This window comes from Emydura macquarii, unplaced genomic scaffold (assembly GCF_026122565.2).
Source record: "Emydura macquarii macquarii isolate MOO-44397 ecotype Brisbane River unplaced genomic scaffold, CSIRO-AGI_Emac_v2 contig_2768, whole genome shotgun sequence".
Classification (NCBI taxonomy): Eukaryota; Metazoa; Chordata; order Testudines; family Chelidae; genus Emydura; species Emydura macquarii.
Window position 1 is genome coordinate 38509807 of NW_027132905.1, and position 471842 is coordinate 38981648.

General features: G+C 43.4%; 9 protein-coding genes across 15 annotated transcripts; 4 read left to right on the plus strand and 5 right to left on the minus strand.

The window, feature by feature from the left end:
• Positions 1–2043: 2043 nt before the first annotated feature.
• SMIM1 (small integral membrane protein 1 (Vel blood group)) lies at positions 2044–8834 on the minus strand. Of its 2 annotated transcripts, XR_010923466.1 has the most exons (5): positions 8648–8834; positions 8476–8564; positions 4515–4650; positions 3157–3336; positions 2044–3063 (listed from the first exon to the last, which is right to left on the minus strand). XR_010923466.1 is itself a non-coding variant. In XM_067567107.1 (4 exons), exons 3-4 carry the CDS (start codon positions 4616–4618, stop codon positions 3210–3212), a joined length of 231 nt encoding a protein of 76 aa, XP_067423208.1. In that variant the 5' UTR covers positions 4619–4650; positions 8476–8564; positions 8648–8833; the 3' UTR covers positions 2044–3209. The 2 variants fall into 2 exon arrangements, 1 of the variants encoding a protein (XP_067423208.1); XM_067567107.1 differs by having other exon boundaries at positions 2044–3336; positions 8648–8833.
• A 1159-nt stretch (positions 8835–9993) lies between these two features.
• Positions 9994–23906, minus strand: CCDC27 (coiled-coil domain containing 27). Of its 2 annotated transcripts, XM_067567109.1 has the most exons (13): positions 23886–23906; positions 21953–22121; positions 21171–21300; positions 19737–19871; positions 19027–19169; positions 18425–18586; positions 17592–17825; positions 16194–16407; positions 15309–15439; positions 15055–15132; positions 14343–14555; positions 13373–13477; positions 9994–13226 (listed from the first exon to the last, which is right to left on the minus strand). In XM_067567109.1, exons 2-13 carry the CDS (start codon positions 22091–22093, stop codon positions 13089–13091), a joined length of 1824 nt encoding a protein of 607 aa, XP_067423210.1. In that variant the 5' UTR covers positions 22094–22121; positions 23886–23906; the 3' UTR covers positions 9994–13088. The 2 variants fall into 2 exon arrangements, with proteins under 2 accessions (XP_067423210.1, XP_067423209.1); XM_067567108.1 differs by lacking the exon at positions 17592–17825.
• A 9146-nt stretch (positions 23907–33052) lies between these two features.
• On the plus strand, positions 33053–40367 carry LOC137165557 (thrombospondin-1-like). 2 transcript variants are annotated; one of them, XM_067566837.1, is made up of 8 exons: positions 33053–33083; positions 35233–35319; positions 36685–36813; positions 37232–37354; positions 37450–37614; positions 38284–38451; positions 39121–39281; positions 40053–40367. In XM_067566837.1, exons 2-8 carry the CDS (start codon positions 35244–35246, stop codon positions 40116–40118), a joined length of 888 nt encoding a protein of 295 aa, XP_067422938.1. In that variant the 5' UTR covers positions 33053–33083; positions 35233–35243; the 3' UTR covers positions 40119–40367. The 2 variants fall into 2 exon arrangements, with proteins under 2 accessions (XP_067422938.1, XP_067422939.1); XM_067566838.1 differs by lacking the exon at positions 37232–37354.
• Positions 40368–41333: 966 nt separating this feature from the next.
• On the plus strand, positions 41334–57006 carry LOC137165716 (2,7-anhydro-N-acetylneuraminate hydratase-like). The gene is made up of 9 exons (XM_067567110.1): positions 41334–42211; positions 43445–44038; positions 45324–45394; positions 46955–47063; positions 48362–48492; positions 48809–48916; positions 49896–50014; positions 50672–50828; positions 55230–57006. Exons 1-9 carry the CDS (start codon positions 41835–41837, stop codon positions 55376–55378), a joined length of 1815 nt encoding a protein of 604 aa, XP_067423211.1. The 5' UTR covers positions 41334–41834; the 3' UTR covers positions 55379–57006.
• Positions 57007–57554: 548 nt separating this feature from the next.
• On the minus strand, positions 57555–149146 carry TP73 (tumor protein p73). Its single transcript, XM_067566716.1, has 14 exons — positions 149101–149146; positions 121991–122086; positions 119643–119766; positions 98974–99219; positions 71629–71815; positions 69502–69617; positions 68506–68615; positions 67655–67797; positions 66434–66522; positions 65515–65639; positions 63901–64055; positions 63277–63409; positions 62111–62204; positions 57555–60106 (listed from the first exon to the last, which is right to left on the minus strand). The coding sequence occupies exons 2-14, from the start codon at positions 122047–122049 to the stop codon at positions 59786–59788; spliced, it is 1902 nt and encodes a 633-aa protein (XP_067422817.1). The 5' UTR covers positions 122050–122086; positions 149101–149146; the 3' UTR covers positions 57555–59785.
• A 3584-nt stretch (positions 149147–152730) lies between these two features.
• On the plus strand, positions 152731–180243 carry WRAP73 (WD repeat containing, antisense to TP73). The gene is made up of 12 exons (XM_067567111.1): positions 152731–153116; positions 156251–156403; positions 156981–157097; positions 168027–168099; positions 173273–173376; positions 173917–174003; positions 174570–174704; positions 174789–174866; positions 176494–176599; positions 177624–177749; positions 178700–178891; positions 179694–180243. The coding sequence occupies exons 1-12, from the start codon at positions 153048–153050 to the stop codon at positions 179801–179803; spliced, it is 1350 nt and encodes a 449-aa protein (XP_067423212.1). The 5' UTR covers positions 152731–153047; the 3' UTR covers positions 179804–180243.
• A 656-nt stretch (positions 180244–180899) lies between these two features.
• TPRG1L (tumor protein p63 regulated 1 like) lies at positions 180900–186207 on the minus strand. The gene is made up of 5 exons (XM_067567112.1): positions 185980–186207; positions 185350–185441; positions 184546–184722; positions 183696–183849; positions 180900–182824 (listed from the first exon to the last, which is right to left on the minus strand). The coding sequence occupies exons 1-5, from the start codon at positions 186181–186183 to the stop codon at positions 182630–182632; spliced, it is 822 nt and encodes a 273-aa protein (XP_067423213.1). The 5' UTR covers positions 186184–186207; the 3' UTR covers positions 180900–182629.
• An 8846-nt stretch (positions 186208–195053) lies between these two features.
• Positions 195054–414866, plus strand: MEGF6 (multiple EGF like domains 6). Of its 4 annotated transcripts, none has more exons than XM_067566717.1 (39): positions 195054–195349; positions 202740–202874; positions 215872–215981; positions 244010–244114; positions 310937–311059; positions 344758–344880; positions 362766–362891; positions 364404–364526; positions 365379–365501; positions 368101–368238; positions 369546–369668; positions 370844–370966; positions 372243–372410; positions 373220–373351; positions 374998–375126; positions 377819–377947; positions 378953–379087; positions 379478–379612; positions 385362–385487; positions 388179–388310; positions 389248–389376; positions 389809–389940; positions 390415–390543; positions 392927–393055; positions 394803–394931; positions 397405–397533; positions 398421–398549; positions 402429–402557; positions 403373–403501; positions 404139–404270; positions 405902–406030; positions 407432–407560; positions 407730–407858; positions 408100–408228; positions 409858–409986; positions 410861–410989; positions 411660–411791; positions 412985–413032; positions 413703–414866. In XM_067566717.1, the coding sequence occupies exons 1-38, from the start codon at positions 195264–195266 to the stop codon at positions 413026–413028; spliced, it is 4770 nt and encodes a 1589-aa protein (XP_067422818.1). In that variant the 5' UTR covers positions 195054–195263; the 3' UTR covers positions 413029–413032; positions 413703–414866. The 4 variants fall into 4 exon arrangements, with proteins under 4 accessions (XP_067422818.1, XP_067422819.1, XP_067422820.1 ...); XM_067566718.1 differs by having other exon boundaries at positions 413891–414866; XM_067566719.1 differs by having other exon boundaries at positions 374998–375117.
• A 5494-nt stretch (positions 414867–420360) lies between these two features.
• Positions 420361–450763, minus strand: ARHGEF16 (Rho guanine nucleotide exchange factor 16). Its single transcript, XM_067567114.1, has 14 exons — positions 450197–450763; positions 447157–447208; positions 445677–445849; positions 444133–444189; positions 443356–443516; positions 438839–438991; positions 437897–438026; positions 436894–436968; positions 433486–433578; positions 432437–432594; positions 428682–428891; positions 427685–427758; positions 425356–425457; positions 420361–424539 (listed from the first exon to the last, which is right to left on the minus strand). The coding sequence occupies exons 1-14, from the start codon at positions 450755–450757 to the stop codon at positions 424400–424402; spliced, it is 2139 nt and encodes a 712-aa protein (XP_067423215.1). The 5' UTR covers positions 450758–450763; the 3' UTR covers positions 420361–424399.
• Positions 450764–471842: the final 21079 nt, after the last annotated feature.

Here is a 471842-nt window from a genome sequence, read left to right on the forward strand (position 1 = left end):
TGTGTGAAATGAATTGGGTGGGGCTGAGGCCAGTTGCTGGAGGGACAGGTGAACACATCACAAACCCACCATTGCAGCCAGTGTCAATTAGCATCCTTGTTCACAGTCTGGAGGAGGGAGCACAGGATTGGAGGCTGAGCTCCCTGCTGAGACCTAGGAGTAGCCCCTCCAGGCAGGACTGATACCTGTCAGCTGTGGGTGCCCAGAGCACATCAGGCTCCTGCCCTTTCAGTTAGTGCTTTGGATGAGCAACGGTTCAGTGTTTAAAAAATACTGACCAGACCAGCAGGGCCACAGTAACTGCATCAGACAGTGTGTTTGGAAAGAGGCAGCTAACTTCTAGCAGCACCAAATTTCAAGGCAAGGGAGGAAAGCAGCATTAACTCAGGTTAGTAAATGTTACTTTCAGAAGAGGAATGTCAGGTCTTGGATGTTCTTTCTGCTCTGTTGCTTTGTGCTGGCTGACAGGCTTAATTGCGCTTACTTCTTTAATTCCCCTGGTCAGGTGACTAGGCCAGGAATTTATTTTGCTCATGAGATATCAGGTGAAAAGTTATTTTGACAGCCAGGATCTTTCCTCTTATGAAAAATTAACACCCTCCCCCCCCCAAACAGGAAAAGAGTTGACACTGCTAGGTCTGACCTACCACAGGTACTTACCTTCACGGGAATGGTTGCCAGACAGCCCAGCTGGGAGGAATCTCACTCCTCTGAGTGAGCTGCTTTGAGATCTATGGCTGAAAAGCACTCTGTGAGACCATAATCTGATGATATTAGACAGACTTTCACTTACAAAACTCCCCGATAGCCCCACAATGATTAAAATTCCTGAGCCCTACATCAGAGAGGCCATGGGCTCAATGAACAGGTGCAGAAGCTATTTCGAGGCAATACGAGGAACTCTGGGTAGCATCAGCAGGGTAAGTTGAGAAATGAGTGGAGTGACTATTGAGCCCAAAGCACTCCTGTGTCGTCGTCTTTGTTATCCTGAAGTCTCCAGAGCCCCTGCCCTGACCCTTTGATCCATTCTGTGTTCCCCTGGTGCTGCCCCGGACTTATCCAAAAAAAAGAGAGAGAGAGAGAAAGCACAAACCCCTCAGTGAATAAAAACTCTGTGCCGCTTTAGTTTACAGTTTCTGTGCTATCTAATGTGGCATCTGTTTGCTGAGAGATGTGAGGGGCTGGCCTGTCTCTCCCACAGACACATCCTGGCCAGTCCATCTCCCGCAATAGATACTGCTGTAAACATACTGTGGACAGGGTTGCTCAAGTGATCTTCCTCTCCTCTGTGCAACCTTCCACGGCACAGCTCTGGGTTAACTCAGCACCTTAACGCTTCAGAGCATCCCGTTGAAAGACCCCATTGCCTGGGTTGCATTCCAGCAGGGAATGATGGGCTGCCTGTTTTTCTGAGGGATTGGAGCAGAAGTTAGGAAAGGCAACTTGTGCCTGAGGGGACCCTGCCCCCGGGAGGAGAAGCGAGAGTTGCTGATGAAAATGGCATGAAGAAGAGACTAAGTCCTACCTCACTTCATTGGCAAACCTGATATAGGCTGGAGCAACACCAACATAAATTGCTGTCCTTTGCTTGCTTGTGTCAGGACAGACTGCATGTGTGTGATGGTGTTGGTCCCACATCTGGCAGGAAAAGCCTCAATGCATGCTATTTGATGAGACATACCAGCAGCACCTGCCCAGGGAATAGGAAATGGGGTGAATTATTCTTATCAGGAATGTTTAGAAGAGGAGTGAGCTCAAATCTTTCTGCCTTGGGTGGGGTAGGGTTGGAATCTGGATCCCACCCATAGCGAGGCTCTTTTGGGGGGAGGAGGGGATCCTTTACCTTCAATTAGTTGAACCCCAAATACATAATTTACAGTCCCAAGGAGCTCCAAGTGTAGATTTTACTGACCTTTCCTAGTTAAGTTGCAGGAAATCAGTCTAAGGCAGCAAGATACACGTCAGTGGTCTCCCCTGTATATGCCTTTCCATTGAAACACACACATTCCAGAACTGATCAGAGACATGAGAAACCTGTTGGCTTTAAATCTGCTTTTATTTTTAAAAATAATTTGTGTTGTGGAAACATGCAGGGCGTTACATCCCTGCACAGTTTGAAAACCCTGCAAAACAGGCTGTGTCTGAGCCGTGGCCCAGAAGAGAGCTTTCTAAAGGAAACTTTACAAACGGCAACAAATTCCTTTGCAGGGGGGAAGCCAGTGGGGTTAGGATTAAAATAAAGGTTCCCATCACACTGGGTTTATAATGAACCCAGCTACACTGGGAACTGGGCATGCAACCTTCTTGCAGAGTTATTAGAGGGTTGTGTGCAAAAGCCTTTAATCTTTCTGGCTGCTGTAACTGATGGAGCATAAAGAAGTTTCAAAGGTTGGGTCAGCAAGTCCTGTGAATCCAGACACTGCACTCACAGCCTCTAGTAAAGTTTGGGGTGGAAATAAGGACTTGAAAGAAAGGTCCCAGCAGCACCTTGCACTGGAAAAGCCGTAATCAAATAGAAATGTGTGTGCACCCCGAACCAGTGATAAATGAAGGGCTCCAGTGACTGCTAAGGAATTTTGATTCAAGTCTCTTGCCCGTGCAATGAGGTGCACAAACAGGCTGGGTGCCCAGCGACTGGCTTGTTCACATAACTACCCATTACTTGCATATGCAGTGAAGATGTTTTCCCATGTATATAGATGTGCCAGGAAATATGTAGGTGCCATTAAGAAGCTCCCAGAAAACATGCACATGCAAAACTGGTGTCCAGATCCCCTGCTGATGGGTGTGTCCGAATGGGTAGGGATGGAAACGGCAGGACAAAGGAGCTGTTCTCGTTGCAACCCAGGGCATGTTGGCAGCAGTGACAGGTTATGGAAACACATCTCGTTTTGCTGATTTGTGAGGGAGAGCACGTCCATTTCTAGTCCGTTCGTTGCCTTTGTTGAGCCTTCAGCTGAGATTGCACAATCCGTTCTCTCTCCGGCAGTAAGAAGTGCTGCATCCAGTACCGGTTTTGTGTGTCACCCTAATCCTGATGCTGGTGGTTCCCTTTGTGTAGCCCTATGAGACACAGGGAAGATTCCTGCTTCTTGCATGCATACTACTGACTTGCCTGATGAGGAGTGGGAACAGGACATAGAGGTTTGGGATTACCTCGCAGGAGAAATCCAGGCCTGGGGTCCTGCAGGTGAATTTCACTGTTACTTCTACTTGCACTTGTGCACATAGTAACCTGTCACGTAGCCAATGATAAAAATGGTCCAGAAAACGATGTTTCCTCCAATCACTTTGATTGCAATGCCGATTTTCCCAGTGCACAGCTTAGTGTAGATTCTGGGGAAATAAACATGATAAAGAAGAGATGTAGTCAGCCAACATCCTGGCTGCATTAACAGGCTACACAGAGCTGAGCCTGTTTGCTATTTGGCTGGGAGAACTCCAGGCTGGTACAGGAAGTGATGCTGGTGATTAGGTGGTGCCCAATCACTAGTGATCAGCTACCCTCATACAGGGGCTGGGAGGGCGGTGCCATCTCTTGGATGAAATATAAAACCAAGGGTCTGACCACTTGTGGTCACTGGAGGTTCTATGGTGTCTCTCGTCAGAGTAGAAACAGTAGCCCTAATGTCAAGGCAAATTCCACCTTGAGCAATTAAACTTTGTCCCCTTCACAGTTCCCTGAAGTTTCAGTTCAACACAATATTCTTCACTGCACTTCCTAAACGGTTGTGTAGCACTGCCGTGTTCCAGCTACAGGTGGCTGTGTTTCAGTGGCAAGGGAAGTGATTCTAGTATCTAGTTTATTGTAAAGCACATTACAGTGAAAGGCGTTTAGAGAAATCGAAGTTACCATTATTACAGAGTCTACATGGAAGAGAGAGAGAGAGAGAGTCATAATGCTGTAAGCCACTCGGTCACTGTTCACAGTTTGCTGTGCTTAGGAATTGTTTAGCACTGTGAACAGACAGCGTGGCTTTTAAAATAGTGACTTGGCAGCCAGCTGTATATGTAACTTCAGCTGGACTCTAAATAGAGCCCAATTTCTCTGCTTTAAAAATGCCAGATTTGGTTCCTATTCCTGAAATCAATACTTGGGCAATAATCTCACGGACATCAGTGGCACTATAGGGCCAGACCCTTTGTGTTCCTAGACTGCTGGTTAAACTGGGTGATAAAAACAATTCCTGAAAGATCTGACTCTGCAGGCCTTGCAGAAATGCACTTGGTAGATCCTTGAGGCCAGAGTGTCTGGTCCTAGGAGTCTGTATGGTGGATGTAGGGCTACTCTGCTGACTGACCGCTGGCAGCCAAACCATGTGGGTTTCATTAATTCCAGCTCAGAAGGATAAAAGGTTGACAGACTCTCTACAGCTAGGGAGAAAGACAGGAGGGCCTGCAGGGAGCCTCCATAGCTCAGGTGGACCACCCTGGCAGGAACAAGTTCTGGGCAGATTTCTCATATGTATGTGTGGATTGAGTCTACACCTGTCTCACAGCCGAGAGGGTCTCACCTTTTACATCCCGATACCTCCACAGTGGATGTGTTCACACTGACTTCATCATGACCACTGTCGTTCCACCTGCTATACTGAACACCTGTGTCTTGAGGCTGCATCCTTCCAAGGAAAAGGCTGGAGGAAAAAGACTCTAGGAAGGAGGCAAATGCAGATACAAGTTACAGCTGATGACTTGACAAGAGGAAAAACTTAATGCAGTTTCCTAACTTTTGTTCATTTTGTTCTTCTTTATTCATTATGAAAGTGACTGTTGCAGTCAGTGATGTCACACCAGGCATAACAGCATGGGATTACACTCTCTTACTGACCCCAGATCAGTAGTTGTCAAGAATAATGAGAAATACAGGCATGAAGCAATAAGATAATTATACATATCCATTACTGTCAGGATGCCCCCTGAAGAGTCTGACAGGACTTTGAACGGGAACCCTGAAAGTCTAAAAAGTGGGTGGGTGACTGGGAAACCACTCCTGAGATTCCAATACATCAATCGAGATGATGATTTCTGACATGTAAACACCTGTTCACTGGGAACTGAACTGAGACTATCAAACCATTTCACCCTGTCCAATAAACCTACACCATGGGGTGAAAGAGTCCATCGAGTCATCCAATCATTTATGTGTATCTGACTTGGGTCCAGATTCCATACACCAGCATATCTTTGGAAGCCTTGTGCACTATGATGAGTGACAGGACAAGGGCTTCTTCTAGACACACAGACAATCTTCTCTCTAATCTATACCATGCCCTTCATCATCAGGGTGTGTTAGCGTCTGTCAGAACAGGATAGCTGTATCCTTTGGAACTCAAGTATTTCTGTTTTCCAGCAAATGAGAGAAGTGGGCAGCTGGCAATTTTTTTTCTCTGAAGCACATTCCTGTAACAAGCACTGTTTCATTTCTCTGAGAGAGAATTTGTTGTTCCAGATAAGATGTATAAAGTATTCTGACCAAGAGTAATGGAATCTCTGAACAGGATCAGGTGTCTGACATTTTGAGAAGAAAGAAATAAAGAAAAATTGGTATCTAGCAGCTCCTGCCCTGCTGATGATAAATTTCTCAGAAGACTTAACATTGTACACAAACACGATTAACTTGGCCCTTTGTTATTCTGAGAAATTAAGTTTGATGCAGTTTTCTGATGGAACCTTCAGATAAAGCTTTAAAAACTAAGGCTTTGTCCTGGCATAAAATATCCCACAGAACTTTTTACAACCTATGGGATTTGCTCAAAATTCCCTCTCCCCGCAGCGTTGTGCGGAGTGTTGTGCCTAGTTGCTGACCTCCTTCAGTAAGGAGATGTGTTTATGTCCCAGGGTTTTTGAAGTGTATTGGGATCTTTATAGTGAAATGTCCCCCTGCAGAAATAGAAAATCTTATTTTATGGAGCCTACCTAAAAGTCTTGCCAAGGCTGTTATCTAAAGTGACTCTTTACTCTAGGTCTCACAATGAGGCTTGTCTATCTGTTTCTCATATCTGGTGTGGAATGCCAGATATTTGTGTCTTGCGGAGAACACATTGTTGGCACTTAACAGATAATGGTTGACAACAGCTAGTTTGCAGTAATTTTAAAATTCCCCTGTTGCTGCCACGTCCTTTATGACCCAGCCCTCCTGCTCCTGAGACATGGCTCACAGCACCCAGCACTGTGGAGACAGCCGAGTGTGGCAGAAGGGGGGGCCTAGAAAAAAGATGGACCTATAGGAAACAGTACAAGGAAAATTAGCAATGCAGCTAATTAATGTATGTCTAGGAAGGAAAGGGGAGATAGAACAGACATGGGGCAGGACTGGGAAAAATCAGGGCAGGATTGTGGTGCCAGGGTGTCTTTTCAATTTGTCCTTTTACCTGTGATTATTTCCACTTGGCTCCTAGCCTGTGTTTTGTAAATAAGGGACTTTACGTTCTTGGCATTGCTGACATAATGTCCCTTGTTAAGGTCTAAATTCTCAGCCTGCTAATGCTGGCAGTGGTGTTTGCTAACATACCGTGTTGGCTAATCTGCCAGTGGCAGAGATTAGACCCAGAGCGGCTCCCTTCAGACTTCTGGCTCTGCAGTCTAAACGGTTCAGCGTACGTATCCCGGCAGCACATTGCAGGGCCTTTAGAAACATTTACTATTATCCGCAACTTGCCATGAGTCTGGCATATTTTGAGGGATTTTTTAAAACATTTTAAAAGATGCCTCATTTTGACCAGCGAGGTTCTGGATCAGCTGGGGGCAAAGGTGGCTTTTATCCACTCTAGCATTTGTCCAACCCAGGAGGCCCCTGGAGACTGGGTTAGAGCAGCCTGTAGGCTTTTCTAACTTACGCCTAGCTCCCACAGCCACAAAGGACTACCCTGGACTATCAGCCAGACGCTACCATGTCCCAGCCATGCATCCGGTTTGCTAGGCTGTCCCTCCTGTGCTGGGGACGGGGGAGTTGTACAGAGCAAGAGGCACCCTGCACTACGAGAGGATTCCTCCATGCCAGGGGACTCTCCACTGCCTGGCTTTGTTGGGTTATATGACTACTTTGTGCTGGTGCAGCAGCACTACGGCCACAGCCCAGCCAGGAGCCTGACCATGTTTTTTAATGTGACAGTGTCTCTTTCAGTATTAAGAGCCAAATCGTCTCAGCTCTCTGTACAGAGGTGGCAGAAGGCACCTACTCCCCTTCTAATGAGCCCGGGAAGGACCCAGCACAATGGCAATCCTTTCATTTTGGGATGTCAAGGAGCTGCTCCTTTCAGATGCCTCCATCGCTGTCTTCTGTATGATCGCCAGATCCAAAGGTCTCATATCATCTCTAACGATCACTGTATTCATAAGAACATAACAATGGCTACAGTGGGTCAAACCAATGGCAGTCTAGCCCAATATCCTGTCTTCCGACAATGGCCAATGTCAGGTGCTTCAGTGATCCATCCCATCGCCCATTCCCAGCTTCTGGTTAACAGCAATCCCATCTCATCTGGCTAATAGCCATTGATGGACCTATCCTCCATGAACTTATCTAGTTCTTTTTTGAACCCCATTATAGGCTTGGCCTTCACAATATCCTCTGGCAAGGAGTTCCACAGGTTGACTGTGCGTTGTGTGAAGAAATGCTTCCTTTTGTTCGTTTTAAACCTGCTGCTGTAAATAACACTTCTTTATTTACTTTCTCATACCACTCATGATTTTATAGATTTTTATCCCCCCTTAATCATCTCTTTTCCAAGCGGAAAAGTCCCAGTTTTATTAATCTCTCCTCATATGGAAGCTGTTCTATACCCCTAATCATTTTTGTTGCCCTTTTCTGTATCTTTTCCAATTCCAATATATCTTTGAGATCGGGCGACCAGACCTGCACATAGTATTCAAGATGTAGGCCTACCATGGATTTATATAGAGGCAATATGGTATTTTCTGTCTTTCCTAATGATTCCCAACATTCTGTTAGCTTTTTTGGCTGCCACTGCACACTGAGTGGATGTTTTCATAGAACTATCCACAGTGACTAAGATCTTTCTTGAGTGCTAACAGCTAATTTAGACCCCATCATTTTATGTGTATAGTTGGGATTGTGTTTTCCAATGTGCATTACTTTGCACTTATCAACATTGAATTTCATCTGCCATTTTGTTGCCCAGTCACCCAGTTTTGTGAGATCCCTTTGGAACTCTTCGCAGTCTGCTTTGAACTTAACTATCTTGAGTAGTTTTGTATCATCTGCAAATTTTGCCACCTCACTGTTTACCCCTTTTTTCCATATCATTTCTGAATATGTTGAACAGCACTGGTCCCAGTACAGACCCTTGGGGGACACCACTATTTACCTCTCTCCATTCTGAAAACTGACCACTCAAATAACCTATTGACCAGTTAGCGAAAGCAGATACATTATTTCTGGCTGAGAGATTTTTAAAATGAAGCCATATTTCATCTATTCACTTCCCCCAAGCCAACCAGTTAAAAGTAGTTTACCTCTGGAATGATCTTGGATTTTATAATCCTTCTCTTCTCCTAACGTCTGCGCAGAGCTGGGTGCCAGCAATTCCACTGTTAAACATAGGCTGGAAAAGTGTGGGGGAGGGGGGAGTCAGAAAAGAAAAGCTAGTTTGCCGAAGACGGTTTTAAAGTTGCAGCGTGCTCTCACCTGAGGCGTCCCAGTCCTTCTCTGACTCTGCTCTGTGCCGTTCCTTGGAGAAAAATAACCTTTGTCTTTAGCTCTTTCCTTGCTTGATTGACTGTGAGCTTTTGAGCCTCAGTGTTTCCTGGGCATGCTGTTGCGTAAAACCAAGATTAGAGGAGGGGGGGAAGGAGGCGAGGCCCATTAGTTCAGTGCCTTTTAGCATACAGTTGCCAACTACAGCTGGCTGACTCTGTATGTTCTGACCTAACCAGCAAAGTTGCTGGGGCAAAACTTCCAGTTCCTGCATGCAAATTCTTCTAACGCCACTCAATCTGAAGGCAAATGAGGTGCATGCAATGGAGAATGCATGCCAAAGAGTGCGAGGGTTACAACCAGAAACACTGAGTCTGGCCCTGGCCTGTCCTTTACTCCAGCATTCTGATCTCTGTGCTGTTACAGCTGCACTGATATTCCAGTGAAAGGAGTGCATGGCAACAGGAGCAGCTGGACAGCAAGAAGGGGAGACTCTTGAATACTTTCTGTAATCCCTGAAATCCTACCCGCAGCCCCAACTCACACAGCCCATACTGCCACGGGGCTAGATGCAGAGCTTCTTATTCTGTCCTCCACTGAAGTCAATGAAGTGACTCCAGATTCACAGCGGTATTGTGAGATCAGAATAGGTACAGTGCACCAGAGAGCTAATCAACACTATCCATCTGAAGCAAAATCCTTCACTTCGACTTCTCTCTTTAATGGTGCAGATTAGGGAACTGGCCAGGTCAGGGAAGGTTGCTGATGGGATACAGAGACTTTCACACAGCCAGCTTGCCTGCTACAATGCAGCACTGGTCTGTTGCTTCCAGCCAAAGGCTGTCTGGTGCCCTGTCTGAAATAAGTCCGTAGCCCCAGTCCAGTCATGAGTGGGCAGGTGTCAACTTCCCAAAACCACCTTTACACCTGGCAGCTAGATTGTCCCTCACAGCAGAAAGGGCACAACTTCCAGTGGCCTAGGGAATTAGCTCCTTTCTTGCCCCCGAGATGGTCCCCTGCAGGCCGAGGGGAGGCCCAGTGTCCGGGTTCTATGGAGCTTGCCCACATGGAACCCTCAGTCCGGCGTCTCTCAGCAGTAGTCTGCTCTCAGGGAAAGGCAAAAAGGAAGGTGACTTTGTGTTTGGTTGTATTATAAATATTAAAGCTGAAGAGAAAAGCAATGGCACATCCCTCACTAACCATCTGCAATGGCATTTTCAGAGAGATTCAGCTGTGTGAAGACACCATCTAGATCAGGGTTCCCAAACTGAGGTATGCATACCCCTGGGGGTATGTGAGACATTTCTGGGGGGTGCGTGGGAGAAACTGTGTAATGGTGGCTTTTATTTGTTTTGTTTATTGCATTTTTATAATAGGCTACTCAGACAAAGCTTTACAACTCTGGGAATTTGTTACATAAAATACAGTAGTTAATTTACTTCAAGATGTACCAATGAGAACACAGATACACAGTGATGCTGACGTACAGAGCTCTCGCCTCTAATCACCATACAACACTGATTCAATTGCCCAACAACTGTTCAATCTAACCGAGCTCAGAACTTGGGGGGGGGGGTCAGTTGTATATGTCACACTATTATTATATTTGTATGTAATCGTGAGATATTGACAGGTGGCTAAAAACAGGTAGTGTTCGAAGAACACACACAGGCTCAGTGATGAGAAGAGTAGAGGTACGTGGGCAGCTGGTAGATCTGGAAAGGGATATGCAATAAGGAAAGTCTGGGAATCTCTGATCTAGACAAATGGAAAGATCAGACCAAAGAGGGCAGTGACAAAATTTAGTCATTTAGACAAATTTTGTGCTAAGCTGCGGAGGAAAATGTACTTTAACTTTGTTGACTTTTTTGCAATAGACCTCTGGATGCAAGAGTTGTAGAATTCCTGGCAAAGGGCTGGGACTGCCACAGTGTGAGGCAACCATCTGAGTTGCAAACTTATCAGTCTGTTCTGTAGCAGAGAGGAGGACGGAAGATACCAACTTAAGGGCATTGGGTCTGAATCTCTCGTCATTTTGCAAAGTTGGGGTGAAGGAGTACAAGTGAGTGGAGAATCCTGGTTTGGCAGTGTTTCAGCTCCACTTTACACAGGTGTAAATGAGGTCACAAAGTCCAGGCCCTGGAGAACCAGACCTTTTTATTTACTGTGAGATAATTCATCTAGAAATCTCTTAGGGATGAGGAGGCTGTTTTATGCATTTGGAATAACTTTGCCCAATGGGAAATTCATAAGTGTGGCTTCTGGGTAGGGGTAAAACACAGACCTGCCATTTTGATTTGTAACTGGCTCTGGAGCTACCTACTGCTAGCAGGGGTGGGCAGGAAAGTCTGCTGGGAAGTAGACACTGAGATATTTGACCTGTTCTGTTAGTTAGAAGTAATAACTGTGCATGTCCAGGAAGTGATCATCACATTGATTATGGAACTGATTTAAAATCTTGACCTCAAAAGCCGGTTTCTACCTTGCTATTGTTAATGGCAATAAGCTACAGTTGGAAAGTGATTCTGTAAAACTGGCAGAGTGGGGTTCCATGTTTGCCTCTCCGTTACGCTCACTTTGCAAGTCCAAAATGTTTTATTTTTCTAATTGCCCACCCTGCGAACTTGAGCTTGGTGGCTGAAAGTCAGACAGGTTCTCTATGGCTCACACATCACCAACAAAAAAGATTCTGCAATGGGAATGCAATTAATAATTCTGCTAAGGGTGCATGAGCCAGAATAAAATCCAGCTCCCTCTCTCAAAGCTGTATGAGCTCTACAGAGTTAAAAAGTGCCATCCAAAAAAAGTGCAAGCTAACTTTAATTATTCAGTCAGACATGACTGAATAAGTACAGGTAGATTAGCTGAGCAAGAAGGTATCATTTTTACTTGTAAGACGAACCACACTTTAATATGCACAGCTGGGTCCATTTTCCTTATCTTGAACTGTTACTTTAATTTCATACAGAGATAAGAGACTCTAGACCAAGCAGTACTAAGGTGATTACTTCACTCCAAGAGGTTAAAGTTGCTTGGCCTTGAAGTTTGAAATGGTCATGCATTTCACCACCCGCTTTGTTTATTACAGAGGAAAACTGAACACTAAGGGCCAGATTTTCAGCCCAGCCCTAACTGAGTCTCGACCTTGCAGGAACAGAACAGCAAGTACATTTTGTCATCTGCAACTATTTGTACTTAAGCCCTGTAGATGTCTAAGTTCCCCGTTATGCCCATAAATGTACTATCCACAACTTGTGTCCACTAAAATGGAGATCATTCTCAGAATCTGGCCCTAAAACCTCACTGGGATGTTTAGGTTTGTATAGACATTTCAGGACATTGTTTCACTTGACCCAGACAGTGGGTGAACTGAAGGCACTTGGTCCCATGTTCCACAGCACATCCAAGGCATCTGGAATAAGGTGACACCCAAATGTGTGGTGGTATTGACACATCACACATATACTAGTAACTTTTTTACATACTGTAACTATTATAAATAAAATTCCCTGAGTTTCTCTACCTGGCAGGCTGCACTGGTTTAACTAAAGTTGTGAATTTAAACCAGTTTAGTTGAATCAATGCAGACTCCTGTGTGGACATTAATTTCAGAAAAAGTTACTTATTTTGGTTTAGTTAAAGTAGATTAGGAACAGGTTTCAGCTAAACTGAACTAAAAGCTGGATTTGCAGTAGCCCGAACTCTATAGTGGGTTAGAGGGTGCACAGCTGAATGGCAGGTTGGCAGTGACATTGCATGAGAGCCTGGCCTGGTGATTTATCATTAAGGTTATAAAGGGGAAGTATGATTCATTACTAAAGCTTTTACCAGCACTAGTGATGTCTAGCAGTGGTTGGGAATCACATTGTTGTAGGATATGATCAGAGATTACCTGGATCTGATTGCTAGAATCTGGCAAGTTTGGAAGGGCTGCTTGTTTCAGGTCTGAGAAGCTTGGTGATCCCATGATTATGCATGCACCACGCATATAAAAGAAGGCCAATGAGCAGCAATAGAATAACCTTGCAAAAGCAGGTGGTGTGCCCCACACAGGTGGTAATTTTCAGTTTCTAGCCCCTCTTATCCAAGGACCCCAAAGCACTTTGCAAACTCGCTTTAACTCTCACAACTCCTGTGTGAGGTGGAGATTATTCTACAGATGAAAAATCTGAGAGGTAAGTGATTTTATGGCAAGTTGAGCTCTGATTTCAGTCCCCAATGCCAATTATGAGACAACAGTGTGGTCTAATTAGAGATCAGCTGCCTTAATAGAACTCATTTGAACTCGTTTGAAATTCAATTGTTTAATTTGTCAATAAAAAACAAAACACCTGAGAACAAGCTGAAATGCAACCAGGAAAGAGCCACCAGAGAAAGCAGATTTCTGATTCAATGACTCAGCTGCAGGAATCAGCTCTCAGTGAACAAGACCCTACTTCACAGGGCTCTTTTTGTTGGCCTTAGAATTAGGAGAGGACAGAATTGTCGACTCAGTGCTGAAGAGAGACGGGACCTTCACACCTTTCTGTTTCAGCATCTGATGAAAATCCAGCCGCTCACTAATTATTCTCTGGAAATCAGACACATTCACAGGAGAAGCCAGTATTAGCCGTGGAGGTGATAGGATCATAAAGCTGTTCTTTCTCCCCTCACTTCTCTGCTGGTCCCCAGCTCAGGGGTCCAAACAGAAGTGTCCTTCCACACTGACTCACATACCTGCATGGCCTCCAGTGCCTCTTCATCACTAATTTCAGCCTGGGGGGATTTGGCACCTGCAGTGCTGTATGTGGCCTGAATTATTTTGCTCCGAAATCTTTCAAACTTTGATTTTAAAAGAAAAATAAAAACAACCTCAGTTTAGGCTGAAGAGTTAAACAAGTTTCCTCCAATTAAAGATGGATACTGTCTTACACAAGAAAGACCTTCTCTCACGAGACAGAGAATTTGCAGCAACACCTGCGTTTTAAACTACACCAACAAGAGGGATGGTCTGACAACTGGCATTTCTGACAGGTTCTCATGTCTCTGAATATTCCCAGGACACTGACGAATGGTAGGACTGAAAGCTTGTTTCTGTGACATTCTGCCCCAAGCTAAGTATGTGCAATTATAGTTGGCATTACCAGAAGCCCCACACAGACACCTACAGGCAACACGAGTCTCAGGATTAGTAATGTCAGCAAATCTGACCTGAAAATGGATGGGCCTCAGTGGAGTTGCACCTGCTTGCAGCAGGTCTGAATATGGCCCTTTAAGAATATGGAGAAATGCTTCTTCCCAAGATGGCTGTTTAGACTATTGCTGTATTTTAGAGAAGGGGATCCCCAGAGGGGTTGGGAGGCTCTGGGATAAGAAGACTGGCATTATAACTGTTCTTCTCTGAAACTTCTGGGTCTGATTTTTCTTTTTTCTCAGACTCCTGTAAGACCCATAACTGAAACAAAGGCCTCAGGCAAGTGCAGGGAAAGGCTGGGGGAGCAAGTGGACTGTTAACTGCCAGCTCCTCCATTCTTGCTGCTGAAGAGCAGGATTCTGAGGCGCCAAAGAAAGACAGGGCTAAAGAGCCCCATGCAGTCCACCCATGCTTGTGTGTAAGGATGGCCCTGACTAAACTGGGGCCATTGTTCTCATTAGCTGGAGTCCCACCCTCAAGGGAGGGGCCTGCAGTGAAGGAGGTTGCCTTTACCCTGGCACTGATGCACTCCAGTGCAACTTTGGCCTGCTGCTCAGCGCACTGCAAGGCCTCAGCTTGGCTCTGCATCTCACTTTGGTCACGCAGCTGCTTCTGGAAGCGGTGCTGGGCTACCAGAACCTCTGCCTGGAGCTGGTTGATCTTGTTCTGCAAATCATCGATCAGTTTGTTCTTCTCGGCCAGTTTAGATTCCTGTTCCACAATGTCCTGAGGAGAAAAACCGTTCAGGAGCAAGCTGCCTAACTCAAACATTTCCTACCTTTCCCACAGCAGATGCACATGTCAATGCCCAGAAATGTTACCGGTTTGGGACTTTCTCTTACCTATAGTATTTAATAACTATTCTAATTAAGAGCCATTCAACAGGTTGGTTTCCTCTGTCAATTCAGGCTCATTTAAAAAATTAAACTGAGCAATAAAATGTATTGAGAAACTAAATATCCCAGGGCTGTCCCATCTCTGATTTTCATGGGACAGACTCCCCAGCAAAACTAGTGAGGACATGGATGAGTTTAGTCTTGAGAATAACTAGAGTGAAAGACACAGGACAAGAGAGCAGGAAAGGACCTAAAGGAGCCCAAGGTGCTCACAAAATGATATTTGTTTTGTTAAATTTATACAGGCCCAGGCCTATGAGGGGCACAGCAGAGAGAATTAAGGTGTTGGCTGCTGTAACTGGGCGCAGGATTTTGCACTGATGAATCACCTGTCGGAGTTTGTAATTTTCTCTCTCTATTATTCCCATCATTTCTTCACGCTTCCGTTCTTCTCGGAGGCTGGAAAACTGAAAGAAAAGGCTCCAGTTAGCACATTAGCCCCTTTACTACAGGTCACAGAATCGTGATTTCATGACTTCTTAAAAAAAGAATAAAAACAAGCCTCACAAAAAATAAATTCCCAGTTTCCCACACTTTAAACAATGGTGCTCACTGGACTGTGTTGTGATCTCAGTGACTGTACCTTGGCAGACATGGCTTGTAGTTGATTTCCCCGCTCTCTGAGCTCCTTCTGTAGCACTTCCTTTTCCGACTCAGCTCGTCGTACTTGTGACTCCTGAAAAGCCAGCTGCCTTTGCAAGGAAGAGATGGCACCTGTAAAATCAGAACAGAGTTCTGAACCAACTGAATCCCTGTCAGAGCCCTCCCGAAGTCTCCCCTAGGTGATGGAAAAAGGGGCCAATCATTTTGTTCCATAATCAAAAAGTCAGCTGGCTATGGACATAACTTATCCTAGAACTACAGTAACATGAGGGTTAACCCTTCAGCTGAATGATACTTTATTGCATCACTAAATTGAAGTGTCCATTTCTTAATACCAGCCAAATTCATCTTGTGCAAGAGTCGAAAGATTTAGCAATGGTCTGATATGCAGAAGCTCCCTCCAGGCTAGCAAAACAAGCTGGGCACATCACAGAGGTGCTGAGTGCTGCTAGCTATACAGGGCGGCTACTCCTCTTTGTCCAAAATCTGTTCTTGACTAGCACCCGCATTGTTCAGCAGTTCAAATTTTACCAAACACTTTTAAGTCGAATCTGCCCTTGGTGAGTAATGGGCATCTTTACTAGGCAAGCTGTAAGGGAAAATAATTCAAAAGTAGCCGCTACTGTTGGGAAGCTACCTTTTAAAACTGCAGAGAGAATAGAAGCTGCAGTCTCAGTGAAGATTTAATGTAGATCCTTCTTAGACAGAAGGAACTGAGCCACAATAATGACTTTCCTTACCTCCTCATAACCAGCATACGAATTGTTCACAGAACAGGGGAAAAGTCTGGGATCTAGCCACTAAAAAGTCAGATATTCTCTGGTCTCTAGGCCTTTTGTATTTTCCCATACACCAGTCCTGGTACCTGTGGCCATGTCATAGTCGGTTTTCACTTTCTCCAGTTCTTTACAGAGTTCTTGGTTCATTTGCTGGAATTCTCTCAGCTTGACCAGGGATGCTTTCTCTTCCGCCTCTGCCTCATGCTCCTCCTCTTCTTCAGAAGCCTCTTCAGTCTCTGTACCGAGAAGCTCTTTTTCCATGTCCTCTTGTCTCAAGCCATTTTGTTGCATTTCTGAATACTGTAAGGCCAAAAGGGATGGGAACAATTTTGAAAAATTAAGCAAAATGCAGCTTTCTGTAGAGATAGGCTTGAGTCGTCAGATGGCTCCATTTATGGAGCTGAACGTTTGAAAGGAGGAGGGTCTAGTTCTGGAGTTGCATTAAGGGCCCCTCTCTAACCCTGAGCAGATTCCGTACAAATGGAATAATATATGGTGAAACCAGGCTTAAGAAAATGATTCAGTAACTGCTGCAGCTTAATTACTGGATCCCTCTAAAACTCGAGTTCTACTCCAAATGCAGGAAAATTGTACTTCCTGTTCTTCTTTATCTAAAAGTGTCTGTTGTATCCAGCACTGGAGCCTCTGGGGACCTCACAATGTCTAGATACTAAAAAACATACAATCATGGGTGTCATGTTCCTGGAGGCACATCCCATAAGCCCAGTGCAGACCTGGAGCAAGATTTCTGAAAGTTCATTATTGAGCCTCCTGTCTAAATTTAGTTCAAATACAGAGACCCCAGATCCATTGACCGTGAACTTGACCCTTTGCCAGGCCATATCTCCTGGATACTACAAGAGAAGAGGATTCTGAATATTTGGCACTCTTACGCATAAGCATCTGAAATGTGCCCCTCTTTGGATCTGTGTGGTTAGATGTTCTAGTCTAAATTTTTGTTTCTAGGGCCCCTCTGCACAATTAGGAGAATTTAGTTTGTTAGGATCTGTCCACCCTGATCTCTTTCATTTCTGTGTTTAGAAAATTTCCCTTGTATCATCATAGAAGTGCACCCAAGAATGGGGATTAAGTTATATGAATCTTCTTGTAAACCTTAAAAATCCCATGGTGAACCACTCCCAAAACACACTCACTCAGAAAAGTAGGGACAAATTTTTCTCTCCGTTCCACATGTAAATGTGGTGCATCTTCATTTACACTGATGTAACTGAAAGCAGAATTTGGCCCAGAGATGTTAACCTAAGTTATTTTTTTATAATGTTTCTAAATGCTTTGTACACACTTTCCCAAGTCTACAAATCAGAGACCCAAGGGAGATGGGAGGTGGGGAGAGAAATCTAGAGGATGTAGTCACTAAAGGATACATCTAGCAGCATTGTGAAAAGCATATAATTGCATAGACTCCTCTCATTCTATTGTCAGTTCCTTTCTCCATATCTGGACTGATGCAGATCCTCTTTCACCTCCTTTTCCAGTTGCCATAGTTCCTCCTGGTCTTTCATCAAGGACTCAGACAGGCTAGCAATCTTGGAGTCCAGCATTTTATCAGAGTAGCTTAGTTTTAATGTTAAGCATGCCACCTCCTCTCTCAAATCTTCCTTAGTGCTGCTTTGTCCTAAGCCATCCTGCACTGAGCTGCTTAGGCTATGCATCTTTGTCCTGCTGTCATCAGCTACAGATTCTGAGGCTGCATCTTTCTGCAAGGAAAAATTTAGTCTGAGGAAAACTACCTGGGAAGCTAATAGTGGGAAGCTGCTTTCCATAGTCCTCGCTTGCAGCACATAAAGGAAAAAGTCTGGTGCAGTAACCACAAATATACCTCACCTCGTCAGTGAATTCTTAGTGCTAGGCCTCCAAACTGGCTCTTGGGAAGTTGCTAAGGCGTTTGGAAAATGATGCACAAATGAGTGCACTCAGCATTCCATTCCGCTTCAGATTGCCTCCAACCAGCATCGTCACAGTCAGTAGCTTTATTATATCAGTTATGAGGTTCATAATCAAAGTGGGACTGCTGGGGGTATCATTTGCATCTAATTACCCAGAATGCTCTTCCCTCTCACTCTGCTACGTGTGAATTCAGAGCTCAAAAAGGGCCTTAAATAGCTTTTATCTGAACCTCATTCACTCAGTCCTTTTTTTTTTTTTTTTTGTGCCTATTTGAGGACATCTATCTGCTTAAATCATCATCCACTTTTCCACTAGCTTTGGCCACTGCTCATAGACTTCATAGTGAGAGAGAAAAGGGCTATCTTAAATGCCTGCTTCATTTCATACAGGGAAAATGAGTGCAAGTCACCTCCTCTGTGATGACACTTTCCTTCCTGAGCAGGTCCAGCTGTTTCTTCAGATTCTCCACCTCCTCCCTAAGGATAGAGATCACATCGTCCTTCCTTGCACATTCTGCCTCACACCTTACAAGATGATTGATCTCTTGCCCCATCATCAACAAGCATTGTTCCTGGAAACAGATACCAGCATAGTGTCCACTTAAACAATACATCTTAAGTTTGATGGGATATTGGTGGACAGGAAAAAGATGTACATCATCCACTCGTCCTATATTTCAATACCTGCCCATTTCTAAGGAATTTAATGGCATCTAGTTTAAGGGACAAGGACCCAGGGCTCCTAAGTTCTTTCTTGTTTTGATGTGGACTTACTGCACTTCTCTATCTGCTTTCTCTTCTTTCCTGCACATATAAAATGGGGTAGTAACACCCACTTCACATTGTTTTGAAAAAGAACTTTGAGATTCTTTGAATGCATTTATCCAAATAGAATTATCTAACTTAATTTACATCACACACTTAGAAAATTAATTTACTAGCTGAATCACTTTGCAATTAACGATGTGCTTGGTCTATTTTTCTTTTTGAACGATAATAGCAACTTTCTCACCTTCTCACGGATAACATCAATGTACCATGGAATTTTACTGTCTGTGGGTCCTCTTTGCTGTTTAGCTGGACCTACTCCTTCTGTGAAACTCTTCCATTTAGAGAGACTAGTAAGACTTTTACTGGGTGGGAGGTGGCCAGCATCTAGGGGGCAAAAATAGGCTAAAAGTGGAAAGAGCATTTATCTAAATATCAACCAGAGACTTGGAAAACACATTTGTTCTCTCAAACTTTTCTTCTGGCAAGAAATCTCTATTAATAGGCTCAATTGTTTGGTTAAAGATTTTTTTAAAAATTCCTCAGAAAAGATGATTTACCATGTTTAACTAAAAACAGTGACCCAGCCTCAAATGGGTAGGCTTCACAATGTCTGCTAGCTACAACTGTAATCAGCAAAATCCTCCAACTTGTGGCTGGCCTTGTATGTGCCTCGGTGTCTTGCATAGAACCACAACCTAGACTGGAACAGGGACTCTGAAGCACTAAAGGCAGCATCTTTACCACATGGTGCAGGTTGCTTTATGCAATATATAGCTTGGTTGAAGACCATGTCATGCCACCAATTGGTTAAAAAGAGCAACCAAGGCAAGCCCAGTGGTGTTTCCTATAGCAATGTAATGTGCTGCCTTGCCACAGTACCGATTTTTACAGAGGATTTTCACCCTTCTGGGAAAACACACATGCATACAATCTTCACAGTTCTCCCCTTACCCTTATCCTTGGTGGCTGATTCTGATGGATATGTGGTCTGAAAGACAGTATTCCACTCTTCAAAACTGAGTTGGGATGACAGACTAATGGTACTCAAATTATAGGGCAAATCATGGATGTCTGGTACAGTACTTTCTGTGTTTAAAAAGAAATAAAAATCCTGGTTATCAAAGTGTTTTTTCTGTTTTGTTTTTGGTAAGAAAAATATCTTTGACGTATTCCAGATTTTTGCCACTCTGGCTTATAACCTCTGTCACACTAAAGGGTTGAAATTCTTTTACCAATTTCAGAGAAGTGAAAAGAAATGTGGATTTTATGCTAAATGAGAGACTGATTTAATTATTATAGGAGAACTAGGAGTTCAGTATGTGAGGAACCTATCTCTTCTAATATCCAGGTAGATTTACCTGGTCATGGTAGTATAAATTTATGTGATAGAATGAAAGAGGCCAAAATCTGAGTCATCTCACCCTTCAGAATAAGGAAAAATCTGTCTTCATAGTCACAGAAGTTAGAGCCAGAGGGGACCACCAGATCATCCAGAAACTAGTTCTGAAAGGCCGTTCAGCATTAAACAAACAGATCAACATGAGCCCAAAGTTTCCTTAGCCTGAAAAATGGGGCTGGTGCTCAGGACAGAGGGGAAAACCTCACTCTTCTCAGTAGGACTCCCCTGCTCTGCAATGGTAGGGTGTACTACCCCTTCAAGAGACTGTGTGCAGTTTACAGCATACACAGCTTGGGTGAAATCAAGAAGCGCCCTGCCCTGCCCTGCCCTGGGGCTATATATAAACAGGGAAAGGAAGCTGACGAGAGAAAGAACCAGAAGTTGTGCTGGTGATAGTGTCCATCCCTTCCGTCGGTCACTACCCTGACGTAGGCCTTTGAGATTTTTTCTGATGATGTCCTTGGTTACTCTGACTCAACCCTCTGAGGTAAGGGCCTAATGAACTTGGTTCTTCCCTGACCTGCTGCCTAAGGGAAAGGAGCCAGCCTGCCTGCCTCCTAGGACAACAGGAGACGCTGGGAGTTTTGATGGCTGGAGCTGGTCTGGAGTCCTCTAAAAGCAGGATGGCTTTTTGTTTGGGTGGCCTTGGTCTCCCCCTTCTTGGATCTGTACACTTGCCTTTGGGGTTTTCACTTGCTACTAACTAGCTTTTCTTTTTTTAACTTTTTTTGGTAGCATTGAGGAAATGCTCAATATAGGATAGTGTCAAAAGCACCTACTAGCAAATACATACTAGTCAAGTATGAAATCTATATTCCATGTTAAGGTTGTGGTGAGGGAGCCATCAGAACTCTGGCTACCTGCAATTTTGTAGGACTTAAACAGGAGTATTGGGGAAATAAGGGCTATCATGTGGGAGAAATATCTTAATATATCTCACAGGAAAGAGTGTTTTGGGGTTTGCTGGTCTCCCTTGTGAGCCTTACCGAGCTGGGATGTTGAAGTTGCTCTGTTACTAAATCTAGGACATCCAGGGCGCATTAGAAAAGCTCTCTGTAATTGCTCCACCTGGGGCTCATACTCCGACTCGGAGAAGCCAGCAGGTTTGATATCAGCCTGGCAAATAAGAGGAAATTAGACCATTAACTGGATGTGTCTTATTCAGAAAGTGCTCTTTAACTGTAGGTTGGCAGGAAGGTAGTTCACTGCAGGATCAGACCCTCCCTAAGAAAGCCTTCCTTCATCCAATGCTAAAATTCCTTTCTCCTGATCTCTTTCAGCTAAGATTTTCAAGGGCGTTAGATGCCCAAATCCCACTGAAACTGATGCCTAACCCCTTTTGAGACTGCCTGCATTAATCATGGGGGTGAGATTATGATTTTGCTGATAAACAAAGCATTGCAATGGCATAGTAGGGATGAAAATCCACTTCTTGCCATTATCTGCATATAACAGCTTGTCTTTGCTTCACTTGCCTTGAGAGTTCTGTGGGTAACCAAATGGCATATGATCTGCTGCTGCACTGTGCAGAATCCATCTTACTTAATGGCATCTTCCTTTCTTTGGAGCTCAAGGCTGAAAGAAGCTGCTGCCCAAGACACCAATGTGCAAGGTGCTGAGTACTTCCCAAAAGAGACTCAGCACCTCCCAGGAGCTGGCCCCAAGTGTATAGTGTTATCAAGACAGTACCTTGTAACCCTTTGTTTCCCCAATCAAATCCCATTTTATCATGTCTAAAATGTGATTAAAACTGCAGCATATTAAATACTTGGTTTTCATAGTAGCGTCTGACTGCTTGAGCCGATTTACTCAGCGTGGATCTACCACTAGGAAGCTTCCATACTGGTGTCTGTTGTCTTCGGCTGCTTAATTCCTGGAGCTCACTGAAGCCCTTTGTCATCAAGTTCATCTCTCTAATGGTGTTTCAACATCTCAGCCTTTCACAAAACAGAGAGAGGGAGATTCAAATAGAGCCGTTGGGTTAAAAGTCCTATAATTTAAAAAATCACATCTCCTCACTTGTGTTCCTAATAACAGTGTAAATCAGAGGTTTTCAACTGTAGGGCATGCGCTGGACACAGATGATAGTGCAGGGGGGGAGCAGTGATGGAACACCATAACCCTCCCTTCACCTCAGTGGGCCACCCAGCCTTGCATGTGTCTATTTTTGTCTGGGTTGGGGGTGGGGACGTGCAACCAAAAAGTGTAAATCAAGTGTGGTTGGGGGGGAGTTCAGCTCAAAAAGTTTTAAAACCGCTAGTCTAAATTATCTTCACTTTCTGCCCAAGGGGAAAAAGCCTGATCTCCCAGAAATGGAATAGACTTCAACTTTGTACAGAATACAAAATTCTGTTTAATTGGGGAAAAGTGATACAAAGCTCTCAGAAATATTCATGTACTATGTAGCTCTCTAGTCATGTAATATTCTGCGACCCAAATTCTTTCCTGATTTAACTTTAGTCAGTTGTTTAGTTCCTAGAGTGAATGCCTGCATAAACCCATATGGAGTTTTTGCAGAGCTGAGATTTAATTCAGCTATGGTAAACACCACTGCCATTGCAGTGTTTTGGACAACAGGCAGCATGACATGGTTTGAGTAAATCCGCGCATTAAATGTATGATCAAAGCAGGGGGCTCGGAATGAAAATTGTGCTAATAAAGGAAATGAATAGACCTAAAGGGGGAAGGAGGGCTATATGCCATTGGCCTCCGCCCGGACAAGAGCCACAAAAGACTTGGGGCCAGTCTTGATAAAACAGCATATTGGGATTGCAAAGAGGAATAGACGCTGCAAGGCTTTATTTAGTCAACATGGAATTGTGAGCCAGGGCACCTGTTACCTCCTGTTTTCATTCTCCACCTGTGGCTGGATGCTCAGGATCACAGCAGCACACTTCCCCCAGGCTGGATTTGATAGCTGCTCTGTGATATTGTTCAGGCCAAGAACAGTGGAACACAGGACAGGGCCCTGGTCACCAGGACTCCTGGGTTCAGTTCCTGGCTCTGTCAGAGACTTAAGGGGTGCAATGAGCTTCTTGGGCCCAAACTGATGCGACGGGCTTCGGAGGGGGGGGGTACAGAAGCTGAGACTGCTGGGCCTGAGTACGGGAGGGGCTGAGCAGCCGCAGCTCCTGTACGCTGCCCCAGAACCTGGGCATGATCTGCACCCCAATAACTAGGTCCAAGGGACTTTGGAGCCCCCCCATGTCAGAGGTTGGGGTGAAAGATGTGTCCCTTCCCCCTTCTGTGCCTCAGCTTCCCCATCTACAAAATGAGGCAAGGGGCAAGGCCTAGGCCCTGCATAGGAGGGGGGAGAGTTGGGGGCGGAGGGGATCAGGAACTGGAAGGGGGCAGGCAGGGCATGCAGGGGATTGGGGAAGAGGGGCTGGGGGGAGCAGGGACTGGAGGGGGCAGGATGGGGGCTTGGGGGATGAGGGAAAGGGGGAGCAGGAGGGAGGGGGTGAGGAGGTCGGGGGCGCTGGTTTGGGAGTTGGGGGGCCAGGGGATTGGAGAAAGGGGGCTGGAGGGAACAGGAGAGGAGGGGGCGGGGCGGGGCTAAGGGGAGCGTTGGGATGAGGGTGGAGAGGTCGGGAGGGGCTGGGCTAGGGGGAGCGTGGAGGTGGGGAGGTCGGGGGCGGGCTGTTTCAGGAGCTGCGGGGTCCAAGGGATTGGGGAAGAGGGGCGGGGTGGGGGCGCCTCACCTGCGCCCAACCATCGACTCTCAACCAGCCTCAGTCCGGCCGCTCGGCTTGCGGGGAGACTGACAATCCCAGCGGCGGGACGGGCAGGGGAGCTGGCCAATGAGCGGCGGGAGCGGCGAGCAGTGGGCGGGAGAGTATCCCGGCTTGTGGACAGCTGTTGCTAAAGCAACGTGCTGAGGCGTAGGGGCAGGAAGGTGGGCGGGGCGAAAGAGGACACTCAGAGCGCGAGCGGCCGCTGCTGCGCCCCTGGCGGCGAGCGCGGACAATGCAGCCTCCCTCCTCCGCCTCCTGCCGGGCACGCTGGCTGCATCCCTCTCTGTGAGCCAGGTCTCCCACGTGCCAGGCGCGAGCTCTGAGCCTCCCACCCCAGGGTGCTGAGATGCACAGAAGCGGCTTCTTGAGCCAGCTGCTAACACGCTTCCCCTCCTTTCCGGTCGGTGCTGAACTGTGGAGTTATTAGCAATGGTCCTGATTAGTCAGAGTCATCTTCCCTAAGGTGTTATCCCCCAAAAGACAAACGCGACCCTATACAAACATAGCAAGCTGAGACTGCTCACACCCTTGGGAACAGCCCCCATGGGTGCCCGTTGCCAGTCGGGGCAGCCCTCTGTGTTCCTTCAAGTTAAACTTTATTTTTAGAAAGTTAGAAGTAGTGTTTGGGGACATGATTTTGCAGACTTGAGCAGGCTCCAATGCGGGGGCAGGATTCCGGCCCAGACCGTGCAGGAAGGGGAAGAAGGGAATACATAGATGCATTTCTGATGCATCTCCTTTCATGTGCTGGAACTAGGGGTGGAGGATGCTGCCGCATCCCCTGACTTGAAGTGGTTTCCATCATATCCAGAGGTGACCTTTGGTTCAATGGCTCTCAGCACCCTTACTGTACAAATTGTTCCAGTGCCCCTGTCTCCTTTGAAGCCACAATGTTCTCTTTGCAAGCAGAAGCGAACGAGCAAGCTGAAGGGTACGTCTACACTGTGGAGTGAAATCGATTTAAAATAAATCAACTTTCACCCGCCGAATTTTAGAAGTCAGAGGAGTGTGATCACACCACGCTCATTGCGTCAGCGGATTGCGTCCCCACTAGCTGTTTTTGACAATCAAAGCAGTGCACCGTGGGTAGCTACCCCACAGTGCAACTAGCCGCAGAGGCTTTTGGGAAGGTTGTCATCCTCTCATGATGCAACATACTCTCCCCCCTCCCTTGTCCCAGTCCAAACAAACAATCTCCTTTTCGCGCCATTTTTTTCAAACCCTTCATTCTCTGCCACGTGCACGCCATTGCCTGAAAGGAATGGAGCCCGCTCAGCTCTGCACTACTATTGTGAGCATCACAAACACCTCACAACTTATTCTGCAGTATTTTCAGGGGTGAGAGAGGAGCCACAGTGCTGAAAATTGCGATGTTACAGAGGCCATCTTGCTACAAGCCATAGAATGAAACAATTCCCATTTACTGCAGGCTGTCATGCACCATCTGCAGTTGGTGGAGTGCCACTTCTAGTCCTGGGAAACTAGCAGTGACTAGAGGGATCGCGCCGTTATGAAGGTGTGAGATGATGAGCAGTGGCTGCAGAACTTTTGAATGCAAAAGGCCACTTTCTTTGAACTTTGTGCAGAGCTCTCCCCAGCCCTGAAACACATGAATACTCGTTTGAGACCAGCTCTGACAGTGGGGAAGAGAGTGGCCATCACTCTGTGGAAGCTAGCAAAGCCAGAGTGCTACCAGTCAGTTGGGAATCAATTTGGAGTCGGTAAATCCACCGCGGGAGCAGCTGTGATTCAAGTGTGCTGGGCCATTAATAGATTTCTGCTAAGAAGGGTAGTGCCTTTGGGAAACGTGCACGACATAGTGGAAGGCTTTTCTGCAATGGGGTTCCCAAACTGTGGGGGGAGGGGGTGATAGATGGCACGCACATCCCTATCTTAGCCCCGGACCACCTTGCAACAGAGTATATAAATCGAAAGGGATACTTCTCAATGGTGTGGCAGGCCCCTGTGGATCACAGGGGATGCTTCACTGATATCAGTGTGAGGTGGTCTAGAAAGGTGCATGACAAGCACATCTTTAGGAACTCAGGTCTGTTCAAAAAGATGCAGGCGGGCACTTTCTTCCCTGACCAAAAAATAAATATTGGCGATGTTGAAATGCCAATAATGACCCTGCCTACTCCTTGTTCCCCTGGCTAATGAAGCCCTACACTGGGCACCTGGACAGTGAGAAGGAGCATTTTAGTAATAGGCTCAGCAAGTGCAGAATGGTGGTGGAATTTGCATTTGGACGTTTCAAGGTGCTTTGGTGAAATCTGCTCACTAGGTTAGACCTCAGTGAAAAAAAATCCCAATAGTTATCTCTGCCTGTTGTGTGCACCATAATGTTTGTGAGACAAAGGCAGAGAGGTTCCCTTTGGGTTGGGATGTGGAGGCAGATAAGCTGGCTGCAAATTTTGAGCAGCCAGATGCCACTGCAACTCTGAGAGCCAATCGTGGAGCGCTGCGCCTCAGGGAAGCATTGAAAAACTGCTTTTGCAACAAGACACAACAGTAATGTGCGTTACTTATTTGTGCTGTCCTTTCACTTTGCATCCCCCACCCATCCCACACCGAGCCAGTTTCCCCCTCCTTTCCCCTCAATCACCATTCCAGTCCGCCCTCCTTCCCCCTCCCTTTATTCCCTTCTTATCAATAAACAAACAGTAATGAATTGTGAAGCGGTATGTTTTTCCCCCCCAACCTTCCCCTTCCCCCTTCGATGCACTTCCTCCCCACTTCTCCCTCCTTTATTCCCTTTTTATCAATAAATAAAGAGTAATGAATTGTAAAGCAGTACTTTATTAGTGATCCTTCACAGAGGGGGGAAATGGAAGAAAATGGAATGTTCCGCATGCACTGTGTGGGGCCTGGGATACAGAGCCCATTTTGGCTGTGCACACATGCAAGAATCACACTTCCCCACTCCTTATAGTGGCCATTGCCGCTTTCTGCTCGCCTCAACCAGTGAGGAGTGCAGCATGTACAGCACCCTGCTCAACCTCCTAGACCGCTTTGGGGTGGGAGCTAGGAAAGAATGCATTAGCTCAGAGGAGCTATTTCCTGTGAACGCAGCAGACTGCGAATGTGCAGAACGGTCACAACAGAGCATCATGGGATACCTCCCGGAGGCCAATGACATCGATTTATGTTTCGCTCTGCCTACACTGATGCTCATTCGACCCACAGAATTTGACTTCAGCGCTATGCCACTTGCGGAGGTAGTTTTATTCAGTTGAATTTTACCACGACATGCCAGTGGAGACACATACTTTATATGGTCAATGTCAACCACATTACATCGACCTATATTGTCAGTGTAGACCAGGCCGAAGTCACAGCCAGCAGAGAGAAGGGGGTGATTCAGCACCCCAGCATGTGAACAGCTCTCTACATGGCTCTCAAGTCTGCCCTCCTTGGCTTTGAATTGACTGCACAGGGTACATCTCCTTGCTTCTTAGAATCAGAACCCTCGGAACATTTTGAACTGAAACAGATCCTTCTTCCTCCAAGGCTACAGGGCAGCCACTGGCTCTGGGAACCACACTTTTCAGACCCCAGCAAGGGACCAGATGGCTCTCTGTGCTGCTCTGCCCAGAGACTTAGAGGCTTGCTCCTGGAGATCTTCTAATTCCACCAGAAGCAGTGAAATGTGAGATTTACACCAAGCAGAGATTTAACTGAAAATGCTGGACAAGTGGATCGTCCTCTTGTCATTATTAACAACCCAAATTCAGAGCAAAACCCAGGGTGAGTTATTTATTAACTGTGGAAATTAAACAAATTCTCAGCTACCACCCTGGATAAAGATTAGGGGGTCTTTAGTACCCTGAGTTAAATCATAATCCTTGGTAAATCTAGAAGCCTAGAGTCAAAAGTATATTTTTAAACATTGCTTAAAATATGTTCTATTTCAATTATTATTGGTTATGATATAAATGCTAAATTAGAATCAAATGATGGCATTTTACTACTAAGATGTGCGAAAGCTCCTGTTCAACTGCTAGATTTCCAGAATGCAAAAATCTTTGTCTAAAGGCTGTTAAAATGTGTCCTCTAATAACGCATACATAGATTTCACACACACATGGAAAATGCTGATCCAAATTAAATCACATGCCATTCATTTTTCATCAGGCATCTAGATTTTGTTCCGTTTCAAAGTATATTCATTTTTGCAAAGAAATCCAAAGAAAATATATTTCTGGATTAATGCTATTTAAAAGAAAATTAAACTATCAATTTGTGCTGGAAATTCTATTTCCAAACTTGGATCTGTGCATCTCCAAAGCATTATTGGCCTGATCCTAAACCCACTAAAGGCAGCTGAAGCTTTTCCATTAATTTCAATGGATCAGGCCTTCTGGGACTTTTTGATTATACCATTCGACCAGCTTTGCATACTATGGATGAGCAGGGGTGGAGAAGATGGATTGGATGACCTCTTGAAGTCCCATCTAGCCCCACATTTCTGTGATTCTGTGTGTTGTAAACAGCCTTTCTTTCCAGATCCATACAAGCAGGAATGCAGCACAAGAGGAATCCAGTGTCATCCAAAGGCAGTTTGTCAGCTGGATGAAGTGACAACCTATTTCTATTGCCAATGTCTGCCAGGATATGAGGGTGATGGCACTAATTACTGTCAAGGCAAGTGACATTTTAGGCTAGTTCTAACAGCATGTTTAGATGACCTCCTTTCAGTAGGAAGAAGTGCAGCTCTATGGCTTAAAGCAGGGGTCTAGAAATCAGGATTCTTGGGTTCTTGTCTCTGATTTGCCACTGACTCACTTTGAGCAAGCTACATTACCTCCATGTGCCTTAGTTGACTGACTATATACTGGTACAATAATGCCTATGTGTCTCTCAGGGGTCCTATAGCAATTAATTAGGGCTTATTAAATGCTTTGAGTTCCTTCCATGGAAAGGACTACAGATGCATAAAGTATTATGATATTACTGTGGGTAAACAAAGTGCTGTACAGTAAAACATAGACTAGGACAAGCCATAGCAAGGACAGACCAGTCCATCCAAACATGAACAACTCCCCCAATGGGCTACCTGTGCCTGGAGGTAGCTGCTATTGCTGCTCTCCTGAGAAGGAAATTGGTCAGACCTTTGTGGAGCTTCCTGTGTGTGTCATTTTCCATGTCCAGTGAGCAGCAGCAGTGGAATTACACAGACAATGTGCCTGAAATGAAGACTGATTTTTGACCTCTTCTGCCAGTACTGATTCACTAAGAGAACAGTAATAAACCAGAGCAGATGAATGCTGCTTGCCATGATTCTAAAGACAGACCAAGAACTTTGTTTATCCATTTCTAGAACCTGGTGTCAGCATAACCATTTTCAATAAATCTGCTTGTGATGGCTTTGGAGAGCAGGTTTGTCTTATTAAAATAATGACTGGAAGAAAAGTCACCTTCAGAGTGTCTATTGCTGGGAACCACCAACCTTATACGATAAAATGGTACAAATTCTACTCTGCGCAAGGACCCAAATTCCACAGGTATGTTTAGAATAGTACAGATTTCACACCATCATGGATATTGTATTCTATTACACATATATAGGCATGCATCAGAGTGAAATGACACTGCTGTATTACAGGAAATTGTTTATTTTTACAGGTGGTGATGTCATTGTTAGGTATGTTGGGGACCAGTTTAGCTAAAATAAGAACAATCACAGAACTGTAGGGCAGGAAGGGGCCTTGAGAGGTCATCTAGTCCAGTCCCCTGTGCCGTGGCAGGACCAAGTAAACCTAGATCTTTCCTGGCAGGGGTTTGTCTAACCTGTTCTTAAAAACCTTCAATGATGGGGATTCCACAACCTCCCTGGGAAGCCTGGCCCAGATCTTAACTAGCCTTAGAGTTAATTCCATGCCCCAGGCCATGAAATAGCTGAGCAGGACTTTCCCATGCTGCTCCTGACTGTCGGGGCACACTGCGGTGTTCGGCACAGGAACTGAGAGCAGACTGAGGATTTTATTTGCTGGCAGAAAAAGTGGGATGGAAAACCTACATACCCATTTTTAGTAGAGTGGGGAAGGGCAGGGCGAATTTTAGGTTGCAAATGATCTAAGGAATATTTTTTTTCTTCTTTGAGCACTAGATTTAAACTTTTTCTTTAAAAGTGGGAAGGAAAACTGAATTGGTGAGTCTGCCTGTATCCAGTTCATTTCAGAGTTAGTGAGCTTCTGCTCTCCAACACCTGGAATTCATCTTCTCATGGGCCACGTTTCAGAACAGAACTAGCAGTTTCCATAAGAGGAGGCTTTCTACACAGAAGTCTGGAAGTTTTGCGTATATGTGGCAAATGGCATAATAAATAGGGGAACCCTCTGGAACATATTTTTTTGAGGAAGGGCCTTATAACATTTTTTTTCTTCCTCGATCCCCATTAGCTATATCACTGGTGTCACCCTTTAGCTGGAGATTGCAGTACTGCCCTGTGGAGGGCTTAACAAGCAGGTTCAGGACACTAAATTTAGCAATTTTTTTTAACCTCTTGCCTGAACCTTGGCAAAGCTTGAATTGAACTGCCTCTTGATAACACAGGAGGAAATTCACTCCTGCATAGAAGAACCAAGACAAAATATATCAACCACTTAAGTCCCATGTATCTGGGGGTTACCTTGAGTTGGCCCTCTGCATAGGGGAGAATTTCACCCTGAATTCTGATATTTAATCCCATTGCAATACCACTTGTTTCTTAAATTGGTGTATGAAATGTTGTGGGTCCCAGGATATTAGAGAGACAGGCTGGGTGAAGTAATCATAAAAAGTCCAATAAAATATATTCCCTTACCCACGTCTCACTTAAATTGGTATTAGTCACTGGTATGAATAGTTTATGTAGTGAGTGAGGCTGAGAATAACTAGTACATAACACATTCAGGAACTTCAAATACAGGATTAAGTTTAGAGATTTAAGTGTTTATCTGCAGCCATTTTTTGTCTTTTTCAGTTATCAATTAGGGTGGCCAGCCATTTGATCAGAATTCCTTTACTGATCACTGTAGAAATGTTTGTGGTTTGTAGGCAGGGCTTATTTCAACCACACTTAAATATTCATGGCCAGGTCCCCAGGCTTTCTGGAACAGGACTTTTTGCATGTGGGGGAGAGGGAGTGAAACACACAGTTAGCTTCATGCCACTTTTCCCCTCCGATGATATTGGGGAGAGGGCAATTTGGCCTCCGGCACAAGTTCAATAGTTCAGTTGCATCAGTGAATAACATCATAAAGAAGCCATTCCGCTGGCCAGGTTCACCAAAGCACATCACACTCCTTCATTCCCCCATGCTCCTGATGTGCGCCTGGCCCACCTCCAGGTAAGCTTGCTTTGCCCTCTATGCGGGGCAGGAGCAACTGTTGTCACACTGGCAAATACACAGTATTTCTCTATGATACGGGAATCCTGTGCTGCTGCCTAGGGCAGAGTTAAGGCCCCTTTAACATACAGAGGATCTAGCCCACTGTATTTTACTTGCATTCTACGTGAGGCGCTCCCATTGGTGCCAGGGAGAGCTGACAAACACTGAAGGTAGCAAATGGTTTGGCAAAGACCTGGAAAAGACCAGTCACCATTTCTCTTTCTCCCGGCATGGGCAGAAGATAGTCCCTCTCAAATATAGGGTGTATCCAGTATTACATTGGTCCTACAATTAATCTTAGCCAAAAAATCCCCATTTCTTTGCAGTTATCGAAGGAGATTGACACCAGCTGCTAACCTGTCCCCAAAGCTGGCTCTGGACAACAGCAGTCTGGCCCTGAGGTTGTTTTCCATTGATGAGGATGATTTTTACCCAAACATGTTCTGGGCTGAAATGGAAGCAAACACATTCCCTGACACACAGGCAAAGTTTGAAGCCTATGATTTCACAGACTTTCAGATGTTAAATCCTTCCCATTTGAGATACTTTTTTGTACTGGAAAGAATGCCAATAGGTAAGAAATGGAAACTGCTAAAGCTATTAACATTAGAAAACTTTGCCATTCTGTAAGGGTCAGCATGGAAATCTTTGTCAAATCAGGGCTGATTTCTATTTCCCACACTGCATAGTTGGTGGTGGTTGTTTTTGTAAAGCCATGGTGCTTTGCAGTGACTATTACATCTGTATACATACCCTTCTATGAGAATGGACGTGGCATTCATCAGTATCAGGGCCTATTTTATAGGAAACGGCTGACCTGTACTAACACCAGTTGATGATTCATAAAGTGTGGAATATGCCTGAGCTAAGCCTTTTGTGTTTGGGATGCCAGAAATCCTATATTTCATAAGACTTTATTTTTTAGTAAATGAACAAGCCCTTTTTCTTCTGTAATCACCTACAGAGGATGGCTGTAGGATTGTTTCTCATCTATAAAGAAATAGTAAAATTGTACCTTTTTTCTATGAAGGTAGCACCCAATCTATAGCTATCCCCATTTAGTCTGCTGTATTCTTCATTCAATTTTGATTTTAGACTTTCATATCCATCTAGGCCTGATACTGGAGGGAGCAGCTGAAGTTTGTTTTTCATTTAAAGCATCTAATTTTGCTTTTATATTGCATTATATGATGTTAAATTCATGCTGCTTATTAATAAGATTGTATTTTAATTCTCTTTACAGCCCCTTGAGTATTTCTGCAAGGACACATTATAAAAAAGTAGGCTTCCTCCAAAACACTCTGTTTAGATGCTTGTATATCCCTGATCATTAAAGATCAAAATACAGTTGCACACAAAAAATCTGACAATGATATAATGTTGATGATGTTGATTTAATACTGTCTCTTACAGGATCTTTGCTTATATTTATCTCCAATGAAATACACTTTGACTGGTGCATAAATTCAAGAAATTTCATTCGGTTGCTTGTTACTTTCCTCCAGACACACTTGGCATGATTTATTGTTAGAATGCTTTTAGAACCAGTGAAAGCTTTTAAGGAGCCATCATGAATGTTATTTGATCTTGTTCTCTGGTTTTGTGTCTGTCTTTTTAGAGATTGGAGAGTTTTTAGAAGGAGACACTGTCACCATCCAGCTGCCCCAATATCTGCAGGTGTCTCCCTCCAGCTTTGTAAAGTGGATCAAGGAGCCTTCGCTCATGATGCTGTTTGGCACCAATGCAGTTGTGCTGGCCAATGGAACAGAGGGGATTGAGATCAAAGGAGTAAAGTAGGATTGTAATTTGCTGCATTTTCATCCTGTAAACAGAAGGTTGTTTGTTCCCTTCTCATTGCCCAGGAGTAATGCATCTTCATAAGAACGGCCATACTGGGTCGGACCAGTGGGCCATCTAGCCCTGTATCCTGTTTTCCAACAGTGGCCCATGCCAGATGTTATAGAAGGAATGAACAGAACAGGGCAATTTTGAGTGCTCCATCCCCTCTTCTAGTGCCAGCTTCTATTAGACAGAAGTTCAGGGACAACCAGAGCATGGGATTGCGTCCCTGACCATCTTGGTGAATAGCCATTGGTGGACCTACCCTCCATGAACTTAACTAATTCTTTTTTGGCCTTCACAACATCTCCTGGCAATGAGTTCCGCAGGCTAAGTGTTCATTGTGTGAAGTTCTTCCTAATGTTTGTTTTAAACCTCATGCCTATTAATTTCATTGGGTGACCCCTGGTTTGTGTATATGTGAAAGGATAAATAACACTGCCTTATTCACTTTCTTCACACCAGTCATGATTTTATAGACCTCTATCATATTCTCCCCCCACCATCACCGTATTCACACCAATAGGGGCTTAGCATCCACAAGGAGCAGAGAATAAGCCACATGGACTGACATGATTATCATCACTTAGTGGTGCTCTTAATACTTGCTGTAAAAATATTATTTCTTAAATGATTAGGAATAGAAATAGATAGAAAAGGAGAAGAAATGCTAAGTGACTGTGACCTGAATGCATAAGAAAAATAGCCATCAAGGGGTTCTGTAGCTATCATAAAACAGAATGGATCTCTGCTTCTTGATCCCCATATCTCCCATCACCTCTACTTCCTCTTTCCTTCCATCTCTTCCCTTCTCCTCTCTTGAGTACTCTCCCCATTCCCTTCCTAAGATACCCTTCGGTTGCCTGTGGTCTGATGAGACACAAAAGCAATGAAATGTCTGAGTTCTAATCTCCTTCCCTGCTCACCCAGCAGGAAACCTGTCCCCAGAGTGAAGTCTGGGTTTTGTAAAGCAACCTTCAGTAGAAAACCTGAATGGGAAATCGAGGATTCTCATTTCCTTTCTGTTTTACCTTCTCTCAGGAATAGTGAATTTGGTTACATCCGAGCTCTTGTCTATGATTTCACCCCTGATGTTCCTGGAAGGGTTATGGTAGCCATGAGGCTCTTCTTCATAAAGAAGGGTACTGAGTGTTTTTAAATTTATGGTGCATTAGCCTTAGTATGCTTTCATCAGTATTTGACTTCCATGTCATCTCTACCTTTTTACTTAGATTTTCAATGCCACCAAATCAGCAAATGCAATATTTTTTAAAAATAATTTTAAAATTCTATTAATATTTGCTTTGGTAAAACCAGTTTAGTTAAATTATTTTATATGCAAATATAAAATATATATATAGGCCAGTTCTGCTTGACTGTGCCCTTTTAACATATGAGCAAAAGTAACTGTTCACCAAAACTCTTAATGAGTGAGATTTCCACATATTTTTAAAAGGATGCTGAAAAATTGGAGAGGGTGCAGAAAGAGTCACAAAAATGTTTTGAGGACAGGAGTAGATTCCTTACAGTTAGAGATTTAAAAACCCTGATCTGTTTAGTTCTTCATCAAGAAGATTGAGAGGTGGCTTGGTTGCGCTATACAAGTACCTTAACAAGGAAAAAATACCAGCTCTTTAACCTAGCAGAGAAAAACATAAGAGCCAATGTCTGTAAGTTAGAGGCATGGTAAATTTAAATTAGAAACAAGGCACACATTTGTAACAGTGAGAATGATTAGCCATTGGAATGAGCTACCAATGAGAGTGGTGAATTCTATTTCTTAATGACTTTACATCCAGACCGGATGCCTTTCTGGGATATTTGCTTTAGACTTTAGTCAAGCTACAAGTTATTGGGCTCAATGCAAGTGTAACTGGGTAAAATTCTATGGCCTGTGCTCTACAGGAAGTCAGTCTAGATGATCTAATGTTCCCATTGGCCTTAAAATCTGAGACTATGAATGAATTAACACCCACCATGTTTATTATAAAGGGCAATTATTTCTCTTTGACTTGAATAAAATGAAACGATTAAATGGATCAATTACTTTACTTTGGCCAGGCTCCTGTTTATTTGAGTCACATGTGCATTTTCCCCCCTCAGATATTAGCAAAATGTGCAATGGAACACGGAATGAAAAGAACTGCCACTGTAACCCAGGATTCGAGGGAAATGGCATACACTGTATTGGTAAATATGTATGCACTTTATTTCCTGGAGCATTTTCTCAGAACGTGAGCATAAAATAGCACAGAAGATACCGAAGTGTTTGTGATGCTGCTGCAATCACCCAATGCCTAATGATGTCCAACATATATCCATGTAAAGGGTTTCCATGTGACCTCAACATGTTGCTTGGCTCCATTGAAAAGAAGAAAAGACAGGGAGGGGTCAAGTCCCAGGCATACATTTCAGAATGTGTTCTAAAAATAACAGACTTCTTCAGTAGTGACACTAAAATTGCATATTTCACTAATTTTTGCTACAGTGTTTTAAGCTGCTATTGTAAAAATATTGAAATATTTCTAAAGGGTGGTCTCACGGTGAGGCTCAGAATAAGATTAATCACTCATTAAATATAACAATGAGTTTTGTTAAAAACACCTTTATGCTGTGCCATGCAGCTTGTGAAGAAAATCCAAAATTAATTCCAGAAAGGTCTGGTTTAGTCAACATTCCCTTCCATGGCTGGTTTGAATTTTGTTTTATTGTGGGGTTTTTTTAAGCACCTGATATTCAGACATTGCAGATGCAGAAAAGGATGACTGTTCAACAGTGAGATGCACAAGGAGAAGCCAACTCTCCGTCATGCTGTTAGTCGTAGTGGCTGAAGTTTTTAAAAGGACAAGACATACTTTTGTCCAATAAAACTATTTTCAATCATGTAGTCGAAGACAGACAGAGAAGTAATCAAATCATGCTTCTGGGCATCGTTTGACTATATGTGGAGGCTAAGGAAGATTTTTCCTGCCTGTGCAGATTTGCACTGTTACAATAATGGCAAAGGATGTCCAAGCATTGATCACAGCATGCTAGACTTGGTAAACCAATGGCACGGAGATGGGATGCTGGACAAGTAATCTGGTCTGATGGCTCTTTGTTTTGTTGAGAGCAATTTGCAGGAATTCAATCCAAGAGTAGTTGGACATCTCGTTAGTGCCCACAAAAGAACTGGTTACATGAGCAACAGACAGAATGTTCAGGGAGCATTATTCAAGTTAATGAATAGCTGACTGCTGGAGCAGCATTAAAACTGTGACAATCAAGTGAATCCCCATGTCTCATGGATAGACACCAAGCCAGGGGCTACATTCTTTGATTGCTCAACAAACTGTTCCTGTTATCCTGCTGAGCCAGTGAAGAACCACCTTTGTGCACAAATCACGTAGCAGTGCAGCTGCAAATGTCAACTGGATGTGCACTTTTGTGGGATGAGTGGGTTCACATGAACTGTTGAGCTGGGTATTCCTTGTGCCCACACTTGAAAACTGTGACTTGGTTATAATCAGTTAAATCTGCTGTGACTTAGGGATGTTCACTTCTTTCTGCTTAAAGATATAGATGAGTGTGTGGAAGGAATGCCCATGAAGTGCCTGCCTGAGGCTGAATGTATCAATAGGTTTGGATCATACTTTTGTCGTTGCCCACATGGATTTGAAGGAGATGGATTGTACAGCTGTGCAGGTAAAGGACACGTGAGCTCTCAGACTTGAAGGGTTTTTAAACTGAGTTAGCTTGTGATCTAATACATTCTAAACAGTAAGTTTAGAAGTAAGTCCGTCTAATTAAACAGGTAAAGAGAAGGCTGTGGTTGTGATTTACAGGGACCAAAGCAATGTGGCTTCTTGATAGTCCCAGAAAAGGACCAGGCAATGAGCCTGTCAAGATGGCTTGGAATGATGGAGGCCTTGGGAAATTAAGTCCCACTCCTACCTGGAATCCCTGGTCAAGGCAGATTCAAAACAAAATCCGTGGTTGTTTCCCCAAGTTGATGGTCCTGGGTAAAGCTACTGTTGTGCTGCAGAAACCTGTGATTTTACAAGTCCTGTATAACTGCATTTTAAATGTTAAAATGAGTGTAGGGTTTTTATCCCCATTCTAGATATAGATGAGTGTGCAAGAGGCATTCATAACTGTAATCGGGATGCTACTTGCCTGAATACGCTTGGCTCCTATTTCTGTGTGTGTCAGAGTGGGTTTATTGGCGATGGCATTCACTGCAAAGGTAAGGAGACGAGATTGCCTGTTCATTCTTGACACGTGAGTGAGAAGAGGATGTTTCTCATTCTCGTGTTTTCATCTTTGTCCTCCCTGTGGCAGCAAAAAGCATATGGTCCCCATGGTCTCCGTGGTCTGTTTGTACTGTCACTTGTGGATACCAGAACCAGATGCGGATCCGTTTGTGCACCCATCCGGAGAGTGGAATGCGTTGCGAGGGACCTTCTGCCGATCTCAAGCTTTGTCCCAATCTAGAACCATGCCCAAGTGAGTCCGAATTCGTTCATTTATCTTAGAAGATGTATATATCCATCGCTACATTTCATACGGATTACTGTATGATTTCTATTCCCCATGCAATGCTTGTCAGATAAACTGCACCAGTTTGGCAGGGGAAACAGAAATTGGGATATTCAGCCCCCAAACAGACTAAATACAAATCTCATTTGCTCTCAGCAGCTCTGCTTCTTTTTAGTTCTCTATCCCCTACAGCATGAGTCTATGATCAAATGATGATCAATTGTGTTGGTGTAAAAGGATGGCTGACTCCAAGACCTTGTATAGGAATGTAGGACTCCTTGAGTCCCCCTAGGTGCAGCTCACAAAACCCTATTTTAAGATGGAAGGTAATTATTACTAAATCATTCTGACTGGTGGGCTCTTTAAACCCTATTTCAATATGTAAATGTTAAAAGCTGAGTTCAGAGATTCACTAAAATATATACATAAGGGAAAGTGGAGACATTTCTGCTGAGTGAATGCTATTTATTCTGTGACAACATCCTATCCTAATGACTATTTTCCAATATTCTCAATGATGTGAAACCCTTCCAGTGAATCTTGTCACATTCCATGAGGGAACACTTCAGCATAAATATTTGTTGATAGCCTGAATCAATATGGGTCTGCCACCTTGTTTCTGTTTCATTTGTCTAGTGAATGGCCAGTGGTCAGAATGGTCACCCTGGTCAGTGTGTTCTGACACCTGTTCAGGAATCAAGAAAAGAATCCGGATTTGCAATAGCCCTGCTCCTTCCAGAGGAGGTTTGCCCTGTGCTGGGTTAAAGGAGGAAGTCACTGTGTGCAACAACAAAAAATGCCCAGGTACAGTATTTATTTTGAATTCTGTGACATTTCACCAAAACGTCAGATGCAGGTGAGACTAAGAAAAAGAGATTCTGTTGCATAAGTAATGTCAAAGGTGCTTCAGTGCCAGACTGGAGTGTCTCCAGAGCTCTGCTACCCACCACATCCCTGCTCCCATTTCACGCTACACTTTCACCCATTCCTAACTGCTCCCTTTGTCTCCTCCTCTCTTCCGTACGTGTACATATTCCTTATACCTTGATGCTTAGAACAGCCATCTTTTCCTGCATAGCAAATCGCCATTTTCCCCTTCAAGCCCCTCATTAAAACGCCTTTATTGTGAAGACTTTAGCCAGTGATCTCCTCACTGTTAAAGTCTTTGGCTTTGTGCATGTCAACAGCTGGTCCATGTTTTTGTTCGAATTGGACTGTGCATTCTTCAAGGCATGGCTAATGCGTTTTTCATGTTTTGTAAACTGTCATGTACCCTCCCATTACTTTACGAATAATAACGATGCTGCCAGATGAAAAAACAGCCATAGACCTGGTTTTCATGAACAGACCGGATTTGCAACAGCATATCTGAAGTTATCTTTCCTGAACATCAATGTCTGAAACATGTTAGAAATTAAAATCAAATGAAGTAGATAAGCACTGGTGATGATGCTTGTCTTTTCTTTGTCTCAGTTGATGGAATGTGGTCTCCATGGGCAACCTGGACTCCCTGCCCCATCTCTTGTGGCCTTGGCGTGGTGAGCCGATCTCGACGATGCAATAATCCTGCGCCAGAGCATGGGGGGAAGAATTGCACTGGACCCACATATGAGGAAGGCTCTTGTGGATTTCCAGTAAGTCATAGATAACTGTATGATGATGGATTTTAGAAAATTCCTATCTGGAAGAAAACCGGGATCCATTATCACAGATGGTAAAACTTTTAAGTAAATTCAGAGGAGCACCCAAAGTTCAGATGCCTAATGAAATGGACAAAATGGGCTTGTATTACTGAGAATGGGGGAGTACCTCCAATGATCAATAGAAACGGGGGGAAATTCCCCCCAAAAGGTTAAAGCAGTTCTGACTGTATACTAGCAGTTCACTATCCACCTGATCCTGAGAGACACGTCTGTTGAAGCCAAAGGGAATGCTGCTGTTCAGGATCACTCAGAAATAGGTCTCTTATAAGGTTTTTAAACTGTCAAGTCTTAATGTAAGCAAACAAGATAATGAAATGTCTCAAGTTCTGCTTTAAAGCATTGCAGTAGAACTCTGTGCATGTTACATTTTTCTGTTTATATCAACCTATTTACAAAAAAAATTGTTAAAATTTAATTTCTACTTAAATTTACTTTTCACTCCATCACTCATAAAGGACAGAATTACTTGCACTAGAGATCTTGGTTGCCTGTACTATGCTTGTTTTGCTAGTGGAAATTCCACTGATATCAATTAAAGTTTCAGATGTAGAAATGTTAAGATACCCAATCTGCAACTATTAAAGGAGAATCTAACCCATGAAAGCTTTTTTTTCCCTAAAATATTTCTTTCACAGCATGCTAAGAATACTGCACTAGAAATTCAATCCTCACCACACACACTGTAATCTGTTTTATTTGCAGGAGGACTTTTGCAAATACCTGAAACGACCATCTGAATCCATTATACCAGGGAAATTGATCCAGTAATCAGCCTAAAGAAGTTAGTGTGCTGACAAACTATTGAAATTCACTGTCCTCTGACTCACTCAGATGCCTTTTGAAAAGCCCAGTTGTACTGAAAAGTTCCAAAAGAAACCTGCTCAATAGAAAACTTATAGCCATGGTACTTCCTGGAAAACACACACAGTATGGGTGTTGGTACCAGTGCAGTGTACAAAATGCTAAGGCCAATGCTGTTAATGATTTTAGGAGAGAAGAATAAAAGCTGTGTACAAAATGAAGACTAACAGGAGAATTACCTTCTTTTGCTGTGGGGCTGTGGGGGGCTTGTACTGTGCCTTTGAGAAAGAAAGTGAACCTCAGCAAGCAAAAGCTGTGAGGCCAAAGAGAGGGAGAGGATGCTAGGGTCCAAGACAGACACAGAAACTAGAAAAAACAACGAGAGTCCTGTAGCACTTTAAAGACGAACAAATTTAATTTCTGCAGAAATTAAATTTGTTCGTCTTTAAAGTGCTACAGGACTCTGGTTGTTTTTGCTGTATACAGACTAACACAGCTACCCCTCTGGAACAGAAACTAGAAGCATCCTTCTGTGGAGTGGAACACAAGTGCTGCACAGATGTGTTAAAACTCCCCTCGCTGACATTGGATTTATCTCCTTTCTTCATTTACTTGTGGTGGGTGATTCACCTGGCGTTATTCCTGTCCCCGGCCTTGCAGCAGCCAGGGCCCCAGCTAGCAGTGACACAGCGAAGACCCAACGGTTCTGCCCTGGATCTCCTCAGTGCCTCTCGGAGCATGTGTCAGGAACTGCAGCTCAGATCTTTTCATGGGCTTCTGGGGGCTGGATTTTGGTTTTGTACAACTGCTGTGCCGACTGAATGGCATTGGTTCAGAAACTGGTACCGCTAAAGTGAGGCTACCCCCTCTCCTCCCCGCAGTGTGAACGCAGCCAGACCAGTACCAAGGGTGTGTCTAGGAAACAGTTAATTCAGGCAAATGTACCGCAGTGAGCTAGAGGTCCTCAGCCCCTTTTACAGCGGCAGACGCTCTTGCAGCAGCATTAGTGCAACACCCCTTACACACACACACACACCCAGACCCAGCTGGGTGTGCACCAGCCCCCATATCGCGGGGAGGAGCAAGAGCTGGGGGGGGAGTGTGTACAGCGGGGTCTCACTGAGGGGTCCCATCCCCTGATCCCGAGGGATGGGGGGGGCCTCGAGAGGTTCTCCCTCGCGTCCCCGCACCCATGGGGGACCCTGTGGGGGAGGGGCAACGGCAGCCTCCCTCTCTCTGCCCCGCCCCCACCGCGGAAGGCGTGGGGGGGGGGCGTCTCTTGGGGGGCGGGAGGTTGCCCAGCCGCAGCGGCCTCCAGGCTCGGAGGGCAGGTGGGGGGCTTCCGCTTCCGGGGTCGCTCGCGGGCGGTGGCGGTGGGTCAATCTCAGTCAGAGGGGGCCGGACGCGGCGGCGGCAGAGCGGCGCACGGGGACGGGTAATGGGACGGGCCGCGACCCTGAGGCGCCTCCTCCCGCGGCCGGGCGGGCCCTCCGCGCCCTGGGGCAGCTCCGCGAGGGGGCGGCCTCGCGCCCGTTAGGGGAGCGACCCCCTCCCAGGGCCACGTCCCCCCGGGAACGGCTTCCCCCCCCGTGGTGTCCCGGGAAGGGGAGGCGCCACCCCGAGTCAGGCCGCCGCTGGGTGAGGCGACAGGGCCGGGCCCTGCGGAGCGGCCTCCCGCCTGGGATGAGAGGCAGCCCCCTCTCCCGGCCGCGGAAGGGAGAGCGCCCGGCTGCCGCAGGCGCCACAGGCCGGAGGAGGGCAACTCGGTCCCCCCCTGGGCCCGAGCGGGCATCGGCGGCCCCTCCCCGCCCGGCCATGGGGCGGAAGAAGAAGACCCTGCACGACTACGCGGCCGAGTTCACCGACCTGGGGGTCAAGCGGCACCTGATCGAGCACGGCGACTCCGGGGAGAGCTCGGTGGTGGAGACCCTGTACTGCAAGTCCTGCGAGCTGCCCATGCGGGTGCGGCGGGACCGCATCCTGGAGCATCTCTCCTCCGGCAGGCACTACCGCAACCGTCGGCTGGTCAAGCAGCACGGCCTCCGCACGCCTATCCTCATGTAAGTGTGCCCGGCCCGCTCTCCTCCGCCCCCGCTACAGCATCTCACTCCCCGATCGGATCTCTTGGGGCTGCCCCAGCTCTGCGCCCTTCCCACGAGGTGCACCGCAGCCAGCCGCGATCCTTCCTGACCCCTTCCTCTCCCCTCAGCGGAGTGGAGTTGTTTGCTCTGTCTCCTGTTAAAATCACGGGACGGTTCCACCTCGTCTTGTCATGCTAGGCTTATTTCAGCTTCATGTTTTTTTCGTACCAAGGCATGGAGAGGTGATGGTTAATAAAAAGCTGACATGGTGCTTTTTGCTAGAATTTCCCCTGTGTGTCCTTCCTGCGAGCTACCGGACGCTCCTGCAGATAAACCAATGGAAAACGATCAGGTTTCCAGGAAATAAAGGTGGAGTCATATCTTTATTGGTCAATTTCAATTTGGCATAGTTTGTTTAAAACAAAAATAACAAAAAACCCACAAATAAACCCAAAAAATCCCCTGGGTTTTATAAAACCTAAGATAAATAAAAATATTTTTACCAATAAGAAGATACTTGTTGATTAAATATTCCCTTGCAGTCTTTAAAACCCAAATATTGTAGTACTTAAGGACTTGGAAGTGAAAATTATTTCATTGATTTTCATTGTCAAAGTAGAATAGTACAAAAATACATTAAAATTACACTTTTAAAAAAAAGACCATGGTTAATAATTCAGTCGGTAACGTGTATTTTAAGATGCGTATGTTGCCTATATTATTTAAAGTACAATTTGCTAATTTGCACTGACTGGGAAATATACTGCAAACTTCTGAATTTTGTGGATTAAGAAGAAAGTAAAATGAAAGTGTAAATCATTAGAATGAACTTCATTCATTCATTTATTTGGATAACTGTTGTTTAAATAGAATGATTTAGGTTACTTCAAAGAACACTAGCAAATGCACTTTGTAGTATTTTGTGAAAGTCTAGGTAATAGTTTACCATGAAGAACCTGTTATTACATTTTTTTTAAGAAGATGGGAGTTATTATTTTCTTTGAGTACAGCTAACTAAATTTAATTGGCAGATAGCCTGTCAGTCAAATGATGGACTAAAAACTTTAATAAATTTATGATCACACACCCAGAAACATCTGAAGCTCAGTCAAATTTCCTCTGTTTTTCTCTTGTTGGAACAAAATCTTTGTATTTAAATAATCCTGAATTACAGAGGCTTCCTTAAGACTTATTTGTCCCCCTTTTATCTAGATCTGCAGGTTCAGACCTTGGTACCAGCCTTTCCATGCAACTTGACACTCCTTCCCTGCTTTCTCAGCCTTCATTTATTCTGTCAACCAACCCGTGCATCACCAGCACCGGCACCAGCTATAGCATGGTACCATCTCCACCTTCCTACCACAAGTCCTTGATCCCTGTTCACCCCAGTGCCATCAGCTCCACAACCAGTATCATGTCGGCCAGAGAAGACCAAACACCCTCTACCTCCACCAGTCATCCTTCGGCATTCGCTGCCCTCCATATGAGAAATGCGCCTGTTCCCTCAAAACAGAACACCTCAAGACTTGTTATTTCTGAGGCATCCAACAGTGTGGTTTCTGGAGGGTCAGTGGGACGGTACAGCGGTACTGGGACTTCAGGAAGCAATATTGGTCTTGCCCTCTTCGGCGTGGGGCTTGGTAGCAAAGCATTGTTTCAAAGTTTAATGGAAGAAAGTGGCTGCTGTTTGCTTTACATTGTGGAGGATCAGCTGCCAGATGTGGAGCGTGCCTTCAGTACAGAATTCCTGGCCAGCACCAGGGTGCTACGGCAGCAGGATGCCGACATAGTGCTCAATGATCAACGGTACAGTCTGCCAATAACTTCCATGCCTGTTTCCTTATTAAGTAGCTTAGGGCTCTAAGAGATAAGCAGCACTATTGATCAGCTTTCTTATTCTGTCTTTGGAAAATTTTACTGGAGTTAGGACATACCTGGGGAATCCCGCTTGTCTGACCTGAATACTCTCTGTATTCCATTATAAACCTGGAACACTGTATTCCTTTCAACAGTAGATGGCAGCTATAGGTTAAGTTGAATTACTTGACTATTTACTAGAAATCCAGAGGATCTCACACATTCTAGGGATGGCCAGGAAGCTTAGTTTAACTTCTGTTTATAGGGCTTCTGGATGTAGCCTTGCAAACAAACTGCCTGTCTCTTCTATGCAGACTGTTTTGTAAGGGCTGATGTCTTTGGCCAAATTTCCTTTCTCATGCTGTCATGTAGTTGTCTATCAGTTTCCCTGCTGGCTGCCATCCTTCCACCCCAGATTGCCTGGCTTATTTCAGTGGATGTGCATGTGTAAACTTCATAAAGTACACTGGGATCCTTCAAGATGAAGAGTACAGTGTAAATGTGGAATATTATGTTGTGTTTAAATCACGTTACTAAACATTCTGGAATGCTGATCTAGATTAGTATACTAAACACAGGTTAGCTAACTAGAGTTCCTGTTGACTTTCAAATGAAGGCAATATTTAAGATTTCACACAAATCTTAAAAGGGAACAATGCCTCTGAAAGATGTTACTTTACAGTAGAAATTCAAAGGTAAAAATGAATTAAATTGTACTCACTGGAAATTTTTCTGCAGTTGTGCTGAGTAAAGATATTTTGTTTTTTAACAGAGGGTTTTGGTAACAGAGGGTTCAAATAGGTTTTGAAAAAAACTTTTCTAAAGGTTTTTCTATTCACTCGTAAGATGAAAAAAAGGAATGCAATTCATCTGTGTTCATACATTTTTTTTAAAGCTGTGAACACATGTTCTTTATAACCACACTGTTTAAAAAAAAATTCTGGTGAGGCTACAGACCATGAATTAAGTCAGCGTTCCATTTAAAAACTCTACTAAATGTAATAACTTAATCTGTTCCTGGTACCGTTGTGTCCTGGCTATTCTTAAAGAAATAATTTTCCCTGCTTATAATGTAATTGTCTCCTGGGAGTTGCTGGTTTCTTTCCCTATCCTCTTCCTGATGTGAGGAGCTTTTTTAATGTTCCAGAATCCTTTTCTCTCCTTAATTTTGACCACTGTTTGTTTCAGCAGAAGTTTTGTCTCCACCTAACTATTTTTCTTTTAATTTCTGAAGTGTCTCTGGAGCCATTGTCTGTTTGCCACCTGAAGCAGCCTCTGAAATTGTGATAGATGCTTTACGAGCAGGTAAGGGGAACTGAAGTAGTTCTGCAGCAAATTCTGCTTTTATATCTAATGTCACCCCACTGAATTTGGCACACTGTTTATAAAGCTATATCCTTGCTTGTTTGCTTCAGAGGAAACACCAGTTGGTTAGTGTACTCAAAAACTGATAGTCTAATAAAAAAAGAACTGGCTTTTGAAATCTCCTGGATCTCCTTATTGGAGAATTGATCTAAGACATGCTATTAGGGCCTGATCTTGTGCCCCTGAAGTCAGTGGCAAAACTGCCGTTGACCTAATGGAAGCAGGATCAGGCCCAGTTAAAGTGCTAAATTGGCTATTTTAAAAATAATTGCAACACTAAAAACATCCCATACTGCTAATCTTCCTGTTTTTCCTAAAGATCAGCCATACATTTCTTTTGAATGTTTGTTTAAATTAAAATTGTTCCAAGAGTGAAATCCTTTTGTCTTTTACATATGATAATTAAAGAACATTTGCCCCCAACAAAACTTTGTTTATGATCACTTTGTCAGGGAAGTCAGTGTCAGAGCTGGAATTGAGGAGTTTCTGAATCCCATTCTCAATCTCAACCCTACACTCAGTCCTCTAGAGGAGGGATCCACAAACTCTTACAGTATCAACCCATCTTAGTGGGGTGATTATCTTGTTCCCATTTGCTGTCTCATGGCATAGTTGTGGCAAACACAGCAGCTGTATACATGGAAAAGTAAAATTTGTAAAGTATTAATGCATTTAATCAACTGTAAATGGAGAAGAGAGCCAGCACCATGTAACAGGCTGGCTCTCCATGGACTACTGGCAATTGCTCAGTTGGCCAGTGGTGGTCCATAGACTATGATTTTTAGCACCACTGCACTAGACTAAGTTGCTTCTCTTATCTTTCTGCTAAAATGACTCAACATATTTTTATCTGTGGAAATCATTTTCCTTTGTTGGTCTGTAAACTACAGAACTTCAGACACAAATTGAGCTTCCTGGTTAGTAATGTTTTAGCTATGTTATAGCCCTCTGAACAGGACTAACCTCAATTTTATTTGTAAATTCCTTATCTTAATTCAATAAGGCCCTCCCATCAGCATCTATCTCAGGGATTACTATTCCTCTCCAGTGATTAAAAGCACTTGCAGACTGCATCTTTGTACCTTGCAGCTTCCCTTGAGGCATACACTGAGTGCTAATTACATAATTAGGGAGAACTTAGTCCACTGAAGACACTGACCCTAATGACTTGTAATGTAAATGGAACTTGTACTGTGTTATTGTTCTGACTACAGGTAACTGAAATGTCTGTTCAGAGAAATACAGCTAGGAATAAAACAAAGGCCAAGAAGATCAGAGTTTCATTATTTCTAAAAACAATAACTTCTTGAGGTTTGTAAATAGTCAGTAAACTGTAGCTGCTATAGGTATAGAAAATTATTCAACAATAACAGATCTTTTCAGTTTTCTGAAACCTCACTTCTAGAATATATTGACATGTATGGAACAGTACAGAATATATAATGTTTGATGTGGATTATGTCCTGCCTTCAATTTTGTATTCTGTGACATTTTACATAGGGAAAGGCGTGTTTTGTGAGAAGCTACCCAGTTTAGATAGGCAGACAGCAGAGGCTTGTTTTGATGAAGCTGACAGATGTGGAAGACCATTGGTCTGTGGATTCTACAAGTAAGACCAGCATTTTATTCTGTTTTCAACATATTAAGGAAGCATAAATGTAAAGTAATGGTTATATCTGATGAAACCTTTCTAAATGTTTCTAGCTAGTTAACTCTTGTTTTAGATACATTTTATTTAGAAAGTAGCTAAACAGAGTGCTGGATGGACTTGCTGCTTCAAAATTCATTGTCCACGCTTTATAGAGGTAACTATTGAATCTTTTTATAGTTGGCATAGGATTAAAATTAATGTATTCATTTGATTGGATGGGGTGCTAACAGAATTTGCATTACAAGTACCCAGGGTAAAATTTTCAAAAGCATCTAAGCATGTTCAGAAGTGACTTAGGCTCCTAAATTTCAATGCCTCATAGACTCCTAAGTCACTTAGGTGTTGAAAATTTTATGACTGGTCTTTTTTGGAGGTGGGGAAAAGGTACTGGTAACTGTAGAATTACAGAGCTCTCTCCCATCAACGTAGAGGGTCTTCAGCAAATGTGCTGCATCAGTGTACTTCTGTAGCACTTCTAGTGTAGCCTGGTCCTAAATCATAAATCACTGTAAATATGGGGAAAGTAGGTTAATTCTAATGTACTACTTCTGCTTTGTTACGGTTGTGTAAACTCAGTAACTCCACTGACATCAAGGAATGTTGCTCTGAGTTTACACCCAGAATTTGATCCAAGATGTTTAGTTAGTTTGTGAATTATTTCCCTCTCTGCCCCCTGCCTTGACCACTTACTGTATTTTTTTGTTGAAAACTCTTAATTTCTCTTTAAGCGAACATTATCTGTATGCAAATATATATATATATATATATATGAAAATATATTCAAACACAATATATGCTGTGATATTGCATTTTGGTTTGAGTGTTACAGAGAAAGCTGAGTCCAAGCCACAAGGTTGAATCTGAACCTCTCCAGAATGGAGGGGTTTTTGATTAAGACCTAATTGAATATAAAACCATAATGGTGTCTTTTTTAGCTATGCATAACTTCCTGGACATTGCTCATCACTTTATCCATGGTGGTTTAATATCTTAGTTTATATTGTGGGTAAAGAGCTTTTTAGGGAAATACTGATTCTGCTTATTGCCCATGAGAAATTATTTTGAGTTTTTGAAAGTCTCATAATTTTCTGAACAATTGATCTCATCAGAAAAATTGAATTTGACCCTTGTCTAAGTTGTCAGTTGTCTGAAGTCCAGACTCTTTTCTGCCACCCTCAAACATCTGACCACATGTCAGTGATGTAGATGACCCTGTTCTGAACACTCACTGTTCCACACTGGCTGTCTCTCTGTAGGCGTTTTGATCCAGCTCTGCAGTTCTTGTATAAAAAAGTCCATGACAGCCAAGCACTGGGGAGGATTCATCGGATTTCGACAGTTAGCAGCATATATCCAGCAGCATCTCTTAGCTTCTTAAAAAAGTCAGGTACTGAGTAGCTTTCTTATAGAAGAAAAGCTTTATTCTGCAAAGGATTGGCAATTTATCTTACCATATATTCAATGTGTGTGTGTATATTTGTATGTCCCTAAGATGCATTATTCTTTTCCTTATGGTGGGGAATATTCGCTTTGACCCTAACGTTGATTTCTGGCAAGTGAATATTTCTGTATGTTCTTTGAAATAATATTTCTGGTGCTCTTAAATTGGTCTCCATGCCACATAGCTATTTAGGTTTGCTCATAGGTTTTATAGGAATTAAATACCAAATCCTGTAGTGCCCATTTTTATCTCTTACTTCCAGGTGGGATTTTCTATAACGCTGCTGTACATGATATTGATATTATCAGTTTGTTGCTGGGAGAAAGTGCACCAGATACGATATTTTCACTGGGACATGCATTCTGTGCGGGTAAGAGTACATGGATTGATGACATTGTATTGGATATATTGTTAGTTTCCTAGTCATTGCATATTTCAGTGCTAGAAATTTGAAAATGTGTGAGGTGGCAACTAATGCAGCTGTTCTTATGGAACTGTTTGAAGATTGAAATACAGGACAATTTCTAGGATATTGGGATAGATTTGCAAACACTTAAAAAACTTCACTGAATTCTGTGGAATTTTCAGTGCAGCAAAACTTATTGTAGGAATATCAATAATGCCAACTACTGCGAACCGTTGGTGAGTTGTAAAGGATTGCTAATATTGCCAGTTCCAGAGGGTTTTAAAAAAGCTTTGTGCTTAAAAATATCACATTTTCAGTTCTTTGGTTAAACCTGAACCTGACCTAGATAAAGTTGATAATTTATTTCCTTGTTAAAACTGCAGACCACTTTATGCACCTGTAGTGTCTATTAAACTATTCATCAAAGTCTAACTATTTTTAATCTAATTTTGGTTGCTGCCAGCAATGGGCTGCCATTGCTACAAGCTGCAATATAGAACATCTTAATGTATGGTAGGGCACTGAATTGCCAGGAACAAAGCCAATAAGTGATCATATAATGGAATATGTATGCCTCATACTGAATCCTGAAGGCTGCCTGATGTTGCCTGTATTGGGACCACAAAGGCAAGTATGTTTCAGAGGCAAAAGATTCTCTCTAAGGTAGGCCATGCTGCTTGTCCTGAAGAGTTCAACCCCCAGTAACTACAGTAGAAGCATCTCCAGAGTTTAGCCGGCACTGATGAGTGGTGGAGAGGAATGTAGTCTGATTAGGGTAGGCGGCCATAAACATGTTCAATATTTACTATGCTTCCTATTTTGCTGTTTAAAGATGTTCTTTTCACCATAATGCCTCTTAAAAAATAAAGGCAGTTTTGTGTACAAGAGACTTGCTGGTTTGCTTAATTTCATAGTCTGAGTTAGTGCCTCTCTTGTCACTCAGATATGGCCTACATGAAGGATGCAGACACTGTAGCAGTCAGCATGAAATTTCCTAGTGGAGCAATTGTTACTTTGGACATCAGTCAGCACTGTACTAAAAGCTGTGATCAGAGACTAGAGGTGGGTTTTTTCAGATGAGTCTGTCATAACACTATGGGTTTACACACACTACACAGAACACTACTACTGCAGTAGAACTAACAATTAATTTACTGTCATGCTCTCCATTTAAGATAAACCTCCTGTTTTGTTAACCAAATTCTGCCATTGGATGTGCACATGGTCAGTTTTTGGAGTTACTATGAGCGTCACACCCTTATGCAAGAGTAGAATTTGGCCCTGATAGTTTCTCAGCTGTTTCAGGTCCCTTGAGGCTGAAACTTTGTATACAACCTTTTTTTTTCCTAAAATGTTTTTATTGTGGGCACAGCAAGCCAAGAGGTAAATGAAAGTCTCACAGATATAAAAGCTACTAAGGGAGGGGAAAAAGGTACAGATCTCTCATTGTTGGAGAAGATATTTTATGCAAATGCCTACATTCATGTTGGTTTATATTAGAGTGGCAAAAATGTAAAGTTCTCTACGCTGGACTAGGTGGGGGAAATGTTTGTTAAGCATTAAAATAAAAGCAGCTTGTTTCATAACAAAGGGAGAGTGGATATAATGTGCAACTGTAACCCAGGCTAGTACAGCTTTTGTAAGGCCAAAGGCATATTAATTTTGGGACCTTTAACACATGTTTTTGTGTGTTTTTGTTTTTTTTCCTCTGCCTCCTAGGTCCATGGTTCTCAGGGAACATTACGGGTAGATAATCAGAATCCCTTGGGAATTACAGAACATGGAACGTCTGTATCCATATATTCACAAACCCAGGCTGATCGGTACAAAGAAGCATACAGAGAACTCTTTAGACACTTTCTCAGAACCCTCAAAGGTTAGAAAAATTGCAAACATTGCAATGTCCACTTATTTATAAGAGTAATCTTAATTTCACTTTTGGATTTGCTTTTAACAAACAGTAGTCTTGAAAATTGCCCAAAAGCGATGTCAATTTGGGGCTCATTTATTCTTGGAATCTTGATCTTCCTGAAGAGAGAAAATTAGAAATGGTGTTTATATGAACTCTAAACACCAGCCTGTCTGAACAGTTTGAAAAGTATAACCTTGTTACCATGAAAGAACTCTGAAATCTATGTGGTTGTTTTTAAAATTAGAATTGGCATTTCTGGTGGCAGCCAAATAAAATGCTAATTGATGACACTGGCAGTATGGGAACCCAATGCATGGGTCCAGTTCTGCCCTTCGATGTCCCACAGGTGTCATATAAATATCTGAAGACAGAAGTTGGCCCTAAAGCTGTCAGACCTGGAAAAAGAGAGTAGATTTTCAGTGTTTAATACTTAATATTTAACTTATTTAAGGTTTGCTGGTGATTTAAAGCAGCCTACCAATAAGCTGGAAACTTGCTGACAGTATAGTTTTCATAGATTCCGAGGTCAAAGGGACATTTGTGATCATCTAGTTTGACTGTCTGTATAACGCAGTCCATAGAATTTCCCCAACATAAATCCTAGAGCAGAGCTTTTTTAAAAAAAATCCAGTCTTGATTTTCAAAATTGTCAGTGATGGAGAATCCACCATGACCCTTGGTAAGTTGTTCCAATGGTTAATTACCCTCACTGTTAAAATGTTACACTTTATTTCCAGTCTGAATTTGTCTAGCTTCAACTTCCAGTCATTGGATCATGTTATGCTTTCCTCTGCTAGATTGAAAAGCCCACTATTAAATATTAGTTTCCTATGGGAAGTACTCATATACTGTAATCAGGTCACCCCTTAACTGTCTTTGTTATGCTTAATAAATTGAGCTTTTTGAGTCTGTCACTACAAGGCATGTTTTCTAACCCTTTAATCATTCTCATGGCTCTTTTCTGAACCCTCTCTAATTTATCAACATTCTTCTTGAATTGTGGGCACCAGAATTGGACACAGTGTTCCAGCAATAGTCGCACTAGTGCCAAGTATAGAGGAAAAGTTACTTCTCTACTCCTACTTGAGATTGACCTGTTTTTGCATCCAGAGATCACATCAGCTCTTTTCACTGGGAGCTCTTGTTCAGCTGATTATCCACCACAACCCCCAAATCTTTTTTAGATTCACAGTTTCCCAGGATAGAGTCTCCCATTGTGCAAGTATAGCTTAAACTCTTTGTTCGTAGATGGATACAACCACATTTAGCCATATTAAAACACATATGGTTTGCTTGTACCCTGCTTACCAAGGGTCTGGATCACTCTGTATCAATGACCTGTCCTCTTCATTATTTGCCACTCCCCCATTTTTTGTGTCATCTGGAAACTTTATCAGTGATGATTTTGTGTTTTCTTTCAGGTCATTAATAAAAATGTTATATAGTTTTGGGCCAAGAACTGATCCTTGAAGGACTCCACTAAAATTATCAATGATAATTCTCTGGTTACAATTACATTTTGAAATTTATCAGTTAGGTAGCTTCTGTCCATTTAATGTGTGCCATGTTAACTTTATACCATTCTAGTTTTTTAAGCAAAATGTCGTGTGGTACCAAGTCAAACACCTTACACAAGTGTAAGTATATTACTTCAACACTATTACCTTTATCAGCCAAACTTGTAATCTCATCAAAATAAGATATCAAGTTAGTTTGATGGGCTCTATTTTCCATAAACTGATGTTGAATAGCATTAATTACATTGCCTTCCTTTAATTCTTTATTAATTAAATCCCAGATCATCTGCTCATTATCTTGCCTGGGATCCTTGTCAAGCTGACAGGCCTATAATTACCTGGGTCATCCTGTTTATCCTTTTTAAAAATTGGCACAACATTAGCTTTCTTCCAGTCTTCTGGAACTTCCCCAGTGCTCCAAGACTTACTGAGGATTGACATTAACAGTCCAGTGAGCTCCTCAGCCAGCTCTTTGAAAACTCTTGAATGCAAGTTCTCTGGACCTGCTGATTTTAAAATGTCTGACGTAAGTAGATGCTGCTTTCAGAGACACTAGTGGAATTGAAAGTGTGTTATCGTCACCATATGATGAGATTATATCATTTGTCTTTTCTCCAAATACACAATATTTATTTCTGCATTATAATTGATGATTCTGTCATTTCCATCCAGTAATGGAGTTGATGTTTCTTGAACCTGGCTGTCTAGGAACTCCTCAGCTTCTCTTCTCAGTGGTGTCTCTACTTACCCCTTTAGTCTAAGAATCTTCTTCAGCACAGTCACTGACCTGCATTTCATGCACAGGGAGTCCCTTCCATTTTTAGGCAGGAAAGAAAACAAGGCACATCCATTGCAGATCACCTTCTTGGTTTCATCTCTGGCCATCTTGAAATCACATGTAGAGCTGAACCTGGAAGGAATACCTCTTACTCTTCCCTCTCTGAACTCCCTCTGAAATTCTCCTGTTAGCTGCCTCTGTTCATGACTCTCAAGTTCATCTCATAAGTGACTTTTAAGTACAGTATAAGAGGCCACATTTTAAACAAGATGCTATTAGTAGTAGGATCCAAAACAATAGCTAAATTGAAGACATCTTTAAAATATATTTAATATCTCCCCACCCCCAGTGAGAAGTGCTTCTTTTCTTTCCAAATTGAGCAAAATGGGTGCAATTTTCTTCTACCATCAGTTCTTGTATCCCTTCTTGTAGTTGAATCATAATTGTAATTGTTCATGGACAGTCTCTGGATTCCAGGCATTTTGAATTTTACAAATCACACTATGGATTCAATTGAAAATACATAAAAATAGACAGCAAGGGAATTCTACACTGTTTTGTTATGCAGATCACTTTCTAAGAGATCCTCAGTTGTTTATTTCTTCTACCCCAAGATATCACTGTTTTATTCTGTAGATCATCAGGAAAATGTCTATGGTTAGTTACTGGTCTCTGTACCATATTGAGAACCACTGGCTTATATTACTGTATATGTTGAACACCTGCACTGTGCTCAGCTCCGTACAAATGTATACGGAGACATCCTGCCCCAAGGATCTTGCAGTTCTAATTAGATGAACTAAATAATTCAAATTTGTTTGAACAGGTGAACACAGTTTAGGACTGAGTTTCATTGAGATGCATAAGCTAGAAACTAGTTCAAACCCATGCAAACATTATGGGATGGAAAGTTTGATCTGAACTGTGGTGTTAGGTTTGCATTTGGCTAAGGAGAGATTGAAAAGAGGGGAGAGAAATGTTGATGGAAACATAAATACTATAGATAAGGAAGGCAGTCGTTTGTGTTGAGGGTTGGAGAGGGAGGGTATTTTTGCTAATTCTAATACCGAATACTGGCTACCCTTAAACTATAAAACTAATTTTGTTCTGTTTGAATAATGCTAGGAAAAATATGGGTTTAAATTACAGAGAGAGAAGGAGGGAGGGAATTTGAACTACTTCTTCAAATGTAAACTAACAGTTTGAGATGTTTGTAAAAACTTCACGGTTTAACACGCTTGGGATTCCCTCTGAGACCTTTCTGCTCAGCTTATCCAGAGCACTGTGTCCAGTTCTGGAAGAACACTTCATCTAGTTCTCTGGGATCCAAAAAACTCAGTTCAACTCCAGCTCATCACTCAAGTTACTTTATCAGGCATGTGACAGCTTTTTGCCTGCACTGGCCAGGCCCACACTTAGGGAGTTTAGGTACCATAGTTCCAATTCACGGCACACACTACACAGTTTATATACCTCTTTCCTATCTACTAAAGTCTGTACTTCGTGCAGGTAAGGACCAATCGCTTTGCAGATTGCGTAAGGCAAGCTTTAGGGTGATCCTGCCTACTTTGTTTACTGTAAACATACCCACAATAGTTAATTCAGTTAGTAAATAAGGGAGAAAGAAACTATAAACATATTCACAATAGTTAATTGTTTCAGCAATTACTTGTTCAGGCTTGTCGTCTCTTAACTTGGGCCTGCTCAGTGTGAGCTAAGATAGCCCTACAAACACTTGGTTATTACCAGATAATGAGATACGGTGATGAACTTTACTTTGATAAAGATCATTATTATTTATTACAGTAGCACCTCCAGGCTCCAACTGAGATTGGAGCCCCACTGTGCTAGACACTGTGTATACAGATAGGAAGAGAGTCCCTGCCCTGAAGAATTTATAGTCTAAGCAGACAAAGGGTGGAAAGGGAAACAGAAGTGAAGTGACTTGCTCAAGATCACACAGTAGGTCAGTGGCAGAGCTAGGAATAGAACCCAGGATTCCTCATTCACAGTTTAAAGCCTTATCCACTACACTTCATTACCTGTAGTAACAGATTCTTACTTTTACAGGGAAAGAACCCCCTGTTATCACCAAAGAGCAGTTTCTCTGGACCATTCAGGTAGCAGCAGCTGCAGAGCAGTCCTGGAGGAATGGATCAGCTGTTGACTTACGCAATGAAGCAATAGACGTATCTCTAATCAAGACTGAAGTAATGTGACACATACTGCTGTTTGAAGTGAAGGATGTTCCCTGAGCTCTGCTAAAGGGCGTGAAGAAGTCTCTTAATCTAGTGAGGTTTCCACTGGTGTCTTAATACAAATAAAACAAAAAAGCCTTTTGATTTTTTTTTTTTTTTTACATTTTCACTGGAAACGCCTATAACTGAGAAACCTTTTAGAACTATGTAAGTGTTCAGTACTGGTGTTACAGATGTTTCTTATGACATCATTCAGGACTCTGAGAAGAAATTATGGGAGGCGTTATCTAAAGTGGCATTTCCTTTTTGAAGGAGTTAGTTTCAGGTTCTGGGATACTGTTTTCCTGAGAGTGGATTTCCCTGACACTAATTGTGATATGATAAGGATGTACTGGCAACCAACTGTTCTAGTGAAGACTGTGCAATGAACATCTTTCATGGCAGCTTGAAAATGAGGTGCAACCATGGTGTTCAAAATGAAAGCATCCATTTGGTCCATGCTGTACATCTCATAAGTATATGCAGGAATGTGATTTGTGTACTAAGTGCCCTTTTTATGGGTCTCTCATCTATAGAACTGTCCATGTTTTTCTTAATTCATTGTTGTGGATTTGAAATAACATAGCTGAGAAGTTGTTGTGAACATCTATCTTTTTGAAAAAAAGCCCAGGCAGGGAGACTTCCTACCAACCTGGCTCTGGAGTGAGATGAAAGAAACTTGGAAGGCATGCTATAAATTGGACTATCTTAGAGAGCAAATCATACAGTTGGGCATTTCTATATGAACACTGCATCACTATTAAAAATAAAGGTTTGTTTTAGAATTAAATCGTGAATGTCTATACGGTAGTGCTGTACAACATCTATTACTAAGAAACGTGTCTGTCACATGGATGCAACAAAGAGAGTGCCGTTTATCAACCGTTTGATTGGTTGCTTGAATCCAACCTCAAGTTTCAATGTTTCTTCAATAGGAAAATTAAATAATACCTGTCTTCCCTGAGTGGGGAAAGGGAATATGATATACATGTTTTTTACAGTCCACCAGATATGGCTTACACATCACTGAAAAAAATAGTGCCTTCCATAATAGGTGAGTCTGCTTTAAACCAGGTTGTTTGTAACTTTTTATTCTTATGTTGAGCTTACTGAAATTTATATATTTGACTTTTTTATTCTTGTCTGTATTTCTCATACGCTGGCTTTCAATATTTAAAAAAGGTTTTCTAAATTGTATTAAAATAACATTCTTCCATTGAATGTGGTAGCACCTATAAATGTCACATTTCTTTCTTCCTAAAACATTTTCTTAACTCTGTCAATTTCCAATTCTTATATATACAGTATATATTACTAAAACTAGAAATAGCTGTGATATTTATAACTAAACAGTTTTCTTGTGGAAATTGTTTTTTAACAGTGTCATTTTTTTTCAAACCCAAAGAAAGCTGTGTATTAATGATGATGAAAGTTACTGTCAGATTTGTGGTATATTTTCTGGCCATTTATTGAATGATGGTTCATATATAACCCTCTTCCCCCAAATTCCATTAAACCAAGATAGTCACTTATTAAATTGAAAGCTAATATTTTTCCTTTGTTGGGTTTTGTTTTCTTTTTGCATTCAATGTTTGATCCAGTTATAGTTTTTTTTTTTTTAAATTTACACTTTCCTAAATGTAATTTTCTTAAGTACGGCCTCAGATTTCATCTGCTTATATGTTGCAGAAAATAGCAGCAGTGTGCTAAAGCCTTTTAGAAATGAGGTAGAATTTTTGTATGTACTTGGCCAAGATTCATCCACAACTGCTCCCCAGTCACAGATGAAGGCCATGTCTTGTTTTGAATGATGGGATCCTACAACCAGTTTGCTCAATGCACTCAAAGTCTATCTTAATTTTACTTTAGCATAGGTCAGTACTTTCGTCCTTTGCTCCTTTTATCTTCACACTACTCACTGAATTGCACCAGTGAGCTCCACCTTTCCTGCTGAAACTTCGGGCCATTTCTGAAAGTCAGAAGGTAATTCTCCAAGTGGGAGACCAGGACATTAGTACTATCAGACCATTCCCAGGCTATCTAGCCAGGAGCTGCTTTTCCATCAGAACCACTGTATTTCAGACATGTGTTTTATTGTGTTACAAAAAAAACCAAAAACAAAACAAACCACAGCTATAAAAATAACACATTTTCCAAAAGATAACATTACAAAAAATACTATTAATAGAGTTGGAATATATCCAGTAATACTGCTGGAAAAAGCATTAGTTAACATTGAAAACATGAATGATTATTTTTAAAAACTTAAAGCATTAAAGTGCTTTAATTTGCTACTACTAGAAAGCGAATGTTCACAGCTCAGCAAGACCCTGAAGTGCTAATCCCTAAAGAGTACAGTGTGCATAAGTGTACAGCTTTCAATATGGTGGACTGGCGGCTCCCATCCTCTTCGGTTAGTGGACTGGGGTAAAAGCCAGTGGAAAGTGAGCTGATAGTTTCCAAGGAACAGAGTAGTGGCTCCTATGCATGGTTTCCTGCCTTCCCAAGCTCCTGAGCTACCTGTGGAGAAGGGGGAATCTGGGTAGAAATGGGGCAGGAACAAGTATGCTTGGGCTACTGTGCTGGCACTTGCAGAGGTACAGCTCAGTTTCCCTGTGGCACTGCCTCTCCTAAGACTGAGGACAGACCATCCTGTTTGAGAGGAGATGGTAGATCTTATGAGGTGAACATTGTATTTAACTCATAGGTGAAATCCTTATCCCAGTTCTGGCCCCTTTGTGCCAGGTAAAAGGCCCAAAGCAGCATTAAGGAATGCTAATAGAGTTCCACAGCCAGCACTGTGGAAAAAAAAAAAGGGGAGGCTCTCTTTCAAGGGCCCTTTTGCGAGCCCCTGCAGAGGGGATATGCCAAAGGCAGGGCTGCAGTGCTGTGGCGATTCCAGACAGTGTGGAAGCCCCAAGCTGCCTTAACTTAGGTCTCCAGGGCTGTCTAAACTGTGTCTGAAGATGTAGCGCAGCCCAGGATCGGGAGGGTGCAAAGTTGGCTTAAAGTCACCATCAGCCTTCCTCTGCCTGAGCTGTGAATTCTGTGCTGTGCCTCTTAGAGGTATCTCCCAGAATCTCACATAGAGAATTTCCAGCTGACTTGCACAAGACATGGAGATGAATACATCTGCAGGCTTGACTGTTTCCTGCTGAGTTTTTAAGTTCAACCAGCAGAGGAACAAAGGCTTGAGGAAAATCAACAAAACACCTATCTACAGGAACTGTAGCGAAGGAAGAAACCATTTCCACTCGATGCAGAAAATATAATCATTTTACCAAATGGGGATGATTAGCAACAGTGGGAAATCCAATTTTTTTTTTTTACACCCATAAATTACTGGTTAAGGCAAAATTAATGTTGTGCTACAAATATCTGAGTTCTGGCAATACCAGGAACTCTGAGCAAGATTTGGGTGAATAATTACAATTAATTATACAGAATCCTCTGACTCCCAGAAGTGGGGGTTCAAGGATTTGCCTCTCCAGAATCATATTTGAAATCCAAATGAAAAAAATTGAATTTTTAACAATTAAGGCTTAAAACATAACAGGTTTTTGAATGTTTACATGCTAGAGCATGAAGTTAATTTAATGATGACACTGTAGTGTCTTATTTAGGGGAAATTATCAATATGTTTATAGCATACATGAAAATAAATCTCTCCATACAGCACAGTGAATATACTGTATATACAACGTGTGTCTATATACACAAATATCATTTAGATACATGCACACAGTCTGGAATCAGCAAATAAGTTGCTTTTCTGCTCTACAAAGAACCAAAAGAAACAAATACTTTTTGGCAGTCCATCAGGAAAGCAAGTCCTTTTGTTCTAGGGTATCAGTCAGTGGCAGATATCCCTAAAGAAAGTGGAGCAGTTGAGGGTTAAACCTGTTTTCACAAGACAATGGTCTTTATGATTCAGCCATTCTTTAGCAGACAGAGCAAGGATAGGATGGAATGTGGGGCAGGCTAGAGTTAATGAAAGAAAAATGTGGTTTTTTTACCTTTGCATTAGAGTTTGATGCAAAAATGGTCCAGCAAACTGTGAAGTAGCATGGTACATTGGCAAGTGAATATTCCTCTGCCACATGAGGCTAAAACATCTGTACAGCCCATTAAGAGATTTGTGTCTGGGCTGCCCTTTTCCTCCCCTTGATCCCCTGTCATTAACCCACTGGAATTTTCCTCTTGAGGATGGTCCCAGGCCCATGTCCTCTCACACAGCTCTGAGTTCCCATCTCGTGAGTATAAAAAAATACTTTCCCAGACACTCAAAGCTGGAAATGTTTTGCCATTTTTCATGCTGGGTTTCTATATTTTTCCCTATTCCTTTAAATCTCCATGTCTGGTCTCTTGCTATTGTACCACTGGAGACCTTCAGTTGAGCTCGCCCTCTGTGAACTCTTCTTTTATGGACTGTTTGCGGGATTTGCAGTCTGGGAGGTCAAAGCCAAAGTCTGCCCACTCATCAGCCCCGCTGCGGTTAGGGATAGTGATGGTGTGACGCACACGGAAATGCACCGCCTCCATGACGCGCTGCCGTTGCAGCTCACCAGAACTGCCAATGGAAATGGTGGAGGCATTACTGCTGGAGCGGATAAGCTGTTGGGCCCCATAGTCATGGCTCTGTTTGAGTTCCTGAAGGCCTCTCCAGATAATCATCCTGTACTGCTCTGGAATCTTCAATGCTCCAAGATCCTAGAACAATAACATCACTAAGGTTGGTCTTTTCAAAAATGTATTTGCTAAACAGCACAGGCAAGATAGGGGCAAACTCATGGACCATTAAATGTGTAAATGTGCGTGGGTATAACCATGTAATTAAACATGAGATGATCACGGCTTTGGGTCATACACCACATAATTGTGGTAAGGAAAAGAGAATTCCTTTGCTTTAAATGAATCTAATTAACTAAACGGATAGTTTGAGGCAGAACCCCTTCACTGTGCGGGTCACAGAGCCCCATGTGAGGTGTCAGTTCATTCTATTTACTGAAATAAGGAGAAAATCATTAGCCCAGCTTGCCTGCAATTATTTCTCCCTCCCCTCTATGTTCATAACCTGGATTAAGCCTTGAACTAAAATCCCAGGTCACAAACGCTGACAGGATGGGCAAAGGTTGCCTTGGGATGCATGAGAGGCTCTGGATGCCTGTTATTTCTGTGCTATACCAATATGAAGTCACGGGATTCTTGTGCCTTAACGTATACAGTCATGTTTACTATCATGTTACTCATCACAGACATTAAGTGGTACGGTCATAATGTTAAACAGAAGCATGAAAACGTCAGGATTGTGTCATACATGCAGGAGGCTGCATCAGAACAAATACAAATGGCTTGTATTTCAGACGTATTGAATTGCTGCTAGAGTTCCACATTAATTCCAAACACACAGACTCACTCGCGAGCATTAATTCCATAGAAAGTAAGTATGTAATTAGGGGGGTTAAAAATGTCAACTCAGACACACAACCCAGCAATGTGCTTTTTGGCAGATTAAAAAAATCACTTACAGGGTTAGTTATTAAAATGTTCCAAAACTAGTCTAAGACTATGCAACTGGCCCCAGCTACCAATGAAAAATCATTGTGTCTTTAATAATGATAGCATCTGTGTTCTTGTTTGGTTCCGAGCTGCCTGACTAGGGAAGGCATGCAGCAAATTTCTTAAGAATGAGATGGGGTCAGGACAAGAGCTTAGTGCTGATCAACATACTGAGTCTGGGATTTAATTGGGTCTGTCGCAGGTGAAAAGTGTGAACGAATGATGTGTTCTGGTTATATTAATGGAGTAAGGGAGCCCCTTGCCTCTTTGATGTCAAGATTGTCTGGATGACCTTACAATTTTCATCAGTGACAAAGGCAGGTGAATGCCATGCAAAGTTGGTTCCTCCTCGCCCAAGAGATTGCCCTTCAGCCAAGAAATAGCTAGAATAAAACTCACCCCACCCAGAGGCAAGGGGGTTAGACAAAAATTAGGATAGTTCCCATGTAATGTACCAATTTAAAAAAAAAACCAGCTGTTGACTAGCCCACAATATCAGGTCCTAGGGTTGAAACAAAATTGCTAAACGCAAAAAGCTGGATTCTGACCTTGTTTGTTCTTGTTTTTTGCTAATGTAACTCCATTTGGCCAGTGCAGTTAATTGTGATTTGCATGGGAAGCAGTAACGTGACAACTGGGCCCTGCAGATCTGAGCAGAAGCTCACTGAAATCAATTGGGAGTCTTTCCATTGACTCAATGGGCTTATGGGCAGTCTCTGAGTGCAGGAGACATATTTAGTGAAAAGCTATTTAACATTTGATTTCTGTATCTTTGGCTTTTTTTTTTAGAAGTGTGAGTGAGGAGAAAGAGTGCACCTGAATCCTCCTTTTTTCATTTTTTGTTTTTGTTTTTTTTGTTTGCATTTCTTTCTTAATTCTGGTCTCTGTTAGGCCTTGCATCCTACAGCCTGGAAAAATTAACAGTCAAGAATACTACAGTTTCTTCTATTGTTCTAAATTGTCCTATTGTCCTAGTGTTCTAAATCCACAGGACTAGAAAGAATGCATAATTGGGAAACATAAAACATGGGGAATATAAAGCTTGTATGATAGGTAGGTGCACATTTATTTCCTTTATTTATTTGTTTGTCCTTGTTTTAGGATCAACAGCTGATAGAAACAAGTGGTAAGAAGAGATCTTCCCAAAGCATTTACCTCTATGGTTAGATTCTGCAGGTGGTAAATATTCTGTAACCCTTGTGAGGTGAAATAGTCGATGCAGTTTGGACACCCCAAGCCTGTTAAAAAACTGCAGAAAGAATTTTGAAAATAAAGTGGCATTAACTTGTCAGGTATATACGCTGTGTTCTCAAATGTCACCAGTGGAGCAAAACACGTATGAATTCATGTGAGGGCATGGGGATGTTTTAGTGGACTCATTTCTTTCTTCTAAAGGCTTGGCAATTCTTCTCATGCTACTCTGATAGTGTGGGATACAAGAAATTGGAAGCATGGCAAGGACCCATTTCAGGGATGCTTAATACTCCTGGTCAGAGTTTTCTTGTGACTGGTCCATGTGAAAAGTATGAACTAATTTGGCATTAATGTTGTGCACGTACAGCTCATGGGACCACATTCATTGTAAAATAATTCCACTGGCTTCTGCAGTCTTCAATGGTCTCAGTTAAATGACTTACATGGCATTACTGCAGGGACTAATTCCGCCCCCCTCCCCCTTTGAGCTACTTGACTGAGGAAGGGTTGCAGAATTTGACCTTAAGTGATTTGGTCAGCAACAATTAATCTTTGCACTATAACTTTTGGTTCTGGATTATTTTATGTACAGAGCTTGGCTACAGCTACAAAATGCTAGCACTGATTGTGCTACTCAGTGATTCTGGTAGACCATCTGGAAAAACAGCAGATTGCCTTCTTAAAGAACTGACACATCCAATCACTGACTATAGACCTGTTAATGTATGGACATAAATCCTCCACTGCAATTTCCAGTCACCATTGGTTCGGAAGGGGGAAGAAGGAAGATCTGCAAAGCTATAGGCCAGTTTCTGACGAGCAGGGCAAGGTGCCTTTTTGTAGCATTCTGCTAAAGGGATCAAGGTTTGAATAAACTTTGTGAAAGTGAATTAGCCAGGGATCTTTGCAGGGGATTTGTGTTTCTAACCAGCAATGGGCTGGCGAGGACAATTTCTGAAGTGAAGAGGGGTGAGGAGAAAACTCTGGTTTCACAAGCAGTGATTTCTCAGTTGGAACTAGTGGCCAGTTGACCAGTTGCTAGACAGACTTTTTGAAGGTTATAGAGTGAAGGCAAAGAGCAAGAAATGACAGTGCACAGCACAACACACGTCTGGTGCCGTCCCTACCTGACGAGGCTGGGATCAGGGTTGTAGGGCGAAGGAGGCGCGCAGTGTGAGCCTGAAGCCATCGACTGGGAGGAGTGGCCTCCATTCATGTCTCCGTTTGATTGCATGGGGTGGTTGTTTAACATTCCAGGTCCTGAGCACAGGAAAGAGCAGAAGGGTTTCCATCTTACACACGGAGGCCCATTCTCCCCTCTGCAGGAATAACCCACCGCAGGGAATGGAGAACCTCAGTGTTGACTGGCAGGGTTCCCTGTGAAGTCGCTCACTGGATGAGAGAGGGGTGAAGAAGCTGGAGGTTCCACCCTCACAACCCACAGATTCAGGGGCAACCACTGGAGACAAGCAGCTACCATATGGCTCGGGGCAGCGTGGCTTGTGCGGGGCTCTCCCAGCTGTTGGCATGGTGAGCTGTTCCGAGCCACGTAGCTGCAGAAGCTACTCATGACCAAGTCTAGGGTAACCTCCTCTGCTTTGGCCTGGGAGACGTGGAGGAGGATGAATTTGGAGCTCGGCGTCGGGGGCTTTGTACTGCTTTACATATTGTCTAGCTGCTGGCTGGGCGGCTGGCCTCTTGGCCCTTTGTGATTGCTGAGCCCATGTCAAGTGGCAGTTGGGATGCCTTACCCATGGGGCCCAGGTTGGGGCTGGAGTTGGAGCTGTGCTGTGGTGGCTGCCCCACCAGCTGGTTGACAGACGGCAGTTTGTTGATCCCTCCTCCGTGTACTTTGTTCATTGGTGAAAGGAGTGGACCGTAGGAGGAAGGTGACTGCAGGTGACTCCTGATGGGGAAGAGTGGCACAGTCAGTCCAACTCCATTGGAGATGGAACAAAGCAAACCTCTCTAGGGACTCCCCCGGGGTATTGCCAGTCGGCCACCTTGGCCTTGTCCACATTGAGATTTTAGCCAGCAGCATAGCTGCATCTGTGCAAAACCCAGCTGTAGACATGATTTACACTGGTTTAAGGCTGGGGTACGTTGCACTGGTGCAAATTGTGACGCCCCCTTTAGTGAGGAAACCGATTTCTGTACCTGTCCAGCTGGGATGGACTTGGGATGCAGAACAGCTGGCTTCACCCTAGTACAGTTACCCTAATAGGTAAAGTGATCCAAATACTTAGCATTTACACAGTTTCCATCTCCAGTGCCTTGTTCAAACCTTTATTAAGCCCTTTACAACCTCATTATAAGGTAAGGGAGCAGAATTATCCCCATTTTATACATGGGGAAGTGAAGACAGAGAGGTGAAGTGATGTCCCCAAGTTCTCACAGTGAGTCAGTTGGAGAGATGGAATGAGAACTCCGGGGCTCCCAGTTCCTGCAAGTCACTATGTCTGTGTCCTTGGACAAGTCACTTCCCTTCTCTGCATTCCATTTTTTCATTGCTGTTGCTTAATCAGATTTCATAGCTTACAAAAGAGAAGGTTACGGGGTGACTTGATTACAGTCTATAAGTATCTACATAGGGAACAAATATTTAATAATGGGCTTTTCAATCTAGCAGAGAAAGATATAACACAGTCCAATGGCTGGAAGTTGATACTAGACAAATTCAGGCTGGAGATAAGGTGTACATTTTTAATGACAGGAGTAATTAACGTTGGTACAATTTACCAAGGGTCATGGTGGAGTCTCCATCACTGACCATTTTAAATCAAGATGGGTTGTTTTTTTAAAAAGATCTGCTCTAGGAATTATTTTGTGGGAGTTCTCTGGCCTGTGTTATCCAGGAGGTCAGACTTGATGGTCACCATGGTCCCTTCTGGCCTTGGAACCTATGGATCTATTCTGTAGAACGGGAACGATACCCACCATTTTGTAAACTGCTTTGGGCTCTGTGGCTGAAGAGTGCGACGTAAGAGTTAAGTAGCAGTATTAAGGTACATCTGGTTTCTGGCTTTTATTATCATAATGCACGTTCTCAAGTGTACATTCAAGGCAACAATTAATAAACAAGGAGGAACAATAGTTTATTCAAGAGAGAAGAATGAAGGCCTTATCCCACCCCCACCCAATATTGGTGACTACGGAGGAGGAATCAAATTGAGGGGGTGTCTGGAAGGTGGTAGAGGCCTCTCCACCTCCCCTAGTTACACAAAGCGTAAGAACCCTACGGGTGTGTCTGGTCAGGGCTCCCCATTACGTCTTGTGGCTTAATTTGCATTTAAGGATTTAGTCTCTGTGCCGTATCTCTGGAGACCCCTTGTGGTGACAATGGACAATGCGGCTGTGGTACTTACTGCCTCTGCAGGAGCTGCTGCTGTTGTTGCCGATAGGAGTCAACTAGTTGCTGGGGAACTAGTTCCACGAGCTCCAGGCTTTCCTTTATCTTCATCAGGATCTCAAAGTTCTCCCGGCCACGAACCTGAATGAAGGACCAAGGCAAGCTTGCACTTGTTAGTTTGCAGAGGGCCTTCTCTCACAGCCAGTCCCACCTCCCTCCTCCTTTACCCAGCCCATTCAAAGGACAATGTGAGGATGGCCTTACGCACAAGCCAGGCAAGCCGCTGCCCGGAGCTCCATAGGAAAGCCATCCTCGAGGACTTCAATATGCAACTCCTGGTCTCTTCTAGTCCCCTTCCAGCAGGAGTAGAGTGGGAGTCTGATATCGTGTCCCCTCCCCCAGCAGCAGGACAGCTGGGGTAGCCAAGTCCCTGGCAGTGGAAGCAGAGCCAAAGGCACACAAGGGCCAATTCCCTCTTGCCACAGTGGGATCAGGAAGGAAGGTGACTAGCAGCCTTGTTTTGGAGCAGGCTGTCTTGCTCCAGGATTGCAAGGCAATTCCAGGGTGTGATTCTGGATCTCAGCTCCTGCTGCTCAGTGCTCACCGGTTGTTGTGGACTTTCTCTCCCCCACCCCCATTCTTTGCTGTGCCCATGCTTAGCCCCACCAGTCTTGCTCTTTGCACCTTGTCTGCCTTCTGTAAGGACTCGTCAGGACTGTAAGCGCCAGCCACCCAAAGCAAAGCACTTCAGTGCTGTGTACTGGGAATGCCAGTCTAGGGCAGCCTTTTCCTTTCAGCTAGATAAAGTATTGCTTCATTGCCATTGCACCTTGAATTCTGGGAGCCGCTTCCCCACATGTTATCCAGGGGCCAGTGCCACTGCATTCCCAGAGCAGGATTCAGACACTACATGCCACAGGAGATTTGATACTTACAGGGACATAATACATTTCCTCCTCCCCATGCCTTCGTTTCTTAATGCCAGGCCCTAGTGCTGGAATCCCTTGGGGGCTCTGTTTGAAAGCTGAGGAAGGAGATGGGGAACAGCATTATGGGAAAATAAAGTTAAAGGTGATCATCTAAGCCGCCACTCCCTAGTTCTTCCACAACATTAGAATGGGAATCGTGTTCGAGCAAATGCTATAGCTCCTAGCAGGGCAGGCAACTGCTAAAGGGCCCAGCTGAATGAAGGCCGGCCAGACCCAGGACCAGGGAAACAGGTAGGGCTTCCCTGACTACCAATGAAAGGAGCTCCAAGCTCTTTAAAGGGGAACCTGAAATGGACAAAGCAAACCTTCCTGCATAAATGAAACTATGACTCCAGCTCACAAGGGGAGAAAGAGAGGGAATTGCTGTGTGTTCCTAGGACCACCGACGTGATTTGCTTTGATAAAGCTGAGGGAGATGGATATAGATCATTAAATTCACCCACTTGCCGGGAGCGTACATATTTGGCAGGCGAATAAACGATGTTATCACCATTGTGATAAAGGGCAAGTGAGACACTCTGGTCCATGAGCGCATAAACACCCCTGATCACTTTGAGCTTAGTACGTGCCAAATTTATGGAGGCGGTGGGGAGGAATTAGTGATGAAATATAATATGCTTACACAGAAACGTCTTTCCCTCTGCCTCCCACTTTAGCCTCCTGCATTACACTCAGGTTTTGCCTGTTGCTAGTCTAACCTCTGGGCGAGGCAACGCTTCAGAGTAAAGCAAAAACTCCTCTGTATGTAAGTGGCCAATAATGGACAGGAGGAGAGGGGGCAAGGAATTCCTTCCTGATGCCTGCCGAAGATAAACTTAGGCCCTGGAGCATGTTAGTTCTTTAACTATCTTAGCACTAACAAACACTTGCCTTTAATAACGGTAATGACCAAACAGATCTGGACAGTAAAGCACCCGGGTAAGAATGCCACTTGTTTGTTTTCCTGACTGCCAGGTTTGTCTTATTACAGATGGACTTGAGTTATGAAGTGGGGATCTGGTGTTGCTCTGAATCTAAACTTCACCCAATTCCCGTTGTTGGTTTGTTGCTGCTGTCCCAGAAGCCTGGGGAGGGCCCTGGATGGCACCAGCCCAGCAGTCCAAGGCAGTGCAAAGCGGGGTTCTCCCTGGGCGTGCCCAGGCATCCTTTCCCGAGAGGAGAACTTACTGCGCTTGTTGATGTTGCCATTTTTAGCTGCGTTTTCATTCAGGGCTTGCTGCTCTCGGTAGTGATCTTCATCAGCTTTCCGATCTCGGCCAGGACAGGCGCAGATCCGCCCTTCAAACGATCTCCTCCCCAGAACTTGGCCACTGGGGAGCAGACGAAAATCAGTATTTTTTTAGGGAAATAATCAGACTGTGCCTAAACCTAATTCTCTGTGGCGCTGGGTTTCTGTCAGTAGACGTTGTGTTAATCAGTTACTGAAAAACCTTTTAAACATTCCAGAAAATACTAAAACAAAGAAACCCCCTCCGTTTCCTGAAGAGTTTCAGCTAAGCAATTCCCCACCGCTGCACACCTAACAAGGGCACTCTGCAAGAATTTCCTGAGCTTAGAAGCCAAGGTGAATACACCCGGCAGGATGCAGCACACAAGGTGCTAAAGCTCGCCCTGTGATGCACAGATTCTTGTGCAGGTCCTTCTGGCTAGAGGTGATTTCCCCCCCTGGGGGCCTCTCTTCTCTGATGGGCAAAGGGCTAATACAGTAGCACCCTGGGAGACAGGAAGGAGCAAGAGTTTTCCTTCAGGCTTGAAAGGTCCCACCAGTGCTGTGCAGGAAGAGAAGCCACAGGCCTCGTGCACCCCCACCTCCCTAACCCCTCTATTTCACAGCTGAGGCTCTCCCCAGGCCGCACGTTTCATCTTCAGATGTAAATGGGGTGAGCCACATTTATTTACGCAGCTGAACTTCACCTCCTAACCACGCCTCACTGCCCCAGGAGAGCCAGGCTCAGAGGTGAAGAGGGGAGGGGGAAATGTCTGCGCTTTGCAGCACAGGTACCCTCAGAATGACTCACTCTCTGGTCTCCAGGGTGATGATGATGAGGATGGGCCGCCTGTTCATCCCACCCACGCAGCTGCTGTTGCACATGAAATTGTACAGAATGGTGGTGAACTCTGTCCCGACCTGCCCCGAAGAGAGGAAATGACACAGTCAGCATTCTGGGGGCGGTGGCTAGGAGGAGGTGTTAAAAGCCCAGGGGAGATGGTGGCAGAACTCAGTCAACGCAGCACAGGGATGCAGACAGGCCGATGCAAAGAGTCTCTCAGCCCACAAACTGGAGGGGAAGTGGGGTGTTCGTGCGTGTTTGTTGTGGGAGCGGCATTCCTGGGGGGTAGCAGGGAAGCTGGATTTCTGACCCCTTGCTCTGATCCCCTCAAAGGGGGAGTATGTAGCCAGTCTAATGGCAGAGTGCCTCTTACTTTTGTGTCCTGCTGGTTCTGTGGGCCCTGACGCCTAGAGATTTCATTCATTGAACTGGCCAGCTGACAGTGCAGCTGGAAATCAACATAACAAATGCATGAATTGAGCAGCACCCTAGAGGGCGTGCTAAGCTTTCCACTCCCAATTTGTATTTCATTCAGTTATTGGCTTTGTGTGCCCCTGAGGTGTTAATAGTGGGTCCAACGTTTGTCTGTTAACCCATACACTGCCCTGCGAGCACCACGTTTGGAGCAAGCTCCTCTTTTAAAGTGAGATGCTTTAGCAACTCCTAAGAGGGAAGGAGAACACGCACACTGTATTGGCTAACCAGGGCGGTAGCAAGAGGGATATTATGCTCCAGACACCGCAGGGCCATCAGGGACCTTGTCAGGGATCTAAATTCATCTCGTAAATCCCACAGGGCAGCTGCTGCTTTCAGCTACCTTGGTGCCAATGGAGTCGCTGCAGGGTTGCTGCGGGCAGAGTCAGAATTAGTGTGGCAGCTGTAAATGTATTTAAGAAAACTACTATTCTTATTTTCACCCTTCCCCCACCAGTGCTCCCGTTCCTGTTCAAGCAGAGAGAATACCTGTGGTGGCTCGTACGGCACCATTACACTCTGCCTTCCAGTGACCGGGTCGTCCACATACTGAGAGAGATTGTTGCCTTCCACCCGGATTAAGTGGCTGGCTGGTGCTGACTGGCCTGAGAGGTGGAAGGAAGAGTTAGAGGAAAGACCCTTCTTGTTGCCAATCCGAGAAGGTTGCACAAGTGTGATTATAAAATCAGTTTAGTTAAACTGGGGCAGTATGGACGCTCATATTTTGGTTTACACCAGCTGCGTTTCAGTTTAGCTTAAGCTGATTAGGAATTGGGTTAAACTGAACCAAAATAAGTGATTTAAACTGGAAAGAGTGTTGTACCGGTGCAACACTAAAGTGGTTTTAAAAAAAACTATGGAAGTTCAACCAGTTCAACTTCCACATGTAGACATTGTTCCCTCCAGCTTCCCCTCAGCCCCACCTGCTCTCCAGGGCCAAAGGGGGCTGTTTGAGTCAGGCCACATAAAAACTGACCTGAAAATTCAACCCCGCGTGGCATTAAACCTAAACGTGAAACTCTCCTGGGGAGCCAAAGTGTTTGTTTAACTGACTTCTACTTTCATCTGCCTCTGAGTTTTACTGGGTGTTAGCAGCAGGCCTGAACCAAACCAGGACTGGGCCCCCTCACAGAAGGCCAGTACAAACAACTTGCAAGAGACGCTCACTCCAGGCCGCTGCCCCTCATCCTCTGAGCCTGAGTCCTTCGCAAACCTTGAAGGCAGGAGAATCCTGTAGCAGCCCAGTGGGCTCAAAGTGTTCCCAATGGCAACCTCTGGTCAGGCAAGGCATTGCTGTGGCTCCATTTCCATGGTGCAGAGCCACCAGTGACCTGTGCAAAGGTCACCTCGGGCTACCGAGGGATGCAGGAAGATTTGCTTTCACCACTACTGTTCATTTGGGTTTTTCTCCCCATGTGAGTGACCCCTTTCAAAAAGCCTACCAGCCCCATTCTTGCCTTCTGCATTTCACTGGGCGGGGCTGCATTTTCAGCAGGCAAAGGGTTGTGCTGGGAGCAGAAGGCTAGGTGTAATCAGGGCCCAAGAATAATTTTTAACATGGACCCCCTCCTGTAATGGGGGTTGCAGCCTGGACCGGGCCCCCAGGGCCTCTGGGCCCCGGTAAAGTGTACTCTTCCTCCCCCCGCCCATGTAGGGACCCTGGGTGTAATGGCAGGAATCTCACAAGCAATACTTCAGGCTCGGGGCCTTTTGTCTTCTCTAGGTGGAGTTTAGTGAGGTGCTCAGGGTGCTGGCTGAAGCCAAACTGAGACCAGGCTCCCTGCGTTTCTTCTGCTGGACTTCTTTTAAGGGAGATGAGATCAGTGGTTAAAATTTTCAGAAGCACTTAAGTAGCTGCACTCCACTGAAGTCTGGGGGACTTAGGCTCCCAAGTCACATAGGTCCAGAGCCCCAAAGATATTTAGGGTTCTAACTTCCAGTGACACCAATGGACGTAAGATGCCTAAATACCTTTGAGGATCGGGAACTTGGGGCTCTTTTGAAAATTCTATCCCAGTGTCACAAGCAGCAACTTGAGAAAATTGGAGCTTGGCTGTTAGGTGAAAAACATCTAACAGGAAAGTTGATCAGAGCTTGAAATAATTTGCCTAGGGCGTTTGTTCTGTCTCCACCGGCAGAGAGGGCCAAGAGGACAGACAAAACAGGGAGCATTCAGGTAAAGGGTGCTGCTGCCCTAGCGCAGTGCAGATGGAGCACTTGGTTCAGGAGGCCCTTCTAGGGCTCGTTAGCTCTGCCTCTGCTCAGCCCTGATCTGTCTCAGCTGCTGCCAGTTCAGTCCTGGGACTGCCAGGGGTGATGGCTCCCAGCACAAATCAGGCAAAACAAGGTAGTTTCACAGTGAGCTTTTTGGTACTCCAGGGGAGGGAGACTCCCGTGTACAGGAGTGAAAATGGAGGGTCTTGAACCCTACCTGTCAGATGTCATGGGGCCCTGTTAGTTGTCACGGGCTACTCTTGGTTTGGGGGAAGCTCTGGGATACAGGTTATCAGCATGAAACCGGTTCAAACAGAATAATTGGTTTGATAACACCCCACCTGCCAGGCAGCTGACAAAGACACTGCCACGCTATTTGAGGGGCAGGAGACCAGCTCTTACCATCATTAAAGTCGCGTCCAAGTTCATGGTTGGGGCAGCGCTTTACCACCTCGGTCACGTGCTCTGCCTTCTTGTAGACGGGCATGGCCCGGATGACGGTGCCCGGAGGAGGCGGCGTGGACACTTTGATTTGGATGGGGCATGTCTTGGCGATCTGACAGTAGAGCTTCTTCAGCAGTGGTGAGTACTGGAAGAGAGCAGGGAGAGCTGAGCTTATGGGCATGCCCACAGGGTGGCCGGGGGCGGAATGGATCATGGCATCAGACTGGAGAGACTGAGTCAGGGAGATTTGCAATGTGTCTCCATTCTCACGTGCTCATTGCTGTGGGATCCAGGCACCACTGCTCAGACCAGCCCGGTCTTAGAGCGCAAGAAAACACACAGCCCATAGGATTTGCTCCTTTATTACTTGTTTCTATTACGGTAGCACCGAAAGGCCCCAGTCAGAAAGAGGAGCCACCCTTTGCGCTAGGCACGGTGCTAATCCACAGTAAGACACGCTCCCTGCCTGCAAGAGCTTGCCATCTCGTTTATCCAGGCCAGGGGGGTAGGGGTGCATTGGGGGCCCTCAGGCTCAGTGCCTCCCTGCCCTATGGCAAGGCAGATTGTAACCTGGATGTCCCGCTTTTTTTTAAAGGTCTCTTGGTTGAGGTCACCTGGTCTGCAGCCCTCCTCCTCCTCCACGGCGCCAGCTTCATCTGCCTTTTTGCACCTTGGCTGCACAAGAGGGACAAGCCACGCACGTGCCTTTGGTAAGCACACCTGGTTTTCATGCAGAACACATGGCAGGGTTTGCTAGGGGGAAAATGTCTGGTGCAGCTCAACGCAAATGATTCTTTGGTAAAGAAGCAGGGCAATGGCTCCCCCTACAGTCACCTGGGGAAAGCAACTGCCAAAAGCCACCTTCTGCCTTCAGTTACATGCCTGCAACCAGTCAGGGCCGGGCCAACAAGTCACTGGGGCTGCACAGGTACATGGCAGAGGGCAGAACTTCCTTCTGGGACTGCAAAGGCAACTGCCCAGTGCTTAATTTGTGCCAGGGCTGAGCCCCGGCCGCTCTAGGCTGGACAGTTCAGAGCCCTGGCGCCTCTGGGCTCGCTGTAGCCGTTGTGAATGTAAAACAATTGCCGGAGATCTGGCACAGCTTTCCTTACAAAGGAAGCACTGCAGCTGCCCTCTGGCTGACGTCTGCCCTGCCCCCACAACGGAGGGGAAATCAACAATCTCATCTTCCAATAACCCCCTGCACCCTCTCCACCCTGACGAAATGCAGCCTGGCTGCGGAGGAGTTTGTGTGTGGGTGCAGGACGGGAGTTTTATAAGCCTGTCCTAGAGGATGAGCCCCTGGCTTGCCCGCGTATTGGGCTAGGCTTGGGAGTTAGCCAAGAACATTCAGGCAATCACCTCCCCAGCCCCCTTCCTAGCCTCTTCTAGAAGCCCGTATAACCCTCCTCTCCGCATGCACTCAGCAGGGATACCCGGCTCAGTCCCCAGAGCTCTGCCCTTGTCAGGCTGTGTGGCTGAGACTCTTGGGGTTTCTCTGGGTGGGGGCGGGGAGGGAGGCTTATTCCGACATGCTGGAACAGGCAGGCTTGCTCAGGGATCCCACCAGGAGCTAGAGGAGCTGTTGTGCACAAGTCAGCTACCTGCAGGGATAAGCTGAAACAAGCTGGGGTGAACGGGATGCAGTTGATCAGACTGGAGGAAAGAGCCTCTTTTATAGTATCTGATCAACTCCCCTTCAAATGTGTGTGTGGGGGGAACCAATCACCCCCCTGCCCAATAAAAAAAATAAATAAAACAAACAGTGGCAAACCCATAAAAGGATTTTCTCTTGAAGACACACTTCCCTCCTCCCGGTTCCTTCCTGGGAACTCTAACTAGGATAGCTGAGTGGCTGGGCAAAGAGACGTAAGACAGCACGGTCGGGAGTTTTAGGCCCCTAATCAACAGACAAGCTGCAGTTCTGCTTCCATTGGCAGGGGGGAGTCCAATTATTATTGTTGCTTGATTTCAGAGGATGAAATCTCTCCCTTTTCTTTGGCCTGAGCTGCTATAATGATACTAACTTGAAAGCACCTCATGTCAGTGATTAACTTAAACCGATGCTACACGTGGAATAAGCCCCGTTTCACTCCTTGGTGTGGCTGCCATACGACAGCCCTTTGTCAACCAAAGTCAGCTTTCTGCACCAGCCAGTGCTGGTGTATACACCGCAATTCCCTCTCTTCCCCCGCTGACCCAACTCCCCTCATTTTGCGACACAATAAAACCACCTTGACGAGAGGCTTAGAGCTTTTGGCGCCAAAGCGTCCGTGTAGACACCACGCTTGGTTATTGTGCAGTAAATGGCCTCCAGGAAGTGTCCCACAAAGTCCATCCTGACCGCTCTAGCCATCAGTTTGAGCTCTGCTGCCCTGCAGCCTTCCGTCCCCCTCCCTTCAAAGTCTTGGGAATTTTTGAAATTCCACTTGCTGGTTGGTTGGCGGGGAGAGCTTGCATTGCATCTTCCCAGCTGACCAGGGCAGCTCCATGCACCAAATGCTCTCCCGCTTGGAGCACGCACATTCCTACCAAACTCCCGGCCCGTCTCGGTACCCCATTCACTCCACCCCTTCAGACAGCTTCCAGAACAATGGCTGGACCTACACCCAGCTGTCATAGCTCACACTGCCTCGCACTGCTTTCTCCCCTCCAGCCCTGCTTTTTGTGTCTGTTGTGAATAGTTGTTATTTAATAAAGACATACTCTGTGAAGAATAAGCAATCTTTTTGTCTCTGTTACACGGTGGTTGCACCTCACATTGATACACAGTGCAAGCTGGATAGCAGTCATAGCATGGCACAGTGCTGTTTTCAAAGACACCTTATTGGTGCTCATTGTCAAAATAGTTCTTCAAGGCCTCCCTGATTCAAATGGCCCCCCGTTGTGCCCCTCTAATAGCCCTGACAGCTGGTTGTTCATATTCAGCCACAAGGCAATCCACCTCTGTGCTCCACCCAGGGGGAAATTTTTCATCCCTAGCTTCACAAATATTCTAGAGCACACAGCAGGAGGCTATAACCATGGGAATAGTTTCCTCAGTTAGCTCTAACCTGCCATAAAGGCATCACCAGCAAGCTTTTTATCTGCCAAATGCACATTCAATGGTCATGCTGTTATTGAAGCGCTGCTTGCCATGGCAGTAAGGGGTAGGCTGGGTTTTCCAGGATCACTATGGGCATTTCAACATCCCCCATTGGAATTTTTTAGTCGGGAAAGAAACTTGCAGCTTTCTGTACAGGCCAGCATTCCTAAAGATGCGTGTGTCATGCACCTTCCTTGACCAACCCACGGTGATGGCAGTGAAACGTCCACAGTGATCCACAAGCGCCTGCAGTACCATAGAGAAGTACCCCTGTCTATTGATGTACTCCATCGCAAAATGGTCTAGGGCCAAAACTGGGATATGCATGCCATCTATTGCCCAGCCACAGCTAAGGAATACCATCACTGTGAAGCCATCCATTATTTCATGCACATTTCCAAGACTCTCAGTCCTTTGTAGCAGAATGCGATTAATGGCCCAACTTCCTGACTCCCAACTGATTAGCGATCAACTGGTAGCAGTCTGGCGTTGCCAACTTCCACATGGTGATCGCCACGCACTTCTCCACTGAGAGGGCAGCTCTCATTTTTTGCCCTTGTGACACGGGGTGGGGGCCAGCGCTGTACAGAGTTTCATGAAGGTGGCTTTGCCCATTCGAAAGTTCTGCAGTCACTGCTGAGCATCCCAGACCTACATAACGCTGTTTTCCCACCACTCCGTGCTTGTTTCACGCACCCAAAAGGGACGGTGAACCATGTGCAGATGCTCCGTGAATGCCAATAGTAATCTGGGCTTTGTTAGTTTGCATGGCATACAGCAGGTCAGGTGCCTCGGATTCCAGTTCTGATTGGGAGCTCATGACACACTGCATGACCAGGCGCGATGTGTTCAGAATACTGACAACAACACTGGAGAGCAATGCAGAATCCATTCTTTCAGACAGAGATGGCGGGCGCTCAGGAAACTGGGGTCATTGAAAAATGCCGTGAAACGCAGTCGGAAACCCATGGAATGACGGGACATAAATCATTGCATCATGGGACATTGAACCCGCACCCATGATGGGTGGGTGCTGCCCTGTGGGTGCTCTCTGACTCAAACTCCTGAGAGTGAGGTACCACACAAATGCTCACTCTGCAGTGTATTTCTGGTAGCTTTTCTATAGCCTACAGCTGTACCGCCATGGAAGGGAGGGGGTCCAAGGATCACAGGAGCAACCCCCTTAAACAGTTAGGGTTGCGTTTGGAGCAAGATCTCCTGGAATCTCAACTGTATGAGCTGGGGCACGTCACAGGTGGTAAGCAGTGTCTAGGCAGTACGTAAACATCCTTTGGATGGAAGGTGCAAGAGAAGCACAAAATATTGTAACTTCTCAGAGCTCTACCTGCAGCTCCCATGGTACAAAGACTTGAGAGCCGGGCAAGGCTGTGCGCTAGCCTGAAACGTGAGGAGAGGCGTGGCTTCCAGGGGGTCTGCCCCCTCTTCCACAACGCATTCACAGAGCATCTTGGGTGCTGCAGGGGCAGGAGGGGCCGTGTCAGTTGCAACACTCTGAGGCAGCAGGATTATTTTAAGTGACAGGTCAGAAAGAAACAAGTATTACCCCATGTCAAGCCCAGACAGGGACAGAGTCTTCACAGCATGTAGGGAAGGCTTTCCTCCTGCAAGGGCAGGGCTCAGTCCTGGGGCTGGGCTTCCGAACAGCAGCACTGGTCTACCTAGTTCATATTGACGCCAGAGGGATCCAGTTAAAGCACAATTAGTTTGGATTAATAATGGACTGGGACAACCCGATTGCTCCAGGCACAGCCAAGTGAAATCCTCAGGGGAAACCCACGCCCATGTCCTTCTGCTGTTTCAATCGGAAAATGATCAATACTGGAGTATATGATGGGGCTTTTATGATCTTAGATTGGCAGCACTTCTGAAAGACCAGGGCTACTATTCACAGCTTAAATGGCATCAGCGAGCAGCCTAGCTCCATGTAGGGTGACCAGATAGCAAGTGTGACAAATCAGGACACTTTTTTTCTCAGGGAGGGGTATAGTTGCCTATATAAGACAAAGCCCCTAATATCGGGATGTCTGGGCGCCCTATCGCCATGTAACTAAACTGAACTAAACTGACACAGCTAACGACCGAATGGATCAGGGTGGTAATGGCCCCTCTGGGATCTATGCAGAAGAGGTTACACGCTATATAAGCCAGGAGGATTATTCTCTCTCTTTCACACAGGAGGCGAGGCACCAAGAGCTAGGAATTGAACCCAGCGCTCCAGAGTCCCAGCCCACAAGGCTGTCCTTCCTTGCCAAGTTAAGAAAGGCAAGTCTCACAAAACATTTCATAGCCGCGAGCCATGTAGGGAGAGAGCCCCAGGGGCGGTTGTGGAAGCCCCATTGCTTTGGGCACTTAAAGTTGCGCTGCACAAAGCAATGCAATAGGGACCAGCCTTGTGTTGATGTGTGTTCTGGCGTCTGATCTAACCGGTCTTTCCTTCTCCATTTCTAACACTGACTGTTAGCCAAGCATTGCAGCATGTCCATTGCTCACTGCATGTTCACATGGAAATAAGCCAGGTCTTTTTTTTTACTGGCACATTCGCCGGTTGAGGTGCCGCAGCAACGCATTCTCTATGGGTTCAGTACGCAAAAGGTAATTCAGTTTTTGGACACTTTTAGCTCTAAATGATCTCGTTGTCAAGTATGATTTTAAACGCACTCAAGCTAAGCACTCCTGCGCCCTGCAGCGTGCAAAAAAAATGGACATTTATTTACCTCCAGCTTTTCTGATCCGCCCAATCACGGCTTTCTGTATATTTCAACCCAAGAGCCAACACAGCAGAAACGTAGCAAATTGAAATAATTACTTGTAAAAGAGCTAGGTTGTTGCCTTTTGTGTCCTAACCACTTTGAGGTTATTGTGCCAATGTAAAGATTCTTTGTCTGCTGGCAAAGGGAATCGCTTGAGAAACACAAGTATTCCTTTGAAGTTACTTTATATAGCACTTCTTCTGTACATTGCCTTTCTCACACGTCAAGCTACATGAGAAACTGCTGCTGCTGTGTGCACATAGTGGGTTTTTTCTGAAGTACAGCACCAGCGGTGAATGCATTTACACATTTTGTTCTTTGAAGTAATTCTGCGATGTCCTGCCCCTGTATTTGGCCTGAGTTGGAAGCTGCTGTAGAGAACCCAATACATGTGCAGTGCACAACACCATCAGACTAGCCAGTACCCACATAAGTCACACACAACTGAATACAGCAGCACCTCAGAGTAACGAACACTCGGGAATGGAGGTTGTTCGTAGTTCTGAACAAAACGCTGTGGTTGTTCCTTCAAAAGTTTACAAGTGACCATTAACTGATACAGCTTTGAAACACTACTATGCAAAAGAAAAATGTTGCTTTCCCTTTATTTTTGTAGTAGCTTATGTTTAACCCAGCACTGTACTGTATTTGCTTTTTTTCTCTCTCGCTCTGCGGCTCCCTGCCTGCCTGACACTCTGGTGTTCGTAATGCTGAGATTCTTCTGTACTTGGGCCCACTTTGGGGCACTGGGGGAGTGATTTTCAAAAGCACTTAGTGAGGGGCACAAGTTCCCCTGTAGTGCCTCACTTACCGAGCGCCTTCCATAGCATTGTGTAGTGCAGTGTTATGCCACCAGTGTCCAGCTTTCTATGGCTTCATAACAGACTCCACAGCAGAGAATGAAGGCATCTAGTCTGATCATCTAGTCTGACCTCAGTATTGCTGTAACAGAGACTGAAGGCATTGCACTAAACAACATCCATTGAGAGCGAGACTGTCAGACAAGAGTGACGGGAGATGTGGCTGGAGTGGTCAGTTGTATCCAGAAAACAATTTATTTTTACTACTGAAATATTCTCCACAAGGCTCTTACAGGATGTGCTTGATCATGTGAAAGAGAAGCAAATTCCTTGTGTTAACAGTTTCCCCGGAGTGCTATTCACTTCCATTGGAGACTCACTAGTTAATATTATAATGATGCTTTGCATTTAGATGGTGCTTTTCATAGGAGGGCTGCATAGCCACTTGCCAACGTGAGCAAGTGTTATTAGCCACATTTTACAGATGGGAAACTGAGGCACAGAGACTTGCCCCAAACCTCCCAACAATATATCTAGTTCCCTTGGGCTAGCCACACTTTCTCATGTAAATCCAGTTGCCATCCCTTAAATTAGAGTGCAAGTTACACAGCAATTAGTGTAGGGCCTACCAACGAATCTGCATGAGCATGTCATTACCACAGCATGTACTGCAGCAAGTCAGACCTGGGCTGTTACAGTGCAAGTACTAAAGCACTTACATGGTAGTTACAGCCAAATAAAGTGTCACCTCCCCCAATGGGTAAAAAGCTGAGCATGCATCCTGGCAGGGCTGGGGTTAGCACTATCCACAGGTGCTTGCTCTCAGTGCAGCAATTCCCAGAGCAGGGCGGGCTGGGCTCAGCTGGGCTGAATTGCTTCAGGAGCAGAGGTTATAAGAGGAGTGATCTAAGGGGAAAGTGTTTTCCCTCCATGGTCAGGCACTGAGCTGGTGCAGTTAGGCCCCAAGAGGGGGAGAAAAGCTTTTGCATGTAGCTGCACCCCAGATCTGTGGGTGGCTGTTTTCTTTCTTGTCCTGCTAATGAATGCTGGTTCTGAGGTGCAGCTAGATAGGGCCAGTGAATGGCAGGGCATGGATGGGTGCAGCATAGGTCACAATGCAAAATCCACCCAGCTTGGCGCCTCCACCATGGCCCCCAGCATGTGCTGTGAAGGAGGCAGCCAGAGGAAGTGGTGAAAAGGACTCTGAAAAGCCAGGAGGAAGCCAGGGACTTTGTTTCCCAAGGGCAGGGAGATCCCCAAGCAGGACAAAGAGCCAGGAGCCTAGTTATGCTGGTGATGGGTGCCCTAGAAATGCATTTAGACAGAGGTCCCTAGAGGAACCTCATCAAGGTGGTCAGCAAAGCCCATTATGCATTCCTCACCCAAGCAATGCCTAGACGCTGAGCTGCCAGGGAGATGCTCCAGTGACAATAGCATGCTAATGACTGACATGCATTAAGGAAAGCTACAGAGAGGTCTGGTTTCTACAGAATAGGGTTGGGGTTTGGGATAGCTGGGTAACATTATCAGCTCTGCCACTGACTTGCTGTGTGACCTTGGGCAAGTCACCTCTCCTCTCCGTGACTCAGTTTCCACACCTTAACAATGGGGATAATGTTGTTAGCCAGCTCACGGGGGAGATCGTTATAAGGCTTGAGTTATTAATATCTGTCAAGTGATCTGGGCTCCTCGGAAGGAAGTGCGGAGTAGAACTGTTGCAGTCAAATCCCTGCTCGCTGGAGACTGCTAAGCAATGCAGCTGCGTGGCATGCTGCCTCTGAGGTCACTCCTGGGCCTGACAGGTGTTTGCAGATGTACAGACAGTCCCCTGCATGGCTCAGACCCAGGGAACTTTCCCACCCTGGCTGGGGCACAAAGCATAGGGTCTCAGTGTCACGTGCCCTGCCTCGGTGAGGCATGGATGGGTGCTTGTGAAACAGTCCCCTGCTTTAGTATTTGGTAGGGAAAAGCCACACTAAGGTCCCGGAGCAAGTGACTGGCATGTCACAAGTTTTCATACAGCTACAGCAAAATACACGACAGAGGAGTGGGTCTATGGGATGGGACGCAATGGGACACTTAAAGCAGGGAACAGAGAGAAGCAGGGAGGGCGAACTTCTCTGGTGCAACACCCCTTTCTTCCACTTCAAATATATCCGCGTGCGGCTCATCTCACACTGCCAGGAAATCAATGGCCTTTTCTGCTGATGAGCGCATCTACGAGGCCCACCTCCACCCACCTACCTCGATGCTGCTTTCTAGCTAATAAAAGAGTTTGTTTGTTTGTTGAGAGACCACAACCCCCCCACCCCCAGCTCCCGCACGCACGTACTGTGGTGCAAGCTGAGGGAGGGCGGAGCGCCAGTTCCTGCATGGCAGGGCATGCTCCTGGTCAGAGCACTGCATCTTATCATCAACAACACACGCCTTGTGCCAAAAAACACCACCGCAGGACGCCCGCCAGGATACTAAAAGCTTGTCCTGAGCCATCAGGATACACCGTGCAAAAGTCGAATTGTGAGGCAGCTGGAGTCCTGCCGCTTCCTGGGCAATGCGTGTGCACAGAGCAGAGGGCTCTGCCTGTAGACAAGCTGCCTTCGCTGCAATGGGTGATGTCAGCTTAACACTTGAGCAGCACCGGGGCTCTTGTTCCGTTGCACTGGCCATGTAGCGCTGGCATGCCTCCAGCCAGCCTTTACCTTTTCCCTATAGATGAGGTCACTTTTATCCTTAGTCATGTGGTGCACTCAGGATTTTACTCCCAGGCCAGCAGCGGTGCTGGGACAGTTTTATAGTGGGAGTGCTGACGCTGGTAACCATGGTGTTACTACTGCTTCAAGCCAGAGGGTGTAGCAGCCCACCTAGCACCCTTAGGTGTGAAACTGGCCTACAGTGGTGGAACTGTCAGAGACAGGACTGCAAGCTGCATGGGCAGGTGATGCTGCATCCACAGATGATTGCTGTGAGTGTGTTTGGGTTATTAAGATGGTGATTCTGTTTTCATGATTCCATTCAGTTGACCCAGCAGGACCCAGTGCATTTCTAGATGATTATAGCCTGTCTCCCAGGCAGATGGCCAAAGGGCAGCTGGTGCTAACCACCCAGGGAATACTACTACTGCAGATAACCTAGCGATCTGTATTAAGGCAGATCAGAGATCACTGCGATCTGAGTTAATCATGTGCACGTGTATGCGGGCTTAGATAAGACAGATGCTGTCTATATGCATGTGGTCATATAAGTACTGTAAGGCATCTACAGTCACACATTAAAATGTATGGAGACAGCATATGTATGAGACAGAGGCTAGCTTAGTGGACTGAGCATCAGGTTTGCAATCTCTAGACTCCTTGGAACCATAGGTTTGAACTGTGGCACGGCTGACTCAGCCCTTCCTCCTTCTAGTGCAGATAACGGAGTTCTTGTGCATTTCACTGTGCATGGGCTGGGCCTTTGGGAGGACAGCTTGCATTCTGAGATTCTGTATGGACATTTATGATCCCAGAGCCCTTTCTGTAAGAGTGAGGATTTGCTCAATGTTTATAGTGAAAGTTGTCCTTTCTTTGATTGTTGTGCAATGTGCTGTGAGCTGTATTTCACTGGCGTTGCAGCTCCATAAGGTAGTTTTTCAAGTAGGTTGGAGTTCTTTCATGCTGTGTTAATGTAAGATCTGACTGAACATGATCCACTGTCACACAGACACATCAAAAAAAAAAAAAAAAGAAGATCTAAACACTAGACTCTAAAGCTGAGTACCTGGCAGCTGACCTTTCTGGCAAACACTCCCCCTTTGGCTTGAGTTTTGTACAATAAAAAGGCAATGGGAATTAGACATGATTTTTGTTCCTGTCTCAAGGCATGTTATCTTCATCGTGCCTGCATACAGAATGCAGCTGTCTCAAGGTCTCTGCTGCCCTACAGCTCTGCATTTATCAGTTCCTATCAAGATAGCTGGTCAACCCAGAAGAGGGGTGGACGGATGGATTTGCTTAACATATGACTGCCGCTAAATATTAGCAGCTGCATTCAAAATTTCCATTTTAGGTGTGTGTTTGCATTGTGGGGGTATGCGGGAGGGTGCATTCATATAGGAAATTCTGCTCTGGAACCCAGGCCCTAGCAAGCTCCAGGAATGTCTATTTCCCACAGACAGAACAATGCAACTTCACTTTGGCTGGTTTCACTCCTCTAAACTGCATTTCAAAAAGCTTTCCAGGGTTAGATAACACAGCTATCAAGTGAAATACTAGCAGAGGGGGCGAGACGTTAGGAGAGAGATACAAGGAATGAAAGATTCCTTTTCAGCTGAGATCCACAAAGCGATGCCGAGAGAGTTTAACACTGTCCCAGATGGCAGGAGCTGCAGGGGAGACGGCTCTCATGCCAGCAGGGGCAAGACTGTGCAAAAGGCCGGTGAGCAAGTGAAGGTATAAGGGAGGAGATACAGAGCCAGGGAGTTGGCTGGAATCACCTCCACGGTAGGTTTAGAACACAGAGAGGGGCAGTTTTAAACTAGCTCCTGAAATAGAGGAGTTGCCTGAAGAAGGGGCGGGGGGGGGAAGGGAGTTGATAACAATTTGTATATACAACATGAGGGTGAATTGGGCAGTGAGGATTAGCCTGGCCTGAGTTACACAGATGTGCCATTGTCTGATCACAGCTTGGCCCGGTCAGCTTCCTGTTATAAAAGCCGTAGAGCTCCGTGTGATGCTATGACATAACCAGATCGTAGGCTAATGAAGGGTGCGGACTCTGATGACGTTTTGATGACATACTAAAGTCAGTGCCTCAGATGTTGATACTGTTTAGCATATAAACCAGACTTTACACTTACTTTAGATTAGATTGAAATACTCTCCTGAAACACATACATAGCTGCAATTTGCGAGCATACAACGGAGGAGCTTGAGCCCTTTGCTTTCGCCCTTGTCACCTACATACTCTCTGTGTGATTGTGATCTGATACATTCATTTTCAGCAGGCAGCATGGCAAAACAAAGGTTATTGGCGGTGGGGGTTCTTCCTGGCCAGGTGTTAACATACTGACAACTCCTGTCAAAGGATCCTTTCATGTAGACATTCCCGGGCAGTCCCCAACATGCCTGGGAAATAACATTTTTCTGGAAGAGTAGAGGTGCATTATGGTAAGTTCTTCGGAAACACATGCTCTCATTATACCATGTTATGACATGGATAAATCTCTGTTAAATAGCAAAACGATTGCCCTGCAGGCAAAAGAGCTACAGCCGAAAACAGACTTGCCTTCACCGATAACCTTATCATGTCTTAACAGCTCCAGGATTGTCTTCAAAGATCCTTCAACAATAACAAGCTATTCTTTTAAGGAACCGTGTGCCGATAACTCAGAGAGAGCTGCAGTCTGTTTTAGATCCCATTTGAATGCCGCATACAATACACGGCTCTTTTCTTTAGCACAGATGTCCTACCACCTCCCAGTCCATGTCCACTGAATTCATGCATCTCCCCTGTGCATGTCCTTTGCCTTCAGTGAGATTCTGCAAAGAGTTACGAGTGCCTTGCTCTTAAAGTTATTCCTTTGAAAAGAGTAGATGTTTCTTTCTGAATGACAATGTTCGCTGGTGTAAGCACCAACCCTTCTATTTTAAAAAATAATACTTTGCACTTACGCAACCTGATTTTCAAAAGGAAGAAGCCCAAGACTTTTGCACTTATCATAATGCACATAAAATTGCATATATCTAGTTCAGGTGCCAAAGTTAGACATCTAAGTGGTGATTTGCATGAGCTAATAACCTATTGCACTTGCATTTCAGTCCATAGTCTTGGCCTTTGGGTCCTTTGAAAAAATGGACCTATGGTAATTAGCACCTTTAAAATATCAAAGGACTTTATAAGCTTTAGTTAAGATATGTGTGCCCTATTTTACAAATGGGTAAACTAAGACACTCACTCGTGACGTTACTTGCTCTAGTTCAGAGCAAGTCAGTTGTAAAGTTGGAGAATCCCAAGTCCCAGTGCCTGATATTAGCCACTAGCCCAGAGTCACCACCTTGTCTTGCTTGCATTTTTTCCACGCTCACACTTTTGACAGATGTAGTAGTGGAATAGCTATTAAAGACTCTGGCTATTCATTTGTATTCCCTCAACTTCTACATATTTTGAAACAAGTGGCCTCTTAAAATAGATTTTTTTTCATTGTATTATGTGATATGAATTATCGTGTAGCTCACTCACAGGTCAGAGGAAAAAACTCAACCTCCTAATTTACCACAGTTCAAAGTGACTTTTGCTCCTGGTTGCATTGCTTGCACTCCACATATATCAATAGCCCCCAGATACATCTTTAGTCCGAGCGATTGTACTATGGTTTCATCAATTTAGAGATTCCAAAATCAGAAGGGACCGTTGTGATCATCTAGTCTGACCTCCTATTTTCAAGGTTCTTGTCTCAGTTTGGAGAAATTGTGACTCTGCTTTTTCTTAGTTGTAAACATTTGCTGTTCCCATTCTGGTGATAACTGGAAAGAAAGAAAGGAAGGAAGAACAATGGCTTCCTAAAAGGAGCTGTTGAATAGGTATTTGGAAAAAAAGTCTTGGACCTCTTCCAAAGGAGCTGTCCCTGGTATATGTGGAACATAGTCAAACTAAATGTGGATGTTTGTCTTTAATCAGCGTGTATATCTAGTGGCTTTCTCAGGGGACTAGCCCTAAGGACTTCTTTTTCTCACTTCCTAAGGTGGATTAGTCTAGCACCAGAGAGACCTCTCTCTTCGGATTCTGTTTCCAATACAGACTGTAGCTTGAATGTATTCCCCACTCTGTCACCTCTGTATTATTCCTTCCCTTTGTTTTTGGTTCCTACTCTACCCTTTGGGTATTTATAGACCTTTAGCATCTTCCCTTCCACTAGCTTTATTATTAATGTAATTTCTATCACTGAACAAAGGCAGAGACTGTCTTACTCTACGCTTGTACAGCAACTAGCACAATAGGGCCTCAGGAGCGACTGTGATAATTAATAGCAAATAATGGGAATAGCACTGACCTTATATAAACTGAGCCTGTTATATCTGAAATATATTTCAATCCAATTTTTACCACATTGATGCAGTTTCTAATGCCAGAGTTTTTTCATTTGTTGCAATGAAAATCAGACCTCAACCTGCTTAGATGTTTCTTCTCTGCTGCTGCAACCTCTTTACTTTAAGTCCAAGGAAATTCCAGCATAGTAGGAAAGGAGCCAAAATAGTGAATCAATGACAGCCTTTCACTATTCAAGCACATCTCTCATCTAATCCCATACATTCTTCCAGTGCCTCTCACTTTCAGAATCCCAAAGTGTAATGGGATAGAGGTCACGTCCTCTATTTTCTGAAATGCAGCTATTTCTGGGGTGGGCCAGAGCAGGCTTTCTGCACCAGTGACAGAAAAGAAAAACACTCCGTCCTGGTGATGGAATCTACTCCTGTGATAAGACTCCTTAACTCTAATAACATCCATCCCAAGGCTGACGTTTATCACCTATAGCTTAGGTCCAAGGAAGGGTTTTACAGAGACTGTGGTCGAAATCCATTCTAACACCCCACACAAACCCACGGAAGTCAGAGACTGTCTGCAGTGTCACCCGGTACAGAGTTTTACCATTTACTGCACTCCGTCCTGAGCTGAGGGCCAGAATTCCAAACTCCACTAGGGAAGAAGATACTTCACTGCTTATATCTACCGGCGCTGCTTCCTGTGATGGGGACAGGGAAAAGCAAAGAATTTTCCCTTCGCACTTTGAGTGCCTAAAACCAAAACGTAATCTAAATATTCTGTGTGAAAAGCACGGCTAGAAACATCCCCTCCCCCCAGTCCTCCCTGTTCTGCAGAACCGCTAGGCGGATGTGTCCCAACAGATTCTGAACTGATAAAATCTTATTTATCTTCAGCTGTTGACACAGAAGCGTCTAGACTTGCCTGCTGCAGGAGGATTGTATCCAAATGCTGCTTCTTTCTTTCTTGAAGGAAATGATTTGCCCAACAATTACTTTTTTCCACTATCTCCCCCTGCAATGTGCACCCTCCTCCTCCTCTTCACATTCCAGTCTCCTCATAAGTCCTACTCAAGACATGTCGGGGACTGCCGTCAATGGATCCCAGTAAAACCTGGGACTACACTGGCAAGAGGGAGAGAGAGAAGAAAAGTGTTGCCTAAGGCTGCTAACTTCCTAGTACTCCCCAGCAAGCAGCTGTGGAGTTGCATCCCAGGACAGGTTTGGACAGATCGCAGTGGAGAGGTGATAATAACGTGTCTGTCGTTTTACTCAGACATGTAGGATCTTGCAAACCGCAAATACCGTTAACCGGCTTGGACAAATCTGTTACAACAGATCCTGGAAGACATGCCGACTGCAGGGCTTTTTTCTTTCTAATTTTTTTTAATAACCATTTTTTAATCTTTGGTTTTTATAAAATTTTCACTGAGCTGGAAATTCCATCGCAAGTTATTTTGTCTCCCTTTTAGCGTGAGCTAGGATGTGTCCAGTGCCTCACGTGCACCATAACGGGAGGCATCCACAAGAGCTTGATACAGACTCACATGCATCCTTGACTGTCTATAAAACTAGAAAGTCCCAGTCCCATCTGACTGCCTCTCCATCCACTTTGCCCATCCCCCCTGAAGAAAAGACATGGATTTCGTGGCTCTTAGATAAAGTTGAAGAGAACAGTCTCAGAGTTTTCACCTGAGTTGCTTAGTTCTGGACAGTGGTGATCTCAGGATGACTGGAAGTGAACGTTTAAACCAGCAGGACAGTAAAAGGTTGGAGATATAATGGGACGTAACAAGACCTAGCGGCTATACAGGGCTTTCCTCCATACACTCAGAGCTCTGTACAAAAGGAGATCAGTATCATTATCCCCGTTTTATCGATAGGGAAACTGAGGCGCAAAGGGCAGGGACTTGCCCCAAAGTCAACCAGCAGAACTGGGAATAGAACCCAAGACTCCCGAGGGTCATACTGCCCCCCCAAATCTCCCCTGGATGCACCTAGTGCGTAGGCATTGCTAGCCCCACCTATTACACCTCATTACAGTCCCTTGGTTTACCCTAATTGATTTCCCCTTCCTCCCTGACATTTACACCTTTAAAATACCTGTCCACGGGGCTCACCTCCTCTCTTAGTCATTGCTTGGCCAAGCTGCATGTACTTAGTTCTTTTCAAATCTTTCCATGTACGTCTGACTAGCTGACTGGCTTGCTACTTTGATCACGTAACCAAGTCTGCACAGAAGCCCAGTGCCACTAAGAAGCAAGCAGAAAACCCAACAATGCAGTTACTTTGGGATGTACTGGTGACCTCGCGGGGTGGGGGGGGGAAGATAAAGAGTGAAGATATATGATTGGAGAATCTAGTGAAAAAGCTGGTGCAAAAACACAGGGCAACAGAATTTGACGTGGAGTCGGCTCCTAATTAATCTTTAGCATAATTATTATTTATATGATTGTAGCAGCTAGCACACCCTGAACAGAGACTGGGTCCCCACAGTGCAGAGTCAGAGACAGCCTTTGCCCCAAAGACCTTACAGTCTAAGTAGAGAGAGGAGGAAGTATTATTTATTCTTATTAAATTTATTATTATTACACCCATTTTACTGATGGGGAACTAAGGTGCAGAGAGATTTCCAACATCATCAGGGAGTCTGTGGCAGAGCTGGGAACTGCTCTCCTTGGTGCATTCTGACCTACTGAGGCCAAAGAATTACGGATGCTGACAGCTCAAGATTGACACTGACTTACTGTTGTTGAAAAGATGTGATGCTTCGGGGTGGGTAATCAGGGCTTTAGTGCATTCTCTGTATTGTTGTGCAGTGCACCACGGCATGGTGGTCTCCAGGGGCGCTTAGTATTTTTCAGTTTGGATTCAAAAAGGCACTTGAAAGCCATTGAGCTAATTATTGTGAAATGTCCTTTTAGCTAAGAATTAAACATCTGGGTTCAAGTAGTGGCCCCTCTTCTTAAAATCATTCACAAGGATTTTCCTTGTTCCTCATGCACAAGAGAGGTCTACAGGCTGAGGCCCGAGCAGCCCTTCTGAAAGGAAATTCTGGCTAGCCAAGCATTGAGATCAGAGCTGTTTGCTGAGCAGGACCAATATTCCAGCCCTCTTTATTAGTACACTCATCAGAACCTGAACTTGTACATTTTGGGGAATTCCCCAACACCCCTCCACCAAGATCTCCCTGGTGTCGACACACTCAGTAAAATGCATGGCAGGTACATTTAGAGCCAATATAAAGGAAACACTTCTTCACACAGCATGTATTCAAAACTGTGGAACTTGCTGCTGGAAATGCTGTAGGTAGATTTTATAAAGGGCAGGGTTTCTACGTATGCAGGCTAAAAGAAATGCATCGAAGCTCATGCTTCAGGACATATGCTGATCACTCCAGGCGTCAGGAAGGAGTATTCCCCTAACAGTATTGCACAAAGGGACAGGTAAAGTATGGTTCATTTTGTTTGCCCTCCCATATAGCCTCAGGTATGGGTCTCCATGGGAACTAATGAATTGATGCTCTGATCCAGGGTGGCACATCCTATGTTCCTACGCACAAGATCAAGTGCTCTTGCATTATAATATACTGGACGCGTACGTGTTTAAATACATAGCCTGGAATTCAGGAATCTTTATTTGCTCAGGCTGCTCATGAACCATAAAGGAGTCATGATACATCTCTAGCTGGAAAATAACCTTACGGGGAAAAGCAGACTTTGGGAATGCAGCAAACGTTGGACAATACCCTTTTCTATACTTTTTCACAGCAAAGCTCTTCGTGGGGAAAGATGCCTCTTGTGAGCACTGTTTTGCTCTGCTCTGTAGCACATTTGGGATGCAGGAAAGGCTCACTCATATCAGAGTTGCGCTGCTGATTTTAGAGTTTAAGTGGCTTTTCCTGAGAGCTGCATCTTGTAAATTGGGTACTATGGCTAACGTGTCTTTTGTACTTGTTTTTGTAATTGCACCAAATTCCCAGCTTACAGGTCCATTCTTCCTACCAGCAAAACCAAACCCAAACCTAACACTGAGACTATAATCATTGGCACGTAACACTCAGAAATCCCCTGTGTACCAGTCTCTTGCTCCCTCTGCACATATGACACCGGCTCCTTCTGTGTCCCTGTTCACCGCTGTTGGTGTCAGAGTCATCCCCTCTGCAGCTTCTGACACCTTCTTTTTGTATCTTCCTGCCTAACACTCCAAGCAATTTCAAACCTCAGTAGGAAACAGGTGTCCCTTAAAGTCTCTGCTGTTTGATAACTGCAGAATTTGGAGTGTAGGAGAGAGGCTGGTCAGCTGCAGGCTGTCATGTAAATAGGGAGGGCTCAGTCTAGCACTGCTGGAGTCTATTTGAGGTTTGGTATTGAAGTCAGGGTCAGGCCCGACATGGATTGGCTGATGCAGGTTTGGTGAGACACAGAGGTGAGTGAAGGGTCTACAGAATTCCTGCATTTCATTCACTGGAACAAGGTGTAAATCTCTTTGAAAAGGAGCCTACTTAATAAACAAGATTTTAAATGGTTTTGCTTTGTAATGTGAAACATTGGGAGCAGCCAATCAATCATCAGCATAGCAAGTGTCAGTTTCCTGCCACAGGCCCCAAAGCCCATAGGTCCACACACAATAAGAGACAGTCCCTGCCCCAAAGAGCTTACAATCTGAATAGACAAGACAGACAAAGGGTAGGAGAAAGAAGTGATTTGTATCCCCATTCTACAGATGGGGAATTGAGACCCAGAGAGAAAAGTATCAGAGTTGGGAACTGACTCAGATCTCCAGTCTCTTAACCACAAGACCATCCTCCCTCCAAGCCAGTGAAGATGGCAACACACAGGAACTTTGCTCCCGCCCCTGAATCTGGCACTAGAATCTACAGGAGGGTATGAGAATGTCACTGATCTGCTCTGATACAGAAGAGGGAAATCCCTGATCCTTCTCACGTAGCAGGAGAAAATACAGCAGGCAAACAGAGCCTTCCAGATGAGATCAACACACTCGTCTTTAAAAAACACCCCCTGCTGAACTAGTACTATTACAATCAGACGCGCTGTATGACGCCCCCCTCCCTGGCGGCGATTCTGTAAAGGTCCCGGCCTTCCATTTTCCTCTTTTGAACTGAATCTGCTAGTTGTGAGAGGTGCCTGACTGACACCTGGGAGATTCCAGGCCTTTATTAGTGCACAGAATAGGCGCAGTGTAGACTGCATTGGTGCAAGCTCTGCAGCTGGGAACTTTGGCCAGATCAGAGAGGGGACAGCCCAGATGACGGGGTGAGAAGGAAGTTCAGCCTTCACGGCCCATGCAGTCCAAGGGCTCTTTGGAAAGACAACCAGCCAGTGGCCAGTTAACGCCGCCTGTGCTGGAGCCGGTGTGCTCTGTGCACCAAGGACAGTCCCGCTGGGCTGGAATTTTGTCTCATTTCAACCCCACCTGAACACTGTGAGTGTGGAAGTGTGACTCCAGTTCAAGCATTGTTGGGCTGCTGGTCCATGCACGGGAGAATATGAAAAGAGGAGCAGAGGGGGCTAGAGAGAGAAAAGTCCAGTGAAAAGAGAGATGCACGGAGCCCGGCTCACCCCAGTGTCACCCCAGTGAAATCGGTAGTCACGCTGGCTAGAATGGGAATGCCCAGGATCAGTACCATATGCAGAGGTCATTATAGTTACAGGCAAGCTAGGCGGCTTCTCAGGGTGGCAGATTTCAGAGAGGGGCCTAAGGCAGCAGATTTGGCCTGGCTGCCCCTCTGTCATTACCATGGTCGGGCCAAATCTGCAACCCCAGGATCCAGGTTGGAACAGCACTCGCTTAAACTTGGCCTCTGTCCTGACAGGAGGGGTGACTGGGCCGAACCTGAGAAGTGGGAGGCACCACACTCAAGTGTTGCCTAGGGCAGCAGATCGCCTTGAGCGGCCGCTGACTATACTGACGGCATCCGCTTTTCTGGCATGGGCACACCAAGGCCTCATAGCCACCCACTCCTCACACAGGGCATTGAACTCAGGCTGGATGCTGACAGCTACCAGGTCTGGAGTCAAGCTCCCCCTACACCCAGTTCCAGTCCCCAGGCTCAGGTCTATTTTCCATTGGTTCAGAGACAGAAATACAGGGAGAGATTTTCATAAGCACCAAAAAGTGCATGCAAAACGTACACCTCGCTATGCATGCAAATTGCTCCTGCATTTTGGTGCATGTAACCCACCTACTCGCTGGAGTGGAAATGCTTTCTACGATTACTGCTCATGGCTGCTGAAGGAGACAGGTTTTCACCACACGGGACTTTCTGTTGTTACTACATACGTAATAAGGTCCAATCCCTCCGCTGATGTAAATCAGCAGGGTCCCACTGACATCAGAGGACCTCGCTGGAGTAACACAAGGTGAATGGAGCTTGCAGAGGCTCAGGAAGATTTTGATGGAGCTCTGCTCATTTCCAGCTGCCCTTTCTGTCTAACTGGGCTTTGCTGGCAGCACCACGGAGGGAGAATGCTTTCTTCATGCTAAAGTGCAAAAGGCATTACATCAATCTGTGCATTCCATAACCTTTTGAGAGAATGCAACTGATACCACAGTCATGTTAGAACAGTCTGCTGCTCCCAGGTCTTCCCAGGGCCTGCTGAAAAGAGCTCTCACAAACCTTGCCTTCCTCCTCTACACCACTGTATCCGGGACTCATGACGCATCCCTTATTAAGGGGCATTAGCAGACTATTGGAAGTTCCGCATCATTAAGGAGTGGGGCCAGGATCCTACCGATGCTGCTAGAGGGAGACAGATTTTTGCCACTGTTTGTTTACAGGGTATTTTAACTGATGACTATAGCAGGAGCAACAAACTTTTGGGACACGCAACATTTTCAGTCATCCTCTCCCTTCTCTAATGAGCAAATACGATATTTTTAGTTCCCTGCTTTCCCCATCCCAGACCCCGGCCTTAACTTTTATGCAGTATGTTATCAGCTGTGACATGGAAGAATTGATCTAATTAGGCTCCTATAACATGTCCATCACTGTAGTATCTAACAGACTTAGTTCTGGGGTTGGACCGGGCTTGTATTGGGTCACCAGGTCTGTGGCTATTCATCATGGCAGAAGGGATTTCATGGCCCAGCCTTAAATCTCTCCAGTCATGCAGATGTCATAGTCTCCCTTTGCAGCTTGTTCCATGCCCTGGATGGCGGTTGAACAATGAAAGTGAACCAAGCACTAAATTCCCCCCGTGCCTATGTCGAGATTACAGACCTGCACTGCTCCACTGCATTTTGAGAGCTATCCGGTTTCTAACTTCGGAGCACAAGCCTAGTCGCCAGCTGAGGTCTGGGGTGAATGTCATCTCCCTCCTCCAATAACAATGTCCACAGCTCACCAGGACCATGATGGAGAGGGACAACTTCAGTGCCAGAGATGGGACCCGATTCTCTATTGCCCGGCACCATGTGCAGTCGTATCGTCTACACCTGAGCGAGGCGAGTGCAAAGTGCTAGCATAAACCATCAGCAAGGCCAGGCAATGAAGAATCAGGCCCATGATCCTAGCCTGGATGGACCCTTGGTCAGTTCTGGTTCAGCAGGGAATGTAGGGAGCGAGTCCTGATCATTAAGGAGAAGATAGCTTGATTCCTAGGTCTCTTTTTCAGTCAGGCCACAGGAGGCCAAAGACCCTATTAACAGTTCTACTGGCTTTGGTGAGGACGATAACGTTTTCAGAGGGAGAGAAGCACAGTCAGGCTGAAATTGTACTAGAGAAAAATACTAATTATCTATCAGTTACCAGCTGGCTGGCGTGGCAAAGGGCTGAATGTGAGAAAACAGCCGAGATCGGCTCCCAGCTCTAGCGTGTACAGGCAGCTCCAGGAAACCGAGAGTCCTGACAGCTTCCAACAAGCAAGTAGGCTCCCTGCATGCCCTGTCTTGTACAGCTACCAATCCACTCCCTTCCTCCCACCCAGGAAACAAGCCACCAGAGGGGGCCTTCCAAGGCACAGAAAAAATCTCATTTTCAGTGTCTGTCCCACCTCCTGGCCTTCTGCTGATAGAGATTGTTAAAAAAAAACAACAACCCAGCTCCGAGGTTTTGTACAAAATACAACAATGACTTTATTTCCAAAGGATTATATTAAGAGACAGAAACCACTACTGCTCCATTGAGAGACAGGTTTGGTCTAATGGTCAGAGCACAGGACAGGCACTCCTGATTCAGACGCATCTTCTGCAGATTCCCATGGAAAAGCCTTAAAGAAACATTTTCTGACCAACGTCAGCCCTTAATTTGCAACGGAAGCCTTGGTTCCTTTATCCATTATTCCCTCTCATAGAATCATAGATTCACAGATTTTAAGGGATGGATTACGATTGTCTAGCTGGCCTCCTTCATAACACAAGCCAGGAAATCTTACCAGTGGTTCCTGCACTGAGCCCATAACATATGCTTGAGCTACAGCAAATCTTTAGAAAAATATCCAGTCTTAATTGAAATGCTTCAAGTGTTGGAGAAATACAATTATTCCTATGGCTAGTTATTCTCAATGTTAAACATTTGCACCTTATTTCAAGTCTGAATTTGTCTAGCTTCACCTTCCAAGCACTGGATCTCATTATGTTTTTTAATTCTAGGCTAAAGAGCCCTGTATTACCAGAAATCTTCTTCCCATGCAAGTACTTAATGCCTTGCAGAAGTTTAAGTATATTATGTCAACACAGTTACCTTTATCAACCAAAGACGTATTCTCATCAAAACACAACATCAAACTGTTTGACAAGACCTATATTCCATGAATCCATACCGACTAAAATGAATTATGTTACCACCTTTTAATTCTTTACTGATTGTGTCCCATATCAGCCTATCCATGATTATGCCCTGGATCAGTGTCAGGCTGATGGGCCAAGAGGTTCGCTGATCATCCACTGGCTTTTTCTTTTTTCCCTCCAGTCCAGTGCTCCAAGATTTTTAAAAGTTAACGTTAGTGGTTCAGCGAGGTCTTTGGCCAATTCTTTTAATACTCTTGGGAGCAAGTTATCTGATCCTATTGATTTTAAAATGTTTAACTTTAAAAGTTGTTGTTTACAATCCTTCCTGGTACTGATGGAATAGAAAACATTTCTTTATCACTGTAAAACATGAAAATACCTTGCTTCTTTCTGAATACAGAACAGAAATATTTTTGACTACTATTTTTCTGCATCATGATTGATAGTATAACCATCTTTGTTTAGTATCAGATTTACAGTATGACTAGGATTTCATTTGTTCCTGATACATTTAAAGAAATCTTTCTTACTGTCCTCAACCCCACTGGCCACAGATTTTTCACTGATACCTTTAGCTTTCCTTATCAATTGCTTAACTGCTGATTCATATTCATTGCTGATATAGTTATTGATGCCTTCTCCTCCCCTCATAACCAGGGTAGTTTTTATAACCAAGGAAGTATTTTTTGTGTGTGTATGAATGTGAAATTGTGGGGTTTTTAGGCATCTAAAAAAGCATTCTTAAACAATTCCCAATTATCATTCACATGTTTGTGTTTAAATATTTCCTCCCACTCGGTTTTGCTCAGAATTGTTTTCAGCTTTGGGAAATTGGCCTTTTAACAGTATCATGCACATTTAGTACTGGTTCAGACTATAGGCTCTTTGAATATAGCAAGTGAAATTAGAGTGTGATCACTTGATTCAATTGTGATCATTTTCTTTGTACAAATACTCATTCTCCAGTCTTGTATCCAGTAGGGAGATAAAGCATGCAGTCTAATGGAGAGAAAACAGACCTGGAAAATAATCTCTTTCTTTTAACAGACAATACAAAATTGTGATACTTGTCAGTCAGATGAAGGTGCAGTCTGGAGTGAGTTTCACTGCCTATCCAGCATGACCATTACTTGTTACAAGAGAAGACATTACAGTGGTAAATGCAGAGTCACATGCTCCCTCCAGCAATACAGCTGATGTTTGGAACCAAGCATCTGCCACAATTTCCACTGTACAAAATACAAAAAAATGATAGGCCTGATTCTGATCTCACACAGGTTTTACCTGGTGCAATTATACAGACTTACAGTGGAGTAAATGAGAGCAGAGTCAGACTTTGTCTATCTCACACATTCATTCCACATATTCATTCTTTCACTGTGGTATCAAAGTTCCTACAACTTCCTCGATGCTAATTTTTAAGTGTTGTTTGAGCCATGTGGGCTAACATGCCCCTTTTGGGTATTAAAGCAGATTTGGGCACTCGAATACATGACTGGGGATGATAATTTGGGGGCCCAAATGTGAAAACTAGCCTCTCATGATAGTCACATCTCCTCCCCCCGCACAGATCAGCTTCATTCCAAGTGTAGGGACACAATAAGCCAGAGTTGCAGCCAGCACAGTGTGATATGCTGAAACAGTTTGGGACTTCCGTTCTATTTCATTCTAAGTAGAGTTTCACTCAATCTGAATTCAATGCAAGCAGTTTCCACTGTGCTTCACAGGAGATAGGAATATCCTGATTTTGATCATTTGTCCTGCGTCAGTAAAAGGTCCTGGGAAGATCCCAGCATCCTGAGCAGGACTCTGTAATAAGTGAAGAAGAGCTGAATATCTCCCAAAAGAATCCATCCTGGCTTTCATGTGGAGCCCAGAGCATGAGCGCAGAGGACTTTGGTAATCAGTGCTGTGTGGATGCCCAGATCACTAGTGATGGAGAACACAATCTCCAGTCCCAGAAACAAAGAGCTCCCACTAGCCTGGGACACAACGGTCAGCAACATAGCTCGGATTAACAGAAAAACAGCAATGAAACAGAACAAGGGATGTGATGCAGCCAATGGCTGTGCGCTGTATGCGACAAGCACAATGCATTTGTTTACCTGCTGCTCTGTCCTTAACTGTTGCTGTTGTGGTAACGACATGGCATTGTGTTTACACCCAGGGTGTATATTCCGGGTGCAAATCCTATAATCAGTGAGCATCTGAGAGTAGGAAAAGGGCACCTTCAGCCGGTGTTTTCCCTTGATTGACACGTACTGAATAGCTCCTGTCCACAGCCCTGTGTTTGTGTGTGTTAACGTCAGGAGTATTGTAAGAATCCCAAAAGGCATTTTCTGATATGCGGGATCTGTCCCTGTCTCGGTGAATCCAGCTGGCTAGCGCAGTCCGCACCATCTCTCTCTTTTCATTGTCTCTCAAGAGTTTTTAGCTGATGCACTCCACTTGCATCACTGGTGGGGAACACCAGACCAAGTTAGCTACTGAATCCCCTTGGGAAATGCTTAGTTTATTTTCTTTTGCTCTTTGCCGCTGAGATGTCAAGCTGCAGACATCACCATTAAACCAGTCCTGCCTTTTGTATCTGATAAAACCTCATTCGATGGGCAAAATGTTACCCCAGATCCATGTAGCGGCTCCCAGCTCACATGAGTGCCCAAGGAAGGAGGAATCTTAGTGATGAGACCCGTCACAGTAGCCTATGTTTGCTTTCCATTTGGCGTCTCTTCCTTTTGAACGTCACCACCAAAGAGCTGAACACTTTCCCATGATGTTTAATTGGTCATTTTTAGAATCATCCCAAGGACTTGGGCAGAAAATTCCATTTTTTGTCCAAATCTGGCCCTATCTACTTGCCTAGGTTCTTACGTGGCTCCTGTCCCGGTACCGAGTCTCTCATCTACCCGTGCAATGCCTGCTGACCTTCACATTTCTCTGAGGAAGCTTCCCCCGAAGGGAAGATGAACAGGCTAGGACTGTTTCTTCCCCTCAAGGCCTAAGGTTGATTCTCAGACTTAATCCTGAGAGGTACTCCGTTGTTCATCTACACTTCACGGACACAGAGAGGGGCAGTGGAGATAGTGCCAACCAGACAACCTGTCTTCTTAACTGCAATGCTTGCCAAGTAAATATTTCCCACCAAACGTTTGGGCCAGCTCCTCAGCTCAACGGATTCACACCAGAGAATCTGGCGCTTTAAGCCTAGCCCTGAAGTAAGTGATGTTCCCTTTAAAACAAGATTTATTTTTCCCTTGTTTTAGAAGTTTTATTGCAGTCTTAAAGCAGCTGCGGAAGACTGAGTTGTCAGTACAGTGTCCTACTGATTTACCTTGCATTTGCTTTATTTTACACACTAATGGTTCCTTATTCTTTGCTGATCCCAGGGTCCGCATATTTTGGCATATAATTGCCAGGAGATCATTCTGATGAGCGCTCACGGTGTGCTGAGTGCTGCCACTGCTAGAGTCACTGGGATCGGAGTTCCCTACCTCAGCCCTGTGCTGCGGGTGCTTACAATCTTCCTGGCCTGCTCACCTGGGAGCCCTGTGGAGGTGACCCTCACCGCTCTCCCTATTCCTTTTCATGAGAAAGCTTGGCTGTCTAGAATTACAAAACAAACTGTTGGGAGACAGCTGTTATAAATCACCCTTTTAACCCCTTCCCTGCCATGCTCCCGGAAGGCAATATTCGGTGTGCACTTTCCATTCCAACACGCAGCAGCAGCTAGAGGAGTGGCACCTCTTGGACAGACAGGAACAGAATAGGAGCTGCAGCCATTTGGGTTTCAACGCTCTTAGCCCATACACTAAGCAGCCAGAAGACATCTTTTTGTCCATCATTAAAATGCCGTTCACAGTAATTAAACATATCAGCTTCCAAAAATAAAAGTCATTATCACACCTAGGGCTGATACGTTGCTCAGGATCTGCTGTGCTGGTTTGGTAGCATTGTCAAACCATAACCCTATAGGAAACCCCATTTCCCTCTCTCTATGTCAGCTGTCTTACCTCAGTCTTTATACCTTGGCAGGCATGTCCCCCGGGAAATGAATTCTGTCTATACGATATATCTATTTTCCCAGGCCTTCCTTGGTGGCTGGGATCTGAATAGGGTATTTTACTTGCACTGGGAGTTTTTTTGTGAATACTTTGTTTCCAGAGAAATGTCTGGAACAAAAATGTTTTAAAAATAAATAAGTGTAAATCATTTCTTTTCTTTATGGACTATGCCTATGCGAAAGCCCCTATTGCATGAATTTAGGACCTAAGCTCTGATGAGAAAAGCAGCACCCTTCTTCTCTCAATAATTTCTCTGTCCCTTGTTCTGCTGAGATGATTCTTTTCATTGACCTCAAAACTTGCTGTGAAAACCATCTCTTTGACGGCTTTTGGGATACTGGTAGATATGGGTCTATGCAACTGTTGAATCTACTATCTTCTGGCTGCTCTGTTCACTTTCCTTATTATGTGCCATTGCCATTCGTGACTGTAAGTCTAATTATCACCAGGGCTCCTAGCACTTGAGTGATTCATTTTGTATTACAAATCAGAGGTAATAATAAAATGTTAAAAATCTGGGTTTCTGCTGTATCTGGAAACAAAGTCTGAAAATAAACACCGCGATTTCCCAAAGTTTTGCTTGTCAGGCTCGAGTTATATTTACTGCCTCTAAAGGTGGCAACCAAAATACCCTCTGCAGACTATTGAACAACCATACATTTAGCAGCTGCTATTGCAACATCCGCGGTATAGAAACGTGCAGCGTGCATCCCTCTGCGAAACGATAGAGACCTAAAGGGTTTGATGTGGATTCCTGGCAAACATTTCTGTAGACATACATGCATCTCTCTACTGAAGTCAAGAGCTCATGCAACTTACTGTCCAAGTGGCTGACTTGGCCGTGCTGGATTGCTGGAAAGTCACCTCAAAGTGGTGGGGCCCAGGGTAGTCAGCGTTGGAGGGGATGACTGGAGCTGGGGACATGGCGTCAAAGGTGGAACTGGGCTGCGAGTAGGGAGAATGCGTTGGGACATTGGAGGGGTGCTCCGAGTTGTAAGGGCTGCTGGAAGCTGCTCTGCTGCCGATGCTCTGATCCATGCTGCTGTTCAGCAAATTAAACTGGGACTGGAGGAAGGGAAAAGGGGAGGAGGGAAAAAAAAAAAAGAAAACACCAGCCAGTTTAGAGACAAGGAAAACTCAGCTACACTTCTCCAGGACTTCGGGTGTCCTGTTACAGCCTCCTTAAAGGGCCAGTGCTCTGGAAAGTTAGCTGAAATAGCTCCTCTGGGTTGGTCTGTTTTTAAAACAGGTCGCCACTTGTGACGAGAATAAACCTGACATACTGACCTCACCCCCTTTTGTCAGCTTCATTCATAAGGGAGGCAGCCAGGTGCCAAGATTCCTGGATTTCCAGTGCACTTAACAGTGTAAAACCGCCTCTTTTGCTAGCAGGGAAATCATCGCTCAGCTAGAAAGAGGCAAATATTTGCTGCTTTCTGCTACCCCTCTTATGGGAATGGCCTATTGAATAGAAAATCATAATGATCCCAGAGATCAGCCTGCAGAACACAACCAGAGAGAATTCTGCCTCTGTTAGACAATTCTATAGGATGCCTGAAGAAGTGTGATGGAAAGGCGCTCATCCCGTGCTATGTTCTGGAGATGTTTAGAGGGATTTCTATAGATCCCCGTTGGTTCCATCATGGACCTTTCTGTACGGACTCGTTCAGCTTCATTTCAAACCTCTGTACTTTCGGTTCATATGGGACTAGACCAACCCCCAACCCTGAGCCAAACACCCCCAAACATCACATATGAACCCAGGCCAGGAACCAACTTTGCAAATGGCTCCAGTCTTTCTAATGGGCTGAACCAAGCCCCCAGATTCCAGCCATCCTAAGCGTTGTGGGGTTTGAATTCTGGATCTCTTTTGTAGATTGGGCCCACCTTAGGTGTAGAGAAGCCCCATCCCAGAAGCTCAGCGGTAGCCAGACTACATGCTATTTTGAAGGAAAGAAAGGAAAGAAAGAAAGAAAGAAAGAAAGAAAGAAAGAAAGAAAGAAATCTATTAGTGAACTGGAAACAAAATAATCAGCTCTGAAGAGAGACTGATGCTATGGCAAACTCTCCTGTATATCAGTATGAGGCCTTGAGTTGAATTTACCTTTCAGCCTTTCTGATAATCTTTCTGCCCAGGGTTTGTTCATTGCCTGAGATACCTGCATGTAAACACAGGGGCTTCCACACCTCAGTCACTGCCCCTCTCCCCTCCCATCGGATCCCACAGTGAAGCCTGTGCTATGCGACTTTATTCCCACAGCAAAGCAGTGGGCTGCTGCCAGGGCAGGATTGTGCCTTCACTGCAGACCCCATCAGGAGAAGGAGCCAGGCTGGAAGAGAGAGGAGAGTCAGTAAGACACACGTATGCACCGTTCTCAGGAACAGAACACGCACAAATCCTGGCCACGTGTGTGGAGTAAAACACTCTTTGATTCCCACTTTGCTCCAGAACGGTCACCTTGAATGAATTACGGTGTGGCTGGCACGTGGCTCCACGCTGCACTACTTCAGCAATGGTATCATAGTGATCCAGCAAAGGGGTTTTTTAAAGGATTCATTCCTGTGCAAAGAGCTGCCTTCAAGCTGTGAACCACCAACTGGATTCATTGTTATCAGGTCTGGGAAGCAACTCCACCATGCTGTGTCAATCTGCTATCTATGCAGCTGCACTGTGGAGACATATCTCGAAGTGATAACAAAGGGAAGAGGTATGGTCTGGTGACCAGAGTACAGGGCTGGAGTCAGGACTCCTGGGTTTGACTCCTGTCCATAAACTAGACGTGCTGTGTTATGCTGAACAAATAATCTGCTGTGGGGCCAGCCCGTTATCTCCATGTATCTCACCTGTTGCAGCTGCTTGGTTAGCCATTGTGGATTGTGTTTAGTTCATATCATTATCCAAACTACTGGAATACACCTTATTTCTTCTTTCATTTCTTCCTTTCTCTTCCCTGACTTTACTCCTCCTCCATGCGCTTTTCCCTTGTCATTTCCTCTCCTCCCAGATTCATTTAACTTTCCTCATTTTTTTCTAGCTGTTCCTAATTCTTCCATCAGGAATGGGGCACCTATTAGTCAGACTCTTCCTCGTGTATCTCTTTCCTCCCCTTGCCTTCACAGCGCAGGTTGATCGTGCTACCCACAGTGAGCCTAACACTGCAGACAACACTGAATGCCAAAAGCCCAGCCGTAGCCCATGCCAACAATGCTGAGGGATCACAGCAGCCCCTAAGGAATCAGCAAACACTGACTCCAGTCCCTTTGGAACACCTGGAAGTGAAAGCCACAAAGATGATTCTGCAGCCCCCAAAGAAGCCAAGACCACTCAGGAGCTGTAAGAAATTTAGGAGAAAACAACTTTTAAAAATTTCTATCTCCTGGTAATTGCAGCGTGCCGTGAACCAGACAGCGACGTGCGTACATGTGCATACATGCTGCAAAACACAGCTTCTTGGCTCAACCCAGGGAAACCCTGGCAGCCAGCCCAATAACAAAGTCAAGGGTAGACTCGAGCAGCGGTCACTGCTGTTCCAAAGTGGGACAGGACGCATTTCTGAGAGAGGTGCACAGTATTTCACACAAGAACAGGACAAAGGATCCCTCTCTCAAATGAAGTCACTTCCTCTTTCTCTGTGTCTGTGAGGAGACGCATGCATCCATGGGACAGGAAACCCTCGGGATCGGGGAGAAGTTGGATGCACTGGCTCTGTTTGTCTGATCACATTCAAAAGGAAAGTCAGACTCCGAAATATAAAAATATCAAGGGCAGGACTAGAACTCCCTATGCCTGCCCCACCAGCCTCCTGGTTAAACCCTGGAGCAGCCCCAGCCTCTGAGAGCCATTTTTGGTTCATCTCTCAGATTTTTCATGGAATTAAAACTGCTTTTCTGTTACAAAGTGCTGTTTGTTTTGGGGAAATGGCAGCATTTCCACTGAGGCAAATGTCGTAGAAAGTTCGGAGACTGATGCCCTGGGAAGGGCTGGAATTTTATCTGGTAAAAGTTGTATTTTCGGAGGGAAACAGCAGCAATGTTTGTTTGAAATACTCTATTAGAGTCCTTAGAGTGCCCTCTGTCTATATCAAGTGGTATTGCCAGACTCTGTAAATGAATCCTTGAGGAGGTCTCTCCATTCTGGAGCAAGCAAATGTTCCCCTGCATGCCTACATGCTGGATCGAGGGGTGCTCCTGTACCTCCTGGCTTGAAGTGGTTTCCATTATATACAGGGTTTAGTTTGGTTCAATGGCTCTCAGCACCTCCGCTGTACAAATTGTTCCAGCACCTTTGCCTGCAGGAGATGTCTTAAATACCACAAACAGCATCTGAATTACTTGGTAGCCAGGAGTCTTGAACTTGGTACATACAGACTACAGAACAACCTCCCCAGTCACTAACATACCCGCCGATATGATGATTGCATTGTTGCAAACAGGGCCTATTTCTCATTTCAAACATGCACACCCAGAATCCTATATTCACCCCTTCACACCCATTCATGCACACACCCACGTTTCCTTATTTATCTTTGTGATAGTGGATTAACATCGCAATCATCTTTCAGAGGCAGGTTGTACAGTTCATTTTACGCGGGTGAGATCTTCTTTTAGCAGTTTGCAATAACGCAGTCCATGGTTTGAGGGAACCTCAAACACACAGCTTTGATGCAGCGTGAAAATATGATAATTGGCCAGATTTACCCTTGCTTGTAACTCCATTAGTCCTTCTTGTTTTCTATGTACTGGGCCACATCCTGTCTTCTTATAATGCTGGTTTTCTGCATCGATTCTGAATTTCCATTGTCAGATATTTCCATGAACAGCTGCTGTCTGTGACACGTCTGGAGTTACCCAAGGTGGCCAGGGTGTCCAAGGTGTCCCCTGCTCACAGCATGAGAGAGCCTTATCTGTGCCCACTGCGGGAAATCCTCCCAACTCTGCCAGCTGCTGGCAACACAAGTGCTCTGCTATGAGCTCTGCGAGCCCTGCTCTTTCCCTCTGCAGGCTAGCAATTATCACACTCCACTTTGTTACACTCAAGTGCCCAGTTCCTTATCTTCTGGATACCTGCAATGTACTCTGATCTGCTGCCTCCATGGAAGCAATGCAGCCCAGTTCACCAGCCTCCCTTCAGTTCAACACTGTCTTTAGCACAAGGCGCTTGATCGTGTCCAGAGTAAAACCAAAGATAAGTTTATTTAGCATAGCTTAAGATAAAGATCCAAAACAGAAGCAAGTAAAAGGATGGGAAACACCAGGTTACAGATAAACATAAAATATGAAATGCAGTCGAGAGCCTGTACATGTGAAGCAGTTCCCTTCCACTCTAATGAGGTATTTCTCACCCAGTGGTGAGTCCTTATGGCACTGGTCCAATCCAGAGAGCTGGGACCCACTTTTCATGAGACACTCACGCTGGCAGAGCGTCGCCTCCCTAATGGGATACCTCAAGATGTTGACTGTTCTCACTCTTGACTGAGTTAGCTGAGACCCGCGCCGCCTCAGGTGACATGTTTCATCTCCAACAGTTTGGGACCATAATTTTCTTCGTTTTACAAAGCTCTTGAAATATGTCCCATACAAACCTCTCATAATAACCATGACCATCAGCTAGTTCTTAGCTTTCCCCCACTGTGGTGGAGAAGCTGGTCAGACATAGGTATAATAGGCCTGCCTGGACATGTCTAGGCATGCCAATGTCACCATGGCACAAGATGGAATTTATTCTCCTCTATCTGGTAAATCCTATAGTCTTAAATATCATGTAAATGCAGCAGAACCAGTCTGGGGAAACCAATAATTAACCTAAACCCATAGCCAAAAGTCACCAAAATCCAGCCTTTTTCCTAGGTTGAAAAAAAAGCTCCAAAATTGTGAACTGTTTTTTTAAACACTTAGTATGTCACCTGGGATCAGAGCAGAAATACCTCAATTCTCCACCACAATGATTGCTCCTTTGGTGTTTGCTCTGACTGCATCTGAATAGGACGCTGGAAATCTCGCAAATGAAAAAGCCCGTTCTCATGAGATTATCATTTTGATCTGAGAGAAGCTTGGTCTATGACATGCTGCACCCTTTTCTTTGGATAAGCTCAGGACTTTCGCACTCTATGGCTGAACACTCTAGCAAAAGTGGCCCATGAGACACATCCACTGAATTAAGGCACTAAGCTCATCTGCGATTTGCTCATGAAGAATCTTTACAGCATTTTCCCACCATTTCTCCCTGCCCCCCGTTCCCGTGATGTTTAATGGAAACAGTTGTACATTTTTTACCCATTATTCTATGGGCTTTTTTATGTGTTCTCTTTTGGCAACTTCTCACATATTCTTGTCAACAGTACTAAGACCCTGAATGCCCAAGGGAGTATTTGTAATAAGTCCCACCACTCTGGGTGCGTTGTTCAATTTCACAGGGTCTCTTTTAGGTGAATGTCAGGATCCAAAAAGTTTCGTCATTTTTTACCTGGGGGACGTAAAGCCCTCAGCTCATCCATACAATCGGAATAGCATGCAGCCGGGCAAGCCTCCTCCCGGTAGTGTCCTGCAGATGTGCTCCAAGCTACCTCTGATGGAACTGTTGATACTGGACACTTAGTGATTAGTGTGGATACTAGTGAGACACAGTACATTTGATTTGCAGATTAATAGGGTTTAATGTGCAAGGTTTTTTTTTATAAATATATTAGTCAAATATAAAGCCCAAAATTAACTATAATATATTATATTTCCTAAGCCTAGAGAGCTAAGCAGTTACTTAGAAGGCTGTATACAGGAACGGCTTTTTTTAGGAGCCCCGCCAGGGAGTTAGTGGATTTTTGGTTTGACTGGCAGCACTTTTGGCGGAGTTAGGTGTTGATGGAGCACGCCTTTTTGTTTAAGTAGTGACTTTTTAGAAATAGTTTTTATTTAATTATTTTTATGTATTATAATATATGCTAATTATTTATATTGGGTTTTTATTTTTAATTACATTTTATTTTTATTATGATAATTGGGGTTGTTAAAACAATATTTGGTGATAGGAGGGGCGGTGTAAAAGCATGCCCCTTGGCAATGAAACAGTGTACTTCCAGACGTTTAAGGATAACTTGTTTTTATGACTGTTATTTATGTGCAGCTGCAAGCATACATGTTGTATATTTTGTTTTGTTATGTGCCATGGTATGTAGAAACAGAGACATCTGCAAGGTTACTTTGTAGTCCTATTTATTTCTGCCAGCTGGAAGATGTCACGTTACAGGGGTCAGAATAGCCAAGCAAGCAACTGAAGCTATGCTAGACCTGTAGGACAGTGGTCAAGCAAGTCAAATTGTACTGGGCCACCAACAGAACCATCTCCAAGGAAAAGACTCCCCACCTTCACTCCTTTCACATAGTCAGCCGAGTCAGTCCCCACAGCCATCCATTCCTCAGTGGTTTTGCTCAGACAGCGAGCAGCATTGCTAGTTAGTGACATCTGGGAGCTGGACACTTGTCCGGCTGCTATCCGGACTCAGAGCAGCAACTCATTGCACAGAGGCCATCAAACAGCCATCAGACAGGTAACTGTTTTCACTCACTCCCAGCCTCAGCTGGACTTGACCCGGGGCTCTGGATGTGAAAATCACCATCTGCCTTTACCCTGAACCATCCAGTCTTCCACTTGCTGAGGCCATTCTGAGCTGTTCTCAAGCCAACCCCTTTGCTACGGGAGGAAGGATCGTCCCTGCCGTCACACATCATGGCACACAGAGTGTATAATGGCACTTGGAAATTGACATGGGTTAAATGACAAGTCGTTAAATGTATTATTTTTAAAGTCATGATTTCACATGACAAACAGGCTCAGCTTTTCACACACACACACACCCCAATGAAGTCAGCTGAAATATTCACAACTAACCACACTTCAGAATCAAGAGACATGTTTTAACTTGGGATCATAACTTCACCCAAAGGGAAGTTACTGGTTTACAGTATAATGGCTTTAAAAAAAAAGCTAACATCCTTCTCCAAGAAAGACCTCCAGTTCTCGACATCTCCCACAAGATCGTCAGGATTCTGTGACTAACTGACGGAATGTCAAACAAGATCTAACTTGTGTTTGCAAATACATCCTCTTCTCCCCTTAAATATGTGTATTAAACCCTCTGTCTGTGTCTGCAGCTGTATAGTTTGTCTAAGATGAACAAGAACCTCATGAACTATCCATAATTCCCTATTTTACCTGGAGAAATAATCACGAGAAACTTCATCTAAACCGATATCAAAATATATCTGGAAAACAGTCCACAGCACCCAGTGATGGCATTATTCAGTCAGATACGCACAAAGCTGCTGCTTTCTTATTACCTTGGGGGATAATTAAAGGAACTCCCAGATAACTTCCTGCTAAATATATTCATCCTCAAATAAGAAAATCAAATCTATTTTCTCAGTAACAAATTGAATGTAACTGGTTTACACTGATGAAACAAAAAACTGATTTTCCGGGTTCCCATTCTGTACATAAATATTTATCCTTCAAAAATAATAGCAATGTACTTGTGATAGTCAGGGATACAGAATAAAGTGTGGGTTGGTTCAGTGGTTATGTCCTGAATAGGTGGGAAATAAACATGAAACATTTTATGTCTTGGCGATTTCTACTTCCACGGAGTCAAGAACTCTGCAGAAATCCAGAAATGAGAGGTCTGTTGGAAACGTCAGTTGCAAAATTCTACCAAAATAGGAAGAGTTCTTAAACAATTTTGCAAGTTTCCCATGGTTAGGGTCAGGAGTCCTGGTCTCCATTGCCAACTCTAGCACCGACTCACCATGTGACAGTGTGACAAAGCCTGACTGAGCCTCACTTTATCCATATGTAAAATATCCAGTAAAGGCAATGGGGAGCAGCAGCAAGTTAACACTGCCCTATGGCTCCCCAATCCATATGTCCCCAACCAGGAAAGCCATGCCTCCTCGCCCACCTTCCACCCCACCATGGACAGAGCCAGCTGACCTGACCTCTCCTGTGGGGGGTGGCTTAGGACCAACTTCCTGAGCATCCCTCTTGAAACACTTCCTGCAAGGTGAGGGAGTGAGAGTGGGGGAAAAGACACCCCAATACCTGCCCTCTTCACCCCCAAGGCTGCTCCTGGAGGAAGGAGCCCCCCATTCTGCTCCCTGTCTCACAAAGATACCGCCTGTCTTGTTTCTGAAACTGCTGCTGTGGTGGCCCCAGGCTCCCTTCTACCCAGAGGACAGCTTGGAATGAAACACATCAGAGAGGGAATCCTTTCTATCCAGCCATCCCCATCACAGCAATGTCTAAATAAAGGCTTTTAGCTTTAGGCCCTACATCGTGCTCTCAGGAATCATTTTTCCATTGGGGAATATTTTACTGGTATTATTATTATTTGCCTTGCCATATGTCTAAGGACCCCAGTCATAGGCTAGTGCCCAATTGTGCTAGGTGCTGGACAAACACACAGCAAAAAGACTGTCCCTACACCATGGAGTTCCCAATTTCAGTATAAGTATACCCTCTGAGTCAGTCACTACCTGCATGCAGAGCTATCCATGTGCAAAGGATTGACCTGCAGCACTCACATTTTGCATGGAGTATGTGTGATCCATTCTAAATCAGAGCACAATAAAACAGAAGCTTCCTGGTCTAGGATGAGCTTTTCCCTCCATTCTTTGTGTCATGACATTTTGCAGGAGACTGATATGCAACAAAATTGCTGTTGGTGTTTCAAAATACCCCACAGTGAAGGGTAAGATGTTGAACTTCAAAAGCACCTGCTCTGTAAGTATTTTCAGAAGGATGTTTGCTATCCCTTTGGATTCGTTATTGGCAACTGTTAACAATAACAAGCAACTATTTACAAAACAAGAAATGCTCCAGCCAGCTATGCCAGCGTGCAGTGCATGTGTGCAGGAAGAATGTGCAGTGTGTAGATAAATCAGAACGGAGCCGCTGCCATGAACACTGATGTCCAGAGGCTGAGAGACACTCTTCTTTTCAAAAGACGATAAACTCTCACAAAAGTTAACTGCTATATTTGTGAAAACAAGAGCTTCATGTCGAGCAACCTAAGCGATCAGTCGTACATTGAGCCAGACACATCAACCATTTAAAATCCCCACTTCCATCCAAACGTGTGTTCTCTATAATCGTTACGGACTCAGCTCAGATTATATAACTAAGGGCTGGATTCTGCCACTATTATTCACACTGAGCAGCACTCTAATTTGTGAGCAGTCCCGTTGAAACAATTTACAGTTGTAATTGTTGGGGTGGGGAATTGTTTTGAAAGATGGGAATTTGTGGCAAGCTATTTTAAATTGATGCACTTTGGCTGTATTTTTAATTTATGTCCAGGGCGAATAAAGCATAGATATGAGTTTTCTTTTTAGCACTCTTATAAATTGAAGTAAGTAACGAAAAGAAAATAGATCAATACAAAGTAGGATAGCACTCAGAGAGAGCAAAAATTCCAAAACATAGTCCATAGAGATTAGTGAAAAGCATTTCCCTCGCCTCTTTTTTCCCCACTATGTTTTCTCTGTGCGCTTGAAATCATTTTGGGTACAGTCAGTTTCCCTGTTTCCCTGTATAGTTGGTTTCCCCTGTCAACTGTATGAACTTGTCACAAAGCAACAGGAGAAAGAAACAAGGTTATTTTTAAAAATAGGAAACTCTGATTGTAATTCCATCAATGTCAGAAGTGAGCTTCAGGGGCAGCTGTAGTATCCAAAACTACTTTAACTCATTTTTTGAGCATGACTAGATTGTAAATTGGTGGTGTCCCTTTAAAAGAAAAATCCACATGTAAACATTAAATAGAAATATTATTGCAATAATGGCACAGGGAGTTACAGAATTACAATACAAAACCAAGCAAACATATGTTTCCACCACATGTGTAAAACAGAAACAAGCAATTAAATAATTTCAGTCAAGAACTGCAACACCATACCACTCTATATGTATAATTATTTATCAACAAATACAACAAGAAAACTGCCCTCAGCAAAAAATTCATTGTTATTTAATCTGGGGATAGATATCTTTCCTTCACCTTGTATATGCATTAACAAAGCTCTTGCCTCATATATCCTGAATACCAGAAAAGCAAAAACAAAATCTGTTGACTTAAAACAGCATCATATTGTTTATAGACCATGCTGAAAACGTACATACGAGAGTCTATGTACAGCACTAAATGTTACCATCTCCCAGCCCTTTTAAAGTGCAGAAAGAAACCTGCTTGGGGACACACACACACACACACACACAGCATTACACAGATGCAAGTGTTCCCGTGGTTTCTGCAAATGAGTCCCAAATGAAGGATGCGCCAGCGCCTTGGTGCAGCTGATCAGCTAAGAAGTTTGAAGACAGACTGTTTCTTTAAACTGTAGCTCAGAGCTGTTGTTAGTTAAAGATATGGGAGAAACCACAATGCAGGTTATAGAAGCTTGTACAGACTTATTCATCTGGGACTCAGGAGCCTCAAACAGCTACCTCAGCCAGAGATTTAAATCACATTAAAGATTTTGCAAAGCACAACACTCATCTTAGATATAAAGAGAGTGCACCAGAGACTAAGTAGACAAGATTTGAACCACCCCATCCTGATGTAGAATCTCAAGAGTTTTCCCTCTTGCAACATCCTGGATTTGCACATGCAGTCGCAACCTGCCTCATGCTCAGAACAGATGAGTGCCTCCTGGTGCTAGAACAACCTGATCTGTTGCATGTGCCCAATGGCACATAAGCAAGCATCCATCCAGCTTCAGTTCTACATCAGCCCCTTCTTGCACTGGGTCGCCCTGCCTGAATGAGGATGGAACCTCACGCATGGCATTTCTCAAATAGCAACAGGCGCAAAACTCAAAAACACAGAATGAGAGCGCAATATTCTGCAGAGCTTTTTGCCTTAGGGGAGAAGGCCGTTCCCTTTGGAGGAAAAATAATAAGTCAAATGCCATTCAGAAAAGGTAGCACCTACCGTGGTGTAATGCTGCATTGGGTCGCTAATATACAGCATTTTAGTCTTCTTGGAATTTAAAAACAACTAGGAATTTTCCCACCACAGGAGTCATGGGGTCAGGAGAGGATGGAAAAAATAAAGGGGGTATTAATCGACATACGATAATGGAACGTAAAGACAAGGGCAAGTGACTAGGGAGAGGCAGCGCCAGGGGTGCTGGGCAGGCTACCTGTCTGCAGTTTGTTGGCTTTCTTGCTTTTTCCATCTCCCTTAGTTCTGTCATCTGCATCTAACAACAAAACTCAGGCCCACCCCTTTCTCTCCCTCATGACTATTCATTAAAACACAGGGCAGGCTGAGGCTTGCCCAATGATGTATTGGACTGTACCAAACGTCCCCACCAAGGGGGAGTCTGAGGGTCCTTCTCCATAATTAAATTCAGCTGGATTTAATTCCAAAAACTGCTTGTAGAGGATCAATGGAGCTCAAAGCCATTTGAACAGCACCTTTTATCAGTAGAATAAGGCTGCTAGATTTGCACTGATGAGTGCATGAAGTGACTTTGGGATCACTCAAGTACTGTGTTTCTGGAGCTGGGAAAACGTAGACATTCATCTTTATTCTTTTCATTTATCTATCTATCTAATCTGTCCCATGATTCTGATATATAGCTGGGGGTTTTTTTAGTTCCCTCCTAAGGTCTGTTATCCATCTGACATCAATATAGGGTTTCCTTCTTTTCAAATGCTCCTGAAGGACTGATGTTAGTAAAGCGTACAAAGCAGGAAGAGGGATAATCAGCTCACAGAGTTACAGTTCCCCATGTAGAGGAAAACATCTAAGGAATAAAGTGGGATCGCATCATTATCTTTTTCAGATAAAGTAGCAGATTGCCTTTCTAGTGAACCAGTAGGGAAATTCCCAGCATGTAGTCACACAAATGTCCTAACCTGCAATCCAAGCTAAATAGCAACTCACAATCCATTAATCAAACTGTAAACTACAGGAAAATATTGAGAGGCAGAGCAAACACATGCTTCACTAATTGGGAGGTTCTTGAAGGTTTAGAGCCAGAGAACATTTAGTTTATGGGTGGCCAATTTCCTGGGCTTTCTTCCCACCAATAACTCAACTTTTCCTCCCCCATATATTTCTTATGTCATTGGATTGCATCTTTCCAAGGAGAGATGATCTACCTACCCTTAACAAGCCTGAAAAGCTCCAGAGATTACAAAGGAACTGGCTAGAATCATCCCAAGACTTCCCTTTACTCAGCTATATGTCAACAGTGTTAATCAATTATCTTCAAACATGAAATCAGACTATAAGATTCCTTCATATCAAATGCAGCTTGTGAATTATCATGATGACAACAGTCTCACCTACCAACCTGCCAGAAAACAATGTTAAAAAATTAGGCACAAACAACTCTTTGGCTGGAGGCAAATTCAGTGACATTCACCATATGAGCCACATTTTGGATCTGACCGATCTCTGCCCTACTTTGGGGTTGTGATTCTGGAGTTTCCGGTATCTGAGCACGGATGGAAATCCCTGCTGGTTGTGAAGGGTTTCAAAGGTGCTGTTAGGTCTGGATCAAGAGAAGTCACTTGACTGCTCATCAGAGCCAGAGGCCAATAGCATAGAAGCAAATGGCGGGAGTCGGGGAGGGGATTTATAGCTGGAGAGGAGGAGAGCAGAAGTAGACGTAGGCAGATTGATAGTGTAACTGTCCACAGAGGCGATGTCAGAGTCCCTGATTAGTGATATTAGCCAAGTGCAGGACAGCGGTGCTTGTTCCTTGAATCGATTGAGTCTGTTCCGCTACAAGCATTGCACTGGGGAGACAGTGATATTCTTTAATATTCCCTGAATGCACCTCCCTTAAAGGAAGCCAAAGGTCTGTTCTCCATTGGGAAAGCCACTCGGCAGGCAAATAGAATATGATGCACCACATCAGCTCTGTCACCCTACCTGCAGCAGTGGCCCCTACCTGGTGCTTCAGAAGGAGGTGAAAACCTCACAATATATTTGGCAATTTTGCATGTGGGGAGCAGGTGATCAACATACAGCATGAGATCTGATTACCTCTCTCTTAGCATGTATAACCACAGATGTGTATAGGTCATAAATTATCCAACTCTTAATCCAGCTACAGCATTTTAAAACTATGCCACACCACTAATGTGACATAATTAGGCATCTCTTAACACTAAGAAGATTTGTATCTTCCTGCCTGATAGCTCCTGGACTTTTTAACAGCAAACTCCGCCTTTAAAAATAAGTGCTATTATTAACCAGCAATCCCAGGTGTGCTATCAGCCTCACACACCCAGCTATTGTGGCGGAGCAAGGGAAGGATCAATTCATAGCCCAATTACAGAAAATCAGTGCTGTAGCCAAAAAGGGCCCCGTCTTTTCCGTTTTCATCAAGTAATTCCTTTTCTTTTACTGCTAGTTAACTGTTATTGTGACATCAGAGTCACTCTTGTGAGTGATTTTAAACCCATGATAATATTGCTGTGATCACTAAGAAAACCTGCTCTTTCCAACTTTCTGGCTCCTGACTGATGTATACGCTAGATCCCTTTGCACCGTGCTACTCAGTACAACACCAAGCACTAGCAGAATTTGAGAGAGAGGCTGTAGGAATCCTGGATGTGCAAAACTGCTTCTGGATAGAACATCATTAAAAAAAGAGGAACTGTGACGGTTCCAGGAGTGCCAGCGATAGGTAAGGTTGGGACAAATTGGTCTGGATAAAGTAAGAACTTCACCAGAAACTTCTTCCCATACTAGAAACAAACCTGAACCAAATCTGTTTGCAGATCTGAAGAATGTTGGATAATTCCCCTCCCTCAACAACACAACCCCGCCACATATCCTCATTTCAGCCAGGACTGGAATCAGAAACACCGCACCGGTGTGGTAAAGGCTGCTCTGGTGGCGTTTCTGATCTGGCTGCACCCAGGATGTCAGAAACCTCACTGACGTGCCTGTTCCCAGGATATTTCTAGACCAAAGAAAAGCAAAGAAATACAGAGAAAAATCCAAACGTTTAGAGGCTTCAGCAGACTCAACTTGCAATGCTTGAGAGTTTTACTGCATGCTAGCCATGCAGTGCAGTAGTTGTGCATATCAGGCAAACACAGAGCGTCTCCTAATTTGTTTCACATTTCTTAATCTCATATTCAAAAATCTTTGGTGCATTAAGTAGCTCCGTCTATTCTTTTTCACACCTGTGCACAATCCTAAAGTCTAACAATGTCTTAAGTCGCAACCTGTAAGCGGAATCTTTGCTGTGCATGCAACTAAACGCTGGAAAGCCAGTCATTGGGAGATCTGCCACAAATACCCGCTTACACGATCTTTTCTAGATGTGCAGTAGCCCCGGAATTAGACTTCTCTCCTCCCGAGAGGTGGGAATGACTAACACTCTAAGTCAGCTGCCCGGGAGACACCTTCATGAGACACACTTTACGCCTGGCTAGACATCATAATGGAGCTATATCTCAGTATCTTTGGACACTTCTGAAAACCATCAGAAACATGGGAAAGAAAGAAAGCCCACAAGCCCAGCATCAGGAGAGTTGCCTCCTGCTTTGAGACAGATAGTTTTGTGGGCTTTTCTGAATGGATGGGAATTTTTAATACACCGTGGGTCGTATTTTCAGAAGATGGCACAACCGGTGCACTCTAAAACCCTAGTGAGTGTGCCCAGATCAGATAACCGTCTCCTTTTGAAACTGCCCTTGCACATACAATTACCTGATCTGAATATGAAAACTGCTGTTTCCGCGCACCATTGTGGAGGGTTGCAGAAAAATAGTGCACAGTATTTGTATCATTGCTGTGCCTTGACCTACAGTGTCAATCAAAAACGTGGCCCAATATTTTCTATTTGAAACAAGCCCCTGAGTTTGCATCTCCCAGTGTCTGTGGGCACCAAGGGGGTCTGTGTGTCACCACAGCGGGCAGCAGGCACTGTTTCCTTCTCATTAAGGTACAAACCAGGTGGCCAGGGAAGTTCCCCTCCTCACTGAAGAGAACACACAATCTACTTGCTAAACCTGCGGGTGCAATGACAGAACTGGCAGGTAAGTAGCAAAGTGTTGGAGCTCGCGTGTCTGAATGAAAACCCTCAACAGCCAGGGAGACAAACACTATCTGGCCTCTTGTTACAGGGGGAAACGGGCTCCTTCTTGAACAACTAGGACTCAACCCAATAATACTAATAATTTCAACACCAAATATCCCATAATCTTGTAGACCACTAACCCAATATTCATGTCATTATTTCTGTGACACTGTCTCCTTCAAAGAGAGATGAAAAGCTTTAGGTGACTAATCGGGAAGGGGGCTTAAAGTGACTTTAGTCAGGATAAAAACTAAAGAAAATGCCGCTCTGGTGGCATGGCACCTTTAGGACCTTGGAACTGTCATTTGAATAATAAGGGCAAGAATGCAGTGGTGTTGTAGCCATGTTGGTCCCAGGACTATTAGAGAGAGAAGAAGGATGAGGTCATGTCTTTTAATGAACCAACTTCTGTTGGTGAGAGAGACAAGCTTGAGAGCTTAACCTGAACAAGACCTCTGTGTAAGTTCGAAAGCTTGTCTCTCTCACCAACCAAAGTTGGTCGAATAAAGAATATGACCTCACACACCTTGTCTCTCTTGTGAGGGCAAGGACAGGTGCCGATACGGCGTGGTGTCTATCAAATGACCAGACTTGTCATCTGGACGCTATGCTCTGCCCACTTTATGGATTTTCTCTCTTTGGTTCTCCAAGAAACTAGTAACTGTGGGCTAGAATGCATGTCACATCTCTAACCTGCCATCGGAAGAGCTTGCTATGTTTCACAAACCCTGGGGAAGTGAGCAGCACAACCCCAGGTCATAAAGTAAAAAAGCATCATTATCCCTCTTTTGCAGATGCTCAGGCCAAAAGGCACAGAGCGTTTAAGTGACCTGCCACGGGTCACAAAGCAAATTAACAGCAGAGCAGGGTGTAGACCGTTGCAATCCTGGCTGCTGAAGCTACAAAACTACACCGCTTCCCGTAGAAATGGCTGTGAACCTCAGGAGCACCTCACAGCAGAAAAAAGAGCCAGCAGCCACCTCCTTTATTCAGCACGTTTGCCACTTTTATTTCAGGCCAACAGGATCATATATCTGTGCGTTTATTTTTATCCTTGTGAGCCTGCTACACATTTTAATGGTGACAGATAGTGCCAGCTGAACTCATCTCATCCTAAACTAAGCAATGTCATGTTTAGTCCCAAAGCTGGGCCAGTGTAAATGTTTACTAACAGCTCATTACATCCAGCTAGTGCTAACGCACTGGCAGTTAGCAACGCCCTCTGCACATGCTGCCTGTTCTAAGCCAGGACGCCAGGAACCCGGCAGGTTCACCAGACCTGCAGTGCAACGTGGGCAGTAGAACTCACCCTCCCCCGCTCAGCAACACCAAGAAGTTGCCTGGAATTCACACGTGGCCCAGCTTATGTTACTGCAGGAATAACGAGAAGGGCTGGGGGCAGTGCCACAATTAGCATGTCGCTGTCCACCCATCCATCTGCCAGGCAGACAAAGGCTGCGGAGAGGAGGGAAAAGGGCAGACGGGAGGAGACTCTAAGGACTTTTAGGAGGGAAGGAAGAGGTTTGAGGAGGGAGATTTAATAAACGGGCAACAGCTCTGAGCGCTTGGCTGTGTGCCTAACGTTAAAGGGGGGAGGTTTCCAGGAAACTAAACCTGTTTGGCAGGGGAGTTTTGACACACGAAGCTCTGCAAACCCATGCATCAGAGAGGCAGGGACATCGGGAGTGAACAGTTCTCATCTGGACACATCAGAGCTTTTCTATGGGTGTTGTCTTATGAATAATAATGCCTTGCCCTTCCCAACACCTCTGTGAGGACAGGGGTGCTGCCAGTCGGGCTGACAGATAGAGGGATTCAGGCTCAGAGAGAGGAGGTGACTTGGTCAAGAACATGCATAGGACCCAGATCTCCTTCCTCCCCTCCCCATCCCCGGGATCAAACCAGGGCTGAGGCGAGAAGAGAATAAGTAAAGTATCCAGAACCGTATGTGTGTGTGTGTGTGTGTGTGTGTCACTGTCTCTGCAAGGACCTGTTACACGTCCCAACCAGGGCCATGGCAATAAAGAGGGAAACATGCTGCTCCCTCTGGAGCTCTCTGCCAGCAGGGACATCCCACCAGAGCTAGCGGGTGGCCTTGTGAGGGCAGGTTTGCATGAACCAGCCCTGCGTTCATTCTCTGAAGATCAGTACATGGGTCAGTGCACAGCAGGGAGGAAAACCGACGTATTGAGACAGTAGCAAGGCAGTGGATCTAAGTTCTAGCAAGAACACATTGCCCAGACTGCACAGGGTTTCAATCACTAGATAAGCTGGACTACACAAGCCTCCGCGTTTGAATTAGCCCACGAAGTATGATCTGGAGACCGCCCGTGGCCTCCTTCAGGAGTCTGATGTTCCCTCATCCTGAAGACCCAGATGCAGTCAGCCGTTTTCATCCACGGCACTTTTTGCAATACTAACTCTGCCCCATTAAAGCTGAGAATCTATATTGAACTATCACCTCTCATTAAAACTTGCCTAGACAAAAAATATGCCTGAAGCCGTAATCTGGTGAGACGTCTACCTGTGGTAAGACAACGATACTTCATGGGACAAATATTTTACTCTCACAGGGCCAGACTCGGGCACCTGTACTCACACCAAGTAGTGCCTCACTCCAGAAGCAGTGCCCAGTGAAATCAATGGAGCTCCTTACAGAGTAAAGTATTATTCCGTGTGAGCCAGGACAGCAGAATCTGACTTGTCCTGTCTTTGCCACCTCCCGGTTTAAGGGGGGCAATTATTGATAGCATATGGGGAACATATGAATGTTGACGCTTAACATACAGTTCCCCTGGATGATACGTAAGAATTGAACTGTATTTTCTTTACATTGTTTTGTGTCCATTCCTGTGAGAGGCAGAATCAGGTTCAGAGTTGGGTTCTTTGCTTAGGGGGAGCTGCAGAATTAATTTTTGTTAAGGATATTTTCTTCTGGAGCACTTCCAGTCTCCAGGCTAAATTAGATTGAGAGGCATGGCCAACATGGGTCTTTTTCGACTGACTAACCATAAATATTGCCAGAGTCTCTGCCCCAGCACTCTCTCAACAGCAGAACCAGAAACACATTTTTTTTAAAAAAAATTCTTGCTCCCCTGTTGTTGATGATAAGCGTCTTTTCAGCAAGGGAGATTAGACTCTGATGCTACAGTGCACTCAGGCAGATTCATGTGCCTGGCTTCCAAGTGGCTCCTCATGGGCTCAGGGATCTGCACTGGTACAACTCATCACAGGCTTGTGGGCCTAACTCACTCTAACTGTACAGGGGGCAATAGGGAAACTGATGGACACAATGCTAGAAAGCGGCACAAAGGAAACAAATGGAACAAAAGCGTGAAGAATCTCATTTTCCCCTAACTGCTTTCTGCTGTCGTAACCTTGTGTGTTATTTGTAGCATAGAAAGTACAACTATTTCAGAGTCCAGCGATTTTCAAGTTGATAGTGTCCCTTCAAGCTTCTTATAAATTATATAGGTATATTGCCAAATACAGCCTCGATGTGAAGATCTTGGTGTTCCAAATGCAACCGATTGCTTCTCGGGACCATTTTTGTCCATTAAATAAAGAGACTTCGGCATGCACTGGCCTATTAGAGCTGTGCGCTATGTCTTATCTCTAGCAGGCATTCCCTGCATATCTAGGACAGCTGGCTCTGGTGCATTTTGTAAAAAAGCAAAATAAAAAAAAATTAAAAATGGCATATTATAGATCAATGATGCCAACAACTTTATGAAAGGAACTTACTGTGAATACAGAGTAGGTGCTTTTAAACCTCTAATCGATACATGTACTTTATTCTAGCTATTGTTGAGTAGGTTTCTAAATAACACATGAAGGGTCTGATCTTACAAAACCTTCCTCCCCTGAGTGAGCTCACTAGCTACTGGCATGAGTTGGTGAGCTCACAAGATATGCAGTCTCAGGCCTTAATTTTGGTGAGCAGGAAACAAATTCCCTGAAAACTGCCATTGTCAGAACTAGCGCAAGAAAATCAGAGAGCAAAGCCCACATCAGTCTAGGAAGCTTCTGTTTTATTTTGCTCGCTCCCCATTTAGAATTAATCACATCCAATAAATGTTAAAACCCTTTCTCCTCAATGGACACAGAGTCTCTTTACCTAGCACTAAGGTCTTGTCTACACTAGCACTTATGCTGGTAAAACTTTTGTTGCTCAGGGGTTTAAAAAAAAAACTACCCCTCACCCCGAGTGACATAAATTTTGCCAGCATAAGCGCTTATGTGGACAATGCTACGTCGGCAGGAGACGCTGTCCTGCTGACATAGCTACCATTGCTCATTTAGGTGGTTTTATTATGTCGGCGGGAGATATGACGCAGCTACACAAGCGCTCGTACAGCAGCACAGCTGTATCAGCACAGCTGTGCTGCTGGAAGTTTTAAGTGTAGACTAGCCCTAACTGAGAGACTCTACACAGGGAGTCCCCAAAAGCACTAAGAGTTCAGTCCTGCAGCCACTGAGAGCAATGGCAAAGCTCTTGCTGGCATCAGTGGAAACAGGACTGGGCCTGCAGTGAGTTATGCCTGTGGAATATCTTACACAAGACTTTTACCATGCAGCGTGTTTATACTTGAACAATTATATGCTATCTGTGTTGTTAAAAGGCTTTGCACAGCTCTCCACCTTCATTATATCAGGGAGCCTGTGTCTTGCATATTCAAGCAAGCTGATGCAAGTGTCTCAATGCAGTGACTGTGACTGGGTGCTCTAAACTATTCCAGCTAAAATAGCCCCTCCCTCTGTGCTCCATTGCCGCCTCGCCTCCGGGTTTTGATTTTAGCATGTGGCTCCCATGTGGGATACTTTGAAGCATAACCATAGCTGCTCCTGCTGAGTATATGGATGAGGGGAGTCCTTCATCAAGTGGCCAGATTTGCTCTGCGTTTTCACCGGGCATTACTATAGACAAGACACAAACAGGGACCACCAGGGTCTATCGAAAGTACCTCTGCCAGGTGACACGAGAGAGAGCCTTCCCGTGGTCAAGCTATCAGAGGCTGGACTGAGGTGATCTCTACTGCATGTCTTACCAGCCCACTAACCCAAATGCTGTTCTGAAACAGGCGCCTCATTGGACAATCCAGTGAAACTTATTAATAAGGGACTGCTATCTATTTTCCTGGCCATTGTAGGAGGTGGCTGAATAATGCAGTACAATTAACATGGAGGAACGCTGCTTATCCCAAGCTGGCTACCAAACACTCAGACAATGGCTTTTGGCCAGCACTGACTTTGTTTGGCTTATGAGCCAGTAACACAGAAACAAAAGGCTTCATATCCCACTGCCAGCCCTTCAGCCATCCAATCCCCCCAGGAGGGAAACAATCTCTTACTTAAAATTAATATCTTTCTTGTCATCCGAATGCACTCACCAGGACTGACTCATTCATACTCCTCATCTGGAAGACGTCCATTGTGACCTCAGTTTGGTTAGACACCTCACTGCTTCCTGAATGACTGGATGGAGGGAGATCAAAATAGGTGCTGTCTGGTTCTCTGAGAAAAGGAGACGACATATCTTCAGCTCCCCAGCTCCTCAATGCAGCCTTCATCAATCCCACCCAATAGCTTGGATTTCCCTTGGACTTTATGCCCAGTGGCCTTTTATTTTCACAAGACAGGGCCGCCCCCTGGAGCACATTTGCCTTCGGCAAATTGTCTTCTCTGATGGACAAACAAAGCATGGACTCCAAAAAGACTTGGAGGACTTGTTTGTCCTTCAGTAGGCAAACGATTAGCCAGACAGAGCGTTTCTTCCTTCCTGGGATGGCTTTAAGTTATAGGACAGCATGGAGGAGAAAATGAAAAGGAACACAGTGCTCGTTCCCCCTGTTTGATCCGGAAGTTAAGTACAGAGGCCAGAGAAGTTGCAAAAGCCTTGGTGCAATCAGAAAATGCCGTGTGCTTAACTTTGGAATGCTCGTTTCTTAATCAGGCAGACCTTGAGCTGCGTAAGGAGGTCAGGCCAGAAAAGAGAACCAATACATGAGGAGTGGGTCTTACCTGATCCATCCAGCAGAGGGCACATACACACAGGCCGGGCCATCACCACCTCTCCCTCTAAGCAGGGGCCTGATCCAACTCCCACTAAAGCCAATGGATAACCTTCACATCGGCCTTGGTTCGGCTCTGGGGCAGCACAGCTCCATTGGAGCCACATGAACAGGGATGCCTCGCAGCAACCGCCGCACCCAGGGCCCTCAGGTGGGCTATGAAGGAAAGATAATGCAGCCCAGGACTGAGTGCTCTTTTCTGACTAACCTCTGTGGGGCTAGAGGGGAACCATGTCTATCCCTCCGGCCCTGCCAGTCTCCACCCACTTACCCCAGTGTGGAGTTTGGCCCACACAGAGTGGCGACAGCTGAGCTCCCCTGCCATGCATGAAAGGTCCCCTCCATGCACAGATATAGGGGGCATAATCCCTTGGGAAGACTGGCAAACGCTTCATGCAGCCATGTCAGCTACAACCACCTAAACTAGCCTGGGTTAGCTTCCAGTGGCAGCGCTGTGTGAGCCAGCCCTGCTTTCATTCTCTGCAGTCCAGTATGTGGATCAGTGGAGTGTGTGTGGGGAACCCTACAGAGGGCTCAAACCAGGCTGGTAAGACTCTGTTCAACAGGCAGGAGAACAAAGCTGAGCACAAGCTTGGCTGTTTCCATCTCAGCAGAACTTAAGTCTCTTTGGGTGTCGCATCTTCCTAATTTCTTCAAACTTAAATGAGCCACTTCCAAATAGTCTTCTCCAAACAGTAACATTTACTACAGCAAGAGCACGTGCTTGGGCGTTGACCTTCAAGCAGCATGGGAGAGACCAAATTATAGCTGCACTGCAGTTGTTTTTTGGAGTATTTTGAAACGCATCCTTACATTTGTAGTGCAGCGCTAGAGTGTTATGTTGCGGGGAGGGGAGGCAAGCTTTCTAAAGCAGCTACTAAAACAGGAGGCCAAATCTTGGGTGCCCAGGTTTTTGCACGTGCAAAGTACGGATCAGATCCTGTGTAATGATCGGTGGTATCTCGTGCAAGGTGTTCCATGATTTCTGCACTCACAGAGTTGTCTCACATCAGGGCTTCCACTGATGCAAGGAGATCGGGCTGGTAAAATGTTGTCTGAGCAGACAAATCTGAGTTTTTTTGCAAGCAAAAATCTGAACATGAAAAATACATGCATGAAAACATGGGCATGCAAAACTGGATGGAGGTACAGTAGAACCTCAGAGTTATGAACACCTTGGGGGATGGAGGTCATTCGTAACTCTGAACAAAACGCTGTGGTTGTTCTTTCAAAAGTTTACCACTGAACATTGAGTTAACACAGCTTTGAAACTTTACTCTGCAGAAGAAAAATGCTGCTTTTAACCATGTTAATTTAAATGAGATAAGCACAGAAACAGTTTCCTTACCTTGCTGAATCTTTTTTTTAAACTTTCCCTTTATTTTTTAGTAGTTTACGTTTAACACGGTACTTGTACTTGTGTTATTTTGCGTTATTTTATTTGTCTCTGGTGCTGCTTGATTGCGTACTTCCCGTTCCAAATGAGGTGTGTGTGGTTGACCAATCAGTTCATAAGTCTGGTGTTCATAACACTGAAGTTCTACTGTACCTATAAAAATGTTTTCTTTTAAATCCTACTCAACAGTATGAGTTACTATGCATTAAATGATGATGGGCCAATTATTTCCCAGACTGAGTTTTAGCACAAATAGTCAAGTAGCACTTACAATGTGCTCCAGAGATGTTCAAACGTTGTTCCTTCATCAGCTGGAGAAGACTGGGACATTTTCACAGCAGGGGAGTCTGACAAAGGATAAATCACTCTGGGGCCAAAGAAAAACAGCATCATTAGTATTGCCACAATGCATATAATCATAATAGCCTGTATTTATACAGCACCTTTTAGCTAGAGGTTTTCGCAGCGCTTTACAAAGTGTATATACAGGGATTTGTTCTGTGCATGCAGGGGGGTGGCTTAGAAGATCAAATGGTTCTTTTCCATTTTTTTACTTCCAGAATCTGCACAGTGAATCTCGTGTAAAATTAAATTAAGATACAATCAACTCCGTTTAAGAGAAAGCAGATTAAAAGCCCCATATTCTGCCATTGCATCACAGCCTGGAGGGGAGTGGGGGAGAAACGGAGGATCAGCCATCACTGAACATCTCCCACCCTCTGTTTTCTGACTGGCTCCCAGTCTGACCATGCGACGGCCCCTGGTGGAGCGTGGCGCTTTCAGAGGCGCCCAGGGAACTCCCGTTGAGCTCCCCAGTGACGTCGCACTGGGAAGCAGAGCGCCATAGGACTCATTACATTGAAATGTTGCCACTTCCTTGCCTGCCAGCACTGTAATCTAGTCTCAGCTCTGGCAGCGCTGAGGCCTCCAGAGGTTGTCTGTGTGTGAAAGAAAGAATTAGTAGCTGCCTTTCCCATTTGTTTGGCACCGCCGAGCCCTGCAAGTCCAGGCCTGTTCAGTACGGGGCACCGAGAGAAGCAGGAAGGAGGGGGGAAGCAATCTGTCACTTCAGCCAGCCTTTTGGTCCTTCTTCAGCAAGATCCTGTGAGACTCCCAGGAGGTTTCTGAATGGAGGGTTTCACTACAGGCTCTCAGTAGGACCGACTCGAGACTGCTCTGTCCCAGGAACGTGGCTTTGTTATGATTTAGCACTTGAGGACAAGGCAGCAGGACTTGCCTACAGCATTAGCTGGAGATAATGAATTGCTTGCAATGGGGGCACCCAGACGTTACCCGTCTGAGGGCTGCCCTGCTATAACCCAGAGGTAATTTGCACAGGAAAGAGGAGATTGCATCCCCCTTCATGCTGAATAGTGAAGTATGGAGAGCAAAGACTACAGGTCCCAGCATGCAGTGTTCCATCTCAACCTGGCTGGGAGACCTTAGCTCACTTCACTCTCTGCTTCAGTAGCAAAGCGAAGAGAAAGATGGCATCTCTTCCCCTATATGCCTGCTAGGAAAGTTGGAGAGCAAAATCGGGCTCTGTGTTTGTGAACCTTTCATTCGTCTAGAGGTCATTTCAAAGAGCCACGACGTTCAACCCACCAGGAGCGAGGGGTTGGAAAGTCTAAAGGAAATGCTTTCTCTTCTTGGAGCTAGAGCCGCAGCTAGTGCAAATCGACATAGCTTCACTGAAGTCAGGGGAGCTAAGCTGATTTATGGAGCTATGCCCTTCAAGTGCAGGGGGGCGGGGGTTTCTGATGAAGCTAAAATAAATAGTGTTAGGGCATAAAATGTGGCAAAACCAGGCTGGGGAGATGCTATTCTCAAACTCTGGTTGAAATTATCCTCATGTTTTTAAATTAATGCTGCACATAGTCAGTTATATGGAAGTGCCAGATCCCAAAGAGTTGTACAATAATTGTATATTTTAGAAAGAATCCACTCTACTAGGACAATCAGCAATGCCTTGATTTCTCTCTGTAAAATACCAAAGTCCACAGATAACAGCAATGGGCACAGTATAAGACCCAGGGTAGAATAAAAGGAAAGAGTGAGCTGAGCCAATGATTCCTTATAAACCAATTTTACTGTCACTTTAAGAAACAAACAAAAACTTTGAAAAGTTCAACACTAACTGATGAATCAAATGTGTTTTGCTGCATTGAAAATGATAACAAAACACAGCCAATAACTTACAGACAGGAACTCTCAAAAGCATTTATATTAGCGATTCCACACACGGGGGACCTATGCTGCCACTAGAGATGAATATCATTATTTGCCATCTGTTAGCCCTTCAATGCTCTACTGCAGGGGAAATAAACTGAGGCTATAGTAGCGTTCCCAATGAACACATCATCATTGACACTAATTGGCTTCTTCATTCAGTGCTTAATTTGTAATGAAAGAGGTGCTGGGGCTCAAGCATTTGTTTTACTTTCATAACTGGCATGGCAAGTCCAGAGGTGCAGAGGCTCTGAACTGCCAAGCCTAGAGGTCCCGGGGCACAAATTAAGCACTGCACTTATGGACAGTCTCAACAGAGAAGCCAAGGATTGGATGAGCCATGGAGACTGAGGGCCTGATCCAAAGTCTACTGAAATCAATGTAAAAAATCCCTCTTATTCAATGGGCTCTGGGTCAGGCCCCGACTTTCTTACCCGGGGGTGCCCCAGAGTAGAGTGGGGAGAATATGGTGGAGAGTTTGCTCTAACTCTTCCCGGGCCATGCCTGATCTCTAGAGAAAGGGGCTGTCAGCCTGTCTCCTTCCATCAGCAAAAATTAACTTCCGGTTTTAAAAAGAGAGAGAACAGTGAAGCAATGGAAATGTCCCTTCTGCAGCTCTCTGCCTACTGGGGCTTCCCCCACTGGGCTGTATTTCCGGAGATGTTGTCACCATTCATTAAGCTTATAAATATACAGAAAGCTTGGAAGGGCCTGATGTAGAGCGGGTGCTTGGATTCCCGCCCATCTCTAATAACTCCTGGTGCTGGGACTCCCATTTGAGAAGTTTGCAATAAACTTTGTCAACTGTTGTTCAAGCCGCCCTCTCTAACCAATGGTGTGCTCTGTAGACTATTGGTCTTAGTATTCATCTCAGTCCTAACCTTCTGACTACTTATTTCAGTTAAAGACCACTTAGAGTTGGGAATATCATTTGGAAACATATTCACCGAATATTTGGTGGCATTTTCCTCATAATTTATTATTCACCCAACTCTAGTTGCAAATTTCATGACTCAAATTTCCCTTTCAAAATTCAAATAAAAACATTTTAATTAATAATTTTTGCACTGATCATCCAGCTCTGACATCAAGTGCAATAGGAAACACAGTGGAGTTAGCCACAATCTCATGTCACAGCTCTTCAAATCTGAGCTCCCTTAGTAGAACACAGACTCTGCCACCACTATCACCTGTCTGGGCTTGGGGGTAACCACAGGAGTCCAGAGTTTACAGAGGTTTCCTGAGACTATATAATATTTTGTATAGATGACTATGGGAGTAACTACAGATGAGTCATAGCAAATGTAACATGAGAAAATTAATGTCACTTTGAAAGCCAGCCTTCTCATCATGTAACCCTCTCAAAGAGTTTACATAGGTTAAGCCAAAAATGTTATCAAAAGCAATTTGATCTCCAAGTGCTCCTGTAATTCCAATTCTAACGTGCTCATACAAAGGAACATCTCCAAGCTTGTATCAGATTATTATTAACCTTAACCAGCAGAAGCAGAACGTACTGTTCTTTATTATACACTGTACCACAGCAATAAACTATATGAAAAACATTCCTAGGAAGCACTTTTGTAAAGCTTTTCTCTATTCATGTTAATCCTTCAATAGCACCATGCATTTAGGGTTTACAAAGTGTTCTGCCAATATTAACTTAGCCTCATAACTCTCCTGTCAAGATGGTAAATTTTATTATATCCAATATGCAGATGGGTAAAATGAGGCCCAGTGAAGAAAAAAACTCTCCTTAACTCACACTAGAAGTGAATGGTGAAGCCAGAACCCAGATGTCCGGAGTTTTATGTATCTAGATATTTCTATGCCCCCCCCCATCTAACACCTGAGCACCTCACAAATATTAATAAATGTATCCTTATAACCTCCATGTGAGATTGGGAAGCATTGTTACCTCTGCTTCACAGATGGGGAGAGATCAGGTGCCTTGCCCAGGGTCATATGCAGGAAGTTTGTGGCAGAGCCTAGGACCTGAACCCATGTCATTTGAATTCCAGTCCAGCGCCATAACAACAAAAACCATCCTCACTCCCAGGCCAAGTACCTTGCTCACAAAAGAATGTTGTCTCCCAAGTAGCTGTTGACAGACCTCATATTCTAAGCAGCCCTTTTGTGGGATGTGTAGGGCAGGTGTATTTATCAATGTGGTGTTTGCTGGTGCTTCCAGCAAGCAGACGGCAACTGCTAATCTCTGCAAGGATCATCAGAGTCACATTCCTGTCGTGTGATTAGTGTCCACGTCGGAAAGCACCATGATCCAGAGTCACTTTGTGTGAAGCCTGGGCACTTACATGGAAACTAGGGCCGAGTAGGAGACTCCTAGGCCACATTGCAAGATCGGCAATCTTAAAAGGGAACATCATAAAAACCAGGAGGTGCACTGGTGAATAGAGGAGTGAATATAGCTGAACCGCTTGGTAACAGTGAGCATAACATAATAAAATTTAACATCCCTGGGGGGGAAGGGGGAGACACCAACGCAGCCCACCATGGTAGCATTTAATTTCAGAAAGGGGAACTACACAAAAATGAGGAAGATGGTTAAACAAAAATTAAAAGGTACAGTGCTAAAAGTGAAATCCTTGCAAACTGCATAGAAACTTTTTAAAGATACCATAATAGAGGCTCAATTTAAATGAACACCCCAAATTACAAAACATAGTAAGAGGACCAAAAAAGTGCCACCATGGCTAAACAACAAAGTAAAAGAAGCAGTTAGAGGCAAAAAGGCATCCTTTAAGAAGAGGAAGTTAAATCCTATTGAGGAAAAGAGAAAGAAGCATAAACTCTGGCAAGTGAAGTGTCAAAATATAATTAAGAAGACCAAAAAAAAATGTGAAGAACAGCTAGCCAAAGACTCAAAAAATAACAGCAAAAATTTTGTTAAGTACCTCAGAAGCAAGAAGCCTGCTAAACAACCAGTGGAGCCACTGGACGATCGAGATGCTAAAGGAGCACTCAAGGAAGATAAGGCCATTGCAGAGAAACTAAATGGATTCTTTGCATCAGTCTTCATGGCTGAGGATGTGAGGGAGATTCCCACACCTGAGCCATTCTTTTTAGGTGACAAATGTGAGGAACTATTCCAGATTGAGATGTTATTAGAGGAGATTTTGGAACAAATTGATAAGTTAAGTGGTAATAAGTCACCAGGACCAGATGGTATCCACTCAAGAGCTCTGAAGGAACTCAAATGTGAAATTGCAGACCTACTAACTGTGGTATGTAACCTATCATTTAAATCAGCTTCTGTACCAGATGACTGGAAGATAGCTAATGTGACATCAATTTTTAAAAAGGCTCCAGAGGCGATCCTGGCAATTACAGGCCAGTAAGCCTAATTTCAGTACCAAGCTAATTGGTTGAAACTATAGTAAAGAACAGAATTATCAGACACATAGATTAACATGATTTGTTGGGGGAATAGTTAACATGGTTTTTGTAAAGGGAAATCATGCCTCATGCCCTACTAGAATTCTTTGAGGGGGGTCAACAAGCATGTGGACAAGGGTGATCCAGTAGATAGAGTGTGCTTAGATTTCCAAGAAAGCCTTTGATAATGTCCCTCACCAAAGACCCTTAAGCACAGTTAGCTGTCATGGGATAAGAGGGAAGGTCCTCTCCTGGATCAGTAACTGGTTAACGTAGGAATAAATGGTCAGTTTTCAGAATGGAAAGAGGTAAATAGTGGTGTCCCCCAGGTATCTGTACTGGGACCAGTGCTGTTCAACATGTTCATAAATGATCTGGAAAAAGGGGTAAACAGTGAGATGGCAAAGTTTGCAGATGATACAAAACTACTCAAGATAGTTAAGACCAAAGCAGACTGTGAAGAGTTACAAAGGGATCTCATAAAACATGGTGACTGGGCAACAAAATGGCAGATGAAATTCAATGTTGATAAATGCAAAGTAATGCACATTGGAAAACATAATCCCAACTATACATATAAAATGATGGGGTCTGAATTAGCTGTTACCACGCAAGAAAGAGATCTTGGAATAACTGTGGATAGTTCTCTGAAAACATCCACTCAATGTGCAGCGGCAGTAAAAAAAACTAAGAAAATGTTGGGAATCATTAGGAAAGGGATAGATAATAAGCCAGAAAATATCATGTTGCCTCTATATAAATCCATGGTAGGCCCATATCTTGAATACTGTGTGCAGATCTGGTCGCCCCATCTCAAAAAAGATATATTGGAATTGGAAAAGGTACAGAAAAGGGCAACAAAAATGATAAGGGGTATAGAACAGCTTCCATATGAGGAGAGATTAATAAAACTGGGACTTTTCAATTTGGAAGAGAGATGACTAAGGGGGGATATCACAGAGGTCTATAAAATCATGACTGGTGTGGAGAAAGTAAATAACGAAGTGTTATTTACTTCTTCTCATAACACAAGAACTAGGGGTCACCAAATGAAATAGGCAGCAGGCTTAAAATGAACAAAGGAAGTATTTCCTCACACAGTGTACAGTCAACCTTTGGAACTCTTTGCCAAAAGATGTTGTGAAGGCCAAGACTATAACAAAGTTAAAAAAAAAAACAGATAGCCATTGATGGACCTATCCTCCATGAACTTATTAGCCAGGATGGGCAGGGATGCAAAACCATGCTCTGAAGTGTCCGTAGCATCTGTTTACCAGACGCTGGGAATGGATGACAGGGGATGGATCATGCGATGATTGCCTGTTCTGTTCATTCCCTCTGAAGCACCAGGCATTGGCCACTGTTAGAAGACAGGATACTGGGCTAGATGGACCATTGGTCTGACCCAATGTGGCCATTCTTATGTATATTCCTTCAGCTGTCCTAATGGAAGTGATGGACTCAACAATCCCCCAGAGCTCCCCTCCAAAGCAAAGGATTCTAAAGTCCTCTGCATGGGAAGGACAAAGAGTTTATAGGGCTGAAAGGAAGCATAAGGCAACTACTCAGGAAGAGAAAGAGGACTTGTCTGTATGATGCTTTAGTCCTCACCAGTGAGGTATAAATTTTAGTCTGCACTAGCATGTCACACACTAACTGGCCCAGGTGTGCTCTGCTGGCAGGAACTAGAAGTTCCGAAGTGCTTTTAATGTAATAACGTAGGGTCCACATGGGCCAGTTAGTGTGCGACATGCTAGCATAGACTAAAACTTACACCCCTCTGGGGTGGATTAAAGAACCGGGTAGACATGCCCAGCAGTACAATAGACAAAACACAGCAGGGTTTAGTGGGTAGAGAGGGGATTGTCCTAAAACCACTGACAGTCTCACTGTATCACCACGAAATGGGGTTGAAATGAAGTGTCAGGATTTATTTTACACTGTGGTTTTCTTTGTAGTTTAACAAAATATGGTGATTAGTCTGAATTAATTCCCTCGCTCCCCATGTCCATAATACCCAGCATCCACCAAAATGCCTGCAGATTCAAAAAACATCTAAACTGATCTCGATTAAACACTTCAGTAGTTTGCACCAAGTTTTCAAACAGTGGGCTCAGTCTTCACCTGGAAATTCTGTGCACACATGCACATAAAATGCACATTTGTGAATGCAAAATAATTCTACACACGTATAAGCATCTGAGTGTGCTGTGCTCATTGTGCACATGCAGACATATTTTTCCAAGTCCTCTCACAGAGCTTGCAGTACAAAATTAGGCCCCGCTTTGCAAGCTATAGACCTGTGAGCGTATGGGCAAATCTCAGCTGTTTCAGACAATGGGATGTCCTTAGAAAGGAGGCAATGCACCAAAGATATTTTCCTTATTAGTTTCAACATTGGATCACTTTAGACCAATGGTTATCCACCAGGGGTACGTGTATCCCTGGGGGTACACTGTGGTCTACCAGGGAGTACATCAACTCATCAAGTTATTTGCCTAGTTCAGTGTTTCTTAGCCATCGCGGGATGGGTTTAGGGGGTCGCAAGTGCAGGGCCATTGTTGAGGGTAGCAAGTAGACAATTGCCTGGGGCCCCACACCACATGGGACCTCACGAACCTAAGTTACATGCGCTAGCCCCAGGCAGCGGGGCTCAGGCTTTGGGTGCACTGAAATGTAAGTACAATATTTATATTCCAATTGATTTGATTTGATAATTACATGGTAAAAATGAGAAAGTCAGCAATTTTCAATAACAGTGCACTGTGACACTTTTGTATTTTTATGTCTGATTTTGTAAACAAGTAGTTTTTAACTGAGATGAAACTTGGGGGTACGCAAGACAAACCTGACTCCTGAAAGGAGCACAGTCATCTGGAAAGATTGAGAACCACTGCCTTAGACAACATGTTGAGAATCATCTGCCAGAACTCTGGCAATCCTGATTATCAGCCAATGTGACTAAAGCATGGGGCCTGGCATGATTCCAACGGTAGCCTTTGACAGAACACTTGCTGCAAGTCACTACGAGCCCCTATGTGACACGGGCATGCCCAGACATGTCCAGGCAGGCCTGTTACACCTGTGTCTGACCAGGTTCTTGATACTTCACCAAAGTGGGGGTTGTGTGTGCTCTCTGGGAAAAGCAAAAAACTAGCTGATCATCCTGGTTACTGAGAGAGGTTGGTATGGGTAATATTGTAAAAGCAATGTAAAATGTAGATGTTCCAAACCTGTTGGAGATGAGGCATGTCACCTAAGGCAAGACAGGTCTCAGCTAACTCAGTGAGTGAGAACAATCAATATCTTTCGACCCAGCCCAGCCCTGCATTTACAGTCTGGAGCAGATGCAGGCCTGAGCATTGACAAAGACAAAATAAAAACCCAAGAAAGAGTCTGACTAGGGGACCCTCAGGGCTGAGCTGAAGTTAATGAAATGCCCAGATTATGAAAAGAAACAAAAAGCCTGGGGCTGCATCGAAGAAGAAGGGCACAAGACATTATCCATTAGGGAGGCAATGCTCTGCCAGTGTGAGTGTCCCATAAAAAGTGGATCCCAGCTCTCTGGATTGGACCAGTGTCATAAGGACTCACCACTGGGTAAGAAATACCTCATTAGACTGGAAGGGAACTGCTTCATATGTACAGGCTCTCAACTGCATTTCATATTTTATGTTTATCTGTAACCTAGTGTTTCCCATCCTTTTACTTGCTTCTGTTTTGGATCTTTATCTTAAACTCTGCTAAATGAAAACTTATATTTGGTTTTACTCTGGACACGATCAAGTGCCTTGCGCTAAAGAGAGCGTTGAATGGAGGCAAGGCTGGTGAACAGGGGTGCACTGCTTCCATGGAGGCAATAATTCTGTGTGCATGGCCGGTGTTTAGACTGACGTGTAACCAAGTGGGGTGTGCTAGAGCGAAAGAGGGGGCTCGCAGAACCCGGAGCAGCGTGCTTGTGTTGCCCGTGGCTGGCGAAGTTGGGAGGATTTCCCCCAATGGACACAGGCGCTCTCATGCTGTGAGCAAGAAGTAATGGATTCAACGTCACACCCTACAAATCCATATTTTCAAGGTCATTTTCAAACCCCGAGATAAATGCTCAGGGAGCCCTGGTTTGATCACTGTGCCCCACGGATTCATCTCCCTTAAATCCATCAGAAAGACACAAGCATTTCCTGGAGCCACAAGGCTGCAGCCATCTTGGACTCTGTGCTGCCTTACACTGCATGGAGCCATGCTGCAGTTTCAGCTCAGTTTCACTTACTTTCCTTCCCCCTCACGGACACTGGACCCCATTTTTGTCCAGTTAGTGGCATGCCCCCATCCCAGGGAGCTTTGGGTAACTTCTTGCAGGCAGAAAGCCAGTATTACCACTTTATAGCACCTTCATACTGTCATCTAATCCTAAGAACCTAAAAACGTCCTGCTTTTCGATCTTAAACTGCAGAATCTTGCAGCAGCAGCTTTCTAACCCAGTGATCTATTGCTCTTAGTACAGAGGTACCCCTTCTGGCTCGGGGATTCCTCTGGTTGTCCCCTTTCTCTCTATGCTGGTCCCGAGTCAAAATACCACATTGTAAATTAAAATGAAAGCAGCCTGAGTGTCCTCTTTCAGCTGAACCTAGACCCTATTTCAGCCGAGCCTAGACCTTTGTGCCTTGTCTGTGGGATACAGTGTCCACAAATGATTATCTGGGGGGCTTTCCTAAAACAACAGTGGACTCCTTTGCTACGAATTTAGCCACAGAGGATTCTGATTTTGTTGAAGTCCCATGTCCCCCAGCTCCATTTGCATAAGAGAGAAAAAAAAAAAAAAACCCTTTGTGCACGAAAAGAACATGGGCTGCAGCTTTAAGAGAAAGCTTAGAACCATTCTGAGCTGCAGTGGGGCTTTTTGTTAGCAACCTTACCCTGGCTCCATGCTGCTTTTCCCAGTCCAAGGAATGAGCAATCTCAGGAATGAGCTGCACGTTCTCTTTCAGCAGAGAGAAACTACATCAGCAGCACCCACTACAACGTGGTCACGATGGGTGACACGGTTTCTAACCACGTGGTCTGAGTCGTTTTCAGAAGAAAAAAAAAAATCTGAATATTTTAAGGGCGTTTTTGGAGTTCAGCAGCCTGATCTGTGTTTTCAAAGCCAGGCTAGTGTCTCTTTACAGCTCAGAGTGCCCACTAAAACTCTATGGTAGGAACTCTATGGTATAAATAGAGGCTTGGGCTATTAATATTGTTACTGCACTAGGCTATCCATTTGCCAGTTCATTTGCTGTAAAGGGAGTGGTAAGAACCTGCAGAAAGTGTGGTAGAATAGTAATAATAATACTTTGACGGCCTGGAATGAAAGGCAGAGAATTGCAAAATACTTTACAACCATTTGTATCTCCAAAGTCTGCAGCAATATTAATGGCAGTATAACATCCCTTAAAACAGGTTCTCAGCCTTTTTTTGCTGGGACCCCCTTTGAAAATATTTCAGTCTGTGATGACCCCCCCAAAAAGTGACACCCCCCCATACCATGTCATCCTTACTTCTGCACTGCTGCTGCTGGTGGCAGCACTGCCTTCAGAGCTGGGTACCCAGCCAGCAGCTGCTGCTCTCCGGACGCCCAGCTCCGAAGGCAGCGCAGAAGTAACAATGGCAATACCATGACCACCCTACAATAGGCCTGCAACCCCCTTTTGGGTCAGGACCCCCAGTTTGAGAAATGCCATCCTAAAATGAGGTATAATTTTACACCATTATTTCTAATGAATGACAGAACTATCAAGGCTTGAGGGAATGTCTGTAACAGATTTAAACACGTCCTGCCAATGAGATCCATTGGAAAGGAAAAGTGTTCCAGTGCACATGGTGGATGCCTATCACTTAAGTTAATTAAAAGTGAACAGGGCAGAGCCCTATCCTGCTAGAGAGGAGTGGGCTAGATAATCTAATTGGTCATTTTCCTCCCTTGTTTTGAGAGTGCTATGATTATAGCACTGTGAGGTGGTGAAGTAAGGAGTAGCATCCCTGTTTCACAGATGAAATTCTGAGGCAAGAAGTGACTATGCCAAAGCTGCACACACAGTGTCAGAGCAAGGAAGAGCATGCAGTTATCCTGACTCCCAGTCCCATGCCCTAATAATTAGATCACACTGTACCTGGGATTACATCATGAAACAGATATGTTTTTCTTCTGACACTGTGTAAGCCCTGCTGTAGTACTATAATGCACTTGATGCTCAGTGATATGGAAGGGAATATATATCAGTGGCTCTGTTAACACAGCTAAACCTGAGGCTGGGTATAATATGGTGGGGTTTTTATTGTTCATTGACAATGGGCATCTTGATATCCACGTTTTATTTAGGATTTCACTGAAACCAGGACTCTAATTCACTGCTTGACCCTCTCTTGATTGTTCAGTGTCAGATGAAGTCCCAGAGCACTGATTATGGGCTATAGAGCTTTTCACTCCTAACTCACTGGTTTGAGTCCACCTGGTGAGCACGAAGGGCCAAACATTGTTACCCCCTGATGGCTGGTGGCCTACCTTGTCAGTCCCTGTCCAGTTAACGACCACATCAGGAAACTGCCATGCAACGGGGTCTTGGCTGACAATCTCCAAAGAAACTGAGTAAGCCATGGAGATTAAACTCCTCTCTTGTTCTTTAAGATGGTCCCTCTTGATTAGGGCTGAGGTTTAGTCAGCAGAGGGAGGCTCACATTGCCTCTGGCACTGTTATACCTGGTCTATGACTAAACAGAGGACTTCAGTCACCAAAGTCATCAACCCAGAACCTGTTAGCAGCACTAAAGTCACTTTGTCAGCTATGGATAAAGTTTCTAGGTAGGTTTGGTCTTTGAATGGCCAGTACTGGGAAGCTTCCTGCAAGGCAGAGCACTCTGGCAAAACCCACAAACTGAAGACCCCTGAATTTAGGGGAAATTTGGACCCAGAGCCAAACTTTGCCTCTGAAAGCCCAATAACGACCATGTCCTTGCCTGGTGAATGCTGCAAGGGGATCCTTCCCATTCTGCATGTCTGTGCACTGTGCAAATTGCAGCAAAAGTGAAGAGTTTTACTCGACATGCAACTAATTTGAACGCCCTTAACTGTCTACCAGCTAACTGTGGCTGTTGAACGGACATTGCTGGCTGCTGTGTTCCCTCTGAGCTCTGTGGGGGATGGGAGATATTCTGCGGAGCAGGGTACATGGCAGATTTGTTTCAGGTATTTAAAAGGGCAGAGAATTTAATATGCACATTTGGGTTCCTTAGCTGCTTTAATCCAATGTTGCTGGAGCATTTGTGCTAATGTTTTCATTCAAAATGGAGAACCAGAACCCCCTTCTCACACTAACCCCACCCTTGCAGCTGCTGCTGCTTTCCTCTGAGGCTAGTCAATGCCTTACAGGAAATTCCCAGAGTCGAGAAGAATAAAAATAGTCAGGGGCAAAAGCAAAACTTGCTTTAGGGTTTGTCTCAAATCAGTATAGTCCCCTGGCTTGTAAATATCCAGGGCTGCCAGAAGCACTGGGCTTTTGGACTTCAAGTTTGTGGAAAGACTTTGGTTGGTTCCAATTTGCTTGGTTTGTTGTGTGGATTTATCAGCCATGTGAACTGTCTGCACAAGCGGTTTGTAAAGAAGTCCTTTAGACATGTTCAGAAATACTCAGTCCCCCTGAAGAACCCCCCCCGGTGTAACTTTGGTTGTATTGTACATTCCAAGTAAATCTGATTAATATTTTCAGCAGAAATGACCTTTCTTATCCCAGTGTAGCACGAAGAATGTCAATCAACACATGCACCAGGAGTCACTGATGTCTTTGGAGGAGAGAGAAGTGGTATCTTAGGAAAATACAATAGCTGAATGTGCAAAGTCACAACCATGATTAATTCAAATTCAAAAACAGATTTAACTTAGAGTATGACTTCAACCAATGGAAGCCATGCAATTCCGAGTTAGGGCTGATACTTGAAGCTCACTCCTCTCTGCTTCACTATGTCTGTGTGATGGAGTGGCTGTCTTAATTTTCAGAACTGCCTTTCTAGCTGTTTAGGCACCTTATTGTTAGCAGAACCTTTCTGTTGTACCCCATGGCACAATCTCTGAATATCTTTTTGTACTTGGTATTGTTAAACATTTCAATTCCTTTGTTTAACAGTGTAAAGAACATAAAGGACCATGTTCTCTCCTGTTGATATGATTTTGGGCTCCAAGTCTGGTTCAGATATAATATCATAGCAATGGAGTCATTCTGGCATCTATTCACATTACAATGGCACCCAAATGCCAGATCAAAGCAGGCATCTCTGACATATTTGGTGTAGTGTTCTAACTCCTCCACTATCCTTCTGTTCAAAGGGAACCTTCCATTTTACCCACCTGTATCCTTGTTCCACACAGACTTGCTTTTTCTGTGTAATGAAGAAACTCCACCGCTATCAACATTCTAATATGGCATGCAACTCAGACCGCCCGGAGGCTCGGCTCTCCCCTGCCCTGCTCTGGGTTTGGTCATTTGAAACAGTGCAAGAGAAGTGCACAATGGATGTGAAATGCTGCCATTCTGACCTTGTGACATTCCACACCCACTGTGCATTGGTGTAAAGACTGTGCAAGGTGCCAGGCAACAGAGGGGGTACATTTAACTCCCATTACCCAACAGCCCCAGGCATGCCCTGAGAGGAAAAGGCCCATGCACAATCAGGCTATACACACTCTGTATATCAGCATGACTGAGGCAACTAGTAAGAGATAATTGGGCAGCCATATTTCCAAAAGGGCAGTGCTGTCTGTCTAGTGGTTAGAACAGAGGATTGGGGTCAGGTCTCCGGGGTTCTAGTGCCAGCTCTCCCACTGACCTGCTGTGTGGCCTGCATGTCACATGAATCTCTTTGTACCTCCCTCTTCCCATCTGTAAATGGGAACATCAATGCTCACCTGAACCAGGGGTGGCTGAGAGAATGCATTAACATTGGCAAAGTGCTTTGAGATCCTCAGGTGATAATTCATGACTATTATAATTAACCATATGCTAATCAATTCATACCTGGACCATGGAGCTTGTATGAATTGACGAGAGATATTAAGCTCCTCCGAAGCACACTTGAGTCTCAAATTCTCTGTTAGTGCCCAAGATCTCAAAAGCAATTTGCCTTTCAATGTGCTCCACTACCATGAACGGCAGGGCCTTTTCTGTGTTTTTTCTAGACTTCTCCTCAACCTGAGCTAATGCTGTTCCTTGGCTTGTGGTTCTCAGGTTTTACTCATGCATGGCCACCTCCTAAGACAGGCACGATATGTACCTTTCAGGTCCTGGCTGTGTCCAGTTTATAACAATTGTCAAACAAGTCAGCTGTGCAGTATCATAAGGGAGTAGATGATGCTCCTCCTTCAGGCACTGAGCACTGGCTAACCCAGGCTGCCTACTACGGAGGAGAAATTATTCCTCTTGTAATAGGAGAATAGAACAAATTAAAGTAGCCCCAGTTGTTCAAAAACCAGCCATCACGGTGATGAATCACAAAAGAGATTAGATAGATGACATGGAAAGAAGGACTGATACAGAGAGGCAGATAGAGAAGGAATCTCCAGGAGCTTTGTGATGGGAGAGCAGACTAAATTAAAGTAACTCCCCTTCCTTAGTTCTGGCAGCTAAATTCCACCTTTGAGTATAAATGGATACTACAGTAACTCAGGCATGACATAACTTCCCTCTGTCTCTACACAGGTGACATGGCACATGCATCTAACTATTCACAGCGCCGGATTTTTATATGAGGCTTTGTTGCTATTTTTCACCACAAGTGTTAGAACTTTGGATCAAACACACATTGGATCAAACCATCCAAGATGTTTAATGTCATATAACTATCCTAGGGAGCAAACCAGCTACAAATCATCCTCCAGCTGCAATACTGAGAAATCCGGAGAGAGTCTGAGCTAAATAAATCACACACACACACACGCACACACAAAAGGCCCCCTACCTGTAGCCCTGAATGTTTTGAGTTCCCCCGGAGGTCTCCAGCAGACAGGGGCGGCCTGGTATTGTGAACCTACGGTTATTTGCTGCACTACAAGCAAGTAGCGTCCCGGTCGCCTAGGCAATGACATTGGAGCTGTTGAAAGCTATGTGAAAAGTGTGGCAAGGGCTTGCGCTCTCCTTCCTGGAACACTAGGGAGTTACAAGGGGGTGGGGAACACTCAGCCAACTGTGCCGGGGAATTAAGACGGTCACTTCAGCTAAGCAAGGCTGGCTCGCCTAAGGCTCCAGAAATGCCCAGCCATTCAGCACCGTGGAGCAGCAGAATGCACTGCCCTCATGGTAAATATACAATGAAAGGAGAGTTTGTGTTTTATTAATGTTTAATCAAATACTGTGTGAATGAGGCTATCATCAGGAGGCAATAGGCTCACGCTCAGAAGCTGAATAGTACAATTTATCATAGGCACGTGGATTCCAGTGACATCTGAATGTGGGTGGGGAAAACTGACCTGCCAAGCTGTGCCTAGAGCAGTCGCCAGTAAAGACCACTCAGCTTCTGACTGAAAACAATAAGCAACGTCAAGCTGGTGAGCCTTGCAGAACTTCTGACTGAGGCATCAATTATCTTTGCATTAAGAACTTGTTGAATAATTTCTTACTGTCTCTTGTTCCTGATTAATCAGTGTTGCTAATGTTTGTTTGTTTAACGCCATTCAAACACTTGAAAAGGGAAGCTGAAGAGTTTTTGTTATTTTAAAAACATCCTTTGAACTTGTGTGCTTATCCCCACTCAGTGTCTAACAAGAACCAAAAGTCTGCACCTACACATCCCCAAAGCATACTTAAAGGGGCAGACTTCTGTCAGCTGTTAGAATATTCATATATTTTATTCCCACATATACATTCCTGCGTGAACTAGGTGCGCTGATTTATTCATTATAGATGGATGTTTACAAGGGTCTGAACACATTAGCGTTGACATGTTCATTTTGCCAGAGATGAACATACAATCCCTGCATTTATTTTCACATGTGAAAAGCAAGCTTCATTTTCAAAGGTTCCATCCAATAAGCTGCAATAGGTTCTGAGAGTAATGCCTTTTGATGGAATATATTTGCACATGTTCTTAACCTCATGTGAAATTTGTTCACACTCTGCTTTCTGCATAGATTGTAAGCTCCTCTGGGCAAGGACTGGTGGGTTTTTTTTAATAGATGTTGGTGCACGACCTAGCACAATGGCTCCCTGCTCTATGATGGCAACCCTTGGCACTACCGTGAGATGCATTATTCTCAGAGTGACCATTTGGTGCTGCCAGCAGAGGAATCTCTTTGGTATCCCCTATGCTGCCCACACATATCATCAGCAGCACCTTAATACACTGCTCTCTCTCAGTGGATGTACAGTTCGGCCTATGGAAGTAATAACATGTTTTCAGTTTCAGACTCTGAGATGTTTGTATGAACAGTGCAGAACTGCAGTGGGGAAGCTGTAGCTGGCATATAAGAAAACAGTCCCTGCCCCAAGGAGCTGGCACTCCACAATCCAGCCCCAGTGGGAGCAGTTCAGAACCATAGAGAACACCAGGGGCTCTGCAAGGGCCTCACAGAGGTCACTGCTGGGTAGAGTGAACTCTGGGAGGGAGGTGCAGGAGGTCACATGACACATGGGAAGAAGGAGGTGTGGAAAGCAACGTCTAGGTGACAGGTGCAAAGGGGTGACCAGGAGATATGCTTGGCTGAGTGACGGGGGAGCTGGAGAAGACGCCGGGGGAAGCAGGGCTGGGACTAGAATGGGAGGAGAGGTCCACTCTGGATGCTGGAGGTGAAGAGAGGTCAGTGCAGGGAGCTGGTGGAGTCACACCAGTGCAGGCAGGACAGGGGCCACTCTAACACTGTATGATTAAAATGTGACATGGTATGATTAAAATACTACCATGCATATCATTGTTGCTACCACTGTTATATAATTGCAACAAATCTTATACAAAGTATGTCATGTAAAGTATCAATGGAAAAGTGATGATTTGCTGAGTATAATTATCCTGTTTATATGCATGTATCATCTTTGACTTTTCATCTGGATTTCAGATGTGTTTGCTCCTGAGATAACACTTGTTTGTATCCAGTCTAGTTATTTTGTGAATGAACAATGCTGTTGATGGCCCATCAAAGGATACTTAGCTTCCACAATGGGCCATAAAAGGTGCTTGACCCCATCCGCGGAGCTATCCTGTGGACTTTTCAGCCAGTTAATAAATAATGGCGGTTCCTATGACGCAACAAAGCGTGCAAGTACATGTGACTTGCTCATGTGACCCTAGGCTCCTTGTTTCTGTGAAGTTCCACAAACTGAAACAATGAGCATCCACCCACATGGTAGAGAGTATTTAAGGCCCTGAAAACATCTCCATTTTGTCTTCATCTCCTGTTTCACTTCTCTGCACTGGATTTCTAACAAGGAAGCTTTAAACAAGGACTGATAACCACTAAGCTGTTTGTGTCATTTCCAGAGACTTTGACAAATTAAGAACTTTACAACTCAGTTATGTTTACTTTGAAACTGACTTACAAACTTTTGTTCTCATCTGTATGTATATGATCCTTTAACCAATACTATCTCTTTTTCTTAAAAAAATTAGTTTAGTTTATAAGCATGTATAAAGAATGGCTTAAAGCGTGTATTTGGGTAAGATTTGAAATATTCATTGACAATTTGGTAATGTGTCCAGTCCTTTGGGATTGGCAGAACTTTTTTTTTTTTTTTAACATATGATGAATAAAGATTTTCAGTAATCCCCATCATATTTGACTTGGCTGTCTGAGGGGAGGCCAAAGGTCTGGATGACTTTAAGGGAACTGTATTTTTATCTTCTCAATAACCAGCGATGCTGTTTGGTGCTGGCTTGGTATATCTTATGGAAGAAAAACCACCAGGATTTAGGGCTCTGCTGCCCCATTCTTTGCAATTTTGGCCTATTTAAGCTATCTCAGCCTGGCTCCTCTAGAGGCCAAGGTCACACACACTAATGATGGATCTAGCTAATGTCAGCCCTGCCTGGGGGGAACTCTCTCTGATTGGCTGCCTTCCCCACTGCCCTGCCTCCTGGGGAAGAGGAGGCAATCAGGAAGCAGGCAGCTTTCTCCTCCTTCCCCACACCATCCTCCCAAGAGGGGAAGGAGAAGAAGGTAACAGAAAGAGCCCAGATGCTCAGGGTGGCTCTGCTCCCTGCTCACCCTCCTTGCAACACCCGGCCTGGGAAGGGGCAGAGTGGACCCCACTGCAACCCCTCTCCGGGCTGGGAAGGAACATGAAGAACCCCAGGAGCTGTGGAGGACAGAACTGATGGGGGGTGGGGGGTCGGGGGATGGATATAACAGGCAGATGTGGGGGCAGAATTGACGTAGGAAGGAAGGGGGCTAAGATTGATTTAGAGGTTGGGCGGTCAGGTGTGTGTGGGAGTGAGAGCTCCTGCAGCGGGGGCCAAAATCACTTAAATAAATTTGGGGGAGTTGGCAACACTAATTATCTCATACACACACACACAGGGTGGGGGGGGGGCCCAAATATTAAAAAAAGAAATCACATTATCTTTTTTTTTAAAAAGCTCATGATTTTTAGGCCAATCTTCTGATTTCTGGGGTCTGACTCAGGACTTTTTATCCTTGGGGCTGGCAAATCTGTGAGTGCTGTGAGCACAGCAGCACGGGAGGAAGGTGATTTTAGCAGCAGCCCTTTAGCTAGGCTGAGATGGGGGAGAGGCAGCGAGCTCAGACCAGAAAGGAGGTGGCTGAGAGAACAAAGGGGAGAGATGACCAAGGCAGGGATTCCTGGCTCCTTCACAACCACATAAGCTTTGGTATAAAAGTGGGCTGTGGCTCATGCATCCGATCAGGTCCAAAATGTCAGGGAATGTTCTAGGCATTAATGGGCAGAACCTTATTGATGTTGCTAAAGATGAGAAAAGCCTGATTTCCACTTGTGAGAGGGGAAAATCAGACCCACCAAGTGCCCTGTGGTATTGCAGGCAGAGGAATCATTCCATCTGAGGACCTCCACAGCTGCTCCCGCATCTCATGCAGCAGTTTACTATGCTGCTGTCTCTCATTGGGTATGTACAGCTCAGCCACAAAAGTAATCATAGAATCATAGGACTAGAAGGGACCTTGAGAGGTCATCTAGTCCAGTCCCCTGCACTCCTGGCACGACTAAGTAATATCTAGACCATCCCTGACAGGTGTTTGTCTAACCTGCTCTTAAAAATCCCCAATGATGGAGATTCCACAACCTCTTTAAGCAATTTATTCCAGTGATTAACCACCCTGACAGTTAGGAAGTTTTTCCTAATGTCCAACCTAAACCTCCCTTGCTGCAGTTTAAGCCCATTGCTTCTTGTCCTGTCCTCAGAGGCCAAAAAGAACAATTTTTGTCCCTCCTCCTTGTAACAACCTTTTATGTACTTGAAAGCTGTTATCATGTCTCCAGGCTAAACAAACCCAGTTCTTTCAGTCTTGCCTCATAGGTCATGTTTCCTAGACCTTTAATCATTTTTGTAGCTCTTCTCTGGACTTTCTCCAATTGTCCACATCTTTCCTAAATGTGGGGCCCAGAACTGGACACAATACTCCAGTTGAGGCCTAATCAGCGCAGAGTAGAGCAGAAGAATTACTACTCGTATCTTAACTGCAACACTCCTGCTAATACATCCCAGAATCATGTTCGCTTTTTTTGCAACAGCATTACACCGTTGACTCATATTTAGCTTTTGATCCAATATGACGCCCAAATCCCTTTCCACAGTACTCCTTCCTAGGCAGTTACTTCCCATTTTGTACGTGTGCAACTGATTGTTCTTTCCTAAGTGGAGTACTTTTGCATTTGTCCTTATTGAATTTCATCCTGTTTACCTCAGGCCAATTCTCCAGTTTGTCCAGATCATTCTGAATTATAATCCTATCCTCCAAAGCACTTGCAACCCCTCCCAGCTTGGTATCGTCCACAAACTTAATAAGTGTATTCTCTATGCTGTTATCTAAATCATTGATGAAAATATGGAACAGAACCATACCCAGAACTGATCCCTGCGGAACCCCACTCATTATGTCCTTCCAGCATGACTGTGAACCATTGATAACTACTCTCTGGGATGAAGTGTGTGGCCTGCTAGTTATTGTTTAATAACACATACTATTGCACCTCTTTGGTCATTTATTCACCCAAATTTAATTGCTGACTCCTTGTGAAAAGATCAATAACACATGGAAAGTAGTGACTATGGGGGCGTGGAGCTTGGATGGTCATTTAGATTTAATTCATTTCCAATATCCATAAACATTAAAAGGACAGTATCACTGCAGGAGGTCATGGCCACCCCTCCCTGTCCATCAGCAGGGGAGGGGGGTAGAGGGACATGGGATAGCCCAACTCTACTGTGTCCCAACCCACGGTTCTAACAGTGGCAGGTTCTGGCACTGGGTCAGCAGGGTCCCATCTGAAACACACTGACCGAGTATCAGGTCACAACACAGACTATCGGCTGCTTTCCCTGGGCTACTTATTACCATTTCATTATAAGGTGCCGGGCTTTCGGGGTTATCTTTGGCCTCCTTGGGGTAGATGGCTAGCAGCAGCACCGGCAGCTCCTCAGCATCCCAGGAGGCAGGCTGCTCTGGCAGCTCCTTGGCACCCCAGGCGTAGGCTGCTCCGGCAGCTCCTCCTCGGTCTTCAGGCTGTAGCACTAGGAGTCCAGCTCCAGCGGTGGCCCAACTTGAGCTTTATGGACTATATACTTTATATACTTTATACTTCCTGTCCCGCCCTCTACTTCCAGCGGGATTGGCAAGGCAGTTCTGGTTCTGGATAGGCTGCCCTTCCTGTCCATCTCAGAGGGAAGCCACGCCCTCTCACTACAATCACATTAAAGGTCACATATTTTTAAATAATCCTAATGAGTTTTACTGATAGCATTTCAGAGGATTAAAAACTATGTATCTTTCTATATTAGTATTCGTTTACTTTTATATTTCACTCTGCTTGGAGGATGGAAGCAGGCTGGTCAGTTATATTTTTGGTTATAGAGTTTCAAATTAGTTTCACTTTATAGCTCTGACCCTTACCCCAATCTAATTGAGATCTTGAGTGGCCCAGAAAGAAAGATATACAGGACACTATGTTGCACTATTTGAAGTCAGTGGGCATAAGATCAGGCCAATAAAGCAGGTACAGTTTCAACTTGAATTATTCATATGAATTATTCATTTTAAATATTCCTTTGAAAGACAGTGGGTCAGATTTGTCCCTGGTGTTGACCCCATATGGGTCAGTATGTTACGAACAGTGCACACGTTAAACAGTGCTAAATCAAAGATTCAATTTGATTACCTGTTAAACTGAAATTAAACATGACTTACACCTTTAGTACCGATTTTAACATAGTCTAGCCTTTCTTCCCTCACTTTATTTAAACCCAAATCCACTAGTTAACTATTTTTGCATTTTTCTAAGAATCTTATGAATTTCCCTTTTTATCCAATTCTTGTTTGCCAACATATTACATTTTTAATTTGCAGTCTCACTATAAAAGCCAAGGGAAATTTTCACAAGTTGATGTCTCTTCTCTCATTACTGCCAATAATTAGTCAAGAGCCTGCTCATGATCAGAAATTAAGAATCAGGAAGCAAGTTGGAACATGCATTCTTAAAATATATATATATATATAGGGGGCTCTTCTAATTATGAGATAGTATTGCTGACATTTGTGGACTGTAGGGAACAAGGAATGTGAAAGTAGGAATGAGAAAATTGGTGTCTAATCACATGGTGTTGCATATCACATCTTATTAAATAGTGTGCTGATTGCTTATCCTATTTGCATAAGAATTATTAGTTTCATCTCTGTTCCTTATCATTATTTGATAATCAGATGTCACACATAAATTGTTGCTAAAAGCAATATACTTCCAATAGCTGTCTATATAAGCTTATATAGTGCAAATGTCTCCTTTTTCTTTATTATTCAAATAATTGTATTTTAAATACTACAGTAGAACCTCAGAGTTACGAACACCTCAGGAATGGAGGTTGTTCGTAACTCAACAAAACATTACAGTTGTTCTTTCAAAAGTTTACAACTGAACATTAACTTAATACAGCTTTGAAACATTACTATGCACAAGAAAAATGCTGCTTTCCCTTTATTTTTGTAGTAGTTTATGTTTAACACAGTACTGTACTGTATTTGTTTTTTGTTTTTTTTCTCTGCAGCTGCCTGATTGTGTACTTCCGTTTCCAAATGAGGTGTGTAGTTGACTGGTCAGTTCGTAACTCTGGTGTTCGTAATGCTGAGGTTCTATTTTATTCTCTTTCTGATGTTGTGCTTAAGTGGAAAGGAAGAATGGTTTTGTGGTTACGATGTTGGACTAGGATTTAGGAGAGCTGGGTTCTGTTCGCAGCTCTGCCCCTGACTTTCTGCATGACTTGGGGCAATTCTCTTATGGCGGGATCTTTAAAGGTCTTTAGATGCCTAGGATATCTTTGAAAATGTGGCCCTAGGTACTTATGAAAATCCCAGTAGGTGCCTAACTGCATCTTTAAGTGCCTAAATACCTTTACAAATCTGGCCCTTAGGCTCTTCAATCAATGGAACTTAGGCCCTTGGCCTGCCCTTAAGACATTTAAATTGGACACTAGGAAGTTTTACCTCTAACTATACTGGTATAATTAAAGAGCTGCTAGTGTGGATAAAGAGCCCTAGTGTGGATGTTGTCATATCAGTATAAAGGTGCTTTATATTGGTATAGCTATTCCCACACTAGTATAAGGCAACTTCATATCGATATAATGGCATTCCTACGAGGGGTTGTACCAGTTTCTTTATTTTGATAAAGAGACACATGCTAACCTGTGTGTAAACCAGGCGTAAGGAGAGTTTGGTTTTGAGAGCATTGAGGTAGGGATAGTCTCTCCTGGGCCAACATCACAGGTGACAGAAACACTGGCTGTAACTCTAAATGTAAGAACGGCTTCCTAATTACATAGAGAGTTTCCCCCAGAGAGGGTCTCCCATGGGAGCCCCACTGCAGCCAGAAACAGCAGGCAGGCAATTAATCACCCTATAACTGGCAAAGGTAATAAAATGAATTGAATCTCCAGCTGGAACTTGGCACAAAACATGTTGTTCTCAGATGCTGAGAATACATTCAGATTGCAAAGGGGGAAAACACCCTAGACAAGGCAGAGAAACTCCTAAGTAATTATCCATTCTCTGAATACTGTGCACGCATCATGTTCTTAATTGATTGTAGTCTTCTAAGGAGCAACAAACTTCTAATTTATGCCCAGGTACAAATAAAGATGACATTGGAATGGTTATTATTCTGGCTCCATCTAAACTAAGGGCAGAATATTCATTTAAGAAAGATATTTTCCCTAGGGACTACAGTTATTAACAATGTTGTCTTTCTATAGCATCTTTCATCTGAGGATCTCAAAGCATTTTACAAACATTAATTAAGACTCTCAAACACTCATTATACCCATTCTATTTATGGGTAAATAAACACACAGGTAAGTCTGGTGATTGGGCCAATATCAGCATGTCAAGATCAGGACTGATAACGGAAACCACAAGTCCTGCTCTGACCACTAAGAATTAAGAAAGTATTAAACCCTTCCATCAAAGTAGAGGCTATTTGTCAGCTAAGGAACAGAAGGCCAAGTGGTTCACACCTCTCTGTGGCAGTGATTATTATTTTAGGCCTGCCCCATTGATTTTGTAGCATTTTCACCCAGTCTTTCCTTCTGGTTTGCCCTTTTTCTTGGTTTAGACCCAATCCCATTCACCAGCTACCTTGAGGGACAAAGTCTGCAGTAGAATGGACTAGCAACATTATACTGCCCTCTTAGATATAAACCCTTCTTTTCCTCCCTCCTTGAATGAGGAATGAGGGCATTGTATATTCAATCCTTCCAGGGAGAGAAAAATCTATGAAGATAGAAAATCTTCCTCCTCTAGAGCTCTTACTGAAACTCTGAATGTATTGCTCTGCTCTGTGATCTTTAAGAAAACAACAAACAAAATAAAAACAAAGAACACGCCTATCAAATGTATGTTAAAATGCTTCTCTGAGCCCCAACCTCTTTATCTGAAATAATTTCTGCAAACAAATCGTTGAATTAAAATAATGCCATCTCAGTTCATTTTTTGTTTGTAAAAAACCCCAAAAAATATAAATAGGCTTGTAAGGATTTGATTTTTATCTGTGAATGTCAAAGTAAATGTTGATTTTGCCATACACACACAAACCAACAAAAACATTTCCATTTATAATTGAAATTTACAGATCGGCAAAATAAGAAAAATGCTACTTGAGAACTTATTAGAGTTTGATTTAAGGATATTTACTTTATATATTTTAACATGCGAAGATGACAATTTGTGTTTTAAGGCTTATAAAGGTTTAACTTTTTGAATCTCAATGTCTACTGTCATTAAATAATTGTTTAATCTCCTATTGTCTGACTCCCCCCTCCATACTTTCCACAACTGTGAAAATGTAAATAGATAAAAAATGTAAAAAGCTTAAAAATAAACATTTATCTTATTCATCACAATTATATAAAAATAATGGAATTCTGCCAACTGAAAATATAATTATTTGTGATAAGGAAAAGACATACACCTATCCTGTGAGGAGGAGAAGCAGAAGTTCCCACCTTTGACTGACCAAGGATACTCAAATAAAATCAATTAATATCTCAGAGTTGGGAAAAGGTATGACTGTGTTCCTAGGTGATGCAACTGCTGGTGGAACTCTCCTTTGCAAAATAAAATTGAAACCTAGGCAGCACTAGCCTGTCCTCTGTCAGCTTGCATGTTCTGATAATTCTCCAGAGAACACTTCTCTATCTTTTTTTTAAATGTTCTGTTAAATTTTGTAGCTTGGCTTTCTCACCTGTGTAATGTCCTTAGTTGATTACACTGGCATCCATGGTAACAACCATAGTAACAGAATACAGCTCACTCCTGCAGGGTCACTAACATGCTCTCTTGGGATTAAAGAGACTGGGTCTGGAACACACATTCTGGGCTAGATTCTTCTCTCAGTTACGCTGGGGTAAATCTACTGTAACTCCAGTTAAGTCAGTGGATCAAATCAGAAGTGTAAATCAGAAGAAATTGCATTGTAGGCAGTGGGCCAGGCCAGATTTTGCAGTCATTTATACTGGTGTAAACTCTGATTAATTAGGTTTTCTTCAGTCCATTGGCTTTATTTTATTTGACTTCAGTAGTGTAAAGTACTATGCTCAGATACTGCAGTGATGATCACCATCAAAATATCTAAGTAGATAAGAATACTCAAAATTTACACCAGCGGGAAGAAGAGCAGAATTTGGGCTAGTAGTGTTACAAGTCTGTCCTGCTTTGACCAGAACATCTTTTTGGGCAAGGAGCATTACTTTACTTATTTCACAAAACACTCTTTCCCATTCACCCCCTTCAAATATAACCTGCTAGAAACCAACCACTTTGAAAGCTTGCAACCAGATTACATTTACAGCCCTGGAGATTCTGATGTGTAAATCCTCATCCCACAACCCAGCAACAGATTCAAGACAACACCATCACCCTGGCTCTGAGTTGGAGACTGCCATTCTGAGGCCAGCAGTTGCGGAAGCTATGGGGGATGGATGCTTCCCCTCCTCTCTACTCCTCCCTGCACCCCCACAAAATGAGAATGACATCTTCACAATGACCTCAGGCCAGAACAACCAGGGTTCGATCCCAGGCCACTCCCAGACAGTGTTCCCACACCCCATATACACCAAGAAACAGGGCCTGATTCTCCTCTTGCTTCCACCAGTTTTACACTGCCCTATATCTCCATTGACTTCAGTGAAGCTATTCCAGCCTAAGTGAGAATCAAGGTCATTGTTACTGAATTCATAGTCACCAGTTTCCAAAGCATCAGTTTGCAAACACCAGACCTAGGGAAGCTGCTGTAAACATCCCACTGTTCAATCTCATCTCACCACTTCCAGTTTGAGAGACTTTTTGATTGGAACAAACAATGCTCAAATCAGTGACCTGAGGCTACTACATATAAGACATCAGCTCTCAATCACAGGGAAAACAAGGAATCACTATACATATGTCTGCATTTGTCTTACACATTTGTATGGAGACCGTTGTGTATAAATAAATGCAGACCCAAACACATTCTGCAACAAACGTCCCATTCTTCTTGGCTCAACCTACTTTGAGCTGGCCTGGCCAGGCCCAGGTGAAATGAAAAGCTGGGGCGGAGATCTGCCTGAATAGTCCGGTATTGAGAATGAAGTTTGAAGAACTCACCAGGCGATGACATGGGGAAGGGGAGGAAGAGAGAAAGAGTTGCTTAAACCCGAGATGACAAATAGCTTTAAAATATGATCCTGCTTCCCTCCCCCTTGAGTGTTTTCCCCTCCTTTCGGGATCGCCGCTGAGAGGGCTCTGGAGGAGCCTGGAAGCACAGAGGGAAGAGTATTGCAGCTTTGCTTCCTGCAAAGGGCTGATCCCTGCCCCGGTGAGGACAGGACTGGAAGAGGGAGAGCAGAGTCCTGATTCCCCCTCCCCGCCCAGCACCGGGAAGCCGAGCTAAGACACGTGCCCCCGCCCCACACCGGGCTCGCTCTGGCCGCCCTCGGCTGCTCGGGCAGTGCCCGCCACCCCTCCCGCGTCCGGCAGGGAGCGCGGGCCGAGCCCCGGCGGATGCCACGTGCAGGAGGCCGCCCTACCTGGCTGCGGCGGCGGCGGCTCTGTGCGCAAGGGCAGGAGATGGCCGGAGGCTGGCACCGGTGCCCCGGGCAGGGCGGGAGCCAGGCTGCACTCTGCCCGGGCTGGTGTCACCTCCTCCTCCTCCTCCTCTTTGCCACAGCCCAGCCACCCCTGCCGGCTCCCGGGGGTCCCGGTACACAGCGCCTCCTTAACCCCTTCCTGCCCGCGCTGCAGCCGGGGGCCGGGCCCGGACTCAGAGGCGGCTGGGGCGTGGGTGCGCCGGGGGCCAGCCGCGGGCTGGAGGCGTGTGGCCGCCGTTCGGCGCTGTGCGGGCGGGAAGGGACTGGACGGGAGCGGCTTCCCGCCGTGGGGGAGGGCGGAGGGGCGGGGGGGGGAGGGATGAGCTCTGCAAAGACACGGGCCAGGGGCAACCCCTGGACTAGGCGAAGGGAGGCAGCAGCCTCAGCAGCCCTCGCTCGATGGTTCCGAGCCGGGTCCAGACGGAGCCCGTCTCCCTCCTCCAGAGCCAAAGCTCCTGGGGCCTGCACACACCCAGCTGCCCCACCTGCGTGTCCGGGAGACAGGCGAGCTGAGCGCAGAAGAGGCTCTTGGGGCTGACCTGTGTGCCTGGTATGGGGGGGGGGGGGGGAAAGGGGGTCTATAGAGGGACCTCATTCAAAGGCAGAGACGCCCCGACAGGTATCCTCTCTGTCAGTGTCTAGCCAAACACACAGATCTCTGGGAACCCAGCCATCGTCTCCCAGGCTGCTGAGATCAGACTTTTTGCACTTTTCCTCCAGGCTACGATTCACATATTCACCTCCACCACCCCCCTGACCACCAACTCTCCAGCACTAAAATGTCCTTTCAAAGAGGATCCAGGCGCAACCCCCCCCGACTCCGACCCCCACTCGTATGCTTTTAAAACGACAAGCGGAGGAGGCTGAGCTCTAAAGAGAGCTTGCAGATATTTCTGATCTTTTTCCAAGAGGGATTTTATTTTAAACATCTCCCCGGGACTTTTAAACACAACATTGGAATCGAGGTTCACCAACAATTGAGAATACATCATTCAAGCAATTAGAAATAATGCAAAGCAGTCACACGCAGAATACACGGGAGGGAACAATAGGAAACGTACGCGAACTGTCAGGGCTTTTACCTTGCGAAATGCAAGAACATGGAAATCAATCATTGCAAGGAAGCATCACTCTTTTTCTGCAAGATACACATTCATATTTTCTCGTGTATGTGACCGATACGTCGGGGCTTTATTTATTTATTTTGTTAATGTTCTAAACCTATTTCCAGGAAACCAAATAGAGAAAATGTATGTCGGCTACTGGCACCCAATTCTGGTATCAAACTAGAGAAAATAAAACCCATTGCTACAGAAATTAAAATAAATGGCAAATTCAAAGCAGGAGAGAATTATTAACATGTATTTTGTGTCTGGTATAATGCTCCTCACCCCCATTCATCTGTTAGGAGAAGAATCCTTTTGCTTTAATCTTACATTGTTAAACTGACAATTTTCAGATTTAAAATGTTCAGAGGGGTGGCCGTGTTAGTCTGCATACAGCAAAAACAAGGCAGACCTGTAGCACCTTAAAGACTAACACATTTCTGCGGGCAAAAGCTTTCGTGGGCTACATCTGACGAAGTGGGTTGCGGCCCACGAAAGTTTATTATGCCCGCAGAAATTTGTTAGTCTTTAAGGTGCTACAGGACTCTCCTTGTTTTTGCAGATTCAAACTATTATTATTGCAAAGGTGGCGACGCTATTCCCTATTTTAATACCAGCGATGGTTCTGTATAACCAGCATTATAGCACAATGGCGTCCTGGGCCATAACAACAACAATGAACAATAATAATAATTAATAAGGAGGTTAGCCTGCAGTCTTTACTTAGGCAAAACTCCCCAGGATGGAGCCCTTAAAATATCCATCTGTGTACACAAGTTTTGCTGAAAGGGCTTTTTATAATATAAAGTTAGCGGAAATGCTTCGTCCTACCCGTCATTTACCTACGATTTAAACATCTGGATCAGGATTAGGTCAGATTGCAGGGGTATAAAGTAAATACACAAACAGCCCCCCCTTCCCCCGCATTGTTAATTAAATTTCATTGAATTATTTGACATCACCGAAAGTATTTTTAAATAACTTGTCATAAAAATGTGATTCGTTTTATTTTTGTAAATTTTTGAGCAGAAAATCATTGCATTATTTTAGACAGTTACCGCACTTATTGTGTGGCCCACATACATTATTTAGTAATTGTAAACCATTCTGGTAAAAAAAATCTGAAAGGTTTAGTGACGCATTCGTTGAAAAACGGATGTGATTGTATATAATAATATATTTAGAGTTGGATGCTTCCAGTCGGATTGTAAACAAAACATAAAGCAGTGAGGTGCCAAGAAAAAACAGCAGCTCTGAACTGTAACATTAACTATGTCCTAATTTATTTCATAGATAAAAACGGTGGAAAGAAAATTATTTTAAAAGATTATATTTAAAATATTGTTCAGAAAGACGGAAAAAAACAGGGGTTCGGGATTGTTATGGCGGAGGGAGAGAAAATTGAAGGGGAAAACTGGAAAAAATAACCGAAAATTAGCAAATTTCACCGAAAATGAATGGAAACAAATTAAAAGCTTTAGGACCAGAACCAAAACGTGAGATTTCTTTACCTTGCTTATGTGTATTTTGTGTAAATAACTAATACCAAAGGGTTCCAAGGGTAAATTCACAGGCAGGAGTTCCTTTCACATTGCAAAGATACAGACAGCTGGGCTGGCGGCAAACAGACGCTATCCCGCCTGTTCAGGATGAAAGTAACGGGTGCTCTGTCGCTGCAGGAGGCACCTGCAAATGGATTAATAGCTGCCTGACCAGATTAACGCCTGGGAGGCTGCCAGACATTTCCCGGCGTTATTCTGCACCAGCCCGCTCCTGCAGTGGTGGGAGGAGGATGCCCAGGAGACACCTAGCTCTGGAGAGGTCACCAGCTCCCTGTGCATAGCAGGGGATCTCGCCCCCCCGAATTCCCTGGCCCCTCCCCAGCGCCAGGAGCTGCAGAATAATTCAGACAGAGGTGCTGGAACCAGGCGTGCTGCGGGTGCTGAATGTGGCTTGAAGTAGTTTCCATCATATGCAGGGGTCACAGTTTGGTTCACTGGCTCTCAGCGTCCCCACCATACAAACCCTTCCAAGGCCCCTGGAGGCACTGACAGTCCAGTCAACATACTCAGCCTGCAGCCTCTGCCTGCCTCCAGCCCCTGCCTGTCTTCACACATCGTCTGTCCGTCCCCCACACACCGCGCCTGTCCGCCTCTCTGTCCCATACATACCCTGTCTGTCTGGTCTACACAATACTATGTCACCGCTCTTTCTGGTACCCCTGGGTCTGTCTCTTCGTCTGCCCCACGCACGCCCCTGTCTGTCTGTCCCACAGATGCACCTGTCTGTCTGTTTGTCGCATCCCCCCCCCCGTGCGGTGGTACCTACTCCCCCGCACTTCCCAGCAGCTGGGACGGGACTACAACTCCCAGGCTGCCCCGGGGCGGGCCGGGCTCCCGATAGGCCGCCCGAGTTCCTGGCAGCCTCCTTCCCGCTTCCGGCCCGAGCAGGCAGCGGTGGCGGTTGGAGCCGGCGGCCAGGAGGAGCGGGGAGCGGGCGAGTTTGAATCGGGCTGGGCGTACGCGCCTCCCCGCCACACTTAAATTCAGAGTCGTGGGCTCGGGTCCCCGGCTGCGGTTCTGTGGCAGGCCGCGTTGTCAGGGAAACTGAGTAGGCCGCGCTGGGGCCTGGCTGCCCCCACCAGCCCACCCCCAGGTCTGGGTGACACCGGCTTGGCCCTGCCCCCTCCCCCAAGCTGGGTGACACCGGCTGGCCGCTGCCCTTGGGGACCGTGCACCCCGTCCGTTAACAACTCCCCGTGGCTGTTCTCTGGAGCCCGCCATGAATTTTTCGGAGGTGTTTAAGCTCTCCAGCCTGCTGTGCAAATTCTCGCCGGACGGGAAGTACCTGGTGAGTGGCCCTGCTGCTCTGCGGTTGGCAAGAGAGACCCGCAGACAAACGGGACGTGGGGGAGGGTACAGCCAGGGCTCTGCGGGGACTTGCCTCGTTTCTGCAGGTCCCTGGGCCAGCTGAGCTGCACCTTAACAAAAACGCAGGGCCCTCACACAGTTGTTCAGGTTGCTTCCCATTCCCAAAGCATCTGATTCTCTGAAATGTAGGGGGCTGGGTGTCAGGCAGTGCCCCTGGACTCCTGGCTTGTGTTCTGGAGGATCTGGCCTTTGCTGCATTCTCAGAACAATGGCACTGTGGGTTTTGAGCCACTAAAGAACCTTTCCCATTACATCCTCATGTAGAATCAGTTGAACTGACAGGAAACGTATCCCTAAAGTGAGGAACAATTTGTAGATGCATGTGGGTTAGTGACCTTTTAGCCAAAATGTATTCACTGCAAATGTGTGACTCATTTTAAAATATATCCAAAACAAAGCATAAGTGAAACTGAGATTACTTGTGTCTAGAGGATCTGTCATCAGGGCAGAAAACAGGGGGTCTTGCAATGTAAAATGAAATTGTTATATCAAATAGTAAACATCTTTAAAATACGACGTTTTATTTTAATGAACACACCTTTATTCTAAAGGTAATGATTGTGTACTGATGTTCCTAACTAGTGGTACATTTTTGTCAACATTTTTGCATTAAAATTACATACAGAAATAATTCATAATTAGTATAATTATTGAGACACATCAAACACATTCAAAAGCAACGTTAATATTGATCACAAAATTCAAGACTTTACTAGCAAAAATGCAATTTAATCTTTCTGGGAAATTTTACATTTCTGTCAACCATTTATTTATTAAGAGACTTTACTAACCTTTTTAGTTTCCCAATAAGACTATTTCAGTCTTTAGTGAAATTTGGATTTATCAGCTGTTCTTATTCCCAGTGTATATAACAGAACAACAAGAGACATGAACCAGCTTTGATACTGCTGTTAATAACATTTTTAATGTGTAATCAAAATATTGTATAGAAAATTGGTCCTTAAGATTAAACTGTTGTAATGTTCTTTAGCCCTACGTCAGTCAACAAAAAAAGGTGGGGGGAGAAAAGGGTATGCTTACTGCCATTAATATTGTGTGGATTTTGTTAATGAAAAGTGACACTTCACATACCTTACAGTGTCTTATTCATTGTGAAAGTCTGATTGTCGTTGTTACAAAAAAAAACCCCACAACAAATACAGAAACATCCTATATTTTTTGGCCTTGGTGCTTTTGAAGAAGCTGACTTTTGTGTTGAGAGGAAATAATTATTGGGGGGGAACACTCCCTTGTTTTTCTTTGTGTAAGAATTAGCCATAAGTTTAGCAGTAGGAAGAATCCATAAAAGGTATTGTTCAAATGAATTTTAAAAGCCACCATTTTACAGAGAAAGGCATTGTGATGCAGCGGCTAGGTCACTGCCCTGAGTCAGGAGACCTGCGTTCTGTTCCCAGCTCTATCACTAACCCGCTTCCTGATGTTGGGGAAGTGACTTCATCTCTCTCCCCTCTCCTGACTTTCTGCCTTGTCTAGATAGATTGTAAATTCTTTGGGGTAGGGACTGCTGTACCGTGCTTAGCACAACAGGGCCCTGATCTCAGTTGGGGCCTCTGGGTGCTACCATAATCGTATACCTGAGGGAAAAGACAAATACCATATCACTTAGTATTTTTCAATCAAATCTCCATACTTTGTGATCTATTTTCTATACTGCAGGTGATAAAAAAGCACAAGTAACCTTTTTTAAAGAATTAGTTTTAGCAAAACAATTATAGTTGCAATATATAAACTTATCAAGTTTTCACTTCTGTTTTGTTCTGTAAAGATGTTATATTGACTGTAAAGATGTCATATTAAGTATTGTAGTGACACCCACTGGTGATCAATTTCTTCATGACAAAAAACTTCACTTTGAACTGATTGTCAGACAAGATCTCAGCCCTAAAATTGAATTTTCAGGGTCAGACTTTTCCCCAGTGACTTCAGTGGGACCAAGATTTGGCCCTTAATGTTTTAATTAAATTAAAAATTCCAAATGTTTCTAATGCACTGGTTTAGTCAATTTTAAGTCAAAACACAAAAAATTGCAAAGCTTAGGTCCGTTGTCTGTATTGTTTTAAGAAGACACTATTTAAAATCTTGAGGTCCTGACCCTGCTGCTCCCTGAAGCTGTCTGTTGTGCAATTGCTTACATGTGTGTTATCACTTGTTATTGACTTAGTCCAGAATGAGGCCGTAGCCAATTTTGCATTAAAATGAAAATATTAAATAGATGAAAAATACTTTCAAAAGTATGTGTAACTGAGGTATAAAATCCTAATGGAACAAATAGGTATTTTCCCTTACTTATTTAAGCCCTAGTCCTGAAAATACTTAAGCAGCTGCTTAATTATTATGACTAGTCTCATTATAATAGCTTGCCCCTTTTTACTCTGTTTGTTTACTTGATGATGCTTTCTCTATAGTCGGTTTCCTGTGTTTTAAGTGCTTAGCAAAATGAGAGAGAGAATAAACATTTTAAAATAAGAAAATTTGAATGTAAAACCACAAAAATTGGCTGGGACGAGTCAGGGTTGTGCAATATCTGAAACTACTTTAACTCATTTTAAAAATTTACTAGATTCAAGTTGATTGTGTCAGCTTAAAAAAAACAAAAATGGTTTTGTGTTAGAAATGTTTGAAAAGGTTTTTGTACTCTTGATACCTAAAAATGATTCTATAAATCTTTTACATGTAATACAAATTTAGTGCCTTTTGAAATAATAAAAAAAAAAAAAAAAAAGCCTAAAACCAAACATTGCCATCCTTCAGCCTTGAACACATTTATAGGTGAGTTTTGTAAGCTCTTACATTAAAACCATCTATTTTTTTTAACATTTGCTTTGGATTAATCTCTTTTCACATTCTTTTCCAGTTGATAGTGTATCTCGTAATAAACCTACAAATCAAAAGGTGTGAATCCTGGTGCATCGAAAACAAATAAACTCTAGATCAGGGTGAATGATGCAGCAGAAGTCCTGGCACTCTTAAGTCTTAGTTAAAAACTCTAATATGAGTGCATCAGCTAAGCAGTTTATTTTTGTTTCCATTTAGGCTTCATGTGTGCAGTACCGTTTGATAGTTCGAGATGTGAACAACCTTCAAATCCTTCAACTGTACACTTGCCTGGATCAGATCCAGTACATAGAGTGGTCATCGGACTCTCTCTTTATATTATGTGCCATGTACAAACGAGGGATTGTTCAGGTAAGCACAGATATAGCATGGCATATGGTTTCTTTTTACTAACTGCTGAACTGAGAACTTCTAATGTCAAGCACTAATTGAGTGTCCTTACCAAAGTAACCGACACTGTGATTAATAACACATCTTTTGAAAAAAGCTGAGGTTGCTACTGTTTGTTATAACCTTGATTAAAACTTTGTTGGTCTGAAGACAAATAACCTCAGAATAAAAACACTTGGAGCAAATTTATAAAAACAAAAACTGCTACAGAGTATCTCATATCTGTTATTCAGAAAGAAAGAAATACATGCAGACTTTTCTTAAAGGGAGCAAAAGCTTTAAGAAGGATGGTTATTCAAAAACATGACAGAAGAATATATTCTTTGACTTGTGTTAATGCACAGAGATGTATGGCTTACTTTTGTAATGGGATCCAGCGCCAGTCCTTCATGACCAAAGGCTTTCAAAAGTTTCCTGGCCTCTGTGGTTATGTGTAGATGGAATTTTCTTTCTTATCTGTAGTGTGGTTCTGTGAGGAGAGGCGGTTTTGATGTACTATTCAGTTTGCTGCACTGATTGTCTAGTCTCTCTGACCTAGGTCTGGTCCTTGGAGCAGCCAGACTGGCACTGCAAGATTGATGAAGGGTCAGCAGGATTGGTGGCTTCGTGCTGGAGTCCAGATGGTCGTCATATTCTCAATACAACCGAGTTTCACGTAAGCGTGAAGTCATGATTGTTCTCTAGATTATCAAATATTACTGTCTGCACATGACTCCTAAAATAGCCCAAAGCTCTTAAAGCTGTAGTGTTCTATTAATCGATGTATACACTGTGTACATTTTTTCTCATTTTAGATCAGTTCTGCTTAATCACTGCTTAGTTCTTTTATAGTTTGCTCTCCTAGTTTTTGATGAAAAGGTGGAATATGGAACATTTATGCCTTTTTAAGTGAAATTATGCATTTTAAAAAAAGATGATAAATGTGACCCAAAACTCAGATTTGGGCAAAAAACAACCACCCCCCCCCCCCCCCCCCCCCCCCGCGCACACACACACACACCACACACACACACTTTTCGAAAATCTGTGAATGTAAATGTTTCTATAACACTAATGGAAATAGTTGTTTTAAACAGATTTCCTCCTCTAAGGTATTAAGAGTCTGGAAGTGATAGTAACCTAACTGATTTTCATTATCCAAGATGAGGGATGCAAAAAGTAAGCATAAACATGAAAAGCAATAAATAAACTATATTTTAAAAATTTCTGTTTTAGTAATTTAATATGATCTGATAATATAAGTTTATAGCATGATTTTTAAGTAAGACTGACCTTTTAAATAAAAATAAGGCAATGCTGCTTAGATAAATTACTTCTGAGACTTAGAACCTGACCTGCAGACATTTCCACATATGCTTAACTTTACTCATGTGATTAGTCTTATTGATTTTAGTGGAACTTCTTGCAGGACTAAAATTAAGCACATGTGCTAGTGCTTGCAGGATAAGGGCCTTAGTTTGGAATTCTAATCAAGATATGACATTGGGAGTTTGGTCAGTATGAGCCTGGTTCAGAACTCATTGAAAACAATAGGAGGAGTTTCACAGGTGTTTTCCGAACTATCTGATTTGATCAGGGCTCAGAGCAGTAATATTAATAGTGAAAAGAAGCTAAGAACTAAATACAGTAAATTTGTCTTGCCACTGGACCTGTTCTGTGTGAATAAACATAGGACATCAGACGCCAGAGCGGTCACACCGGTAACTTTCACCAACACTAAATTCACTTTTTAATCCAACCATTTCATAGTATCTGTTTGCTGCAAAATTCTTTAATGCTTATGGAAATTTTACCTCGCTGGATATGAGTGTTAGTTTTACAGGTAAAGTACTTTCTCAAGGTGAGAAAATGACTTTGGAGAAGTGAATTTTCCTCTCTTCTACACCATGGACCTTGATTTCTATATCCTGCTCTTTTTACATTTGTGAAATTCCCATTATCAATGGGAGAAGCCCTGTGCTGGCAGGGAGAGCAGAATATCGGAGTTGGTATCTTTGATGTGGCTATGAGAGGAATGTTTTGTTGTGTGTATGGACAGTAGAGAGTTAATGTGAGTCTTGAATGCTAACGTTTCTGAGTGAGTGTGAGAGTGAAATTGAATACAGTCAGAAAATATTTCATGACACACACACTGGGATTTTTAAATGAGTTTCACATAGGAGTTTTTGGTGTCAGGTGGAGAGCAAGAGAGAGAGAGAGAGGACAGGTTTCTGAGTATACGTCAGCACTTCCTTTCTTTTCTCAGGGCATTGTGGTGACTATAGGTAGTGATTCCAGGAATGAGTTTTCCCAATATTGATTGTCTTGGTGGGGACAAAAATGAGTCCAGTTGTTCAAACTAAAGACAGACGTATGTCTAATAGTCAGGCAGGATTGTTGTAGTTTGAGTAACCAACACTCTGGCTGGCTCTTGCTGCTGCATGCTACAAGTAGGTTCATAATGGCACGTGCATGTGTGGGTGGACTAGTGAGTATTTATTACCACCCATCGGAACTCAGTTTGACCCTACAGGATTTCATTTAAGACTTTGCCAAGTTGGCATCTGTGTTGGGATAGGTTTTCTCTCCAGCTGTAAACAGGTTGCTAAATTAACTTGTGTCAGACAGCTGCTTGGGTTATGCTGGTGTCTGTGTTGTGTTTACTCTCTACTACACTAAATCCATAGTCTACTGGGACAGACAGTGTTTGAGACAGGAACTATCAAGATACTTAATATCATGGCATTATGTACATTATCAAGTTCAGGGATCATTTAAAGGTTTTGTGTTAACCCATACTGCTCAGATTTGGTAGTCTGACATTTTCATATAGCACCAACTAATTATGACTTATACTTGTAATTCTTCAGGTCATCATGTGAGCTCCAAAATAAGTTCATTAATAGTTGTTCATACACCTACTACAAAGTAAAAAAAAAAAAAAAAAAAGGTGTGATTATGATACTTGGTTTTTAGCTACCTGTGTGATTTATAACTTTCTATAACTAAACTGCATATGAGTTATTTTTATAGTGGGTGCTCTGTACGGTATATGAATTATAAACAACATAACACTGATTTTTCTGATCTGATTTGCATGCAGGAAGCCAGTGTCTAACTTAAAATATATGGGAGACTTTTCCATGAATACTTTAAAGTCCATCACTGCTCATGAGTGTGCAAACTTAGTAGTGGCTACCTTTTAAGACACACAACATTATGCTGTATGTATCTAAGATCAATGCAAATCTGAAAATGTTTCAGTTTAAACTTGTTTTATTGCAAATGAGAATCCTTCAACACCATATATCTGAGACCAAACATTATGGCACAACATGCAGTTATGCAAAATCCTACAGATAGCATCTAACACTTCACACAAGTGATGCAATCAAAATATGCAGAATAGTACACAGTTCAACCCAGTGACACAAACTTACTGGAGATGGTGTATAGAAAAGTGTTGTTCCTGTCCTTGTATTTTATTTTTTTGCTGAGTATTGCCCCGCATTGTCCTGTATTATAGTTTGTATGGTGGTAGTTATGGTATATTTAGTTTAAAAGAAGTTGAGTATAAAATCCCTAACTTGCTTTTAAAAACTATGTATTTTCTTTTGTGTGTCTTCTCCTTGCTCCTTGGTCTTTAGTTGCATTGAGCCCATACTTTATTGACTAAATCTCTTGGAAAACATTAATCAGGGTCAGTAACTTTTTGAACATAGAATTTGGTCCATTGAATCCAGCATCAGCCACTATTCCTCATTCCACATAACAGCAAAAGAGACTATTTCCATCAAACATTTAAAAGTAGCATTGATACCAAATAGTTAAATAAAATTATAGGCACTTACTTTTAAGCAATAAAGTATAAGCACTGTTTTCAGTTTTTGAATGGTGTGAAGCAGTAAAATAATTAGGATTACAAATCATTGAGTACTCTTTTGAATAAATAAGGAATGTGTTAACAAGGGATATCATTTGATGTACCATTTATAACTTGGGTAAAGAACCAGCTATATAAGAGATGAAAAATGATAATGTTTGTGAGAATATGATGTATACAAAAACTGTTGTGGTTACACTTAAACAAGAAGTCAAGGAATGCAGTAGTTATGGTCTTCATAGAAACATTAATTTATACAAGTTGCATAGTCTTTGGGTATTTGTTACATTTAGTAGTATGTATGTGTGAGAGTTAAAAGTTCCTAAGAGAACTCTACCGCATTCCTGATTTTGTTTTTTATTTATTTAAATGTGATCTTAATGCTGAATTAACAAAGTAGGTTTTGCATGTACTATCTTTTTAATTTAAAAAACAAAACAAAAAAATCCAATAACCATACCTGGTCACATGTGGTATAACACTTAATAGAACAGCACCAGAATTTGAAAAAAAAAATAGATGAGAAGTGACAAAACAAGATAGATATGCAGGGCTGAATCCTGCAAGCCCCCTTCAGAAGTGAGGAGCTTTCAGGCTTGCTCCTCTAGCTTGCATTTCTAGGAGGATTGTGGTGTGTGTGTGTGTGTGTGTGTGTGTTTTAGTCAGACAGTCCTCCTGTAAATTGTCCAAGCAGCTAGGATACTGCAGACTGTGATGATATAAAAGGTGTAACCTCTATTAGGGTCTACCATCATATCCACAAGTGCTTTCAGTCACTTACAACTTTGTTTAACTAAAATTTCCCCTTTGTGTCACACACACAGAGCAAAGTAACTAGACCAAAATAAGGACTGGGTACTTGCAAAGTTTGCAGTTTGATTTTTATCATTCAGGGTGTATTGAACTGATTTCAAAATGTTGATGCTTTTAGCATCCTTAAAGTGTGATTAGAGTATGAAAAGTGATTCTCTTAATGGCATTGTGGGGTTGTATGTTTCTGTTTCAGTGACTCCAGATCACTCCAGTTTAATTTAAAACCTAAAAGATGTACTTCTAACTACGAGCTCTGCAAACTGAGCCAGGAATTGAAAACCAAGCTGGGTTCTTTCTGGCTCATTTAGAAATCTTAGTTTATAATTCTGTTGACTCAAGAAGTGGAATAGAAATCAGTTCAGTCTCCTGTAGTTACTTTTTATCCCTACTACAAAATACAAATATAAGACACACACACCTTACCTGTTACAGTAAACAGTTAGAACTCTGAACTGGGTGTTGGTTCAGATCCATATAGTGAAGTGACAATTTTTTCATAGTCAATTTTCAGAGCAGAATTGCACTTTCAAGATAACTTGTACTATTGCTGTATAAGTATAACAGCCTGGTAGCATTTTCCAATGGGAAAGAAGATACTTTGCCAGATATCTTTCATTTTATGATGATGTCCTTCTGTCTGCATGTTGCACAGTGTGGGAGTCTCTGTATTTTGAAGAGAGAACTCAGCTAGAATATAAGGAGTTCATCCAATATTTCCACTAGAAATAATTATTTATGAACTGTATATTTCTGCATTTTCTAGCTCAGTCAGGGCGGTTAAGACACCAGTGAACCTGTTGTAAATTACAGCCACAGTTTAAAGAAGTGTGCTCTTGTGTATATCGGAGCTAATCCTTAGTAATTGTAAATGGCTATATTGGTTGAAACATACTTTCTGTCAAGGAATGTGTCCTGAATAATCCTCTGAAATCCTGTGCTGACAGACGCAGCTATGTAAGGAGGCCTTGTGACCCAGTCAAGTCTGGGACAAAAGTTGACAGTTACTTGAGATGCAGGTTTGTTTAAAAGTGTGTTTTTGTCTAGTGAAAATTGTTAGTCTCACACCTGCCTAAAGCTGTCAAAGTTGGGTTGAAGTCTCTAACCCAGCACTGGAGACTGTTTATCATGTTACCATCTAAATACTATTTTATTCTCAGCTGTTTTTAGGCTATTTTAAAATGCTGCTGCTTTTGGTTTGTTTTTCCACTGCAAAACAACAGCTGATCACTTCTTGGACACCATTACCGTTAGGATTTGAGTTTGACAATTCACTCAATCCAGTCATCTACACTGAAGAGAGAACTTCTTGGGATGATCAGTAAAGAAATGCTTGCCTCTGATCAAATCAGCCAAAATCAGTTTTTCCCTGCAGCAAAAATGGCCATTTTTTGTCACAGAAAATTCATTTGTTAAACTCTGTTTTACCTTTTTTCACATGCAGGAAGCATTGTACTTTCTTTCATCCCTTCTTTGCCTCTGCTACCAGTGAAAACAATCTTTCTTGTGCTAGTTTGCATAGAGGGTTAGGGCAAGTATGTGGATAAATGTGGCTGCTACCGTTGGGAATATGAAGGCTTTCGTCTCCATGGGACTAATTACATGTTGACAATGAAATGTACACAATATAACTATACTCTGCATTTCATCCATAGATTTCAAAGTACTTCTCAAAGTTTGGGAAACAGTCTTCCTATTCTACAGGTGGGATGAGTCAGAAAGAGTAAGAACAATATCTTCAAACTTTAGGCACTTAACTTGGAAAATCAGGCCACTTATGTTAGGCACCCACATTTGAAAATGTTGGTCTATGTGATTTGTTAAGGATATCAGTGATTCTCAGGTCTCCTGACTTCCAGCCATGTGCTTATTGTACGAGATCACAGTTGCTCCTCAAGTGACACATCTGAGCAGGACAGGAGATCCTGCGGGTTATTACAGGTACCTTCTCTTTACAAGTGCCTTAAGAGGCTGAATAGATGTGCTTTGCATATCCAAAAAGCCTGGGTGCCCACTATAAGACCTTCAGTTAGTCTGGTATTTCTTTTATAAAAGTATCTTTTTGTAACAATTGGTTACAGACTTGTGATCCATGTACAGCCTGAACATGTCAAAATCAGCAATATCATAATGCCTATTTTTATTTATTCATTATAAATGAGTCACATACAGATGAGATACGTAGAAATATGTGCAGTAATATTAAAACATGCTCTGAGTGTACACACAATGAGCACAGGCTATAGTAGTAAAATAAAGATATTTAATAGAACTTTATAGTGAAATTTGTCATAAATGGCTTTTCCAGGGACTGACAAAATGAAGGGGGTATTCTAATAAATATAAAGAAGAATTGTACCCAGTACAATTTTGGATACTTTTAAGCTATTTTAAGATTGGAAATGTATAATAAAGATCATGCTCTCCTGTATAGGTTTCTCTGCAATAGTGAATAGTAAGTGTATTGGAGAAAATATTGAAGAAAAATGGTACCTTTTTTCTGACTATATATGCTTCATAGGTGTTTTCAGAACAATCTGATTAAAAATGTAATCCCAACATGTTATAGCTTTATTTTAATCACTTTTCCTGTCTGTAACCATGCTTATCTTGCTATACCTTTTGTGAGTTTTTGGTTTTCATATATTTCTCCGCATGTATTTTTTTTTAAGCTTAGAAGCTACCAAACAATACAAAAGCCAGGAAAGTTCTTGGTTTGAATAATAAATTGTGTACATCATTTGCTTATTTATTCCAAACTGAGTGTCATATGGTGTCCAAGCAACGTTAGCTAGTGGGGCATTGCAACCCTTCCTGTGCAGTGGAACTGGTGTGGTCCTGCTGCATGAGAAGACAGGGTGTTGGGCACTGATGTGGGGTTCATTCTGCGCTGCTGTAGAAGGCAGAGCAGAGATAGGGTAGTTTCCCTCATGGAGTAGAGGCTGAAGAAGAGCTGCAGCCTGTGGGGAGGCTTGCTTTCTCCTACTCTCGTGGAGTTCACCTGACCTGTGTACTTGGGCTTGACTCAAGCAGCAGGGATTTGCCCTATACTGAAGGGCCAAGACAGTTCATGTGCAGAAAAGGCCAGGAGGACATCAGGTGTATAGTGCCAATGCTGGGGACTCAGGCACTGAACACCTTGGTCCCACCTATGCTCTTCCTGTGGCACATATTGAGTCTCCTGTGGGCTGTAATACTTTAGTCTAATTTCAATTGTTGGGTTTAGTGTGTGGTTGCTGGGTGCTGTTGATGGTTTGTGATATACAGGAAGTCAGACTAGATGAATTAGTCCCTTCTGGCATTAAACTCTATGACTCTTCCATAGCCAGTAGATACTTGGTCAGGAGGCCAAGTCAGTATTTCAGTTATAAACTTGGAAGCTTGACTATAACCCAGAATTTAACATTCAAAGCTTGCAGCTGCTAAGCTTGTATGGTGTGTGTGTGTGTGTGTGTGTGTGTGTGTGTGTGTGTGTGTGTGTGTGTGTGTGTGTGTGTGTGTGTGTGTGTGTGAGAGAAAGAGATTCTGGATTGGATTAAGGGAGGAACAGAGGCAAGTACAATTAACAGTGCAATTAATAGGGGCAAGCAGCATGTCACTATTGCAGTTGCTGTAGTAGAAAAACGTGAGTAGGCATTGTGTTGGTATTTTTAAAATAAATCTTGTATCAGGAGCAGCCTAATGTATTTTTGCATGTCTGGAAGTCAACAATAAAATTGCTGGACATAAAAATTGATCATCAAAGGTCAGTCTAGTGGATTCCTGGTGAAATTACTATATTATATACTCTTCAAATTAGCACTAATCATGTCCACCACTGCCTCCTGTACTTTTTCTTTCTTTTTGCTTGACATAAAAGAGGCTTGGGGGCCTAATTGGTTGTATTATTTCTTGCTATCTAGAAATGCTGGGTCAACTTATGAGCAACGTCTTTAAATCTCTTTACAAGCTTTCTTTGCTCTTTAGATTTATTCTTCATATGAAGCATCTTGTGGTGCTGTATGTAGAGTTTGGTATATTAAAAAAAGACAGCGTTAGTCCTTTTGCTTTAGGCCTCTCCTGATGCTTCTCTGTGGAGGTGACATTTAGCAGGATTCTTTGAAGAGGAATTTAAACACTTCAGTGAGGACGTGAGTGGAGGCGGTGGGGGGAGGCAGCACTAAAGTTTATAGTTTGCTCCAGGTACAAGTTGTGACAGTGGCCACAACCAGGAGGTCAAGTGCAGAATCTGTCTTGGTGGCAAGAAAATACATTCTAGTGAAATGAGAGATGTCTACAAAAATTGCTGTAGAAACACAAAAAAACGCCACAGCCGATTAGACTAGTGGTCTGTTCAGCTTGAAATCCCATCTCCAATGGTGTTCAGTACCAGATGCTTCAGAGGAAGTTGCACAAATTCCTATCATGGACGAGTACAAAATAAACTGACCATGATGGAAGCTCTCCCTAACTCTGGAAGTGGTTGGTTTATGTCTTGTAGGGAGATACTTCCTATAGCTTCAGGATTGTTAAAGACCAGTTGTTCTCAAACAGGAGTATGCGTACCCCTAAGGCTATGCAGAAGTCTTCCAGGGGGTACATCAACTCATCTAGATATTTTTCTAGTTTTACAACAGGCTATGTAGAAAGCACTAGCGAAGTCAATACATACTAAACTTTCACACAGACAATGACTTGTTTCTACTGCTCTATATACTATACACTGAAATGCAAGTATAATTATATTCCAATTGATTTATAATTATATGGTAAAAATTAGAAGGTAAGCAATTTTTCAGTAATAGCGTGCTGTGATATTTTTGTGTCTGATTTTGTAAGCAAGTAGTTTTTAAGTGAGGTGAAATTTGGGGTATGCAAAACCAATCAGACTCCTGAAAGAGAGGTAGTCTGGAAAGGTTGAGAGCCACCATTATAGACCATCTAATGTAACTATAGATGTTGCCATTATATATTCTAGGTTCCCCCCACCCCTTTGCTTAGTGGAAAGATTAAAATCAATACGTAGAGTGATGTGGTTAAACACTGTACTAGGCCTACTTTGCTATTGGTTGTAAGATTTCTTGGTGCCCTACAGTACTGTACTGTACCTGTCACTTTCTTATAGTATCCCCTTGTTATAACAAAATATTGAAAAAGCTAGAAAAAATTATATTGGAAAACATTCCTCTCTCCAAATATAAATGCAAAGGTTCACCGGACATGTTGATGAAGACATGTCTGGTGTTGCTGCTGTTGCTATGGTAGATTAAGTATTTGTTTTTAATTGAATAATCTGCAGATGGTAATGCAGAGCTTCTGTAATACAGGCTGTGACCTTGACCTGCTGTGGAGAGGCCTGTTTTGCAGCTGACTGCCTCCTGTGTAGTTCCTGCATTCTACAGATGCATGAGTCTCCAAAAATACCCAAACACCATGTAAATGGTTTATTTTGTATGGCTTATGTTGATTCTTTAGAAAATCAAGTCCTTCCAAAAGTTGTATAACATGTCACTTTTTTCTGTTTCTGTGGTTAAGAAAGGGGAAAGAATAATGAAAATTGGTTAGCTCAGGTCTTGATTTTTTTAAACTGAAAAATACAGTGAAGAGTCAGTAATTAGTAATCTCATCCCAAGCATTTCACTCTTTTAAGTTGACACGCTGTTTCCCATTCTCATATCATTCACTAAGAAGAATTTCTCACCTCTTGCCTGTGTATTTCACATTCTTCCAGATTCATGTAATGGTTTACAAATCACATAGATCTGGGTGAAAATGACTTCCTATAACACATTGGCAATTGTGATGCTAGCTCTTACACTGCTGTCAGCATTTAATAATTCTTAATGTAAATTTTAATAAAGTATTGTTGGCCATGTTAACTTTCTGCTTCTTTTATACATCTTATCAACACTGTATTGCTATGTGCTTCCATTACTAAATTGGAATAAATATCATCATCAACTGAAAGGTAGGGATTTTGTATTTGTGGGAACCTAACATTCCTAGCAATCAGAGCTCACAAATATCCTTAGTTAAACCCACAAAAATAAATAAATGAAAGGATAAAGCTAAACTGTAGTGACTATAAATGCTCTCTTTTTGCATAAATATTGCAGCACACATATGTAGGTTCAGTGTTGTATAAAGTCTTTCACATTAAGGTTAATTACATTGGTCCAGATCCATAAAGGGTTGATTTCAGTGGAATGTAGGAGCTTAAAATATCTTTGAGGATCTAGGCCATACTTCCAAAGTGTAGGATTAGTGATCTAGTTTGTTGCAGCTCCTAAATTCACTTGCATTTTTAATAACCTGATCTCTTATTAAGCGCTCTACATATAGCCCAGGCTTCTGGTGCCAGAGTTCTGGACCAGTTTGGATGCCACGTCTCCTTTTAAAATAAAACTGAAAACCTTCAAGGTAAAGCAGCATATTGGATACAAGTCTGGAAGAGGGCTGGGTGTGATGCTTTGTTGGAATTTCCAGCCTTTGGGTGAATGGGGGTGCCAATCTCCACATGTCCTGGGTAATTCTGTATACTATAGTACAATGCAACTTGATTTTGTATAATGACTTCCATATAAACTACACCTGAAAACAATTTAACTAAAATAGGAGAGCTAGGTTTGTTAATTTTGAAGCTGTTTTTAACTTGATCAGTTATTAAAATATCTAATATGTAACAAATACATTTGTTAGGTTTTTTAATAAAACGTAGTGACTCTATATTAGATTGCAGTTAGGAAAATATGTTTTAAGTGGAAAAGTTTTGTTAGAAAAGTTTTTGGTTCCATGTCCAGTTCGTTTTAATTCGAGACCCTCCCAGTACAAAAAGTACAATGATCTAGTTTAGTGTTGAATTAGATTCTTTGTACACTTTTTTCATCTGCAAAGTTAAAGAAATATTTCCCTATCTCTTTCACTTTCCAACAGCTGCGGATAACTGTCTGGTCCTTGTGTACAAAATCTGTGTCTTATATCAAGTATCCCAAAGCTTGTCAGCACGGTGAGTATATCAAACCTAAGATAGGAAGGGTACTTTTAATATGGCAATAAAGGAAAAAGGAATATACATATAATGATCAAGCATATGTTTATGGTCAGGATGCATTCAAGTACCTTTCAGCTGATGCTTGCAGATCAGCCTGGGGAAGGGGGAGGAACTTCTCTTATTTAAGGTACTGTATGTCTGTCCTTTCAGTGGCATGTAGATTACAGATATTGCACACCCAGCTAGCACAGGTATAAAAAGCAAAGTAGACAGTGAGGCACAACTTAGGTGAGTAGTTACCTACACACCTGAACCTTATAGTATATATTCTGCACGTTTCTCTACATGCCCACGTAGCGCCTCCCACATCTACACTGTTATTTTTAGCAATGTAATGTCCAGCTGCCAGAGCCTTTCTCCATCTCATTGAAAGGCTCCAGCAGTGGGGAGAAGCTCTGGCAGGGGGGAGGCAGAGAGGAAAGGCTCCAGCAGCTCTCTGCTGCCTCCCTGCTGCTGGAGTCTAGCTACACACCACAGTGACAAGTGTGGACACGGCCTGCCTTACACTGGGCATGTAGCTATGTATACCCTACATGTCCCCACAAATATAGACAAGGTCTTAGTGAGCTCAGTACAAATGCACTACCACTATTGTTTGTGTGAACAATGGGAGCTAATCTGCAGTTGTCAGTCTTACTAGGAATGAGAAGTATTACATTTAGCTTATGCACCTGTCAAACTTACAAACACCAGTTTAAAAAGAAAAGACACTGAACAAAACCATTGCCAAATCTGCTGGAAACCAGTGATGTAGTATTTTCTCTAACAAATATAGCTAGAGAATGTATTGTGACACATACCCAGAACAAAAAATGTGGAGTATAAGTTGCTTGCTTCTTTGTTATGCAAGTGTACTCAGTCCTCATATACATGCATATAACAGGCTGACAGACTCTGGGATCCTGCACAGAGACTTAAGGCTCCTCTGAGTCATCCTAATATAAGGTGCTTGAATCATGTAGGAAGGCGCTGAGTATTTACTGCTGAGTTGTAGCAGGTGTATTTTGTTAACTGAAGGTAGGAGGCTGAAATATGTCTCTTGCAGAAGCAAAGGGAACTAGGGTGGGAAGAGAGGAAATTCTGTAGGGAAAATACTGGGTACAGCCAGGCTTGGTAAGGAAGATCTGAGTTGAAATTTATGTTGTATTGCCATGAAGGTCAAACCCCAGGAAGGGGGTAAGACTACCTTATGTACAGTATATATGCTCTTCAGAGAAGCATGGGAGCTCCATCTACTTACAGGTTTTTAGATTGTGGGCTCTGGGATAAGGATTTTGTTTGCTTAAGTCTCAGTGAAGTGCCTAACATGCTTCACTACACAAATGAAGAATGTGGTCACTCAGCACGATTTGGAGTTCTCGGCATTTATATAGCACTTCAGAAACACAAATCCTCACAAGGAGGAGAGTGGTTTTTATCCCCATTTTACAGACAAAGAAACTGGAAAAGGGAGAGAGTGTCAGAACTCAAATTAAAACTCCAGTTTTTGGCTACCTGACTGTGCTCAGATTATGCCATTCACAAAATATAATCTTTTCAGAAAGCAATGTATATGCTGTACGTACAATAAGAGGGCTGTTAGGATTGACATCAGAAAGTACATTAAATTTGTATATCTTATATTAACTAATTCCTTTCTTTGAACTAAGTGAATTTTCTTTCAACAAAGGGAAGTGTTACGTAGCTATGATCTGAAAGTAGTAAAATGTGATGATTCTGGAGAATAGCTAAATTCTACAATGCCTTTGAAATGATAGTTTTGGGAATCACCTATCTAATGTGTAAGATCTGCCACAATAATCAAAGTAACTCTTTGATCGCAGAGAAGAAACAATTGTTAACTGTTAAATCTTTATTTTCCTTTTGCTTGCTCTTTAACTGTCCTCCTTCCATGAAAAGCTGTTGCTGTGAATTCACATATTTTCCACTTGACCTTTTTTCATAGCTTCATTGATTCCAAGGCCAGATGGGACCACTGTGATCATCTAGTCGACCTCCTGCATAACGCAGGCCATAGAAGTTTTCCACAATAATTCTAGAGCAGATATTTTAGAAAACCATCCAATCTTGATTTAAAATGGTCAGTGGCGGAGACTCTGTTATGACCCAGTGTTTAATTACTCTCACCATTACATTTTTTGTCTTATTTCCAGTTTGAATTTGTCTAGCTTCAACTTCCAGCCCATTGGAGTGTTATCTCTTTCTCTGCTAGACTGAAGAGCCCATTATTAAATATTTGTTCCCCATATAGATACCTACAGACTGTAGTCAAGTCATTCCTTAACCTTCTCTTCAAGTTAAATAGATTGAGCTCTCTGAATCTGTCACTGTTTGGTAATCCTTTACTCATTCTCATGGTTTGTCTCTGAACTCTCACCAGAACTGGACACTGTATTCCAACAGTGCTTGCACCAGTGCCAATTATGGAGGTAAAACAACCTCTCTACGCTTACTTGAGATTCCCGTTTATGCATCCCAGGATCGCATTAGCTCTTTGGACCACAGCATCACAATGGGACCTCATGTTTAGCTGATTATCCCACCCTAAGAGTCACTTTTCCAGTCACTGCTTCCCAGGACAAAGCCCCAATCCTGCAGGTATGCCCTACCTTCTTTGTTCCTAGATATATACATTTAGCCTCATTAAAATGCATAGTTTGCTTACATAAGAACATAAAAATGGCCATACTGGGTCAGACTAAAGGATCATCTAGCCCAGCATCCAGTCTTCCGTCAATGGACCGTGCCAGATGCTTCAGAGGGAATGAACAGAATAGGGCAATTAATGACTGGTCCAGTGATCCTGTCATTCAGTCTGAAGTTCTGGCAGTCAGAGGTTTAGGGACATCCAGAGCACGGGGTTGCATCCCTGACCATCTTGGCTAATAGCTACTGATGGACTTATCCTTCATTAACTTATATAATTCATTTTTGAAACTAGTTATACTTTTGGTCTAGCATCCTCTAGCAATGAATTTCACAGGTTGGCTGTGTGTTGTGTGAAAAAGTATTTCCTTATGTTGGTTTTAAACCTGCTGCTTATTAATTTCTTTGAGTGACATCTGATTCTTGTGTTGTGTGAAGGGGTAAATTATACTTTCTTATTCACTATCTCCACACCATTAATGATTTTATAGACCTCTATCATATCCCCCTTTAGTTGTTTCGTATCTAAAATGAGCAATCCCAGTCATTTTAATCTCTTCTCATATGGAAGCTGTTTCATACTCCTAATAATTTTTGTTGCCCTTTGCTGTACTTTTTCCAGTTCTAATATCTTTTATGAGATGGAACAACCAAAACTTCATGCAATATTCAAGTTGTGGCCATACCATGGATTTATATAGTGGCATTATGATATTTTCTGTCTTATTTTCTATCCCTTTCCTAATGGTTCCTAACATCCTGTTACCCTTTTTTGGCTGCTGCTGCACATTTTGTGGATATTTTCAGAGAACTATCCATGATGACTCCAAGCTTTCTTGAATGGTAACAGCTAATTTAGACTCCATCACATAGTACGTGTAGTTGGGGATGATATTTTCCTATGTGCATTACTTGGTATTTATCAACATTGAATTTCATCTGCCATTTTGTTGCCCAGACACCCAGTTTTGTGTGATTCCTTTGTGACTCTTTGCAATCAGCTTTGGACTTAACTATCCTGAGTAATTTTGTATTGTCTGCAAACTTTGCCACCTCACTTTTTATCCCCTTTTCCAGATCATTCCCTGGGGAATCTCATTATTTTTCTCTCTCCACTATGAAAACTGACCATTTATTCCTATCCTTTGTTTTCCATCTTTAAATCAGTTAGTGATCCATGAGGACCTTCTCTCTTATCCCAGTTTATCAAGCAATCAGTGACCCGTCCTCTTCATTATTTACCATTTCTCCAATTTTTGTTTCATCTGCAAACTTTATCAGTGATTTTTATCCATGACCTGGAAGAAAACATTAAATAGTATAAGATCAAGAACTGATCCCTGTGGGACCCCAATATACACACCTGCTTGATGAACATTCCCTGTTTACAATTACATTTTGAGATGTATCAGTTAGTCAATTTTTAATACATTTAATGTGTACCATATTTTATATCATTCTAGTTTTTAATCACAATGTTATGCAGCACCACATCAGATGCTTTACAGAAGGCTATTATGTCAACACTTCTCTTTATCAACGAAATTTTAATCTCATCAAACAAAGATATCAGATTTGTTTGACAGGATCTATTTTCCATAAACCCATGTTGATTTGCATTAATTCCATTAATAATAGAGTCCTTTATCAGCTGCTCTATTATTTTGCCTGGGATCGATGTCAGGCTGACAAACCTATAATCATCCAGGTCATCCCATTTACTCATTTTTAAAAATTGGCACTACATTAGCTTTCTTCCAGTCTTCTGGAACTTCCCCAGTGTGCCAAGGCTTACTGAAAATCAACATTAATGGTCCAGTGAGCTCCTCAGCCATCTCTCTTAACTTGCATCCAAGAGTTTTATCCAGATCTGCTGATTTTAAAAAAGTTTTGTTTTAGTAGTTGCATCCTCCAGATATACTAGTGGAATGGAAAGAGTGTTATCTTCATATGATGAGACTATATTATGTTTTTCCTCCAGATACAGAACAGAAATATTTATAATACCATCACTTCCATCTAGTAATGGACCAGTGCCATTGTTAGGATTCTTTTTGCGCCTAATATATTTAAAAACTCCTCCTTATTGACCTTAACTCTGCTGGCCATAATTTGACCTTGTGTCCTTTGGCTGCTATTATCAATGTTCTACAGTTCCTAACTTCTGATTATATTAATTACCATTAAGTACCCTTTCTTCCATTTGATATATATTTATAGCTGCCTTCATTTCTCCCTCTAAATCAGGTCAGTTTCTTAACCAGTACCACCACCTTCCTCGATTGTGTGGAATAGTGGCTTTTTGGGCATCTAATAAAGTGTTCCTAAACGATTCCCAATTATCATTCAAATTTTTCTGATTAAATTCTTTCTCCCAGCTGATTAGGTTCGTAATTGTTTTCAGCTTTGGTGCTTTAATAGGGCCAATTTCACAAGTATATATATTTCTGGTCTGGACTGTATTCTCTAATCTCTCTGGCAGGAATAGCCTTCACGAAGGATGGTCACTATATGGCTTTAGCAGAGAGGCGTGACTGCAAAGACTTCATTAGCCTCTTTGTATGCAGTGACTGGCAGCTACTGAGGGTAAGACCTGTCCTTGCCTTCCACTGCTATTGCGCAGATTTAAAGTGTATTCTGTGTGTAGTGCAGATTATAACTAAATAATTAAAGAACTCTAATGCTCCACTTTAAACTTGCCAATACACCATGATCAGAACTAGCTTTTGCCAAAATGATGATCTGAATGGCAAGTTACAACATAAGAGAATTTGTGGGTTTTTTATTAAAAACTGAGGAAGCCATGTATTATACAGAATGCATGCTTTGAGAAGCAGTCATAAAAGTGCACTTTGTTTCGAGAGACCTTGATTTTTGTATAGCTTGCAAGGAGAAAATAAGGAGACAGTGAAGGTAGTGTATTATAACAAAAGGAAAGGAAATATTTCTGTTTTATGCAGTCATATAAAAGGATGTGCTAACTCAACAATGTGATTTTTTTTTTTAAATGTGTAAAAGTAATGTGATTAATTACGGATTTTACTTTTTAAAATCAGGTGCAACTGTATGTTTTAAGTACAATATTTAAAATTGTTTCATTGTTTTCTTTTCTCTGTGTTTGGGAAGCATTTTGACACTGAAACTCAAGACCTAGCTGGGATTGAATGGGCTCCTAATGGCTGTGTGTTGGCAGTGTGGGATACCTGTCTGGAGGTATGAGAAAATACAGATTGTTTCAGATCTTGAACACTTAATTAAGGGCTCCTGAACAGATATTAAGTCAATTTTTCTGGCTGTTATGTAGCATGCCGTACCTTTCTTCCCCCTCCCCCCCCCCCAAAAAAAAAAAAAAAAAAAAAAAGGAGGGCTTTAAGAATTTGTAATATTGTACTTAAATGGGTGCTGGGTGTCCTGAATGCATGTCTAAAACCATTGCTTAAAGAAGAAATGCTATCTAATAGGTATGTTGAGACAAAGTTTTTAAAGACCTGAAAGATCTTTCGATGGAACATCTTTCAGAAGTGCAAAATATTATTTTCCTATAAGTGTTTGTTTTTTTTAAACTTAATTTACAAACTTGGTTTTAAAAATTGAAGAAGATCCCAGTAGCTATCCACATAAATAATTGAAGAATTAGTTTATAAGATATAGAAAAGGGAATCTTTCTCCATTTTGAACATCTGTGCTTTTTAGATGATGATTTTACAAAGGAGTTACTTTGTATGTATTAGTTTTTAACAATGTCACTAGTCTTTAGATCAAATCAATTTGTGTTACAGTATAAAATCTTGCTGTACTCCCTTGATGGCCGTCTGCTGTCCACATATTGTGCATATGAATGGTCACTGGGTATTAAATCAGTTGCCTGGAGCCCCAGCAGTCAGTTCTTGGCAATTGGCAGCTACGATGAAAAGGTAAAAAAGGAATTTAAACCCATTCAGGTTGGTTACAAAATGTAGTTATAGAGATCCCCTCTTATTACACTTTCCTTGAAATAGGTGCGTATCCTGAACCATGTGACTTGGAAGAAGATCACAGAGTTTGAACACCCTGCCACCATTGCTAACCCAAGGATAGTAAGTATAGAATTGGGACCCCACTGGATCATTAGCAGCCGTTTGTTTGATGCTACCTTTGGATTTGAAAGAGATTGGTAAAAGTTTTTTACTTCGACTGAAGTCCTGCTTTCTTGCTAATCTGTTAATGCTGCTAAGGAAATTGATTGAAAATGTTGAGAAGTAAGGAAATAGATTAATCATTTTTAGTTGACTTCTTTCAGTGAATTCTCTTTTTCCCCTTTATCCCTCTTTCCTCATTGTGAGGGAGTCATGGATAATTATTGCTAAGTGCTAATATCTTCTGATACAGGTGGTGGTTGGGTTTACAGACTGGGTATGCATGTGGTGATGTAACCAAGTTCTAGGGAGCTGAACATGAATGAGAATTTTGTAAATCTCAGCGCTATACAATTTGCAGTATGAATAGTGTTGGATTTGATTTGAAGTGTCTTATGATCACATCTAGTCTTCAATTGTATAGGCAAATCTAGCAAACTTAATAAGCATTTTCTGTAAATGCTTGTCACAATCTGTTTTTTAATCCTTGCACATGTAAAGAGTCAGTGGCCGTAGTTTTTTTACAGTTCTCAGCAGGGAGAGAACTGTATATTCTGCTTTAAAATCACAGGCTCTCTTTCCCTGCCCTTTTGAGGGAGAATCTCCATTGGTTGTAATAATATTACATAGCCAATAGAAGGGACAGAACAGGTCTGACATATGTTGAATAAGGATCAGTGTTTGTGGTGTGCAGACTTACAAAAAAATCATATAAAGCTATCATTACTGATGATCAAGGAACTTGACATGCAGAATATGCTTAAGTAAAGTGTCTCCTTGCTGGAAAACAGTTTTAGGTCTGTGGTAGCTGTCTTCATAATTGCTCTTTATTTTCTCTTCTGGTTAATACGACTCAAGCCTTTCTATTAGGCTACATTCTAGATGTAAATCTGGCTGCCAGACTGAATGCTCCAACACCCAAATGTATTGGTTAGCCTTCAATTCAGGGTTAAAAATAAAAATCTAAAATTGAGAGGTAGAATGAGAAACCAATTGAAATGGCTCAGTCCCTTTGCGTTAGAAAGACTAGAGCTCCTACTGATACAATTAGATAGGGAACTCCAACTTAGTCACACAGTTAGCATATCATCACTGTTTCCTTGAGCATTATTCCATTAGCATGACTTGTTTGCAATGGTTCTCAATGACATGGAATGAAATATTGCATGTTATTAGAAAAAAGCTATGTACTGTTGTACTAGATTGCACAGCTATATTACCAAATTCACCTTCAGTTGGTAATGGGTGGGAAGGATGTGTTCTGACTTTTTACATAAGTTGTCAAGTGACAACAATTGGATTATTTGAAGTTCCATGCACTGTCCATTTCTGTAGTACACAGTTGCTTTTTCTGATTGTAGGTATAGTTTTCACATATGGGCACCATCAGATCTTGAAATTCAGCATTTCCCTGCCCAATTCAGCCTGTTCCCAGTGTACAATAGCAAAGAGCATTGAGGAATACTGTGTAAATTTAAAATGAATGCGCTTTAGTGCTCATTTTGAGCATTAGATGTGGGAGGACTCAACACGCTAGGTTCAAATCTTGCTAGGTCCTTTAGTGAAACTGTCTTCTCTTTCTGTGCAGATTGTGTATAAGGAAGTGGAGAAATCCCCAAGAGTCGAAACAGAGAGCCTTGCCTTCCCTCCAGCCAGAGCGCAGGCCAGCTCTCTCTTTAGCACACAGAGTAAATGTAAGCAAGCTAAAATGAGCCACTTTAGAGTACCTGTGATGTAAAATATTTAAACCTCGTAAATCAATGTTATAGCACATTTTGCCTCTGAAGGCGGGAGCAAAGCTTAGGTTGCTCAGGGAAATCTATTCAATTAATTGCGAGATCTCAAAGGACAGGTCTTCCTCAGCTAAAAAGGATGATGGTTCCAAAATGGGGCTAAAGGTGAATATCAAAGGTCAATGAAGGGCTTCAGGAGAGGCATGGCAAACTTTTTGGAGGTGAGTATGGGTAGGAGAAGTGACAGACAAACCCACAATGTTGTTTTATTTATGCAAAATTTGCCTCAGAAGAGGGTGATTTTGGCTGGTTGGTTAAGTTTATGCAAAAGTGATATTTTCCACTTTAGAATTATATTAATTGCTGCAGATGATGCAGAGTAGATAGATCATCTTACTGTAGGAGGCTTCAAGTCAGTGGAAATTTCCACACTTAAAAAAGCTATGCCTTTGTGTGTGGTCAAGTGGAGAAATGGGTGGTTACAACAGGAAGGGAACATTACTTTTACCTAACAAGTTCGGGCCTTACAGTAGACATACTAAAAAAATGGAACACATTTACTTTTTCAGTCCTTGATCTCTAATACTAATGATATTTGAAGTGTCAAACAACATATAAATACTTTTATAGTGCTGAACAATCATTAACTAGTTAAACTTCATTACTACCTTGCTTTAAATGTGTTAATATGTGACAAGTTTTAAAACATGGGTCGGAGTTAGATCTTGCTTCTATTGAGATTTGTCTTACCCTCTTCTGTGTACCCATTTTTCCTTCTGTAGAAAGGAGTAATGCTATCTCTCAGGTATATTAAGACAAAATTTGTAAAGACCCTTAAGATCTTTGGATGGAACATCTTTCAGAAGTGCAAAATATTACAATCTTCCTATAATTTCAGAGAGAACCGTTAACTGTTTAAATTAGAAATATTACCGTCTTGTACATATGGACTTGCTTGTTAAAGTGCTTTTATTTCAAATTCCAGATAACATTTCCCAGGTACCAGTTTCTTTACAGTATGTCAAACCAGTTGCTGATCGGGCAAATCCCAGAATAGGAATTGGAATGCTGGCATTTAGTCCAGATAACTGTTTCCTGGCAACCAAAAATGGTTAGTATTTAGTGGGTTATATTTTAAAGTAGAAACCATTTTGGTATTATCTAGGTCTAGTTGTTTCTGCTAGAAATAAACAAGTAAATTACGTAATTGTGAATTATTTGTATTCTGGTAGCACCTAGAGTCCCTAGGTGAGGCTCCATTGGGCTAGCACTGTAGACAGAGTGACTTTACCCTTTAGCATTATAAACCACTAAGCTGTGGCACTGCTATTAATTGCTGCTCCTGAAGATGCATGAACTTATCATAACCTTGGCATTAAGAACCGTGTACTAAAATTTATTTTCAAATTTACCTTAACTTGCTATACTGTATATATAATCTTAGCTAAAATCTATCTTCTCCCCTCCTGACACAAAAAAAACATTTTCAGAAGTTCTCAAAACATTAGTAATTAATTTTGCATTATCAATAACTATGGGAGTTCTGGACTTTTCATGTAACAGTTTACCTTGGTAGATCTGGAGCTCTGTATATCAGGATATAGTTTCTGGTGCTAAGGTGGTATCAATGAAAGGAAAACATTCTTGTGAAACTGGCAGAAGGGTGGGGACTTAATCCAGTTCCTAGCTGGGAAATGTTCACATGACAAAACCCACCAATAGTGGCATCTCTGAATTGCTCATTTTATCCTAGCAGCAATTTCCCCAAAGTGAGGACTAAGGAATACCGCCAGGATAAGCTTATACTGCTGTATTGTACTTAAGATGTGCAGAAGACTTGCAGTCTTCACTTGTCACTTTTCACTATTACTTAATCTTATAATACACTTAACTCATTATCCCGTTATGAATCACCAATATTAGTAGCCCAGACTTATCTGCACCAATGCTGCAAGCAGTAGTATAGATAGGTTATTGATAGTGAAGCCCATTTAAGTGAGATATTGCAATGACATTTGTATGTAGTGTTCTGTTCTTTAGTTTTCTAACCATTTCCAACAGATAACATTCCTAATGCCATCTGGATCTGGGATGTTCAAAAGCTGAAACTGTTCGTAGTCTTGGAGCAGTTGTGTGCTGTTCAGTTGTTCCAGTGGGATCCATGTCAGTCTCGACTTGCCATATGCACTGGGAATAGCAAAGTGTACCTGTGGTCCCCAGCAGGATGTGTGTCGGTGCAGGTACCGATGGAAGGTAAGGCAGCCTAAAACTACTGCTGCAACTCAGAAGGATTAGTTTTATATATATATTGTTCTGTTAAAGTGATAAATAGTCATGTTTTGACTGCTTTAAGTGATCCAAAGATTTTGGTGCTTAGTTACACATTCCCTACACTCCAGAGATTATAGGAAGAATGGAGCACAAAGGTTACATCTCAGGTAAATTCAGTTATTGCCCTAGCATGGTAACTTCTTGACATGTGAATAGATGCACTTTAAGGCTTTGCTTTCATATCAATTAATTTTTTATGGAAGCTGTAACTGTCCAGTATACCAAATGTTGAAATAAGAACTGTAGAGTCCCTAGCACACTTTCAGGTACTTTAAAATTAAAATACCAAAAGCACCACAAAAATTAACCTTAAATCTGAATCTTAAATCTACTCTGAAAAGGCAGAGTTAAGGTTCCTATCCTTTCCTCTATTCTAATAGGCATATGCACTGGCCTACTAGCTAGCTAATTGTTTTACAAATATATTCTCTATTTGCATGTTAAATGTAAATATAGCCTGTTGCATGCATCTTGGCTTCAAATTTTCTTCCATGGAAGAACTACCACCTGTAGTGTCAGGTTGTGGAGCTTTGCAATAGTGATCAATTTTGTGGTATTTACTTGCATTAAAATTACGTGGTCAAGCTCAAGTACTATGGTATGTACAGTATAACATTCTGTTCATCCAAGCCTCTGATGAAATTACTAAAATACTCCAACTAAGAAAAGATTGCTGGAACTGGATTATTGTAACTCTTGATTTCTTGCTACTTATTTCTTCCAGGTGACTTCCAGCTCCTCTCACTTTGCTGGCACTCTAGGGGGGACTCCATGGCAATCTTGAGTAAGGATAATTTTTGGATGTGCTACTTGGAAAGAGAAGAGGTAAAATAACAGCAGATAAAGGAAAGCCCCCACCCAAAAGGCTAGAAAAGCCTACCTTGCAAATAGACCTTTGTGAAAAAGTGCTGCTGCTATGTATATGGGACAGATAAGAATGGGCGGGCCCTTGTTGTTCAGTAGGAAGAGGTTTTTTTGTATTAATAGCAAATCTTATCTTTGGGAGACTATAAAAGGACTCCCTTGGGTGAAGTACTGTGATAGTTACTTGAATGAAGTGTGTTTGACACAGTAATTTAAAAAGAGCTCTCTTTGATCTTGCAAGTAAAATCGTGGAAACTAGCAAGTCTGGATTTGATGAAGTTTTAGGGGTAAAGGACTTAAATCTTATTTTGAACTTTAGTGTCAAAATATTTTCTAAAACTGCATCTGTTTGTAAATAGTGTATAGAAGTTATTTCATTTGTATAAATGTCAATAAACATGTTGATAGCTTCTGCTATTGTGGCTATAATCTATTAACCCAGCATTACCCTAAATAAGTGTAGATTCCCTTAAACTAATATTCTGAGCTGGAACTGAGTTTGAAATGCATGTGTACATATCACTATTGCTGTCATCCTGATTTCAGGTTATAGTGCTATTCAGGTGGAAAGTGGCTAACTGCATACCATTGCACATCAATCCCCATGGCCCAAGGACATTAGGTTCAAGAAAGAGTAAGAGGCTATTTTCTGGCTGTTTGCATGGAGTAGTGTACAAGTTCATAGGTCAGTCTTTGCATTTAGGTCACTCAATACAGTGAGTGCTCCCTTCAATTAGAATTAAATATGGTATGAAATGCATAGTGTTAGACCTGAATACTTTCAAAGAGTCAGTTATCGCACTTTTGAAGAGGGAGTTATTTTGTCATTTTAGGCATGTATAAGTATTGAAAGTCATCAGGTGTGAGAACCAGTTTGCTTTACTGATTAAAATGTTAAGCTGGTATCAGAGCTGACCTGTGTTGCTCTAAATTACAGCTGATTGTGTAGAAGAGCATTTGTAAAAAGGGGAGAGGTGAGATTCTTGCCAAGATAGTTCTCTCACTTTCACACCTTCTTTAGTTGTAGGAAGTTACACAAAAACATACAGGGACCAGCACAGGAAAGAGGATTTCAAATAAGATGTTTTAAAGAATTAATTACAGAAATGTGACATATCAAACTGGATGGAATGGAAGTAGAGTAAGAATTCCATAATTGTTGGGGAGAGGTGGTCCATGTTAGCCAGCATCCTGAGTGTGATCAGCCCCAGGATGTTTCAAAGGAGGTATAACGGATGCCCTGATAAATGGCTTACTACAGATTTTTTCTTCTAATCCTTATCAGTTTGTGCTTGGTTTATGACCCAAAACATGAGGGTTTAAATCCCTGCTTTTACAACCTCTACAGTTCAACCAACTAAACACCAGAGAACTGCTGTTAAATTAATCTTTACTGCAAAATTAACAAAAGCTAGACATTATTTTAGAAAAGAGCCCATATTGAAAAGAATGTGCAGTCTGTTGCATTCCAGAGCCACATTCATAAAGAACATACATACTTTATTTCAAGTTAAAAGGTAAAAAATATTTTAACATACCAATTCCACTGCTGCTCAGCATTTCAATAGCATGTTGAGGGGCAGAGAAATGCTTCTAATGAAGTTTAAGATGGATAGTATAAAGGATTCATACACAATGAAGCTTGTCATAATCTCATGCTGTATTTCTACTCAGCATTTTTGTATACTGCATTTAAAGTTAATAAATGCAGTAGTACAGCTTTCTACAAACTTAAATGGAAGATTAAATAAGACTGAAGTACAATATAATGACTAAAGCTTCCCCTCTTCCCAATAACTACAGGGCCAAATAGATTACAAAAACCTTACTTTGGTGCTATTCTAACCTGGTCCATGTTAAAAAAAAAAAAAAAAAAAAAAAAAAAAAAACCAAACAAACAAAGAACACACTTTTACTAAAGAAATATAAAACTAAAAGTAGAATTCCCTTTTTAATTATAATACTTCCATTCCCATGTGGCATTAAAAGTAGCTTCCGTGGAAGGCAAAGATATCCCTTAACTGTCTTTGAAATTTTTGGCTATTCTATTTCAAGATATTTCTTTAATACATGACTGCAAAGAGAAGTCATACATAAAATAAACCTGCAAATTATATAGATTCATATTTGATAGCTATTTAAAAGAGGCCAGAGAGATTACTCAACCAATACTTAAAATTACCGAGTAACTGTTCAATTCCACTGATTAGGAGAAGGCATAACAATCTAGCTTTGACAAAATTAGCTCCCTCTTCTAAAGAATGAGTTCTTTAAATATTTTACTTTGAATTAGTCAAATTCCTGAGATTACTGTAGTCTAGACGTTAATACCTCCTTAGCCAATATAAAGTCAAGTCTCAACAACACATGAAATGATTTGATAGCTATATCTATGGAAAGATACAATTGCAATGTGGCATAAACATGCTATGTATGTGTGTTCTATATTGATAGGGAGTATGTCACACAAGTCACATTTAACAAGGAAAGACATTTAGCTAGAAATGTAAGAGGAAATCATTGCTCACTAGAGTTGCATACAAACAGTGGCAGTGTAAGTTAAATCCAGAGAACTATAAGAATGTAACTACTTTGACCATCTGAGATCAATAGCTGACTTAACCATCTAATGAACTTCATAATAGTACAGTGACTGTTCTGTGAAATATTCATTCTGCAACTAACCAACCTTTTATCCATACATTTTATGCATTTTTGTTCTTTTTTGCCATGGAGTGAGTTCTCCCAACTCTTGCCCCCATCACATTTCCTTAGAGTAGATTAAATACAATGAATTTAAAATCCAATTTTGCCTCTTGTCATGGAGTAGCCAAGTTTGGCCTCATTGTTGATGAAAGACATCAATCCCACGTAAGTTTCAATAAGAAGAGGACGTTCCAGCACTAGCACTCCATTGGCCCTCCCTGGCAATGGACACTCTTTATGGGCTTTCTTCACAGCTTGGATTAATTGAGTCTTAAAGTTTTCCAACTAAGGGTGAAAAAAAAAACATTTTAAATACACCTGCTCTAACAGTCATCTTAATATTTTCCATTTGAAAATTTGTTGCTAGTTTGGTTATGAAGGCAGAATCATACAGAAAAGTGCCACTCATGCTGAACAGAAGATTACTAACACTTATATAAAATTGTAATTGTTATACATAAGACTACATACATCCTATAATAAATTCCACATGCTAGCATTTACTGATCCAAGTAGTTTCAAATCAGAACATACATAAAGATCAATCAGCTATAACAGTAATTTTTATTTTATTTTGTTAAATGCTTAGCTCTAATACCTGTGTCCACAAATGATAGTTTATTTACCCCAAGACACTTTCACTTGGACTCTTTTTTTTTAAAAAAAATTTTTTTTAAATCAAGAGCCACTAAAACAAGTGTGTGGAAAGGAAGGTTTATATATTTAGTAACTACATATCATTTAATAGGATTCTTCTAGAATTACAAGCTACAAATATTCTAGGTAAAGCCTGGACCTATTCCATGGAGAGAAGAGAAGCTTGATAAAATTGTACCTGCTGTTTTAGGCAAATGTTTTCCTCTTTCAGCTTTAAAGTTTTTTGTAAATTTGGAAATCATTGCAACCTCATTTTCACTATATGAACATGATCTGAAGAGACAGCAAGATTTGCCTGATGACTTCTAGCAACAGGCTAGCAGCAGCACTACCCTGCTGAAATAGATGGAGAGCATAGAAAAAGCTTGGAAGAAAGAATAAATGTAAAGAAACTGGCCATCACCAAGTCATTTTCAAAAGAAGGTAAATTCTTAAGAACTGTATCCAGATTAAATCATCAACATGGTCATATCTAATACAATATAGATAATTTCCTTACTTGGCAAAGGGATGCAATCTTCTCATCAGCATTTGCCATTGGATGTTCCGTAAAAGTAGCATAGGGCACATTTGTGGACCAAGGATTCCATCTGTTTATGAAGGACGCACGGCTTTGCTTATCCCATTGAATTCGAATACCAATACCTTCTCGCCTGACAAATTTGAAGACATCACATATTTGATAGGGTAGGTCTTGAAGCTCTTTACAGAGCAGGTTAATTAAAAATGTAATTTCCAAGAAAGCTGAATGCTTTACTGAAAACAAAGATCCATTTTAGAATTTTAAAATGTTTCTTTGTTAGTGGTAAGTAGTCTCTATATAAATTATATCAGCATAGTTTATAACACCTTGAAGAAATCAGTTATTTATACCAACTTTCAAATTAAGCAAAGATGATTTTTAATGACAGTTAAATTGTATGGAAAGGTAAAATTTGTTAAAATTAAATATGTGGGTCTTCTTCATTTACATTCATGTAGCCTTACCCTGGTGTATTGTCTCTGGTAAAACTAATACTCCATATGATCAGATTTACTTACAAGTTTCTAATATAATGCTTACACTGAACTAGTAAAGTAAAATTACGGACTGCCTACAAAAAGACTTTCCCCAAAATAAAGCAATCAGTCCACTAAGTTATAAAAATTATTTCAGGAGTAAACTGCTTTCAGTCTAAATGATAAAGATCTCTGCTGCTGTCAAACAATTCTTTGATTATAGCATAGCCAAAAACCTTGACTAATACAAACAAATGAAAAGACTATCAAACTTGATATCTAGTTAATGATAAAGACTGATAGCCTTATAATTAGCAGTATCATTAGACACATTAAAAAAATCAACTTACTTATTCAGTGATTTAGGTGGGAACTCAAATTCTCCAACAGAAATAGTGTCAACTGCATTGAGTGATATTCTAGTAACCTGCTGGCACTGGAGGCTGATGAAGTCATATTTACAGATCAGAAGGGACCAGTCAGTGATAAGAACCAGCCGCTCCTTCTCATTGTTCCAATGGTCAACTCTGGTAAAACAGATCACAATTTTCTCTATCATTCTTGAAATTGTCACCTAAAAACATCTAGTAGTTTGACTAATACAACAGCAACTGGGAGAATGATTTAATCAGCAGTAGCATTGTTCTGTAGAAAAATAAAAGATTAAAATAACGGTGATGCTGTATTTCCCATTCATGGCCATTTTTATATAGGATTGACAAGAGCCCAAAAGCATGTTCCAATACACAGAATATAGGAAAAACTACTAACAGAGTTAATCTTTAAAACGAAGGAAAAAGCTTCAGCTGAGTATATAATAAACAGCTTGTAACATTGTTTTAATGCTTAACTCAAAACCAGGTAGCACAAATCTACAGCTAAGTCTCATACAGTGTATCGAATCAATATTTGTAAATTCATATATAAAACATACAGTAAAGAGCAACAATTTGGTTTTAAGATAAATGATGTTGGATGAACTGTATACTGCAGACATGATTTTCCTGTCAGATTTGCACAGCAAAGTTGTACTTCAGTTACTTGCAAATGTCACTGAGAGAGAGCATTTTTTCTCCTGGATCTGCACAGCTATTAAAAATCTTGTCCTGAAAAGGTAAGAAAAGTCCCATTTGTCCATTAGTACTGTTACTTACTCTGTTAGCAGCCACACACTTTGCACCTCTCCATCTTCAGTTGGCATCACAACTACACGAATCTCATTTACTGCCTGCTCTATAGTTCCAGGCTAAATCAAAAAGGAAACAGGCTTTATATTTTTCTATTTACATATTCACTAACTTGTTAGGTCTCTGGCTCTCAGATTTCTGGGCACTGGTCATGGTAAACAAGAGCTATAGAGTAACTTAGCTTCAGTACCTCCTGAAAGGTAAAATAATGTGACTCTGGCTGGACGTTTCAAATATTCAAACCGAATCAGGAATTTTAAACAAGCACTGTTTACTGAGGCAAGCCCTCAATCCCCTACGGTATCTGCCCTGCCCCTCTAGGCTGCAGCAACCACGGGCAAGGCGCACCCAGCCAAGCGCTGCTGGGCAGACAAACAAGCGGGCTCCTCCCTGCCCTCTGATTATAAACCCGTCCCCCCAATAATCCCTCGAAGGCCTGAGCAGGGCCAGGGCGCCCGGCCCTAGGCCCAGGGCTGGTGGCAGCTCCATGCGGCCGGAGCCCGCTGTGGGCCAGCCCCCGTGGGGACAGTACGGGGGGGCGGCCCCAAAGCCCTGCGGGCCGTGGAGCGGAGGGTCCCGGCTGCCCCCGGCCCGCACCCGGAACACGAAGTACTCCTTGAGGCGGCCGCCCCGGGTCGGGTTGCGGACGCTGAGGGGCCGCAGGGTCTGGCGGGGCGGCAGCGGCTCCCCTGAGGGGCTGAAGGGCACGTCGGCCTCGGTCGGCACCAGCAGCGCCGCCCCCCCGGCGGGGCTCCCAGTCCCATCTGGGCCGCCTTCCACTGCGTCCCGCAGCTGCAGCATCGCCCCCCTCCCCCCGGCGGCGGCGGGTTCCGTCCGCTGAGGAACACAGTCACAGACAGTCGCACTTCCGCTTCCGGAGGAATCGGACCCTTCCGGGATGGGTCCGCGGCGCGCGCGGCCGGGCAGGGGGGGGTTGATGGAGGGACAGGAATAGGAAGGGGGGGGGGGTGAGAGAGAGTAACGGGGGAGTGGGAGAGGGGAGAGAGTAAAAGGGGAAGGGATGAGGAGAAGGAGGGAGGGAGTAGGAGATGGAACAGGAAGGGAGAGAAAGGTAATTAAAAGATACAGCAATCCATCCATCCATCCATCTCCCCTGTGCAGAGTGGAAGCTGAGGGCTCCGTTCTGGGGTGGAGGTAGAGAGGGTGGCTGGTGGAGGGATCCAAGGACGCAGCTGGCAGAAGAGGGCGTGGAGTGGCGTTGGGGGCTCAGTGCCACTTGCATCAACAGTGTAGCTGGTAGAGCGGGATGGAGAATGTCTATTTGAAATGAAATCTCAATTGAAAATGGAAAAGAATTTCCTCTGGGAATGTTTCCCAGTCCAGCAGCAAGACTGGTCTGCCCTCTCCGGCTCCATTTCATGGGCCTGCCATGTGTTTCTGATATCAATAATCAACAGTGGAGACTGTCCTAAAGTGTGGTCTGGGGAGCTCAGTAATATGCCTTCTGCCTTCTTTAATACGCCTGTGTAACCCAACCAAATCAGCAGTGGTAAATGGGCCGGGTCAGGGTATCACATGCTGGGATGGGTCCATAAGCTGACCTGCATGTTAAAGACCAGGGTGATTTTGACCTGATCCATTTAATGTATTTGAGTTTGGTCTTTGGGCTGTTAAAAGGTTGCCAACGAATCTCTTGTTTGAGCAAAACGTGGGCACTCAAATTATGGGACTAACAGATACCCCAAATTTCTGTATATGTAATGAAAATTTGAGTCTCAAATCTAAGATTTGTCCCCTTTCTTTCTCACCATAATGGGGTCTGTCAGTCAATACAGTTGGTTGGGGTAGCAGAGGCTGCATTGTAACCTGTTTGGGAAACAAACAACTGTTCAGAAAATATTGAATGTCATAAAAACAATAAACAAACACTATGTAGGGACTAGAAAAGCATAATGGGAACATTGCTTCAAATTCAGTACCAGGCACAGGATTTTTTGGGTTTTTTTACCGCAACAGCTGGATATGCAATTTTTTACTGGAGCATTTCATAGTGTTCTTATTTTCTTGTATCAAGAAGTATTGAAAACACAAAGCTAAGCAAGATTTAGGCTGAAGTGATCAAATTAATGGGGCATATTTACATGGCGTGATTACAGAATATTGCTGTCATATAGACACCAGGGCCCAGCTCCTCAAAGGTATTTAGGCTTATAACTCCTAAATACCTTTGAGGATCTGGGCCCTGGTCTAAAATTTAACCTCTAGGCTACATATGTCTCATACTAGCATATTCAGTACAATGCAGCTTTATACTGTATAGGATTGTTCATATAGATTTTTGGGTAACATTTTCTAAAGTGCCTAAGACACTTTGATTTAAGCTGCTGAGTGTCTGTCTCTTGAAAATGGTACTTACTTAGGCTTCCAAATCAGTTAGGTGCTTTTGAAAATGTCACACTTTATCTCTAAACACATTACTGGGTTGAATAAAATACATTAAGAGAAGGAGAAGGAGAAACAGAAAAAGTTCAAGCAGAGGAAATAATGTTTTCACATGAGATGTGAAGTGTTGGAAAGCTGATGCGTAAGATACATGAATGTGGTTCCATATGGCAAGAGCTCCAGGGGAGAAAGTCATGGAGACAGAACATTCCTCTTATCCTAGAAAGAAAAAGATTGAGACACACTGACAACTAGTACCAGGTTATTATGTGGGAGAAGTTGCCCGTGTTGGTTTTTTTCAGCCTGTAATTTAGTTTCTAATGATGGCTATCTGGTGCCTCTTGAAAGCCCTAAATTCACTAAGAATTGTTTTTGAAATAAAATAGGACTAGGCTTTTCCTTTAAAGTTGTTTTAATAATCACACATTTTTAAAGATACAAACAATTTTCATCCACATTTAAAAAAAATACATTGAACTTTTGAGTCAGTTTTTCCTTGTTAAAGTTAATTGCATTTCTATCAGCAGATGGCAGTATAACTCATCACAACCATCTTGGAAATGCTGGAATCAGTGCCAAACCAAACCTGTAAGTAACACTGTGAAATTATTTACTGTGCTCCAGTGCTTATTTATATCATCACACTTGTTAATAAGCAATCAATGCAGATATCAGTTAAGTCAAACAATATACGTTGAGTCAAAACTGGAGTGAAAAGCATAACAAACTGATCAATGATCAAATTACCATAAGTATAAATATTCCAGCAGACAAGAATATGGGAATAATACCTACTATTTATATAGCACGTTTCATCTATTCTATACATCTTAAAGAGCTTTACAAAGGTGGGTAAGTATCACTGTTCTAAATTTACCCGTGGGGGAACACAGACAGGATAAGTGATTTGCCTAGGATCACATAGTGAATCAATGGTAGAATCAGGTGCAAGTCCAGAACGCTGTGCACTGTACCATGTTTCCACTATTTGATAGTCAAGATTAAATAGCTGGGTATCAAAGTATTTAGAATTTTTTTCCAGTTCCCTGTTTGCAGATTTTATATCTACTGTTTATAAGTCCATATTGTAACTCTGTTACCACTTTCCAGTGTTACTATACTTTGTGCCAGAAGATGAAATTTTTAACAGGCAATTGTGCTAGAAGACAGTAAAACTGAAAACATATTAAAGAGATTTGACATACAGTGTATTGTATTTCAGACATTCATCTTTCACACGTGTTTCATAAGTTAAGTCCATTCTTGAAACCCTTATTCAGATATGAGCTTTTTATTTATGGAAGTATCCCCCATTGTCTTCACTAAGGCTTCTAATGTAAGGGCTGTAGGACTGGCTTCATGTTCAGTAACTGCCCAAACCTTGTGTGTTTAAACCAGGGCTTTCTCCATCACAGTGTCACCTTCTCTTCCCAGACAATCCTACAGGGAGTAGCCACATTGTGTAGGTCAGAGGATAACCATCAACCTATGTCCATTGCTTGGCATCTATGCAAATCAGTCTGGAGGCTATTCAGACTGGGTCAGTTACTTGAGGTCTGAGTCGGGAAGATAAACCTGCAACTGGAATAATTTCTCTCTTGGCTCTTCTTCCTTCCTCTCTTCTGTCCTTGTGTCTATCCACTGGGGACCACTGTCCCTTTTTCATGGTTTGTGGAAATAAATTGGACTCCCTAAAGAATGGAATCCATTCTTATAAGCTGGATGTACATTCCAAAGACACAAGAGGGAGCTCTCCACTAAAAAGTGTACTGTCCACAAAGTGAACTTTGCCTCCATACTTTTAAATTGATGTAGAGGGTGAATTGGCTTAGAACATTACAATTGCTATCCCTCTTCATTTTTCACAACACTTCTTGTACCTCATGTTCTCCAAAGCTTTGAATGTCTTTCCTCAGTCAGAAGGACAATGTAATTCTTTGCAGGCTCATGAAGGAACGGGATCCATGGCAGTAGCCCTGGAGGGAGTGTATGAACAGGCAAAGTTCAGACTTCATTAGGTTGTGGAATACCAGACAATGGGTTTGTTAACTGTTAAAGTGTGATTCTTATTTAAAAAAAAAAAAAAAAGTGGCTATGCAAAAATGTCACTGTCACAGGAGGTTGGCCTCTTTAAGGGTTTATGGATACAGCCCCACCTGCAACTAAATTGCCTTCCAGCTGAGGTTGTGGGGTAGGTGTCATGTAATAGCCTGAGGAGTATCAAGGCCCAGATTTTTAAAGTCAGTGGGATTTAGACTCCTAAGTACCTACATCCCTTTTGAAAAGGAGATTTAGGCTCATAAATCAGTTAGGCATTGAAATGATGACCAAAGTGACACCTAAATAACTTTAAAAATCTGGGTCCTAATATATATAAAGGCTAGCAAGAGATCACTTGCGCTAGAGAACTGTAAGAGAAAGACCTGAGCTATTAAGTAGCTCACAGGTAGAAGATCTGGAGAGTGAGAACTGCAGGGATCAGGAATCCCTATGTCAGGGCAAGGTCCTGGAGGGACTGAGAGTTGTGAGAGAAAAGCCTTTAGGAACTATAGCCTATTTTGGACATGGGAACTACTTTATTTTGGTATCTTTTTCTATGTTTTCTGTTTAACCAATAAATTGTGCCCTGAGGCAAGGGCCTGAAACAGACTGTGAAGTGGCATTGATCCTTCCTGAGCTGGTGGGTTTCTGTTCTTCAGGTCTGCTGCCCCCCCACGGTATGTATTCCGAATGAGATCTGTTCTCTTCAGTGACTAAAATAAGTTTTCATTGCTTTCTACTCCGCTTAAACCTGAAGAACAGCACAGGTGAGAGTGAGCTGGAGTCTGGTTGTTGTGCATCATCACCAGAATTGCTTACCAAGTACCAGTTGCAGGAGTGTGTTGCCCTGATCAGGTGCAGTTGCATAATGGCCTGAATTGTACTTGTTCACTCATAGGCCCTGATCTTGCAAACAGTTACATGGTTAACTTTACTACCATGAATAACTCCACTGAAATCAACGGGACAACTCCTGATAATAAAGGTGAGGACATCTATAAAAATGGGACCTTAGTGAAGACAGTTTGGCAGTGAAGGTTTCACTGAGCACAAACTGTCAGCACTGATAGAAAATCAGAAGATAAGACAGAAAATATCATAATGCCACTATATAAATCCATGGTGCACCCACACCTTGAATACTGTGTGCAGTTTTGGTCGCCCCATCTCAAAAAAGATAAATTATAGTTGGAAAAAGTACACAGAAGGACAACAAAAATGACTAAGGGTATGGGATCTCCTCCTATAGGAGGAGAGATTAAAAAGGCTGGGACTGTTCATCTTAGAAAATAGATGATTAAGGGGGATATGATAGATGGCTATAAAATCATGAGTGGCATGGAGAAAATGAATTAGGAAGTGTCATTTACCCTGTTACTTGACACAAGAATTAGGGGCCATTCAATGAAATTAATAGGCAGCAGTGTTAAAACAAACCTAAGGAAGTACTTCTTCATACAATGCACAGTCAATCTGTGGAACTTGTTGCCAGGGGATGTTGTGAAGACCAAAAGTATAACTGGGTTAAAAAGAGAATTAGGTACATTCATGGAGAATAGGTGCATCAGTGACTGTTAGTCAAGATAGTCAGGGATGTAATTCCGTGCTGTTTGTGTCCCTAGACCTCTGACTGCCAGAAGCTGGGACTGGATGACAACGGATGGATCACTTGCTAATTGCCCTGTGTTATTTCCTCTGAATCATCTGTCACCAGCCACTGTTGGAAGACAGGATACTGGGCCAGATGGACCATTGATCTGACTCAGTATGGCCATTCTTATGTCCTTACTGGTGATGCAGAGGTGTAACTGAGGGAAGATTTTTTTCATGAAGAATCTGTTTCACGGGTTGATGATGCATGAGCCAGAAGGAACCAATATGAATTCAGATCCCAGGTTGAGGTTATTGGATTTGAGATTTGGAACATCTTTTTACTTGTAAATTGAGCAAATTTGATTGGGAGTCCTTGAGAGCCAATGTAGAATTCCACACTGCCATTTTTACAAAGTTATTTTTCAGATTTGAACAGCACTTTAGAAATGTTATATCACAATAATTTATAAAAGATACTCAATAGAATTTGCCTGCTGCTTAAAAGAAGCAATTTTAGGACCTAAATAGTTGTAGTTTCCCTTTATTTCAAGAAATCAATTTAATTTCACCCAAAGCCTCAGGGTCCTGAGAAAATGAGTGCTTGGATTTCCTTATTGCACTGACTTACACTCTGAAGTTTTAACAATATAATTTTTTATGTAGCCATGTCTGTTTTTTTAACAGAAAATATCAAAGTCCCAGCTGCTGGGCTTGGCAGCTGCTTTGTTCCTTGGAGAGATTGTTACACACAGAACTGTAAAGGTGGTGTCTGTGACACTTGTGAAAGGGTTCGTGTGTAAAGCCAGATATTTTCCAAAGTTGTTCTTTTTCCATCTTCTTCAAATGGATACATTTAGCTATAAATAAAAGCAATTGTTATTTTTCTAACTTGCTCCTAGACTTCTAATATGTTACTCCAAATTCAGCAACCTGTGCAATGCCCACCTATCACCAGCAAGGTCCACCTCACTTTCCTTGAGCCAGGAGCCTTGCATCTCTATTGTTTTTATTTCCTAAGGGCCACCCACAGTAAGCTATATGCATAAAAGAGCAGCAATAACAAGACTACATACACAACAAATGTAAGTTGCATTCCTCAAAGACATAATTAGAGCTTTGTGAATTTCTCATGGGCTCCCATGTCCTTACCATAGCTATAGACTGGCATTCACACACCAGGCAAGAAAGAGTCTGAGGGTCATTCAGAAGCTTCTGCCCACTTGCTCACAAAGAAATGATCTCTGTCTTTACTGAAAGAGCTGGGTAACCTATTATTCCTCTGAATAAGTATAGATGGAGTTGTGTCTAGTGAAGCTGGTGTTGGTATGAATTCAACTCAGCAAATCTTAACTCACGTCACATCATGTTTCCATAAACTCTTTGGAGCAGGGACCGTCTCGTACAGAGTGGCACAGTGGGGTTCCAATCTCACTTGGATCCTCTAGGTGCATAAATTCCAGAGTTTGGTTTCTTTCACCTGGTCACCCACATTTCTGGATGCTCTGCTGAACCACCTGGGGCTGGAAATCTCACTAGAGCAGATGCTCCCTCTGTCTTCCTGCACTCCTCATTAATCCCTCTCTTCTGCTGAAGGTCAGTCCTTTGCTGGGGACACACCAATCTGTTCACCTCACTCTACCTCATTGATTCCCCATCCCTTTCTGAAATACAGCTTTTGTCAGCCAGCGGCTCACTTGGGTGTTTGTTACTGCGGCACTTTCACACTTCTTGTCTGCTCTTTCCACCTCCTCCCATACTGGCCCATGCACTTCATCCCTGTCTGGAGGAACCATCTCAAGGGGTAAGAAGGGAGCTCAGTTTTTAGTAGCCCATTTAATCCTCAGCTTGTCTGCTGAGACTGACAATAACAGAGCAATTAATGGCACTTATAATGCTCTTTTGGGGGGGAGAGAGGGCGGGAGATGGGGAGTAACACTAGTCCATTTGGGAATTGGACTGAAACCCACCAACCTATTTCACACTGGCTAGCTAACAGTCATTGGATAGCAACACAATTTAGTCTCTAGTGTGCTGGGTTGGGTGGGAATCAATAAACTCGAAGACAAAGTCTCAGTACCCTATTTCCTGAGTGAGTCCTACTCTCAAAATCATTCCAGAGTAAATAGATAAAATGCGCTTATGACTTTGAGTTAAATTTCACTTTTGGGCCAAACCATAATGTCTGTTGCAGGTGGGATGTGTTTTCCACTTGCCAAGTATGAACTAAAATAAAAGTTTGAAAGAATGCTTGGCCATAGAGCAATGTTTGAGGAAAAGGGGACTGTGAGGAAGTGAGAAGCATGGTGCACAGGGACAGCAGAAGGCTGTGGTGTTTGTTTATTTGAATTTATACAATAATAAAAAGGGACCTCTAGGCTCCCCAGTTACAAGGACAAAAATAAAATGAAATAGTAGCCTTACCCCTGAGCCAGCACAGCCAATCCCCAATAAAACACAGCTTCCCTCCCCCATGCAGCTCTAACCCCCATCAAACCCCACTGCTCATTTAGTTTTTCTTTGCAGGAGGGACAATTAACTAGGAGAGGGCAAATAACTAATCAGTCTAATCCCTTCTGTCTCCCACTTTGCCCAGTTATTTTAGAATGATTTTTCCCTTAGGTCCAGATTTGTTTATTATTTTATGATAGTTTTAATCTTGCTCAACACCCCAGATGCACTTTAGAAAACAATGCACTAAATAACAGGATTTGTGAGCAAGGCACTTGTATATCTATTAACTCTCCAGCCATCAAAATGTTTCTCTGCCTTTTCCTGTCAGCCTTCACACACACACATCAGAATTTCTCTTGGAAGCATTGTGAGCCTTTTTATTTGTTCTAGATGTGCAGCTTGAATCTCTTATGACTCTTTCGGACCTGTCTTCTGGGACTGGAAGGATTGCATAGGTTTGGGAGTTGGCAAAAATAAATCCTTTTTGATCAGCAAAATGAAATTATTCCTGGTGCTCTTCTGCTGGGCTACCCCCCTCCTCTTCTTAGGATTGGGCATGGCTGGTGGGAGGGATTTCTGTCAGCAAGAAAGAAACAAGAGAGCATGTGAATGAAAGGGAGACCTGAGAAAGGCAAGAAGAAAGTTTGATTGGTCTCTTGTAGTGCAGGGGATAGAAGAGCTTCTCCTTTAGAAGCGAGTGTGTGTAAGAGGGTGAGTCTTCTGTCAGGAGAAAGATGGTAGTTGATGTAGGGAGGATGGCTTAGGGAGTGCAGCGAGGGTTAATGGAAATCTCTGACCATTGCTGGAAGGGGCTGGGAATTTCTTGTGTCCTCAGAGAGGTAGACTTCTCTGTGGGAGCTCCTGTCCTCTTTTTTCCTTCCCTTCCTGAGGGTTGGGTTATATATTGCCTTGTGAAGTGGATCAGGACACCAAACCAATCAAACCTACATGGGGCTTTGCTGTTGGACTGAACACAGGTTTTGTAAGCCACCGGCACTTTGGATCTTGTCAGAAAGCAAATGCCAGACGGACAAGCCACCTCAGCATATTTTAGTACTAACAAGTGAAGCTAAGGAGCCAGGATTGTTTTTGGAAAAGCTCTGTGACCACCGGCATTGTAAGCACTTCCCTTGGACTGAAGGTATAGGGAATACTGCCTGAACTGAAACTGTGTAGGAGGAAAAGTCCCAGAGTGAGAAATCTGCTTTGCCAGCGAACCCCAGCAGGAATCTTTGTGTGTTCCAGTAGCATTGTTCTTTGTCAGAAAAGGAGAAACTGGCACAGTCAGGAAGTAATCAGGAGCATTTTTCTTGGCCAGCCTCTCACTTGGGAAGGCTGTAAAACTTTCTAGGCACCCACCAGAGCCACCCTGAGAAAGGAAAGGAGCAGCAGCAATGGAGCTACACGTGTTGATGCTATCATTCATTCTCACGCTGCCAGTGTCTTCACTCACCTATGGGAACAAACTACAGCCTCTTATGTAAGTACTGAGTGAAGAGAATCACCAGGGTTGGGCAGGGCAGGTCAGATCAGCAAATCTTTAAGGAGAAACTGCCATATACAATCTTTTTTTATACAAAAATCTTTTTTTTTTTTAGTTTTCTCTGGTCACAAGTGTGCATAGAACAAAAGGGAAGAGGAATTTAAAAAGTCTGGATGCTTCCCTTTGCCTGTAGGAAATGATTGACTTTTTTTTTCTTATGACATGTAATTATTGTGTTAGCATGAAATGTAATTATATAGTTTGAAGACTGTTTTCCTAGAACTGCTGTTTTTATAATACCCTCTTTTCTATTCCTCTTTTCTTATTGCATTCCTCTTTGTAGTCACCTTTTTTCCTCTTGCTGTTAATCTAGATGCACTGAGCCCCATATTTTTTTAATGAAATGTTACAGCTTTAGTTTGGCATTAACTATATGGACCCTTTGGAAAACTTCCTTATAAGTTTGGTATCCTGCCAGAAGAAGCTCTCTCCATGCAGGGGGATCTCTCTGCTTCTCTTTGTAAATGAAACTAGTATTGTGCAAAGAAGTAAACCCATACCATCTTTTCCCTACATCAGTAACTCTGTTATTCGGGGTAGAGGGATGCCTGTTCAATGGCTGTGTTTTGGAAAATTATTGCAAAGATATTTTTCTTGCTTATGTAAAGAATTTCATATTATCTCCCCAGCCGTGGATTGTTGGATCAGATACTGGAAATGAGATGTGTGCCAGTGTATTTGAGAAAAGAAAATGCCAGGGAATGGGAAGTGCTGAATTTAATTTAGAAACATAATTCCCAATAGAGTACTCCTGACAATACTTTTTAGACACAAAACCACTATTTGGTGCACAAAAAAACCTCTCCTTCACTGCAATAAATTAATCCAGAAACATTGCTGCTTCCAACCGCGTTCTTGTGGTTCTTTTTAGTTTTTCCTTTTTGGATGTGAAGACAGCTAAGGGGTGAGACATTTGTAAATAAATAGCAAAGGACATGCAGCACAATACTATTCTGTAGATTGCCGTTTGATCAACTGCAAATGCAAGTTTTGATAGTTACATGGATGGATTTGTTGCCTTTTCAGAAAGGAGATACTAGCAAAATAACAACTGCTTCCTTGACCTCCATGCACTTGGGGCTTGGGTCTGTTTTACTGGTGAGCTGATGAGGCTTGGCTAACTGAACAGCTCTTCAGTGGCCACATGTGAGAACTTCAACAGGCAAGAATTTTAAGGCAAAGCTATTGGGGAAACGTTATTAATCCAAAAGGCATTTTCAGGCTTTCTGTAACAGTATCGTAATTGAATGTCTTGGAGCTGTAAGGTGCCAGCTGGAGTTGCTATACTTCTCCATGCCTGAATTATTGAGTTAGACTGCTGCTATAGAAAGATTTTTTTTTTTTTTTAAATGCATAGGCTCTTTTGGTGAACTGTAAGCACCAGAAATGGAGACCAACCAACAAACTGCTCCTAAATCTCATTAATTCACAGAGAAATGTTTGCTACACATTCTAAGATTAAAACGACAGATTCATATTCATTGAAGCACAGTTACAATCAGAAAAACTGTTAGACCACAATGGCACCTACTCACTCAATAGACTTGCTCCCTGACTCAATCATATTTGCTCAGCCTACTGCTAAAGGAAGTATGTACATCTCTCAGCCCTGCTGGTGTCAGTACGTCTAGGAGGCAGTGAGCTGTAGGCTATTCTGTCTTGTGCAGTATCAACAAAATCAATGTTTAAGCCTAGTGGCAGACTCATTACTTCTGGTGATTGTGTCGGTGGCAGGAGGCTCTCAGGTGGAGTTTGTGAGGATGGCAGTTAGAAAAATAATACGTTAGCCTGTACATAAGGCTCATATATTCTGGAATAATTGAGAGTGGATGAACGTGAATCCTGCCATCTGTTTTGAAATCCAGGCCCACAAGAAAATTGCTTCCTCTTTGACTCTTACTCTTGGTTTTAAGGCTTTCTTTCTTAAAAGTCCCTGAAAGAAAAATATATGTGTCAGGATCAGTGGACAAGTAGTTGGTGCATCTTTCAAAGAGGCTTTATAGTTCATCTTGCCTAGAGGTACAGTGCATGTGAAGAGTGTTAACAGCTATGAGATAAGATTCTGCCTAGGGAGACAGATGCGAAGAATTCCTATTCAGAACACATGTTTATTTGCTCTATGATTTTGAAACATTTTTCATACTCCAAGCAAGAAGCAGAATCTGAATGGATATTTACTAAAAAGGCTAACAGAGCCCTGTCCGAAAAAATAAATGAGAAGATTCACATTTCCTTTTTTTCTAAATGCAGTTGCTATGAAAAAACCAATTACTATTAGTTCTTTAATATGTAGCTTTAGTGGACCTCAAAGAAGAGGCATACTGACCTGTGTGGCTCTTTTGTAAACCCTTGTACTCTTTTTGGCCAAAATCAGATGTACAGTCAGTATATAATAGGATGCGTCCTCTTTTGGGGGGACTGTATCCTGCCCTGGCAAAGCGGATAGCCTTAGTGATCTAATACATCTTTTGTGGTAGAGTAACTACTGTTAGTCTAATTCAGGAAAAGCGTCAGGGCAGTGAGAAGCTTTGGCTGTGGGTAAACCTACTGTTGCTTCAGGTCCTTTTAATAAAAAACGGGGCATGATAAAGGTGTATGCCCTTTCTTATGACAAGAGAACAAGGGCACATCAGTTTAAACACACAAAAGTAGCAAATTTAAAATGGAGGAAAATGAAAACAGATGTTCTACAAAAAGCATAGTTGATATGTGGAACTTACTGCCATAAGATGTTTCTGAAGTCAAGAGCTTAGCAGAATCTAAAAACGATATAGACATTTATGATGATGGCGATCACTCACGAACAAGTAAGATTGTCTTCCAGGAATCTCAGTAGTGGGTCCGCAGGTGGCTCCATAGTCCAATCCTAGACCCACAAGTCTTGTCACAATAAGGACAGGGGATTTCAGGAGGGTTAGGCACAGTGTTGCTGTGTTGAATGTTCCGATGTTCTTTCCGCCTGTTCCTTTTTTCCTCCTCTACTTGTCGATGAGCTGTTTCAAAGTGTTGAGATCTCTCTGACAGAGCCTTCCTCCATTTTGGACAGTCCTGAGTGAGGGTCTCCCAAGTATTGCTATCAATGTTGTACCTCTTCATGTTTGCCTTCAAGGTGTCTTTGAAGTGCTTTCTTTGCCCTCTGCGATTTTGCTGACCTTCTTTCTGCTGTGAGAAAAGGACTCTGTTAGGGAGGTGGGAGTCAGGCATGCAAACAGCATGACGTATCTAGCGATGTTGGCTTTGGATAATCATGGCCTCAATGCTGGTAGAATTTGTTTCAACCAAGACACTGATGTTTGTATGTCTAGCCTCCCAGCTAATTCAAAGGATCTTGCGAAAGCACTGTTGGTGGTGCTTTTCCAAACTCTTGAGATATCTTTGGTATGTGGTCCAGGTTTCCGAGTCGTACAGCAGAGTTGGGATAACAATGGCATGGTAGACCAGGAGTTTCGTTTAAGCAAGGATGACATGAAGATTCTCTTACTCAGACATCCAAAGGCTGCGCTCACACATTTCAGTCGGTGTTGTATTTCCATGTCGATGATTACCTTTGATGAAAGATAGTGTCCAAGATAGTCAAAATGATCCACATTCTCAAGCATTTCTCTGTTGATTTGAACGGAGGGAGGGTTTATTTCTTCATTTGGAGCAACTGATAAAGAATTTTCCTGATATTTAAAGTTAGGCCAATACTCTTGTTGGCTTCTGAAAATGCATTGAGAATGGTTTGGAGATCCATTTCAGATTGAGCAACAATCACACTGTCATCCTCATACTGGAGCTCCATTAAGGATGTTATTGTGGACTTTGTTTTGGACTTGAGTCTGTTGAGGTTAGAGTCTTCTGTCCATCCTATACATAATTTCAATTCCTGGAGGAGCTTTCTGTCAATGAGGTGCATTATGAGGTGGAGATGAAGATAGAAAATAGTGTTGGAGCGATGACGCAGCCTTGCTTCACTCCAGTTTTCACTTCAAATGATTCTGTTTAGTTTCCATTGCTAACAACCATTGCTGACAAGTTGTCGTGGAGAAGTCTCAGAACACTGGTGAACACTGATGAACTTGTTTGGACAGCCAATTCTGGAAATGATCCTGAGAGCAAGGTTGTCTGGAGCTTCATGCTCCTGGTAGGGTCACCCGTGGTGACAAGGTCGAGGGGGAGGTTCCCGACTAAGAGTGATCCAAGAAGACCTCAATGGCTGACGAAGCAGAAGAAAAGTGGAACTCCCTTTCCAACGGCTGTGAAGGCGGACAAAGGCTGCAGCAGATTAAGGATTTCCAATCTTCTTGGATTCCATGCCATTGGACTCAGATCCGTCATCTGACAAGGCCATGTGTTGTTGGTGTGCGACAACATCCCCACGTTAAACGACATTTATATGGATAATAAGAATATACATAGTTATAGGTAAAATAAAAATAAAGAATGGTTTATATCCACTATTTCCACTGGATTAGAAAGAAATTTGCTCTGTAGGCATTGCATTATTGTCCAGTATGGGAGTTTTGTACCTTTCCTTCTGAAGCATTTGGTGCTGAGCACTGTAAAAGTCTGAACTAGGTGTACCTGTACTGATTCCATATGGTAGTTCCTGTGTTCCTAATTGTGAAGGAACCTCAATTGAAATGGAAGTTAAAAAAACAAAACAAAGAACCCAAAAGAGAACAACCCCCACCAAACCAGTACCCAGACATTTGCAGAATAATGTGAGTGCTTGTGTATGACTAGACTAGTGTACAGTCAAATCCTTTCAATGGTAAGAACCAGTTGGGACCTGTTATGAGAATTCCTAACAGTGAGAAGTTGGGTTACATTAGTATTTACTTTAAAAGGTGGGAGCTATACAGGATTTAATAAGTGATTTTAATTCCCATCATAGAAAGCAGGGCAGGGACGAGTGAGAATGGAACAGAGAAGGGCTTCTCAGTATTTTTGCCTCCTGAGATCCACAAGTCACTCAGTGTTTACTCCTGGGACCCCAGATCATACAATTTTTATACCCATCTCCCTGAACTATTTTCATTGTTTCAGCCAAACATTCAAAAATACTGTAGTGCATAGTAATTTGTGTCTTTTTTTAAAGCTATGTTCATTGTGCCATACATGGTCAAAATTAGGCTAGAAACCCACTCTGTTGGCTTCAGCTAAAATCAATTATAATACAATCCTGTAGCTGGCCAGTAGGGGGTGCTACATGAGGGGAGAGAGACCTCTCTTTGTCAACAGGGTACAAAGCAGCTCATTGTTTAAATAAGCTCAAGTTTAACCAGTCTGGCAAGCAAGAATGCCAAATACAGAATCAACATTTTCTTAAGAAGATGTTAAGAACACCAACACAAAACAAAGATTCTCTTTTTGCAATGCAGACCTCCCACTGTCTGCAGCCACAGTACTAGCCTTACCGTGGTTGTAATAATGCAGCTGTAGTTTATTTATGGATCAGGAAATACATTCTCACCTTTGCTGTCCAAAACATGTGGTTTCAAAATATCTCTTATAGCATCTGTGATCAGGTTAGCAGTGACAACTAAGACTGACTTCCAAAAGGTTCTCCAATTTATTAGGTATTGGAGAAGAATGCCTTTTTTACTGCTTGGTAATAATTGCATATCCACCTCAAGTTACCCATGTTGGCTAGTCCATGCTATTGTAGCTTTTTGGAAAATGTAAAATGAACTTATAAAATAAAATGTTTGTTTATTGCTGTGGAGAAGCAAAAGCAAATAGAGATCAAATTTATTTGAAATTTTAAACTCTGGGCCTCTGATTCGTGGAAAGAAGTTATACAGCTTATTATTTATTAGCGTTTGGGAAATAAAATATTTTAATATGGTTGCGAAGCACTAAGACAATGAAATGTGTAGTACACATGAGTTCTTGATATGTTTGCTTGGCTTTCATCTATTTTTGGAGCTATTGATTAATTTTACGTGTTCCAAATGCTATAAAAGAAAACTGCACCCAATTTGCTCATTCCCTTGGTTTGAAAGTTCAGAGAGTGTGAAGCACCTTCCCCCAGGAGTAAGCTGTGAAATCTACTTGGAAGTAGATTTGTCAGTTATAGTTTCCATTTCTGACCCCATTGCTATTGGTGACTATTTTGACCTTCATGAATCTGGCAATTTAAAACACTGTAAGTAGTTTCTTGGCCTGCCTTAATGCTGAATTGACAATAATGAGGAGAACTTTAGTGTGCAATATTTAAACAGGTTTATTTTTTTCTTAGTATGAGTATATATTGGCAAGATGGAAACTGGCTAATAGTGTCCGATATTGGTTTCTTGCTCAAATTCCCACTCAACTAATTACATTCTGATCACTTAAAATTCCCCATACATTTTCATTTGGAGACACCGTTTTTTGCTTTCTGTTACAGGGAGCTTCCCAATGCAATTACTTCCTGTTCTAAACCATATAGTGATGCTGTGCATGCTGAGATATCAACTGCATTTCATGCCAGAGGTGGCAGCATATCGGTGATTGGTGAAGTGATATATAGCTCTTTTAACAATCTCATTGGGGTGTGGCTTAATTAATCAATTATTTATAGTCCCTTTTGAGATCCTTGGATGAAAGATGCAATGGAAATGAAAAGTATATTATCATTATTTTATTTCAGTTCAGGTTATGGTATAAAAGTATGTGACTTTTACACCTTTTGCAGGATGACCTCTACTGTATCTAAACCTATAATAAAATGGGGAATGGTTGTGGGTTAAAGCATGGTACAGGGAGTCCAAACTCAGCAGTCCTATTCCTATTTCTGCCACTGACTCACGGTTTGAACTTTGTCCAGATATTTACTTTCTCTGTGCCTCAGTCTGTCCACCTTTAGAATGTTGGATGCTGATATTCACCTGATGGGGTGCAGTGAGGCTTAACTGATCCATAAAGGCCTCTGATGCTCCACTGAAACACTCTTGAAGTGCGAAGTTCAGGTGTCATTTTATTAGATTAATTGTACTGAAGCTAGTGCAAAATGTGGTAGGCTGCTCAGTAAGTAGAATGTCTCGCCATGAGCATATTAAACCAGTGCTCCAGGATCTGAACTGGCTCCCTGTGGCCTACCAGGAGTAGTCAAAGATGTTCAGATAAGGCCCTCAATGGCTTTGGACCTGCTTAGCTGAGAAGCTACGTCTCTTCCATTTCCTCCTGTGTAAATTAAATGAGTAGATAAATATTGTATACGGTGTCTTCTGAGACTCTTTTTCAGAAAAAGCATCAGTTACCGACACCCTGTTCATTCTCAAGCTGTCAAAGCACTGGACTGGTTCACCCGGTGGTGCTGAGGGGCATATAAATATGTCTGCTTCTCTCCGTTCCACAGGCCAAATGTTTGTGCAGAGCAAGAGCTGGTGATAGTGGGGCACAGACAACCGTGTGTCCAAGCTTTCACTCGGATGGTCAAAGTGTGGAAACAGGGCTGTGGAGGACAGCTGTGGTGCATAGGCTATGAACGGAGGTAAGTGCTGATTTCTTGTCGTTCTTTTCTCCCTTAGAGAATGAAAATAGATTTTTTCCTTCTGAGTGGAAATACTAACCAAACTTGCTTTCTTTAAGAGTGTGTGTTTGTGTGCGTGTGTAAATACATGTATGTATGAGAACGAGAGAGAGACACAAAGATGCTACTACACTGAAATGTTGACTTCAAGTTCATTCAAATTCTAGACTGGAGGAAGTGAGGACTGTTGCAGAGGCAAAGCCAGGCAAACCAGGATGCCCTTCAGCACTCCCCTTCCTCTGATGGATGAGCCGCAGAGCAGCTTTGAAATGGCCTTAGAAGAGGCTTGGGCAGTTATAGTGAGTGCTGCAGGGAGGGAGAGGCATAAATGGTGTATTCTAGTTTACAAAGGGGAGGGGACAGTACAGGTGCTCCCCTGCTCTTCCATCCAGTTCAGAGGAAGAAGGAATGGTCAGTGCAAAGAATATAAAAGGTGCATTGTAAAGTAATGTTTCTAACAATAACAGCCAATGCAAGTCACCATCTACTTGGTATTAGGGCTCGCAGGAAGATCTGGTGTTCAATTCAGTCATCAGTTTGGAGAATGCTAGTTACTATTGTCTTAGCTGTCTGGTTTTGATTTCATGGTGCAGTTTTTATTAGGGTAACATAAAGAGTTCATGTAGTGGCTGACTGAAACCTATGAAGGAAGACACGTGCAGAGAAACATGTGGCTCAATGCCACAGATGGGCTATTAATGGTGTAGCTATTTAATTAGACCATGATCTGGCTAGAAACAGGAATCCCAGAGGATTTTGAACCTTTAAACACAATCATGGGACAGGGACCTTGTGTTCTGATGTGTTTGCATAGCATCTGGTGCAATGGGCCCTGATTCAAATCGGGGTCTTTGGGTGCCAGTGTAATATAACTACTGTAACAATGCTCAATTTTAAGAATTTCAAATCCTTTAAGCATTTAGGGAGTAGAATGTAGATTCTTTGTTTGTTTATTTTTTGGCGTAGTTTAGATATTGTGTTTGTTTCCAGCTATCTTAACCCATAGTGCATCTGTGTGCCATGATCATGCCATGTTAATTAAATTAAGTGCAAGATCCCAACTGCTTCAGTTGTGTTGCCTTCAGAGCAGAGTACAGATGTCACTATAAAGTTTTAAAGGGCAGGGCTTCTCAAACTGATCACTTATTGTGAATTAAGTTTATTGTGTGGTGTTAATAATAAAACTGGTTGGAAAACAGAAAGATATTTTTGCTGACAAAAAAATTTTTCCGTTAAAAAACCCAGTAGGATTTAATGATGGTTAGTTAGTTAAGTTTCCACTGGATGTGATTTGCCTGGACTACTCTGACCAGTTAGCACTGTGTCAGCAACTCATTTCTTCACATCCTGGTTCACGTGATAACATTTTGTAATGTAGACAAGGCCCTAATGCTGTTGATGCAGATTTTTCATACAACTTTTCAGTTACAAGGGTGCAACTTGCATGGGTTCATGGGGAATTAAGTGAGCAGCACTTACTGTTAACACATACTGTTCTCCTGTTACATTGGGCTCTATTTGCCAGTGTTATGTAGCTGAATTAATATTCAACCTGCTTTGAACATTTTGGTGTTCATGGGATTGGAGGGTACTGGCCACATTTTCCATTAGTGGTGGCAGAGATGCTCCCATGAAAGCCCTCCTTTTGTATGCACAGTTTTTACAGGTGTAATGTAATGTAATTGCCAGTGTCTGAAACTTGGTCCTACGTGTAAGGCTTGTTTTGTATTGCAAGGTCAACACCTACCCTAGCTCTGCCAGTGATGTCAGCCCTGATAATCTGATTTGCCAAGAAACACTTCCATTCTGCCTCTTACAAGTGGAAAAAGCTCCCAGTCAAAATCAGTCCTTTTGATCCTTCAGTTCCTTTCTCAGAACTCGCCTTTTACGTGATACATGTAGAAAATTGCAGCCTGATAACAGCTGGGCAGGTGGTGAGTTGTGGTTACTGTTTCTGATTGGCTAAGAACTCCGTACCTTATTTTAGCTTTTAATACCCTGTCTTCCTGAGCCCCGACCCCAACCCACTTGGTTGTCTCACCTACCTGTTAAGGCTTGTCATTTAGACTGTAATCTCTTTGGGGCAGGGACTGCCATTTACTACATGTTTGTATGGCGCCCATCACCTGGGGCCCCATGCTGGTTGCCCTCAGCAAGGGGTGCTACCCCAGTATTATAAATGTTTAATAATAGTAAAACTGTTTTGTGTGGAGAGGGTTTTCTGAGACCCTCACATCTCCCCTCTTTACTCACATCACACTTCATATTATGAGCATCCTCCCCCAAACTGAGGGGGGCTGGAGGTTGCATCTTCCAGAACCTGTTACCAGCATTTCAGATGTTGGGCAACAAGGGGTGCTGAAAACTAACACAAAGGAGTATCTCCATATACGAGTTGCTTGCACTGTTTCCACCACCTTCCCTATCTCTGATGACCTACAGGTTTCCCCATTAGTTCACCAGTTCCTCCCATAAGTAGTTTAAGTGATGCCAAGTAAACAGTGAAGAGCAGTAACTCCTTGTGATTGTTAGTAGGAACTTACATATGATAATACAATATATCACAAAGTATTACTTAAGCAATATAACATAAATACAGTGCAGAATAAATGCAGACTACCTTATTTTATAGACTATCATAAATGTCATTTTTCTTATTTATTACTCGAGCAGCTATTAAGAAAAAGGTTTAATGCTGTGTAAAAATTCAATGTTTACTTTTCATAGCCTATTCCCTGCCACCTGGTACCATGCTCTGAGATGCCAGCACTTTATAAGTCTCCTTTAATGTCTCTTCCACACAGGAAAGAATTCCAGTATGAAACCTAAAAGTGAAATGTTCATCTGATAAAAAGCTCCAAATGACCTGTACATATTCCAGGGGAGGGGAAGCAGTTATTCAAATGGATCTTTCAAAAGTGAGGCAAAAAGGAAAGGGATGAGGTCCCTCCCCTGACAGTTGTCCCAAGTTGTTCTCATTAAAATAGAAGTCACAGACCTGCCTTCTTCCAAACTGCACTGACCAAGCCTCTTTTAAAGGCATTGAACCAGAAACACTAAAATACAAAGAAGATCACAAAGAATTGGATTTCCTTTCTATATATGATGCTGAATTCTGGAGATAAACTGGGAGTCTTAAAGAATGAAGGGACATTTTATTTTCTGTCATCAGCTGACAATATGGGATTATACTCTAGTCATAGAAATGACAGCCTTGTCATTTCACAGTAATTTTTCATTCTCAATGATTTCAGATTCCATGTGCTAACAGGGTGACAGAAGTGATTCCTCCCTTCACCTGTCTCAGCTGCTGGCACCACAAACTCATCCTGGGGGCCTTACAAGCTAGTTGAGTTCTTTCTGCTGTTCACATCACCAGGGATGCATCAGAAGGTAGCTAACAATGTTGTGGATGATGGCCAAATGGAGTCTAATTCACTTCCATGATTTGTATTTGCTCCTGTCTTGCTACTAACAGGAGCAAAATCTTTGCTTGTATAATTTAAATATGCAGATATTTGCTTTTTTGATTTTTATAATATGCCAAGACATTAGGCAGATGGAAAAATCAATGAAGGAGCACACCATAAAATAAATCTAACAAAACAACACTAACAAAACTTTAAATGCTTCTCACCACCCAGTAAACACTGCCCTACCTCCCCATTCACCCTCTGCTAAAAGTCTACATCATTAGAGAGATCAACAAATTCAGACTTTGACAGATCAGTGTGGGGAAGTGAGTTCCAGAGTCAAGGGCTCTTCTCATTGAACATCCTGCCCACAGACCCTAACCAATCTAGGAACTGTGAGACGGAGTGTCGCAACTGATCTCAACTGCCATGGTTTACCAGGAGAGAGCTGGGTCTCTAAGAAACACATAATCCAAGTCAGTAAAGGGCTTTATAGATTAAAACTAACACATTGAACTGCAGATCCCTGCTATCTGTGGAGCACAGTTGTAATGTGCTCCATGTGGGAAGCACCACAAATCAGGTAGGAATCTACATTAGTCACTAGCTAAATTTTTTACCTGGTCATTAGTTGTATCTAGGGTTGGGTGAAATTTTTCAGCTGAAACTATTTTTGCTGAAAAATGCAGATGTGGGCCATCCAGGGTGTTTTGGTTCAGGTCCAATAAAACCTTTCCTTGATTTGAAATGACCTTTTTTTTTTTTCAGGTTTGGCCACTGAATCAATTATTTGCACAGCTTTAGTTGTATCTGCAATGCAATAATCTAGTCTGGTGCTGGACTGGGAGTACATATGTTGTGGCAGAGTCGTTTGGGGACCATGACCACGTTTTAAACTGACAATACTAGGAATCAGTTTGAACTGGAAATCCCATCTTTCTGGGAGTCTAAGAATATTAATATATTCCCATTTTCCTTTAATCTTATCAGAGTAAAGACTGCTGAATAATCAGAATAATATGATTGCCTGGAGCAGTTACTATACAGAAGTACAGAGAATCAACCCAAACCATGAAAATTCAATTGAGGAGCTTGCTCTGATTTTTAAGAGTTACAAAACTCTTCCCCTGATTCTGATGTAAAAAGGTTTCAGGCAGAGATTTGAAGACTGGCTGTGTTCCAGGATAGAACAGGTCTTGAAACACAACACTGAGACACGTCCCTTTTTACATTATATCAGATTCCATGCATGGGTCTTGACCATGTTATATTGGGATTTTTCTTCAAATTATAATTTGTTGTTGGTTCTCCAGAGAGTTTGTTGTTTAAAAAACAAAATCTGATACAGTACAGTACTAGTGCTGCCTCTGAGGTATCACTGTACAGTGGCCTGGGTTGAAGTGACTGATTCCCAGACAGTCAAATTATGTCAAAATTCCCAAACTGTCCAAATTCCCAGTCAAAATTCTCAGACTGTCAAATGGATAGTATGCATATTCATTTATACACTGCTTTCACTTATACACTGCTTTCCGGATAATTAGGGCCTCATATTAGTTTCTTAGAAATCAGTGGTAAAAATGTCCCTTGACTTAAGTGGAAGTAGGATTCTGGTCCTTATTCATTTAAATGTTTAATGGAGGTTCATTGGCTTCTCTGGCTGTACAGAGCTAAAAATCTGAACAGATAAAGGTCTACAGGCTCAAACTACTTATGCTGCTGCTAGTAATGGAGTTCTTCTAAGCAGGGCTTGATTAAAGACTCACTGGGTGAAATTTTATGGGCTGTGTTATCCTGGAGGTCAAATGAGATGATCATAATGCTCCCTTCTGGCCTTAGAATCTGTGAATAACATGCTGCCATCCAGGGGCTACCTTTCAGCCAACACTGAGCACTATGAATGTAAGATTTATTGGAAAAAGATTAAATTAGTGCAAGATGCTGTCATCAGCTCAGCTGTGGTCTTCAGCTGCTGTTGGCAGTGTGATGTGGAGTTTGTTAACAGCAGATACGCGTCAGTGATCAGTTCTGTAACCTTGGAACACCCCTCGATGAGGTAGCATGCTCGGCTGGGGAGGAAGTAATGGGCTGGCACTGTCAGAAGAGCTGTAATATCTGCTCTGAGAGGTTGTGGTGGCTGTTGGGGAGATTCACCATGAAGGTGTGTAACTGCTAGTATGAAGCAGATGATGTGATGCTTGCTTTGATGCAGAATAGGCCTTCCTTAAAATTGGTGCAATATAGATAAGTAGGAACAAATTTAGCCCTTGTGTAAGCAGGTACAACTATGATCAAGTCAGGTGACTCACACTTGCCTATATCAGGGATGAAATTGGCCTTTAGTAATTGAAGTGCAGTGGTCTGAACTGAAAGTTGCTGCAGGTATTTATCTTCTCAGGTTATCAGGTAAGTAGCAGGTGAGCCTGATTTGAGAGCATAGAGGCTGGAGAAATGGGTTGTGTAGGAAGGATAGTACAAATGCTGAGTTCTGGAACCACAGATGATAATTTTCAGAGGGATAGCGGTGTTAGTCTGTTTTTAGCAAAACAGCAAGAGTCCTGTGGCACCTTAAAGACTAACAAATTGGGTCACGAAAGCTTATACCCAAATAAATTTGTTATTTTATGATAATGATGCTTTCCCCTTCTCTGACTGTAGCAGTCCTTGCTAAAGTGGGTCAGGGTCAAACACAGACCTCATTTGCATATCCTGTTTTTCCATCACCTTTTCTGTTCCCCCATCCCCTTGAACAGTTAGTTATATGCTTTCTTTTAAAGATGTATCAGGAAACTAATTCCAAGGAGGTATTTTGGACTAGACAGTTTTTAAGTTTGGGGTTTAAGGAATTCCTCTCAACCTATAATTGTGGGTAATTATCTTGGCATTGATATCTATGTAATGGTAATAAAGTAGTAAACAAACCCTCTGATTTTCAGTCACAGAGTCTGTCTCTTTGACTGTGTTTGAAGGAGCACTTTGAAATGATAGGTGCCTTGTTTGCTGCTACTTCAAAGGCTGGCAATTCTTCAGTCACAAATGTCCGTTTCAGTTCTCTAATGCATGTTTTTTGACATTGTAAATCAAGAAGCTAAAACAACATAATTTTCATTTGGGAACATCCTCCTGCTTTTGAACAGAAGTTGCCTTGTGTGCAGGAAGAAGGTAGAGATTCACGCTAACCATGTATTATTGCCTTATTTGGTGAAAACAATGATTGTGTATTTTGTTTGTTTGGTCTTGGTTTGGCTTATGTACTTTTTAGAGAATGTGGTGCTGGTGAAATCTGCTGACTTGACAGCCCCATAGACCGGAGGTCTCTGTCCACATCAGACACAGTGCAGGCAACAGCAGACTGATTCCTCATTCTGTCTGCCGACGTATGTCAGCCCTAAAGTGGAATGATGAACATCCCTAAGAGAGAGAGGGGTGCATTACCCAGGCCCATTCAATCCTTAACTTCTGGATTAAGAGTGCAAGCAAGAGTGTGAATAGTGGGTTTTTGGAGTGGACCCCTGTCTGCTAGGAACTGGGCAGAGGCTCACTAAGGTAACTTCATAGTTTGGCTAGCTAATTTATGGATTTGCACAGACCCAACACCGAGCGCGGTCTGGGAAAGAGATCTCACCTTGTCTTAGGGTGGAAATCAGAGCTGTCAGAGGGGGCCAGCCTGGTGAGTTGGTAGGAAGGATCAGAATTGGGGCAAAGGGTGTTCCACAATTCCAGGGTTGATGACAGCTTGTGTATATTCTAGTGCTGGGATTTAGTTTTTGCCAAAATCATGGTGCTGTCTCCATGTAACTGGGAACAGAATTTACATATAGAATATTAAAAATAAGCAATATAAAAGGAACTTTACAAATCCTTTCATCAGGCAGTCTCTGTCATGTGACTCTGATGGTCTCTTCCTTCTTACCTTCCTGGTGGAAGTTTCCATTGCAACAGTAATACATCCCATTAGAATTAAGATCTGATGTCAAACTCTTGTGCTGTGCAACTGAAGTCACTGGAGTGCACAGTTACGGCATCCATGTGAATGTTATGCAGCCTCTGTTTCACCCACTGGAGCTGCTCCAGTTGGATTGTGCTCCAGCAATATTGGGCTCAGGAAGCATATCAACAGGCTCAGGATCTGACACACACAGGGCTGGTCTGAACTTGGCCGCAACTTATCTGAGTTAATGGACATGACTAGGAAAATACAGCATCTGCTCTTCCTCTTCCCACTGCAGTTTAGTAGTGTACTACTTCTGTGTAGTGTCACCTGCTCAATGAGGAGCAGCTGTCTGTAGGATGAATTGAGAATAATTTAGTAAATTGTCATGGTAATTATTGATAGCCAGCCCCTAATGTCCCCATACGTGTTCTTGTGGCACTACTGGTAAAGTTGTATCATTCTGAGCCTAAATCCATAGTGGACCTGCTAAAATGAATGAATTTTGTGTGGGTCAGAGCCCACTAACAAATCCATTGTTTCATTTTTTCAGGCTTTTTCCGGAGGGTAGGGATGAGTAGCTGGGTGGGGCAATGGAGAGCTGAAATCACACCCCAGTTTCAATTACAATTTTATATATATGTACAGATATCTTCATAACCATAACCTGTATGCATATCTCATAGTGACTGTTCAGTTCAGGGAATTACAAGCTTGAATAAAAGATCTTACTCAATACACTCTTACAGTAAAATAACATAGTATGCAATCAGTTGGTTTAAATGCTTATTTTAGAGGGTTTAAAGCTTCTGTTCTCTGCTTGGGGTGTCTGGAAACTGATTGTCCAAGTGTCAGTGGGGTTTGAGAGAGTTTTGTACTCTTTTTGGACATTGCTATGAATGTTAGTGGTTTTTTAAATAAAATTTGTATCTGGGTCCAGAGTATTGGGATTGTCTCATTTTATAAAAATAAATACTTTATGCTAGAAAATAGATTGTAAGGAGCAGCCCTTCATTGACCAGGACATTGGTGGTGTTGGACTAGATTATCTACTAGGTCTTGTCCAACTCTCATTTCTGTGATTCTGTGGTCCTGCTGGTGTTAATATGTGGGATCGCAGGACATGATTGTTGCTGGTTTAGAGTGTGAAGAATTGTTTTGCATTGGATAAACTAAACATCTAAGGGGTTGTGTAGCTAGCTGCTCCTGGAAATGTAATATTTTGGTACTATTTGTGTATTTTTGTTGAAAATGCTAGATTAACAACAACAGAGTTTAGTTTGATATAGCCTTCAGCAATCACACCCTGAAGCATGTATGCAGCATACCCGAGGGTCTGTAAATGAATCTTTCATCAGCAGGACACTACAGTATTTTTCTAAATTAGAGTTCCATTGGCTCCAGCCCTTTTGAATAACTCTGGGCCAGGAACTCTAGAAAAGAAAACAAAAACTAAAATAAATAATCTCCTTTAACAGTTCTTTCCACACCTCCTTATTCCACTTGGTAACATCCATAGAGCCACAGGCAACTAGGATTGTGCAAAATATTTGCTTCACATTTGAAATCTATTTGAACTAAATCTTGGGTTCAAGATTCAGTAAATGTGTTAATCTCAGGCTTGACTCATAAGGTTAGCTGGAGATGGGCCGAGGCTATTCACTCATGCAGCTCATCTGGACATTTAGAAATCTGTTGAAAGCAGAATGGAACCTAGGCTCGGTGCAGAGTCTCTTGCTTTATTGTGTTTCAGTGATTCTAAACAAGGGCAAGAAAAGAGACAGATTGACTTTGGGTTGCTGCACTAGCTGGCCGCTTTGCTTTGCTATCAGAATGCATGCTTTCCATATCCCTGATCTCTTGATCAAGATTAATGGTTTGCTGTTGAGCTGATATTTTATCCTGTCTTGGGGAATGTTGATTCTTTTGGGTCTCATTAACTGTATTTGACATTTCTCTCTGAGCAATGTCTCTGGATGCTCTGTTAGGTAGCAACAGTAGCTCTCCATCCTACCAACTTCTAGAGGAGTGGGATCTCATGAAGGAAGCTGGCCATTTCTCAATGAAACAGAAAAAGATTAGAGAATCATTCAAATTGGAGATGCAAAGACACCTAAATCATTGAGTCACCCCCAGGAGTGGAGAGTGGGTTCCAGTGCTATGTTTTCTCCAGTGTAGTTGTCAATTTCTGAATCAGTTGGAATATTTAGTGCTTCATTTGTTGCAGGATGTTATATTGGATCCCATTTTTCTTGGTAAAGTTTTACATATGGTTGGATTTTTCAGTATCTCCAACTCTTCTCCAGTAGTTGGTTATCAGTTCTTAGCCTCTGTCATCTCAGTCCCACCGCTTCCATAGGCAGCCTTTTCTAATATCTTAGAGAGTTTAGGCTGATTTATCTCTGCTTCCTCTCTCCCACCTGACTTAAGTAGGAGCTGCACATGACTGTCCAAGGGCAGAATACGATCTATCAGGTTTTTTTCTACTGTTCCTCTGATTTTTCTTAGATCCAGACAGATTTCAGCCTGATTGCTAGCTGTCTTGGTGTCTGAAAGACTGTAAATGCCATTCTTAGTTGTGTTTGGAACCAGGTTACTTTCTTCATAATTCACTGACCGCTTGTAAAAAATGGGTAACTGCATTTATTTTTCACAGCTGTGTCGTCACATACTCATTGGCAGTGAAGAGTAGTTTGTTTTCCTTCATGGGAATTAATTTGGATACTACACCTTTATTTAGTTCCTTTGTAGGGTCATGTAGGCAAAGTCAAACCACCAGGATTAGTTAGGGTAAATATTTTCAGTGGATGTTACAACACTTTCAGCTGTGCCAAATATTTGTTGTTTTTGTTTGTCCATTGTGCTTTAGGTGAGCAGTTTCATGTTCTGCCAAAGTAGGATTTTTAAATTCAGTTTCAAAAGTTTTATCTCTGTGTATCTGAAAATCAAAACAGAGCACTAAGTTTCCAGGAAAAAAATGTGTCATGTTTATTTGTGTTTTAACTCACCCTCTTTTCTCCAGACTGATTTCCACCCTGGAAGTCATGAGCAGGAGTCATTAAAAAGATCTTCAGATTCTGCCTTAATACAATGTCTGTGGTAACAGAGCCCCCCATTCCTGGTCAGGGCCTTGGGCGTTACCAAAAATAAGAATCATGATCCTGCTGGGCCTTGAGAAGTTATGGAGTTTCAGATGCTGCAAGAGATGTCATGTGGCCTAGTGTATAGAGCACAGGACTGGACTCGGAAGACCTGGATTTTATTCCAGACTCTGCTACTAGCCTACTGGGTGGCCTTGGGCAAGTCACTTTCCCTCTTTGTGTCTGTTTCCTGATCTGTGAAATGGGGATAATGATGCTGACCTCCTTTGTAAAGTGCTCTGAGATCTAAGAGTTAGGTGGTGGTGGTGTTTACCCTGTGTAACAGATGTGGGATGGCAGCTGGGTGGGGTTTTTCAGGATTTGGTTGGGTGGGGTATTGGGGCGGTGGTTGTTTGGGAACTGGGAAGGATTTTAACAGATGGTGTTGGGGCTGGGTGGGTCTGGTCACTGGGGGCTTATCTTTCAAAGTTGAGTGGGTCAAGGTGGTGCAGAATGCGAGGAAGTTTGATACAAATAGATGCTAAGGAAGAAGGCTCCCAGAAGTCTGGGGTCCGGTGGGGCAATGAATGGTGCTCACGCTTCAGGAGGGCCAGAGAAAATGTGAGCTGCATTTAGCCTTATATTTTGTCACTGAGAAACATCTTGTGCATGAAAATGTCCCAGGTTTGTCACGCGGAGGATTAAATGTTCCATTCGTCCCCAGAACATGTGACCCAGGACTAGATCTGTGAAGATGGTTCTCTTTGCCTTTGTGTTGTCCTTCGAGAGCACACCCTTGTGTGTTTTGATTTCAGTTCGACCAGACGCTGAAACTCAACACAAATGGCTTACTTTAGGTGCAAAACCTCCTAATTTGAATGTAAGACCATAAACCTCTCCCTCAGAGAGGAGCAGCTTCACTACTAGAAACATGGCCCAAGATTGCTGTGGAGGTTTGTAGTCCTCAGGGATCCTTTTGAAGAACCTGGACTGGATGGTGGGTTTTCTTATGCAAAGCCCAGTACTGGGGACATGTGAAAAGCGGGGTTGCATGTGGCACCCCATGCTCCTGGCACCCGCTTGGTGGCCATAGCTGTCAGTCATGAAGCCAGTTTCATTTTATTTAAATAGGACTGTTATGGAAGGGGTTAAGGAGTGACAGGAGCCCCCAGAAGAGCTTGATACATTTATGAATGGGATTATATGATCAGATTGACTGCGATAGCAGGGGACTAGACTAGATGACCCAGGAGGTCTTTTCCAGTCCTGTGTGCCAGTGATGTAGGGTTGAGTGTTAAATATCTTGTAGTTTCTAAGGAGAGTCAGAGAATTGAGGAAACTGGAAACTTCCACACAGCTCTGTCTGTGAGTAGCTGTTATTTAATACACAACTGTATTAGGAGCCTTCTGTGTTTGGAATAGCTTGACATTTCCCAGTAGGGTGCTAGCAGGATTTTATTTTATTTTTTTATTCCTTTATCATAAACCAAATTGTTTTTGAGCTCGCACCCTTGGTGTGACTTGCTCACCAATGCTAGATTGAAATGCCTGTTGTTTTTATAAATTGACTTTCCTTTGACAAACAGCGGTTTAACTTGGGGGAAAGCAATCGCACAGAACTCCAAGAAAGCTAATGAAATACAAAACTTGGAAAAGAAGAAAAGTGCTAGGATTGTTCTGGAGCCCAATCCCCCTGGGCTCTCACTTCCCTGTTTAAAGTGAGTTGAAAAGCAAGTGTGCCCTGGTTGTCAAGAAGGCTAATGGCATATTGGGCTGCATTAGGAGGGGCATTGCCAGCAGGTCACGGGAAGTGATTATTCCCCTCTATTCGGCATTGGTGAGGCCGCATTTAGAATATTGTGTCCAGTTTTGGGCCCCCCACTACAAAAAGGATGTGGACAAGTTGGAGAGAGTGCAGCGGAGGGCAACAAACATGATTAGGGGGCTGGAGCACAGGACTTATGAGGAGAGGCTGAGGGAACTGGGCTTGTTTAGTCTGCAAAAGAGAAGAGTGAGGGGGGATTTGATAGCGGCCTTTAACTACCTGAAGGGGGTTCCAGGGAGGATGGGGCTAGGCTGTTCTCGGTGGTGGCAGATGACAGAACAAGGAGCAACGGTCTCAAGTTACAGGGCGGGAGGTCTAGGTTGGACATTAGGAAAAAGTTTTTTACTAGGAGGGTGGTGAAGCACTGGAATAGGTTACCTAGGGAGGTGGTGGAATCTCCATCCTTAGAGGTTTTTAAGCTGAGGCTTGACAAAGCCCTGGTTGGGATGATATAGCTGAGGTTAGTCCTGCTTTGAGCAGGGGGTTGAACTAGATGACCTCCTGAGGTCCCTTCCAACTCTAATATTCTATGATTCTATGATTATGTTAAGAGCCATGATCTTTATTAGAATACGTGAAAACATATTCAAAGTACTCGAAATTGAATTTGTCTAGGTGCTACAGCCAAAATCGAATCTTCCGTGTGCTCCACTTTCATACTAAATCTTCCTCCTCCAAAGGTTAATGGTGGTTTTGTTTTGTGTTTTAGAACAGCATATTACACAGACTACAGGCAGATGTACAGCATGGAATACCAGACTGTGTACAAGTGCTGCCCGGGATGGTCCCGGCTTGGAGGGGATGCTGGCTGTCTTTACTGTAAGTACCACTGCACACCGATGAGGTTCTCCTCTCTTCATTGCTAGCCTCATTCCAATTGTCTTTGCGTGCTTATAATGTCCTGTACACTGTGGCAGATTATATAAAACCTTGTCTTAGAGGAATCATTTCCTTTAATGTGTGTTGGGGGAGGGCGGGGATGGGAAAGGGTGGTGGGGGAAAGGGGAGGGACGGCGGGAAGGAAGGAGAGAGAGTGAGTTTCTCTCTGGACTCCTATGAAGTGACGTGAGGCACTTTGTTTTATATAGAACGTTTCTCATTCTAACACACACAGATTTTCAGCGTCACATTGCTCAATTATCCAGTTGCCAAAAGCTTATGAACATTTTAAAACAAATCCCAAACTGGTGATTTAAACTGTCCCGCCGGCAGAAATTCTGGAAAGCTGTAATCCAAGCTCTGAGTGGAGTTATCATTACACATAACATTAATTGCTGACTATGTAAGTGAACATGCCAGTGATAGTTAGCTAATTTGCCCACTAATTCCTCTTGCTCAGCATTCTCTGGAGCTGCTTCTAACAGCTTCATCATAGGAGGAGGCCTCGGAAATGAAGCTTTTGAGCAAATGAAGCCCCTTGAACTGTTCATACAAAAAATGTGCTTCACTACTGTGTTTCAGGAGCCCTGTGAGATTTGGCTGGAAATTTATGGACTTTCAACTGTGTGTGCTTCCTGTTTGTTTGCCCCTCCTGGCAATTATAAATGAGAATGAGAGAGAGGTTCATTCATGAATTTACGTAGTCTGGTAGACACTTCCCTTTATATCTTGAAAAGGATCAAATGTTTCAAATGGGTTTTTTTGGTGTTATTTTAGTATTTTTCATGCTTGGAATTCAGCTGGCAGAACTTGGGGCTTTCTATACCTCCTTCTTTTAGGCAGATCTCCCCTTATAAAGATATTGGGGCTTCTTAAACTGCGGAGATTTAGTACTGTCAGGACCTAGACAGAAGGTGTTAGTGTCATGTTCCCAGAACAGGAAGTTAACTGTTCGGTATGAATAAGCTGGGATGGTGATACAGTAGAACCTCAGAGTTATGAACTGACCAGTCAACCACACACCTCATTTGGACCTGGAAGGACACAATCAAGCAGCAGTAGACACCCAAAAAGAAAAGAAAAAAAGGCAAATACAGTACAGCACTGTGTTAAACATAAACTACTAAAAAAATAAAGGGAAAGCAGCATTTTTCTTCTGCATAGTAAAGTTTCAAAGCTGTATTAAGTCAATGTTCAGTTATAAACTTTTGAAAGAACAACCATAAAGTTTTGTTCAGAGTTACGAACATTTCAGAGTTACGAACCACCTCCATTCCCTGTATCTCTAGTGGTTTAGAGTGAGGGACTTGGAGTCCAGGCTGCTGGATTCTAGTCCCAGCTCTTCCACTGCTGTGCTTTGAGATCTTTGGCAAATCGCTCTTTGCCCCAGTTTAACCATCTGTGAAAGGGATATAGAAGTAACTACTTCACAAATGTGCTGCAAGGTTCTTTTAATGTTTGTAAAATTTATTGAAATCTCTTGAAGAATCATTCTATGCATATGCAAAATATTATTAGTATTTGCTGTGCTTTTATTATGGAATATGGTTGATTAAAATGGTATATTTGGATCGCTTGAAAAAAGGAAAATATTCTCTTGGATCACACACAGATCTAACCAAGCACATACATAGAAATAAACGTCACTAGTGACAGAATATCATATATATTCCTCTTGATTATATTATTAATTTCATGCTCAGTAACTGAATAAAAAATCCGCTTGTTTTTTAATTAGCATTGAGAGATGCATTTCCTACCAACGTCTTAAAAATGTAGCTTTCATTAGAGGTGACAGGCAGGCAAACTAACAGAGGGTGTGGGTGATTGGCTGTCTTGGCATCAGAAGAATGAAAGCCAACAGTTTTCATCTCTATTTTTAAAATGATTTTGATTGTAATTGAGCTGGGGCATTGGAAAATGTCTCCTAAAGCTGGTCCTCTTTTTTTGTTCTCTGGAAGGGCTTGCAGGCACCTTTTCTTGCGCTTTGCTTCTTGAGTGAAGGTGAAAGAGTAAGACATGTCTAGCAAGACCATTTTTTTTCTGTTTTAAAGGATAGTAATATAGGAGACTAACCCCACTGTGTCAAAGGTAACTCGGTGGGTGCTTAATAGCCCAGTGGCAGGAGACAGATAATATCCTCAGCTGAACTCAGCAAAGTCACTACTGTAATGAATTTCCTGTAAAGGAAGTGAATAATTCTATCCTGGAAGGGAGCAAGAGGAAGGGAAAGAGCTGCCTAGAGAAACCTCTTAACTTGTCATCCCAGCTCTACCTGCTAAAAGTCAAAGGTGCAGGAATAATTTCTATCTGCACTGGTATGTTTGTAGAATTGATTCAGGAGATAATAAGCAGAGGGCATGGATGATGCCAGACTCTCTTAAGGAATGAAGTAAATCCAGGTCTTCTGAGAACAAAGGCATTGGGCTGTTTCAATATTCACCATGTGCCTGTTGCTGACATGATAGAAGAACAAATGCTATTTACATTCTTATTATGCAGAAGTCAATAGATCCTGTTGCTCTCTTTTAAGTTTTGTTTGTTTGGGTGATTTTGCTTATGATTCCTGGGAGGAACAAAGCTGGAAGTGTTTGCTTTGTGCCTTCAGTGTCGGCTGAAAAGCAGACTTCAAAGCCAATGATTTTTCCCTTGCTTCCGTTCACAAGCCTTGAGATTTCAAAATTGGGGCAAAGGTGGTTCAGGTAACCAGTTAAAATAATACGTTAGTGGGTCGGAGGCTTGTAGCTTCAGCATGATCTACCTTACTGCCCTGCAGCCCTGGTTAACTCTGCACTTTCACTCACACGTCTCTGCTTTCAGTCTTTGAGTGACTTACTCCTTATAACTCCAGCAATTCCACTGCTGCCTCTGTGCTTGGCCAACCCTGAGCACTTAGAGTATCTTAGGATAATATTCCCTATCACAGGCAGTTTGTGTATTTTATCTTCTTTTTAACAGCTCCCAGGGTCAGCTCAGTTAGTCCTGGCTGTGTCTGCACGTGGAGCCAATAGTGGCAGGAACTCAGGCTGAGCTCTAACTAAAGGAAAACGAGGCCGTTGCTACTCCAGAAAAAGAAAAAAGAGGGAGATGCCAAATTATCAGAAGTTGAGGTGAGGGATGAACTTTGATTTGTGGGTGACAAGGACCTGTACAGTGCTGTTAAAAAAGGAATGCTTTAGGGAGGGTCATTGCTGGCCTAAACCCACTTCAGTTTAGATTCTGGCACTCCAAAAGTGGAGAATCTAGAATGCAAAAAGGCTGACCTGATGATGTGGAGCAGTTGTTTAGTTTGTGGCAGAAAGGTTCCAGTTTCCAAAGTCAAAGGTTTCACTGATCACATCTGGCATGAGCTCACATGGAAATGTACACAGGATTTCCAAGTGCCTTTCTGGAACTTACATTCAACCTTTATTTTTTATCTTCAGTTTCTTTGAGCTTAAAACTGTTTTTATACCTCTAGCAAAGTGAAAATATAGATGCTCCATCTTCTACATTCCACATTCAACACGGGCATGGTATATTTCTATCTTGTGAGGCTTTATAGTGCTATTCAGTGATATGGTAAGTGCCTAGGTCCCAGCTGTGTTGTAATCATGATTGAATTAGACAAGGATTGTAGACTAGATTTTTGGACCCAGTTATAATATGGTTTGGTCCAGTCTGCACTGTATGGCCAAACTTCGTTAGAACCTGGTGCAGCAACAACAGAGTGCTTACATCTGGTGGCTAAAGTTGGCACACAACTGTGAACCACAATAGGAGAGAGCTGTTATTTAACAAATCAAATAGCAGAGATCTACTGTTTATCCTCAATGTTCTATCTACCCCACCATTCAACAGTGCTGTATGGAATGGCAAGTGGTTTGTATCTGGCTTTCTGCTTCAATCAGCAGTATAGTGTGATGTATAAGTTTTGTTGTTCTTTCATATATCAAAATATTCTGCCCTGAAGTGGGCCCTATAGCATCTCCAACTTTTTGGCTTGCATGGGAGGAGTTACTTTTCCACCCAGTCCCCCAGCTCTGTAGTGTGAGCTTGTGTTTTGGTTCTTGTTGAGACTTTTATGGATCCTTTAATCAGAAGGGGAGGGGTGAGGATGGAAGGAGGAAATAAGTTGAGTAAACTATATTATTGAAGAATTACTTTGACAGAGACGTTTACCTAGCACCTTGGGAATTCTACAAGATTTGCTGTGGAAATTGTAACATTGAAGGCTCAGGGCCTGGTTCTGAGCTGGTGTCAGTTGGTGTAGTTCTATTGAAATAATGGAGCTATGCCAAATGATTCTAGTTGAGTATCTGTCCTCAGAGATGTAAAAGATATTTTCTGCTCCATGCAGACACATGGGGAAGGCCATCAGTGGAGAAAATATCATTAGAACTATTGGAGATTTAGGCAGAATCAAGCCAGCAAGAACATCTTTTTCTGTCTTCCTCTTTGAGTTAACATTTCTTCACTGCAATATTCTCTTTCCTCCAGATGTTTGAATACTCTCGTACAAATCTCTTCGCTTACTTCTCTTCTTGCTTTTGCCAGCTTAACCCCTCTGTCTGTCTAAAAAGAGAAACACATGATGCTCTGTTAGGGGAACTTGGCAGTCCCTATATTTGTGCCTATAGCTCAGCCATGCCTGTAGCATGTCTCTTTCACAGTCATGAGGTAGTATGATGTGTGATAGGGTATGCTAAATAATATTAAGGGAGACCCAGGCCCCAGTGCCTACCTGGTTATTAACCCAACTCTGAAGAGTGTACTTTCCCCAGGGCTTGTATTGCATGCCTGGCAGGAGAGTGCTTTGTCCAAGGCAACTAATACCACACTATGCCTCTTCCTTGTTTAGCAGGCCTGCAGCTGGCTTGAAACACTTGAGGACTTATTCCAGCCTCCAAAATGTGCAGTGCTGCTTGTCTAAGTATTTAGAGGCACGAGAATGGCCTATGCTGTGCCATCAGGCTGGGACCTGCTTAATGACCCACAGAGTTCAGCAGCTCTGCTGGGAATGAATAACTAGGAGACAGATGGAAAGTTTCATAGAAACACCCTGTAAAATGGCACTTAAGGAAGAGCTCTAAAGAATTAATGCTCTGCGGAGATTTGAAAATTTCTTGAGGAATATTTGATTTCCTGGCTGCTCCCCTCCCCCTGCGTCATTTGCAATTGTGTCTGCTGGACTTGTAACATTCCCAAGAGTTGTCAAATCTCACCTTATAAATGTGTAGTGCTCAGTTCCCTTGTGGATCACCTGCTTTTTCTCCTCCCTTCTGCTCACAGTGGAAAACAAGGGATGATTTGAATTGGGTTATTTTACTAAAATCCATTTTTCTTTTTTAAAATAAATCTAGTTACAATTAAAATTGAAATTATGATAATTTATGTTTAAGCCCAAACTTATTATAATCTATTAAACTCATTTAGATAAAATAAAAAGTAAATGTTTGCTCCAGAAGTTTAAAAAAAGTCAAACCTCTGAACTGGTGCAAGTCACTGGCTAAGCACCTGGAACTAGAGTGTGCTGAATTCCTTTTAACAGCTTTTGACACCACTAGCCTTTTCTGCAAGTGCAGAGAGAATATTTTTTCATTTCAGTTTATTCAACTAGTTCAGTTCAATGACTAGTTCAAAGTTAAGAAACCAACCAACCAAAACCGAGGAAGGCAATCTTGTTTTCCTCTTCCAATCTATGAGTAAAAACTAGGTGTGAGAGGATGAGTTCTGCTAGTTCTAATACATGGTTGCCAGAAACAATCTGCTCGATTCACTAAATACAGATAATACTTCTTTTTAAAATAAATCAGTTAATTTTAAATGTAAAATGACTCAATAACTTACTTTTTTCTTGTCTAGCACTCTTAAAAAAAGTTTTATTTAACTAATATACCAGTTTTACAATGTTGTTTTTATGCATTTTTAATTGAATTCCAATTTCCATCCAAATAGAGCTTGACACAAATCACAAGTAAAAAATGATCATCATCTAATAAGTTCATTATTCACCATTTTCTAATATAATGAAATATGTAAACATTAAGAATCTGAATAAATGTGTGCTAAGCTATGTAATACTTAAAATATGTATAGATACATTGTGTTCTTATGGTTAGGAAAAAGTACCGAATTTTGTGGAAAGGGCTATATTTATTTGCAAATGAACTTTTTTTTAATGGTTACTAACCAATGAGACTTAACTAAAAAGAACGATTGCAAAACTAGATGAAAATTGATGATTTAAATCAAGGTTTCCTGCTTGATGATTTAAATCGTGATTAAAATATGTGATTTAAATCACTTTGACTTAAGTCAACCCACCCTGATTTGCTGCAGCTCCATTACCATGTCATTCCTTATTGCATTTTCACCCACCTTTGTCTTGGGCCATTCATCCGCACAGTCCAGTTTAGAGAGGGGAAAAGGTCAGAAATCATGCCAGCCTTTTTCACTTGTGGTCTGGTATCAGATTCCTTTCCTTAATAACTGATAAGATTGACTTTTGAGCTAAAACTATTCGTTTCAGATGACATCTGAGATGTCTCATAAATTCCCCATGGGTTGAATAGTGTAGTTAAGGTCCTTGCTGTGCAATACAAGGCCTGTGGGTCTGGCTCCAGGATGCTGAAAAGTTGGGTCCCATCAGGCTTTGGCAATGGGTAGCTCTTAAACTGAATGGAATGTTTGGGGTTCAGTAATAGACACTGTGTCTGTACAGCCCTGCTAACGCCTTCCATTGCAGTGAATGAGACTGTAGGATGGAGAGGAATTGAGGATGGCGACAAGGAGGGAAACGGAGGAGGAACAGGAAAAAAGACTTAGTGGGAGACTCAGTCCGTTATGACTTTTCATGGGTACAAGCCAGTCTTATTAACAGTACAAGAAATGCTGGCACTGGCTTTTGCTTGTGTTCCAAGTTCTGAGGCACAGGCTTGACTGTGGCCAAAGAGGGGGAATAAAATGTTAAGTCTAGTTGAAGGGGGAGCTGATCAGGGACTGAGGTTGGTTGAAAGAGTACTTTGAGCATTCCCAAGGGATGCATAGAAAGCAGTCAAATTCTAATCACCTTATTAAGAAGGGAGCTTTTATTAGTCACAAATGACCTATTAAAGTCTCCAGAGTGAGTTTACCCTACACTGAACTACATATCTCACTGCCAACTCGGTTTAGCTTTAGCATATCATTCAACGAGCAGTTAAACAGCACTCAGCAGGGCCTGCTCTCGCAGCCATGCTCAGCTGTTGGTTTCTAGACTGCAAATATGTCAAAACCCTGCTTGGTGCATAACTCTGGGCTATACAACCCTCCAAAAAGAAAAAAAAAATCTTGTGCCACATCTCCATGAAGGAAGGCTTGATTATTCTATATGTATTGGTTTGGTCCACAGCAAATATGTTCATTTAACAACTTAATTTCCTTAATAGGTTGACTTTTCTTTATACATTGGCTCTTGGAAGCTCATTGTTTTGTCAGTTGAGAGGGCTAAATTGTATTTCTGTTCTGAGCCTTTTGGCTAGGATCAAGCATAATTTTGGTTTAATATCTAAGGTATCCTCTTTTGAGAAGCTAACTTCTGCCTGGCAGGAGTGTTCTGGATGATCTCTTTCATATTTAACTCCTGTGAACGTGTAAGTTGTGGTACAGTGTATGGAAAATGCTTTTTTCAGTTAACTTTGCATTTGACTTCCCAGGAAACCTATTCTACTATGTCACTGCAAAAGACATGGGGTAGATGCTTGAAACAGTAACAGGTAATAGGCTGGGTAGAGTTTGATTTAAATGGGTAGTTGTCAGTAAATTTCAATGTCACCTGACACACACAAAACAACAACAACAAAATTCATTGATAGCAGCTGGCGAGCGCAGCCTCTGCTTCATCTTGTGCCCTCAGGGATCTGGTATTCCAGCCCTGCAGTTGTGCAGGGAGTTCTCTGCAGCCCTGTGTCCTTACGCATATTGGGTTTGGGAGGGCTGTCCCTGAGAGGAGCTGTTCAGCACCGGGGTGGCCTCCCCCATGGCTGGGGGCTCATCCTTCTCCTTGTAGTCCTGGCCAATGATCTGTGCTTTGCCCTGCAAGGACTGCTGCCTTCTCCATGCCTTATGCCTACAGGGATACGATGTCACCAGCTGCACAGGAAGCCACTGGAGCGCCACTGTGAAAATTTATTAAAATCATTAAAAATTGGGGGGAAAGGGTTAAAAACAAACTTTGACTTTAACCATCAAATTTACAAAAAATAAAAATCAAATTCTGTCAAGTCTAATAAATTATGGAATTGTAAACCCCTCTCCCCCCGCAAAAACCCAACTATAACCCAGCAACACTAGTTCAAATTCCTGTTGCATTAAGTTATGACAGAGTGAGTTACATGCTAGTTTCTATGTCCCCTGTTATAATCCTCTTCAGACATATGTTGGTCTTTTGCTGCTGGAGATCTGGGTACATGTTCAGCTCTTCTGAAAAGAAAGAGAGGTAGGTACTGCAAAAATCCCAGGACAGTGTATTTGCAGCCACGTTGTGCTGTTGGGGGTGGTTTTTTTTTAAGAGTAACATTTTATTATAATGGTTATTTCAAAAATAAAACTCTCGGAGTAGAAAGGGAATCAAACCCAGATGGTGATCAAACCCAGAAAGCGTGAAGGTCCGCTTTGTTACAGAATGATACGAGAACATTTACTTTATGGGCAATATCGACTTCACCAAATGCATTAGAGGGAGAAAAAAAAGGGCCTGATCCAGAGTGGTGCTGAGCACCTGCAGCTCCCATTTTGCTCAGCCCGATCTGCCCTCATTAGAGTTGTTGGAAACACTCCCTTCAACTTCAGTGGGTGTTGGCTCAAGACTGTAATCATAAAAAGATTAAGAACAAAGTGAAGACAAAGCTTAAAAACAAAGGGAGAAGAGTCAAAACCAAAACATAAATAAAGTTAGCTAGTGTAATGCCCGTTATGTACAGTCCATTTGCACTCATATTTGTTTGAGGCCACAAGGGACCATCGTGATCATTCTAGCCTTCTGGACATTGCAGGACACAGAACCTCACCCATCCACTCCTGTAATAGACCCAGAACCTCTGGCTGAGTCACTGAAGTTCTCAAATCTTAATTTAATGACTTCAAGTTATGAAGAATCCACCATTTACTCTAGTTCAAACCAGCAAGTAACCTATGCTCTATGCTGCAAAGGAAGGGAAAACCCCCCCGAGGTCTCTGTCAATCTGATCTGGGGGAAAATTCGTTCCCATTTCCGAATTTGATGATCAGTTATACCCTGAGCGCGTGGGCAAGACCTACCAGCCAGACACCTGGGAAGAATTCTCTGTAGTAACGCAGAGGCCTCCCCATCTCGTGTCCCATCTCTCTGACCGTTGGAGATATTTGCTAATAGCTGTCACAGATGAGCCATATGCCATTGTAGACCGTCTCATCAGACCATCCCATCCAAAAATTTATCAAGCTCAGTCTTAAAACAAATTAAGTTTTTTTGTCCCGTTTTAGGATCTCTGAGCTTTCTTATAAAGGAATGTGATACTTAACATACAGTGGCATAGAAAAGCTCACAGCTCACCAGCTGTTGGCACTGTGAGTTAAACTGGGAGATTTACTTTGTTTTTCCTGGTGTTGCAATAACACACATTCTTTCCAGCTTTTGTCCTACTGAAGTCCGAAGTGCTGGGTTGGCTTCTATCAGATAGAGATGCATTAAGTATTGACTTAGGTTTTAAAATTCACCCCTAAATATAAATAACATTGCCAAGGAACAAGCCAGAGAACAGTAATTCTCCCTCCCCTGCCAGTGTCTTACATAAAACCACTTGACTTTATCAGGGTTATTTCTATATGGTAGCCATTGTCCATTTCCTAGTGTAATACAATATGAAACATGTATACTGTCTTTTATGAAAGATGCCAAATAACTTTTATAGTCTATACACAAAAATCATTTTATCCATGAAATAGCAGCCATCTCTGGGATGAAATGTAGGAACTTAATGATAAAGAGCAGCACTGTGAAAGAGTGGAATACCTTTTGTCTGAGGATCTATTTATAAATGTTAGTGAATTAAGACTTCCAGGCCCCCCTGTGGAATAGGAAATTATTATTATTTCCACTTTACAGATAGAGAAATGGGGGAACAGAGAGGTGAAGGTACTTACTCAACCGAAGGAAGACGTCTGGGGCCTAGCCAGAAGTAGAACACGTGTCTCCTGATTTCTAGTCTCAAACCTCCATGAGAACTTCTAGTATCCCCTAGAACCATGCATTGGGGTCCTTGCTTATGCTGTCTTGGAGGGAACACTTACTGAACTATCAGTACCACTCCATGCAGCATCTAGAGGTTCCTTGTGGATCCACAGCCGAGCACTGAGCCAATCTGACTCTGTTTTGCTTATGAGATCTCACAGGATCATGAAATGAAACCGAAAGAGCCTTAATATTCCACCTGACCTGAAAGTTATTTCCTGCCTGCAGAGTGATTTCCATTGAATAATATTGATGTCCTCTAAAAAAAGATGCTCTAGTCCTACAGGAAGAGAGTACTAGTGATATTTTAAGGTTCTGGGATTTTAGCAAAGATGCAGCGTGGAATGTATCTGTGATAGGACGTTCCAAGGAAAATAGCTATAGGTCTGTATGTCTTCATACTTGGGGGTAGGAAGTGGGAAGACCTGTGCGTTTGGAATAAATATATACAAATTGACATTTGTAACGAGAGCCACCAGAACTGGATTTTTATGGGTGGGTTTCTGAGCTTTTCCGTATATCAAATATATGGGTTTGCAATGGCACCCAAGGCTACATAGTCGAAAAAAGTGACTTAAACATTAGCTAGGGAGATAGATGGATTTCTGAGGCAGCATTTCATCACAGTCTCATTAGCCTGGGTATATGGGTATTTTAACTTCAATGCTACCTTTGTATTATTAAGCAGTCTTGTGTAGAAAAAATAAAAAGTGGTCAAATACTTAAACTCTAACTTAACAAGAACTAGAACCCCAGGTAAGTATTTCAGCTGTAAAGTCTCTAAGGTCGAAGGTGGAGGTTCAGATGTCGGTCACAATGGGATTTAAATCAAGGTAAAGATACAGCTCAGCCTTGCCAGTCTTGACCTGCTCAGTTCCATGACAAGGGAATGTTTGCTTCTCTGAGTTAACTGCCTGAGCCCTTTGAACCAGAAGCAGGTACAGAGGTGGGACAAATTGTGACATTTATAGTACTGTGAAGGGTAACTAAATGATGCTGTGTCTTTAAGAACAATTGGAACTCTGCGGGGCTCAGGTGACCAGTTGATGGCCATTTTAAAGAGAGTCCCCAGAGACACCAAGATATAGCTGAGTTAATGCCTTTGAAAGAAAGGAGAACTGCAGTTATCATTACTGACTCCTGTAACATGGAGTTAAAGATGTGGCAGTCTGAGCACATCTCCAGATCATTTAGAAACCCAAACAGCATAACAAAACTAAATTATTCCTCTCTGGGTACTCCTGATCTTCTTTGCTGGGTTGGTTGGAATTGAATTACCTAGGTGGGTATTTCTCCCTCTTCCATAGATTCAGCCTTTAGTCCTTGTGGTGAACAGGTCAGTCTGTTGTGATCTTTGTTGTGAGATTTTTGTGCTCTCACTTATTTTGAGATTGCACATCAAGCTCAGTTTGAAGGTGGGACCCAGCTATATGTCTTTCCTGTGTGACAAGGATGGGTGAACTGGCATCCACCATTTCCCCATGGTACTATTCCAGCAATCTAATAATTACTGTTTTAGGAACCTTTTCTTGATATTCAGCATATATTTCTTTTTATTCAATTTTATAATAACCCTTTGGGTAGAGAACTGAGCACATAGATAACGAGTAGGAGAAGAGAAAAAACACAAGCAGTTAATGTAGGTGAAGTTATTTCTTTGTGTCGGACTGCGTGTGCATGTGTAGGTGGTGAAACAGGAGGAATTTACAGTATGGAGCAAAAGCATTATAAAGGACATTGACAGGACCTAGCATAGAGTGGGAATTTAGGAAGCCAATTGTGTTTATGTAGGAAAATCAGAGTCAATATTTAATATGTGTAGCCATCAATGGAAAAAAAATAACAGGAAACAGTAATGGAGAAATTAGTTCTCTATATTATAGTGGATCATAATTGACTGCAGTCTGATAAAACCCTATGATAAGAGGATTATAATCAAACATGACAAAGCATGTACTTAAAATGCATCACCACTGCGCAGAGGAAACTTGTACCCTGCTATCTTAGACATGCCAAATTTCCTGAAAGTTTGCTGACCAGTGACCAATGATACATTCCTCTATTTCTCAAATTGGAGATGGCAGGTTTTCTTTGTATTGTGGAGGAGGAGTACGTCCCCATGAGCATGCTCCCAGCCATTGGCTGCAGCTACAATAAGCTGCGTTGTCACTTACTGCCTCCAGGGCTGTAACAGTGCTGTTGGGTTCTTGCAATGCTCAGGGCTGGAATGCTAATAGGCAGAAACAGGAGAAAGCAGTGAGTTATTGGCCACCCAGTGTAAATCTTATCCTAGCTCCAGATCAGCGGGAGAGTTAGAAATCGCATTCTGTTTTGCACTGAACTACCACTCTTTGGAAACTATTGTAATAGCCAGAAACTAAAGAGAAACTAGAAAGGGAGTGTATGGAGTTGGTACACCAGTCAGCAGTGGAGATAGAAAGAAATACATTAAACCAGACATTTCCATGCATGCAAGAGATCATTTCCTCTTACTGGGAGTTATAAAATGTACCATGCTTCCTCCCACACCATTCAACATGTCACAGTGAATCCCACACTGCCCTTGGCAGTAAAAGGGAAGCAATGCTTTAAGAAACAATGACAACTATGTGGTAAGCCACAATGCCTACCTCCTAATTATGTTTCTATACTGATGCTTTGCATTTCTACAGAACCTTTTATTGGAGGACCTCCAAGCACTTTACAGAAACTGATTATCTAAGCCTCAGAATACTCCTGTGAAGTAAATATCATCATCCTCGTGTTTACAGATGAGCAAACGGTGGGGCAAAGGGATTAAGTGACTTGCCCAAGATGAGTTAGTGGCAAAGCTGGGGCAAGACCAACATGTTGCCCTTTTATTCAGAAGGGTTGTAAGCACCACATAGATCTTGCAGCTCAAAGGTGATGGTCATGTGCCAAGTTGCTATGCTTCACTTTTGAGGTGGTTGCCTATTAGTGGTGTTGCAGAAAAATAGTTTGTGTAATGCTTAGAGTCCTTTGGGATTAAAGGTCCAATATGAATATAAAATATTACAGAATAAAAAGCCCTAGAAAATATGGAGATGCTGTTTGTGCAGTGTCATCGTTATGCTTGGTACTGTAATTTGTGGAGAGGAAGATGTGGTGCCTCCTCCAAGCATTTTACAGTTTCAAGACTCAATTCTAAAAGATGCTTAGGTCCAGATTTTTGCAAGTATTTAGGCATTGCTGTGCTCAGCATTCATAGTCATAGTTTATAAAGGCAGACGGGGCCACTGTGATCATGTGATCTGACCCCCTTTATAACACAGGCCAAAAATCTTCCTGAATTAATTCCTGTTTGAACTAGAGCATATCTTTTAGAAAAACATCCAAACTTGAAAATCAATGAATCCTATGTTCTACTTTGAGTGATGGTCCCTATGTGGATTCCATCATGGGTACACATGCGCATCATGCACCGGAGTTGGAACAGTTGAAAGCAGTGTCTGTTGACCCGTGTGCACGCCTTGCATTGCCCATGTGGTGTGTCCGAGGTCTTATGTCTGCGCGAATCGACGCCCCCTCAGTTTCCTCTTACTGTTTCATGGCTAGACTTAGACCATCTTCTTCTCCTCTTCAGAGCTGAATAACAAGTAAATGTTTTCGTTGTTAGCAGTTAGAATAGTTGGTAGATAGTTAGCAGATCGTTAATAAGTCGTTAATCAAAAAAAAAAAAAAGATATCCAAGTCCATTTCCCCATCCTGTTGTGTAGGCAGTATGCCAAAACAGGATGGCTTTAAGAGCTGCGCCTCGTGCCCCCGGTGCTTCTCAGTAAGTTACGAACATTTGCGCTGCTTATATTTCTTGGGGGAATCTCTCGGTGCTCCATCTGCTATTCCTTCCTGCTGAGAATGTGAGAAGCGAGGCAATTCAGATTTAGAAAATTCCTTATGGAAGAAGCTACGCATCCACCTGCGCACAAGAGGTGGCACCAATGAACCTGCCGGAGTGCCCATTTGCACCGGTTATACCAGTGTCACCAGCAGCTGCAATGGTACCGGCGGAGCTGTCAACACTGATGAAGTCACACAAGAAGAAACATAGTCTTGGCACAAGAGTGGATCCCCGAGAGGGACCACCTCTAAATGCCGTATTCCCTCCCCGAGCCACAATCAACTGGGTGAGAAGTCATGTGCAGATACAGAGGCTCCGGTGCCTAAAAGGGCTAAAGCAGACAAGAAACAAAGCATGTTGTCAGCCCGTCCCCTCTGAAGCCTCCATAGACTATGGACCATCCACGAGTCCACTGGACCTGGTACCATGCACTCTGGGATGGCTATCCCTGCTGACCCTCTCAGCAGAACTCGAGGCCTGTGGAAAGCGCTGCTCACAAGGAACCTCAAGATAACGTATAGCCACCATCTCCGGACTGCTATTGTTGTACCACTGTCTGGTGCAATCATATCATGTGATTCCACTGGTACCGCCGGGCCCGCAACCACATATGGTCCCACAGCCTCGGCCGATCACACAGCCAGTACAGGCTCCCCAACCTGCACCAGTTCCACATGTACCAATGGCACTGCTACTACTGGAGCCGTCAGCATCTGACTGGTCCTCTGAACCAGAGCACAGTTTCTCCCCATAACATAACCCGAGACGGCGCTGTGCATCATTCCAAATGCCGCCTCAACCACAGTGGTTTAGATATTCTCAGGACCTTTATGGAAGCTCGGATAAACCCCTTTGGCAGGGGTGGGACCCCTATTATGACCAGGCGACAACCCCTCATCCCCCATCAGCATACACTGCATCATCAGTAAATGGGGAATACACAGGAGCCACAGTACCACTGGGACCATTTGATACATCAGGGCTGATGGATCTGCCACCCCCTATGGGAACCTCATCACCGGATGATGCCATCATTCCGCCATCTGCATCCCCACCAGAGGATCAGGTGCAATACTAGGAGCTTCTACAATGCATGATGACAACTCTAAAACTTACAGCAAAAGAGGTCACATCTTTCAATTGTCTGGCCCAACTAGGATAGCGCTACCGTTCCATAAGGCTATCTTACAGCCAGTGCAAATGATCTGGCATGCCCCAGCCTCCTGTGCGCCAACACCAAAACAGGCCGAACGCAGATACCTGGTACTGGCCAAGAATGCAAACTTCCTTTTTATACATCCTCCACCTTACTTACTGGTGGTTCAAGCTGCAGTACAGCAGGCCAGGCAGCAACACCCTAGAGCCACTCCTCCAGACCGGGCCACAAAAAAGCTAGATCTTGTTGGCCGGAAGGTGTACTCTTCAGTGGGACTTCAATTTGGCATAGCCAGCTACCAAGCCATACTGGTGAAACATGACTTCCAATATTACTCTAGACTAGCAGAGTTCTAGGCCTCATTGCCAAAGGACAAACGCATAGAATGTAAGTCCTTAATAGAGAAAGGCAAGCTGGTCTCCAAAGTTGCCAGGCAGCAGTAGATGCAGCGGACACAGCGTCACGGTCCCTTGCATCAGGACTTACGCTGTAGTCTGACTCTTGGCTACACACCTTGGGCTTTCCAAAACAGGTCCAAACAACATGGAAAGATTTACCATTTGACAATCAGAAATTATTCAGTGACAAGACTGAGTCTTCATTCCCTGAAGGACTCCAGAGCCACTCTCCGATCGCTGGGCCTTTACACCCCTGGGCCTACCAGATGCCAACATTGACAAGCTTATCGGTCTTGCTGTCAACCAAGACCCAATTATCAAACACATCAATCCTACCCTCAACGGCCACTGGAGCAACAATGCCATCGGCAAAAGTCGCAATGCCCTCACCACTCCCCAGCTACCATGTCCACATCCTCTATCCCACACCAACACCCGAGACAACACTTTTGACTCTCAACAAAAGAACTGCAAACGGGACATTTTCCAACAGTGGGGAACCCTCACATAGGACCTCTTTTTGCCTCGGCAACAAACAACAAAGTTCTCCTCTTCTGCTCCAGGGGCTCCTTGTGATAAGGGGCACAGGGGGACGCTTTCCTCATTCCATGGACACCGGGCCTCCGGTATGCCTTTGCTCCCTTTCCACTAATTCCTTGAGTACTCAACAAGTTGAAACAAGATGGTGCACAGATCATACTCATAGCCCCGTCCTGGCCCAGGCAGCATTGGTACTCGGAACTACTGCACCTGTTGGCTCACCCTCCAATACTTCTGCCCCTCATATCGAACCTACTTACCCAACAGGGCAGCTGCATTCAGCACCCCAACCTAGCACCACTCCCCCTCACAGCTTGGTGTTTGGATGGGGCTCGCAAGTAGACAACACCTGCTCCTCCCCGGTGCAACGGGTGCTCACTCATAGCCGCCATTCCACGACCAGGGCCTGTTATCAGGCCAAATGGTGACAGTTTACTCAATGGGCTTCAGACAATCACCACTCGTGATCAACCATGAGTATTCCAATCATCCTAGACTACCTTCTCTCCCTATGACGACTCTCGTGCATTCCTCTGTAAAGGTTCACCTGGTGGCCATAAGTGCCTTCCTCCCACTTGTGGATAGGTCCTCTATTTTTAGTCACCAAACCGTCGCTAGGTTTATGAAAGACCTACTTAACTTATTCCCAGCTATCAGGGACCCCACTCCAGCCTGGGACCTCAAGCTAGACCTTTCCACACTTACAAAGACACTCTTGAAACCCCGTCATCCTCTGCCCTCCCGTGCCTATCTATGAAAACAATCTTTCTTGTCACTATTACCTCAGCTCGACGAATTAGTGAACTAGTGGCAATGATGGCAGACCCTCCTTTTACCATCTTTCACAGGGACAAGGTCTCCCTGAGACTTCACCCCAACTTTCTCCCTAAGGTAGCTTCCCAATTTAATCTCAACCAAGTTATTCACCTCCTTGTTTTTTACCCTAAGCCACATTCCTCTACCAGGGAAAGGACCCTACACTCCCTTGATGTCAGGCGGGTGCTTGCCTTTTACCTACAACGCACTCGCCCTTTCAAAATCTCGCCAAAACTCTTTGTGGCGATAGCGGACTGCTGCAAGGGGTGTGCGCTTTCTTCCCAACGTATCTGTCAATGGATCGTTAGATGCATCAAAGAATGTTACTCCCTCTGTCAAGTTCAACTTCCACCTCGTATCAGAACACACTCCACAAGGGCACAAGCAACAACGACTGCCTTCCTTGCTGACATCCCATGGGAGGATATTTGCAAAGCAGCAATCTGGACTTCCATACACACAGACATGCGAGCTCGCTACTCTTTGACTAACACCACATCCACTGACGCACCAGTGGGCTCTGCAGTCCTACAAACTCTGACATCTATGGAGCCCTAGTTCCTGCCTCCATAGTTGTTACTGCTAGCTACGCTCCCACAATGGAATCCACATAGGGACCATCACTCGAAGAAGAAGGGGAGGTAACTTACTGTATCTGATGGTTCTTTCCGATGTGTGGTCCCTATCTGGATTCCAATCCCACCCCGCTGTCCTCTTTGCTTAGGTCTCAATGCCTGGGTGTGAGAGGAAACTGAGGAGGTGTCGACCCATGTAAACATATAAGACTTTGGATGCACCACATGGGCAACGCGAGGCGTGCACACGGGTCGATAGACACTGTTTTCAACAGTTTTGGCACATGGCATGCGTGCGTACCCACGATGGATTCCAGATAGGGACCACACATCTCAAAGAACAATCAGTTACAGTAAGTAACCGCCCCTTCCTAAGTGCCTTAGTCACTTTTGAAAATGGGACTTTAACAGATGAAGTCACTTAGGACTTGCAACACTGAGTGGAGCAAAACCTAAATACTCTTAGAAATCTGGGCCTTAGGCCAGATTTGTAAAGGCATTTAGGTACCTAGTGGGATTTTCAGAAATGCCTAGGCATTGAACACCTATTGAAATCAAGGAGTTTTAGACATCTAGGTGCTTCTGAAAATCCCACTAGACATCTAAATACCTTTAAAAATCTGGCCCTTAGTGTCTTAAGTTACAATTTATTTTAGGGAGAGTGGAATATTCGCTCAGAGTACAGGCCTTAATTAGACACAGATCTATCTATATTAGTGTTTTCTCTGACAAATGTAATTCAGGCAGTAATACGCTGGTGGCCCACATGAAGGGTCAGTCCTAGACTGGTGGCACATTTTAGTAAACATGTATTTGTTGGTTGATTAGTGTTGAAAAGTGTATTTTTAAGAAGGGTGGATGCAGAGCAGCTGGCTGCACCCTGCGCTCTTGCTGCTGCTTGGTTTTAAGGAAAAAAAGCCCGTTGTAGACACAGCCGCTATCCCCTGGGCCTTAGAAATACCCAGCTGGTTACATTTTACATACCTGAGTTAGAAAGTCTAATCCACTGAAATTGTGGGTTTCTCTAGGAGACAAGACCAACAAGTTAGAGTGATAATAAGAGTTAACAATCAGGTAACTGTGATCTAAAGAGCTGTTTATGCTTCAAGGAAACTTTGGGAACAGTTTAGTAAGGAACAATTCTGTCTTCTCTGGTATAGGATCTCTCCCACCCCCCCACTAAGGACATGTGCATGAAAACAGGCTCTTTGTTCCTTGGGACTTCACCCAATCCTGCTGCTTAATCCCCACCTGAAATCCTCATTTTTTCTTTTGAGTATTACAGGCAATTGCCGTGGTGAGGATTATGATGTTACAAAGAATGGATTGTGTTTTTGGTTGAGTTTAAGCAGCAGGAACCAGTGAATTTTAATGTATGTATCTATTTACAATAAACAGCAGGTGATCTTACAAATATTCCCAGTTGTTAATAGAAATAAAAATCCTAAAAACCTAGGGCAGAAATGCCTCTGAATTTTCAGTGGTGTCTCAGCCGCTCTGTATCAGTCACCTTGATAACTAACATTGTTTCAGTGTTATAGCTACATTGCTTCTTAAGGATCCAAATTAAAGTATTGGTTTTGTTCCTTAGATTCCTTGATTTTTGGATCAAACTGCAAAGAAAAAAAAAAGAGTAAAAAAAGTGGGTCCCACCGACATCCTCACCTACTTTCTATTCCCTATGTTTAACATTTGCAGCCTGGACACAGTTTCAGCATGTAGATTCCATGTGCTCCATTCAGGTGCTTCTCTGGCACACGGCCTCTCTCTTCCTTCCTCCTCCCCCTCCTTTCCTGTGGCAGAAATATGTCTTCACCACAGTCTGGAGTTTTTGTTCTGTCTTTTTACTCTTTGGTCGCAGGCTCACAAAAAATGCTTTGATCTCCTTTACACCATTGATTGATTCGCAAAAGCTCCTATGTCAGATCTCCTAGTTACCAACCTGCCAACAAGTTAAAAGTTTCTGTGAACTGCTCCTGGGAGCCAGGTGAATCTAGAGTCCCATTGCACATCACCATCCCTTGGCCTAGATCTGTTTTGCCAGAAGAGATGTTCCTTTTGAGGTGTTCCAGGTGACGTAATTACATTTCTTTCCAACATCAGGCTCCGTGGCTGTCTAGGTTTGTGTATCTCCGCTCCAGCTTCAAGAAGCAGCATATTTCAGTGAATCTGAAATGAGCTGACAGTGAGCTCTGTGCAATTTAAGAAACTTCTCAATGTTCTGAATTTTGTATTTTGTGTCGGGGAGAGGGCACGAGACAAAGGCTATGTTGTTTTGTTAAATTCACTGTGTTCATTCTATAGGATGGACACAGGAGTTGGGAGAAGGAATGGGGAGCGGGGAGGGAAAGGAAGATGCCCAAGTAAACACCCTTCTTTGATCACATGTCATATTGCTACCATGTCGGTGACATTCCTGTCTGTGCAAGTATTAGCAGCACTGTGAGCTTAGAGAGGAGGTATTGTTCCACAGCTGGCATGTTGATACCCGTGTGGTTTTGGTTTCCTGTGTCCTAGCGGTGCACAATGCTGTCTTAGGATGAGTGTGTCTTTAAAGGCAAATTTTCAAAGGGTCTCTGAAATTGAATTGACAATATTTTCAGACTCATCCTTTTGTGTGCGCAAAGCCTCTCGCTGGCATGTACAAAACAAGTGTTCATGCTCTTAATTGCACATTTTCCATGTGAAAATACATGCATTTGTATATACAAAAAATAAAGTATTTGCAATAATTATGGGGACATTTTTGGAGTGCCCCTGCAAACTATAATAATATGGCACAAATGGACATACATCGTACAGCCATTAGCCCAGCTATTTTAATAGTGAATATTGTTAGTTTGTGTGATGGGGAAGGAGGGAGTGCACAGACTGGATATTGCTATGTTTCTGGGAGAGATTAATGCACACTCAGTGTATAGTATACTGCTTTGGTTTGTCCTAGTAATTTGAATCTTGGGAGTGAAGTGTGAAGAATACAACCTCTGAGGAATTGCTCCTCAGAATCCTTGAAGCCAGATAAAAACTAGAGAGGTTCCTAATTCAGCAAGCCAAATAAGAGAAGTGGTGGGTGGGAGGGATGGGGATAGGAGTTATTTCATCTACACAGTTATTGGGTGATTATTTAGGTGACCCCAGACGTTGCGATATTTGTCTGTATTTTAACCATCTAGCTTTATATGCCTTATCGCTGGTAGTGAAGAGGGACAGTGAGCCAACTCAGTCTCGGGGCTTGAGTTGGTTTTAATGCTTGTCTGCTATGGAGTTCTTCCATGCGGTCGCGGCCAGGGCTGAGCCCAGCACATCATGCCAGCAGGTGTCACCATCGTCCCTTCAGATCCTTACAAACATAGTTAAGTAACTGAAGACAATCAGTTACCAAAGTGTATGAAGCCATGCTGTAGATAGATAGATTTAATTCTCCAGCATTTTCCTTTATGGAAACTAATGAATGCAGAGCTGGCAGTATTGCAAGCTTAGAAGAGAAGGAATTGTCTTTCCACAAATTTTTGTAGTGCATTGAGGAGCACAGATGACATTAACAGGAGGTGCTGCTGTTGTCTCAGTTGGTATTAATCTAGGGTAAAGAATCACATGCTTTCCAAGGAGTAGCCATAACACACAAGAAACTTACGGTCAGCATGGAATTTCCCAGGGGAAAAGAGATGGAGGAGGACAATCTATTTCATGAATACGGTTCACAGTTGGTGTTTTCCTCGACCATTTCTTCTTGAAGTAAAGTGCTGCATGCTGGCAAATGAAAAAATCTGAAGTTTCCCCTCTCACCTAAGTCCAGCACACTAATGTTAGTAAGTTTGGAACAGGGACAAACTGGTGATAGTAAAAGTTTCAAACTGGGAATTCAGCGATGGCTGCTGTTTAACAATAGCGATTATTCTCAGTGGAGCCAGATGAAAGATGAAAAGATGAAGAAGGTGAAATTTTGAAACTTGGTAATTAAAGCTTCATTACGGTAGAACTTTTTGTGCTGTTGATGCTGGTGATGGTAAATGCAGGTATTTTTTCCATGGTTTTATGTGGCCCTGCTAAGAATCATGCCAGTGCTAGGCAAAAAGTGCAAAAAGAAAAAAACCCAAACAAACCCCTCTCCCTGTCCTCCCCAATTCCTAGTATATTTAGATGCATCCTCAGAGAACATTGGTCCCAAGCTGTGAAGCAGAAGGAGTGCTCCCATGTATGGAAAGAATTGATGTTAAATTATATACCTAAACCACAACTTGATAACAAAGGCCAACAGTAAAGTCTTATCAGCATCGTATGTTACCTTCTTCAATACCAACCCTATGTCACCAGGGCTCATTGATAGATTTCAGGAACAATCCAGATATTAAATAGAATTATCCATCCAGTTTGATTTTAATCATTATTGAATTAGACTGTCAAACTGTGATAGTAGGAAGACCAGGTGAGGGAGGTAATATCTTTTATTGGACCAGCTTCTGTTGTGACTTACACTGAGCTCTTTTTCCAGGTTAGGGCTCTGAAGAAGAGCTCTGTGTAGCTCAAAAACTTGCTTTTTTTCTCTAAGTGAAGTTGGTCCAATAAAAGATATTACCTCAGCCACCTTGTCTCTCTAATATCCTGGGACCAATTATGGCTACAACAACACTGCAAACGAACTGTGATGTTGTCAGGAATTAGGGGAGGGAGGTGAACGAGACAGAGAGGAACAATTATATTTTCAATCCAGACCTGAATTTCCAACAGATGAAGGAGAATTCCCTGACAGAACCCAATGTATGCCTGGTCTGAGCAAGTTTTAAATATAGTGTCTGGAATGGCACTTAGTTAGATCTTAAGGAGAAGTATAGACAAGGCTACTCTCTCTCAGCCCAGTCCTGCTTCCCCCAAGGTCAATGGCAAGGGTCCCACTTGCTTCCTGGGGAACAGGTTTTGGGTCTGATAAAGATTCAAGATATGTTTGTGAGGTGACATTTTCTGCTGGCAGTCAAACTTCATTCAGTGATTATGCAGGACGGCAGCCCATGTTAGTCATAGGAGGCCAAACCCCAAACCCCAAACCCCAACGTAAGCTGCATTTGGCTTTCGTTGAACCGTTAATGTTTGTCAGGGTCACTTGCTTTCTTTGCTAGTTCTAGTAAATTAATGTTTGAGCCAATATTTTTTGGATCACCAGCCCTGTCTCTCGTAATTTCAGCTACTTGAATAATTATGGTCTCTGGACTCATAAATTGGATCAATGGGACAGGAGGGCCCCTAAAATGGATGATCGCGACAGAATTGGCGGTTACAGTACATTCCTCTCTGGAATGCATAATCTGTAATACATCATTTCACACTCCTGCTTTCGCTCCAGGCTTGTCCAGGATGCACTCCTTCCTCAAGCAAAAGTCCTGTTAGAGACAAAGACCGAGTGAGAACTCTTGAATCAGGAACTATGTAGAGGTCCCTTTCAGCTGCAATCTCTCACACTACTCTAGATGTACAGTATCCATATCTCTACAGAAACATGTACACTTTCTTGTAATTGTAAGGCTCCCAGGTAGATAATTTTGTAGTCCAAATCTTTGTATGGACTTTAAAAAAAGAGAGAGACAGGCGCTATATGCGTGTTCTTATTTTTACACAGTTCTGTCCACATTAGATTAATTTTATCCTAGGTATTAATTAATTATGTTGTGCTTAGGTAAATCCTTAGCGGGAAAAGAAACTTCCTTATTTAAAAATGTTTCCCCTAACTATAGTGTTAACAGTAATGTAGATTATTAAAAAGGAGGGATTTCAAAAACTTGATTGAATGCTCACTGTCTGTGTACATTTTGCATATCACTTGGCTAGAACAATGAAACTTGACTGCTCAGTTTTACTGTCTGTTTAATCTGTTTCATTTTCTCATCTGCTTAAATGGTGATGCTCTAACTATCCAGTAGAAAGTAGTTTCTACCTTACTGTTTTTTTTAAAAGCCCTCCAAATTCTTGACACTGCCTACTTATGAAATAATTAACACCCTTAGTGTTTTACTACCCTGTAACAGTGCTAGTTCTGGCTACTTTACTGCCCACTGTTGGGCAGTAAACTCAGCAATTTAGCACATCCACGGCGTACTAATAGAGGCAGTACCAAATCTTTGAATTTTGATTCTGTGCAGTCATATTAACCCGAAAGCAAGTAGAAGATAGCACTGATGCCATGTTTTCTGTCACTCAGCCAGCAAAGCAGCTAGGAGTATCTGCATTTCTCTAACACTCAGTGTTTGCTCAAAAATACTAATACTAGCTCTGCTGTTTACGCATTATTTTGAGCAAAGAATCTGCAATGAGAATTAAACTCACTGGGTTAGTCTGTGGTAAGTAACAAATTGAAAACAAGGTTCATTTGGAATTCCAAAAGAAGCAGATGGAGAAGCAGAGAATTACTTGAAATTTAGACTCTGGTTCTCAGTTACAGAATATCCTGAGCCGTGAAAGACAAGGTTAATTAGTTATTATAGAGCAGTCTTCCTGCTGCAAGATGCAGGAGTCCATCTGCTCTAATGTAATTGCTCTTTCACACAACCCACTTGGGGACAGTTTGATGTTTTGGAAGAGCATAATTTTCTTGATTTGTTAACTTCTTGTATTCAGCAACACTTTTCACCCAGAAACTAGCTGGCTGCAGGGGCTGGGAAGACAATTCATGGATAGAAACCATTGCTAAGGTTGTTGAACAAATTGTTATGAAGAGTTAATTCAGCTCAAGTAGGTTTCAAGACTTTGTGTTGCCTAGAGGTATTTAGTGGCAGTGAAGCATTATTAAAACTAGGGCTGATTTTCAAATCTCCCCTCTTTTTAGTTATGTAAAAAAAAAAGAAGATTTTACATATAATACAGAGCTTCAGACCTTGAGAATTCTAGATATTTTACCTATTATGAATCCCAAATCTCAGAGCATCATCTCTTTAAGTATCAGTTGTAGTTTCCAGAGTACCTTTGAGGTTACTTATTGTTTAGTTTTCCTGTGGGTTCCAATTCAACACCTGTTTAATCAATGAAAGGATTTCTCTGAGGATTTGATGGTACACATTGCAAACAGGAACACATGTTGCTTCTCTCTGTGCTGAGCTGCACATGTCAGCCGAGCAGTGTGATGGAGCCATGAGATCATTTTGCTCTGAAATTTGGAACTGGACCAGCAATCAGATGGTACATTTTAGAGATGCATGAAATGAGCTCATAATTGAACCTTGAAGCAAAGAACTTGATATTGAAGGCACAGCGGGAGCAGGAATGTGGGAGTATTTGGAGATGTATCAGCACTTTCGTTGAGGAAGACTAAATGGATAAGGAATGGCACCAAGGATGTCATTTCAGAAGAATGGAAAGGTGGGGAGAGGGAGTTGTGCAGCATCCTCGTGTCTGCCTCCCTGTTGAGGCTGCAGCTGCTTGTGTGGGGTTCACGGGCCAGTCCTGTCCCGGGGAGCGGTGTGGTGGGGATGTCCCCAGTTCTCTAGCCTGAAAGAAAGGACAGAGCAGCTATAACTTCTGCCTTAGCAGAGGGGGTGGTTCTCCCCTCTGTATTGTAGTTCTGGGTGGGAGAGAAGTTCAAGTGCGCACACACATGCTCTCACACATGCATGGTTGCAAGGGTAAAATATTCAAAACCACCTAAATTCCATTTTCAGAAGTGAACGAGGCACCTTGAAACCTACATCTTAGTGAAAGACCTAAGGGCCCCTGTCATTTTTGAAACTGGGACATTGGCTCCTAAGTCATGTAGGTGTTTTCGAAAATGTTAGCCCAAGCCTGTTCTGTTGGCAGAGCTGTGGTAACATCTGCTTCACACACTGCAACAGCAGCTCCGCAGCTCTCCGGTTACCACTTTATGGTGGCTCTAAATCCCGGGCTCAATCCTCACAATGGCAAGTGCCGTGTGAACAAAACTTGTTAGTGCACATAATTTGCATATACCTTTACATAATATATAAATTAATATGAATATAATAAATCCAATGTCTTGTCTATTTTAAAGTGTATGATCCTAGGGGCAAGAACCTAGTTTTAGCTCCGTTTAGCACCATTCCAATGTGTAGCATACCAATGGTGCTATCTGAAAAACAATAGCTCTGTGCACTTCTATGGTTCCATTTATTTGAGAGTCTCAAAGCACTTTATAAATATCAGTTAAGCCACATTCCATCCCAGTCAAGTAGTTAAGAAATACATGAGGATCACTTCACTAACTGCTGACACAGAGCTAAACTCTAGGCTTGAAGGCAGCAGTTAGCACAGAGCAACACTTTGCAGATGTTTAGGAGAGGAAGTGAAGAAGAAAATCTCATCCAACTGACACTGCATAAGGCAGTTCAGTGGCAGAATGTGTTTATAACTGAGCTGGGGTTTGGCCACGATACAGAGTTTTTAATAGGCAAGGTGCAGCAGCTGCCTACAGTGAATAAAGGTCATGTGGCCACTTCTGCTTGGGAGGAGCCACAGAATAGCTGTACTTTGGGAGGTCTATGCCTGTCTTGTTCATTTCACCTTAAGCTCTGCTACAGAATGCACTAAGGCCACTTAGATGTCAGAAATCTGCCGCCCTGCTGTTATGCACAGAATTCAGGAAGTTTACAAAAGATAGAATGAACTACTTGCTGTCATCGACTCTGCGTTCAATGCAGTGGTTTCTGTTACAGTGTAGATGGACCTCGTCCAAGGGAGCAACTGGCTTTTATAAACCCAGGGCCTTTATAAAAATGCCCCTTTGGATTTTCACTATTTCACTGTAATTACATTGGATGAGCTACAACTTTGAGCAAAACATGTTTCAGATCAAGCTGATTTTAGTGGTCCTTCCAGTAACAAAATGTTGTTTTATGTGCTTATGCCATAGGATATGTTTCTTTCCTTAAGTTTGTTCCATAGAATACACTTAATTCATGTATAGCCAGATCTGAAGAGGTGCTGAGGATCTGCAAGTTGTGGATGCTTAGCCCCTCTCAGAATTTGGCCCTTACAAACTTTATCTAATTAGCAATACTTTGCACTTTCCTAGCATCTTTCAGCTAAGTATCTCAAAGCATTTTACAAATGACCTAATGAGTGATGCCTCTCGAAACCTGTGTGAGATAAGTCAGTAGTATTGTCCTAATTTTGCAGATGGAGAAACTAAAGTTCTGAGAGGTGAAGTGACTTGCCCAATGACAGAGCTGGGAGTAGAACTTTTCTGATTCCAAGCCACATGCTTTCTCCACGGGAGCTTAATCCCCCACGAACGCCAATATGAATCGAACACACTTGAGAGATGATACTAAGTACCTGTTTCTCTCTTTGTTGGCAGCCATCACTTTGAAAGGAACTGAAAGGCTTTTTACAGCGAAGTGACAAGTATAAGCTTTTCTGTTTTCCCCACCACAATTGCTGAAGTCACTAACACCTTAGTCCAGGGTAAGGAATCCAAAGAATGCAGTTCCTGGCTGCTGCCTTTGGCATTAGTGATGTCAGCCATTGTTGTAGAAGCAACACAGAACAGACCCCGGGACTCTAATTTTTGGCACATAAATAAATCAGGAAAATATTTTTCAAAGAATGTGTTTGAAAAAGCATGTATAATTTTAAAATGATCATTTGTGTTGACTGATTGGGGATCACAGACAGGTTAAACATTAATTGTAAGAAGAAACTAACTTTTGAGTGTTTTCTCATTTATAAGATTCCAGCCTCCCTCCATCCCTTGAGTTATTGCTACTTTCTAGAAATCCTTTGTTAATGTGGAATTTGCCTAACAGAGGAAGAATCAGGACAATGCCAGCCTCCTTCATCCTAATTATCCCTCTCTTAACTTAACCAACTTTTAAAAAACATACTCTTTACTCTGTATCCTGTTGTATTTTATAAGCCAAGTAGGGTTATTCTGGGTCAGTATTTAGCTGGTATCCCTCCAAGGAACACCCTGTCTGTAGGAAGTGAAGTTGATGATTCAGTAAGTGGCATTGTTTCCTCTGATTCAGTTAGGAACCAATGCCCCAGACTGGGCATAAGGAAATCATTGGTGCTGGATAAATTGCCTTTTAGATGAGGCATAAAATAGAGTCATTAAAGACCCCATGGTGCATTTGTAAAACTGGAGACTAGAAACCTCAATGCCCCACACACATTTCAGTTTGGGTAAATGCTTCACGTACATAAATTGTCATGAGGTAAGATGTTCTTTATCTCCTGTCCTAAATTTTTGGTGACTCTTTCTGTATGCTGTTAAATTGCTGCTCTGATTTAACCCCAAAATGGGGATGCTTTTTATGGCTGATTGTGCATCGTTTGTGTATGTATTTAAAGTTTGTAAAGGGCTTTGGGAGCCTTCATGATGAAAGGACATTTGCATTATTTTAATGTATGTGCAATTATGATCTCACATTGTCCCTTCTTCCCTCTCCTTCAGCTGTCTGCAATTATGGAGTTTGTTTCAATGGAGGAAATTGTGTGGAAGGATCTTCCCAGCTCTGTCGTTGCCCTTCTGGTTTCCAGGGACCCCGCTGTCAGTATGGTGAGTAGCCTTTCTAACCCCTTACCTTAAACTTTCCTCATGCATATTCTGACTCTGAAGCTGAGGGAGCAGGCGAAGGATGTTTTCCCTGATTTTTTTTTTTTTCTTTTTTTTCCTGACCCCAGCATCCTTTATCTTTGCAAGCTGCAGTTTTATCTACACAGCTCCATTAATTTGTTCTATGCATATTCTGGCTACTGTTGGTTATGTTTTGGGAATGGGATGTTTGGGAAGGAAGTGCTTGTCAGGACTTGCTGTGAAGACAGTCCTCTCTCTCCATAATATAAAATGGCCTTTGTTCCTGGCCACCACCAGCAGAAGTGGTTTGTTGGAATCAGAGAAGGAAGCTGATTAAAGTTGGGTTGAATAAAGCAACTCTGGGGTCATTTCCTGTGAACTGAACCTTTAGCCATTGGACAAAAGCCAGAGTGAGCCTGGCTATCACCACTGCAAGGGGATGGGAATGGCTATGCTATTGCTAGCAAGGGTTTCAACACATGTTTTCACACGCACACGTTATTTAAACATTGACAGTATCTACGTCAGGAAGGACTAGCTAGAGCTCTTATATCTTCTGACAGGTCTTATTGGTTTTGAACCATTAAACTTTGTGTAATTAGCTCTTAATACACATGTTCTCTCAAGAAGGTTATTGAACTTCTTATATTCTGCAGTTCAGAAATTTCTTGTTGGCTAATATGCTATTCAGTAACAGACTGCCTTTGGAGAGCTCTCTGCCTAATTTATACCAAAAAAAAAAAAAAATGCATAAAAGCAATGTATATTGTATTATTCCAAAGGGATCTTGGGAATGACTGTCCTTATGTCTAATCAACCAATGCATTTATTTGGTTGGCAATCTGGAAAATGCCAAGATATAATGGTTAATCAAAGTTAGTCTGTACATTGCAAATTTTTAACAACAAATTTAAAACTAATAAGTATATTTTTTCTACAGTACGTAATTAATTGTGCAATTCATGACCATTAGATATCACTGTGGCCAAGATCTCAGTAGGATTCAAAATAGGATTAGATATTTATCTGGATTATGAGATAATCCTCAATTACATCAGATAGCAATAGAAACTTTTGTGTGTCAGAGTATAAGCCTATCATTATTTGGTAGGAAGAAGTTTACTCTCTGGGCAGTTATTTGATAATTGCCTACTGAAGAGTTTCTTGCTCCTTCCTGTGAAGTCTTTGGCATACATCACTGTCGGAAAAAGACTACTGTAGTAGAGAGTTGGGACTTGGGGTATATGTAACCTGCAATCACAGATTGCAGTTTGTAGAGAAATACATGGCCTGTCTTTAATCCAGTTAGTTTGGGCAATGGAGCAGTGAAATTATGATAGCACAGGCTTCATTGCAGGTTACCTGCCTGAGTAATTACTCAGGGTTCTCGCTGGGCTTGTATAGCCTGCACTGTACCCTGTGCTGCACTGCTTATGCTGCTGTTGATACTCTAGTTGTATTAAAACTAGCTTGTGTATGTCCACACAAGCTGCAGTTATGCCCTGGGATTCAATATAGCCGTACTGTAAGTGAAGGAGTTCTGCTTCATTTTTCTTTCTTTGATGAATTTAAGGAAGAAGGAGAATTCAAGTATGTATTCTTTCCTTCCTGTTTTAGAACTGTTAATGGGTGGGTGGGAATGGTCTCTCGACCGCAGAGTGTTGATTAGCCACAGTAAGGGGTGATCTTATCCCAATGAGAAGGGCTGATCAGCCGTTTAAGAAGAGCTAGCTGGACATGAGGGAAGATCTGGGGTTGGGAGGAAACGGCAGTTTCCACACAGCATAAAGTTTACACTTCAGCTTTTGTGGCCAGAACTCATAGAAGAGGACTGGGGAATACAGGAGAGTTTGCAATATTTATTAATTGTTGTATTAGTCCTTCTGTGGCAGAATAAATGAGCGGCTTAATGCTGCACTTTGAAGAGGGCAAGGTGACAGGTTCCCACCATTCTGATTCATCAGAAAGCACGTAATCACCTGGTATGCTGGTCAGCGAGGTTTCGGTTGCTATGTCGGCATGTTGGATCCTATTTTTCATGCCACATCTATTTTAAGGAACTTTAATTATTGTTGCAGGTGTCAATTAAGAAGTGCTTAAAAGGCCTTTAAGTCTCATTCACATAATCCTGTTAAAGAAAAAAACTTTGTTTCTCTCCCATTCAGAAATACAGTTGCATATTAATTAAGAAACTCTCTGCTGCTATAAAAGAGTTTGTTGTCAACTTTAGATCGTTTTCAATTGCTCTATATCCATCATGGACAACTAGGAGGAGTGGAAGTGTTTTTTACCAGAGAATCTGAGCCTTCCCTTGAGCTTGACTGGAATGTGGAACAGCAAGTGCACATTGAGTTGACCTGGGCTCCTTTATCTGGTAGTCACCCCATTTTCCTCGTTATGAGCATGGTGTAAGTACACAGGTAGGGAGAGAGCCAATTTCCCCGGTAATTAAAATAGGAATTTCTTCAAAGGCCCAGGTGTGCCAGCAGTGACCACTTACTGCTGCTATTTTGCTGAAGGGCATCCAAACCTGAATGATTTTCAGAAATGCAGGCTTCATTTGGAAGCCCAATGTTCTGTTCTGTTCTGTTCTGTTCTGTTTGATGATGGACTGCCTGCAGAGTAGTAACAAGCTTAGGGCTGTGCTGCTGGAATACTGTTCCCAACACAAATCTTTCCTTCTGTGTTTCATTATGTGCAAGGGACTGCTTTCAGCTGACTGCTCAGCCTACCCCCTGGGCAGAGAAAATAAAGCAACAAGATGCTGTCTTCCTATGCCTGGGTGGAAGAGAATAGAACTGCTTCACCGTGTTTATGGTTTTTCTGGTGAGCTGACTTTAGCAGTACAGTACTGAAGAATCAAACGCGTTAGTACAATACAAAGTGGGGATACTGTGGAAATGCCCCAGCATAAGTTAAACCAGCTTTTCCCTTCTCAAAAGCGTCCTGCCAGTGACTAGGAAACAAGTGTGAATCAAACCTTTAAAAAAAATGGAGTGAAAGGTGCCATATCAATAGCCTGCTGATCAGGGCGGAAAGTCTGGCCCCACTGAAGTCCATAGCAAAACTCCCTTTGACTTCAGTGGAGACAGAATTTCACTCTGGGCTCTTCCTTGTTCTGCAGCCTAGGTTTAGCTCAGTTAGCAGTGGTGCAAACCCTGATCCTGTTCCTCCACTAATACGACCGTATTTAGTGCATGATAAAAATTCATTCTGCGCCTCATGAAATCTGTAAGGATATTCCTGAGGCTGTGCCAGAAGAGTAGCAATTGCACTGGTGCTTAATCGTAATGTAGATGCTACTCTGCTAGGCTTTAGACTGAGTCCACTAGCTAATTTCACTTAGTCCTTTAACGTGGCAGTGACCCACATTCACTACAGAATGAAGGTTCTGTCTCCCATTACCCATTCATTTTATACATCCAGTCCTTGATTTTAAGTCTTTATTTTTTCTCCTCACTTATTGATCTTCTTGAAGATATTGAAGAGTTTGCAGTTTCTGTTAGCCAGGCCTTTTTTAGCCCCGACTCTGCATTCACGTGACCTAGGGCTGAAAAGGAGCCAATGCCAAGCCTTTCTGCATCAGATATTGCATGCACCGAATGAAACGTTCAGATTACATCTCTCACATGAAGGTAAGCACTGGGTAGTGTAAGTTGAAAGGGTGAACATATCAAGTTTTGCCCAGAAATGCTAGAATTTCTAGTCAGACCATGGCATCTTTTCATCTATTTTGTCAGTCGTCGTAGCTGAAAGTTTAATTTAATAATGAGCTGCATTCCAATGAAGCTGGAAACGTCATGAAATATATTTAAATACACAGTATGACTCTGCAGATAATTCAGTGCAAAACTAACTGTTGCTGAAATGAAGTTTGACTTATTGACTAGCAAGGCAAAGGAGAGCTGGGATCTGGAGTCAACAGCCTAGCCTTGCTTTCTAATCTCACCTAATGGTATGGCTAGGAACCATTCAAAATGAAGGTGAGACTGAATTATTGTGTGTGAAGTAATACTCCAGAGCATATGGGTTTTATGAGATACTGGATTTCTGTTCAGTGCATGCATGTGATTGTGTTTTCTGTACTTCTTTACAAGAGACATTTACAGTGCAATATTTATAGTGACTGAAGTCACATATTGACCTCTCGCCTCCTGCATGGCAGAGCAAGGCATTAACCACTAGCACTCTGCTGAATTGGTCATACAAGGACACATTTTGCCACCCATCAATTTAAATTGGACTACTGCCTTGAAGTAAAGTAGTACTCAGCGAGAGTAAGGGTGGCAGACTTTGACCCACAAGGAGGCATGAAATCACTACTCTGGAGTGTTCCACAATTTGCAACTTATTTTTCTGTGTAGGGGAGAGGATTTGTTTCCCACACCAGTTCCTACATGTCACCAGTGCACTTTCATTGCTAAACCACATCAAGGCAAATGTTATAAAGTGGCTCATGACATCACCCTCAGATTCACTGTCCTTCTATCTAACACATTTTCAAAGAAATCATCAGGCAATAGTGACATGGATGAAAGTACCCAGGGTGGTCTATCCTGTTATGGTTTTTTTTTTAAAAGTCCTCCTATCATACACAGACACTTCATTCCACTGGCCCTCTTAGCAACATGATGCTGGTAATTTAACATCCGCTGTTGTGTGCAGTATTGAACATAATACTCCAGGGGGCTTTCGTGGGTTTCATAGCCTGGATAAACTACAGGCTGGCGTGAATTTCCTTGAGCCAGGTTTTTTGTTTCATGTTGCATTAAGGCAGATGTGGAAAAGAATTTACAGCCACTTCAAATTCTGCTGACAAAGCTGGTACAATACTTGATTGGCACAGCTTCTCCCTTCCCATATCTGCCTGCGGGGAAACTCAGCATTCCAGTTTTAACTGTTGATCACTTAACATTCTGTAGCAGGGTCAAGATTAAGTGTTAAATCTAAATTTTAGTGTAAGTAGAAAAAGGGTTTGGTTTACAAATCACTTGCAATCTACATTGTTTTTCTTATTTTTGCAGCTAACTCGTGTTTCCAGAATACCCGACAGTTAATTTTTTTTATAGTGACATAGCTCCAGGGAATGATCTGTGCATGTAGTCACTTTTCAACATCTTGCATCCCAATCACCTGGTTAACATTTATGTTTACCTCTCATTCTGTAAAAGAAGAGGGAGCAAAAAAGAGCTATTTCATAGGTGATATACTTACTCCATGACAGCCTGCTTGGGTATGTGTGTGTGAAAGAGAGATTAGTTTCCTCTGGAAGTAAACATTCCTTAAAGAGTCAATTGCAATTTTTTTCATATCTTTCCTCTCACAAAATAATAAAATAAACACAGGGCGCCTTCCCATATAGAACCTGGGAAACATCAAGCATTGTCACATTTGTAAATGTTTAACAAATCCTCAATTATAATTGATTGCAGCTTTAAAAATAAACAGCATATTTTCTGGTACCCCAAAATAGTTTTGTCTGAAAAAAGGGGAAAATGACTAGTTTATTTCGGAGAGGAAGAAAACACATCTGTAAATTCCGCTAATGTACCCCCCTTGGAGAAATGGCCTGAAGTCAGTGCTTTAGGTTTTAAAAGGTCAAAATGTGTAGTTCTGGAGATTAGCCTTTATTTTACATCTCTGTAAAGCTTTTGCAGGAACAGCATGAGACAGAAAGGGAAGGACAATAGTAGCTTGTGTTAGTGGCACACTCAACACCGGGTGCCTTATTCAGACACTTCCGTGGGGCTGGTCAGGGAATTAAAAACAAGGACCTTTACAAAGGAGGAAGAGTAGAACAGAACAATCGAACCATAAATCACTAGTCACGATCCCAGTTAGACCAGTTTATTTCTAGTTTTCCTGTGATAACAGATTTGCAGCCAAGCAGAGTCATCTGCTGGAAAGAGGCACTTTCCACCCAGATAATAAGCAGCCAGTGGGAGTGGAAATTATGATCACCCATTAAAAGCTAGTGCTGGCACAACTTCCAAAGGGTCAATTTGGACTAGTACCCTTAATAAAAATGCTTCTCCCAAGTGTCTGAGCTGCTTAGGGGTGAAAAATTGGGTAGGAAATCTTGTAGAAAAAGGCCAATTTGACAAGATCTTCTGTCAGGTTGAGTATCCTGCGAAAACAGTCTTTCTGATGATGATTCAGAATTTGTTTCTGGACAGAACCGGAAAGTAAAGAGGCAACCACAAAAACAAAAAAACCAAAGGAAAAAATGTTACCCAAACATTTTTGTTGAACCTTTAAAATTGTTTGTTTCAGATTGTGCTTTGAATGGCGGTTCTGAGAATTTCTTTATCTTGTGCACTCATCTGTAATTATGATGATGTTAAATTTGAAATAACTCTACAAAATGCAAAATACTGGAGTCCTGCTCATCTGCTAGTGTATTGCAGAATAGCATCATTGATGTCAACAGAGGATACACCAGCCAAGGTAGTGGCTGAGAATGTGCAAAAGGCATAGTGCTGCATCCCCCAAAGCTGTCCTTAACTGAAGTGGGAGAGAGAAAACCCGCTCCTTTGGAATTAGCTAATTACAGAAAAGTGGAAGGGAGAATGTGGAGTATGGTGGGTGAATCGTTCTTTATGGCTCTTAATCTCAGTCTATAAAACATTCATTTTTTAATTTGCTTTTTAAAACAGTGAAACCCAGTTGAACTGAGTGGATTGTTTTTTGTTGTTTGTGTCCTTAAATTAGTTTAATTCCTAAGTCAAGAGTGTCTCAAAACCCATGCCAGGAGCAATCTCCTAACATCCCATTCTGCCAAGATAGCTGTGTACTGTTTCTTAGCCCCATGGTTCATAAACTTTCCAAAGGTCATCCTGCCCCTTTCAGCGAATCCATCCGGACATGAATGTCTGGTCACTTCAAGGGTTAGAAGGAAGTGGCAGGACTTTTGAAAACTCAGATCTAAACAGGAAATGCAGTATTGTTTATGACTTCTATTGTTTCCCTGTTCTTGTGTTAAAATAGCGGAAATATGTAAGGTAACCAATGTTGAATTTGGATCCTCAGTGATTTCTAAAAAAAGGACTAGACAGAGGGTGAACATGTGAAATTCCAGGAACCTGGAGGGATTTGCACGAATGAATGGTAACAACATAGGTCTCAGTAGTGCGAGGTGATGAGTGTTTCCTGGCAGATATTGCGCTCCCTCAGTTTCGTTGGATTTGAATTCTGAAGTTAAGGATCCTCAGTACTTCATAGGATCAGGCCCAAAGTGATATGTGAATATCAAAGGATGCTGAGGTTCAAGTTGGATAAGCCCCCGAAAGAAACGTTTTTGGGCTGGAAATCTCCTCAGACCAGTCTCTTATGAGATTTTCAACGATGGGGTCAGACATACCAAGAAGATAAACTGCTTTTCACAACATATTTCCATTTCAAAGCCAAAACAGGGAAGCACAAGGAAAGACACACGAGTTCTTCTAAGTTAGGTATTTTTATTGTGCAAAGGGAAAAAGCACTAACTGTAAGCATTAAATAAGACAAACCCCACACTGGCAGGCATGGTATGAAGCCAGGTTGATGATGTGTTTTAAAGTTACCTGGATTTTATAAAATATTAAAAAGAGTTAAAGCTTGATGCATATTTTAAGTAAAGTTTTGGGCTTGTTTTTACTCTATCCAAACTGGCTCTTCTGTCTCAAATTGTGCTCAAGTGTTTCACTTTAACAGTAAATAAACTTGCTACAAGGCTGCCTGAGGTGAAGGGAAAATACACACACACACACACGAAGGGTAACTAATGGATAGGAACGAACGTGCCTGTTTGAAACCCTTAAAAACCCGCTCGTCATGTGTTGACAACAAACTACGTTCTTGAAATGGCAAGATGTAAATCAGTTCTCTTAACGCCAGGCTTTCGGTGTAAAAGATCCTGACTGCTCCTTGCTAAATGAATGGAGCAAAAGGTGAGAAATGTATTCCAATTTTATAAAGTCTACATGCTGAAGAGCACAGTTTGAATCAGCCACAAAACCGAGACTATATCCCAAGCCCTGGCGCTGACTTGTTTTAATTATCTGAATTTTAGGGATTGTTAATTTTAGGCCATTGCTTGGATTTGGTGGTCCTAATATTCGGATGGTATTCAGATCCCAGAGTCTGAATATCACCTGTTTGGAATCATATGCTCATGCATCCTCCCCCAGCATTCCTGGTTTCTCCCTGCTTCCCATTAGAATTTGCCTCTCCCTGGACTGAAGGGTCCCCTTCCTTGGCTCCAACAGGCCCTGGAATGCCTTAAAAATACTTCGCCATTCCCCCCTCCTCCTGGGATCTACAAGATATTCCCCATTTCCATTTTTTGGGGGTCTGTGTGCCAGTTTGGCCCACTGCTACTCCTGAAAATGGTATGATTTGGATCACTCATCTCTAGAAGTAGGATCTGTTACTCTCTCTCCTGCTGCTTTTTGGTTCATGTAGATCTCTGCAGAACTGCCTGCATGAAAAGTTTAACTCCATTTGCAGCATGCACTTAGAATTGCACCTGCTCTGGGATTGTCATGTTGTGATAAATGGAGCTCATCTGTAGTGAGGGTAATCCCTGTTAAAGAAAAAAAGACTGGAACTGCAGGTGTCCTGCTCTGAGTCAGCACAGGCTGCTGATTTGGATTCAGGCTCTGAATGGAGGGCAGAGCACACAAAGACTATCTTAGAGTGTCTTACTGTTAGAACAACAGTACTGAATACATTAATAAAGGAAACAGTTCACTAACCACAGTCAGTTGCCCGCTTCTTTTGTTTATCTCCCAATGCAGACAATGGCTGGAGACTTTTGAATCTTCTGGTTTTATTAGGGGCAGGTGAACTAAGTGATTTAATATCATAAAAACTATGGTGGCGATGCTGGAGGCCAAGAGAAGGGATGAAACCGGATACTTCTCTGCTTCCTCAGAGCACTCAGCATGTTAGGAGTAGAACTGTGTGAATAACTGAGTTTTTGGTGTGCTGGCAATTCTAAAAAAGTGAAAAACAAAATCATTTCAGGTTGACCAAAACCAAATTTTTTTGAATTTTTTGGTTAGTTAAAAAGTAGGGGGCAAACATTTCTTTGCGTGGAATGACATTTTCATTGTACAAAAAATGAAATGGTTCCTTTTTGATTTCAAGATTTTGTCTTTTCTAAATTTATAAAAAATAAAACTTAAAGTAATTTCAAAACAAAAAGTTGTTTCAAACTTCAAAGTCAAAATGTTTTGTTTTGAAAATGTCAAAAGAAAATGTTTAGACTTTTTTTGAATTTTTAAAAAGTTTTTCGACTGAGATAATTCACTGAATTCAACACAAACTGGTGAAATGTTTGTCAGCCCAAATCTGCATTTTTTGCTGAAAAATGTTTCTGTAACAGAAAGTGTTTGGGTGGAAATGGTGAGCATAAGTTTCAAGTTCCTGTAATATTTTAGTGGTGATAAAATATCATCCATTTGATGGGTGCTCAACACATCTTGCTGAGTTGCTTTTTCTCTCCTTATCTGACAATTGGCTAATTTTGTGTCCAGTAAGTGAATGAACAGGCATAGTTTTGTGCTCATATAACCCAACAGCCATCTGCCTTTTGCCACATATTGATATCGGTTTCCTATTCTGCAAACAGATGACATAAGTGAAGCATTTCATATTAGCTACAGATGAAGAAAATAATATAGACAAAGTAGATTGGAGACTTTGTATTTATTTTGCCAGAGCATTTTCATGCAACTTTTCCCAGCTCCCAAACTTCCATTTTAAATTCTGTTTCCAGCCAGCCCAGCTTTGAAAAACACATTGTCCTAGTTTTACAGCTCTTGATTCCTGAAAGACTAAAAAAAAAAATCAATGGCAAATACTGCTTTAGTGGTAGCTCTCAGCGAATAGATGCTTCTCAGATTGGTGTCTCCAACTAGTGATCCTTTCCATTACTCCTAATGCTTTCCCAAAGCCAAGATCCTTAATTGGTTCTGTTGGCTGCCAGAGAGAACAAGCAGACCATCACTGATTAAAAATGCTGGAAGATCTAGTTGCGAAGTCAACCTGCCATTCTGCTTCATTTCTAATCCCCGTGTCCTAAAGTCAAAATAATTGGATTGACATCTGTAAAATGCCTTTCCTTGTCACTTGTGAAGTCTCTCCTTGTGTCTCGTCTCCACAAGATTGAATTTTCTTTCTTGCCAGTAGTCTACACAGACAGTTGCACTGGTTTAACCGAAGGTGTGATGTTAAACTGTTTTAACTAAACTGATACAAAATCGTGTGCTAAATTTCAGGGGCAAGCTAAAGCAATGTCTGCCAGGGTTAAACCAGCGTACGAGTGTCCACTCATAACGTTGCACTGTTTTAAATATATAATATACCTCTAGTTAAACTGGTGAGAGTTCCCTGGGTAGGCAAACCTCATTTCAGTCTCTTTTTAACTGCTTTAAAAGGGGTCCCAGTGGAATTCACAAAGCCTAGTCTACACTTATTTACACCAGCATAGGTGGTTGCTAAGGGGTTTGCTTTTTTAACTGACATAGCTATACTGGGATAAGCTCTAGTATGGACACAGTTATGTCAGCGTAAAAGTGTTTTTGGGAGTATAGCTTGTGTCTCTCGAAGAACTGGTGTAAGCTATGCCTGTTCATACCCAGAGTGCTCCTATTTCTGAGTGAAATGTAAACCATTATTTATTGAGACAAAAAGCAACCTACAAGTCAGGCATATAGATATATTGGGCCAAAAGGATGAGTGTAATCCATTGACCGGAGGTCATTGAAGTATAATATTTAGTTATTGGCAGATAAAGCAAGGCAGGTGGTACAGATGGATAGATTACTTTGATTCTAAGAACCTCGGTCCAGTACCAGTCACAACACCATCTGCATGTGGTCAAAGCTTGTCTAGCAGTTTCCCCCACAATGTGGCAGTGCTGCCTATGCTTAATATTTGTCATCTAGCCTTTAATGTATACTTGTATCTGTGGGAGGAATGGATAATAATACAACCCTCTGTATTGCCTTAGGATCACTGAGTGCCTGGTTTAAAGATGCTTCAGCAATACAGTGATTAATTCCTATAGTGACACTCTACTGTGGTTGAAGAAGGGCAGCCATCTGGCTATATAGTATTCCAATGAGTGGAGATACTCCTGTTGCCTCATTGCCTGTCCCGAGACAGTCAGGTACAGGTTTCTGTTGTCTAAGGAGAGTTCTAGTGAGTTGGAATTTTGGGCCGCCTCTGTTATATTTCTCTGCTGTAGTCTGGAAAATGTCTCCATTCCTTCAAAGCCAGATCTTTCAGTGGGTAACGGTGCTCCTGCAGCACTTACTATAAAGTAAATAAACTCGGGGGTGGAGGGGTGGAGAAGGGCAGACAAACTGCAGAAAGAGGTTGAACTGTATCAATAATACAATAGCCAAAGGGAGCTGTTTCCAAAGCCCAGGAAGTAATCAGAATGCCCAGGCCTCTCTCACTGATTACTTTGTCAAGCAGATGTACATTTAGAAGGAAGGTCTCAGGGCTGGATCATTCATACATGTAGAATTAAATTCTGTTGTCTGGAACATGGATGATCTTTTGATGAGGGCCTGGGACTGGGGAGAAGAGTGGTCAGAAGATTTGGGTTTGTTTCTGGCTCTGCTATAGACTTCCTGTCACCTTAGGCAGGTCGTACAGTGCCTCTGTTCTCCCATTTATAAAATGGGTTGGCTTCTGTTTTGTTTGTAAATAGCGTTGAGACACTTGGATGGAAGGTGTTCCGAGATGGGCAAAGTTACTTTAGTATTGTTTTATTCGTGGAGTTTCCTCAGCAGAAAACTGCAGAGGTTCCAAATGAGAGAAACATGGTATATCTTTTCAGTCCCGAGAGTCTCAAGGGCATTTTCTGTCTCTTTCTCCTCCTCTGGCAGCAACAACAGTGCTGTTCTACTCCTGGCAGTGGGACTACTGGGCAGTGGAAGGATAACTATTTCAAACCATTGTTTAGCCAGTTGAAACTTTCCATTCATGAGGCCCTTGCTGTGTGACTGAATGTGCCAGCTTCGGCTGGGTAATACATACTGAATGTAACGGGTTCTCTCTCTCTCACATCGCTAACATTCCATTTTGAGTAGACCTTAGTGGCACTGAGAAACAACTTGCACCACCTTGACACATTGCTACGGCATGGTATCAGTCCCTGTGTATTTTGAGACGGTAGTGTTTTTCTGTGAACTTTTGTGTTATGGGATGAAAGCAACAAAGGCCATTATTTTTGTTTTATACTGTAAATCAGCTAGTTGGCTGGATTTCACAGCAGGTTAATTGCTTTGGCTTCATGTTTGCTTACTAAATATTTCACTATACAATGGACGATTTCAACTGCGCTGGGTTTCTGAGCGCTTTTATATTCTAACTTCGCTGTGCTTTAGAGACTGACATTTCCTATTTAGGCTGGCTGTGTTTTGAGTGGTCAGCCAGACCAAACCAAACCTCCTTTAGCCAGACATAAAGAAGCAGTTGGCTAACTAAGTGAAGAAAGCCCTGTTATTTGTGTCCTCTTTTTTCAGAGCCAGCTGAAAGAGTTTTTCCCCCTCTCCTTTAAGATGTTGCTGTTTCTTTCCTTTGCTAAACATAAGAACGCCCACACGGGGTCAGCCCAATGGTTCATCTAGCCCAGTGTCCTGTCTTCCGACAGTGGCCAGTGCCAGGCGCTGTCCTCATTTACACAAATGTTTGACTTGCACTCAGTGTTGCTTGGTTGACTAATGACGCTGTTTCTCGCACTAATTCCTTCAAATTGTTCAGCTGGAAGCACTTCAGAGTGTTTCTGCATAGACTGCGGAGCAGTGAAAGTGTAGGGCTGGGGAGTTGGATTTGCTGTGGAGTTGTTAGCAGAGGTGGTTGTGAGGGGGGAAAAAAGGCAACAAAAACACTGAACTGCAAAATATTTTCAAAACATTAAAGACAAAGCTGAAATGGGTTGGCGTTTTTTCCCCTTTGGAGGCAAAAGGAAATACCTTGTAGAGCTCTTCTGGGAAGAAGCAGCCAGAGTCATCATTCCAGCATCAGAACAAACTCAGGGCTATATCGGATGTGTGTACATAAGACTTTAAATTCAACTCAGGTTGCTGTCCTAGTCCAAATCCACTGAACCCCTACAAAGGTTCATTGATTTGACAATAACAGGATATCATGCTTAATGTTTCGTGGTTTTACTGTTCACAAGGCTGGTTTAAAATATGTTTGTAGGACTAAGTAGCCGCAGTTGTTCTTGAGCTCTCATTAGGGTACTGGATAGACGCCATTGTTGTTAATACCACGACTAAATAAAGCAGAATTTTTTTCCTCCAACAGCCAAGAAGTCACAATATTCTTATTGACAAACAACCCACAGTGTGTGTCCAGTTTAGCTTTAAATAATTCTGCTAGAGGCGGGGGAGCAGAGGAGTGCATGAGCATGGGTTCCCTGTAGGGTTTGCCATGTGATTTGTGCCTAGGTAGGGTTTCCTTTCTTGTTCTTTTTGCCTGTGACAGGTAAAGGAACAAGGGCAACTTGTGCAAAGCTCTGCTTCTTCCTGTGTTATCTGCTTGTCCATCAGTCAAATGTTAAATATTTAGTAGTTAGCAAACAGGTAGCTCTTAGCTCTTTGAAGACGCTAATAAGAGAAAAACAAGCCAAGGCCATGTGAGGATGTATTTAATTAAAAAAGAGATATTAGTAAATGAGTTTTGAAGAGGAAAAGTAAACATGTTTAAGTAGGGAGAATAACTGGGGGTCTGTCTGAGAACCACATTTCCCTCCAGTCCTTTCCCAATGTATATTTGAGATCTGAACCAGTTAATAACACATTTCATGCCAAAACCACCGCTGAGCATGTCTCTAAGTTTTCTAATGGGATGTGTCTGGAGATGTAATGTATGTTTTAAAATAATTTGTAGGTAAGTGTAGGGGCATTACTATATGAATAATGTAATTATTTACATGCTTTTCAGTTTCTAAAAGTTAATTGAAAAGCCTTTAAATAAATTAATAGAGAGAAGTTGTTCAGCATCCCAGATGAGTAATATAATATATTCATAGGCTTAAAATTATTACCAGGCCATTTTCATTTTAAAGAAACTTGCAGTAGTGGAAAAGCAGTTGCCTTATTTGGGTCTAGCCCATCTCTCCTAGAATTCAGCAGGTGTCTTTCCATTCACTTCAGACTTCCCTTGGGTTGAATCAAGCCCTTATTTACTAGACAAGAGTCAAGGTTCAAGATTTCACATTTCCCTTGAAAGAGTTCATTACATCAGATAAAAGAAAATGCAGTGCTGATGTTTTTGGGATGTCCTGCAATGCTTTACTCAGTCCTCAGTAGATAAATTAAGGAGGAACCGATTTGCAAATAGTATGTGTTAATAATATTTAGTCCTGAATAGGTTCAAAACCTTCATACAGACTTTTACTATTTAATACCACCTTTATCCTGTAGGTATTGTGAATATTCTCAGCATTTCACAGAAAGGGAAACAGAAAAGTTAGTCACTCAGCATATATCAAGTTGCATATTTTGCAATTTTCGAGTCCTCACGTAGGGTTCTGTTAATGATTTTGGATCTTGAGCAGATTTTTAAACCGGTTTTCACGTTATAGATATGTTTGACAAGTCAGGATTTTAGTACTCATGCAAACTTCTAGAGCCTGCAAAGCCAGTCTGGAAATCTCATGGGAGCTGGTTCTCATGTCACATTTATAGGCAGGCCAGAAATATTGTGCAAACAGACTGGTATTCCAGGACTAGGGGTTCTGGTCCCAGATAGAAAGCATGGAAGTGTGTGCAAATGTAACACAATGAAAAAATGTTTCTAAAATATTTGGTTACATAAAAACGTTCTGTTCAGATTCATTTCTAGAACTAGCAGAGGTTTGACAGCATGTAGAGGAGAAAGATTTTATTTTTTCTGACTGGTTTTGCTGTCTTTAAGAGCAAGCAGCATGTGGATTATCCAAGCTTTTGCAGCATAATCCTCACTAATAACTGTCCTTCAGTATTGGTGTTTTATATCATTACTCTCCTACTAGCCCCAGCAAATTCCAGCTAGCAGGTGCACATAAAAAGGTGACTTTCGTTCCCCAGCAGGTATTTACGGTTGCTCTGAATATTTCCAAAGTACTCTGGCAACCCTCCAGAAATACGGTTAGAAAAGGAACACAAGCAAGTGAAAATACTTTCTGTCACTGGGTAATCAAATCTCAAGTTTCTACTGCAGACAGCAGATGTTTTTCAGTGGTACAGCTGGAGGAATCTACATCTCTTAGTTCAGAAAAAATGGACTGAGTTTGAGTTTTGCAGGGAGTTGAGGGCAGTAGCCTGTTAGCTTAAGATCTGACACTAACAAAAGAGAGTTGGGGGAGAAACTGCCTGTTTATGCCACACTGTCTAAGCTTTCTCACTAGTCATTCGAACTTTGGGCCTAATCACGTGAAGTGTTGAACGTCACCTTCACAGTGCCGCATGTCTTCAGCTCCCATTGACTCCAGTGGGAACAGAGGATGCTGAGTGCCTCATGTACTAAGGTCCTTAACCATTACAGCTCCAGTATAATAGCTGACTGTCAGTCCCAGCTCTAATCTTCCCCCCAAGGATTTCAAGTGGACGATTACACTTAGCTGTGACCAGGTGAAAGGGTTTTTTTGGGTGTGCAAAACTTTAATGACTTTGGAAAATGTAGGTTGGGATCCAGAGAGCCTTTATAGTGTTTTCTCTTTTGTTTGTGAGGTATGTGTTCTGCCTAAACATTTCACTTCCATAAACCATCTGTTGAACTCCAGAACGTATGCACCGAGGTGAATCGAATGATAAATGTATGGAGAGAACAGGTCATTTTCCAATCAACGAAAATATAATAAAGTCTGAAAATGGACCTCATGGGCTCTCCTAGTGTAATTGGTAATGTGGAGAACGTGATGCATGAATGCCAAATGAAGAGAATGAGTGGTGAGTCCTGGAACCATTACATGGCAGAATGCGACGGATCCCAAACTCAAGTAGTCAAAGGCCAGTGGAAAATCACAAACACTGACACAACAAGCTGGCTTCTCTGAGACAGCAGATAATTAACAACAACAACAATAATATTAATATTAAATACATTAAAAAATAAAAAAGATACAGTCCAGTTTGGACAGAATGATCAGATCTGGGGAGGTGTGTGGAACGCAATGTCTCTGCCCAGTGGAATTTCATGATTATTGGTGGGGATAAAGGTCTAGATGAACTGATTAGAGGAGAAATAAAATGCATCAAACCTTTGCTTCTGTCTACAACTGAACCCAAATCAAATCCCAGGAGGATCTAAAATGTTTGCTTAACGTTTATTATTTTAGTATTTATTTATTTATATCATTTCTTTGAGCTCCTAGAGGTGCAGATAGTTTGTGTGAGTATGCAAACTTCTGGGTGCTCATCAAAATTGAACCAAACTCTGAATCTTCTGAGGTTCACCCATGGTTGGATAGTGATGAGAATTAGGGATGGAGAGTGAGGTACCCAGGCTCATAAGGATTCTGATGCGCTGGGAGCTGGCTGTATGACCTTCATTTTACCTGAAACATTCTGTAGTAATCTCCTCTTGATCAGAATGAGCATCACAGATGCAAAATAGTCAGGCCAGGAGGACTTGAGCATCTGGGTTGTGTCATTTCTTTTTAAGCTGATAGGAATTTTGGGCCTTGCTTTTGCTTCTGTTTTGAGAGCAGATATTTTTATGAGAACAGAGTGTTTGTTGCAAAACAGAGAAAAGAACTTGTCTATAACAAATCTGAGATTTAAAATATAAACAAATTTGTAATCTACTCAAAAAAGGTATCAGGTCAGTTTGACAGGGTCTATTTTCCATAAACCTATGTTGATTTGGATTAATTACATTACCCTCCTTTAATTGTTTGAGTCCTGTATTAGCCACTCCGTTATCTTTCCCAGGACTGATGTCAGCCTGACAGGTTAATAATTATCTGTGTCATCCAGTTTATCCTTTTAAAAAGTTGGGCAAATTAGCTTCCTTTCAGTTTTTGGAATTTTCCCAGGACTCCAAGACTTGTTGAAAATCAACATTAACAGTCCAGCAAGCTCCTTGGCCAGTTCTTTGAATACTCTTGGATGCAAGTTCTCTGGACCTGCTGATTTAAAAATGTCTAACCTTAGTAGCTTCTGTTTAACACCCTCCAGAGATACACGTGGAGTACTGCTAGTATTTGGTACTATTGTCAGGACACTGTAGCAAGTCTGCAAAGTATGCTAGTTGTTAAGGTTTGTGGAAGAGTCTGTTTGTCCTCTTTTGAAGTAGTACTAACCATAAGTGTATTTATGTTTCTATCATGTAAGAGTTGGGAGGGTTTTAGTTTCTGACATTTCTGCTCTCTGTGGACTATGTAGATAAAAGTAAAATTTACTTCTTTCATTTAAAATAAACCACTTGTTTAATGTTCAGAAATAGTGTTGGTCTGACAGCCCTGAGAACAGAGCTTTCTGGTCGAGAACAGGTATAGTATGGGCAGTGGCTGTGCAAGCTTTCTCCAGACCAAACACCTGCCCTACTAATTATCCAAGACTGGCCCTTTCTCCAGAGAATCCCTTCATATTTGACCTCAGGTGTAGCTTAGACTCCATTTCCACTTTGTCTTTAGCAGATCTTCACAACAAGGAGACCAATTAGTGTCATCTGTGGTGGTGGCTGTTGTGATGTGGATTGAACATTTGGAGTAATGCTATTTATCTAATTCATGTATTTGCTGCCAAAACAAATATAAGATGCATGTTCTAAAAAAATTTTTTGCTGAGAGCTCTGAAATGAGAGTTTAACCTCAGAGTTCAGTTCCTGGTGGACAGGTAAACATAAATTTGTTTTGGCAGCAGATACGTGAATTAGATAAATAAGGTTATTCCAAATGTTTAATTGGTCTCTTTTGTGCTTTACAAGATATGCTGGGACCATCGTGCAGGGATGAAGCAATAAATCAGAGTAGACTTTTCACTTCAGTTTCCTAGAACTCATCTAGTTGCTTTAGGAATGTCAAGCAAATTCCGCCTTCAGATTTCTGTCCCTACAGTTCCCCTGCTTTCTGATTGATCCCTGTTGTTGTGAAATTGTTTCTGTTCTGGATCCTGCTGAGTATTTTCAAGTCTTTCATCCTTTTTACATGATAGAAAAATGTCTTGAGAGAGTTTTTCTCATGACCTTTAATTGGGAGTTATCTTCAGGAGACTCATGAAAAGCCCCAGATCATCAAAAACTCAAAGTACTTCTCAAAGTAGTATTAACCCTATAAAGGAGCTTGGTCAATGTTGTGATAATGTTGCATTAGGATTTATAGGTCAACAAAATGTAGCAAAATTCAAAACTAGTCAATATTCATTTTTTTCACCTTGTCTTTTGGTACAAATTTGAAAATGGGAGCATTTCCATTGATGTGCCAACATTTTCTGGGGAAAATCAGTTTCCAGTGAAAATAGACCCTTTTCTTGGTGAATTTAGGAATGAAGATTGAAGTAGAAAGGATGAACATTAGCACACACTTGTGGAAATGGTCAGAATTGTCATATGTTTAAGGATTACTTATGCGCTGGTCCAAATGTGACAAAACACAGTGCTTTCAGTGTTAATGTTTTTGCAGAGATGGCTTTTTTCCCCAAGAGCGTCTTGCGGTTTTTAAGGCACCCAATTAGAATGCCATTTTGTGCCAGTTCCCCTTTTAATTCTGTTTCTGAAACAAACAGTAATCCACTCAGCTGAAGGTTCCCCCTCAATCTTTATTTATCATTGTGTTTAATCTTAGCACATTTTCTTCTCCCTTCCCCGCCACTCCCAGCATTAAAGGAGCATCATTTGAATAGAATAATGTGTTAACATGTATTTTAAAGCAACTAATGTAATAATTCAAGAAACGACGACATTTTGACATTCCCACTTATTAGAGATGCTGTGTGTTCCAGGAAGAGACACTGAAGAATCCAGTTTCCAGACGTATAATTAATGAGGGGCATGTGAGAAAATAGGACAATTTCCCCATATCCTTGAATCCAATTCAAGTGCTTGGCAGCTCTATGCATTCCAGTGGCGCTCTGGAATTCTTTCACTTGAGAGGAGCCTTGCTATATATCCTGTACAATGTCAACCCAGACTAAATTATTTGATAACAGGGCTCTTCAGAGGAGGAGCAGAAGCTTTTTCTGGCAACTATCATAACCAGATCAACAGCTGGCACCAGCCAGAGAGAAAAACAATTTGTTACAATCATTTTTTTATTGTATAACATCTGTTACCAAATGCAAATGAAAAATGATATATCAGGAAACAGGAATCCTGCTTATCATTACATCAAATTCAAATGTGAGGCTCAAACTGGTATTATGAATTTACCATTGTATGGCTCTTTTCTTCTGGGGATTTTCATTTTCTGGGGATTAACCATTAGTTAACTAACTTAAAGCCTCAAAGGAATAGGTGGGTGAATCGGTTCGGATTTAAAAAAAAAAAAAAAAAAAAAAAAGAGAATCATAAACCTGCCTTCTAATCCACACCTTTGCCTGTTTTTAGAACCAAACTCAAAAATCAACCTTGACTGAAGTTCTGAAATGTTCAAATAGTTGTATTTGCACTTCCAGTTTCATGCTGAGACAGGACTGGAAGTGTTAAAATATCCCCCAAAAGACTTTTCTTGCAGGATTTCTGATTGGGTCTGGAAGCTGACCCAAACAGGAGTTTCATTGTGTTTTAGCGGGGTTTCTAGCCCATTTTGAAGTTGGAGGAGGTTCAGATGGTAATTATTGAAATTGAACCTTTTGAGATTTACCCAACACTACTAACAGCACTCCTTTAAGGGGGGGATATTATTACACGAGTATTATAGATGGCTAAAGTGATGCACAGAGAGTGTTACTGATTAGTTGACAGCAGTCCATTCTGAAGAAGGATCTGCCTGTAAGCATCAGCACCTGTGGAGCACGCACTCACCTTGAGCAATTATCATGGATAAAATTCATTAAATAGAACTGCTGACAAACTTAATTTCCCCAAGCTGGAGACCTCAAACCCAACACAACTGGATCACAGAAGATAAGACATTCTGTACATTATGAGATTGAGACTGCTTTCATGATTTGATCGAAATGTGGGATTTCAGATTTCTTTTGCTGTAGCCAGTGGCCTATGATGAGTAAGTCTACCAAATGTCAAATTTACATCCCTTTGGAAAGTTTGAAGTTGGATAAGAAAGACTGATGCTCTTTGATGACCTCTGATGGAGTGGCCAAAGGTCATATCTAGCCTTAGAGAAAGCATGTACCACACTTCAAGATTTTACCTCAATGGGAATGTGAAAATTAATTGCTATTCAGTCAGTCACCTCATTATAAGGGCCTTTATAATTTCATATGATTTATCTGTCTAACCCTATAAGTGCACATGATGGCAATAGACAAAGCTAATGCCCCAAACTGGACAGTGAGTTAATGGCAGAACAAAAGGAATCTTGACACCTGCCGTCTGGTGTTAAAACAATCCCACGCTACCTCACAGAATTAGTGTTTTGTGGATCTGAATTCAGTGCGGGTTTGTTAATTCTTCATTGTAATAATGTTAATTTGTGCCCATGCCTCAAATGGTAATAGAATCCTTAGGAAACTAGGTTATATCTCTGCAATGGGCTTATAAGGTGCATTGGTTGGAGTCATGGGTTTTTTCACCTGGCTGAGGAGTGTAGTAAGAATGCTAGCAAGCCAAAAGGAGGCATACATAGCACTTTCACCAGCAGAAACAGCTAGAAATTGAATGGAGCATCCAATCAGCATTTGCTATTTATGGGGCAAGGTTTTCCAGTCTCATCTGTATTGATTTCCTCTCAGATACCCAATTGCATGCTTAACTTTATGGGACCACAGTTTCTCATGGTTTAATGTACACATGAACTGCATACAATTATCAGACATTTTTCCTTGCATAGCTTAATGTTTGTGGGGCCTCTGAAACCACTTTAGTTATTCCCATTGATTGCAGTGACACCTGTTAGGCTTTCAATGGGCAAAAGCCAGCCAAGGAACAGTGTTGAATGCCAACAGGTGTTTCTGGTTTAAGTGAACAGGAATGCTCAGAAACTGCTTTTCTTTCCATCTCCCGGGCAAATAAAAACACAATTGGGATTTGGAAACTCTTCACTCGACACCAGAACAGCAAGCTACCCTCTGCATGAATGCCAAGAAATCAAAATAAGTCCCTCTTCTGACTTTCTGACAAACCTATGGATTAGACTCCTCTGCTGCTTTCCTGCAGTAATTGCCTTAATGTACATGTTTGTTTTACATTCCTCTTGTTTTGGAACAAATAGCTCAACACTTTTATAGTGGCTGGCCTTGCCTGTCAATTCTCTTGTGTTGCTGCCTGTTGCCCAGGCCTGTAACTGGGTGTCATCTTCAGCTCTTTCTAGTTCCTCATGTCCATGCTATGTGTCAGTCTTGCAGATTCTTTCTGCATAATCTTTCTAAAATATGACCTTTTCTGTCAATCCACATAGCTAAAACTCTCTTCCAGGCCCCCATCATCTTGTGTGTCAATTACTATGAGATCCTTTTCTCTGGCCTTGACAAATGGAATCTTGCCCTGCGCAGATCCATTCGGAATGCTGCTGCAAAGATAATATTCCTAGCCTGTCACTTTCCCATGTCATCCCTCTCTTTTCATCCCTCTTATGACTCCCCCTTCTCTATTGCATCACACATAAGCTGCTTGTCTCCACTTTCGAGGCCCTTTATGAACTATCCCCACCCTACCTATCTTCTCTTATTCATTATTGAGAGGTCAGCGCCTACCTCTGATCAGCTCGTGATGCCAGCCTCCATCAACCACTTCTTACGTTTTTGAACAAGCGCCTTTGCGCATTCTGCCATGCTGCCTCCACCCTTGGGAGGAGCCCTCCATAAACATCTGCAAAGCTATCTCATTATCCTCCTCCAGATCCCTCCTTAAAATACTCCTTTGCAGGATGCCTACAAAAACTTGACCAAAGTTAGGCTGCTGGTGCCTGTTTTGACACCACTGCCTATCTTGCTGACTAGTATTGTCTCATTGTTTCCTTGTCCTCCCTCATCAGTCTCTCTGTATCCATCAGTCGTCTCTTGTCTTGTGCTTAGCTTGTAAGCTCTTTGTTTGTACAGAACCTATCACAATGGGATCCTGCTTCATGAGGAGGGCTCTTAGTGTGGTGGTAATACAAATAACAATGTCAATCCAGATCACTGGGCAGACAGGTCCAGTAAGGTTTGCCTGTATAATCTCACCTGGCTTTCACCTATTCCCTGAGTGAAGTGTCCTTTTTATGCTCTCCACCCTACTGTGCCTTTGCATTTTCAAAAGCGATAGTAATAAAATTCTATCTTTCTCTGGTGCCTTCAATCCAAGATTCTCAAAGCGCATTTGCAAACACTGCTGGATTAAGCCTCACAACATGTATTTGAGATAGGAAGTAGTAATATCCCACATTTTATAGATGGGAAACTGAGGCACTGAGATTTAAGTGGCATGACAATTCTGATTCCTATTCTAATTCTGCTCTAATCAGCAGAGATCAAAGTGCCAAAATACGACAATGCTGTATAATGAATGTGAAAGTGTTGTGCTGGGCCTTTCTGCTATTTGAACAAAACAATGAGCAATGGATAAAGGGAAAGGGAGGACATCGAGCTGTGAAAGTGAAACCTCTAATTACTGCGCTTTTCCTCGTAATGCCATTGTATTTTGTGAGGTTTATTGGATTTCACTACAGCACATGTTTAATGGACACCAGATTTGTAGGATTAGATGATCCCCTTGCCACTTGTGGCATTATCTTTTCAGTACAGCCACAGCATTTGTTCTTACATCAGCCTCACTTACACAGTGGACAGTGACAGGATGCATGGCAGAGGGCAAAAACAAAACTCCCTTCCAGCTCAGAGCAGACCTCACTGCAGCAACAGCAGTATTGCAGTCTGTCCCTCTGAGCATGTCTGGGATGCTAGTTTCCTCCATTCCCCAGAGACTGAGTGGGAACTCTGAGGTTGCAAATTGCTGTGCCGGTGTGGTGTAACTGATTTCCTGTAATTCATTGCAGCAATTTCCTTATCCTGGTTTAGGGACCATCCCTGAAACAAAACTGGAATACTTTCACAGAGATAAATCTGCTTAGAAATACTCCTTGCAACATCACTCAGTCCCTGAAGCTTTGTTGCTTCAGCTTTTGATCATTATAGCTCATGCACAACATACATATATAGCAAAGCACCAATAAAAATACATCATAGTGCATAGAATCCAGCACTTCACAGATACAGGACTTCCCAAAATTGCAGTAACAGCTGCCCTGGAGAGAGATTTCTAACATTTGAACGTAGTATTGGCATGCTCCACAACAGCACACGATATTATTCCTTTGCATAAATGTATGTCTGTTCAAGCTACTATCACATAGGCACCAACTGCAAACTCATTTGCCCCAAGTAGTCAGCTAAGGGATATCGTTCTCTTCCCAGTATTTTTTTACACTCTGAAATCTCTAGAATCTGTGGCAGAAGTAACAGTTTTATTAGGCGCAGAGTGGCATTCTGTAGTATGGTTAATGATATCTTACATCTTTAAAAGTGCTTCTTATCACCCCATATGTCGAAGTACATTGGAAATTTTACATAGAAAGTTTTCACTTCATTCACCGTTGAAAGGCAGCCATTGACACAACAATTTAGGACAGTGCTCACCTCTGAACATGTGGTACAACCAGTACACTACTAATCGTCTAGGGCAGTGTTTCTCAAATGGTGAGTGGAACTGCGCCGCTGAAATTAAAAAAAATCGGGTGCCGCCGAACTGCTGATGGGGCCGCCGAACAGCTGTTTGCGCGCTGCCAAACAGCTGATGGGGCTGCCGAAAACGGCTCAGAGAGCGCGCCGCCGAATCAAGCCTACACCACGCTGCCGAAAAGAGGAAGATTTTCTTGACGGAGGGTATGGCATGGGCGCGCAAGGGTTCCTGGGGTATGGAAGGGGGGGGAATAAAATTGAGAAACGCTGGTCTAGGGGATCAGTGTACAGCAGCTCTCATAGGGAATCCCTCCTGTGGGCTCATTTATAAACCATTTATTCTTTTCACAGCTCTGGCAAATGTATGACGCCACTCTGAGCAAAGCAGCCCTGTCTAGTGCAATGCACATCCCTCCCTTTCCTTGGCAGAGTACTGCACTCTGGTGCTTTTGCATCCAAGAGACTTGTTAATGCATCCAAGGGCACATGTAAGACTATGTTCCGTTTGCTGCCATTGCCTAATAGATTATGAATTGGAATTGTTAGGTGAGCAGCCAACCTCCAGTTCAGGGCTTTATGTCAGACAAACAAAGGATGGGAAAGTTGCTTTTTGGTCACTTGAACAAATCAGAGGTTTATGAGACATTTTGGGCACTGTTTGCAGATAGATACCTGGATCAAATATTTTAAATGTCTCTTGCGAAAAGAACAAGTTTTGAACTTGTAACCAAGGTTGTTCTTGAAGGATCCCACTTGGGGTGAGCCTGCCCCTCTTGCATGCCAGATCAGAATCTCTGAAGATGGGAGGGTCCAAAACTCAGGGTTGCGGGGGGTGAAGTGGGTTGTTGGGGCAGGAAGAAGAGAGATGTGAGAGACCGAGAAACTGGAGCAAGTCCATGGAAATCAGAAAGCCAGTTTTCAGATTTAACTTGTAGATGGATAGTGCAGCTGTTATACTAATGGGAGCTGGGTTTCTTGGTCACTAATTGTTGCCAAGGTTGATTAAGAGGACATTTTTTTTTGTTCCTCTGTTAATTATTTCCTCCATTGAGCAGATGTTGCTGGAAACCGTGAAAGGTTTTCCATGCTCTGAGGCTGCAAGGAAGAGCCAGAGGAGATTAGCTTGCTTTTAGGATTTTAGAAGAGGTCACGGACATTATTTTGAATCTCCACTAAACCAGGAAGCCTCGGCAAAGCACCTGGCCACCGCCTCATTGAAATCATAATTGTGTTGTCATGGAGGGAACAGTCCAGCTGAGGGACTTGAGGACCAAAATGGATCTTTAAGTCACTCACATGAATGGTGAAAACACAGAGACAAGATCTAATGTAAAATGTTGTGACACTAGAGAGGTTTGTTGAAATGTTCAAGTATTAAGCTTCCCAGGCAGAGGACGAAACAGTTAATAGGCTCTTGAGAACAATGCTGAAAAGGGCCTACCTTTGGGGTGTGCTCAAGTTTTCGTATTTGTATTTGCATTTCCACTCTTTGTGCTATTTGTTTGTGTGTTCCAAGCTTTTCAAATGCCACAGGGAGCCATTCATAGTTCCAGAACAACATGGGATCTGATCTGATATGGTGATATTTCAATTTCTCCTTGGTAGAGAATACCATAGAATTTCTAAATTTTATGTTATTTCAGACCCATAAATGGCTCCTTTGGGAGGGGAATGGAAGAGAAACATACACATGCATATCAATAACAGGATAGTGGAGTTTATTTAGATCACCTGAATACCAAGAGAATCAGCGTTTTCAGGCCTCTTTTCAACCTCACTTCAGAGCCTCACTTTTTCTGCTGTTTTCTCACTTTCATCCCTGGTATTTTTGCTGGAGCGGGATCAAAAAAAGGAGCCTTCCCTGAATCTTTGCCCTTTTCTGAATTCAAAGCAACTATATTTATGGATATGACATATTTGGTTAAATCTTTTACCCACATTATTATTTTTTATTTCATTTTCATGCACTTCTTCTGCATGTTCTGGTTCTGGACTGGCATTTGAAATGCTACAACTTTATACGATAGCCCAGTGCGACTATTGGCTAGAAGCAGGAGATACCAGAAAGTTGTGAAAAAAATTCTCATAAGATGTTCAACCTTTGGATAGTTGGGATAATGTTCAGGCAAGCAGCTAGACTTTTCACTGCTGATCTGAACTGAACCTCTGAATCATTTGAACTTAATCTATGACTATCTCCTTTAAAACCAAAAAAGACAGAGTTCATACTCTTCCTCAGAGCATTTAGAAGGGACCATTTGGGCTCTTTAAAATGTCTGTGTTCCAGAAGCTGAGTTAAGGAGACCAGGTATGCTTATGGCCAGTACGGGGCAAATCACTTCTTTGTGAGACTCGAGTCGTACAAATTGAAGGTTAACTTGAGAGCTGATATCATTGTATGTACTTTTCTTTGAAAACTGTGCAATGTGTTAAACCTACAGTTTTCCTGAATCCATCTAGTAAATTCAGAAACAGTAATCCCCATGATCCTTATAAATTGTTCTGTGATATTGCTTGTGTAATTTGGCTGTATTGAATATTTACATTTGTAGAGACATTTAACAGAAGCCAAAAATGGTAATTTATTCTTTTCAGAAATGCTGTTTAGGGCCTGTCTGTATATAATCTCCAGTATATATATCCGGTATGCATGGAGATGATATCCATGTGATAAATTGAATTTATTACTCAACTTTGACCACCTCACCTGAACTCTGCACACTAATCTATCTCCACTGGGGCTTTTTCTAACATTCCAAAACTCTGAGCTGATTCAAACAGTTGCCATACTTTTTTAAAATCAGCCTGCCAGAAAAATGATTCTTTCCCTCCCAAATATAGCATTTTTCCTCCCCCCGAACACTACTTTGGTCTGACTCTTGGGATGAACAGTGTTCAGTCCTGTGCCAGTGACACATTTAAGACCAATATATTTTCCCTTCAGGGCTAAAAATGGGACCGTTTTAAACATTAGAAAGTCAGGAATTTTCCTTTCCATTGAGATCCACAATATGTACTTAATCAGGAAAGCGTCTGAGATATTGGACCAGAGAATCCCAACATTATTGAATTAGCATAAGCAAGATACGTTCTAAAACGTCCTAGCTATTCAGAGGTGCTGAACCCACGGCTCTGATTGACTCCAGTTGCAGTTGTGGGTGCTCAGCACCCCTGCAAGTGAAGCCAATAACTTCTTGCCCCCACTTTGCAGCAGGGGCTTGATTGTGAAGGTGAGGTCACTAGCTAGACTAAAGTGCTGTGAAGATTTAAAAATGCATAATTTGACCAGAGTTGATCCCCTGGCTGCTATTTCTTCAAGCACGGGAACAATGGAGTTGAGAGGATGTTGTCAGACAGATTTCAGGCAAACTGATGAGGTCACGCTGCATCTGCCCTCCCTTTGCCCGTGTTGTGCCTCTATTTATGCCCGCTTAATTTTTCCCAGTTTTAAAAGATGCTGTTTGTTTTAAATTCCAGCATTCTTCATCTTTGATTCTTAATCTGACAATCTCATGGAATCAGATTAAAAACTCCAACAGCAAGGAGGGGAAATGAGCAAATTCACTGCACAGTAGAACTACTGCGGTGCCTAATGCCTAATGAGTCCTTAGACTTCAGTCAGACTCAGTAGTTTCAATGGGAGATTTATTTGTCTGAGCTCTAACTTTAGGGTTTGTCCTGTTATTTATAGTTTACATGTTTGCAGAGGAAAAATGAACAGTTTATGATTACCATTTGTATTGTAGTAGCACATAGATGACCCACTGTAGATCAAGGCCCCTTTGTGCTAGGTGCTGTACACACACACACAATGAAAAGATGCTCCCAGCTTCAGAGAGTGTATAAGAGACAACAGGTGTATACAACAAACAGATGGGAAGCACAAAATGATAGGATTACAATGAATGTAATTAGTAGCAGTTTCAGCTTCTGCAGTCAGGAGGAAAGCTCTCCGTGGAGTCGCTGAACACACAGTTTGGGAATGTCTGCTGGCATTCAGGTTGCGAAGCGAGTTTATCCTGCTGCTTTTTAATCATCGTGGCCCAGCGTCAACCTGTGTATTCATCCTCTCTCTCTCTTCCTCTCTTTGTAGACATCACCAGTATATCTTCAGTCTGCAATGTTGTTTATATACTTACTTAGTGAAGTTTGGATGAACTGATCATTAGGGAATAACATCAGGCACAAAAACGATGATGAAGGAGAGGGGGAAAAAACGTTTATTTTGATAACCATCGTTATTAATCATGATCCTCATTTTCTGCCTCTCTCCTCCCCACACCTTCACATCAGCCCTGACTACTGCTTTGCAGGGACAGCTGATAATTCCTCATTCCTGTCTCTGGCACCGGCATGACAGCATATTTGCTTGTTATGCCCCAAAATGGTGGAATTCAATCTCTCTTTTCACATCCTCTGATAATTTGAGACCTCTTTTAAAAGTAATTGCCTGCTAAACTTACTTACTGTCTACTGCTGATATCATATGCTCCGAAGTCCTCACCAGTCTGGGGAGCAAGGCAGCAATCTCAATCCCCGCACTCTGAAAATAGTCTTTGTTCTACCAGAAATGAGAGGATCTAAAATGCTGGATGTTTTGGTCCTGTTTTGGATTCCATCCAAAACTTCAGAGGTTTATCTAAAGATCTTTTGGCTTAAAAATATTGAATCAGTACTTCCCATGTTCAGACACATTGGAAATGCCAAGTGGATAAACTTCTTCATAGCATTTGTACTCTTGGTTCTAATCTGAATCTAGAAATTTAGAACATTCACTGCTAAAATGGTAACGTAACTTTTTCCAGCCTTGGAAAAGGTTTAGGGCAGAAGTTCAGGACTGTTCATTTTTTTCCAAGCCAATTTGTATATCTCTAATTTCTGTCATGATTTTCCTTCCAGTCTGACATCAGACTTTACCTTTCCAGGTCACATTTGAATAGCTTTTCAAACATCTCTGAGATATTTGGCCTTTTCTCAATTCTTCTTCATCATAATCCCTTTGATCCATTTTTGGTAAATAGCAGCTGGCTACCACAAGCCCAATGATGTGTCTGCTAGAAAAATCCCAAATGAAGGATTAGATGTGGGGATTAGGGTGAGAGGCTCTGCATGGTCTCGAAGAACACGGGATGGTATTTTGCAAACAACGGACTTTGTGTTCCAAGGGTGAATTTCATTCCCTTTTTTGATGCTGACTCTTGAAGCAGGAATTATTGCTGTTGAGGGCTTTGGAGATATTTTCAGTCTAATTTAGGTCTGTCAGCCTATCCGTCATATTTCTATTGTGGCAACCGCTGTCATGTCCAAGCACCAAGAATACTTTGTTTTCCACTCAAGAATCCCCCAGTGTTTAAAATTAATATAATAATTAAATCTAGCAACAACCTATGCAGTAGGTAAGTTCTATCACCCCCCATTTTGCAGTGGGGAGAACTAAGGCACAGATCAGTGATGGGACACAACAAAGTCACACACATCCAATGTATAGCCAAGGCAAGACTAGAAACCACATCTGCTGGCTCCTATTCCTGAGCCTTAATGTAAGATCACATTTCCCCCATTTTGTCTATTCCTCTTAGGTCATCCTCTTAGCAAAACTCACCATTTCCATAGCTTCTTAAGCAAGGAAATCCAAGCCAGGATGCATGTTTTTCAAAACCCTTGATATGCCAGTACCCCGCTTGCTCAAAATAGCAGAGCGGGCTGGTGGAAAGACAGTGTGATGTACACCCAGAAACCAGAACAAGCCACAAGTTTCATTTAAGGCCTAGAAGCCAAGCTGGTGCCCCCTTTAAAGTAGTTTTCTTTAACTGTGGTTGCTGTTAAAGTTGAGAGACATTTGTATTGAGTCTCTGCCAATGAATATGCTGCTTAAAGTCAATCACAGTAGGGGCTGAAGTGGGAGTTGAAAGTGTTTTCAGAGTTAGTCTGTGTTGTTTGGCTGTTACTTTTGTCTGGCCATTTCTTTGTCTCATCTATTTAGACTGTAGGCTTCTCAGGACACAAGACTGCTTTATATTGTGTCTGTACAGTTCCTATCATAATGAGCCCCCCAAACTTGATGCAGACCTCTAGGTGCTACTACTATATTATATCAGTAATAAGGAGTTGCTGCCCATGAAGAGGTAACAAAAGTAGTTTTGGCCAGAAAGTGCTTAGTCTTTCAGTGCGGCATCTGTGGGACCATTTTATGTATAAAATACCTTGATTTCCTTTGGCAAATAGAACCTGAAGACGCGAGATGCTCTCAAAAGACTTCTCTGTTCGCTAGTTCAGTCTTTTTGTCTGCCATAGCAATCTGATGGCAGAAGGAGCCAGGGACAACAGAACAGAGAGGGATTTTATGAAATAAGGTCAACATTGGATGCAATATATTGCCATATTAGCACATGCACTGGATACACTCTAATATGACTATTCCAGGAAGCTACAGAGTTTTAAATGGCATTCTGTACCCCACAGACCATGATAGAGCTCATCTAGACGTATTCTCGTCAAGGACCATGATTTTTCTTAGAAACTTCCTAGAGGTGCTGCTTGTGATGGATATTTTGTTGTGTCTCCGTTGTTTGCAGATTAGAGGGAGGCAGGCTGGGTTTGTGCACTTGGTGTAAGGCAGCAAGTTACAAATGTGTAGTCTGATAAGGAAAAGCGTGTGGTTAAGAGTGTTTGAAAGAGGGGAAATGGTAAGCTTGAAAGAGTAAAAAATCACATTCATCATGTAAACATATCTGGTCATATCCTGATAAAGTTACCCAGATAGAACTTAACTGCAGATATTTTGTCTGCCTCATTTATACTACAATGGATTCTTTTTACAATACACTTTACCCTAAAAACAGCTTCCTTAACACTTGTCTTATCCCATCTCCGTTTATAAAAAAGACCACCCAGTATTTGAAAAGGAAATACATAAAGATCTATCTGGAAGTTCGTATCTATTATATTTACAATTGTCATACAAAATCCCTAAACTGGGGGAGGAGGGAGGAAAATAGCAATACATGCATACATAGGTTTTTTCAGTGTGTTTACTTTGTACATTTGTATATAGACATTTAGCAAGGGAGAACCTGGTTAATGGGAAAGTCCCTTTTAAACATCTATAAAGGTGTAGAAAAACCCCTATAATTTTTTTAAAACTAGGAATATAAAGATACATTTCAGGACATGCCATTTAACGGGCTCTTGATTACAAACTGAGATACTTTGGAATTACGTACTTTTAAAAAATCAGGTTGCTAGTGTCCTTTTAAGTTTTGTATATGAGAGCAAAAAGAAGGAATTGTGTGAGGGTAAAATGCTGCAGACCTCAGAGTGAGATTTTTTTTGCTGTGCCTCTAAATGGGGTAGCACCAAATTCACAGCCCAAGAGGACAGGAGCTAAGCACCCTCTTGATTCTGGGCTGCTGCAGGTGGCAGAGTAGCTTCTGGAGTAAGCCAGACACCCCAGAAGTTACTGCAGCCTGTTTTCCTGCACTGGTGCTAACAATAGTGCACGTGCTAGTGTAGATAAGACTTAAACTGGGGTTTCAAAGAAACTGAACAGAGTTAGGCATTCAAATCCCATTGGAAGATGGACACCTAATTCCCTTAGATTTTGTTGAAAATCCTAATTCTAGACACTTTCAGCACTGTGTCATAATGCCCTGACTTTAGCAAATAATATGCAGGCACAAAAATCATAAACTCAGCAAAAATTGTTCCTCAGCTGGGCCCTAGGTTCCCTATACTTCCTACAGTCTTTCATCAGAGACTCTATTGGTGTTAGTGAATTCTGGCAAAGTGGCCTTTATACCTTAAGAATCATGCCTCACTGTTAATGGACACTCCCACTTTTCTGAGGCAGTTCACCTGGTTTGCTTTGACCAGGTTTCATAATTCAGTGCTGAAAATGTCCATACACTGTCTGCACTAGCACTTCCACTATTGCTGGTCTTGGAAAATGGGTATGGAATTCTAGACCTTGGCATGGCCCTTCACTGGCTTGAATGTTTTATGCCATGAACTTCAGGGACTGAATGAACTGTGCCACAGGTCCCTAAAAGGCAAGTACAAAAATCCCTCTCAGGATAAGAACTACATTCACAAACATCAGCTGCCGGAAACTGGTTCACTTACCTATAAACTCCACTGCAGGAAGCTTGCATGGCTGGCTTGGCTGAATGCAACTTTATAACCTGTGAGTCTACACAACTCAACATCTGTTAGAGTGTAATGAATGAATCCTGATAGGATACTTAGAAATCTGTCACTTCTCCTTAATCTGGGGGAAGATGCAATAGAGCTGTGCTATTGCTAAGTTGTCACCGTTAAATGGTAAAGTTTAATTAGCCAGTCCTGTCTTTTGCAGGCTGTGCCTCTTTTAGGCAGGTTTCCTGTTTTTTTCCCAGCATGCTGCTGCTCCCTATTTTGCCTATGAATTACAGGCAGAAGGCGTCAAGAGTTGATCTGGAAATTCGTGGTTGCAGTTACTTATTCACTTAATTGCTCCAGGGATCTGGGTTACAGAAATATGTGGAGAATAATTCATTCCAGATCTCATACCTAGTTAATGAGGTGATCTTGTCTCTGGACTCGTGTTTCCTAAAGCAGAAAAATGTCTTGTGCTGGACCCTGGTCTGTCCTATAGATCTAGACGGCTGCAGCTATTTATGACCTTTGTAGATGAGCCCATATTTATAGACATCTTCACATATGCAAGCTATGGATAAGGTGCAGCGTGTGTGTGTGTGTGTGTGGTGGGGGGGGTGATTACTAGGGGTAAAATCCTGGCTCCATTGACGTTAATAGCAAAACTTCCATTAACTTAATGGGGCCAAGATTTCACCATTGGTGAGCAGGAAGCTGGTTTGTTTAGCTTTATTAGAGAGACTTTTTGCAGCTTATTGCACTCTTGTTTGTTATTAAAAACAGAGAGATTACATTACTGTTTGTTCCATTCGCTGTGGTGTTCAGCTGCTGCTACCACTCCCATCTTGATGGTATTTGAGCACCTAGCTTTTATATAGGCACTTTTCATCCACAGACCTTGACATGCTTTTCAAGGGAAGGTGACTCTTGGTGTTAGGGTGTTGTTGAATAAATAAAGAGGTCTGCAGGAGAACGGACCAAACTGTAGTTGCCCTTATCTTGAAATTTCTCCACCATTATGTCTAAGATTCATAGATAAAATCTTTCATCCTGTGTGACAGTTCTTGGGGGCCCCCAGGATTGTGGGTCACATTGTTACCCTCTGCCTCCGGCAAGAGGGAGCCTTTCTTGCGGTAGCTGGCTGTCAGCTTTCTAACACCGCCAGCCTTTCAGCCACTTGGGCATTCTCCTCTGGGCTCTGGCAGCCCTAACTTCACCTTGCTGGTTAACAGAAGGTGCACCCCAACCCACAAGTCCCTTTGAATGGTTCCCCTGTAATATCCAGCACCTGTCACTGGGTACTCACAGAAATTCCAGATCCTCTGCCCTAAAGGTGCAGTGTAGCCCCAATTTACCAGTTTTACATTAAGCCAGAACTCCTGTAAACCACACAGCACTTGAGAGCACTTATAGTAAATCAAAAGGAGGTTTATTTAGGAAAGACCAAGGACTTATTGAGAAATGAGAGTAGTAGGCCTGATGGAGACTGAAATGGGAGGGGAGCTTCCAACCTCCTTCTCTTTATCAGCCGTTCTTCTGGATCAGAAAGCAAACTCCAAACTTCAGCATTTTTGCTGTTGTCTTCTTTCTGGGCTTCCCTCTGGTTAGCGTGTTCAGCAAACGCTCTGTCTCTCCCAGTCAGAACATGTGCAGGGATGCTGCTGTGCCTATATGGACCATGGCTGGGTTTTTAATTGGGAAGGTGCTTCTTTCTGGTGTGAGGCAAAATTACATGGCAGGTTTGCCAGTGCTAAGGGCTTGCGATCAAAGGGACATAAAGCAGTTGAAAATGCTTCCATTAGAGAGGGAAGAGGAGGATTCAGTCGTCAGAGGCTGTTTGCAGAGAGCCGAGTGACTGTTAGAGGCCAGGCAGGCTGGGTGTGAATCTGGTTAGCTTGGCCAGGCTTTGAGGCAAATGATAAGCTCTAGGTAAGGCCCCAACATGTAGGCCTTTTGCTGAAAAATGCAATTTGTCTGCTCATCAATAAATGGAGACAATAGGTGCAAATGATCAGAGGTTACCATGCTTTTTATCACTGCTGCTAAAAAGAATCCAAACTGATTAGGGCAGTCAGACAGGAATCAAAATGTAAGTTGTGTGTTCCAGTGGTTAGAGCAGGAGACTGGCAGTCAGGACTTTTGGGTTCTACTCCCAGCTGTCCCACTGACTTGCTTTTGATGTTCTTGCTGTTGTTATTTCTTCGTATAATCGCAGTGCCTAGAAGCCCAAGTTAGAAACCTGGACCCCAGTGTGCCAGGCATTGTACAAATACAGAACAAAGACAGTCCCTGTGTGATGTTAGTCAGCCACTGTTTGTTTCCTTAATGTCACTTTCTGTATAATGGGCATAATGCTTTCATATGTCAGGGTATAGTGGTGATGGAGGGGTTGTGGGGCAGGAATTGTAAGACTTGACTAATGTTTTTATTTAAGCACTGTGATGTTCTTGGCTAAACGAGGCTCTGTAAGGGCAAAGCTTTATCTGTGGAGCATAGTTTAGTCTTCATTAATGACCTTTTGCATTAGAGCTGGGAAGGGTGTGATGACAGCAAAGAGACAGATAGAATTCTGTTGCATGAAGCGGCAATCAAGTGTGATATTTAAGTATAGCCAAGGGAGAACCTCAGTGATTGGGTTCTGATGAGAATGCAGAAGTTCAATTTCTTCTTGGTCCTCCATGGCTGGATATCTGAAGAGCTGAGGCTCTCTCAGGAGAGTCTCAGTGCAGTCCCACCCTGGTCTGAGAATGCCAGGAGGAGTACTTCCATCTTCCCTCCAATTCCAGCGCAAACCTGAAGCGTCTTTTCATATTTGTGCTAGGCAGGGCAAGGGAAGCTCCCTTGCACAGTGGTTTGCAGATGCTGTCTGCAGTTGTTTTTAAATCCAGTGATTGCTCATACACATCAAAAGTTCACTCATTAAAATGTTAATTACTTCTTCCTACTGGCTTTGGCTATGACCTGCAACCTGAGGTGAGATAAATCAGTGAAAGCTGGTGTGTGACATGCCAGCTATTGTAGGTATTTGGTGCATCTCTGGAATTAATGACTTGGAGACCCATGGCCTAACACTCGAGTCAGAACAGCAGAGCCCAGGGAATCCCATGAATGTAAATGGAATGCAGCTATTGCTGCCGAGGGTTATGTCTGTTTACTAATTTGTTTAAGAAGTTTTGACTCGACTTGCCACTGGTGACCCAGGTTCTTGGTTCAGTGTCTTACCAAGATGCAGTCAGATCTCATTAGTATTCTGTTGTTGTCTCTGTTGTGTTATTAGACCTGAAAAGAGAACAATGGGATGATGTTGAATCACAGATTGTGGCCATCTCCATCTGACCGCAGGTGTGCGGTTTACCTCTTTCCTCCTCTGGTCTCCCATTCCTCCCTCATGTTAAGAGCACAGCCTTTCATCCTTGCGCAACCCTCCCCCATTCACCTATGCATATTACAGTGCTCTCCTATTCTACTGGCTTTCTGGGCAAGGACCTGTGGTTCATTTGAAAGGGTTAACTTAGCAGCACTCCGTCCAACAGAATTATATAAATCCTACAAATAATAATAGATTTAAACAGCATAAGTAAATATTGGAGAGCAGTGAACCTTCACTTCTCTAGGACCACACTTTTAAGGACCTGTTGCATCTTCTCAGGTTGGATCAGAAGTGCAAGAAATCTCCAGGAAAAAAAACTACCCTTGTGAAATTTCCTACCTGGTTTTGCAGGCTCAAGAGGTTTGCATGAGTTGGAGAAGCTGCACTTTTGGAGGAGTGTGTTCACTGAACCCTAGCTATTCTCAATAATTGTTCCCTAGCACAAGGCGTTTCTTCTTTGGTCAATTCAATTACATTGCCATTGGTCTTCCTCTCTCCTGATTTTCATCTACTCTGCTTCAGGGTTTTGACAGCCCTGGAATGGTTTGTATTTACAATGCTTCTGACTGTGCATGAAAGATGCAATTCTTTGGGGTCAGCAACGGTTCTGAAACCAAAATCTCTCTGGTTTTCTAGTGGTGAGCATGCTGGTAAAGATCTAGACAGATGGACACTGGGTATGAGCTGGAAATATACAAATCTTCCTTGCCTTGGTGAATGCCGTTAGTAGCTGAACAGCACTTTGAAAAATTCAACACCAGCATCAAAATAGTTACATTTAACTGAATCCGGTGTCTTCATGTTGACCTTCTTGGTGTTTTCATTCAAGCTCATATGCTGTTTTTATTCTATTCTTGTAAATATATAATGTAAACCTTTCAACAATGATTGTTTTTCAAAGATAGCAGTTTGTATGTGTTTAGTCCTGAGGCACTGGGTGTTCACTGTGCACCCAGACCAAAGGATTCAACTTTTCTGCAGTTCCAAAAGAAGGAATGGGAGCAATCGGTTCCCCCTAGTGGTTTGTGTTAACATTGCAGTAACTTTAAAAGCAGGCCTCACAAATTAATGCCTTTGTTTGTGAATGAATACTTGGCTTGTACACATCAAGTGAACCAGTGAGAGAGAAGGAAAAAAGAGAGAGACAGATACAAAGAGTCAGAGAGAGAGGGAGAACACTCAAAACATTGGGCTTTGTGGAGTCATTGTCTCTTGCTTCCTATACGCGGGTGAAAGCCAGGCAGGGAGTCATTCTTTTTACTGAAGACAGCCTAGGGAAATTGCAATGTTTCACATTCCAGAAAACAAAAGCTTCCTTCCAAGGTGCAGCTGAACCAGGTGTTGGCAATTTGTTACCCAGTGAATAACTGGATGTCACCCATATGTGCCCATGTGGGCTGGAGTCTGGAGTGACTCTCTGCCCCTCGAATCTGGGAAGCGTCAACTCTTTTGCTTTATTGCCAGGACACCCCACTAGCACCATCCCAAGGATTCTCAGTTGAACCTTTTCATAAACAGGCTCAGCTTGTCTTTTTCTTGTAGTGATGGGCCAAAACATTTCCGCATAGGTTCCTCTGTTTTACAGGTAAGTTTAACTTTCACCTGAGACAGGCCTAACCAAGCCAAAGGCTCTCTGCTCAGTACAGCTGCTGCCTCTGGACTGTGAGAATCTCCACTGGAGTCTTGCCTGCAGTGATGTGCAGAATGGGCCTGTAGTGAAATAGCCCAGAGCCTTGGAATTGGGAATTCAGATTGTGGCTGGTCAAACAAACAAAACAAAACAAAACAATCAGTGACGGTTGGAATTCACGGTCTTCTACATTATGCCTTTGGTCTTGCTGGGGTCTCATGTCAGTGCTTGGCTGACATGTGCTTTAGCCACAGCACTTTAGCCAAAAGTGAATTAATATATTTGCTGCAGGTCATGATGTGCTCCGAGATGAATGGAGGGGCTGACGGACATTCTGTCTAGATAGGGTAACTGGCCAGACTATAAAGCAGCAGGCCAGCGAACTTGCCAGTGCTGTCTGCATCGGCACAGAATGTTATTTAAAGCCCTGCTGCACCATAATGAACTACTGACCGAACAAATCAAAGAGAGGCTTTTGCAAGCCAACTACTTAGTGGCAGTGTCCCTTTAATAGTAATAATCTTGAATGCCAGCTCATCTGCTTTCCTTGGTAAGCATGGTCATTGGGGTTGATGCTCGTTCTACAGATCCTTTCGGGGATGGCTGGCATTGTGACGTATTTAGCACTTCAGCTGGCTGTGGAAAAGTGGCCCATAAAAATGTCCCGATGATAGTCACAAGCTTTCATTATGAAATCACTGATGCCTGTCTTATCTGCTGACAATGTGTAGGATGATGAACTGTACGAATGTCCGTCTATATTGGGTTTTTTCCAACGTACAAAGGAAGTGTTGTCCTAACAGAAGTTTGACAAGCCAGCCTCTTACTTTGCTTTGTGCTTGGTTAATGGAGACCTGGGGAAAGGCCTATGATGAAACTAACTCAAAGAAGTATCCAGGTGGATTCAGGCAGAGTTAGGGAACAGAATAGTGATGCCCTGCTGGGGACAGGTGACTCAGGGACTCAGATAATGCAGAGTAGCTGTATGTAGTATGCAGAGTCTCAGTATCTAAACCAAACTGCTCAGCCTTTGGCATTCACCCAGTGATGATTGCTGGGAGCCTCCCAAGAAGCAGGACAGGGCTTTGACAAGGCAGTCGACAGGGAATTGAAACTTCAGGAACAGTTTTCTGCCAATTTAAAGAAGGCGTCTGGTGTCCGATTCACTTTACAGCTTTCACACCATAAGTGAAAACAAAACTGTGGCAGTAAATCCAACGCTGGTCACCTTCTGGGTGAGGGTGAGGAGCTCTGTTGCCTAGTGTCTCATAGCCTAATAGTCTTTCAGAAGGGACCATCACTATCATCTAGTCTGACCTCCCACATATCGCAGGCCACAGAACCTCACCCACCCGCTCCTGTAATAGGCCCATAACCTCTGACTGAGTCACTGAAGTCCTCAAGTCTTGATTTAAAGGCTTCAAGTCATGGAGAATCCACCATTTACTCTAGTTCAAATCAGCAAGTGACCTGTGCCCCATGCTGCAGAGGAAGGTAGCAAATCCTGGGTCTCTGCTAATCTGACCTGGAGGAAAATATGGTGACCAGTTAGACCCTGAGCATGTGGGAAAGACCCACCAGATAGACACCTGGGAAGGAATTCTCTGTAGTAACTCAGAGCTCTCCCCCTCTAGTGTCCCATCTCTGGCCGGTGGAGATATTTGCAAGTAGCAGTCGTGGATGGGCCATATGCCATTGTAGGCAGTCTCGTCATACCATCCCTTCCATAAACTTTTCAAGCTCTGTCTTAAAACAAGTTAGGTTTTTTGCCCCCACTACTCCCCTTAGAAGGCTGTTTGAGAACTTCACTCTTCTGATGGTTAGAATCCTTCATTTGATTTCTACTCTAAACTTGTTGATGGTCAGTTTTATATCCATTTCTTCTTGTGCCAATGTGGGCCCTTAATTTAAATAACTACTCTTGCTCCCTGGTATTTATCCCTCTGGTCTCCTTATCGCAGGTGGGCTCCTGTTTGGATTAGGCTCGTACATGAATCTGGAGTGGCTTACTGCTTAATTGGAACAAGACTGGTACAGTACCAAGCAAGGAGTATGAATGACTCCAGTCGTGGGCTAATAGCAGATTCCATACAGTAACAGTGGGTAGGTTATATTACATTTGTATTTGGTGCTCGTGTGACTGCTATTGGAACACTGCATCCAGTTCTGGTGTCCACAATTCAAGAAGGATGTTGATAAATTGGAGTGAGTTCAGAGGTTGGGGGAGTCTGTTTTTTGCAGAGGAGGGTGAATTGCACTCCCTCCCTATTCCCTATATTTTAACCTTTGGCTCTTCTCAGAGGGACTGGAAGATGTTACCCCCACTCCTAACAGATTTGGAAACTAACACTTCCCAAGATACAGTATGGCCCACACAAGGTGATGATGTGGCAAGAGACAGTAAGTACTATCCAATCCCTGGGCCTACTCGAAATAATTCCTGCTCAGTCAGGAGTGTAAGAATTAGGCTGTCATCCAAATACAGCTATCAGATATCTAATCAGCAAGGCTGTCCAGCAGGATAGGCACTAATGAGCGCAGTGTGCAGTGACCAGATACCAAGTGTCCGTGGAAGTTTGTTTGCTAATCAGTGTTCATTTTGTGAAGTTATTTCATACTTCATGAAAAGATATAAAAACTTTGGCCTACTTAATGGAGTCAAATTTCAAGTTCCCCTACCATAGATAATGGTGCTGAAGGTCATGGCTGAAAGCGTGACCTGTGGCAGGTGGTTGTTAGCTGTTCAGTGGTCAGAAGTGCTTGTTAGTGTTTTGGCTGGGGTATAGCAGATGTTGTTAATGTGCAAATGCATCTTCGTTTAGGAGAGATGCAGTGCTATCCAAGCCAGCTGGAGGATGATGTGTTATGAGACATAGTTTTTTTAGGTTTTACTACATTGGTGCCACATGAACAGGGTATGTGTTCTGAACAGGGGCTTCTCTCTTCTCTTTGTCCTACCACTCTGTCACACTTCTGTTGAAATCAAGAAACTGGTTCTGCCTTTAAAGATTATGGTTCTGGGAATGCACAGATGTGTGTCACTCCAGTTGCTGGTACGTGAATAGGAGGGGGATCAGCAGGCAAGCAAGCTTTAAATGCTTCACGGTTTTTCTCTGCTGCAGCCATTGTGCATCAGTGGAATGCGACATTGGCCATCTCAGTGGTGAGGGCCCAGACATGTGAGGCAGTCTTGGGTGTGCTTTTTACCACAGATTCCTGGTACGTTGTATGACACTGAAACATTGTGATGTAGCTGGTTCACAATAGATGTAGTTTCCCCTCTTGTCAGCGCTTGGCTCTTGGCACAGAGTGCAGCTGGTGTGTGTGGGAGGATGTTGTAAATTATTTTTTTGCTATGATTTTATTGTTAATTTGAACCAATGCTAAAGTGGGAGATGCTGACATATATTAAATACCAAAGGTACAAAACTTACTTTACAGGTTCAGAGCAGCATGTAAGTGTGGTGTAGGAACTGGATTGGTGACTTCTCACCTGGGCTGGTTTCTGGGATTGCCAATGTTTCTGGTTTAGGACAGGTGAGAATAGTCCCTTCTCTTGGGGTTCTGGTGTTTCCTCTTTCCTTTTCAGCTAGACCAGGAAGCACCGAGGAACATCAGAACACAAACCATCACCACCAAAGTTACTCATTTTCAGGTATCACACAAGGGTTTTGTTTGAGTTTTGCTCCAGGAGTCTGGTTGGTTTTCATTTGATTTGAAAGAGCCCCACCCATCCCTATGCCTGGGCAGACATGTGCACACTTTTCAGATGGAAACAAGAGACTAGGCCTTAGACTGAGAAGGGGATAGTCACCAAAAGCCAATTTGAGTTTCAAATGTATCTGAAATGTTTTCCACAACCTTTACCCTCTGAGGTAAGCTATACATTTTTATTTGCTCATTGGGTGCATTGACCAAATGCAGTTGAAAAAGCTCTAATATTTTAAAAACATTTTCAGTGCAGTCCTTTATCTTAAGAACATCACATATGGTGCCAACACATTAGACATAAAGCCTTTCAGAAAGCTATTAATTCCAATGGGATTAGCAGCACGATGAGGTTTTCATAGTATCTGGATACAAATATAAAGCCTCTTCTATCTGTGATTTTGATGCACAGTTTAAAATGCGATTGTTTTTCTAATTTTTAGAGAGAATTTGGTGTCGGTAAGCAGAGTCCCATTGCAGGGACATTCTGCAGTCCTATCTCTAACCAACACTGGCAGACCCTCACCCGCTTCTTAAGAAAGCATCTCCAGGGGGTTAGAGCCTGCAGGCCCATTCAATTCTTGGCCTCTCTACTGAGGGACAGTTTGGACTGCCAACCTGAGCCAATTTGGAACCAGCAACATAGGAGTGAAATTGTCTGTAGCCATCCACTGAGACATCCAGCCTCCACCAGTGCTGATATCCAGTTGGGCTGCACAGACATGACCAGTTTTGTTCAATTAAAACAAAGAAGGTCCCAAAGAAAAGCTGTTATGACCAATAAAAGGGCTTGGAGTTGGCGTACAATGCCATGAACCCTGAAACACCTCACTCCAGTGCTCCAGCAGGTTTGCAAGCTGTGATGGCAAGCCTGCTCATCTGTGATTAAATTCAAGTTCATATATGTTCTTTATTTAGTACAGCATCTGAAGAATAAACCCTCTCGTTCAGCAAGATCCTTTGCCTTCATGGAGAGGATGTCAACTAATTTGCTGTCTAAGGGAATACAGATTCCTTTAATAAACTTCAGAGAAAAGCAGAGGCAGCATTTCTAATGTTGTTATTCAGGTATTGCAAAACCAGATTTGCTCCCTACTTCGCTTTTCTAGTGGAGTCATGAATGTTTTGGGATACTCACAAATAACCCAGTTGGTGCCCTGACGTGTGTGGTCCACAGTGCATTTGCTTTTATTGTCCTGTAAGAATAATGTACAAAGACGTTCCTGTCTTTCTTGTTCCCTGATCTCTACTGCCTTAGTGCCCAGGGTCACCCAGAATTTGCTTGATATGTGTGTTTTAGAATTGGGAAACTGGCTCACATTGATAAGGGGCAACCATTGTTCAGGACTGAGACAGATGCCATGGACTTGGGGACCCTTCATTCTTAATGCTTCCTCCAGGCCTTTTCACAAGATGCTATAAAGTCACTTGACAATAGGTGGTGAATGTTAATGGGTTCTTAGCCCAAAGGCAGATGGAAAAGTAAGGGTCGTTTTTGTTATCAGTTTAACTTGGCAGGTTTCTTTCATCTGGGAATGTTGACTCTCCATAAATAAAGTACCAGATGTTCTCGGATTGTTTTTCTTTTAAAACAGTTTGGGGATTTTCATAAAGAATAAAATCTTCATTGTTGCTAGTTCTCTGCTGTCAGTGAGTTCGCTGGCGAAAAGGTGTCCGAGAGGCTCCAGTCTCCAGAACTGGCAATCTGCCATGTGAGTGCAGCATGGGCAAGAGGGCAAGCTTAGCCATGCTGCCCTGCTGCTGCGCTTCAGTCATGACCTAGAGAGAATTCTTCCAATGGATTGGTGGGCAGTGGAGCACCTATGGTCCATTCACTCCCTGGCCTCTCTGCTGGGGCTGCCAACACAGGGAATTACTGAGGCTAATTATGAAGGTGTTTTGTGGGATCTGGACACTGGTCTGCTAGAAACTGAACTGAGACAACCGATTGGTTTCACAGAGAATCCAAAGAGCTATCTAATGTTAATGACATTTGGTCTGGCTGTTGCTGACCTCTTCATTCGCACTAGTGACCAAGAGGTGAAAGGCCTCAGTATCCATCCTCCACCCATCTAGATACCATCGTGTTCTACCCCCAATTTTCTTTCTTTTGGGTGACTGGAATTCTTATTGATGGAGTTGGCTTCGTCTCAAGCAACTTTGACAAGCAGAGATTAATGAGGCAAATCTTAAAAAAGTTTTAAAAATAAGCCTCCATCAAACTTGTCCTGAAGAATGTTACAGCTGTTCAGATGCTTTTCATATTAAGCTTGTGAGAGCGCATATTATTCATCTGAAGCCAGAAGCCTGGTTGTGCAGCTGTAATGAAATGATGGCACGGAATCAAATACTGTCTCCAAATTGTCTTGCAACACTTCCCACAACACTGAAAATAAAATGTGTGTTGTGGTGGTGACAGTGTGTCATTTGTACCAAGGTGAAATTTCATCACTTTCTGAACAGAGCAATTTAAACAGATAAAAAATCATAGACTCCATCCTTCAGTGGATACATTCTCAATCTTACAAGAGCAAGTAGTCAGGGAACCAGGCAGCATATTATGATGGAAGGGCTGATCTGTTCAGATAAAACAAAACCAGCCCCAGATTTTAGCCCCCAGCTAAAAGGGCACCTCTACATTTGAGTGAGGACATGTGGTTCCTAGCTTGTGGAAACATGCCCACTCTAGCTGTGCTAAGCTTGCACCTAAAATTAGCAATGTGCCCATGATGGCCTGGGCGGCAGCTTGACAATAAGTGGAGCAGAGTTAGCACAGGTATGTCTATACGTGCTGGGAATCACGCCTCGCAGCTCAAACATAAATGTAATCAAAATCTCACTCTCAAAAGTGTTCAGTTTCAGTTGAACTTCAATCAACATTTGGTTTTTATATTCCAGATCTATTTTCTCTTCCTGCTTTTGAATAGGTAAAGGATAGAAATATTATTGCCATATTAGGAAAACTGTTCTCTTACTTCCAAGTCCATAAAAATTGAGTTTAATGAGAACGTCACAGAGCTTAATGGAGGCTGTGATGAGGACAGAATTAGGAGTTGAGAGAACCTATTCAGAATTACAACCTGATGTCCTTGACTGAAATGATTTGCAGACATTTCGAGAAGAAGCACAGCTTTTGGATGCTACTTTGAACCAGGCTTCTGAACCTGTCACTAGCTGTTGGACACTGCTGAAAGCAAGATATCACACTAAATGGGCCATTGATTTATCCATTGATGACCACTTCTATATCTTATATGTAAAGTGTCTATAGAAAATGTCTGCTATGTGGATAAATGCAAATGGCTATTTTAAAGTAACTATAGGAACAAGTGTCAGACTTCTCAAAACCAGAAAAGAAAGAAATATGCAGTTGAGCTAAGTGGTGGTTGTGGCACACTTGTAGGGCATGATAATGAAATGCAGTAAGAGAGGCATGTAGCAGAGGCTGGGAAAATAGGCTGCAGTCTGCCTATGGTTGGAAGGAGGCAAGGAAAATTATGGGGGTTCAACTGCATATGAAGAATGAATTTGAAGTGAATCCTGCACAGGTGCAGGGATAAAAGGAAAGTGAAAAAGAATTATGAAGATCTCCCAAAGCAGATGAATTCAGTTTTATATAAAACATGGTTTTCAGCAGGATATGTTTGAACTTCAGAAAGTGTCTTTCTCTGTGTGTGTCCCTGAAGCTGCTTAAAAGTGTACAGATTGTTTTGGAAATTTAACCATGGTAATATATTTCTTTTCAAATCCCAGTCTGTCCACTTCAAATTTCACAGGTTTGTTTGAACCGCAGAGGCCCGGGCTATATTTTATAGTCATAGAATCATAGCAGATTAGAATTGGAAGGGACCTCAGGAGGTCATCTAGTCCAACCCCCTTCTCAAAGCAGGACTAACCTCAGCTAAATCATCTAACAGATTCATTGTAGATCTGTGGTATGATCCTTGCAACAATGTTAGACTAGCTTGTGAAATGTCAAAGGAATATAGAAAATTGCTTGGAAAATGAAATACAAAAGCACAACAGTTAAATGCGTCAAAATCTGAATAGGGTTGTGCTCAGAAGTCCCAGGACTAGACTAGCAGGAGGTGCTTGAGATCTGGGTTGAAGTGTATTGGCACAGTTGTATGTGTTTGGGTTTGACTAGAATGGAAGGCGTGTTGGTGACAGGGTTGAGGTACATTGGAAGAGCTGGATGAGAGAGCATTGAATAGCATCTGCTCATGTTGTGTTAATACCACTAGCTTGTTTTTTGTTTGAACACAAACACCAAAAGAGAGATCCTAATTAATTGGCATGACCTAATTTGGAGTCAGATTCTATTGCCTTTAGTCGCTTAGAAAATATCTTACTATACAAGTAGCTTTACTGGCCTCAGTGGAATTACTTGTAGATTAAAGTACTACTAATTGGAAATTATGGGTATAAAAATCTAACCTTTAAGAATTTTTTAAAAGATCCTTTAAATATAATTAGGACCAGTATGTGAGGTACATTTAAGTCTTATGAGGAGAGTACAGTAATTCTCGTATTGGATTTGTCTGGATTTACATCAGACCGTTTACATTACCTTAATAACTGGAAGTGGGGGGAGGTGAGCGGGGGGTATTGGCTCTATATGGGTTTGATGTGCACTGATTTATCCAATAACACTAGGAAGACTCTTTCAAGGGACAGGTTTGCTGGAATTCCTGGGTATTTCCTGTATATGACCTTGGAAATCAAGAATGGGTGAAGCCTGTTGAATTAATTCTAGGCGACCCATACTTGGTTTCAAGGGTCAGCAGGGGAATCTACAGAAGAAACACAGGAAGTACTTTATTTACTATTTAATGCTGTTAGAATTTCCCTTGATTATTGAAATGTAAAGGGAAAAAGGGGAGGAGGGAACTTGGTTAATATACAGTAATTTAAAAATGCAGGATTTTTTTTCTTATGTGGTATCCTTCCATCCCAAAATCATTGTAATTCTTTTAGTAAATCACCTTTTTTCTTTTGAAAAGCCTTTCTGTATTTTGCTGATTCATAGTGAAAAACTTCATTCCTTGAATTTTCTGAACTAATGGAGTAATTTACAGCCAAAACCAATTTGGATAATTGAATCCAAAACCAGGCAATACTCACGTTAGAAACCGCAAGGTTACACTAGATTCAGCAAAAGTTAACACATACACATCAACCCTCAGTTACTCTTTACGTTGCTGGGTTCATTCAAACCTAAAAGTTAAAATGAAACTCAGGATCTGTGAGCCCCATGTGCAGGTTTGCATGAATCTGCAAACTGTCACTTGCCTTTAGTGATCCTCAAAAGGTTTAGGCTAAAGAACCACACAGAGGTCTGAACCTTATTGGACTTGCTGGAGTCTGCCAAATTCTTCTGGAAGTTTCACACATACAGGTTTTCCCCATAACATTTCTGCTTATGATATCAGTCAATACCTAGACATACATGGGTGAGTGAGCATGAGAAAAGAACATTTCTGAATCTCAAAAAAGAGTATTGGAGTTTTGCAGTGAAGGTTCAAGAGGTTCAGACTAGCTTTCCCATCTCTACTTGTTCCCCTGGGGCCTGATCCAGACTCCCATTGACTTCACTGGCCTTTGGATAAGTTGTTAAACTAGTGATAGTGCCGTTGAAATACTATTGTGGGTCATGAATTAAGTTGGGCTTTGGTTTCTCAAGAGATGGATGGGCCCCTGGGACTTGAACTCTCCTCTCATGCGTAGAGATTCTTCTTCCAGGGAAGGTTTGAGGTAAATTGTCAGCTAACTCACACTGTCACTTCCTGTACTGTTTCTGTTTGTGTCTGGGGTTTCATTATGCAGGGCTGTCAGCCCAACCGTTTCACCAACATTAAATTAATCAAATAAATTTATATAGAGAATAAAAGGGTAGTGTAGTGTAGATATATCTTCTGATATATGAAATCATGGACAACCAAAAATTGGAAATAACCCATTTCAAGGTGAATGAGCTGCCTGGCTAATGACTGTTTGCAAAATGACTTTGTGGTCATTTGGAACAATCCCCTTTTGGCTCTTGAAGAATCCAGATTCCTTAAAAAAATTGTAAGAAATGCTGTTCTCAGGATAGGCATCAGATTACCAGCTTTTAATGACTCTGGCATTTACCCCTCAGACAGAATCGTTCCTTGAAAATGCCGTTATCCAGAAATTTAACCTGATTTATAAACTGAGAAGATTTTAGCTGGAGCAGAGCCAGTGAAAAGGAAATCCTAGTGGGGCCAGCAGGCGGTAATTTTGCAGGGATTTGGGGAGTGACAGAAAGATAGTCAAGGCTATAGCTACCCTACAAGCTAGGGCATGATTCTCCCCTCGAGTATGCATATTTGCATTAGCTGTCATTGAGCGAGCGTGACTGTAAATAGCAGCGTAGTCATCGTAGCACTGGTAGCAGAGGCATGTCTAAGCCATACCAAGTACAAACCCACCTGAAATTGATTTGGTAGTCGGCTCCACTGCTGCCATCCGTGCTTCTGTGGCTACACCGCTATTTCTGCTTGTGCTAGCTCAATGGGAATCACACCCCTCGCTCGTAGTGTAGACATATCCTCAGACAAACAAATCTTATCTGATCTATAGACCCGAGCAGATCTTGAGTGCTTTGGTTTGCAGGGTGTTTATATGAACCTTTTTCATTTGTTTCAGTTGTCCCCACCTCAAACCCCAGGCCTGGCTTTGTTAATTTTATTATTTATTTCTGGTAGGGCCCATAGTCTTGCCACAGTATTAGGGTGCTGTGTTAACACAATTTTTTGAATGATATATAGACTTTTCTCTGTTGTCCCCCAGATTTGCCAAGACCAGTCAGCTAATTTCTTATAGGAACTCGGCTAGGGATGGGTCTTCAGCAGGCTTGTGGAAGGGGAGAGGCTAGTGCCCCATGCAGGCGGGTTTGGGAAGGATGTTCCGTGCACAGGGAATGGTGCAGAAGAGAGCAGGGATGCTGTTGTGGGAGAAGCAAAGAAACTGTTTCAAGGTTAACGTCACTGATAGTGTGGAAAGATGGGGCTGGGTATTGAAACTCCACCAGTCAAAGTGTACCTCAGCAGAAATGGTCAAGTTTTGGGTAGAAACAATGGAAAATTGTGCATTTCAAATGTTTTCCACCTGGGGTCAGAGCCATGCAAACCTCAGCCCAGGTTCCCCACAATGTCTGCGAACCTCGGAGAAATCTGTTCATGCATCTGCTCCAAGTTTCAAGTGTGTGGCAAAATATGAAAACACGTGTGTCTTTACTTTTGTGTGGTACTGCACAGCTCTGCTATTGTGCATGTACTCGGTCCTCTTTTCCCTAGGTTATGTATCTCGGTGCCTAGCTGTGGATCTTTTAAAGACAGTTTAGTCCTATGCCTCATGCTGGGAAAATGTTCAGTCAGGACTGGGTAAAATACAGCATGTTTTTAAACTCTTTCCCCTCACATTCTTAGATTATTTAGAGTTCTATAATTAGTTTCCAGGTTTCAGATTTTTCAGAATTTGATTTCTTAGATCTGCACTATGTACTGAATTGCTGGGTTTATCTGTATTGAGCCAGATCTACTGCTGTAGTAAGTGAGTGCAGATAGATTGACTTTAGTGGGATTGCACCTTCTTATAACATCAGCCCATTTGCCCCACTGTCAAGGTGCAGAGCTTTTTGACTCTTTTTGTGAGGAACTAAATCTCTGCCCCAAATACAGCTAATCGCCTGGCAAAGCACTATCAGTGGATAGGCCCACCAGGTACCCAGCAATCTGAAATGAATACATGTACTGTATCCATCAACTTCTTGACCTCACATACATGATACATGATCACTAACACGGCGGGGTGGCAGTTAGATACCGAGAGCTGATGAAAAATGTGTAGAACTCCTCAATGCACCTCAAGAAATGTTGCCTGCAGAAAATTAAAGTGGTGTGAAGTGGTATGAATGGTATATGCCTGCCAGTTCCCATTGCCCCTTTTACTGAGTTTTGTTGTAGGAGATGATTGTAGCTGTGAGTATTCAACATCATAAATCAATGTATTGAATGGAGATTTACTGATCCCCCAAACCTTTTAGCAGACTTCATTATTTAATTAGCTCAGAAGCCATCGCAAGATAACTAACTGCCTGTCAGTTAACATACTTACTTTCTATCATTTTAGCCTTTTGAAATACTTAACTTTTCTTTAACTTGCTACATGGATTCTTGCTGAATTGTGGTGAAAATCATAAAGTAGCTATTTTATTGTTGTCACTCCTGGATGACTGGATATTAGTTGTATTTCTGTTCCAAGCAAACATTATTGATCCTGTTCACAGGCATTTGATATTTAATTATCGAACCATATGAAACTTGGTGCCTTTTATTCTCAGGGATTTCTTGCAAAATTTTTCTACTGTTCAGACTCAAATGGAATTCTCACCCTCTGAGTTTTGATGTGGGTTCTGGAGTTTGAACAAGACCAAAGATTCAATGTGAAACTTAGTAAAACCACACACTTTCACTAGGTTTCACATGAGGACTATGAAGAATTTGCAAGTTTTGTGTGAAATAACTTGATTGATCCCTGTTTGCTCAAATCTAGGCCTTATTTACTTGAAAGTGAACCTGAATTGAGTTTTGAATTTATTAGGAAATATGAATACAAGAGACTTTTGAATAGAATTGGGTTTTATAACCAAATAAAAAAAAAGTTCCTGCAGCTCTGATATTTCACAAATGTACAGTGACAGAGCCAGCTTTTGCTCTCAGTTACATTGGTGAAAACATGGTATAACTTAAGTGAAGTTAGTGGGAAATTACACCGATGTAAATAACGGAGAGCAAAATCTGACTCATGGTCTGTGTACTAAATAACTATTTGGAATGTCAGTTCAAAGTATTTTACTGTAAACTCCTCAAAACCCCAAAGGATTCCTATAACTAAGTTCTTAACACCTAAATCACTGATTTTTTTGGGGTGGGTGGGATATGCTTTTAATTTTGCGTGGTACATGGTTTACATAAAATCTATAATATAGACCAAACTCCTTTAATAAGAGAATGCCAGCAACAATCACACTTCGGTAAAATGTAATGAATTGTTTCAAAGGCGCATGATAACCTCCTGGGAATGATATACAATCTCTTTTACCTAGCATTCAAAGCGTCTATTAGGACTGTCTCCAGCCCAGCTGCTTCTAGTTAGTTCAACTTCAGTAGATTCTGGTTTGATTTAGTGACCAACCTCTACCACTTTTTGTTCATGACACCTGGCTGATGGTGACAGCTGATTCATGGCCATTCAATAGAGGCAAAATAAATCTCATAGTGGCATACTTTGGGATTTGATTATAATTCTGTAGCCTTCTTTCCCTAGAATTCCTATAAACCTGTAGGTCCACGAGGATGACCAGAGGGTTCTAAATTCATGATGGTAAAATGTTTAACCCTTTCAATCCCTTCTTTTTTTACTAAGTATGGATCATTGGTATCCTAGTGAGGGTCATTTTTTCATTTTATTGGTACTAGGCAGTCACCCAGTTGAAATAATGGTATTTTTATTGGGTGAGTTTGGAACAGCATTAGGAGGATAGTTACATATCTTGACAATGGGGTAATTCCCATCTATTTGGGGGGAGCGGGGGAAGGATCATAGAATTTAGAGATGCCAAAGGGCTATTGGGTCATCTAGTCAATTCCCTTGCTAATACAGGATTGTTCTCTGCAGTATTCCTTAATGCTTTGCTTAATTTTAAATGAACCATGCAATGAGGCTTCCATTACTTCAGTTGGGAGGCTAAATATAATGTTACCTCAGTTATAAATTCAGTGTAAAACTGTAGAAAGAACAGGATGGAATCAAAATGGAGCTAGAACAAATGGCAGTTCCCAGACTAATGACTGCTGGGAAGGGAGGGAGGAAGATATTAGAAGAATATAAACAAGGCAGTTGTACTTTTGAGGCATGTTGTAAGCATTGTGATGTATCATCCGGTGCTATCTTGTGATGAGCACTCTTGACTCTAGATGGATTGTATGCTGCAGTGATAGAGTAAAGCGCTTTTATAGCTTCTGGTTGTATTCTCTGAGATCTACAAGCTCTGGGCATCTATGTTAATCTATTTATACCACACTCATCGCTGTAGAATCTGAATGCTGTATGGATTTTACCAAACATGCATGAAAGAAAAAAAAATGCTCCTCTCTCTCTGCCTCCTTGTGGGAGTTTATTTAATTAATTGTCATGAAGCTAATTAGATTATCTATCCATATAAAAGAGCAAAACATGATTTAAAGAGATTTCCATACTGAAGAAAATGATGTCAGTTTCAAATATATTAGACTTCAGCTGTGTGCCAACCATACACAACAAACCTTCAAAGATTATGAAATTCACGTGGTTTCAAATTTACTGACAAATTTATACTCCACCCAGATCTATCAGAATTTGCTCAGATTCATTATGAACCTTTCTAGCAGTCCTGGGACTGATTTGTGGTTTCACATCAGAATGATGTGAAATTCCCTTCTGATGTGAAACGTGGTGAAAGATGGCAATTTTGATGAAGTCTACCTTTGGGATTTTAGGTTCATTAGACTCTGAAAGCCAAGGCCAAGCTCCGGAGGTCTGAGATGATAAATACAGATAATTAAAACAAAAAAAGTTTAATTGATCTCCTGCAAAGTGAAGCTGCCAAATTCCGTGTGACTTTGTTCAGTGTAAGCCCATTATGTTTGTTATTTTGGGGGATAAATGAAGATTTTTCCCCTTTAGAGCTTCTATTTAATCCTGCAGGGATGTCACAATGCTGATTTATGGCCTTGCAATCTTTTCCACAACAACAGATTGACGTAATAAGCATAGGATTCGGTTTTGTGCAGGAGAAGCAGGGCAAGGAGGCGAAAACTTCTTATTAAACCATTTTAAGGATAAGCAAAATGAAGACAGAAAAACCCTGGCCTCATAAATTCTTTTCTTTGTCAGTAGTCTTATTCAGGCTACCCCCAGCATGAAAAGTGCTTCTCTAATCTGAACTCATTTTGACTCCGCTCTTCATATCTAACTCAGCATGACAGATAGTTCATTGCCTCGAGAAGCCCTTTAAACTTCTAAAACATCAGTTGGGTTTTCAGATTCTTAAGGGTTTTCAAAGCATATCAAAATCCCAAAGGGTTATATTTCTTATCTCCCTTCCTGTTGCATAGCAAAACTCAACATCCCTCACAGAGACCTTCATCCTCCAGTTGGCATATATCTGATCAATCCACAATCACTGCTGTTTGGACTGAATAACAACTGCACCATTAGACTATGTTAATAGTGGTCAAAGTTGGGAAAATAATTCTTCCTTCACTTGTGAGCAAGTTATGTTCCCAGCATTTTAGAACCAGATCACATGTAAAACCGATCGGCCGTGTGTCTGGTTATTGTATCCACCAGGGCTGGCCTCTGTCTCAGAAGAGATTTGTGGTGCCCCAGTGATATGCATCTACTGTGCTGGATCTTTGATTAAAATGCAAGGACGGCATTTTAATTCATGAACATTTACTCCCCATTTACTCCCCAGAGCCTGGAAAAATTCCTAGAATAATATGTCTTTCCTTACACAGATACTGTGTTTAGCAGATTAAATTGTAAAAGATTTAGTTAAAACTTTTCTTTTTTAACCTTGTGGAATGGAAATCCAATTGGAGGGCTAATACTGAGCGATAGTTATGTACCCCTCCTAGTAACCCCCATAATAGTCTTTCTCTGTTACACAATGTGTTTGGAATGAACTGTCCTTCTGGGGGTCTCCTGACCCTGGCAGGTTGCTGGAATGAGAGGATTAAGTGAACGTAAACCCTGGAGGATTTTGTTAAGCTTCAAGAGGCTTTAGGATTTTGAAAAAATAAAACAAAATTTGTACAGCCTCCTGCTTCAGAACTGGAAAGGGTACCTTGAGCCCAACAGACTTGCCAGCCCAGTGGATAAAGAGGGAGGAAGTTATTAATGACAGGCTAATCATCTGATACTTCAGGGAATAAGAGAGATGAAAAATCACTCATCCTTTGTAAAGCATATCTGAAGCACAGGTCTAAGTCACCTTTATTCAGCTGCTTTCTCATTCGCCATCTCCGCTCTTTGTACATACACAGGGCCACGTCCTTAAATCCACTCTAGCTGTAACTAGCCATTTGAGAATTCCCCTGGCTGTGGGGAGCTCTCAACTGGTGTAAAGCCAGCAGAGGCAGATCCTGGGCCAGGTGTTCCCTTTACCCCCACAGAGCTTGGATGCAGGAGAAATCAAGACAGCATAATTACTTCAGAATTCCCATCTCTGTGAATTGACTCTGAACCTGGTTGGTACTCTCTGTTCATACGTTAAGAGAATAGAGAAGTCAACTGATTTTCTTTACACATGCATATACAGAGATTCCCATACACATCACTCACAAGTACACATTCAGACCCATCCATAGGTGTCAAAGCACTGTGCTCCTTAGAGACCTTTAGAATTGTGTGACTTCTCCTAACAAGGGTGGTGGCCTGATTGCCCCGTCAGGGTTGGCATGGCATTTCCTCTCTGGAAATCATTGCCATTTTGCGATGCCATTGCCTTCTTCACTAAGTTTTTCTTGGGAACGGTGGGGTCATCTTCCAAATCCAGTCTGACAAAGTTCTTTGCCAGCCTTGTTTGTTTCTGTTGGAAATTTGGAAGTAATGAATGCACATTCTATTTTTCTAAGTATACAAAGGCCAGTTGTACTGCTCTGTTGGTGCCTGCTTTTCCTCATTCATCACAAATACTGTTCCTTTAATTATTTCTAGTGGAATTAATGGAAACTAAACATTGTGGGACCAACGAGATAAAACTCTCTGCTTGATATAAACAATGGCCAAAATAAAAGCAGGAGGCTTCTGAGTGCTGCCTCCTCTCCTAAATACAGACTGTTTATGCCCGTCCACTTTAGCTACATGGCATACAGATAGTAACTTTGTGTAACTGGTCGTTGTGAAAGGGTGTTTAGTTATGTACATGAAAGTAATGTAATGTGGAGGGAAATACTCAGCCGCTGTTTCAGTGGCCAGCAGAACAACAGTACTGATCAACAGAAGCGGGTCCAAACTGCATTTCAAAGCTCTCATGGGCTCCAAGAATTTATGCCAGAATTTATAGTATGGCCATTCATCCCTGCAGCTGAGTACTGGTACCAGCTTCTGTGATTAGGTCTTTCTGGGCATTGTATGAACAAATGTTCTGCCTACCCACTGTCAGAGGAAGGATGGTCTTGTGGTTAAAGCACGGGACTGGAACACAGGAGATCATGGTCTTATTCCCAGCTCTCCTACAGACTCCCTGTGTACCCTTGGGTGAGCCACTTAATCTGACAAGTTTGAAATTCCATTGACTTTTAATAGGACTTAGGCTTCTAAATCATGTAGGCAGTTCTAAAAGTTTTACCCTTAATTTGTATGCTTAATTAATTTTTACTCTTAATCTCTCTCTGTCTCAATTCCTTATTTGTAAACTAGGGAGAATAACCCTTCCTCCCACCCTTAGCCTGTCTTGTCAGGTTAGGTTGTAACCTCTTTCAGGCAGGGACTGTCTCAGATTATGTGTATGTACAGTGCCATGCACACTGGAGTTCCAGTGTCAGCTGGGGCCTCTAGGCATTGCTGAATACAAATCATAACAACGTGACCGAGTAGAGCAAATGATAGGCTGCTCTGGGGTTGTGAGCCCTGTGAGATTCAGTAGGTGTCCTCTGTTTCAGTGGATACATTTTCTGGACTGTTGGATTTTCTGTCTTTGCTAGTGAAGCGTGACACTCAATCAATCCTAGTGCAGATGCAGAGGGATGGATAACTCCAGTCCTGTTCACTGACTCTTGTTGATATGTTGTGGGTGCAGAGGGAAAGTGCTTTTGTTTCCCTTTCCTTTTGAAAGTGAATTTAATGTTGAAAGGCTGATGGTCCTGGAGACCGAGAGCATCTAACCTGAGGTTAGGTACATCATACTTTTCCATTGCACCTCAACCCTGGCCTGGAGGGACAGCTGGTGCCAAGGAGACGAGGGTTGCTCAGTCTCCATAGCTCGTTCACTTTGCTTTCTTTGCTGGAATTTGGGAGGTGAGAGATGGGGAAAGAGGGGCTTGATTGCATGGTTGCGGCATAGGAGCAAGTGCAGTAGCACTGAGGCCTGGGGAATCTCCTGTAATGCTGTAGCCCAGGAGATGGCTGTGTGACTCTAGTCCATTGAAATACTGCTTTGCATGTATCTCTTGAGTTTGAAATGGATTGGTTAATGAAAACAGATGTAGAGGGTGCTCCCTGAATACTGGGCCTCAGTTTGGACTGCCATTGTGCTATTCTTTTTACAGTAATATGTTTTCATTTATTGCCAGCGGCGGGAGGCGATGTGACACTCCGGGCCTTATCCTCCAAAGGCAGTAATAGCTTTTCTTCCCAAACATCTTGCACATGCAAACATTACCTCTTTGAGAGGTAATGTTTATAACACCGGTTGCTGCAGTGGAAAATGAACTCCTCAAAGCACAGGGGTGTCTCTCTCTCATGGAGAGCAAATCATTTCCACAGAAAATCAAATTTGCCTTCAGGGCTCACTACAGGATCAGAATAGGCTGCAGTCTGATTTGATTTGCTGCTGTTTCTGCCAGATGCAGGCTAGACAGAGGGGTGGATTTAACCGTTTAACTCAGGATCTTTATGTGCTTTCTGTGCCACTCCAGCACCTAGCTGCCAGCAAAGCTCAACCTCTGGTCAGGCCACAAGGAGCCATGCTGACATGGTCTTAGATGGACCATATGTTAAGCTAGAAGGAGCTGAGTTTTCAGTTTGTTGCCACCTGCTGGCTATGCTGGAAGCAGCAGTTCAGTTCTTATCTAATGAGGAAGCTCTTTGCAGGCATTGCAATGTTCATCTTATCAAATGCTGGTTATGAATAATAAAGGCCCCTTTTGGATTCAGCGTTCCTATCAGGAGGGGTCTGTGCATTGCAATGATGACTTTAGAATGTGAGGATCAATAAGAGTGTAGAAGCAGCCTTTGGGTTTTAGCATTCTTACATGGTTGCTAAACTGTATGGCACAAATACCAGCTACATGCACCAGTCAACCAACCAAGTTTTCAGCATCAGCACACCCATATTAACTGCTTAAGGTATTGTCTGTGTGTGGGCAAGTGTGTGCATGTGGATTAGTGTGGGAGCAGAGAACTGGAAGGCAGGAGACTTGCGTTCTATTCCTGACTCTGCAGCTGACTCTGAATAAGTCACTGAACCTTTCTTGTGCCTAAGTTTACTTGTTGTAAAATGGGGATCACACTTGTCTGCCCAATAAGGGTTACCTATCTCACAGGGTTAGCATCTGCAAAGCTCTTTGTGCTCCTCACATGAAAGATATTGTAGAAGTGCAAAATATCATTAACGCTAACACTGCTTGGCATAATGGGAGTCCCAGCTGCTCTCTCTAAAGTGGTTACAGGTATTCGATAGATTCACAAGAGAAAGAAGTCACACAAGTGCCTAAAAGTCTGGAAGAGAATGGAAAAATTACCGTCAGAAGGCTAAGGATAGGAATAAAAGCATAGCTACCTTTACTGACAAAGCAAAGGGAAGGGATGATCAAGAAAGAAGCAGTTATTTTCCTGCATCTGATGTAGAGAAAGATCAACATAATGGCCACTATAGGCAAAAGCATCAGATTCTGACAGTAAGCAGGCTTCAGTATGTGGGGGGCAGCCTTTGAACACTCTGGTTGACCTGACATCTGGGGCCATGGGGGTAATCCAGTTAGGTATCTTCAACTCAGGAAGAATGTTCTGCTAACAGCTACATTCTTTGATTGATGCTTTAAAGCCACATAAATCCCCAGTATTTTCTTTTGTTGCTGAGATGTGGATCTCCTTTTGAGAGACAAGTGACGGCTTGGTGGGTCTCTGTATATCCATCCCCATCTATGAGTGTCTGTTACTTTGTGTCCTCCTTTCTCCCTATCCCCAAAAATGAATATTATGTTTGTTATCACAGCTGCTCTCATTTATTGTGCGCTAACTGGTCTAGTCACAGGTCACATTCCATGCATTCAGAATAAAACACATGCCTCTAAGTACCGCATTAGGCACAATAATAATTGTTCTTCTCCCAACCATCCCAACCCACCAGATGGAGAAAAGAACAAAACAGCCCCCAATAGCCAGTCAAACCAGCGCAGGTTTGAGATCTTCAGCACCTTTTAGCGGCGATGCTTGGAGTTTGGGAAGTCGATTGAATTCCCAAAGTGGGCAAAATATTTGCTTGGCTTGGGGTTTCATTACAAACTTTTGTGCATCCCAGGTATTAGCCTCCTGCTGCAAGGAACGCTCCATTTCCTTGCTATGATGTGCACTGTAGCATATTTGAAAAGTTTCAATATGTAAATGAAGGTGAAACCATTGTCTCCACTTTTTCTGGCCTGTTTTGATACACACTATAGTCATTTTGCTGGAAGTAGTGATCCCTGTTGCCCAAACATGTAATTACAGGATTTGGGCAAATTGATTTGCATGTAGAAAACCTACTCTGGAATCTGGCGGCTATGAGAGAGTGTAATGTAGCAAGCACTTGAGATGGGGGATAGTGAATCACAAAACTGCGGGTTCTGTGCTGTCTATATGTCTTTCTCAGCCAATGATATTTGGTTATCTCCTGAGGTCTGAATTAGAAGAGTCTGAGGGAGGTAAAAGGAAGGCCTCTTTGATCGTATCAGCTTTGCTTATTTTACTTTATTTGGTCCCCTTTTCCAAGACTGCCATGTTTCAACACAGCTTCAGCCAAATGTCAAGTTATCCCACCTCAAGTGCTTTGTAAATCTCACAATTTGTAAATTGTCAAGGGTTCACAATGCATAGAGAATATCCGAAATGAGAATAACAATTCCATATATGTCTGCAGACATAATTTATTGAATGTAGTTGGACAGCATCATCATAAAAACAAGAAATAACTCAGGGCAGTTCACCCCTTGAAATCTTTCTGTACAACTTGGAACTTTTCTCATTTATTCTTTCTTATATTTTCCCACTCCCAAAACCTAATTTATTATAGGCTTTCACAGCCCTCATGTTTAATATACTTAATTCTCCATGGGTATTAAGAGGGAAACTTGACAGGTCAGGTCACTACAGACAGCTGAATGTTTTTTCTTACTGTTATAAAAACAAGCCACTGCCAATGCTATAATGACTAAAGAGCGCCACCAAAGGAACATCTTTGGAAATAGCTTTTCATGGACGGTCCAGATACAGCTTTCCAGAAATACTATGTCAGATCCCAGGTTAATTCTCTTGGCAGGAATGTGATAGAGAATGTATTTCCATGCTGACATTGACACATGCATTTTTTCACCTTTTCACATTCATTTCCTTCCTTTTTATTTGAGCTTTTTTCTATTCTTTGGCTTGCCTGCTGCAAAGTCCTTGCAGAGCCAGTGGCAGTTGAACAATTTTTATAGTGGGAGTGCTGACGGTGGAAACCAGGTATTCGGGTTGTTTTATTACTTCAAGCCAGCAGCGCCCCTAGTTCCAGCACCTATGTGCAGAGCTTGTGTGACTGCCTTCATCATAGCATCCTATACACTGGACATGGAATGTCTGACCCCACAGCAGCGTTGTTCTTTCCCAGCATAACCCTGGCTCTTCTACAGTACTCATTTTGAGAATGCAGTGTTTTCATTTCCTGAAAATGCTCATTGCCTCATTTCCTGGGGATTGTTTCTACATCTTTCTCTCTGTCACCGATCTCAGCTATTTTATCTATATGGCTCACCTCACCACAGTATCTGAGCCTCTTGTCTAGCTCCGGCTTCGTCGTACAGGGCTAAGCAGAATTCTTCGGAGGAGCAGTTTTGTTTTGTTTTAACTGTTTCAGCTGTAGGACTGTTCTGATGTAGTGAATTCCTGTTCAAGGAGCAATGAGGTTTCTTCTAGTGATGGGGGATCTCAAACTTCATGAGGGTGTGGTGAGTTTGGGCAAGCTCTCAGAGGTGCAGATGCTCCAGTTGAAGATTATTCAAACTACTCAGTCCTCTTGGGTCTGCATATTTGGGCTGGAAATCTGACAAGAATAGGATCCTTCACAAGATGCCAGGTACATTATAAGATGCCTGTCATTATAAAAGTACTGCAATTTCAGCCATAGTCAAAGACAAAATCTAGGAGTGCAGAGGCAATGCAGGAATGCCAGGAGAACAGAGCTATAAGAACACTGCATTTGGTTTGATTCTAGAAGATGGGAGAAGTGTTCAGGTTGGGAGAATAATCATATTCTTCCTGACATGCTTTGCCCAATCTTCCTTTCTTCCTACAATCAGAGGAGGACTCCTCTCTAGCAGAGCATTTCTTTGGGAATGTATCTTTTTATAGAGCTCTTGCAATATAATTCACGGATAAAGTGGAGGAGTTTATCCAGCAGCTGAAAATACCCAGACCAGCCTCTGGTTCTTAAAGTGGAGAAGGGCCAAGGAGGCCCAGTTCAGGTTTTAATTCTGAACAACGTCTTCACTTGAGCTTTGTTTTTGCAGAACCAAGAAGCGGGGGTTTGTTTGGAATCTGAGTTCCAGTTCACCAAACTGTCCAAATTTGGGACAAGGGGCATTTCTGGTGGAAGGCTGCAGTTTTGTCCCTTTTATTTAAGTGTACGAAATGAGCCTGTGTGTGAAGAACAACACCAAGAAATTTCCCCAAAGCTTCAGAGGTTCCAAATATTGCAGTAATAACTAGCAGTTTAAAATAATAAGCACTGAACAGAACTTGTGCATTGTATTAAAGTTGCCACCAGGAGGCATGCATCTTACAAGAACAAAAAGCAACATGGGATGGGATACAGGAGAGAGACTGGAGCCTATGGCTGTTTGCAGAGGTACTAAGGATTGTGTGGGTAAGCTTCTCTGTGAACGCTTTTCACTGAGACAGTGTGATTCATGGTTTTGTAGGAATGTGACCAACTGCAGCTTAGTGCTCTTGATTTGCCAGTTTATTAATCGTCTTAAAAATGCTGTCGTTACTAGTTTGCTTACTGGAGAGGCACTGCAGCCTACATCTCAAAGAATTGTAGGTTGTGATGCCTCACAGGTTAGCCAACTGTCGATGACAGTAGTATGAATCTTCTTAAAGTGTAAAGTTAAAAAAATAATAATAATTGAGGGAACTATAGGCAAGTGTCTTGTACTTTGCTGGATGATCTGTATACCTGATGTGGTTACTGAGAAGTTGATTTGAGTATTACTTCAAATTTTATGCTCTTCTTTCTTTGGCATTTTGTTGTGGCTCTCATCTGGTGAGATTCTGATTTGCTCCTGACATACAGCAGACAGCTAATGTAATCTTGCTGATATGTGCAAGCCCTCAGCTTTCTCAGGATTTTGGCCATAGAACCTTCCTTGGCAACTCTTTTGCCTCTGATACTTCTCTTGGTGAAGAATCAGCTTTTGGATACCTACAACATCCTTGATGTCAGCACCATGAATATAATCATATCTCGTGCACTCCCACTCTTGCTGCTGGAATTTTATTCCAATTGCCAAAATTTGCAATCTGTTCTTTACATTATAATTGACACCTCTTGCTCTCAATTCTGTTGTGGCAGTTAAGATCTGCTGGGAGGCTCTAATCTTGAAGACTTTATGGCCAGAGGCAGGTTTCCTCAGTCAAAGACCCCAGTTACTGGACTCTTCATGTCTTGGGCAGCCCACGAGAGCCCAAGTATTGTGACCTTCAGGGCAAATGTCCTTCCTAATTTATATTATACAGATGAAGATCCTGCCTGTCACAGTGACCCTTGCTTAAAAAAAATAAGTGAAACAAATAAGTTCAGAGATGAAACAAAAATCTAATTATTTTACCCCAAAGAGTGTTCTTCGTTACTCACTGTTATCTCTGTAAAGATGGTATTATCTGAGTTTGTGTCTTCTACACTGGTACCATGTCTGTCTGTCTAGAAAAACAAAACTGTGTGGCCTATTATGAAGATTATTCTAAGATCTGCAAAGAACAGCTTCTAGAAGAGACAGAATCAGCAAAGATCCTATCACCTTGGCCAAAAGGAAGGCTCGCTTTTGGCTGCTGGAAGTTCTGTCTACAGACTTTCAGGATGCAAATTCAAAGACTCGGTTGTAGAACTGTGAGGGGTGCCAGGGTGGGTTTTGCACCGGATGAACGAAACTGATGATTGATAAATCCTCGAATTGACAAATACACCTGTTAACTCCAATCCTCAGACTGGAAGGTTGCACAGGAGTTTTCCAGACGTCTTGGCTATGAGTTCAGTCAATCTTCTTTTCCTTGTGGCGCATGCTAACTTTAGCAAGATTTCAGGTGGAGTTATTTTGGTGCAAATGACTCGTCTAAAATAATCAGTAGCTCAGTCTAGATTTCGTTAGCTTTTATTGTCTGAATGTTATATGCTGACAGTGGACATCCAGCTGTCTCTGCATTACTTTTAAATTAATATTACAAAGCCAAGAACAGAGTGACTTCCTTCCAAGGTGCTGTGTATGAACTACCAGCAATAATGTTTCTGGCCTTAACTTGTATCCAGTGACTTGTCAAAGAACTATGTCTGTCTTTGACTTTTGATGCAGAGGATGAGTTTCGAGTCAGATTCATCAGAGTTAACTGCAGTGTGCATGGAAATGGGATGCCCCCCTCTGCAGGCAGGTGAGTGGGTCCTCTCAGCTCTGGGTGTGTGAAGGAAAATAAAGAGTAATGAAGAGTTATCTATAGTAGCTGAAGGAAATGTACAGAGTACAGCATACATTGAGGCACATGTTTTTTGGCAAAACTGCAGCTCATCATTCTTACTTCCAGACCAAATGCCTTAAAAATCATACTGGTCTCCTTTTTCTGACAGATTTAAATAGCACATGCTCTTTGCAAAGCAAAGACGTAGCTGCTTGAACACAAATACATTTTTAGAATGTCTTGTTAGGTGCCAAATGTCAAGAATTTGTTAGTGAACCAATACAGCTCTTTAAAACCTCCCCACACATTTCAGATGTCTGATCAGAATGTAACATCTCCAACTTTGGGTTTGATTTGGATTCTGTGGCTGAAAATAGGAAATGTCCCAGTATTGCCATGGTAGAATATTCTTTTTCTTTTCGCCTTGATGTGGAGTCCCCTAAAAATCTCCCCTGCAGCCTATTTGTATATGTTATTTTAGAGGTTGCTGCAGAATTTGGTGCCTCTGATTTAGTATGAGTATTACTCCTGGGTGCACTCCACAGTATGAGAGGGTCAGGATGTATGTAGTGACACATGTATAAGGGACCCTAATGCCATTTGATAATCCTCTGTCTAAGCAATTGTGTTTCCACTATGGTTTGTTTGATTTTCCACTTAAATGATCATGTCTGCTAGGCAGCTGACTTTTGCTGATCTTGGTTGCTGGCTGCAGGTTGCAGAGAGATTTAAGTATGAAATGGCTGTTAATATGAAGTTGTGTAGCTGTCTGATATGCCGTACATTAGAAACATTGGCAGCTCATGAAGTTAGTCTGTGGGTTTTGGAATAATTAAAGTAGCCTTCCCCTATTCGTGAGGTGTAAAAATGTTGCAGGATGGGAAGCATCTCCAGCACTTACTAAGAGGATGGGGAGTGCAGCCAGTTAATGGCTTCCAGATGCATTTTGGGGAGAATGGTGCCTCGAGGTTAGGGGAGAGGGATGCATAAACTTCAGCTGATTTGGGCCTCTGATTCTTAAATCTATTTCTGAGTCTGAATGCTGGCATAACTTTCTGCCCGCAGAGTTCCTCGTGTGCCACTGGCCTATATGATGCAGTTCATTTAAAGAATAGCGTCATCTTGTATCTATATAACAGAGGAACCAAAAAGAAGAATGGTGCTTTCCCCTCTCTCAGTAGGTAATCATTCAATCACTTTCTTTAAAAAATAAATGAGTAAAATACTTATTAAGGATCTGCCCTAAAGCCCACTGAAGTCAAAGGGTTATTGTTCTGTTGATTTCATTGGGTTGGTTTTCTCTTCCCACCAAAATTTTCAGAATTTTAAAAAAATGCTCCATTCTGTATTGGGATGAAACCAGAATCATTAGAAAATTTTTGCCAAAATAAATAAACCAGGGAGAGGGAGACTCCTGCCCCAGAATAGCTAACAGTCCAGTGGCTAGGGATGTGAGAGAACCAGGTTCAAGTTCTTGCTCTGAGTCAGGCAGAGTCTTGAACCTGGATCCTTCCACATCCCAGGTGAGTATTTTCCTGAGGAAACCTTCCTAACAAAATTTTCACCTGAACGGATGCATTTTCACCAAAAGTTTCAGTTTTGATGAATCCGCATTTTCTGACAGACACCTGCTTAATTGAAAAATCCCTGACTAGCTCTAGATGGGATGTTGACTTGACAGCCTTGGACACTGAAATCTTTATGTATCCACCAAACAGATATATGCACATAGCAACAGCAGTGCCAGTCTTGCCCCATGAGCCTCTCTCTTCAGTGAGCGCAGGATGAAGCCCTAAACGCTCCCTTGTTGGCATTACTGTCTCCATGGGCATTCTGGGCATTTGTTGGGAAGACGTCATCATCAGTGAAGAGATTGAGAAATCCGCAGCCAATAGCTCATTTCCACCAGAATCAGAAGGATGTGCTGGAATTTTTTGGAGCATGTGCTCCAGAAGCCAACACTCAGCCTCCTATGTGAAGCGAAACCAACTGGTGTGAAGAAATGAAGCAGCCCAAGAGAAAACCTTAAGAAGGACCCTTATCAGGAAGGGCAGAACAGTCGATCTCAACATGATAGAGCAGATGGAAGCAGCAGTAGCAAATGATAGAGAGGAATGGAAGGTATTAATATCCACCCTGAACACTAACACTGGCGTGGGAAAGATGTAATGCCAACAAGGGAGAGTTTAGGGCTTCATCCTACACTCACTGAAGTCAATGGCAAAGTTCCTATTGAGCTTAATGGTGCAGGATCAGGGCCTTAGTATGAGTTGAGATGGTGGCATTTGTGGTCGGGGTGCATCTGTCCTCTAGGAATTGTTCTGAGTGTATCAACTCATTGCTTCATTCAAGCCCCTGAACAGTCATTGGGTGGTGATGACTGTGGGTGGTGGCTCACCTGGACAAGATTAAAAACCAAGCATCCAGTCAATAACATACTAAACAATGCTTTATTTTTGTTAACACATTCAGTGGAATTTGCCTCTCTGCATCCATGAACAAAGGAATTTCCCATCAGTTAATTCAAGTAACAGTGAAATGTAATAATGGATCACAGTTAAATGGGATTAGCTAACAAAAGCCTAAACTGACACTCTTTGAATTTCCCAAAAATGGTCAGTAAAGTTTCCATCTGTGAAGATCATTGAGATGATTTGTTCTCAAACTGTATCTTAATTTTAGGTTTCATATTATCTATATTATTCTTATTGTAAAGCATAGTTGTTATACGTTTTTCAGATCCATTTGTCTTCCTGCCTGTATCTGTTTGTCTAATTTATTTATCTGTCTATCCATCCATTTATAGTGTGCTCATCACTGTAGTATCTGAGATGATGGTAATTCCTTTTCAAGTTATATTTTATTTTGAATTTTCTCAAGTTTTGTGTGTGTGATTTATTTTACCACTGTTGTAATAAAGTACATTTGGCATATGCCTTCTGTTTAAACAACTACTTTTTGCATCAATACATAACTGTAAGTTGCCCATGTACAAAGATGGGTAGAAAATATGTGTACAATGTAGATATTTGTTACCTTTGCAGCAATACTTCACCTGTGTTCATGTTACAAGAGTAATATGATTTTTAGCTTATTCTTTTCAGGGTTACTAGTTGCTGATGAGCCAATGTATCAGTGTCTTTCCAGTTTCTTTTTAAGGAATTCTGGGTGTAAATTTATCCGTAATGATTCTGCTTTTTTTCAAATAAGGATTCAAGTTTTTGCTTTTTAAAAATGACACAAAAGTTATGTTGGATAAGTAATGAAATTTGGTCTCAGAAAGACTCTGTCTTCTCTGTGGGAGTATTTGCTGAAATGACCAACTGCTGCCAGCTATGTAGTGAAAGCAATTCCCTACAGGTCCCCAGCAAGGAATAATTCACAGAATGCAATATAAGAGTTACCACACACTGCTGAGATGTTCAGAACTGATCTGGAATTAAAGGTCTGAAAATTGATATTGAGTATAAAAGCAGAAATGCGGTTTTAGATTCTGAGAGGCTGAGATAGGCTTTTTGCTAGTTTTATTTGATAACTTTGCACGTATTTTGCTCCCATTATCTTGGAAACGAGTCTTTTGAGATGATTAGTCTTTTTTCTAAACTCTGGACTCTTAGTAGTTGATGTGAGGTGGATTCATTTTATCCTTTGGGCTTTCCACATCAGTAAAGTTTTCAGCTCTACTCTTCGTCATGTGTGTTTTCCAAGGTTCCTGCTATGTGTCATCTGAAGGTGGATTTCTCCTGTTTCCTTCACCTTCCCTTCTTTAATAATTACCCCTTATGTGTGGTCTAATAAGCCCATTGAAATGCTCATGCGCTATTCAAAGACTCCGGTTGGGTCTGCCGGGTGATCTCCTCTTCCATGTGGAAGACTCAGCTTACATTCTGCCCTGGGTCTTTTGCTCTGTTGAGCCTTTCATAGATTCATAGCTCATAAGGCCAGAAGGGACCACTGAGATTATCTGGTCTGATCCCCCCCCACACCCTGCCCACATAACACAGGTCATAAGATGTCCTTGTATTAATTCCTGTTTGAACTAGAACTTTAGGAGCTGGGAGTGCCTGTTGGAGGGGTCATAAGGAGTGCTTTGCTGATGAAGTGCTGGTGAAATATATACATAAAGATGTTGGCATCTGCTCAGAGGCAGTACTAGCCCATTGGGGGCCCTAACCAGGAATATTCCCCCCCAAGACATAATAAAAAGCGAATGGGGGGCCTCCTTGAGCTGCTCAGGGCCCTAAGAAATTGCTTAGTCTGCTTATGCCTCGCGCTGGCTCTGCATCAGCTCATCAGAACACGGTGCATAAAAATATAGAGATCTTCCACAAGTGATTGTTGCCCTATTGGACACTGGTATGCAAAAAGGGTCATTATCACTTAGGGATTTATCTGTGATGCCATAATCATCTGCACGATGATGTCACAAGTAGAAAACTGCAACCTCAGGTGAATGATAAGTAGGAAAGGACCAAAAAAGGGATTGAAATAGAAATACAGAAAATATAAAATATTGTTCAGAATTTTCCATGAGAGTGTAGTGGGTGTTTAATAAGTTTGGCTGAGAAGTAGTCAACTCCTGCTGACCAATTACTTTGCTACATCTCATCCTTCTTTAGTTCTATATGGATGGTCCCTTTCTTTATGAGCAGGTATGGAAACTGAAACCTCTTTGATCAGGGGGATTTTGGTATTAAGGAATAATTGCAATTCTTATGGTTTTGCTGTTTTCTGTTACTATCAGTGCTCTCTGGTTCGAACTCACGATTGTTTAGATTACATCATAGCTGCAAGTATAAATTACAACCTTACAGTAGCACTTTATTGCTGTGTTGAGAGGATAAATATGAAACCTGTTTCGTCGGACAAGACTGATGGCCCATCAGGTCTGGTGTTTGTGGCTGTTTTTGAGTGTTGCAATGAGAGCCATAAACCTCCTACAATGCACCTACCTATGACATTTGATTACATGCTGAGAAGTGACCAACTTATATCCTGAAACATGAGGATTGTGAATCTTTGTGACTTTTATCTTTCTTACCCATGCAAATGGTTGATCCTTTTAAAAAATAACATATACGGCTATTAGGGTAAAATTTTCAAACCTTGCCTCATAAATTGCTTCTGCAAAATACAAGGGTGCACCCATTATCACAGCCTCTCATTTCTCATCCACAAAATGGCTATTATTGGGGAAAACAGGATATTCGTGAGTGTAAATCTCTCTGTGCATGCAAACACATGTACTGCATGTTCAGTGGGGTAAGTACCGAGTTAGTAGCAACGTTTTCAGTTCTAAAATGTATCCCTTAGAATGCACTCAGAAGAATTATTTTGCACGGTTTACCCTTTATTTTTTTCCTATTGGCACAGGATGTTTAATTTAAAAAAATAAAAAAGAGAAGTGTATGAAAAATAGACATGCTTTTATCTCACGTTAATCATCCCTCTAGTTTGGCTCTGCGCTAAATCTCACACCTTCTCCCCCAATTTCTCATCTCTTTCAGATGTCAATGAATGTGAAGCCGGGAACGGAGGTTGTGAGTCCCAGTGCTGCAATACTATTGGCAGCTTCTACTGCAAGTGCCCTGATGGGCAGAGGCTGAAGGGAGATGGAAAGGCGTGTGAAGGTAGGAATGGGATGACAGACAGCCTGCTGGCGTGGACCAGCCATGGAGGGCTTTAATGAATTCCCTGGGCTCCTACGACTGCATGTATGTTACAAGAATTGCCTTGTAGCCTTAGAAATTCTGAAGTTACAAAGCCAGGTCTTGCCAAATGTATAGCAGAGTAATGCTTGACAATTTTTACAGAAGGGATCAGGCCTCCCTGTGATTTGTAGAGAAAGAGTTGCTATTATAGGGGGTGCTTTTAAGTGTCTTTAGTGTTCAGACCCTTTACTCTGCTTTTGCTGTTCAGAACCCTTACCCCTCTTCTGCTGTACAATCTAGCTGTATTTAAAATAGAGCATTCTACACAAATTGTATCTCAGAATGATTTGCAACGTAAATAATAGTGTAGATAGTATGTGGGGGAAGTAGGGGAGTAATAGTGTTTGGGGAGGTCGGATGGGGGTTCGTGAGGGAGGTGTGTACAGTCTGGAGTAAAACTGTGGAGTGTGTAGGAGAGTCTGGGCGTATATTGGCTTGAGATATGTGCATGCACATGGAACACTGTATGGTTGTCTTTTCTTGGCCATGTCAGGGATTGCAGTTCTGTACCTCTGGGATCATGCCGCACTCTAGTAGAATTCTTCCTCTTTTTGTAATTTCAGTATGCAAAATAAGATTTTAATCACATTGTGATCCAACACCCTCCCCTCTTGAGAAGGAATAAGAGGAAATCAGGTTTAGCTTAAACACAGCTTAGTATATTGGATGGGACTGAGCGTGGGACTTTGTTTTCCTTTATGACAACAATTGTAGCTAGGAGAACAAATACTGTACAAAATATACACCAACTACAAGCTCCGTACGTAATTGATTGCAGCTTAACTGCTGGATTTCACTTATGCACTTAGATACAATATGTTTCTTATTCTTTCACCTAGGGTACCTTCCTTTTGAAAACCTCCTCTGGCTACCGGCAGGCAGCACTGGTATCTTAAATTTCAGCCAGATTTCCAAGGGAATGAAAGGCCATTAGCTGGGAGAGGCCATCTGGTATCTTTCTCTGTCAGACAACATGTTATTATCTCACTCCTAATAGAACTTCCTTTTCTGAAGTGAAATCATTGAATGCTCTCTCTTCAGGAATGTAACGGTTCTATTAGTGCCCGCTCCCAGCTGTGCACCGTCTGTGAGAGGAGGAGGACTATTTGTGGTTTCAAAGCATTTTAGCCTCCTTGACAATGTTTTGGAAACTTTTTTGCTGAGTTGATTTTAAGTGGCTGGGTTTGTTTGGATCGTTCTGGGAAAGGGGGAAGGATGCTTGGAGAACAGGTTGTTGTTTATATTTGTAGTTTAAGGAAACCTGCTCTTATTAAATTACTGTACTCTGCAGTGTTCTGCAGTAATGCTGCCAAGCACTAGAACAGGCACCAGTAATGTAATTTATTGATTATATCGTAGTACTGACACCACCGTTTGGGACAGTTGCTGTAAGAACATTTTCTGTTTTTTCAATGAAGCAGACAGACTTGGTAATCATTTTAGCTTGTTAAATTTCCTTGGGTTTCTTCAGCTAAGTGAGAGAGAGAGCTATGCAAAATAATTCAAGCCGAATTTGGAAAGATTTCAAGGGAAGTTTGGTGGAGTTTCTAATTCTGGGGAGAAATTGATGGTTTTGAGCAGCGATCTGGCAGAACTTGATACCTCGTTCTGGAGAGGTTGGAGGGTGATCAGTGAGAGAGAAGCCTCTGTTGAAATATTTCCCTATTTCTTTCCATTCCCTGCTAATTTACAGCCTGGTGGCTGAAACCTAAAACAAACATCCTGGAAAGGCAGAGTTGCCTTGAGTTTTCCGACATCAAATCCAGACGTGAAAAAAACCATCTTAAATCAGCCAACACCTTTGAGGCTTCAGAGTAAGTTAACAGGCCTCAGAATAGAGTCTGTGATGCAAAAGTAAAGTTTTCTCTGCACCCGGGCTGAAATATCCACTCCTTTTACCCATTTCCACATGAAATGCTCCTCTTACAAGTGCCCACCTATTCCTTCTCCCTCATGACTGACGTGCCACTGGGTTCCATGTAAACAGTGAATAACTTGCACTGGCCTTCTTTGAAAATTGAAACTCTGCTTTACAATGGGAATGGGAGCAGTATGTCAAAATGAAGGGGCACCCAAAAATATGGGATGTTACTGAATTCGTATGTAAAAGCTGTTCCTATAAGGAAATGTCCAGCTAAGTTAGTATTTCTGATTTCCAGATGTCTGGTTTATCTCCTTTGAACTGGTGAAGCTGTACTGGTGCTAGTGCAGCTCTGGGAAATTAGAAGGAAAACGCTAGCATAGACCCAGCCAGGGTATCTAAATGCTGGTGTATTTGCTTTAGTAGAAAATCCAATTTCATTTTACTGTCTGCTTGCTTACTTCAGTCAAAATCCCTGTCCTAGCCTCCTTGTGCCTATTTTCTGTATATATTGCTCCTGTCTTGATGTTGATATAAGAAATTGTCCTTCAGCAAGGGTCTAAGCCATTAAAAACTATTAGCCAACACCCCCTTTGCTGTCCCCTGCTGGGAATTCCTTGTTTCATGTCATTACCTAATAACCATTTCATACTGACTGGGCACAGAATGTCATTTTAATGCTCCTCAAAGTGTGACAGGGATTGTCCACAGTCATGTGGCCTTCTGTTCAGGATTATTAGTGTCATCCCTTCTAAAATCATCTCTGAGGGGTACACTGTCTTTTTGTGTTTAAATTACTTTGGGAATAGTAATTTAACAAGGTGATTGAGGGTGGTACAGAATGTGAATATAATGAACAGCTCCTTATCCATTAGGAAGAAGCATTTCTTTGAATGATAAATTAATAGATCATTCTATAAAATCCAGGTGGTGGTGCTGAATTTCCAGGAGGAGAAGTCTTCTCATTTTCTAGCTCTGTTAATACCCTAGGATCATTCCACGCCATAGTTTAGACATGATCATTATGTTTATAAGGAGGTTTTTACAAGTCCGTGTCTTTAGAGAAGCCCAGGAGTTAGAATCCTAACAGCCAGATTTTTAAAGGACAGGCTCTCTTTCTTCTGCCTACAAATTGCACACACTCCTGATGTCATTGTCATGCACTGTAAGTACTCGGTTTCTGGGCACAATCAGTAGCACAGGCATCTAAAATGATACCAGCTGCACCCACAAATAATTGTGGGTGGAAAAAGAGTGTCTGGTTTGAGACTGGAATGAAAATCAAGCTTTATGAATCCTGGCCCTATTGAAGACAGTGGGAGTTTTGCCATGGTCTTAACAGGGCCAGGATTTGTCTATCTTTACATTGTTTCCATCTTCCACTTTGAATTTCTATTTTCACAAAATAGGAAAAAAGATACACATTTGTATGTTCTGTAAAGTGAAAATAAGGTGAAAGTACGCAATGTAATAGTCTACTCCGCAAAGTAAGTCTCAATCACATGGACATTCCTCCGTCTAGAGCTTGAATTCATTACAATTACACCGTGTGTAGTTTCCTGCTAAACTTTCACCCTACTCCCTAGGAATTATCTGCTGTACCAGTTCTGCATTTTTGGGATGGCTGGAGCTCAGTGTCAGAATATTACAAGAGATTATTTGCTAGCCAGAGCCAAGAATTAGCTGTATTTTTTCTGAATATATGCCAATCCGAGCGCTAGCTGAAACTGTATGAAAAGGACACCTTTACCAAATTCTTACAGGATTTAAAAATATAAAGAAAGCATATTTTCTTTAGTAAGAGTTAAAGCACCCAACTCAGCATATGATATAGATATATTAGTATTATTACATGTTTTATAGTAGAATTATCAGTTTGCTGCACTGGTTTGCTTAGTGGGAGAAAAAAGAAACTGTTCAAAGTAGTTAATAATATTACGGACAAACTGGGAGAGAACCATCTTAGTGAACATTAGTTTGGACATCAAAGAATTTTTGAGAAAAAATGTTTAATTCTTGCCAGTTTTGTATATTTGTCATGTTTTTTTTGAAAATAGCTGAAAAGTATTTCCTGGCTTGTTACATGGGTTATTGAGATGTGTGAAATAAACAGCTTTGTCCTTATCTGAGCCAAGTTAAGGCATTTTGAATTTCTCCAGTATTCCCTGGACAAAGATTAGAGTCTCAGATGATTAAGGGGTTCCTGATATTGTTCGGTGTGAACCGACCAGTTACACGGTGAGTACAAGCTATGTGGTGCTGTTATACAATACAGATGAGCAAAACAGTTTGGCTAAAATTAAAATTGAGATGAACTTTTGCCCCAAACTCAGTTAAACTTTTTTGTTTTGTTTTTTAATTAGCTGGGACCATAAAGGGCAGACATTTCATGAGAGAGTCGATTCCTGTGGCATTTTTAGTCCTGTCTAAACTGATAGGTGCTGGAGACACAAAAATATATTTAAAGTTTGAAACTTGCTTTTCTTACTGGAAATCCTGTTGGACTGAATGGTACCAATTTGCATCTCTATTGACATGAATTGAATTCGAACTGATGACCTAGCGCTGAGAGTAGCTATTCAGAACACTCCCATAGGGATCTTGCCCCACCAAAAATATCTAACCTATTTAGATGCTTATTGTAAACGTGGTATTGAGTATCATTAATATGTTGTGTGTAGTGTCAGAAACTGAGAGGTGGATGATCATGCCTTGCGGTTGAAGCAGTGGAAGTTGGACTTAGTAGTCTGTGCGGTGGCAATCAGGGTGGAAACTGGAGAGTGGGGTTGGAACAAGACAGGTGTCTGGCTGGGTGCAGCGCTGAAGCACGCTGGGGTCTGTGGAGTCCATCACCACTATCAGGCAGGGGAGAGTTCCAAGCTGTGAAGTGACCTTGGGCAGACTGAGCTGCTGTCTTTCCTGTGAGGTTTATATGCCTGCCCTGAGAGTCACCAGACTAGCTTGTGGATTGGCTGAGTTTAGCACAGGAATGATTCATCACTGCAGGTGGCTTAATCAGACTGTAGTTCAGGGATGTCTCATCACCTCACCTGTAGAGGTGATAATTCTATCATGCCTTCAAATATTTCTATAAATATTAGGTTTCTTTTTTGAATGTGCTATGTATGGTAGGTTACTCTTTGGAGCATTTAATGTCTCAGTCTGTATGTTGCACTAACATAGGTTTTTGCATTGTATGGCAAAAAACAAGTCCTTGACTCTTTAGAGCAATTCTTTAGAGGTGTGGCAAGCTCTAGTGAGTAAGTTTCCCTTCGAGGATCAGTATCAGCAGGTACTGGTGCCAGTATATAATGTTATATAATAGCAGATAGAGACTTAGAAGATGAAACAGCCACTTTTTCTGATCGATAACCATCTTCAGTTCAAATAGCAGCTAAATGCCCTAACATGTTCCCAAACTGGATAAGTAAAAAAATCTTCATGAAGCCGTGTCAGAGGAGGCTTCTCTTGGCAGTCTGGTGAAAACAATGCTAATAACATCCAGTAGCAGGGGGTGAGCTTGGTTTCTCATCCAACCTTGGGTTGAATTTTCTAAGAGCTGTTTTACTCAGACAGTGCAACTGACTAAGAGGGGTAAAATCCTGGCCCCACTGAAGTCCACGGGAGTTTTGCCATTGACTTCAGTGGGGCCAGAATTTCATCTCTGGTCTTTAGGTAGAAGGGTTGTTAAAGAAAACAAAGATCTTGTGCGCATATATGCTACACACATCCATATTTAAAAGTCCCCAGGCAAGCTATCAGGCAGAGCTGAGGGAATAATTGGTTTTTCCATATGGTGGGAGAATCGATAAATCAGGAAAAAAATTGTTTTGTTTCCAATGGAAACTGATTTCCCCCCATTTTTTCTGGCAGAAATGAAAATCCACAAAACAATTTGTTTGAGTTGACAACACATTTTGAACCTTATTTTAAGTGACTTTTCAAACCTGAATTTGTAAGTAGTTTCCGTTACCCCGAAACTGCATTTGTCAGTGAATTTACTATTTGCCCAAAAATATTCACCCAGCTCTAGTTGGTAGTACAGTTGCAGATATAGTGTGGACAGGGCTGCCAGAAAACAATTTACAATTGAAACAAGCAAAAGTCTAGCACGTCCCCTTTCACAATCTGTTAATTTTACTCTAGTTCCCTTTTCCCCCACCTTTAAAAAAAAAAAAAAAAAAAAAAAATTTTGTGTCATTTGACAAATGTTATTGTGTCAAGTATACTGGTCTTGGGGTTTTAAAACCAGAGCGTCTCCTTTGCATGCACCCTTGTTTTCTTTAGCAAAGTGTAAAAAATAGTTTGAAGTGAATTCAAGCCCTTACAATCAAAAGTTCCAAAACTTTCAGCAAAATTCAAGATTTGCAATCCTGGAATGTTTCTGAACACATTAGCAACTAGAATGACAGGTTCATTGCCATACTTTTAATGTACCCTGTTCTTCTTTTTTATGATGGTTGGGGTAACATCTGCCTGGGATCTTTCCCATGACTGCCCACCAAGGGCACTCACTGTTCCCCACAAGTACAGACAGGCAGAGCAGAGAGAGACAGGCAGCTTTAACCAGGTGTGAGTGGGAGGTGCTGAAAAATGTTTCCACTCAGCTTTCTTTTTTTGAGTTATTTGGGGAAACTTCTTAGTTCTTTATTCCCTGTTCTCCTGTGAATGGAAAGGCTGCCTATTGTCTTCGTTCAAGCATGGTATCAGTTTAATACTATACCTGGGTTGATGAGGTTGTGTTTGGATCTCAAACAGATTTAGGCTGGGGTTCAAGGTTCATGTGTGGGACTATTGAGGATTAGAGTTTGGAGTTAATGGAGCCTTTCACGTAGAAGCCTAGAGACAGTGGGCACATATACTTCTAAATAGGAGGCTTTAAAGTCCCATCAAAGGCAAAAGTGGGATGCAGCCTTAACTATGGAACTGTTTTTGCATCTCAGTGACAAATAAATTCATCTGTCAAGCCGATAGGTCTCACAATATACTAGCTGCAAAGTGCAGACCCACTTGATACCTGCAGCATTATCAATAAGAGGAGACTGCAGAGTGTTTGCGAGTGTGACTGCAGAATCTGACTTGAAGGTCTAATATACCAGGAGGCTTTCCAGGTAAGTTCTGAAATAAGAAGCTCCATCTCAGCAGAAAAACTGGAGTCTAAAGGCTAAAATGTTGCTAGGGCTAGCATTCTCAAACCGTATCACGATATAACCAACAACTTTTAGACCGAGAACTATAAAACAAGGTGTACCCATTTGTTGTTCAACCACAGATCTTAAAGCTTCAGCAAGTTCAGAATCATGGCACAGTTTCTGGCCATTCGTTTTGTTGTTGTTAGTTGCTATTGTGTTGTAGAATTTGTGCAGAATGTTTGTCACCATCTTGGAATTTTCTGTGTCTCACAAACCTACACAGACTGAAATGTAACTTTTTGCTTTTTTACTGGCAGGAAAGCGGGTAACTGTGGGACAGTGATCCAGTACAAAATTAAGAACTCTTCCAAACAGCAGTGCATACAGTACTGTGTACTGAGCATGACTAGGAAGAGGTCCCAAGACCTCTGAAGTATGGTCCTTACAAACTGTTATTTTTAGGTCATCTGTCTAAATGTAATTTCTTATTCATGGAGGAAGCATCTTTGAACTTTTGAAACCCTTCTGAAAACAGGGACATCAGTTGAAATGAAACTTCAAATTTTAACTGGATTTTATGAAACAAACGTAATTCTGCACAAAGGGTGCTCTGTTTATTTAATTATCAACTAACATTTTCCTTATGCACATTTAGAGGGGTTCAAAAATCTGTCTGGAATACATTTGAGCATTCAGCCTGTGACTGGTATGTGTTAAATGTCCTGTGTTGTTTGTTTATGTGACTCTTCCAAAGCCGGTGTTACAACACGGCACAATGATAGAACAGCCAGGCTGCTAATCTGCAAAGTCAGAATGTCATAGCTAAACAGATTGGAACCTGCACTTCTTCTCAATGCAGAAAACATATCAAGTGGTGCCAATACATATGAAAAAGAGCAGGATGAATAAGCTGTGTGATGGTATTCATAATTGACTCAGAGACTTCAGTGTCACCTGCATAATCGCTAACAGCATTTCCTGGGTAGTCCCCCATCCAAAGAGTGGGACATCCCAATTTTGTTTAATTTGAAAGGTCTGACAGATCATTGCATAAGGTGCTAAGGATGTAGGCCCAAATCCACAAATGTATTTGGGCTCCTAACATCCATTGATTTCATACATGTAAGCTGGCCATTTAGGACTTTAATAGACCTTCCAAATGGGTACACGAAGATCAGAGGGTGAATGAAAGGTGCGCTGTATCAGCTTAGCGTGCTACACCACATCAGCAGTTTTAACTGACTTTCCTTTGTATAAATGGTTCTTAAAAAATACTGCCTTTTCTAGAAAAATCGTGCTTCTTCCATAAAGCAACTGTCAGAGTTGTTGGTTTAGAATGTTTCTTTTAAACGCAGAATATTAATTACAAGCATGCAGTGTGTTACAGTGAACGAGTATGATGAGGAGCTGAACGGTTCATGAAATGTTAGGAAGCTGCCCACATGTGGAAGAGTCCACTAAGGTGACAAGGGACTAGAGTCCACCTTCCTTTGGAAACTACTACTGTAGTGGCACTAGGCTGTTGTTTTCCTCCTGGGTTGGACTCTTTCAGTGTTGCCTATTCATCGTGGAGTGATATTCTTTGCAGTCTAAACCACAAATTTTAATTTGAGATTTTGCTATGGCCAAATAATACCACTAAAAGGAGCTGCTATACGCCTCCATTCGTATGAACACCATGTTATGAAACATTCCAGAAAGCTCATTGTGTTTTATGAGTTGGCCTCGGGAAAATACAATAAGCTACACTTACCCCTCAATTTTTTAAAATTTAGAATCTTATCTTCCATAGCACAAGAATTGGTAACATTATTGCTTTCTTAGAGTAATTGGTGTGGCTCCTTACTGACTTGAGTTCACTGCCTTAATTTAGAACTATTTAATCAGATTAATACAAAGAAAAATCCACTAAAGTTTCTTCACCTTGGTGATTGCTAGAGAAACACCATGCCTCAGCCATACTCTCTGCTCTCTTGTTCTCAGTTTGGTTCACAAGAGGACTGAAACTTTGGAGACACCAAATACAGGGTGTTCTCCCATAGATTTAGCTCTCTAGGGCAGTCCGTATAGGGCAAAGAACCAAAATACAGATTTTTGTTTTTTAAATATATGGAGAACGTCTCCCCAACCTTTTCAGACCATGTTATCAGTTGCAGGGTTTGAGAGCTGTTGGTCACGTGTCACTTGCAGGATGGGAGAACCAACTTGCAGTTGGTTAGCTAAGTATCAGTCGCATGGGAGGAGGAAGAGGAGGTTGGTTTTATGTCATTCCTGGGGGGGATAAAGCAAAGATTCTGGTGTTAGATGGCAGAAGTCTTTACCACGTTGATCACAGCGTGGGGGGGGATCCTGGCTGAGTGTCAGATGGGAAAGGCAGGAGTCTTCATTTGATGTCAGTCATGGACTGGGAGGACTCTTGGCTTTGTGCTTCGTCACTAAAGATTGCAGTCCGCATTGGGGGAGTGCTTTGTTTTCCGGGATCTATTACCTTGTAACGTGTGGTGGTAGCAAGTTCTGCTGCGTGATGTGTCAGTGTCCTTTGGCTTGTTATTCTTACTTGCTGTTTAATCTTTGGGATTTTGTGTTCTTAAAGCATGAGTTAAAACACCATAATGTCATGCTGGCTTTTTAAGACCACTCTGAAGTATATTTAGGATTAAGCATTCTCTGTTCATGGCTGTACCAGTTAGGGCGCAGCAGACATTTTGGCAGGGATTAGGATTCAAAACACCACTTCTAATCCACTTTAGGTAAAACGTGGTTTGAGAACTGTCTGCTGGCCTGTAGGAAATTAGCGGGTCCAATCTACACGACAATACAAATGAAACAGTGTTGGCATTAACTGTCACTCTTGACGTCAGCGTGAGCTGAAAGGCCAAGAAAGGAAGCGTGGTTTTATGGTTAATTATCTGACCTGGTACTTGGGAAATGGATATTCAATTTCTGGCTTCTCGTGTAACCCCATGTAAGTCACTTCACCACCTCAGTCCCTGAGTTCCTCATTAGTAAAATGTGAATAGTAATAATACCCTACCTCAGTGTGAGACTAAATCATGTTTGCAAGGTGCTGAGGTGCTAGGGTGGTGAGTGCCATGGAAAAGCCTTTACAGCCTTTAAATAAATGAAAAGATTTAATGGGTCATGGAGACTGAACTCTTCTGTCACCAAGCGTTCCCTCCAGGTATGTGTTGAGGCACGTCTGTGGGGTAGGGAATTGGAAGCTTGCTCTGTGTCTCTCCGTGTTGTACTTATTCTGCATTTAAATAGTGGCACCTTTCACCAGCACAAGATTGACTGAAAAACTACAACAGCGTAGTAATAACAGATCAATTCAGCCACCTCTTGGAAAAGATAATCCTGTCTTTGAACATATGCTGTGTTTATGAAGGCAATTAAGGATCACATAATGACTAACGTTTAGATGTACAGCTTCCACTGGCATCAATGGGATATCTGTGCTTCATTAGAGGACAGTGTAAAACTCTAAGGCGTTACCTTAATGTCAAAGTCTTGCTGCATTCATTTTCATGAACAAAAAGAAAAATACAATCAAAAGGTTTTTGTTTGGGTTGTAATTGTTGGCTTAGGTGCGTGTGGGTGTGGTTCGTAGGCTTCTGTTAGCATTGTGCACGGACAGTGGACAGATGAAATACATAGTGAAATAATGCAAATTAATTGTCTTTTTAATACCAATTGGATGTTTGTATTAGCACTCTAATCATCTTTTTCTTCATGATCTTTATTCAGAAGCAATCAGTGCAAATGTAACCTTTCTGCCAGGCAGAGCCAGCAGCAGCAAAGGTCCAGGTTCTGTATCTAGAGGTTCCTGTCAATGATACAACACTAAACCGGCTTGAGCCCCCACCCAGTCACCTGGGAAATCACACACTATCCCCAAAAGGCAATACTTCCCCTCTCGCAAGCGCAGAGTCTGAGTGTAGAAAGTAAACCTTTTAATAAAAGGGAGGAAGGAACACAGCACTGGTTTTGGAACTAGTGCAAACAGAATTCATGAACTGAATGAGCCAAACCCACCCCAGAGTACAGGAGCGTGTCCTTCGCCTCTCCCTTCTTGCTTTCCCCCTGTACTGACCATCATAGTTGCAGTGTCCACTTCTTAGTTGGGGGCTCAGCCAGTCCCCTTGTGTAGGCTCCTGCTGGACATGGGCTTGACCAGGCCCTCTCCGCTGCTGCCTTCTGCCACCTCTGGGCCTTGCTGAGTCCCGGCTACTGACTTCCACTGTCAGCAGGTGCCGACTGCTCCTGGTTCCTGCCATCTGCAAGTCCCCGCCATCTGCAGCCCAGCCGCTCTTGGCTCCCGCCGTCTGTAAGCGCCGACCATCTGCAGGCACCGACCCTCCTGGCTCCTCTCTGCTGGTTGTCAGTCAAGGTTTCCCCGTTCCTCTAGTGATTTCAGCTCTCAGTGAATTTCAGCTTTCAGCTCATGGGAAAAGCTTCTGCTGACACAGGAACAATGTCCCTGCTTTTTAACAAGACAAAAGACTCCAAGAGGAATAATTAATTCTACATTTTAACAGTGGGAGGAGATAGTCAATCGATGCCTATGGGAAGCCCTTTGCCAGGACTAGTGAAATCTCAACAGGAGACTTCTCACCCCCTCCCTGCTGCCGTTACAATGCTGGGGCATCCGTCTGCCACCCTTGTTGCGCTCTGTTTAGTTGAGAGTGAATTTTTCATTAGAACCGGCTAAGCACAGTTCTGCTGCCATCTGGTCATACAATTGAAGGACAACATTTCATTACCCCAGCAGTTAACACAAAAACGGTTTGTAGCCCATAACCAGCCATACTAACCATTTCCCATCATGCCCAGCACGTAGGTGTGTTTACCTATATACAGTGATATTATGTTAAGTACTTAATTGTACTCGTGCAAATACAGAGCCCATGCAAATAAAGTGCTCCCCCCTTTCAACTGACTGAGCTGGGGCAGTGCCGCTCAAACCTTGCTTACACAAACATTTGGAAAAAATGGTTTTGTATGCTGTAAAATAAAATATCCTTGAAGAGATTAGCATAGACTCCTAGACTTTCAGAAATGAATTGCAAGTATTCATGTTTTTAAACATTCCAGGAGAGATTATATTTGTATTATTTCATTAGTTAGACTGTACTATGTGGGAGTTTTTCATTATTCAGTTGGCATCTTAATTCAAAAGACAAGTTTGTGCAGAACTAACCTTTGTTTGTTTGTTTTTGTTTTGTTTTTTAATAGAACCTAGTAGTGTTCTCCTTCAGACACACACATGCAAACATTCACATATCCACACAAGATGCATGCAACTCATAATGCACAGAGCCACCCATGCACAACGCATGCTGATTATTGCACATGGACTGATAGACTTGCCTCTTCACACTTTACTCTCACACAGCACATGTACACAGATTCCCACCATACACACGACCATGAGCATGTGTACACACACACACACATGTATCAGTCCAAGGCAAGACTCAATTAATCAATGTTTGCATACAGCCCTTTTCAGTAATTTCCCAAGGATGCCTTTTGTGCATGGAGTAACTTAGATAAATGGCTCATGGTGTGGTACTGTGTACATAGCGTGATGCACAATATGTTAGCATTTGTTCAAACAAGCATCTTTGTGCTTTCTCCCATGCTGTCCCTCATACCTGGGAGGAACTCCCTATAAATACCCTCAAAGCTACCTGACGATCCTACTTCAGATCTCGCCTTAAAACTCTCCTTTGCAGTGATGCCTATAAAAACCTTAACAATGATAAGGCTGCCAATCATGTTGACTAATCTTGTCTCATTCTCTCCTTGTACTCCCTGTCTGTCTGTCTGTATCCATCTGTTATCTTACTGTTCGATTGTAAGCTCTTTGGGGCAGGGAGCACCTTTTTGTGCTGTGTTTGTAAAGCGCCTAGTGCAATGAGATTCTGATCCATGGCTCAGGCTCCTAGGTGACCAGTAAAACAAATACTAAAAAGAATTTGTATGAGTCATTCTGAATCTGAATGCTTATTGAAAACATAATTTAGTCATCTCCAGCCCTTAATATGACTGGTATATATAATGTACGGTTCACAGGAGTGCAGAAACTAGCAAAGCCAAAACTAATGTTTGCCAGTTATGTGACGGTCCTTGGACAGCTTGTGTAACCCTTTGGAACAGGGCAGCCTTATTGAATACCTCCAGAATTTGACTTGCCCCTGAGATCCAGAATTTGACCACCTAAAAACAAGCCACTGTGAAAAATACAGGGCAGTAACTCCAATGTTCTGTTGCCAGTTTAACCCCTAGAGTGCTACCTAGCTTATCTCACTACATACAGCCAAGTTCTGGGAAGGTATAAAGCAGACAGTCCACTGGTATAAAGCAGATGGGTTTCCACTGGATCTGCACGGTTTTTCAGAACAGTCAGTTCTTACTGTCATTTTTAAAATCTCCAGGTTTGAAATATAATTCTTGTGTTAATTTAGCCTTAGAAAGAGTAAGAAAAACTGCACTTGATAACCTTTAGCTGATTATGCTAGTTGGAACTGGGTTTCTTTTCACAGCTGAAGCAGAATGCTGTTTTGTTGTTTTGTCTTTATTTTTTAAGTGAATTGATTTCTCATGTAAGGTACAAGATTGAGAATCTTGATGACCAAAGTCTTTACCTATAGACTAGGTACACCACATACAAGGGCAATTTTAGCTTTCCAACTCCCTCAACCATGTGCTTCATCCCATAGCTGGAGGAACAACCTCTAGAGATAAGAGTGAAGTCTGTATTACCTGTTTAGCTCCTGACCTCTCTGCTGAGGCAAGAGCACCAAATAGTGTCTGTCGTAATCTACATGTGTGTAGGAGTTGAAATGAGACCACCAGTTCATTTCATACTGGTCACAGAACAGTTGTCAGATAGTAAGTAGTTTTTGATTGCTAATAACGTATATTAATGCCAGTGACATAGAAGGGAAAGGCTGTATCTGACAATGTTGAGAGTTTTGCAGATGCCATTGTCCATTTGTGTGCCCAAGCTATGTGTGCAAATACAGTACTGGGATTATGCGTGTCATTACAGTAATTTCACACACAGGTGGCTATTGAATTAACTGACCTATTGCACAAGCATTTACCACATTTTCATGCATAGTTAGAGTATTTGCCCACAAAAGTGATGTGCACCAAAACAAAAGCAATAGTTTTTGCAAAATTCTTAGTCTGGCCCAGAATCTTAATTCCCTGAGCCATCAAAATACTTTTCAGTGTTAATATTATGCAAAGTTTCATTTGTAACATTATCCAGTACTGAACAGTGTATAATTGTGTTTCTTGCTCACATAGGCAGGGCTGTGTGGCTCTTTATTTTCCATTTGAGAAACAGGAAGTATGTTCCTGTGCATCAGTCAGGAACAGAGCTGGCCAAATTCAGAAATCACTTCTTGCAAATATTCTGCAATTGGCATTTTGTTTCAGTGCCTGTTGCTGCCTGGAAACAGCAAACCTAAAGAAGCAAAGACAATCAAAGTGACTCCATAAACAATTTTAAACCACTATTTGCAGAATATTTTTTGCACTATTCACACAGTTCTAGTCATGACCTACTGTCTATTAAGAAAAGCCCTAACAATATATGAAGATGATCATAATAATCTGTAGGTCTAAATTATGACACCGAATTTTGCATGTATTTTAGGTGTATAGATATCATTTTAGGTGCATGATATCAGTTGAAGTGCTTCTAATACCCATCTCTAGAGCTGGACATTGGAGAACTGGAGACAAGATGTTTTGGGTGAAGAGTCCTCATCTCTAGAATTCAGTCCCTCCCACTTTCTGCCAAGAAGAGAGAGTTCAGTGCAGTGTGCAGGACGACCCTTTTTAGCCAGCATTTACTTGGATTTGGGCTAAGACTATTGAAGTTGGGCGAGTTGGTAGGGGCAGCTATTACCTAGTCTGCTTTATGTTTCATTTTAACATACTGTACTGTAAAGCCACGGCAATGGGGACATAATTATCTACTAATTGATGGTCTATTTTAACCATCCAAAGGAACTCATGTTATTTTGTTTTGTCAGAGTTTTTGCCACTCTTCTTATTCCACAATGTGAGCTTCTTAGCATATTTTGCTCTACAGTCACTAGTAGTGTCTAGGCAGGACTTTCCAAAATGTGGTGTTGATTTAATAAAGCGCACACACATTTCCCCCCAATGCTCCCATTTTTTTTTTTTTTTTTTTTTTGCTAACATGGTCAATTATAGAACTCCAGCTTGGCCCAAACCCAGCTTCCCCATAATACTCCCAGCCAGGAATATTTTGGTTTCTTTCAGTTTGTGTGGTTTTTCGAGGAATGTGATGTCACGCACAAATTCTGGCTCAGGACAGAAGAAAAAGCAGAGCAGAGGAGGGAGGGGAGAGTGAGTGAATGCAAGGGTGGAGACACTTCTGCTGGGTTTGGCCTTTACCTGCGGGGGCGGGTCGAAAGTTGAGAACATAAAAGGGAAGGGATGTGGGAGGGCTCTTAAGAAAGCTTGGTTCCAAAAGACATATGTTGTTAGCAGTAGCCTTTATTACCACGGCACATTGTGCATCTGTGGGTCTTTGCACGGCAGCTTGGCTCTGTGTATGGCTTGCCCTGTAGGTGACAGACATGTTCTGGGGTGGTTTTATTTGACTCTAAGGGTCCCCCCCCGCTTTTGTAGCTTGATATTATTTTCTCTTTAATTTGCTCTGGGATCCTGTTTTTGACTTTTTTATTCTCATTAGCTTTTCACCATGGGAAAGGAGCAGAGGCTTTTTTGGATGGTACTTTGGTGCACAGACCTTTTTGGTGGCATCCCAGGTGCTGCTGACATTCACTACCGCTATCTCTGGAAAAGCTGTTACCCCTGTTATACAGGGCATGCAGGGTTTGGAGTTGAGATGAGGCCAGGTATGTATCCCTGCTATATTCACAGTTACAGGGATGCTCTTGACAGGCTCACTGTTGAACAGTGAATCTATAAGAGGTGAAAATGTTTTTTCTTTATGAATAGCTTGGAGGCAGGTAACTGATGTATAAGGAGTGATGCCCATCCTTACAATTACTGAAGTCACACACCAGTGACCCGATTGTCCCTCAGATTGTGCTTTTTGTGTAAATTTTCAGCATTGTGGACATACATATTCCTGCTTGAACGGATTTGTTATTCTGAAAAGTCATTCTTGGCAGAGAGGGATAGTTTATGGAATTTCTCTCTCTTCAGTTGCTATAAAGTTATGTGACTCTTGGGTTTTAATTTGATGGCAGGATAGCTGCTGTGCAACAAGCATGTTAAAATAAATTAGTATTTTGTCACGGGTTATGCTGATCTGAGTTTTGTAAACTCCAGAGTGGTATCACTCAGTAGTTCTGGGCAGCTAATGAAACATGACGTTGCTTTTTCCGTGGTAAAAAACTGGCTTTCTGACTGATACATGGATCAGGCATGTCTGTGTTTTCTGACCAGAGCACAATGGGACCACATACAGTTGGGTGGTTCTGCATTATTCAGCGTCATTACATGTGATGGGAAATCCTCATAGAGTGTTCATTTTCCTAGCAGTAATTAGAGAAGAAGAAGTAAGGACCATGACAGCTATTTTCACACAAGTGAGTGCTGTGAGGAGAGCCACAGACTGAAAAGCAAAGCAGATAACATCTCTGCGTTTAAAGGTCCAGACTTATTAGTGTCTTTGTTGAAAACAAATTCCTAATATCTGTGTCTCAAGTCTGCTGCTATGTGGATATTTCCTGGCAATGCTGAGCAATTGAGAGAGTCACATTACATTTTATTTGCTTATAAACATTGACTATTCTGCTGCTGTAATGTAACATTTTGTCACCTGTTCTGAATATCCGAGTTCTGCAAGTGCTAAATAGCATTGACAGTTAGTGTTGGGCACAGTTAGTGTTGGGCACGGATTCAGATGTGCCCACAAGCGAATTACTAGCTCCTTTCTTTCCATTCCTTGGACCAGCAAGGAGTGCAGGTCCAAATTCTGCCCTGACATCAATGGCCCTTCCATTGGTGCCAGCGAGTGTTACACATTCTGGCACCTAGGATGAATTTGACCAGTCACTTGGATGAGGTAATTAGGAAACGATAGTGTTCTTCAAAAATTCTCCACTAGACACTAATCAGAAATGTCATTGTGCCTGTTGGTTTGTGTGTACTGGTTCTAACTGTGAAATGATTGGGGAGTAGTGAGAGAACACTTGTTTCCTCTGCTGGTGTGACTAGATTTGTGTGTGCTCACTTCTGCACAGTTTTCTTCCTGTCTGTATATTCAGCTGACTTACTGGGCGATAAAGGTCGAGACTGTCTGAAAATTCAGGAAATGACAGAGAATACGCGGAGTGCACCGCCCACCAAAAACTTGAAACCACTGACATTTGTGAGTCATATAAATATAAAAGAATGCAGTATCTCAGCACAAGCTTAAATCCATGAATAATGGCCACAAGCTGTTGTTTGTGGAGGTGATACTAGTGTGTTTGCTAGATGCCACATTCCTTTGGAAATTAGGTGTGTTACTCTTTCTATTTATAGACCAGCTGTTTGTTTTTCAAACTCACATCATGTCCATCCAACTCCATCAGTTTACCAGCTTCCACAAACCCCGACTCTCCCTTCAAAAGGTAATGGTTGTGTCTGCTGCACCTGAAGTCAAGTTTCACACCCAAATCCAAGGCTCCAGCATAATGAGATTTCACAGGAAGTTTAAAAAGCAATACAAAATTGGCTTATCTGCTCCTTTCTTGTTATATCATGCACCTGATTCTGATCCCACTTACACCAGTTTCACAAACATGTGGCCCTACAGATGTGGAACTGCCCTGATTTACATTGGTGTGAGATCTGAATCTGGCCCAGTATCTCTGATGGTCCTCTACAATTGAGCTGCTGCTCCCGATGTTCAGGCAGAAGGTAGTTCAAAGCTGGCAGTCAAGATACCAGGCCTGAACCCTGTCCCTTTGGCTACTTTTCTCCAGATGAAGACTTCCACCCCTTCAGAAAAGCCTCATTAATAAAATGGTGTAACAAGCCAATTGAAAAATGGTTATCTATATAACCTCAAATTCCTATCGTGTGGCTCTTTTCTTTTTGTGTTCCAGGCAAAGGGTGGGTCAGGGAAATTATCAAGAGGGAAGATTTCCCAGAAGAGGGAGAGCAGAGAAGTAGTGAATACAAAATAAAAATCTCTCTCCCCGGGCTCCTTCTAAAGAGAAATGAATTATTGGCCTACTCCAGCCTGAAGTATCCGAATGGTACATCTGACAAAGTTGTGAGTTTAATCTTAGTGGAGATATGAAGGCTAGCTCACTTAAGGATATTGCAGGTCTTTGTTGGCATGGATGAGGCTTTTTCTGCCTAAGAGATGGCCAGGGCCTGGAAAAGGAGCTAGATTTCTGAACTGTAATCCTCCCAAGATGCATTGGTTAAACCATCTAGTGCTGCTGCTTTCTTCCTCCCTCAGCACAGGTGATGTTTGGGCCTAGTTTGAATGTGTTTGGACTAATTTATGGAAACCCAGTGAAATCAGACTGTTTCAGCTCATTTTATTTCTGAGTTTGGGGACCTAAAATGGAAACAAAATCTCAAAAGGTAAGAACTGAACCAGACGATGTTGAGCAGTCGTCCCCAAACTGTGGGATGTGCCCCCTGGCGGGGAATGGAGGAATATTCAGAGGACACAATGGGGCCCAGGCCAGCCCCTATGGGGGGCGGGGAGGGAGGGCCATTCAGCCCCACTCAGCCCCTAACTGCAGCTCCAGCCCCCCCCTTCCCCCCAGCCACAGCTTCAGCCCTGAACGCAGCTCTGCTCTGCTCTGGGACGTCGCCCCAGCTGCAGCTCTGGCCTTGGCTCTTGTCATCCAGCTGGAGAAGGGCAGCAAGCAGGCATTTCAGTATGGTAGGTGCTTATGGCGGGCACCTTAATAGATTAGGGTAAGGGAGGGGGAAGTGCTTTGCTGTTTGAGTGAAGTACATATCTTTTCAAATCCCAGTGCATTGTAATGTAATCTGTAACAAAGACTCTATGCCAAGGTGGCCAAATGTATTGACCCCAGAGACCCGCCTCCCCGCTGGGCAGAGTCCTCTAGCCCCACCACCCTGCTGAGGGCAGAAGCTCTGAGCTCCCCCTAGTCTGGTGAGTGGAGAATGGGGGGTGGGAGGCGTATGGGACTCTGTGAGCTGCACGTTAACGGAGTTTGGCCACCCCTGGTCTATGCTGAGTTACTTGTATGTAAAGTGTTAGTGTGGGGTTGCTCCTCCGAGTACCATAGGTTCCCTCTGAGATCCTTTCATTTCTAGATAAAACAGATCAGTTGTAGTGTCTATTTGTATTTTAATATCCATCGTTCTCTCCTTTGGGGACCTATGTTGTGACCTTGCAGAAGGATAGACCTGGCACACTGTCTTTTCTGTAATCCTATAACATATACATCAATACAATGCAATACATAACACAGATGATTGTTTTTGTTTATTCCGGTTGGTCTCAATGAGATTGTGAGTTCCTTGGGGCAACATCCTGCCTTTCCACACCGGTTTGTAATGCTGTGTGAATTACTGTCATTCATACAGTGCCAGGAGGACAATGCGCATGACAGGCCAGTAAACGGACAGTTCCATGCATTGACATGCTGTACAGTCAAAATGGCACATAGCACAGTGAGGGACATGTATAAAGTAACAGCGGGGAGAGGGGTATGAGAGGGTGAGGGACTACAACGGCCAGAGAGCCTGGTGCTTGTTGTTCTGAGCACCTGTGACAGGCTGAGTAATGCATGATAATCATCAGTCCCATGGTTAGACTGACGTGAGTAAGGAGAGCTGGGTTGACTCCCCCCACTGTGCTGCTTCGAGGCAAAACAAAGGTGAGTTGAGGACACAACAAGGGACTTGATGCTGAATTTGGGAGCCTCTGTCTGTTAAATAACTCCATTTTGCATTTGTAGTTAATCAGATTAAATATTGTGAAATCACAATAGTGAGAGTTGCTGTTTTCGTGCAGGACGGGATAGAGCTTGAAGAGGAGTTTTGACTTCTTAGTCACATGAATAGTTTGGGCTCCAGAGTGACCCCAGCTCTGAAGTGGCTTTCAGGCTTCCACTGAAAAGCAGAATTCTCTCTCATCATATCCCTGAGGGCTAGAGACTGCTTGCTTGCTTGCTCACCTCTGTGGATCTGCCAGTTTCGTTGTTTCTCGCTGGGCCTAGAGCCAGATTGGAGAAGGAGGGTTTTGAAGAGGAAAGATAGGATTCTGTTCCAAAAAGGTGCCTGTTTTGCACATATCGTGTGGGATGCTGGTGGGTGGGAGTCTCCTGTTGACCGTTGCTGTTGTTGTTGTTTGTATTACCTTAATAGAGCCTCGATGCCCTAGTCATGGACCAAGAGCCCATTGTACTAGGCGCTGCAAAAACACAGAACAAAAGAGTCTTTACCCCAAAGAGTTTACAGTTGAAGTCTAAGACGAGAGTACAGAAAACATCAGACAGAAGAGCATGAGGAATCAATGAGACAATAATGCTCAGTGTGATGGGCAGTTTGTCTTTTGCCTCATGTTTCTGGAAAGCGCAGAGGACCCCATTCTACAGCCCTTACTTCTGTGCGTAATCCCGTTGGTATAACAGATCTGCTCATGTGAGTAAAGAGTAGGCTCATGCAGGATGGGATTAGCTCCCTCCAACAACTTGAAAGCAGCAGTTCTTACAACATGGTTGTGATTCCACTGATTTCTCCTCTGTAGCCAGCATGCTTCTGGGCACCTCTCTCCAGTTGCTGCACCGCTTTGTACCCGGTGTGAGGCTTGATTTAGTCATGCTGTAAGGGGCTTGGAGACCCTTGAGTAAAGGTGCCTAGAAGTGGAGAGCAGTATGTTTCATTTTAATATGCTCATCAAGGGCACTGCCTATTGGACAGGCAAGGTGAAGGAGACCCCCCCCAGCACAGTCAGGATAGAGATCACCTGGGATGCTGGGAGGCGCTATATCAGTGGTGTCCAACCAATGGCCCCAGTATTGAGAAGAAAATGTATATTTGATTGTGAACTGCAAGTACTTCCCTTGAGCAGCACCCTGCAGATGTTAAACTGAAGTGCGGGCAGTAGCCCCATTGCTACCTTGCCTGCCCTACTGCTCCAGGAACTGCTCTACAGCTGGAGGCGCTCAGAGCAGCAGCAGTGGTTTCTTCCCAGTTGCAGCTGTTCAGCAGCTCTCCCAGTGGGCACCTATTGCATTGCAAGGCAGGGAGGAGACAGTAACTGGCTGCTCCACTTCTTGCTTCTCTGCTGGACTTTGGGAGCCTCCCAGGACCATAGGTGCTGGAACTAGGAGTGTGGGGAGAGCTGCCAGCCCCCTGGCTTCCCATCACATACAGGGTTTACAGTTTGGTTCAGTGGCTCTCAGCACCCCCACTATACACATTGTTCCAGTGCCCCTGCCCAGGACAGGAGCACAGCTGGCCCTGCTTGAGCCTGGGGCAGTGCCTAGCGAATGACGAGTCCCCTCTGCCACCCAGGGCAGCCCAGGAGAAATGGAAGGGAGACGCTGAGAGCTAAGAGCTAGTGACAGGTCCCTGACACTCTGCCCCAGACCTGGCCCAAGTTAGAGTGCAGCCACTTCTCCTCTATGTTGTGTGCCCGAGGGCCATGGGGAGCTCCACACCACTGGGAGAATCCTGGGCAGGGGCCTTGCAGGTGGCTACCACTCCGTTTACCCCACCTCTGGGAAGTGGGACAGATGATCTGCCCCAAAGTATTAATTGGGGCCCCTGGACCTTTCTGAAATAACATCTTCAGGCCTCAGGCTGCAATGGTTTGCCTCCCCAGCTTGACACTGAAAGCCTAAGCTGGTCCAGGTACATGCCAATAGCATCGTCCCCTTATTGCCTGTGTGTCGTCTTGGTGAGCAAAGCACTGGAGAGAGCAGCAGCCGCAGTAAAGTTTGGTTTGGTATTCTTAAACAGGAAGAAGATGGGGAGGGGGATGAGCAGAGGGGAGCTCCTGCAGAGAGGAGACAAAAAGGAGATGAAGAAACTGTGCCTCCTTGGTGATTCTCTCACTGCTGGACCCTGCTGTTGCTATGTTTTTCCTGGACTTTAGCAGAATGGATGCATGGAATAACGGAGCCCTAACAATGCCAGCTTGCTCAGTGGGCAGGAGCGGAACAGAATGAGAAAAAATGACCACAGATCAATTATTTTTTCTTCCAATGTCTCCAGGTCCCATTCTGTGCCACTGATTTCCAAGTGGAATCTGCACATTGGGACAATTGATCCAGGTTAATATGCATATTTGCATTGCTCCCAGCTGTTAGCAATCTGTTTGATTCTGCAACTTGTTGCTTTGCTGACTCCACCTCCTTTCAGCCTCATCATTTCCTATAATTGCTGTAATCAACTTTAACAAGCTGGTACTGAAAAGATAAAGTAGCACAATCTCACATGCACTCCTCTTTAGAGATTTCAATTAACCTTTCCCTGTGCACCTCTGCTCTGTAATCCAGGCTAATCACCACAGAGATTAAAACCTGGCACTGGCTGTTTAGTCAAATACAGCAAAAGCATATCTACTGCTTGTGCTTGCAGCTGGGATTCATCTTCTCCTCCTCCTCCTTTCATAGGAGATAAACAGCCTCTGTGCAAACTGTTCAATAATTTGCAAGCTGCTGCTGCTCTCTCTCTCTCTCCAGCAAAAAACTCTGATAGAGAAATATTTTGGTTTTTAAATCAAACAGGAATTTCCTATCAGGGAATCGCTTTTAGTCAGGGAAAAGTGGTTAATCACCAACATCTTCCCACATCCTCCATTACTTCAGCTATTGTCATGTGTTTTAAGAACATAAGTACCAATCTGGGTCAGATCAATGGTCCACATCGCCCAGTATCTTGTCTTCCGACAGTGGCAATGCCATGTGCTTCAGAGGGAATTAACAGAACAGGTAATCATCAAGTGATCCATCCCTTGTTATCCATGCCCAGCTTCTGGCAAACAGAGGCTAGGGGGACACTTCAGAGTGTGGTTTTGCATCCTTGCCGATCCTGGCTAATAACCGTTGATGGACCTATCTTCCATGAATTTAGCTAGTTCTTTTTTGAACCCTGTTATAGTCTTAGCCTTCACAACATCATCTGGCAAGGAGTTCCACAGGTTTATTGTGCGTTGTATGAAGAAGTACTTCCTTTTGTCAGTTTTAAACCTGCTGCCTATTAATTTCATTTGGTGATCCCTAGATCTTGTGTTACGAGAAGGAGTAAATAACACTTCTTTATTTAAGTTCTCCACACCCATCATGATTTTCTAGACCTCTATCATATCTCCCCTTACTCGTCTCTTTTCCAAGCTGAGAAGTCCCAATTTTATTAATCTTTCCTCATATGGAAGCTTTTCCATGCTCCTAACCATTTTGATTGCCCTTTTCCAATTCCAATATATCTTTTTTGAGATGCGGTGACCAGATCTGCAAACGGTATTCAAGATGTGGGCATAGCATGGATTTATAACGAGGCAATATGATATTATCTGTCTTTATATCTATCCCTTTCCTAATGATTCCCAACATTCTGTTAGCTTTTTTGACTTCAGCTGCTCATTGAGTGAATGTTTACAGAGAACTATTCACAATGACTCCAAGATCTTTCTTGAATGCTAACAGCTAACTTAGACCCCATCATTTTATATGTATAGTTGGGATTATGTTTTCCAGTGTGCATTACTTTGCATTTATCAACACTAAATTTCATCTGCCATTTTGTTGCCCAGTCACCGAGTTTTATGAGATCCCTTTGTAACTCTTCACAGTCTGCTTTGGACTTAACTATCTTGAGTAGTTTTGTATCATCTGCAAATTTTTCCAACTTGCGTCTTTTTCCAGATCTTTTATGAATATGTTGAACAGTACAGACCCTTGAGGGACACCACTATTTATTTCTCTCCATTCTGAAAACTGACCATTTATTCCTACCCTTTGTTTCCTATCTTTTAACCAGTTACTGCTCCATGAGAGGACCTTCCATCTTATCCCATGACTGCTTACTTTTGCTTAAGAGCCATTGGTAAGGGACCTTGTCAAAGGCTTTCTGAAAATCTGAGTACACTATATTCACTGGATCATCCTTGTCCACATGCTTGTTGACCCTCTCAAAGAATTCTAGTAGATTGGTGAGGCATGATTTTCCTTTACAAAAGCCATGCTGACTCTTCCCCCAACAAATCATGTTCATCAATGTGTTTGATAATTCTGTTCTTTACTATACTTTCAACCGATTTTCCTGGTACCAAGTTTTTGTCTTGCCTGTATTGAATTATAACCTCTTTGGGCTACAAACTGTATTTAAAGATATATCTTGGACAGCTCTGTATACCTTTACAGCTGTCTATACCAATAAAATATTAACAATTAATCAGAGAATTGCACCTAGTTTGGGGAGAATGCTCAGTGAATCACATATGCAGACCATCATTGCTTGAACTAAAGGATCGTTCCTTTTAGCTGACACTAGCATGATGCTTATTTCTAAATGATTCTATAGTTTGCAAGACATTCCCAAACACTTGTAGGTCTGAGTCTGTCTGTTACATGGCTGTAAGGTACATGTGCATGCACATACAGAGTGTACCCAACGCTAGTGGGTCTCAAACTATTTCATATTGTTGACCTCATCTTAAAATGGAGATCTGCCCCTAGACAGCCCTTCTTCTAACCTCCAATCTCAGTTCCATACCTTCCTTGTGCCAACTATGTCTGGAAAAAAGTATTGGTAGGCAGTGTTGTGGAGATGAGGTAAAAGCCACCTGCGGGAATTGAAGAACCGCTGGATTATATCATGTGCCGATATATGGTTTAAAAGCTCCACTGCATCCTCCAGGTTCCACTGCCACCATTTCTGAAGAAAAATCTCCAGTCAAATGCAGTGCAGTGCACCATGAAAGTGATGCCTACCTGTTAAATTTAAGTTGTCGTCACTGCGGTCACAATATTGAATCTCTTTTGGCAAAATATTCAAGACAAGAATGGAAAATGTCCTGCTGTTACACGGATCTGGGAGAAAACGATCTCTGCTGTCCACATCTGTGTGACAATGTTGGCTGTAGCAGCTACAATGCAGGACTCTAGAGTGACACAACTAAGATCAGCCCTCCCTCTTGTAGAGCGTAGTATCTCCTTAGCTCCAGCAGCAGCTATGAAGTTTGCAGAGTATTGGTGCATGAAGGTGCTACTTCTCTCTCCTTTTCCATATTGGTGAATTATTTGAATTTGCGGAGCTACACCATTACGTCCCTTCTAAAGACATGAAATCGAAGATTTCTTGGGGGATAAAATTGTTGTCTTCACAGTATGAAGGATTGGAGGTTTTATTTATTTGTTTACTGGACCATACAGTGTATATCCAGAAGTACCTCTGCTGATATGGAGTGCGAGGAGATACTCCAGAGATAGAAAAATAAAATGATTGGTTAGGTGAAAAGTATGTGGTGGTGAATGTGCTGCATTCTCCTGTTGCTGGAGCAGGGAGAGGCTTGCCTTGAAGCATTGGCCTCCCTCCAAAGCAAAGGTGAGAAGGGGTAGGAGTAGGCAGCATATGAGTGCAAAGTTTTGAAGTGTGTAATCATGATGGGAAAGAGGTGCTATTTGCAGGAGTGTAACTACTTCTTAGGGGCAATGGGGTGAAATTAAGAATAAATTTAAGTGGAACATCAGTAACGTTTCCTGACAGTGAGATCTCTTGGGTTGTGGAATAGTCTCCAGGGGAAATGGTGGAAGCATCATCATGCGACACATTTAAATCTAGACTGGACAATGTATTAATGAATGTACCATTGGGAACAATGTAGATGATTTAATAGATCTTTCAGTCATTTCTGAGATTCTGTGACTTCAAATACATTAAGTAGCTTTGTCTTATGACAGGTCCAGCTGCACTTGGCTTTCTATGAGGTAAATATAGTCTATGGATCATGCGTTTGACTCCATGCAAGATTTTCTGCCGGTTGTTCTTAATATTCACTGCTTTTCTCTGATCATTCCTTCTTTGTTTTCCTTTCCTTTAGTTTGTCCCTTCCCCTTTCTCTTTTACGTCTGTTCACCATTGCTTGGACAAACATGCTGTACTTGGAAACCCCACTGAAATGCACACACAAGTTTTTATTAACACCACCATAAACTCTGTGCTTTATTTCTCCATACTGTTTTGTTTTCTCGTGGGAAAACTCATCAGATAGTCCAGACAGAATAGGCCATAATTACTCTTTTACCCCCGAGGTGTTCAAGAGTGAAGGCCGTTGGCTGAGTGCAGCTACCATCCATGTTGTGCCTGTTTTGTACCAGGGGACTACACTCACCAGGGCTGTTAGTTGAGCATGTATTCACTTAATAAAAAAAAAAAAAAGTGGGATTTTCAGAAGTGCTCCATGTTGGTCAAACTCTACTCTCATTGAAAACAATGATCAAATTCCCATTGACTTCCATGGGGGCAGAGTTAGGCACAGAGTGAAAATCACACTCAGCATGTGAATTATTCACATAACTGTGTGAATTTCTTGAATGCTGGGATCTTTACTCCAGCTGTTAAAATGTTTAGGGGCTTGGCCTGTCTTTTCTCCCTGCACAGCTGTTGGATTGGCCTTTGCACCATCAATTCCAAAACTAAAAGCCAGGAAATCCCACCTTCCTTCCCACACTGAGACCTCCACCCAAGGGAGCCAAACATGAGCAGGTGGATCTGAGGCATACCAACTTGTTTGAGAACTGCAACTCCCAAAGGCTGTGTACTTACTGACAAAGAAATGTAGGCTCTGGGGCATGCTAAACAAATGGGCAGTTGCTGTACACAAACCATATTGACCTGAATCCCTTCAGTGATAAAGTGAGTTGTCCTGACAACTCTTAAAGAGCCTGGTGACATTTCTTAAAGGACAGGTTATAGGAATGTATGTAGTGTTGTAGCTGTCTCAGTCCCAGAATATTAGAGATAGCACAAGTTGGGTGAGGTAATGTCTATTGGCGAGAGAGAGAAGCATTCGGGCCACACAGAGCTCTTCTTCAACTTGTCTCTCTCAGCAGAAGTTGTCCCAATAAAAGTTGTTACCTCACCTACCTTGTCTCTCAGGTTCTAGGAGTATCAGGGCTCACTGGGTAAAACTGTTGCAATAAAGGAACACCAAGGGCCTGATTCTGGTGAGGATAAGGGGTGGAAGAGAGGTAGTTTGGTAATAGCCATGAAGCTATTGGAGCCTGCACCCAGATGTCTATGGCCCCTTGCAGCCAGGGGTCATAGTGCCATTCTGACCAGGCCCCCTATGCTCAGGGGTGGGAGTGACATGATGTAGGGCCTCTGGATGAGCTCTGTGCCACCCAGGAATTTCCCGTGCACCTGTTCATTCCCTGGGGGCTGGTTCTTCAGGGTTCATGGCTCTTTGCTTTGGTGGCAGCACCAATAGCCTGTTGCAGAACAGAGTCTGGCCCCATGGCTTCTTTCCCTTCAATCTCTGTTGCCACTGCAGCTTATCATCAACGTTCCGTGTGTATGTGCGAGAGAGAGAGGGGATGTGAATTCAGCACTGGTGGCAGGTGGTGGATTGACAGCCTGGGGACTGGGATCTACTGTTTGTCCACAGAACAGGAATGACATGGGCAATTTCAGGGCAAGCTTCATCCCCACAGCATCACCCTGCCCCTGGCAGCACCACCTTGGGATGCGTGCCCACTCAATCTTTGCTTCCTCTCTTAAGAATGCCTTGTGAGGGTGCCAGGTTAGTGTCCATTGTAATCTTATTTTGAGGACACTTGTCCACTAGCAGCTGGACCAAATTTCACTGTTTGTGTGTTAATTATTTTTTTCCTCCTCCAGCTTATCCTCTGTCTGCCTCTGTTACCACAGTGAAGTAATATCACTCCTTTTGTCATATCAGTCATCAAAATGCATTATCACAGGCAGAAGCTGGGCTCGAAAGGAAGTGAATTAGTAATAATAGTAAAAGGACATACAGAAAACCTCAAGCAAATGTACCTGTTTTTAACCAGAGCCTCTCTTTTCTCTGGCTTGTCTTCATCAGTGAAAGCTTGTTCCACCTTAATGGTTTTCTGAACTGCTTCACAGCTGGCTTGAACCAGGGACAGTGTCAAGTAACCAGAGTCTAGATTTTCACTGGAAGTGGATCATAAGAAGCTTCAAGTTTCTGAACCAGGCCGGCTGGGGCTATACTGAAGCTGGTGACTGCGGTGACTTTCTTTACGTTGCTAGTTTCCTCTCTCCTAGTGTCCTTCAGGCTGAGCACTAAAATGATGGGGCAGGTGGAGGAAATTATCTGAGGGTTTAATAATTCCAGCCTGTGCTCATGCTGTCCTTCAGTCATGTGAGCAGGAATACGTTAGCTATGTCCCTTTCCTGCCAGTCAACATGGCCAGCGGAAACAGGAACAAATAATAAGGTAGCTGTTGTTGGATTCTCTGTAGGTTTTTCTATTTAATTCATATTGGGAAGCAGGGAGGTTCTCCTCTACCCTTTCTTTCCCCCTTATTATCCATGCAAAGGACTCCATCTTCTGGCCAAAGAGGTTGGACCCTGCCTCCTGTGGAGCTCATTAGCACAGCTTCTACATCATTAGGTCACTTTGAGATCAAGGTCAGGTACCCCGTTCCTCCCTAAAGGTCTCAATTTGCTATCTTTGCAATGCTGCCAGCTGCTATGGGCGTCAGGGGTCATTCTCCAATCCCCTGCTGGAAGCATGCCGCTGTTTTGTTGCTAGACCTTCCAGATAGGTTTATCCAGACTGCATATAGAGTAAAAACTTCACAGGCTTTAGGGCCTTGAAGCTAAATCTTGCAAAGACTTAGGAAGGAAAGTGTTTTAGCGTGAGCTTAGGTTGGCTTGGCAGCCACATAGGCTTACACCACAGCCTTTTCCCTGAAATGCTGGTAAATGAGAATTTGTGTGGAGACGACCAGTTGGAGCTAAGATTTCACACTGGATTCTTTTTATTGTTTTTGGTTTAAAAAGTACCTCTTTAATTAATTTAATTAAGCCTCCTCCCCACACTGAAGGACAGCACCTCCATCCAGTCAGTCTCCTCAGCCAGCAGAGTCCTGGCTCTGTTGAATTAGCCATTTCTCTGGGTGTTAATGAGACTAGCTAGCTCTTAATAGAGAGAACGATTTTTTTATCCCGAGCCTGAAACATGGTGAGTCTAATTCACATAAAGATTTTAATAGAAAATATGAGGTGGGGCTCTTGAGGAAAGAGTGTTATCTGGCCATCTGAGCTGGGGACTAGAAGCCAGGACTCCTGTGTTCTTTTCCTGACTCTGGCAGGGGAGTGAGAGTTAGAGGCTGGACCAGGGATAGGCAGACAGGGGTTCTGATGTTTATCTGTAGCATTGTCACTGACTTCTCTGTGACCTTAGCCAAGTCACTCAACCTCTCTGCACCATAGTCACACCACTGATTACTGACAAAGACCTTTCCCACATGTGTGCTGCTACATAGTTTATTAACCTTTTTAAGGTGCTTTGTGGGCCCCAGGTGAAAGGTGCTAGAAGAAAATTAAAGTGTTTCTATTCTACTCTGTAGCTCAGAAACACTGAGCCAGAGGAGCACAAACAGGTTCTCTTTGTGGCTTTAGGAAACACTCTGTCCATCCAGGGTTATTCTGTCACCCTTTTCAGAGAAAGGATGAAGGCTGACTAAGTCCCTTGCACAGTCACAGCCACTGCATCAGTCAGCAGAGGGCAAGAAAGGAATGAAAACCATTAGAACTGGGTGCTAATGCTAGCAGGTGGAGGGCATTCCAGATACGACCCAGGTATGTGCTGGAACAAGCTCCCACAAATGACTCACAAGCAAAGGCACAGGCAATTATGGGAAACACCCTAAAACGATTATCTGGGAAATTGTTTCCCAGTGTTGTTAGTAACAATCAGTGCTGACATGTATTTATTCATCATTCAGCAAAGACATAGCACACTGCTGCTTGCTTGACTTATTTGCTGGGTTTCAGATATCTGCCCTGCTCTACTTTTATATGTCAAAGTGAATGGTTCCCTCTGCTGCTGCTCACTGTGTGACATGAGGTAAGATACAGTAGCTGTCGCTGAGTAAATCCGTCAGGAGATCTCCATGGCAGTGCATTGGCCAGCACAGCAGGACTCTCAGGAATGCTCTTCCCTTGTGTACTGTAAATCCTGTACATTGGAAACCTGCCAAGTCCAGAAGTCTAGTGCACAGAAATTCTCTTCCTATCTTAACTGTTTTATTGATTTCATCACATATTACTTTTAAAAGCTCCTGGGAGACTGACTGAGAACTGGGAGGCTCAGGCTGAGAGAGTAGGGTGTCTGTAACAGGCTTATTGGAGGGAGAGTGGGCATCGTAGGCCAGGGAGAAGAGAGGGTTTGAAAACCCATTACTCTGTCAAGGTTGTGCGTTGTCTGTGTGTGCTATCTGTCCAGTAGGGAAAGTGTGTTGGTTCTGCTAGAAGCAAATCCATGTTTAAATTAGACTGAACTACAAAAATCTGAGTGTGATGTCCCCCCACAGTGAGATTATGATTATGGTTTAGTGACACACACAAGCAGTAGCTACTGTTATCTCACTAAATGAATTTAAAGCCTTCTAAATCAACCAGAGAAACACATGCCTGTGTTCATAATAGCCAGCATGATTCTCCTTGAACCTAGTGTTTATGAGCCATGGTCAGGGCATTGGTCAATTGTCACCATCTGACCTTTTCTTTTTCATCCATTCTGTATGGTATGCTGTTTGGTAGGAGTGTTGTCTGTCTGTCCTCCTCCCCCCACTCAACTGATCTGAAGAACAGGACATGCAGCCTTGTGTTTGGTACTTGGCGTGCTCCTTCCTCCAATTTACCTCTGTTGTTCAGAGTGTGTCCTGGCCTGAGGTTAATGAAGGTGTTTGCAGAGGAAAGTTAGACTTCCTTGCCCCCTGTGCTATGACACTCATGTCTTGGGATGCACTGTGCTGAAGTAACTTATCTTCCTTGTTGGTCAGGTCAGTGGTGCCAGCTACACTAGAGTTGCTGCTCCTCTGTATGTTTCCAAACGTCTTTTCCCCAATGTTCTAGCTTAACCATCTTGTGTTGAAAATCTTGCTCTCGCCTTCCTGTCCTGAGTTCTTGGCTATTGTAATTCTCTTCGTTATGGTCTTCCATATAGCATATGATAGTGTTACTCCAGAAGGGCTAGTCTACCTAAGGGAATAACAGGCTTGAGAATCTATTACTACATATTAGAATAAAAAGTGATTTAATAAAAGGTCTCACATTTTCAACAGTCTCCTAGGATTATTGTTGTTCTATGCTACAGAGAGGACAGAAACGCATTTAATTATGTTAGCCATTCTTTTCCAGTGTGGTTTTCAAAATTCAGTTGAAATCTGATAGAAATATATCTGAGCTCATTTCTTAGTTCTTCAAAACAGTCAAGAAAAGAGTGTTGGTGCAATGGAAAACAAACTGAATGATAACAAGATATACTGGCTTATTCTCTCAGCCAAGAAGCCGCCTGTGTCTAACTCAGGAAAGAATGGTGAGCCTGCTGTACTATTCCAATTATATTGGATTTATATGACTTTCATCCCCTTAGTAGGAAGAGAAGAGGGGAATCAAAAACAGAAGAAAAATGAAATCCACACTTGTAATTTTGCTGTAGTATGTGTCTTAGTGTGTTTATATATATATACGTAGGTATGTATGTATGTATGCTAATTAACTTTGATATTCTCAAACACAAACTGCTCTTCACTTAAGGAATCTTGTGCATCTGTGATTGCCTTCAGTCTGTGTCTAGCTGAGATAGCACTGGATAGCTTGAAGCTCTTGTGGTGATTACCTTCCTTTTCAGTAGAGAAATTTTGTTTCTATAGTATTTAAGGACAACTGTGTATGACTTAGTCACTGTGGAACAGGAATGAATTTCTTGTTTTTAAACACATTGTCTATTTTTTTATAGCCTTACATATGAAATGGGATAGAAAGTGTACCCAGGAAATAATGAAATGGTTATTTGAACCCTTGAAAGAATGCTCATTGTTTGGAAGAATAGATCAAGATTGTTCTGGGAGGGAGAATGGCTTTTATTCAAACCCAGATAGTTTCAATTATGGAAATGGAAACACAAATGGATGCTGGCCAAATGGGTTTCTCTTTGTAGAAACCTTTGCCTCAGTTTGTCCAACTTTTGTTTTGATGTGGAAGCCATGATATCATGGATATCTGTGCAGTAGAAGGAATTAGAAAGGGCAGATGAGAAAGTTGCCCTTTAAAGGCATTGCAATACACATTTCAGAGTTTTGTATGTGGGGTTAAGTTGACCTTGATCATTAAGCAAATGTCATTTCATTATGGAAAAAATCCTTATAAAAGTCCATTATATACAATTTCAGTGGGATAGGATGGTTTTCTTTGCTTTCTGGCCTCTAATGATGTGTAGAATTACCGAGGACAGGATAAACATCTATCACCTTCCACCTCAGGGTTGCCTGCATTGCAACAACAGGTAAAGTGAGACCTGTACATGTAGTTTGTGAAATTTGTTAAGAGCTTTGGGAAATGTTGGGATGAAAGGGCTTAATGGTAATAACATTTAATACTCGTATCCATTGTTTGGTATGCTTCAGGATGTTTCACCCAATATATACATACAGCAGCTCTGGAGATGTGAGCTGCAGACAACTGGGAGGGGAAAGGGAGGGAATGTTGGTCAACATCACATGGATAAATCACTGCTTTTATGATGGCCCAAATTTTCAAAATGTAATGGGCAGCTTGTGCACTTGACTTATTTCCATGACACCCCATGCACACAAGCAAGTCAGGGTGGTGTGTACAAAGCTACAATCTGTATGTGTTCATCAGATATTGCATGCAGGCTTTGGCAAAGTTGAGCTTTGCTGTCCATACAGAGAAGGGAGGATCTCTGTTCAAGGTGTCTTTCAACCAGCCCAGTCTTCATTACAAAGTAAATTGCGTGGAATCTGGTCTATCTGCCTCAGAAAGATGAAGGGCTGAGTCAACCGTGCTAGGAAATGAACCTGTAATTCCAGGATTTACAGGGGATTATAGGGATTTAAAACCTGCTGCTTTAAGGTATTCCTTTTGGCTCTAGTCTGTAAATGTTAGATGCTTTCTCTTGTCATTATTATAAATAATTTAATATGTAAATAGCAAATGGGATAGCCCAGCCTGTTTACAGCAAAATGAGAGCAAGGAGGATTTAGAGTATATACAGATCTTCTCTAAGCCACAGAGAGGGGATGTCCCCCTGCAAAGTATTCCAGTAGTTTAATTCAGTCCATGTCTCTCTTTACCCTGTGACCGTATGTTCAGATGTCTGAAAGTTACACAGAGTAACTGATCTCCTAGTAGGGATGGCATTTTAGAGTCAGCCTGAAGGTTGGTTTATTTTGAATGACTCATGATGCACATTGGTGCTGTTCGCATGTCTGTCCTTATGATTTTCACAATGGCCCAAATGGATAGACCTGATGAAATGGCGCTCTCCCCTTCATCCATTCCTCAGATCTGGAGTCAGCCCACGGTGATGAGAAATGGTAAGGTCAGCTACTTCCATGCCCTCTTCTCTGAATGTTTGTTCCTTTTCCCATCTGCAGATGTTGATGAATGCCAAGTTCACAATGGGGGCTGCCAGCACAGATGTGTGAACACCTTGGGGTCCTATTACTGTGAGTGCAAGCCAGGCTTTCGCCTGCACACAGATGGCAGGACCTGCATTGGTAAGTTGAGTCTTAAGTTCTTTTGAGAGCGTCTAATTCTCTTTATCCCTTTTAACTCCCCGTTCAGCATTACTGGAACACAAATATGGTTTCCTTCTGTTCAGCCTTCTTGTTTCCATCATCCGTGAAAGGCAATGATGTGTTGAGAGGATAGAAATCAGTTGCTGATTTCCTGTAGTGTTTTGGTGTTTCTGCTTCTGGTCCAGTGTCCACAAGGCATGACATTTTCAAAATCAACGACCCCTGAAAATTAACTGTTTTAAACCCTTTCCCCTCTCCTGAAACATTGAGATTTCTTTTAAGTTATTTTGGGCAAAAGGTTCAGGTTAGTCCTGATTTGCCCATTGCTTCATGGAATGCACTGTTGTTGTTATTGCCTAGATGTGTCGAATGAGGCTAATGAGCATGATTGTGTGGCTTTTGTTAATGCTGTATTTATGGCTCTGGTAACCTCAGAACTGACGAGATCAGCTCCATGTGTGCCCTGCTTGGTTGTGAGGCTGACCTCAGTCATTACGTCATCTGTTTTGGAGAACATCTAATCCAAAACCAAGTATTAGTGAACTGTCTAAAGATGTGGGAGCCAAGTGAGGGGCAGGGAGAGGGTGTTTGTGAATTGCATGCCCATTCGTGCATGGGATGCTCTTGAATCCAACTGGCAGTGGAGAAAGTGGTTTAGAGAAAGGAAAAGAAACCTGTTGTACTCAGGCAGTACAAATTCAGCCAAGCAGAGCCATGGTCTGTCCAGCAGCATTGCATCAGAGGCTCAGCGCTGTGATAGTAATCTTACATTGACTGCATTTTGCACCTTTCTCCCCCAAGGCACTAACATGCCTTACATCTGTACGCTAACAATATTCCAAACCTTTCCACGAGGATCTCAGAGCCTCACAACATCTTTGTAGGGTTCCCCAGACATTGCTGATGTAATGTGACCACCTGTTAGGACAACAAGGGAGTTTGATCTCTATGGCTCATTCGCTCTTTGGCCTCTCTGCTGAGTAATGGTAGGGTGCCAGTTTACGTGGACAGCTATCCACTAGGAGCTAGGCCCTAGATCAGATTTTGGATGGCAGTGACTTTGGTCACTTCCAGCAAGGCCTTTGAATTAATTACAGGGAGGTGGCCATGTCTGGATCTCATTGCTGTACTGTGTATAGACAAGTTGACCTTCCTACATTTTGCAAGGTACTTTGTGTGTATGATGAATGTTTTGAGGGTGGAGTTCATAGCACACGTCAGTGTAGTTAGTGGCTAAGGGGAGGTAGCCTGTGGCCAAAAAGCCTTCTAAAGTAGGAGTTTTGAATTGTGAAAAAGGGACTAGTCATATTTTGAAAAAGCAAATCTCCTTTGAGTGGGTGAATCAATTTTTTAAACTGGTAGCAAATTAATTATACATTGACACATCGAAAAAGATCCATCCTTGATTTAGGATCTCAGTTTTCTCTCTTGATACTATCAAATTAGCATATGATGTTGGATCTTTTGTTCCTCCCTGTTATAACACATTTGCCTGAGCTAAGAATTAATGAGTTCTTGGCAAGGAGGAGTAAGTTCCTAGATACAAGGAGATAGTGCTAAACCAAGGAAACAATATCAGGTGCTTTTCTGCATTCATTTGTGGTTGAATTTGGGGATATATTTGATTCATATCTCATCTTTTTGGAAATTATAGGGTGAAATCCTGCAGTTCTGACTGTCTTTGCTCAGACAAAGCTCCCACTGAAGTCAATGAGAGCTTTGCCTGATTAAGGACTGAGTCAGGTATGCAGGATTTGGCCCAAATTATATACACATATAGGACCCATTAAACAATAATTTTTATCCCAGAGATGGGAGAGACTGTAAAAGGGTGAAAGTATTACTGATTATGCATAGCATAAAGAAGTTAAAATAATGCTGCTGAAGTTCTTATTAGTGTCATATATGACTTGATATAAAAAAGCAATGGAAGAACATCAAAGAGTTTGGAAGTTCTAATCTTTACTGACTATCTTGGGAGTACAAAACTGGCTTGGTAATGCCCCAAAAATAGGATTTCTGGTGAGACTTCAGATACTTCCTTCAGTTTGGAAATTTTGCAAAAGCAACCTGCCTTGTGATATTCTGGCTCTTCCGCTTCCAGATACAGCCCAGACCCAGAAAGCGTGGAACTTCAATGTCCAGGAGAACTGTCAAATTAACCAGCACAACATTCGCTTTGTTTTGATTCCCTTTGCAAATGGGAACATTAGTTGCTTTTGGATCCTATTCCCCTGCTAGTTCCTGACGTGTGGCCGTGAGGACAGCCAGCACATTTCTTAACAGCAACAGCAGGTCTCTTGAGTTCTGGTGCCTGCTGTTGTTTGGAAGAGAAAAGAAAACTTCTTCGTAAAATTACAGTTGATTTAAAAGCAGAAACATCTGTTGGAATTTTGTGTTGCTCTTCAAGAAAAATAAGACTTTATTGCATCCTACAGTCAGCCTTTATCAGCCAGCTACAGTAGGTAGGGAAAGAAGTTAGCGCAAGAGATGCATTCTAACATATCCTATAACTGCATTCCTAGATGATTCTGAATTGGTTTATACTTATTTTTAAAAATGAGTTCCCGTTTCTGGGTCAGATAGAACCAACCGGAATCCAGTTGGGTCTTTTTTTCTTCCCAATCTTTTCTTCTTCTTAGTTTAATGTCCCTAGGATTTAATCAAAGAAAGATAAGCCTCTGGTTAAGAGCCCACAGAACAAGCTACATTTTTATTTGCATACAACATGCAAGCATTCGGAGTTTTACACTTGTGAAATACATCCAAAGTTGCTGTCCATATTCTGGAATTAATTGTGTGCTTTGTTAGAAGACTGGAGTTTGGCATTAAATTTACAGTAGGGTGAGATGAGCCTCAGAGATAGGGAGTTTCATAGTCCCCTCTAAATCTTTTCCAAAATGTTCTAGACATTTTGTGAAATGTTTTTAGAGTTGTTTTTTTAGTTATTCAAAAGTCAAAGAAACTTCTCTCCTTCCCTAATAGTCTGAATTTTTAAAAAGATAACATATATTTCGCTTCAGTAATCCAATCCAATTCCTAGTTCAACATGGTTTTCAGACCTAGATCCCAGCTGTTGGTGTTGGGTTTTCTTGAATCTCTAGTTCTTGCATTTCCGAGCGCACTCTGCAGTAAACAGGATATATTACTCCCAGTTGTGCATCAGTTCCATGCAGGACTTTTCTTCTATGGACTGTTTACATGAGCAGAATGGTTCACAGTCAGGGACTAAGAGTTGAGCCCACATTCTCAGTGAATTAAAAAAACTTGAATGATCTGTTGGAAAATTACACCCTATGTCATTTTGCCATTCTTTTATAGGAGACTTTACACGTGTAGCTGTAAATGCAGAGGGCTTGAATTTCCATGCATATACACAGCGTACAGGAGTTTTTCCTACATAAAGCTCTCCCTGTGTCTTACATTGCAACTAAAGAGGCAGAGGGGGAGAAAATCGGCATCCAAGAAACACAAAAGGCCATATTTTTAAGGGCAGCAAAGGGGTTGGGTTTTTCTGGTTGGACCCCCAGTTTTTATTGAGATCTGGGTTTTGGAGCAGTTCCCCCTGCCAGATCACCTTTCATTTCATGGGACAGGGAAAGGGAGGTCAGCACTGAAGGTCAGCCTGCTGCTAGTTCAGGATTGCATTAGGAATGACAAGACATGGTTTAAAATAGAAGATGTAAAGATTTGTATTGAGAAATTTTCTGAGATAATTAATCTCATTTCAAAATAGCCTTTCCCTGAAGCAGGGAAGTGTGCAGCGGTTTTGTTCTGGAAGGATAGTGGAGTCTTCAAACCACATTAAGAATGGCTCCTTATTCAGTGCTTGATTCTGAGAAACCCACTGCAGTAATATTCAGGCACATGGTAAAAGGGTCACTCTTGTCCCACAGCTATGCAGTGTTTAGAACAACGACAACATGCTTTGGCATGTGCCAGGAACTGCAGCACTAGGAATCTATCACTGGAACCATGCTGTGAAATAAATTCCCCCTCTACTTTTTCCTCTGAGTGTCCAGTCATGCAGTCACTTGGCTGCTGCAGATCCAGGCATCACCTTCTGGGCATATGCAATGTTTCAGACATGGTGGCTGGCTTTTGGTTGGTTTCCTGGCCAGTTTCTTGTAACAGTTCTCCCCTTGGCTCCCCACGCTGGCTGTTGAGTTGTGTTCAGCATTGAGCTTGGTGTCAGCCTTCTTGCTCTTGCTGCTGCTGCTGCTTTTAATTCACTTTTCCTGCGGGCTGTTTATTTGCCATTTTTGCAATTTCTTTGAGTGAATATTTGCATAAATGGAATGAATTCCTGGATGTAGGGGATTCTGAGACTTGGCAGGCCGATTGAAGGGAGTTATTAGCAATCGTACAATGTGTGCTTACTTTCCAAAAACTTCAAAACAGAAGTCTGTGTGTGGGGGGGGAGGGTGAGTGGGAAGGCGTGTGTGTATGCCAGTCATGACTGAATCAAGCCAAGACCCTTTCATGTCACACTGCACCATTACATATATCCTATGTACAACATTTATTAACTTACTCATCCTCCCATGCTACCATCGTATCCACAACTGCACCCAAAAAACCCAGCCCCCAAATGTACCTACTACATCATGATATTTCCAGTGTTGTACAGGAAGCATCCATTTAAATTGGCAGTTCATGGAGTGTCATGTGCTGCATGGGAAAAATCCAAAGGCAAAGGGATGGCAAACAGAGACAAGAAGCCAGTGTTTTCTTGGCTAGCAGTCCATTGCTGTAACTACTTGAACTTGTTACCATCCATTTATAAGTATATGCTGCTCTTACTTGAGTAAATGTACATGATTTATTATCTGAAGGATTTAATTCCCTACCTGTGGCCTGAAGTGTTGCTGTTTCTTCTCATTCATTGCACAAAGAAGTCTATAGAGTGAAAAGGGAACGTTCCCATTCAGAAGCACTGGCCCCTCAGACAGACATGCCCAAAAATCAAAAGAAAACCGATGAGGGATGAACCTCATTAACTGGAGCTTTCAATTGACTAAAACAGATTTTCCATGGAGTTCCATGAAGCTTCTTGCTTTTCTTCTATATGGAAACTTTACAACTTGTATGGCACTTCTATGCAAAAAAATTCAAATTGGAATCCAATCAGCCCTATTCAGGTTGCAAAAATGCTCTGCATTAAACTTCCCAGGAAGAGTTAGCAGAAACATGCCGGGTACTGAAGCTCATCTACCAGAATTAAGGTCTCCCCATCCATGAAATCTGACCTCCCATTATGAGAGGTATTTGGCAGCTTCTCAAATTTCTGGAGCTTGGTGCTGGCAGGGTGTGACGTTATTGCAGCCTGCCTGCACCTCTGTGACAGATGAAGTACAGCTAGAATATGAACTATAATATGAATATAGAGGTTGTAGAGCCTCCACATTATGTAATTCATAAAATAACGTTTCTAAAAGATAACAGAACAGCAATAAAGATACAGCGTCCCATTTTAGCACTGATGATTTTTGTCCTTACACACTTTCATGATAAAAGAATATGCAATAATACTCATAACTCTATAATAATATATTAAATCATTTGTTCAGTAGGATCAAAACTGACAATCTTGTAATTTTTAAAAGCTCAGAATGGAATATAGAAGTAGGTTTTTTCCACTTGCAGTAAATGGGGTGGTTTTATGACTGCCTATGTTTGGCTCCTGCCATGAATGCTCATATAAAATGAGTGCCTTTGTTCCATGCTTGTTTCCTGGTGGATGGTTTCTATCCCATCAACTTTGTGTTGTGGTTTTCTCTGGTGCCAGCAGCTGCATGCTATCCAGTTGCTGGCTGCACTTATATAGTCATGCACAGCAGCTCAGCTGCAGTTTTGAGAGGTGTCCTGAGTTTGCAGAAGTCACTTAAACATACAATAGTCATACCTTAAACAAGAACATAAGAACAGCCATTCTGGGTCAGACAAGTGGTCCATCCACTTGTATCCTGTCTTCCAACAGTGGCCAATGCTAGGTGTTTCAGAGGGAATGAGTGGAACAAGTAATCAAGTGATCCACCCTGTCACCCATTCCCAGCTTCTGGCAAAGAGAGGATAGGGACACTTCACAGCATGGTTTTGCATCCCTGCTGATCCTGGCTAATAGCTATTGATGGACCTATCCTCCATGAACATATCTAGTTCTTTTTTGAACCCCATTATAATCTTGGCCTTCACAACATCTTCTGACAAAGAGTATAGGTTGACTGTGTATTGTGTAAAGAAATAATTCCTTTTGTCAGTTTTAAACCTGTAGCCTGTTAATTTCATTTGGTGACTTCTAGTTCTTGTGTTATGAGAAGGAGAAAATAACACTTCTTTATTTACTTTCTCCACACCAGTTATGATTTTATAGACCTCTATCATATTCTCCCTAGTTGTCTCTCTTCTAAGATGAAAAGTCCCGTTTTTATTAATCTCTCCTCATATGGAAGCTATTCCATACCACTGTTCATTTTGGTTGCCCTTTTCTGCATCTTTTCCAATTCCAATATATCTTTTTTGAGATGGGGAGACCAGATCTGCAGGCAGTATTCAAGATGCAGGCGTACCATGGATTTGTAAAGAGGCAATATGGTATTTTCTGTCTTATTATCTATCCCTTTCCTAATGATTCCCAACAGTCTGTTAGCTTTTTTGGCTGCTCTTGCACATGGAGCAGATGTTTTCAGAGAACTATCCACAGTGATTCCAAGATCTTTCTTGAGTGCTAACAGCTAACTTAGACCCCATCATTTTGTATGTATAGTTGGGATTATGTTTTCCAATGTGCATTACTTTGCATTTATCAACATTGAATTTCATCTGCCATTTTGTTGCCCAGTCACCCAGTTTTGTGAGATCCTTTTGTAACTCTTCACAGTCTACTTTGGACTTAACTATCTTGAGTAGTTTTGTATCATCTGCAAATTTTGCCACCTCACTGTTTATCCCTTTTTCCAGATCATTTCTGAATATGTTGAACAGCACTGGTCCCAGTACAGACCCTTGGGGGACACCACTGTTTACCTCTCTCCGTTCTGAAAACTGGCCATTTATTCCTAACCTTTGTTTCCTATATTTTAACCAGTTACTGATCCATGAGAGGACTTTCTCTCTTATCCCAAGACAGCTTACTTTTAAATAACCCCCCACTCCCTCAGGAATGTACCCCACTTTGTGAACATGAGAAGGCAAAGCGGGCACTCTTTCTTCCCAGATTTATTCATCAGGCAAAATATGTTACAAGGAACTGTGCAAAGGCTTCCTGTTGGTTCACCAAACTCTGATACCAAGTCTGATAATACATCGAAGTCTGGAAAATGCAAGCAATCAATCCAGTCTTCACTCAGTGGGTCACTTTGTAATAATCCCTGGCCCTTGAACATGTGCCTGCTCTCTGTTGTATTTTCGTAAGTACATGAAAGTGGTTCACTCTGCCAGTGCTCAGTCTAGATAAATATTTACCCTGCAAAGTCAGAGGCTTTGCTTTGACTTGATCTTTGAAATCACATGGTTTTTATTAAACCAACATTCTTGACAAGTATTAAAGGGCCATAGGAAAGCGTGTAGTCTGCTGCAGAACAGACCTGAGGCCTCACTTAACAAAAACCTTAATTTATTCTCCAATTTTCTTCTTTTGCAAACCCTTTCCCAGTTCTAGCACCATTTGGGAAGAGAAATTTTCTTCTGCTTAAATGCCAGACTGTAAGGCCAGGTGTTCCTGAAGGTAGAGGAGCTATGTGACCGTGTGAAAGAGATCAGCATAAAAACAAATTGACAACCCAGCATATGCGCTTTTGGTCACAGGTGGTGGATCCTCTCCAGTGGCAGGCAAACTGTTCATGATCTGGAAGTTGGTTCAGAGATGCACCCCAAAGTTGGATACTTGTGTGTGCACACATTTAAAAGAGGGCACAGCAACCTATATTTGTAGATGCAGTTAGGAAATGGAGCATCTAACTGGTGAGAGAATGTTTTCTAGTTACTATATTAGTTGCTGCCTGCCAAGACATTGGGTCCTGTATAACAATAACTACATTTAAAACATATTGTAATGAACTAGTTACTAGATACTGTTACTAGATTTGATCTATATCACTGCACTCTGCTGGATAGAATCAGAATTTTTCAACTGTGTGCCATAGACCTTGTATTGCTTAGTCGCTGAAGGAAGTTCTCCCATATTTCAGATACATAGGAGCTTGTGCTTTTGGAGTAGGAGGATCTGGGTTGCATACAGTGTCGTTCTGAATGAACTAGGCTCATTAGTGTTGTCCTAATCCAGGCAAAACTCCCCTTGAATTCATGGGATTTTTATCTGTGCAGGGTCTGCAGGATCTGGTCACTTCTTTGTGTTCATGGACTCCATTTCAGTGTGGTATATCTTTTAGTTGCAGCACAGAAAAGATTCAGTGCAACTAAAGCACAAAATCCTTGCTGTTGAAGAAAACGGGTCGTAATGAAACGAAGAATTAATAATAAATTCAATAGACTCCCTCATATTCCATTCAGCTGAAGAGCTGTTCCCACCATAAGGAAACATGGAAAATATATTGGTTCCTGATGGAGCCCTGAGCCAAGGTACCAGGAGTCCTGCAGTCCAGAGCCACTGTCAAACGTGGGTATTAACTTTAGGAAGCTATTGGCAATACTAGTGAGCAGAAATGCACTGCCAGAAAGTATTTTGGAGACAGTGTCTCTTGCTATGAAGTTTTTAGTTAAAGTATGTCAACCCATGAATCCAATTCTCTGAATGTTTTCCCATTGCCACAAAACCCACAAAGCTGTCAGTTCATCAATGGTACTGACTAAAGCACATCCTGTCTCCAAAATCCCCTTATGGGGGGCTGGTTTGCTGTTAAACCTGAAGGTACAAAACCTGTTGCAGAGCTCAAACCACAAGTAGGATAGCACAGGGAGAAAATGATGAATACTCTTCCCGCTCTTTGTGTGGGTTGCTATTACATGTTTGTGATAGATAATCCTATCCTCTTTTGTTCTTTTAAATGTTCAGGAACTAGAAACCAGGTGAAATATTTTGCTGCTTGCTTTCCCATGCTTTGTGCTGCCTGTAGCTGTTGACACTTATGTCCTTTGCACAGTATAAATGATGAGGCAAGTTGCAAAGCAGGGGAGAATCAGGTCTTTTATATTCCTGAAACATGTAAAATGCATTGAAAAGATTTTTACAAAGGGAAAGAAAGAGAAATAACATAATGAGATGCATGGCAATGTAATATTTATAGAAGGTATATTTTGCCCTTTTTTAGCACCTTTCATCCCAGGTTCTCTAAACACTTTACAATTGTGCCTCTGAACACAACATCTTATATCTATTTTATAGATGGGTAAATGGCCTGACAGAGAGTGTAAATGAATTACCCAGTGTCACACAGTGGAAGAGTCCAGAATAGAACCCCAAACTCCTGGCTCTTCCTCACCTGCTCCACATACTAGGCAATCCTCCAGGGCTGTCTAATTTATGCCAGGGGCCACTTGGGGCCATGGAGCAGCCTAGAATTGGGAGGGTGCAAGGGTTGCTTGAAGCCACCTTCCCCCACTTTCCTGAGGCCGTGGTGTGTGTGCTGCTGAGAGCAGAACAGCAAAGCATAGAATCTCACTCTTGCCGACAACTCATTGCGTGATCTGTACTGAGGTTGTAAGAAATTCTTGTATGTTCTCCACGTTTTCTGTTGTTGAAATATGACAGCCCAGTGTGAAGTGGCTTTAGCACAAAAGGAAGGGAAAGCAAACTGAGATTTCTACTAAAGAACAAAACACTGCCATGCTATCCTGAATTACCTCCTGTCTCGTGCTCTGAAATGGACAGGAAAAGGATGATGGCAAACATCTTCCAGTCCTTTTATACTGTTTCAGGGGGTGGTTTTTTTTTTGTTTTTTTTTGGACTCCATTTCTAAATGAGGGATTTACTTTGAGCCAATTGCTTTTTTTCGCCTGGAAAGCAGAGATGGTCCTTATTAGCACACAACATGTTTCTGGGGATTGTAGGAGGTTAAAATCAGTTTGGGATTACACAATATATCCCTATTTATATAATTGAGTATTGTAGATGAAATCTCAAGTATACCAGGAATTTTTCTGATTAAACAAAAGGACTGTGTTTTCAAGTGTTGTTTATTGCTTAAGTTGCACACACAGTTTACCTTGAGCTTTGTTTTTCAACTCCGTGAGTTGCATGGGCAACATAGACAGATGTGTTTGAAAATTTAACCCTTACTATGAACAATGGTGTTTAACACTTAGAAATTTCTCAGAGTTGAAGGTTTTGCATTAAGCTTCAGGAGCAAACCCCATCCTGAATGCTTTAATTGACTGCATTTGTGTTTAAAGAATTTTCCTGCTACCTTTGATGGCAAGTGAGATGGGCTTGAAAGAAAAATAGTGAAAAAGAGAGTGAAAGAAATGAGAGCAGAGGACATTGAGTCAGGACCCCAGGTTCTGTTTCTGGCTCAGCCACCAACTCACAAATATGTGACATTAAGTATTGATTCAGCAAAGCGCTTAAGCATGTGTCTCATAGAGTGGTTGCCTCCATGGCACTCCCTTGTAGCCTCATGGTGGGCTCTGCAAGCATCTCCCTGCCTCAGTTTCTGTCTTCTGGAATCCCCAGTAACTTCCCACAAGGTTTCCAAGTATAAGTCATCTGTTGCAGGGTTAATTAATTACAGAAGTCCCACAACCAGAGTCTGGAATTCCCCAAGACAGTCCAAACAGTGCATGCAATATTTCCATTCTCTGTAAACCATCAGCACACCACGTACTGCTCTGGCATTCTTACCATGCTCTGGCACTTTGGTGCTGCTCTCGTCTTGCTTTAGACAGTCTTGCTTTAGACTGTCCGGTATGGCTCTGGCATCTCTTTAGACTATCAGGTATGGGTCTGTCATGATCATCTCTCACCATACCTCACTTCAGCCCTTGCAGGAGCAGTGATCTCAATTTCATTATTAGGTCTAGTTTTAGCTCTTCTTCTGCATTCACCCACTTGATCTGGCTCCACAGTCCAACCAGGCAACTCTCACCACTTCCTTCTTCAGTGGCCTTCCCTTCCTGCAGCTCTCAGCCCACCTTGGCTCTTCTCCTGAGCTCTCTGCTTCTCTAGACACCCTTGGCTCTTCTGGCTCCCTCTCTGGATTCCGAACTATCACATACCTTTGAGCTTTTCCTGATTTATAACTCCCTAGAGGCAGTCCTGCCCTGCCCTCCTTATTACACCAAACTAGGTTGCACCTGGATTGGAACAGGAGCACTGGGCCTGATTGATTGCATTTAAGGAGCTGGCTACCCAGTTACAATGCGCTTAACTTTAGGCATATAAATTAAGCACTTCCTTAAGTGCTTTGCTGAATCAGGATTGGTAAATGGAATATGGAGCAGTCTAGGCAGGTAATCGAGTGAGTGAATGCATAGGGGTGAACACTGCACCCTCTGCGTTCTGACATAGGTGTCTGGAGATAGGGAAGAGCGACCTTCAGGTTAGAAGTACTTCTCACAGCTTCTGCTGGCATCTGCTTTTTCGAAACTGCAGAACTGCTGTAACCACAAGGGCTCAGTTTGACTTTCAACGGCAGGAATGTGCCAGGTGCATTTATCAGGCCTGGCTCTGAGGTGTGCTTCTTTGCCAATTGGTTCGGCCTGTTCTATCATTGGAGTACCAGTTGACAGACATGACTTCCCAGGCACAGCGAACACTGGCACTGCTATGCTGTATCTGTTTCAGGGGTCAGTTGAGGACCTCAGACTCTAGGGCTGTCAGCCCAGAACCTTTCTCAGACACTAACCTTACTTTAGTGGCAGAGAGGGTGGAAGTAGTTCTGTCCCTTTGAGGCTGTGAAATATCATCTGTGGAAAATCTGTCTAGTTTTTTTTTTTTTTTTTTTTTTACAGGAATCCACATGATACACGATATGACACGGGGTTTGGCAGAGTGTCACAGAAAGGTTCAGCTGGGGAAAGCACCTGCGAATGGACATTGGTTTTAGTGTGGCTTTGTACAGAAAGGGATTAATAATTAAAACAAGACCAGTAATGAGTCTTATTAGCCTTCACTCTCTGCTCTGTGAGACAGCATCCTAAGGAGGCCTAGGACTAGAAAGCCCTTCCTTTAATAAGCGACTTATTTTCCTAACGTATTTTCGTGCTGGCATCCGAGAGCACCACTGCTATTCTGTGTAACGTGGGTGGTATATATGAAGAACAATATGCTCTTGTTGCTTTGATCCTTTCCACCATAAACTGCTTTGCACTGAATAGCCAGTGATGCCAACCCCCACTGTCTTGTACGTACGCCTCTTGCCAGAGAATGACGTCTGGCTCCCATTACTTGTCTGGGCTGTAATGTACCTGCGTAGTTAACACAAATTGAACACTAGGGTTTCTTAGCCAGTGCGCCCAATGGCAGAATTTATGAGGCTCAGATGGGATTATTAGTCTTTAAAAATAAATTTCCTAACACAATATATTATGCTTTGGGGAGGTGGGGAAGAGAGAATGAGGGGAAATAAAATACCTGGAAGATCCCAGCATTCATCCTGCTTCACCTTTTGGCTTCTGTTTATTAGTTCTCCTCAAACATTTTGAGTTGGCTTTTGTAGTAAGATGTCAAGAAACTTCACAGCCCATCATCATGCCATATTTGCTTCCAGTGCAGTTGAAAAGTCATGGCAAAGACTTGGTGACATTTATTCAAAGCGTTCCAAGGGCTTTCTTCTAAAAGACTTCTGTCAAGGAGGATTTGCTGGCTCAGCCACTTGGTAATGGGGTGTATATCTTTTCACTAGTTGCTTATGTCCAGCTAGCTTTATAATGATTGATAGTCATTGCTATCTGACAGTGCTTGGATGGCGTATGTGTGATATGCTGGGAGTTTCACTCTGCGTTGTCATAACGGACGATTGTCCCCATCACAAAAATCCACTATCACAATTGCTAGCACATGGCATGTGATTGGCATGTCTCCATGGAATGGCCAAGGACTAAATGGACGTTGGAAATTAAAGCTGATTTTGTTGGCTGTAGAAGTGGTTCTTTCAAATCTGTTTTGGGAAGCCTGCACTGATGTTGCCAGGCTGTAGCTACAGTGTGGCTGTACTAGAGGACATCCCTCTCCTGGACTGTCAGCACAGCATGAGATTCACTTTCCAATTAAAAAAGACACGAACTTTGACTTGCGGTTTTTAATCTTTAAAAATCTGATTTATAACAATGATGGGTCATGAAGGCAACTTAGACTCCAGACTCTAATGAATACTTTCATACTGTGCAGTTATTTTAGACTTAAGATGTATTGGATTTTAAGCTTTGGCCCGGTGTTTCTCCCATATGGAGAAATGTACTGGCTGAGTTAAGCATTATTTCAATCATTTCTTTCAAAACAAGAACTATAACCACACTTTTTATGGAGGCTTTGAATATGGCTTTATTAAACATTTTAATGTATCAGATCATTTAAAATGGCTACCATCCAGCTCTGTTACAATTCAAGTAATGTAAGTCTGACCTATAATTTTTTAGTAATGTCAAATACTTCTATTGCCTCTGTTCAATTAGAATAAAGAAAAAAATCAGGAAAACCAGCCCAGACTGATAGTTCTTGCTCCCGCATTGTGCAGCATTCTGCAACATTTTGACCCAATTAAGTCAGTTCTATTTCCAAAAATGTTGTTTAGTTAATCAGAGACTCATGTTTGCTTTGATGCAAATGGAAGTTCAAACTGTTCTGTATCAGAAAGGTCCTGAGCTCTGGTTTGAGCAGATTTGCTTTGGGAAATTGTAGAAAAATCAGAACATTTTTTGTGGTTTTCCACACTGTGTACACTGGTTCAAATGTCTGCACCACCATAGTGAAAAATACTGGGGTTTTGCTAACGTTCTGGTAAAAATGGAATGTTTTAACCAAATAGCTTTTAGTACTTCGTTGGTCTACTTTGCTACAATAGAAACTGTTTGTTACAAATGATATCTGACAGTTGGCAAAAAAAGGTGCAAGTTAAATAGATTTAATTAGGAGGTGAATGAAAGGCATTGAGCAAGCCTGAGAGGTCTGTTTCCATACTGTATACATCCAACCTCAGAGGTAATTTTTCATAGCTGAGCTAGGGAGCGGTACTGTATTTGACTTACAAGTTATAAAAAAAACATGAGTTATAAAAGCCACAAGTTGTCACTTGATATAGCTTCTTAGCCTTTTCTCTGGGCATAGTCCTCTGACCTTCTTTCCATCTGTTCATAACGTTTCTCTACAAGTAGGTCTTTTAATTTCAAAGGGAGCTATAAATAACAAATGATAAATCAATTTACAGCTGCAGTAGGTGCTGAATTCCCCCACTAACTAAGCTAAGGGAGGCATTAGAGCACCCCTATCCCAATCAGATAAGAGAGACGTTCAGCAACACCCCAAATCAGGCAAAGAGCGGAATTCAGCACACCTCTTCAGGAGGGGGTATAGAGCACCCAAAGGCACGTAAATGAGGCATTCCGTATCCCCAGTCTAATAAGGGCAAGACAATAAACTTTCTGAACCTCCTAAAGGTTCTGTTCATTTGGGGTTCTGGACAAAATTTCAGTCCCACTCAGTTCAGGTGTGTTAATCGTGTGTATATTTTTCTGTGCACCACCCTGGGTATAGAGAGGCTTCAGTAATTAATGCTTCTAAAGCCCTTGAGATCCAGGGATAAGAAGCACTATGGATTCTAAGTGCTAATGTTGCTGCTTGTTATCCTGTGGTGATAATATTGTAAAATAATAATGTTTAAAAATGAGTGAGCTGGAAACTTGCCGTGTCTCTCAGGGCTACAGAGAGGAGCATATGTTTTTACAGAAGGGAACTTTATAGGAGCTTAAAGATCCTGTGAAAAATGGGCAGACTTTTATTACCATTAGCTTTCCAGAGTTGACTGGTGAGCAGCCTCCGAACTATCACTAAAGAATTGTGATTTTACCTGAGCAGTGCTGGTTTGTGGAGAGGTGCTTTTCTTTACGGACTTGTTAGTCCCCTTGTAAGACTCTTCCCTATCGCTACAACAATTTCTTCTGCAAACTGAGGAAAAGGTCCAAGATATTTGACCTTTGGCTACTATCGTGCATATTCTTGTGATGATGGGAATCCTTTTTGTGTTTCTGTTATAGGTTGTATTTTTTGGACCAGCCACGCACGCACACAACTCTGAAGTGTGATGTGTAATGTAATGCTTCACACACACACGCGCACACACACACACACATACAGGATCTGGTCCAAAAGGTGAATATAGCTGAACTGCTCAATAATAGCAACCATAATGTAATTAAATTTAATATCTGGGTGGGAAGGGAATGCCAAAGAAACTCACCATAGTAGCATCATAATAGCATTTAGCTTCAAAAAGGGGAACTACACAAAAATGAGGAAGCTAGTTAAACAGAAATTAAAAAGAGCTGTTACAAGAGTGCAAGCTGCATGGAAACTTTTAAAAAACACCATAATAGAGGCTCAAATGAAATATATACCCCAAATAAAAATAAACAGTAAAAGCACCAAAAAATGCCACCGTGGCTAAACAATCGAGTAGAAGAGGCAGTTAGAGACAAAAAGATATCCTTTAAAAATTGGAATTCAGATCCTACTGAGGAAAATAGAAACTCTGGCAAGTCAAGTATAAAAGTGTAATTAGGCTGGCCAAAAAAGAATATGAAGAACAACTAGCAAAAGACACAAAGTCTCAGCAAAGTTTTTTTTAAGTATATCAGAAGCAGGAATCTTGCCAAATGGTGCCATTGGACAATCGAGGTGCTAAAGGAGCATTCACGGAAGACAAGGCTGTTGCGGAGAAACTAAATTAATTCTTTGCATTAATCTTCACTGCACAGGATGTGAGAGAGATTCCCACACTTAAGCCAATCTTTTTAGGTGACAAATCTAAGGAACTGTCCCAGACTGAGGCATCAATAGAGGAGGTTTTTGGAACAAATAGATAAATTAAACAGTAATAAGTCACTAGACCAGTTTTCGCCCAAGAGTTCTGAATGAACTCAGATATGAAACTGCAGAACTGCTAACTGTGGTATGTAAATTAGCCTCTGTACTAGAGGACTGAGAGATAGCTAATGTAATGCTGATTTTAGAAAAATTCCAGAGGCAATCCTGGCAATTTTAGGCTGTTAAGCCTAACTTTAGTACCAGACAAATTGGTTGAAAGTCTAGTAAAGAACACGATATGTTGGGGGAAGAATCAACACAGCTTTTGTAAAAGAAAATCATGTCTCATCAATCTATTAATATTCTTTGAGCAGGTCAACATACATATGTACAAGGGTGATCCCTTGGATATAGTGTAGTTGAACTTTCAGAAAGACTGTGACAGGGTCACTCACCAAAGGCTCTTAAGCAAAGTAAGCAGTCCTGGGATAAGAGGGAAGGTCCTCTCGCAGATCAGTAAGGGATTAAAAGATAGGAAACAAAGGGCAGGAATAAATGGTCAGTTTTCACAGTGGAGAGAGGTATATAGCAGGGTCGCCCAAGGATCTGTACTGGGACCATTGGCCTGACCCAATACGGCCATCCTTATGTTCTTATGTTACTCTTTAAAGGTAATTTACCGTAGCGGGGAGCAGGCTAATTCAGGAATCTGTGGAGGCGACCTGCCATCCCAGGCCATAAGAACTGATTTTTCTTGTAGCCCAAGCAGAGCCTTTTTGTTTTGTTTATTCAAAGTTCCTTGGCATAGAGAGTTGAAGTGATTTGCTCAAGGCCACACCAGAAACTTAATGGCATGAACAAGAACAGAGCTCAAGAATCCAGATTCCTAGTCTCCTGTGCTAACCACTAGACTAGATGATCCTCCTTGCCAGCACATCTCTGCAAACTCTCTGTACATCTCTCTGTTAACATGAAGCTAAGTGACTTTGATAATTATAGCACTAGTTATAAAGTGAATTGATAAGCAGCCTGCTAATTTTTGTGTAGAGGTCACATTTTTCAAAGCAGTGAATTGGCGGTTAGGACACAGGATTTATGTGCAAACCTGTGGCTTAGAACGTGTCCCCAGGTTTTTCCAGCAGTCTGTGACGTAACTTCTTTGGCCTCACCCTGTGTAATCAGGGTGACTAGAAAGTTAATTTTCTATATCATTTGTCATGAGAAAGCATTTGAATATACCGTAGATTTTCATTCACCGTAAACCGTAATTATTGACTTGAACTAACTGAGCTATTGACTCTGCAGTCAGTGCCTTTGAGCACAATTGCAAGAGTTTCAATTATAAACAAACAGTCCCCAAACCCTGCCCTCTGACACGGCCACCTACTAGGGAGGGATTAGCATTTATAAAGCAGACAGGCTTGTTGGCAACTTCCTCCCATGTTAGCTCTGAATTTAGCTTTAGATTATGTAACCCAAGCCAGAAATGTTCTGGCCTGTGTTCCTTTCCCCAAGGAGCAGCTGGGATACGTACTGGGAACTCTTTATTTCCAGTAAACAGTGTTTTCAAGATGCTGACTCATGTTGCTGAATAGAGCTGCTCTTATCATTGAAGACCAGTACCCGGGGTCTAGGTATACTGCCCAGAATATCTTCATAGCACAAAACTGTAGCATACATATTGAATACAAAACAGATGCTTATGACAACAACAATCTGCATTTATATAGCACAGTTTAAAGATTCACCAGGAATTGTCCCCACTTATGCCAGAACCGAATGTGCTCTAGAGTTTGGAATTCTTATTAGCCAGTCGGATTCCTGCTGTATTCGTAAATCCGCACTTTGGTATCTGTATTTTGCCCTGGTTCTCGTAAAGCAGACTCTTGCATAGTGTTTGTAAACCTGCTCTAATAGTTTCTACCTTCTGGCCCTTTGCTTTCCTAGCTGTGAACACCTGTGCCGTCAACAATGGTGGATGTGAACACGATTGTGTGCAGCTGACCCTAACGCAGCATCAATGCCAGTGCTGGTACAATTACTACCTGAAGGAGGATGGCAAGCACTGTGTCCGTGAGTCTGCTCTGAGCACATGGAATGAACTGGGAATTCCGAGGCACTGTCTTTCCCATTTGTCTTTGCGTTTTTGTGTTGTGACCACAGCTAGATTTATTTAAAAGGAAGTCCTGTGCTGTAGGAGTTCCACATCGCCATGTTCTCACTCACATTCCCAGAGAGGAACCGGTCGTGAAATGGTTAATAATAATTTAGGGACTAGCTTGTGTAGCTAACTAAACACAAACCCTGGGGATGCCACAACTGCTTGCTCAGATGTGAAGCAGATCAGATTGGGATGTTGCACTGTAGTAGAAGCTGGTGCCGATTCTGCCTATGGTGTTGCCTTGGACATCTACTGGGAATTATTTTGGAAGCTGAGGAAGAGCAGAAAGGAGCCTGGCCAACCAAAATGAAATTGTATTGGGGCATGTGCTCCTAAGAAAGTGAAGGAAGAGCAGTATCTGTCAGTGCAACAGGAACCCCTGCACTTTCCTCCTGCCATACAACAGATTTAAGGCTGTTCTGTCTTCCCTGCTGGGTGAGGGAGGAAGCTTGAAGGGGGAAGAAGTAGAAGCTCAGGCTTCTCATTCATAGCAGTTGGCATAAGTGGTGAGAAGGGAGGTTTTTGTTGTGGAGCTGCTGGAGGAACAGGATCTTATAAATAGAGCATCCAACGGGATTTCACAATTACCCGCAGCCTGGCTCCTGGACCAGGTCGGAATGAGCATATCTCTTGGTAAAAAGCACTTGAAAGAAATTGGCTCTGCTTTTCCTTCCTGATCACTGCACAGGGGCGGGGCCAGCCCGCAGAGTGTTCTGCTGGAAATGGCTCATTGCTTTGCCAGGAACTTGCACTATGTACACCCTTCCTCTCAGATGAGGCATAAAACCAAGGTCCTGAATATTCATATATAGTAATTAAGGATCCCCTGAGGTCACCTCCCAAGTTGGGCTGGCCTAATTACAACTTAATTGCATTCTATCTAAAACTCCCCCAGTGATTTCAGGTGGTTATGATGGTGTTTTTCACTTCCTGCCCTAAAATGTTGTGTAATGTTTAGCTGTTAAATAGCTGCTGTGCATCACCCCAGAAGAGACTGCACTTCGGTGACTGTAGAATTTACAAACTTTGTAAAATACTTTGGGATCTTGTGGGGCAGCTGATGCTGTAGCAGTTTGACAGATCTGGAAGTTTGCACCCAAAACCTGTGGGACAGGTATGCGCTACCGGAGACTGCTTGGTAAATGCATCTCCAGTCACATCCAAAAATGATTTGAATCCTCAGAAGAGTTGAGGGTTCACTTTGAATTTGGGGCCAAGTGCAGGGCAGCCCTTACAGTGAATGAGGAGCTTTTCTCCCAGGAATGGATCTTCTCTCTTGTATTGATGGACTGTATTAAATGAATTACAGTCTCTCCTTGATATCCGAGACTACGTGGCACTTTATTCTTCTATGTGGCTAATGTCAAAAAGAGAGAGGATCTGTCGGGAATGATGTTTCCTTGCTCCCTGCTCTGTCTCTGTAGTGAGGAGTCCGTGTGCCAGTCGGAATGGAGGCTGCATGCACCAGTGCCAAAATCGCCGTGGAGTAGTGCACTGTGAGTGCCACCCTGGGTACAGACTGGCAGCTGACGGCAAGGCCTGCGAAGGTATGGTACCCACAAGGCAGCTGGCGCACAGACACAGCCCTTATCTTGCTCTGTAAAATGTTGTTAATGTTGGTATGTGTTAGCCAAATTAGTCAGTCCTAACACAGTGATAAATGAACCTTAAGCTTTTCCAGAGGTGCAGCTCAGGAAAGCATCCAAGATTTCCTGTGATTAGTTGAAATCTGTCCAGCAGCCACAATTTCACTGATCTGGGAATGGGACTGGAAGTCTCCTGTGAATGGAATAGTAGTTCCTCATTTCCAGCCGTTCTCTTTGCTGGTGCCTCTGCTTATGATACTGACATCACTGAGAAGTGTAGGGGGAGGTGCAGGGGACTGTTAAGAATCACACACACAAAAAAAAGAAGACTGCAGTGTTTTTTTAATCCAAACAATGAAGTGCTTGGTCTCTAGTTTGTGTTTGGGGCAGAAGTTTTGGAAAAGAAGAGAGGGTACAACCCACTATTCACACCAACATAGACTTTTGAGCCAGTGATTCCTCCTTCCAGAAATGCAGTAGTGCAGTAGAAAAGGAAGGACAATTATAGGAGTCTCCTAGCTATGCAGAAGACGTGGCAACCAATTCAACAATGGATGTTTGCCACATTCCCCCCTTCCCGCTCTAATGAAACTCCAGTTAACTCCATCATGGAGCTGTACATGGCTATTTCCAGCTTTTGTCTACGTGGAGGGACAAGGGACTAATCTACTGTGTGCACTTCAAAAAGGAGACCCACAAAAGGTCCCTCTCTTGAAGACGCTGAAAGGCAAGGAGCTGTGCTCCCTTTGCAGAGCATTCTGCTGACAGAGCTAGTCTGCTTGATTTTGGTAATTGCTCATCTTTCTCTTGCAGACGTAGATGAATGCGCAACTGGGCTGGCCATGTGTGCACACAGCTGTCTGAACACCCGCGGCTCCTTTAAATGCACTTGTTACCCAGGTTATGAGCTGGGGGAAGATGGCAAGCAGTGCTATAGTAAGTATTGACCACCCTGCAGGCTCCCTACCCATCAGACAATGAGGGGAGAGATCTTTTTTCCAACAGGTTAAGAAAAAGGGAAGTAAACAGTGGGATAATTCTTGACAAATCTGTATGCGTGATTGTTTTACGTGAGCTGATACGAGAGTCCTAGATGTTTTCAGTGGCATCTTTCAAGGGAAGTTTATAGGACCACTTCTCCTCCCGTCAGGACAAGAGCTGTGCCAGGTCTTTAAAGGTATCAGAAAACTGCATGCAGTGGTTTTGATGATGTATTAATAGCTGTTTAAAAGCAATGGGCCAAATTCCGACGCTCTCCGTCCTCCCCAAGTTGAAGTCTGTGAGATTGCAGAATTGTAACCGAGGCAGAACTTGGTCTAATGTGTTTCCATCAGTTCCCTCCAGGGGAGAAAAGGGACATTCAAGGTTATGGAATGATGAAGCTCACAAGTTCTTTATCAGGCTAATGAGGACCAGCAGAGAGTGTTAATTGTCCAAAGTGATGTCACTGGCACTTAAAGTTCTGCTTCCATTATTGACATGATAAAGGACCACCAGAGAAGTCCTTGTTGTTGTTAATGCATTTGCTAGGGAATTAATGTATCACTAGTAGGATTTTGTCACTACTTGTGTTCTTGCTTGCACTAGCTGTTCTCTGCCATACACTGCTAGCCAACTATGCAATACACTGGGACTGGGGGTAGTAGTGTTCCCTCAGGCTTATCATTTCTTATAAGAAGCAACACGATATGAGATCCATCCTTCCAACCCTTTGTACCTGTTGCTACCACACTTACCTGTGATGTTGACATTCACATTAAAAATGTCTTTCCAAGAGTAGGAATCTGGCTGACAGGGTCTGACAGTGACGTGCAAAACTGGACCGATGTTGTACCCCATTCATCTACTAAAGTAACACTATTTTTTCCCTACTAGTATAGTCCCCCCCCCACGGCAGATTACATAAAGATATTTCCCTTAGCACAGTAATTTCGTATTACATTAGCAACATTCCTTCCCTTTCCTGGATGGGGAGAAGACATTCAATCAGCTAGGTTTATGGAGTATCAGATGTGGAAGGTAAATGCAAGGCTGGCAGTAGTGGATCCACCCAATTCACGTCTCACTTAGCATTGTGAATGTCCCAGCAAAAAATTCCAGTCTTCCCATGGCTTCTGCTGCTAACTGGCACACAGGTGACTTTGAAAGATCTGGATCACACTCAAAGCCTGGCAGCTGTTTGTTCGCATGGATATGGGTTTGTAAATATTACTGGTAAAAGATGCCAGACTGCCAGCCCTGGAGACTGAAGCGGTACATCTGTTGGCAGCGGCAGTGGAAGTTTCACCCAAACACATTGCCCCCTGCCGGCATGCCTCAGCCCAGTTCTGAAATGACCACTGCTAGAAGTGAGAGGTTAATTCAGTCTCTGCAGCTCTTTGAGACTTCGTCTTCTCTGCCAAGACTGCCAGTTGTGGCCCCAATGTACTGCTGTTTGTGGTGTTAATTTCCTTCAAGTGCCCTCATTGGGTGCATAGTTAACATTCTTTATCTCCATGTCTGCTCATACCTGGTGCCACTTCTACAAGAGTAATGAAGGAAAAAGAGTAAAATGTTCTTCATTTCATTCTGAGATCTGAGTGAAAGACGTAGCCTCACTCTGCATCTGAGCATGGCTCCTTGTCCAGTGTCAGGAGAGAAATGGACGGGATTCATGGGTTTCATACTCCTGTCCCAGGATTTTACAAGCGCTAAAGAAAAATGTCACCTCATTTTGTGATGAAAATATCAAAATTGTTCTTTTGAAGAGATGCATGGAACTGAGCCAGAGTCCTCTCTGGGACAAGTTCCTTTGTGTTTGTGAAGCTTTTAATTAACTAGACTGATTTTAAAATAAGTAATTAATAAGTTTCATGTTGGCCATAAATCAGCTCAATTAAAAACTTTTTATATCATTTGGCAAAAACACATGTATCTGTTTGCTACTCATGTTTCTTCCAACATTTTAGTAAGTGGCTCCAACTCTCCTGGCTTTCAGAATCTGCATGCTTCTGTAACTAGCTCTGTGTTGCTGCTCCCTTTTCTAGCTGTCATTAAAACTATGTGCAGACCCTACGTCCTGGTGATGGGCCAAATTCTGGCTGGCAGCATGCAATGGAACATGTCCAGAATCAGCCATCCACAGCAGGAGTAAGCAATGGGGTTTGTCTGCCCATTTTCAAGTCCATTTGAAAGGTTGTAGAGAGGCTGCCCTGCAATTTGTCGAGGACAGGATTTGTGCAGGGATATTATGGGCATTGCCTGGGATCCGGGCTGTGAACTGCATGTTATGTGTTTGTAATCGTTTCCTGACCCAGCAGTGGCCTCTACATACAGCTGCTCCTAACCCCTCTCTCCTGCAGATTGTTCCTACACTTATTATTCCTGAGAGCTGTGCATCGACAGCTATAATATGTGCATGCAATAAAGTCTGCTTGTTCTAGGAGTCTGTTATTCCAAAGGCTGGATGCTTGCCAGAATGTGGCACTGCAAACCGAAGTGTGGCAGACGTGTCTCGTCCATGATCCTCTGGAAAAATACTGTGTTTGCTTTCCAGGGATAGAGATGGAGATTGTGAATAGCTGTGAAGCCGGTAATGGTGGCTGTTCCCACCTATGCCGTCATACCAGCTCCGGCCCTGTCTGCTCCTGTAACTTTGGCTACCAGCTGGATGAGGACCAGAAAACCTGCATTGGTGAGGAGTGGGGAAAGGGTCAGTCCTGCGGAGATGGCACCGTTGTGTGCTGTGTGAGCGTTCCTTTAGAATGCAGATACTTCAGTATGTGCCACAGGGTTTGGCGTGTCCATATGGCCTTGCTGTGTCTTAGACAGCTATGAATTGGAGAGGGTCTGTGCCAGCTGAGCTACAAATAAGATTCCAGACAGTCTATGCAAAGAGGGACGCTGCCTTTCTCGGGACACCATATGGATTTGTATTGAAAGCAAAAAAATAACTTTGTTCAGTGAAGAGCACTCTAGTAAAATACCAAATGTTTTCTCTTTCACAGTGTTACTATCCACTCCTGTTTAATCTCCCTGAGTCGCAAGTCTGTGCCCTACTCTTGCAGGACAATGGACTTGATAATAGAAGAATTAAAACTATTAGATTATTATTTATTTGCAAGAAGGGATTATAAAGTCTAGATTCTCCAGCCAGTCCAGTCATCTGAATGGCCAATTCTCCTTAAGTACTTTTGCAGTATACAGTGCCTCTAATGGAACTGGATGGTCATGGCTTTCTGAGCAGTTGAGGCTCTTGCTGATGCACTGCTCTCACATTTTGATCCAAACAAACTTGCTCATGGTCGCAGTGAGTCAGTGACAGAGCTGGGAATAAAACCAAGCAACCCTCACTCCCTGTCCCTTGTACTTGATCACTAGACCACATTCCTTCCCTAGTTTACTTGCTATTATGGATATTGAATCACTTTCTAAGTATGGTCAGATTTACATGCAGTTGTAGAGGTAAACACCAAGGTTTTAAAAAAAAAAATCCGACACTGTTTAGGGACCTATATGAGTAACAGAAAGTTCATGGAGGTATCCAACAAATAATCCAGATTGATAACTACATCTCCAGAAGAAATGTTCACTATCTTTCTCATCCTTATCTGCTGCATCCCCAGGGTTCAGGTTTCCCTATGTGACCCACAGCAGCTGATGTTATTGTACCTAAGACAGCAGTGCCTGCTCTATTTTAGGTTGGAATGAAGTTGTCAGCTGTTGCAAAGGGAAGAGAAAATGATGTGCAGGTGTTATGTCTTAAAACATACTTATTGCTGATTTCTAAATTGGCATATAGTTTCTATTACTGATTCGGGTTCTGAGACCTTTTTCTGTAACCTTTGCACTTTTCCTTTAAACAAATTCACAGGCCAGAGAAAGGAGCTCAGCAGACAAACTAGAAATGGAGAGGTCTGGACAAATGCATGTGTCCGCTTTCTGCAAAGCAGAAACTCTCAGATTTGGTGCTCGCTGATGCACTTTGTTTTATGCTTTTAGATATCGATGACTGTGATGCTCGTTCTCATTGCTGTCAGCAGGACTGTTACAATTATCCTGGTGGCTACGAATGTGTTTGCAATGCTGGCTACAGGCTCAACACCGATGGTTGTGGGTGTGATGGTAAGCAGCAATGCCTAGCTGGACTACTGTGGGTGAAAGAGGATGGGCATTGACTCAGCTCCTCTGCATTACAGAATTGTGTTCGTGACAGCTGCAGACATAGCTGTGTTGGTCCTTCCACTGGTTCTGTTATACTGGGTTTTATAATTACATTGAACTTATGATAAATATTAAATCAGTTTTAAAGGCTTATTTTTGTTGATTTCTTGTAGGTTTTTAGTAGGAAAAAAGAAAGAAAGAAACAAGCCAGAGATTAACTGCAATATAGTATCCGCTAAAGAGCAGCAATGGGTCTAATTAGCGCAGTTTGGATCCAACCCAGAATTTCCCAAAGTTGAAGAGGGTTGGTTTGGTCTCATCTCGTCTAACGCTTCATAGAAATGTCATTTTGTATTGCATGTAATAGACTGGAATTCCCAGTAATTGTGGCATTGGAGTGGCCCAGGAAAATGCCAATGTGTCTATAAAAATATAACTGAGAAGATGGTGACTAAGGCGAGCTCTGGAGTGAGATGACATGAAATTTTTCCATATGGCCAAAGCAACTGGGCATTTCTTCCAGCAATTTCTCCCAGCTAATGTCAGTTTTTTCATCAGTTCTGTACTGAGTAGCTCATTTAGCCAGTCAGAGTACTGTAAGTGTGCAGGATTTTACGTTTCCATTTCCTGATAACTTGTTTTATCACTAGCACAGCTATCCAGCCCCATTTGATGTTATTAGCTGGAAGATTAAGTTAAGCCAACTAACCCAGCATATGTAGGTTTATTCTTAAAACCTGGGAAACTTTATTTTCACACAACTGTGATTCCCATGGTTGTGTGGTCTTTGTTCAATTTAAAAGAAATATTGGTAGGTTTGCATGGATGAACAAGACAACAAATAAAATGTCTGTTTATCCATAGATACTGGCAGGACAAATAAATACCTCACATGGGAAGAATAAATTACTTTAATCCATTCTGTGACATGGTGAAAACAGAAGTCTTCAGTCTCCAGAACTGTCAGCCCTGTAACTTCCCTCAGCACAAAATTGATTCAATTTTAGGAAGTAGAGTGGAAATAGCAATACTTGTTGTCAGTCTCTGAATTTGATGAATACCTTGGCATCTCTGACCTATAGTGGACACTTCTCTTAGCTGTATGTGTAGATATATTTCCATGTATATATTTTTAGATGTCGATGAGTGCACCTCAAATAATGGTGAGTGTGAGCACACGTGCCACAACCTGGTGGGATCTTTCCAGTGCAGCTGCCAGATTGGATACAAACTGGATGAGGATCGGAGGAGCTGTATTCGTAAGAGACATCTTGTGTTTTTATATGTGTGTGCGCGCCTATATAAAAATAGGGTGTCTGCATATCATTTCCTGTTGAAGATTTGTATGTATAAAATCTTCAACAGGAAATGATACAAAGTGAAAACAAGGGTTTTATATATATACCTTTTTCTTCCCCTTACACTGCTTTCGCTTGGTATCATTTCCTTATAAAACTTTATGAATAATCCAATTGTTTTCATTGTAGAGAGGCCAGATCTGAGATTTCCAGAGCTGTCTAGGGGATTTTGATGCACATCTTTTAAGGAATGGAAGGCTTGAGTCTAAATCCTCAAGCCTGCTTTGGAAGTTTGCTGGGTGGCATATCTAAGATTTCTTAAACCCTTTCTGAACCTTTGCTGACTTCTTCAGAGCTCCACTATTGACACTAACTGCTACTATGAATTGCATTATAATAACTGAATAGAAAACCCTCTGCAGCCTACAACAACACAGACTATTTCCTTGCTTCCACAGACACTTTCTGTCTGTCTGGGTTGAGATTTTCAAAACAGCCTAGGGGAGTTAGGCATACATCTTTCATTAAGGTTGTTGTAGGGTGCAGAGGGTTTTCTGCTGAGTTACGATGATGCAGTTTGTGGTAGTAGCTGAAGCACTGTGAAGAAGCCAGGAGAAGTTGGGAAATGAATGAACAAATCCTTAAATCTTAGGTGTGCTGTACCCTGCTTTCTAGCATTTTAAAATGTGTTCTCTTCAGCTTCTGTAATGAATATTTGTATTGGAAATGTCAAGGTAGTTGTGTTTTGTGTTTAGGTTATAAAAACGAAAATAACAAGCAAGATAAGAATGCCTTTGCAGCAGCTTGCGATGGCTGCATTGGTTATCTAGATTATGTAAGAGAACAGTCTCCTGGAAAATCAGATCTCTCTATAAATACAAAATATAAGCTTTTCACCTAGATTTTTTTTCCGGAGGCAGTCAGATACTCAGATGGTGGAAATAGCATAAAATTCTAGATTGAAAGAAACAAAAGACGGGAGACAGGAAAGAGACACGAAATGAATCACAGTTCCCAAAGTGGCCAGGGATATTTGTGCGGGGCATTGGAGTAGGCTGTATAAAACTAAATCAATAGAGAACCGTTGTCTCCTGTTAGATCTCGTTCTCTCTTCCCTCTTTCCATTACGTATTTTTGTTCCCTTTGCTAATCTCCTGTTCAACTCTCATTTTGCTCTTCTTTGAATCTCTCCTCTTTGAACTGGTGATTTGCATGCAAACGTTTGCTCTTTCCCCAGCTCTAGATGATCCTGTGGAGGCCCTTGACGGCAGACATCCCATCAAACGTCCTATTCCTCATGTCGCCATTCTGCGAGATGAATTCACCCAGCTCTTTGATGAGGAGTATGATGAGGAGGAGGAAGAGGTGGAAGCAAGAGGAGAGCACACACTTTTGGAAAAATTTGGTGGGCATTTTGTAGCAAGGGCATGGGGAAATTCCCTGGTGTCTGTAATAGTAGCAACACATTTCAAGCTAATCTACATGTCCAAATTTGCACATACAATTGAATGGTATCCACAGAATTTGTCATGTACCTGTTTCTCTTGCACAAAACCTGCATTACCACAGACAGATTGGGTGAGCTGTCGTCTAGTGAGCACATGCAGATTGGGTAGCTGAGCACCCAGCTACAGTTTCTGTGTGCAAGTAGTTGCTTGCAGATGGAAAAGTGCTGGCCCTCTGCTTTACAGACACCATCAGTTGTATTATGCAAACTTGAGCATTCACGGTCATAAACCAGGGCTCACAATTTGTCACTTAAGGTCTTAATTTATTTAAAACCAATATCTTGTCTAGGAGTTTGGTTTGCTGCCAAACAGAAGAAAGTAACTCCTTCCCCCCAACTTCTTCACTTATGAGTTTTGATTAATATTTTACCTCATTAAATACCAAGTGCAAAATCCTGGCCCCAGTTAAGTCAGTGGGAGTCTTGTCATTGATTTCAACAGAGCCAAGATTCCCTCCCAAACATTCGAGGGTCTTACGGCTTCTGACATGAGCAGTCACAAAGGGCAGACCATTTCCAGACTCCATTATACGTTCCCCAGATGTCCCAGACACTCCACTTCCACACCACTACTGTACATGTTACTGGTGCATCTGCTGGAGATTCAGCGTTCCTGAGTGTTGTGGGTTTGACTGCCCCGCTGAACCCTTCAGTTCAATGAAGCAGCTTTTAGAAAGCCCTCTCATCCACAGCTGCTTTTATTCCAGTCTGCTTGGAGGACACCTTTGGTCATGACTGCAGCCTGACATGTGATGATTGCAGAAATGGTGGAACATGCAATGAGGACCAGACTGGCTGTGACTGTCCGGATGGCTGGAGTGGAATCATATGCAATCAGAGTGAGTTAAATTGGAGAAGGAGGGGGGCAGGGAAAGGACAGGGTGGTTTTATAGTTGTTATGTTCCTTCCAAAAGCCAGTCAAAAAGATTGAAGTGAGCACAAAACCCCCAGCTGGTCTAAATAGCACTAACGACCCTGACTTTTCTTTACCCATTGCCCGCATTTGCCAAGTTTGTGTTGGCACAGCATGGCTATAGTCACCAGACAAAATCCCCAATAAAGTTCCCTACCTTTCATTGCCATACGGATCCCAGAGGGTATGAATCTATAGTTCAGATCTGCAAATGTATGTATTTGGTGTTGGATCTGAGCTTAGCTCTCAGACTGTGTACATAAACCTATCGGCAGTGAATTAGACATATTACATTCTTTAAGACTAAGAAACTATTTAAGGCACTAATGGGAGTCCTTTAATTCCTCCTTCCAACTGAACTTCTGGCTTGAAATCTGCTGGCTGTTTAAATGAAGGAATATTTTTCCCTTTGGGCCTCTTTCAGTTTAGACATTGGCATTTGATGCCCATTTCAGAGTAGGGGCTGCTGCTAGTTCTTGTTTGCAATTTCAGTTTGAATTTGAACCTCAAAATCTGTCTTGTCCAACCAGTACTCTCTGGAGTCCTTACTTTTCTTTTTAAATATGTGGAACTGGATTGGCAATGAGTTGTAAGGGAAAGGCTACCCACTTGCTGGGTTCATGCTTGTAAATATTAATAGAACTCCATGATCCCGAAGCAAATTAATTTTTTTAATTAAGTAATTTTAGGAACATTTAGCCTTTTGTATTTCCAAATAGGGTTCATAAAAATGAATAAATGTATTGCCTAAACAGTAATGAAATTGGCATCTGGATTTTAGAGTTTATTTTCTAAAAAAATACTTTGGCGTGTAGCTTTCAGCAAATAAATGTACAGCTGAAAAAATTTGTTTCCCAGGTGTTTTGCATCGTGTAGGATGCAATGCCAGGTGGGGTTGCTGGAGGAGAAGAAAACTTGAGGTTTGAATAAGCATCTAAACTGAACCATATCTCTGAATTTAGCTTTCTCTAGAGTTGTATACACTCTGATTTTTCATCAGTTGAAGTTTTTTGGCTCATTCTTACTCCTACCATCATTAACGATATATACAGGGCTATAGAGGACAAAATCTCAATTCCGAAGGATTTACAGTCTAATTCAGATGCATACAATACACAGGATAACAGGCCAAATGCAGGAAGTCAAAATGGACATAGTCAGCATGGAGGCCATAGTCAAAAGGTTGAATATTAGCTGGCACCAAAGACCAGAAGCACCAGTTGAGAATATACCTTATTGAGTCATCCTCTTACTTTCATATGTACCTGTACCAGCACTGGCTAGATTGGAGCAGAGAGGTGCAGAACAGGCATGAGAATAGCCCTACTGCACTGTATTGGTTTCATACATTCCCATGTCACATGGCACCCTTTCTCTGCTTCACTGTCCTCCACTGGAATGATTGCCATGTCAGGATGGGCCTGCAGCAAGTCAAGCAGGTCTCACCGAGTTTGCTGAGTGTCAGATCTCATTATAATTAATCTGTAAATCTAGAGAATCAGAAATCAGTAAATCGATATGACAAATACAATCACCTTTCTGACTTCTGTCTGTCTGTCTGTCCCCTCACAGCCTGTCCCGAAGGCACCTTTGGGAGGAACTGCAGCTTCACCTGCCACTGTAAGAATGGAGGCACGTGTGATCCAGTGACTGGGAAGTGCCGCTGCCCGCCTGGGGTCAGTGGAGAACTGTGTGAGGATGGTATGGTCAAGCTTCCCAGTCTCCTGCTTCACGCAGCAATGAGATTCCCCCTTTTCACTCTCCCTAGCCCCATTCAGACAAGACATGACAGGAGGCTGCTTCTGTGCAGAAAGGCTTGTTTCATTGTAATAAGTTAGACAGCAGCCTGATAGAGACACTGGTCCACCTGATGCTCCTGGGTCTGTAACTGAGGGCACAATCTCTCTACGCTCCCTGTGCCTTGCAGATTGTTGTGAGTAATGTTTCATGCTCATGTTAAGCAGGGTTGGAGCTGGAATGGGGACAGCATAAAGTGTCAGCACAGGACTGGGAACCAGGGACTTATCAACTTCAGTCTCAGCTCTGACACTGACACAGTGACCTTAAGCATGTCACTTACCCTCTTCACCTAAGCTTCCCCATTTGTAAAATGGGAACAGTGATAGTGATTGCCCTCACCGATGGGTTGTAATGGTTAATTTGTTAGTGTTTATAAAGCGTTGGGAGAAGGAAAGAATTCTGGCACTGCAATACAGAGGAAGGACAGAGGGATATGTGCGCGCAGGATTGGAGCAGTCTCTGCTATTCTGGGCCCTGAATTCCAGCCCAAGGTGCTGCAGGCTGTACCTTCCTAATTGTCTTGCTCTCCGTCTTTTTACGGTCGAATGTGTTTTAATGAAATTGGGGACAGAGCAAGACGATAACAATGTTTCTTAACAGCTTACAAGTTAGGTTCCCAGAGCTAACAGGGTTGTTCATTTGCTCTTTGACTGTATACTTTATAGGGGCGTTTGCTGTAGTGAGAAATGGAGATCATAGTCACGGTTGATGCCAGGTTTCACAGTCACTTGTGCGTCTGTTAAAACTTAGAGGCCCTTTACACAGGATGTTTATGTTCCTTAATCTGTTGCCTGTCACCTTGTGTCTTTTAAGCCTTTTCTTGGAACTTCACTGTGTGTGAGACTGACGCATCCCTAGATTCCATCTCGCCTGCTGTGTCACATAGTCCTGAGTTTAAAAAGACTTTTTCTTCCATATGAAAAAGATGATTGGAGCATCCGCTAAACATGAACCAGTGTTCTAGGTCATGCCCAAATTCCTGCACCAGGCTGATCAGTAATGTCTGGCTTAAGACACACGGAACAGCAATGGGCACTGACTCCAGTCTTGGGGAAAGTTCAGTGGAGGGAAGCAAAAAACGGTACCGTTTCATGAAAAAATAGAAGTGATGTGGAAAGGTGAAAGACGTGAGGTTTCGTTATTGTCATTGAAACGGAAGTGGACACTGAAGACATTTGAGAATAGTAGCTTCATATCTTACTGCACAAAAGGGAACAGTTAAGCTGATGTAGATATTTATTTATTTCTCACCCCTGAAGGGTTAAAATCATGGGACTATAATCTAAAAACATGGAACCAAGGAGTGAATGAGAAATTCAATCAAAATGACTTCATACCAGTGGTTAGGAGCAGATGGAATCCATTACTGGAGAAGGCGATTGAAGCAGAGTATAAATGAGTTCAAGAGACACCCAATTTTTTTTCCCTTAGGAAGGAGGTGATTGAAGGGTACAGTGAAAAAGCAGGAAGGTAGGGGGAAGATAAACCAGAAGGAGCTGGCGAGTTGGGCCAGGCAGCCTTTCTGGTTTCTACACTGTCTGATGTTATCAGATTGGACAAGGCTTGTGCTTCCTACACCTATGCAGGTTGGAGCATTCTGCTGACACAGGATATTTGGCATGTGCTTCTAATATTAAGTTCTTTAGCATTAAAAAAAAATGGCAACTGTTTTATTCCTTTAACAGTTCGAATATTATTATAATTTTTATTTGGGGATGGCTTAGTGGTCTAAGTGTCAGGTATGAGAAAGCTAGACTTCCTGGAACTGCATGTTTGGCTCCCAGCAGGATTGACCCAGCTCTTCATTCTCCAAGTGTAGAAACAGTGGTGCTGGGTGCCCTGGAAGTATCTTGGATGCATAGTGGGAGGAAGAACATGTAATTTACTGAGTGAGGTCCTGTCTGATCTATGGGGTCATCAAAAATCACAGGGCATTTGTCTCCCACTGGTCTTTATTCCTAACCTGGTACTTCCCATCTGGCACCCTGGATGCAGCTGATTTCAGTTCTTCTGTGCATTTCTAGTTTAAAGCACTTTGGGAGCCTTTGAAATGAAAGGTGACATGGAACTGTAAATGGCAATTTGCCAAATAGTGTTTTCTGGTTGTTTGCAGAGGTCTTTTTGTAGTATGGGTTTATCATCATCCTGAAACATAGGATGTGTCAAACTAGATCAAATTACGATCCATCAAGTCCAGTATCCTGTCTGTGGTATTTGCTGATTCCTGATGCTTCAGAGAGACCCCAAACACTCCATAATGCACCTAATCTAATAAACAGTCCTGTAGATGGGGTGAGATGCAAATCCTTCCTGACCCCTGCAGCCATTGGATTATGCCCAGAAGCATGTGATTTGATTACCCTTATCGTTATCTTATCTTGCAGAGATGCAGGCATTTTTCTTGGTGACAATATGATCCATTCCTTCTTTCACATCCAGGTGCACTGTATGACTGTGATGGTTTCTTATCATATACAGGCATTGATTTTGAAATGGGGGTGTTATTGCCAAGTTCTGTTGTAACCCTCCACTGACAATGACATGACACTCCTATGCTGGGTATTCTTACTAGCATACCACTTCATCTTTCTAGGCTGCCCTAAAGGATTCTTTGGGAAACAATGCAGGAAGAAATGCAACTGTGCCAATAGAGGTCGGTGCCATCGAATTTATGGGGCCTGTTTGTGTGACCTTGGACTTTATGGACGATACTGCCATTTGGGTAAGTCTGCCTTTCTGTAGAAGAGTTGGCTGACTGCTGGGGAGCCCTTGGTGACTGAACATGGCATAGCTAGCTTTCCTCCTCTGCTACCCTCTGCTAATGGTCGTGCTGATCAGGTGGTGGTCTGTTTCTTCCCATGATTTGGCTCTCCAGCCAGGTCACGTTTTGGTCCCCACCCATGCCAGGGTAACACTGTCTTTATCCCATTTCTGGGTCCCATAGTCCTCGGATCCTCTCAGGGCTTTGTCATCCTTATCCTCTTGTCAGGGGCCTCATGCAGACTCCTTGCTGCTGCCTATCTGGACTACTTCCTCCCTACTCCCTCTTGTTTAGGCCGTCCCCCCACAAGCTTTTTAGGTTCACCCTTTTTCAGGGCTAGAACTAGCAGGGCTCTCCCCTGGAATCCCTCAACAAAATCCCAAACTAATAGTACCACACACAAACCCAGCTTCTGCCGCCTGGGGCTTGACCTTTCATCCCTTCTGTTCTTCAGTTCAGTGCCTCCCGGGGCTCTCTCCCTGGAACTCCAGATCCTGCACTTTTATCAGGGCTCACTACTGCAACTTGTTCCACCCCGCTGACTGCTCCATCTCTCTCCAGCTTTCCTGCCAGACTTCTGTACGCAGGAGAGTATCCCCTGGGTCTCCTCTTTGACCCTGCCTGTCTCTCCACTCTCTATAGCCAATGATGGACTGAAGCATTCTTTCCTTTTCTCCCTGCAGCCCCCTTCTAATATGATCTTCCTTTGTTTCTAGTCATCACCCAGCTCGGCTTTGTCTTTAGTTAGGCCTGGTCCTCATCCTTCAGGGGCAGTTAGCCGCTCAGGCCCGTATTAACCTTTTCAGAGCCAGAATGAACCTCTTCTAAAGCCGATGTGTTGTCAGATGGATCTTTCTAAGAGTTCCCTTTGGGCAGTGTCTTTGGAGGGTGATGACGATGCTATTGGTTGTCCTGTACTGTTTGGCTTCCCAAAGCACTTAATAATGCTTTCCCCCCCACACCTAGCCTGCCCGAAGTGGGCCTATGGACCTGGATGCTCCGAAGAATGCCTGTGTGTGCAGCAGAATACCCAGGAGTGTGACAAGAAGGATGGTACCTGCAGATGCAAACCTGGTTATCATGGCAAAAGATGTCAGACAAGTGAGTGGTTAGGTGACATGGGCTGTTTAGGGGAGGGTTTCCCTAGAATTTCCTTTTTTCCCCCTCCCCTACTCATTCATTTTATTGGGAAAACAAAGAACCACGAAGACCCTCCTCAGGGACATCCTGTTACTTAGAACAGGAGCAAGCCCAGTTTTCAACTTGGTCAGCTAAGTTAGGGTGTCCAGTTCCACACACATTAGATGCAAGTGGAAACTCCTTGAACTTGTGTCCGCAGTCTAGCGAGGTGTGATGTGTCAGATCAATGAGGGGTCAATTACAGTTCCACTGCAGATACCTCGAATCCCTGATACTCAGTTGGGGCTGTGTGTTCTTCCCCGGTCTGTCTGCGAATGCTGATTGCTCTTTCTATTTAATTCTGATTAACAGAGTGCGACTCTGGCTTTTACGGTGGTGGCTGCAGGAACAAATGTAGTTGCCCCTTGGGAGTTTCCTGTGACCACGTGAGCGGAGAGTGTCAGAAAGAGTGTCCCGAGGGCTACCATGGGGAGAACTGTGACCAAGGTAAAAACCGCCTCTGGAGCTGGGCCACGGAAGGGCAAGTGTTGTGCAAGTACAGATTGTGCATGTATCATGTTCCACTTTTCAGAATCTCAGTGAGCTCCTCTGGCAGATCCCTCTGAAGGCTGCTGTTCAATGTCTTATATTGTATCAAAACAACGGGATATTAAGGAGGAAAGTTCTCAGGTACTGCAGCGACTGACGTGCTATAAAAACTGAGAGAATGAATTACTGGGCAGTAATTCTGCTTTCACAGTGAGGGATCTTTTACACTTTGCAAGGCTGATTCCTCTTGTGTAGCATAACTGCAGTTCCTGGGGGTCAGTGTATATATATTTCTGTTCTAAAGGTTACTTGACTCAAAGGTTACAAAAGAGTTAATGGCATACGTAACCGTCTCTAAGCATGCTGTGGATACAGGGTAGATTCTTCAAAAGTGCCTAAGGGACTTAAGAGCCTAAGTCTCATTGGAAGTACAATCTAACTTCCAAATAAGCGTCAAACTATTTAGAACACCAGGTTTAATACATCTGCACATTTACAGAGGCATTTCCAGCATTTACTTCAAGGGTGGAAATTCTCTTGTAAAATGCTTATTAAACAAATAAAGGACATGGACTCTGTACAAGGGTTTATTTCTTGGCAGGCACTCCTTTGAATTGAAGCATTACTAAAGCCCTTCCCCCTTCATCCTGCATGGCTTATGGCCTAAATTCTCAAAAGCCACTATTAGTGTCTTTGGGTACCTCAGGTTTAGGATTCCCAATGTGGCACATTTTAAAGGGTCGTGATTTGGCTCCTTTCAGATGTTTCAAGTTGAGCACCCTCAATCATTAGTCGCTTTTGAAAACGTCCCCCTCTGTATGTCTATTCCGTGATTTGGCCTTGCACCGTGAGTGCAGTTTGCCTGTTAGTTCTCCAAGGATGAGCCCTAATTTGTGTCCTCTCAAGTTCACTGAAAGGCTTGTGAATTTCAGAAATGAATGGGGACAAAGCTTTTCTATATCCCAACTTCCAGTGCACACATGCCATCTTCATGCATATTTCACTTTGTTAGGCCAAATCTCTTTCCGGGGTGCCTTCCGTGCCCTGTGCCAGCTGCTGCCTATGCAAAATCTGAACAACTGTAGCGGTCAGTTTAAGCTTCCTCTCCCTATTGTAGCATGGTCAGAAGAAGGGACAGTGAGAACTATTTTTACAACCCCTCCAGGTTTCCCATCCCGTTACAGCAGATCAAATGAGCTGAAAATCAAAATGGCTTTTAGATGAAAAAAGAGCGGCCAGGGTCTGTATCAAAGCACTGCAGTTTCTTTAAAGTATGGAGGGAGGAATTTTTTAATAATGATTCTTAATCAGAGCAGGAGGAAAAGGCCTCACTTTATCTTGCTCTTTGGGCAGCTCATCTTTTGTAGATAAAGATGATGTGTAGAGGCTTTTTCTCTTTATTCCTTTGACAGCTATTCATTTTCAGGTGTTCCATCCCTGGCAGAATGGAATCAGTCTCCTTTCTGCATTTTATTCCATTTTAAAGCTTTTTTTGATCTGCAAGAGGAAAAGAAAATCTTATATTTCAGTGGTCTTAAAATTTAACCAACTGCCCCCGTATGATTCTGTTATCAGCTTTCTGCTCTTCAGAGAAGAGGGCAGCCAGGAGTATTGCAAGTGAAATACATGGCTGAACCTCCGGGGTAACTGTGGTGCAGTGCTCAGATGGTGAGAGATCACTATCTTTGTTCCTGGCAGATGTACATGTTAGATTTTCTTGCAATTAAACTCTTTTATGTGAACGTAAAGGCACTAAAAGAACTGTTGGTGTGAGGTTTGAGGGGACAATTAACCATAAAACATGATTGCAACAGGATTTGGAACACAGCACTTAGGACCTGCCTCCAATTTGGTCCATGGATCGAAGAAGCATCATCCTCTTTTGTGTGGCTGTTTTGTCTGTGTCATATTTATTACATTGGTGCCTATGGGCCAGCCAGAAGAGGGGCACCATTGTACTAAGTGCTCTTCAGACCCAGAGTGGCAGGCAGTCCCTGCCCTGAAGACAAGGCAGATGCAGGGCTTGGGAAGGGCTATAACACACCAAAAGAGTACGTGTGTGATAGCAGCATGTGACAAGTTCATTCCTTAGTTTTTGGTCCATGGGGATGCTGAGGGGAGGAGTGGCCCTATCTGGGCCCCATTTTGCCCCCTCTTTCCCAGTGCAAACTGCTTGGATCCAGTAGAAAATATCCAAGTGCTGTTGTCTTCTAACATAGAAAGAAAAAAAAACCCCACTGCATAAAAACACTTGTTGCTGTTCAGTGTCCGAATTCTGAGTGTCATCACCAATGGGTTTTAGGTTTGGCTTGGATCTCATACACAGGCACGTCATCCACATACATTCAGTAGATACAATTGTTAGTGTAGTTAAGTTAGTAGCATGTGCTTATGTTGAATAACGGCACAGAAAATGTAGCTCATTCATCTTATCAGTGAGTGCAAAAGCTTTAGATTTTCACTAAAATATTCAAGTAGAATAAGTCAAAGAGTTTGCTTTTATATCAGTCCTATATCCCAGTGAAAAGCAAATGACAGCAAATAGTCTATCTTGATCAGCTTTGGCTCTGTACCTGCAACCCACGCTCTTTCCTGACATAAATACCTTCTTATCAACAAGCTCTGTGGCTTAATTTCATGTTTGAGTAATACAATGCTGCAAGAGACAGGGAAAATAAGAAATATCTCTCGTTGCCGCAGTCTTTTGCCCATCACTTGAACTGACTCAATCCTGAATTATTATTATTATTATTTTTTTTTTGAAGATTGTAAAAGTTCTTCCCTTTTCCCCTCCAAAAATATTTTCATTGTCATGTGCTTCCTGGTTCTATCCAGGTTTGTAAGTGGCTGTGCCAAAATACAGCAAGAAAAGTTGTTCATGTGGGGTTAATTTAGTTCTGACTGTAGGCAGGAGATGCTCGAAATCTTGAGCCCATTCTGGTCAGATTTCCAGGCCAAATAAAGTTTTAGAAACTTGGGATAAACCCTGGATCTGAGCACACCTCAAAAGGTTGGGAAGGTTGGATCCAAACTTTGCAGCTGGCACCTGTTTGAGATAAAAGTCTGATCTGTGGGTTGCACATCTGTACTGACCTGCTGACTTTGTGAGGATTTCCCAACACTGCCTGAAATTTAGTTTCATGCTTGTGTCTCCCATCATGACCAAGGATATGCCCATGGGATTGGCCAAATGCTAGTGCAACTGCTTTTTCTCAGTGATTTTTCCATGTTGACAGCAGGGATCAAACCTGGGACCTCTTGAAGTTAACACACAAGCCTCTGTTGCCTGAGCTGAAAGACAGATGGCAAGCATTATTCCCCTGCAGCTCTTGCTCTTTTTCTCCTATATGCTGCCCTCCTTGCCAAATCAAAGAGCGTTTCAAGAATCTGCCAGAGGGGAAGCAGGGAACCTTTGCAAAGTTTGTGCTTCCCTACAGGGTTCCTAGCTTCCAATCACCTAGGAAGCAGGAGTCCTTCCTAAGGTCACTAGTGGTCTTAGATCTTCCATAAAGCAGAGTAGCGTGCTGCCTCTGGAGCCATTGGGCTAGTTCAGAGGTTGGAAATTTCAATCAGAAGACTCTTTTTTAAAGAAAAAGAAAGGAGCTAAAGTCCTCAGGGAAGAGTCACAGGAAATAACACAAATATTTGTATAGAAATAGTGGGCTCTTGACTCTTGCTTGGATCTGGAAACTATTAAGGAGAGAAGACAAGCATCTGCCACCAATTAGCAAAGAAGAGAAACACCAGAAAACTCGGCTGTGTTGCTTTAAATCTCTGAACTGGTGTGTTTTTTCCCCCTCCATCTTTTGTGTCAGTGTGTTTAACTGCCCAAGTCTTATGAAACGCTGGGGCTTATGAACAAAAACACTCCAAGCATGGAGCGGAGGTCTCCTCAGAGATTCAAAGAGGATTTAAGGATCTTTGACTTCGAGGCACTCAGTCTGTGAGAGTTAATTACTATACCAGATCATTCTGTAGAATAACAAAATCTGGCATTCACAAATCATCCTCATCCTCATGAGCAAAGGAAATGAAAACTGTTCGTTCCTTTTGTGCATGATGATTCTCTCTCTCTCCTTTGCTTTGCATTAAATTATCCACTATGGACAGTGCGGATTCTGAAATGTTTGACTCTGAATAATGTCTGAGAACTTTGATCTCACACTCCCCCCCTCCCCCCCCCCCCTTTTTTTTTTTAGGTGGATATCAGGCTATCCAAAAAATTATTTGGGAGAGTAGAGAGAGAGAAATTTGAAAAGTGTTCTGGCATGTAAGTGTGTGCACATCTGCCCCCCTGGTGGATGGGAGGTCAGATGTGCTAAGGCGTTGAAAGCCACTCCTTTAGCTGTAGCGGGAGAGGCATGCAGTTATGACGGTTCTTAGGGCTATTCCTCATGTCACTTGCATGCGGTTAACTGATGTCAGTGGTGTCTGTATGTGTGCCAATGTGTCCATTTTATGTGTGACTCAGGGTACAAGCAGGGGTGCTTCATGCATGGCATTTGCCCTCCTGTTGTATCCTGTTGAATTGATGTCATCACAGTCATTTCGATGGCAAGAGACTGATATGACAAATGAACGGTTGTGATTCACCACAGATCTGTATATCTGAGGCAGGAAAACCCTTACAAACAGAAATATACTCCTTAATTGTTAAGGAAACACAGGAAAAATTAGCCATGTGAACATTCTTCCCTCCCTCCCTCCCTTAATTAATGGTGTTATGTTTTGGTTTTTGGGGAACTCTCCTTTGCCTTCACTGTACATTGAGATTTAGCCATAGAGACCTTTGACAGATATTTCAGTGCTTGGATTACAGAAAATGAAATCCCAGAAAATGGGTCTGTTGCATTTCAGTACAAGGGAACCACTGACATTGCATTCTCGGTTGTTCCATGTCAGGAAGGAATGCAGACTGGGTTACAGACAGTGCAGAGTCTTGGTTGGATTATAGTAAAGGTGCTGAAATCTAGCAGTTCCTGACTGATATCATCCCCTACCTGTTTTTAGTTGAGTTTTATAATGGAGCATATTTGAACTCTGTGTGTGCTTCTAATAAGGATACTTGGCAGGGTCATCTTCATGACAACAAACTGTTGGCAGTACTGGAGGGCAGTTTGGCTTTAAAAGCTAGTTACTGAACATGTGATCCATCATTGCCACATGATGAGCTATACCATGAAAGGGCAGGCAACAATAGAGGAGCTATTTTCAAACCGAAAATTGTGGTGGTGTGAAATTTCTGTGCTGCCTCCTTGTCACTGGGGGCATGGTAGGTACAGTGAGATTTCGGAGGAGGAGGACATGGTGGCTAGAGTGAAAAACAGAGTGGAGGGCTGGTCTTCTGAGGGGGAGGGCATGATGGCTAGGGTGAATAACAGAGCGGCCACATGCACATCCCACTGAGACTCTCCCTCTGCTGCAGGGAGTGTATTGGCAGAAGTGTCTGGTCCCATGTTCTCTCTACCCTTCAGAGGTCCTCAGCAATATACAGTGCAGGTGTGCTCCTTTCCACTTGTGGGGGCCATTTCCCCTCTCCCCTTCTGATGCATGCACATGGAAGCAGCCATACTTTGACCTACAGAGTCGGGGAGAGAGATTTTCTGTGTGATGGCGTGAGGGATCTGAGCCGTGGCTGGCTGAAATTCTTCTCTTGGAAGATACGTCATAGTGAAGTGTGGTTTCTTCTCCATTATTTTAACTGTAGAGTGTCCAGAAGGGAAGTTTGGAGTGAACTGTTTGCAGTCTTGTTCCTGTGGAAGCTCTCCCTGCGACCGACTCACTGGGAAGTGCTTTTGTTTGCCCGGCAGGACAGGACTCGACTGTGGCCGAGGTGAGACGATGAGTAAAAGGGTGAGGCTGGGGATGGTGGGAGTGGAGTCAAACTGTCCATTTGGGGGTTTCTTTTTCTTTTGTTAAATTAAACGGGTTTTACAAACTGACTGCAAATAGAATGGTTTGTGTGGCTGTTTTTTGTTTTTTTTTTAAATGGCAGCATTATTCTAGTGTTCAAGACTCTGACAATAAAACCAGCTAGTTGAGGTCCCTTGTCCAAGCTGAGTGATGTGATAAATGGCATAACGAATGAAAAGTGAATTGGAGTTTCCATTTGTTGCAGTCTAAGGAATTTTTCTTTACAGATGTCATTTTTTTATCATCCTCACCATGTCCCTTTAATAGCTGAAAGACCAGAGACTCCTAAATAAAAAAAGTTAGATACAACAGCTGGAAGATATTAGTCATATTGAAATGTCTTAGTTCTAATAGCTTGATTGAGCAATTTAGATGCACATGTACGGCACTAAATAGTTCCTGCCAGCCATTGGAGGGGCTTGAAATCATGTGAACAAGGATACTTGGCCCAGCTTTAGCACTTCTCAGCTTCTTGGCTCCTTTCTGGAAACAAATGCAAATCTTGGGAATGCTGAGCAAGATCTCTGTCTAGCAATGTGAAACAAGCTTGCATGAATGAAGACCACCTGCTTGAAACATTTTCTTACTCAGGAGCAGGTCAGAGCTCTCCAGGAGTAATTATCTGATCAAGCAGCAAGAACACATTGGAAAGCGATTGGGCCAGCACAGGTTGAAGAATTAGGTGCTTGCATAAAGCAGGCAAGAAAGCAAACCTATTTCAGTGCACAGCAAAAGCAAGTTTTTCGCTCTTACCATTTTAGGGTGCCACTGTGTAGAATGCTGAGCCTCATCAGTTCCCATTGAACTGTGTGAGAATGGATGGAAGCAGCATCATGCAGAAGGCATGCCATTCTTCACAGGATCAGGTCCTTTTTAAATGTCACTAAGCTGCTGGCCTGCTTTACTGTATGGCCCTCACATTCCTGATGCTGCACCAGCTGCCTGCAAGCACAGTCACTGCATTGTAAGTGTTCAGCTCTTTACTCCGCAGAGCACTGTGGGATACCGAGAGTCTCCAAGGTGCTAGAGAAAACTTGGTTCAGCCTATTCTGCCTTAGAAACTCTGGCTGGAATTTTGTGCCACTATAAACTCCCTGGCAGCAAATGAATTGTTCTTCTTTCTGAAGCAGCGCTGCATGAGATTCCCCGCGATGTTGCTTTGGTGAAGTGCTGGTGGGTTAGGGCTTGTGCACACCACAAAACTTCATTTTTCATCTAGAATATCAGTAGAAAATCAAGAAAACCTGGGTAAAGAAAATAAACAGAACATGCTAAAGCATGTTAGTAACAAGCAAAGTGATTCAGTAAACAGGCTCAGGAATTAATAGGCTTTCCTGTGGGGCTGCGTGGGAGGCAGCATCGTTGAGTTTGCAGCGACAATGTACCTGCTTTCACTCCCAATACGGCACGGCTCTGCCTCCCTAAAACCAGCCCAACACAGAGAACTTTTTGTCTGGCAAGGGAATGGCATTCTAGACAGACGAGGTGGTACAGAATGATGGTATTTGTCACACAGATAACTGGCTCCAGCAGCTGTGATGCATGTAGTCTTTCCCTCAACTCTACACACCGAAAGAGAGGAAATTCAGATCACAAGAGCACAAGCCTCAATTAAGTCATCAAGAAACAATAAAATAAACCTGTCTCTTTAGTTCCTTTTAAATGTCTCTGTGGCAAGGTGCCCAGGACTTGCAGGCATCCCAGGGCTGTAATATGTGAAAAAATGCTCTTGAATCGAAGAAACGTATTTCCCAGCTCGTTCAACGTTACATTCGCATTGTTCAATCTCCTGGAAAGATTGCCTGGTGGGGGAAGAAAAGGCTTGTTAAGTTTAACTATGTGACTTCAGTGCTGCCTTTCTAATGGCATAAGCTTCCTTCCCTTTCCTGGAGTAAGGTTTTATTTAGCTCAGGTCAGAGGAGCAAGAAGCAAACAATGGAGGATTGCCTTTTCTTTTTTGTTTTGTCTCTTGTATGTTCATTCAGGTTCCTGGGGATCCAGAGAGTAAGGAAAAAAGCTTGATTCAAAGTAATTAACAGTAAACAATTAACAATAAAAATAACAATAAAAAAAACAAATAAAACTTCCTGGACAATGTAAACAGAGTGAATACTCTGAAAATATTTGCCTTTGGGCTGGGTTCTGTCCTGGAATGTGGGCTGGTGGGAAAGAAAAGAGGGAAAAAAACATTTGAAAATTTCTTAGTGCTTTTTGCATCTTTTGTTTGTGGCATTTGCATTTACTGTCCCCAGTCCCTGATGTGAGGAGCAGCAATAAGAGCAAGGGAAGAGGGAAGGTGTAAAGCGGGCACATTAGTGGACAGGGGTCTGCACTGTCATTGGTACTAATTGCCACCTTATTAATATTCTCAGCAGAATGGAGCACATCCATAGGGGTGGCCTCTGCAGGGCAGGGCTGTGGCGTATCAGCTGCACAGCCTGGGGGAAGTTTGCCCAGCCACTGTCCTTACAACAGCTCTGTGGATAAACACAGCATGTCATCCTCCAGGGCTGTCGGGCTGGCACCTTTCTCCGGCACTAACTGCCCTTTGAAATAGAACGAGAAGCGCTAATGAATGGAAATTCCTCTGGTATCTGTCTTTGTGCTTCAGCTTGCCCTGATGGCCGCTGGGGAGTGGGCTGCCAGGAGATCTGCCCTGAGTGCGAGAACAATGCCAGCTGTGACCCTGCCACTGGTGCCTGTGTGTGCCCACCTGGCTACGTAGGCAGTCGCTGCCAGGATGGTAAGTGGTGCCGTTAATGCTGAATTTGTTCTGTGTCTCAGTGAATGAGCTTGGGTGGCAATGACTAGAATTCCTATAGGTGAGGCCAGGAGTATATCCTATATGCTGATCTGAGCCTGTAGTTATCTGTCACCACTGCTCTAAACAAGAAACAGTGCTTAGCATTGCACATCCTGGAGTGCAGCGCGTTAGCTGCTAATCCTCACAACTCCTTCCTGCGAGCTGCCACAGGTCCCTGTTACAGGGAATATGTCTGCTACAGGGGCTCTGCCGGCATCACTGCGGTGCCATAGCTAGGCTGGCATAATCCAGGGTGGAGATGCAGCCTCCAGCGACGGAAGGGGGTTTCCATTGGTGTAGGAACACCACCTCCCCAAGGGACGGTAACCACATCGATGGAAGCATTCTTCTGTCGACATAGCTGCTTCTCCACTGGCGGGGAGGTCGGCACAGCTACGCTGGCCAGGGATGTGCATTTCTCACACCCCGACTCAGGTCACTGTGTTGACCAACATTTTAAATGTAGATTAGGCCTGGAAACCACAGCACAGAGGGGTTGTGCAGCTGGCCCAAGGTCTCACAGTGAGTTGGTTCCTGGGTCCTAGTGCTCTGCTCAGACAACCCCTCTGTGAGCTGACAGTGGCATGGAGCTAATGTCTAGCTGCTCACAGGTAAGTGGCTTCATCATGCTTGTGTAATGCCAGAAGGAAAGCAGCCCCTGGATGTGGGTTCCTGGACCCTGCCAGCCCAGGAGGGAGCATCTGAGTTCAGGCAAGCAGCGGTTTTATAGCATGTGGCTGGGGGCAATGTTGATGACCCTGTTACAGAATCATGCTGAATTTCAGGGTGTGTAACACAGATGCTGTGCATCAAAAACGTAACCACCTCACCGTTGCTATAGCAGCAGTTCGCTCTTAATCTCTCTCTCCCCTTGCAGTGTGTCCACCTGGCTGGTTTGGGCAAGGCTGCCAGATGAGATGTAGCTGTGGGAATGATGGACACTGTCACCCGGTGACAGGGAAATGTAGCTGTGCCCCCGGCTGGACTGGGTATAACTGCAGGAGAGGTACGGTACCCTCTTTTTATCATGGACGTTTTGTAGAGGGCACCTCTCCTTGGTGTGTCCAGTGACCTGTCTAAAGCTGATCTGTGTTCTGTCTCATCTGTCTGTCTGTGCTATGCCTCTGTCAGAGAACATCTCTCATAGCCCTTCTGCCTACCCTGCCACTGCTGGCCAGTCTCAGCCTCCCCTTCCGTTTTCTTTGCTGGGATTCAGTTTGCATGAAGGGCTCTGTACAAAATGCAGTTGTACCATGTGTTACCTTACCACCTACTCTCTCTTTCCATTGACATTTCCTATGGACTGCGGCTGTGTTCCTCTCTCTGTCCACATGAGTAATTCCCATTGAGAGAAGAAAAGTCCCCTCTGCCCCGTGTCTTTGTCCAGCTGAGTTGGTGGAAGGCACTGCCATTCAGTGTGTGTTCTCTCCTCTTTCAGCCTGTGATGCTGGCCAGTGGGGCCCCGATTGTGCTAACACTTGCAATTGCAGCAATAGTGATGGAAGCTGCAATATGATGACAGGACAGTGCATTTGTGAAGCTGGCTACACAGGACTCCACTGTGATAAGAGTGAGTGTATCAGCAGGTGGTTCTAGCCATTGTATTCCAGGCTGGGGCATTAAGCCAAGCTAAAGTGTATTATCTTTTATGGTAGGAAAAGGTGCTGGACTGGCAGCCCTGCAGAGTAAAGACCTCTGCTTATCCACAATGGTTAAAGTGCGGGTAGCGGCAGGGCAAACTTCCCCCATAACGATGCAACTGTTGTGTATGGGGCTGGTTCTTTTCCCATGCCCAGTCTCTCTGCTGATCTTACCAATCAGTGCCAGTTGTGGCTGGTGGTTTGGTGATGTGGATACCTGTTCCCTAAGTCATGGAGCAGAGCCACTTCAGTCCACTTCAAACAAACAGCTGTCAGACAGTGCTAATTGCACTCACTGCTGCCCTCACTCCGCAGGGTTGGGACCAGTGGCCTAGCTTAGCCCCTTAAGGTAACCATGAGAGGAAGGACAGGCTGGTCAATGTTTATTGCCTTGTATTTGCTAGGGTGTCCTGAAGGATGGTTTGGGCTAAGCTGTCGACACCGGTGTCAGTGCGACAATGGAGCAGCCTGTGACCACGTCAGTGGGGCGTGCACTTGCAGCCCTGGCTGGGGAGGGACGTTCTGTGAGCGTGGTGAGTACCCTTGTTTTGCTCCTTTAGATGATCTAAGGAGCCAGTCATGTCTAATGGATTTTCCATGTCACTGGGATTTGTACAGGGCAGCCCCCTGGAAGTGTTGGCAAGAAGCATCCAGCACAGCTGTGGGGGAAAACTGCATTGCCCCAAGCTGAGTATTCTGGCCCCCAAGTTTAATTCCGGAGATAGCAGGTTCATACAAAAAAGCTAGTGATGACACATGTAAACAAGGAGTTATATGCACAGCCTCCCTGTTTGCACATGCATGTGCATGCACTGCATGCATGTGGTGTGTTCTGGTACCATGAAGACTGATTTTTGCATGGTGCATGCATTTGAAAAGGGTTGCTCTGCACTTCCTGGTTCCCTCTGAGACTGAAAGAGCCAAATGCCAACAAAAGGCTGCTCTCATCTTATTTCCAACCTGGCCAGATGCAAGAAATACCAGCAATCTCGTAGCAAGGTATCGCACTCCACGCGGATCGGGTACTTTGCCAAAGTTCCCAAGCTTTGGGGTATTTATCCAAATCAAACGGATGAATGTTTGGAGAATCCCCTCCCACTTCAGCTGTATGATCCTTGGGGCAGGGATCGTCTTTGTCACTATGTGTTTGTACAATAAGATTCCAATCCTTGGTTAGGGCCTGTAGGCGATCTCAATACTAATTGCCCATTACTGGTCCACAGCTTCTAATTATGATGATTAAACCCCACAGCCACAGCCTTAATGCTCATCAGCTGATTTGTAAAACAGTCACTAACCAAAAGCACCTGCAGTTTTGAACAATCCTCTGAGATTCACCAAAGATTCAGACCGACACTAGCGTGTTTTTCTGCTCTCAAGGGCCTGAGCCTTAATCAGAGAGATCACCGAGGGAGCGGGTTATCCCCATGCACCACTCTTCCTGTTAGTCTTAAACCAGGGCCAGTTCTGCTTTTATCAGAATGCCCCTGGTTCCATGCCTTGTGAACAGCCATCTGCAACAAGCAGAGTAACGTATTTTATACTGTGAAAACCAACTAAATACAAAACTCCCTCCTGAGCTGAGTGAGACCTTGAAGAAGCCATTTCAGTTCAAACCAGGATTTTGCTGGAGAGCTTTAAGCCCCATGCCTTTACGGTGGACACGGCAGTGGCCTGTCCTTAGTGATGGCTGTGCTAGAGGACACCCCACTTGCACGACAAAGGGGAACACCGAGAGCTGGCAGGCACTTTACCAACAGATTTATGCCGGGAGTGGAACGTGGGAAGGAGGTTTGTTTGTGCACTTAGTCTGCCGGCACACAGCCCTGGAAGGCAGAAGGGGAGCCCATTTCTCAGCCAAAGGGAAGACACCATTAGGCCCTGATACGAGCACTTGGCTGCGATCCAACTCAAACTGGAGCCCTGCAGGCACAGGAGAAAGGTTGAAGAACATGTAAAGTTGCTATGGGCCAGGAAATGTATCCCACAAATGAACCATGAAGTGAGCGCTTGCTGCACAGGTGGGAAAAACCGCAGCCCTGACTATGCAGGAACAAACATTCCCCAAGTCTTCCTGCACAGTTTGTAATAACAGTACTGTACGACTCTGTATTTACATAACAGCTGACATCCAAGGATTTCCATGTTACAAACATGAATGAATGAAGTCTCAGCCCCTGTAAGCGTTAGGGCTTGTCGACACAGGGTGTGACTCGGTCCCAGGCTAGCCTGCCGTACGTTGTTTCCATGTGCACTAACAGTTCCTTCACTTTGATCTACTCCATTTCAAAGGCCAGGTCTACACTTAACTTGAAAATTCGGCGGCAGTCAATGGGAGTTACGCAAGCCAGGCAGACTTCGTAACTCCTCTTCTACGCAGCGTCTTCGCTGCGCTGAAGGGAAATGCGTTCCCATCGATGCAGCACTATGCCATTTGAGGGGGTAGTTTCAATGCATTGACTAGGAAAATAATCTAGTTATATTAATATAGGAAAATCTTGTTTGATGGGACAATCTGGGGCAGTGGCAGCTGCAGTCCATGTGACATCCTCAGGACCATCTGCATAGTATATATATTGTGAGATGCGACCCACATAACACATGGAGAGCTGCACATGTGGCACATGGTAAATAGGTTGAAAACCACAGATCTGGAGCATTAACATTGGTCTCTTGACTCACCGGCCCTTGCCTTCTATGGGACGTGGCTCTCATATTGCACTACCCTGCAGTTCCAAGTACAAATCCTGTCATGGAGCAAGAACGTAACAAATTACTTACAAAGTTGCTACAAATCCATTAGCAAAGCACTTTATTAGCAGAGTGAGCTATTGTGTAGTGTCTCTCTCTCCTTGGGAGATTTCCAGCCTTCTGCACAGACTGACATTTGGGTTTTTTTTTTTTCTGTTTTCCCAGCCTGTCCCGATGGATTTTATGGAATGGAGTGTCAGAAAACCTGCAAGTGTCTGAATGGAGCCCACTGTGACCATGTGACAGGGCGCTGCATGTGCCCCGCGGGCTGGATTGGCCCTAACTGTAACCAGAGTAGGTTCCAAGGTTATACCTTTAAAACTGTCCCAATAGAGGATTCTCATTTCCAGGCCACTGATGCCTTTGAAGATGAACCAGTTGCGAGACAGCTTGCAGTAGATCATACAGTATCCTTGTTTCTCTGTCTTGGTGCGTGATCCAAAGAGATTGGTGTTTGCCTCTTTTTTGCGGCTTTTTCCCACCTATAATCTTCTCTCAGTGTGGAAATTGCTATCATGACACAGAGAGGAGTGTGACATCAGGTAGGGAGTATGCGGCAAGAGCTGATGGATGCTGATTGAGACATTAAACCCTGGTGGCACTCCTCTTGGATGATGCTGCGTGAGAACGGTAGCCCTTGAAAAGGGATGTACCAGGTACATGGATCAGCTCTGAAGGTGGGTTTTGCCCTTCCATCCAGAAGGACCCAGAATAATTGACAGACTCTGGGGCAGATCTCAGGTGGTGTAAATCAGCATAGCTTCACTGAAGTCAATGAACCTGCTCTCATTTGCATCTACATCTGGGAATCCCATATCCAGTTGAACCTGTTGCAGAAGATTGGCTAAAGATAATTACTCAAACTGGATTTAGTACAGGATGAAATTTATCACTATAGTGATTATTTTTCAAAGCTTTTTATGAGGTACCAGCAGCTCTTTATGAGCTTGTGCCAGTGAAACAAACATTGGGGGTGGGGAGGGGAAGACTTCTTCCCCATGTGACACACAAAGCTTTGCTGTTGCCTTCACATTGGTATGAAGAGTCCATGCAATTGCTCATGCCAAAATAATCAGAGACTCTGCTTAAGCCTTGCAATAATGAAATCCTTCATTCTCAGAGCGCTGCTGCCTCTGTAGTCGTGGGGAGGAGGGAGTCTGAGGTAGATTGCAGGCAGGTCTCAGGCACCAATGTCTCTTGCACCATTGCTGGCTTTTACTCTCAACAGCTGCATGCTGCTTGCACAGGTCTTTTCCACGTTTGGTCTCTTATGTCCATTTCATTTGTCCTTTTTATTTGAAGCCGAGAACAGCTGTGCCAGCCAGGGAGGGTGAACTAACCCAGGGAAAACAAGCCTCTCTCTCTCCCCGAACCTTAACCCTTTTCTATAACCCAAGCCCATAAGGCTTGGAAATACTGGGTTAGCTTTTATCATTTGTACATCTGCCTGTTGGTGCCATATTCCAGCCACGACCAGATGTGGAAGTGCCAGAGTGGGCAGTTCTTGTGCTTCACCCCAAAAATCTCTGAGAGCCTGTTCTTACAAGATTTCTAGCCCTGTTTTATAGACTGAAGACATTCAAAGACACTTTGGACCTGGATCTCAATTGTGCAGTGTTTATCTGAAACAGACTCCCAATCTCAAAGGAATTTTTGGAGAAAATTTTATCTGTTTTGTGGTTTATTCCAAAAGTTTTGATTAGCTCAATTTCTGAGCCCGTAACTGCAGATAGTAATAAAGTTTGGGGCATCTGTGAAAAGAGCTTCCTGCTGGATTACTTTAAAAATATCATGGAAAAATAACAGCCATATTTGTGAGCTGCAGCCATATCTACAATCTGGCTGTTATTTTCCAGACACACACGCTTTTTGTGAACAGATGTAGCTGGCAGTTAGCCTGACCTTCTCATAACGTTTTGGTTGGCGAGGTTGCTGGGTCATCCTCTTCTCCCAAACAACTGCATTTCTGTATCAGCAATAAAAGTCTATGTAACGAATACCTGTTACTTAGTTGTTGTGCCTATCTTCTGTTTCCATGCAGCTTGTGAGGATCACTGGTATGGAGAGAATTGCAGCCAGGCATGCAGCTGTTTCAATGATGCCACCTGTGACCATGTTAGTGGACAGTGTCTCTGTGCGGCTGGATGGACAGGAGCCACCTGCCAGCAAGGTAACACAACGTGTGGTCACTTCCTATTCCAGGCTGTCCCCTTCCTTGTCAGAGGGAGAAAAAATTAGCCATTGGGGAAAAAGAATTCCAAGTCTTTTCATGAGTCATAGTTTGCATCAGCCTCGCACCAGCTCTGGTGGGATAGTGATGAGCCTAGATAACGGCTGAAATCATCTCCACTTGTGCAGCCTGTGCTAATTCGGCACGCTGGCAGAATCCAAGCAGCCCAGCAGCCATAGCTGGTAGTGCCAGAAATTGCACTGACTGACTATTGCTTGTGTAGCAAAACTCTCAGTAAGGGCTCTGTCTTGCAAAACACTGAGCACTCTGGCCCTGATCCAGCAAAGCACTTAGGCCCAGATCAGTGGGACTATACATGTGTTCACAGTTAAGCATGTGATTACGTGCTTTTTCTAGCAGCATCTTAACACAACATAAGTACAGCCATACAGGGTAAGCCCAATGGTCCATCTAGTAAGCCCAATGGTCCATCTAGCCGAGTATCCTGTCTTCCGATGCCAGATACTTCGAAGGGAGTGAACAGAATAGGGCAGTTTCAGGTAATTCATCTCTTGTCGTCCAGACCCAGCTTCTGGCAGCTGGAGGTTTAATGTGCAGGTTCAAGCAATAAATGAACTTTAGATAATGTAGATAACCTGTTTTACTTGACTACTACACTGAATGACAGAGAAGCTGTTTTCCCATCAAGGTGATTGCATACATCCTATGTTCTTTGAGAGTGAAGTTTGCATTGCAGACATGGAAGAGCAGGGTGTTCTGCAAGTCAGGACTGAAGTCGTTGGCAGCCAATCTGGCATCTTTCAAGAGCACTGACTTCATACAACTAATTTTTAAAATAATTCAATGTATCAGAATTAAACACTCTCCATAGGCACTTGGTAGACCAGTGAGTCACTTAAATGTCATGTCATCAAGTGACTGATCCCACCAGCTTTCTTACGCAGACATCCAAGAAACGCGGACGTGTTTGATAAAACTTATCATTTTACTCACTGTCCACTCCTGGGTCCTGCAGTGATGTTGTAAGGCTCGATTTGTGACATCCCAGCTCGTTTCCATGGCAGCAGAGTGTGAAGTGGCAAGCCTGGGGCTATGGACCTCACTTCAGGGTCAGGAAGGAGAACGCAAATATCTTCACTAATAACAAAGCTTTTGCAGGCAAACGCAGGCCAAGCATAGTTCAGCATCAAGCTTCTTTTCTTCCAAGTTTATGCTGTTATGAAAGACTCCTCCCCCACCCCCCTCTGGCCTTTGGAAAAGCTGAGTTTATAGCAGCCTTGTGCCAAGCTGTTTTTAGATGATGAGTGAATTAAAAAGCTCGTAGCTCAATAGCTGAGCCAAAGCCACCTTACTTGTTCCAATGGGCTATAAAGCTCCAGAAAGGAGGAGGAGAGCTGCAGGCCGCTGCTAGGGCAGGATAGGGCTGGACTGGGTGGTCTGCAGCCTCCCACCCCTGCCTCATGCCCTCCCCCAATAAGCTTGTCACAGACCCACAGCGGGATGCACTCCACAGTTTGAAAACCAGTGAACTAGATCTTCTAACACTGGTTAAAAGCCAGATGAAGTGGTGGCAGGGAAAATGCTGCTTTGTAGATGACTATCTCACAACCAAAGGACTCGTAATGGAAAAGCAGCTGGAGCCTTGTTTTTCAGCAAGCAAAACTGTTGAGACAGTTGCTTTCCATCCTCCATCCATACGCTGCTCTTCCCCCATAGCTCTACTTTACGAAATATGTCGGCTTTATATCGCAGGCTTGGCTAGCAGTGAATAATACAACGAAATGTTTCTCCGGCAAGCATCATGCCACCATCCTCTCCCCAGCCTACAGGTCCTGTTGGTAGGTTTCCACCTGCCTGGAAAGCTTTGGAGATGCCACTTGGTGTCCTTGTCACCACGGCACTGAGACAGAGAGAGAGTAGCCAGTACCAAGGCTCGAGTCTACACTGCTGTAGTTGGTGGGAGTTAGAGATGATCCCTGCTCCGCTCCATCCTGAATGGAAGGAAGCCTCAGGCAGGGCTCAGGAAGTCCAGGCACCACAAAATGGGGAAAGTGGAAGTTGTGGAGAAGCGCAAGGAGGGGGCAGAAAATGCATGGGAAAAAGCATTGGAGAGACCAGAGAGGTTACAGTATAGAGAAAGTTTTCCATGCATGTGACTCCCTCACCTCTGTGCTGTTTCTCTCCCATCCCCACCCCACCCCACCTCCCGCTGGATGCCCCTTATATGCAAGAGTTAAAAATACAGAACCTTTTGGTGGGGTTAGCTATGCAGCCGCCAGGCATTGCTGGATTGTGTCCTTGTTACTCTTTTCTAGCGGTAGCAGCTCCATTTCATTTCTGTCCGCTCCTGTCCCCTTGCCCCCTCCTGTTACGATGGGCTTGATCTCTGCATTTTAAACCCAGTGTCAAGAGCTGCTTTCTGACTTTAGTCTTTGTCCTGATTTTTCCCAAGCGTGTCCATATGGTTTCTATGGAACAAACTGCCGCCAGCGTTGTCTCTGTCGGAATGGTGGCACGTGTGATCCAGTCACAGGGCATTGCACTTGCCTGGAAGGATGGATTGGATTGGCTTGTGAGCTGGGTAAGTATCGAGAACGGAGCAGCTGGCGGGCTGTTGGAACCTGCAGAAAATTTGTTGCGAGTTTGACCTGCTCCCAAGAAGTTTTCCCTAATTTCATTTCAGTCATTTCATGCCCCAAGATTGCAAGAAAATAGTAATTTGGCTGCAGACAAATAGTGAGGATTGTGTGTTCTCAGGGAACACAGTCTGAGTGATGTTGGTATTAAAATTTAATGAAAACAGGACTACTTCCAAATTTCCAATGAAAAGCAGAAATGCAGCTTTGGAACATTCTGAGTTTGGTTGCAAATGGTTTTGATGCCAGAGTGAGTCTGAGCTGGCGCAGCCGACCTGTGCATGCCCATGAGGTGAGTACAAACTAATCTACATTAAGTTCAGACTGCACCCAAGGGGCAGAATGATAGTGGTCTATGGAACCATAAGTCCAGTAGCCAAATGGCTAGAGTCTTAGAACAAGCTGGTGACAACAGAAGGGTCATTAGCGTTAGCCCTCTAGAGTATGTCTACACTGCAGCACGGCTAGACAGACTTGCACTGGACTCAAACCTGCTTGAGCTAGAGTGCTAAAAATAGCAGTGTCGACATTGCAGCCCCAGGGAGGGTGAGCCGGCCATGCTCAGACTCGGAGTCGGGCAGGCTTGAACTCAGGTAGCTAGCCCAAGTCTCCTCTGGAGCTTCAGTGTCCACACTGCTGCTTTTAGCATGCTAGCTCAAGCAAACTAGCACAAGTCTGTGTACCCGGGCTGGGAGGCTTGCTTCCAGCTGCAGTGTAGACACGTTGGTACTTTCCGTCCCCGAGGGGGAGTTGTGGGTTTGTCTCTGTGGGCTCAGATTCTGCTGCACTCTAATTTTAAAACCACTTTGGTCAACTCTCTGGCTTCCCCTAGAATGTGCTCATGGATGGTATGGAGCGGATTGCCAGCAGGCCTGCGACTGCCAGAACGGGGGGCTGTGTGACCGTCAGACAGGCCACTGCATCTGCCAGGCTGGCTGGACGGGCCAGCAGTGCCAGAGCCGTAAGTGAAAGCCACAGGAGCCCACCAGTCATTGTAGTTCCTGCTTACTTGCAAGGACAAGGGAATGGGTTTGGCTGGCTGGAGCCCTCCCCAAGAAGGAACCTTTCTGAGGGCCAGAGAGGTCTAGTTCACTTGTTTTTTTAAAAAGCTGCTTTTGATACCACAAGAAAACCACAAGCCCTCTCTGCTCAAGGGAGCCGATACTTTGCTTTATACATCTGTGCCAGGGCATTACCGAGTAAATAAAGGGCCCTACAGTAAATAAAGGGCCCCACATTTGGCTTGCGCAGCTCAAGAGAAAACATGCCATGGTTTTAGCTGTGTGAACTTGTTCTGCCTGTTGCTGTGCTCTCCTCAAGATCTGAACAAAGGAAATGTAAATGGTGCGGTTCCCTACGTGTACCCAGTGCTGTACAGCCACGAACAGGCTACATCCCTTCCCAGAGGTCTGAACATGTCATCCTGCTCCCTCTGAAGTCAATGGCAAACCTGCAGGAGTAGGCCCTGAATCAGACAGATACACAGGGCCACAGTTTACCCGAGTTCCGGCTTGAGCAGCAGATGGCAATGGAAGGAGGGGGGAAGCTGAAATGTCCTAGGAAAACCTCCACCTGACCCAAAACTTTAATAGCTTTGTGCTGCTCTCCTCCCCCCTTTCCAGCTTCAGAGCTTACTCACTGCCTGACTTCTGTCCTAAGCCCCAGTGAGTTATTAGCCTGTCGTTCTGCAGGCCCATGTACGCATCTTATCTTCAGACTTTACTAAATATCCTGGCAATCCCTTTGCTATTAGCTAGTGTTGAAAGGACCTGCTGGCTTGAGAAAGGGGAGTGTCAGGGACTGGATCAGGTACCAGAAAATCAGCAAAGGGGAGCCCCTACCCTGCCAGAAGTTCCAGTCGGTGTAGTCCACTGAGAAGGGGGTTACTAGTCTGAGGCTACTAATCAGCTGAAGTCTTGGGGTGAGGGAGTTGCCTGCGGCAGCTACTCCCATCCTCAGCAGCATTGTGAGGAGAAGCCCTGACATTTACAAGGTGTTTACTGTGTGTCACGGGATGCAGTGTTTTGATTCTGAGCCCTTGTAGGCACTGTGGGTGTGTGGCTGTTTTTGTTCCCTGGATTGTTAGCTGGAAGCAGGCTGTGACCTGTAATATGATGTTGCTGGAACGTTTCTTGATGTGGGACGAAGGTCAGGCAAGTTTCAAGTTTGAGGCTTTACAAAGCTGAGAAATCTTAATCTTCTCCTTCCTGAGTATCCCTTTCATTGATGCATTCTCTCCTCTGATTGAGCTGTGTTTACATTACGTGTTGTCCTGATTCCTCTCAGCCTCTCTGCACAGGAGGTCATTCCAGAGCTCTAGTAGTTTTGTCCTCCCTCCCTGGAGCCCTTCTACTTCTGCTTTATTTTTCACCCCCCATTGCGGGCATGCTATTGATCTGTGTAAGGCAGCTCTGAGGCATTTCTGACTCACATGAAAGCAGAATGTGCTCTGGTGAGATATCCGACTTCATTGTTAGAGGAAAAGCATCTGAATTTTTGGATTCTGCTCTGAACAGAATCTTCAGCAGCTTCTGAGCCTTCATCAAGCAGAGTATCCAGTGTTCCTCAACGTGGCATTGAACTATGGAGCCAGTGTACGTGTGGGGCCAGAGCAGAGTTCTGATGGTGCCTGTGAAATTTATTTTAGTTTTTTTCAGACTTGGATGTGGTTTCATGATGCAGATTGCAACCAACAATGCCCGGTTATGGTTCTGCTTCTCCTTCCAGTTAGAAAGTGCAGGAGAGAATTTTCCACAGAAGCAAATGCTTAGTGGAAGATTCCAAAGCTCTGTTTTGTTCCATAGCCACCCTGCTTGTTATCCTCTCTTATTTGCATTGGAACTTAGCCATCTTGTTCTTCTGTCTGAGGAGCAAAGCAGATTATGAGATCTGTGCCATCAAGAGGTTTGACTGGACTTGGCACTCCCTCAATACAACCTCAAGTACTGTAATGTGAAACACATATCTCACTTAAGCATCCGTTGTCTTAGGGGCCTGGCAGGCACCATGATTTTGGCTGAGTGTTCAAGTCAGCCTCAAGGCACTTTACCAGATCACAATCCATGTCACTGCGCTATCTGGAACTCTGTGCACCGAACCCTCCCCTAGTCAAGTTGTTACTTTTTACAGGACTACTTTAAGCAACGAGTTGTCATGGCCAGAATGATGGTTTGCAGTGAAACTAGTCACGACTTTTTCTGTCTCACTGTAGGTAGAATTTCACAACATTGAGTCCACGGTCAGTGAGTTCCAGTCCAAACTGACATTAAGATTTAAAAAGTCCAATAATGTCTATCTCTTGCTAGCTCACCCTATCTCCAACAAAAGTCAGAATCCTTTATTGGATTACTTTTTAGGGCTCATTTTTTTAGGGCAAATGGGCACACACAATATATGCACAACTGATCTATGCTTGGTTACCACAATTGCATGTGCAAATTGGGTGAGTGCATGGATAAATGCACCTCTTTTGTCATTGGCACATACCGTTACTGAATTTGTGCACTGTCATATTGACTAGTTGACAGTTAGGTGTGTGGTTTGTGCAACTGACTTCTTTAAAATTCAGGCAATGAATATCTTATCTGGTTTCCGTTTGCTTTGAAAAACCAGCCTCTTATTTCCTCATAGATGACAGGTGGAAAATGGCCCTGATGGTAATGATGATATCTGGCACCCAACTCCCACTAAATGGTGCCAGGAACAATACTTCCAAAATGTTTGGCACCATTAAAGAGAGATACGTTCACACCAGATTAGGAAGGAGATAATGTTTGTGCAAAGAGCAGTTTGTTTGCTCAAAACTTTCTTTCTTCCCCTCTTTCTGTCTGGCTCATCTCTTCCTGTCTCAGCCACTTTCTCCCCACCCTGTATTCTGGCAAAGTTTCTGATATCATGGTTTGTTGTCTCAAAGTTAATGATGATGTCACAAATCCAACATGTGCCACATTCAGCCCTGATGTAAGTGCGTGCAACTCCACTGACTTCAGTGGGAGTTGGAACTGTTTATGCCAAGGCTGAATTTGGCCCAACTACTATGACCTTGCTTTATGAACAGAAGAATCAAAAAACCGTTCGTTTAGAAACAGGCAAAGCTTGTTGATAGTTATGGAGAGTGGCAAAGAAATGATGAGTCAATGGATTTCCCAGGAGACTGGCTATGTCAGAAGATGGAGCCTTTCCCCTGATGCTCACTGATTCACTCTTGCCCACAGCAGTGGGCACATTATTGTCTGATGACTGTCCAGTGGCCTCTGTCAAATGAGTTTATTCCCAGTCAACAAATTTCCCTTGACAGGTAAACCACCCCCCCAGTTGGCACTAACTGGCTCCCTTGGTGATGGTCTCAGCAGAGAGGCCAAAGACTGACTGGGCTACACAGATTATCTCTCATCTCACTTCTAAAGCAGCAGAGGTGCAGGTATCATTTCAGGTCAGGGTTGGAGCACCATAGCCAAGCAATGTTGAAAGCTTGCACAGCTGCTTCCCATGCTGAATCTCTTCTGGGGATGAACGAAGGATCCAGTCTCTTGAGCTGTCAGTCTGGTACCTGTCACCACCATCAAAGAAAAGAGACAAGCCTGATATATTTGGTCGTGTTCCCAGTCTCGTTAGACTCAGCTCTGCAGACTGACAGATCCCATCTGATACGTCAAAACATGAAATAAAACTTTACCCCCTGACATGAGACAACGAAAGGGACATAAAATAAACATTTGATGTTCTCCGTCCCTAGAGAGAGGGGATTGAATTGGCCTGTGTAATGAAACCAGACCAAGATCATATTCATTCTGTAGCACCACTTTAACCCCCACCTCCCTGTACATTTGAATCTCTGCAGCTTGCCCGGAGGGTACATTCGGAGAGCACTGTGTAGAGCTATGTGCCTGTGGGGATGGAGTCTCATGCCATCACATCACTGGCACCTGTGACTGCCCCAGAGGCTGGAGAGGTCAGCACTGTGAGAAAGGTGAGAGAATCACAGCCTTCATCATGTCCCCTCCGCATTGTCTTTGCTGGTCAAGTGTCCAGGCTGTTCTTGTTACGTTTCAGGCTTTGATGAAACCACAAAATACTGGACATTTTGGGAGAGGGCCAGATTTCTCTTGAGTAACAGACGAAGTGAGACTAGATGGCTCAGGGGATTGGCAGTGGGATATATAAAGAGGATTTTATCTCTATGTTGCTGTAACACATGCTGCCCAGCTGGCTGATATCAGAGTTTGAGCCCAGTACAGGCCCCAGTGGGCAGGTAGCCACAGCACTGTTGGCACTGAGAGGCCCCAAGACTGACATCTCAGCAGAGGCCAGGGACTAAATGGGTCACAGAAACTGAACTGCCCATTCACCTCTCATACAGTGCCTCCGGGTCAAGGCAGCATTGAGGAAGCTTGTACAGCTGGTGCCCTGCTGTACCTGTTGGGTTAATAGGACTTCATTTTCTTGGCCTGCCAATCAGGCATCTCTCAATGCACTAGCAAGAGAAGGGTGCAGAGTGATTGGGAGAAGCAGCAATTGGGAGGAGACTTCGATTTACAGAGACATCAGCTTCTTAACAGCTCCTTGGATAGAAGGTGCCCATTTGGGATACAACATATCTTCAGCTCACAGTAGTATTCAGTGGGACATTTCTTTCACGTTTCCAAAAAGGCTACAGCCATATTGCACCAACATTTAATTAAGCTTTATTTCAGGGACACACAATTTCTGCTGGTGCTGGGCACTAGAAAGAATTTGCAAGTCTTTGTCTTGATTTCTTTTCCCCACCTTGTTTCCTTCCCGCAGCCTGCCTGCCTGGTTCATTTGGGAAGGACTGCACCAGCCGCTGTGACTGTCCCCGGGGAACACCTTGCAATCATGTCACTGGCCAGTGTGGCTGCCCTCCAGGATTTACAGGCCATGGATGTGAACAATGTACGGAGAAGGGACCAGCCCTTCCACGGTTACTAACAGAGTCCAGGAAACTGGGCTGGTCAATCCATTACTACTAAAAAATCAATGCTTTGCCAAATAGCAGCTCAGATTTTGGCATGCAGTGTATACCCACATCATCAGAACAGAGCAAAGGGAGCCAAGTGGGAAACCAGAGCAGTATATTTCATCCAAAGGATTAGCAATAAATCAGAGTAAGAATGAGCTCCTGTGGGTCTGAGCAAGTCTGGGAGAGACAGGCACGTGGGCACATTCTTCAGTGCTGTGTGGGTGTGTTTCAGATCTCTTTGTGCACGTGTGGATGCATGACTGCAGAGAGCGCCTAGTATCTGCAAGTAATTCATACCCTCCTCAATCCTACTCCTTTGTGGGTCCCAGCCACTATCTCCACGCTCCTCACAACGGGATACAGCAGTGAGACGGGTTTCCCCTTGCTTTTGAGTGGCAGATGATGACCATGTGCACTAAAGGCCATTCTAAATCATGGCTCTGGGTTTTGATACCAGTAAGTCTTGCTCTACAGTGGGTGCTAAAAATGACATACATTAGGGAGTGGGGGGGGGGAGAAATCATGATCCCCCACAATAACACTGTGTTGTTTTCATCTCTGTTCCTACAGCCTGTCTGGCAGGGACTTTTGGGCTGAACTGTGATCAGGCTTGCCAGTGCTCAGCAGTGAACCAGGACTGTCACCCTGTCACGGGGCAGTGTGTCTGTGCTCCTGGCTACCATGGAAGTAACTGCCAGCTAAGTGAGTTTGCTGTTTGTCTTCCATGTTGTCAAAGTTCATGTGACTTCACCTACAGCTTCTCTGCTGGATGCTAGCCAATCAGGGACTGAGTGTTCCAAGGGGAGTCTATCTTCATGTATCCGGGCATAAGCTGATCACTTTCTGGGGTCCGAAAGGCAGTTTCTTGCAGCATTCACAATTAACTAGTCAAAGGAGTGTGGACTTCACCTTTCTCTGCAGCATTGAGATACTAGTCATGGCCAGGAACTGAACTTAGGAGCCTTGGGATTGCTCAGCATGGCACCTCCTGCATTCTGATTGGCTGTCATCCTGGGTTCCCACAGTGCTCTGCTTTCCCCTCATTCATGCTGCTGAGAGTTTTTAAAGCATTTCCCACGGTGTGTCTGTGTGAGCCTTGCTGATAATGGGGAAAATGATTCTGCCCAAGCAGGCATTTTCTGTTCCCTTTGATGCTCTCCGGTATGCACCCCTCCGTCTGTCCCTGCAGACTCACATCCATCCATCCATATATACTCTCACTTACTCTTGTTAATTAGTGAGTAACATTTTGTGTGGTCAAAAACAATTTAATATACACAAGTGCCACATTCTGCCATTTCCCATTGAAACCATGGGAAAGTTGGCTGCATAGTATGATCAACAAAGAACTTTCTCCTGTTATTTTCCTCTAAGAGTAAAACTCCTTGGATCAGTTTCTCTCTGCCAAGAGCAAGGAGGGCTACTTCGAGATGCTTTCCCATTCCTCCTTTTGACTGTGCAGCAGGAGAAAGGGCGATGATTGATGGGCACCTTATTGCAACCCTCTTAAAATAAACTTCCCTGTATTATGAAAGACCATTTCATTTTTGTACAGAGTTTTCTGTGCAGTATTTTTCATTACAATAATAGCTTTTCCATTAGCAGTGACTTAACTGATTATTTTTTATAGTTCAATAAGATTGGTTAATGATAGATAAAATGTGAAATTCAGCCTTCTTTTGAGCAGCCAGCGCCTAGAAACTGTCAACACTTTCCCAGATTTTATGCTGTGCTTCATGCCCACAGGTGCTGGAAGGATGAAGGAACCTAGGATGGCCTTGCACTTTGATTATTTCTGTCACAATATGTGGGTTGTATCTAAATAAAATGGGGTTCAATCTTTCATGGAGTCCATTAGGCAAGAACAGACCAGGCTTCCTAAATCTTTATCCTGCTGGTGTGCATGTTGTATCAGCAGGACCAGATTTTCTGTCTCACCATGATCTTTTTGTTTGGATTAGTCAGGAAATCATCAGCTTCTCACTCAAAATAGATGGGAAGTTACCTTCTCCCAGCCTCCTTTCCCTGAATAAAATGTATTGGGTGCTGTCATTCTCTGGCATGCATTCATATCAACGACATTGATACATCAATGTAAATGGTGGTTTTATGAGAAAGTAAATGGTTAACAACATATTTACAAACATTTATATTGATAAGGAAATTGATAGACCCCATAGATTGCCAGCATACTGTAATAATCTTGCTTTGTCATCACCGACCTAGTGGTGATTAAGAAGGATCAGATGTGTATCACAGTGTACGTGCTACATGGTCGGTGGCTGGGCTTTGTTGTTTTTCAAAGCATTGGGTTTTTTTTAAATGTTTCCCAGGATGTTCAGCTGGTTGGTATGGCCCCAGTTGTGAGCAGCAGTGTAAGTGCAAGAATGGAGGACACTGCGAGACCACCACAGGGACTTGTCAGTGCCCTGCTGGGTACATCGGCGCTGACTGCAGTAATGGTGAGTGTGCAGAGTATCACCAGGGGAAGTATGAGACTGAGTAGCAGGGTGCTTTAAATCACTAAGGGGTGAATCCTGGCAGCTTCCTTTGCAGCAGCCATGCACATTAATCTAATGCTGCCCTTCAGGCAGATTTCAAGCAGCAAGTCCAGCTTTGCAAAACATTACACTATCTTCCACTGCCTGCTTTAGGGATCTTTGCTGGCAGTGGAAGCTCCGCTTAAAGGGATATAGAGTGAATGATCAATTACTACTGAAATGCATGGACTATTCTTTCTTACTCTGAATCCCAGTGACTCCTGTTTTAGATGATTCACTGTCCAGAACTACAGTAAAATGAATCCATCAGTTTGGGGGTGTTTCTTACACTTTTAAAGGTTTTAGATGTTAGTAACAGAGGGGAGTCACATAGTAAATATGCCACAAAGCAGAATAACAACTCCCCCTTTACGAAATACTGTAATATCCTCAGTGCTGAACAATCTTGACAGCTTTGGTTCATCTTCTCAGGACAGGCTCATGAAACTTTTTCCTCTTGGGTTCCAGCAAAATGTTCTCTGTCAAAGCACCAGCAGGAGCAATGGTGACCCTGCCAAAAATACCTTTGCAGAAGGCAATTTTCTTATTATTCATTGGGAAAGGCTGTTTTTCCTCCACGCACTGTCATGATTCTCATGATGCATCAGCAAAACAAAAAGAAAATGAATCTCTGCAAAAAATTCAAGCTGTTGCCAAAATGGATTTTACTAGCGGGAACTACACCGACAGGTGGGAGTTTCACATGATCATGATGTGCAGATAGAGAGGAGAGAGATGATATCATGCTTCATGGCATGAATGGATCATCTGCAGGGTCAGGAAGGAAGCCTTTCTCCCAGGTACAACACTACCTGGCTTTCTCCCGGGTACAACACCACCATTGGCTGTGTGCATTATTTTTTTTTGTTTTCCCCTGAATCACACAGGGGAGGATAGTGGACAAAGAGCCTGTCCAGTATTATAGTTCTTAAGTAACTGATTTAATTTCTTGCTTTTATTGAAATGGAATATTTTTTTTGCTGTTTGTTCTTTCTGTACCATAATTGCTGCTGGATGTGGAAGTGCTGCAGTTCACCCTTGCACCATCCCATTGCTTGGCTCTTGAGCCTCTGTTAAAATGCTTTCTTCCTCCAGCACAAGTGGTCTAGATGACTCTTGTTTCTTCTTAACAAAATCAGACCTAACATCACATAGTGAGTTAATGGCAGAGCCTTGAAAAGAACCCAAAAGTCCTGACTCCTTGTCTCAGTGCTCTAATCCCCGACACTTTCCCCTCCAAGCCAAGCCAAACCGAAGCCCTGCCTTTTTAGACCACGGCCTGCTTTTAAGAATGCTTTTGTGCTCTCCTCTCCCCTTTCCTAGGATGCCCTGCTGGTCGCTATGGCAAGAACTGCATGCACCTGTGTTCCTGTGGAGAAGGAGCCACCTGTCACCATGTGACAGGCACCTGCATTTGTCCAGCAGGAAGAACTGGTCCCAGCTGTGAACACGGTAAACATTAACTGTGGTGCCCTTTAACCAAGACTGGGTATTTCACAGCAGTGTTTGGGAAGGGCTGTAGGATGGGGTATAGACAAGCTACCCCACACCCATTGGTGTAACGTCTGTTTGATCCCATCCGCGTTTGGGTTCCCACTCTCTCCTCTTTTGTTGTTTTCAGTCTGCCGGAAAAATCAGTATGGGGCAGGCTGCAAGCAGACGTGCTCCTGCCAGAATGGAGGAATCTGCCACGCGGCCGACGGCTCCTGTTTGTGTGGGCTTGGGCGGACCGGGAAGTTCTGCGAACTGGGTAAACCTCCTTGCAGTGCTCTGTCATGACACCAGTCTGGCACTTGTTAGAGGAACTGAGTTTATGTTTAGAATCGATACCCTCTTTGCCATGTCCACACACACAGCTGTGCCCTCCCTCCCATGGCACCCTGTGAGGCACAGAGATTGGGACTGACCAGGCCACCGGTCACCTGCTGCATAGGATGTGCTCACATATGAGCCAGGCGTCAGTTACTCTCTCTAAAATGTGTTCCCTGCAGAATGCCCACCAGGGAAGTATGGTGCCAACTGCCAGCTGAACTGCGCGTGTCAGAATAATGGGACTTGTGACCAAGTGACGGGAGCCTGCCACTGCAGCAGAGGGCACTATGGGCACTTATGCGAACACAGTAAGTTCGAGCCGCAGAACTGCTGCTCCTTTTGCCTTCTGAGGCTGTGTTTTCTGAAGTTGTTTAATTCAGGCACCAGGGGACATGAAGAGGGGCCGATCTGACTCCTACAGCGGCAGTTTGACTATCACAGCAAGTGAAAGGCCTAATGGGTACCATAACTTCCCTACACGCACACAGCTGGGGGCGGGGGTCCAGGTGCTTGGGCTGGATCCCAGGAGGTCCATCAAGTCTTGTGTCCTGTCTCCGGTAGCGGCCAAAACCAGAGGCATCAACAGACTGTAAAAACTTGGTAATGCACCTGGCCAGCTTGCGAGGGGCGGGGTATGTGGACAAAGCAGCCTGGTGCTCTCCTTGAGTCCTGATGCACGACATTTGCCAGCCTAGTGTTGGTCATAACATTGCACAGCCCAGTTGAAATTCCACTGCAGTGTTTGTCTGGCAGCCCAGCTAAGTCCACAGGCTGATTATCAGTCAAGTTAAAGAAGCTCTTGGTCTGAATGTACTGCCCTTTGTGTGTCCTTGTACTGTACCCACATAACCTGACCCGTATTAGCAACTGCTTAAAAAAGTTTTTAAAAAAAAAAAAGGCAGCAGCATGGTCCCCTCTGTGATGTCAGAAGTTTTATTTCTTTAGTGGGCTCATGTCAGACAAATATATCTATTTTTAGTAATCCACATTTCTTAGCAGTAATGTGGGAAAGGCAACTGCTACCACACACCTGCATCAAAGGGAAACATTGGTACATTTTGGGTAATTTCACACACTCGTGAACTGAACGGAGACACTGGATTTATGGTTTATTACAATAATCTGTAACCTACTAACCCCCCTTTTTGTTCTATGACTGCAGAGGTGTTAACTCTCCATTGAATGGTCCCTTAGAATATGTGCTAACTACTTACGCTAAACAATCTGTTCCATCTTGCATTGAGCTGTGACGCTCAGAGTACCTTTCCCAAGCCTGAGGAAGAGCTGTGTGTGGCTCAAAAGCTTCTCTCTCTTACCAACAGAAGTTGGTTCAATAAAAGTTATTTCTCCCCCACCTTGTCTCTCACACGTTTTGCATTTTTCACCTTAAATCTTTCCCGATTGTTCACTAAAATGGAAGATGACTTTTACAGACAAAGCCTACTATGGCCTGCGAAGGATGTCTGTGAAATAGTTCAGACAGGTGAAGAGTTACGTGTTTTGTACCGGGCTTACAGTCTTTTCAGGAGCTGACTATGGATAGTTGCAATCTCTTAGGGCAGGGACTGTCTTTTTGTTCTGTTTGTACAGCGTGTGGCACACTGGGAGCCTTGTGCCTGAGTGGGGCTCCTAGGTGCTACAATAATAAATAATGATAAATATTTGTGGATCCAATGTGCAGCATAGAGCTAAAAGGCAGAATGAGAAAGCAGCCTGCTCTCCTGTAGGATAAGTATCAGAAAGACAGTTGGTTAATCCTTCCCTCCCCTTCATAACACAGGATTGTCCTTCTGCATCTCTAAATTTCCCAGTGTAAAGGGCTCAAGCCTTCTTCCCATGGGTTAACAGGAGGTTGAGCTGCTGAGACCCCCAGTGAATAAGGCCATTGAAACGATCTGGTGTTTACTAATGAACTTTCCAACTGTCTTCCTTCTCAGCCTGCCCTCCAGGTTTCCATGGACTTCGCTGTCAGGAGTTGTGTGATTGTCAGAATGGAGCAACTTGTGACCCAGTGACCGGTCAGTGTCTGTGCTCCACTGGCTTCCACAAAGACCACTGTCAGGAAGGTATATACCTCTTCAGCTTATTTCCCATCACTGCATATGTGGGGCCCAGCGCTGATCTCTCTTATACTAGTGTGTGAATCTATAATGTCGCCACTGCCTTCAGTGAATTTACTTCCAGCTGACACCACTGTCACTAAGCATGGTGTTGTGGGGAAGGTACTGCTGGCAAGTGGAACATATGTTTTAAATCATCTGAAAAGGGTGATGGCCCATGAAGTATGAAGTATTTATTTGCTAATCAGAGTGCTTGCCACCCACTCATCAAGCCTCAAGTCCAGTGAGGTAGTTAAGTAGTGCCAGAGCCATTGTGTTCAGATACGTAGCTGACACCCAGGGAAGGTTGAGACAGCAATGGGAGCCTTGAGTTCTGACTTCCAGCCCCCGCTCTGCTCCCTAGGCAACATTCCCTCACAGTGATCAATAAAGTACCTTGACTCCCATTTTCTGCTGTTTTGAGCTGATTGGAATGACTCAAGTTTAGACAAGTGGAGGTACAAAAATACATAACTTATTTAGGCAATTCTTTATCTCCCACTCAGCCCCCAAAATACTACTGTTTTGTACAACACCCCCTGGATGTAATTACTAAACTGAGAGCACAGGGTCAATAACCACATCAGAATCCGCTTCTGTCACAAAAAAGGCCCCCTACTAAAGGGGAGCAGCCCTGGCTCTGCTGTCAGAGGGAAGAAGCATGCGTCAGGGCTTGGGAGGGTTTCCACATAGAGAAGATTGTCTCTTGTCTGGGGTGTGAGACCTACAAGATTGTCTAAGAATTTCATAATCAGGAAGACTGGCTGGCTGTGTGAAAAAGCACAGACTGAAGGGCCATAGATCTTTATGCTGGCCTTCACCCTTTCTTTTGCGCGAACAGGCTGCGGGAAGGGGAGGTACGGAGAGAGTTGCCAGCAGCTGTGTGACTGTGAAGGAAACGCACCATGTGATCCAGCCACTGGGCGCTGCTTGTGTCCTCCCGGAAAAACTGGCTCAAAGTGTGACCTGGGTGAGTGTGGATTATTCGCAATAGAAATAACGTGAGTTGTGTATGAGGGAGGGTGATCTTAGGATGGATGCGCTAGCATCACTCTCCTGTCAGGCTGTGAATACTAAAGGAACCTAGTGACTTAGCCAAAAGGCATTGGACCTGGTTCTCCTTGCACCAGCATTACACTAATGTGAGAAGAGAATTGTGCCCATTGGCTCTGTAGGTCACAAGTACTAAAGTTATATGGAAATGATAAAGGTGGAGGACTGGATGGCTCCAACTGTTCCTGTGAGATGCAGAACCGTTCACCTCTAGGTCTCCTGGTAGATCCCAGCAGTAACTGAATACCATTGCCAGTCTCACCCTTAGCGGGTGGGTGCCCCCATCACAAAACACTCCTTTATAGGGGGCACTTATTGGTAGCTGGTGTCAAAAAGCCAACAACTGAATGGAAACTGAACTCCCCTGGGCACTGGGGGTGGTCTAACAAATCCAGGGGTGAGGTACAGCATGGAAGTAGCCTGTCCCCATCCCTCTTCTGGGGCAAACAGCCCCCTTTCCTTTCACCAGGCCTGTGTTTAGTTCTGTCGTCTCGGTGTCAGGAAACACTTTTATAGAAATGCAACCTAACATGCTGAATTAATTCCAGCTCCTCCAAACACTCTCTCTGCCTTCCTTACCTCTCCAGACTGCCGCATGGATAAATTTGGCCCAGATTGCGCCCTGACCTGTGACTGTGCCTCTGTCAACTCTTTCTGCAATGCTCAGAATGGCCAGTGCACTTGCATTAATGGGTACATAGGATCTACTTGTCAAGAAGGTAACTTCAGGCAGCAGTGCTTATATTTCCATAGCTCACACTATTACCACTGCATCAGTAACTGATTGCAAAGGAGAGGGCAAGATGAAAATGGTTGTGGTTAGTGCTTTTAATGTGGGGGCACCCCACTAGCACTGTCATGCCCTCTGGGTCTTGAAATTTTGCAGGACTAGTACAGCCTAGTGTAGACAGTCCCATTTCCCCCAAGATTCTATCTGCAGATCACACTGCTACAGTGGTGAGGCCATCAGCATCTTCCCTCTACAATTGCACAGCTAGCATGGTAGCAATAGTGGGAAATTAGAACAAGGCTAATGCACAAAGACTGTTGTGAGAACAAGCGTGTTTGTGAAATTGCCCCCAAATCTGCGATTAAACCTCAAACATTTAAAGCTGAGATTCAAAGCTAGCAAAAGAGTAATAATTTATAACATGGCATGCCAAGGAATTAATTCAACCCAACAACAGCAGACCTGATAAACTTACTTCTCTTCAATATATTTTAATCCAGCAGCCCCTCTATTAATATCATGGAAAATCTGATATTCAAATAAATTATCCCCTATTTCTTCTCTTTCTTGATTGTATTAAAATACCTGGAAATATCTCCGCTGTGTATAGGAATCTGTAGATATGGTGGTGTAATAATGCTTCAGTGGTTCGTGTATTTTTATGGTCTTGATAGATATTGGTTGCAAAGAGCAATGGGAGTTGTTATAAAAATGCATACTGCACTGAATATTAATGCTGAGTAGGAACACAGGGAAATGAGTTTGGTACCAGAATTTCTGTGAGTTTGAAATTTCATTTCGAATCAAACACGATGTTGTTAAATTAAAACAAAACATTTGTCTTCTATTTTATAATACAACGTAAGTTTCAAAACGAACAGTCATGGCATAGTAATGCTTCTGTAAACTTCTTTCTAAACAAAATTGTCAAAATCCATGTTCCTGGGGAAGATGAGCATTGTGATGTATCAGCATTTTCTGCTGGAAAAATTTTTTGATCAGCTCTAGTGAATTATCATTTTATAAAGGTTCTGGGCATCTCCTGAGACACCATCCAATCAGACACTTGGAGGCAATTCTGGGTTACTTATAGCCAGTTTGCTAATAAAAGGCAAAGTGAGAGAGTGCTGTACACATCTTCCCTGGAAAGCATGGCCTAAGCACGGTCTTCTCTCTTTGCAGGTGGCCCACCTCGTCTTTCATCCAGCGAAGGATTTAGCGTGTAGCCAGGTGAGTCATGGCTCTTTTCTCTGCGAGAAGTGAGCGTGAAGCCCAGGTATTGGGGAAAGATTGGACTAGTAACCTGGAAGTTCTGCTTCGGAGTCAGATCAAACAGGAGCAGTGGGAGAGGGACTATATAGATGTAGTGTATGCTGTAAAAGCAGAAAGCTATCCGAGATGCAGCCCATGGACTGGACCTCTCAAGCTCTTGCCAAAGGGGAGTTTCCATTCGGTGGGTAGAGTGGTTTAGCTTTCAGACCCTTAGGGTGTGACTGCAGCCATGCCCGATGCTAGTGTGAGTCCCAATAGCAGTGACGCCTTGACAGTGTGGTGCTAGCTAGAGTGCACAAGCCTGCCACCTTACTCAGGCAACTAGCTACATTAAAACTGGCTTGGGTAGTGCTGCCTCGCGTACACTTAGTGCCATGGTTTTCAACCTTTCTTCATTTGTGGACCCCTACAAAATTTCAAATGGAAATCTTAGACATAGTCTGTGGACCCTGAGGGGTCCACAGACGAAGGGCTGAAAACCATTGCCTTAGAGAAAATCAACAGCATTTGCTCAGTCCACCAGAGAGCAATGGTGACATACTACAGCACAGTAGTAGAGGTGGAAGGGGACTGACCTATGATCCTGAACTTGTTATAATATCTAGCATTGCTCCCTCTTCTCTTGTAGCTGTAGCAGCTAGAATACCCTACCCGTTCTCCCCCAGGGGAGTTCTCCAGCCTGTGAAGAACTAGGTCTCTCAGCCGCCATGTTCGAGGAAAACTGTACACAAGAGTCATCTTGTAAACAAGCCACTGGTCTTTTTGCAGACCCTGTTTTAGCTAACACTAATCACACAGGAATTCTTTTGGTGACAGAATTACGGACCACCTGCTGTTTAAAATTCTGCTTGAAGAGGTTTAAGGCTATTACACACACAGCTCGTAATCTCTGAGAAGAGACTGAACAAGTGTTTAAAAAGCCACACACCTGGAAGAAATGTTGTGGAATTTCATACGCAATAGAGGACCACAGCCTTTGGGAAGCATTTCAGTTTTGCTCTATAATAGAGAAGCAGTAGTTCAAATATGGTTTTTCTCCAGTGGGCAATTATTGGACTTCTCCAGCTCATCCTCTAATTTCTTTTACGGTCTGCCTGGAATTTTAATCAAAATATGTATTTATGTAAAGATATTTATGGGAAGATGTACAAATGTGTTTTCATACTTGATGGCCAAAACCCCCTAGTGCCTCTGTGTGCTACGGAGCAAATGTACTGCGTCACTTGATTTTTGAACTTGTGAGCAGTCTTTCTTTGTAGTTTACCATTGGCCATGGTGCTGTAATAAAATAAATGTTAAATAAGTTGGTCATAAAAGCACTCGCTTTTAAATTCCAAAGTGTACTGTAAGTCCTGCTTCCCTAGAGGAGCATTTGATATCATGGGTGACAAGGGCTCTAAGGATTGTGCAAAACTTAGTTAAACTAATGAGACTTGACTTACATGTGACTGCTTCTTCCAGCATTACATGATCTAGGAAACACAATCCGGTTTGTAGTAGTCTGTATATAAAATAATGGGTTGTAGTAGCATAGTAGATCAGACTCACTATTTGTAACCTCATCTTTCATCAAATGAGCAATAAGTCTTTCCAAAGAAACTTGGTCAGGACCCAAGAAGTTGAGCTATTAACCCGTTTATCCTAAAGACGTTTAGAGGAGAGTTTGCGTAAGATATTTTGTCTTCTGTTCTGCTGCACCTTCCCTCTCTACAGCTGGGTACAAGAAACTTCTTTGCCTTAAAAGAAATATTAACTTAGCTGCTCATTTGGTGAAAAGTTATTTATTTATATATGCTCTACTTTGTATTCCTTTTGAATTGGGACTGCTATTACACAGTATTGTTAGAAACAACATGAAGTGGTACCTGATTTGGATTATAATAAAAGCTAAAAGGAAGATGGTTTCACTGCTTAATAAAATACCCTTCTGGTCAGGACCAAATTACATACCCCACTCGAAACTACACTGCTGCCAGGACAAATTTCCTATTACTTACATGAAAAGACTGTCATGGGGTTGGTGCCAGGTAGGGAAGGGAATATCTTTTGTTGGCCCAATGCCTAGTGTTGAGAGAGGCGTGTGAGCCTACTCAGAGCTCTTCTTTTCCCAGGTACCTTTCCTAGCCCGGAAGAAGACCTGCTCGGTGTAGCTTAAAGGCTTTGTCTTTCACCAACGCAAGTTCACCCAATTCCCTCACCTATCCCACAGGGTTGCCAACTTTCTAATTGCTGAAAACTGAACATCCCTGTCCTACCCCTTCAAGGCCCCACCCTCCACTCACACCTCTCCCCCTCCCTTGATCACTTGCTTTCCACTGGTGGTTTGCTCCCCTGGGACTTACCTACTGCCTGCAGAGCTGGCCTAGGAGGACCCTGCCCCCAGTCAGGCACAGAGGGGGCAGGGGGAACCAGGGCATTCTAAGTGAGAGGGTGGGGCAGGGAGAGTCCTAAAGTGAGGTGCTGGGGTAGAGAAATTGGGGCACAGTGGGGGAAGCCTGGACCAGCAACGCACTGTCCCCAGAGTAAGGGGGGCACATAGCACAGCAGGGTGGTCCCTGACGGAGGGGCTGTGGTGCAGAAATCAGGGGAGGGGATGGTTTGACAAACAGGGGCACAATGGGGGGGGGGGGGAGGGTAGGTCCTGGAGCAAGGGGACTGGATGGGGTGGGGGAGGTCAGGTCTGGGCCATGCACACTGGGGGGAGTCAGTCCACAGAGTGAGGGGCAGGGGGTGCACATTGTGGGGTGAAGAGAGAGGTTGGTGCAAGGGGCCGGAGTGAGGGGAGGAGAGGCAGCTCCTGGTGAGTCTTTTTTGGGTGGGGGGTCCTGGAGCAAGAGGCTGGAACTGGGGGCATAGCTGGGGGGGAGGGGGCTCAGACCCGGGGCAGATGGTCCCCGGAGCGAGGCACAGCCAGGGCCAGTGAGGTTTGTGGGGGGGAGGGGGGCACAGGAGGGTGATGGCTACCGTGTGATAGGTGGTGCTGTTCAGGGGATACATGAAGGCAGGACTTCTTCACACAATGCTCAGTCAACTGTGGCACTCAGACAGCCTCCCTGCACATATTTTTTTTTTGAACCCACTTATACTTGTGGCCTTTGCACTAAGTAAGTCCATCAATGGCTACTTGGTCAGGAACACAACCCCACGCGCTATGTGTTCTGAAACATCCACCTAGTAGAAGCTGGGACTGGATGACTGGATCTCTTCCTTAGAAGCATATTACTGACCCTTGCATGAAGACGGGGCAAGATGGACCATGAGTCTGACCCCCCAGCTGGCCCTTACATTATTCTATTTCAAAAAGGGTTTTGAAACATTTAAAAAGCAGGCAGCAATTTATGGAGTGTTGAGGATAATCAGCTAGCATCTGGCACAGTACACAGATAAGCTTAGAGCTCTGGACAAGGCTGCAGAGGACTGAAGTGCACCTCAAGGCTGGGTCTCTGGAAAAGCAGAATCAGGCGCACACTAACTTTTTGCAACTAAGAGAAAAGTGAGAAGCCAAGGCCCCTCTTCATTGGCTGCAGTACCTCACTACCCCCATTAGCTAATCCACTCCGGGAGGCATTTCGCTGTTAAAAAGAGGCGTCACGCCACACATAATGGACAAATGTATTAGACTGGAAATGAGGAACTTAATATCTGATTTCTTAATCAGCAAAGCTTTCCTGTCTCTATGGAGACTAAGCTGGAGCCTTCCACCACAGTGAGAAAGCTAAAGCTGGTGTCCAATGTCAAAATTAGCAAGAAGTAAAACATGTGCTTCTGGACTTCCATTTAGCACAGTGTGCTGAGTTAGGATTGCTCTGGTGTGGACCTGGAGGGCAGCTAACACTTTGTTTGGTTCTTGAAACTTTAACATACATCATGTGCCAGAACACTACAGTTCGTGCCTGCTAAGTTTTGAATTTCAAGTGGAATCAACAAAATACTATTTTAGCATCTTGTGCTCATTACTTGCCAAAGACAGAAGCCAGCACTGTCTAGCAAGGAGCTGCTGTGATGTAGTTTTACAAACGATCTGACCCTTTATAACTGACGTACAATTTGAACCTTTTAGCTGTTGATCTCGCAGCACTTGACAAAGATGGGTCACTACTACTCTCATTCTACAGCTGGGGAAACTGAAGTGTGATTCACCTAGAAATTTACAACATACATAGGAGTTCAACATAAAACTGGGAGTCACTGGCTGTTTATGACAGATTCAGCTCCATTGTTTCTCTTCCCTCTCTCTCACTGCTTAGCTAAGGCAATGATGCCGTCCAGCCGTGCGTCACAGAAGCATAACAGGCATGTCTCTCGTGTGCTATGCACTATGCTTATAGGTATCAAAGGAAGCAGTGTATTTAGATTTACAATGGTGCGGGAACTTATGATGATAAAGTAGGTGTGCAACTGGTTGAAAGACTGTACTCAGAGTAGCTATCAAAGGCTTGGTGTCAAACTGGGAGTACATATCTGGTGGGGTCCTGCACTATTTTCCGTGGAGTGGAGAGTATGCTTATAAAATTTGCAGGTGACACCAAGCTGGGAGGGGTTGCTAGCGCTATGGAGGACAGGATTAGAAGTCAGAATGACCTTGACAAATCGGAGGACTGATCTGAAATCAATAAGATGAATTTCAATAAAGAAAAGGGCAAAGTAGGACACTTCACAACTACACAATGGCCCAGGGAATGATTGGTTGCGGAAAAGGATTTGGGGGTTGTAATGGCCCACAAATTGAGTAAGTCAGCAGTGTGATGCAGTTGTGAGAAAGGCTAATATTCTGGGATGTATTAACAGAAGTGTTTTATGTAAAACATGGGAGGTAATTGTCCCCTTCTACATCTAGCACTGATGATGCAGGACTATGTCCAGATCCGGGCATCACATTTTAGAAAAGATGTGGACAAACTGGACAGAGTCCAGACAACAGCAACAACAGTGATCAAAAGTTTAGAAAACCTGACCTATGGGACAGGTTAAAAAAACTGGGCATGGTTAGATTGGAGGGGAGGGGGCTGATGAAGCGGTTATAAAGAGGAGTGTGGTCAACTGTTCACCATGACTGCTGAAGGTAGGACAAGAAGCCATGGGCTTAATCTGCAGCAAGGGAGATTTGGGGAAACTTTTCTAACTCTCAGGGCAGCTAAGCTCTGGAACAGGCTTCCCAGGAAGGGTGTGGAATCCTTCTCGCTGGAGGTTTTTAAGAACAGGCTAGACAAACACCTCTTAGCACATGGGCCTACCCTTCATGACTTCTCAAGGTCCCCATCAGCCCTACATTATGGAATTCTCACCACCCACTTGGCCCCTCAAAAAGAAGGCGGCAGAGTTCAGGCTGTTTGAGCAGGTAAAAGCTACATTTGCCAGCAGCAGCACAGATCACATGCAGCATGCTATGAATTAAAAGAGCAGCCTTCCCTTTTGCGGCTGCAACCAGAGGAGAGCTAGGGATCCGTACTGTCCATGCCCAGGGTGTGCGCCTTGTTCATGAGAATGTCTAAATAAGATTAATGCAGACCTTTGGTTTGTCACCTCTCTGGCGGAGATACTGGAGTCAAGTGCTTGGCTGTTGCTAAATACAAACCCAGGGCCTTAAAGAGTCAACATCAGGACTAGCATGTAATTGCTGTGAGAAGGCCATCTGTTCTTACAGCACCTAGCACAATGGGGCAATGGCCCCTAGATACTAGGATAATACGACAAGCAGCGCAGTGAGCTGAGCCTTATTCAAACTCCCATCTGCAATCGCAATCCAGCATACAAGGTCACACTAAGCGTTTATGTTTCGGAAGCTTAGGCTGCCACCTAGTGACTATATTACTTGAAGGACAGTTTAGCATGAAGGACAGTTCTATAGTGCCATCTATCCGAAGATCTCAAAGCAGTTCACAACTCCCTATGACACAGGGCTCATCCCCACTTTGCAAAAGAAAAAACAGAGGCACAGAAAACTTTGTCATGCAGGAATCTGCAGCACAGCCACAAATAAAATCCATATCTCCTACATCCCACTCCTGCATTTTAACCATAGGCACATTCTCCCCAATGTTCTTGTTGTCAGTCTCTAATTTCTGCCTGCAAGAAAAACAGAGAGTAGGTCAGATGAGTTCTTGAGTTGGTCTGTTCCAGAGACTTACGACTCTGACCCACACAACCCACCCCTTCTCCCCCACCCTTAGTGCTGCAAACAAGTCTTCATGGATATTGAAGAAGGAATCTTGGCCCCATCTGAGCAGAACTCTCCTGAGCAGGGAGGCCTTTTGACTGCATGAACAAAACAGAAAACACTAGCAGCTTTCGTTCTGGGAAACTGATCCTTCAGACAGTCAAAGAGACAGTCTGCCTGTAACAGAGAACAGTTATGCACCATCACTGAAGCCCACTGAGAGGTGCTGATGGGGCCACTAGAAGAGCTGAAGGAGGAGTTGAACAAAGTGATGTGAGCGACAAAGAATGGAACATGGCAGGCTCAGCGACAGGGAAGACACTAACTCTTGCATTTCCCCCACCTTCTTTAAGGGTGCTGCACACTCCTGAAGGAAGTGGGAATGACAGACCTGGACAGGGAAGGACCCACTGAACAGGTGGCAGCAGTGCAGGTGTCCCTGCTAACACGGAGGAACCAGATGGGGCTAGGCCAGACTTACTTCAGTCTCTTGGCTGACGTGGCAGGGAGGCGCCAATGCTGAGCGTGGTGTTTGGGATGTGGACACCTGGCAGTCTGCTTCCCATACAGCCCCCATATGCTAGGTAAGTGCCTGTCACTACCAGCCTGTACTTGAACAAAGAGCTGAGGTGACCCTGACCCCGCGACCATGTTGTAATGTTTTCTTAAGTTAATGTGACAGCAGGTTCGTTAGCCCTACTAACTTACCTCACAGCTCCGCCACAGGAAGTCAGCCGCTCCTGCCAGCCCTGCGTGCCTCAGACCAGACCTCCGCCACAGCCAGGCAACGGCTGCCCCCACTGAAAAGCAAAAGCCTCACAGAAAAAGTCAAAAAGGTGGGACTCGTAACCGCTCCGCACAGGTTTTGAAACACACATTTCAATTTAATCCATGTTGAATGCACTACCTGGGAGAATAACCACCAACCCCTAGAGCGTCCCCCTTTGCCTTTGACATTTCTGAAGGGTGCATGCAGGCTACCAATCTAGCTTGCGTGAATGACTGCATTACATATTCCTTTGAATGGGTCATGTTCTACCAACCCCTCTAGATAATTTACCTGAGAATATTAGCCAGACTTCCTGCTGAGTAGATTCAATGACACAGAACCAGCAAACCCCCTTGCCGCTCATAGCAAATCAGGAAGTTTATTGGCTTAAATATTCGCTACATGATATACAGCAGTGTGCATGTCATCGGGGTAAGTAATAATTACAGGCTCAAGGTGTTGGAATTACAGATTGGGGCCTCCAGCTACTTAGCGCATTTAACGGACAAAGCAGACAACAGACACAATCTCCCCCCCGCACCCACACATACATGGCAGCCGTTTGAGAGTTTGGCATTCAGGTCATTTATGCCCAGTCAGCAAATCCAAGCAGCAGGCCGCATTTATAATGGCATGGAGTATTAGAAGAGGCTCACAAAGCCATCCAGGGCATGAAACACGGCCCTGTCTGCAGCAGTCCTTGCATGCACCTATCTCCCCAGCATGGAGGCCAGAGTAATTTCAAACACATTTTCCTGTTAAAGCAAGAAAAACCAACATCTGGGGAGAAGAGAGAACTGGGAAGCGGGGAGGGGAAGCTAGAAAACCTTAATTCTTAAAACCAAAGCACAGGGGAGGATTTGGTGTGTAGGATTCCAAAATTCCTTCACTTAAAAGCTTCACAGCTTCACTCAACAAACCAGCTTGAAATAGCAGAGCAGGGGGAGCTCCAGGAGCCCGTCCAGCTGCATTGCTGAGTATGAACCATGCCCAGGAGGAGGCTCAATGCTCTCTGCGTAGCCAGGGGCCAGCTCTGTCACAGGAACTGGCTACAAAGCATTTGTTCCTAAGAACTCCCAACTCTCAAAGCCTTTCCTGGGGCGGGAGGTCACTTACAAGTTCCTTCTTGGTCAACCCACACCTGTCACCCAGACCTCTAAAGAGGGGTGTTTGTGTCTCACCCTCTGGGACCTCTGGATCAGCAGTCCTGCATCCCAGCCCTTATTTCCCCCCCTTCGCTGTGTGTGTAAAAAGAAGCCACATTAAAAAACAAAGCAAGAGATTTCACTCATCCCAGACTGCATACATCCCAGGGAGCAGTTTGTTTGCAGTCTCATTCCCATACCAGCTTAGAACCACAAACTGTGCTTCCGGAGCACCCTTAGCACTGGAAAACAGTCCTCCAAAGCTCCCAGCGATCACACCAACGGCTAATCAGACTGCCATATGTTTAGTCTCAAAAAATTAAGTGGCTCATTGCTTATTCTTTGGGGGAATGAAGGGGAAGAAAAGAGGAGTCTAGAAAGTCTGACTGTCCTGAGAAATCCTCATTCTAATACAGAATAGAGACACTTTAAAAATGTTTTGTCTGGAAATACGTCCCTCACATCATGGCAGAGACTTTTATACATTCACTGCAGAATGTAAAAGGCCCTGCTGCTAAGAGATAAACTTCGTTTAAAAAAAGAGCGGGGGGATGACGTCCAACTCCGCTGTGGCCAGTAGTCGTCACTTAGTGCATGCCGGCGATGCTCACCCGGTGATTGGGGACGGCTCTTTTAAGGCTATGGTGTCATGTCATTGTCCGGACACTGCTTTTAACACATACAAGTAAAAATTCGAAACAAGCTGTGAGATGATATGGGAGAGGGAACGGGACAAAGAGGAGAGAAACCTCGGCACGGACATAGTGCAGGGTGTATAAATGATACCTCCTAATCCTTGGTGGCAATAGTGTTTCCAGGTGCCATTAGGCAAATATGAGACTCAGAGCCTGAAGAATTCCAGTTCCAGGGTTGTGGAGGTTAAAACCTTTTAAAGCTGCAATGTCCCCCCAAGCACCAGCCCTCAGGCCAAGGTTTCAGCATTGTATCAGCCGCAGTTCCCACCTCCGTCACGGACTCTGTTCTGCCAATTGCCTCCCTGTGCTTCCTGGAGAAATACTGGCTGGCCAGTGGTTCTCAGCCCAGCGAATCTCTAGTGCTTTCCCCAGCTTCAAAACCATCTGCCTGGAGCACTGGAGGAGAGGCACAGAGCAGCGTTCAAAGTGGAATTCAAGCATCCTTGGCACCTGTCTAAACCTGGCCAGGGTTTTCCTGGAATCCAGGCTCCTAGACCACACACGGTAACCAGTGTCGTAAAAACTGTTCACTGAGCATTATTAAAACATGGTGATAAGATACAGAGATTACATGGTACAATGTTCCAGCGACTCCAAACTATTCACAACCTCCAGGGAGTTTGGATCAGCCACATTGCTGGCTTGATTGATATTTCCATGACACACTTCTGTGGGAGTTGGGAGGGAAAACAAACTCAAGTTAGCCATACTCAGTAGTGAGCCTGCTCCCGGTCACAGAGGCAGCAGGTGGATTTGGAAGGCTGCCTCTGTTCTCAGCTATCGATAGCTCTGCGGTGGGCTTGGCTCACAGCATGAGAAACATGGGTGGCATCACAGCCAAATTCATATCTTGGAAGGGAAGTGGAGCAGCTACAAGCTACCACTGAGATTTGCTGGAGCAGCAGCACCAACCAGAGGGAATCCCCACTTGAGCTCTTTGCCCTGTACCCAGGCCACTTGCTAGTCCCAGTTTTTCCTCACTCATTGGCTCTCTCCTTACCCCTTCCTTAACATTTCCTCAGGGAGCTGATGGGCTCAGGATGACAGGGAAGGAGCCAGAAAGATTGCAAAGGATAAAAATAATCCTCACCAAAGGCCCCAACCCCTCCGAACCTAACTGCAGTGACCTTGCTCATCCAGCACAAAGCTGGCTTCCTGGCACTTTGTTCTAACCTGGGAGGGGACTCCACGCTGCACCCTGACTGCAACGGCCTTGAAGCCTCCTGGAAACACAGAGAATACATTCCCTCCTCCACAGTAACATCCAGCCCAAGGCACATGCCGGCTGCAAATCCTCATGACAATAGGTAGCTTCTGCAGGAAAGCATTGCACCAGCTACTTAGTAGAGAGTTCGTAGCTGGCATTTGCACAGTCTCCTCCTTGACTCCAGGAACGTGAAGGGCTCAGTGCTGTTTCAGTGAACACCTCCCCACTGTCTGAGACTCAGCTGGCGTTTTAGAACGTACAGACACCCTGCAGAACAAAACACAAACCTCTTGTGCACGGAGCACATGTTGCGCTGTGCAGTTTCTCCTAAGTTTATGGTTCATGTTCAGAAGGCTGGCGAGCACTCACGGCCCACCCCCATTCACCCCCTCTGCACGGGCGCAGAATCACGTAAGCAGCCTACCCTGGTTTGGATGAAGCTCAGACTCTCCGTGGCTCAGGTCATTTCCTGTAATGCTTCATTGACAGACCGCCGCCCCACCAGCCCTGAGCATTCCCCAAGCCTCCTAACAACACTCCAGCCTTTTAGCAGGGCAGAGCCAGGTGCAATGTAGAGCCGGAAACAGCTGCTAATCATCTGCTGAAAAGGAGGACAGACTATTCAAGTCATTACGAAGGTAAAAGATCTTTTTTATAGATGTCCATTTATAAAAACCACACCTGGCAATGTTCCCCACAACGCGGCTGCTGCGAAGACGCCCTGTAACTAAATTGCTGCATGTTCACTTAGGATGTGCGTCTCCTACATGTGCTCGTCCCATGGCTGAAAGCGGCAGGCGATGGCCCAGAGAGAGTAAAGGTGAATCATAGACAGTGACAGACAAACTCAAACATCTAACAAAAGCTCTAACTCCACAGCTGTGGGGTTTGAATATTTCGGGGAAGTCTCTTGATTTGATTTCAAAGCAATGAGCCATGGCTTTAAATTCCTTGCAGCAAATTCCAGTTATCATTAGAAAACTGCCCAGCTGTGTGTGAAGGCCATGGAAAGATCAGAGAATGTGAAGTAGCCTCTAGGATTGCTGAAGTCTTCAGAGAGAAGACGACACATCCAGAGTACATGCACAGAGGTTACGCAGTTCCTCTCTCTGCACAGAGCGCTCAGGGGCGAGTCAAGTTAGTTCCCCAAGTGAGTGTTTTCCTGACGGGAAGGGAAATAGAGTTTGCTCTGAAGATCAGCTGCATGGGAAAGACACCAAGGGCATTGATGGGTCTGAACCACAGATTTCCCTTTCCTCCACAGTCTATGGGCTCAGCCAGCTTCAAGGCTGCAGTTCGTGGCCTTAAAACTGGATCACTCCAGAGAATGAACATCTCCTGTGGTCTGGGACCTACACATCCGTCTCCATCCGCAGCCGCTCCATGCGGCGGACGTTGCTCTCCACAGCGTTGCGGTTGGTGATTTGCTGAGCGCACGACTGGGGAAACCAGCCTCTCTCACCATCCCGCAGTCTTTCGCCTAAGCACCAGCCTAAAGAGAAGAAGTGAAGCTCTCAGTCCAATGGGAAAAGAGAACACCTAGAGGATGAACACACAGCCTAATCCAACCCCCCTGATCCAGGGCACCAGCCAGTCCTGAACTGCCCAGGGCCTGGAAGAAGCAGCCCTGGCTTGACTTAGGCTCCTAGCTCCAATGCAGACACCCTGGGGTTCCCAGCCTTGGGAGAGTCCACACGGTGGGGCTGTCCTGGAGTTCTGGACCCTCAAGGAGGCTGCCCAGTTTTCCCACAAGGGACCATCCAACCCAAAATGAAACAGTTTCATCGAAAAGTTTCTGACCACCTCTAGTCTTGACTGCAAATTACGCAGCTTGCTACAGATTGAGGTGGATGCCTGGCTGCTGCTCCAGACAACTCCTTTATAGTCCTAGCACATTCACTGTATAACTCGGCCGCACCTGCCATCCCCAGACTTCAAAGCACTTCCAACACCACCTCCATGAGGTGGAGCCATTCTCCCCATGGTACTGACGTGGGGCAGGGAAAGGACCTCTCCAAGGTCACATGGTGTTATGGCAGCATCAGGACCAGAGCCCAGCGAAACCAGCTCCAAAAAGTAGGGAGCACCTTTTCAGAGCACAAGAGAGCAGTTAGGCTCCCAACTCCCACTGCATGTCAATGGGAAGCTGGCTCCCCCCTTTGTGTCGTCGAAATTCTCCCCCTAAATCACACTCCCTTCCCAGAGCCCAGAACAGGACTCAGGAGTCCTGGCTCCAAGTCCCCTGCTCTAGCTTCCAGACCACTTTTCCTCCTCTGCTCATTATCTCAGCGTCGCCCAAATGACTTACCATCCTCTTCACCGAGGACCAAGACAACATCCGCCTGCTGCAGGGAAATCTCATCCGTCTGTTTAGCCAAGTAGGCCCTGATTATCTCCACCTGGCTCAGCTCTAGTCGGGGGAGAGAATGTGGAGATGGAATGAAAAGCAAAGCTCAGTGCGACTGGATAAAATGCTGGATGAAGCTATGGCCCAGCTGGGCCCTACAGCCAAACGCTTGAAGAGCTACCACTACCCTGCAGCCACTGGGAGAAGGGAGATGGCTGGTCACAGACAGGACTGGCCCTGCTGCATCACCGCAGGCTCCTAAGTGATGCGAGGCACAAGGTGAAAGACAGACAGCCTTTGCTCATGCAAGGAGAGCTGTAAAATGGCGCAGAGATGCAGGTGCCACCAGAGCGACTGGTGTTATGGCCCATGGCAGGTGGGCAAGTCCAGAACAGATTTAGTTTCAGTGATGGCCCCACAACCACTCAAGCTAAGCGCTCAGGCACCAACTTCAGGGTGCTGCTCACCGCACCCACATCTCTGCTCTCATTCCTCCTGTACCCCTCCCTGGGGGCTCCCCAGTCCTGTCTCCACTTCACAACCTCCTTGTACTGTTCCTGGAACTGTTCCATCGGGTCTCGTCTGTGTGTAGCTGCAAGCGCTCAGGGCCAGCATCCTCTAAGGCTAAGTTTACACTACGAGCTGGGGGGCTGATTCCCATGCTCATGTACATGTATTCTCAGCTAGGTAGGGGGAGGATAACTAGCACTGCAGCTAGTGTGTCAGGAAAGGCACGGCTGAGCTGCCCTGACTACAAACCCACTGGTTTCAGGAGAGTAAATAGTCAGCATGGCTCAAGGCGCTGTGTCTCTGCTACTCCGACATTGCTATTTATACTCCTGTGAGCTCAAGGAGAGCTGGTGGATGCGAGCAAAGGAAATTGTACTACTAGCTCATGGTGCGGATGTAGCCTCTCCCAAGGTGCCACTGCACTATAGATAATAGTTGTGACCCTTGCAGCAGAAGTAGGCAGAACTATGCGTCTGAGTGGGAGCCCTGTGGAACTTGATGGTTCTGACCCCAAACCAGGCAGAACTTGAAGAGTTTGGGTTTAGGGTCATTTGACCAAACCTCAAAGCAAAGCAACAAAGTGGGCAGGAGATGGCACAAACCAAATCAGTTGAACAAAAGCATACCCATTTCCAGTGGCTCTAGTTCTACTCTTTGCTCTTATTGGCAAAGCTTTGGACAGGACTTCTCTTCATTTTGAGTTGGTGGAGAGTTTGTTACCAAGGTTATGGGTCTTTGTGAAGGTGATTCACATGCTGCCAGTTCTCACTATTTTATCATAAGTGTCGCAATATCTGAGGGTATCTTAAAGCTCCAGTTCCTGGAGTCAAGTGATTAGAATAGAGTCTCAGTTTTCATTTAAAAAGTGATTAGCCGTTGTGGTTGTGGAGAAAAGCTTGAGAACAGGATCTGAGTTAATACTAAAAATGCAGAAACCAGGAAGTGAAAAAAAACCAAACCAAACCAGTATTTATTATTTCATAAAATCCCATGGTTTTTAAGACAGTCTCATGATTTGTTTGGAGCCCTGACATAACTTTTCAGCACTTGAGGCTGGCAATGCTAGATTCATAAGAATCAAATAAATCAGTTGCCACCGTCTGAGTTTCGTGCTCCAGAGACAATGCACACAGCCGGTGGGGCTAAGCAGAAGCTGGAGAAATCAGCTTTGAGCTTTTCATTTGGCACATATCCCCCATTTCCCTCATTTCTGCAGAGCTTGGAATTAACATGGCATTTTTGTTCACTTCCTGGTTTATTCCCAGAAATGAACTGATTCTGGAGGTGCAGGACCATGTGAGTTAGCAGCTACTGCAGCAAAGCCAGTAGAGGGAGCAACAGTCTCTTTTTCTCTACTTCCATTCAAAAAAGCATTCCTCCTCCAAATATAACAATTTTGTTTCCCTTATTTAGCATCCCACCCCACCTTTATAATGAGATCACAAGCCAGTGAGAGAATCTTAAAGGGATCGACTTAAGAGTTAACTGGGGCGGAAAGTGCTGGTAGTAGGAGAATGTGTGATAGATTAGAATGGTTCTCCCAACAGGAGAATTAATTAGACACTTTCATATTTAATACATGCATGTCAGCAGCACAAGGGAGTCACAAACTTTCCAACCAGGGACTTTGACCTTTGAAAGGAGATCTTTACAGTGCCTAACCATTCAGAGTTGTACAATAATTAACAGACATCAGTGTGCAAGCTACAGACATGTTAACTTTTTTTTTTTTTTTAAAAACACCTAAATGATTCAAGGCTGGTTTTCAATAAAGTTTTACCTCCTTTATTTGCAGTGTCATCCATTTTGTTTTCTCTGTGCATCAGAGCAGTGATCCAGCGAGCCCGATCACTCCTGTCAAGAGGAGAGTTAAAGACCCTGTTATATGCAGGTAACAAGGGTGGAAATACATTAAATTATAACCAGAGTGTTCTGGCAGGTTATAGATAAGATACAGACACTTGTCTCCTGCACATGGTAAATTCTAGTTACCCCCCAACCCTCTCCAAAAATAATCAAACATCAGAAAGATGCAACTTTAAATAAATAATTTAATCTATCTGAAGTGTGTCTGGACTTTCTTTTCTGGAGGTTGAAAACTAGAGGGAACAGAGATGCAGCTTTAATGCAGAAACAGTATAAAAGTTTGCTGAGTATCTATAGGACTTTGTCCTTTTGTCCACATTAATGAAAACCCTGGATAATAAAATGGTGGAGATGGCTGAAAAATACAGATGGAATGTGGAGTCTAAGAACAGCAGGAAATGAAAATGCAAAGAGAAAGACAAGCCTCCACAGAGAGAGAGAACAGGATTTAACCGTAGCAAATGGAAGTTACTTATGGCCAAAGGGCAAAGGGAAGGATAGGCAGATAAGAATAAAGAGAAAGCAAAAAGGGGGAGGCAGCTGAGAGTCTGGAGTTTCTATTAAAAAAAAAAAAGCACAAGCAAAGTTGGAGATGCTGCTGCATTCTCTGCAGAGCTAGGCAATTTGCAGAAGACAAATAGGGAAGAGTTAGGGCCACTTCTTTTTGTGCTGGGGAAAGGAGAGGTTTTGGTGGCATTTCTAAGGTATTTATTCATGTGCTATAAAATAAGTCACTTGTGTAACGTACACTAACCTGTTACATATTTTTAACCAGGTCCTCCCCTCATCTTGAAAAAATTAATGGGGAGACAGCATTTGTTTAAACAAATAAACAAAACACTCACAATCCAGGGAAAAAATTCACACCCAATCTGTATTTTTAGGAAGGAAGCCCCTAGAGAGAGACTCACAAAGACTCCGCTGACAGCACAATCTTCTCCTGCTTCCCTTCGCTGTTCCTCTTCATGATCACTCGAAACAAGTGGCTGCTGGATGGGCCACGGGCTGCACCACTTAACCCTGGTTTCCCCGGGGGAGATGAGGGAGTGTCGGGGCTTTCAATTTTCTCCACCGTTATCTGATCCAGCTTGCCATAGTCCATAACGGCATAGCTCTCGTCACTAGAGATACAAAGCACAGCAGGATTAGACCCTCGCAGCGCTGGGTGCGCTGCTCACTCCCAGAGCCGTCACCACCAGGGAAGGGATCTCGGTTTTGAAAGCAGCTTTCCTGAAGATTGGCCAGAGCCCACCAAACCTCTGGACGCACGAACTTTTGTTGTTCTATCAGGCCTTTTCTTAGTTCATTTTAACCACAACCTCCCATCAAGGCCCAGTGTAGTGGCAATAACCAGGACCTATCAGACTTTGGGACCTAGGGCTGGAATGGTCTCAGATTCTACACTCGGGGCGGTGGCAGGGCCCTGGCCACCTGCAACAGCGGGAGGCAGCTCCTCCTCCAAGGGCCCTGCCAGTGCCCCCCTGCGGGCCGGCGCCCAGGGGCATGGCCCTCCCTCAGTACACCACTGAAAGCTGTATGGATACAGGCTTGGTTTGTGTCGCTCAGCGTAGGCGCATGTGCTGGCATGAGCTACACCAGCAACAAGGCACTTTTTCTGGTCTAAGCTGTGTCCACGCCAGCGGTGCTTTGAGGGGGATGGTACAATAGCAACATCATTCATGAGTAGGGCTGGCCTCATATGCTGGTAGTTGCTGTTACAGATTTGTAAAGCCCTTCAGAGCAGGTACAATACAAATTAACCAATAAACACCCGCATTGTGACCTTGGCTACTGGCTAGGGCTGGACCCAAAAACATAAGAACGGCCACACTGGGTCAGACCAATGGTCCATCTAACCCAGTGTCCTTCCTCCAACAGGGGCCAGTGCCAGGTGCTTCAGAGGGAATGAACAGAACAGGGCAACCAGCGAGTGATCCATCCCATCATCCGTTTCCAGCATCTGGCAGTCTGAAGCTTAGGGACACCCAGAGTATGGGGTTCCATCCCTGAACATCCTGACCAAGAGCCACTGAGGGACCCATCTTATTCTTTATTGAACCCCATTATACTTTTGGCCTTCACAACATCCCCTGGCAATGAGTTCCACAGGTTGGCTGTGCGTTGGGTGAAGAAGTACTTCCTTTTGTTTGTTCTACACCTGCTGCCTATTAATTTCATTGGGTGACCCCTGGTTTTTATGTTATGTGAAGGGGTAAATAACACTTCCTTATTCATTTTTGTCACACCATTCAGGATACAGACCTCTATCATATCCCCCTTTGGTTGACTCTTTTCCAAGCTGAACAATCCCAGTCTTTTAAATCTCACCTCGCATGAAAAAGCTGCCCCAAACCCCTAATCATTTTTGTTGCCCTTCTCTGTACCTTTTCCAATGCTAATATATCTTTTCTGAGATGGGGCGACCAGAACAGCATGCAGTTTTCACATTGTGGGCGTACCATGGATTTATATAGTGGCAATATGCTATTTTCTGTCCTTATTATCTATCCCTTTCCTAATGCTTCCCATTAACATTCTGTTAGCGTCTTTTGACTGCTGCTGCACACCGAGCAGATGTTTTCAGAAAACTGGTCATAAGTGTTGAGAGGCAGCACAATCCAGGGAATGGGGAACTGACCTGCTGGATGATCTTGGCCAACTCACTTCTCTCTCTGCCTCTGTTCTCCCTCCCTCTGCCTTGTTTAGACTATAATCTCTTTGGTGCAGGGGCTGTCTGTTACTACGTGTCTGTACAGCGCCTAGCACAATGGAGCTACAATCTGGATCAGGCCCTTGAGACGCTACTGTAACACACAGACCATGTACCAATAACAAAGCGTTTGAGACAGGGGGTTTGACTTCAGCTATTGGCAACCCAGAGCAAGGTTACCCATATAGCTAGATAAACACACAGCCTTGCTAAATATTCTCTCAGAGGCTACTTTTTTTGGTTAGGCATATTAAATACTGAATTTTTCTCCATCTTCTTTTAAACTGTAAGGTCTTTGGAGAAAGGACTATCTTGTTCCTGTGCCTATTGAGCGCCTAGAAGAATAGGGTCCTGATCCATGATCAGGGCTTCTAGGTGCTGCTGAATTATAAATATCACATGCGACCAAGTCAATTTTGTGCCCAGGTGGCTAAGTTTTCATACTAGCTTTTCAGGGCTGTGATTTGGTAGTCATGTTTCTCCTTTAAATTCCAAAGGCTGGTTATTGTCTTCCTCCTCCTTTCTAACTCTTGGCATTGTATGTTCTGCTCAAATCTGGGGGAAAGTTTGGGGTTTTTTTAAAGTAAGATCATCATGATCCCCCCTCAACCTCGCCCCTGAGAGGGAAGTGGTGTATACCAGGTCCATCCTGCCAGTTTCAGTGCCCATTGTTAGTACTCCCAAACAGCTGGAAGTAATAGATTCCAGCATAGGGGTTAATTTGTGTACCTAAATTGCTCCTATTTGATGACTTGTAAGCAAAAGATCACTTTGCCTTGTGGACAAAGATCAAAAGGTTTAAATATCCTGTTAATGGGAGAGCTTCTTAGCTGCAGGCTAAGGAGTGTCTTGTCCTCCTCATTTTTGGTAAACTCACTAATAAAACAGCAGGGATGACCTCTTTCCTGTAACATGCATTTTTTGCCCTTTTTTGCTTAAAACAAAAAACCAACCCTCAGAAGGGCTTGAATGACAGCATTGGATTGGAGGTAAAACTGCTTGTTATCCAGCAGATAGGAAGAAGTTTCTACCCATCTCACCCCCATTCAGAAACCTGCTGAGAGAATCACTGGCTTTTCGGTTCGGAGGCCGAACTGAAAAATCCAGGAAAAAATATTCAGTTGTATTGGACCTGAAATGAAATGTTGTTTATTTGCTTTGTCTCGATTCCAACTAAACATTTAATTTAACTTGAAATGATTCCCCGCTCTCCCTGGTTTTTGCTTTGGGTTGTCTTCAGGTGCTTTTCCACCTTTTGGTATTTTTTAAATTGGCTTAATTTCAAAACAAAATGCCGTTTTAAAATGGAATGTCAAAAGTGTTTCGAGATGGCTGAAAAGAAATGTTTAGACTTTCTAAAATTTATTTTTCAACTTTTTTTCAGGTGAAACTTATTCACTGAATTCAATCCGAATTTGGGAATAGTTTCAGTGCCCCCCAAAATGCATTTTTCAGTGAATTTACTATTTATTTAAAAAAAAAACTTGCCCAGTTCTATTCTCAACGTGCCCCAACCCTGGCCTTTCAGTCCCTGGCTTCTCTGTTGAGATTAACAACAATAGCGCCATAGGCAGTGCCAACTGAGAGAGATTTCGTTTTTTTTTAAAATAAAGGACACTATTGTGTAGGAGCTGGAGTGATGGCACCTATTTGGTTAACATAGGCATCTAACCACAGTCAGACAGCAAACTTCACTCACTATGAATTCAAACTGGTGATGGGTGTAAATGTTCCATATCTCATTGCCATTCTTCTGAACCATCTAATCTACGAGGATTCTAGCTTTGTAAACAGACAGACAGACATTCATTAGATGGTAACTTACCACTAGGTAATGCACTCTCCGTGCTACTGACTGCTTCAGGTTAGGCAATTGTAAAGGTCAATGTCAAACCATCTGATAAAGTCTCTTCCTACAAACTCAACAAGAAACAAACCATAAATATCCTCCCTTACCTTTTCTTCTTGGTTACGATCAGGACATCATTAAACAGGAAAAGGTAGCAGTTAGCCCGGCCAAAGGCTTTGCGGAAGATACCAGCCTCTTCTGCGATGGGCAGGGAGAGCTCCCCTCTTTTCAGCAGCCAGCGGGAAGCAGAAATCAGTGGGAAAGGCTGCAACAGAACCAGAAGTTTAATCAATTTGGGGAGTCTATCAAAGGGACATAATAGCACCAGTAAAAGGAGAGTCTGAAGTGATCACCAAAGGTCACATATCACATTGTCACTGGATAGCCACACAGCCATTCTAAGGTCAGATGTTCAGAAGCGCTCAACACCCAGCAGCTCCTGTTGAGAGCAATGATTTGGAGCAATGGTTGGTGCAGAGAGCGGGGCTCTTTTGAAAATCTAGCACTAAGCTGGGTGCTGAGCCTAGTCTCAACGTCTGGCCCTTAATAAGCTAGTATTGCAGGAGTTTCCTAGGAGAACGAGAGACAGCTATTTTAGTTACACGAAACCACCCCAGACCATGTAGAGGTCCAAAGAGAGACAAGAGTAACTGTCCTTGTTTCTCTTGCTCCTCTCACCAGGGGGATTGGCCTCTAAAGAAATTATTTTAAACACATAGCAATTCTTAAAGTAAGTAATCCCACCCATCAGTTCAGTTCTCCCAGCTGGGAGTGTGTATGGAGTGCCACCAGGTTGACCCTAGGACACTTTCCTTGGCAAGAAGCACAGAGATCCAATACTGATGTTAACAGTTTGCATCTTCAATTTTAAACTGTGTTTAAAAAGATGGGGACAAACAGTTTTTGCGGGAGATTGTTCACCCAAATAAACCAAAGTTCTTATTTTACACTACAGCAATTGTACAGCTCTTAATAAAACACTTAAGAGACAGGTTTTCTGAGTTAGGTGTCTAACTCACTCAGGCATTGTAGTAAATCTCACTAGGCACCTAAATACCTTTGCACATCTGGCTGCAAGTACTGAAAAAAGCTGCCATCACTGCAAAGCATAAGATGACAAGCCTCAGAGATGTTTCCAGCTCAGAGGACTCCTCACCTTGATCTTTCCAAACTCCAGCTGTTTCTGAAGGGTGTACATCTGCTCCGTCCTCTCCATCGTGTGGGCTCCTTCATTGCATTTCTTAACCAGCTACGAGCAGAGAGTCAGAGAACACAAGCTAAGGATTGGGATAATTCTTTCTACACCATGAATATAATTGTGGCTGGGAAGCTTCAGGCTTAGTAGGTAGCCTGGAGTTCTTCAATGGCACTAAACTGATGCACAAAGTGAGGCAGGAGGGTTGGAGACGTGAGAGACACTGTCTCGATGGGGGGGGGGGGGAGGAGGAGGAGGAGGAGACGACGACCATGTATGATATTAGTTAACATGAATATTTCAAAATTACAACAATTCCTATGAGATAGACCATGTCAGGTACCATTAGAAAGGTTATAATTTTGTAGTTATGATGATATTGTTTATGTCTATGTCATACTTGTATTGAAAATGATGGATATGTTTGATATAGCTGTATTTCAACTTGTGCTGTGTTTCTGAGAGACATCCCAGACAGGAGGGCAGCAGCACTAAGCCTGCTTAATGGCCCATTAAGGGAACTCATAGGTACATTGAGTCCAGGGAGAGAAGCCTGGGCTTATGAGACACCAGGACTTCCCCAGGTGACCCTGGACGCCATCTTGTTTCTGTACATTTCCACAGGCAGCATGGCAAAGGGACATAAAAGGCAGCTGCTCCATCCATTCCATGTTGCCTTCAGTCTTTCATTCCTGCTCCCTACCTCTGGATCAACTCATCTGCAACTGAAGCTGTGAAACAAAGAACTGAGACCCATCCAGGTACTGGATCTCCACCAGAGGGACTTTACAAGCCAGCAAACTCCACAATGCTAATGGAAACCTGATATATATGGACTTTCAAATCATTTGTTCATATCTGATTGCTTTAATCATATAACACCTCTCATCTTGTTTGTTTCTTTCCTTTTATAATAAACCTTTTGTTTTAGTTACTAAAGGATTGGCTGGCAGCATGGTATTTTGGGTAAGATCCAGACTCATATTGATCTGGTACTGTGGCTGACCCTTCGGGGCCAGGAGAACTTTTTGGTAAAGAGTATAGAGTTATAACAACTTCTCTCTTTACTGGACCTAGTGGCTGATTGGGAGCCAGAGACTGAAATGCAGTAGAGGGGGCTGTGTATTTTTTGTTTTAGCTTCTTGATAACTAGCATGGGGAATCAGAAGCACGGTTTGTGGCTGGCTGGGGAGTCTAACTTCAGTGTTCCCCAACAGTGCTGGGAGAATCTGCTCTCCTTTTGCAGCTTGCCCTGACCTTGGCATCTTCATGTGGTCTACCCTAGACACAGAAGGGTCACAACATGCAATAGAGATTAAAACAAAGTTTGGAAGTGGAATTGGTTTGCTACTTTAAGGCACTTCTTTTCCACCAGAGCCGTGATAGGCTTGCTATGCTGGGCCATTTTCGCTTGCTCTCGCCAACACTTTCCAGCCTTTTCTTCTTCTCTGGCTGGAAAGCAAAGTAAATGCAGTTCCCTCTCTCTGCCCTCACTCCTCAGCTCCTGGCAATTCTGCTCTAGGACTCAACTGATTTAAGGGTGACAATGAGCAGAGGCCACCCTTTCTGCTCCCCCTTCACTACCCAAACAAGCCTGATCAACAGGGATCCTAGAAATCTGTTTACCATGGAAAAATTTGGAATTTCCTTTTTTGTACAGAAAATCTTTCGTGTTCACATTTTGTGAAAAAATAGAAACATATGAACTATTACCTAAATTTTACTGAAAGTACCAGTCTCACTTATTCAAGGCGTGCAGTCTCCCCCTCTTGTGGTTGATTTTTGAATGCGCTTTAAATTTACATAGCTAAACAATAAACTGTTTCCAGCATATAGAGGTTACTCAACGGTGTGCAGGGGCTTGTGTTTTAATGCATCTCAAATTTCAGTTCAGCATCCAGATGGTAATAATTAAAGTTATGAAAAGATGCTGAAAACTTTAAAAATCAGCTGTAATGCCCACGTCACTGAGTTTGGCAAGGACAAATTTCACTTTGATGGTAATGTGCCGTTCTGTATTGTATGCAGCAAAGCTGTAGATTACAGTTGAAGGCATACAATTGTAGAACATTTGGAAAGCGCTAAACAAACTGAATGAAAAACAAAATCAAGAGGCTGAAGCAGGGCCATCGACAACAGTAAAGAAACAATGCACTGGGACTGGATCCTTCTATTCATTTTATTTTATTATAATGATTGATGGCACTGGTCGGCTTCCAACTTGCTTAAAAACTGTAAATATATCAATAAAATGTTGTGTTCAACTGATACCCATATATTGTGGTTAAGGGAACTAAAGTTCAGTGCTTCATTTTAACCAGGGAAAAACACCGATTTTTGGTTTTTACTGGAGAATTTTGGTTTCATCATGGAAAACTAGGCTCCCTGCTGATCAGCTGGCATTTCCTCTGTCCTGGACAGCTAGCAGCTACGTATGTTTGACTGACCACTCATTTTCTCCCAAGCCTAGAGCCCGATGATTCATCCATGGTTTCAGGGGAGTCAAACTCGCCACTTCCTGCGCTTTCCCTCTCCACTCACCATTCCCTCCTCTCCTTGGCCCAACTGCCATCTGACTTCAGGATATCTTACAGCATTCTTGCAAACCCCTCCACAGCTACAAGATCCTTCTTAATCAGAGACCGTAGGCTGGTCAGGAGCAAGGCAGTCTGTTTTTTCCCCCTTCTCGTCCCAGACACAGCGGTGAAGCTCTCCCTCACCTTCTAAAGCCATCCTGGAAGGCAGCGGGTGGAAGGTCCCATTTTAGTAGCTGTCTGATGGCGACTGCTTTATAGATCACAGGGAACGCAAGATGACTGGTTAACTACCGTGGAGAGCATACCCTCTCTGCAGTACATAACTTCAGACTACAGTGCTAGTAGCATCTCTTCCACTGGAAGGTGCCCTTCAGTTCTTCTAAATCATACACATGTACCATATCCCCCACACCCCACATCGTTGGTTCACCATGGCCAGAGTACAGCATTAACACCTTAGTGGTGAGGAGAGGCTACTTGAATACCAATGCCAGGAATTATCTCAGTTCTAGGATGTAGGGGCGGTGGCTGATTCATTGATTTATAGTGTTGTGATATAGTGATATCAGTGTTGAAGTACTGCCAGAGGTGCCTGAGTGCCCAGTTAGATGCCTCTAGATTTGTAGAATAACAAAAGGATAACAAAGACAACTGTACCTCATGTGGCTGACTTATAAAATCCTAGCAATCCCAAGAATCAGGTATCATATGTATCACGTAAGCTCTGCGGGTCTTCTTGCAGCTATGCAAAGCACCTCTAGTTTACTACTGGACATTATCTGCTTAACACTATATATATTGCTTCTTTCTTTCTTCCAAAGCAGTGCCTCACCTTGCTGATGGCTTTCAGGGCTTGAGTGGCAGCTTCGTAGGCTGTGCTGTACACATTCGTTTTCTGACAAATAGTCTAGAAGTAGAAGAGAACATTACAGGATCCTTCCAAAACAAAAGTCTATTTAAATTGCTTTGCTCTGTTTTCCAGAGGTCCTTGGATGTGGCAAACCTAAGGTCCCCTCCCAGCTGGGAGCTCATATAACCAGCACACGCAAGCGAGGGAGGACAGGACATATGCAGCACTGAGGGAATTATAAACCAAACCGGGAGAAGCAACCATTTTGGAAGCATCTTCTCCATTTGGCCTCTATTGGTGTTTAATGTAGACGCCACACAGTGATCTCTTTGGGCCATAAATAAAACAAGGATATTAACATGTTCTCATCCCTTTGCAGAAACTAGCTGTCTTGAGCAAAGTAAAACTGACTCCTCTGCCCTAGCCATGTTGCTGGTCCGGAGAGTTGCTGGATTCAGGGATTGCACATATGGGATGAATTTTGCAAAGATGGCTCTCTCTGAAGCTTCCTGGTGTACATCACTGCTAGCCCGACCTGGGGAGCGCCAGGCTTTCTCCACTGCCCTGTCTGGATGCCACACCCCCTGTGCTCAGTTTTGCAGACCATCTCCTACCCAAGGCCTTTGCACCATCCTGCCTCGGCATTAGCCCATGAAGAAAGTAATGCAGGAACAAGAACAGAGATATTGGGATAAGAGGCACCAGAAGCCAAACAGGGTCATTCCATAGCAGACTATACATTTAAAGGAAGGAAGGAAGGAATAGGCCAACCAGCATTTTGGGCAGGAGTTCAAGTTCTGGACAAAGGTTAGGTCCGTTTCTGAACTGAGCCTCCCTTGCACAGATATACCGCCAGCCAAAGGCCTATAGGGAGGCAGGTCCCAAGAACTCTGCTGTGCTAGTCTCTGGAGAGGGCAGGCTGGGTTCCCTGCACTCAGTTCCTGTGAAAGCTGCCAGGGAATTCCACTTTCTGGCTCATACTTACGTCCATGAGCAGTGGGAGGCGGGTCACTCTTTGCATGGGGAGGATGAGGAAGGAGCTCATGGGCAGACCACCACACTCTGGCTTCCTCTCGATTTGTTTCAAAGTCTCTTTAAACATAGCATTCATGGTTCTAAAATAGGACACAAGGATCCTCCATTAGGTTCGGGCTTAGACTTTCCAGAACCTTCATGCTCTAGAGAAGCTCACAGCCCAGGCATGATGTGGGCTCTCCAGGGCGTCTAACAGCCGGTTATGTCACCAAGGGAGGCAGTAACAATTGGGGGATATGCTTAGTTCAGAGAATGCCTGGATTAATCCCCTCTGAGCTTAATAAAAGGCACCAGAGACACTCAGTCCTCCCCACAGGCGATGATATCAGTACTGACATCACAACGGACGACATGGCCTTGGCATACGCCGGAGAAAGTATGACCATCTGGAAAACGCAGACAAAAGAGCCTCGCTTCCAGGCTGAGGACAGAGCCACTCCACATCTCCGAGTTTCCAGATCGAGAAACAGAACAGACCTGCCCTGAAAGCACTTCCCCTCAGGATGCCGATAATTTGTGAGTGGCGAGGACATTTGCAGACTCGCTGCCTTCCCTCCTCATTAGGCAACCTCTGCCCACACAAAACAAACCATGCCAAACCATCAGGCTATTGCTAGTTGAAGGTTGGTGTGGAGACACGTTCACTGTCCCCCTATTACAGCATCTTGCCCACATCTAGCAGTGAACCATGAACACCCTGCAGCCCGGTGGGAAAAAGGGCTTCCTTGAGAAAGGAGACATCTGAACTACAGAATTAGCTGTATGCGACTCTTTTGGCAGTTGTGCAAAATCACAGTAAGGCGCTGTGCATAGCTCTGCCAGGGCTCTCTGGGTGATTGGATTGCTAATGGTTAGTTACAACCCCCAAAGCCCGCCTTGCAGCAACACTCACAGCAGCTTCTGGAGCGTCCTTTGCTGGTAGACTTCGTTGGAGCAGTAGATGACGTAAGGGTTGAAGTGGTTCGACACGTGATCCTCCAGGATGTCGCTGATGTCGGGGATCAGGATATTTTCCTGGTGCCGCTTCTCCAAGTCCTCAAAAAAGCTGCCAAGAAAAAATAAGCACACAAGGAGGTTAGCGGGATCACTGTGAGAGGACTAATTGTGTCAGTATACAAGGATCCCTCTTACCGACTTCCCTAGTGCCATTCTTCTGGCTCACCGCTTCTTCGGTCTCTTAGAACTTCTTGTTCTTCCTTGGATTTCTCTCTCTCCTCCCAGGATCAAAGGCTTTCCATTCAGTGGACCGTACTCCCTTATTTAATGCCCTGTGGCCTACCCGTGTTATCGGCTCTTCCACCAGGGCACCTCCTTCCCAAACCTCAGCTCATGAAGAAAAGGCGAGGCTACGGCATGTGGTGCCGAAGCCAAGACTCAATCCTGAGGAAGGGGGTGACTCACAAACAGGTAGCCCATGCGGCTGTTACTGCCTTGAGTGAGGCTGCAGAGATGAACAAGGGCTTGTCTACATCAGTGGTTCTCAACCGGGGGTATGTGTACCCCTGGGGGTATGCAGAGGTCTTCTAGGGGCTACATCAACTCATCTAGATATTTGCCTAGTTTCACAACAGCCAACATGGAAAGTAGTAGCAAAGTCAGTAGAAACTAAAATTTCATACAGTCAGTGACTTGTTTATACTGCTCTATATACTCTACCAGTGTTTCTCAACCCAGGGCTTGCAATTTATTTTATAATTATATGGTAAAAATGAGAAAGTAGGCAATTTTTCAGTAATAGCGTGCTGTGACACTTTTGTATTTTTATGTCTGATTTGTAAGCGAGTGGTTTTCAAGTAAGGTGAAACTCAGGGTACACAAGACAAATCAGTGTCCTGAAAGGGGTACAGCGGTCTGGAATGGTTGAGAACCATCCATCTACATGAAGAAACTGACCAATTAGAATTAGTGAGTTTCCAAAGCAGAGTAACTTTTGGGGAAGATAGTGACTTCTATGCTGGAATAGAGGGTCCACATGGGGAGCTATTCCAGCATAGCTATTCTGGAATCCTATATCCCGTATCGGCTATTCCAGTCAGTTTCCCCACGCAGAGAAGTCCAAATTCTAACAAGCCAGAGGCAAGTCTGTTCCCCCCAACACCTGTTCTCCCACTTGCTGACTAGCAAACTGAGCAACATGCTGCTGTGAGCGTCTCCATGCCCTTAGATTCTCCGCAAGTTGGCAAAGTGCCTTGGGGGCATACGTTTGGATAGCCTAAGCTAAAAACATCTAGAGAGGGCTATGTCTCTTCTCCCATGTTATCAGAGACAACCTGTCCCAGCCAGCCTGCAGCACCATGACTGATTTCCTGATTTACTAGTGTAAAATTGTAAGGCAGATGTGCTACCGTGACGGCCTGAAAGCCCAGCTTAAGGCATGGGAGGAAATCTACTAGGGAACCAAGACTGAATCTTTTAGAAGGGATTTTAAAAATGAAAACCGCCCACTCCCAGCAGAGCTGTTCAAAGCTACCTGCATGTGGCGAGGCCTGCATGTCCGCCTAATTGTAAACCTCCTTTCCATGTTCCAGCCCCAAAGAGGAAGGTTAGCTGCAGTTCCCTGGCGTCAAGCCCACAAAGGCAGCGCCCAGGACAAGCACAGGTCACAGGGGGACGTGCCTGCAATCACAGGAGATTTTATGTGGGCGTAAGGAAACTGCAGAATGCTGGGGGTGGAGCATGCAGCATTCTTCCTTCTCTCCTGCAGAACGATTGTCACTGGAGTCTGACTCTCTCACACACACTTCACCATCTCTGCGGTCGCCTCAACCGCTGCCGGGCACAGAGAGAGGAAGCTTCCCAAAGTGGGAATGCAGAACTTCTTGCCCAGGTGAGAAGGGAAATCACAGAATGTCCCGCAAAGCACAGAGCCAGCTCAGCATAGCCCCCTGGCCTGCCAGGCACTATCGTACATCACAGCCAGGGACAGGTGATAAGAGGAGCTTAAATCTCAACACCTGAAATTCCCTCCCAGGTGTAGTTCATGGTCCTAAAAATCACAAAGGACATTCACTAGACGTACTCAAACAGATAATATAAACAGAGAGAGAGAATCCACAGGAACACGGCACTTACAGTTCCACAGAAAGACAGGCCCTCAGCCCCTGAGTCTGGAACGGAATCTGACATTCCCCCAAGTTCAGACCTGGGGTTTGGTTTCGAGCCTCTAGACGCATCACACACACGTTGCTCCACTCTTAGCAGAAAATGACCCATGACCCCCAACAGTAGCGGAACATCAGTGGGATTCAGTGCCTCGCTAGGGCCATTCTCACTCACAGGGTCACCAGCTTCTGGGCTGACATGTGCCCACTCAGAATGGCGGAGGCCCGGGCAGGTCTCAGTCTAACCTGTTGTGTGTGTGTGCGCATGTGTTAATTCAGATCTCCAGAGATCCAAGAGCTCCATATAATGAGTTCTCACTCTAGGGCTCATAGCAGAGAGGGGAGGCTTTGCAGTAGGTCATAAAAGAAAGAGCCCGAAGCCAAGAGCACCTGGGCCAGGCACCACATTCAAATCAGTCAGCACTGGCCTCAGGGGAGGAGACGGTCGGCAAAAAGCTTCCCTACACACCCACAGGGCTCTTGGAAAAAGGCTAGGTTCAAACTGACAGAATGATGGATTTCCCTCTGCCCTGGGCGACACGGCTCCGAGCGCTACGGTCTGCTCTGAGCTTTGCAAACGCCTAGAGTTGCTGTGCAGCTGGAGGCAGACTCTGAAAGAGAATGAGGGCTCTATTTCCGAGCATTGCAAACTGGGAGCCAGGCAAGATAGTGCAGCAGACCAGACACAAGAAATCCCTCCTGCCCCATATGCACTGAGGGACGGGACCTCCCAGAAAGTGAGGGCTGGGTGGGGGGGCAGGGAGGGAGGCGGGGCACAGATTAGCCCATCCGCCAGCTTGTTAATTATGTTTAGCTTTTATGACTTTGTTTTAACTGGTTATTGCTCAGGAAGCTGAAGTAACCATAATTGTTAATCAAGCCTAGCAATGCTGTTTATGCTACAGGTCTTCTCCCCTCCCAAGTGCCGAGGGAATCAGCCCAATGCCACCTCCAGTCAGCTGAAGGGGACCACAGGCACACAGCGGTTAAGTGACTCACCCAATGTCCCAGAGCACACCAGTGGCAGACCTGGCATTAGAGCTCTGGAGTTCCTGGGTTTCGGTTCTGTGCTCATCCCTGCCCCCCCAGACGCTTCACGTCAGCTGTTGGAGGAGTGTTTTCATTGCTCCTCCCTGCCAAATCCTCCTCCCCGCTCCACCCTCTGCAGGTCACTTCTGGCCCCGTGATCTCACAGAGCACCCATCTGCAAGAGGCTGCAAGTCCAGGGAACGCCCCCACACAAGCTCCCAGGCCTGGTCGTGTTTTTGGCCTGCGCTTTCCTTTGTTCATTTTTCACATAGCCCCAGTTTGCTGACGGCCAGTGTGCTTTAGGTTCAGCACAAGGCCAGAAATCAGAGGCCAAGCCTGCATTGGCGGGGTACAGATGTAGCCGTTTTGCTTTTAGCTGCTTCTTAGCAAGCTGGGGAAGAACAAGCAGTGGCTTGTCAGGAAAGCTCCCAGGCAGCCTCTGCTCTACAGGCAACGTCATGTCTAAACTTGATCAGGGCAGTGCCACAGGATTCACCTGCACCCCCATCAGGGGCTCAGAGAGACAAAGGGAGAAGACACCCTACGTGACACGGCTCTTCTAGGGCACAAGGACGGGCATTTGAAACCAATCAAGATAGCTTAGGGGATTCTAAGGTGGTTCAAGTGCAGCTTTATCAGCAGGACTTTCCAAATGGAGCACGCAAACTTTGCCAGCTAACCCAGCACTGGAAAGCAGCAGCACCAGGAAGCCTTGTGAAGAATCATCCTCAGACTGCCTAATGCTATGGCATGAGCCCTTCGAGGAACGGACTGTGTTCTCTTCCCTGTCTGCACAGAGAACAAGCAACCCCACAGCGCCAGCTCCCACATGTAGCCAGTCCGCTGGGCTCAGCACCGCAGCACAGGGATTTGCCAGAGGTCTCCCGTGGCCAGTGAGTCTCCTCTCTCTCTCGCTCACATGATGCACGAGCTGCTGCCACCAGGAGTCAAGTTCTCAGACTCCCCAGTGCTCTGCTATACAGGAAGCCAGGCTGCAGTACCATTTGGCTCAGCTGTCCTCCATCTGAACAGAGGGCAGCCAGGTCAAGTTTAGGTGGTGTTGTGACCGCACAGCCAGAGCAACACACCAGACCGCTCTAGCAGCAGCTGTACCGATGTAGTACAGGGCCATTGCTTAGACATAGTTGAGCCATGGCAGCGCACCCCTTTACTCCCCACTTATGGAACTTTAGTGACTGCAAAAACCTGACCTTCCCAGCACCCCGATACCTACCCAGTAGTGGTGCCTTTTCCCCATGTGCTCCCCTCCAAGATTTACCTTTTGCTGATGTTGAGGATGTCACTGATATTGGAGAAGAGGTGATGGTGCTCAGTTTGAGTCATTGTCTCCTTCAGCTCTTCGGATTTCATGAAGTGACACACCAGGATACCCAGGCTGTGCATGTAGGAGTATTCAGAGGTGATGATCTCGAAGATTGCCTGCACAAGGGAGCAAAGGGAAAAAAAAAACATACCCATGAAGCCAAACATCTGAGCAGCAATTCTTCCCATAGACAAAGTGAATGAGTGAAGCAGGATGACAGCCTGCTCAGTGCAGCAACTACACGTACGCTGGACTGAAGAGGGATTGCAGTTCATCTCTGCCTTTTTAGAGGATGACCTGACCCCATTCACATCCAGATCACAAGCCCTTTGAGGGCCAGTTCAGTAGCAAAGTTACCATGTCATTAATTCCCTGTAGTCTCTGACACACTTATTAGCCCACTGGTCCTTCTCACCCAACAATCCCAGGACCGAACGGCCAAGGAGCCTAATGTCCCCTCTCACAGCTAGCAGGGCATCCTCATGTACGTCAGCGCGGAGGTACGCAGTTGGGGGTGGCTAGGGCTAGAAAAGCTTACACTGCCTCGGCGTTGTTCCACGGAGAGGCCGGAAGACCTCAGACGCTGACGTTTGAAACATAGCAACCGCCATCTCCAGTATTAGGTGCAGTAATGCACCCACTGGCATTGAGAACGTGCCCGAGACATCTCTCCTAGGACAAGGCTTTCAGCCGCTACTGGGGCCCTCACGTATACGTAACTGCTTCTCTTACCTCTTGCCTTTTGCGTTCCTCGGGGGTTATTTTGTCTAGGATGCCTGCTTCCTGCACCTGAACGACAGAGAAAGATCATGCAGAATGTGAAAGACAGTACTGCTCCCAACATCAAATTCTGAGTCCCACATGCAGCCCGTGAAAGGGATCACAGAGAGCGCCTCATTGCCCAAGGCATCCGGCAGGCACTCTCCCCAGCCTCCTGCATTCTGTGGTCTAGGGATGTAAGAGCCAACACAGCAGGTCAGACACCAAACCAGGCATCCTGCCTCCAGCAGGGGACATATTCTTCCTGACCCTTGCAAATAATCTGATTACACCTGAAGAATGAGGTACTACTCCCACCTTGCAGGGTTTTACTGCAGACTGGAACCTCTTGGTTTGAGAGATTTCCATCTCCTGCAATTAGGTCATCATCTCCACAACATCCTCAAGCAAAGCAAAAACACTAACACAGGTACTAGCAGCTGTCAAGTGTTAAACTTCATCACTGGGTCTTTACAGCCTTGTAGGCAACGACCCTTGGAGGTCATATTCTAGGCTAATAACGAATCTCGATTTTCATAAAGATCTGCACTCTCCTGTAGCAGCCTTTACCATTATTGGGAAGTGTAAGAAGGTGTTTTGTAGAGTTTGTCCCATCAGGAGAAAAAACAAGCAGAAGATTGGCAGGAACATAAAATAAGTTGGTTTTGGGAGCTTTAGGGGATGTACGCACACCTGATTATGATGTATATCTGAAATGACCGCCCAGGAGCCTCGGCTGAAAGCCAATTAGATGCTAATATGGATCTGATCTGTTTTGGCAAGGAAAGAGTTAAAGGGCTTTTTCTTTACCAAACCCTTTGCCCCTCGATCAGCAAGTTTTCTCTGAAGGTTTTATGAACACTAACCTTTCCTCCTGCCAGCCCCACTCCAACACAGCCTCCCCATCCTACAGCTGGGTGGACGACAGCACTCACTCATGGTCCCAGCAAGCCAGCGGCAGCCAGGAAAGCTGATTTTCAGGCTCATCGCTCATGGTGCTAAAACCCCTTTTCATTTGGTTGAGAAAAAGCAGGCATAATCCCTGCAGTCCCAGCGATTTCCTGGCTTAGCAAGCGTTACACAGACTCAAACCCAGCTCTGAGCCAAATTAAAAAAAAAAGTGCTCATAAAACCTCCCCAGCCCCTAGGGAGACTGCACACACGAAGCACCAAAGCTGGCTAAAGCAGAGAAAAGAGTGACCTTCAACCCCAAAACAGCTGCTCCTCCGCAGCAAGCGAACACGCTCCTTGATTACACATTAGTTTGAGCCCACACCATCTACACATCTCCAGGTTAGCAGCCCTTGCCACACTGCCCCAGCCCACCTGCAGCAAGTGCACCCACAGAGGGAGACTGAAAGAGAAGGAAAACCAGAGTCTTACTCCGGAACCCCCTGGTAGTTTGCCTGGAGTTGGTGGGAGCAGCAACAGTGGGCTCTCTCTGGCATGCCGCAGGGCTGGAAAATTCGAGGACAGGACAAAGCAGCAGAGCATGAGGCAGGGCTCCTGCTCCCTACCTCAGGTAGCTGGCTCCAGGTCACCTGGGCAGGGCGATAGCTTTTCACCACGATGGTGGAGTTGAGAACGGGATGCTCATCTGGAATGGATTCGTCCTCGAGCAAGTCATCGTCTGACTCATGGTTGATGGAGTTCAGCCCTCTCTCACGGATCTCCTGATACAGCCGGGGCTCTGGAGAGAAGACATGAGCCAGGAAATTATACGCAGACTCTGAGAAATCGCTCCCCTTCCACCCCTGGCCACGAGGGAAAGGAGGGTAAAGAGCGGGGCCTCCCATGAGGCCCATAGGAACCCCGCATTCGACAACCTCTGGAAGCCCTCAGGAGCAGGCTCTCCTCAGCGGGGGCAGGATCCATGGCAACCCAGGGAGATGGCACGGGGACAAGGGAGAGTGCTGGGGGGTAGGGACAGCACATCAGTGCTGAACGTCACAAGGCTGGGTCGGGGGCAAATTGGGGGCCTCAAGGCACTTAGAGAAAACATACAAGAAGGGGGCGAGTTTTTGCGGAGGAGACATTCACAGGCTCTGCAACTGCCTTGGGCCGGGATGAGGGGAAATCAAGGCAGGGACACACAGACAACTCCTGTTCCCAAGAAACAGGGTCAGGCGCACAAGTAGCATTTGCTCTTAGCAAATATACTAGAGAGGGAGTGTCACTGAGCTAGTTAACTCTTGCATCACCCTCAGCAGGAAGGGCAATGTTGTGGAGTGGGGAAAACCAAGGCAGAGAGGGCAAGTGGTTTGTCCTGGGCCAGAGGCAGGTAATGTCAAGCATGGCAATGAAGCTCAGGAGCACCTGGCTCCATGGTATGTGCACAGAGCATGCCTCTCTCAGAAGAACGCTCAGGACCACTGGACACCAGATGCTTTGATCATGCACAAGCTTATTTCAATCTCAGACTGGATTTTGCATCAAGTAATTCAATTATTTCCAGAGTGCCTAGCGCTTCCCTGAATAAATAAAGGCAGGTTCCTGGCCCAGAAGAACTTACAGTCCAGGACAAGGTCAAAGGCAAGAGCAGAGGAAAGAGAGGAGGCCGACAAGCATGAAGACAGTAGGATGATGCAGGCACATGGTAGGCTGGTGTACACATCTCAGTGGTTACATTCCTCTCCTCCGCCCCAAGTGCTAATGTTCATTGATCTGATAGGATCAGTGCTTGGGTCAATCCTTCCTGCTTCTAACCCAGAAGCAGCAAGCCCCATTTGCCGGATGGACTTGTTTGCATGGCTCCTTCCCACAGGGAATGCTCAGACCAGGACTTTTGCTGTCCACAGATGGTCCTCTCAGGCTGATCCAAAAGGGCATCTTCCCATGGCTGTGCTGGCAGGAGGCACATGGTGGCACCTCTCAGCTGGGAATCACTCGCTAATGCTCCCCAGTGCCCAGCTGTGGGAGCAGCGCCGTCGTGGGAGAGACGGGACACACCAGCAACACAAAGGAGTTTGTGAACGGCAAGAGCAAAAAACAACTCACCATCCTTAAAAGAGCCCCCGTGTCTCTGCATCCGCTTCTTCCCCATTGTTCTCTGCAAGAGCCACAGGAAAGACACAGTCAATATGAGACATGGGTGGACATATTCAAGAGCTGTCAGGATGAGGGTAGACTAAGCAGCCATTGTGGGAGTCTGGGTTTCTATAGGTCAATTGTATAGGTGCTGTACTGACAGCCCTGGGAGTGTAATTTATCCATGGACTAGGCCAAGTGCTTGTGCGACTTCCACCATACACATACTGTTTGCCTGACCTTCCTGCCCCAGCCCTGACCTGAAGGGACCCTCTCCAGGGAGTTCACTCTTCAGACATTCCACAGAAGCTGCCAACACTTGAGTAGATATGACACTAAAGTGTCCAAGAGGGAGTAATCCTGCTCTGACAGGGGATGCGCTAGTTAAACAAACAAGTCGGTTCCATCTCTCACAAGTCAGGTAAGTGCTATTAAGTGGTATCAACTTATGGCCAACAAACGCATGAGAGGCAGTCTGTTACCAGCCTCTGATGGTATACTGACAGAGCAGCTCTTCCCCCCTCCGTCCTCACCTGTGAATGAAAAACTATAAGCATGCAAGAAGAAAATCCTGGTTGGTGTCTGGATGAAAAGCAAGCAAACAGAGTTCTGTAGCAATATCGGCCAGTTAGATCGTGTGTGCAGAGAGGAAGGATTTTTTCTTTAAGTATATATTTTTCTCTTGACAGAATCCTTTAATTACATAAAGTCCCATCAGGTCACAAGTGGACAGCCATAGAGAAGCATCAATTACAAGGATGGTCAATTTTTACTATGTGAACACACCCAGAAGATACCCCAACTTATCTACATCACAGGCTAGAAAGAGAAAGTCTGTTCTGCATCAAATATAAGGGACTCAATTCTCCTCTCACACCAGTCTCCCCTTTGCCAGAGTTCCCCCAGTTCTGATATCTGGAAATTCAAAATAAGCAGGGGCCAGCTTTGGTCTAAGTGATTTGCAAATCAGTGGCAAGGCTGGGATAGAATCCAAATGTTCTCACAAAATCATGTTTTTGGGGTTTTTTTAAAATTTAGTTTCTTTAAAAAAGGAAGTTACCTAACCGGTTAGTTACCCAGTCAATACTATCCTTGACTATCAGGAAAAACATGTAAATTCTATTGGTCTTGCTTGCTGTTTTGTTTGCTTTTAATTAAAAAAAAAAAAAAAACAGGTGAGCGACTCAGTTTTCATCTTACGTTACCTAGTTTTGGGTCAGAACAGCCTAAACGTTATCTCAGTATTTCTTTTAGCCAGACACAGGCCCTTCTTGCCACAGCACGGATACAAATGATACCGGCAGTGAACCAGTGGGAGCGGCTGCTTTTGTTTTGGGGATTACTCCACTCTTCTACAAACACTCGCCCCAGCAGGATGCAAGTTTGAGAACTGATCCTGTAAACACACACATGGTTAACTTGGCTCATGTGGGCAGCTTCTGGGGGACTACTGATTGGCTGAAGGATTGGACTCTGTCTGCACTGTCAACGTGCAACAGGCTCCATCTGCATCTCACTTATGCTTTCAGGGTATATCTATATCATGTGCTGAAATACACTTTTGTGCTTAACCACGGATACTGGACTGTAGAGATATCTAAACTCAGTCCACCCTCTACCAGCTGCTGTTAGTTGCACACTTGTGAAAAGCTCTTCAAGACAAACAGGTCCTCAGCCACAAGCCTTAGATGCAGTTGTGAGTGAACGCAGGGCCCAGGCAGGTCATGAGCTGATGTTAAACAGCTGGATCACATCCTTCCCAGAGGATTAGTTACCACATTGCATCAGCTATACACAGCCTGTTCTTACCCCCTACCGCCTTTCCAGGTGAGTTCAGTTGCTAAAACTTTACCTGAATTGGTCTCCTATCCTCCCCACCCTACCCCCAAACCCCAATTCTGAAATGCACAGCATTTAATCTCAATCAAGTACTTGTAAGGGCCCATGAGCAGTCTGGCTGCTGTGGATAGCCATAGACAGCTCAGAAGACGCTCAGCGTAGCTCAAATATTGGAAACATGCCGGAAGCCTGGAAGTTAGCTTATTTATTGTGCTTTGGCCTCTCAACCCCTCCTGGCCATACACTGGGTTTATGCTGCAGTAATTAATGCCACCTGCAGGGAGCGGAGCTGAAATGTTAAAAAAAGTTGTATCTGCTAATGGGAGAGAGGGGAGAGAACAGAAGAGTTTGGACGTTTGCAAACTTCGCGCGAGTCAAGGGGCTAGAAATCAGACCTGACCCTCTCAGCTGCATGTAAGTATTTTGAAATAATGTGTTGGACTGTAAAAGAGCATGATGTTTGGACACTGAGTTAAGGCAGCAAGAAGGGCCCTGCGGTCCTTCCAGCACACATCTTCATTGTATACAGCTGCTCTTCAAAAACATGTCCAAGTCATCAAACATGCAAGCAGGGTAATCACCAGCAACCTATGCCCATGGAAAGCAGAAGGTCACATGGGCAGAGAGGATGCTTTTTCTCGTATTACACTGGTGACTAACCCCCTGCCATGGGTGCATCAGTGTGGAACGGCAGTGTTTCAAAACTTCAGTTAACTGGTTTCACAACACAACTCCACACACACATTTGGAAACCAGTCATTAGAGGAGCTGATCTGATCAACCAAGAGACACACTGCCCCTGCATGCTGAGTGACCAGAGACACCACACTGCTCAGCTGAATTGTACAGATGAGAACATATCTCTGGTCTGAGCTTTGGCCCCAGGAACACCCAGGCACCTGCCGGTTCAGCTGATGAAGCCTGGCCGGGAGAGGTGCTAGAAGAGGTAGAGTTTATTATCTAGAGTGTAAGCTCCTTCGGGCAGGGAGCATCTTTTTGTTCTGTGTTTGTACAGCACCTAGCACCACAAACTCCTGCTCCATGACTCAGGCCCCTAGGTGCTATGGTAGTACAATTAATAATAATCTTTCATTCAGGTAAGGGCAGATCTGGTATGACCCAGGTGACACTCACGCAGCAGGAGGGACTGGAAGCACACAACGGAGCCTACCTTGGTTCTCCCCGGGCTGCGTGCAGTTTGTGCACTGGCTTCCTCCGATCCGGGCTTTAGGGTGGCGACGCCCTTGGAAGACTCCGGCTCCACGGCATCTCTGAGCCCCTTCATGGCTGCCCGGTATGACATATTCCTCAAGTTGCGCTTGAGCATCCCGCTAGAATCCATTTCGATGTCCAGGTCGTCCAGGGAAATGCTGGGGGCTGACATGCGCTTGGGGTCAAAGCGAGTTGCTTCTTTACTCGGCATGTTCACAGCGAAGCTCTGGTGGCGGGCGGGGGTCTTGGATTTGGTAGACACGGCCAAGCTTTTCGGGATCAGCTGCTGGGTGCCCACCTTGAGAGCGGCGGGACTCTCAGTGCTGAGGATGACGCGGTGGGGCTCGGTGGGGGATGGGGAACGCTGGGCCGAGAATGAGGCATTGCCTTGCGCTGCCATGGAGCTGCGTTTCCCAGAGGGAGAGGTCGCGTTGGCGTCTATCTGCAGCTCTGAATGGAACTTATGCTCCAGGAGAAGGGCCTTGTCGCCCATGGAGCCGTCAGAGTGCCTGTGAGACATGCTGGCGCTGCGGGGAGCTGGGGACCCTGCAGAGAGAGGAGAAAGGGCACAAGGTTTAAGAAGCTCTCCCCTCTCCCAGAAACAGGGGTTAATGAAAGAGACCCAGGACCAACAGACAGGTTCCAGGACTAGTCAGGATTCGGGGTTTTAAATTGTTGTTATTCTTTAAAGAGCCAAACAAAAGACAAAAAGTGGAAGGTGAAAACAGACACAGGCAAGGCAAGCGACTTGACCTGCTGGGTGGCCCTGGGCAATCACAGAGCCAGGAGCAGAACCCCCAGTCTCCCATGCCTACCATGTATGCCTCAGACATCAAGGGAATCCGTCTCAGCTAAGCTAGAGACGTTTAACGAAGGAGGAAAAAAATCTGAGTGAAAGTAACACAGCCTTGCCCAGCACATAGGCAATCAGCTTACCAGGAATAAATGAGTCAAAAATGAACACCGAGAGCTGCCTACATTAGCCAACTGCCATCAGACAGGCCCACTAATTCATCAGAACTGAATTCTGCTAGAAGAAATGGAGCCCTCCTGAAAACAGCCAGCAGACAGCATCATGGGCCCAAGTGAAACCCAGGCTTATGGAGCTGAGGGGCCAGCAGGACTCCCGCAGGTGAGAATGCGAATCCTCAAGATGGACTTGTGAAGTCCCACAGCAGCTCTGGGGAGTCTTTCAAAAACAAAGACCACAAAGGAGCTGTTTGTTCTCCCATCAAAACATGCTTTGTGAAAAAACAGAGACAAAAACCCCAGTCACGCCTGTGCCCACCGCTAAGAAAACAGCTCCATGTTAGATCCCATTCACCACTATCCCCAGTGACCTTCCGAATAAATACAGGCAGTTATTGTCCAGCCGGTTGTTACTCTTCCTGTGTGTTTCCTCTCTAGTCTCCTTAAACATGGAACAGGAGGCAAGTTCCTGTCCCCAGACAGCCCACAGAGATTGGGGACAAATAGGGGCTGAACCACACTGTCCTTTACATGTCTCAGCAGCTCCCTGAGTCCCCCACCCTGTTAATAATGCATCATTCAAAGGAAAGGAAAGTTTCTGGGGAAAGAAAAACAACGACAGCACCTTAAAGACTAACAAATTCTGCAGGCATAAGCTTTCATGGGCTGCAACCCATTTGGTCAGATGCATGAAATGGAAATCACAGACAGGAGGTATATATATACATCCAAGGGTAAGGAATAACAGTAGGGAGGGCAAGTGCTAACAAAGTCAGTTCAGTTAGAGTAGATGAGGTCTATTCACAACCCTTGATTAGAAGGTGAGAATGTGTGAACAGTGACAATTACTTCTTGTAATGGGATAACCATTCAGACCCTGGGAAAGGGACACTCATTCCTACCCAGATACTACAGCAACCAGGAATTCCAGGGCCTGAGTTTTATACCAGGTCTCCACTTACATGATGTAGCCAAGGATAAAAGGTATCAGGTATACTTAAGATACAGAGCTGAAATATAAGTATTAATTCATTTTGTAATCCAGGGCCTACAGGCATCAGGCCCACAAAATATTTAGATTAGCCAAATTAGGATTTAGGATAAATTAGCATAAATAAATTAATAAACGTCTACGAGAGATCAGCAGTCACTGCAAGATGACCATTGGTAGCTAGGGTGAAATGTTATGGCGACAAGGTGATGTAAATGTTAATGAGTCTAATAGCTAGCCTCTGAAAACGGGGCATTCAAAAGTGGGGTGTGGAAGTTCAAATAAGGAGGAGGAGTTAAAACCTTCACAAATATGGATGAACCCTAGTGGCGTCAATGTAACACATTATACAAGCTGTAGCCTGGCCTGCATGGGTTGATGGGGAAGTGGGGGGGGGGGAAGAGAGAAGATGCCTGGATGACAACCCTTGATGAGGATGAAGACTAGCATTTAGGGTTCTTCCACAAGGCACAGTGTGAGTAATGCAAATACTATGCATTCTGTGTTGGTCGCTCTCTCCTTTAGCAGGGTTGCAGTGTGTATATTGTTTGGTGGGTTAATAAAAGCATTTATTATAGAAAGATTACTATGTAGTTAGTCTCTGTTGTGCACCATGGGATCCCCCTTCTATTGATAACCACCCTACTGTCATCGATCTTGCGGGCTAAATTCTCACAGATTACAGTAAGTGTAAACCCTCACCTCAGGATGGGTAACTACGGATGAAGCTACACGTGGGTGCACAAGTTAACTGCACCTGCAATTCATTCATGATTTCCCACGCTTCATAGAGGGTGCAAAACTGTGCGTGCCTTCACAAGAGGAGGTTTGGTTTGAAAGACAACACAAGTGAAGTCACCACTGATCAGGTGGTCAGTACAGGGATAAAGTCAGTCTACTGTCCATGGGAAGGGCAGATAAGAAATATATACTGTTTCTTTTCAAAATGATCTTTTGTCATGTGCTCCTACAGCACCTATCACAATGAGACTCCAGGGCACTGCCACAACACAAATACAAACCCTGCCAGCAATGGGGAGGTTCCTCCCTTCCCTAAAGTGAGTGTAAAGATAGAAACAGGCACACAGACCACACCCTTGCTAGACAGAAAAGAAAGAGGTCTGGCAAGTCTGGCTGGGTTACAAAGCTCTGTCACTTCCTTTGCTCTACTCCATGGCTGACATCACCAGAGCAAGTTCCAGTTCTTTGCTCCAAGCTGGGAACAGGAAGGTTATTAGGGTGCAAACACCACCTGCTGCACTTGTCCTTGATTTATTGCTCTCTATTCTACTTCCAGCACCTCTGCCTATTCCACTGCTGCCATCCGGTGCTTTCTCTAGAGTCTAGAGGAATACACACTATGATACGACAGCTGCACCAGAGAGGACAAACTTCAGCTTGATCTCCAACTTCCTTCAAAGGTTCCAATTATCTCTAGCGCCGTTCTGAAAGCCAGGCTTGTGCCCTGTGCAGAGCAGAGAGTGTACATGAGGGTGCAAAGTCCTTACTGACACGTTCGGGGTGACCCTATTTGCACGCTGCAGCCACCTCACAGACCCCACTCTGCACATTATTTTTCTAGATAAATTCTAACGTCATGTACAACACAACTGATGTACTCATACTCACACCCTTTTTCCTTCCCATTACATAATTTCAGGAAAAAAATATGCTCCAAGTTGACCATACTGAGGTCCCACTGTCCTGAGCTCTCTCTGAGCCATTCTCTGTCAACAGCCATTGATCAGGAAACACGGACTGAGACTTGAAACATCTTCTTCTTTATAAGAACTGGCAGACAGACAAGTCAGCCCTGTCTACAAAAGCCTGTTTGACTGAGAGATGCTGCTCGTTTTCATCTGCTTGGATGAGGGATGCATGCCCCGTGCTGGCCAGTGTCCTGCCAAGCAGCCTGTGCGGGGGGGGGAAGAGGGATAAAATTACCACGCCCCATCTATTAACACAGGCTGTGTTGAAGAGAAGGACCCTGTTTAGCTGTGTTTGTTCCACTGCTGCTAACTTACAGTGCAAAATAGGAACTCTAGCTACTCGTCAACTGCAGCTTGGCGAGAAGCTAAACTTCCTATTTTGCAGCACTCCAGAGCAATGTGCACCGTACAACTTCATAGCAGCCTCCAGCACCAGCTCCTAGGCCAGGCACTTCTGCATGGGCTTTACAGAACAGTCCCTCAACCATTCTCTGTCAACAGCCATTGATCAGGAAATACGGACTGCTTTTACATCTACAAGGAAGTGACAGTGCCCCGTTTGGTATATTCCCAGCCTGATCCTGCAGGTGCTCATGTACACGCCTTGGTCCCGTGAGCAGCCCCTTTGAAGTCAGTGGGACACCTCGTGTGAGTGAAGTTAAGCATGTGCCTAAGTGTCTGCAAGATCACTGCACAGGGATGCATCAGGTGCATCTTTGCTCGAGCCCAGGTACACAAATACAGCAGCTACTTAACAGCTACCACGTACCAGACCCGTTCAGTGGGATCTTTTCTTACCCAGCCACTAAGCACTGAAGAAATGAGCCAGGCTTTCCAACCTCATTCAGGGCAAGGAGAATAAGCCTTCCCACTGGAGTCCAAATATAAGGCTCTGCCCAGCCTTCCAGGGCTGACCTACATGTTTCCCCTCTCTCCCTGTGTGCAGCTATTATATGGGCTCAGGGAGGCTAGAAGGGGGACAGTCAGGAAGGAGGGAGAAACTAGATCCAGCTTCTTCTCAAACCAGCTGAGCTGGTCAGGAAATAACAGGCATTGTGGAAACGGGGCTCCAGGGTGGGGATCTTAAGGCCATTCCTAGCTGACGATCCCTTCTATAGAAAATGCAATCAAGAGGAAAACTCTCAAACATGCCTTCTAATATCACCAAGTCAGCCTTGGTGGGGGATCAGGGTTTTCAGCCTGCGGGAAGCTGCTGGTTACGCAGTCACTCAGCTCTGCTCTCTTTCCGAGGAGACCAGGGGTTACTCTTTATCTCGATCCCAACACCCCACCTTGTAGTATTTGACTTCTCACCCAGCTGGCTCCACTACAAGTGACACCCTCCCACAGCTACTCACCCAGCACCTCCGATTGGATCTGGATAGATATTAAAGGCCAATTTCATGGCTTTGTCCCATTTTATGTTTGCATATCAAGAGGGGTGGGGGCAGAAGGTGACTCAGAACCCCTCCCTGCACCCTCCAAACACAGAGTGCACCACAGGCTTGAGCTCTGCTCAATATCTCAGACTAGGATCAAGCTCCAAGTGAGAGATGGTCTCGTTTGTTTTTAAACGTGACTATATCAGGGAAAAGAAGTAGCATCTATGCAGCAACTACAGGCTATAAAGAGAAGGAGCAGACAGTGACAGAAGGAATGTTTGCTTCTGCCCGCAGCTATGCTATGTCATTCTTTGTGCTTTAGGACATAAGCTGGTTGCTAGCTGGGATCAGGAAGGAATTTTTTTCCATCCTCCCACAAATCTCCCCTGTGTAGCACGAGGCACTTTTCTCTTTCTTCCACAGGGTCTTGCAGTTGGAAGTGATGAAACACCAGACTAGATGGGCTAGTATGTACGATGTGGCAATTCCTGGTTTCCAGACAGGAGAAATTCACTGACAACACTTGGAACACAGAATCTGCTGTACTGGATTGACTCCATCAAGCCCTGCTTCAAAGGAACATCTAAGATTCCATTATACAATTAGGCCCATTACACAGCACTGGGATTCCTTCCTGACCAGTGATCAGTTTATGTCCTGAAGCATGAGATTTGATCACCCATATATCTTTAGACTCTACAGATATTACTGGTCACAAAATAACCTGATCCTTGTTAAAATCCAGTTTATGGTCTTGCCTATAGCCCTCTAGCAGATATGGAGACACTGCTCTGCTAATTATCAGACCCTATGGTCAGCTTAGCACCAGAGCCAGGAGTTAACCCTACCACATCCCTCCCCTGGGACCATTAACAGTCGGATTGGCTACAGTCCTTCGCAGCTGGGAAATTGTTTTGTCTGCAATTAGTCCAGACCACGCCACGTCACAAGCCTCTGTGCACGAACACCTGCTGCGAGTTCACAGGTCGATGATATCTGCCTAGGAGACTGCCTCTCCCTGAACAGTTTGTTCAGTGGAAGACAGGAAGGGAGAGGCAGGTTCCTTTGCTTGCCTTACAGTGCCAGAGACTGCGGAGTTAAGATGGCAGTAAAAAGAGTAGTGCTTTGCTCCTACATAGCCACTCCCATCCTGGGTCCTCACAGCATCCCAGCAACGTGACTTAGAGCTTCTCAGCATGCCGCCACACTCCGCTCAGTGATTCTCATCCATAAGAAGTCACATTTGGCTAACATATTTTGCCTCAAGTACTTCACGAACTTAAACATCCTCTATACAATCTATATACCTATGGCTGAAACTCGGACACCTCTCAACTGAAAAGCAGCAGCAACTAACAGAGAACAGAAGCTGTAGGGGTGCTTTCAGCTGGAGGACTCAACCTCCCCAATTACACTTTGGCAAGGACACTGGGGTTGCCATCCTTGTTCCTTTGCAAAATGTCATGTGATTCTTAACAACCACAGGTCATCTACAAGACCCCCGTTTTAGATCTCATCCAGAAAACTGTGTCCAGAAACACCTGAGTAATTTCACATCACTCTAAGCACTGGCTCAATACTGGCTCCAAAGCACTAGCTCCAAAATCACCAGCTTTCAATTTACCTCTTCCACAACCTCATTGTTGCTATTATGAGTCTAAGTTACAGGGGTATTTGTGGAGCCTAATTCATTACTATTTGCAAGCACTCCAAGATCCTCACATGGAAGGTGAAAAAGGATTCTTACTTATTGGTAGTTTATTCCAATCAAGAGCTTGGTGCTGTAAAGGAAAACAAAGCAAAGACAATCCTTGCCTCAAAGAGCTTACAATCTAAGAGATGGAGGTGAAGACTTACAAGAGAAACTAGTGATTTTAGGTGCCCAGCCCAAGACACCTGAAAGGGACCTAATCTTCAGAGTGCTCAATGCCTTCTGAAATCCAGACCCCTTTACGGTGCCTTGGCTGGGTATCCAAAATCACTAGCCCTTTTGGAAACTATTGGCCTGATTGGGAAATTAAGAGGGAATAGTTTAGTGTATTCTTTTTGCCATTATTTCTCAGCCCAGTCGGAGGATCACATATCTTTATGGATCAGTGCTTCCTAGGTCACAAAGCTCCTCATGCTTTTTCTTGCCTTGTTATTAATTAGTATATAAAAACTCTTTAATGTGAATGTCATTATTTCATCAGTGCTCAAAATGAGACTCTTCTGAATGTGCCCTGACTGGCCACAGAAATTAAATACAAATATTGTTCAGGAACAGTTACTAATAATAAATGCAGCTGAGGCAAGGGTGGGGAGGTTTCCCATAACCTGCCTCCAGCCAGATAGTCTATTTATTTATTTTGTCATTCCAAGAAAGTCCCTGACAGGTTTCAGCAGCCGTGTTGGCTCCTGGGTGTTATTTCCCAATAGCTGGGTGGCAATTTATTCAGTGTGTATTTTTAGATTTGATTTTAGCATTGAGGTCCCTTTCAACCCTAATCTTCTAGGATTCTGAATGCAAACTTGAGACAGTGTTTGGTTTCACAGTGCAAGGGGAACCTGTTGGGCAAGTGATCATTAGCCAGGTGCAGGGTCTATGGAAAAGCTGCGTGCTGGACTGGTTAGGAGCAGTTTGCTGACTTTTAAGGAGACGGTGAATCTCATTGTTCCAGCAACACACTGGGTGCCAGGACTCCTAAATTCTAGTCCCAACTCTGTCACTGGCTCATGCGTGATCTTGGGCCTGTTGTTCAAGTGCTCTGTGCCTCTGTTTCCCCACTGCAAAGTGGGTGTTCTACCCCCACCACACAGACAATTAGAGATGTTGTGAGGTTACATGCTCAATGCTTGTATAGTGCTCCTGAGATCCTCCTCTGCTGGAAAGACGCTAACAGAAGAGCCAGGTCTATTACACCATCACTATAACAAAGCGTGGGCTAGGCACTGCAAGAACAACCTCACAGCGGGGACGCTCTTCTTCTTTCATATGGCTGGTATAGAGCAGCAACTACACTTTCACATGAAGTTGATTGAGCCAGATAGCTACATCAGGCGGGGCTGGCGGCTGGGAGCTCTGGGTCCGAGGGGCCTCCACAGGTGGTGGGGGCTCGGAGCTGTCCCCTGCTGGTGGCAGGGGCTCAGAGCTGCGGGGGCCCCTGCCGGCTGACAGCTCCGGCCCCACCAGTCTGAAGCTGAAGCAGAAAATGCCACGGAGATCTCTGGAAATCACGGAATCCATGATTTCCTTGACATAATCCTTATCCTTAATTATAGCTACTCCCAAACAGGAAGGGGAATATGCTTTACTGGTATAAAACAGCATAACACGAACAGAATTGTGTCCATAATAGAGGTCAGTGTAACTACTCTATTAAAAATAAAACTTACATCCCTAACCAAAATAGTTCTATTGGTACAAAAACTATGTGTAGGCCAGGATTTCCATTCTATATATGCTGCTGAAACAGCAAGACCAGAGGTTGTCAATAGGCAGATCGCAGACCAAATCCAGACTGCCAGATGCTTTTGAATTAACCCCAAATCTTTTTATTTACTTATCATCAGCATCATCATTATTTTATTATTATTTTCTCTGGAGTCTGGACCTTGATTATACCTTGACCAAGAAATTTGGATCATGACAAAAAATAATTGACTATCCCTGAGCTAGAGACTGACATTCAACCACCACTGCATCCTGAACAGCGAACCGAACCGAATCTCTCTCAAATTACTCATCACTCATGGAGTTCAGTAGATGTTCCAGGAAGGGAGTCAAGAGGTCAGACTATCATCTTAATATAGACAGACACTGCATCTCTCCATGCTGCTGTTCCCAGAGGTCAAGAAACAGACCATGCTGAGAATGGGATATTGTTCAAGTAATTACTGAGCAGAGCTCTGCAAAAATCTGAGCTGATGCTCTCTACAAAAACACAGCCATAAAAACACCCAAAGAGCTTTGCTAAAGATTTTAGCACATGGTTCTCTAGCAGTTCCCCCACCCCCTCCCGGTTTTGTGGCTATGGGTAAGGAACCAGGAGCTTTGAAGTTTTACACAAAGTTATTCTTAGGATGCAGAGACTTCACATACAACACAGGAATCGGAACACAATGGTAATACAAAGTGCCACAGCTACACACCACAACTAGTCTTAAATCAAAACATGATAGCATTGGAGAACTGCAGGTGACCATTACTCATCAACTACCCCAAACAGCTACACTTTCACGTCACCGAAGCTCACGATCCGAGTTCTCAGCGCCGATGAGTGACTCAGGTGTCACAGAGCAAATATTGTGTATGAACCAACAGGTAAAGTAGTAAAATAACAATAATCACCCCTTCCTCTTATATAGCACTTTTCATCCATGTATCTCTTTGAAAGGTCGGTATCATTATCTCCATTTTAGAGACAGGGAAACTGGGGCAGAGACACAAAGGGACTTTGCCTAAAGCCACCCAGCAAACCAGTGGCAGAACCAAAAATAGAATCCAGGTCTCCGGAGTCCCTGTGCAATGCACTATCTGCTGGCAGAGGCAGTCGGGGACATTTTTAACATGGTACGCCCAGAACCTGTCTCACATCCAGGGGTCAAAGTATCACTCTGGTTTGGCCTGGCATCCCCGCCTGCACCAAATGGCAGGGCGTGGTGCTGTGACCCTGCGTGGGGCGCCCTCAAACGGGGGTGCCAGGGCAAACTGCCCACCTCTGCCAAGGGTCCCACGCCATGCACACGGCTAGGGGCACCATGTCGCTCCCCCCAGCCAAGAGGCAGGCTGGCAGAGCGGGGGGGGGGGGGGAGCTCCTCTGTGCCAGTGCAGTGCTGGGGCCCCTCTCAGCCCCCCAGGGAGCCAGTCGAGCCAGCGGCCGGGAGGACTGACTGAAGGGCCCAGCTCTGCGGAGCCCCCGCTGGTTGGCGCGTCTTGGGCCCCCCAATCATCCGGCCGGACGAAGCCACCGTGCCACCCCCCGCCCGGGGCTGAGCCCCCAGGGCCCGTGCGAACGGCCGGACCTGGAGAGGGGGTGGCAGCGCGGAGCGCCCGGCGCCCTGCCCCACCTGGCTGGGGGAGAGGGCAGTATATGGGCGGGGGGGCGTGCACTGCTCGGTACCAGCAGCCGGCCCCGTCTGGGTCCCATGGGGGAACGGACGGACGGGGACCCCGGGAGGGAAGCCGGACCCCGCAGAGTCCAGGGAGCCGCCCCCAGCCCTTCGCTGCGTCCCCGATCCTCGTCCTACCTCCGCGGCCAGCAAGCCCGGACCGCCCCCGGCACTCGGTCGGTCGGTCGGTCTGTCAGTCAGCGGCGGCCGACATCGCCGCCCCGCCGGCGGGCAGGTGCGTGAGTGTCCGGGGCAGGGGCAGAGCGCGGCGGGCTGCAGGCGGAGGGAAGAGCGGAGGGAGGCAGGGCGCCGCCGCTGGCCAGGCCAGGCAGGGAAAAGCCGGCGCCCGGCCCCGCTCGGCAGAGCCCGGCCCCACCCCGGCGCGGCACGCCCAGCCCAGACCGTCTGCCCGCCCGGCGGGTGGGGCCTAGCGCAGGTTAGGCCTCGGCTACCTGCGCCCTCGGGCGGGCCCGGCTGCTCAGCCGCCCCATGGGCAGCTCGCGGGGGGGGGATTGCCCTGGCCCAGTCCCCCAGGAGCGGGGCTCCCTGCCGTGCCCCAGCCAAGGCGCCCCGGGTGACTCGCTGCGGGCTCCCTGCTCTTCACCTGCCAGGACAGAGGCGCCGGGGCTCTGAACCGCCCAGCCTGGAGCTGCCGGCTCTCCGTGGGGCAAGTCCTGGCAGTCCCCAAATGAAGCGCTGCTCCCAGGGAGATGAGCTGGGGTCGGCCAACAGCCGGTGGGGGTAGCCAGCTCAGGACCTCTGGCCTTGACTCTCAGCTTTAGGGTTTCCCCCTCCAAAAAGTAACTCTCTTGCTTGGAAAAAAGCTGGGGAATGGCCCCGAAGGCTCGGAAAGCAGAAGGCAAAGACAGAACTCAAATGTATTACTGAGGAGGGAAAAATGTCATGATTTTTCAGCCAGTCTGGTGATTTCTGACAGGTGGGGTTGACTCCACAGTTTACCCGGGCAAGTGTTCAGGGCACGATCCTCTTACATCTTGGGTCAGCACCAGCCTTTTGCATCTACCTCACCAACAGGGCTGCAGTGTACTCATTTAAAAGGATGCCCTCCTGAAGGAACCTGCTTAGCCCCCAGAATGCAACGCAGAGCCGAGGACTCTCTAAAGAAGTCCTGCAATTGGTTTTTTAAGTATAATTTTGGAAGAAATTCCAGCAGAATCTCATAAGCCATTTTTGAGCATAGGGGAGAACATGGCTTTGTCTCTCATGAAAATAAAGGCAACAGCTCTGTCTTGGGCTGTTTAAACATTGGGTCAGTGTTTAAGTTTCAGCTGTCAGTATCAAAAATAAGTGAATGATGTGTAAGATTAAAACATGGTCTGATCTCATTGCTAGCAGCCACACTGTAATGCACTATCTGAGCTCCATCCCAGTGCCCTGCACCGTGTGAAAGTGCATGTAAATCATAACCACCACTACTAGTAATGAATGGAGCATTCCGATCTGAGCGCATTGAGGACCTGCTTTTGCACAGATGTGAAGGACAAAACAAGGTGCAGGGGAGTATCAGGTTCCAAGAGGGTTTTTTTTGGTTGAAGTACCTGCAAACTCCCCCCTGCCTACATGCCTGCACAGCAAGCAGTAGCTTGTGTAAGGCTGTGTTCTGCTGTTCCAAGGTTTGTATTGCAGAGATTTCAGGAGACAGCAGGTGCTGCGTATTTAGGCCATTAGCCCAATTTTATTACAGTGCGCTGACCCTTTGGTTTCCATGGGGTGCGAGGTAAGTTCTTGGTGAGCCTACCTTGATTCTTACAGATAAGCTCAACTTAAAGCATGGGCATAGGCTCATGCACTCCTCCTGTGTGTGTTTGCCTTCTCCGGCTCTTAGTCTGGAGTAAAGTTGGACTAAACGGAGCTAGTACTTCAAAGGCGTAATTGCTCTGGCTCATTATAATTACATGTTTGTGCATATGCTTACGCACACAGGCACATGCAGTATAATTTGCTCTTGCCTGGGCTTGAGGCATGTCATTATTTTCAACACTTTATTACAGTGAAATAGCAGCATGCTGGGTGCACTGGGTTGCCTCCCAGATAGGTTAATGGAGCAGCTGCTTTGCTGGATAGGACCTTTTGCATAGAAGAGCTGTGTTTGTATGTTTCACTCTAGCCAATATCCAAGTATCAGCCACTAGCACAAGTTAGTGTGGATAAATAAATAGGCAGAAAAGGTTTCTTTGGGGGCCTGGTGGACCCCAGTGATTTCAATGGGACTCAACACGCAGAGTTCTGCACTAGCAAATCCTCATGCAGGACATGGGCTTATATTGGCACCAGTTAACTGAGGAACCAGGACATTCATGGATGGGGGACAAGTGATCAGATTGTGACTCCATGAAACATTTATCTGTTGTTAACATTTCCTACTTGGGATCCCTTGTTGGCCTTGAAACCACTTTTTAATAATTTCTCACTACAACGTCCCCAGGCAAACGTTTCCAGAAAGTCTGTGCCCACTATATGTGCTTTTGTTTTAGCATGACCTACTCAAGGGGTCATGCCCACTGCATGAGCAAGCACACATTCTCTCTCTCTCCCGCCAAATAACTCTGCTTGATTATGGAAAGGGCTGGGAGGCACCTAGATACAGGCACACATCAGCATAATGTCTTCCTCCTCTCCAGAGATACGCTTCAGGAACGGTACTGCTGCATGTCCTTATGTTCAACATGAGCAACTCTCCCTTCTCCTTCTGAGGGCAGGAATCATCTGTAAGGGGGTTTGGATACCATAATGTGAATTAACATGCAGATCATGGCCAGGAGCTTGTCCATGCCCATTAATTCCACTTGAGACTCCTGACATACAGGATCCAAAGCATCCTCCCTCCAGATTTCTGGGATGCTGTAAGGGAAAGGCCAAGGCTGGGGGAAGAGAGGGCTTTCCAGCCTTCTGCCTCAGCCCCTTGTTGGCCAGGTAGAACTATGTAGTTACAGAGGGCCTGAAGAGTGGGTGAAAAATGAAAAGTGGGGAGCTGGCAGGGCTCAGTGAGCCTGTTTGGGGAAGGGAGAAGTTGTCAGTATTATCAGGTTTTCTGCTAGCATTGGAGGCATCAGTCACTGTCGGGTGTGCTGAATGACAGTGCTCTTCTCCCTTGGTTGCTGCATTTTATATTTCTGGCTCCTGGTGGATGGCCCAAAATATTTATAAATTGCCTGTCATTAGGGATCCTGCCTGGGGCACCTTCCAGCAGTGGTCTGTAGCACAATAGGGGCACCTGTGTCAGTTTCCTCTTTCTTCCATCCAGAATGGAACATAGTTTTTCAGTGTCTGATACAAAGCCCATCTTGGATATAATTTATTTCTTCCCACCAGTGCAGCCTTGTTGGGAGTGAACTGACCAGTCACAGGTGTGCAGACTCTTCCTTCTTAAAAAGCCACTGTTGCCCTGTGCCTCTGCTTCTGATCAGGGGTCATCTTTTAATCACCATAAGAGGGGAAAAGAGACTTTAATTCTGAGGTTCCCTGGAGTAATACCCTGTCAAATGCATTAAGAATTCAGGAATGCCTTCCCAGAGCGCAGAGGGAGAGACTGAAATGTAATGATAAACTGCTCTCTAGTGGCACACAGTGATATAGCTACACGCAGACGGTTTGGGACAAATTCCCCTTTCTGAAGCCAGGCAGGCACATGGAGATGCAGTCAAACTCATTTTGCACACCACCACTCTGGCTTTTAAGCACCCGGCTGAGGCCTTGCCAGAGCTGGGAAATCATGGGCTCTTTTTCCAGCACTAGCACAGCTCCACTAGTGCTAGCCATGGTGAAGTCACTCTTGCAGACTAGGTACCGTGGGCTTTCTCACCATGTCGTGATAAGGCAGTGCTTGAGCTGTTGCTAACATTAGTACAGAAGTAGTGCTACTGAATCATGGGTACAAGAGTGCCTAGTGTACCCTTTAAACAAGCACAGATCTAACCACAGTTTCACTATGAGTTTCATAGAGATCCTCACAGTTCAGAAGGATCAATTCCTGCTTATCCATGGACGAGCATGGTGCCTGGTAGAAATGAAAAACCAACTTGGAATCCTACTCATCTCTAACCCTTGGTTCCGCACCTTTTTCCCACGCACCTTCCTTCTGGCCCATCCTAACAGCATTGTTTCTGTCTATATAACTGTTGTATCACAAGCCTGTCACTAAATCCCTCTAACACTGAAGAAGAACTCTGAGTAACTTGGAAGATAGTCTCTCTCATCAACAGACATTGGTCCAATAAAATATATTACGTCCCCCAATTGTCTCTCTAATATCCTAGGACTAACAGCTACACCACCATTGCAAACACTAAAACCCAGTTACACTTTCCTAGTGCAGTCATCTGTAGCTGGTTTCTCTGCATTTTCTGCCTGTTGCTTCTACATCTGAGTTGACTGGTCTGGATTATATAAGAGCTGATCTGCACTTTCACCCAAAACCCTAACTGAGCGCCATTTTTTGTTAAAAAAACAACAAAGATTTTTTTAAACAAACAAATCTCAGTGCTTATCATTTTGCCCAGGCTTGGGAGAAAGAAATCCTAAAATCTAAGGATAAACTCCAGTTCCTACACTGGCGAATGTGGGACATCTGTATTAGCATCTCCAGCGTGGGTCACCTCCGCATCTAGGTTTCAGGATCTTTAGAAGTTCCCTTCATCACTGGTTACTGACATCGTCAATTTGGGGGTCTTGGCTCTGCTGTCCATGGACACAAGCTGATGTAATAAGGAGCATTTTCCTTGCCTTTGAGGATTGCACTGGAATGGAATTAGACGTGGGCGTTATCATACCCACAATAATTGAGCTTTTCATTGCAGATCTTTTTCTTCATTATTTTCCTGACCTATTACATAGTGCCAGTGTTCATATGGGCATCTTCCCTCTTTGGGCTCTCTCCAAGAAATCTCTCTGCAGTGACCTTATCATGATACAGTGAGCTATTAGCAAGTCTGTTGACAGAAACTTTGTCTTCACTCTGTTTGGTGATGGTGGTTGGGGGCAGGGAGATGGATGAACAGGGCACATCTGTTAACATTTCTAAGGCTGGTTCTTCAGCCCATCTCTCTACTGGTAGAAGAGCTATGATGCTGGCATCCAGAAATGCCATTGTTGCCAAGGGCAAAAGCAAGGAAGAAGCTAGATCAAGCTACTAATGGGATTAGGGGGATCAAGATGTTGATTAGAACCGTGTGTTGCTTAAAAATAGTTTTAGAAATGGGCCCAGTCCAAATCCCTTGCACTGAATAGCCTTGCGTGTGGAAATATTCAGGTCCAGAACCAAATTTTGCAGCTGTCTCCCTTCTTTGCACTAGGCCAAACCAAAAACACATCTCCCGCCATCCCAAATTTCAGAAAAGTTTGGCTCACCCTTCAGACATTGTGACTCAGCCAGATCTAATTATTCATATATTTAATTTCTGCACTTGAAATCGCACAAGAGAAGTTGTTTCCATAAGTATTTCCAGTCCAGCCGCAAGCAAGAAGGGACTAGAAATCTCACAAGACAGACTGCCTTTTCTATACAGTTCAGATAGTTTGGATATGGTCTGACACCTTTAGAGATTCTCCCATCACACTAAAAGATGGCTGACTAAAGTACTGATTTTCAAATTGTCTTCTGGGCTAGGACAGCAATGGAAAGTAGATTACATCTAGCACTCTAGTTAGCAAGTGGGACTGTAGATTTAGTGACAATTCCAGCCCACATAGTTCTGTTAGCATCTGTGTTCCACAGGTGAAAGTCTCCCTGTGCAGTGCCATTTAAGCCCTATTTTGAGGACTTAAATTGTGCATGGGCTTTGTGCTGGCTCCCTCCATAAGGGAGGCCTAAAGATCCCAGATCCCCTTGGTTATCTGTCAGCAATGGTGCAGGGCACCACCTGGCACCAGCTGGCCCCGTTTGCAGCTGACAGGCCAAGAATTGAATGAGTCTAACCTTCCTCTGACATGTGCTGGTTGTCTCTCCACTGCAGGATATGGGCATCCGAGAGCAGGCAGGTGTGAGACACGCTTGCACTTTCACTACAGTGGATATGTAGAGGACTGCAGTCCAGCATCTTCCACCAACACTAGATTCTCTCAGAAATGGTAAAAAATTATTATTCTCATTTTACAGATGGGAAACTGAAGCCTGGGGAGATTAAGGCCCCAACTGAGCAAAGCACTTGGGACTTCTATGATACTACTTGTGTTTACAGTAAAGGCCCATGCTTAACTGTCCTCCTGAATTGCAGTCTATGAGACTTGCTGGAGGTCACAAAGGAATTTAACTCAGTTCTCTCGAGTACCAGCCCAGGGCCTCAATCACAAGACCATCCTTCCTCTAATCTTCTTGACCTCTCCCTCACTTTTGGAAGTTTCACCTCATTTATAGACAAATATAAATATAATTGCATACTGTGTCTACCACTCTTTTCCCCACCTTTTGACTGTCTTGTCTCTTTAGATTATAAATTCTTTGGGACAGGGACTGCCTCTAACTGTATGTACATTCAGTATCTAGCATGGTGGGGCTCTGTTGCGCGTTTAGGTACTATAATAAAAATAATAATAAAATCCTCCTGTGCACTCAGAAAATATTGATCTCAACCACTAGAATGCATCATTTAGCTTAATTATTATTAGGATGTGTTTTGTACGTTAAAGAAAATACGGTTATTGACACTCAGAGCAGGTGGCACAGCAAGTCAGCAAAACCAGACCATGCTCAACAATACTGTATGTATCCACCACCCGATTGATAACATACATTTTGCTGGGAACAGATCTTTCCCTGACCTTCTTTCTTTCCTCCCCTGTTGATTTTTTTTTCTCCCTAAAAATGGAGCCTTTTTCTTGCTACTTTATGGTGAGAATCGAGTGCTTTCCGGATGACAAAGTCCACTTGTCAGCAATATTCTTTTAAATGTCTCTGTTCTCTCTCTAAGGCCTGCCTGACAATCGCTCTATTATCAGAGCTTTCTTATCCAATCGTTTTTTTCTTTTTTTTTACTCCCCTCCAGGGCTAATAAGGAGAGAGGTTGCCAGCTGCCACAGAGATGCAGAGGATTTCAACTCAGAGTTCGGCTGAGACTGAAACCCTTATATGGCAAACTCCGGGGAACTGCTATTATGTTGTATGCTGGATACTGTCATTTGAGCACCATGAATGACTTTTTGAAGCAAGGACCATTCATCAGTTTTGTAATGCACGTCGTTAGTTCAAAGACCCTGCTTTCAAGTAATTTTTGCTCCCAGTGCCCCCACTGAAACATCTGACTGCCATCACTAGATATTTCACTAAACTCTCTGCTCATCATGTTGAGGGGAAAATATTCGCAACATATGGAACTTCCTCTCTCTTATAACGTAAGAGACTCACCTGCCACTAAGAATTTTCTGCTGAGAAAGAGGCACTCCCTTTAGTTGGATGTTGGAGTACCCAGTAGTGTTGGCTGTCTCTTCTGGACCTGGGAAGAAGAACTCAAGAAGGTTAAGACATCAGGGTTTACCTTTACCTTATTTGTCTTCTCTAAATTTCCAGAAGTCCTGCTTAAAAGAGCTGTTGCTGTATTTCAGACTTATTTCAGATGTAAAGTTTAGGCTCATAAAGGTCATTCTACAGTATTTATTTACGATGCAAACATCTTGCCAACTCGGGGCACTCTGTGTTCAAGTGGTCACCACAGGTACTTTACATTTGAAAAGTGAGTTCATGGCATGTGTGCTTCGTCACACAGTTGCTTCGACGACGACTCATCCTCAGAGCTGTACTCATTGGCCTCCTTCAAAGAAGTACCAGCACTTTAGAGTTCCTCTTGCCACTGGTGAGGGTCCTAAGCCCTGGAGAATCCCTCTTGGTTGTGTGTGTCCTTGTGTTGTGTAACTTACAGCGGAGGAAAGAATTTGCTCTCTGTTGCTGTTCTGTATTAGAACACAGCAACAACAAGAGTGGGTGAGCGGAGGGAATCCAAGATGCTATTTTCCACAATTGAGATTATGAAAATGTCCAAAACCCAAACTTTTACAAACCCCATCTCCCCCACAGCTAAAACCAAACAGACACAATGGGCCCAATCCCTTCTTCAAACCTGTATTCCCACAGAAACCCTTGGGGCTGCTTGTGAGTTTGTTAGGCCCAAACAGCTTTATTATGATTTCTCTTCTGTCAAAATGAAAACACTGGACCACTTTCAGGCCTCACTTTGTGGTACATTGTATTGTGCCAAGAAAGCTCGGAGGGCCATTGCTTAGAAAAGCACACAGGTTTATTGCATATCAATCTCATGTATAAATTCATTGTAGCATTGGAAAGATTACATTTGGTATACATTCCTATTCTACAGCAGTAACCTCAAAATCAGCTTCCCTATCCATTATTTTAAAGGTATTTCTCTACACAAATGCATTTGCCTTTTGTCACAAGCATCAGAACGAAATTTGTAAAATCGCTTTTTTAATTATTTTCTACACTTCATATCTCGTATTTCATTATGCTCCCAACAAAGCGATTTCATATTAATTATTAACTGCCATCTCTTTTTTTCTTCCTTGGCAGTTCAAGGCTTCTAGCCTTGGACGCAAAACCTAATCACATGTACAATAAGTGCATCTACAGAATTTTTTTCTTTTTGATAAAAATTTCACAAACAGACACAATAATGACTGCTAAACACAAGTCATGCACAGTTTACTTATAAACATAACAGAAGCAATATACAATCAAGAATGATATGGAACAAGCACCATCCTCTTTCTCAATGTTTTTTAAACATTATATGAAAACCAGACATTTACAATTGATTTTTTTAAAAAACAAAACACTATACAGTTCTAAAGGAAAAAACAAACCCTAAATCAAATCTGTATTGTAACAATGGGAGAAGGAATGACATAGGATGCACATATTTATGATTCTTGCAAGCATAATATATATGTTTTAAATTACATCTTCTGCAGGCTGAAAATGACATCAGGGCAAAACATCTCTTACTTTGAAGAGAGCGATGAGAACGTAAAATACATTGAGAAATATTTTCAGAATTACTTTGTTCACATGTGAATTGCACATTTGGAAATCAAAGCTGCCTTTTTTTTTCTCTCTTTTTCATTCTTTTCCAAAAGTGGTAATAAGAATCAATGACAGAATAAAGAAAAAAATTATTGGAATAATGAAATAACATTTTAATCACAGTATCACTCAACACTACAGAGAAACAGTTTCATGGCTTTAAACACTACTGACCATCAACTAGGAACAGAGCTTTTGCCCTCATGTTACCAACACGAATCTGAGCAGATTGTTTCACTCCCTGCTTGTTTTTAAACAGCAGCAAAGTGCAGGTTTCTACACCATGATGCTTCCCCCTCACCCTCACCACACACACACGCACACACACACACACAAAATACAGCACGTAAAAATTGAATGTAAGTCAGTAGATTGAAATAGGCTGGAAGGGTGAAAGGGGGCTTACAGTCCAGTGCTTTGATGCTTAGAGTCTAAACATGTTAATATGTCATTGTGCAAGTGCTTTTATAAATGCTTCATATGAAATGAAAAAAAGAAGCGGTTTTATTGAATTTCTAAGTGCTGATTTTGGGGGAAATCGAGAGGTTTCAATAATCGTTTTGAGCAAGGCAGAAAATCATAACTTTGTTGTTTGTCCTAGAATGCAGTTTAGCATTTCAGCTCATGTTTTGCTATTAACCCTTTGGTTTGGTTTGCTGCTAGCACTCTGCTGTGTCTGCTGGGCTCTGATCGTCCCGTGACGCAATGGCCTGCAGGACCCCGCTGCTAGGGTTCGGCAATGCAACGGATGCATTCGGTAAGGAAGCACCAGGAGGTTCAGCTGCCCAGCAGGTGTCTTCTGCGGGAACATACCTAGTATGTCTAACAGCAAATCAGGTGCATTCTACCTGGACATATCTTGACCTTCCAAAACAAAGCGAGTGCATTCTACCTGGATGTATCTGGCACATTCAGTAGCACAGCAGTTGCATTGCACCTTGAGCATTCCGTACCAGCCAAGTGATTAGCATCATTATTTTGAAAGCTGGTATCTGAGTGAGCAACAGAAAGGAGTAGCAGATACATTGAACTTTTTATCTATTTTTTTTTTTGCTTTTATAATTAGCTCATGTATAAAGTATCTAAATTTAAAGGCGCAATCAGTAGACGGAAGAGTCCCTCTGCCTTATAGTTTTATTTCAGCAGTACTGAACAGTTTGGCAAAGCCAGAGGCTTTTCCATGGCCTCAGCTACTAACAGTCTCATTAGATCCACCTAGCGATATGAACAATAGCACAGCTTGTCCCATTCCTCTCACCCCTCCACCCCCTACTATTATGGCAAAATGGCTACCTGCTGCAGACATGAAAACAGGTTAAATAAATAAACCTCATCCAACAAAAATTCTTAGTTGTAGTCACCTCTGGGATGGGACCCTTGATTTCAATCAATTACCAGGCCTTATGGAAATCACTCTAACTCCATGCCTTGATGTATCATATCAACAGCATTGTTCCTGAGCATAGTATGTTAGTGGTGTAGGGTGCACGTGAGCTACATAGTTCCAGATGAGGACCCAGATCCTTCCCCTTGCTAGTTCTAAAGGAAAGTCTCAATTCTGATTGTGGGATCTTTTTTGCCTCTATTTATTCTAGACATAAGCAAGTCTCAGGAAACATCCTTCAAAATAAGTGATTGTTTTTTGTAAAAGCCCCCAAAACATTAGCTACAAATCGCAACATTTCAAGTGCAATTAAAGAAGGGACTAAGAGATAAATATAAATTCGATCAGGCATTATGTTTGTTTGCCTTGCTTGGAAAAAAATCTTTAAATGTGTAGCCAGTGCTGGCTTAGGGAAGTCTGGATATTTAACTGGACAGAGAGACCAGCTAGAAGAAAAGGAAGGAAACAAAGTGTGGTCTGTTTTTTTAAGTAACAGGAAACAGAAAAAAATAATTTTAGGATTCAAAAGAAATCTTTCATTTTCTTAATATAGGGCTAGACTGTGTCAACCCATCTTAAGGTGATTGGTAATATACTCCTCACCTAGTGCTGTTCAAATCGGTGAGCTACTCAGCCTGAGTAACGGTGGCACAACCTGGTCCTGGGAAGGTAAACAGATACTGCTCTTGGTCAAGGAGAATTAAGCGCTTTTCACACATTGTTCTTTTAAAGAAACAATGCAACAAATAATGGGGCAGTGTTCACATACTGGAGGGAAGACAAAAAAGCCTTGACAGCATTTCTGTTTCTAAGATCTTTGCCCAGGGTTTGGAGATGAGGTCACCTCTTCTCATCTGGGTGCCTGTTCTCCCCACACATGGAGAAGCAAGGTTTGACCCCCTGTTCAAAACCCAGGCAATTACTTACACACAAAACTTAGGATCAGACTCTGCAAATGCCTACTGCTGCTCTTAAGACTTGATCTTGCAAGGTGCAGAGCACCCTTGCCCTGATCTGGAAAGAGACATTA

Excerpts from the sequence above, each read along its gene's own strand:
- ARHGEF16 (XM_067567114.1), bottom strand. The coding sequence starts at position 450,757 with ATGTCTCACAGGCACTCTGACGGCTCCATGGGCGACAAGGCCCTTCTC. Across the intron at positions 438,027-438,838 it reads AGGACGCTCCAGAAGCTGCT|AACCATGAATGCTATGTTTA; the intron begins GTGAGTGTTGCT and ends GTCCTATTTTAG. Across the intron at positions 424,540-425,355 it reads GGTCCTCGGTGAAGAGGATG|GCTGGTGCTTAGGCGAAAGA; the intron begins GTAAGTCATTTG and ends TCTTCTCTTTAG.
- TP73 (XM_067566716.1), bottom strand. The coding sequence starts at position 122,049 with ATGTCCCAGTCTTCTCCAGCTGATGAAGGAACAACGTTTGAACATCTC. Across the intron at positions 99,220-119,642 it reads GTATGAATGAGTCAGTCCTG|TCCCAGTTTAATTTGCTGAA; the intron begins GTGAGTGCATTC and ends CCCTTCCTCCAG. Across the intron at positions 62,205-63,276 it reads CCTGATCCCAGCCTCGTCAG|TTTTTTAACAGGCTTGGGGT; the intron begins GTAGGGACGGCA and ends TTCTTTCTGCAG.
- TPRG1L (XM_067567112.1), bottom strand. The coding sequence starts at position 186,183 with ATGCTGCAGCTGCGGGACGCAGTGGAAGGCGGCCCAGATGGGACTGGG. Across the intron at positions 184,723-185,349 it reads AGTGTGTGGCTGCTAACAGA|AGTTGACCATTGGAACAATG; the intron begins GTAAGTAACAGT and ends CTGTTTTACCAG. Across the intron at positions 182,825-183,695 it reads AGATTGCATCCCTTTGCCAA|TTGGAAAACTTTAAGACTCA; the intron begins GTAAGGAAATTA and ends TTTCACCCTTAG.
- CCDC27 (XM_067567109.1), bottom strand. The coding sequence starts at position 22,093 with ATGAACTTGATGACAAAGGGCTTCAGTGAGCTCCAGGAATTAAGCAGC. Across the intron at positions 19,872-21,170 it reads AACTTCAACATCCCAGCTCG|AAAGTACTGTACCAGACATC; the intron begins GTAAGGCTCACA and ends TTTTAAACACAG. Across the intron at positions 18,587-19,026 it reads TTGATGTTATCCGTGAGAAG|GAACAATGCTTGTTGATGAT; the intron begins GTGAGAAAGTTG and ends ATCTGTTTCCAG.
- WRAP73 (XM_067567111.1), top strand. The coding sequence starts at position 153,048 with ATGAATTTTTCGGAGGTGTTTAAGCTCTCCAGCCTGCTGTGCAAATTC. Across the intron at positions 153,117-156,250 it reads CGCCGGACGGGAAGTACCTG|GCTTCATGTGTGCAGTACCG; the intron begins GTGAGTGGCCCT and ends GTTTCCATTTAG. Across the intron at positions 156,404-156,980 it reads ACAAACGAGGGATTGTTCAG|GTCTGGTCCTTGGAGCAGCC; the intron begins GTAAGCACAGAT and ends TCTCTGACCTAG.
- LOC137165716 (XM_067567110.1), top strand. The coding sequence starts at position 41,835 with ATGAGAGGCAGCCCCCTCTCCCGGCCGCGGAAGGGAGAGCGCCCGGCT. Across the intron at positions 44,039-45,323 it reads ATAGTGCTCAATGATCAACG|TGTCTCTGGAGCCATTGTCT; the intron begins GTACAGTCTGCC and ends TAATTTCTGAAG. Across the intron at positions 50,015-50,671 it reads GCTGTGATCAGAGACTAGAG|GTCCATGGTTCTCAGGGAAC; the intron begins GTGGGTTTTTTC and ends TCTGCCTCCTAG.
- MEGF6 (XM_067566717.1), top strand. The coding sequence starts at position 195,264 with ATGGAGCTACACGTGTTGATGCTATCATTCATTCTCACGCTGCCAGTG. Across the intron at positions 407,561-407,729 it reads TGGTCCCAGCTGTGAACACG|TCTGCCGGAAAAATCAGTAT; the intron begins GTAAACATTAAC and ends TGTTGTTTTCAG. Across the intron at positions 408,229-409,857 it reads TGGGCACTTATGCGAACACA|CCTGCCCTCCAGGTTTCCAT; the intron begins GTAAGTTCGAGC and ends CTTCCTTCTCAG.
- SMIM1 (XM_067567107.1), bottom strand. The coding sequence starts at position 4,618 with ATGCAGCCTCAAGACACAGGTGTTCAGTATAGCAGGTGGAACGACAGT. Across the intron at positions 3,337-4,514 it reads GAGGTATCGGGATGTAAAAG|AATCTACACTAAGCTGTGCA; the intron begins GTGAGACCCTCT and ends TTATTTCCCCAG.
- LOC137165557 (XM_067566837.1), top strand. The coding sequence starts at position 35,244 with ATGTGCAATGGAACACGGAATGAAAAGAACTGCCACTGTAACCCAGGA. Across the intron at positions 36,814-37,231 it reads TGGATTGTACAGCTGTGCAG|ATATAGATGAGTGTGCAAGA; the intron begins GTAAAGGACACG and ends TCCCCATTCTAG. Across the intron at positions 37,615-38,283 it reads CAATCTAGAACCATGCCCAA|TGAATGGCCAGTGGTCAGAA; the intron begins GTGAGTCCGAAT and ends TCATTTGTCTAG.